Here is a 416837-nt window from a genome sequence, read left to right on the forward strand (position 1 = left end):
CAAAATATCGCCTTTTAGAAAATCGATTTCATCGCTACGAGTGCATTAAGTGCATATGACTATGCCTAACAACTAGATATAATAGAGGTAAAACTACTTCTACCTATAATACGAGTATTATATTTAGAGCATTCCTCCGGAATTGCAGGCGTACGTAGACTACGGTGACTGCTTACCATCAGGCGGACCGTATGCTTGTTTGCCACCGACGTACCGTAAAACGACCCAGCTGTAGTCCAACTCCAAAAGCTCCCGACTATGGATTAAAATTAACTCGAATAACTTCGTACAGGCACACACTACTATTTGAATGTCGTATGTTGTATGGCAAAATAACCTGTACCCCTAGTGTACATTTATTCTATGGCGTAACGTGACGTACGCGTTTGCGTTAAGTCTGTTTTTGTATGGGATTTTGAGTTTCCAAAACGTTCCGCTTGGCCCGCTGTTCTTAATTCCCATACTAAATGAGACAACGCAAACGCGTACGTCACTTTACGAAATCAAATAAATGTACACAAGGGGCTCTGATCACTACACCTTATACTCGTAAACGCAATTTATTTCGTTTATAAGAATTAATTTTTTCACCATATCAGCTCGTTAAAGCTCTATACTCCAAAAGGACGGATATGATTTTAACAGTAGATACATAGAGGGTAAAACATACTCGTAGAGGTTTACGTTTTCAGGGTGAGTAATTATCTAGCTCATAACGTTTTAACGCTATTACATGACCGGTCCATTTCATTTTCATAAACTAAAAAACTCATTATTATTTACTACTTATGTAAATTGTTTTTTTAAAGTGACAAGTTTATGAAGCTCACGAATAATGTGTTGACTCTATTAAATAAATATCAATAAACCTTATACATATAGGTTATCGATCATCAATTAAACTGTACTCGAGCACTAAGAAATTAGAATTTTATTATTAATCACCTTACAACTGGCCATTATTCTGTAATCTCGCGACTGGTGGGGTTATTTCCATATAATCGCGAGCACGGGCGCGCTCGCCGTATCGCGATTGACTGCTGAAGTGCTGACCCTTAGGCTGACCCCATTTCTCACCGGGTATTGGGCCACCTTGGGCCCTTGCTCCGAGTTTTTGCTGACCGAATTATTTGACCACCCGATTAGAGGAAAGGTTGGAGGGAAATCGACGAATGCTGCCCAGACCAAATACGAGCACAGTATAGGGATAGGTCAGCAGAAATTATATCTTATATAAATAAATTATCCCTCTGGTGTTGCAGGTGTACATGGGCGATAGTAATCGCTTACCATCAGGCGATCGTCTACTTGTTTGCCTCCTATATAATATATTAACAGTAACGAATAGGTAAAATAACTAATCACTTCAACATATAAACTTATAAAGAGAGTAAATGAATTACAAGGTTTGTTATTGTTAGTACTAACTAAGGTACTATTATTATTATATAAGGTTTAGCATAGTTGTGAAAGTGATTTTAAAAATGGCTACTTTATATCTACTAAACTAGAAACATTTCATAGGTACCGTCAAGTGGGGTAAGGGGGGACAGATAGGGTAACAGTTTGACTGCTGACCCTTAGGCTGACCGTTAATTACACGGTTGGTGAAATTATTTATGATTTCCAGGAGCGAAGGAAGGTTAGACCTAGACCATTAAACGAGATGCTCTGAAGGCCCGAATACTTACAGCCTTAACATATCACTACGTAGTCTTCACACTTCGGTGTGGGCGAGCACTGCAGACCAACATTGACTACTGCAGTCATACAACTGTGGTCGCACGAGCGGGAGGGCGAGCCCAGTTCCCGCACCCAAGAAATATGATGCAGTCGCTGGGCAATCAATGTCTTTGATTCGCAATACTCGAGTCACATATATTGCTGGTAGAACCTATTGCTGCTTAGTTTTTGTGGGTCTCTGAGTTACTCGTGTAATAGTGACGTCGTACAAAACAACAGGGGAAGGCCCTCACGCCCTCAGCAAGGTGGTCTAACGATTTGGTCAAGATTAATATAGCCGTTGGATAAGGGGTTGGATATGTTGATCCTTGGGTGGATCATTCTCCAGATTTGTGCCTGCGTCTAAACTCCGTCAAACATATTAAATGAAATTCAATTCTATTCTATTCTATTCTATTCTATGAAAAGTCTGACGGAGTTGTGTCTGACCGCAGTCATATAGTCAGTCTACCCTCGGATGCGCGAGCGAACGGGTGCAGAAATGTCTATAGTAAAGTGCGCGCAGTGCAATATAGTTATAAACGAACTATTATGTTTCGTTCAAAACAAATTGGACGTAATGGATGAAGAAGGACTAGCTCGAGTGTGTGTGAGTGCATTCTCTGCCACAGAAATTGATATCGCAAAGGAGTTGTTGTTTAAATCAATTTCAACAACAAAACGAAATATTTCGCGGCGTAAAAATAAGGATCAAATGAACATCGCAGACATCATTTGTACATTTAAGGACCTAGATCCTGATAACACGCCTATTTTCGTTGCAAAAGAATTGCAAAAATTACCTGCTTTGACTTTTGATCACGTTGACGTTACCTCTCTTCTGAAAGACATCGTTACACTAAAATCATCCGTTACAAATCTCAGGGAAACGTGTGCTACCATCGACCAGATTAATGAGATTAAAACGGAGGTTCATAATTTAAAATATGCATCGGTTATAAACTTCGACCGGAATGTAAACACAAGACCACGGGGCGGTACGTGCTTGCTGAACAGCGGACCGATAGGACTTATGAATATTTCTGCGACTACCGATGCAAATATCTCGCACATAAATAAAGCGCGTTCGCGGACGCTATCGCTGTCGCAGTCGCCCACAGGTGACTCGCCCAATAATGCAGGCGCCCTTGCACCTGAGGTTATAGAAGCACTGCCACTAAATACGGGAGGAGATAAGGCCGGCAACGGTGATTCATCGTTCCTGCCAAGCCGCTTAGACCCGATACAAATATTGAACAGCTGTTCGGAACAACAACAAATGAGTTCTACTCATATAAGCGTGGACATAAATAAGGAGGATAAGTCTTTTGCAGAGATAGTTAGACAAGAAGGTGAATGGAAAAATGCCGATACGGCTTCAGATTGGATTTTAAACCAGAAGAAGAAAAGTAAGAATAAATTAGAAGGAGTTCAGGGAAAGGCATCTTTTTTGCCGAGTGATAAATTCAAAGCCGCACAATTAAATGTATCTTTATTCGTGTCGAATGTTCACAAGGACACCTTGGAAAGTGACATTGTTGACTACATTTTTTCCAAAACGCAAGAGAGGATAGTTTTGCATAGAATAAAAAGTAAAATTGAAAAGAAGCATCATGCTTTTAAGGTGACAGTTCCTAGGCATAAACTTGATATGTTCCTGGATGATGAGCTATGGCCTGACGGGATAACATGCCGACGATTCATGCCATACAGAAAGGTAGCAAATTAAATTCGTTATTAAAATATGATTAATACAACATTAATATCATATAACTGTAAAAACGTTAAGAGATCTATAGATGGTATTAGACAACTATGCAAGATTGGGGATATCATTGCGCTTCAGGAGACTTGGTTGCTAAAATCGGATCTAGGTTTCTTAGCGACTGTGCACGACGACTTCGGGAGCACCGGGACGTCCGCCGTCGACGCTGCAGCCGGAATACTGCGAGGGAGGCCGCACGGAGGTGTGGCGCTGCTATGGCGGAAGTCTGTATTTCAGTGCGTGTCTGTGATACCGTGTGCTAGTCCCAGAATTACGGCGATACGTGCTACGACCAATGATAAGCCTATTTTAGTTATTAGTGTATATATGCCTACCGATACGTTAGAGAATATGATAGAATTTACTGACTGTTTGAGTTCTATTAGTGCTATTATAGATGACAGTGACGCTGAATCGGTATTTATTCTCGGAGACTTCAATGCACACCCTGGAGAGCGGTTTTACAATGAGCTCGTGAACTTTGCCGTGGAGCAGGAGTGGGTATGTGCCGACTTAGATATATTGAAGTCTTCGGGAGCATTTACTTTTGTAAGTGATGCACACGGCTGCAGACGTTGGCTTGATCATTGTATAGTGACGAAAGCCGCAGCGCCGTGTGTCACTGATGTCTATGTTATGTATGATGTCCTCTGGTCTGACCATTTTCCGCTCATAGTTAAGTGTAACTTGGATTTAATAACTAAGAAAAAAACTGTAAGTAATTTAGAGCTTAATAAAATAAAATGGGGCGAGAGAAACGATTACCAAGTAAGTGAGTACCTTAAAATTTGTACCTCTAAACTTAAAGAAATCGATTTCCCAGGCGAATGTCAAGTTTGTTGTGGGAGTTACTGTGGCAATGTGTCCCATAGGCAGTTAATCGACAAACTATATAAGGAAACCATCGGGGCCCTATGTCACGCTGCCGCAGTGACGCACATAGCGAACAAGAGTGCGGGGAGGCGCCGGTTGGCTGGCTGGAACAAGCACGTGAGCGAGGCTCACAGGTACGCGAAGCTTAAATTTGCAATCTGGGAGTGGCACGGGAAACCACAAACAGGCTCGGTTTTCTCCGAAATGATAGACGCTCGTAAAGTTTTTAAAGGAAGGCTAAAGTGGTGTCAGAACCACCAGGACCAAATTAAAATGGACCGGTTGGCGTCTCATCACGCTAGCGGTGACTTTGCGAGCTTCTGGAAAGCTACAAACAAACTAAACCCTAACAGCAGCGTACCTGTGAGTGTCGATGGTATTTCCAATCCCAGGGAAATAGCAGACTTGTTCAAGCGCAAATTTACAGTTAGTTCTCCCTTGGGGCCTGCGTGTAGGGCTGACGGTGCTGGGTCGCAGAAAGGTGAGTTGTCTGTTTTTATCTATGCTAAAGATATTTGTAAAGTGATTAAAAACATGACAAAAGGGAAGTCACCTGGACGCGACGGTTTATGCATCGAACACCTGAGGCACGCGGGCCCTCATCTACCGCGTGTGCTGTCTCTGCTGTTCAACCTGTGCCTGAGCCACTCTTATCTGCCGCCTGAGTTGTTGGAGACTCTGGTGGTGCCCATTATTAAAAACCGGACAGGTGATGCATCGGATGGGTCAAATTACAGGCCTATCTCCCTGGCTACAGTTGTGGCCAAGGTGTTTGACAGTGTGATTAACTCATATTTGAGAACCTATGTCAAACTTCACGACAATCAGTTCGGATTTCGACCTGGGCTGTCTACAGAAACTGCAATCCTTAGCTTAAAGCACACTGTCAAATACTACACAGATAGAAAGACGCCTATATACGCCTGTTTTTTGGACCTGTCTAAGGCATTCGATCTCGTCTCTTACGACATCTTATGGAAGAAATTACAGAAGTCGAGGCTACCATCAGAGTTCATTCACCTTCTTAGGTACTGGTATCTTAATCAAGAAAACCGTGTGAGATGGGCGGGTGAGGTTACGGAAACATATAGGCTCGAATGTGGCGTACGACAAGGTGGGTTAAGCTCACCAATATTATTCAACCTGTATGTGGACGCGCTGAAGCTGCTCAGCTTAGCAGCACTCATGTCGGCTGCCATGTTGATGGCGTATGTCTAAACAACATCAGTTACGCAGACGACATGGTGCTGCTGGCGCCCTCGGTCGGCGCTCTCCGCAAGCTTGTAGCCATATGCGAGTCCTATGCCTCGTCACACGGTTTGATTTACAATGGTAAAAAGAGCGAGGTAATGGTCTTTAAAGCCGGGAACAAATGCCCCTCGCATGTGCCCCCAGTTCGACTCAACGGGACCGGTCTCGTAAGAGTCAATAGGTTTAAATACTTAGGGCATATTGTTACCGACGACTTAAAGGACGATGAGGATATAGAGAGAGAACGGAGAGCGTTGTGTGTAAGGGCGAACATGCTGGCCCGAAGGTTTGCTAGATGTTCAAAAGGGGTAAAAGTAACTTTGTTTAAGGCGTTTTGTTCATCTTTTTACACAGGTAGCCTTTGGGTCAGCTATACCCAAAAATCGTATAATGCTCTGCGAGTGGTGTACAACAATGCCTTCAGGGTGCTGGTTGGGCTGCCTAGGTTCTGCAGCGCCTCCGCCATGTTTGCGGAGGCTCGAACCGACGGCTTCGCAGCAATTATACGCAAGAAAGCGGCCTCCTTACTACGTAGAACCAGGGATAGCACAAACAGCATTCTGAAGATGATTGCTGATCACGTTTGTTGTCCCATAATGATAAGTTTAATTAAAATAATTAAGTCTAATATAACTTTTAAGTATTAACATTAGTTTTTAAGTCATATCTTATGTAATACTAACAAAAAAATGGGATCACTGTTATCTTGAAATAAAGAATTGATTGATTGATTGATTGATAGTAATTTGAGAATGATCCGGGGAAGTCTTTACTTACTGTCGAGCAGTGGATAATTATATTTTGGATAACTAGTAAACTACTTAAAGGGCTATTTTATTATTTTCGATCCCAACGCAACAACGCAATGTTTTAAATTAGTATCAAACTGGTTCCCTTTGTTATTTTTAAGCTTGACCGCAAATGACTTCTCATTTAAATCCACATGAGGATAAGTACGTTGGAAATAAAAAGGACTTGATTAGGTCATTAAGTCAATCAATCTTGGCGGTTTAAATTTGTAAGACTACAAAGACTGATCTTGTGTCAAGAGATCTCATACACCGTGTTTTTTTTAAATTCCGTTTATTTCAAGGGTCCAGCATCCTTGAGCTTAAATTAAGTAACTTACTCAAAGACACCGGTATTCTAATTTATAATATTGATTACCTCCATTTCGGAGATAATCAATAGTAAATTGTTATTTTTAAGGCCCCTACGAGCGTGTACACTTGCCTTAGGGTCTGTTTAAGCATTGATTAGTGTTTAGTATGAGTTCATACATTTGCTACTAAACGTAAGTACGAGTAATATCTCGGAGTACTATCACAGTTTTCAATTGTTTGGTTGAGTTAAATGTAATGCAAGTGTTACAACAACGCTATATGCAACATTTAATTACTTTTTATAAATATAAAAATAGTTAAAAAAATATCAGAAAAGATTTTTTTTCTGAAAATTGGCTACGCCATTTTAGTTTCTTTAAACGTAGTTATCGATATCCCGAAGTTAACGGAATTCAATAAAAACACGGTGTATAATAATGTTTAAAATAATCTTAATTTTAAATGTTTTTTAACTATTAAGAAAATTCCTACGTAAAGCATAGGTATCTACAGTATATATGGCCACATCCGAGGGCCGGCCTTAAACTTGCTACTTAGCTGCACCGGCTCTACTAAGTAAGTAGGTAAGTAAACACTTTTTGTACAAGAAAAAATAATATTGATTACATGGTATAAATCACTGTTACATTATACTACTGGTGCAACTTGAATATTATTTAAAAATACCATTTTTAGGGATCTTTCAGGTATATGATATGAGGTGGTATAAATTCATTTTTAAGAAAACGCTTCAATAGTTTATTTTTGTTTTTAGGGTTCCGTACCAAAAAGGTACAAAAGGAAACCTTTTGGTGCGACTCTGTCCGTCCGTCCGTTTGTCTGTCTGTCACATCGCTAAATATGACGAAAACCACTTAAGCTATCGATTTGAAATTTAGAGTAGTTATGAACAACGCGTACCCAAAAACATTGAAAGTATTTTATTTTTATTAACTATGGAAAATGCCCAATATGAAGAGGGGGCAAAATTGCAAAGTCTAGTGACTAGATCAAGTGGGGTATCATTTGAACGAGCTCAAACTGTACATTCCAAAGCATTTTTTCTTTTTTTTATAGTGAAAAAAAAAATGATTTATGAGGGAAAATGTGAATAAAATACCATTCCGTCCGATAAAAATATCAAAGGGAAGGGAATATTTTTGATTACTTATTAGCGAATTATTTGAAAGTGAAATTAATGCTTCGAAAATAAAGTGTTTAAATGGTTGTTTTTCTAAAAATGATCTTCTTATGAAAGGAAGTGCCGGGAAGATACGCGCTTTAGCTCGCATGACTCTTTATATCATGTGAGTGTACGGACATCGCCATTATTTGTGGCACGACAAGAACTTGGCCGATTTTTTCTAAGTAATTTCGAACTCCATACAAAACGGCTTTCAGTAAAAAATATTCAATAAAAAAAACTATTCGCAGTAGTTTAAATATTTTCATGATAATATTTTGCATTGAAATATCTCCCACAATGGCTCTCAATAATAGTATTTTATACAATCGTGATATAATTGAGCTTTTCAGTCAAGTACCGTATTTAGGCAACGAAGCTTGCTGAGTTGCCTAAGTAAGGTACGAGATTGAAAAGCTTGATTATATCACTATTATATACAGTACTTATTTTAAGAGTCATCTAAAATAATACTTTTTATACTTTAAAACCTAAATAATTAATTAATTTTGGTAAGTATCTCAGTAGACATAAACTCGTGACTCCCGCTCAGCGCCCCGCGCCCCTTTAGTCTTTTCTATTCTATGTGAGAATGGCGGCACATGATTGATCAATTTTTTATAGTTCACTACAGCGTATCGAAATGAATCTTATAGTTGAGTGGAAGCTCATACATGAAAAGTACGCAATTATAGTTTGGTATACGCATCAACCATTATCGTCGACGAGTAGAAAAATAATACATATAACAATCGCATGTGTACAGCCGGAGCAAGCATCAATAACCTCTTCTTTAGCAATGAACATAAGATTAGGAATTGCGATTACTACGCATAACTATGCGTTTTATTAAGATGCTCATACAAATATATAAATAGATAGGTACACAAAAAAGAACAAGGAACAGGTTCACCGGCTTGGGAAAACCCTGCACGCAACCTAGCCGGCTTGAGTGTGCTTGAGAATGCTTCATTCATAAATTAATGTTAAATGAATTATCCAAGTTGTACACAGTCAAGTACTTTATAAATAATTGCTGCTTATGCTTAGCCATTTAGTGTATATTTATTTATTTAATATAACATTGACAAGTTCGATAGAGCGACGATGCAAATGAAAATGCTTTTTGGGAAGTGTCGTGGAGAACGTCCAATAGTCTGACCATCACATACTAAGTTTTCATTGTGTTAAATGTGTCGAGTTCGACTTCCCATACAAAGTTAAATAACTGGACGTACCTGTATCTATCTGTCTGTATCTCAATGACCAAAGCTCAGAAACCGGTTAAATTTCCAAACCGTTATCATGTACTTGGCGCAAATCTTTTAATTTCCGATTCGTTCGAAAAACCGTTATTATTAAACCGGTTTTTATGATAACAGTTCTTGTCTGAATAAAGCAATAAAAACCGGTTTCTTCCTACGTCTGTGTCTATGTCCACGTGACACACCATCAGGCCGGCCGGCCGTTTCGTAGCTCGTCGAATAAACCGGTTTTTTTAGGTTACAATACAGTTCTTTAAACGTTCGTGTTCTTATAAAAATTCCGGAGGAAAAAATAAACCGGTTTTTACCGGTATTTTATAAACCGGTTCCGAACCTCGTCAATGACCGGCTGGAGATTGACCAAAACCGAGACAGATAGACTATGCCCAGCAATGAGACACTATATTTATGACATAAATAAAATCCCGCATGAGTTTTCAATGCACTACCTACTTATAAGACATAAAGTCTCATAAAGGTGCCAGGCGACGGACTGTCATGCCATGCACAACGTTAAAGAGAATTAAAGGCTAGCGTGTTAGATGTGGGCTAGATGCACTAAGCTAAGCGGGTTTACTTCACTTAGTATCATTACTCAAAATCCTGACAGTGTGCGCACGACAAGAGTAAATATCTCGAAACTAGGTCGACACACGGCCCATACGGCCTAGTTTCGCATAATTTCATTGTCTACGTTGCACTTTTCTTGTTCAAACAATTCGATTTTAAGCGTAAGCTGTAAGTATGTCCGCGGGCCAAGTGCTTGCTATGGGAGTCTCAAAACTTGCCAACTTCAATCATAGGAAGAGTTAAAGTCGGACCAAGCTATCTCTGCATGGCATTTACGAAGACAACATTATATTGGATAACTTGGATTGTACTTTGAGCTGGAGACCGCAGGTTGCCGAAATCAGTCGGAAGGTTACGGGCACCCTTCATGCTCTTAACAAACTCAGACACTTTTTGCCAGTCAAAACTAAAACTTTATTAGTTAACACCTTAATCCTACCCATTATCGACTATGGTGATGTATGCTATCCTGACTTAAACGAAGAGCTACTTGACAAGTTGGACCGTCTTCTTAATAATTGTATCCGCTTTATCTTCTGTCTCCGGAAATATGATCATGTGTCCTCGTTTCGTTCCCAGTTGGGCTGACTCCCTATTCGTCAACGGCGTAATATTCGTATGCTCTGCACTCTCTATTCCATTCTCAATGATCCACACTCCCCTGAATACCTTAAGTACTTCTTTCACTTTTATGGTGCTTCTCGTGACCGTCAATTTCGCTCTACTGGCAATCTCTCTCTTTCTATCCCCACTCATAGAACAAGCTTCATGTCTAACTCTTACGCCATTCAGGCAGCACGTCTCTGGAACGGTCTTCCCCCTAACATTAGAAAAGCTCCCAACAAGTTTGCTTTCAAAAAATCTTTGCGTGATTTATTTGCTGGCAGTTTAAAGATCAATTAAGTATCAGTCTCACGAATCGGTTATGTATATTATGTATATATATATGTATATATATATATTTATTTATTTATGTAATGTATGTATGTGTCTTTATGTATTTAAGTAGTTTATAATTAATTTATGTGTATTAGGACTCTAATTCTTTCAATAACAATTTCTTTTAGTTTTAAACGCGCCGCCTACAATCTTTTCTGCTTTGCCCTAAGGTTGACTGGTAGAGAATGCCTCATGGCATTAAGTTCGCCTTTTGTACATTAAGTTTGTCTTTTGTGCAATAAAGTTTTTAAATAAATAAATTATATATGACATTTATAATGAGACTCCTTCACTCATTTGCTTTACAAGTTTTTTCAAGTCGCTGCAAAGTTAGCGTAGACGGACTCTATACAGTTAATTGAATTGAATTGAATGATTATTTTTCTACTCGTCGACTGTAATGGTTGAAATAAGATTTCGTATACCAACTATAATTGCGTACTTTTCATGTATGGGCTCCCAGTTGGGAGTTCAACTATAATATTAATTTCGATACGCTGTAGTCAACTGCAAAAAAAATGTGACCAATCACGTGCCATCACGCTCCCACAGAAAAGACTAAACTGGAAACAATGACAATAGTTGCCCGTTTATGTTTTTTGTATTGCATTTTTGTCTACTGAGATACCTACCAACTTTCATTAATTATTTAAGTTTTAGAGTAAAAAAGTATTATGTTAGATGACTCGTAGAAAAATTATTGTATATAACAGTGATATAATCAGGCTTTTCAATCTCGTACCTTCAGAAAGCTATGTTGCCTAAGCACAGTACCTACTCGACTGAAAAAGCTCTTTATTATATCATGATTGTAAAAAATAAAATTTAATGTGGGGGCAAAGTTGTTGTTCAACCACTCGTACTAATATTGATACCCGAGCAAGCGAAAGATTTCATAATTGAAAGTGAAATCTTGTGTTCAAAAGTGGAATCTTGAGCGTTGTGAGGGTTTCAAATTTTGCCGCCGAGAGAAACAACATTTTTCACCACACCAACGCAAAGAAAATACTAGCTGTAAAATATCAAATAAAATCAAACCAAATCAAATGAACGTTATTACATATTTATCATTCAAAATCATCATTTAAAAGTCAGTCCTACCAGCCTAAGTAAACAACTCAAAATTTGCTTTAGATTACTTTGCGACACATGCGCATAAGATGCAAATTTCTCATCAGTTTTTTAACAATCAAGGAACCGTCACCAACTGATGTGGTGAAAAATGGTATACATATGGCGGCGAGTGTGTTAATTGAATCCTGTACAAAGCGTAGGTGTCTCCTTACTGCCTATTAATAGAACGTCCCGAGCGTAGCGAGGTTACTTTGTCCGGGTAATTTTAACTAATGTCGTCATAGATCTTCCAACTATAGATTAGTCACAAGTAACACGTTATTAGCCCATTACCTACTACGATCTAAACTTATAGATGGGATTCCCATACCGGAAAATAAGGAATAAATAATTAATAAAGAATAGATAAATCGGAAAATTCAACGACGAAGGCGAAACTGGCTTAGCAAGTTTTGGAGCTTGTGGTAGTTGTGGTTTGAATTACCTACTGCCAAAAAAATGTTGTTTGGCGTACAGTGGCGAAGTTATTAGCCGTGAGAGCCTATATGTATAGAAATAGATGTCATTTCAAACTGCGACTTTTATTTAGGTGTCACTACACGACTGTTATTACTAAACCGATAAAATAAATACTTCACACTATTTTCTTATTAGTAAAGCACATTTAAATACGAGGCATAGTAAATTAACATAACACATTACCATATAGAAATAAAAATGTCCAAAGTTAGTATTACTGTTTGCAGTATGTGAGACGTGTCACACTTGCAGTTTTCTCCAAAACAAGCAGCATAACTCCTTATCCGTATAACTTACATTAAAGTTCTATGCATCATTGGACAGATAATTAAATTTCGCGTATATACAATCATGCATGATTTAGTGCAAATAATGTGTTATTTAACGCTGGTTGGCCATTATAAATATATAAAAATAAATAAATATTATAGGACATTATTACACAAATACATATTATTATGTCTTTGTGATCCATATAATCTGAATACGTCTTCTCTCAAATACTTGTTAATATTTAATTAGGCAAAGTTACTAACGCCAGTTTTACAGACATAAGTACATTAGTAGTGTTAATTCAGAAAAATAAATGGAAGTAGATATATCAGTTTTAAGCTGTTTACGAGATGTGCCATTCGCGCTATATATTTTCGTCCTCGTAAAATGTCATTTCCTGGATTGAGTTTTAAGTAACTAGAACGATTTTATATCAGAGTATTTTACTATTTAATGGCTCGTATTCATAGATATAAGAAGTAAGGAGATTTATAACGAAGCATAATTTCAACGAGTCTCGCTGTCTCCAACTGTCCCCCACCACATCATTAAAGGCGTGGCCAGACAACCAACTCACGCGCTGTGATTGGCCAAACCGCGCGGTGTAGGAGCCTAGAGCGGCGGCACTAGAGTGAAGACAATTCGATAGAGCTATCGATATTTTACATGTTCTGAAAATGACCTTAGAGTTTTGACATATTTGTTTTAAGTAATAATTGCCATAGACTTAATTTATATTCCTTTAAATTTTTGACCTTATTTACGAGCTAAGAATTTTAAGGTACGTGTAAGGTATATTAGTTGAGCCATAAGTTCTCTCACAAAGGTTTTTACTGATAAAATGTAATACAAAGCTTTTAATTAAAAAAAAAAACATGTACCATGATGCGAAAGCTTGTTTATGCTTAACTAATCAAATTGGTTTAAATTTCAGTAATTATTTGATGTAATGTTTGTTTAAATTGTTTACTTTGGGATTGTCGTTAGACGCGAGCGCTTCATTAAAAAAAAAGTTTCAGTTTATTATATTTACATATTTCGTCACCAATTGAAAGCAATTCCAGCATGTTATATAGTAAGTATAATGCACCATTAAATAAGCTTTTATATCATATGTACGAATAATAAGGAAACAGTAATCATAATTATCAGTAAAAATCTTTCTGATAGAACTTTTGGATCGACTAAGTATACAATATACTATTATTTTAAACATATTTATATTCTATCTGTAACTGTAACTGGAAACATTTTTCTTGAAAATGATCCGAACAAATAACACTTTTCTCGCTCATAAACCAGTTAGGGCCCTCTTCTTGTAGCATCTATCCATTTTTCGTTAATACTGGGATTTTTAGGGAAACTGAAAAAAAATGCAATCATGAACATATTTCTTTTTTGACTCACTGTAAACTGTACCTCTGTAAATTCCATTCACCACCGTTTCTTTTTCAATTGTTTACTCTAAATAATTGTATATTATTATTTTCAATTGAAGTATTGTTTTTTTTTTAACTTGTAAACCTTATTATCCACCACAGGACAGGCTATGCCTAGTGTGGGGGCCAGCATAAATGTAATACTGTTATTATTTTATTTCTGAAATAAAACATTTGTACAATTGTACTTAATTAAATCAGTTTATTTTTTGGCTTACCTTTTCGATTTTTAATCCAAATTAAAAAGTATTAAATTAAACATTAGGTGCATATAAAATAATTGTAAAATTTTACTTGAAAAATTCGTATGAAAGTAATTATTTTTAATGTGTGTATACACCATATCCAAACATTTTTATCGATAACGCTCAAAGATCAATTATATGCACGAGCACCACTCTACTTCGCGGCGTCAATGAAGGGAGCGGTTGGCGGTCGTACCAAGAAACAATAATGTCCCTGTGAATATCGTTAGCGGTTTAATGCATTGCGCCGTTGCTAAGGACACTACAAATAGTTTTCCATGCCAAAGCGTCAATGTAGAATGCATAGACAAATTGCCACGCGTTTGTATGACAACATGGTCTGACTCAGAAAAATCATATGTCACTGGATTTATTTTTAAAATGTGTGGTTTTATTGACTAATACGTGAAAAAAAATGTACTATGTAACTCCATGATCCTTATAGTTTTTGGATGCACTCCTATTTCGACACAAAATAGCGCTATAATTCGGCATTTCAATAAAATTGACGCGCACATTGTTCAATGACAGCTAAGTTGCTACTGTCTTACGGCGGGCCGGTATGGCCACGATGTGGCCATGTCGCGGCGACACGCGCCACGCCTCCGTCAGCCATCTAGTACTTTCTATGATCTGAGCTCGTATTATTCTTATTTTTGAGTATATATGTGTAACATACATATGGTTGAACCGTAGTCGTAAACAAGTTCTCCGTCATTGTCGTTACCACTCTGGCGTCATTATCCTGGTTTTAATATAAAAAATATCCAGGAAAATGATAAACAGCCAAAAACAATTCTTTTTATGGTACTAACAAGTATAAACTGAAGGTTTAAGCGCATCTTTCATGCATTTATTAACAAGTATTATATTAGATTAAACATGTAATCTATTTTATATACGCGTTATTTTCCTACCATAAGTGTCATATTCCTGGCCCAAATTATTTTAAACTCTTAATGATAAAAAAATATTAACTTAAGCTGATGCCTTATATTCCATTCAAATTCTATTTCAAATTGCTTATAAACTAATGGAAAAGACGGTATAATTTTCCTGCTAAGATGGTAATTTTCCTGCTACGGGCGTCATATTCCTGATCTAATTTATTTTAATTAATTATTTCTTATAAACTATTTACTTAAAACAGGTGCCTTATGTATCATTCAAGTTATATCTTATGTCATAATTATTTGTCCCAAAATCTAAAGAAAAAAACTGGCCAGAAAAGTGACGCAAAAATTTCATTTCAAAAATACAGCCATATATAATGCCGAGCAAGCGAATGATTTCGAAAAGAGTGTCTTGATTGAAATGGAGAAAAAAAATTACGCCTTTTAGTTAAAAGTACTTAAAACACATGCGTAAGTTAAAACAGCAGGCTAGTTACCTACCTATTTTTTTAAAGATCAAATACCTTGGTTAAACACTATTACAAAAACTTATACTTAATGTTAATTAAGGCACGAACAGCCCTTCGGCTATCGGGGGCAGTGGGTCGCACATCTGGCTGTAACGAAAATATACAAAGTTGTTTTGGATTTTTAAGGCGTTTGCGTGTGAATTGGTATACCTTTTTGTTACGTACTGCCAAACGATCTTGATAGAGTCCCGTTACTTGTGGTGCGCGTTTTAACGAATCAAATAAACAAAGGTGGCTATAAAATTTACTCTCTTAAAGGACCGAACACAGGTTTATTTAATGTACACTATGACTTGGTGTATATTTTACTGAACAATAATATACACGTCAAAGTCTTTTGTGCAGTCGGTGTGGCTGGCTGGTGCTCGATTTCTATCTAGGTGCGTAGACAACTTGCCAATGTTCCGTAGCGAACGAAACGCAACTGTCTCTGTTGCACTAAAATGGAAGAGTGATAGAGAGAGATAACTACGCTACGGAGCGAGATGAGAATTTAGGCTTATAAATTTACAAGTTCCGTTTGTCTCTTCTCGCTTATTAAAAGTATTTCATTTTTATTTTTCCACAATTATCATATAAAATTAACCTTACGTAACTTAAGTAACATACTACATTACTTTCCATTTTATATGCGCTTGCAAGTTGGAATTCGGTGCCAAGCCGAATCTTTCAAGCGTCAACATTGTCAACCCGAATGTCAAATCCTGGGGCGGTTCGAAAAGAAAGAAATAAAGCTGTTTCATGGAGGTATTATTGGCCAGTATTGTAACTGTTTGGCTTGGTAACGACTTCCATCATATCAGTTGCTTATAAAGGGGATAATATTTTATTTTATTATTTTTGAAGTCCATTATTTAAAGGTTAATTTAATTTTCTGTCTAGTCAAACAGTCTGACTAAACGAATTCCAGTTATGCCCTTCTGGTACATTTTAAGTTTCAAAAAAAAAAGGTGCGAACCTCATCTTATTTTTGAAGTCGGTTAAAACGGAGTAAAACTCCACCCCGACTTTGTTCCGATACTTCTGATTAAGTGCGTGTCTGCGTGTATCGACTTAATAGCTATGTACATGAATTGTATGGCTAATGTTGTCAGAGCGATTACTGCGTTTGCTTGTCAGTTTGTCCTGTCCAGTAACAATTTTGCAACGCAACAGCAACACTTTGCTTCGATAGCAAAGACGATGCGATAGAAACTCAAACGGATACATAAATGGATATATTTTGATAATTAGCTTATACGTTATGTAGCTTAAGCTTAAGCTTAGATTTAAAAAAAATAGTGGTAGTTATTTGTTTTACAAGGGGGCAAAGAACCAGGAACCTAGCGAGTGGTTCCAAGTTGAATCTTGAGCGTTGCGAGGGCTAAGGCACGAGGATTACACAAACTTTGCTACCGAGTGAAACACACAGTTTTTTACCACATCAACGTGAGGAAAATACTTCATAACTTAAGTCCATCAGCCAACATGCTTACGACGCGGACCCGATTTGATTTGATTTGATTGGACCCGGGTACGTCTTTACACTATGTCCAAAAGAGAGGTATGGGCATTGTCAATGTCATCTCGTTTTGTGTGGTAGGGCACAGCACAGCGGATGTTATTCCAGATCTAGAGCAGAGCCCAACTGGGGAAGTACCTTCACCTTACAGAAAACCGCAGCTAAATAACACTAGACCCTAGCCCTACTCATAGTGTTGTGTTCCTGCCGGTGAGTAAGGTTGCCAGAGCTCAACGAGGGGGAGGGGGGTTTAGGGTCGGCAACGCGCATGTAACTCCTCTGGCGTACATAGGCTACGGAAACTGCTTACCATCAGGCGGGCCGTATGCTTGTTTGCTACCGACGTAGTATATTAAAAAAAAAACATAAGAATTAAGGAATTAATTCAAAATCTGCATCATTTTACTTTGCCAGTTTTGTGGATAAAATCCAGCTTTCATGAAATTGATGAAAGAAAAATACATCTTCTCCTTTTCAATGTTTAAGTGGAGATACACCTACTCTCTAGTGTCCATCGGGCATTCACAGGTTTAATTGCCATGACTTAAAAATATACGAAAAAGGTCATGGTAATTAGCAATGATTTATAACTCAAGATAGGTTAAAATCGTTCCAAAATAGAAGTGCTTACCTTGTGACAAATTGTACAAGTTGCCTTTAGTCGTACCTGGGCTACCGAGAAATGTGCACATGCTAACGAGCTCCTGCTCACTGAAAGAGACAAGCTTATGTTTAACAACGAATATGACACAGATGAATATAATGCGAAAGTAATAATCAAAAATAACAGATTTCCTCGTAGTTATAGAATTAAGTATGGAAGTATTTTTGTGCTCCCTATGTATAACCTATCTATAGATATATAACCTCGGTGATATTTCAGTTTGCCTAATGGACAAGCGAGAATGGAATGGAGCCTAAATTTATTGTACTCTTCGAAATGTATTACAGCCAGCTTCAGAGAAATTGGCACATCCGACTTTATGTATTTAATTTATACCAGTGAAATAGGTATCGAATAACTCTACTTACCTATTTGTGGCTCCCATATTGTGATACTTATAATATTTGAAACAGGAAAGAAAATTTACTTGAGTAGGTTATCTAATTTTAAATGAAAGAGATCGATTCAGGAATTCATGAAAATGAATTCTCTTTCAAGTTTAGCAAAATGTTTAGCTAAATACCTAATAAATGATTATGAGGTGACTACGTTACGGGATGGAGGTTGAACAAAATATAGGTACCTACAAATATGAGTATTATACATATTATATAAGTATGATGATATTGATGATTATATGGTGGCTATTTAGGTAAAGGCTGAAATACTTTTTTTTTTTGAATTTAACCTAGCAAGAAGTTTGATGTACAATTTTACAAGTAAGTAGTTTAGTATTTACTGCCAGTTTTACTATTAATATGCCCAAGTCCGTTAGGCCCCACAACATGACAAAAGCCGCCGGTTACATAGGGGCATAAACTTGGACTAGGGCATAAAATAATTCTTTATTGAAAATATGATAAATATAGAAGCTGATGAAGATTGAATAAAACAAAATTATGGCTATTTATAAAAAATATAAATAGGTACCTAAAACCAACCCTGGCCTCTTGGCAAGGTGCCCATCTCGCAAAGCCGGTTAAGTACTTGATTTCTGAATAATAACTACATTTTATTTATTAAGAACAGTGTCCCTTCTAAAATCTACGAAAAAAAAAATTAAAACTTAAAAAATATATTTTAATTTATTTATATCTTAAAACGTTATCTTCCGCAAAATAATCTCTACCGCGATGTAAATTATGTTACAGCGATACCATCGACACGATGGCGTGCTGCGTCGCGGGACTCGCGAGGCAGTTCACAAAATCACAACGCCTTAGACTTCAGACCTAACTTTCCGAACTACACTATAAACATACAACTATATCCCAATAAACTTGACCTCGAAACTCCCCAAGTTTTAAGTGGAGAAACAATAAGGTGAGGTATTTGGCATTTCATGATGGACCCGCGTTACGGCCATGTCGAGTGACTAATGACTGTACACGCAACGTCTGCGATAAATAATAATATACATACTTGTTGGTACTTCGGAATTACGAGTCATCGTGAACAAAACTTGCGTGAAATACCTATTCAAATATGTAAATAACCAGGGGTTTTAGTTAAAATATTGCTGCGCATTTTGACGAATTCAGACACTTAATAATGCTATATTTCATTAAGGAATAAAGTGTATTTCGGTTAAACATTTAACTGTAGATTCTTAGGGTTCTGGATTACTCAGGAAGTAATCTGTTTTCGATTAGCATCCACCACTTAAGTATTGTAACGAAATATAGCAGTGACCTGCTTTTGTGCAAAGAGTTAAATACTTATATTAGGCGACGGCGGCGGTGGGGTTGCGTGGCGCGCCGCCCGCCCAGGTAGCGTCCGAGCGGGCAGTCTGAACCTCGCGGGCCAGTCGGAGCCGCGCGCCCTCCGCGCTCGCTCGCGGCCCGCCACCTCCACACATGGCCCGCACGCCGGTCTAACCTCTCCTCTGTTATGGACAAGCGCGGCGCCAGCGCCCGGGACATCCCGAGCATTCTCAAGAAGCCCAAGGGCCGTCGCAAGGGGGACCTGCTCGACAAAAGCTCTAAGATCAAGCGGGAGAAGGTGGAGGGCCCAAAGGGCGAGGATGTGAGCGCTCCCCTGCCGCAGGGCTGCACGCCTCTCATGTACGCCTGCCAGCAGGCCGACTACAAGGCAGTCGTCGACGCTATCAACAAAGACGTGAGTCCGGCACGATAGAAACAATAACATCATCAGTATCATCACAACATAAAGCTTTTAGCATAATTTCGTGATTAGCACGATAAAAGTTGCCTGAAAGCCTCACTTAAATCATTAACAGTAGTGTTATGGAAGGTGTGGGAATATGAAATGAGAAAAGCTTGAGTTTGTGCGGCGCGGCAGACACGCGATGCTCGCGAGTCGTCTCCGCCTGCCGACACATGCACCGCTGCTACTACCATATTCTCAAACACATTTAGCCCCGACTGTGTTCTTGTTTCTAACATAATTTGACCTAGAAATCCATTAGAAGTATGTCTAATCGGAGACCACACATATACTGGTGCGCCTTACGCGAGGTGCTCTGTAAACAATTAAATTACAGGACTTGCAATGTGATGTTCAGTAAATATTTACACACTTGTTTCGCTAACTACCGAATAACGCTAAGCTCACGTGGTGCTTGCAGCTAATACCTACGAAAAATAAGGGGTGGGTTGTATTGTAACTGCCATAATTGTTCGCATTCACTGTTTCTCGTTAGTAGATCGTGACTCATAGGTTCGTGATTTGTGAAAGTATGGACTAAGGAAACTCTCCGAGCAAGGCGACACAATTCTTATCAAGTAGGTACATTTAGAACTATACGTTGACAAAATATTTCATAGTTATAAATCCCGCCAAAAATACACAACACAAGCGAAAGCTTCGGCCCTGAAAAGTTACGACAACTCTATCACATATCAGATAATAGGCATGGGAAGGTTAGGCAAGGAAATGCACCGACGTCGGTAGCACGGTAACGTGGCCGCAGTTCAATCAATAGGAGGCATCGGCTACACAATAGCTGGGGAACTATTGTCTATGAGGGCGATTCACGAATAATTTATTACGTATATTACTTATACGATTTCGCCACGTCAACTTGTTTACATTTTGAGTTTAGTAGCTTTAAAGCGCGGGCATTTCATTAGAAAGGTAGAGCACTTGTTAGGAACATCAACTAGAGACACTTTAGAGTCTGGCTTCCTTTTAGAGGAAACAAATAATGTACATCATGTAATTAGGTACATTATATAGGTAGGTAGGTAGTACTTAGAATCCATTTTAAACACTAAATAGTCTACATACTTATGCTACGCCTATGATCGACCGCGGGCACTGTGTCATGCATGATCACGTACAAATCCTACATAGAGCCCTCCATGTCCATTCGCCCCTCTAATATAGTAAGTACTTATAGGCAACTATAAGGTAGAAGTACTAGTGCTCGATGCTGCACTAGTCACCGACATGGGCACTTTATTTCATGGAAATATAGGTTAAATTTGAACAACGAAGATTTTTCTGTATTCGAACTTAATCCTTGTCACTTTGACATAAAGTGCCCAAGTCGAGTACTAGTGCAGCGTCGAGCACTAGAACTTCTACCTTACCTATTACTTAAGGTCAGTCAGGAAAAAGCGTCGATTTTGATTTTACATTTACCTACTGGACGTCGTTGACTCTATCAAACAAGTACATAGCTACCGTTCTAGTAGTAGTCTAGGTTCCTGTACTACTACCACCAGTTTGACATTGACATATTCGCTAGCGTGTGCGTAACTTACTGTCTATGCATCTCGCTCGTACTCGCATATTACTGCGAATGAGATGTATAGAAAGTAAGTTTCGCATACTTTTGCGAATACGCCTGGAATTGTATGTTGGTGGTTAATATATATATATATATATATATATTCTACATGAGCATAGAACATTATGCAGCAAAAGATAGCAGACGCATGAGATTTGTCTGTCACAAATTACGAAGTTTCAAGCCCCTAGCTGAAAAAAATTGTTCGGAATATAATTACTCTCAACTCCGTTACTAGATTTTCAAGTCCACTAATTACACAATTTTCGCTCCCCAAGCAAACTACCTTTTTTCACCAACTTCGGTGATTAATACTAACTTTCAACCCATTTTAACTCCCTGGAGGAATAAATTTGGAAAAAACGCTGAAATAATTATTTTCTTGTTTTCTATTATTATGTTTTTTACGACATTTCTAGTTCACATTTCCATTCACTATAAATTTACAAAAAATTTCGTTCCCGATTGAAACTTTCAACCCTTTTTCACCAACTTAGGGTATGAATTAAAAGAATACTTGTACCACTAAATGAATTGTGAGTTTACAAGAACGTTGAAATAACTTTTTTTGTAATCTTATATTATGCCTTTCTAGGGGGTTTCAAAACATCTTTAATGGATTCAATCTTTCTACCCTTTTTTAACCGTTTTATGGGATGAATTTATGAAAACGCTGAAATTACTTTTCTTTTATTTTATTATTATGCCTTTATACAAAGACTCAAGTTCCGCACTCGAAATAAATTTTGACCTCCATACAAACTTTCAACCCCTTTTTCACCACCTTAGGGGATGAATTTACAAAAACACTGAAAATAGTTTTCTTTTATTTTAATAAAAAACTTTGTAACAAAGTGTCAAGTTTCTAGCTTAAAGTAAAACTCGAACCCCATACAAACTTTCATCCCCTTTTTAACTAAATTTTTCAAAAACGCTACCTACTTATTTCTTGTACACATTATAAATGTAACCTAGTGTGCAAATAGAGAGATTATTACTTATAAAAAATATATTTTACATTATGGAATTTGATGGAATATTATTGATATGTCCAGGCCGCATCAGTCCGCGTCCGTGACCGCGGGCTCCGCTGCGCGCTGCATTACTGCGCATCGAGCGGCGCTGGCGCGAGCCAGGCGGCGCGCGCCGCGTGCGCCGACCGCGTGCTCATGGCCGCCCCAGCCCTGGCTGACGCAAGAGACGCCGACGGCCTGACGCCGCTGCATCTGGCGGTGGTGCATGGGAATGTACCGCTCGTGCAGACGTTGCTGGCGGCCGGCGCTGATGTAAATGCGAGGGATGATGAGCATCACACTGTTGTTCATTGGGCTACTGGTAAGGAAACTTTGATCTTATGATGGCGGTTCTGTGCTGGTTTTCTTCTAATTTTACTGTTACGTTACTTAGCTTCGAATCTTCACTCTCATTTGGAAGTCGTTGACTCTCGTCTCAATTGAATCGTTGAATCTGACCCTAGCAAATTTGGAAGTCGTTGACTCTCTAATTATTGTATTACTCCCTCTACTCTCGGTCATTTGGCTGTTCCGAGTGGTAAGGTACACCTTCATGGTGCCTACCGATGATACGCTCAACATGATCAAACTTACATCGCTACACCTTATTGTGGTTAATGATTGGGCACCAAAACGCCGATGACTCGAGCATATACTACAAGGGCTAATGAGCGTCATTTGCTGGACACGTAGAACCCAAGACATAGAGTTCAAGACTACCGTGAAGGTGATCATTTTAAGAAATCACAACTCAGTTCCCATTTTTCTCCGACAACATTTAGTCTAGGAGTTAACTAAGCATAAGCAACCTGTAAACAAAACTCTAAAAGAAACCTCAAGAAATAGTATAAGTTCACTCCTTTCCTCCATTGTTAGTAGGTACCTATGTGTTCAACTCTTGTCCTGAAATACTTATGTGGCTCCTACAAGTCCTACATTACCTCGAGCCATATAGAACTATAATCTGCCTCACCAAGCATAACAACTGCAACAGCCATTGAAAAACCAGTTTGAATTTGGAATGTATTGCACTAAAACACGGTTAACAATGGAATGAGTTTTCCAATGGCTGTTACGGCCGTTATGCATGGTTACAGAGGCTTAGAGCGATAATGTCTGAGTGAGTCGTTATCTGGCCGGTGTCACTCGGTGGGCGCGGCTCACTATCTTCGCTCGTACTGCGAGCTTGCACGCGACCAATTAGTTACGATCGTAACCCGCTTGGTTGTATATGCGTCAATCACAGTTGTTGATTGTATTGTGCTATCAATTGAATTGAGTTCAGTACCGTTTTCTTCACGTTTAATTCACACCTTAGATTACTAGCATATAATTATTACTTACTTAAAAAACACTTGGTATGCAATGTTTTTCACTACTTGCTCTTGCCTTCATTTTCTGCATAAACAAGCTATAGATTACAAGTATCTGTATCTCTAGGATAGCGAGAAACTTAAAGTTAGTATGGTTTGTTAATGTTATTACAACGCACCTAACAATAATTTTAATCTCAAATCAAATCTTACCTAAAGCCAAGTCACGTGACCGCTTCTCCAAACAAACGTAGGCCCCGTTTTTCTCTCTGGATATTAACTTTATTGACAATATTTTCATTTCATTTCATTTATTTATTTCTACATAGACATACAGTGCAACACCGAAACGTTTACATGAGAGTTTTACATATACGTTATTTACAGGGGTCGGACAAAAAGTGCGAATGACGTCAAACCACTTATAGGATGATTTCAAATAGTATTTTTGATTTTCATAAACAATTATCACGTATCATTTATCAATCTCTTTATTGACCTCTTTATTAAACGATATCACCACTTGAAATGAGTAAGTACGTTTTTGACTGACACATTGTCAATCAGATGAACAGTCAGCGTCAAATACTTCGTAGCAGTCAAAGTGGCCAAATAGTTCGGTACACCATACTAAATATATGGTGTACCGAACTATTTGGCCACTTTGACTGCTACGAAGTATTTGACGCTGACTGAACAATAAATTGACTACGTTATTGTTTAGCTATTGTATCCTCACAATTATATTCAGCTAAAATTTATATTTACTAATATATAAGAAAACGCTCTAAAATGTCATCTTTACTCGAATATTGTGGCAATTTTCCGTTTTTGGAGGTACGTGACAAACACGTATACTGCTAATCTTACCTACTGTTCCCACTTTTGACTATTAAACCTATTTATCTGAGGATCCCACAGACTTGTTCTAACTAATTTCAAATAATTATACCTTATGGTAACAAGTTTCGTGAAATTCATTTTATTCACTACATCACCCTACCACCTGTATTATTAATTCCATGGATTTATTTACGATTATTTTGTTACTTCATTAATACTACTTTGTTACTACATGTCACACGGAAGTTTAAATACAAACTCAAACATCATCCTGTGTGCAAGATTAAGTACGTAATTTTTACGTCATCCACACTTTTTGTCCGACCCCTGGTTATTTATATTATATCTAAGACATTAATATATTAAGAAACAAACACGAAGAAATAATAGATGTTAGCAATGGATAAATAAATGAATACATATTATACATTAAAATAAAACACTTACACACAGTAAAAAATGTCAGTTCATTACAATTACATAATCATAATCAAAATTTGGAAATTAGAGCAATCAAATTACAATTAAACAGTTAAATAATAACAATTTTTAGAGTCTGTGCGGCAAGAGAAGACGACTCTTCTCTTTCCGCACAGACTCTACGTAATTTGATTTTTGTTAACCGCCGCCGCCTATGCCGCTTCCTTTGTTTGTTTTTTTTTTTTTATTATTATAATAAGAGTTAGGAGCTTTTAAAAAATCATAGGCATACAATACAACTAAAAAATAGTACGGAATGTGTTTTTTGCTATTAAGTAATCGAAAAAGGCCAAACCGAGGGACACAACCCACAACTAGGTATAATGGTTCACACACAATATAGAAACTATCAAAAATGACATGTAATTTTTTTTAAATTTTATCAATAAATGTTCTATCTATCTATCTAATAAACTGTGTAGGTATAAATATTTTTCATAAAGTTAATATACAGGGTGTAACAAAAATAGTGGCGATCCGTTTAATGGCATACTCGGTATTGTGTTCTGATAAGAAAAAGTAGAAGGTAAAATTTTTTGACGCGAATTTTTTTTGGCCTTTTTATGAAGGGTCAGCCGACTTGGACAACCTGCCCCATAGAATAAAAATTATTTTTTTCGCGTATTTTTTTTTTCTTATGCTGTTTCTTAATCAGAACACGATACCGAATATGCCCTTAAACGGATCCCCAGTATTTTTTTTACACCCTGAATGTCCAGAGAGGAAAATGAGGACAACGTTTGTATGGAAAAGCGGTCGTTCCCTATGGTCTTAAGCAGATGAAGTTCTAGAAGTTTACTTACTTAAAGTGAATTAAGTATATACTTACTTAATAAGTGTTTTATTCAAGTGCCACCTCCCTGGCATACAACGAGGGACACTATCCATAGTTTCTTTGTATCGATATCAACATTGTCGGTAGTTTTCGTGTGGTGTTCGTTCGAGTCATTAGTTCACGCGGAACAATCGATAGTTTAGAAACGGTTACCCGGTGCGGTGACCGTTTTCTGGCGTGACGTGAACTATTGATTACAGAAGAAACTGAAAAGTTGTAGGCTGATACTTTTTCACGGATTCAGAAAATTTGATATTTTGAGTTGAGTTATGACATGACCACATGACACAACATTTTTAGGTTCTAATAATTGATAAATAACTTAGTGGATTTAATAATACTGTGGTCACCCGGGGAAATGGCCGAACTAGGAATTAATAATGTGGTCATTTGAAGAAATGCCAGAACAAACACATAACTCATTGGTCATTCGGAGAAATGGATAAACTAGAATTTTCATCAGCGGTCATTAGCGGAACTAGGAAATGAACGAACAAGGAATTTGGACGGTGGTCGTTTGAGGAAATGGCCGTAGGTGACCTGATCCGACTTGGTTATTAGAATAATATACTATTTTTTTAGTAAACACCGTAAACCCCTGAAATGAAATTTAATTTAAATCTTTACAGCCAAATACGACACTTGCGATTACAAATAAATCGGAATGTACAATATTCCCTTGCAACTTTAGTAAAAGCAAGTGTAAAAGAAACCGAGGACCATGTATCACATGTGCAGGCGCGGATCCAGCCCTCAAAAAAGGTTGTGGTCACAGCCACCCAAAAATCGGCCAAGTGCGAGTCGGAGTATGAACTCGCTCATGAACAATCATGACTCATGAACGATCATCATCCTATCTTCTTCTTCCTCGTGTTGTCCCGGCATTTTGCCACGGCTCATAGCCTGGGGTCCGCTTGACAACTAATCCCAAGATTTGGCGTAGACACTAGTTTTTACGAAAGCGGCTGCCATCTGACCTTCCAACCCAGAGGGTAAACTAGGCCTTGTTGGGATTAGTCCGGTTTCCTCACGATGTTTTCCTTCACCGAAAAGCGACTGGTAAATATCGAATGATATTTCGTACATAAGTTCCGAAAAACTCATTGGTACGAGCCGGGGTTTGAACCCGCGACCTCCGGATTGCAAGTCGCACGCTCTTACCGCTAGGCTTATCGATCTCAATATACCGTGAAAGTGTTACATCACAAGTCTTTAAGGGATTATCGATTCGCAGACAACGTTTCGCCGAAAATCGTTTGGCAGAGGGATTTATTCGTACCTAGATGTAACTTTTAGTCGACAAACGTTTGGTAGAGCCTGGGTTCACATACCGTTCAATTCGATTTTGTGTAAATTAACAGAACAAAATTGGAAGAATTGCGGGATATTTGCTATTTTACCAAAAATAATTTAACCAAATTTCATTTCCCAACAAATCATTTCATCAATAAAAAAAATCCTATATACTTATTTGCCAGATTTGGATTTAATAAATTACTATTTCCCTAACAATAATTCAACAACATTCATTAAACCAAAAATTTTCACTTGGTTTAAAAATGTTTAACAATTTTTAGTTTGTCATGTTACTTTATAAACGATGTTTTATCCATAGTAATGTTTAGTCTATTTTTATTTATTTTTTACTACAACATAAAAATGAATTGTTGCCAAAAAAGCGAGCTAGGTTAGGTTCGAACTGCGACCCTGGTAATAACGAACTCTTGCTAGAAAAGCAGGTTAGGTTAGAACTGCAACCCCCAGAAAGACAAACCGTTGTCAGAAAAGTGGGTTAAGTTAGAACTGCGACCAGGCAAACTGTTGCCAGAAAAGCAGGTTTGGTTAGATCTGCAACCCCCACAAAGACCAACTGAGACCCCCCCTCCAACCTTCTTTTTGACAGCGTAAGCCTTATGGTTTCGTCTTGGCCAATAAAATAGGAAAGTAGGAAATTGAATTTGTTCTTAGAGTGATACTCGCAAAATTATATTTAGGAATCGAATTTTCATTTAGGAATTTTCCCAGGTTTTAGTTAGGTACTATTTTTCTTTTCTTATTCTCTTTTTCTATGTATCTTAAAGATCTACAATTTAATTTATATTTATAATTCTTGTACAGTACAAGTCACAAGTCTACCCCCAGATGATACTTTATTTTGTGTAAGTTCCAGGGAACTCCGTGTTATTGGCTATGCTTATAAGTACTCAGGTTTTTTGTCTATTATTTATTGTAAACGCTGTAGAACTTCTCAATAAATATAAATAAATACATAATAAACCTTACATGAAAATATTTTTGTAACTTACTTATGACAATCTTCCATACCCTAACTTAAAGGGTTGGGAGTGATTTACTATTAAAAATTTAGATGATCTGGGGGCATCTTGTATACACTCTGCTTTTTACCGATTCCTCATACAGACTTCAACCCCTTTTTCCCCCCTTACGCAAATTATTTTATATTCTTTCCAATAACAAAAACAATCTACACCATTCAAAATTGCACTCCCCTTTTCAGCCCCTTAGGCGCTAAAAATTCAAATTTTTTTATGTACCAAATTTCAGCTTCCTAAGACTTCAGGAAGGACCCTAAGGGTTTTGATGATCATCAGTGAGTGAGTGAGTGAGTCAGTGACGAAATTGTTTTTTAGATACGAATAAAATCTTAAGTATAAGAGCTATGCCAATCGATTTTTTTTATGCTTAATAAGTCCACTACTGACATTACATACATACATACATACATACATACATACATTATATCCCAAGAATGTTTTCTATCTGGTTCTTCAAAAAAGGAGCGTACAGGTTTTTAAAGGGTCGGCAAAGCGCATGTAATATCTCTGGTGTTGTAGGCGTCCATCCGGCTACGGTGACTGCTTACCATCAGGCAGGCCGTACGCTTGTTTGCCACCGACGTGGTATAGAAAAAAAATCCAAACCCAATTTATGAGGGTTCAAAGAAATGACGAAGCACTTCGAGAAAAGGTAGGTAGTGCCCTTGCGCTTCGTTTTGCGCATCTTGGCGTAGTGCCCCCAGAACATTTTTTTGCAAAAAGTTCTAATGCAGAACATTTTTATGCTATTTGTTGAGTTGAGAAATGATTTTTTGGCATAATGTTTTTGCGAATTTTGCGATAAATTGTTTGGCAAATGAGAATCAATCCAAAAACTTTTGGTAAGTCTTTTGGTTGGTGTTTTTTTCTTTCTTAGCACAAAACTTGGTAATCCATTAATTTCATTTGGCAGTGTAATCTATCCGTTTAAACAACTTTTACCCAACTAACGTTTTTTTTACATTTAATTTTGAATAAAGTGACAGTTAAATTATACCGGTTTAGTTAATAATTTAGCAATTGCGGTACATAGGTACATATACTACATACATAATTATATTATCGGCGTATAAGGTAAAATATGGGAAATGGCAAGCGATTTATTGCAGTTCACGGAGCCCTGTTTAGATAGATAACTACGCTAAAAAACTCCTACGCCTAAAAATTAAAAGCTGGCATTATTTTTGGAAATTGTACTAATATTTGTTAATGTTTAAGATTTCTAAGACTCCTTAAGCTAAAAATAAATGCCTCTGTATTGTTAGTAAATGATTATTATTTTTGTTAATAAGTAGGGGTCAGCTGATATTAACATGCTCGAATTTCTAATTAATACAAAAAATCACTCTACCTATCGTGTTTCGTTCGACCAAGGGTTTCTCCGGTAATTGTGACGGTTACCAAACGATTACTCTAAAGTAAATCTGCTTATCAATGTTATGCCAAGTTGCCAACTGACTACTCTGCGTACTAAAATTCTGCCAAACAGTCCTCTGCCAAAGCGTCTGCGAAACAAAACAGCGTAATTTTACTCGGCGAATCAATAGGGCACCCTATTAGGGTTGTGGGCATGCCCATCGTGCCCACAACGGTGGATCCGCCCTTGCACATGTGTAGGTAAGTAATCACATGTGGGTGACATGAAAGATGCCACCCGTTTACCTGGCACACGATTGTGGGTTACATTTGTCGTATTCAGATTTTAGACACGATACGGGTCTAAATAAATAATTGCAGCAGTTGCCAGGCTATGTACACTCACGCTGGCATAATACCTTCCGGCTTCTTGCCCTAGACTAATGCCGGCGCAGTTGAAGGTCAGTTCCGATGCAGGCTTCTCAACGGATGTCCGACGGCACGGCTGACCTTTCTCTTCCTTTCACTTGCAACTGACTTTGGCCTTAGTCTAATTTTAATCTTTTTTTTCTTTTTTAATAGGACATTATTACATAAATTGACTAAGTCTCATATTAAGCTAAATAAGGCTTGAGTTGTGGGTATGTCTTTACCAGGATTTGAACCCGGGACCATCGCCTTCATAGGCAGGGTCACTACCAACTAGGCCAGACAGGTCGTCAAAGCCTTGTTTACTAAAGTCTGCCTTTGACTGTAGGGTTGCCATCCGTCCGGGCTTCCCCGGATTTGTCCTAGTTTAGAATGCGTCCAGGGAGCGTCCGGGGAGGACTTCATTTGTAGTCCGGGTTTAAAAATTTAAAGCCTTAGGCCGCCCGCGACACACGCACAACCTGTTAAAAAATCCTGTTGACATGTCCGGCTTCTGGACTCTAAAATCCGGGGTTTTCACGTGTCTTGTCCTGGTTTCCAAATTTAATATAATTACTCTCAACTCCGTTACTAGATTTTCAAGTCCACTAATTACACAATTTTCGCTCCCCAAGCAAACTACCTTTTTTCACCAACTTCGGTGATTAATACTAACTTTCAACCCATTTTAACTCCCTGGAGGAATAAATTTGGAAAAAACGCTGAAATAATTATTTTCTTGTTTTCTATTATTATGTTTTTTACGACATTTCTAGTTCACATTTCCATTCACTATAAATTTACAAAAAATTTCGTTCCCGATTGAAACTTTCAACCCTTTTTCACCAACTTAGGGTATGAATTAAAAGAATACTTGTACCACTAAATGAATTGTGAGTTTACAAGAACGTTGAAATAACTTTTTTTGTAATCTTATATTATGCCTTTCTAGGGGGTTTCAAAACATCTTTAATGGATTCAATCTTTCTACCCTTTTTTAACCGTTTTATGGGATGAATTTATGAAAACGCTGAAATTACTTTTCTTTTATTTTATTATTATGCCTTTATACAAAGACTCAAGTTCCGCACTCGAAATAAATTTTGACCTCCATACAAACTTTCAACCCCTTTTTCACCACCTTAGGGGATGAATTTACAAAAACACTGAAAATAGTTTTCTTTTATTTTAATAAAAAACTTTGTAACAAAGTGTCAAGTTTCTAGCTTAAAGTAAAACTCGAACCCCATACAAACTTTCATCCCCTTTTTAACTAAATTTTTCAAAAACGCTACCTACTTATTTCTTGTACACATTATAAATGTAACCTAGTGTGCAAATAGAGAGATTATTACTTATAAAAAATATATTTTACATTATGGAATTTGATGGAATATTATTGATATGTCCAGGCCGCATCAGTCCGCGTCCGTGACCGCGGGCTCCGCTGCGCGCTGCATTACTGCGCATCGAGCGGCGCTGGCGCGAGCCAGGCGGCGCGCGCCGCGTGCGCCGACCGCGTGCTCATGGCCGCCCCAGCCCTGGCTGACGCAAGAGACGCCGACGGCCTGACGCCGCTGCATCTGGCGGTGGTGCATGGGAATGTACCGCTCGTGCAGACGTTGCTGGCGGCCGGCGCTGATGTAAATGCGAGGGATGATGAGCATCACACTGTTGTTCATTGGGCTACTGGTAAGGAAACTTTGATCTTATGATGGCGGTTCTGTGCTGGTTTTCTTCTAATTTTACTGTTACGTTACTTAGCTTCGAATCTTCACTCTCATTTGGAAGTCGTTGACTCTCGTCTCAATTGAATCGTTGAATCTGACCCTAGCAAATTTGGAAGTCGTTGACTCTCTAATTATTGTATTACTCCCTCTACTCTCGGTCATTTGGCTGTTCCGAGTGGTAAGGTACACCTTCATGGTGCCTACCGATGATACGCTCAACATGATCAAACTTACATCGCTACACCTTATTGTGGTTAATGATTGGGCACCAAAACGCCGATGACTCGAGCATATACTACAAGGGCTAATGAGCGTCATTTGCTGGACACGTAGAACCCAAGACATAGAGTTCAAGACTACCGTGAAGGTGATCATTTTAAGAAATCACAACTCAGTTCCCATTTTTCTCCGACAACATTTAGTCTAGGAGTTAACTAAGCATAAGCAACCTGTAAACAAAACTCTAAAAGAAACCTCAAGAAATAGTATAAGTTCACTCCTTTCCTCCATTGTTAGTAGGTACCTATGTGTTCAACTCTTGTCCTGAAATACTTATGTGGCTCCTACAAGTCCTACATTACCTCGAGCCATATAGAACTATAATCTGCCTCACCAAGCATAACAACTGCAACAGCCATTGAAAAACCAGTTTGAATTTGGAATGTATTGCACTAAAACACGGTTAACAATGGAATGAGTTTTCCAATGGCTGTTACGGCCGTTATGCATGGTTACAGAGGCTTAGAGCGATAATGTCTGAGTGAGTCGTTATCTGGCCGGTGTCACTCGGTGGGCGCGGCTCACTATCTTCGCTCGTACTGCGAGCTTGCACGCGACCAATTAGTTACGATCGTAACCCGCTTGGTTGTATATGCGTCAATCACAGTTGTTGATTGTATTGTGCTATCAATTGAATTGAGTTCAGTACCGTTTTCTTCACGTTTAATTCACACCTTAGATTACTAGCATATAATTATTACTTACTTAAAAAACACTTGGTATGCAATGTTTTTCACTACTTGCTCTTGCCTTCATTTTCTGCATAAACAAGCTATAGATTACAAGTATCTGTATCTCTAGGATAGCGAGAAACTTAAAGTTAGTATGGTTTGTTAATGTTATTACAACGCACCTAACAATAATTTTAATCTCAAATCAAATCTTACCTAAAGCCAAGTCACGTGACCGCTTCTCCAAACAAACGTAGGCCCCGTTTTTCTCTCTGGATATTAACTTTATTGACAATATTTTCATTTCATTTCATTTATTTATTTCTACATAGACATACAGTGCAACACCGAAACGTTTACATGAGAGTTTTACATATACGTTATTTACAGGGGTCGGACAAAAAGTGCGAATGACGTCAAACCACTTATAGGATGATTTCAAATAGTATTTTTGATTTTCATAAACAATTATCACGTATCATTTATCAATCTCTTTATTGACCTCTTTATTAAACGATATCACCACTTGAAATGAGTAAGTACGTTTTTGACTGACACATTGTCAATCAGATGAACAGTCAGCGTCAAATACTTCGTAGCAGTCAAAGTGGCCAAATAGTTCGGTACACCATACTAAATATATGGTGTACCGAACTATTTGGCCACTTTGACTGCTACGAAGTATTTGACGCTGACTGAACAATAAATTGACTACGTTATTGTTTAGCTATTGTATCCTCACAATTATATTCAGCTAAAATTTATATTTACTAATATATAAGAAAACGCTCTAAAATGTCATCTTTACTCGAATATTGTGGCAATTTTCCGTTTTTGGAGGTACGTGACAAACACGTATACTGCTAATCTTACCTACTGTTCCCACTTTTGACTATTAAACCTATTTATCTGAGGATCCCACAGACTTGTTCTAACTAATTTCAAATAATTATACCTTATGGTAACAAGTTTCGTGAAATTCATTTTATTCACTACATCACCCTACCACCTGTATTATTAATTCCATGGATTTATTTACGATTATTTTGTTACTTCATTAATACTACTTTGTTACTACATGTCACACGGAAGTTTAAATACAAACTCAAACATCATCCTGTGTGCAAGATTAAGTACGTAATTTTTACGTCATCCACACTTTTTGTCCGACCCCTGGTTATTTATATTATATCTAAGACATTAATATATTAAGAAACAAACACGAAGAAATAATAGATGTTAGCAATGGATAAATAAATGAATACATATTATACATTAAAATAAAACACTTACACACAGTAAAAAATGTCAGTTCATTACAATTACATAATCATAATCAAAATTTGGAAATTAGAGCAATCAAATTACAATTAAACAGTTAAATAATAACAATTTTTAGAGTCTGTGCGGCAAGAGAAGACGACTCTTCTCTTTCCGCACAGACTCTACGTAATTTGATTTTTGTTAACCGCCGCCGCCTATGCCGCTTCCTTTGTTTGTTTTTTTTTTTTTATTATTATAATAAGAGTTAGGAGCTTTTAAAAAATCATAGGCATACAATACAACTAAAAAATAGTACGGAATGTGTTTTTTGCTATTAAGTAATCGAAAAAGGCCAAACCGAGGGACACAACCCACAACTAGGTATAATGGTTCACACACAATATAGAAACTATCAAAAATGACATGTAATTTTTTTTAAATTTTATCAATAAATGTTCTATCTATCTATCTAATAAACTGTGTAGGTATAAATATTTTTCATAAAGTTAATATACAGGGTGTAACAAAAATAGTGGCGATCCGTTTAATGGCATACTCGGTATTGTGTTCTGATAAGAAAAAGTAGAAGGTAAAATTTTTTGACGCGAATTTTTTTTGGCCTTTTTATGAAGGGTCAGCCGACTTGGACAACCTGCCCCATAGAATAAAAATTATTTTTTTCGCGTATTTTTTTTTTCTTATGCTGTTTCTTAATCAGAACACGATACCGAATATGCCCTTAAACGGATCCCCAGTATTTTTTTTACACCCTGAATGTCCAGAGAGGAAAATGAGGACAACGTTTGTATGGAAAAGCGGTCGTTCCCTATGGTCTTAAGCAGATGAAGTTCTAGAAGTTTACTTACTTAAAGTGAATTAAGTATATACTTACTTAATAAGTGTTTTATTCAAGTGCCACCTCCCTGGCATACAACGAGGGACACTATCCATAGTTTCTTTGTATCGATATCAACATTGTCGGTAGTTTTCGTGTGGTGTTCGTTCGAGTCATTAGTTCACGCGGAACAATCGATAGTTTAGAAACGGTTACCCGGTGCGGTGACCGTTTTCTGGCGTGACGTGAACTATTGATTACAGAAGAAACTGAAAAGTTGTAGGCTGATACTTTTTCACGGATTCAGAAAATTTGATATTTTGAGTTGAGTTATGACATGACCACATGACACAACATTTTTAGGTTCTAATAATTGATAAATAACTTAGTGGATTTAATAATACTGTGGTCACCCGGGGAAATGGCCGAACTAGGAATTAATAATGTGGTCATTTGAAGAAATGCCAGAACAAACACATAACTCATTGGTCATTCGGAGAAATGGATAAACTAGAATTTTCATCAGCGGTCATTAGCGGAACTAGGAAATGAACGAACAAGGAATTTGGACGGTGGTCGTTTGAGGAAATGGCCGTAGGTGACCTGATCCGACTTGGTTATTAGAATAATATACTATTTTTTTAGTAAACACCGTAAACCCCTGAAATGAAATTTAATTTAAATCTTTACAGCCAAATACGACACTTGCGATTACAAATAAATCGGAATGTACAATATTCCCTTGCAACTTTAGTAAAAGCAAGTGTAAAAGAAACCGAGGACCATGTATCACATGTGCAGGCGCGGATCCAGCCCTCAAAAAAGGTTGTGGTCACAGCCACCCAAAAATCGGCCAAGTGCGAGTCGGAGTATGAACTCGCTCATGAACAATCATGACTCATGAACGATCATCATCCTATCTTCTTCTTCCTCGTGTTGTCCCGGCATTTTGCCACGGCTCATAGCCTGGGGTCCGCTTGACAACTAATCCCAAGATTTGGCGTAGACACTAGTTTTTACGAAAGCGGCTGCCATCTGACCTTCCAACCCAGAGGGTAAACTAGGCCTTGTTGGGATTAGTCCGGTTTCCTCACGATGTTTTCCTTCACCGAAAAGCGACTGGTAAATATCGAATGATATTTCGTACATAAGTTCCGAAAAACTCATTGGTACGAGCCGGGGTTTGAACCCGCGACCTCCGGATTGCAAGTCGCACGCTCTTACCGCTAGGCTTATCGATCTCAATATACCGTGAAAGTGTTACATCACAAGTCTTTAAGGGATTATCGATTCGCAGACAACGTTTCGCCGAAAATCGTTTGGCAGAGGGATTTATTCGTACCTAGATGTAACTTTTAGTCGACAAACGTTTGGTAGAGCCTGGGTTCACATACCGTTCAATTCGATTTTGTGTAAATTAACAGAACAAAATTGGAAGAATTGCGGGATATTTGCTATTTTACCAAAAATAATTTAACCAAATTTCATTTCCCAACAAATCATTTCATCAATAAAAAAAATCCTATATACTTATTTGCCAGATTTGGATTTAATAAATTACTATTTCCCTAACAATAATTCAACAACATTCATTAAACCAAAAATTTTCACTTGGTTTAAAAATGTTTAACAATTTTTAGTTTGTCATGTTACTTTATAAACGATGTTTTATCCATAGTAATGTTTAGTCTATTTTTATTTATTTTTTACTACAACATAAAAATGAATTGTTGCCAAAAAAGCGAGCTAGGTTAGGTTCGAACTGCGACCCTGGTAATAACGAACTCTTGCTAGAAAAGCAGGTTAGGTTAGAACTGCAACCCCCAGAAAGACAAACCGTTGTCAGAAAAGTGGGTTAAGTTAGAACTGCGACCAGGCAAACTGTTGCCAGAAAAGCAGGTTTGGTTAGATCTGCAACCCCCACAAAGACCAACTGAGACCCCCCCTCCAACCTTCTTTTTGACAGCGTAAGCCTTATGGTTTCGTCTTGGCCAATAAAATAGGAAAGTAGGAAATTGAATTTGTTCTTAGAGTGATACTCGCAAAATTATATTTAGGAATCGAATTTTCATTTAGGAATTTTCCCAGGTTTTAGTTAGGTACTATTTTTCTTTTCTTATTCTCTTTTTCTATGTATCTTAAAGATCTACAATTTAATTTATATTTATAATTCTTGTACAGTACAAGTCACAAGTCTACCCCCAGATGATACTTTATTTTGTGTAAGTTCCAGGGAACTCCGTGTTATTGGCTATGCTTATAAGTACTCAGGTTTTTTGTCTATTATTTATTGTAAACGCTGTAGAACTTCTCAATAAATATAAATAAATACATAATAAACCTTACATGAAAATATTTTTGTAACTTACTTATGACAATCTTCCATACCCTAACTTAAAGGGTTGGGAGTGATTTACTATTAAAAATTTAGATGATCTGGGGGCATCTTGTATACACTCTGCTTTTTACCGATTCCTCATACAGACTTCAACCCCTTTTTCCCCCCTTACGCAAATTATTTTATATTCTTTCCAATAACAAAAACAATCTACACCATTCAAAATTGCACTCCCCTTTTCAGCCCCTTAGGCGCTAAAAATTCAAATTTTTTTATGTACCAAATTTCAGCTTCCTAAGACTTCAGGAAGGACCCTAAGGGTTTTGATGATCATCAGTGAGTGAGTGAGTGAGTCAGTGACGAAATTGTTTTTTAGATACGAATAAAATCTTAAGTATAAGAGCTATGCCAATCGATTTTTTTTATGCTTAATAAGTCCACTACTGACATTACATACATACATACATACATACATACATACATTATATCCCAAGAATGTTTTCTATCTGGTTCTTCAAAAAAGGAGCGTACAGGTTTTTAAAGGGTCGGCAAAGCGCATGTAATATCTCTGGTGTTGTAGGCGTCCATCCGGCTACGGTGACTGCTTACCATCAGGCAGGCCGTACGCTTGTTTGCCACCGACGTGGTATAGAAAAAAAATCCAAACCCAATTTATGAGGGTTCAAAGAAATGACGAAGCACTTCGAGAAAAGGTAGGTAGTGCCCTTGCGCTTCGTTTTGCGCATCTTGGCGTAGTGCCCCCAGAACATTTTTTTGCAAAAAGTTCTAATGCAGAACATTTTTATGCTATTTGTTGAGTTGAGAAATGATTTTTTGGCATAATGTTTTTGCGAATTTTGCGATAAATTGTTTGGCAAATGAGAATCAATCCAAAAACTTTTGGTAAGTCTTTTGGTTGGTGTTTTTTTCTTTCTTAGCACAAAACTTGGTAATCCATTAATTTCATTTGGCAGTGTAATCTATCCGTTTAAACAACTTTTACCCAACTAACGTTTTTTTTACATTTAATTTTGAATAAAGTGACAGTTAAATTATACCGGTTTAGTTAATAATTTAGCAATTGCGGTACATAGGTACATATACTACATACATAATTATATTATCGGCGTATAAGGTAAAATATGGGAAATGGCAAGCGATTTATTGCAGTTCACGGAGCCCTGTTTAGATAGATAACTACGCTAAAAAACTCCTACGCCTAAAAATTAAAAGCTGGCATTATTTTTGGAAATTGTACTAATATTTGTTAATGTTTAAGATTTCTAAGACTCCTTAAGCTAAAAATAAATGCCTCTGTATTGTTAGTAAATGATTATTATTTTTGTTAATAAGTAGGGGTCAGCTGATATTAACATGCTCGAATTTCTAATTAATACAAAAAATCACTCTACCTATCGTGTTTCGTTCGACCAAGGGTTTCTCCGGTAATTGTGACGGTTACCAAACGATTACTCTAAAGTAAATCTGCTTATCAATGTTATGCCAAGTTGCCAACTGACTACTCTGCGTACTAAAATTCTGCCAAACAGTCCTCTGCCAAAGCGTCTGCGAAACAAAACAGCGTAATTTTACTCGGCGAATCAATAGGGCACCCTATTAGGGTTGTGGGCATGCCCATCGTGCCCACAACGGTGGATCCGCCCTTGCACATGTGTAGGTAAGTAATCACATGTGGGTGACATGAAAGATGCCACCCGTTTACCTGGCACACGATTGTGGGTTACATTTGTCGTATTCAGATTTTAGACACGATACGGGTCTAAATAAATAATTGCAGCAGTTGCCAGGCTATGTACACTCACGCTGGCATAATACCTTCCGGCTTCTTGCCCTAGACTAATGCCGGCGCAGTTGAAGGTCAGTTCCGATGCAGGCTTCTCAACGGATGTCCGACGGCACGGCTGACCTTTCTCTTCCTTTCACTTGCAACTGACTTTGGCCTTAGTCTAATTTTAATCTTTTTTTTCTTTTTTAATAGGACATTATTACATAAATTGACTAAGTCTCATATTAAGCTAAATAAGGCTTGAGTTGTGGGTATGTCTTTACCAGGATTTGAACCCGGGACCATCGCCTTCATAGGCAGGGTCACTACCAACTAGGCCAGACAGGTCGTCAAAGCCTTGTTTACTAAAGTCTGCCTTTGACTGTAGGGTTGCCATCCGTCCGGGCTTCCCCGGATTTGTCCTAGTTTAGAATGCGTCCAGGGAGCGTCCGGGGAGGACTTCATTTGTAGTCCGGGTTTAAAAATTTAAAGCCTTAGGCCGCCCGCGACACACGCACAACCTGTTAAAAAATCCTGTTGACATGTCCGGCTTCTGGACTCTAAAATCCGGGGTTTTCACGTGTCTTGTCCTGGTTTCCAAATTTTAGAGATGGATTTTTCAAATCTTTGAGTGAATGGGTATTTATGAAGGTAAGGTTCGGCAGATTACGGTGATGTGGCGTCTGGGTGAATACGACAACTAAATTGAATTAGATGTAGCGCTCATAGTTAAGCGCTGGTGGCCTAGCGGTACGAGTAAGAGCGTGCGACTTGCAATCCGGTTCAAACTCCGGCTCGTACCAATGAGTTTTTAGGAACTTATGTACGAAATATCATTTGATATTTACCAGTCGCTTTTCGTTGAAGGAAAACATCGTGAGGAAACCGGACTAATATCCCAATAAGGCCTAGTTTACCCTCTGGGTTGGAAGGACAGATGGCAGGCGCTTTCGTAAAAACTAGTGCCTACGCCAAATCTTGGGATTAGTTGTCAAGCGGACCCCAGGCTCCCATGAGCCGTGGCAAAATATCAGGACAACGCGAGGAAAAGAAGTAGCGCTCATAGTTGATATTAAATTTAAATTAGGATGAGTACTTACCTAATAATAGCGTAAAATAGCGCCAGCAGGCCAATCAAAACTCACTAATTATTATCAGAAGTTAAGAGCCAAAGTAAACCGTGTTAGTACCAAAATAAGGTTATTTCTTGTTTAAATATTTTTTAGCAATTAGTGAGTTTTGGTTGTCACCTGGTGATAATATTGATTTACACACGAATTACAGTCACGACTTCACGAGTTAACAAGGTATCATTTTATCCGGATTATGCACTGTGTTAAGCTCCAAAATGTTAACTATGACATGCTGGAAAAGGTTTCTGAGGTTTTCTCTACCTTTGTTATCTGTAAGTACCTAACTATACCTACCTATACATATGATAAAGTTATTTATTGACAATAACAATATACATAATGGATATATACAGATGATTACTATAACTAGCTTATATCTAAAATAGGCCCTTGAGGCAATGTACCAAGGATGCTCGCGGCATTTCCTCGTTGTATCGCAATACTGATACGTTGTGCGAGGAAGCCGCCAGCTCTTCGGTCACCAGTTACGTCAACCAGACGTTTCGCGATTTCTCCAAAAAACTTGTGCGCGCTGGGACCCCATGGACCTAGAGTTTCAACGCCAAAAGGTACAAAATGGTACTCTCTACCGAGGCTCTTATATTTATTACGTTTCAAAATGTAAAGTAACATTCATAATTATTATTTTTACTGTATGTAACAGTCGGACATCAGCGCTGGTGGCCTAGCGGTAAGAGCGTGCGACTTGCAATCCGTAGGTCGCCGGTTCAAACCCCGGCTCGTACCAATGAGTTTTTCGGAACTTATGTACGAAATATTATTTGATATTTACCAGCCGGTTTTCGGTGAAGGAAAACATCGCGAGGAAACCGGACTAATCCCAACAAGGCCTAGTTTACCCTCTGGGTTGGAAGGTCAGATGGCAGTCGCTTTCGTAAAGACTAGTGCCTACGCCAAATCTTAGGATTAGTTGTCAAGTGGACCCCAGGCCAGGCTCCCATGAGCCGTGGCAAAATGCCGGGACAACGCGAGGAAGAAGAACTGTACGTAGCAGTCGGAAAGTTACCTATTTGTATAAGTCGATGGATAACGATCAAGTTTATGAGGCACTGTTGACCAAGCAGCTTTTCATAACTGTGACCTATTACAGCGGGCACTAAAAATGAATTAGTACTCAATAGGTAGGTAGGCCGACTTGATTTGCACGACTGCGCTGACCTATAACCATAAAACTGTAGGTATAACAAAGTAATGAGTAATGTTCTTATCGTGGCCATCTTGGTCCATTATTTAGGGGGAGAAACACCTCCCTAGTCCGGCGGATCGACCGAGGCAAGGCCGTGCCCTTGACTGCCCCCATAGGCTACCTTAGGACTGGTATTCGGGGAACTGTTGATTGAAAAGGTCGTGTCAGCTTGATGAGTCAATGGTTTATGCAATCGGGGTTTACCAGGTTAACGCGTAGTGATAAGGCGGTGAATATTTTACGAAGAACTTAAGTCAATATTTAAATGCTTACTGGTTTATGGATTGGTCTGACAGAATATTATCATGTAATACAGGTAGTTAACGGACCAGGCGCGTAGCCAACGTGACTATCGTTCACGCTCCGTGTAACTTCCCCTACCTACACCCCCAATCTACCCCATCTATTAAACCCCGGACCTAATAAAATACTGAACCTAATCGTTAACAATCCCACCTTTAAAATTACCCCTAAAATTTACCTCAACAATAATTTTACCTTAACAATTATTTGGCCAAGTGATCGTCTAGTTACAGGTTAGGACCCCTCGAAGTGAACCGCGGTACCCTAGATTCTTTAATGAGTAACAACTAAATCTTGGACTCTGATTCTACCTGATTAAGTATTACCTAGACGTTAAGACTCGGAAATTTACTATACTAAATAATTTATTATGATGATAAGAAGTAATCGATAGGATTTTATGTTAAGATTCAACCTTCAGCAAAATACCGTAAGACTGTGTTATCCCAAACCCTTTTCTATATTAAATATGACACCTTATAAGTAGAATGAAAATATATAACAATCGACAAGGTATGAGCAGTGTCGTGGTAAAGGATATAGGCTCCGCCCACATGCACAAGGTCGTAGACGACGGGTGTAGCCTTAAGTTACAGAAACTCAATGATTTTTGATGTAATGTAAGATATATTTTTATTAATTTATTAGAAAGATATTTAGTTTTTGCAGCATATATGATTATATAAGTATAAAAATATTTTTGGTAAAATCCTGCTACTCCTATTAAGTCTTCGGGGTAACATTGAAGCAGCACTCCTGGGTTAAGCCCATTTACACACTTATATTAAGATTAAATATTATTACCTATCAATTCTATCGTCTTCTAAACGAGGTGTGAATGGATCACACGTGCTGCCCCTAATGCTAGATGCAGGTCTGAAGACTCTTACTCCGATTAGCAATATCAATCGGGCCACCTACTCCTATCTTATTAGCCAGACGGGCTATGACCAACGCTTCGCAACCCTATGCAAACCTAGGGGCTGACGAAGAGAAGCGATAAGTATTCGTCAGACACCATTTACTTATCTTTTTATATCCAAAAGCTAAGGCTACTAAGCCATTATCCCAGTCCCCATAGCTAAAAGTAGGCTGAATTCCTAGGCCTTTTAAATGTATAAAGGAAGTACAAGTTTAACTCATTACTGTACTTTATGAGATCGTACTATCAAGGTGAGTATTATTCCACTCAAAGATTCCAATGGACTGCGCTCGCCTGCCAAAGGGTCTCTAAAACAAACCATTCTTTAATCCCAGAATAGTCTGTGTTCCTAAACCCAACTTGATATTTAAGGATTGAATATATAAATACCTTAGGACCTGATCGTAATACTCAGTACTTCGTCTCTACACCAAAAACCCAGAAATGAAAATAAATAGATATAAGATGTTACAGATAACCCTCAACTTTCCACTCAGAGTAACAGTCTGGAAGATTTAGGTAATTAAAACCCATTATCAGTATTTCACTAATATTATCATTAGTACACGTTATAAAACCATAGCTTCACGTCATTAGAACCTTTTGAAAGATATATATATATATACACCAACCAATCAAATTTCTAGATCAAACCTAAGAGAGACCCTATAACAGTGTGTGTGACTCTACCCTATTCCTACCCTTAGACCCTAATCTAGTATGTCCAGAACACAGATCGTACTTACCATTGGTCTAGTGATTTGGAACATACACAAGTGTATCCCTAAGTCTAAGCTGTAAGCATTCGGCCGACAAAACCGAGGTATAGCAAACCCTAGTGTCTGTGTGATTGGCCCCCTCCTCATCGCCACGTGGGCACGGTGGATGAGAATAGACCGCCCTAGCATGTCTATAGGTAATCAGCGCACTAGCACACACACCCGTACCAGTCACATGGGATACCCCGCCATGACTAAAACTTTATCTGTGTTTGTTACCAATCATGACAGAAGCTCTCCCGTGACCAGCACTAGCATGAGCCAGAGCACCGAAATATATAAATATATTTAATACGAGACCTAGCCTCAATTACTGCAGACTTCAGTGAGCTGAGATTACTCTCAACGGCACGCACGTGATGCCCTCACATTCATCTAACAGCTGGACCTTGAGACTAAGGAGAGTATGCTCGCCTCTTATGTTGGTAAAGAAGAGACGCCAAGTCCTCTCAACTTGGAGCAAAAGACTTCTAAACAGCTGCAATTTGTCACCGTTAGGGAGAAGCTGCTTAGATGGACAAACTGTTAGTCCAAACAGTGATCTGGCTTTATAAAATAACAAACTAACCTCATAGAAAGGTAGTAAAATAACAAAATTAGATTTTACTAACAAAAAACTCACAATATAGTAACACAGATAAGGAAGTAAAGAATCTCCACCATAGCCTAAGCTTAGCATTACGACAACATTGTCCCCGCAATGCCAAACATAGACACAATTTACAAGTTTAAATTTACCAGGATAATTCCCAGCAAACACAAACAAATAGAAGGAATAGTAGAGAAACTTTACTTACCCAAAGCCAGAGATACCGCCAGTCCGATGGTCAAAGAATGAATAATCTCCTCCGTACTTTACGGCCCTTTTATATACTTTAGTAGCGACATAACAGCGACATAACGGCGACATAATGGCGACTAGCGACATAATAGCGACATAACAGCGACATATTGGCGACTAGCGACATAATAGCGACATATTGGCGACATAATAGCGACATAACGGCGACATAATAGCGACATAACGGCGACATAATAGCGACTCAACGGCGACATAATAGCGACATAACGGCGACATAATAGCGACACAACGGTGACATAATAGCGACACAACGGCGACATATCGGCGACATAACAGCGACATAACGGCGCCATAATGGCGACACAATGGCGACACAATGGCGACACAACGGCGACATAATAGCGACATAACGGCGACTAGCGACATAATAGCGACATATTGGCGACTAGTGACATAATAGCGACATATTGGCGACATAACAGCGACACAACGGCGACATAATAGCGACACAACGGCGACATAATAGCGACATAATAGCGACACAACGGCGACATAATAGCGACACAACGGCGACATAATAGCGACATAACGGCGACACAATAGCGACATAATAGCGACACAACGGTGACATAATAGCGACACAACGGCGACATATCGGCGATATAATAGCGACCTAATGGCGACATACTGGCGACATAACGGCGACACAATAGCGACATATTGGCGACATAACAGTGACATAACGGCGACATAATAGCGACATATTAGCGACACAACGTCTTTTACGCACACAACGACAGGATTCGCTTGGTAGTCAGTTTAAGTAGACCAAAAAAATGATAAAATGAAACGTTTCAAAACCTATCAAGCATGAATATGCTAACATTATTATTTAACTTCAGGTATTATAGTTTTGTTTTCTGAAAATAACGTCTGTATTGTAATATTTTACGTTTATTATTAAGTTAGTAACTCAATGTTCTTTATTACACCAATAATTATGCATTTATTCTAGGTTAACTTCAATTGATTATTATCATTCTTCGCAGCATTTTAAAATAAATAAAAAAATGAAAATTCACTGAGTGTTATGTATTTAATCGAAATCACAAGTGGTAAAATACGGAAACATGTTCTTCAAGTTGTAATTGTTAGAATACGGAGTGAAATCATGACTGAAAGATGCAAACGAAGAGTACTGTAGTTTTTCATTATTTTCTATGTGTTTTAATATAAAACCAAGGCCAATATTACGAAATAGGCATATGGCTAGTCACATCCGTAGCGAACGAAACGCAACTGTCACTGTCGCACTAATAGAGAGAGATGACTACGATACGTTTCCTACGCGGCCAGTTCGATGAGTACTTATATAGGATTTAGGTATTAAGTAGGTATACTTTTTGATGTTACCAATATATATTGCCTCACCACGTATAGCATAACAACCCTTTGTAACAGAAAAAACTAGGTAAGTATACAATTAGATGCGTCTCTTAATGCGAGGTAAATGGGAGGAATATAAGGGTCAATTTAACCCTACCACGGCTATAGAGTGGCGAGCTGGCGAGTGACTTTGCTGGCTGTCACATAAAAAAACATTAATCATTTGATCACACGAAACAGTATGAATCCTCCAACTGCCTCGTCACGCATTCGAGATTGGAATCTTAATCAATGTTTTTCATATGTAGGTAGGTATGTATTAAGGTCTGTTTTTTTATTCCGTGGACTAAAATGACGTTTCATATATAAGAAATGACATTTCTTAGTACCACATGAAATGTCATTTTAGTCTACGGAATAAAAAACAGAATATAGGTACATACAAAAACCACCTGCATAATGCATATTAGGAGACCTCTTTACAATTGTTTGCTGTTTGTGCAGTGTGCGGGGAAGTAGGCGCACTGCGCGCTGTCCTCGCCGGCGGTGCGGACGCTGCCACTCCTGACCAACACGGGGGCTATCCACTGCATTACGCGGCACAGATGTGCGGTGCTCCTGCAGCTACCGATCATCAGGTATAATTTTAAAATCCCAATAACTATATTTCAATAATTTGGGAAGTTGTGAAGTTAATTGATTAGAGACTGTCACCAAGTAAGCCTTGAGAACTGAGAAATATCCGTACTTTGTGTCTGTACATTCTGTACAAGTAGCGCTGTTTTTAAATGTTTTCAGTCCAACATCAGATTATTATGGGCATTGAACTTCGGGTGCTCATCTCATAGATATTTTAAAAAGGTATTAGGTATACCTACTGTAAAGTCTGTAAACACTTCTTTCTGAGTTAGAAAAAAGTAGAAGAATATTTTTTTCACGTGAAAAATTTTTGGCCGTTATCTGGAGAGTTGGCCGATTTGGACGATCCCAAAGAAAAAAAACATTTCGCGTCACAAACATTTTTGTACTACTTTCATCCTAATCAGAAAACGATACCAAATATGCCCTAAAACGGATCCCCACTATTGTTGTTACTCCTTGTGTAAGTATAAATGTTAGACAATAAGTAAAATTGGTAAAATATAGTGTAAGAAATATTTAGGTCGGGCCTGGCACTAAAGTAACGGAATTACGGAATTGTCAAGGCCAAAAGTCATGGTCAGTGATGGAACCCTGATTATTATAATAGTAATGTGCGTGTTTTCTGTATAACTTTTGCGACTTATTTATTGTGTTCTTCTTTGACTGCAGTGGTGTATTGTATTGTATTACTTTATTTGCTAGAATCATGGTTAACACTGATGTTACATGAAAATATTAGTCCAGAGTCCAGCACAATTCTGCCGACTTACGGCGTGCAAATTTTACTACAAATACTTATGACTAACATGCATTTACTCTATATTTACATTTCATGGATTAATTATTACTTAATAATGTCAATATTTATAATTAGTTAGTAACAAAAAAATCAAAACCAAAACGAGTATGATAATATTACCAAATTTCCTACAGAATACATTACATTGCATTAATTAAATTATAATTTAGGTACAACCATTTTCAATACAATTAAATTTACAGCCCTTTATTGCGCATAATTATTAAATCTACAGATAGTTTCTTTTAAGAATTCCTTCACTGAGTAAAAGCACTGCTCTTTCAACCATAAACTAAGTTTTTTTCAAAAACTGTTATAATCCATATCCGTAATTTGTTTTGGTATAGAGTTATAGATCAAACAAGCCATGAAGTAGCAATTTTTGCGGTACAGTTTTAGTCTTGGGGCGGGCATAATTAAATTAACCTGAGATTCAGCTCTCCGGTTGAAATTGACGTTCGGCTTAAATAGTGACATATTTGACTTCACTAATTTAGCTGTTTCAAAGATATACATACTCGGTAGCGTCATAATTATATTTTTTATGAAAATTGGACAGCAATATACAGTTGCATAAGGTCGATCTAGAGTAGGTAGGCTTACTGGCCTCTAGCCGGAAGAAGGAAGTGAGTTTTCATGCTGCAACAAAGGAATACGACCGACTAAGTATTTGAACTAGTTGTATTCGTGCTGAAAATTTTAGCATCTATCTTATCTACACAATGAACTATATTGGCATTTAAATGTACCTAAACGTGTTAATAAACATTAATGTTTGAGTAAATATCCGTTATCAGATAAGCAGATAGACCCAGTAATGCTCTTGGCTTTGTCACTGGCCAAAAATAACATGAGTTCAGCAATTTCTTCGGGCTCTCCTATCCTATTGAGGGCCGTGCTTTTCTTGTAATTTTCCCATATAGCGTCTGCATTCTGCCATCCGCAGTTTTCCAGTATATCAGTCTTCACCGGGCCAGGATTGACGCTGTTAACTCTTACACCGTGCGGTGCCAGCTCTAACGCAGCGCAGCGGGTAAAATGATCTAAAGCTGCTTTGGACACGCAGTATGATGTCAGGGTTAGTAACTTAGGAACATGAAGAGCCGCAGTGCTACCCGTGTTAATGATGTTGCCTTTTGTTTTTATCAAATGGGGCACGGCTATTGTTGTGAGATGGATTACAGCTCGGACATTCGTCTGCATTACAACGTCATATGCTTCGAGAATGTTGCCTTCGAGTAACGAGCCTTGCCTGGAAATGCCAGCGTTATTGATGAGAACGTCTAATTTTCCGAATTTTTCGATGGTTTGTTGAACTATGGTGCTGGCCTGACGTTCGTCAGCAACGTCGGCTTTGATGACGAGGGGTTGTGGTCCGTGCTGCCCGCACTGTTGAGCGACGTTGGCGAGTTTGGCTTCGTTCCGGCCTACGAGCGCGACGCACGCCCCTTGTTTAGCGAATAGCACCGCGGCAGCCGCGCCGATGCCGGAGCTCGCGCCAGTCACCAGGACAACTTTACCGGAGAAACTCATGATGTCTACTGTTTAATTCAGATAGCACTAGACGACGAGAATTTATAGAGATAAGATAACCTACGAAATTAAGTGGCGCGATTGCGATTAATTTTTGATAGAGTTAATCTTATTATGATGCACTTATTATGCTTATGTACATATATTTCGTATTATAGATAACTACAATGTAATAACGTTCCAAGCCTATTAAAACCAGAGACTAGTACCTAAATATTCAAATCGGACAACCTCCATCAAAGAGAATTAAGAAGACCAAGATTGCTCACTTCATACAACGGTTTTGTTACCAAAATTACTAACATTTTCGTAGTCTACATCTAACGTCAAGTAGCGGAACTCTCAGTATTGCTACTAAATAGATGTCACTGCAAACCAAAAGTCTAATGCTCAACGATTTTCAGCTAAGTAAGAGTAGGAGTTGAAAATTACGTTTTTTTATTTATTTTTATGTCGGTGGTTATATATTCTATACATGAGCGTTATGCAGCATTATGCAGCAAAAGGTAGCAGTAGGGACGGTTAGTCAATTGTTAATTACTATTATACGAAGCCTAAGACTTGTTTGTCCCAACCAACGAAGTTTCAAGCTCCTAACTGAAAAATATGTTCTCGATTTAATCCCTCTCAGCCCCCTTAGAAGACTTTCTAGTCCACTATTTAAAATAATGTTTGCTCCCGATGCAAACTTTCAATCCATTTGAACTCTCATCAAAAACGGTAAAATTAGTTTTCGTATATTTTAATATAATGCCCTTTTACCAAGTTTCAAGATCCTTACTTTAAAAAGATAGCTTACTTTAAAAGGAAAGTTCCTAGCTTATTTTCGTAATGTTATATTAAGTATAGGCATACTCTAAAAAGGTTTAAAGCATTATTTGTACTGGATCAAATAAAACTTTCGACCCCTTTTTAACCCTTTTAGAGGGTGAATTTAATAAAAATTTTTCGGGAAGTAAATGAAAACAAAAATAATATGTGAAAAGTTTTCTTAATTTCTATTTAAACTTAATTGTCTTAATTGTTTGTAAAGTACTGTCTCTTAGAATATCGGCAGCTAATTTATTAGCACCACATATATTATATATGCATATAAGTACCCACAACCAGGGATCGTTACCAGTGTTCTGACTACGGGTTTTAAATTAGGTATAACCGGTTTTAGTTGTATTTCGCTATTTATATCACAAAAGCTTTGATTACCGGTATAATGAATAACTGTATTTGACATGTTACCCTCAAAAACCATTACCGGTAATACATGTCAATGTCAATACACTCCTTTATTTGTTTCTTCGAATATGTTGTGCTTTGCCGTATGTATCACATACGTCGCAAATTAATTTTCTTATCCAGTACCTGATAATAGTAGACACTTCAGCCAGCTATGCAGTATGTTATCGCGTGACGTTACAATATTACACCTATTTGTTGTGATTTAGTAGTAGTGTGTGATTGACATTTTACCTTTCAATTGCAATGAATAGTGGTATGGAATAAAGGTATTTAATATTGTAAATAGTCTATATATAGCGGTAAAAACAAAAACGAAAGTGACGAATGACAATTCAGTGACAGCAGTACAGCGCCGTCTGTTTCAGCTACAAAACTAGGGTGCATCTTTTATTTCTAAGACTACCTCTCTGTTACAATAAACTTTCATCCTATGATAAAATCTTCAACGTTAACTTAAAAACTCCGTTTAATTGTCACAGAGCCGAGGCGCTGCACTGGAGGTGCTCCGAGCGCTAGTAAAGGAAGGTGGCGCAAAAGTGGACGTTCGCGATGCAGATGGACGCACGCCGTTGCTATGGGCTGCATCCGCTGGTTCCGCAGCCGCCGTGCTCGCGCTGCACCAGGCTGGTGCTAAAGTTGACGATGCCGACAGGTGACTAACTTACCAAAACCAGTTAAAATACCCCCATAGCCGCCAACCACTGTAAGATCTCACTATGAGATTGGGAATGAGTGGAATGATGCTTTTAAACTGAGAATACTTTATATTTGTGAACAGGGATGGACTAACGGCACTACATTGTGCTGCAGCGCGCGGACATACCGAAGCGCTAGAAACGCTAGTTGGCCTTTGCGGCGCGCGCGTCGACGTAGCGGACTCCCACGGCTGCACCCCACTCCATTACGCAGCCGCGCTGGGCCATGCCGATGCTACGGCTGCTTTACTTCAGCATGGTTCAGATGCCCATCGCCAGGACCGGCGGGGACGCAGTCCCGCACATACTGCGGCCGCTAAAGGACAGATTGAGACTGTTCGCATACTTGGTAATCCAACTGCTTACTTTGGTACTGCTTACTGCTAGCCTTTCTCCGCAGACATTTCGCTTGGTTGCCCTTGGCATAGGCCTCTACCATATTCCTCCATGCGTCTCTGCGCAGAGCCTGATTACACACAATACACACAATGGTTCACATGCCTGAATTTTTATTTTTATACCTACTATGAATGTAGACAAAAAGTATGGCATTCCAAAATACCTCCAAAATACTGCTACCACCCTACCAACACCCTCGAATACTTATTTCTAAAATTTGGAGTCTGAATGTTTTTATTTATTGCAGGAGCGAGAGGAACGAATTTATGGTTGCGAAATTCTAAAGGCGATTTACCATTGCATGAGGCTGTGGCTTCCGGCCGAAGAGAATTAGTGAAGTGGCTCTTAGATGGGCGGCCCTCCCAAGTAAATGCTACGAATCATGAAGGTCGTACTCCGCTGCACATTGCAGCGGCCACTGACAACGCTGATCTGTGTCGCCTCTTGTTGGATCGTGGGGCTGAAGTTAATCCCGTAGCGAGGTCTTCTAAGAACGAACCAATGACTCCTTTAGATTGTGCGACAACGCGCGGTCATAGATCCACTGCTAAATATTTGCAAATGCACGGTGGTCTCCCAGCATCAAAACTAGGAAATACAGAAATTGTCATTGATGGCGCCCCAATAACAGCTTTACCGACACGTAGGGTAACTAGCACAAAGATTGATGTAAGAGATAGGATTAGGATAGAAAAAAGAGAAGTCGTTGAGCTTTCCAGTCCTATCCATGATAGAAGACAGGCAAGAAACAGGATGGATAGTGATAGTACTAATGGTTCATCAACAGATGACAAGAGATCAAGAAGAAGGTCTGATAACAAATATACTAGTAGACATCAAGATAGACGAAAAAGACTAATTGAACCTCAAAAAAGTTTCAGCGATGGGTATGACACAGAATTAGAAAGACAGGCAAAGGATGAATCATATGGTCGAAAACATAGAAAGGGCAGTAAAAAGAATAGGTCTAAAAGTGAGCCCTCAAGACGAAGTAGAAGTAACTCAAGATATCGAGGACGTAATCGATCTGCATCTCAGAGTTCATCTGGTTCAGAAACATATCCAGAGAAAAAGAAAAGTAAACGGCATCGCAAGCGTGGAAGAAGGAGGTCAACTTCATCTTCAGAAAGTAGTAGTTCTGAATCGAGCGAAAGACGGAGTACAAAACGCAAAGGAAAGAAAACCTCAATACATATTGAGAATGACGAGGAAAAACAGAGCGTTAACATTGTAAAATACAAAAGCGCCGATATTATACAACGTTCTGAAATAAAAGAAGATATACATCGCTCTGAAACAAAAGATATCCCTGAGTTGGCTCCAACAGCTAATGAAATTACTGAAAAAAAGGAATCGGATAAAGAAGAAAAGCAACTAGTAAAAAGTAAGACTCTCAGTGAAACTGAGACTGACACTTTATCAGTAAGGACAAATATGATTGTTACAGAAGCACAAATACACATGGAACGCGAGTCAAGCCAACATGGAAGTTCCGAAATTACTGTGACTGTTGATTCATCAAATAATGTATCCATAGAAACAGCCAACCTCTCAGTAACGCATAAAGATTTAAATGAGGAGGCTAAATTAGAAGCAGATGTTGCGGTAACAAGTAGTGTAACTGAAGAAGCTCAGATCAATGATACGTCTACTGGGCCCCAGCCTTCAGGAGAAAATGCCGCAGAAAAGTTACTAGAAACCACTGAGAGCCAATCAAAAGATGAAAGTGCACCTTCAAAGTCTGATCAGGAAAATGAAAATACACAAGCCATAAAAAAGTCGGGTTTAGAATCTCAGACAAGTGAGAAACAATCAAAATCACTAGAGAGTGATAAAGATCCCTCTCAAGATTCAGCTAAAAATGACAAAGAAAAGTCAAAAGAAACGTCATCAAGTTCCAGTTTAGAACGGACTAGGAAAAAATCTTTTCAAGTATTGGCTGGCCCGGAAGAACTATTACTGCAAAGTAAAGATGTAGGAGAACTTACCACTACGTTAGACATTAGTACTGAAAGAAAAGATTCGCGGGACAAAAGTAGCTCTCCAACAGTGTCTTTTGCTAAAAAAGACGAGGTTTTTGAAAGTAAGGACTCAGAAAAACAGCCTGATCATCTAATGGGCGAGAAAGTGATTCATGGTGAAGTAGGTTCAGGGAGTGGTAGTGTAGATAAGAAATTAAGCAGTGAAAGTACTTTAGCGAGTGCTGACGAAAAACGGAAAGAATATTCTTCCACAACAGCGACAGGCAGCAGCAACGAAATTGCACCAACTGCAGATAAGGGTTTGATTACAGTAATTGACGATAAAACTGCGGCAGAAGATCGCGCTGTTCAACAAATTCTATTGGAGAATACTTCAGATGACATCAATTTACCTTTACCGGTTTCACCTAAACGAAAATCATCTAAGGACAGCCAAGGAAGTAGTAGAAAGAGCAGTATTTATGAAACCGAAAGTTATAAAGTACTATCCGACATTGCAAGTGTTACCGATGTTAGCACCGGTATTCTTAAAAAGTCTAGTAAAGTTGACGAAGGTTCCTTAGACGACGATAAAGAAATGGGTATCAAAGATTCATGTGGACGTGTCGCCAGTATTAGTGACAACGAAATATACAGTCACTCCGAGGTTAATGGGCGTAGAAAACGTTTTCGTAAAAAAGGTAGAACTAAAAGTCGCACAACTATCAGATCTAAAAGTGAGAATTCAGAAAGGGGGTACGAGTCCAGTGGATTAATGGATTCAGGGTTTGAGCCAAGTCCTAGAGCAGTTCAGCGCCGAATAATGAGTCCCCGTCTTGCAGCTTATTATAGGCAGAGAAACGCAAGTGGAAGATATTCTGGTAAATCCGACAGTAGAATTCCTGTGCGAAAACCAGGAGATAAAAACGCAGTGGATATGAAATCTGTTACTCAACGTATTCAAACGAACATGAGACGGTAAGTAGTAAAGTAAGGCCAGGCAGCAGTGTCATAATACTCATAATTCTAATATTCTTTTAACTAAAATAGATCACTAATTTAGTTCAGTGGCTCAGGCTTAGCACAGGAGCACCGGACAGTTCCTCGCCCGCGAGATAGACTCTCTCTAATTAATAGGTACAGTTAGAAAAAGCCGAGAAGTCTATCTCGTGGGCGAGATACTGTCGCGGCGACGGGAGCTAAACCCAAAGAAACCAGATCAATTAGATTATTTTTTTGTAGATATTATTGCGAGCGAAAGATCTTTCAACATTTACTGGAGCTAAAGCGTCTACAGATCCGAACAAGCAAAACCAACGAAGCAGTTCTCGTCAAGCGAGCCATCGATGAGTACAACAAGTCCAGCTTAGCGAGCGTAGGCCTCGGTACCTACAGCAGCGTCGACTACTCATTCAGCAGCTTTGAAAAATTCCTCTACGAAAGTCTTCGAAAATTGCAGAAAAGTGGGAAAAAGCACTTGGACAACCTTCCCGAGAGACCAATAGATTTTGACTACGGAGAGAGTGAACTGTACAAAATGAGTTCGATTCCTGATAATCCTTGCCTCTGCACGAGCAAGACTCATCGATGTTTTCACGCGGTTCACGCCTACACCGGCATACCATGCTCAGCTTATAGTAAGTCCCATAACATTCACCGCAAATACTCGTACCTAAATTTACATTAATTAATCACACACTCCAGGCGCGGCGTATTCGTGTCAAATATAATTAACTGTTTAATACCTGACTCATTTCTTATTTTCGTTATACTAAAATAAAATTTATACCTATGCCCTTTTGTACATGAAATCATTATTTATGGGAATATGTAATCGTAATTATTACTCAAGTCTATTTTATTTTGAAGTTGACATCCTAATTTATAAATTATTTTTGTATTCATTATTTTAACTAATTTTTATTTTACTATGAATCATGATTTCATTGTTATTATGTCAATATTATTAATTATTTATTATTCTTATTATATTTGGATTTGATTTGATTTTAATGTACTTACTAACCCCTAGCTATAACGATGGTACTAACAATGTTTTATGGAATTTTTATGGTTCTGAAATAAAAATATTTTATTTTATTTTTATTTATTTTAAAAGCAACGTATGTTTTCAGTACCCTATAAATGGAATCATCACACAATGCCCAAGCCCGCTACGGCTGATCCAAGTACCAAATCAAAAGGATTCCTGCCAAAAATAGCCTCAAAGTCGCATTCGAGCACATCAGGAAAGGCTCACGTCACTCTTGAGGTGTCTCACGGCTCCGAGCGGCAGCTCATCGCATTGCCGGCAGAGAAACTCGACAAAAACAAGAGATACTATGTCACATTCACTGTGAAAGGCTCCGAACCTCCATCGGATAACGACAACGGGTCACCTTCTTCCAACAAAGCTAAAGCAAGCGTACGAAGTGGCTAATTAAAATTTCCGGCGATTCATGATGATTCTCAATCCTTACACACTGCCATATGAAGATGTAGGAATATAAAAAAATATTGGCAAGTAATTTTGCACTGTGTAGGTACCAAAGGTACACGTGGATTATTATCTATTTTGTTGAAAATTGCAATTGTGATTTTGATTGACTGATTGATTCCGTCCAGTAGCATAATGTGAAAACATGAAAAAGAAAATTAACATCTATTTTTCTAATAGTATTAAACAGAAATATTCAATATTATATAAATCATTTATAACGATTCGAGTATACATAAATCCCCGTTCATAGTAGTTCTAAATACATATTATGCAATCTCTCATTATTTTTACAAAGTAGATGTCTTTATCTATTGAATAATACACAAATCATGCGATTGTGTTGTCTTCCGTTACCCGAAGTTATTTAATTATTAGCACAATATTCGAAAAAATGTTCGACATTTTGCAAGCACAAGTGATTGTCAATACTCAATTATTTAGATATCTTATTATAAGTAAAACAACTATAAATACATTTTGTTTTTATTTCCTGTTAACGTTACCCAACCTGACTCCCAGTTTATATTAATAAACAAGGAAAACCAGAGAAGTAAGTGGTGTGGATGACTAAAGAGATTATTATTTACGAATTGAATACAAAAATGTTACAAATACGTCTTTATTTAGGTCATTTAAATAAGAATCACATTAAACAACAAATATGTACATAACAATTACACCTAAAAAAGGTCCAGCGCCGTGGCGTCACATAGTTAATCCTTAATCCTGAATGCCGAAATGATGTGGAACTTAGTAACTGATGGAATACTAATAATTGTAAAGTGCCTTTGCTACTGTAACACTACGCTACTAGACCACACAATAAAAATCCAATATAAAACAATAAATAACTAAAAACCACATATTTAGGCGAAGATTCTACTACCTACAGTATCTACTTATCTAGACGCCGAGCAGTAGGGCAACACCGGCTAGAGTCCAACGTGTTGGTTTGTCTTTCGTCTTCAAGTTGAAAGTCCACACGAATGTCGGCCCTCGCATTCTGAAATAATTGTATCATGAGATTCATGAGACAGAAACTATGACGCCATGCCTTATGGCTGACAGAGATGAAGACCCATACGGCAAAACTTTTTTATGCAAAAACTTGCATATTACTTAAAGCTGATAGTAATAATAATAAGAAAAACGATGAATATTACACCAATAGAGATGTTCACAAATTTACAAAACTCTTTTTCATTTTACATTCTTATTATTAGCAATAATTTATTACAAAATATATATTAAAGAATTGCAATCATTAATTATAAATGATAAGTCAAGTTTAGTTTAGTGGTAAAATTTCGCGCCTGAACGCTTCAAGATGTCACGTGATATAGAAGACGACACGATGTGACAAATAAACAAATGCTGTCAAATTGTCAGTCACAGGCATTGTGATCAAAGGCTGTAAAGTAGTCAGATGCAGAAAGAGGTGACCCCCCTGCAATAAGCAGTATGCATGTAAAATAATGAATAACAAAATTGAATTGAACTATTTATTTCAGGTATTATACCTAGGGAATGCAAAAACCGGAGGTTTTTCAAAACCGGTTTTTTCTTCGGTTTTACCAACAAAAAAACCGAAACCGGTTAAAACCGGTTTCGGTTCTAAGGACCAATAATTCTTAAATTCATCGCCATGGAATAAAGAAAAGATTGCTTCACGTGTAAAAACGAATGCAAGTATAGTATATACACGATTTTATCACGAAATTAAAGACAGAATATCTGACTATTTTATTGTATTGTATGGGAATTGTCAAATGACTTAATGTTATTTGTAACTAGGAGTAGGAACACACCAATTTAATTTAATTATTTTTTTGGTTAGACACCGATGGGATAGGTCATTTTTTTCTTAAATATATGACAATAACTTATCTAAAGCATTTGACGTAATAAGTCACACAATGCTCCTGGATATGTTAAAATGTTATGGCGTAACGGGTGAGGCGCATCGCTTAATTGCTTCATTTTTGTCGGGCCGAAGACAACAGGTTAAACTGTCCTCAAATGGCAAACGATTCCAGTCTGACATTGGCCATATCAAGTTAGGCATTCCCCAAGGATCAGCCCTTGGAAACACTCTGTTTCTAGCCTACGTCAATGATCTCCCATCTGCCATCACAACCGGGCTGTCAGTACTATTTGCAGATGACACTACGGTCATAATCAGCGCGCAAACATACAAACAGCTTGGCGAGAATATCAATGAGGCATGTAGGCAGTTAAAACGGTGGTTTACTGCAAATGGGTTACTTTACTTCTTAACGTCAGCAAGTCTAACGTCATGTTATTCTCAGGACGGACGACTACTGCGCCCCCATGTGTAGTGGACTGCCCTATGCCAATGTGCAGTGAAACGAAGTTCCTTGGCTTTATGTTGGATTCGAATCTGAACTGGAAGTGCCATGTTGACCAGCTATGCAATAGATTGAGTAGTGCAGTCTTTGCGTTACGGAAGTTGAAACCCCTTGTTTCGTATGTTACATTAAAATCGATTTACTACGCTCACTTCCACTCACTAATGACGTATGGTGTACTCATTTGGGGAAACTCTACGCATGCTAACCGAGTGTTTATCATGCAAAAACAGGCAATAAGAACACTAGCAGGTGCGAAGCCTAGACATTCATGCAGGGGCCTTTTTGTAACGCACAAAATAATGACGCACTACTCGTTATATTTGTTCGAAATCCTTATGTATGTTAGAAATAACCTATCTTTGTTTAAACGCGTTGAGGTAGCTGGTATAAACATTAGAACTACAGGTCGATTACGAACAGTTCCACGTCGCATGGCACTTGCAGCTAAGAACCCGCGTGTCATCGGTCCGACTTATTATGAGCGATTACCTGCAAAAATAAGGACGGACACATCCGATACAACATTCAAGCGTCTATTGAGAAACTTTTTACTGGACAACCCATTATATTCAATAAGTGAATTTTTTGACATAACTGAATAATTTATAATTGAATAATGATTTGACATTGTGTTTGCTTATTCTTGATATTATTTGACTATCCTTTTAAAATTAATTTATTTGGATTATCTTGTTATTATTTAAGTTTATTTCTGACGATCACAATATAGATTCTTATAAATTGACATTGATGTAATTTGTACTGTAATCATATGTTGTGAAATAAATAAATCTAAATCTAAATCTATATCAATTTATAATTTAATGTTATTTGTCTTAAATCAAATGGCCCAATCCGAAATCTTGCTCTAAGTTTTTCGCTGTCTTCTAGTATATATTCAAGTAGTTAATTCGTTTACTGTTACTACCTTCCTTTATAAAATATTTGCTAAGTTATTATGGATTTGTAAAGTAGGAAATAAATGAAACAAGCTTTGTTTTTACTCCATAATCAACTTTAATTAGTATTTGTACTATTAATCTCAAAAAAAGGTTCTCGGTAAGTCGTTATCACCGAACCAACAAAAGACTCTAAAGCTGCCATTGATATAATTGATTCCGTGAAATTTTTCTACAGTGCATCGCATAATAAAATTATAAATTATAAGTAAGACCTTTTATTAAAAAGTACTACTATACAATTCGTACACCAGCACGGATGTCCTGCCACTGCCAGTACTTTATATTATTTAAATCTTTCGTATTTGTGTATTTTGTACCGTAAAAATTCATTTAGCGTTACAAATGATCAAACTAACACAACACCACATTATTTGATTTGATGTCGATTCAACCGGTTTAGGACCGATTTATACCCTTATAATGAATAAAACATGCAACTTAGGTAAATAAAAAAAACCGAATAAAACCGAAACCGGTTTTTTCAAATTCTAAAAACCCGGTTTTGGGTTTCCGTCAAAAAACCGGTTTTAACCGGTTTTTTCGGTTTCGGTTAAAACCGGTTTGCATTCCCTAATTATACCCATATATGTAAGATTAGTTACATATTTTCTTTAAGACTATGTTAGTAACTTAGTATCCACAGTATAATTATTAATAAATCAACAGTATGAAATAATATAATAATAATTCAGCCTATATACGTCCCACTGCTGGGCACAGGCCTCCTCTCATGTGCAAGAGGGCTCGGGCTATAGTCCCCACGCTAGCCCAATGCGGATTGGGGACTTCACATACACCTTTGTTGAATTTCTTCGCAGATGTGTGCAGGTTTCCTCACGATGTTTTCCTTCACCGAAAAGCTAGTGGTAAATATCAAATGACATTTCGTACATAAGTTCCGAAAAACTCATTGGTACGAGCCAGGATTTGAACCCACGACCTCCGGATTGAAAGTCGGACGTCATATCCACTCGGCCACTACCGCTTCTTCATGAAATAATAGGTATGATATATTTTAAAAGCTTTACATGGCATGGCATAATTTTAAAAATATTACTTGCAAAGATGTTTTCACGTACCTAAATTCTGCTGCACGAAAATCCTTGTTCTTACTAAAGAAACTTGTCACCATCAAATAATTTACTTTTGGTAAATTGAATAGCCCCAGATAAGCCCAAAAAAGATTGGCAATTAACATCAGTCAGTTTGACAACTTTTTTGTGACTGCAGTTTGCATGGTTGTGCATACAGGGTGTTTAATTAGATAATTAGTCACCTGCAATAATTTACGGGCTGAATATATAGGTCATATTGAGCAACTTTTAATATGGTACCAATTACTCCCTCATAGAACATGTCAAGGTCAGACAGGCAAAATGTATGTAATAAAAAGTACAAATATATATTTATACCGAGTTTTATTTGAATAAAACGTCAGTAGTATAACTTTTTGACTTCTGAGCCATATTTCTATGAGCCATTTTAGGCTATTTTAACATTTATTGTGTGGAATTTAATAAGATTTCTCTTCGCCTTACACAATATCCCAGAAATTGTAGTTGTCATATTTGATTACTGTCACTATTGTTTGAACCCCATTTAAGACCTAAAATCTGTTTTTGCAATCACATTATTTAGTCCTAAAAAGTTTTCCTCCGTTAATTTTAGTAACTTTGTATTGCATAGTACTCTTGTACTAATTATTGGTCTACTGATGTATATTTTATTGAAATCCGCTTAATAGTTTAGGCGCTAGAAGAAAAAATAATAATGGTTTAATTTTTCTGTAATAAAACAAGTGTAACAAGTTATGAAGGGCAAGAGGAATCTGCCGATACGTAATTTTAAAAAAACCCGTCCAGTATCCTAAGCTACAGGATGTACTGAAAAATATGATTTTCAGCATTCAAATATTCCCTGCTATGGTAAAAACAACATTTTATACATTCGCGATTCTTGTCAACATCTCTATCAATAAAGACCCTTATGTGTTGTTTTGGTTATCCTACTTTATTATAGGTAGGGGCACTCGTAAACGTTGCACGTGTATTAGCAGGCAGTGACACAGGTTAAGTCCTGTGTTGATGTAGATGACGGGAACTATAGGGAACAGAGGGCCTACCGTGATAGCGCGAACCACGTTCAACGTGTAGGAAACACGTCACACTTACGTATGAATTCACAAGTGCGACAGGGAGGCAACACGTCGAACGTGGTTCGCGGTAGGCCCTCAGGTCCATCATGCGTGACTCCAGGATGCCGCCGCTCGCCGCGTCCCAGCTCGTGCCTTCCATATACTTACCGTGGATGTTGGAGCCTTCACGAGGCGGGGCACTGTTAAAGACTAAACCAGACTCACCGGATCTTATAGACGGGGCACTCGTACACATTACGCGTATCTTGCTTATCCTGTGTCACCGCCTTGATGTAGATGACGGGGACTATTGGGAACAGTTCCATCATGCGCGACTCCACGATGCCGCCGCTGGCCGTGTCCCAGCGCGCGCCTTCCATGTATAGACCGTGGATGTTGGCGCCTTCACGGGGTGGGGCACTGTTCGAGAAATAAACAGTTAGTATGAGGTTTGGTACGGAGAATTTATACTTCGGTGGAGATCGGATGGAATGGTCTTACAAAACGAGCTGTCAAGAAATACCTTAGACCACTTACTTGAAATCGGCCCGACTCTTTTTAGTAACATCACAGTTGAGACACATTTTGTCGAGCGGCCACTCGTTCTTTCTGGCGGTCTGTTGCATGATGGCCGTCAAGAACGACTGCGGGTTGAAGAAACCAGCCAGCCACACTGCTGGAGGCAACTGTAAAGGGAAAGTTAAACTTATATATATCTTAGAATTTCTGTAGAAAAACCACTTTCGAGATCCAGTCCCTTCGTACCAAGCCAGGCAAATAAGTTGCTAATATTTGCATCTCGATATACCGGATATGAATGAAGTCTCCCCCGTTCGGCGTTACCTTGAGTAATCCCGGACAAGATGTAAGCGAGCTTGGTTCACTACCAGGTACATATGACTTTTCTACTGACATGTCAATTTGGCAAATAATGTTTTCTACGCCGATGCATGCCGGCAGAATATGTTGACTCAACACCTTCTACAAACCAACATAGTACCAATCTCTTGGAAATAAACTATAGAAATTAGTGTGGGCAGACTATATAAAAAGCGCCACCTTCAAAGTACATCGCTGTTTAGGAACATATTATTTGGCTCTCTAATGAACGGTATGTTATAAATATACAAATATTATAGGACATTGTTACACAAATTGACTAAGTCCCACAGTAAGCTCAATAAGGCTTGTGTTGAGGGTACTTAGACAACGATATATATAATATATAAAATAATTATAAATACTTAAATACATAGAAAACACGCATGACTCAGGAACAAATTACCATGCTCATCACACGAATAAATGCCCTTACCAGGATTTGAACCCGGGACCATCGGCTTCGTAGGCGGGGTACTACCCACTAGGCCAAACTGGTCGTCATTATGTTATGCCATTAATATTCATTAAAATATTTTTGTATGACTTTGATGTGGATTGTATTATGTGTTTGTGTTTGTGTCATTTGGTTGTAGTAACAATACAGACGCACATTGAAATCCCCAGACCAATTCTCGAGCTCACTAAGTCGCAGGCAAAGGTCGGCGAACCAAGAGGCCAGGCCGAGTAAACTGGGATACGCGAGTTTGGTCCACGCGTCGGGCACGCGGTCTATGAAGAGTGCCTCCATCAATTTTTCCATGTCGCTGCTGATCGTTAGCTCGCCCTGAATTTTACAATAAAGTTATTTGACGATTAGTACTGAAAACTTTTTTACATAGTCTTAAATGTATAACCCTCATCATTACTCTTTGTCCTATTTGCGAAAACAAACTTCCTTATGTAGATGAACGGGAACAGTTCTAATGTTGGCTTAAAGTTTAGAATTTTCCAAAGATATTTGAAGATGTTGGCAGAAAAGCTACTGGTAAGTACCCATTTATAAGATGACGCTACGTGCACAAGGCTTCGAGGACCTTATTGGTTTCCCAAGATTTGAAATAAGTAGGTATTCGTAATTGGTATCTGCTTATAAAAAAGATCAACTAGATAACCATATTCCGTTTTTACCTTAAGTCCGAGCTCGCACTCTTTAAGAGACCTTCGTATTTCACCCATGAGCCGGTTCATACGCTCACACTCTTGAAATGCGACGATAATGTAAGGAGTCAACTCTTCCACTTTACCCATCAGCTCTTGAAGATTGAAGGGCTCAGGCACTCTGTCTAGGATGTCTTCTATTATGGCTTTTACCTGTCAAAAAGAAACTTAGTTATATTTCGTGACACAGGAAATCCTGTGAAATTCAAAGACTCCTAGTTTTACAACTACTCAAACAACTCAAAGGTTTGAGATCTTTTGATTGTTTTGGTTCTAGCTAACTCTCACCAACGCCGTTTTTTTATCTGCACCTGGTGGAATAAGTAGTCATTAAGAAATCATAGGGGACTTGAGATGAAGTATACAAACCGTTTCTTCTTTGGTAGCACCTCCACCAGCCTGTGCGCCAGTGTCTCGCGGTTGCAGTTCAAACACGACCTAAAACCAGATCATTGAGTAAAATAATTACATTAGCGTACCTAAGGAAAAGCAGCAACGAACCTTTATTGATTAGAACATAAAGGAAAAACTCTTACAACTCTCACACCACTTTTTAAACCCACTGAGTTTACCAATTATGATTTTTCTTCGAAACCATTATGAAAAAAGGAACATAAAAATACCCTGAAAAGTCGTTCTGACACCGTCGTCAAATATCCAATCTCAGCATTAGGATGCAATCCGTATAGGTAAGGAGTCTCGTCGGGTAAAAAGTCGTCAATGTACTGGTGATAGCCGACATAGTCCGAATTAGGCGGCGAAGTGAACCCTACGGCTAAAACGCATTCACCGTCCACCTGAAAAGGTTTAGAATCACATTTTACCACTAGTGAGTTAAACGTGAAGTAGTGAGAGAAAAGAGAAAGTAAGTTTGGATGACAAAGCTAAGTAGATTTCAGGAACTCTAGCTCCATTTGACTAAATCTTTGTTTCACTCGACTGTACACACACCGTCAACTCTGACGGCCTAAACTCTAAAAGAAATTTCGGTTGATCTAGCTATCCCTATCCTGATATTCCTTTCGATAAGATATCAGAATTCCTCAGCCTAAATACAAGAACTCAATCAGTTCTTTTATATGTGCTTCGTGACTGCAAAGCGAGCGGTTGCGTGTAGATTCAGTGAAGATCTTACCAACTCTGGTTGCATGTACTCCAGCAAGAACGTGCGACACAATCGCCTGTCCCAGTCATCGGTGATGTGACCACCGTACATGATCTCTCCGAACAGATACCGCAAATCCTCCCACGGAACGCGAGGATTTGCCTCCAGGTAGTTGTACAACACGTATACACAGATAGTAAGATCGCCGAAATTAAATGGATACGATCTGAAAAACGGGTGAAAATTATTAGAAGCACAATAATTGAAAGCTCTACTGAATGTATCATAATAAGTAGCTTCGAGTTTCCGAACACTGTGTATCTCTAAGATAAGTATAAAAAAGGTCAAGTAATTTTGGAGGTGAAGGTAAGGTACATCCTCCTAATTGTGTCCCTACATTTTGCCATGGCTCACTTGGGGGCCTTAGGTTCGCTCGGTCAGGCCAAAAATCTAGTATAAGTAATAAAGAAACACCTGTTCCAGCCTTGCGGCCCGAATTTGCGCCGCTCTGCGACCACAGCATGAAAATAGCATAAAGCAAATAACACTGATTTAAACTCCGCCTCTTTACTGCACATTTCCAGAGTTTCTTGACTGAAGTTATCCAAGGACTGCAGAAAAGTTAATGATTATTTAAACATAAGTTACACAACTTCTAAACCACTAGATATATAGTACTTCCCACTTTACTACAAAATAACAGTAACATGTTTAAGCAATAGTAGAACCGTATTCATATTACCTTATGCAAATTGGCCCACATACCACTGGGCGGTTCATTGGTAATCTTGATTGCTGATTCCAAGATACCTTGCGGAATGATGTGATACGCAGGATCGGCAGCAGGCTCAGCACTCAAGAATAATCTGGGTCATAAATCATAAGTATCATAACAAATAATTGGATGGCCCAACTACTTGTCAATACAGGCAGCTGCAGAGATCCATAGAGTTTGCGTGATCTTTGAGACCCATGGTTCCTTCTTCAAAAAGCGAAAATTACGAGTAATAAGACTAATATGTACTATTCACCTATATTCATCTAACGGACTTTCGAAGCATTCTTCCATCTTCTTCTCCAACGTCGCCAGCCATTTGGCCACCAAGTGGATGTTCTGCAGAATAACCCAGTGCCCACCCGCGGACGCGACGCCTAAAGCCTCTTCTGCGACCACCTCCTGGCCCTGACCCAGGGACACGATGTGGAAATTCTTTTTGTCAGTAGCAAAGCCCAGTTTACGACCCAGTTTTTCCAAGTCCTGTGTCATAACGAAATTTATCTGCAGATTATTGTTGACGAGTTATATATACATTTGGACATTCTTTTTTGGAAGATCGATGACAGTCCATGTAGCGTATTGATAATTTTAGATACCCGGCCACCCACTTTTGCTGCTGACCATAAATAATAAATTGAGATAATGGTGAGCTTGTAGCTAGTATTATGTACTGTATACCTTCAGCGGGTCCACTCCTGGCGACAAAATGAAGAACATAGCAGTTGTCGAGTTACTTTCTTCGAAGGATTTTTCTAGTGGTGGAGTTCTCGCTTCAACAAACTTTGTCCCTAAATTCTCTTCACAAAAAGCGCTAAAATAAATTTCCATAATAAATATATGTTTGGCCACCTAATACAGTAACTCAAAAAATATCAGAACAAAGTTACTGGATTAACTACACCCTAGCATATTTTGACCGACGGCGTCTAGTCAACGCTACCGAAAATGGCGTCACTGCGAAGATACATCTAGCAGCAGCAATATAATTGACTAGACGCCGACGCTCGGGATACGCTAGTGTGGGGTGGGGTGACTTTAAGAGTTATCAAGTTATTATCAAATATTAACATTGAACCATATTGTTATAATTTGAACGTTTCAGGATTCCATTTTGTCAACTTTTGTAGAGACATTCAACTGAAATGTTATTTGTCATGACCTCACGAATTAATTTTTGCTTTCCAATACTGTCAATTAATGACAATATTGGAACACTATTCCCTTCAAGGAAGCCTTGGACTATTAACCCTTTTCCAGGCATAGTGCAATTTATCGACCACATACGCGCCAATAAAATTGCATTCCGTAGTCCATTCATTAGTATTCCGATTTAAGGTTCAAATTTAATTGCACTTTCGGAAAATGTGACTTCAATTATCAAAGCTGGATTAGTTGGAATATATTTAGTTTTTTGAGAAAATCTCGTAGATTGGTACACGGGCTGTGAAAAGGGTTAATAAAACCAAAAGTAGCCCCCAGTCCTGTCTCCAAATAAAACAAAAGCTATAAACTATTAGGTATAATAATTTCAGTCTCGCCGAGGGAGTTTGAGCCTTTTATTAAGCCAGTTTTGCTGCACAGTTCCTATTTACCGAGTAAGATCTCGTCTCCACGAGAATTTTTATTCGGAGACTAGACTGGGGGCTAGCCAAGATCTCAATCGTCTGGAGAAAACGAAACTAAACGTTATCGATATAAAAGAGACAGATAGCGTTTCGTATCGTTTTCTACAAACGATTGTCATCTTGGCTAAGCCCCCAGATCTTCCAAAACTCAGGGCTGTCAACAGTATAAGTTATTTACTTTGACGCATAGGACATCCGATCGGGCCGTAGAGCTCGCATAATACAAAGGCGCTGTAATGACGATTTGTTTTTCCACTCTCCGGGCAATTTATCTCTTTCAGGAGCTTCGCCGTCGGTATATTTTTGCCATCTGTTTACGAGTAGCAAAAATTTTTATTACATACAAATGCTCATTTTTTTTTGTAATTCATTGTTTTCATTACCTTGTCATTTATAATGTAATTAACTAATTAATGTCATACCTCTTTGCCGCACCCTCTATATCCTTGTCCAAGTTCTCGAAGGCATCCATCTTAGCTAAGGCCACAATACCACCAAAACTGTTGTTAGAGAGCCACGTGTACGGAGAATTTTCTGGCGCTACAGCATATTTCAACAAGAAATCTAATTCTCGTGGATCTACTTTTCCATCATTTTGTAAAATCTATTAAATCAAGTAGGTAATAAGTTTAGTTAAATAAAATATTGTCTAAGGCATTAAAAAGCAAATCAAATCTTCGCCCCCCTCAAACTGCATTGACTTAACTAGATATTTGTATTCGGAATAATTTAATCGTCTGCACTGTAGACGATTTTATTATTCTGGATACAATAATTTATCCCTTAAATTCTTAAGAGTGACAGAACAAGTAGGTCAAGATTTTTAAAGTTTGGTCAACTAAGTCCTCTTAGTAGACTGTCTGTCTGGCTAGACTAATCGTTCATATTAGTATAAAATATATAAGTAAGTATTTAAATATCTACCTGTAAAGTGATGATAAACAAAAAGACCAGTTTGTCCCTCTCGAACAGGCCTCTGCTAGTGTAAAGGAACACAAAGTAGGTGATGCTATCGAGGAGGTTCCTAACTCTGTGCTCAAGTTCTTCCGCAGCTTCTGCCTTAGCCAAAGCGTCCTTGAATACGACGCTGTATGCTTTAAGCGAGAACTGATAGATAGGATTGATCTTGCACAAGTCGTTCAAAATGAAATACAATATAGAAGCACGTGTGGCTGCTCGTCTGGAAAGATAACATTTACCTAAATAAGAGTTATACATCGCGCGTCCAATCATTCATTTCATTTTACATGAACTGAAAATATTTTAATGTAACATTTAAGTACTAAAAATACGCAAAAAAAAAAATCTTCAAAATCTTTAATTAGGTATGTCGGAACCGTCATATGGAGCGTGCATAAACTGGACGGGGCAGCACAGGAGACGTCAGAGTTTTAGCGTGACGTGTAAATGTGAAGTTTATGCTTCCAATGTAGCCCACCAGATTGTAGAACTTACTATGCACAAAATAATTACGATACAGTTACGATTGGCGTGAAATGTCAATGTACATGTTTCCGATTCAGACAGCAAGATGACAGACCCTCCAACGCGCACGATCCCCATAGGGATCATCATGCGACGCGTGAAGTATAAGAATTGACAATGCGACTGAATGTCTTATTGACGAAAAGCAAATGCTTCAGAAGATATCAACGCCTTCCATTCTTTACTCCCCATACAGCTCAATCATGAATAGGGTAAAATCTAGAGTTCACTCAATGAATGTGGCAGGTTCTAAATGATAAATGAGACAAACCTGTATTTTTCTCGAGCATCGTCAATCTTTACCGTAGTAATTTTACCCTCCTCTACTTTTATTTCGATATCTGCGGCGGTTTTCTTCGTGGTCTCCAAATTGATCACCAAGGCAGAGTCGCTGAGAATATCCGCGCCAGCGTTCGCCAGGCGCTTTAGCAAGTCATCTTCGAGTGTTTTGAGGGTGATCTTGAACTCGTTCTGCTGCTTGGTAAGACCAGCGCGCAACATTTCCAAGTCTGGTCTTTCAGCTTTCACTACTTCGCCTAAAAGTTGTTCTTCAAGCCTATATGTAATTATAAATCGTTAAAAACATGAACGTTTAATATTTTTTTCAGTTTTTAGACTAGCGTTATACGTACCCATCTTTAGTGACGGTGAAATTGATTAAAGTGCACTGAGCCTGCATTTCAGGTTGGTAATGTGGATTGGCCAGTTTCGTTTGAATTATGAGTCGGAAACTTGGCATATAATCTATTTCCCTGTCGCCTATCTGTAAAATCATAACAAAATCACAAATCGTAAACCGACGAGGCAAAATCTAACCTAATCAGTGGCTTATATTTTCATCACTAATAACAAAGAGAATTGAGTATGGAGGCGTATTATCAAAGTAAATTTTGTAGTCAACTAAATTAACTGCCATCTTTCGCTATTTGACCCATGTTTTTTCACGGATATGTGTTAAATATCAAACGGTGTCACCATCTACTCGTGTATAGGCCAAAGGTATGTCGCCATCTATAATCGGGCATACATTTATTTATCGTATATAGAGTAATTTTTGCTAATAGTAAATAGATACTACAACGTTCTCCAATCAACCTATCTTGCCTCCTTTCCTTACCTTCAAGACTTTGCCTTTCCTGATGAGAACGCGCCCCAGCAACGGTTCTAACACAGCATCGACCGTTTCTCCAATATTCTCCAAAATGACGACTTCTCCGTTACTGACAGCTCTTTCTATGCGATCGAGGTAGTTACGCATCGTGAGGCGAACCACTGTTAAACTTTCACCGTACTTTGATTTAATCCATTTTATTCCTTGCCTTGAATCAGAAACATATTCTGGTTTAGTACCAAATTATTTTATATGTTAGTATGTCAAGCTAACTATAAGCTAGTCATATTTCGTATTCGTATCACAACTAAACATGGAACCATTTTGCATAGTAATAGAAGCTGGAAACTTAAAATTCGCTATAGACATGGGTAATCTTAGCTTCTAGCACAGTGTAGCAGCTAAAATCTTCTTTTAAGATGTGTCAGTAACTCATTACAACAAACTTCAAAATAATTTGAGTTTAAGCAGTTACAGCTGGGGGTCAATCATGAGCGGCCAGCGTGCAGAATTGGTGAGGATGGTGGCGTTCTCCGTGCTCATGGTGTCGGTGGGCAGCCCCTCGTTGTTCCACGTGGCCACCTGCGCGTCGTCCGTCAGCATCGACAACGGGTCCAGGCCCGGCGTTGTCTCGATTTTAGGCTGGATGACACCATATAAAATTTTTAGACCAGGAAAGTATGATCTGGAGGATGCACAAAAATAAAAATAGAAAAGCATGATGGAGACGATTCCTCGAAGAGTCGATAACACGGGCGCATCGAACGCGTAATTTCTTTGGACCAATATTAGACTTAATTTTTTTTTATTGCTTGATAGCAAAGTATCGAAATTCAAATCAAAATGTCGACACACTTCAAAGTCAAAAATAGGTCCAAAGTAATTAGGAAGTCAAAAACGATATTGACCACCTTTAGAGTTTTGCATCCAATCCGAGAAGATCAAGTTAAAATTACTTGGAGCTAATAGTAAACGACTCACGTTCGTCTTTGCAAGATTCGGAACCCAATCTTCATTCATGAGCTGCTGCCTGTAGCGACGCATGAAACAACCCACGTATGAAATGAAGGCGGTGACTAACAGAACGTCACCGGGCAACATCTTACCAGACTCTTTGAGATTCACCACAGTCGCGGACCATCTGGAGAGGAGGTAAAGCGTTATAAAATACTGAAGGAGATGCTACCTACACAAAATTGTAGAAATTAAAATAGTGGCTCTGGGAGCTGTAGTCCTCGCGATAAGATTCATAACCTTAAAAAAATAAAAAATACTTCGTTGTTGAGTCGTTGTCTGAATCATTCACTTGTCACAATGATGTAAATAAGATTTTTGATTACATTAAAAAATAAAATCATTTCTTCTCATAAGCATTTCTTACGTTTCATTTTAAATTTTTATTCATTTCTGTGTTAAACTAGTTATTTTTACAATAAGAACTATGAAAGAAAGTAAATAAATCACAGGAGTGAAAAATACTAAGTATCCCACCTGACTTTCTCAGAAGCCAAACCATTCACCAGCCTATTAGCCAGATCAATGGTAGCATTGGTAGCGTCAGCTTCAGCCTGGCATTTCATCTTTTCATTCACGGCTTCTTGGAAAGCTTTCATTAGAACTCCTAATTTTTCTTCTAATTCCTAAAAAGCACAAAGCTATTTTGACCACTTGGGAAAAAATATTTTTGTATTTCGTGGCTACTATTAATCGCTAATTCGAATCGCAAAAATAACACAAGTTGAGCAATTTATATTTAAGTAATATGCAGTAAAGTGTGTTGGCGTCTGTTATATGTATTAAATACAATACAATACCTAGTACATTTTCGTAATACAATATTGCAGGTCTAATCTGATTTACGTAATTTATTTTATAATTCACCCAATTACTAAAGTGGGATAATATTGACTATTTATCCACGAAGAAATTTGATAATGCAGTCAAAGTTTGATTTTTTTTTCTGATTGAAGTCTATAGTTCAATCAGAAAAAAATTCTGTAAGTAAAAAAAACCATGCCGTAGGGCTACTTTTAGACCTAAGCAAAGCTTATGATAACTATCCCATGAAATATTGTTAAATAAGCTCTATGGGTCGGAAATAAGAGGTGTAGTAAACGATTGGTTTCGGTCGTATCTAAGCAACAGAGCTTAGTATGTCCAAGTTGAATACAAGAATCCAACCACAAAAATAATAGAACGGGTACGGTCGTCGAAGATCGAATTGAAGGGGTCAATACCACAAGGGAGTGTTTTAGGGTGCATTTTATTCTTGGTGTACATAAACGATTTGCCTAAGGTATAATGCCTTTATACTTACTGAGTACAACCAGTCTTCTATTGGCTGACGACATATCATTATTATTCGATTTTAATACAAACGATAATTATAATAATATAATGGAAAGTACAATAATTGACATCAATAGCTGGATGCTCATCACAATCTTCAGATCAATTTAAAAAAAACGAATATAATTTAATTTTATCCCTACCCAAAGAAACCCTTACACGTAGATATGATAATTATTATACAAAAATCGAAGAAACTAAAATTTTTACACTATTATGAATAGAATTCGATTCGCACTTGAACTGGAAGAAACATATTCAAAATGTAAAAACCAAAATGTCGCGATTTCTATATGCATTTCACAACATACGTAAAGCAACTAATTTCAAAACTGCACTTTCAGCCTATTTTGCTTATGCACACGCCTGGCTTCGATATGGAATAATCATGTGGGGAGATAGTACAGACGCTCATGCAGCCGTCGTGATGCAAAAAAATGTCTGCGTCTTCTAGTAGGAACCAAATGGCCTGAACCTTGCAAACCTTATTTCATTAAGTATACAATTCTTACTGTACCTTGCCAATACATACTTGACATAGCCTTGTTAACTTTGATAAAATCTACACTGCTACATAGTATCCCATAATAAAAGACACAAAACAAAATATTTCTACCAATACAGGCAAAAATTAAATTATGCCGAAGTGACCCTCACTATGTCGCTGTAATTTTTTTTAACAAAATTCCAGTTAGCCTCAGGTTGGAGCCAAACGACAAAACCTTTGAAATTAAAATCACTATCTCAACGTGACTTTTAATATTGATCAATTTAAATTATTCTTATTTTTAATGTTACTTTATGTAATTTGTAATCCCACCAAAAACATTCTGTAAAAAACTAGCCAAGTCTCGATGGAGCTCCTTGTTTATCTCTAAAAAGTAATTAAATCTAGACAAAGTCGTGCCAAGTCTAACGTTCCTTACTGCGATTTCTTTATTATTATAGTTAATGTTGTGTGACTTGGCCGTTGAAGGGTACACAAGGGTACAAAACCAGCTGCTCCATGTCACCATTGCACCAATCTGTCGCTTTTTATCCTAGTTTTTATAGTTTTTCCTTTATGTGGCCATTAAACCCTAACTCTGTACCAAATTTCAGCTCTCTGAGTTTATGGGAAGTACTAGTTCTATTTTGATGATCATGAGTGAGTGAGTGAGTGAGTGTCATAAATGCGAAACTTTGCTTTCGCTTAACTTCGGAACTAAATGACTTACATACTTGAAATTTTGGATTTTAAGTATGTCATTATAGCTTACTGGATGACGAAAATTTCTGCGTTCTGATCTTATACAGAGGTTCTCAAATAGGGGCCTGAAAATGCGGCGAAATGGTTCCAGTAAAGGATGGTACGGCAGTGTTTGCTTCGCGCTCGACTTGGCGGGGGCACTGCCGTGCCCCCGATTAGTACCTAAGCCATATATTGTAACACCTCTACAGAGAGGTAGCATGCACGACACAAACCTAAGCTATTCCATCTGCAATTATACCTATGTACATGTACACAATAAATAAATAAATATGACAAATAGTTCATGTCATCCATGATGACACGCAGATTTGTCAAATCTACCTACCTTTAACAACATGACAATACGAGTCAAGGCACGTGTCGTCATGAATGACACGATGTATAAATGTTTTAAAAACAGTACGTACCTTAATTTGATCAGTAAGGAATGATAATTTGTCCCTAGCTGCTTGTAACTCTGCATTTGCAGCATTTAAAGCCTTTCTCTTGGGCTCTACAACGACGAACACATCGTAGAACTTGCAGATGTTGATGACCCAAGAGCAGAGACCGGCTGCAGCTGCAGACTTTGATGCGATAACCTCTGGCTTGAAATCTGGGTTCTTGAGGTACGGTAGAACTGCCTGGTAAAAATAATAAACCTTAAATCTAAGAAAGCAAACTTTCTAAGTTTTTTTCCGAATGTATTTTTCGACATACGTCAATGGATATATAGTTCAGAACATACCTTAATGACATCTGGATGTATGTTTTCCTTGTCGTAGTAGACAAGATCATACAAAAACTGATCAACTTTTGCCATCATAATCTAAAACAAATAATAATTTTAGAACATTTAAAAAGAAATGTAAGTCATAGAAAATAGTATTATCTTTTTTGTAATTGTTGTGTTACATGGACATGGAGTTAAACTGTAAAGTATTTACCTTACTAGCTTTCCATGACCGATCCTTAGGAATTTTTCCCTTCTTGGCAAACAACACCAACACGGCCGCTGTGACAGTAACCACGGCCTCGGGGGGAGACCCAAAGGCCTTCAACTCAGTCAAGTTGTTCTTATTTAAGGTGTTCAAGGCTTCTTGGGCCGCTAACAGGGCCGGCTCAGCCTTGGCCAAATCGTCCGCGCATATCTTAGCCTTTATTGTGACGTCTTCTTCAATAACTTTTACTTTCTTTTCCTCTTCGGCAGCTGATATTAGATTAACACGTCATGAGGATACCGAACTAATCTCAATACAGGATGGTTAGATCAGATGAATATCGATTTCGCACAATCTAGTCAAGCAGATGCATCTGATCATCTGAATTTTTTAAGCAGTGAGCAGAATGGGCGGCCTGAACTCGTTAAGTCAATGTATTTTATCAAAGCACACCGGCCGACTTCTGGCCGAAGGGTGTCGTGTTTCGGAGGTTCCGGGGCAAACTGCCGAATCCGACACAATAGCAGCCGATTCAACGGAGCCACGCCGTTTTGTCGCCTAAATAGTGTTTTGTAGTAATTTTATAAAATGTATATTATGTATCTTAGTCTGTAAGGTATTTGTAATATGAGCCTTGTTGCCTGAATCAAATTTTAAATAATAAATAATAATAATAATAATAAAGCGAAGGGACGTCGTTTATATATATAATATTTTGTTTATTTTATAAAAAAAAACGAATTGTATATACCAAATGCCTTTTCCTTCGACACTTTCTCGCTCTCCGCTCCTACCACTTCGATAAGCTCTTCAGCGGCCTTATTTTTTACTTTTAATATAATTTCTTGTTCCGCTAACGTCACCTGTAAAAACAATATTTTGTTAAAAGATTTAGGTACGTAACGTAACGTGTGTGTCGTATTAGCTGGGGAGTTTTAATCTCTTAAATTTTTAAACAAAATAAAATTCTGCGTTGCTTTAGGATAGTGCTACTCTCATTCCCCTGTAAACTGAAAAAGATATCTTACACTAAAGAAAAAAGTGACCAAATCCGCCGGTAGCCGAGGCGGGAATCGAACCCGCGTATTCAGCTTTCGCGGCTAACGTCCTGATCACCAGACCACCTGGCTACAGCGGTACCCGTCTCAAATTATTTTATTTTTTTATTTTTTTCAAATATTTACACGACATTACAGCATATGCCAATACACCAAATCATTAGACTATACAAATACAAAACATATATATTATAAAATAAAAAAACAGATATTCATTAATAATCAAATGCAAGTGCTGGAAAGCCTATCATCCATCATCTCACAGAACCTCAGACACTCCTGGCACACATTCGCCCATCTCCCCGCAAACAAGTCACACTCTGGTGCTGATGTCAAGAGTGCATTGAGCAGCGATAAAGCGCGAAGGAGTGGCGAGTTCCTGCGCGATACTGTGCGCGCCGCCGGTACGGCCAACAGTGGACGCGTTCGCGGCCTCAAGAACACTCGAGGAATATCCGGGACGTACAACCTCAAGACTCGATCTACCAGTTCCGGGCAGTCCGAGTCACCGCGCAATATGCAACAAGCTGTAGTCAGCAAGATGTTGTTGCGCCTCACCTCTAGAGAATTATATCCAAGGCAGCCTAATAAAAATTTAGTTGGGTACAAGAATGGGAAGTACCCATACCTTTTTTTGTACAGAAATCTCAAAAAGTCCTTTTGGATTCTCTCCAGAAGTAAGGCGTATGAAGACTCGTACGGATTCCATATAATAGATGAGGCCTCAAGCTTGCTCCTCACTAAGGCGTTGAAAACCATCGCAATGGCACCTTGTATACGAATTCTATACTGGAATTACGGTATCACACTACTATACACGGTGTAACATGAGGAAAACAAAAGATTTTAACAGTGTAATCCTGATCACATTTAGAGACTAAAATGTCATCACTAGGAGTGTAAATTCCAAAAGTAGACTGAATCAGGCTCCTGTGTATATTCGAAAAATGTTTTTTCCGAAAAAGCGGTTTTTCTTAAATAACTCGGCCATTTTTGATTTTACAGTAAAACCGTGTGGACAAAAATTGTAGGAAGTTTGGTCCTCACAATTTTTCTTCTAGGATCGATAGTTTGGAAATTAAACCTGAAAAACGCGACAAATCTCCCCCCCCCCCCCCGCGAGACCTACGAAAAAAAAATCCAAGAACTGATTATTCACGAGTTGGGTCGGTTTTGTGGATATAATGACTGTACTATAAATATCCTTATTGATAGATATCAAAAAGTGACAAATAACCTTTGCAAAAACCTTTTCAGTGCTAGTTTTACCATTCTAACATTAATTTACGGACTTTGATAACTCTGGGCTTGTAAGCTATTTTTTTTAATACTCATGCACAACTTAAGACACACTTCTCACACACGGATTCTTAGATTGGGTTAATAAATCTTCTAACATCCCATGCTACCCTAGTACTAGTTGCTTATACTAGTTGTGAAGTCAGGATGTGGCTCGGTGACAAAAACCAAGCATTCCGAATAGCTGATACTTATTATTCTCACACTATTAATATCAACGGCTGACACGCAAGACGCGTAAAGAGGGACACATATATCGTTTGACGTTATGTTACTCTTCTCGTGAATTGTCAAAATTTAAAATATGAAATTCACTTTATAGTTTGTTCAGGCTGCCTTATCTTATTTAACCTTAATGCAAAAGCCAGAGGTATTTTTAGCTTTATTGTGCAGATCTTTGTGAAAGCCCTAATTGCTTAGATACGTTTGACATTTTGTGTGATCAGATATTTTCGACTGGACGTGTGCAAAAAATGATTGAAAAAAAAAACGTGCTCAGAATTTATTGAAATTTAGTCTTGCTCAGAAAAATTTGGACACCTTGGCTGCTTCGAAATATCTGATGGCGACTGTACACCAAGCAACTTTTTTCCATGCGTTTTAAAGCACCTAAACAAATCGTCCCGTTGTAAAAAAAGTATCTAAGACTTTTTTATTAGCTCATCAAGCAACTAATTAAATTGAGATTATTCAGATATATCAAAACTGCACATAATTATTCACATTTCACCTTTAACACGGCGACATCGGCTGCACAGGACGCCAGCTTCTCCAATCCATTCTCTAACCTAGTAATCATCATATGCAGGTTCTTCGTCTTCTCATTCAGCAGCTTACTGTACAGAGCGATTTGTTCAAGGAAAGTCTTCGGCGTTGTGTAGTTGTATCTCCGTTCGTTTTGAAAATAAATGGCAGACATTTGGTTCACACTTTGATGGACGTGAGACATGAAATCCGACACGGGTTGTACGAAGTTAGGCTGTAGAAGATTAAATGAATAAGTTTATTCTTATATTTATTTTGAACTGTGTAAATAGCGATGTTCATAAAGCAATATTCTCTGCTTTGACAGCGTCACTGTTATTGTACTCGTAGTATGTGTTAAGTATGCAGAAAGTGATACGTTTCTGCTCTAAGGAGGAGGAGGAGGAGGAGGAGGAAAGTATCCAACTACGTTTTTTTTTAAAAAAATTCCGATAAGCAATGAAGTTTTAAATAGATTTTTTGTACAATTTCCATTATGATATCTAACTGCGCATTACATAAGCAACGATACGTTTACCCAAATTGTTAAATGAAAGTAACCTCAAGAGATATAATAAACATTTAGACTTAGTTATGTTTAATTATTATTTTATTTTACTTGGGATGCTTACTACCTAAAATAAATAGGTAGGTTAATAGACTTATCTACTAGATGCACATTACAAGCTTCCACATATATAATGCTATGAAGGTTTCGAAATAGCAAAATATTACACTACAGTAGGTAGTATTCAGGTCAGTCAGAAACTATGAACGCAGAGTTATGACAATAATATTTTTAACAATATTAATCTTACTATGGAATAAATCTACATCGGGCATATCGTTCAGTTCATTTAATAACCTAGTTGTTCGAGGGAAGACACATTTTTTACGAATGTTATTGCGAGAAAGAGGGATAGGAAGCAAGGGTCTTCCATGCAATTGCGAGGCAGGTATACAAATATACATGTATTTTAATTTCTCTCGACGAAAATGAGTGCCTTTCATTCCTTGGTTAACAATCTACTATAATAATATTTATAACCAGAGCCCGTACATTTCATGCCGTTGACAGAAAAATGACGTCACGCTACATAGAGTATGATTCCAATTAGTATTTTCGTAATAATTAATAATTTGTTAACCTCTTTGGTTAGCTGATACATATACTTGACAATCAGTACAGAAACGTCTAACTGACTTTCATTAATAGATTTTTGATGTATTAAATAATGCATATTTTTGTATTTTAACAGCGTATTTCACGTAAAAAGTATTTATTTTTCTACGCGTCAAAGTAATTTATCTAAATTTGTAGTGTTGTAAAAAAAACTGTATGTTAAATTACGTAATTTTTGCGTCAACGGCATGAAAAGTACGGGCCCTGTTTATAACAAATGGCTCTTTTGAGGCACTAATAGCTACACAATTGACTATTGGAAGAGATTTTAAGGTCTTCATAACATTCATATTTTTGAATAATTAGTTGATTGTACAGAACCATGCTACAGGAGTGAGCCAGTATCAAGCATTGTATCATAATCATAATAGCTTTATGTAAATAAGAGCAATTCAAACTAGGCCAAATATTAGGGTACCGGTAAAGACTCCACTTCAGCTAGGAAACGCCTGGAGACAGATTTCAGGGCTTCAGCGGGCCATTCGTGGAACCAGTTGATCGCGGTGCAGTTGACGATGGAGGGGAACTTACGCGCGCGGACTCGGAGCGTGGCGCCCACCGGCGAGAAACATAACACCACCTGATATTAAGGAGACTATATTTCGTTTTATTTGCAGTAGAAAGAAGGTAAGCGGTCTTGACGTGTCTTTTTATTACAAAAAAAAAAACACTTTTGAGAAGTAAGTCATAGCAAATATGTAACAATTATAAATCATATACGATTATTTACATTCTTTTGCTTTCATGAGTAATATGACTTCATTTTAAAAAAGGTTTTTCCAATAATTTTCAATAAAAGGTCACATCAAAATTGTTCTAATGCTAAAAAAACGTACTATAGTTTCATCCATTTTTTACAAGTAAACACTCTACAAACTAAAAGTTTAAGTTCACTCTATGATTATAAAGCAATATTACATTAAAATTTTAAAAAACAAAAATTTGTTAGGAGTAAAGGTATTAAGCGTTTTTATTGTGACAAATCATGCAGCAAATCATATTTCATAGAAGATAGCGTTTTCTATTACACTAAAAGCAATTGTAACGTGGGCATGGTCAGGCAATGCTTCAAGCTAAGTTAAGAAACTAAACTGCACCTTTAACATAGTCCGAACTCTGTTGATAAAGAATCGCCAACAGTTCTCTTTCGTGTCCATCACGCCGCTAGCTTTTGTCTGGAATAGACATGTCGGATAAATTCTTTTAATACAAATATTGTGTGAATTGGTTATAACTAAAAAGGATTTAAATTGTGTATCAGCAACAAGCTCAAGTTTCAATCTCAGAATAGTACAGTGTGGCGGCTGTTGCACCACACTGAGACGATTTTCAGCTTTACTAGAACTTTTGCGGAAAGCAATAGCTTATTTAACTATTTATCAGGCCGCACCAACCAAGGTTTAGCTAAAAAATCAAAATATATTCCGAATAGTTTAGTTTTGGTAATGCATTAAATAACTAGTCACATTTTGCGAAACTTTAATCAAATTCGAACCTTAAATGGGAATGCTAAGGTTGAAATTCTATTGACACGTATGCCTATATGTCTCGAAATTTACCTCGGCTCGTACGCCGTTAATAAGATTCTCCGTTTCATCTTCCGCAAACAACTCCGGTATTTCTCCAGAAGCTAACAGATCGTTTATTAGCACCAGGAACCGTTCTTCTGCGACCTGGGCATCCGTCATCAGAAACACGTTGCCGATATTTTTCAAACCAGCTTTTACGTATAAAACCGCTGAAGTCATAGAAATTAAACATCGAATGAAAATATATAAAATTCAAAGTTACTAATTTCTAGAAAGGCTAAACAACTTCTTTATATCATGCGTATCATGCGTGAAAATATTGTCATTAGTGTGTAAGTAAAGCGCGCCGGCAAAGGAATTATGTACATTACCGGCCTGCGCGCGCCGTTTTTGAACAATTTAAAAATTTTTTTCGTCGGTTTAATATTTATAGATTGTATTTCCGCCCTTTTTTGAGAAAAGCTTTATACTTACATACATCGGCTGGGATAATAATTATGTCCCGGCCTTGTGCGAAATATGGCACCGCTTCGCTCGGAACTTCATATCACACTCGGCCGGCAATTCCTTATTCCCCGGCTATAAAATATTATTTAAGTGTCTATAGTAGTCTATACGCTTACCTAAATCTGCTTTTAGATCAGCCGAGGAGTAGCCTTTTCGTAACTGAATCTGGAACACTTCCAGCGAGGAAATAAATGACGACAGTCTTGACAAAGATTGCTTTCCAGAGCCTCCGACGCCGACCAGAAGCGCATTTCCTCTAGGAGCTTCAAGAATACGATTGATCCTACACAAATAAATAGTACATTAATGCCGGCAACAGAAAATAACAGATTGCCTGAAAAGGCCGAAAGCTGCCATAGCTTGGCAAGAGCGAAGCTCTGACAATCCCTGGTTCCATCTGAGACAGTGTTAATTATTATATTATTATAAAGGATAGCAAGTAACAAATTCCATAGAAGAATTTGAGCTGAGTTGAGGTGAATGTATACCTACAAAGACAGCTTTTTTTAACGATGTGGTAATAATGTACGCATAGGAAGGCGTGACCCCCTGTGACCTAGGAAGGGGTCGGGGGTTATGTTGGACTCCGCTCTCCCATTCCTTTTCTCTTAGCGAGAAAAGGGGGAGAAGTCCTACCCACTAAACCCATATCGGCTTTATCCGCGTTGCCGTATGGGGGACGTCATGGGATCTGCCATGACGTCCCCCAACATCCCAGCTAGCCTAGGCTGGGTCACCCGCAAAAAAACCAAGTTCAGGGACGCTTTAACCGATGAGTTGAGGACCCATACCGAGGTGTAAGGTTCCCCTTACGCCCTAAAGTGCGCCCCAGGACCCATCGGCCCTACTGAGGGATCTGGCGCACATGAGCTGCATTCTCCCCCTTCATCTACGCTGAAGCGGATACGCGTCGACGTCATCCTCGGGCAACCTCTCTTCGTTGCCTCCTTTTGTCACATTATCGTTTCATAAATGGAAGCTACAGCGTCCCAGGATCTCTCGATACGCATACTCGTTTTTGGCTGGTGTTCGTCTCACACCACTCGTGTTTGGGTGGTGTTTTACGCGGGTTTGGTTCAATAATTGAAAATAAACTCTTTTTCACTATACCTGCAAATATGATACATCGCATCCTCGAAAAGCACCAAGTTCATAGTAGCGACCAAATCATTGTAACTAGCCAAAGATTCGTCAAGTAGCTTCTTGATTTGTGGCCAGTCTCTTATAGGGAAGTATTTTGGATCACCCACTCCCTCCGCGAAATGGCAGAAAATTAATGGCTTATCAAATACCACGTTTTCTTCAACGTCCTAAGTAAAAAAAAGTCACATTTACCTGTATGAATAAGCACTCATATATAAATATTATAGCACTACACAAATTGACTAAGTCCAAGTAAGGTCAATAAGGCTTGTGTAGGGTACTTAGACAATGATATATCGTCGGGGATAGTGCAATACCGCGTAACTAACAAAGTTGTCAGAGTTCGAAATTCAAACAATGTACAAGGTAATTGAACCTTACTGCATTTGTTAGTTACGCGGTATTGCACTATCCCCGACGATATATAATATATAAATACTTAAATACATAGAAAACACCCATGACTCAGGAACAGATATCCATGCTCATCACACGAAAAAATGCTCATACCAGGATTTGAACCCGGGACCATCGGCTTCGTAGGCAGACTCACTACCCACTAGGCCAGACAGGCTAGGCTAGGTCATAAAAATATTATATCAAAAATTACACATACTTCACAATTTTTTTTGATCACGTCCTGTATTAGTTTGGTGAATGCATCAATATCCACGGATTCTACAAATTTATCGGAATACACGCGGGTTGCTTCGTGAGACCACAGCCTCACTAGTTCTGAATGTGTTTTTATGGCATCTCCTGTCGTGAATAGAATTCCCTGTAACATATTGTCTAACTATAACATCAGGTATAGTCATTATAATGAATAGAATTCCCTAAAACATATTATCTATTAATCTATTAATCACATTAGGTATAATCATTGTAATAATTCAGATGATTTCTTTAATATTAGTTATTATTCAGACAAAATCTACTGGAAAAAAGGAAGATGAAGCTGTCTAGGTTGAAGTATAGAGAAAAAAAGCGGCACCATTTATGGTACGGTACCATTTATGACGTATTAAAAAAAACTACTTACTAGATCTCGTTCAAACCAATTTTTGGTGTAAGTTTGCATGGTAATGTATATCATATATTTTTTTTAGATTTTTCATTCTGTTATTTGAGAAGTTACAGGGGGGGGGGGGGGGACACACATTTTTTTCACTTTGGAAGTGTCTCTCGCGCAAACTATTCAGTTTAGAAAAAAATGATATTAGAAACCTAAATATCATTTTTGAAGACCTATCCATAGATACCGCACACGTATGGGTTTGATGAAAAAAAAAATTTTTTTAATTTTATGACGTATTAAAAAAAACTACTTACTAGATTTCGTTCAAACCAATTTTCGGTGGAAGTTTGCATGGCAATGTATATCATATATATTTTTTTAGATTTTTCATTCTGTTATTTTAGAAGTTACGGGGGGGGGGGGGGGGAATACACATTTTACCACTTTGGAAGTGTCTCTCGCGCAAACTATTCAGTTTAGAAAAAAATTATGTTAGAAACCTCAATATCATTTTTAAAGACCTATCCAGGTAGTTGTACAACACGTATACACAGATAGTAAGATCGCCGAAATTAAATGGATACGATCTGAAAAACGGGTGAAAATTATTAGAAGCACAATAATTGAAAGCTCTACTGAATGTATCATAAAAAGTAGCTTCGAGTTTCCGAACACTGTGTATCTCTAAGATAAGTATAAAAAAGCGGCCAAGTGCGAGTCGGACTCGCGCATGAAGGGTTCCGTACCATTTATGACGTATTAAAAAAAATCTACTTACTAGATCTTGTTCAACATTTTACCACTTTGGACACACATTTTACCACTTTGGAAGTGTCTCTCGCGCAAACTATTCAGTTTAGAAAAAAATGATATTAAAAACCTCAATATCATTTTTAAAGACCTATCCATAGATACCCCACACGTATGGGTTTGATGAAAAAAGATTTTTTGAGTTTCAGTTCTAAGTATGGGGAACCCCCAACATTTGATGTTTTTTTTCTATTTTTGTGTAAAAATCTTAATGCGGTTTATAGAATACATCTAGTTACCAAGTTTGAACAGTATAGCTCTTATAGTTTCGGAAAAAAGTGGCTGTGAACATAATCGGACAGACAGACGGACATGACGAATCTATAAGGGTTCCGTTTTTTGCCATTTGGCTACGGAACCCTAAAAAGAGTGATAAAAGAAGCAATTCTGAATACCAATGTACTTTGACCACACATTACCTGCTGAAATACCATGTTTTGAAAGATTTTGCGGGGTGAAGTTCAAAGGGAGCTAGGTTCCACACGCAAGAAAAATATGATTGAATTTTGAACTACCCTATTATATCAATAAAATATTAGTATTTTTGAATAATGTGCTGATTAGATAAAAGTAATACCTGGAATATATTGGAGAGATCTCTCAAGTTAAATATGTAGTGAAATTTAACCGCTGTTGGCAAGAACATAGAAGCCAATTTGCTGTGTAACGCGAGAGCTGTGTTGACCAATGTCTCAGCGTAGCGCGAGACTTGTGGCCCGAATTTGTTCAGAGGATTAACTAAGTGCTGTGACAGAATTTGCTTGTAGATGTGGAAGCAGGCGTCTAGAGCTGGGAAACTAAAGTACACTGTGATTATTAAAATGTTCAATGAGTGTATGTAGTAATTAATTAATTGAGGACTTACCTCACAGCAAAGGTACAGAAATGCCTTTGCAAGCGTGGATCGATAGAGAATGACCCAGCGGTTGGATTCATGCATGAGACAAACATGCAATTTGAAATTTCCTTTAGCGATAGCTTCTGTCGATCATACCTATAAAAGTATAAATAAAAAACAATTATTGCCATTGCAATCAGCAGCAGAATTCAATATTTACGTTCGAATGGTTTTCTTTTTATTTATTTTTTATTTTTAGTACAATGGCACCTTTTATAAAAATATCCCCTCGAATACACGGTTTGATCCATCACCCCCCATCATCCGGGTCGATACTGTGGGTGATCATTTAGGTGTCGGGGTGTAAGGACGATGCGATGCGCAGTAGAAAGCGGTCGTTAAAATAATGCCAAACAATTTTTAAATTTCTTTTGGCCGATTTGAGATGTGCATCGTGATCAATACTCTACCAGTGTTTGTAATCCATGTACTCTCTGATAAGGGTGTGCGGCTGCACCGTCCCGTACGTGTCCACCTCGGGCATATTCATATCATCGACGAAGTATATCATGAATTTGCTTCCCGGTGGGCCGTAATTGCGTCCGGATTTTTTTTCTAGCGGCTTTTCTAGCACTTTTTGTAACATTTCTATGAAACAAAAGTAAAGTTGTACTAAGTACTAGGGTATTAGAAATCTGTTTAACCCTTGATAGATCGTGTGATTTGTCAAATCTAAGAATTTCGAGTCAAGGCACGCGAGCTATAAAGGTCAAAATTCTTAGATTCCTAACAATTCTGCATAAGAAATACCTAAATACCAAAAGTTAGGGTGGTCTTTTTTCCATATAATACCTATGTGGAAAAAAAAAGTGTGCCCTATAAAGGGTTAAAATTCATAACAACAAGTACACCAATACCGCCATCTTTAACCCCAATGTGACTTATTTGGAGCTAAGTACTTGTATAATCTTACCGGATGTTGTATAAAAATTAAGCGGAGCATTTGTAATGGCGTAGGAATCCGGTAGAGAGTTAAGCTTTGCGCCGACGCTCACAGTTTTGCCGCTGCCGGCGCTGCCCACAAGCATCACCGGTCTTTCGTTCGCTATCAGCAAATCCATGAAGAATTTGATGCGAGTAGTCTCCGATGTTGACACCAAACATGACTAGAAACCAGAAGTAAAATCATGTTTATCCGTTTTTTCACACGCTTTTACCCAGCTCCACTAGCAGATAGTGCTTATTGTAAAAATGTAGAGATCAAATAGTAGGTATCTTACCTGTAACGGCATATCGGGGTCCAACTCGAAAGTCTCCACTTTCTCCGACCAGGGCAAGAACTTTTTCGTTTCAGGGTCAATAAAGAAGCTAAAAACGTTTCCTGTAGATGGGAACTTGATTTGTTTGAACTCATTACAGAACCATTTGCTGAACTCATTCCGCCAGTCCACCAGTTGATCTTGGAAAAGACCAGAGCCGAAACCCCATACCACACAAAACACGAAGTAAATTTCGTACCTGATGATAAATTTACATTTTATTTTTCATATATCCTAGGATATATAAAATATGAGTCAAAGCCATGTCATGTTCATGTTATTAATGTTACAATTAAGTAAGAAAAACATCCATGGATCATGATTTAGTCTAACAATGAAATATTACTTACCATTCCTTGGGACAGTCAGATGGTAACAGGGATTTTTTAAGGAAACATTCTAGCAAATAGCATGTCAGCTGAATTTGTTGCAGCTCAGTTAAAGGAGTTATACGTTTATACTTCTTGGCAGTCTCCAGCAGTGAGGGAATGTATTTATCAAACATTACTGTAAGCATGGCTTTTTCGGACTCGTCATCTCCTCTCATATCAATCCATGAGGCCACAAAACTGAAAAACGAAATCACAATATTTTGACCCACAACGTTTAAAATGAGTACATATAAGTACAACAAATGTTTCTTCGACATTGTATTAACATCACGAAGAGTATGAATTAAAGAGAAAAATTTGGACGAAGGATATATGTTTCTGAATGGTGAGAAAAGAAGATAAGGATTTGATTTTAGCGATAGGATTGTACATATGTTTACCAAGTATGTATTTATATGTAAATTGCTATAAGGGTTTCGTAATCACATAACTTACGGATTCCAACCGAGATCCTGCGGGTTGATGTACAGAATTCCAGCTCTGGACACAGTGGCAGGCGTAGCTGTCCTCAACGTAGCGATCTCAAACAGTAACCGCATAGTCTTATTTAAAGCGATACGCTCGTTACTCGCCAAAGTCAACACCTGGCAAGACAAAATTAAAATGAACATTATGAAATGTAAATGTAAGAAATATAATAGTCTAGTGGATCGATTTGATTTCTATCTGCCTTTTTGTATCCTCCACGAGATAGTACTTGAACCTTATTATTAGAAACAGTTTATTATCGGTTCTTAAATGGCGCAAGTATCCTTTCAATAAATATTAATTCTCTTTTATTATAGGTTTGCGGATCATATCGTAAATTTGGACATTGGAAGAGGAAATCTCGTCCTCGCCTCGCTCGCCATAATTCTCGCCTCTCCCTTGCACATATTTAATAAAAACATTTTTGATATTCGTTAAAAACAAATCTAACCTTGTTATCATCCATTAACGTGTTCAAACTCTCAATCCACATAGGATCAATATCCCCATCCAGGACAATCCACTTAGGCCCGTCGCCAGGCATGTTAGCCATATCCCTCATTATGGTTGAGAAAAGTCCATCCTTCCACTCTCTCGTAGCCGGGTTGATAATGCCGAACAACTCATCATTAGTCACAGCTTTAGGGTCTAAGTCGTTGTAGTATGGCTTCAGTTTCAACATAGCGTAAGTTCTGTTTAGACATTGCCACACCATGGATTTGCCAGTACCGGCAAAACCGTCGATGAATACGGAATGTCGCACGGCGAAGAGTTCTACAAGTTGCACCATCTAGAATAAAATCCGAGATACAGATAAAAATATATTGTTCCGATTTAAGGCCTGCCCCGTAACGAATTATTGTTTATTAGTAAATTCATCATTCTCCATTTCTCTCCGCTCCTGTCGTAAATTTTGTTCCAGACTGCTCTATCAAGAACTATCTTTTTTAAATATTTTTGTTGCATATCATTCTTGTAGTTTAACGAAAAAAATCCTTGGACACTCAACCTAATTCCGTTCAATAGGTCAATACTGTAGGACTTTGTTAAATCTATTTAGAGGGTAAGCTGATGGCCTCATATCATAACCATCGTGGATCGTCTCCAACCATGGTCAAAACAAAATAATATTGGGAGTTCGTTATGCAACATTCGTGAACAGGTATCAAGTTTTTGGCAGCAATTATTTTCGACGTTCATTTTTTATCGGAGAATAATATTTTCGTGATTCTGGCAATTTTAATGGTGGAGTGTATATATAAAGTAGGCTACAAAATATTCAAGCAAAAGCACATGAATTTGGAAATTCTGTTACGACGCAGGCTTCAGGCCTTATTATGCAATGTGGCAAGATAAATGTTTGTCAAAGGTTTATATTTGGCCCACGGAAATATGGCCAAGTTTCGGAATTTCGTACCCAGCTCAGTGCCTGGCTGCCTCCCAACTCTTCATCGTCGCAACTCTCACATACTCGCCCTGCTTAATATTATTTTATTATATTTTACACGCGCTATATACATGTACCTTCAAGATGAATCCCGGTTCAGGCTGTAGTTTCATATCTATTGCGGCCTCCACCAAGTGCTTTTCGAACTCCAAGTCCCGTTTCCTGGGCACGTCAAGAGCCGGAAACAGGTCTCCGATCAGGCCCATGAAGACAGGGGTATCGTCGGTCACAATCTTGGGTACGTTGAAATCTCGCAAGGCTCTCATGAGCACTTGATCTTCTGGCCTTAGACGGTCACCTCGCTAGGAAATGAAAAATGCTCAAGAAATCAAAATGACAACTATCACGTTTTATATTGTAGTTGTGGTAGCGGGATCTGACTCCAAAAAAAACAACCGAATCACTTTCACAGCTGTATTGCATGAAGTAAAGCCACGGACGGACAGACACACAGACAGACAGACGGCCATTCCTAGTTGACTACGGAACCCTAAAAACTGTAGTTGTAAAAGGTAAGGTCCTCTCTCTGTAAGGCTACTTCGAATTTGTGCAAGATGATCTTTCGTTTAACCATAGCTATATTGAACATATTATTAATTTAAAATGATAGAGTACCTTCAGCGAACCAGCTACGACCAACACAGACTTGATGGCCCGCAAGCCCCAATCGTAGTGGTCCTGTTTTGACAGCAGTTCTCGGCACAGTGTGTAAAGCGTGATGAATTTACGCGCTAACAATCGGGCCTCTTGGAAACCTTCGGCGACCAACATGATTTCGCAGATCAGTTCGAAGTCAGGTACCACCATAGCACAAGGTCTGCGCACAGAGAACGAAATTTATTGAAACCAGTTAAGGATAATTTTAAGATCTATCAAAGATGAATCAATCTGTTAAAATTTCATAAAGATCTGTGGGTTGCGGGGTTATGCGCCCAATAAACCAAATGCTGTTATTGTTATTTCCGTACATCGTTATCGCGGGAGCAAAAATAAGCCTGTCAAAGAATTCATGTAACAGAATGTCTGTTTTATATAAACAGAATATTCTGCCTACACATTCTAAACGTCTAAGATGTGCTTCATCTGGCATGAAGTTTTCGTTGGAAAAGGTCAATCAAACTTTTTCGTAATAGATGACTAAATTTTATTCTAAATTTTCTACTGTTACTTTTTGAACTTATAGGTTTCTCGGTAGGAGTGTCATTTCTGTTATTGTTTATTTGTCATACTCTTTCAGAACTGTAAAATCGTTGTTGCTCCCACGATAACTTTGTCTTAGTCTTCGAATAGGGTTAAGCGACTGCGCCAGAATAATCAGCGCTCATCTATATCAATATCTGATCTTCCCATATCATGAATAGATGGATACTTGTGCTGGAGTACCAGACATTATAAATTCCTATATTCACTTCCCGCTAGCACTTATTCTAACTCTGGTTTACACAAACAACAAACCTGAACAATGCTTTCAAATTTTCCGGCAACTCAGTTCTGCCAGCGTATCCGGGGTTCATAGTAATGAACATTCCCACGGTTGGAATTATACTAATAATTTCGCCCATGAAGTCGAACTTCTTCTTTTTGAACTTGATCGCGTCGAGGACAGACTTGACCTGGACCGACACTACGGATAACACTTCGACAGAGATTCTGTTGAACTCGTCGAAACATCCCCATGCACCGGTTTGGCAAAGCCCTAGAAATAAGACGCGTTAGCAAGCAGATGTAGTGCTAAATCAAAAAATTGCTATACAGAATAGAGATAATGCTCACCTTTGTAAATGTTTCCGCAGGACTTGTAGTCCATTTGCTCGGAGCAATTGAACACGTATACCATTATTCCGAGGGCTCTTCCTAAATCCTTCGTGGTCTCAGTTTTTCCCGTTCCGGCCGGTCCTGCGGGCGCTCCTCCCATTATCAAATGCAAACTCTGCAATGTAGACCAGACAATGACAGGAGAGTTGTCGCAGTTTAAAAAAAAGCCTGCCGTTCCATTGAGGTGAACACGTGCAATTATTCAATCACAATGAGCAAAGTTAAGTATAATATAACTCTAAGTTAAGTTAACTCTTAAGTTGTCGGACGTCAATCCTTCTTGAGTCATGTCATGTCAGCCTCCTCGTCTCTAAACTAATCTCCACCTCAGTGGACCAACAATTTAAATCGAATTGTGCCAATATACCTGCGTTAATGTTATGTAGCATCTGTCAGTCAGCGGCGTGATCACGAGCCTAGGCGTATTGCCTAAGTATTCGTAATCATACAAAAACTGGGCGTCACAAATGTTGGCGAAACAGTTATTTATATTGTGATCCCAACGATGCCTGCAAATATTGCATTAGATATTATATTAAAAGTACGTAAAGGGCGGTCACTGATTATGATATCACAAACATAAAATAAAATCCCACCACGGATGTAAAAAAATAATTGTCAAAAATTTTGTGTTTCACTCGGTTTAAATCGCAAAACGGTTTAAATCTCATGCCTTGAAACCCTCGCAAAGTTTAAGATTCCACTTTTCGAACCACTCGCTATGATCATGGTTCAATTTTAGAATCTTCCGCTTGCTCGAGTATCAATATTAGCACGAGCGGTTAAACAACAACTTTGCCCCCTCGTAAAACAAATAAGTAAAGTCACCTCAGTTGACTTTGCCACTGGAAAGCACTAGACGTATCCACTTTAGCAATAATAAGCTTCGCAACCACGTCTCGTGAATGCACGTCGATAGTACAGATGGTCATGATCTTCTGTCGGTCGCCAACAGTCAAATCTCCGAGCAACAAGACGATCAGATTGTTTAACTGAGCAATTTGTTTCTTTTGATAATCCTTGAGAGCATTTTCATAACCTTAACAAAGATTATTAAAAATGATTAGGTAGATACACAGTTATACATACCAGTAATAGGAACTATTTTTACTACTTAATCAGTCGATGCCACAATGTTTTGGAAACGTGGCCGCAATTTTACTATCAAAGGCCAGGATATTAGGTTCTTCGAGTCACATATACCTACATTATCACGGTTATCACGGTCCATTTGATGCGGATGGGATGGCGTACGTTACTCAAAAGAGTACTTTATATATCGGAGTGACCAAGGAGCTCACAAATATCTGAACAAAGCCTCTATAATCAAGCCGTTAAAGTGCATGTTCAATTGTTCAGATATTTTGAGCACCTTGGCCGCTCCGATATATCGATCTAATGGCGACTGTTCAAAAAATAAAGAGTAACCTTCTTCCAATTTCTCAAACGCCTGGTTGGTTTCAGTGGTCCACCAGATTTGAGTGCCTACAAGTGCCGGCTGTGCTGGCCAGTCAAACACCCATTCGTCTCGAGGTTTGTCTTCGTACGATTTTACTGCATGCTCAAAAATATCACGCAAAGTGTAGCGCATACATTCTGTTACTCTGTTTAACCACAACTCCACCTACGATAACCAGATTCTTGTTAAGCCAATGAATGATTTCTCGGATGCTGCTGACTGATGATAAACAACACATTATAAAAAAACTATGCTACTTGGTTACACTGGCGCCCAACTTTTTATTAGCAGTAATTTTCCTATACAGCACAGAACTCCGTATGTGTGTTGGCTTGTGCCATCATTCTGTATTTTTATGCGCATACACGCATAACTGTCACGATAAAGGACGAAAAATATATATCATACAAATATAACCCTGCTGTTCTTCACTTACCTTTCCAGAACAATCTAAGCATGGGGCCTTAAAAGGTACGTGTTCTTCATTCTCCTTGGAAATCATCTCAAATGCATGCTTACTGGTTTTATTCGGAAATACTAGTTTGGCTAGATTGTCGTATAATTTGGTAAGATGTCGACAAACAGCTGGTGGGTTATTGCCATTCGACAAAATATCTATAAAAAATAAATATACCTAAGTGTAGAGTGAACTATTCCCAAAAGTAACAAGCTCAACTATCAAATCAACAACACCGATACTTCTTCTATCCACGCTCACATTTTTAAAGCTAACCATTTTTATACTAAATGTGAACGCCCCGTTGATATGCGACGATATCACTTGTCCATTGTCGGGGTTATAGCACTACAAATCTATTTATCTACCTGCCTTCAACGCATACATTAATTTACGTAACATTTGGATCATACAATACCGAGCAAATCTGCTGAAGATACGAAGTAAAATCTAGGGTATGCCAAGCGTTTTGTTTCTAAGTAATCATTAAGCGCCTTCTCGCAGAGATTAAGCGCTTTCATCAAGTCCTCCAATTTATCCAAAAGGCCTGGTTTATTAGTAGCTTGTATTACATTTGGAGTTTGGCCAATATCTCTTAACAGCTCCTGTAAATAGCACGGTACAGGTCAAGGTTTATCAAGCAAAAGTTTATACGTGTCATGGGACAAAATGTCGCCTAAAAGACTAACTGTTCTATTAGTTATTCATTTCCTTTAAAAAATATTAACAACAACGACACTGTGCCGATACTAATACAGAAATGTGTGCGAACGAACAAAGAAAAATTAAAACGAAAAAGACTGAAAGAAAACCTTAAATGTTTTGTCAACGTTATCAAACCGCTTGGAGTCCTCTGGTAGCTGTGAGCGGATATCGTCGGATCCAACAAAGATGCTTTCTAGATATTGCCACTTGCGCTGCACCTCAAACCAAAGAGCAATCACGGCATCCGCCATCCCGAGTTTTTTCTGCCAAGCAGTGACCTGGACCTCAAAGTAGCCGACAAATTTTGATGACATCATGTTTTGAACTTGGTTCTGTAAAATTACCATCAATTTCATGTCAATAGATGGGTAGTAAGAACTTATCGATTTTTTACAGCATTTTAGATTTCATGACATAATGGTAAGTAGCAAGGTAGAATATATTTATTTATTTTATTTAATCTTTATTGCACAAAACAAAAATAATGTACAAATGGCGGACTTAATGCCTAATGGCTCTGGCTCTATACCTGTCAACTATCGGGCCAAAGAGATATATCAGATACATCGTGGCTATATCACTGTTAAAGGTACGCGTTTTCTTAAGAGGATGCCACTGTTTACATAACAATATTACTTTACCTGGTTGTCTTCCAGAACTTCTACGACCTCTTCACTAGCCCTAGGCAGCTTGATTCCCGTTCTTTCGTGAGGTACATAGTCGAACTCCAGTTGGGCCCACGTGATTTCCAGCTCCCTAATCAATTTAATAAGATTAAAAATCAGCTTGGTTAAAATGTATACCTTACACACAAATTATTATTCTCACTTTAGAGTTTTTTCCATGGCTGCTTCTTTAACTGATTTATCCACGATTGTTTTTACCTCCTCTTCAAATTTGTGTAAATTAAGCGCCAGAAGATCAGCTAAAGTAGTTTCATCGCCGAGGGAGAATTTCACCTGACAGCAAATAATTCATTCAGTAATCATAATAGGTATATTATATACATGATTCAAATTTATGAACTCACATACATGTAAAATTAATACTTACCTTAAAATAGATGTATTTTTACTTATCAAAATAAAACTACTAATTGACTGTACAGTATGATTGTTTACAAATGTGTTATACTTAATTATCTACAGTATGAATTCCGATAATATGACTACATGATCCGACACCTTCTGCGGAAAGGATCCTCTTCTTATAGACTTCAGTTCGATTCCATGCCTTCTCATTTCTTCCATTGAGTGAACTTTGTTCAATTTTCTGAATTTAATACCAATTTCACTATTTTCTTGCAACTTTCGCCTTCTAAAGTCGTTTATTTGAAGATTGTTATCTACGATTTCCTCTTCTGATATGTAGTTTGGGTTGTCTTGTAGAACATCACTAGCCATGTCTTCAAGTGATTTAAATTCAGCAATGATTTTGTCAAAGGAAACGCTACTGGACGCATGTTTTAATGGGGGTGGTGATGGCGCAGATGATAGAGCGTGTTCGGTGTTGATGGTCATGATGTGTGAATGTATCGATTTCTACGCAAATGTAAAATATTAAGAAATTGAAAATGAATCTTGATATGTACAAATATTTAACCGTGACACAAAAAATTGTATTTAATACCTTAGTGGCCATCATTAACTCAACCCAATGTCTATCTTTAATGGCTGGATTTTGCAGATCTGTCACTGCACGCAAAGAAGTCATCAAGTTCTTTATAGTACCTTCAACCGCTAAGAATGGCTCCCTAAAAATAAACACGTGTTTCCAATATATGTAAATAATAAAGTGCCACTCATCAGATATGGGATGAAACTTATAAGCCAATTATGACTTCGGAAATAGTGTCCCACGCTCGAGTTTGTCGAGCGAGTCGCATTACAAGCTTGTAATGTAATGATAATTATTTTAGCCCAAATAACTTACCAAGTTCTCATCTCCTTATCCAACTGCCTCAAATCTTTAGTAAAACGTTTGCATTCCTGGTCCATCCCATCAGCATCGATCTCTTTCCACGGAGACTTCTTCCAAGATTCGATAGTTCCCATCACCAAATTGTAATAATCCCACAATTGCTAAAAGCGCAGTCAATAATGCATTTATTTCACACCATACACAAAATAAAGAACCAGAAAATAAATAGAAAAACAGAAACAGCGGTTATTTTTAGACCACTTCTATTTAATGAATCGGATAGAACTATAAATAGTAGGTAACTTGACCGTGACGTCACTAGTTCTCAGTTGAGTCATCGTTATAACATTTAGAAAAAAAAAGTAATTTGACTAGTCAGGCAAATACCCTATTATAACAGTCACATTTGAAAGTTCGGTGAAATCTTTCCAATTTTATAAAATTTAACCGTAACCTTTAAATACCTTGCACATTTTGACTTCTCGTCGGCATTGTTTCAGAATCTTATCATCTGGCGGTTGGATGTCAAAGAGGGAAGAAGACTTCTTCAATTGATCCACGGTGTTTTCGAAGACCATAACCTCTGCATTAACTTTATCGATCTGCTTGTAGGGTTCCTTGCAGCTCTCCAAAAACATCTATATTTTGTATAAGAAATAAATCTTATTTTTATGATACAGGAAACCAGCAGACGAGTTATCTAGAGAAGAATGGATAATATACATTTAATTCATGGCACGTTATTATCATGAGCCTGTTGTGTTCCACTGCTGGGCAAAGGCCTCCCCCCGCTGTTTCGAGGGAAGCCAGTGCTGTGCTGTCAAACTGGTTTAACTTGACAGACGTTCAGCCGTACTCTCAGAGTAACAACAGTTGAAATCGTACAATGTTAGATTCCATTCCTCCCGGTTTTGTGCTATGTAACATAAGCAAAACTACTTATGGAAGTCTGAAAGAAAGAAATTTTTCATAATTTTGAACGGGGATCGAAATTCGCGAGCGAATATCAATACCTAACTTATTTTATATCTTGTGTATTCTGTAAGCAATACTTACTTACGCTAACGTACATGTAATCATATTCGCTCCGAAAAATAGTCTTCTTCATCATCTATATCAGGTGGTTTGTCTCGGGAAGCGTCTCCAGTTGTGTACCCTGTCTCACAGACTTTACCTCCTTGGTTCTGAACGAGTCCCTGTATACGTTATGTGCAGATGAGCGCTGCCTGCGCAGCTTGCAATGGTAGCTAGCTACATCAGGTCACACTGGAAAGCGTCTCCAACTATGTACCCTATCTAACGGATCAGACCTCCTTTTTCGGAAGTAGTCCCGGTACATGCTGATACGCAGGTTAGCGAGCGCGACGCGCTGGACGATGAGCGCCGCATGCACGGCCTGCAGCGGTGGTCAGCTAGATCAATCACACTGGGAAGTGTATCCAGCTGTGTATCCTATCTCACAGTCAGTTCCTCCTTGTTCCAGAACTAGTCCCGATACATGCTGATGCAAACGAACGAATGAACGAGGGTGCGGAGGGTTAGGGTCGGCAACGCGCACGTAACACCTCCGAAGTTGCAGGTGTACATAGGCTACGAAGACTGCTTACCATCAGGCGGGCCGTTCTTGTTTGCCTCCGACGTAGTATTAAAAAAAACCGCAGGTTAGCGAGCGCGACGCACTTGGCGATGAGCGCTGCCTACGCAGCCTGCAGCAGCACCACGTTTTGTTTCCACACAATAGTCAGCTACATGAGCTATATCAGTCATACTGGTAAGTGTCTCCAGCTGTATATCGTATCTCATGGACAGTACCTCCTTGTTCCTGAACGACTCGCGGTACATGCTGATGCGCAGGTTGGCGAGCGCGACGCGCTTGGCGATAAGCGCTGCTTGCGCAGCCTGCAGCGGCGCTACGTTTTGCTTCATCACAGTGGTCAGCTTGAGCAGATTGCGCCACTTCTCCGGGAGCATATCAAGCTGTACAAAATAGAATACTGATGTAATGTGATTAGTCCAGGGGTCGGTCAAAAAGTGCGGATGACGTCAAACCACTCATAGGATGATTTCAAATAGTATTTTTGATTTTCATAAACAATTATCACTTATCATTTATCAACCTCTTTATTAAACGATATCGCCACTTGAAATGAGTAAGTACGTTTTTGACTGACACATTGTCAATCAGATGAACAATAAATTGACTTCGTTATTGTTTAGCTATTGTATCTTCACGATTATATTTAGCTAAAATTTATATTTACTATATGTATAAGAAAACGCTCTAAAATGTCATCTTTACTCGAATATTGTGGCAATTTTCCGTTTTTGGAGGTACGTGATAAACACGTATACTGCTCTTGCTGTAATCAAGATATACCAACGAAGGTAAGCAATATTAAAAGACATTTGGAGACAACCAAACATGTCGGAAACGTAGAAAAAAAGGGCAAAGTGAATTTTATGATAGCAGCAAACATACCCTGGGTGCAACTACAAAATGAAAACTTCCGTAATTTCATAAAAAAATGCATAAATGTATTATTAATTCCATGGATTTATTTACGATTATTTTGTTACTTCATTAATACTACTTTGTTACTACATGTCACACGGAAGTTTAAATACAAACTCAAACATCATCCTGTGTGCAAGATTACGTCATTTTTACGTCATCCGCACTTTTTGTCCGACCCCTGGGATTACGTCTATTAATAGTCATGCATGTCTTTGTTGTAACTTTTGTTGCGTATGAAATATAGGCATGTACGATTCCCACCGACCGGCTGGAGTCGGCCCGCGTCCGCAATCCGCTCAGATTCCGCCCATTCGGCGGGAATCGTACTTAAAGCAGCCGGTAGAAAAAATAAAGATTGTATTCAAATATAACTATAAATGTACCTACTATTAAATAAGAAATGCCTGAAAAAACCAATGCATGCAAAAGCTATTCGATTAGCAAATTTACTGAGTAATTTGTAGGCATGCACTAATTGCACCATGTTTCTCACCAAAACATCCGCGCGGACCCTGCCGCTAAAGTAAGGATTAGCAGGTAAAGGATTTTGCAATTCCTGTTGTAAGCATGAAGAGAAAACACAATCATCAATTCATAATTTAAAATATTTAGCTAAGGTGCTTAAAGGTACTTACATAAAAAGAGTGGAACCCTGATACCACTGATACCAAAATACTGACCCTTAATATTCATAAAACTTTACAAGCCTCAACTAGTTAATTTATTTTCCCTTTCTTACACTCAAAATGAAAGATTAAGGGTCAGTTGCACCAACCACAGTTAATAGACTGATCAACGTCAGAAACATCACGCAACAATGATCTATTAAAATTCCCATAGGTACAATAAAATTTTGCAAACGCTTTACGGTGACTAGGGTTTGCACGTCGGATCCGGATCCAGATCCGGATAATTTCATAAATTTCGGATCCGGATTGCAAACCCTAAGAGGAGAATCAGACAGCTAACAAACGTAAAGACGGCCAGGCTGGTATACTTTAGTTACTTCCATAGTGTTATGTCGTATGGAATTCTGTTGTGGGGAAAAGCGGCAGACATTCAGACAATATTTGTACTGCAAAAGCGAGCTGTACGTTCCATCTATGGACTGGGCGCTCGAGTATCCCTAAGAGAGAAATTTAAAGATGCAAGCATTCTTACCGTTGCATCTCAATACATACTTGAGAATATTATGTATGTTCGGAAAAACATCAACGAATTCAAGCTTAACAGTGATATCCATAACTATAAGACTAGAAACAAGCATAAACTTGCTGTGCCCGCCCACCGCCTCCGTAAGGTTAGTACGTCTTTCGTCGGGAACTGTACACGTTTTTATAACAAAGTTCCCACTGATATAGTGAATTTGCCTCTTAACAAATTTAAGTCACACGTTAAGAGCTCTTTGTTAAGTAAGGCGTATTATGCTGTGAATGATTTCATAGATGATAAGGATGCCTTTAAGCCAGTAGCTTGATCTTGATAGTATGATAAAAATGTAAGTAATAGTAAGTGTTTTCGTTTTCTTTCTGTGAAATAACCATACTAGCGTCCAGTAGAACTGACACAAGAGAACATCATGTTCTCGTTTGATTGTATTATTTTAGTTTTGGACACTTAGAGACCTTATACACCTCTAAGATTTTATTTTATTTTAAATTTTATTTTATTTTAAATTCAATTTTATTTTAATACCTATTTTAATGATTTGGACACTTAGAGACCTGTACATCTCTAAGTCAATTTAAATTTATAATTTAGTTTTATAGGTAGGCACTCCTTATGAATAATATGTAGTCGCGTTTATGTGGCGCTATGCCGTCTTTAATGTAACTTACAAGCACAAATGTAGTATCTCACAATTTTTTATTATATTTTTATTAATACAACCCGGCAGCTTGAACATGTCATGCTCGCTAAAAAGTCTTTACTTACGGTGGCGTCGTTGATCGGGTCGCCACTTTCCCGAATGAAGGTTGAGGGAGGCGATGGCTGAGATACACGTCATACTCGTGAACGGGTGCTGTTTGTGGAGACCGGTCTGTTTAAGCTTACACGGGGTACAGGTTATGTTAAAGTATGTAACTTTACTTTTGAGTGACATTAACGTGAGACACTCATAGATATAAGAAGTAAGGAGATTTATAACGAAGCATAATTTCAACGAGTCTCGCTGTCTCCAACTGTCCCCCACCACCATCATTAAAGGCGTGGCCAGACAGCCAACTCACGCGCTGTGATTGGCCAAACCGCGCGGTGTAGGAGCCTAGAGCGGCGGCACTAGAGTGAGGACAATTCGATAGAGCTATCGATATTTTACATGTTCTGAACATGACCTTAGAGCTTTGACATTTTTATTTTAAGTAATAATTGCCATAGACTTAATTTTTATTCCTTTAAATTTTTGACCTTATTTACGAGCTAAGAATTTTAAGGTACGTGTAAGGTATATTAGTTGATCCATAAGTTCTCTCACAAAGATTTTTACTGATAAAATGTAATACAAAGCTTTTAATTTAAAAAAAAAAAAACATGTACCATGATGCGAAAGCTTGTTTATGCTTAACTTATCAAATTGGTTTAAATTTTAGGCATTATTTGATGTAATGTTTGTTTAAATTGTTTACTTTGGGATTGTCGTTAGACGCAAGCGCTTCATTAAAAAAATAGTTTCAGTTTATTATAGCATATTTCGTCACCAATTGAAAGCAATTCCAGCATGTTACATAGAGTTATGAAGAACTGCGAAAGCAAGTTATAGTAAATTATATTGTAAGTATAATGCACCATTAAATAAGCTTTTAAATCATATGTACGAATAATAAGGAAAGAGTAATCATAATTATCAGTAAAAATCTTTCTGCTAGAACTTTTGGATCGACTAAGTATAAACACATTTATATTCTATCGTTATATAAATGAGGCGAAGTGTAACTGGAAACATCTTGAAAATGATCCGAACAAATAACACTTTTCTCGCTCGTAAACCAGTTAGGGCCTTCTACCTGTAGCATCTATCCATTTTTCTTTAATACTGGGATTTTTCGGCAAACTGAAAAAAATTGCAATCATGAACATATTTGATTATACCTAGTGCAGTTATTCGAATCGTTGCTAAGAACCTGAATAAAATATACTTATAGGTATAAACTATAATGTTATAAATAAATTGTACTTAATTAAAACAGATTATTTTTTGGCTTACCTATTCGATTTTTAATCCAAATTAATAAGTATTAAATTAACCATTAGGTGCATATAAAATAATTGTAAAATTTTACTTGAAAAATAATTACTTTCATACACACTATATCCAAACATTTTTATCGATAACGCTCAAAGATCAATTATATGCACGAGCACCACTCTACTTCGCGGCGTCAATGAAGGGAGCGGTTGGCGGTCGTACCAAGAAACAATAATGCCCCTGTGAATATCGTTAGCGGTTTAATGCATTGCGCCGTTGCTAAGGACACTACAAATAGTTTTCCATGCCAAAGCGTCAATGTAGGATGCATAGACAAATTGCCACTCGTTTGTATGACAACATGGTCTGACTCAGAAAAATCATATGTCACTGGATTTATTTGTTAAAATGTGTGGTTTTATTGACTAATACGTGAAAAAAAATGTACTCACAAGTGGTATGTAACTCCATGATCCTTATAGTTTTTGGATGCACTCCTATTTCGACACAAAATAACGCTATATTTCGGCATTTCAATAAAATTGACGCGCACATTGTTCAATGACAGCTAATTTGCTACTGTCTTACGGCGGGCCGGTATGGCCACGATGTGGCCATGTCGCGGCGACACGCGCCACGCCTCCGTCAGCCATCTAGTACTTTCTATGATCTGAGGAGACACTTCATTCGGTTCTTGTCTGTTTTATTTTTTTTGTCTTTTAATTATTTATATAAGAATTCAAGCCTTGGCGACCCTCTACATCTCTAAGGATAATTTAATATATTTTATCTCTGACACTTAGAGACTTATACATCTCTAAAGAATTTTAGTATTTTATGGTTTTATTTTTTTATCATAGTTTTTTTTTGTGTAATTTGACATTTAGAGACAGATTTATTGTTTGTAAAAATGGACATGTAAAAGTGCCCCTGTGGCCTATTTGCTGAATAAATGTTTGATATTTGATATTTGATATTTGAATGGTGATAGACGGTTTGGTGCAACCGACCCTAAGACAAACGATTAGATAATTAGGGCATGAAGCGCGTTTATGAATCTTGGATCAGAAGGCTACCCTGAGATTAGTTCAGCTGCAGACGTCACCAGTTGCTCTATTTACTGCATCGTAACAAGGGGCAACAATAATATGTACCTAGCTTATTTTTTAGTAAACAAGTAACCTTATTAAATTATAGAAGCGGGACTAAATCGCGTACTGATGAGTTTTAAATATACCCCCGACGTTTCGAGGATGGCGTTGTCTCCGTGGTCTCGGAGAAGACTGACTAAGTTGATATCAACATCTTCTAGCCACGCGAATTTTTCGAACTACCCGCACTTGGCCTTGTTTATCAGCTTGAACGTTTTGCGCACTAGGGTTTAAGTCCCGTTTCTATAATTTAATAATGTGTAAAAGTCGTAAAAGTTTAAATCAGTGTTTAACAAGTAACCTGTTCATAAATTTCTTCAGGGAAGTCCACCCCGTATTCCTTCAGCGCGTAGATAATGTCACGGAGCGGCTCAAACATGGTGTCGGTGCCAGCATCCACCCTCGCCTTGACTTCATTGAACACTCTCATGACTTGCAGTAATCCTTCGTAATCATCCTCTCCTAACTCTACTGATAACTCCTTCGTAGCGTATGCGATGAATTCTTGTAGCTCGTTTAAACTGTCAACAATATCATGATGAACTTTTCAAATATTTCATGCGAGAGTAAATATTACTAGATAGTCATAGAGGTAGAATTAAGTAAAACTTAGCACTTGTTCTAAGAAACCGAGTCTAGAAATTTGCTTTGATTACAAAAAGATCTTTGTAATGTACTATTGACTGTTCAACACTTCTGAATGCTTAATACAAACATTGCACATACTATTTCATTGAAAATCTTATCCTGTTACAATAAAAACACATTTCACAATGACACATACCTATAGTTTAAGAAATATCACCTGGTTTGAACGTGGTCTTTCAAGTTCTGTTTGTACATGTTGCTCCACTTGCAGATGATGTTCATTAAAGCTTGGTTGAGCAGTTTGAGGTCGAGCTCCAGCCAACCATTGCACAGGTAACTGCGCGGCAGTGCCGCCACCTCGTCATACATTGCGTTGAATTTGTCAATCTGTAAATAGGTAGGAAACGGGACTTAATCGCAAACACTTAGTTACTTTTATCATTTGGCCAGACGCTTCGAACGTGACATTTTATGTTTGTGGTCACTGGCAGACTGACGAGGATTGTATCAAAGTCTTCTATCTGCGCGTGTTTTGCGAACTACCCACGCTTGATATTGGTTATTCACTTGTACGCTAGGGCTGCGATTAAGTTCCGTTTCAGTTTTGCTCCTCGTCATGTCCACCGCTCCCTCTTTTTTCGGTTTTTTGGTGCGAGTCATAGGGCCGGCAATATGAGCGCGAGCACGCGCGGGTGGCCGGCCATACAATCGCGCACGTGGACGTAATTCGCTATACTAAAAATACACTCTCCCACAGTTTCTACGTTCATTGCGTTCCACATATGTAAGTGCGGGGCGTCGCAATTAAATAAGCGAGTAGTGTGTGGCCAGAGAGGGCAACATCGCGGCAACGCGAGGAGCAGACCAAGGAGCAGAGCGAGGAGCAGCTATATATATATATATATATATCCCCAGCACAGTATACTGTGCTGATACCCCCAGCACACATATAGGTATAAGTACGTGACTAGTGACTAAAAGTACGTGAGTTCAAACCTTAGAAATAACTATAGTTCACACTTTAGTGACAGTTTAAGTTCAACAAATTGAGCTGAAGACTCTCACCTCGTGTTGGTAATTTTTCAGTTTAGGTTTAGTTTCTGGCGGAGGCGTGCCGTTCTCGTACACGTACTTATCGAACTCCTCCGGTGGAATCACACGGCCATACTGCAAGAAGCCTGCCAGCACTTCTTGTCTATCCTCTAGCCATAGAGGTGTGTATTTTTCGTATTTCTAGACCAAAAATAGATACTTAATTTATAATTAACATATCTAAGATAATCTCTTATCACGTAGACTGGGGAAAAAATATATTTAAATAAATTTAAGTGATATTTATATTAGAAAGGAAGTGAAGCTAATGCTTAAACATTTGTGTCGTTTCCAAGCAAAAAGTCTCGCTTTGTCGGTTGCCAAAAGGACGCTTTAACAGGTTATTTGTATAAAGATACAAGCAAATTTCGTTCTTATTGTAAGTGACTAAGTGGGACTTTTGACGAGACTTCGACATATTTTATAATGCAATGGTATAAACATCAAATTTACGCCTCGTGCCAATAATCTGACGGCTCCTGTGCTGCCTCCTACAGTTCATGCACGCTCCCTATAGGTATCAAATTGACAAAAACACGAAATATTTTGCTCACCGATGCGTATGTCACGATATCATTAATGGCATTTTCAATCCGCTTAAGAATATCATGGTACTGGTCAATCAGAGCATCTTCTCCCGCTATGTCATCTACAATAGCAAAAGCAAATATTTTTTGAACAATAATTTGGCAACTAAAACTATTAGTAGCTCTGTGAGCTGTTGATCTCGCGATAGGATTGATAAGCTTAAAACATGTACAATCAAAAAATACTTAAGTACTTCGTTGAGATGATTATCACAGCCTACTCACAAGTGTCATAGACCCCTATATGTGGCACTTAAGTCGTTTATGCCAATTTCTACCATTTTGAACATTTTCCAGAAAACAAAACGACAGAAAAATTATATGTAACTACTGAACCTGCTCACAACATTTCACGAAAACCGGTTGAGAATTGCGACCTGTAAATGAGAATATCCGGAGTCCGGACATACGAAAACAGTTAACCCGAGTCAAACGCAAACGCTTCGGTCAATAACACAGATATTTATTTGAATGAGACATCACCTTCATAGGAAGCGATTGGTACGATTGGGTCGATTCTAGGGAACAGAGTGGCCTGAAGGAACATGTCTTTCATCATTTCTCTTAGTGTATCGTAGAGACCATCTTCGTCTTCCAATTCTAACGATGGCGAGAAATATATATCTAGAACAAAACACATTCCGTAAGTACAACATTCTATTCTTAAATTGAAACGAATTATTTAAAAAAATATGATGACGACTGGATACTTTTGATGATATTTCACCTGGATCTCTCAATTCTGCTGTGACTCTCATAAATGCGACTTGCGGCCCCTTTTCCAAATCCGTGTTGATTTCAAAAAGATCAATGCTACTTTTGATTGCTTTCATAATTTGTTTTGACACCTAAAAAAATAATGTTTAAAGTTTATAAATAAATAGGTACTGATTATCAATACCCCTGAAAATTCTGTATAAGAAAACAATAGAAAACTGGCCAAGAGCATGTCGGGCCACGCTCAGTGCAGGGTTCCGTAGTTACCCTTCTGTCACAATAGGCTGCCTTGAACGGGGGCTATTAGTAAATATCATGTACATTACAAGCAAAAGGGAGTACCTTCGCAGCGCTTTGCACGTCTCTTTACTAAGAAGTAAGTCTTTTTACTAAGAAATGTTCGACTTAGTTTTCATAGAATGTATTTATTTTGCTTTATCTTAACGATTTTTTTCATATTTTTGGACCCATGGTTCAAAAGTTAGCAGGGGGCATTTTTTTCGGTGCGATTATTTCCGAATGGTTGTTCAAGACCATTATTCGTTTTTTTTTTCATCCCCAAAACTTTTATCTCCACTTTGCGTGTAGGGAAGGTACCCTAAATTTTTTTGTTATTAGCAGTTTTTAATTTAACACTGTCGCCATGATTGATTTATGCATCCATGCCAAATAGGGAGTATTACTGCAATGTTCTGCCACCAGAGTGCAGCTCTATCGTACATCCTAAGCCATAGAGTAACTTGTACATACTGCGCCTTAAACTGTTTTTTGACAAGTTTTCACAAATAATTTGTTGCGAATAATATATGAAATTGATAAGACAAAAAATAAAAGTACGTTATCTGCTTCTCTGTCGTTCGAATATGCAAGAGTGATAGAGAGGCAGATAAAGAAATTTCGATTTTCGTATTTCGCAGTAGACCCTCTGAATGTCCCCCTGCGTCTGAGTTTTGCGTAATATTCCTTAATGCCGCTTTCTAGCACTAACACAGACGGACATGGCGAAACTATAAGGGTTCCTATTCCTAGTTAACGTAGTTAACATGATTTTGCAGGGTATCTTATTTTGTTAAAAGCGCATCGATATTTACCAAAGTATCAACGTATTCCACATATGCGGGCCAACGTGCAGCCCTAAAGTTCTCCTCTTCGATCTCTTTCTTTTCAAGTTCAATATCTGCTAATTCCTCTGGGTCCGTTATTTCTTCTTCCTCCTCGGCCGGGGAATCCACTCCCTCTTCACCTGTTTTTTTTTTGTTATTCAATATTATATTTCACAAATTGACGTCTAAATTGAAATACTAAAGTGTCGTTCCGAAAATTTCGTAATTTTCTAACATGTTTGTAGAACATCCTTTACTTATTGTTTAATTTTCCACAACTGTTCAAGAATTCCCTAATTTTTCTAAGCTTACCGAAAATAGCGCATCTGTTTAACTTTAGCTGTTATATAATCATTGGTAAGAAACTAATCAGTAGTACTGATTCAGTACTAAGGCCCACGAATACCCGTTCTGCTGTGTTGTGACTGAAATATAGTTCTTAAGTTTTTAATGTCTACGGAGATATAGTTTATACCAGCATCGCGTCGCGCTTGCCGCTCAGCTCTTTCCGCTTCCTTAGCCTCCCTCTTTGCCCTCCTGATCGCCCTCCTTTCCTGCTTAATCGCTTCCGCTTCCGCTTTCTCCGCTTCTCTCTCTTCTCTCGCGATCCGCTTCGCTTCCCGCCTGTCTGCGATCTCTCTAAGCTTCGCTGCACGAGCTGCCCTCTCCTCGTCATCCATGGTAGCTTCGTCTACTTCTTCCAATTCTTCTTCTTCGTCAAGTGACTGTTATGTTTAGGAAAATTTAAAAATAAATAAATATTATAGGACATTATGACACAAATTGACTAAGTCCCATGGTAAGCTCAATAGGGCTTGTGTTGTGGGTACCAGGATTCGAACCCGAGACCATCGGCTGCATAGGCAGGGTCACTACCCACTAGGCTAGACCAGTCGTCAAAGCAGTTGTACCTAAACTAGGAACCGGAAAACTCTCATTTGTTTTTTTTTTTCGATAGCTACTGTTTCACGGTATCGTTTCCGAACTGATGAGGCTTGTATAAACTATTCAGTCAAATAAAATACCCTATCCAATACCCCTTTATTCGGAACCGGTTCCGGTCCCTGACCTAAGCTTTTGTTTTCGGAACCGAATACAATTTTATTTTACAAATTACCTCTGTATCTTCCTTAATATTGAAGAACAACTTGTAATTGGTGGCCAAGATATTTCGGAATTCCTCGTAGCTCTGAAGTATTCTGTTTCGTCTGAAATTTATTCAAAATAATGCAATGTGTATAATTAACCGTTTAAAAATAATTAACAGTCACACTTTCAGCGAGAACAATTTCTGCAAAAGTCAATTGCATCCCACTTGTTTGATAGGATAACAATAACTTCTGTAGGTGTTCACATTATATTAAGGGTAGATTGATAATACCTGGCCACAAATCTCGGATGCTTCTCAGACACAGCCAACAGTTCCCCTTTGACTTTGATCCTGGACCTGTTTTCCTTGCGGCTGCACGCTTGCGGGGCACATCGCCCCAGGCTGCGATGTTCCTGATCCCAACTTACATCCTGTTCTCTAGGTGATATATCTATATTGTATAAGGATAGAATGAGAATACCTGGCAACAAATCTGGGATGCCTCTCCGACACAGTTCCCCTTTGAAGTTGACCCTGTACCTGTTTTCCTTGCGGTTATAATGAGGCACGTCGCCCCAGCGATGTTCTTGAACCCATCCTACATTCTCTTTCTCCTGTAGATATTTCACATCGTATGATCATAGATTAAAATTACCTGGCCACAAATCTCGGATGCCTCTCAGACACAGCCAACAGTTCCCCTTTGACGTTAATCCTGGACCTGTTTTCCTTGCGACTATAAAGAGGCACGTCGCCCCAGGCTGCAATGTTCTTGAGCCCGTTCTTCATATTGTTCTGAGCCCTGAGCACTCGCTCTTGGAGCGTGTTGATGGCTGAGTACACTTCTGCCATCCACTCAGTAACTGTTACAATAAGACTTTCGTTTTTAAGTATTTTAAGAGCAATAATAAAAAATATATACCTAGCTTGTTTTATGTACTTGCGTTTCGTTTTAAAGGTAAGTTTAGTAAAGTCTCGTATCCATTAGAGCAGCTCCAGGCCGAGCAGCATCGGCTCGAAGCAAACAGCCTTGTTTGTTTGAGACTGCTCGCTCTGAGGCATAGGCTAGAGGCACGTTACGAATCAAGCTGAGGCGTGTCATCATGCACGGCGCGAAATTGAGCTCCTTTGAGCACGGAAAAAACCGACAAAATATGTCACGCGGCGACGTTTTTGCCTGCCGCAGCGTGCCTTAGGTTGAGGCAGCGTCTCGGCGCTCGGAGCGCGGCAGTCGCTCGACCCAAAGCGGCTTATGATGTTTATAAAGAGCTATTTCAAAATAAAAAAATATGGACAGCAGCTCTCCGTGACGATTACTCGGCGTTTTCTGTATTATTGTATAATGATAGGTTGCAGTTTTATTTTGAAGACTTACAGTCATCATTCCAAGTGTACTCTTCAACGCCACGGCCTAGAAGAGCGTCGATGGCCGATATCTCCTTCTCTATTAGAGCCACTTCTGTCTCGTGACTGCCTTCTCGAATTGCGTTATACCACGATATCGCCCGGTTAAGACGATTCAGATCATACTAAAGCAATAACGAAATAATTTATTTATTTAAACTTTAGTAAGTAGAAATGGCGGACTAAAACCCAAATTAATGGATTTTATTTTAAATTATCTGCACCAGGTGCGAGCTACCTAATAGTGGTACATAAACTGAACATACCTGTAACTTTTCATTTCGTGCATATAGGTCCAAACCATCTTGAGGTATCCCCTGCTTATTCAAGTACATCATATGACGGATTTCACGCAATAACATTTCCAGCTGAAAAAGTCAATTAAAAAAGAACAGAATTACATGCCCTGGTACAAAATGTAACTTTATTTCTGATGGATTCATCATTCACGGCTTACCACAAAAGAGATTTTTTTTAAATGATTGTTAAGGCTAGGTATTTCAGAATCATCGATGAATCAATACATCACCATCTATTTAATTAAAACATTCACTGCCAGCGACCCGCTTCTAGGAGGGTTCATTGTTAGTAGAGCGTAGGTAGCTTGCGCTGGCAGTGAATGCGTTAAACACACTGCGATCACGTTTTCAAAGTAACAATACAACACGAAAATTTAAGTTTTGTTCCTTACCTCAGGACTGAAGTTATTTCTGACAAACGGCGGATCTCGATAAATAAGGTTCTTGGCCAAATGCATCTTGCATACCCCCGGCACAGTGGCGCACCAAGCTTTGAACGACTTGTCGTCCACAGAGTTGAGGTAACCAAGCATTTCGTTGGCCTTCTGTCGCATGTATAGGGCAGATTCTGATTGTACTATGCTGCAAGTTACGGTATATTATTATGTTAGCGGTTGGTATTGAAATAATGTACGGGGCCATATAGCGGCACCTGTTTCAAAATTTTGGCTCCAATACTTTGGAGTAGGTACTTTCCGTATCTTAGTAATTCCTTTCTCTGTATTTACAGCAAAGCAGAATTAAATAGAATTACCATTTTTACGAGATGCCTATCATTATCTAATTCATATATAGGTATTTAAGGTAGATAATCGAGGAGAGCTTATCGAAGGGCCAACCACCCAACGATCTGAAGATCATCATATAGAAAATATAGACAATGGAGAAGACCCAAACCCTCAACATTTGGTATGCTTTAGCATTAATTAGTGCTTCCCTATAAGTATTTAACTTAAACATATTCGCTTCGATGGCAAATTTTTAATAACGTGCACCCGCTTGACGTTGCGGGCGCCCTTAGGAGGCAGTGGGCTGTTACCTTTTCAAACTCATGATAAATACTTACGGGTCTTCTAAGACCACGAACTCCTGTATGGGCTCTTCTATCCTCCTGCGCAGTTTGTTGATCCACCACATCATGCCGGCGACGGGTGGGAGGTACGCGTCCACCATCGGCCTTTCTGCGCTTTTACCCATTTTCTGCATAATAATCATGCAAGTATAGTTAAGGTTTTTTTTATGACATAGAAGGCAGCAGACGAATCTCCTGTAGGCCTAAGATGGTCGGCTCTTTATCATTTGTCACCATGCCTGTCACGTTCTAACAAGTATGTAAGTGCGAAAGTGACGGGCATATTGACAAGTGATAAAAAAAGAACCATGCTGCCACTGCAGGGCTAAAGGCGATTTGTCACCTATTTATGTCACCCTATGCTGAGGACATGTCATTGTGGACGGTTTATAAAGGTGGCGAACTAGGATTATGGACGAAGCGGTCCTGAGCCAATAAATTCTATTTAAGGTACATATAAGTTATTAAGAAAAGTAAACATCTTACCGCCATTTCTTCGTCAAAGATTTCTTTCACGCTGTCCAAATTGTCATGCATCATATCCATCAATTTCTTCAGTTTCGGCTGAACCTCGGCTTTGATGATGGGACGGTGATACAGATCTCCGACGATTTGGAAGAACTGGAAGGAAGCATAAGCATAAGGAAGAATAAGCATATTGACTAGACCTTATGTCGTTGCAATTAAGTTTCTAAAATTATCACTTAACTGTGTCGACTATGGTGCTTGAAGTAAGTAAATGTAGTGTAAAACTACAATATACCAAACTTCGACAATAATCGATGGTGTGGTTGCTGTATTGCCACTTTTAGTCGCAATGTTGCCAAACCTTTTTACCCTAGTAACTTTCTGCGAAAAGGAACTAATAATTACAACATTCACAAAAAAGAAGCATAGTCTGCTCTTACTTTAAATATTTGCTGCATGTTATGACACTCGTCGAGCCCCTGCGAGAACAGCGAAGCGAGTCTCCGATCCATTTGGTTGAGCACACCCATATGTTTCTCATAGTCCGGAAGAAAACTGTTGTCTTCCGGATCCGCTGGGTCGTAGGTAATGTTGCCGAGATTCTGGTAGATGAGCGTGTAGTCTTCTAGCACCTGTAGATTAGAATGGTCGTTACAATAGCACTTGGTAAACTGATAATTTAGAACATCAGTGTCCAAATATTCATGTGACTGAAGATAAACTGCTCAATGAATTGCACTAAAAAGTAGCACTTTAGCCTTGAAGGAGCCAATCATACAATACGGTCAATATGATACGGCAAAACGTTGACTCGTGTAGTTTGCCCTGTGGCAACCATATCCGTCACTAAAAAAAGCCGTGAAATTCAAAAATTACGTGACGCTAAGTTCCTCCGTCAAGTTTTACACTGTAAAGTATGGCTCACCCATACATTGACAAGAGTGCCAAGCCGGGGCCAAACTTAGCGTATAAGGATTCTAGTTTCTACTCTAAAGCTGGCCGCTTGAGTAGGCGTTAAAACGCATGAACATGCGGTCGAAGTTAAACGACCAGCGGATTGGAATCCACCTGAGCATAGTTGGGGTGAGGTAAACAATAAAAAATCTCACCTTCATACACTCGACACTGATAATCTTCCCCCGAATCCCGCAAAACTCCACCTTCTCCAACTTCAATATCTCCACAGTAGCTTCAAGTATAGATTCTATCATCTTCAGCCGCTTCAAGTAGGTGTTGAACCGCATAAACACGCGGTCGAAGTTGAACGACCAGCGGACTGGAGTGATGCCGGGAGGGAAGAAGGATTCAATTTTGTCGCGGTTCATTTCGTATGTGGCGCTGGAATGGGGAGGGTATTATGTACATGGAACCGCATCGTATAGCTTAATAGCAAAATAAGGTTGATTTGTCAGTTGTCGTCTGACGTTGTTTATAACGAGGAAAAAACAGTGAATTGAGTGGAAAGTCTTTTAAGGCTAGCTAACTGAGTACGCACTCATGATTCATAATGTTATCGGCCTCGATACTAGAGATCACTTTTATTCCCTATTTTTATGAGCCGCTTCGCAATATAATATCCCAAAGCCATTTTAGTTTACCGCTGTCGTAGTACCTAGGGCCGGACAATAATTGTGCACCCTACGTAAGTTCTGTTCGCAACACAATCTTCCATCTCTTCAAGATGTCCGAACTGGCGGATACGTAGGTGTATGGCTTTAAAGGCTAACCCTTATACTGATGTAAGATTATGTACTTCCTTGCGTTAATTTCAGGACTGCACCTTGTACAACAATTTTACTTTTACCGCTTCGAATAAAACGTGCAAACTAGGCTTCCCCATCATATGATCGCTTTTCCTCACAAACTGTACTTACACAAAGTGGTTCAGATTAGTAAGTCCCTTCCTCAACTTCATCAGCTGTTCATCAGCTTCTCCTTGGAAGAGGGACGGTGGGTCGATAGAGTTGGAACACTGCATTATCACCAGATTGCACACCTCACGAAGTAGAGCTGTGAACGAAAAAGTAGATTAAAAATGGGAAAATTTGTTTAATATGACCACATTTACACATTTCTGGCATTCAGGATCACGGCCTTAAAATCACCCATTATATCCATCGCTATTTCAGCACTACGGGATAAAGTTTTGATATGCGATATTATTATCTGTCCTCGTTTCACGCGACTAAAGCGGGGTTATAAGGGAAAGGAAGGGAACATCATTGAATTTATGGAATTTATATACTTCTCTCTTTATATCGACACATAGACCGAGAACGCATGGAAGAGCTATTGGTCCACGAGACACCTCATGAAGGGAGACCTGCCTATATCACTCAAACGTAGGCTCATGGACATGTGCATAGGTACTTCTAGTCCTCACTTACGGTGCTCAGACTTTGTCTTTGACAGAAGCTGTAGTAATGTAGCTCGAAAAGCGGCCAAGTTTAAGTGGGACTGGGCTGGTCACGTAGTGGTCGTATTGTGGGTCAAGGGCCAAGATAACCACGGAGTAGGTGCCCTACGAGTCAAACCGGGGATCTAGCAGACCTCGTCGGCGATGACGGAATAACTTAGACTCCTTTTTGAGAGACTGGCCAGTTGTAGCTCAAAACTGGGACGAGTGGAAGAAGAGTTAAATTTGTTTCTGTAATAACTTAATTAAAACGCCTTTTTGGCTGTGACGCAGAAACAATGTGACTTGTTTTAGACATACCTACTATCAGATATTAAAGTTTTACAGGAATCTCGCTAAATTTTTATCTGTAAATAATAAAAACTTTACTTATTCGTTGTAATGTTTAAACGAAAATATTTATTTTTTACCACGAGTCATAACATTTTTTGCTCCTTATGATCTCAGGAATACGTGGTTAAAATCTAGCGGGTTTGATAGGCCCACGGTGTACATTCTTCTAAGTAGTAGAAGTTATTTATCTAACGCCCTCCATACATGACGACCCTGCCAGAATCGAACCTGATTTTTTTAACTCTCCCAACATATTTAGTGCTGGAAAATGAAATGTAATCAAAACATACGTATAAGTTTCTCAACGTTGCAAAAGTATCTGGAGCTGCCCCACAGCAGACCGATGCAGTGGAACATGGGCCGGATGTTCGGCTTGGCGTCCTGAAAGTCCGTGCCCTCGAAGTTCTCGAAATGGGCCTGCAGTGGCCTTTGGTACACGTAGATGTCCCGACATTCTACCACGCCTGGAATTACAAAAATGTTGTGTTGGGAGGATATAATGTGTACCTCCATACTATAAAACTTACGGTCTTTATAATACCTTACAATTAATTTGGCATGTTATAGAGCCTCTTATGTTTCAATAATTGAATTTATCTCTTATGTTTCAGTGTGTACTACTACTTTTAAACCGAATAAGTACCTAATAAGTAGATGGTTATTAACTTTACCAGCAATAAAGGTAAGCAGATTTTTAATGCACTCCTGATACACCCTATTCGTTGCCTCGAGATAATATGAAGCCACGCGCTTCATGTGCGGATCACGTAGTTGTCCCCCACGCCACGTCGCCACGTAGTAGATCCCCTCTAGGTTCTTTAGACTGTTCTATTTACTTCGATTATTATAGATAATGATAAACTTTACCAGCCACAACGTTAGTGAGCAGATTCTTGAAGCACTCCAGATACACGCTATTCGTTGCCTCAAGATATGAAGCCATGCGCTTAACGCGTGGATCACGCAGCTGAGAGTAGATCCCCTCTAGGTTCTTTAGTCTGTGTGTGTAAAAATCCAAGTCCGCCATTGGCAAGGGAAACTTGGTACGCTTGAATGCTGCAAACATGATCATAAATTACGATGTCTTCGGGCAAAAAGAAAGATAGGTATTATTGTCTGTTGATACATCGCTTGATTCTAATTATCTATATTCTATAAGGTAGATTGCGACCGACAACATTTTGGTTGAAAATGGGTAAAATAATAAAATGTGTCGTTCCTCATAACAAGGGAACCAGGGAGGGAGGAGGAGTCCATACTCTTAGATATGTATTGTCTCTATATTTATGTAGGTATCTATCATAAAAAGAAATTACCTATGTAAGAGTCTTCTGATAACAAGTCATGGATTTGCTGAGTCCACTTTATAATAGCGCCTTCGATATTGGTCTTCAGATGCAGGTCTAGATCTTCGCCGTCACTGCACGAGATACATACAAATTTTGTAATAAATAATACCTATAAACGTTCGTTTTTTATATGCCAAATCCGAAGAAACAGAAACCATACACTAAGTACTCCTAACCAAACAAGTTTGTAATAGCATCAATTACAAAAAACATTGAATATCTAATGAGTACCAATAGAAGCTAAGCCTTCGAAAGGTGCTTATAGTGACACCTACCGCAAGAAACAACCGACTTGTTAAACGACACTGAAGCACTGCGTCGCAAATATTATTGAGAAATCGTCAGAACAATGCGTTATAGTCAGACCAACATAATTTGGCAGCGATTTTGATAGCCCAGCACAGGTTAAGTAAACGTCATAATTTCATAGAAGTTTGACGTTTAAAATAACACTTGCACTGTCTGCGCTGCCAAAATCGCTGGCAACTTATCTTGGACAGATGGAATACCACCCTTAGCTATCCGTTATAGGAAATGAAGATACTCAAAACACACCCCACTTCTCAGTAGGAAAAGGCACGAAATTCAAATTTTCTTTGGGAGATCACCCTTGGCGGTTACATTTTTAATTTATTCTACTGAAATAGATTTGTTGGGTAGTTAAAAAAAAAACAAGCTTACAAATTTGTTATACGACAAATACGTTAGTCGTCATTCTAAGATAATTCACCTTTCTTTAAACTTGGCTTCCGCTTGGAAGATGTTCTCCACCCCCGCCGGCATGGGGAGCATCACTTGACTGGTCATTTCACCTTTTAGCTGCACAAAGTAATTCTGTATTAGTTACAAATGTTTGCTGCCGTATCTTGAATTTAATCTTTCTGATGAAAATCTCGTGCATATTTGCTCTAGAATAACGCTTTTTTTATTTACTTACTATAAATCGTGTCTTTCATGAAGACGCGTGCCTTGACTCATAATGTCATGTTATTAAAGGTTAGATTTGACAAATCTGCGCGTCACCGTGGATGACACGAACTGTAACATCAACACCCTCAACTGACCTGCTTTAAGCAATAAGGAACGAACCCTCCAGCAAAAACCCGCTCCCATGACCCATATACTCGTAATCAAAATTTCGCTCATATTTTAAAATTATATGTATGTTGAACGCTTTTATACGCATAGTACGATTTTTCGACCACATTACGTGTTAATAGAATTTCAACCTAAAAATTCGAATTTAAAGTTCAAATTAAATTGGACTTTCGCTCATCTTCAAATAAATGATTAAAACTTAACTAATCGGAACATACATACGTAGATTGTATGGGAAATGCCGCCTGGAAAAGTGTCAAATTACATGTTACGAAGTTTTGTACGTAATATTTCTGTGCGGTCTAATTTATTTGTATTAAAATTCCCAGCAATAAAAGCGAATACCAGATATATATTTCTATATTACATCGGTGGCAAACAAACATACGACCCGTATGATGGCAAGCAGTCTCCGTAGCCTATGTACGCCTGCAACTCCAGAGGAGTTACATGCATGTTGACGACCCTAACACTCCGCACCCTCGTTGAGCTCTGGCAACCTTACTCACCGGCAGGAACACAACACTATGAGTAGGGTCAGGCTGGGATATGTTAGGTACTTATTGAAATATTCATGTCAAAATCTTGTTTCAAAATGAGAATGTAACTTCGATTATGTGGCGACGGTTAAACTTGAACCTCATCTCAAACTCTTAGCGCCACTTGCACCATCCCACTAATCCGGAGTTAACCGGTTAAACCCGGGTTAGTGGGATGGTGCAAGTAGCGCTTAGTTAGTTATGCTTGGCATTTTCCGCAAATCGACAACCACTGTCCCTATTTTGCGTGTCTCATACTCTTTATAACAGACCAAGACCGTACATCGGATCCTTCTTACCGGATTAAAAGCCAGTTGCCCCAACCACAGTTAATAGACTGATCAACGTCAGAACGTCACGCGGCGTATTCCCATACACAAAAATTTTGAGAACGCTTTAACGATTTTGGTGCAATCGATCCTTACCCTTTTCCAGGCCCCAGCAATCTACAAGGTTTTCACAAAAAAAAAAACAATTTGTTTAATGTAATAGGACTAATAGGCAGCAAACGAGCAGACAAGATAAAGATAGTTTATTATTCAAGTAGGCATAATACAATGCGCTTATGAACGTCAAATAAAGCTACACCGGCTCTAACCCTACATTTCTGACCCGAGAAGATTTAAATCCCCCCTCAATTAAATTTGAGCCGCCTGATGGGAATCGGTCAAATATCTTCCATTTGAAGACAAGTAACATTTCCCGAAAGTACAATCTAATTTGAACCTTAAATCGGAATGCTAAAGTTGAAAGTATATGGTGCCTATATGGTTGATAAATCATACTATGCCTAGAAAAGGAATAAACAAAGGAAAAGACACGACACTTTCTTTAAAACTATTTTAGACGGCAACATCGAAGCAATAAGAGGAAGAGGAAAACCACCAGCAAACTACACGCAGCAACTGAAAGGAAAAACAAATGTCGTGTCTCACAGTGGGACCTACAGAACTTGCTCTTAAATGTTGATGATGATGAAAGAAAAAGAAGTATGACGCCATCTAGGTATAAAATAGGTATATAATCTACTGTAACTATTATAGTTATGATTAACCTGGTGCATCAAATTCCTGAGTTCATCAATGTGCCTCTTCATATCATTGCAAACGATTTTAGGCCATCCCTTTTGGTTTTCCGGGTTGCAGAGTAGCGGCCCGATCACCTCTTCGGCCATGATACTCAGATCCAAAAGCACGTTACCAGACATCTCCCCTACTGTGACGCACTGCAATATTTTATGGCGTAAATAAAACAGACAAAGATAAAGATCACAGCGCACGATGTGTAAAGTACAAACCTTACACATCGTGCGCCATAACTATCATCAAAGACGTCAACGGACGTGCGCGATTTAACCCAAAATCAACCTTCCTACAAGCTACAAGGTTTAAAATGACGCGCCGCGCACGATCGACGTGGCGTTCATAGGATTAATAGCACAGGCGGGATAAATGGGCCGTGCAGACGGAGACGCCAATTCGGTTCGCCAATTTCACGAATCACGATTTCGAAGATTATGACCGATAAGAAGGAAGAGCATGCGCGTTTGGGGGTAGGTATTATTTTTAATTACAGCGCTTTAAAATCGCCATAAATCTAAAATTGCTGAATAAATTGTTTACGTGTGGATGCTAGACAACATTGACGCCAATTTCTTTTCTGATCAATATTTTGATTTGTGTTTTTTAAGTAGGTACACAAAAGAATTAGGTATAAATATTCTATCGACTAAAATCTACTAGTTCCAGATAAGTAATAACCTGCAGCTCCAACTCCATCAGGGAATTGGGGCTGAATGAACGCAGCTCGCGATCGACAGCCCGCCTGTTTCCGGCCGGGCGTCCCTACATACATCTACCCAAGAGATCCGCGTGTAAAAGGCCTTGCGCCATGCCTTCCTATCTTCAGCAACCTTTCTGGCCTCGCTCCATCTCAACCAGACCGCTCGTAACCCACTTATGACGGACTGCTGCCAAGAGCGTACAGTGTGCTATTTTACCTTCCGAAAATTGGCTGAAATGAGGGCCTCTTCAGCAACCCTCAAAAAGTAAACCATCTTGCCTCTGCTGATTGGCGGAAAGGTCAAAGAACATGTTAAAAGTCCAGCTGTGTTCATACGGAATACGAGGATTGGAGACTTTTTATTTTCAAACCATCTGTATAAGACATGCTGAAAAAGAAATTTTACTTAATTTACTTGTAGTAATTGTAACCGCGGTCGGCAAAACGTCCCACTTTGTCGCTTGACATAAGGTCGAGATTTCTTCGTTTCTTTAACGAATATATGATGTACATTACCATGCAAACTTCCACCGAAAATTGGTTTGAACGAGATCTAGTAAGTAGTTTTTTTTTAATACGTCATAATTGGTACGGAACCCTACGTGGGCGAGTCCGACTCGCACTTGGCCGGTTTTTTATTATTGTAGGAATGAGTTAATTATTGCTAGGTACTTACTCGTCGTATTGAAAAATATCAAAAAGAAGTAGGGCCGCAAGAGTATGCCATTATTACCTTAATTTATTACCCAGTTATTACCCTGCTGACTTTTTAGCTTTTTACTGTGTTTTACCAATTATGATCTTAATAGTTATGAAGCTAATAATGATATTGGTTAAATATTGGTATGTACATTGAACTATTATTACTACGTATAGAACCGGTACAGAGAACCAGTATTTTGCGGCATGAGTTGTTGTCGCTGTCGGCCGACAACCTAAACGCGTAAGCGCCGTGAAATTCATGGCGCTTACAACATTTTGGTCGCGTGGTACAGGTTGCGAAAGCGACAATTTCATTGTTTGGTATAGCTTCTTTATAACAAGTAATAATAACTCAATGGGTATGTTAAAATTTTTACCCTGTCATCTGAGGATATGAACTTTGCCCATTTGTCAATTTTCTGTTTCAGCGCCTTCAATAAATAATCTTGCATAAATTCAAGCCGTTTGTCAACTTCTTCCTATGTAAACAAATAATGCTTTGGTAAACAAGTACGTGATTAATTTAAGTACAAGCTTTATAAGCTAGCATAAATATTTTTGCATTACTTACATCAGTCATGTTGGTCGATTCCACTAGTCAATCACATAAAACGAGTAAATATTGTGTTTACGAGCACATTCTAAATAAATATATTAATATTTAATTATTATCTTTTAGAAATTATGTGCACAAATCAATATTGACCAATTTTGTTTATTGTGCTGTCTAGGCAACGTACATAAAGTTTGAAATTTTAAATTTCGAGCCATGATTTTGACGCCACAGACTAGAAACGACATATCGAGGCACATGTTTCATAAAAACATTAAAAGTTAGATACGTTTTATAACGTAGCTCAAATAATTTGAAGTTTACTTTAGTGTTGCCATACTATTCTGAAGGTTATATTGTATGTCAGAAGGTAAATTGCCTCAATTTATTGGTGATCCAATTTACTAAACTATAGTTTAGTTATAACTAGACATATTTGAGCTAATTCATAATAAATTTCAAATTGTAGTTCAATATTTACATCCAATCGACCTATGAGTAAAACTGGACTGCTTCGAAAACATACTTATAATATTTGGGGGTTTTGATTTTTATAAGCCGACGCAGCGCCTCACGCTGCAGTCACTGTCATGCTATTACTGTCAATGTCATAGTTACGCGCCAAAACTGTTGTTTGCGGCGTTGTTGTGTTGTGCTTTGTAATTTAGGCTCAAGATAATTATAAAATTAAGTAACAATTCGGTTATTATAAACAATTATTCAATAAAATGGAAGGATTTGATGATCCCGGTGTTTTCTTCTCGGACAACTTTGGAATCGAGGAAAATGAATCTCAAGATCAAGTTAACCTACAAGCTGTAAAGAAGAAGTTCAAAGAATTCATTCGTCAATTTCATGTTGGAAATTTCAACTATAAATACAGGTAACAACCTATTGACGCAACACAATTAAATACAATGTCATACCATCACTGTTATTCTTGGCTTTCTTCTGTAAATACTAGAGCCTGGAGTTGCAAGCGCACGTAGACTACGGAGACTGCTTACCATCAGGCGGGCCGTATGCTTGTTTGACACCGTCGTAGTAAAAAAGAATTTGCTACTGATAAAGAGTACAGTTTTATAGATATCACGTCGTTTTTTCGACACCTAAAATTGTTTTTATTACTTACGAAATATGAGATCCTGGGACATAAAGCAGACCTGGGAAATCCTGGATAGAAACATTAGACCGCCTTAAGCCGATTTGAGTACTCTGTTTATATCCAGTACTGTTGCATCAATGCTCTTTAGTTATATTTTCTGCAGAATTCAGTGATAGTTATTGTGTAGTCGTCTTCTTCAGGCGGTCCTTCAATGCTTAGGATTGTGCCATCATGTCCTGTTGAAGACCAGGTTCCTCCATAGACTTCTGTTCTTCGCCAAGCACATGGCCTCTAGTAGGGGGAGGGCCCCTCAAGTCTGTTGCAACTTTGCCCATCATAATAACTCTTTCTAGGCTATCTGGGGAGTGATGTGACAGATGCCTGAAGTATATGACAATTTTTTCATTACAGAGATGCTCTTAAACGTAATTACAACCTGGGCAAATACTGGGTTGAAATAAATATAGAAGATCTATCAAGTTTTGATGAAGTTCTTGCTGAAAAACTGTACAAGAAGCCGAGTGAACATCTTCCAATTTTAGAAGAGGCTGCGAAAGAGGTATGTCTGGTAAACCAGGGGTTCCTAAACTGCGCCATGGTATCCTGGTGTGCAGTAGACAGCAAAGAGGAGTGCCTTGAGGCAATCCTCACCATGTTATTATCTCTTTTCGAATAGCCTAAGTTAGGGTGCCGAGATTAAATATTAAACTTGTAAGTGCGCTGCGGACTGAAAAAGATAAGGAACCCCTGTCATAAACTATTATTTCAAGTATTGTTGCAAAGTAGAGGTAAGATTATTAATTTTTAGTTTAACACCTTCACTACTATAATTAAAAAGAAATAAATAAAAAGTCTTTTTACTTTATGTATTGGTGCAATAAAGAATATTTATTTACATTAAGGCAAATATTGTTAGAGAACCTTATTTAAGTGTCTATTTACCATACATGTTATTGTTTTATAATTTGTTTGATTAACTATTTTTCACCTACAATAATTGTAAATCACAGTGGGATTCATTTCTTAAATTAAACTGAAATATTATATTCAGTTGGCAGATGAGCTGACAGCTCCACGGCCTGTCGGTGAGGAGACAGTTGAAGACATACAGGTGCTTCTGTCTTCTGATGCACACACATCCAATCTAAGGGAGCTGAAAGTAAGTTTATTAGTAAGATTAGCCCTAATTAGACTGATACACTTTGACTGTTCGTATTGATTTATTTATTTTTTTTGTACCACGACGGTGGCAAGCAAGCATACGGCCCGCCTGATGGTAAGCAGTCACCGTAGCCTATGAACGCCTGCAACTCCAAAGGTGTTACATGCGCGTTGCCGACCCTTTAAAAATCTGTACACTCCTTTTTTGAAGAACCTCATACTGTAGACCCTCGGGAAAACCTCGGCAGGTATATTTTGCGAAACTAATTGGACATGCTGCAGTGCACTTCCTCCACTTGTAGAAAAAGTTTTGGTCTCTCACTCTAACCTTGCTTATCATATTATATTAGATTTATGTGATTTAAGTGAAAATGTCTCTTGGCAAATTAAATTTGTCTCTAAGAAAACTACGATGTCCCTAAAAACTTTACGTACAATTCGCATTTTCCTGAAGGAGAGGAATTAATACATTTTAAATGAAGTTTTATAAGATAAATCGCGGGTAACCCAGGGGACACGTTTTGAGTCATCGCAACATAATAGACAGCAAGAGTTGTCATTTCACATACAAAACTTTAATAATTAAAAAAAAAAAAACTTTAATTATAGTTCTAAGTCAAATATATAAAAACAAATAAGAATTCAAAAGTTTTTTGTTCAAAAAATCATTCTCAATGGCTTATAAAGTTGGTCAAACCTAGTACACTGAAGCGGGGACATTTTCTATAGAAATTCACATACAAATTATCTGTTTCCCATCAATTTCAATGTTTTCAATGAGTGTATTTGACATCTTCAACTGCCAAATAACGAATGTGTCCTATAGCCACCAAGCGAACACCACGGTCACACACATTGCCATATATTCAGTATAAACCTAGAATCTTCCTTCACCTTCAAAAAAAGCGTGTTTTGCCATCTTAAACGCCGGCCACGCCCATGGGCAAGGGTAATTGCTTATCATCAGGTGCGTCTGCTCTTTTACCTCCTATAAAAAAAACATCATTATATGATAAGTAATACAAGCTGAAATGTAAGTACCTATATTTTAACTGAAAATTCTATACATAACATAAATAAACTAAACTATGTCATTAATAATAATCCTTATGAATATTAATCTCTATTTCAGTCAGAAACCGTTTCTCGTCTGGTAAAGATTCCCGGCATCGTGATATCGGCATCCGGTATCAAAGCCAAGGCTACAAAGATCTCTATCCAGTGCCGCTCGTGCCGTACCGTCATCCCCAACCTGCCGGTCAAGCCTGGCTTGGAGGGCTATGTCATGCCAAGGAAATGTAACACGTCAGTTATTGATTAATTACTAGTTCGAATTAGATTGGAAGACCTAATAATTTACATTTAAAGTTATGATATAGTCAAAGAGAATTTGAAATAGTGGTGGATTGTCAAAGAAAATTTTGTAGCCACAGTAAATTTACTGCCATAGTGAAAGAATAAGGATCAAAGGCAAATCGCGTTCTAAAAGTTTCAATCATGTGTCGAAAGATGGTGGTAAATATACTGTGGCTACAAAGTTTTCTTTGACAATCCACCTCTGTTTCAAATTCTCTTTGACTGTACAGGGCCGAACCTTGGAACACACTCATGCTCCTACTGATTTTATTAATCATTAGGGTCGAGTTTTTTGTTTCAACGGTTGAAAACGGTCTAGTTGGAATATATGGATAGCACTTCAAATGAAAAACGGCAATTTTTTAAATTTTGCAAAGAATATAGTCCCATTAAACCGTCTTTATTTATTTTCAGGGAGCAGGCTGGTCGACCAAAGTGTCCATTGGACCCTTATTTCATCATTCCAGATAAATGCAAATGCATTGATTATCAGGTGAATTGTTAATTACTATTATACTTTTATGATATGATAGAGGTAGTTAATTGCATGAAAATTCAAAAATATCTGACACATTCTTATTTCCGGTCTATGGAAGGAAGAGGTAAGGTAAGGAATACCATCTCCATAGGCAGAACTGTTGTAAAAGTGTCCAGCTGTCAGCTGTAAATAATAGTCCCAAATTTCTCCAGAGTACCGCTAGAGTAGCTAGGCGTTATTGACGGAGTGAAGTGCCTTATTATTTGAATTTTTTTTTTCAAGTATTCTAAGTATTGTAGCGCCACCTATTTAAAGTTTTTTGGCGGAAGCTTTTTGGTAGGGATTCTATTCCTTACCTCTACCTTCCATATTCCGATCTAATAGGGCCTGCCTTATATTTTAACACACTTTTTTTTTCTTTGTATGAACTTGAACTTTCTGTTGTTCATAGCCAACTTCAAGTTTAAACACACTTTATTGTGAAGCTATTATTGCTGGTGTACTTACTTGATTTAGCAATGTCGTCAAGGTCAGCTAAATATAGTTGGCGCACAAAGCCCTACCTAGAATTTTAAACTAGAGAAATATATGCACTGCACTGTTCATAGACGACACTTGCCTTCTCCCACTATTCTTCGAACATCGAGCGCGAACTGCAGATAGCATGTTTATATATGTATAGTACAGTGTCTAGAATAGGCTAGATGTCAATTTTTTATTAATGGTATCAATCGTTCAGGTTCGTTTTTAGAATCAAATGTCTATATGGGACCCATTGCATTAAAGCAATACAAAAGTCAGAAATAATAGTCAAAGTCCGACAGTCGTACTTCACTCGCGAAACGCTCCCAACAAAACGATAAGCAAACGTGACGTCACGGTCACCGAAAGTCCATCTTGAAGTATGAAAATCCAAAGAGCATATAATCACTACGTTCTATGTAGTACAATTATTACAAACATAAGACGAAGATAGTATTTTAAATTGATTAGAACCCAAATGGGTTCAATAAGTACTTCAGATAGGTGGCTAAAAATTACAGTGAATTACATCAAAGCTTTTGTAGTAGGTAAGTAATAAAAGATAGTGTACTAACAGAAATAGAGTTTAAAGAGATAATGATATTGGAACCTATTATTTCCTAAAACTATACATATTCATTATAACAACTGGAAGAGATTTACTGGTAGCAAACATACCAAAAAACAATTAGTTACGACTGAAAAGTCTTTAACCAACTCTAAGGGCGAGCAGTCCGTGCTTGCTGCTCCCAAGTATATGAATCCCTTACGGCATTACGGAGTGGCGGATTCGAACCGCCTTCAACTTACGCGACTAACAAATCAAAATGTTTAATAAAGTAATTTGATTTATTCCCTAGTTGTAATTAGGAACTGGTTGACTTACCGCAGTTTATCCTTGGGAAATTTGGCAAAGAAGCCTTCTCTGAAAATTTCTCTCACGCCGCATATCTCACAATATCGGCTTTTGCCAACCATTTTTACTATATTAAAACAGTCCGGACACGCACAATAATATAAAGGAAAAGAAAATCTCAACGTTATAAATTTGTTATTATTTGACACACGAATCAATGCAGTTGGATTTATATTTCAAAATGGTTGCCGCTCGTATGTGCGTATTAATGTTAAGTTGATATTTCTGGCTCCGGTCCGGTATGTTGTCAACTTGGGAACTCTATCGTCAAACATTTCTTGTCAACAAAGGAGTTGCCAAAGACTGAAAATCATTAAAAATTTTGTCGGTGAAATATTGCGATAAATGTTTTTTTGGATAAAATGTAAGGAATCGAATGGTACCCTTACTTTATTCCTTTTTGGAAATAAAAAAAAACCTTTAATGTTGAAAGTTTCAGGTCCTATATTTCTTTACAACTACATTATTGCGATAAATTGCTCATTTGCTATCTAATCTCTGTAATTTTTGTTTGTGTAGGTGTTAAAGCTACAAGAAGCCCCCGAGAGCATCCCGCAGGGCGAGATGCCGCGCCACCTGGCCGTGTACTGCGAGCGCGTGCTGTGCGAGCGCGCCGCGCCCGGCGCCAGGGTGCAGGTGCTCGGCATCTATTCCATCAAGAAGATCGCCAAGCAGGGGGTACGTAGGCAAACCGAACACAGAGCAGTGCTCGTTCCTCCATGATCATAATCACTACCAAAGAGGTGGGGCCATAATTGCACTTGTTTTCTTTAAGGGGTTCCCGCGGTTTTCATCGATTTTTGATAAGTTTTTGAGACGTTACTCTTATATTTGCACTACAGATAAAATTATAAGACAAACGGCTTTCGGTCCTTCAATCTTCTATCTCCATTTTTGTCTGCCGGATTTTGAAAGAAACGAACAATGTCTAAAAAATCACTTTTTTCATAATTCAATCGCTGTGAAGGATCTCTCATAAGAAATCTACATATTTGGGTTCGTCTCTGACGTCTCGCAAATCTGGTCAGAGATTTTAATTTTAAACTAATTAACACAAAATTTGTGGCCAGAAAACCAGTTTTTTGGCTTAAAATCGTTCAAATTTGATGCAAAATATCTCGAAGACAATGGACTTTCAAGTAAATTTGGGATATTATAATGTTGAAAGCCGTCGCTGTTAATATGATAATCTACAAAGACCATTAGAAAACTAAGGGATTCAGCTCGAAGGTCATTGGCGCCATACATAGCCCCTTAATCTCGTAATACCAATCAGTCGGAGCACTAGCACCCATAGAAGCAAAGGGGCTGGTTCTACTCTAAACACGACCGCAAAAAAAATTACAGGCCCTTCCAAGAGGAGAATGGAATTGTTTCTAGGGTCATAGTTAATAGATGCAGGTCCCTCGACTGACGTCAGTTTGACCGACTCAACAGAGGGAAGGGCGCGGCGAGAAGAGCGTGGGGGTGCGCTCGTCGTACCTGCGCGCCGTGGGGCTGGCGGCCGCCGAGGGCGCGGCCGGCGGCCTGCAGCCCTTCACCGCCGACGAGGAGGAGCAGTTCCGGCGCCTGGCTGCCTCACCTGACATCTATGAAAGGATCTCCATGTCCATAGCGCCTAGTGTGTTCGGCGCTGTTGATATGAAGAAGGCGATCGCGTGTCTTCTGTTCGGTGGTATGTATTTAAAGCTTAATTTCGTTTGTTTCGCAAGTACCCTTTCAAATATCTCACTTAGGACAAATTAACTACAGATACAAGTAACGAGTGTTAAGGCGTTTGGGATAGAGTAGAGAATGGAGGTTATTTCTGATAAAAAAATTGGCAATCTGCCTAATTGCGTGGGCTACTGTTGTACATGTATGTACATTAAAATAAAAAGATACGTGCTAGGCCTTGTACGTAGCGCTGAGGTGTGGGGGCTCTTCTACAATTCCCTGGAGCTCATGTCAGGTTCTCATTATTATTGTAATTGATAAACTATTGAAAACTCTCCACCTCACACGACATGTAAAGATTGTTATTAATAAAATATTTCATTTCATTTCTCCTAACGCGTATCCATGACTATTTCCGACGATTTATTGATGATCCAATAATTTGTTGATTTAAAGTGACTGGCATTCACTATTATTTATGCTTACATTTCTAACGTGACATTCGGCTCTCGGTCACAGGCAGAGACAGGGTAAATTTACCTTTACGCTAGGGTGTATAAGGGCCTATGTACATTGTACATCGCGTTTTTTTAACGCACCGCCAACGCGCGTTTGTATCGATACAGTAGCGATGGTAACGCGTTTTTAAGCAGACTTGGAAAACCCGGCAGTCAAAACAACACGCGCGTGTGAATCGATGCAAACGCAAACAAACTGCTTCAAGGAACGAAAAAAGCGCCGTCGACGAAGACGTTAAAAAGACACGGTGTACAAGGGCTCTTGCACGCCACACTGACGACAACCTGTTATTACCAACAGGTGCGCGCAAGCGGCTCCCAGACGGGCTGACCCGGCGCGGCGACATCAACATCCTCCTGCTCGGCGACCCCGGCACGGCCAAGTCGCAGCTGCTCAAGTTCGTAGAGAAGGTGTCGCCCATCGGCGTCTACACGTCGGGCAAGGGCTCCAGCGCGGCCGGGCTTACGGCTTCTGTCATCAGGGACCCAGGCAGTGTGAGTATCTTGTTCAGTCTAGCAGGCATTTAATGGTGACCAGAGCACTGCCAAATCCCAAACCCTCAAGTTCGTGAAGGTGGAGCCTATTGGCGTGTATACTTCTGGAAAAGGGTCCATTGCAGCCGAGCATTATTTAAGGCACACTTCTGATGCTTCTTCGGTCTCACTCTCGCGCGGGTTCACTTTCAAATGGGAATCCAATATGAAAAAGCAGTCCTATTAAGCACTAAGCAGTCTTGAAATCGCCTCACTTTAACAACCCAAAAAAAAGGGGACTTATTCATAAGGCACACTTCTGATGCTTCTTCATTCTCACTCTCGCGCGGGTTCGCTTTAAAACGTGAATTCAATATGAGTACGCAGTCCTAACTAGTCCTAAGCCTTGAAATCGCCTCACTTTGACAACCCAAACAGAAGGGAAACATTTTGTGGATTTAAGAGTATGTTCACTTGGTGAATACTCAGCATTTTAAACGGCAACTCCACACCAAATATTGTTATTAAAAATACGAGATTAAGTAAACAATAGTTCATCTACGATTCTAATCGAAACTAACCTTATACTACCTCGTCGAGGATTGAATATCGAATTCAATCTAAGTCATCAAAATAACAATGTTACTGTCAAAGGTTGTAGCAATATAGCCTTTCAAAAATTGGCCCCAAAGCTTTGAGTTCTAAACTATTACCAGATAATACTTCATACAAACAGCAACTCTCTTTACTGTCCATCAGTGGACCTTATTGCTTTTATAATAAGGGCCACCGATGGACTGTTAACAGTGTGGGCGATGGTACAAACACCCTTTGCTTGAAAAATTAAAGTTAATTGTTTTATTTAGCGCAACTTCGTGATGGAAGGCGGTGCCATGGTGCTCGCCGACGGCGGCGTGGTCTGCATCGACGAGTTCGACAAGATGCGCGAGGATGACCGCGTCGCCATACACGAGGCTATGGAGCAGCAGACCATCTCTATCGCCAAGGTAGGTTAAATACTGAGTGATTTTGGAGTCTTGAACCAAAATGTCAGAAGAGATAGTCATACAGAACAAGGTTTCCCATGGGACCGATATGAAAATCGTGATTTTTTTTACCCATGGTCATGGTCATGGTTTCGTCTACTTCAGGTGCTCAAGGTTTCCTACTTTTCTGCTTCCATTTCGCTCTATCCTGGACGTCGTTTTCCGCTAACCCACAGGCGTTTAAATCTTTGGCGATGACATTGCGCCAACGCTGCCTTGGTTTTCCCCTCCTGTTTGGGCCTGGTAAGGCAAAGCTAAGGGCTGTTGCCAACGTATTCTGGCGGCTTTCTCTTGGCATGCCCAAACCACCTCAGCCGACTTTCTTGGAGCTTATCGGCGACGTCTCTCACTCCGAGGCTACCACGGATGTGTTCGTTTCGAACCTTATCAATCCTGGAGACGTCTGACGCTTTGTGGCTAGTCCTATGGGAAACTATTCGGTATGATAATCTCAATACATTTATGACATTCGGTATCACGACCCCAAAATCATCCAGTTAATTAGAGAAATAACTACTACGGTGGTCCTTCTTTCTTCCTGGAGCACTTCCTGTAGTGTAATTTGATGTCAAATTTCTTGTACATTCTAACACAACCGATTTATAACCACCTACGATTGGAAAAATTCGAACGGGTGGCGGAATTTTGCCTTATCCTGTGCCCATCACAACCATAGAACTTGGACATTCCGTCATAATTAGTTGAGTAGTTTAGCCGTGAGTTAGTTTTGTATTTTTACATTTCATATTAGGTATTGTAGCTATTTATTCATTAGTATAAGCTAAATTTTTTTTCTACTTTTTGTTAAACACGTTGCCGAATATGGTCTTAAACGAATTCCCACTATTTTTGTTACAATCTGTATTTTAGACAATGGTGTTGATAAAAATTTCGGACGCAACTTAATAGAGCAGATCAGATCTATCGTGATAACATTAAAATTATGTCTAGATTTCTGATGGATTAGCATTACCATTGTCCTTTCCCAGGCTGGCATAACGACCACCCTAAACTCCCGCTGCTCGGTGCTGGCGGCCGCCAACTCCGTGTTCGGCCGCTGGGACGACACCAAGGCCGACGACAACATCGACTTCATGCCCACCATCCTGTCGCGCTTCGACATGATCTTCATCGTGAAGGACGAGCACGACCAAAACCGCGATATCGTGAGTATTGCAAGCAGTAGTGACCCTTGTTACAACAGCAGAAAATCAAATAACAAAGTATAAACTACCGCTGCGGCGTACTTGGCGCTGGGACGACACGAGGGCGGATAACAGACTTTTCACTTTTCATGCTCGTAAAATTAAGTTTTAATTTCATCCTACAGGTTAAATGTCTTATGATAAGACATTTAACCTTTAGGATGGAAATTTCTTAGATAAGACAAAGTGTATGCGCATAATAAAGGATATGTGAATTTAGGCTATAAGGGTTATGCCATAGATATAAGAAGTAAGGAGATTTATGACGAAGCATAATTTCAACGAGTCTCGCTGTCTCCAACTGTCCCCCACCACATCATTAAAGGCGTGGCCAGACAACCAACTCACGCGCTGTGATTGGCCAAACCGCGCGGTGTAGGGGCCTAGAGCGGCGGCACTAGAGTGAGGACAATTCGATAGAGCTATCGATATTTTACATGTTCTGAACATGACCTTAGTGTTTTGACATTTTTGTTTTAAGTAATAATTGCCATAGACTTAATTTATATTCCTTTAAATTTTTGACCTTATTTACGAGCTAAGAATTGTAAGGTACGTGTAAGGTATATTAGTTGATCCATAAGTTCTTTCACAAAGGTTTTTACTGATAAAATGTAATACAAAGCTTTTAATTTAAAAAAAAAACATGTACCATGATGCGAAAGCTTGTTTATGCTTAACTAATCAAATTGGTTTAAATTTTAGTCATTATTTGATTTAATGTTTGTTTAAATTGTTTACTTTGGGATTGTCGTTAGACGCGAGCGCTTCATTAAAAAAATAGTTTCAGTTTATTATAGCATATTTCGTCACCAATTGAAAGCAATTTCAGCATGTTACATAGAGTTATGAAGAACTGCGAAAGCAAGTTATAGTAAATTATATTGTAAGTATAATGCACCATTAAATAAGCTTTTAAATCATATGTACGAATAATAAGGAAAAAGTAATCATAATCATCAGTAAAAATCTTTCTGATAGAACTTTTGGATCGACTAAGTATACAATATACTATTATTTTAAACATATTTATATTCTATCGTTATATAAATGAGGCGAAGTGTAACTGAAAACATTTTTCTTAAAAATGATCCGAACAAATAACATTTTTCTCGCTCGTAAACCAGTTAGGGCCCTCTACCTGTAGCATCTATCCATTTTTCTTTAATACTGGGATTTTTCGGGAAACTGAAAAAAATTGCAATCATGAACATATTTGATTATACCTAGTGCAGTTATTCGAATCGTTGCTAAGAACCTGAATAAAATATACTTATAGGTATAAACTATAATGTTATAAATAAATTGTACTTAATTAAATCAGTTTATTTTTTGGCTTACCTATTCGATTTTTAATCCAAATTAATAAGTATTAAATTAAACATTAGGTGCATATAAAATAATTGTAAAATTTTACTTGAAAAATAATTACTTTCATACACACTATATACAAACATTTTTATCGATAACGCTCAAAGATCAATTATATGCACGAGCACCACTCTACTTCGCGGCGTCAATGAAGGGAGCGGTTGGCGGTCGTACCAAGAAACAATAATGCCCCTGTGAATATCGTTAGCGGTTTAATGCATTGCGCCGTTGCTAAGGACACTACAAATAGTTTTCCATGCCAAAGCGTCAATGTAGGATGCATAGACAAATTGCCACGCGTTTGTATGACAACATGGTCTGACTCAGAAAAATCATATGTCACTGGATTTATTTGTTAAAATGTGTGGTTTTATTGACTAATACGTGAAAAAAAATGTACTCACATGTGGTATGTAACTCCATGATCCTTATAGTTTTTGGATGCACTCCTATTTCGACACAAAATAACGCTTTAATTCGGCATTTCAATAAAATTGACGCGCACATTGTTCAATGACAGCTAATTTGCTACTGTCTTACGGCGACACGCGCCACGCCTCCGTCAGCCATCTAGTACTTTCTATGATCTGAGGGTTATGCGTATAGAAGGGTTCGTCATAAGTATCTTATTACATTTAACCTGTAGGATGAAAATCCAAGGCAAGACAAGTTTATGCGCATAAAAAATAGGATATTCAAATTATTCGGATCAATAGTTATGCCAAGTGTTGTTATGTAAAGTGAAAATAGGCAAGAAAAATGTATGCGTTCCAATATAGACTCTTTCTTCATCCTCTCGTCGTATATATGGCCATTATTGCGTTTTGACATGATCTTCATAGTGATGATGATTAGAACGGCGAAATCGTGAGTATAGTTCGTGTCATCCACGATGACGCGCAGATTTGTCAAATCTAACCTTTAATAACAAGACAATACGAGTCAAGGTACGCGTCGTGAATGACACGACGAAAATTGCACGCAATAAGTGACCTTGTTACAACTGCAGCAAGGACCTAACTCCTGCTGCGCCGAGCTTGGTCAGGACAATATTCGACATGATCTTCATAATGACGGACGAGTACGAACAGTTCTGTACTCATTTCTATACTTCATTACAACATCAGGAAGTACCAAATCGTCGTCAGGCTCTTGGACGACACGAATACCTACAATATCGACCTAGAACAGCAGAAGGCAGAAAGTATAAAAATCACTATGAACGAAACGAATCAAAATCACATCGACACTGGCAGTGACACTGCAGACGATGGAAGTGGGGACAATTCTTTACATAGTCTGCAGCAATTACCATGTGCATACATTAAGCATCCTTTTACCGGTCTTATCGTACGTACGCAATATCTACTAGGACGCGGTATTATTTTTACTTCCAGACGCTCGCGAAGCACATCATCTCTGTGCACATGGGCGGCGACAGCGCCGAGCGCGAAACAGCAGCGGGCGAACTGCCGCTAGCGCTACTGCGGCGCTACGCCGCCTACTGCCGCGCCCGCTGCGGGCCCCGCCTCGCGGCCGCCGCCGCCGAGCGGCTGCAGGCGCGCTACGTGCTGATGAGGACAGGCGCGCTGCAGCACGAGCGGCAGGCGGACAAGCGCCTGTCCATACCCATCACTGTCCGGTGAGTTGTACACCAGCTGGAACTGCCGCCGCCGCCGAGCGGCTGCAGGCGCGCTACGTGCTGATGAGGACAGGCGCGCTGCAGCACGAGCGGCAGGCGGACAAGCGCCTGTCCATACCCATCACTGTCCGGTGAGTTGTACACCAGCTGGAACTGCCGCCGCCGCCGAGCGGCTGCAGGCTCGCTACGTGCTGATGAGGACAGGCGCGCTGCAGCACGAGCGGCAGGCGGACAAGCGCCTGTCCATACCCATCACTGTCCGGTGAGTTGTACACCAGCTGGAACTGCCGCCGCCGCCGAGCGGCTGCAGGCTCGCTACGTGCTGATGAGGACAGGCGCGCTGCAGCACGAGCGGCAGGCGGACAAGCGCCTGTCCATACCCATCACTGTCCGGTGAGTTGTACACCAGCTGGAACTGCCGCCGCCGCCGAGCGGCTGCAGGCTCGCTACGTGCTGATGAGGACAGGCGCGCTGCAGCACGAGCGGCAGGCGGACAAGCGCCTGTCCATACCCATCACTGTCCGGTGAGTTGTACACCAGCTGGAACTGCCGCCGCCGCCGAGCGGCTGCAGGCTCGCTACGTGCTGATGAGGACAGGCGCGCTGCAGCACGAGCGGCAGGCGGACAAGCGCCTGTCCATACCCATCACTGTCCGGTGAGTTGTACACCAGCTGGAACTGCCGCCGCCGCCGAGCGGCTGCAGGCTCGCTACGTGCTGATGAGGACAGGCGCGCTGCAGCACGAGCGGCAGGCGGACAAGCGCCTGTCCATACCCATCACTGTCCGGTGAGTTGTACACCAGCTGGAACTGCCGCCGCCGCCGAGCGGCTGCAGGCGCGCTACGTGCTGATGAGGACAGGCGGACAAGCGCCTGTCCATACCCATCACTGTCCGGTGAGTTGTACACCAGCTGGAACTGCCGCCGCCGCCGAGCGGCTGCAGGCTCGCTACGTGCTGATGAGGACAGGCGCGCTGCAGCACGAGCGGCAGGCGGACAAGCGCCTGTCCATACCCATCACTGTCCGGTGAGTTGTACACCAGCTGGAACTGCCGCCGCCGCCGAGCGGCTGCAGGCGCGCTACGTGCTGATGAGGACAGGCGGACAAGCGCCTGTCCATACCCATCACTGTCCGGTGAGTTGTACACCAGCTGGAACTGCCGCCGCCGCCGAGCGGCTGCAGGCTCGCTACGTGCTGATGAGGACAGGCGCGCTGCAGCACGAGCGGCAGGCGGACAAGCGCCTGTCCATACACATCACTGTCCGGTGAGTTGTACACCAGCTGGAACTGCCGCCGAGCGGCTGCAGGCGCGCTACGTGCTGATGAGGACAGGCGCGCTGCAGCACTTGCGATACGCAATGACGGGGCTAAACGCAAAGAAGTTCTTTAGATATGTCCTTACTTTAGATACACAACTAATAGCACATCCAATAAATTAAAAAAAAATGCACAGAAATGGACGAAAAAGAGGCTGTCTTATGCCCATCTCTACAACTCTGTCTAACGTCAATTGCCCCCATGAAGCTTGAACCCCCTTAACCCTGGAAGATTCCGTTCTTCTGAGAGTTGAGGTCAGGATCGTCGTAAATTATCTAATGTTTTTGCACGCCCACAATAGCACATCGTTTTCGGCTATTCGAAAGTTCCTTAGACTATTTTTAGCGTTATACATATCTGATACACATCACTAGCATTACATTTTTTTTCTATTCAGACAACTCGAAGCCATCGTCCGCATCTCCGAATCCCTCGCCAAGATGCAGTTGCAACCATTCGCGACTGAAGCGCACGTGACCGAGGCCCTGCGCCTGTTCCAGGTGTCCACGCTGGACGCGGCCATGACTGGCAGCTTAGCAGGTTAATATGGACCTTATATCATGGACCTAGTTTACAATTCCAAAAAAGAAGGTTTGAAAGACTGGCTGTTTCAAATGTCTGGCACTTGATTATACTTGTGTGAGCTTAGCTGATAATAATCAATTGGTCGACAATGTCAAATTATGTCAAAGAATTAGAATTTAGAATCGTACTTCGCTCGCAGTACCGACTTAGGGTAGAAGGGAGTGGGTTGCAATATTCTCAAATATTATACAGTGTGTCCCCCTAGCCATTGAACAAAGCCAAAATGTACATAATATATGCATTAGGGTATTTAGAAACAGTGTACAAAGTATCATAACAACCGGTGTAGCGGTTTAGAAGAAATTAACAAATTACCATTGTGTACTTTGGAGCAGCCTGTATGTGTTAGTAGCTCCTAAGGTAATATCCTCAAAGAATAGTATGGAACCTTCGACCTTTTTGATTATCTTTTTTATTTATGACACTAAAATAAGCTTCTGACTTTTGAAAAATGTCATCATTATCAAATATTTCGAACAAATTGTCAAAAACACTGCCAAAGATTAACACAGTGTGTTTCTTTTTGTTGTCGATTATTGCAAATAACTTTTGTTCGAAAAAATATTATTTTTATCTATTGTTCTAATTAAAAAAATATTAACGTCAGAGCATTGCTGAGAAGTAACCCTACGTGGGATTTCAGGGTTTGTCCAATAGCTAAGGTCACCATGTATACCAGAGTTTAATATAAACAAAATGTACTTACTCCTTTTTTACAGGTGCTGAAGGCTTCACGACCGAAGAAGACCACGAGATGCTGTCCCGCGTCGAGAAGCAACTCAAGCGGCGCTTCGCAGTCGGCTCCCAAGTGTCGGAGCAGACCATCATACAAGACTTCCTGCGCCAGAAGTACCCGGAGCGCGCCATTCAGAAGGTCATACACACCATGATCAGGCGAGGCGAGCTGCAGCATCGCTTGCAGAGGAAAATGCTGTACAGACTTTCTTGATTGTATGTTTGTTGTGTTTGTCTTGTGGAGAAAGTGCCCTTATTGAAAGTGCCTCTAATAAAAATACAGGGAGAATAACGGAATTTCGCCGGTTAAATAGAGACGTCCCCATCGCGGCCAAATCATCTCATGTAAAATGGATCAGTATAAGGAAAAAGGGAGGATTTTTCGAAGGCGCTTGCGTGAGGTCACGCACGTATCCTTCGATAAGGCTGCGTTTCCACCAGAGATGTGCGAGATGCTAGGTAAGCGGTGCGAGGCTGTGTAGCGCGCTCTTTTCAAATAAGCGCGGTACGTCTCGCGACGTCACCCTCGCACACATCCTTCCCTTGTTGTGTATGCACAAAACCACGCCCCGCTGAGCTGTTTTCACTAGAGCCGCGGTGACTGACACTGAGCTAGGATATTTATATATAGTTTCTATTGGTTCATGACAAACATCCCTCGCTACATATGCTCGTACATCTCTGGTGGAAACGCAGCCTCATACGTCCCTTCTCCTTGATAAAATAAACGAATTTTTAGAAACGTGCGTAGTATGACCGTTCCCCGCGATATCATCTGTATTTTTATGACGCACTCGCCGACCTATTTTTTAAGTTTGTGTTAATTGTAATCGAAATAAAACCACCTCATTTTGTAAATTTGGTTTTATTCAATAGCATCTAATGCAGGCAAACAAAGACATGCTCACAGCATAAATAGATTTACATCAGTTACACTGATCGGGATCACATGGGATAAAATACTAGCTAGCAGCCTCCTAGAACGATAATACTGGTCTCCTTTGAGAAGAGGTAGAAATGACTAGATTGTTGAGCCATCGGACCCTTACATTTTCAAAAATCATCATATGAATTATTCTTTGATTACTTGAGATGGGAGTTTGAAAGGGTATTCAGGATGTTTTTCGACTCCCTTCCAGAATAGGAAGTTGAATATACGGCCTTCTTCGCCTTTGTCAAGTTTCTTGAGTCGGTTCATGTCTTCCTCGGATAGTTCGAAATCGTATATTTCCATATTTTCCTGCAAAGTAAACGCAATAAATATTTCAACAACAAGTAAACCTTTTCAACAGCTAAAACCTGACCTGTAGGACCACAGCGCGACCAGATGCGCGCATTACGAACTCTAGCATTGTCTCTTGACGGACAATTATTCTAGTTTGGCTAAGCCAAAGAGAATTTGAAATGGGGGTAGATTGTTAAAGAAAACTTTGTAGCCACAGTAAATTTACTGCCATCTTTCGTGATTGACACATAATTAAAACTTTGAATTTGATCCTTATTCTTTCACTGATATGTGTTACTGTTACTAAAAAGTGGCGCCATCTAATAGAACAAAGGCTAAAGGTATGGCGGCATCGTTTCGAGCGAAGACGCCACAACCTTTAGCCGATGCCTGGTAAGGTGGCGCCACTTTTAATATTTAACAAATTTAACACATATCAGTGAAAGAATAAGGATCAAAGGCAAATGTCTTTCTAAAAGTTTTAATCATGTTCCGAAAGATGGCAGTAAATTTACTGTGGCTACAAAATTTTCTTTGACAATACACCTCTATTTTAAATTCTCTTTGGCGAACAAAAAGCGACAAAGTGTGATAGTGTGTCATGTTTTATGGCAATGCTAACACTATTGCTTGCCGAGTCGGTACAGAATTAGTGCAGCTTTGCTAGATTTTTTTTATTTTTCATTATGTCGTGGAAAGCTTAATACTATACCTTCAATCTGTGCTCGCTGGTGCTCTTCGGTATGACGACGATATCCTGCTTGACAAGGAAGTGCAGCAGCACTTGCGCCGGAGTCTTTCCGTGCTTATCGGCAATCTCCTTGACGATCGGGAGCCCAAGAATGTCGGGGAAAGCATCAGGGCTGAAATAAAAAATATATCATTTTGAAAAAGTACTCTCTAATTCATACATTTTTACCTGCTGTTTTCTATTGCATCTGACAGAATTCCTAAAAGATATTTTACTTTGTTGACATACAAAAACAAAAGCTTTCTTTTCTGTTCCTGAAAGCTAGTGAGCCTATCTTCTTATAGACTTTTATAGGCAAAAAACCGATACTACGTTACGGTCCGTCTATACCAAATACTATATCTTGGCGATGTACTTTTGAATTAAAAAAAAAAATTAAGTTTGTGTACGGCCATACCTATACTTATACTTATTCACGAAGTGATCCTTCGCCCCCGGACTACCCAGTGGAGCGTAGGCCGTCACCACAATATTATTGTCAGCACAGAACTTCCTCAACTGCTGCTGCTGGAACGATGCATGGAGCTCCACTTGGAGAACCTGAGGCAGGACCGAGGCCTTGTCCATGATCTTCTTGATTTGGTCTTCGTTGAAGTTGGAGAGGCCTAGATTTCGGATTAGGCCTTCTCGCTGGCATTCTTCCATTACCTAAAATAGCAATACAGTAACTCCCCATACAGTAATTCATGTCCCAGGTACTTGTGTATAGTCAAGTATAAAAATATGGTTGCATACAACTTACTCAAAAATATGAGCTATGGGACATAGTTTTGAGTAAGAAGTGTGCACCCTCATTTTTACACTTGAATTCGCGTAGGCACTAGTTTTTACGAAAGGGACTGCCATCTGACCTTTCAACCCAGAGGGTAAACTAGGCCTTATTGGGATTAGTCCGATTTCCTCACGATGTTTTCCATCACCGAAAAGCGACTGGTAAATATCAAATGATATTTCGTACATATGTTCTGAAAAACTCAATGGTACAAGCTGGAGTTTGAACCCGTGACCTCTGGATTGCAAGTCGCACACTCGTACTGCTACGCCACCAGCGCTTTTTTAACTGAGGCATAACATAAAAGTAACTAAATATAATGCTGTACCTTCCATATTTCACAATGATTAGTTTTAACATCCAGCTCATAGTCTCCATCGCTGTTGACAACTGGTGTGAGAGTCTCCGGGTCACACATGAAGGCGAACGGCACATGGATAAGGTACAGATCTATGTAGTCCATGTTCAACTTGTTAAGTTGCAGTTCTACAAATTTTCTAACGTCCGATGCCCGGTTGCCGACGTGTGGAAGCTGTAAAATATAATAACTTAATTAATAAAGGTCTAGAAGAGATCGCTTTTTAGTCATAAGACTACCTGTTGTTTGTCTCTGCTTGTATTGCTGGTTTCTTTAATTGAAGTGTGCAATAAAGTGTATGTGACTTGTGCTGTAACTTTTTAATTTATTTGAATACAATAATATCTACAATTAATAACCAGCTACATGCCATACTACAACCAGCTTATGTTACCATAAGATATAAAGGTATCAATATTTTTTTAAATTTATAGTTCTAAGTACAACAACTTTAGTACCAACCAGAAATATATTACCTTGGTTGTGATGAACAAGTCCTTCCTAGAACCTTTTCCACTATTTATCCATTCGTTCACGGCAGCACCAATAGCTTCTTCATTGTTATAGTTAAAAGCAGTGTCTATGTGTCTGTATCCCAAGTCTAAAGCCTTCAGCACTGTCGGCTCAATTACATTAGAAGGTGCCTGCAACTTCATACAAATAAATATCGAAAACATTAATAAATATAATCAATGTTTGTGTATTCAATCACTAAAGTCTCAATACTTGAGTGTTCTAACCTGCCAAGTCCCTAACCCTATGGTTGGCATGGAATCGTTTGTTTGTGATAGGGTCACCGACTGCATTATTCTGATATTGTTGTAATAGAAGCGTACAGGTGTCCTGAAAGAAGTAGAAAAGATAGCAAGCAGTGTTTTCGTTCCAATATTCATATAATATTAGCAATATGAGTCTGACGGGTTAAAACTTGGCACAAAGCCAAAAAAGTGCGTATTTAGAGTGTGCGTACAACAACTGATCAAGGCAACTCGTGTAAGCTATTTATAACGTAATAAATAAAACGAACTTATCAAGCCGAAACTTTAGGAAAAAATATTGATTTTTCCAAGTGACGTAAGAATAAAATTTAAATCTCGCGGTATAGGAAACCAAAGGTCTGTTTGGGCCAACGATTAAAGCATTGGTTTTAGGTAGTATTTGTGTAGGATAATCGTGTAAAGAAACTTTTTAGTGTCTATGGCTAAACATTTTTTATCTATGCTTAAAAAAAATGACATTGACAGACCGAATTTATTTCCCGCCGTGTTTACATTGATTGTTTATACAGTTTTTGGAAGAATTATAATATAAAAACAACGCATAATAATTCTTAACTTATTTTTCCATTCATATAGTCCATTACCAAAAAGCTAACATGGGTGTAAGTAGTACATTTTCATGAAAACATGATGTGCCTCATTTGTACAATATTTATATATTTTATTCTAAAAGCTTCAAGAAAACATAATTTTAATTTAGTAAAGACAGTGCAGTGGAGATAACAATGATTTTACGAACTCCAGCCCTATTATACCACCTTTTTCTGTTTACTTATTGAGGTTATGTTTGGAAAGAAGCTTTGTCCCTATAACTGCCTGTAATTATTGTAGAAGAAATCTACATCATCAGTAAACAAGAGCAAAGAGAAGAGGCTCGCTAGGAAGCAGGAGCAGTACCGCATTGCCGATGGGATGTCCCATGTGACATCAGCAAACAAGCTGACAGACCTGGCTTCACTATGTAAAGAGCTGCTAGTGTACCGGAGTAACGACCTGGACGTTGAAATGTATATACAGCGGGTCACGGATCTCGACAAAAATGTTTTAGACTGGACAATAGACCTTACTGAAAGGAATATGAAAAAATTGTAAGATATTAAGCTTATTTTATTTAAATTATCTCTTTTGTTGCTAAAACAACAACATGTATTAGGATTTCACTAAAACTAGTCACTATTATCATCATGGTTTGTGATTATATGCTTAAGTGGGTCTGTTGAAGGGCCGCAAATGCAGGTCCAAAGAGCCACATACTTCCTGCAAGCTTTTTTACACCTTAGATAAGTAATTACATGCTTATGCAAATCATGTAAATTAGCAAAACATTTACCCTCATTCAAGATAAAGTACAGGATACCACTCCTCCCACAAGGTTTTTTTTTTAATGTGTTTCAGGTATGAAACCTGTGCCTGGGGCTGGAACAAGGAGAAAAAGGTGGAGGAAATGATGGATGAGTCGGCCTGGTACCTCATAGCTAAGGAGAACTCCGGCACCCTCTTGGCATTCTCACACTTCAGGTTCGACATGGACTTTGGGATTCCTGTAGTGTATTGGTGAGTAAATTTTGCCAATCCAAGGTACACATATACATCACTACCTATATGTTTAAATGATGTACATCACTACCCATATGTTTTATTCAACAAGTAGGCATATTACTAGGCATCTGAGTTTTTATGACATGAGCTATGGAGTCAACATTATCAATAAAATTCAACTCATATTCATTCATCAAAATTAGAGGATTGTTTACAAACTCATCAACATTATTGTACTTGATTATAAAATTATAATCACTTATTAAATAAATGAATTAGTATGAGTATGAATATGAGTGAATGAATTTTATTGCTAATCTCGACTCCATATTCTTACTGCGATAAAAACTCATACACAATGCACCACAAAAAACCGTCAAAATAATCCATCATGAGGCATTGGGTCAAAACTTTCCACTACAAGTAATGTGAATTTTATAGTAGCTGTATGATAAAGTATAAAAACAATGACATCACTGTGTGTGATGAGGGTGAGTAAACAACTTATTTAATAAACTAGATTAAGTAGGCTCGTAAATAATGGCTCAATTACTAGAATTTGATAGAGTAAAATAATCTCTTACTGCCTTCAACCTGCTACTTTGTTGACTAGTTTATTGTTATCACAAGGTAGTAACCCTGATATTCTAGAGTAAATAGTTGATCAGTAGGGTGTGTGAGTTTCAATTCGAGGTTATGGGCTCAAACACTGACTTGTTCCAATGGGTTTATCGAAATATTTTTTTCAAATTTACTAGATGTGATGGAGGAAAACAAACTATTACCAAAGTGGCCTAGTTTCTAGCCTAGAGTTTATTCCATTACAAGGGTCAATGTAGTCCGTCTTCTGATTCTTACTCCAACTGGACCTCTTTATTGCGTAAGGCACTTCTATGTACCTACCCATATTTATCTACCACATAGGGAGTTGGTGAGGTGAATTAATTTAAATTTAAATCTGTATCTTTTTTGTTTTACTACTTTACAACCGTCAAGTTCAACTAGACTATCTATACTATAAAGCTATAGTGAAAGTGTTTAGTGAGATATTATAAAAGGGAAAAGAAAACAAGATTCAAATAGTATTTTCTATTATCAACATAAATATCTTACTCATTATTATTTACACTTACACCTAAATTACGATAAATTCAATTTGAATTAACTAATTAGCTTTCACTTTGTATTTCCAAAGCAAACAGAGCAAAAAACTGTTTCTTCTAAACAGCCTTTTTTCGAACACTAGCTTTTCTTTAGGCCACCATTTGATACACCTAGTGCAAAGATATCGAAATAGAATATAAAGAATGAAAGTTAATAGTATAGTTAAAGCTACGCTAAGGGCGATTACATCTAGTAGCATGTGCTGAGCTGGATGCAAGTCTAACGCGGGAGACCTCAAGTGTCCCGCACCTTTATGTCTTAGAACATACTCTATCCAATATACTCCAGTGTCGAGCGGCGATAGCGGCCTATCTAAAAAGATATCCCTCAGCTTTAAGGCGTTTTCTTTGTACCTGCAACAAATATTATTTATTAAAGTTCAGTTACATAGCTTGTGCCTTAGGTTATCTAAAAGTTCGTTGTAAACAGATAGCAGGGCGTTTTTATTGGCAATAAATGTTAGTTAGGCGATACGGGTGCTTTGCCGCGTGTGGCGGTGTGCGCGTGCCCGAGATAGTCCTTGTTTGCGAGGACGGGGTGCCGTCATCGATAAATCGAGCGTCTGACTGTCTAGTCTTACAGAGAAAGTTTTTTGCTTCGAAGAAAGTTCCAGCAGTTTAAGTACGCAGTTTCGTCGTAAGAGCAAAAGGACAGTCATAGGACAATGGGCTTTGTATGAGACTGGTCTACGATATGGGTCGAATGTTATTAAATAGGTCTTTAGTAATTATGTAACCAATGAGCTTTTTTTTACGATCTCTCCTTAGCGACAATGTTATGATTTCCGAGTTGACTTATCTTTGTTAGCGACGTTACTTTTTTGTTTTTTTTTTCATCGACGAATCGATCGTCATATTTCTCTGAAGTTATACTCAGTTTTACCGTTAGAAGGTCTAGGTTAATTAGGTATTTTAAAGGTCGCTTAACTCTTATATTCATATTTCTGTGGGTTAACTAAACAGCGCATAAAGACTTATATACTTCTGATTACTAAGCAAATCCTTCAATGCTACCCGCCACTGGTTCAAAGTCCCTGCTAGGTGTGGCCACTCGCACTACGCCGTTGTCTGCCATAATTTATCCGTTGAGTGCTTGGTTTCGAGGTATACAGTAGCACCATGAGCATGGTCACGATTTTACAGGTAGATATCAAGACAAAAAGTCACTTACTTCTGATTACTAAGCAAATCCTTCAGTGCTTCCCGCCACTGGTCCTTATCAAAGTCCCTGTTGAGAGTGACCACTCGCGCGACGCCTCTGTCAGCCATCGCTCGTCCGTTGAGCGCTTGGTCCGCGTACAGTGGTACCGTCAGCATGGGCGAGGCGCACGCCACCGCCTCTTGCGTACCAAGGAGTCCGCCGTGCGATATGAACAACTTCACGTTGGGATGACCTGAAAATTGTATTATCTTATACCTTTAAACGAGCAATTCTTGTATATATATATATATTTCTGTGATCTCGGAAACGGCTCTAACGATTTCGCTGAAATTTGGTATAGGGGGGTTTTTGGGGGTATACAATCTATCTAGATTAGTCTTATGTTTGGGAAAACGCGTGTTTTCGAGTTTTCATGCGTTTTTCTTTCGACGCAGAATATGGTCGCTAATTTCGTGTTGCCAGCCACTGTCCGTCTGGTCCAGCGGGTTAAGACACGGACTGCTAAACGAGTGTTACGGGTTCGAATCTCGCCCGGTGACTAACTTTTGTTTTTTTTTTTAATATGTTCAAGTTTATATATAATTTTTTAATTTTTATTGTTTTAGACAAGTTAATTTTAGTAAAAAAATTACCTATGTAATAAGAGAAATTGACAATAGATGGCGTTACTCTGTGACAAGTGCTGTAAGGTTAAAATCGATTGTAAATAATGATAATTGTCAGTTCACATTTTACTTTTTAAGTTTGTGTAGATTATCACCTATACACCACCATATTACAATAAATAGTTATAACCGAGCAAAGCTCGGTCGCCGAGGTACTGATTAATTTATGTTAGTAAGAAAGCGTTATTCAATTTGGTCCATGTAATTAAATGATTAAGTCAACGTATTAATGGCACGTTTCAAAAAACCTTTCAGATAATTCGGTCAGTTAGCTGTTTTATAAAAGTTGAAACGACTATTGTAAATCTATCCCGCTCTAACGCCTCTAACTGCTTAGTATGTTATCTATACAACAAAACCTCAAAGCCCTAATAGTAGACCTAACTGTGTTCAGATTACTAAATCAAAATATGACTACCTACATAGAGTTTTATACTGTGGTATCCAGTCCATAGTGTACACGTTGTCGGGCACGGTCAGATTCCGGGCCAGCATCCGTCGATCCATCTTAACCAATACAGTCTGCGGCAGTTCGCCGATGATGCGGAATATCTCAGCCAGTTTGTGGTTGGGGATCGTCTCAATGCGCGACATGGAGCCGAAGCTCCAGTAGATGACGCCTTCGTGCGACGCGTCAAGTAGCACTTTCAGTTCCTGAGAAATAAATGTAAATATAAATTATCATCTGCATTATAACTACTGGGCATATGGCTCTAGTAGCGCGTCGTTATAGACATATCGTTTAATCGGACTTAGTATTTATATCAATCGGAATCCCGAAATATTGGTCCATTTGATATGACAAACTGAAGCTCCAATAAGAAAGTATAAGTTGCGCAAAATTTAGACAGTAGGAAGGCATTACATTTTGGGTTAAATGGTGTCTATCATTTCATTTGCTACGTCCGTAGCTCTGTTGGATAAGCTATGATTTTCTATGGTCACGAATTTGTTGCCAATATTTGGACAGATAAGAATCGCATTCATTATCTCTATTAGAATTAGGCAATATCATCGAAATATTATCGATCTGAATAACAGATACAAGTTATAACTAGACCGTGTTCGCAGACCGTATGTCTATCAGTGGAAAGTAGGCCGCTGCTTGTTTGGGAACAGATTATGGGTAATTTGGAGAATAGTGCCGCTATCTATTAGGTCTAAGGTCCCAGGTCGATATAGTTCACTATTGCTATATAATTTGGGTTAAGTGTTATAGCATCGAACCACTAAGTACAAAGTTTGATTGGCGAATGTTTAATTTGCATAGCTCCGAATGTTGTGGCTCTGGGGCAAGTATCAGGTTAGACGAGATTTTTATTTACCTCGGCTCCTGGTTTATTTCTTGGTTTAGTTTATTTCATACCCATATAAATATAACTCAAAAGGAACGACTCAATTGAACCTATTTAAGTTCCAGAAAGTGCCCAATGTTCAGTAGTATTAATCGATACCCTCTTTAAAAATATCTATGATAATATGTATTGTTAATTCGCTGAAGATTTCATCAAAAACTATTTTTCGATTCGTCTTAACATGGTGCATAAATATACGTTTCTAAAGTGAGATGGTGAATGTCCACCGTCCTGATTTATTTTAGGTACTTCAAATTGATTTGACTGGAATTTTCCGTGAAGGTTTTCCGATTTAAGTCCATTCGTACTTGAGAGAAGTGCATCATAACAATACAATAGGTTAATCCGATAAATATCAAGAGGTACTTATTAACTATTATAGTTCTAACATTGTTTCCTGCTCTTTAATGATAATGTCATACTTCGGTCACTTTTGTTATATAATACGAATAGATAATTCTGACATTAATCCAATTATACCATTCTTATTGGTAATAATTAGTAATTTAAATGGTTGTGCTATTGTATAATGTGTAAGTTGTTATTGCTTATCCTTTATTAGTCCGAAGGCAAAATGTATAGGTATAAACAGTAATGTAATAACACACGTGCATGGAGTCCAACCACGCTAAGTTTGCACCGACTTGCCAGTGACAATGTCTGCCACAGGAACGATACACGTGACGTGACGTAGTGGTGCCAACTGGCATGAATGTAATACAGTTATTTAGGTTTATCATTTAAAAACTTGAACTTTTTAAATGCATTGTATCTGCATTTGACTATATCGTAAAATTTGTATATAATATTTAAATTCAATTTTCAAATGACATGAATACAATTCTTCAGTTGATTATAATCATACCGTTAATGCTGAAAGTGTCATTCGGCTTCGGCCTTAGCGTTCAGCAACAACACTCCTAACTGCCCATCCCATTGGTAGATCGTGTCGGCTTCGGCATAAAGATCATGTTTCAGCCAAAGGTCCGGTTTCGGCCAAGACTACTATATTGTACAATCACGGAATTTGACGTTTTGCCACTTTTCGATTCTACGTACAAAACGTACGTGGCATTAAGGTTCAAAAGTGACAAACCTTCATATTCCCTAACTGTACTTTCGAATCGCGTTCGGCTTCTTTTCTATTCCACTTGGCCGGTTTTTATACTACTTGCACAAATTATAAGTGTTTCATTGATCATAGGACTAAAAAGAGAGGCCACCGACCATTTTCTTTTCAACCATTTAACAACGTGTCTATATATAAAAGTTTCTCTTTCGGTTTCGGCGGAAACTAGCTTAAAACCGACCCTCCGGTTTCGGGTAAAAATCCGGTTTCAGTCGGACATCTACCTGGTTTAAATTTAACGTATGACCAGACCTATTCATAAACCAAATTATCAACGATATGCTTCATTGTGTCATTCAGGTCTACATTACTCTACAACCCTACAATGTCACAACAACAATCCAATAGATTGCACGCTGATTTATTGGTTGCGTTCGCGAGAAGCCGAGGTGACCCAGTGACTCGTACGATATGATCACGATGAATTCCGCCTGCAATTATACGTGATAACGTAATCATGCTCTTAGTATTCTACTCCTTTTAACAATATTTTCCGTAAACCTTGCATTAATTAACATTGGAACATCTTAAACGACTTATACTAATTTATTTGCTTGCCCGTTGATTCGAATGGAATAAAATCGATTACACAACCTACTCACTTATTTACGTCTGTAAAGAGGTCTTAAGATGCACGACGCTCCGAATATTTGGGTCGTTGTGATTAGATATATTACGACATTTATAAAATCACTGAAATTTCATATTCGTTTGGTTCTTTAGTACTTAAAAGTCATTCGGTATTTAGATAAGTATTCACCTGGTTTGTTTATTAAAAAATCTCCTTGTTTTAGCTCTTAACTGCATTCAGGCAAGTAGCATTAGATATAAAGCGACCTACTGAAATGCTTAACTTGAATACAAGCGTGACTTGATAAACGCTTTCGTAAGGGGGACTTGATTAACAATGAAAGTGTTACCTTTGGCAATTGCTGCGTGTCGTCCAGATGCAGCCCTCCTACTTCCACTAAGCCCGGCACCAGTGGCCGCACTTCGTTTATGCTGAAATGGCTGTTCGACAGCACCAAACTGTAGTTTTGAGCTAAGGCTTCTAGTTTTGGTCCAGGGCCGAAGAGCCGATCTGCTATTACCTGAAACATAAGCACGCTTTTAAAATCTATCCTTACAATCATTCAATAAAAAATTTGGTCATCAACTGTGATATTTTGTGATCAAATTCAATGACAATAATATTTTAATAAATTTATTAAAAGACTTACCTGAGAAGGAATTTGTGACTGGTATTTGTACAATATCTTAGCCCAATACACAGATAGCGTGTTCATAAATCTTTCCCAGAACGTCATGTGTTGTCCGTAGCCCATCATATAGGCTGGGATGTAGGAAGTCGCCTCCGGGTTCCCGAGTTGGTCATTCACCCATGGTAGGGGGACACTGGATAAAAATCCCACTACAGGAGCTTGGAATTTCCTACCAAACGGCAGGAAACATTCGCTTCCGAATATCTCAACTATTACCATATCAAATGTGACAGTAGAATTAAGCAGAGCTTTTACAGCTGGTAACTTGGAGACAATTTCACATGTCCTTACGCACTCTTGTATTATCTGCTCCAAGTTGCCTATGAACTCTGGTTTTAATGTGTTATGCTCTTTGGTAAGGTTGTTGGCGATTTCAGGTATAGTTCCGGCTAGGCTGATCGTTTCAACGTTTGGAGGTGGATTTTTCTGTAACAATAAAATAGATTAGGTGTAATAAAATCGTTTTTAGAAACGTGTTTTCGAAAGATGGAGTCTTCAGCGGTAAATGTTCTCGAGTCTTCCTTCTTTAGGTGTTTTCGATAGATCATTGTTTAGGTGGAGTTTCACTCTTGAAAGAAACGTCCAAAAACGCTTAACATTAAAAGGATACAGATATATAAATGACGAAATGGGGCACATAAGTTGAATGAGCGAGTGTTTAGTTTAGACGGACACCGCGCGTGCGCGATAAGCGCCGCTCTACCGCAGACACGAGAGGTGAGAGGGCAGCATGTACTCGCTTCAGCCGGCATCCAGATATCACTGGGGCTTGTTTTTGTAAAGAAATCTACTACCTAATTAGCTGCCAGTGAATTTTAAAAACTTGTTTTTTCAATGTTCAATAGAGGTGTTTAATGTTATAATAGTACATTACGATACAAGTGCGAAAAATAGGAAATTCGAAACGAGTGGCGATAAATTAAAACACGACCGAAGGGAGTATTTTAAATTGACACGAATTGCGAATTACCTATTCGCACATGTATCGTACAACGTTTTACAGTACATATGGCTTTTTAAATGTTCGACACAGTAACGTAATATGCTAATTTTCGCACTAGTGCGGTATAGTAGCACCATATGTACTGTAAAATGTATTGAACTTGAATAAATTTGGTCGGACGGCAAGAAAAGATATTTGCGCTGACCTCGCGATATTTACTCTTTCAGGATTTTAACTCAGTACCGCTCTTTTCGTTCGATTGTCTGCTACACGTAGTAGCAATAAAGAAAGACTTTAAAATTACCTTTGTGATAATGTGACTGTTCGTCGACTTTGTCGTGTGATTAAGGTACTTACAGTAATTTCATGTTCTTCTTTCACTCTCACTGAGAGTAAGCGTGAACGAGACGGAAGTACGTGTCCGGAAAGGCGGACATCATGTTTTTTTTTACATAATATACATTAACAGTTTTCGTCTATAAATCTTAATAGCCATACATTTTAGACCTAGTTCGTAATATTTTTTCTATCGAACGGAAGTCAAAAACTCAGATTCTATACAGGCCATCGAAAAAAGGCCTCAAGATTGTTCATTAAATGTATGGCAGCCATATTGTGCTCCAAAAAAGCGCTACTTTTTTTTCCGTTTTATGTACCTACTGCACTTTAACTATTTCTCTTCCTATGTGCATAGATATATGTCACCAAGGTTAGCAAAGTCGGCATATCGGTCAAAACCCAATCTGTAACACTGGCATCTCTGAGTCTTGGTCTTCTGATTTCCAAGCTCGTTACGTTAAAAGTTAGGTATCTTCGCGACTTGTTTTTTTCGTCAAACGGAACCATTTGGCCGATATCATCACAATTAACATTTATCTGAATGGATGTTTATATTATACGTATTTCTAATGAGACGAGTTTTAAAATAAAGCTATAAATATACGTGTGCGAAGCGACCAACGACCGCGCGTCCTTGGCATTGACCAACCCGTGTTTTAGTTCGTTCACCCATATAGGTTTGGCGTTGATATTTTGATATACCCGCTTTATAGATCGTGTCATTCATGAAGAAGCTTGCCTTGACTCGTATTATGTATACTCGTATGTTATTAAAGGTTAGATTTGACAAATCTGCGCGTCATCGTGGATGGCACGAACTATACACTTAGTACGTGAGAAACGCAGTAAGCGTATGTGGACCCGGTACACATATTCATTGAGGCTTGGTGTCAATATTAAACTACTGCTGTGACCAAACGAGTATGCGTCGCATCGGGCGACACTATTACGATATGCAAAAGTAGAAATCCCGATTTTTAATTTCTTTAATTTATTAGTTTAGTTCGCAAATTTGGGTCTCTATCATGAACTCTAATGCTGATCTCATCACTCATGATTTTTAACATCACAAGGTCGAATAGATCTCAACGAGCGACAGTGACTTGAGCGGGTATAATAATTCACACGCTATGAGCCCATGATTTTCGAAGACAGGGCAACGCCCTCGTGGTAAGATGAAGATAATATCTTAACTCGTTGCCGAGTCCATAATCGAAATGACCTCTAGTCAGTATCATATCAATACTACTTGAAACTTAATGACCGATAATATGACTGCTTACGCGGTTCTTCATTCTAGGTACAGAAAAGTTCATATTTATCGGTGTTAAGTTTTTTTTTCTTGTTATTAAATGCATGCCAGATAAATCAAAATTTAAAACGATGTGTGCCGCACATAGGTATAGTTACTAAGTAATGTCGCTTTTAATAACTACCTAAATGTATGTAGTTTTAAGGCCGGCGACTATCGGCCCGATATCCATATCGATCCACATCGTATCTAGACCTAATATTTGACGTACCTTAAAGTTCGGATCGGGTCGTATATCCAAGCTATACAAAATTATCTTATTTTTGATTTGGACCTTGTCGTATAGTAAATTATTTATTTTCTTTGCGAACGTATCAAAATAAATGCTACTTTATTTGGTTTATGAAAGGCTCAAATTAAATTGAAACAGAGTGCACATTGTAATGGATTATGAGGATATAAGTAGTAGAAACTTTAAAATGCTGTATTCCAGTGAGAGCTTATCTATCTATGAATGGCATTGTTGTGTTTTGTTAAACCCGAGCACTTACCTGCGTTAAAAGAAATGCATAAATAACAAAAGATATTGTACGAACAATGACTTTACCGTCATTAAAAAAAGGTTCAAATCAAAATTTCTAAGAACAAATTTAAAAAAAATACCATAAGATTAATAAAATAACAGGCCCGGTGACCATTATTTTATTTCATTTCCGAATAATCTATGCCGAGTGCATGCTATTACAATTTGAACCTTGATCTTAAGAGGGTAAAGTTGTTATCCATATGAAATTTTATGTGATTTATGCATTTTATTTTATACAGGTAGGTAATTAGCGGATGGGTATAACAAAAGACAATAATGCCATTCATCGGCAGATGAATTCCAGCATTTAAAAAATCATATACCCAAGTACGTTTTCTCCGTATCGCCTTTTATTAGTTTTGTCAAACGTTTTGTCACCTTTTTATACATTTATCAATACCTAAAGACCACATAGTCACTAAAAAAAACCTAAACGCGATAAAATAACTATAGTACACGTGGTACAGTCAGCAAAATCATTAGTTTAGCACCCCTGAATATGAATATGTACCTATGCAAGGTTGCTAAGCCAATAGTTTTGCTGACTAGACATTACGTTGGTGGAGATGCTGGGATGACCCTTACCATGAGTTTAAATACGCGGTCGTTTGCGCTAGCGTAGATAATTAAATAAAAATAAATAAAATATTATAGGACATTATTACACAAATTGACTAAGTCCCACAGTAAGCTCAATAAGGCTTGTGTTGAGGGTACTTAGACAACGACGTGACGTAGCAAAATATTTTATCGACAATTAAATATATCGATTTTAATGTCAACATCTAAATGATCTACAAAATAAATTTGTTTATACAAAGTAGCTTTGTATACTGCTTCTTAAATTCTAAAAAGGTGTTTTTTTGGACGTATTTATTTTATTTTTAAACCAGGTTAGTACTTCCACATTGGCACTAAATGTTTTATTATAATCATTTTATATAGTTATTTATTATTTCTTAAACATTACTCCGTCTTCATTTATTGCTAAAAGCACATTAAAAGTTAAATTTATCTTAAGTCATAAAAATACCATTAGGTATATAAACCATTTCGAGACAAACCTTATTTATTTCGTAATATATGCCTGAAAGGAGTTCTTTAGCAAAACTATTTTGAGAACAATGAGCACATGTATTATTATATAAAGACATCTTTTTTATCGATATCAAATCCCTAGAATGTGCCCCGAGTTATCACAGGTTTGTATATCAGTGATGCGAGTGAGATGCACTGCGAGTGAGCTTACGCAATCGATAACCAATATGGCCTAGGTAGACAGCTCTACTGCTTATTATTTTTTTGAGAAACAAAATTATAACTGAGATCATTCTAACAATATATTTCTAGCCGTTTCTTCAAAAAACCCACTACTATACTATATGTGTGCACAAGATAACTTCTGTGCGTTTATTTCCATGCGCGCAAAAAAAATGTTATTACAATTTTTGGTCCTTATCAAGTTATCAATGTCCTCAAAACAACCTGTGGTTAAGCTGAAAGCACATGGGTTCATTGCGCGATACTCTGCCTTAGCGCATTGTTATCGAGAATATTAGCAATGTATGGTAATATTTGTAACTGACCGCATACAGATTATTGATCCCACTAATTACACATTACTCTAAAGGCGTATTTTGTGTCGACGTCATCGTGCTTAAACATCGTGGTTATATTGGACGCCGCTCTGACAATCGTTTGCGCTACAACAAACGAAACGCTTTCTGTCTCATAATAGTGCGATAGAGATAGAATAGCGTTTTGTTTCGTTTTCTGCGAACCATGGTAATCCTGGCTAGGCCCCGTGGTGTGCGACCGGAAGTACTGGGATAATCGCCCTTAACACAACTAGCCAAAATAACATGGTACGTCGAGAAAGCCCAAAAAAAAGAAAGAATGTATAGGGAGCGTGCATGAACTGTAGGAGGCAGCACAGGAGCCGTCAGATTTTTGGCGCGAGGCGTAAATGTGATGTTTTTTGTTCCGATGTAGCCCACAAGATGGCAAAACCTACTATGCACAAGAAAACACGTTACACGTGACGTGTTCGTGTGCATGTTTATGGTTCCGATTCAGGCCACAAGATGGCAGACCCTCCAACGCGCACGGTCCCTATCGGGATGACCATGCTATAAATGTCACGTGACTATCTCCATACATTATATAAGTTGCGATTGGCGTTTTCTAGCGATGATTAGAATTTTTACTAGGCCCGCGTTAGGCTTAAGGTACAGTTCGACCTCCCAAGTTTTTTTTTATACTACGTCGGTGGCAAACAAGCATACGGCCTGCCTGATGTTAAGCAGTCTCCGTAGCCTATGTACACCTGCAACTCCAGAGGAGTTACATGCGCGTTGCCGACCTTAGCCCACCCCCCTCGTTGAGTTCTGGCAACCTTACTCACCGGCAGGAACACAACACTATGAGTAGGGTCAAGTGTTATTTGGCTGCGGTTTTCTGTAAGGTGGAGGTACTTTCCCAGTTGGGCTCTGCTCTAGATCTGGAATGACATCTGCTGTGCTGTGCCCTACCACACAAGGCGAGATGACATTCACATTGCCCATACCTCTCTTTTGGACGTAGTTTAAGGACATACCCGGATCCAGGTGACCCAGGTGATCTTAAAGTCATTTTCATACAATGTAATCACAGTGGGTGCCGCGGGCTACAATGACACCATAGTGTGATAGAGACAGCGTTTCGTTTCTCTGCGAACGTTTCTCATCGTGACTAGGCCCCCAGTAAGCCAAATTAGGGTCTGCTTCACTCACGTAACATGTATTGGAGCCCCACCACTGACCTCTACAGTTTGTTACTCTAACTTCGTTCCGGCCGCCCAATCACTATCAGACTTAGATACTCCTACTACGATGTATTTCTACGACCATACATGTTAAGGTTTTACCAGACCCGTTATTATTGTTTATGAAATAATATCCGGTCTTAACGCTAATAAAATCAATGATAATGTAATGTATAACATCCACGACTGATAATAACTGAACACTGAAACTTACGATTAAATAAATGAGTCACTTAACGTCTGTAGCAAAACTTGTCATCATCTACGTAGTACAGTCGTTGACATTTATTATATTCTAATAAAGAGAAATAAGTTTTTGGCAACAGTTTCATTTTTGGTACAAGCTTAAATCGCTGACTGTACTTTTCTTTCCACAGCCAACTAATACTCATCGAGGCAATTTTAACAACCCCAAACACAATTAGTTTGCGTTGTTTTATCACAGAGTTCCCATGGCAACCTCCTGTCTCCGTCATCAGATCAGCTCCATATCATGATAATATTGCATTGTCACCCGACTTACATATGTATGCAAAATTTCAGCTCGATCCGAAACCGACAAGTGGGCCAAATTTAGCTTCCAAGATTTGACACAAACATACATACATACTAACAGTAGGGCTAAGCTTGTAAAAATGGACGTTTAAAAAGCCGTAGAAAGTATTTAATAATAATAATAAGGTTTAATAAATAATGCTCCTTTAATCGAGTTTTAAATATAGAAACGGATTTAGAACTTCTAAAATCGATTTATTTGTTAATTGTTCAATTGATTAATTGAAACTCTCGCACTGAGGGCTAGTCTTTATACGGATTGGAAAAGGGGCTATTTTATCTAAACTTATTACTTGTTATAACCTTATAACACTAAAATTTACCGAATCCTTGGTAACACTGACATCACTAAATTCACCAAATATCACATTATTTTTATTTTACGCAAAGAAAATTCTATATTATTGGTGATTTTTATCAGCAAACGATGAAATCTGTAGTGAAAGATCGCACTGATAAAGAAACTCATTATGATTATGATTGTGGTGAACATAATACGAGTATGTAGGTAAAGCCTGTTTTAGACGTCCTGTGGTTTTATATTTTTTTATTTAATATATCTGTGTAGGTTTTTTTCTGGACGTAAATATGTAAACTGTATTGTAGAATATGAAAAGATTAAAGATTATTTTAACTAGTTTAATTATAATTTGAAATTATTAAAAATGTTTTAAATAAAATAACATTTATTGAAATGAATTTAATCCGTAGATGTTACTAGATTTTCTATGAATTTAAAAAACTTCTACCAAGCTGAACTTCTTCCCCTCAAAACTCTTACAACTAAGTATTAATCGTACGTACCATTGGAAAATGTGTGATGACGGTGAGGTGATGTTGCCTTTCAGCCAGCGCCTCGATAAGCTTCCCGTACATCGCGTAGTGACTTCTCGTGTTGGTGGGCAGCACCGCCAGAAGGCGCGCCGCATGGCCCGCCGTCGCGCACCACAGAACCAACCACACCACCCACACCCGCATCTCGCCGCCGCTAGCCTTAGTTTGCAAGTGTCCCGGCCACCGTCGCCGATCGCTACCCGCCCCCGATAAGCTGTGACGTCACTCTGCCGTCTGATTGTAGTCCGTAACACCACCGCGCGAGCCCACCCACGGAGAAAGCAGCCTTCATTCACTACTAGACCCCCTATCGCCCTCCGATTCGCGACTACTTAGATAAATTTCTTCGTGACGACTTGACGCGCTTTCGTCTGCTAGGGCAATGAGGCGGCGGCAGTCCTTACTCGTTGTGTAGCGGTTATACATCTCGATCGTGTCAACATTCATTGTGTGTTCGGATGAACTGTAGGTGACCGATCTGTTCTGCGCAGCCCGCGGTCCACGTGGGTTGCGCGTGTGAGTGCGGATTTACGAAACGGTGTAGAAAGCCAATTTTTGGCAAATCATGAAAATAAAGGTAGGGCTGTGGTATTTGACTTGTCAATATTTTTGAAATTTTTAAAATGGATCTATTTCTTAAATATTAGGACCAACTTTTAGTTAACTAAAGTGGTCCTATATAGAGACTGTTCGGAAGCTTACAACAAAACTTCCATAAAAAAATAACATACAGTAAAAGTTCAGTGAACATATTACAATTACAGACGGTTTGAGGTATATCTACAGCGTATACTCTACTTACTTATTTACTTTAAATGAAAGTTCAAAATCTTACAATTGTCTTCGTTTCGATATAGGTTAAGTTTTCCCATAATGGCCATAAATACAGGCAAATGATACTCTTCAAGTTATTTTACATAAATTTCAACAATATTTTTTCTCTCTAATTGAAAACTCCGCAAATTTTGCTTAGTATTTAAATAAAATAATGACTAAGTATAAATTATTTAAAGGGTTAAAGTCAAATCACAAATTGTCCTTCCTGTCCAATGTTTTAAAAAGGTGAAATTCTAAAAATAAAAACATTTTTTTTGTAACATTAATTTTACAAACTTTGTAAATTCATTGTTCATACGGTCATCAAATCCGAAATTAAATGTCCCTAATCAAGAAAATGAGGTACCTATTTAGACATTCCAAGAAACTATGCAAAGCATAAAGCTGCCATCCTTAAAAAAAATTGCATTCAGCTTCCAAATACCGGCAATGCATATTCTACTCAAGTAGGTATTTCTGCAGTTTTATGTGTTTTGATGAGGAAAAGTTTTATTTTTGATAATTGGCTCATCGCCATTACGGAAAATTTGCTGTTCAACCCACGATGATATGAATGACCCATAAACAGACTGACATTGCAAGCGGGTGAATGCATTTCCTATTTTAAGTCGGAATTTTACCTAAGCAACATTTTTGTAAACAATTAAAATCTATGTCAAATGTAGGCAAGATGACAATGGTTTATCGACAAACATCAATCGAAAAATGTATTGGGATGAAAGATGTCACGCGATTATTTCAAAACATTATATGGATTTAATGTCATACCTTTAAAATCGAATTAGATTGCGTTACATCGGTTGCTTTTCCGAACCACACGCAGACTTTATTGCTGGTTATGATTATGGTTCACTCTAACTTCTGCAATTTCACTAATCAAAATCTTTTGCCATTTTCGGGTGCGTCCCGTTGCCTCTCCACTTGGTGATGACTGACTTCATGTCTTGGTATTGCATATGCACGTCGGTATATAAAATGGCGATATAAAACCATTGTTAATAGGGTTGTTTCAAATTTTTTGAAACGCTTGTATTACGTTCTATATTAACTAAAAGTTGCCCTAAAATTCAACTTTCATACTAAAAACGGCTTTAAATATGTTAAATTAACATAATATATTTTGACAGATGCTTTCGCGCCCAAAACGCTCTTTGAAAATTGTGTGACGTCACAGTTTACGGTTTGACACATAACTACATACACACGTAGAAGATACGAACTGTCAACTGACTTTTGTCATTTGTTGTTTATCGCCTAACTGTCAACAGTGTCAATCCGAGAGTTGTGACGTCATCAGAATCTTCAATGACGTTTCGAGTTTGGTTACGTGACGTATGCCAAAAGATATTTTAAATTCAATATTTACAAAAATATGGTCATTACAGGTCCCCTAAAAGTAGTTTAACATGTTCTTATAATCCAAAAGTATTTATTGGGATACAATTCTGCCCTAAGATTTGTAGATGGAAACAACCCTATTGGCGATACGTACGCACTTATAACTGACTACAAGATAGCAACAGCTATTACACATGCACACTGCCAATTATTTTTTATTGATTACCGTCTTCATTAACGCCCAGATGTGACAATACTGATTGCTGACCCCGGCGAGGGTCGGAGGAGCTGATAGTTACTTTATTCCTCACCACGCATTATAGGTTATCTGATAGTTTGTTTCTAGTAAACGAATAGGATGTTTACGCGTAAAATTCGAGAAATTTTATAAGTAAAGCTAGTTTTTCTTAATTACCTTTCACTGTGGCAAATGCTTGACTGTTATCTAGAAAAGCAATACTACGACGAAGAAAAAGAAAGGGTTATGATTTTTGTAGTGTGGGTAAATCTGGGTAAGCTTGTGTCGTGTATTTCAGCGTATCTTGAAGCTACTCAGCCGATATTAATGAAGGCGGTGTCAACCGGTTTTAAGTTTGGACCTGGCGACACATTCAAAACGAAAGACCTATGTAAACTCGGTTTATAGCTTTTCAACTTTTTGTTATCTATGTTTGCTGGATTGATGGCTCTGTGGCATACATTTAAATCGTCGACAATATTTTAACTTCTTTATTTCCTACATATTCTCTTTATTACTTTTCATTTTTATTAAACCTCATTATGTTGATTTTTTTATAATTCCTAAAAATGTGTGCATGTGACAGAATATATACAACATCTTATTTAATACGTATCCCGAAATAAGATATCGCCATCACAAAATGTTCTAAGCATTGATAAGCGGTTATTAACTTTTACACGTTTTATTATAGAATTTTGCCATTCTTAAATGACGCAATATACCTGCTGATGATGATACCTGCTCGTAATACACGAACAGAGAACGTGTAATGAACGACCTTCGTAATTCGAATGTTTCATTTCATTGATATTTTAAAGCAAAAGCTTACATATGTGAACGAATGTGTGTTTGTTACTTATTTTACGTAGAAAAAGGATAACAATAACACATTGTGTACAGATTTTTTAAGGGTCGGCAACGCGCATGCAACACCTCTGGAGTTGCAGGTGTCCATAGGCTACGGTGACTGCTTACCATCAGGCGGGCCGTATACTTGTCGTTTTTTTTATTCCACCGTCGCGTCGTGGTATAAAAAAAACATAGGCATATATGTTTCACACTGTCGAAGGAGGAGTAAATTTGAAGGAATATTAATCTGAAATCATTCAAAATTTCCCTCAGTTTGCGTTTACGTTTAGTGACTACACTAGCCAGCAGTTACTGCTGCAAGGATGCAGAGGCGTTGATCACAAAGGGGAGGGAGGGACGGAGAGGCTCATCGAGCTTGCTCAATTGCAGGCCCTGGTACCATACAGGCCGTCGGTCAGAGGCGTATGCTACGGTACGCTAACAACCTCCGTCCAGACAAACCCGTTCTGAGCTAGGATGTTTATCCGGGCCGACACGTGTAGTCCTTCCATCATCTGCCGCCCCGGCATTCTCAACTGCCTGAGACACCGGTGAGCCAATAATACAGGTAGCGAGTGTGGGGCTCGTGCAGTCAAGGATAGGAGTTGACGGGAGTAGAAGAACCAGACCGAATACTAGCATCGTGCCCAGTGTAAGGAAGATAGATAAATACTAGTGTAAATAAATACGAAGGGATGTTGACTGCGAGTTGAGTTGCGTTAATTTCTCCGAGATTTATATAATAGTTGGTTGTAATTCTCACGTGGATTGTTCAATCACTAGTCCTTCGTTCTCGTCCGACTCGAAGTTAGCGTCAATCGGTGCCCTTTCATAGTTTTCGTAAGTTCCTGTTCGGATTAGACCAGTCCGGTTATTTATATGTATATTTTTTCCGCTTGTTGTTGTATATCTTCAGCAATAGTGCCAAATTTCGGTTGTGTGAATTCTTCTCATATATATGATGCCTTTTCCTCTTAACTCTGTCCCAAACAGTCCCGAGGCGCGTTGTATATGTCGGTAGAATACCGCTGCACGTTATTACACTCACCCATAAGACTACACAACACTTAAGAACACTAATTTAACAGCCACCACTGAAAACCAGTATATAACTAATTTAACACACTAACAGCTAAACAGTACCTATTGGTTGGGCAAGAACGCCTGTAATATATCTCAGTTTTCTTTTATGGTATTATTTTCTTCAGGTGCATTCCAGGGGTTGCGGCAATCCTTGACTTCTAAGTAGCGTACCATACCGTAATTATTGTCCATCACCGCTCGATTCAGTATACAAGAAAATTTCCGTTTAATCGGGTAACTCAAGTGTCTTGCGTTGCGCTACAGTCCTCTCGTATGTTATCCCGAAATAATTAGACGATTTCAGCATAACATGTCGATAGACAGTTCAAACACGCTGGGATTAGTTGCTCAGCGGACGCACAAAGCTAGGTTTTAACAGTGCACAACACAAACACTTCTGGCATAAGAAAACCACAAAACACATATATTTTACACACCGACACAGGTGCTTCGAGCATAAGAACACTGTCACTTAAAAAACATATAAACATCAATAAAAATTTATACAATTTGCCGGCCACCTATTAAGTGCTTTCTTAATTCGCGCAATGTCAATGTACCTGGCTGTCGCTATAGTTAGGTGTTTCTTATTCTTTTGTCCGTTTGTTAGGTCCGGGTAGAGCACGTGTACTGTACAACTAGTCGCTACTCGCTTATTGTACCCACGTTTCAGTGAAGCCGGCTTTTGTAGATAGGAACAATAGTCTGTAATTTTGACAAAATGGTACCATATAAAGGTAAGTTGTTGGTCTTTGTCTTCGTGCTGGTGTTTTTTTAGAAATAAATTCGTTATTGGTCTATGGGAGAAATCCACAATGCTTTTTTTATGCTACCCGCAGTTGTGATGTTTTTTTGTACGTTCTATTTTATAAGTAAGGGTAATTAAATAAACTATACTTGTTCTGTATTCAGCTACTTAGTCGATATGATGTCCTATTCTAAAAAATCTAGTTTTCATACGAAAATAATAATTGCTAGATACGTTTAGTGGGGCGAGTTAGGAAGTTAGCACCTACTTAAATAATAGTAAGCAGAAGAGATGACGTTCGTAAAGGTCGTGTTTTACGTATTTAGATACTTAGGATGCCTATTTAGGGTATATAGGCACTCAGGATTTGGGTCCTACTCGTCTAGTTTTTATGCACCTGGTGCTTAAGTGTAACGGCTCGCACTCACCCAGTACAACGCACTGGTACACGTAAACACAATATGACCGGGTTGCACTGATATATGTAATATAACCATTGTCACGAAAGGCTGAAACTAAGCAAGAACGCGTCGTTAGAGCCCCGGCTAGCGCGCGTCGGTACCCAGATGTTGTTGCAGCGATTGCACCAGCATCTGGCGGGGCGATGGGATCATTGTTCCGCCGGGCCTTTACGCGTTTTATGGGACTCGAACAAATGCTCCGGGCACGTCCGCTCACCACCGTATCCCACCGTATCGTATGGTTCTCCCTGAAATCATTCAAAATTTCACTTACAAATATGCTAATGTTACATGGAACGAGTTCCAGGAAGACTATTAATCAAAAACTTAGAAAAACAACCCTGTATAATGGTCATAAATCCAAAGTGGCATGCCTTCTCGGTACGTAGTAAACGCATTGTAGGGTAGCGTCCGTATAACCTTGAACCATCACTAATCTACAATCTAATAGAGTCGTACGGCTGTAATATATAAAATTCAAGCATTCACCGCTACTCCCCGATAAAGCTTCGAATCTATTCGCTATACGAGTATGCTTCGTTAACAGATCTTAATATCTTCATTTGTTCCAGCTATGAGGTTCAAGTGGAAGCCGAGGGGCGGCGGCGCGGCCTCGGACAGCGCGTGCTCAGCGTACTGGAGAAGCTTGCGCTCGCCACGCGCATGCGCTGCGTGCGCCTAACCGCGCTCACGCACAATCCCGCCGCCAGCGCCTTCTTCCGGGCCTGCGGGTCAGTACAGTACTAACTTCTTGTAGCTCGCACTCGCCACGCGCATGCGCTGCGTGCGCCTGATCGAGCTCATGCGCAATCCCGCCGCCAGCGCCTCCTTCCGGGCCTGCGGGTAAGTACAGTACTAACACCTTGTAGCTCACGCGCGCCACGCGCATATGCTGCGTGCACCTGACCTTGCTCGCGCACAATCCTGCCACCAGTGCTTTAGTCCTGGCCTGCGAGTCGGTACAGTACTAGCACTTTGTAGCTCACGCTCGCCACGCGCATATGCTGCGTGCACCTGACCGTGCTCGCGCACAATCCCGCCGCCAGTGCCTTAGTCCGGGCCTACGAGTCGGTACGGTACTAACTCCTTCTTGCGAATATTCTTACTGCACTCGAAAGAGCTCGTGATGTGATTCGTACTAGAATAACCATAAAAGTTGCGGGTTAAAAAATCACTTCTTTTAAGAAAAAGTCACTTAAGTTCGCGATTGCAATAAAGTAGGCGTTAACCTTATCGTGACAAATGGCAATTTCCAATTATATATGGTACCACATTTCAGTAGGTGAACGCATAACCCCGATTACTTACAGTTTATGAAAAACTTGCTGAGTAATGTAATGCCATAGCGCCTAATTAGCGTTATCATATCATTGCAACGATTTATTATGCAGTGACACACACATGCATTATACCTACAAATAAGTTCCGCGAGTCTGTAGTCCAGATTTCAAAACATTATGTATGCGAAGCACAGAGTTATCAGTCATGACCGTTATAAAACTTAAAATAAGGATTTCGAGCGTTTCTTCGTGGACACATCTTGGATCTTCGTGCCTTTCAACATTTTACACAGAGATGTGACATCTTGGCGAGTTCACTACTATTCATGTAAATACCACGTATCAATACGTACCATCGTCGACACTGTTAACTGACAATTCGTAAACCTTATTATTGCAAAATAAGTAGCCTTACCACGAGATTGCTCGCTTGTACTGGCATATTAGTGCTATGTACCTATAGAAAGTTAGTTACGCATACGATAGCGAATATGTCAGTGTCAAAGTTGGTAAGGCTAAAGGTTCACGGATGGTCAGTTCTTAGTGTTGCTGTTAGTCTTATCGGGAAATCCGATTCGTGTCGCTGCCCATGATACTGAGGCCAAATCAAACTTAGGTACTTACATTGTAACATCAAAATGGTGTCAGTCGCCCGTGCGTTGCGCTTGCGCCAATACATTTATTTACGCGCGACTGACATCATTTAGATATCATTTTAATGTCACAATGTAACTACGTTACTACGTTCTGCAATTTGCATAAGGAAGACGTGGACAAGTTGACACTCGTGCTCAACAACTATTTAATCCGGGGTTAAGGTCACATTCAGATTACGCCCTAATCTAAATGTGTCATAATTTCGCTCATTATTTGTCATCAGTTGGCGGCCGGTACAATTAAGAGTGGAGCATTCGCGATACGACAGATAATTTGTACTTTCGCCGCTAACCGCGAGTCTAAGGTGGCAGTTCTCCGCTGACATATTTCAGAAATTTAACGGACTTTAAGCCAAATCCAAAACCAACCAACCAACCAACCTGGTTGGCGATTAAATGAGTTATCTGACAGTTATTTCACATCATAGATGCAATCACGCTTCTTTCCCAAGTCTACATACCATCAGACATAGTTTGAACAATGTATGCCAAACATTATATTAAATAGATGGCACGGATACTCAGATCTTTTAATGATATAATATAAGGGAGTGATTATGATAATCACTGATTCTATTTACATGTCAGAAAAAATATTGGTAGAAAGCCGCTGCTCCACCCACTGACACGCCTATAGTTAGCTTGCGCGCCCAATCTTATTGACGAGAGTACGAGCGCACTTTGGACATGATAACACTCCGCCGCCGACGTAGTAGTTGTTTGTGATAGCTGCAGTACAGGTGGCCGAGCCTTATGTTGTAACGTCCAAACTGTTAACTGACCATTTTGAACCTTATTGCTAAGATACAAGGTCTGTCGATTATCGTTTAAGAATGTCGATGTTATAAACTGAAAAAGATGCCATATACTAACGCGTAGCTAACCTTTAGGCTACCCGGCCACTAACCGGCTGTCGTCGGGTAGCCTAGGCCCTAGAGATCCAGAGGACCTACCGCGGAAGTCAAAGTTCGCAAATTGCAGGTATCATTGTCTTTTACTTCAACTAAGAAGTATTTAGTGTGATAGTGACAGATGCCCGCAATTTGCGAAGTTCGGTGTTCGCGGTAGCGTAAGCTGAAAACGCCGGTTCAAAATCCTGCCTCCGCCGCAAACAAAAATCAAATTATTAAATAAATTTTTGATGCTAATTCGTCTCGCTTTGCGTCAAGCTCATTTTGACGCTCAATTTCAAAAGCGTTAACTTGCTCTTCCATGGATGATTTGGGTGGTCGTGCTTCTTTCGTTTTTAACTTTCTTTCACCCTCTCACGAGTAACGGAGTTGAGACAAATGCTTACAGTATTTATTGTTACAGATACGTTTTGGACGAGACGAGTCCAGCGCTTGAAGAAGCCGCACATTACGAGATATTGAGCAAGCCCACAGAAGCCCAGGAGGAGACTTAACATCCCCACCACTGCCACCACCACCTAGTCAGCTGGCCAGCAACCCGCTATCATCGACCTTTCCCAAGTGGGTCCATTCCATACTCCATATGTTCGCATTATCAAGTGACTTAGTGTAATGTTTAGTTTAGTTTATCTTGCACATCATAATTCATCAAATTGTCCGAAGTTTAATATTAACAGCAGTCAAACTCAATGAAACAATTTAACTTCGACCTAATGGCTAATCGCAGGATTATAACCTTACATATTCCGCTGCATCCTGCTAATTTAATCATAGAGACACCTGACGCGCTCGGCTGCAGCCCAACATCAACCTTCGTGCGTTCCGACAAGGTACACAACGCCGCGCCGCACACGATGGGCGTGGCGTTCAAAGGGCGATTTTGCGACCAATAGGGAGTATTACTGCAATGTTCTACCGCCAGAGTGCAGCACTAGCGTTTTTCGTAAACCATAGAGTAACTTATACATACTGGGCGTTAAACTGTTTTTTGACAAGTTTTCACAGATGATCAAATATGACATTGATGCATCAAGGCGGTTTGATTACAAGGGGCCTACCGGGAAACGCGAAAATCGATATTTATTTATCGGCCTCTTCATCGCTCGAATATGCAAGAGTGATAGAGAGATTAGATAACTAAATTTCGATTTTCTTGTTTCGCGGTAGACCCTCAGATTGTGATGGATTGTGGTCGTGACGCCCCCACGCAGAGTTTCGCGTAATATTCCCTATTGTCAGAATATAATAAAATCGAATTGTTACATGTTATATTGATGTGGGCTTTGATTTATAGGAACAGAAATAACAAACCAAAGGTTCAAAAGAAAGCAAAATTAGACATATCACTAGGTAACAGCTTTACCGCTGTAATTGTTTTTTCACCACACCAACTGGTAAAGGCCCTCTTGATTGTTCGAAAACTAATGTGAAAGTTGCATTTTATCCACATGTGGGGCAAAGAAATCAGATGCAAATTTTGAGTTGTTTCCTTATGTTAGCTGGTGGAATTGACTTTTAAATGATGATTTTGAATGATACATGTTTTATTACGTTCATTTGGATTTGATTTTTTTTTGTTTGTATTTCATAGTATTTTCTTCGCGTTGGTGTGGTGAAGTTGTTTGTTTTTTTGGACTTCATTAAGTATTTTGGACTTATTAATTATGTAAGTCTTCTTTGTTTGTTAATTTCAAATATTCATAATTTGAAACATAAGGGCCCATGTTAAGGCATATACGAATATGATGGATGTCATAATTAATTTTGAATCTTTTCCATAAGCTTATATGCAGTTCCTAGTCTACCGTATGGTAAAGTGTATAGTTTACACTATTCTTTTTACTCTCTGCAATGAAAAATAGAAATATTTTTGTATTTTTACACATGACATTGATAATGAACTTTTATATTTTAAAACTCATGCATACTGTTTTTTGTAGCGATTCACCTAACTTAACCTTTGAATGATATCTAATTCTGAGTGCCACCAAAAAAATATTTTTAACAAAAGCTTTCCGTTGGATATAATAATCTTATTTCTACGTATTGCGGCCTTGTTTGGTCCTAATCAACTATGTGTCACTTCATTTAATAAATCAAACAAGTACTATCTGAGAATACAAACCATAACTATACTATACGTTAATTAAATTACTACTTGTATCGTAATTATTGTTCGTATGAATTGTTCGTAACTCTAGAGATTGTCTACGCTACGTTTGCAGTGACAATTATGTGGCGAGAGAACTTAGCGTGGTCCACTGAGTTATGTATTCCGCAGTTAGTACTACGGCACAAAAGTGTGACCGAAATCTTTATAAATCAAATCGCTATACAAAGTCGTCTGCGGTATAATTCTTAGTTATGTCCATCACGACATTCCGTGTTTTGTAACTAGTTTAACAGGTTGTTAACAAATAACTCATCAGTACCTTAAACTGATAATTCTCATCTCATAACGATTAAGTTTATTTTAGCAAAATAAATACAAACGTTTTGCAAATTAATACTGTTTTATTTTTTTCATTAGAAACCAACCTTCAAAAACAGAAAAAAGTTATAATTAAATATTTATATATAAAAAACAATAATTATTAGACTGTATCCCACAACCCCATAAAATATGTTGATACAAAAACGTGTTAGATGTAAAATATTTGCTAACAACTTATAAAGTATCACTTACAAGTTAATCTGCCATCATAATGGTTTTGAAAGCTCATTTTGTGGCGTTTTTTTTGTATTTTATATGGTATTATTGTATGGAAAAAAGTATCTATTCTGATCCATTCAAGCGTAAGCCCCATATTTATCTATTCGTTCCTCTATACAAAATGGACATATAAATTTCGATCGTTATACGCTTTTCACAGAATCCTATATTCGTTGGACTGCATGAAAATTGATTTACATTTCAAATATTTTTAATACATTTAATAATACAGTCAATATTTTCATAAACATACGGCGCCAGAACTTGATATAATTCGCATACGTAGTAAGTATACTTGCAAATGCATTTTGGAGATTAGATAAAGAAGAGGTAACTACTACTATATGGTATTAAAATATGAATAGCGTCGTATAAAATATAATAGACCCAGAGTTAAAACTCTAATTTAATGTGTATCGTAACAAGTAGGTACGCCGGGACTTACGAGAATAAGGTAGGATTCATATTCGCACATTGTATTCACATTTTTACATTTCATAGTCAGTAAACTTCGTCACTCTAACAGATAAGAACGTCTTTCCATTGACCGGTAATCTGTAATAATGCTTATCTACAGGACCTGTGAATGATTGGTTTGACCCCTTCTCGTAAATACTTGCATAAGAGGTATGAGCTTAATGAAATGAAGATAAAAAATGTTTAATTAGGATGAGCCACTCCCCCGAATTGTGGTGTTGTTAAGCTATTCTTTGTCGGCAACATGATGTGATATCCGGATCAAAATGCACTTTATAACGTCAAGTAACTGGTTAATTATTTTATCATTTGCCTTATATGTAATGTGGGCACAGAACATATTTATTAATAAGGGTAACATTATTGTATTCCGTGTTTGTTGGTATTTGTTATTGTAAAAACCTGTTTCAAGTGAAAAGGCGTTGTCCCTGGTTATAACTAGTTTTCCGTATCGGCTTGATGAAAACTAGTTTTCACTAATTATTTAAAGTTAAAACTAGTTTTGACAAGGGTAAACGTTTTTACTAGTTAAAAATAGTTTTCACGGTGTTCTGCAAAAAAAAGCGCTGGTGGCCTACCGGCAACCTACCGGTAAGAGCGTGCGCCTTGCAATCCGGAGTTTTTCGGAACTTATGTACGAAATATCATTTGATACTCGTATTCACCAGTTGCTTTTCGGTGAATGAAAACATCGTGAGGAAACCAGATTAATCCCAACAAGGCCTAGTTTACCTTGGGATTCGTTGTCAAGCGGACCCCAGGCTCCCAATATGCCGGAACAATCCGAGGAAGAAGGAAGGAAAGTGTTCTTCCAAAGTAAAGGAATAGGTGCGACGACGAGCGAAGCGAGGAGGTGCCTGTTAGGTTAACCGTGAGCCGCAAATGATTATTGCGCGTGAAGCCGAGCCAGCGAAGCGAGCGTGCCTCGGCAACGGCCGGCGAACGCCAAAACCGACCTTATATATTTTATTATGTTAATTGTTTTATATTATGCATCGACTAAACTAGCATTGACTGAAAAATGCCAGTGACACCTAATTCTCATTTAGCCATTACAGAAAACTAGTTTTAAATAAGGAAACCGCATTTTTACTAAACACGGGTTTTTACAGTTTCATATACCTACAGATATAATAATTCAATTAAGATGTTACTATTGGGACAGTTTTGCACCTAACTGTTTATGAAACCGTAATAAAATACCTTTGATCAACTTCTCCATATTCTACTAGAATTTTGTTAGTTATGTTTAATTCATATGCGAGTTCTATCTGATATCACTACAATATTTGAGATTGTTTTTGGTGAATAGTCTAAGCTTATTGTTTTATCGTTAACTTCATTCTTAATTGGCGAGTATTCGTTTGACATTTTCTCATAAAAATCTCTTTGATATGATTACAGTAGGCATATGTGATTGTAGAAACGGAAACACTGGTTAAGAATTACATAAGATTTATTCATATTTTATTTAATAATTTACGCACAATTGGTATCACAGTTACCTACTTAATAAAGTTTTTTGTAATATAATAACCTTAAATTTATACATTGTTATGTACTATAAAGGTAATACGTTATTTTAATAAACGTATTGTACGAGTATAGTTCGTGTCATCCACGATGACGCGCAGATTTGTCAAATCTAACATTTAATAACATGATAATACGAGCCAAGGCACGCGTCTCCGTGAATGACACGATCTATAAATCTATTATTAGCTATTCGATAGGTAATGCACACAAACCTACACGCAATAGTTTTTAATTTATTTCAAATATCTCGACATTTGAAGCAAAAATAAAATAATACATTTACCTACGTATAAGTTTGACTATAACCTGAATTTCCCTATAGGTATTGTGAGAAGTTAGATTAGGCATTTTGTGGTTTGAGCGCTGTTCTAAATCTGAGATGGAGTTTCAAACACTGCTTGTCAGAATGTTTACAGTATTTATGATCGAAATATCATTAATGATATTTATTTTACACTAGCTTAGGAAACACGAGGAAAGCCAACTAATCCCAATAAGGCCCGTTTATCACCCATCAATACCTAATTAATCATGAATGGAATTACCTTCGTTATAAATCAATCCGAAGACCTGCGGCGAACATCTAAATTCGAAATTTCGTTATGTGCTATCTATCGCTATTAATAAACTGAGGTCCCTGTTTTAATCATCCGCACTCGCTATACTAATCAACCGTCTCAACATCTAAAGGAGAATCCTCGTCCGCAGAATCTCGACTTTCCTCACTTTGTTCAAACGTAGTTTCAACATCTAAAGAACCAATTTGTTTTGTATAATCCTGAGTAGGTACATGACGCATTTCATTAGTCCATGTGTGGGTCACTGGTAGCCTCGAAGGTGGTAGCGCCACGGCGCGGGGAGGGGCGATATTTGTGCATTTCTCTCTGCGCTCTCGCGCTCGGCGATTTTGGAACCAGATCTTTATCTGTAACAAAAGTTTCCCACATTATAGCTGTGTGTGTAATGGCGTATTGTTAACTCACTTACGGTATTTATTAAATTAGAATGTTTGCTTAAATGCCTTGGACTTAATTCCCGTTCTTTTTGCTTCAAACATAGAAATATAAGTATACGAATTTAAAACGTCTTAAAACTTTTGAAAGTGCACGTTTTGTTTTGAGACTGAGTCGTTAGGTATTACCGTCAGTAAATCGGTGACTTCGATTTCATGCAATTAAGTACCAATGAACTTTTATTTTACGTCAGCGTATACCAATTGGCTAAAATAAAAATCTGACAATGATTTTCTATTTCAAAGTTTAAATATAAAATGAGAAAATATCATAGAAGGCCCACTGTTGGGCAAAGGTCTCCTCACATTGTACAAAAGTATGGGGTTCTGGAGTTCCACGCTAGCCCAATGCAGATTGGGAAAACACACATATTTTGGACTTTTTATCTGCTTAGGTATGTAACTTTCCTCACGATGTTGTTTTACCGATTGAAACTGATGATTTAGTACATGGTAAGTCCAATGACACGTTTTTATATTGCTCGCCTACTTATCCAGCAAAGAAGAATAAGGGTTCCCAAGCTACTAGTGCTTGTTAAAACAAAAAAATATTTCTTTGCTAATCCGCGAAAATCTAACGCGCTAGTCAATCCGTGCTAACCCGTTATGCACCCAACCCAACTGAATGATTCAGTTGTCGGACGTCAGACAGTCAACATCTCCAGCATCTCCTGAGGATGCCTCGTAGAGAGGCGAAATACGTGTCGAGTTTTGAACTTTTGGTGGTGGGTTTTTGCAGCGGGAGGGTGGGTACATTAATTGCATGTAAAAATACGCAAGTAAGTATAACGGGTTAGCACTGATTGATTAGCACGTTATATTTTCGCGGATTAGCAAAGCAACATTTTTTTATTATAATTAGTATGGATTTCCGCAAAGTAACACCTGATTCTATTTACTACTAGTACGTGGTCAAATTGGAAATACCTATTATCAATATAATAATAAAATTCATTCTTAAATATCTGCCTCGGCCTTCCAATCTAGAGGAAAAACCGGAACTAGAGGGGATCAACAAGGTAACCGCTTGAAAGCATCTAACTCAAAATCTATGCAGAGATAACTTGGTCCGACATTATACACTGGTGTATGTAACTTACTCTATCGTCTCGCAGCTGTAGAGCTGCAGCTAGGGCCCGCAGCGCCGGCGGGGCCAGGTACGGCGCACGCGCGTAGGCCGCTTCCAGCGCCGCCGCTTGGGCCGCAGTAAAAGGGACGCGTGCGTGCCTCCCTGAACGCCGCTGCCGACACACGTTGTTGACTGCTCCTGTACAATTTAAATATTAATTTTACTATTTTAAATTTTAGTAAAAAAATCATATTAGACCAATCAAATTAGATCCATAAAAAGCGTTTTAAGGAATTAACTCCCAGTAAGCCGGACATTCGTTTTAATACCTAATTTGGTCCTAAATGCGTGTTATCAGAGTTTGCGCAATCCCGGGAAGTGTGCATAAATTTTGTGAACATTATGAGATATCATTTTCCTTGGATTGTCAAACCACTCTATGTACAAGGAACCTACTACCAATTACAACGGCACCACCAGCTAGGTTAAAGGTGGATCAAACACTGGTGAAAAGGCGTTTTCGGATTTTATACATGATCATACCAAAAATAAACGAGTGCTGGGCGACCAACAAGAAACATGAACAAAAGATGCACACCAATGAGATGAAAATGTTGAGGTGGGCAGCGGGAGTGACGAGACTGGACAGAGTTCGAAATGAATATGTACGAGGCTCTTTCAAGGTCGCTCCCATTGCAGAAAAGATGGCTGAAAGTCGTTTGAGATGGTTCGGGCATATAATGAGACGCGACGAAGAGTATGCGGTCAAAAAGGCCTTGGCCATTCCGGAGAAAAAGAACGGCAAAGGGAGGCCGCTTACCACGTGGTGGACAACCGTTACCAGGGACATGGAGCGGGCGCAGATCAACACCCAGACAACCCAGGAAAGAAAAACCTGGCGCCTTCGAACGAGGAGGGCCGACCCCAGATAACGGGACAAGGCAAAGAAGAAGAAGAAGATCATACCAAAAATAAAGAAATTAAAAATGGCGACTTCACGACTTTGACTACGAATCCTTAGATACAACCTTCCCCGCACACATGCAGAAATATATTTATGTATATTGTATAGTATATTATATAATTAATTTATGTATGTATTTATTATGTTTATTTTGTAGTTTATAAATGTGTTATATATATTACCTATTAGTTTGTATATTGGCCTATTAGTTTTAGACTTAATATTTAATTTTGGAACATTTTCTCTTCACACTGCACTCACCTTAGCAAATTTCTGTTTGGGCCAATGGTTGAGTGGTAAAGAATGCCTCAAGGCATTAAGTCCGCCTATTGTACGTTTTACTTGTATTTGTGCAAGAAAGTTTAAAATAAATAAAAATATATAAAACAATTACCAGCTTGCTAGGAATTAATTCTTCGAAAAAATCTACTTTGATTGGCTTATATCTAGTGAGTACGGTACGGCGGTGAGTCGGTGTCGGTACATAATCCTCTTAGATACCGACATAAGCAACGAGATATAATTAGGTACAGATCTCTCAATGAACTATATAAAATGTATAGTTAAATACATATAATTTCTATCATTAATTAGCACAGCAAACGGCCGCGTGACCCCGAAACTGCTTTCCAGAAACTTCAGTTTAAACAACGGAGCACGTGATAACCTCAAGTTGTGATTACGTCATCTATTAAAACAAAATCGTAAGAAATTCACTAATTATCTTTTACTCATAAAAAAACTAAACCGACCGTAATTATGACAAGCCAAAGAAACATTGTAGTATTCGTATTAAAAAAATACTCGAGCGCATTTTCTTTGAGATTTCCTTTTTCCTAAGTAGATACCTAGTGTAGTAGTACTTTTAAAATGGGCGATGTGCATTTTTAGCCGTCTAACTTCATTAGACAATATTTACTGATCATTTTCGGAAATAGAAGAAATATTTAGGTGATATAATCTCATCCACGTTTCTCGCAAAATCGCAAACAAATATCACAAGCCCAGTGAACTACAAACTGCTGACTGTCAAAAACAGATATCTGGATCGTAGGCATGCACTTATTTGGTCATGAGATATAAATGAGTATACTCTAAAACTAACGTGGAAGTCGCGGGGGACGGTACCGCGTGCAGCACAGCCAACTCGGAGTCTCCGGCGTCTCGCGACTCGAATCAGCACTCAAAATCCGCTCGATACTGAAATCCGTTCCTCTAGAACTTCGCACAGGAGACACGTCCATCTTTTCACTGACTAAATGGGCCGGCTTTTCGACCCTTCAAATATATACTGTGGATAAGGGAGGTCTCACCCATGCTCCGCCTTTTAGGGTATGATTTGATACCCTATATAGATGTTATCAGTGACCGCAGAAAAGGGATCACGCCTCGCTGATTCCAGGAGTGTTGTGACGTAAACTCATTCATACAATAAATTGAATGGTAAACGATACTGTTTGCACACAAAAGAATGTTATTACTTTACTAGCATGTGGGAATTAATTGTAATTTAAATTTTGTTCGCGATTGGTAATATGATACTTGCGTATTAAAATTGCATTAGGGTTTCTGCCGCTTCCAATTATTATTGCAGTATAGAATGCATATCTATTATAAGAGGTAATGTAGGTATATTAGTTTTTTTTAAGTATATCTCTAGACGGATCAGTAAATCCTCCACTGACAATAATTCTTCAGTTTCACTCAATGTTCCCGAAAACTTCATAGGGACCGATATATGCATGTAATAGCCAGAAATTAAGCTCCATGCAGTACGTAGCTACCAGTGGCTGCGCGACATAAATATTCGTAGGGAACCCGGAGCTAATTTTCCTTTCCTTTTCTCTATGAACCGATCGTGAAAGTACTCAACGGGCTGAAATTAGACAAGCCAGTGGGAATCGAGTTCTTTGAGCGATCCGCCACTGGTAGCTACCCTAATCTTTCGGCATTATCCGCATTCTACTGACAGTGTCACACTAAAGAGGTTGGTGCTGTGGTGTTCCTCAATATTACCTTAGCTACGAAATTAAGTAACTTCTAAAACTCTCAACTATCTTCTATTAGAAACTAACAGCTCTAAAGAAAATAAGTTACATTGCCCGATAGGGTCCAAGAAAACTGATAAAGTCTAACAGATTACAAACCAACACAAACATTGTTTTATAATACGAAATCATGCGCAAAACTTGTGGCCTAACATCTAATAAAGCGGGGTCTTTAACCGATTATTCACAAGTGATGTAATCACGTTATCTGCGTTTGCTCGCTTGTTCAAGTGCCACATTATTTTATTGTGTAAATCGTTACAAAAGTACGGGCTATTGACATGGCGGTTGTCCAACGAAACCCTATTGTACTTTAAAGTAGCAAGATGGGTCGAGAGATTGTACTGATAACGTTGAGTTTCAAAATAAAGGCAGATGTTTGCTGAATATTCGTTTCATCTCAATTACTTATTGGATTGGTGACGGCAGACGTATCGGTTTCCTGTATAGGAAAAATAGTAATTTAAATTAAGACAAATTGGGTGCCTACCTAAAGGATCGATTTATAGGTACAACTTATGTTCGTCTTTATGATATGTATTGGGTACCTACTTTTACCAAATGCTAAATTTAAGTGCTCCTATAACAATGCAATAGCAGGGAGCAGTAATATGAAATAGTAAACTATGCCTCTCCCTTATGAAAGTTTCCTTCTTCTTAAGAAAGAGCCGTTTTATAGCTCTTCAGTGTAATTATAAAGTAGTAGGTATAAACAGAGCCGGATTTCCGACTAAGCCCACAAGCCCCGGGTCTAGGGCCCGGACAACCTGGCAATATTTTGAGATGGAGAAGGGGGCCCCGATAAATTTATGGGGACCCCTGGATTCCAAGAGCCATACCAAGTGCCTAGGGGCCCGCTCTAAATCCGAGCCTAGGTTTATATTCCTTTATCATTATTATTTTATCGTCATTATAAGATTAGAATTAGCTCAATTAGCTAACTAGCTCGTAATTAAAATGAAAGCATCAATTACTTAACTAATCTGTACACAAAGCAGAATAATGATCGCCTGTTTGGAAGTTGGTAGAATATAAGACATATCCGTATTGCAAGCTTATTTCCTCAAGCCAATCAAAGGGAGACAAAGAGCGAAATTCATAGGTAAAATAAATGACAATCCATATCGCCGATCGTATCAAAATCACCGCTCGGCGGCTTGACTTAACAGTAAGAAGCACCTTAATTGTGTGGCATGACCCGTAGCGGACCGGTAACAAGGCCCTCACCAAGGCCGCTGCACCTCTTACCTCCCACCATTGCGGCGCGGTTCACCGGTCGCAGTACACCTATAACTACGGTTGAAACCAGTACTGTGGTAAACTTGTGGATCGTAAACATGGCCCTCCCGGAGCACTTTGAGTTGAGCAATGGTGATCGCATGCCGAGGATCGGCTTTGGAACATGGCAGGTTAGTGTTGTTTTTATTTACTTACCTAATTATTTATACATACTAAGTACGAGTATGTTATCAGATCACAAGAAAAGCTGAAAGTAAGTACAGCAACATTAGCAACGAGTTATTTCAAGTTAATGTTTTTTTTTGGAGTTTACGGAAGTGCTTACCTACTTACTGCAAATTGAATAAAAAGGTAAGAACATTACATACGCGTGCATTTTATTTATATATAAAGTCTGACCATGCTAAATTGGCAGCGATTTTAATAGGCGGCACAAGTGTTACTTTAAACGTCAATCTTCTATGAAATTATGACGTTTACTTAACACTTACATCGTCTTGGTCTGACTCTGCAATTTTTGGTAGATACAGTAGCCATAAGATAAATTGGAATGGCCAAGGTGTTAACAAATATCTGAACAAAGCGCTTGATTATCAAAGATGTTAAAGTGCATGTTCAGATATTTTTGGGCACCTTGGCAGCTCCGATATATCTGATGGCGACTGTATGTTGTCAACTTGTCAACTGGATACGCATACAGTAGGCATTTATTATGTAGGTGTGATAATAGTGCATCGTTTCTTGGCCGATTATCGATTGTTGGCGGCGTTTGCATTGATCTAGGTACTAACTCCGTCACAACATGACCTGTGTGTGCGGGACCGGGAGATAGGTAACGGACATTAATAATTTATTAGCTTTTAATTTTTATTCCCTTTTGACTTGAGATAAGTTCAAACCGTCGCAATTTAATGTAACCAAAGCATTTAATAAAAATATTTTTTTATAAGTTTTTACGAGTATATACTTACTTAATTAAGAAATTTGTGTTATCGCAATAGGTAATGGACTAGTTTTTGTTTCACGATCAAGACTGGATTAACGCAAAACATTGTAGTATTCAATTTCTATAAATGATATTCCTCGAGCTAAGCGAGTTCTTTCCCTACAGTAGGTATTATGTTGGGGTCAAACACATTACACACACATTAGCTTTAGATTCCCTTAAATTTGCGATGTCTACAGGAAAGACGCGAACGAGTTTGTTATAAAATGTGTATGACTCGTTTTCTGTAAGTATATAAACAAAGTAGTCTGTAAACGATACCACAAAGGGAGCAGAGTGGAGGGAAGAGTCGTGAGTTTGAGTATCACCAAAGACGGACAATTCTTCCACATTTCATTTACTTATTTCTATACTCTGTCAACATTTTGAAGGTTTAAGTTTATTTTATCGTATGTCTTACAGTTCTCTACTTTGATACCTATTCAAAGTATATCGAACTTTAGAGTTGTTTTAGAGCATTTCGTCAAAAGGGTCATATGATCTGCCAATTTCCTGCTAAAGTTGGTGATCATTGAATAATAAGCTTGAAATATTAAATTGTTGAAAACTGTTGAAACTTGTAATGACAAAGTCTCTGGTTATACGACATGTCAGGTTGTATTTTCTTCTTAATTACAGTAGATAGACGAGCTCAATGACGCACGTGCGAATAAAGAAATAGATAAATAATATGTTTACCAATTAACCGCTATCAAGGCACTTGTTTGTGAAAGAGGCGGACCACCTAATACGCCACTAATTACTAGAGCCTTTAGAGAAGTTGTAAAGATATCGTGATGGTATCAGAAATGAGGTCAACGGTATTGTAAATGTACCTAAAAGATATTTGACTCTCTGCTACTACATAGTTTGCTTGGATCTCCTTGGAATTCACGGGCCTATAAATACCGTTATACTCGCCACAAGCTGCCCTGTATTTATTATTATTATATTTATTATGTCTGTCTTTTACAAATTCTCGGGACCATGGGGTCCCGGACATTTAGAAGGCGTGCGTGGGGCCGAAGCCAACACGTAGAGTCCCCTTGTAATAAGACAATTTACTCTAAATGTAACGTGACACCAACCGACGCTTATCCCTGTTCACACTATAGCAGTGCACCCAAGGACAAGCCTCGGTTAGTGTAGGACTATTGTAAAAAAAAAAGGGTACAAAAATAAACCGGGCTATTGGGTTGAGTTGCAAGTGGATTGGTAACCGGACTATGGAGGATACTATGGCACCTGCCTTGATCATACATATGTTTTTAAAAACACGACAAAATGGGCAGGTGGTGACTCGCCAACTCACAATATGGGTCCCCGAAAACGGCCGCTCGCACGGAGCGACAAGGGGACAACATTGCGTGAGCGGCTCAGGGTGTGGAGAGGTGTGCGCCGCTTTCTACCCAGTGGCTGTCAGCAGCCACTGTGCCAACTCGCGTCTTATGCATATTTCACTTTATATTTATTATTATTATATTTCACTACTTTTTGGGCTTATACGCGGATTAGAAATGTCCAGATTTTTATATCATTCTCTTTGTGCCTAATCCATTATCCCGTAATTTAGTAACAATAATCCACCCAAACTTCAAACCATCGACCGTTTTACTGTTCACTTTTTCTACAATAGTCCCAATGCCTGCTGCGACCGGTTCATGGGTATCTATTGTTGCACCTGTGAACGGGTTCCAGCAGGCGTTCTACTGACATTAAATCTCTCCAAGGGGCCTCTACGTGTTGGATCTATATCCCCACGCAAGCCTATCAAAAGACCGGGATTTATAGGCCGGTGAAATCCAAGGAGATACAAATAAATATAATAATATATATGACAAGTATCACCATCACTGTCTGTACAAGTAAATGGTGTGTAAATAACAAGATCCTAGGTAAGTACCGTCAACTTCCTCAACATTGCCTAATTACCTGTTTTTAAGGATCTGTGATTCTTTACAAAACAGTTCTCATTGTCTAATTCCTAATAGTGGTCACGATTTTCCCATTATTACTCATAGTAATTGTCCCATTATTAGTCAGTAGATAATAGGCAGCTATGTTTAACGAATCACCGTTTTTTAAGCCATGCAATGTTGGACATGGTAAGCAATTGAGGAAGTTGACGGTAAGACCAAAGAGTAAAATAAGTATATAGGTTGGTACCTAAGACTTTACAAATAAAAGTCAGTATTTAACAAAAAAAATATCTATTTCAATGGAACAACTTGGCTAAGAGCCTTCGAGTCTCGAATAAGGACTTCAGGATTATATTTTGTCTGGTTTCGCTTTCTGTATGGAACTTTGATGCGCTTTTTGAAGAAAGTTATGAGAGACCGCCACTTGGACTGGCGTATTTTGGTGGATGAGTCCTTGATGGCGCAGGGTCTGTTGAGGGTCGACGTGCAGCGGTATGCGCCGTGTGAGTGCTCGCACTTCAGGCGCCGCTTGAACGACGCCTCGCTGTCGGAGCAATCGCCGCTGGAGTGGGACAACCCTCGCGACGTGGACGCGCAGCATTCCTCGAGCGAATACCGATCTTCTGTCTGCTCCAGTTCCTGCATTCCATTACATATTCACAATAATTATTCTCTTTCTTGACTGATGGAATATAGTCGAAAATTATCATTTATCTCCAAATAATGCTTTTCGAGGTGGGAGGACATCACTGCACAATATGATTTCTGTTATTTTTCAAACAAAAGATTTTCCGAAACGGTTTAATCTGTTTGACATTGATAGAATGGAAGATGACAATTCTTAAAGTGTCTAAAAGTTGAAAAAAAAAGTTAGGTGTAGATAAGAAGTAGGTATTATGCATGCAATATTCGATATATAAAGGCCTGTGCACACCGGATGCGTGTGCGTAGACTTGCACGTGCGCGTTGTAATATGCAGATACTTATGAGAGACAGCACACCGCTTGCGTGACGTGTGCGTGCACATCCGTTCCAACATTTTAGCGCACGTGCACGTCTATGCACACGCAACCGGTTTTCTGGCCTTTAAAGACTTCTATGTTTTATTGTTTGCTACTCAGATGTGAAAGTTGTGGAAAATTTCACAGGAAACAAGGGAAACTTTCGTTATTGGAAATTGAAAAATTTGAGAAGTCCCCGTAACTTCTTCATGTGGAAATTTACCATTTAGAACCGACGGCACATGAGTATATACCTAGTTTCAAGTTACGACACTCAATGTTTAAATGATTCTTACAGGCCTCCGATGAAGTATTAGAAAAAGCCGTAGATGCTGCTCTAGAAGCAGGGTACCGTCACTTCGACTCTGCGCGAGCTTATGAAAATGAAGCGGCCCTTGGGCGCTCGCTGCGCCGGTGGATCGGTGACAACCCTGCCAGAAGAAAAGAGCTTTTCGTTGTCACCAAGTTGCCACCTGGAGGTCAGTTTCAAGCAATGTTTAGCGTTTAACGCGCTATACATATTAGTGAGGAGCATTTATGTAACAATGATTAGAATTTAGAATAGTAATAATATTGTATTATATATACAAATGCATGCACACTCATTAGAAAGCAGAAAAAAATTAAATTACGTGTTACAACTTGCCCCATATGCTCATTATGTCTACTTAATGGAATATATCAAAAACTACAAACTTTAGAAGAATTAAAAAAAGCAAATGAAAGCCAGATAAATTTACATTGTAAGAATGAAAAAGCAATTAGAATAACAAATAATTTCATTTTAATAATCAATTTTTTTTTAAGTGTGTTTTTTAAGATACTTGCCCGAAAAAGAGCACCTGTGTATACTGTATATCTTCTTGTTTCGATGTCTGGCAGAGCACTAGCGGTGTTTAGGTTATGCATCGAGTTATGAGAAGGACATTCAGCACAAAATTTTAATCAAAATACATATCTGAAATTCGAGGTCACAATTGAGTGTTACAACTTGCCCTTGTTACAACTAGCCCCACGCTCTTCTACTGACACCTCCTCCTACCTCTAATGACATTATATACGTACTATATAATAAATACAATAGCTTATTACTTATTATACGTCAAAAGCGAGAAGAAAGAACAAAATTAAATGCGGTTATGAATATGGAGCACGGTACGACATTATGAATAGATAATAGATATAGAGCGAAGTGAGGTCACAGGGTCAATTACTTTTGTGAGACAATATTTTTAATAGTTATTCTTTAACGAATGTTCATAAAATTTAATAGAGATTTAGTTCATATAATACCTAACTGTTAAAAAATTACCTAATGGTTGAACTGAATTTAACCTTTTCTGATCCGCTTTACTTGCCAGGTAATCGGCCTGATCTAGTACCAGAATACTTCAACGCATCATTAAGAGACCTGGGGCTGGAATACCTGGACCTGTACCTGATGCACACGCCGTTCGCGTTCGAGCACGTGCCTGGAGACCTGCACCCGAAGAACCCTGACGGCTCCATGAGGGTCGATCTCACAACTGATCTCATCGCTGTTTGGAAGGTACGTCTAAGTTGGTATAATCTAGGCAAGCAAACTAAAAACAACCACATTTACCGGAACATGTTAATATTTTATCTTAGTTTTAGACCAGTATACGCGATGTACCCTATTATTCCACTATCTATACGGTGCTGCTCTACTTGCCTCTATAAATGCAGCTGTACATACATATACGCTAAGAAATATACCTATGCCAAGGAGTTCTTATTCTGAAGGAACATCGTCAAAAGGAAGATCAAGCCAGTGTGAAGGTCTTTGGTAATCTTTAAAGTGTAATTGCATACTAAACTGAACTGTCACCCTAAACATGAGAATAACAGCACCCTCTTGACAATGATCATATATTTCTGGTCGGGCTTTAATTATAAAGTCCCTACGTTCCAGTGGAACGCGGGAAAAGAGTCTTTATAATATAAACCAAACTCTTAATTCAAAATGTCATTGTCAACATTACATTTGCAAAAACAAAAAGAATATCTGTCAATTTTTTAATGTCACATACATTAGACTTCACTTCCACCTCCCATCAAACAAATAAATTTTAATAGTGTAACAATAAACTTACAAAATGGGTGTAAAATTTACTGAAAAAATCAATGACTCGTACAACTACAATGGGATTTTCCACAATTCTGAAGTATACAAAGAATGCAGCCATCTCAAAACCAAACCAAAAAAGATCTTAAATGCGATTAAGTCTCGCATCCTGACCCAAACACCGCAGAAAGTTAACAATAAACAAAACATTAAAAACCACGATGAAGAACCGTGGTCGAACGGTCTCGGGTCCCCTCCTTCCAACAATAACATTGAAAGAAAGAAAAAAATATCAGAAAGTGATACGTTCAGTCCGCCCGAATATGCAGTTGTTGGGCATGTCCCAGCAGGTGAAACTGAAGAGCAGACTCTTCGTGAAATAGAATTAACAGACGCAGTACAAGAATCACTTGATAACAGTACACTTACAGAAGGGGTTAGCGTTAAGCTGCATGGTCCCCGAAAGATATGGAATACAGTTAATATACCAAGGTTTCTTTGCCCTTGCTGCACAGGTGAAGATGCCATAGAAACAATGCATATTCCCAAGGATTCCTACGAAAGTATTGATCTATCTAAAAAATCGAATGTTACGTTGCCACCTCTTGATATAGATACATCCCTATTGAGTATTGTGACTTACACACCAAAGCGCATGCGGCTTATAAACAAATCAAAAATGTATATTAATACCGTTAAAAATATCATTCGTAACACGTGGCAATACATATAATAATGTTCTACGGAATTTATTATCATACAACAAACTCTATAAAAAAATATTGTACGTCACGACTAGATTGAGATCTATTTGGATACACCAGCAGCAACGTTGCAGTACATGGAAGTTGTGGAATCAGGTAATTAAAATAGTAGAATTTTGTAATCATTATTTATTTATTTATTATTATTATTTATGTTCCTATGTATACCTGTTGAACCAGGTCACAGCTGGAATGGGGCATAGGTTAGATACATTAAAATATAAAATAAATATTTGACAAATAAATTAAAAATTAACTTAGTCAACAAAAGGAGACCAAAAACTGGTGAGAAAGTATATAAAATTAAGCTGGACTAAACAAAACTAGAGTTATACCAAGCTAACATGGCAGCGATTTTGATAGCACAGACCGTGCAAGTGTTACTTTAAACGCCAAACTTCTATGAAATTATGTCGTTAACACTTGCACAGTCAGTCCTATCAAAATCGCTGCCATGTTAGCTTGGACAAACTCTCGTTTTGTTTAGTCTAATTTTATTTTTTATACTTTCTCAGCAGTTTTTTTTTTAATTTACAGATAAAAATTGCGAGTTTCCTTTAAAACTTTAACGTATGTCATTAGGTATGTCTAAACCAAGTCACATAGTAGCAGCGTCGCAGCCAAAAAGGCGTTTTTCACTAAGTCATTACAGAAACAATTTTTTACAAAATTATTTCTAAAACAAGACCGATTTGAATAAACTTTGTATGACATTTTAGTCTCTAAATGCGGTCAAGAATACACCTTTAAAATCTGTCGGGTTTTAACAGCCCACGGACCCCACGGGTGTGTATAGGTAATTAATTAAATATTATCCAGTGTAAATTACCCGTGAGGACTTCAGTCCCTGGCGACCCTAGAGATTCATTACCATTTCATCAGTGGGCCCTTCGTGTGGCTGGCCAGGCCTAATTTAGTCAAGAGTCACGTCACGAGGGTCTCATAGTGGAGTGGTATGAGTACTTACATTTTTTACGCGGAGGTAAGAAAAAACACGAAAAAAAGAAATTTCCCAGTTTTATATATACAAATTCTAATCGCTCTATTTTCTTTATACTAAACTAGTACCAACCATATAATATGTTACGTAAAAGTTTCATTAATTTGAGCATGTCGTTTTACTCGTACTGTGAGAGCGGAACTTTGATTGTATGGGAAAAAGCCGCGGCGAGTTCGTGCGCCTTTTGACAATCAAAAGGTTAAGTAATCATTCGTTAACTGCGTTGCTGTTAGGAAACTAGAATAATTTTTACTAAAACCAAGCTGTATTTCCTCGTATTAACCGTGGTCCCATTTCTTTGATTCGCAGGGGTATTTTGTTTACCCGTTGTCCTACCGTTCTTAACAGTGTTCACCAGTGGTTTTACGGGTAATTTATTTTTACCATTGTCCCACCATTGCTAAACATTCATTATAAACAATAGCTAATAGATTTTATTCCAATCGTTTCTTTTCCAAAAACATTTCCTCTACAACGTAACTAGACGGAACCCCGAAAAAAAGGGGCATCGGCTAAAGGTTGTGGCGCCATCGCTCGAAACGATGCCTCCATACCTTTGGCCTTTGATCTATTAGATGGCGCCACTTTTTGATATTTAACAAATTCAACACATATCAATGAAAGAATAAGGATCAAAGTCAAATGTCGTTCTAAAAGTTTTAATCATGTGTCGAAAGCAGAGATGGGCATTTCGTACTTGATTCCTGATTCCATGATTACTCGAAATTGCTTTTGGAATCTGATTACCGATTCCCAGATTACTTTGTAATCTGACTAGCTGATTACTAAGTACAATTACGTTTGAGGAATCAGGAATCATCTGTTGGAATATTACAATTACTAGTAATTGGGAATCAGTGTCGATTCCTTATTACAGTTATGGATTACTTGATTCCTTTCAGATTACTTCAAAATATACTTTGTTATAAATAAAGCTATATGTCTGAGTACCGACGTAAAAGTACATTTCGATTTACTATAAAGATGCATCTTATTTGTATCCGGTGTGCAGATTTCAAAAATGATGACCCAACATGGCGGCCATGCACTATGTCTAGTACTAGTACTAGTAGGTTTTAGGGAGTGGAGATTTCGAAAATTATGCCCATTTGAAAATTTTCGAAATCTGAATTCCCTAAAACCTATAAAACGACATCCATGACGACTTTTATGGCATACTGCACGGCCGCCATCTTGGATTCTTAAATAATCATTATTTTACAGTAATTATACAGTTTCACACATAAAATGTATTTGTCTTCTGGGATAAGAACGAAGGAAATTATTTTGACATTAAGTAATTGTAATTTAGTCTGGATAATATTACGTAATCAGATTACTCGAGTAATTGATTACCGAGGAATCACGATTACACTTGTAGTTAGATATATTCAATTCCGAAGGAATCAATTACGCAAGTAATCGGCGGGATTGATTACAGTAATTTAGATTACCAGAGGAATCGATTACTAAGGAATCATAATTACTGTAATGTAATGTGTAATTTAAATCCAAAAGTAATTGATTACGCCCAACTCTGGTCGAAAGATGGCAGTAAATTTACTGTGGCTACGGAGTTTTCTTTAACAATCCACCTCTATTTCTAATCTCTTGCCAAGAACGCTTCAACCTACTTTTAAAATCCAGATTAAGGCCAAGTCATCTGTCATCTGTCACGAAAGAAAAAATATACTGTCACCCGCCACCTTCTGACAACATCAAATCAAATCCCATGTTTAGGTAACATAACTATTAAAAATAGTAGTGTCAATTCAACAATGAATCCAACTTACATCAAAGTTAAAATTGGAAATGAGTAGGCAGTGTTCAGAAGTGAAAATTAATGTGTCTCGGGTTTGGGAATGCCCTCATCCTATCACCAACAATGTCAACCGCGAGTTATAAAATGTCCAAGAGGAGGAAGATGCGGACAGCCGGCGGCACCCCGGCGGCTAAAAGCTTGCTCAGATCAATGTCCCAACCCACGTCAATGTCGGTACGAAAAAAAGTCCCGTGACTGGGAGTTTTTCTGTAAGTACATGTGTTGCTGCGGATGGTGCTGCACCAAGAAATGTGTCACATGTTGTAGCCAATGCAAAAAATGTTGCCAATGCAAAACATGCATAAGGAAACCGAAAGGACCAAAAGTGCTTAAAGATAAAAAAGGAAAGATACAGTTGAGGCCGCCAGCCCCCGCAGGCCTAGCTCCGCCTGGTCCCGCTGGCCTAGCTCCGCCCAGTGCTGCAGGCCTAGCCCCGCCTGGCCCTGCTGGCCTCACTCCGCCCGGCCCCGCTGGCCTAGCTCCTCCCGGTCCCGCTGGCCTAGGCTCGCCTGCCCCCGCAGGCCTAGTCCCAGCCACTCCGGGTGCTACCAACCTACCGTCTCCTGCAGGGGCTACTAATATTAAACAACCCTCCCCTGAAGAAGCTATGAACGCTGCCAAAGTACAGGCAAGCGCACAGGTAGGACCTCAGAATGTTAGAAAAGAGTCTAAGGGAATTCCTGGCTCTAGCAAAACTTCCATCACAAATCTTGCAACAGCCAAAGGAAGACGAGAATCGAGCCTTGATGCAAAAATAGAAAACGCACAGGTTGAGGACAATAATGTGCAGAAAGCGGTGGAATTTAAAAATAGAAAAAATGTTTATTATTTATATTATTGTAAAGTTGGAAGTATGAAGTCAATGAAAGAATCGAAATCTACCATTCCTAAACCTCCCGAGATTTTACCACACTTTCGGGCCTACGGCAAGTCATTGCAGTGTATCTATGTGGAAAATAATGCGTTAGAAATGAAACATTCGGAATGCATACAAAAAGGTACAAACGCGATTAAGAGCGATAACTCGCTTCATAAAGATCGTTTCATAATGCCTGAAAGCGCAATCCCCGGTCCTTCCCAATCTACAAAATCTCCACACACGCAGCGAAGACCATTTTCAGATGGACTATTCTGGCTTTGGGGAAGGAAAAAAAGAAACAAAAACGTTGAAGCCCCACAAGACAAAACAGCAAATTCGTCCAGTTCCTCATTAAAAAGTCGCACCAGAACTAAGGAAGAAAATTCGCTCAATGTAAACTGTCCAACCTCGACTATCACGCATTACGACAAACTTTACGCTTATCATTTAAAAGCAAATTCGTCCAGTTCCACATTAAAAAGACGCACCAAAGCTCAAGAAGAGAATTCGCTCAGTGTAAACTGTCCGATCTCGACTATCACACATTACGACAAACTTTACGCTTATCATTTAAAAGCAAATTCGTCCAGTTCCACATTAAAAAGACGCACCAAAGCTCAAGAAGAGAATTCGCTCAGTGTAAACTGTCCGATCTCGACTATCACACATTACGACAAACTTTACGCTTATCATTTAAAAGCAAATTCGTCCAGTTCCACATTAAAAAGACGCACCAAAGCTCAAGAAGAGAATTCGCTCAGTGTAAACTGTCCGATCTCGACTATCACACATTACGACAAACTTTACGCTTATCATTTAAATCAGAAAGTGTATAAAGATTCTCAATCTGTAAACAAGGAAATACCGTCGATCCAAGATAACACTCGTATTACGATTCGTCAATCGAGGCGTCGCAATAGACGTGGTTTCGATCTTACAACAGCGTTACGGAAGCTAAGCAAGAAATCCAGTATATCTCCAGTAATTCGCAAACCATCGACTACCACCGTCGTAATACACCTATCAGACTTTCAATTTAGTGATAGTTCAACAATGCTGAGGATTCCTACTGTGTCCAACCTGTTCCAAAATAAAGAATTTCAAAAGCCATTAATAATCAAAGATTGTGATAAATCATAAAAAATAAATAAAAGTTATGTACCATTACAAATAAAGCGTATGATTTTCTCCGTTCACCTTCCCATTGCTTAAATACTAAAACCAGTTTTTAACCTTTAAGTCCACAGCGGCAAGATACTTGCCATCAAACTTAAACAAAAACGCATGTCTACCTATATAATAAGAATTACAGTTCGATATTTAATGACTAGTAAAGAATGTCCAATGGCGTAATGGTTAACCCAATATGTGGAGTTAGTACAGTCAGAGCTTAGGAGCTTGTTTTTTTTCTGAGATCTGTTAACTTTTTTTAGAGTCCGTTTTACATGAAATAGTTTTGGTGGGATATAATTTACCACTTCAGCTTGGGAAAATAATATTTCGTAAATCTACCCGGATATTTTGATTCTCCTGAAACTTTGTTTTGTTTGTTTGTTTGTTTGTTTGAAACTTTTTTCCTGGATTGATAATAATTACATGAATGTTTTTTGTCGATTTAGTTAGTTCTTGGATTGTTTTTCAATTGCGGATTCTGGGGATTCGCGGGGTCTACAGCTCACAGAGGCACTAATACAATGTATTCAATTGTTTCTCCAGAGCTTGTTGAAACTGAAGGAGTCCGGCGCAGTACGACACGTCGGAGTCTCCAACCTGAACGCGGAGCAACTCGCTAGGGTTTGTGCTGTGGAAAAACCGGCTTGCCTGCAGGTTTGTGCCTGATTAATAATGTTACCATGTTTTTGTATAGCCTAACTGATCCTCTGTCAATCATGTGTCCGTCAATTTGTTGTATATCATTATATTCCCTGTATGTTAGGTAATGTATACCTTCCATTAACAACGCCTAAGGTCTACTCCAACTTCTGTTGTAAATTATTGCGCGAATCCAACTAAATTAGTCTCAAGATCTCAAAAAATCATTACTGTCTTATAGAAAAGCTTAATGTCTAATTACCCATACAGAAGTTTGTAAGTACAGTCGAATTCATAATAATAATATACATTTCGTCACCTTAATTCATTGAAATAAGGTGAAAAATGTACACCTATTTATGAGCTGAACTGTAATAAATACCGTTGAATCACTATGAAGAGGATAACGCATTTGTAGGTGGAAGTACATCTGCTGTGCCAGCAGCCGGCGCTGCTGGCCGAAGCCAAACGGCTCGGCGTGCCTGTGGTCGCGTACTCGTCGCTCGGCTCCAAGGCCCTCGCCGACATGCTAGCTGAAAAGACTGGGTAAGTGCGGTGGGACCTCTCTCTGGTCGTCTGGTCGACTGAGAAACGTGATCATCCCTGGATATTACCTTTGAAGTGTAGAGACACCTATCCGTCACTCCTCTAGGCTGAGTTTTCACCGGAGATGAGCGAGGAACCAATAGTGACCGACTAGATCTGCGCTGATCGAGGGTACGTAAATAAAGTGATTCTATTGATTCTTAACTAACACATCCCTCGCTACGCAACCTCGCACATCTCTGGTGGAAACGCAGCCTTACAACAGAGCAAAAGTTAGAGGAAGTGGAGTCCTTTAATTACGATTAATTGTGATGTCCACCTGGTTGGCGATAACCACAACCGAGTTATCCGCGACCACGACCAATGAGACCCGCGTCGAAACGTCGGAAATAAAGGTAACAAAATAAATTCGCAATCCCTGTTTTAAATATGGTATAAAATCTATATTACTCGTAAATGGAAAAGGGACTTCATTGTTTTACAAATAATAAAACTACGTTAGAAGTGTCTGCTTTGGTATCTTGTTTATTATTTTATTGTTTCTTGCATCAATAAAAAAAAATTAAACATTCACTTTTAGTTAAGACAAGCGGAAAAGCCGTTGGCATTGAAACTTAAGATAGAAACGTTTAATTTATTTACTACCTACACTACTTCCGAATGGCATTCGATTTCGTATTATTAACTTCCTTCTACCAATAAATAAGTAGGTATTTATCTAACTTGTGTTACGTTTACAACAATGTCTACTTGTGATGCTTTTAAATCGATATTTCGAATATAATACGTTTATTTAATTACTTTTTACAGCAGTTCATAGGTATAACCTATCTTATTGGAAACAATTTCCCAATATTTCAATTTCGTTGGCAAAGTAATACTCGGTTGAAGTGTCAATGATGACCCCCCTCTTAGTTTTATTTTGACAACTAGATAGCAGTCTTGGTCTTGAGCCATCCTATAAGACTTGCGGATGAACGTTTTGACAATTCTCACAAGTTACCCACTGCGTTTGCCTAACGGCACCTACTTGATCTTTTACTTGTTTTGCGTTGAAATTACAATCTGTTATTTAACTTGCGATGTTTGTATGTTCGGGTTATATTTTGCAAGTTAAATTAGACCGACTTCCCATTATTCGGTTGAGATCACGTGATGTAAGTTGGGTAACAATGAAATAATAGGTATGGTACCATCGAACTGATCTGATTGGGCCCAGGAGGTGGCCATAGGAACGCTTAGATAAAAGACAACGATACCGAATTATGTTTTGGTTTGTTACAATTGACTCGATGAGCAAAAACTTGCATGATGTATAAAAAATAAAAACTTATAAGTTGTTTAATCAACAGGCGCTCATACCCCGACCTGCTGACGTTGGAGCCGGTGACCCGGGCAGCGGCGGCGCTCGGGCGCACGCCCGCGCAGGTACTGCTCCGGCACGCGCTGCAGCGCGGCATCGCCGCCATCCCGAAGAGCACCAACCCGCAGCGGATCCAACAGGTAGTTGACCGATGTGTGTTTACTAATATAGACACGCTCATATCCAGACCTGACGCTGGGGCCAATAGCTCGGGTGGCGAGGCATGGTCGGTATTTAACAATTTTTCAGTAACATCTTTAACCCTTCGAACGCCACGCCTATCGTTCTGCGGCCAGTCACCGAGAACCTTGTCGGAATGCACAAAGGTTGATATTGAGCTGTAACCGCGCGCGTCAGTGAACGTATTTAGTGGTAAAAGGGTTAACTGACCATTGGTTAACCTTATAATGTTGCAATAAAGCTTACGAATGGGCAGGCACTCCTGGCCGGATATTGGTTTGTGTATAGATATGAATGCTCACATCGCTGGAGGTGTTAACTGGGTCTAATATTATTCAATCAGATGGTTGATGACAAGTTTTTTCCTAATTTCTGTGTGGCAGAAACGTTGGCTGAGTGTGACCAAAGAAAACTTATTATAGAGGCGTATTGTCAAAGTAAACTTTGTAGTCAACTAAATTTATTTTTCAATGAATATTTTTTTTCTCGTACAATAAAGTGTTTACTTACTTAATTTACAGCCAGCTTTCGGTATATGACTAAAACTCTTAGAATGACATACGGCTATTTGACCCATTACTACAGTTGTAATGTAATTTCTAGACTTAAAGCTGATTATTTTTGTTCGGTATTGTTACTATTTGGCTTGGCACCGACTTCAAACATATCAGTTACACATACTTAAAAAAGGATAATTCGTACCACCATACTACTATTATTAGCAAATACCACTACCACTATTATTGTTATGTGACTTGACCTATAACTATTTGTTGACAGAATATATCGGTGTGGGATTTCGAGCTGAGCGCCGCAGAGATGGCGGAACTGAACGCGTTGGACCGCGGCGAGGCGGGACGCATTTGCGACTTCAGCTTCTTCCTGGGCGTTGAGAAACACCCCGAGTTCCCCTTCAAGAAGTAGCCTTAACGTTGTGAATCGTAAATACTAGGCAATAAGGTTACTTTTACTGCGAGCTGAGCACCTCAGAGATGGCGGAATTAAACGCATTATACGCCGGCGGTCAGGCAGGATGTATCTGCGGGTCCAACATCTTCAGAGCATCGAGAAACACCATAAAATATCATGAAGTAGCCATGCCATTATGATCCTTAAATACAATTGGACAAGGTTACATTTACTACGAGCTGAGCACTGCAGATATTACCAAGCTGAACGTGCTGGACTGCAGCGTTAACAAACTCGCCAAGTTCTGCGTCAAGAAGTACCCTTGCCGTAATAATCCATAAACTACTGGTCAATAAGGTCGGGAATAGCAATTCCGGATTGCGCTAATATGCTGTAATATATTCAGATGCCATGACAAGATGAAATTCGAGCAGCGTCAAGAGATACTTCGAGTTCTTCAAAAGCCTCATGTCTCCTAGCCTCAAGCCTTATCTGCTGCCCGATAGAGACGCATCTATGAGAATTATTGCTTTCTCATTCTAATCCCCTGCTGTATCGGTTGTAGACGCTAGACGATTTTCAAGGAGTAAAGAGCGCAGCTTGATTTTGACGCGTGATAAAAAATTGTTTGTCATATTTTGTAGTAGGTATCTGGATGTTGACTCTTATTCGCATGTGATAGAAAAATTACTCATTGTTTATAAGAAATAGGAAATTATTGCATGTTGAATAATATAATTTATTTGGTTTATAAGTACAAGAATACAATGTACATACAAACAAATTATAATAATAATACCTAAGGTAGCAAGAACAGTAAGAATATTTTTGAAAATACGTGTTTATAGTTTATGTACAATATTTTTGGCTCTAAGAAATATTAAACAAAATTACCAAATATTTTGTTTTATGTAATCCAAGATCAGTAGTCATTTTGATGACGTCATCCCGCTGAAGTAGATGGCCGGCGCCGCTGTATCTCGGCAATTTTGGAGACCCAATACTATGCGAAACAAAACATACTAAAAGTTGGTAGCGGTTTCCGTCTCTGAACTATCTCTTCGACCATTTCCCATAAAACTAGACGGCCAACTTCGAGCTTAAATATTGTGCACTTAACACGTTCACAGTCCAGTGCCCCATATATGGGTCACGCTGCACTATCTCCACAGTCTCCACACGTTCGTGCCCCACATATGGATCACGAAGATACGTCCAGTTACGCACTTAGATTAGTATAACTTCATACTGCATGATAATACGTACAGAGATAATTCTTATATAGGTAATAATATTTTTGGCTTAGTTAAACAACAGCATACAGTTATTGGTCTAAAGGATGACTCATGCTAGACCGGGCCGAGGTGTCCGACACGTCATATTCTATGATGGCTGATCGGTGATCACGTGGTAAGTACTTTCCATAGAAAACGATGCGTCGGAAGCTCCGGCCCGGCCCTGGTCCGGTCTATCGTGAGTCATGCTTAATTCGAGTGTGTCCTTGTTTTTTCTTAGTGAAATGCATACATGTATAGATCGTGTCATTCACGACGACGCGTGCCTTCCACTCGTATTGTTATGTTGTTAAAGGTTAGACTTGACAAATCTGCGCGTCATTAGGCGGGTCCACACAAAGTGAGCATTCGCGTGAGGCAATTTCCTCACGTACAAAACGACCAGTGTAGACGTGCCTCTGCCGAGGCGGCGCGCGCATTTTCCTCGCCTGAGCACAATGTATACTCGCGCGTATGCTCGCTCTGTGTGGACCCGTCTATTGTGGATAACACAAACTATAGTATGGAAACCTTGGAAGATTTAACTGGAGACGCCTGTCTGTAATTTTTGCGGGGAAGGGTCACGTCAAATGTATGGCTATTTGTACGTAACAGGTACAGGTTTGTGCGTACTTATATGGCGATTGCGATAAATTTACAAACAAACTGACTGTACTTACAGGTAGGTTTAGTTAAAAAATTACCTCACTGGTAGAGTAGGTTATACCTATAGTACTAACATAACACTACCAACTAACAGCCAAACATAACCGGTTATCGATGGACCTTATATATTTGCAATAAGGTGTAGGAATTATCACATAACAGCGTGGACAATGCATAAAATTTAAATGTATAATACTGAATTTCATTTCACTTTGAAATGAACCTTCCTTGCCAACAGTCACTCTAGGAGTGCAGTTTTAATCATCGATGTCTGTAAAGTACAATTGATTATTAAAATGGCGCTTATTTTGAAAGCTGCAGTGAGATTATATTATTATTTAAATGAAGATATTGCAGGTAAGGTCAAACAACTATTTTCAAGTCCGTACTCAAATCGTTCACGTTACAAACTTTCATCGCCTATTTAACGAATTATTATTGTTTTATGAATTATCAAAAACGCTGAAATTACTTTAATTTTTTTTTATATACTACCTTTCACGAAGTTTCAAGTTCCTAGCCTAAAATAAAACTGGATACAAAAATGTAACCCCTTTTTAACCACCTTACGGGTTGAATTTTTCAAAATCGTTTCTTATCTCTTGTAAACTTTACAAATGCAACCTATTGTGCAAACTTCAACTTTCTAGCTTTTGTAGATTCGGCTCTGCGTTGATGAATCAATTCGTCAGTTATGCATTACTGTTTCAGTACTTTATGCAAAACATTGAAAACTGTCCCAAGTCTAATGTAGACGCTTATCCCTAATTCCGAAATCCAATTTCTACTTAACAATTTTGAGCTTCTCGCCTTTTTGTGTCCTTGAACAGTAGAAAGTTTTAAATATATGAGTTATTTAAGGAAATAAAAGCGCTACGTGCTTCATCAAAGGCCAATGTTGAATCATATTGTACGAGTCTATACAATGATTCTGCTAAGCTCTATCGCATTTTTCTCCCACCATAGATCCGCGAACCCAAAACTGGTTCCTAATGAGGACGCCATGGCCCGGGGTAGCCATCATCGTGCTATACTTGGCGTCTGTGTTGTATTGGCTGCCGGCGTTCATGCGCTCGCGGCGCGCTTACGACCTGCGCGGCGTCATCGCGTTATACAACGCCGCGCAGATCATTATGTGCGGCTACGTGGTTTATAAAGTGAGTAGGTATATATGACGCCATTGCCCGGGCAGCCATCATGGCGTAATGTTCCATAGTTCTACTGGTTGCCGGCGTCCACGTGCTCGCGGCGCGCTTACGACCTTCGCGGTTGTCAAAGCGGTTGGTAGGTATCTAAAGTGAGTTGACTATAGGCATCATTTGACGCTATGCCCGTGGGTAACGCCCTAGTATATCACATTCATATGATTCTACAGATACAGGTAGTTACGGCTCTGGGGATTTTCCTATCTTTCCACATCAGTTTTACAAAAAAAGAGATTTTAAGTTTTCCTAAATCGGGCAAGGGATCGTCCTCTCCGTTTTTTTTTCGATTGTTTCTTCAAGTTTATTAACCCCTGTTCTAATGTAATCTTATTCCACAGAGCCTCGTGTTGGGTTGGTTCAGCCACTACCGCTTGTTCTGCCAGCCGGTGGACGAGGGCCCCAACAGCGTAGAGTACGCGTGGCACGTCTGCTACGGGTATTTCTACATCAAGATCATTGATCTGCTTGACACGGTACGGTTCCACAGTTGGGTTGGGCTGTTTCTGAAACTCCTGTCCACCTGTGGAGTAAGTAGGCGTACGTGTATCTGCTACGGGTATTTCTACATTACATTTATCTTCTAGACACGGCACGGTTCCACAGTTGTGCTGGGCTGGATCAGGTACTCCTGATCACCTGTGGAGTAAGTACGAGTGTGTCTGCTACGAGTGCTACGGGTACATCTACATCACGATCATTAACCTGCTTGACACGGTACGGTTCCACAGTTGGGTTGGGCTGTTTCTGGAACTCCTGTTCACCTGTGGAGTAAGTAGGCGTACGTGTATCTGCTACGGGTATTTCTACATTACATTTATCTTCTAGACACGGCACGGTTCCACAGTTGTGCTGGGCTGGATCAGGTACTCCTGATCACCTGTGGAGTAAGTACGAGTGTGTCTGCTACGAGTGCTACGGGTACATCTACATCACGATCATTAACCTGCTTGACACGGTACGGTTCCACAGTTGGGTTGGGCTGTTTCAGGAACTCCTGTTCACCTGTGGAGTAAGTACGCGTGCGTGTATCCGCTACGGGTATTTCTACATTACATTTATCTTCTAGACACGGTACGGTTCCACAGTTGTGCTGGGCTGGATCAGGTACTCCTGGTCACCTGTGGAGTAGATACGCGTGTGCCCGCGACGGGTTGTAGGCTGCTTCTGTTTTGTCAGCCGGTGCACGAGAGCCATAACAGCATGGAGTACTCATGGCATCTCTGCTACGGATACTATTTTGAAACCTTGACGCGGTACGAAATGGCACTGAAATCAAATGCCTTTACTGTACCTAGAGACCTAGACATAAAGCGAGCTTAGTATAACAACCTACACAGTAGAGCAAAAATGCTAGGTATCTATAGCCCACCCCATATATATATATATATATATATATATACCCCACTTCGAAAATACTTCTCGCTCCTTTTTTATGATAGAGGAGGCAAACGAGCAGACGGATCACCTGATGGTAAGAGATTACCGCCGCGCATGGACACCTGCAGCACCAGAGGGGCATTACGCTCTTTTCTTTAAGGTTTGAAGGTCGTATCGGTCTGGAAATACCGCAGACGACAGTTCATTCCACAGTTTAGCTGTGCGAGGCAGAAAGTTCCTGGAGAAACGCACAGTTGAGGACTGCTAACCATCCTTAGTACCTGATTAATGATAATTACCTATAAAATTCGTTATCTTTAAACATTTGATTCTCTATACCTCTTGACGACCCTGCCTATGAAGCCGATGGTCCCAGGTTCAAATCCTGGTAAGGGCATTTATTCATGTGATGTGCATGGATATTTGTTCCTGAGTCATGGGTGTTTTCTATGTATTTAATTATTTATAAATATTTATATATTATATATATCGTTGTCCAGGTACCCTCAACACAAGCCTTATTGAGCTTAGTAAGACTTAGTCAATTTGTGTAATAATGTCCTATAATATTTCTTAATATTATTATTTATACCTACATATGAGTATGTACCATGTTATCCATCGCGTGGATAATTTACATGGTCAGCGGATGTTATATGCACTATCATGCAAATCTTACTATTGAATTCAAATTAAAACATGACGTGAACGTTAGTTAATATGAACCTAAACCTCAACCTGTATCGAGGTTTTGTACTGTTAGGCGTATTCTAATAATTTATTTTATCCTAAGGCACTTTAAGCATGAAAAAGTAATGAGCAAGTAAGCGGATTGTCTAACTGGCGGCGAGAAAACGAGTAGCGATGCGAGCGAGTGCAGATGTAATAGAGCAAATAATCGTCCAAATTTCACACTGCCAATGCCAATGCGTACCTTTATTTTCTAAGAGAAACCATATGCCTGTGAAGAAAGAATTTGCACTCGCTTCTCGCTGATCGCTGCCCATTGGACACTTGCCATATTGAGAGTCAATAGGTAGCAAAAGTACATTCTGAATTTGACCTTGACTGTTATTTACTCACATTATTTTAACTCCACCACCCCTCACTTCCACTAAATTCCTTATGAACTTGACTATTTAGAACATGGTTAAATATAGACACGGTGTGTTCCAGGTATTCTTCATATTGAGGAAGAAGCAAGAACAAGTGACGTTTCTACACGTGTACCATCACTTCGGCGTGATAATGGTGGCGTGGGGCATCACCAAGTGGGTGCCAGGTGAGATTCACTTCATCAAATTTAATTCTTACACTTTCAAAACGTAATACAATATTATACCTAGTTTCCTTAAAACAAGGCATACAATCGATTGTATTTCTTGCAGACATAACGAACGCGATATCTTTTTTTTTTGGTACTATGTAACGTATGCGGAATGAAATCTGGCCAAAATTCAATGGCGTAAATAAAAACAACATCGTTATATTTTATTTTCCATATTTTTAATTTTTGTATTTAATAACGTTAAATACAAGATAAAGTATACTGCAATGCGAGATTACACTAATGTTGGCATTTTTTTAGTTACGTTTTTATCTTCCTTGGGAAAAGTTGCTTAGGAAACTTCATATGCTCAACATATTTCACATTATCGTACGTTAGACTATTGATGTTCTCAAAATAATGGTTACCTTGCCTTGAATTTCCATTTTAAGTGACATATGATTAGTCCCCCATAAATCCGAAAATGCAAATTTAGCTGTTATTTTACATGTTTTACAAAATGACATACCCACATTTTCACAGTTATTTTTGACATTTTCAAAGACGGTGGCCTTAACTTTTATTGAACGTTTGCCGATAGGCCGATTATCTTCAAGATATTTTTAAATTGTTCCATATTTGAATGCTCTTATGTATGTAAGATTTTGTGATCCAGAAGACTATAGCGTTCCAGTGTTTCACTGAACCATCAGATTTTCTAGCGGTAGTGTTTGTAAAGAAAAAGGACGAAAAAAAATTATAAACAGACCTCCAGCTCTAATCCGTTTCCACAAATGTTCCACTATCTTGGCTTTCGGTTATAGGGAACCTACTGGAGAAATTACATACTGTTTCGTGACGGCTAGATTGACCATAATTTCAAGAGAAAGAAATAAGAAACCCACCCATGAAACTTACCGGATTAATTGACAGATATATAGAATTTAAATGGGAAGTTAGATATAATTTCATTTTTTTTACTTTTTACATGTTCAAAACAAAACGTTGTCCAGATTTCACTCCGCATACGTTAAAAGTGGTCAGATTATATATATGTACCTATGTATACGTTTCCTCGCGCCTTACAAACCGGGTTTCGAACCTCCGAACCTACTTCAGCTGTTAAATTTACTGCTCCAATATTTTGAACTAATTTACACGTCTTGGCAAAGAGAATTGAGTATAGAGGCGTATTGTTAAATTTTGTAGTCAACTAAATTTACTGCCATCTTTCGACGCAGGACTAAAACTCTTAGAATGACAATGGTTATTTGACCCATGTTCTGTCACGTATATATTTTCATACGTGTTAGATATCAAACGCCATCTACATACATATTTTTTTGATTTTACGAGTCACGTTTTTTCTCAGACTTTATCTTATACAGAGTTTTATATATTTTTGGTCTTAGAAAGTATTCCTTTGTCTACCTATTCACGTGTTCATTCTGATCTATGTTTTACCAGGCGGGCACATGACAATGCTGGTGACGCTCAACTCTTTCGTGCACATGGTGATGTACACGTACTACCTGCTGACGTCCTGGGACGACTCCTACAAGCACTCGCTGTGGTGGAAGAAACACGTCACGCAGCTGCAAATAGTAAGTATATAGCTGGTATAATATGTACTTACCTACAGACAATATGGTGGTCGTTAACGGAACTTGATATCACCGGCTCAGCACTACGAAATAAAATGCACCGCTCTGTTCAAACCGTAATAGTTATTTGTTTTACAAGTGGTTCGTGAAGTGGATTCTTGAGCTTTGCGAGTGTTGTAAGGCACTAGGGTCAAACACACTTTGCCTCCGAGTGAAACAACACATTTTTCACCCTCACGCACGCAAGGAAAACACTAATAATGAAATACCAAAAAAAATCGAACCAAATCCATATTAACGTAATAAAAACTTATCATTTAAAAGTCAATTCTACCAGCCGAGAAGGGAACAACTCAAAATTTGCATCTGATTACCCCACATGTGGATAACATGCAACTTTCTCATTCGTTTTTGAATTATCAAGAGTAGGAGTACCAATCGGTGTGGTGAAATAGTTATTTGTACAACAAGAGAGCAAAGTTTGATATTTCTTCGAGTGCTTGTTTTGAGTCCCGTGCAAGCGAAAGATTCTATAATTTAGAATCTTGAGCGTAGTAAGGGACTCAAAAGCGCACGAGATGTAAATAACTTTGATCTCGTGTAGTACACAAAATTTTTCACGTCAGTCAGCCATCAAAAATACAACCTGAAAAAATGTAATCCAGACGGACGGATCACTATTTCACTCATGTTTTCTGAAGGTATTCTAACAATTAACTATAATTACCGCAATAAAACAAAACGAAAGAAATTTCAATAAAATAATACGAAAATAATGAATTAACGAACATCAATTGACAGTTCAATCGACAACTTTTTTATGTAAAAAAAAAAACTTTGTAAGATCCGGTCCGAATTGCGGATACTACTATTTGTCAACTATAGTAGAGATAGAGATCGTTAAAAGTAGTTAAATAGAATTATTTACTGCGTAACAATTGCGTAAATTTGTATAAGTTCATTGTTTTGATTGTATAATAAAATACGTAAAATATGGTGTTTTTATTAAATTTTAAACTTTTATTTCATTAATTAATTATTACGAATGAAGACTCGTAGGGTGTTTTGGAACGATGCGGTCTGACTTATTTCGGGGGTCTATTATAAACCATCAATATACCGTTGAATTACGTATGCACTTTTTTTGTCTCTTTCTTTTTGCTAATGACGTGAAAGGGAGAAAGACAATAGAATTCAAATATTTCGAACTTGTATTAGGCCCCGCACGTTGAAATGACATTCGAATCTAAAGGTCACTTGAATGTTATTTTGTCTCACTCGGTGAGCAAAATGCGATTTTTCTCACTGTTTTTAAGCAGCAAATTACCCTTGTTCGAGCTGCTGACGTGAAAAGTTTATTACTATCTTATATTGTAATGTTTAGATAGTTATTTGTACTCTGATATTTTTCACTGTAGTTATGATATGGTGATAAATTAATTTGTAACATTTGCAATATGCAAAAGCATGCTGTGTACACTTGTATGTTACTCATGATAGTTTACGATATCTGTTTAGTGTACCTAATAAAGTAAAATAAAAATTAAACCCTTTGTAAATACATGATTTGATGTTGATTCCATGCTCAGTCAACTATTCGACAATCATTCTTTACCTTGGTTCGGATCGTATAAAGCGGGCGTGCGCCTACAAAAAAAGTACTGCGCGTCGAATTTTAGTAATATCGAAAATGGGATAATCCTGAAAATCATATTCCGTTGTATATAAGAGTCCCTTTTACACCACCTTTTTAGTGTTTATTCCTTTCGGAATTACCCAAATACATCTTATCTATATTTTTAAAATAAAAATTAATAGGGTGAGATTTTTCCAGTTGCAGTTCACATACCTGATGATCCACTTCGGTATGTTGGCGGTGAAGCGCGAGTGCGACTACCCGCGGCCCTGCGCCTACATCATGTTCCCGCAGAACCTCTTCATGGCGCTCATGTTCGGGGACTTTTATTATAGGACTTATATTAAGAAGAAGCCCGAGCAGCAGCGGGGAAAGTCGTCTAAACCACACGATGACTAATTAAGAAATTGCCTTCATGATTTCATATTAATAATATAAAAAAGTAAATGTCTCCCTGACGTCTTCCTTTTTACTTGTAAACTACATACCTACAGAACTTATTGTGATGAAATAAAACCCAGTTTTCCCGCGTATTAGACCACTTTAAACTTAGTCCCTGCTACTTGTTCTCGTCTTTTAAAGCTTAAGCATTAAGCTTTCCCGCTTTAGGCACGCTTTTGGTTTGCAATCTTTTTAAGCGGGTTTTATTATACCCCTTTTCTAGTCATAATTTATCGACCACATACGCGCCAATAGAATTTCATCTTTAGCATTCGGATTTAAGGTTCAAATTAGATTGTACTTTCGGGAAAATTGGCATGTCTTCAAATGAATCATCCAAGCTGGATTAATTGGAATATATTTGGATTTTTTGAAAAAACCTTGTAGATTGGTGCGGCCTAGAAAAGGGTTAATAATCTGGCAGTTACATTGATTATTCGTTTCAGTTCATCGTCGCAATAGAGGTGGATTGTCAATGAAAACTTTGTAGCCACGGTAAATTTACTGCCATCTTTCGACACATGATCAAAACTTTTAGAATGCCATTTGACTTTGATCCTTATTCTTTCAGTGATATGTGTTAAGTTTGTTAAATATCAAAAAGTGGCGCCAAGAGTCGATAGATGATTTACTGTGACTACAAAATTTCTTTGATAATCCATCACTATTTCAAATTCTCTTTGATCTAGCTTAATAAATGACAGAGTTATTTTGATACCTGGGATATAAAAACTAAGATCATTGTATGATGTCATTGACAATATACTCTATATTTAAAAAAACGCTGATGATTCACTTAGGCACGTTGGCTGTGAAGCGCGAGTGTGACTACCCGCGACCCTGTGTCTACATCGTGTTCTCGCAAAACCTCTTCATGCTGCTCATGTTCGAGGACTTTATTCAGGAACAGTAGGAAAAGTGATCTAAGCCACAACTTGACTAGTTCATAATTTTCAGAAATTGCCTGCATGTTTTGTTATGAGTTGTAATATAAAAAATTTACTGCTGTCTACTATTTCCTGGTAAGCTAGTGTGCACAGATTGTGTTAAAGTAGGTACCAAAAAAAAAAGAATCTCTCTCATGAATGTCAGTCATTTACTTATCTGGGATTTAAAAAAAGTCAGTGTTACCTTAAAAAGGATTAAAATCCAATCGAGAAAATCCATCGCGCAATAAAGGTTTACAAAAAAGATCCAAATACATTTCACATAAATAAGATTTCGTGAGAGACAAGTTAATTTATGCGTGAAATTCTCAATCTAATTTGAATTATACATGGAAATGCTAAGATTGAAATTATATTGTCACGCATGTGGTCAATAAATCATACTATAATTAGAAAAGGGTAAGGTGTAACTTTACATGGTCCATAATGTAAATGTACCTACTGATTTGACTGTCAGTTATGATAATTAGAAAAATATATTGAAATAAAACAAAAAACTATTGAAATACTTAATATAATCTTTGAAAAGTCTTTTAAGTACAATAAAATTGTATGCTTAATTTTTAAGAATCTTATTCTTATCCTGTAAGCGCTTATAGCACCATTTTTAATAAAACATTATCCATTGCAACATAACATTATGCTAAGCACCAATAAACTCGTTCTCACATTAAAAGATTCTAAAATAAAATAATGTGGAATAATCACATTGTCCTATTATTTAAACTTAGTGAGACCATTTTAATGTTCGCTTAATACTTAAATTTAAATCAAATAATATTTTTATACTAAATATACTTTTACTTCAATCAAAATTTTTCCCTCTCTAGGAGCAGTATAATGTAATACAGGATTTTTAGTCCATTGCATTAATAGGCCATTATGCCTAATCCAAGTTTAATCACAAACTTTTTAATTAAATCAAAAAAGTCTATTAATCTATTACCCTTCTTCAGGAGCATCTCACGGTTCTGGGCTATATATAACCGCGAAAATCGAAGTTCGTCAATTGCGGAAATTTTTCTCTGTCACTCTAATTACGTCTCACTGAGAGTAAAAGAGAAAGATCCCCGCAATTTGCGAATTTCGGTTTTCGCGGTAGGCCTCCTGCTCCGTACAATTTTTCTTTCTGCAGTGTAAGCCGATGGCTATTTATTTGAGCAATTCAATGGATCCCTTTGTCACTAAAATATATTCTTAGCTAAAATCGCGTGTGGCATACACGGTAGACAATTCCGTGGAAAGTGTCTATAAGTAGTTAAATCTATTTTTATTAGTGAAAAAAATAGATAGTCTCTCAAACATCGAAATAATTTTGTGTCATCACTTCAATCTAGAAATAGATTCTGTTTCACTAACTCAATCACTTGATTATTGCTGAACGCATCTATAACTCTTTATTTGAACAATTCAATGGATCCCTTTGTCACTAAAATAAATTCTTAGCTAAAATCGCGTGTGTCATACACGGTAGACAATTCCGTGGAAAGTGTCTATAAGTTATAGTTAAATCTATTTTTATTAGTGAGTAAAATAGATACGTCTCTCAAACATCGAAAAAAATCTGTGTCATCACTTCAATCTAGAAAAGAGATTCTGTTTCACTAACTCAATAACTTGATTATCGCTGAACGCATCTATAACCGCTTTCGTCAAACAAAGACTCCTCGTGCCATCTATCTCATCCTCATCAAAAGAAACTCCCGTATTCGCAAACTCTCTTACATTCTGTTTTAATAATTCTATAAGTTCCTCAGCGGTTATAGTGGGTGGTACCTCTAAGTTTTTGTGGTCTTTGAGTACAGCTTGTAGGTCGAAGGTTTCGATGTCTCGAGGGTTGGCTTCGTCGTCGCAGGTGCGCTGGCGCTTGACTCGTCGGAGCTTGCGACGGCTGTCCAGGTACGACTTGGTGACTGATTCTAGTTGGAGAAACAGCACTGCTAGGGGGGTATCTGATAAGTCATCCTGGAAATTAAAAAAAATCTTTTAGTGGTAAATTAAGCTAATCAGAAGAATTTAAATACCTAAAGTATATTATTATAGTACTTACTATCAGTTTATCTTTTGTAAGGTATCCATATATTATATGAGTAGTAGTACATTTAACCACATTTTTGTAGGTTCATTTTATTATGTTTGCATATAATATTTGACTTTAAGGTTTAATGTCTCCTGCATTTACATTTATGTCTCTGTTTGGCCCAATGGTAGACTGGTAGAGAATGCCTTTTGGCACTAAGCCCGCTATTAGATTACATTTTTTTTTGTTTGTGCAATAAAGTTTAAATGTAATAAATAACGACAAAAATGCCGTCCTGGCTGAACTAGACTTTTGAATAGAGTAAAGTTTAACACCATTATAAGAACAGGGCAGAGTACCAAATGATTGGCCCATTTCAGTTCAGTCATTGGTCCCTATTTTACAGGAAAATCACGACTGCTGCATTACAAAAAGTTTCAAGGTACCCATGATTAGTTTAAACTCAAACAATAATTTTTAATTGTTTTATAATTGTTTTGTGGGTGTGTCATAATTGTTGTGTAAACCCTACAACAATTATAACACCCCCCGCCCCCCCCCCCCCCCCCCCCACACACACACACACAACAGATTCAATTATGTTCAATCACGCGATAGTTTCAATCTTAAATAATAATTAAATTGTAATTATTAAAGAGTTTCAACACTAGTCTGACCATGAGATTAAATTAATTGAAATTCGAATAGAAGCCTACAAGTACGTTCGAACTGAGAGTGCCAGACAGTAACAAAATTAGATAGAGTGAGAAAAGTTACAGCATGTCAAACCCGATTTGACATTGTTATAAGAATTAAACTCAAACACTAGAACAGCGACAAGTGTCGCAACACAGTTACAAAGTAAGCCCTTTTTGAATTGCGTGGCTGGTAAAATGCATTTTGCAATCGCAGCGAATTGGCGCTGTACCAATGCTATTTTAATACTTGTCTTTTCAGATAAAAAATTACTGGTAATTAGCATTACGTAAAAACAGCGAATATTTTAACAGCTAAAAACACGTTCCTTTACGAAGATACAACTTAAAATAATAGACATGATATTTTAGCCATGGTCTAAATATTATTACGGATAAAGGACCAATATTTATACCCTACCTTAATGACTTTAAGGCCGAAGGCTTAAGCTCGAAATAATAAGCTAGTACGCTATAAACGGCAGGTTTCAGCCCCTGGAAGGCCGGCGGTACTGAGACGAGTCTCCTATGCGTTGTCAAAAGCAATGAAATAAGGGTCACTGTACATTTCAATAAAAACCAACACGTTTAGATTGCTATCGAGTGCAATACACACCTCGTTAGGGTTGACAAGCAGCTTGGCCGTGCCTTGGGGGAGGTCTTTACACACTTGGGCGACCATTATCTTGGTCAGGGCTTCCGAAACTCGGGTTGAATTGTCTTTCTCCTGAAAACGAAAACAAAATACGTTTTATGGCCAAACAGACAATTCGAGACCATAGATGCATGTATTAATGTTAGAATATTCGAGATAGTTGTTATTTCTGTTAATTAATTACCAACTGTGACTTAAAAGGAAATAACAAAATGAAGTTTGTTGCAATCATTAGAAAAATAAATATCATCAGCCAACATTACCAGCTTTTCTCGAAAAAAAACATGTATGTATTGATAACATTTTAGTTAGGTTAACACGACGGCGTAAATTTTTCCCGTATACCGTAAAAGGGGTTTTGTCGAATACCGTAGTGACAGCAAAATTTGTACGATAAATTATAAAATCGTTCACACGGCTATAGATGAATTTCCCGCATAGACACCGCGCCTTTTTCTTACTTACTATATCCATTGTGATCATATGCATGATTTTATTTGCGGAAATAATATAAAAACCATCACATCTTTTAACCCACTGTTTTGGCAATTTTGATGGCGGGTAAAATCATCAAGTGCCAACATTTCCCACGTCGCTTCTGTAGGTAAATACAGCACGTACGGCATTGAAACAAGGATCTCTTCAAAATAGAGGGCAATCAAAACGATCCCTTCAAATAAATTTGGGTTAACTATTTAAACTTCTCCGCAATGTTACCTACCCGTTTTTGGTCGTATCTATTTATTTAAGTCGCAAAAATTTTACAATAGTAGGTACCGTACCGCTACTGTCAGGTAGCAAAATTCTTCCACATTTGGCTACATAAACTATTTTGTTTAAAAATGTCTTTTTGGCCTAAGATACCCCTGGAGGCAAAGTTGGTGGTAACATCATTTTATCAATGACCCATCTCATAAGATTGATTTAATTTACTTTATAAAAAACAAACCGATTGATATCAGGAAATTATAAGGAATAAAGTCTTGTATTTTAGCAATAGATCGTTTTGTTCTATACTTTTAGTATCCTGCTAACACATTATAAAAAAACATATTAGGCTATTTGTTTGTTTATTACTATTTTAATGCTAAAATTTAGAACAAATTTGGATACAATTCGAATTGTATATTGCTTTATACATTAGGAATAGATATAGGTAACTTAATTTTTTTTAATTCGTTATTTGAAATAACACAGATCCGTAAATCAAATAATATTGTGATGTAAATTACTTACACGAAACGATCGTGAGCGTGATGTTCACATTGTCGACGTGCACGTAGCCACCTTAGCCACCAGCGAGCATAGCTCCACCGTCCTCTACTCAAGGGTAATGTGACTCACGTGCGGCAGCGTCATGTTGAGCGTGGTGCTCACACAGTCGACGTGCACGTAGCCACCAGCGAGTACAGCTCCACCGTCCTCTACTCAAGTGTAATGTGACTCACGTGCGGCAGCCTCATGTTGAGCGTGGTGCTCACACAGGCGACGTGCACGTAGCCACCAGCGAGCACAGCTCCACCGTCCTCTACTCAAGTGTAATGTGACTCACGTGCGGCAGCCTCATGTTGAGCGTGGTGCTCACACAGTCGACGTGCACGTAGCCACCAGCGAGCATAGCTCCACCGTCCTCTACTCGAGGGTAATGTGACTCACGTGCGGCAGCGTCATGTTGAGCGTGGTGCTCACAGTCGACGTGCACGTAGCCAGCAGCGAGCACAGCTCCACCGTCCTCTACTCAAGTGTAATGTGACTCACGTGCGGCAGCCTCATGTTGAGCGTGGTGCTCACACAGTCGACGTGCACGTAGCCACCTGCGAGCACAGCTCCAGCGGCCTCTGCTGAACACTGTACCAAGTGTAATGTGACTCACGTGCGGCAACCACAAGTTGAGCGTGATGTTCACACTGTCGACGTTTTACACGTAGTGCCACCAGCTGCGCGGCACCACTAATGCGTCGCCCGCGCACAGCTCCGCCGCTCGGGCTCTATCATTACTCAACTCTGTAATAAGTGTAATGTGCCTCACGTGCGGCAGCCATGTGTTGAGCGTTGTTCATACTGTCGACGTTCTGGACGTAGTGCCACCAGCTGCGCGGCACCACTAATGCGTCGCCCGCGCACAGTTCCGCCGCTCGGGCTCTATCACTACTCAACCCTGTAACAAGTGTAATGTGACTCACGTGCGGTAGCCACATGTTGAGCGTGATGTTCACACTGTCGACGTTTTGCACGTAGTGCCACCAGCCGCGCGGCACCACTAATGCGTCGCCCGCGCACAGCTCCACCGTTCGGCCTCTACTCAACCCTATAACAAGACGAAAGTAATGCTAAAGACTAATCAAATGTGTAGAAAAAGAATACGCATATTATTTTTCTCATAGTCAGCGGATGAGAAAAATAATTTGCTCATTTACAATTGACAAACTTTAGATAGCGAAAGAAAATCGTTATTAAAAGCATAATATGGGTGCCAACGTCAACGTTATCGTAGTAATTGCTCATTGTCGAAATACTCGAAGTGATGATGATCCGCATTTTTTTCTTTCTCGTTCTGCGATTGTGTAGACTCCGTCTAAGCTAACTTTTCATCGAATTGACATTAATTATGACTTAACCACACTTAGTCTAACTGCATACAAGCAAATTAAGAATGAAACCTAATAGTCTGTCCAGCTATTTTTGTCACTGAAAAATTGTTGGCGTGGTTAATTACCTAATTTAAGTACCTGATGATTGATCAGATTATAGTACCAATAATTTCTCATTTTTCTAAACCCCCTTATTGTAAATTGTATCTAAATCAACAAACGCGTTTTCAAAAAACTATTTAGAATACTAATATGTTGCTAAATAATTGTATATACTGATTGCGTAATGAATACTTTAACATATGGTTAGTAGAAATTTTTAAATATCTATAGTACCTATTGATTGTAAATAAATGCCTATTTAAATTAACCTTAACATTATGCAAATTCACACAAATTCATGAAAGAATTGAAATGTTACCTCAGAGTGATCTCATATGCCAGGAACTTACGTCATTAAAGGTGAGACATACAAAAGCTTGTGACATAATGAGGTAAGCATTAACCTTGGGAATACTTTACCCCATATGGCTGTATGACAGGAAATGATGTCATCCATAATTTAACACATTCACTGCCAGACATAAAACGGCGCACTACCCCAGAAACAGGTGGTCTATAGCTGCGTACAAAACAACCCGCCCAGCGGGTTGTCCGGCATCTGAACAAAGTTCACGAGCGCCAACCAGGTGGGTTCCCGGCAGTGAATGTGTTAATGTTCCTTTTACAGCAGTTTCACTATGACCGTTTAACAACATTAATTAGATGATACAAGTGTAACAAAGATGAATATCTTTAGCTCTGCTGTTTTTATATTGTATACCATTGTCAACACTGTTAACTGACTAATTATAAATCTTATTGCAAAGACATAAGGTCCACCTAAGCATAAGAAGTATGTGGAGGGTCTTGATCGTAAACAGTCCTTAATAGGGTGGTCCTTATTTCGTCGAAGTTATGTTTTTCTACGGGGCACCCGCTTAATGTAAATTCTACCACTATAAAAACAATTTTTTTTTTTTCAGAATTTTTATTTATATTATTGAGGTCGCTCCCGTACTTGGAAAATTTGGACCTTCCATACAAGATCCATCTTAATGTCCAATTTTACTTTTAACATTGCAATTTTTTTAAATATTTTTGATTTGTGTTTATAGTAACGGAAACCATGGTCACACCTCAAAAATATTAATAAAATAATTTAAACAAATTAGCGGCGTTATGTTAAATTGCACATTAATACACCTTAACGATCCCACACTCAACGAAAAATCGAATAAGAAAAACATTTTGTATGGAGGGTCCAAATTATCAAAATGCGGTAGCAACCCCTAAAAATTTGTTTAAAAATTCTGAAAAAAAACATTGTTTTTTTAGTGGTGGGTTTTACATTAAGCGGGGGTGCCCCATAGATAAATATAACTTCGACGAAATAAGCACCCTAGTCCTTATATTTTTGTAGTCGATGTCAAGTATGTATGTACAATTAAAAGAAGTATTGAGTACAATGGAATCAAATTTTTTATTTTTTTAAGTAGTGACATAACGCAATAATTTAAATTAATTCACAAAAAGGCTGAAATGTTATTTAGTAAAGCTTATTCCTCCTTGCAGGAATATTTCCAGATACTGTATGAACAATAAAAATATTTTATTTGAATTTGTATAATAATAATTTATTACCTTCAGAATTATCGAATTATTAGCTATAGAAATTTAATGTTATCGTAAACTTAGGCTAAATGTATTACCTAGTGTAAGTTTTGCATGCCAAGTGTGGCAGAACATGCATTCATGTGACCTACTGACATGACAAATTGTACCATCTGTGTAATGTTCTAGCAAAATAAATGATTCTGATTCTGAATCAAACTGATTTGTGACCCACCATAAAATGCTTTCACAATAAGTGTCGTAATAATTTTAATTTTTAATGTAAAATGCTATTGATGTAGCACAGTGAAATGGTTTCACAGTGGATCAGAAATCAACACAGCATTTCCCAAACTATGAGTCGCGCGACCCATTGGTGGGACCATAAGACGACATGCAGACCAATCGGGTTAACAGCCAGTACTAATATTATTTCATGCTCCCTATTTAAGATGGCTAAGAGGTGGGTCCCGAATTTGGCAGTTCTTGATAGTTAGGTCGGAGCCCAGTCTATTTTCGTAACCACTGATTTAATAGTATGTATGATGATGTATGTATGCCTTTTTTCCTTAGATATATTTGTTTGGACACTTTATCTAGAAGTTAGTTTAACAACTAGGAAATAGTCACCTCCAAAATCCTTAGTGTAAGCTAAAGCTTATTTAGTATAGTTTTAGACTTAAAATATTCATCAGTGGAAATCCACTCTATAGACTGCATACATACCATTAAAGGCTTCCATATTGCTTGGGCAGTAAAAATTCAGTTCACTGTAGACACTAGACTCCTCATAGGGGACTCTTGTGGGTTTCATGCCTCCGGACTCCGGGGGGAAGAGAATCCAGCGTTTTCTGCAATTTATAAATAGTAAAATAACACTGCAACTAGAACTTGTACAAATGATCATCAATTTATATAATTAGTCAGGTCACAAGTTCTGTCAAAAAGGTTTTAACTAATAAAATGTAATACAAATATTATTATATAAAATGTAATATACATATAATATATTAATAAATAAAAACTAATCATTTTTTTTTCTTATGCATTAATGTCATAATTTACTCTCTGTAAAAACTTGTCAATAAACAGTTTAAGGCACAGTATGTATAAGTTACTCTAATTATTATAGATATAAAGTTATACAAACACAAAAATCTTAACTAAATCCTAAATCTAACTGACACACAAAAACTATCCTCACAACTCGCCCCGCGCCCCTCCAGATGCAAAGGAGCCCATCACGCTCGCTGCGTTGCCACGTTGAACAGCGATGGACAACCTCTGCATCAAAAACGACCCAGAGCGAGGGTCATGACCACACTCCCACATGCATCTGCCCACTTCCCCAATAAATGTCTTGGCCTCATCACACCAACAGCCCGTTATTTAATAAAATACAGGTACTAATAAAATAGGTACAATTGTTTATTTGTATGAACCTAGTTTATTAGAACATTATTTTATCACCAGCATTTAGTTCTGTACTTCAGCTTCAAACTTAGGGTACTTTTCAGTAGTGCGGGTGCTCATTTTTGACTGCCATCTAACAAGTAGGTATGGTAAAACATGTACAGTTGCAATTTTGACAGTCCTATACACATGAACTATATATATATATCTAGAGAATTCCAGCTTTTGTTCCATGTAAGATTAAATTGTGTAAAAGAGAAAAATAAATAAATAGGGATTAAAATCATCTTGAAGAGGCTGCATATTTTTGGATGTTTTTTCGTAACTTTTTTTTTATATTATACAGAATTATGCAAAACTAAGACAGCAAATTACTCTAAATTATATTGTAAGTAATTCAGCATTAAATAAGCTTTCAACCCATATATATATGAATCTACTTATAACTTTTTTATCAGTAAAAATCTCTGTTACAGAACTTATGACTTGACTATTAGAAAAATAGTAATTATTTTTTTGCAAATAGTGTGGTTGATAATGAATAAATTGTTGTCATTAAAAACATTTAAACTGTTGTGAGTCATAATTACATTAACCCTTATTTAGTTATAGTATGATTTATCAACCACATATAATAATTCATACTTTATTTTTTAATTTTATTTGTAATTTGTTGTGTATATTATGGACTGTGTGTCATGTTTCAATAGAATTATGTTTTTTAAATAGTACTCATGTTTTAAAATTAAACAGTATATAATTTAAAAAACACTTATAAGACAATTAGATAATAGTTATACCTATCAAAATTAATATTAATAGAACTGACAATATTGGTTGTGTGCAGCCACATATCTTACTTTCCAAAAAGTTGGGCTACAATATTGTACCCATAAGTGTCCTGGTGTGCCGGGGTGTGTGCCCCACTACTGCCAACCCAAAGAGTTGAATCTGCAGCTCCCTTATCAGGGTAGCCAAACTTCTGCCAGGACACTTCCTAAAGAAAAAAACAGGGTTGAAAAAAATACAAATATATTCTCAAGAGCATAATATAATACAAATTACAAAGTTTGTGTTATAATAATCAACTATGTTTTTACAAAACACATGTTACATAGAAAAGCAAGAGGAAAATAAGAAAGAAGCTTTGTTTTTAATTAAATCATAAGACTTAAAGGGCATCTACAAGTGCTACGCAAGGATGTTGTCTAAGACAATACTAGGCTTGGGCAACATAGGTGGGCAACATTTCCCACAACAAATTTAGATCTTAGCCTGCCATCAATGCCATGTCCTTTTAAAATGCCAAAGAGGTTAAAAAGAATACTTATTCAACCCACCTTAAGAAACTCAGCGTGTTCGTCAAACCACTGGGGTAAATGTTTATAATCGAAATACATCCAATGTTCACTAGTAGGAGCCTGGGTGATGAATTCCTTAAAGGTCATAGATTTTATTTCACATTTCCTCTCCCAGCAGGGCTCGTCGGATACCAGATGCTTCCTTAAACATCTAAACGGTACTTCTTTATTCCCAAAAGCTGAACACCATTTTTCCATGTCCCACCGGTATAATGGCCAGTCTGATATATAATTTCGAAACACAAGCGGCATAGTCATATTTTGAGTAACTTTGCGAACTAAATCGCTAGACAACGTTTCAGTCATTTTATTAATTAATGTTATTTATAGTACGGACAGCCGATAACTCGAGACTGTCGAACAAAAGTCCGAGGTCGAGAGAGACAATCGGGAGAACTGAAGATTCTAATTAAAACGTAGTGATTATATGCTCTTTGATTCTAATGCAATGAGTGCAATGCAAGTATTTCATTTCAACTATTTTTTTTTTTTTTTTTTTTTTTTATGGCATCGCGCTCCTGGCGCATTCAGCCAAACGAGTAAAACGGGGAAACGGAATTAAAGGATTACATTATAACGGATATGTCGGAATTTGGACAAGGATCAGGGAATGGTAATATATTATAATAAATTATAATTTTATATTATGACGTGAAAGGAATGAATACAATGATTTAAATATATATGGAGAAGAATTATTAATATACAGGAGTGTTCTAATAGATGTGGGAAACGGAACTTTTAAATCTGACAGCTGTCTTAATAATATAGAACGGTCATATAGGTTACAATTACCTGAAAAGAATATATGATTAAGATCAGCGGGATCAGCTCCACAAATACATGCGGAACTGGCCACGCGATTTTGTAGTTTCAGGTGTTCCGGTGTACATACGTGACCCAATCTCATTCGAATTAACATACTGGTTGCAGGCTTTGGCAAAGAGATTTTAGCAAACCAAGGTTTGGCAGGAATTGATCTTTGTATGCTCCGATAATGTAACGCAGCGGCACCCGCACCAGATGCCCATAATTTTGTCCATTCCTTTCTTAGGTATATTTTAGGCAGTGCCAACAGGTCTTCCGCAACATTCTTAAATGGAAACATGTCTCCAGAACTAATGGCATCTCGAGCTAAGTCATCCACCCTTTCATTACCTTTAATCCCTCTGTGTCCAGGGATCCAGGCAATGGAAACCGAGTAACCTTTAAGATGACATTTTTGCAGTAGACTACGGATTTGATAAATAATTGGGTTATTAGATTTAGATTTGAAAGGAAATTTAGATATTGATTGAAGAGAACTTAAAGAGTCTGAAAAAATGACTGTTTTTTTAAGATGCATTATGATGATAAACTCTAATGCTTTAAGGATTCCAAAGCACTCACCACTATACACAGAGGATTCTGGAGGCAATTTTATCTTTTGGTAAATATTAGATTGAATGTGAAGCACACCAATACCGACACAACCATTGGTGGACATCTTAGAAGCATCTGTATACATATGGTTAGCACCCTGACAATCAGTATCAATAAAACTCAGAAATTGTTGATTTTGATCTATATCATTCTTTGATATACCTATATCCAGGAGAACTGGTGGAACTAGTATAAGAGACTCATATTCATGCTGAAAAATGGGAAGTGATGAAGAGCTAACAGTGGGAGCTGAAATAGATTTAAGTTTTTGAAAACTTTTGATTAAGCAAGGAGGGCTCTTGTGTTTCCAATAGTTGGATGTACTTATTTGAAGTAGAAGGTTAGACAAGATAATCCAGAGTTGGTGATTAGAGAATTGGGAGCAACGGAAAATAAATCTATCACAAAGATATTGGCGTCGTAAATGGAGCGGAGGCTCACAACACTCAACTTGCATAGCATTGATAGGGCTTGATTTCATGGCACCACAAATTATTCTCAAGGCTTTAGATTGAATATGATCTAGTTTTTGGAAGCCAACGACATATCCAGGCTCTAACAAAAATGTCCCATAATCTAAAATGCTTCTTATTAAGGCATTGTACATTAGTTTCATACAAAAAGGATGGGAACCCCACCAAACTCCAGAAACACACCTAAGGATATTAATATTTTTTTCACATTTAGAAACTATGTACTCACAATGTGGGAGACCTGTTAATTTACTATCTAAAATTACACCAAGGAATTTAGTTTTATCTTTTACTGAAATGGAGTAGTTATCAAATTGCACTTTGATTGGAGGAGGAAATAGTTTTCTAGTAAATAAAACTACAACACTTTTAGGAACAGAAAGTTCTAAACCATTAGAATCTAACCATGACCTCAAGAAACATAAGGAACAAGTGACTGATCTACTAGCCTGTTCAGGAGAAAGATTTGATGAATAAAGTAATAAATCATCGGCATACTGTAAGACCCTAACAGTACCATTTAGAGATGACTCTAAATCAGATGTATAGATATTGTATAATAATGGACTTAATACAGACCCTTGTGGTAGTCCTCTCCACACTAAACGAGAAATTCTATTGTTGTCATTTATAAGACTGATGGACCGTTCAGATAAAAGGTTTATTACAAAATGACTTAACATTTGTGGAATGCCTAACTTGAAAAGCTTTTCCTGTAACACTGAAACTAATACATTATCATAAGCAGCACTTATATCCAGAAAAGCAGCTACTACTGACTCATTTTTAGAAAATGCCAGTCTTATATCTGCAATTAATATTGACAAACTATCATAAGTAGATCTACCTTTTCGGAATCCAAACTGACTATGAGATAATAAATGGTTCTTTTCAACAAAAAATTCTAGCCTGTTTTTAATTAAGTGTTCAGCTACTTTTGCAAATACTGAGGAAAGGGCAATAGGGCGATAGGAAGAAACATCTGATGCTGGTTTATTGGGTTTTAAAATAGGAATAACTATCTGGGATCTCCATGAATCTGGGACTATACCGGACTGGATAACCGAATTTATTATGCTCAGATAATAAGTAAGTATGCCATCACTGGCATTTACTAAAAATGAGTAAGGCACACCATCTTCACCAGGAGCACTATCTTTTAAATTGCTTAAAACACCTTTTAGTTCCTCCATTTTAAAAGGGCAATTAAAAGTGGAGTCTAAGGAAGGATCATATAAGAAGGTTGCAGGTTGGAACACAAACTCTTCAGGAACAGATGAAGGTGCTAGTCTGTCTATAAATTGTTGTGCAAGATTAGGAGGCAGTGTACGCCTTGAGGGTTCATTGAATGCATGTCTGAACCTTTTGATGTTGTTCCAAACTATGGAAGGTTTTACATTAGGATTGAGAGACGCACAGAATCGTCTCCAACCTTCATATTTCTTCCTACGTAACAATTTTTTAGTATCACGTGCGACCTGCATGTAAGACTCAAAGTTTTCAGTAGTCATAAAATGACGATAAAGTTTTTCAGCCTCCTTTCGTTGTTTAATGGCTTGGGAACAATCCTGATCCCACCAAGGAGGAGAGGGGATTTTATTAATTACAGTATTTTTTACAGGAAATACATCATCAGCTGCTTCTGTGATCACCCGGGCCAAAGCAACCGAGCAACCAACTACGTCAGTATCATCTAAACTAGGCAAAAACAATAATTTCTTCTCTACACAGCATTTAAAGTTTTTCCAGTCAGCATTACATAGATTGTATTTAAGCCTAGGGCTAGGTTTCGGAGATGGTCGTGTAGATGAAGGAAATGAGACTATAATTGGAAAATGATCACTACCAAATGTAGAATCTAGAGTTTGCCAGGTGAAAGAAGATGCCAGTTCAGCAGAGCAAATGGATAGATCAACAGCGCTGGGTGATTCTGTAGGCGCTGTACGGCGAGTTGGAGAGCCAGTATTCAGGACACAAAGATTGTGATCATCTAAGATTTTTAAAACACGATGTCCATTATAGTTGGATACTGAACTGCCCCAAAACTGATGGTGTGAATTGAAATCTCCTAGAATCAACAAGGGCCTAGGTAGAGAGGAAATTATTTGTTCTAATTCATTAAAAATAGAAGATGATTGATGAGGAATATATACAGAGAGGATGCAGATGTTATTTACAATGGCAGCAATAATTGAAAAATCATCACTATGAGATGGGAGATGAAGAGATGAAAATGATTCAGAATTCCTGACGAGTAAAGCTACTCCACCCCACCCGTCAGGACGGTCCTCTCTGAGGCATGAATAGCCAGTAGCTCTTAGAAGAGCTCCAGGCTTGAGCCATGTCTCAGATAGGGCAAAAACACAAGGTTTAAATTTATTTAGTAAATGAATGAAATCATGTTTTTTATTGATTATGCTTCTGCAATTCCATTGTATTATATTGTCCATTGTTTTTAATTGCAAATGTAAGAGAGTCAATCATAGGGGCAACGTGGGACGGTAAAGTAAGGTTTGGCTTGGACAAAAGAGTTCTTAAGGCCTCAATAGACTCAGCGATTACTAGTCGTTCTTCCTTTTCTGTTTCCTGACGTAGAGCACAACCGTTTGCAGGAGAAGGGATGGAGTATTCACTTATTATGGCCCGATGTGCAGCCACATCATAGCCATGGGTAGTCTTTTTAACAGAAGGACGAGGTTTCAACAAAATAGTTTTTCTGCTGCTATGGCTAGGAGGGCGCATATTCGAACTAGGGTTTGTAACTGAATTTTGAGCACTATTATGTGGTAAATTTGATTGTATATGTGGTTGTGACTTAACCATATCAGCAAACGATTTCGATATAGCTGGGTGCAGTTTAACGGCTTCTCCATAGGAGATGCAGTTATTTGCCATACTGACTTTAATTTCTTTTTGCCTTACATGTTCTGGGCATGACCTGTTTGTGGCAAAGTGAAAGCCATTGCATAAACAGCAAATGGCATCCTCCTCCTCCACTGCACAGGTATTTCCAGGATGCATTTCCCCGCACTTGAAACATTTAGGCTTCGAACGACAGTTATTTTTGGTATGTCCAAATTTACAGCATAAAAAGCATTGAATGGTAGGAAAAATGTACAATTCAACGGCAAGAGAGTTGTAGCATGAAAAGACTCGTTTCGGTAATACTTGACCGTCAAATGTCAATACAACTGTCTCTGAGGGTTGCCAGGTAACAGAACCGTTAACCACAACTCTGTGGTTCAAACGTCGTACTTTTAATACTTTTCCACACCCCATGGGCACGGAAATGTTGGAAACTATTTCCTCCTCCGACCACTGTGCTGGAATACCTCGAACCAAGCCCATACGGGTCACAGAAAACGACGGAATGTATGCGGTAAGATTTTCTGATTCAAGACACGTATCAGTAACAAATAAGTTTGCGTCAACGTAATTTGAAAACGACATCGCTATACGTGTCCTACCAATGCGCTTAACACTTCCATTTATAATGTTTCTGAAGCCTTTTTTTAGTAAAAATTTCCCAAAGGACACCGGGTGCAGAGATGATTTTGCATCTGTTTGTTTCATTTGTACGTGCACCGTGAAGGGAGCAACATCGGAAGATGAAAATAAATTCCTGCCAACCTTGGTATTAGAAGAGTCATTTTTTGTATTTAAGTTATCCGAAGAGTTTTTGGTAACCTGAATGTTAGAGTTTGAAGGAGCTTGGGTTTCTTGTATGATGTTCTGACAATCGCACGAATAGTCCCCGCCATTATTTTTCCTTCTTTTTTTATTACATGTTTTGCATCTTTTGTGACTCTTATTTCTTTTCAATTCACTTCTGCTCCCCACAGAAGAGTCCGTGTCCATTGCTGAATCGATAATAACATTACTTCCGACCTGGAGGTTATCACCTCCAGGGTCGGGAGGATCGTCATCCCCCATTACATATATACGAAAAAACTTACCAACTACGACGAAATTACACTAATTATATATACAAATACAACAATATATACAAACTATGTGAAAAATTATATACAAATTACTGATTCCCTGATCTATAATATTAAAATGGAAATTAAATTTACAAGAAACCTAAAACTGGACCGCCGCGTTTCACGTTTCCCGCGCTTTTTTTCTTTCAACTATTGTCACTATTGTATTGACAGTATTGATTAGTGACAGTGACAGCTTAGACTGAATGTTCGAAAATTTCATCAAACATTTAAAAACATTTGATTGATTAAATGCATACGTAAAAAACAGAAAAGTTTAAAGAATATCAAAATATCTCAATACATTTCAACATTTTTTTTAAATATAAGTATACAAATACATTAGGTTAGCGAAGTAAAATACATATTTATGTGTTTTGGAACGTTGCACCATTAAATAACATGCGTTCACAATACTAATTTACGGAAGGTGGAGATAATTCCACACTCCATATACTAATTTTAATAAAAAAAAATACTTCAGAAAAGCAAAAAGATAGCAAAAAAAAGTCCTATGGATGTGGATGTGTAAATTTGGTTATTTTTATCATTGGCTTTTGACAATACTACTGCAATACAATGTGAAAATCAAGTGCTCAAATAATCACGTTTTAGGTTTTAGCCTTTCAGGTTACTGAACGCTTCTTCTAAAAAGTCAAAACAAGCGGGAGCTTGGCATTTGTGTTGTTAGCGAGCAAATGTTTGTTATTTTGTAATAGCAAAATGAAATAAGTTACACTTTAATCTAAGTTATAAAGGTAAACAATGGAAGCTGAAGTAGTGTCTTCTTTTTTTTCTAATCACAACGAAATTCAAAAGGCATCCAAGGATATAGGCGATGAGTTCCTAGAACTCATAGATGATTTAAATTTCTCCTTGAAACAAATTAAATTGCCTCGATCTGTAGAATGCATCTACAATCCTACGTTATACGCGCGGGAAACTTTTGAAATGTATATCAAAAAGTTCTGTAACACGAAAAAGGATGTAATGTACTTTGGCATGAACCCTGGTCCATGGGGCATGTCACAGACAGGAGTAAGTATAATAATCATAATACAATATTAAAGAAAGTTAAGCATGTTAAATACATTAAAATTATTGTTAAGTCATTCACATATCAAAGATTGCTCTACATGTTTCGCTCCATAATGAGAAGTTTCAACAGGAGCACGCGTTGGTGGACCGAAGCAGACTGCCAATGCATGCTCCCATTGAAGCTCCTCCTTATTGAGCGAATTCATGTTGGCTAATTTTCAACTTAAATATGTGGATGACCCATTTTTTTAAAATATATTTAATACTGATTTAATGTCTGTGTCTCACAGAAGTTTTATTACTAAAATGTATACATGATGACAAACTAATTATTCATATACTAGGCCAGGTACAGGTACATAATTTTATATTAATTAGCTAATACTTCTCATTTCAGGTGCCATTCGGGGAAATCAGTTCAGTCAGAGACTGGCTAGGCATTCTAGGGCCAGTTAATAAACCTGACAATGAAATCAAAGACCGCCCAGTACAAGGTTTTGAGTGTACCAGGACCGAGGTAAGAATTTAAAAAAGATTGAAATTTCTGGTTTATTTCTTGATTGAATCATTTATTAGCAATTGTATGTAATTTAAGGTAAGTGGGAAAAGATTTTGGGGATTATTCAAGGAAGTCTGTGGTACTCCGGAGAACTTTTTTAGAACTAGTTTTGTCTACAATTACCTGCCCCAGCAATGGATGAAGAATAATGGTTGCAATCTTACTCCTGGAGATTTCAGGGTAAGTATTTCTGTTGAAACAATAAATTTATTAGGTAGAGTTAGACCAAGCTAAGTTGGCAGCGATTTTGATAGCCGAGACTGTGCAAGGGTTACTTTACATCAAACTTGTATCAAATTATGATGTTTGCATAACACATTCACAGTCTGGGCTGTCAAAATCACTGCCAAATTAGGTTGGTCTAACTCTAAAACAATTATTAAAAATAAAGATTTATCATTATATATTTATTTTAAGGAGTACAATCAGCTACAAAAACATTATGCAGATTTAGATAACATTACAAAGCCAATTACAGGTATAAATGGAATAAACAATATAACAAACTTTGCACGCAAGTTCACAATGCTATCACGCACAACTTATTCATTTTAAAAAATACAATTTTATACAACTTAAAGCTTATCTAAGTTTTAGAACTGCTACCAATACTAACAGTAAAAATAAAGGTTACGTAAATACTTAAGCACTTGGACAGATTGCATCACTGTTACTTGTAAAAATAAAATTAAACAAGGATAAAAGTGGATTAAAAAATAAATTTGCTAATTTATGCTTCACTAAAAGAATGGAACCATTAAATACATCAATGTCCAAATCTGGATAGAATATTCAAATTACGACTAGCATGACACAAAAAAAATATTTTGTCTGTAATTGGAGTTTGAGCGAAATTATAACTAACATTTAATATTTTCTTAGGTTTCAGAAATGCAAGCCTTATTTGATATCTGTGATCCTATCTTCATTAAAGTCCTGGAACTGTATGATGTAAAAACTATCGTAGCCGTTGGAAAGTTTTGTGAAACAAGAGCCCTAAAAGCTTTGAAGATGCACAGTCCACATAAAACCTATCAGGTAATGTATCTGCTACCCCCTTCGAGCTTCAAATTAAATTTAAATTACTAACTCAAAGTTGTCATTGCAACAACTCAGTAATGATGTTTGCTGCCTGAGGAGTTAACTAGGTCTGGCCACACCACATGCAGATGAAGTATGGCTTCAGCTCTGTACACAAGAACATATATTTTGTAATTCTTGTAATGCCAAATTCTTGAAATAAATATATTCTTTATTTGAATATGCATCTGGTGTATGTCAGCCCTAAAAGCATTGGCTGACTGGAATAAGCTGGTCACAAAGCTACTGCTGTAATGAAGGCAAGACCCTGTTAAGATAATATTGCTTATTGTGTAGTTCTTCTAAAGATGGTGATACATTCATAAAGCTATTTAGGATCTAAGCTAATTTACTGGGGTTAGCAACTGTATGTCTATAATGGTGCCAGCATAGGCTTTACCTGTCTCTAGTTTTGATCTATAACATTTGTCTCAAAGGACTACCAAATTCTAAAACAAAAATTTGACACTTCTTAGTATTGACATCTAAAACCTATGTTGGCTCCATCTAAATACTTTGACCAGCCAACCCCATTGTTCAATAATTAAGCTATGAAACATCCAATGTAAATTAAACCTTGGTGGCTCATCAATTAAAGTCCGTAGCCATATAAAATTCTACTACCTATATTAATTACTTATTGTTTAATTTCAGATACTATACATTCCACATCCAAGCCCCAGGGCCGTGAACAACAATGACTGGGATAAAAAAGCTGTAGAATACTTGAAAAATCTAAATCTAATGCAATATTACAAATGAAAAACTAATTTAAAATTTAATAACAAAAATAAATACGTGATTTTAATTTTATAAGAAACTTTATACTTTTAAGAATTATTAATAATGTAGGTTGTATGAGAACTTGAGAAGTCTGTGTTGTATGAGAGTATTATTTGAAATATGTTTCTATGTAAGTCAACTATAAGATATGATTAAGTATACAGTAAAGTTTAAGTAGGTACCTATATTTGCGATTTTGTGATCTCATTTACTATTTTGTATGATTAAAATCTCTAAAAAATAATATTTGTCCATGTTTTTATTTACCTTCCTCAATTTCTGTAATCTAATTTTAGTACAATATAAAATTTTACTGTTGCTGATAGCCTACCGCAAATATAGAAATTTTATTATTATAGTTGGTCAAGCAAATCTTGTCAGTAGAAAAACGCGGCAAATTTGAAAAATCGCGGGCTAGCAACACTGTGTTCGAATAATTCCAAAATCGCGTGTAATCTGTGTTTTATCTGTAGAATGTGGATCGTCCATCTTGTTTGTTTACATTCCGAATCGGTGCTAATTCAAGAGAAATTTCTGCTCCCAGCATTAAAATAAATATCAATATATTAAATAATATTGTGCATGACCATAAGCAAAGTCAAGATGCCTACAATGTAAGTAAAATCATGCTCGTTGATCTTAACCATTAGAAAATTTTGAGGTTATGATAATTACTGCAAGATCCCGGAGAATTTTTAAGATAATGTGCAGTTTTTTCTGTTTCAGGGTTAAAAGGCTTAAATAAAGATAAAACGTATGCCTCAATATATCCAATAAGACCACGAATTGTGCCCTCGAAACCGCAACTGATTCGATTGTTCCCAATATCAACAGATGAAGTCCTCAAATATTTTCAAAGGTAACTTTTTTAAACAATCTTAAGACGTTTAAGAACCTTGATTATACCTACTTTCTTTCGCAACATCTACCTAATACTTCCATATGTTTGTTGCAGGATTAAAACTCTCCCAATATAAGGCGTTCGTAAAAGTTTCTCTTCATACAAAACTTACCTACGGCGGTTTACGTACATACGTGTACAACGCAAACAAGACGAAAAATAAACTTGTTAATTAAAAAAAACTAAAAAAATTGGTACAATAGTTTAGTATTATTATTGTAAAAGTTGTCCGTTTGTTAATCATCACGAAAATATATTATTTAGGCTGATTTGTTTCATGCACTCAGCTATTGCACATGTATACCTATGGAAAATCCTAGTTTATACTTTCTGAAGTCGGTATGTACCTATTTAAGAGAAGTTTTAAGTCGCTTTACCTGTTTGTTCAATAAATTAAAATAATTTATTCAGTGTGCATAATTTTAGAAAAATATTTTAACATTTAAATCATACCTTCTATTATCCAGAAACAATATAACTCCATATTACTCACATGAGTGGAAGTTGTTAAGTTTCCATTGTCAAGGTATCTTTTATTAATATTTTGAGTACCTGAAATTGTGTCAGTTCCTGACAAGTCTTGAATAGACTAATGTGAAAGTTAATAAAATTTCTTAACAGCATTCTCCTGATATCTAAATGACTTTTTTAATTATCTACATATAAAATATGATCTAGCCGATACATGTAAATATCTAACATTTTTAGCCTGTATAAAAACAGTAGTGTGAGCAAAACCTTACCAAGCTAGCATGTAAGAGTGGTCTCAGAGATATTGGAATATCTCTGTACTATAAATTAGGCAAATTGCTTAAGACTAAGTTTTATGTGTAACTACTACTGAATAAATTTTGAAACTTGGAATGGAAACTTTAAACTTGAAATTACAAATTTTCAAACAGATCTGTTTTATGCTTAAGATGCAATAAGTGACTAGGTACAAAGTATTCTGATGCTTGGTTGGAGTGGACCAGTAACATTGGTAACTTAATGATATTTTTTCAATGAATGGCCTGAATTAAGTGTAAGTAAGCTAAAGTGATCCGTATCTTAATTGCCTTGAAATTAAATGAACACCAAAATATCTGCAGTTGTGTTTTATTTATTTTTAATCTGTATATTTATATAAGTATATTGTAAAACCATTTCAAAATTACACTGGTATGTGAATGTGACATTGTTCAAGAGAAATACACTAATTTACAATTTAACAAGTGGCATAATTATTTTCTTTGGGCTTCTTCAGTTTCTGAACTGATGTTAAAAACAGCTTTCTACCGTGGTGCTCATGTTCTCTTTGCTCCCTATTTGTCTTCTAAGTTTGCTAAAACAGAATAAAACCATATCAAAATGATGTAAATAGTCCAGATATTTGATATTTAATAAGCCCTGCAATTGTGACAAGAATAGTTACAGTGATACCCTACCAGGGCTACCGCTGCCAGTGATGGCTCAGGGGTTACTTACCTAGGTTTTAATATTTACCTAATTAAAATAATGGATTGTTTTATTCTAGTTAAATTCAGTAGTATAGGTACCTACTAACAGCTCGTTTTGGTAAAAAGTACTCAAGTGCAAATGCCTTAACCTTTACATTTATTTAGCTATGACATCTTCATGTTTAAGTTGAATATATATGTAGCAGATCTGCTCCTAAGCATACCAAAGGTTAAGAATGCGAGCGCTCGCCTTTTGCGTCCACCTTTTACTAAGCATACAAACCTTTATTTTAATTCAATATATTGATATATTTTTCGATTGTACCTACCTAAATATGTCTAATTAGCTTTTGAAGGTTGCATAAAGGAGCATTTGTATTGCATTTTATCGTGATATATCTTTAATATTGAATTCCAACCGAGAAATCTGATAATATATTAAAATCCAGCTACCTGCGGAAGCAATGATTTGATTCAAACATTATTTTCTCCAGCATAGTCCGTTTGCAAATAGGTATTTTTTGATCTCGTTTATCATATTGATTGACATCGTTTTTACTCCAGTTTAAATTGTCCCTCTCATAATAATAACAATTTCCAAATGCTTCAATAAACCGCGAGCGGCAATTTTAGTTGACGTACTAGCTAGCTACATATTATTAATCTGTGTGACGTACGAAGAGCGCGCTCAGCGGAAAAAAATATGTTTCGGTTCGATGTACATTGCTGCTTTTCTTAGCGCAATACTGCTATGTGAGTGTTGCCATACTTCAGTTTGCTTTACATTGCTACTGACAGACTTTGCTTGACAGACTATATATCTGCCTCTCTATATTTCTGTATCTCTACCGGAAATATAGAAATTTTATTATCTGCTGTCTCTATTGATCTCAAATATGCTCTGTGAATCTGGGGGCCTACCACGAAAATCGAAATTCGCAAATTGCGGGGATCTTTCTCTTTTACTCTCACAAAGACGTAATTAGAGAGAGAAAATAGCCCACAATGGACGAACTTCGATTTTCGCGGTTATAGCCCTGTTTGAGTGTTAACAGACAAATGTACCGGACCGTGCCCTTGGTTTATATTATTATCTCTTTCTCACTTTCACGCATAGCTGCGTCCTTACTACACTTTGATCTTACCCAAAAGGCCGCGAAGCGATAGCTGCGTCCTTACGGCGATTCATCTTCCAGTCGATCGAACAGGTCTCGGACCGGACCTTAGTTACGTCCGGTACGCCCGTCTGTTAGAACTAAGCGCTAGCACGTTCTGATTCAGATAATTCTGAAAAATAGCTTAGCACCGTAATAAGATTCATATACTAGCCGTGTCTTATCCAACCTCGACATTGGCAGAATCATCAACACCTTGATGGAGCCATAACACGAAAAATTTATTGATTGAGCTTACAAGCGTACCCTCTATGAGATTATAAAATACCTTTAACAAAAAAGGATCTTGTACATGGAGAGAATCATTCTTATTTAGTATAATTATAAAGCATATAAGAGGTACAAATTGAGTGTAAGTAGGTGTCAGTAAAACAAAGTTTAAAAATTATTGATTTACTACTCCACCATATATTTATTTACAATAACAATATACATAATGGATATATACAGATGATTACTATAACTAGCTTATATCTAAAATAGGCCCTTGAGGCATTGTACCAAGGATACCGATACCTTCTTTCTACTCCACCTATCTGCATGTATTTTGGATTCTAAACGACCTAAACTTATGGTTGCCTGTCATATCATATCCCTTGTCAATGTCATGAATGTCAAGTTGTCAACAAAACAGAAAGAATCATGCTGAATGAGATCTGATCAAAATAATTTTTTTAAGATATTAATCTTTGTGAATGAATGTAATAGTTGCATAGCTACTTCGATATTTATATAAAAAACCTACGGTCACTACCATACATACTGGGTCGAAAAAACATTTGCAATGGTCGACCTAATGAAGAGGGCGCTTGAGCTAGCGAAGGAAGCTCTGGTCGCGCAGGAGGTACCCGTTGGTTGCGTGTTCACAGATGGCGAAAGAATAATCGCAGAATCAAGAAACTGCGTGAACTTAACTCGGAACCCTACAAGACACGCTGAAATCAACTGTATAGACACTGTAATTGACTACTGTAAAACAAATAACGTAAATTATAAGGAATTGTTTCGCAAAATAACTGTGTATGTAACAGTTGAGCCGTGTATAATGTGTGCAGCAGCTCTCAATGACCTACATGTTAAGGAAGTAGTGTATGGTTGCGCTAATGATAGGTTCGGAGGAAAGACTGTAGTAGACGTTAGTCATTACTATGAACACAACTACACACTCACTGGGAACCTGATGGCAGATGAGGCCATGGCGTTGCTAAAACAGTTCTACAAGGGTGTCAATCCTAATGCACCAGAACCTAAAGTGAAAAAGAAAAAGGATAATGAATGATGTTGTAATTAGTGTTATGAATATAAAAAGTTACATCCATTAGATGCAAGAATTTATACCAATTACAATATATGTTTACCCCCTTATTCATAAAATTTACTGACCTGACTTAGTTTTTTTTAGCAAGCAAGGTAAACAATGTAACAAGCCTGTTAAAAACGCTTTTTTAAAATCAGTAACTGTTACTTATAATAGCAAAAGAATGTAAATGATTGTATATGATTTATAATTGTACATGTTACACATTTACCGTGAATTAGTTTACAAAGGTGTTTTTCAATAAAAAGACAAGTCAAAATCACTTACCTTCTTTCTAATGCTAAAAGATCGATCGAATTATTGTTTCACTTATAATGTAAAACAACACAATAATTCCATTACATACTGTAATATTTTGTAAATGTATACCAAGATTTAGTTGAGAGAATGTAAGTATTGTAATAAAAATCATCTAATTTACATGTATAGTACTTTTATTTTAGTAACTTAATATCACTAAAAAGTTTGTTTTGCCCAAGAGACAGGAAGGTATCCTAGACAAACTATTAGCCAGTTCTGGAATCCAAGATTTACATTCACTGCAAGAGATCAGAGTAATAACTAGTAACTACTCCATAGTATCTTCATTCAGTCCTCCAACATCCATTATTTATTATATCAGTACATACCACAAATATATCATTATTCCATTCACTGAGCGATTATAGCCTTCCTCTCCCTTAAGACTTAATGTGATAGCATAAAAAAAAACCATTTAAGCACATAAAATACAACAGTTGCGTAATAGCTTACTGCAATCTACTTGACACATGCAATTTGGTTGAAAGAAATAAAAAAAGGTTCCTACCACTAAGAAGTCCAACAATAATCATAAAATATCCCTTACACGAAATGGCTAATAAATTATAACTCTTCACATACATTTTAAACCTTAAATCTAACATACAATCCACTGTACCAACATAAAAGTGAGACCTATTGGAAATATCACTTTCATCTCACCTTTTTTCATTGACAAAATATCCACATCATAAGGATATCACAGATTTAGTTTATGCCTAATAACTTGAGATCTCACCATTACATTCTTACAGTGTAACAATCTTAGTTTCTTTTGTAAAACACCTGCAATTACTAAATGCATACATATATAATAAAATTATACATAATGTGCAAAACACTGTTCTCAATAAGAACAATTATAAAACCAGGTATAAACAAAAATCTATGAAACTGAAATACTTTTAAAATAATGTACAGACTTTTAAAGTATAAAAACTAATTTATTATAGAGAAAAAAGTTTATGGATCGTCATCAAGCTCCAGGTCATTAGAGTCATGAAAACCATTCACAAGGGGCTGGGGCTCGGCAGCTTCTGCTGTGCCATTCACTCCGTTGACCATCACTGGCTCCTCTGTGGATGCATATCCATTAACCTCCACTTCTGTGGCCAGTTCTTCAATTGGACTGGTACTCCGGCTGGAGCTGCTGTCACTTGCTGAGGTAGAGCTATCACTCTCAGAGTCCTCACTGGATGAACTTTGTGTCCTCTGTCTTAAATGCTCATTGTCCAGGCGAAGCTTTTCATTGGCAGCTTGAAGTTCACGAATCTGGTCCTCCTGCTCCTTCAAGCGTTGTAACAAATCACTAGAAGATTCTTCAGTAAGATTAGATTCAATGGAAGTCCCTGAAGTGTCTTTTTCAATCATCATACCATCTTTATCAAGTGAATTATCTAGATCCACTGTGATATCTTTGTCTTCATCCATTCCTTTGGGTCGGCGATCACTCCTCTTGACAAGATTATCATATTTGGCTTCAAGTAGAAGATATTCCTGAATCAATTCACTCTTAGACATATTTGACAAACGTTCACTTTGAGCATCCTCATAAACACTGGAAAATTCTTTTGTTAAATATTCTTCCTCATCCTCTGGTAGAGAAAAAAAGTAATTATCCTCCGAATCTACACTGAAACTCGAGTCCCGAGTGCGCGCTGATGGTGTTTGGAGATCATGGAAACTACTTTCGGGTTCTGGTTTATGAATTTCCATTAAAAACTGGTTGTTGTTGAATGGAGCATGAGTGTTCGCCAGAACCATTTTCCTGAATCGATAATTCCTTTTGGATTTATCGTACTTTCTTCCATCTTGCCAAGGAGTCTTCACAAAAGGTTTCATAATTTTCCTTTTAGATTTCCCGCGTCGCCTTTTCTTCTTGGTTCCTTCAAGTTTCTGGTTTGGCACATCCAGTATAGATGGCGCTTCTGGCGCAATGGGGCGCGTCGAATCGCCATCTTTATTTTCCGAAATTATATTTACATCCATTTCGAATTAGTGGTCCACTTTTCGTTGAAATTTCACCGATCCGATGACAAAATCGAAGTCACAATAGGACACACAAACAATATTTTAAGTTCTAATGTAGTTTAATCACCATACAAAGATTTTTTTGTCGGAGACCTACACACCGATACGCCATCTTTATATATTTGTTTTGTACTTGTACACGGTTGTACAGCCTACCACATTGCAGTGTTGCAAGATACACCTAGTAGTTATTTTGTGACAGAGACTGTATTACTATAGCAATAGCGGTTATATTACAGCTAAATATCAAAATTTATTTCAATAACAAGTCGCCTTGTATACATAAATGAGGCCTCTTTATCACCATTTTTGTGCATAAAGTAGTTTTTGATATATTTACACAATTTGATGTAAATGTACATGATATCAATGGAAAAGAACTGATATAACGTGCAAATGAATAATTATAACATTATTTTCATGACGATTAGTTTGTTTACAAATGCGCAACAGCAAAACATGAGAATAAAATCAAGCTTTCTTTTTACAATGTTAATATTGTTAATGATAACTATTTGATTATCATAATATTATAAACTTATCAAGTTAAATTTATTACAGCCAGTAATATCTTATAATTCTTATGTATATTACGAAAACTAAATTTATTTAATATAGTTTTTCTTTTGGAAAGATACTTTTATTTACAATATAATAATATTTTTCCAATTAGAATTAAAGCGAACCAATAACATTCCTATTGTGATCGACTGATAAAAAAATTAAAAATATTTTTTTAGGCCCGAGGTTATAATAGCACTGGCAACACTAAAAAACGTCAATGTCATATTGTCATACGTCAGAAATCGTCTATCAGCTTTGGTTGATAAAATAGAATAAAAATAAATAAGACATTTTTCTAATAATCGAAAGCCTGGTTTGTTTCGTCAGTATCTAGTAAATGTAAAATTACATTCAATAAGATATCATACAGATCTACTTCCAAATTACTATTAGAATAACTAGAATCGATCATTAGAAATCTTCAACGATGGCTGACGACATTGTTTTCGAATTACTTCATTCAGAAATAATAAATTATGCTGTGGAGCAATCGAAAGACAACTCTGAAAAGAAGGTACCTAAACTTTACTTGTACAAACGTATCACACCTCACACTGCCCACATTGGGTACCTGTGCTATATTAACAAAAAAATTAATTTCAGGAGGCAGACTTATCTATTGTGGAATACATTGGATTTGCGGCTGGATATAAAGTAATGGAGCGATTAACACGAGAGTGGTCGAGATTCAAAGATGAGCTGGACACCATGAAGTTTGTATGCACAGATTTCTGGACATGCATTTACAAGAAGCAAATTGATAATTTGCGCACAAACCACCAAGGGGTGTATGTGCTTCAAGACAATGCCTTCAGATTTCTGACTAACTTTTCTAATGGGCAACAATACTTGGAATATGCTCCTAGAGTAAGTAATCCATTTTTCCAGTTTAATTACATTTTATATGACCAGATATATTGGAACACATCCTTATTTCAGTTGTAACAAAGATGTTTTACAATACATTATATTATAGCCATTTGGGCTGTCACTATTTGATGCTGAGTGTACAGTCACCATCAGATCAGCCGAGGTGCTCAAAAATATCTGAACACACTAATGTCTTGTGAGATTGATAGAGGAACGTTGAGATATTTGGGAGCACCTTGGCTGCTTTGATTTATGTTATGGAGACTGCACACACTTCCCTATACCCCTTGTGTGGCAGACACCATTTTGCACATGTATTGTTACTAATTTGAATCTATCTAAAAATATGTATTTATTTACAGTATGTGGCGTACACATGTGGTCTGATAAGAGGCGGGCTGGCAAACCTGTCCATAAACAGCATTGTCACCGCTGAAGTGCAGTCAATGCCCTCTTGCAAGTTCCACATCCATGTCCAGAGAGTATGAGTTAAAAAATAAAATATTTATTGTTAAAAAGTTTTATTTTACTAATAATTTAACAAAAACAAGTTTGAACAGTAATTTTTATATTAATGTTGATTTTTTATATCAGGTTATTTAAAGTAGAATTTTCATTCTGTATATAAAGATACAATTAAAATTACATGTTCCACAAAAAAAGTGTGCAAAATTATACAGAAATCCATACATTCTGTAACTTAGTTAAATTGTAGGACATACTGGGAAATTGCAATTGTACCACATAAGAACATGGAGCTATCTGCCCTCCAAACTTTATCAAATAAAGTAACATAAATAATCAACATTATAATTAAAATTCTGACTTCAAAACTGAAGTAAAAAAAACGATTGAATTGTAAGATAATAAAATTGGTCACTTGACTTTCCAGCTTTCAGGCTTAGCATGATCGTATATGGTCAGGATGACTAGAAAGAGGCCAAGGCCACAGCCCACAATGGTGGAGGTGTACAGGAGTCTATCGGTAAAGCCTCGTTTCAGCCAGATTGGTATGCCATCTTCACACTGTAAACAGTAATTAAATATTACGCTCACACTTCAGCAGGAATGGACTAAGAAATGTGTAAATTTTCACTTAAGTTATTGTGGATGAAATATTGGCATAAACAATTATGTTTTGGTCTAAGTCTAAATGTTCTTACAGAAATGGAGCCTTACTAATGCACATTGGGAACCAGATCAAGAACAAATATTGGGGCTTTAGCATAGAAGCATATACTTCCTAGTAAGGTCCGACCGAGAGCGCTTTTTTTGTCTCGGCCGAGACCGAGATTCAATGGGATTCTCGGCAGAGATCGAGACCGAGACCGAGACCGAGAATTTATAAAATAGAAAAAAAATACGAATTTTGCACTAAAAATGTTTTTATAGTCGAAATTCGACGATTTATCAGAAAAAAGTTATCATAATCAATTCGTAGCGCTATCAAATAGTATTTTTAGGGTTCCGTTGCCATAACGGCAAAAATGGAACCCTTGTAGTTACGTCATGTCATTATGTCTGTTGGTCTGTGCGTATGTCACAGCCATTTTACTCAAAAACTATACGGTATATTTTATAACCAAAGTTGGAACGTAGGTGTAGAATGTAAAGTCGCTTCTTAGTTTCGAAAAAAAAATTGTAAAATATATTTTCAAAAATATACTCTGTATAAATGTAACAAAAAGTAAAAAAAAATATAATGTGGCTCATCATTAGATAGGTCTTTAAAAATACAGAAAGGTTGCTAAAAACGTTTTTTTGATTAAATAAATACTTTTGACAATAACCGCTTCAAAAAAGATTGCGTGATCCGCTCTAACTTTTGAACCTGGAGAGCAAAACCATTAAAAAAAATCTAAATAATAAAGCTTAATAAGCAAATAATTTTTCAGGAAAATTATTTTGAATATGGTCGGTTAAGCCATTTAAGAGTTATAAAAAAACTGATCTTCTTATTAAAACGACGAAAGTGCCACTAACATACGCTCTTTTGCTTGTATGGCTTTTTTGTATTGTATGAAGGTACGGAACCTTCCATTATGCGTGGTCCGACACGCACTTGGCCGGTTTTTTTCAGTACGGATGTGCACAAAAAGAGGTAAAATAACAATAATCAAAATAAAGAGTTCTATATTGTAACCCAAAATATACGCCACAGGTGTCGTTTTGTACTTATCTACTGCTTTGCTTTTTCCCATTGACACAAATATATTTAGTATCAAAATATCCAGTGTCATCTTCCACTCACAACAAGTTTATCTAAGTTACATCCCGATGACAATATACACTCATTTATTCATCAATAACAACAACCACAAAACGAAAAAAAAACAAATGAACAAGTCATTACTTGCAACCGCGCCTATCCGATCCCAATACTTAGTACCTATTTGATAAGTAATTGGCTTAAAATGTGGCTACGAAAAACGTCACACCAACCGGGCGATGCAACCAACGAGTGGCTTAGACCCCGGCTCTCGTGCCCTGAAAATTCAAATTCACCAACTTCAATAACTCATTGCTCACCGAGATCTCGGCTCGATTTTTGGCCGAGAATGCCGAGACCGAGACCGAGATCTCGGTCGGACCTTACTTCCTAGACCAGACAGGCTCTGGCTTCAGGTCGAAATTCTGCTAGAACTGATGAAGTTGCACGTCTAACACACGCTATAATTCGCGCGAAGTAGTTGGACATAAGGAAATGTTAACTATAAATCTATGAAGTATGGTATGGATTCCCTTTTGGGATTTTGGTTGAGGATTCTGTTCAATTCATATTAATTACCTAAATATAAAGGTTGATTTCATTGTCACAAATGATACTTGAGTCGAATCAACCAACGACTACTAAATATGCTACCGCTGTTTCTCGGGCCGAAGGTTCAATACATGCAAATGACAGTTCTCAGACTCCTGTCAACTGTCCAATTCGGCTTCCTGCTATAAAATTACCTTCCTTTGAAGGCAGTTACACGAAATGGATGGAGTTTCGCGATACCTTCGATTCATTAATAAATAAAAACGAGTCCATCCCTGCAATAAACAAATTTCATTATTTACGTGCGTCTTTAGAGGGTGGAGCAGCTTTAGTCATAAAATCTATTGAGTTTACAAGTGCTAATTATACATTCGCATGGGATTTACTGTGCGAACGATACAGTAACGAGAAAATTTTGATCAATAACCACATTAAGTCACTGTTCAACTTTGAACCAATTACTACGGAATCCCATAAGGCTATAAGGTATATGATTGACTCTTTCTCCAAAAACCTACGTGCCTTAAACACACTTAAAGAGCCCACAGACAGTTGGGATACATTAGTTATATATATGATGGTGTCGAAACTAGATAGCGCCACTAGTAGGAAGTGGGAAGAACACAAAAATTCACTTAAAGTCTCACCTAAGCTCGATGATTTTTTGATGTTCCTTCGCAATCGAGCTGATATTTTAGAAACTATACAGTGCGGTACTTCCACACAAAAACTTGATAAACCTACTAACCAAATAAAAGAAAACAAACATATTACAACAATGCTAGGTATAAGTGACTATAAATACACAACCAGTGCTAATAACAACAATACAATTATAAGCTGTTCGTTTTGCAAACAAAATCATTTTAATCATCAGTGTGACAAGTTCAAGGAAATGTCAGTGGATTGCAGGCAAAAGGAAGTTTCCAAATACAATTTATGCAAGAATTGCCTGCGCCCTGGCCATCAACATTTTCGTTGCCGCTTAGGCCCATGTAGGAACTGTCATGAAAAACACAATACACTATTACATATTGAAATCAAAGATGACATTGATAAAAATTTATCTAATAATACAAACGCTACTATTGCAATGTTTACGCGATGCAACTTATCTCAAAAGAGGCTTCCACTTCGTGAGGCCCCGGAGGACGCCTTAGGCGAATCTTATTATATTTCTAAAAGTAGTGTGATTAACCAACATAAATTAAGCGAATATGACATGAAAAATTATAATGCTAACTTTCAAAGTTTACGAGAGCTTAGGGCACATGACCGAAGCGGACCGTCCCGCTCTCGGGTATTTTATAATACTCGTACATCATTACGTAATTCACGAACTGTTAATGTTTCGGTAGTCCATCCTAAAGCATGGCGTCACGTCTCAACAGAATGGAACTCAGCAGATCTGGCTTCAAGGGGGGTCAAACCTCAACAATATACTCGCCAGTGCTCTGTGGTGGGAAACACTCTGCTTCCTTGAGAAACTAGAGTCTAAGTGGCCTTTAGCAAAACACGTTGACGCCCAATTACTAGAAGTTAAATCGTTTCTATTCTAAACTTCATACATGCGCGCAACGATCTTTATGCATTTACTTAGTTTTATTATTAGCATGTAGTTATATCTTCTTTGTGACAATTAATCAAACTTTATATTTAGGTAATTAATATGAATTGAACAGAATGTTACAAACGTGTATATACGGCAAATCGGAGAGTTTGCTTGCAGTGAGCAACTTATCTTTCATTATTTCCCTGAGTACGTCCTAGACTTCGGCGGAGTCTGGAAGGCAGCAGTAATATCTGCTTAGCTAATATTTAAATATTGCTGCTAACATTAATTCAACCTTTAAGAAATTAGCCTAGGTACTTAGCATAGATTGAGGCTATCATGAATTCACGTCCTCTGACACCTTTGTCTGAGGATCCTTCCAAACTAGCTCCACTCACGCCTGGGCACTTCCTTGTCGGACGACTATTGATGTCCCTGCCATCACTGAAGTAAAGATGATGACAGTCAATAGATACCAGCTCGTACAACTACTAAGGCAACATTTTTGGACGCCGTGGACTAAGAAATATCTTACTACTCTTCAGCAACGTTTCAAGTGGAAAACCAGTAAGGGATCCATCAAGATCGACGATGTAGTTCCAATCATGGACGAGCAGCTCCCACCAATGAAATTTCTACTAAGAGTCATCGACGTAAAGCAAAGAACGGCATTATCAAGCGAACCGTCTCAAGGCTATCATCCTTTAAGTTCCCATTCTCATGAGCCTCTTGAAAGCTAGCTTTCAAGGAGGGGCAGAATGTTACGATGCAACCTTTTTGCATTAGCGCCGCTAGAAGAAGCTACGACCCGGCGCGGATTCTACTTTTAAAATTAATTCGAATATGTCAATGATCATAAGAAACAATACGATACATGTCAAGCTAAAGCAAATAAAACTACAATAAATATTGTCAATTTATTATATTAATTGTTTCTATTAAATACAAATGTTCAAGAAACAAGTTCACGTATATAGTCGCGTGAACAAACCCTAAAAATGCAATAGCGTTGTGCAAAGAGCGTGATGGGGAAAAAGTTAAATTTCGTGAGGCCAAATTTTGCTATTAGGTGATACTAGTTGTCCCATAGGATAGCCCATAGTCGCCAAGGTGTGCCAAAGTCACAGACATAGCCACAATTACACGATTGTCCAAACTACACATGAAAGAGTTTTTAGAATCGTATAAGTAATACAAGATATCCAATTTCCAAACTAACTTCAGCACCACTGAAATGTTTCGCTGGTTTGTAGATTATAGCACGCAACGGATATGGGATAACTCAACGCCATCTATTGAAACTATTTATACAGTATGCGCTTAAAATACTTTTATATGGCGCTACATTACCGCACTAGTGTGATAATTAGCACATTACGTAACTGTGTAGAAAATATAAAGGGCCATATGTACTGTAAAACGTTGTTCGATACATGTGCGGATAGGGAATTCACAACTCGCGTCTTTCCGATTGTGTTTTAATTTATCGCCACTTGTTTCGGATTTCCTATTTTTCGCACTTGTATCGTAATGTAATATTATCAATCCACATAGGTCGATAATATAATACACTTTTCAGCACGTGTGTCAGAAGATAGATCCCGCCTGCACGTCGTGCCCATTTAATCCATAATGCATTGTAAAACGTTGTGTGACACAAGTGTGCAAAGGCAAGTCATAACTCGTATTATAAAACACTCACATTTGCTCGTGTTTTACAATAACAACACTCGTTTGAATTGAAATCCCCACATTTTAATTTCAATCAGCTATGCAGTGCCGAAAGTTGAATGCGAATAGTGGAATCGTGATAACGGTCCAATTTTCTATGATCAAGTACGCCATAGTAAGGCTATGGCGTACTCGATCTTAGAAAAACGGACAGGCTATACCAAGAATCACGTGAGTGGATGAGATAATTAGTACCTACACTTAATGATGATGGTGTATAGGGACCCCCTACACGATTAGTACACTTACTTGAAAGTCTGCTTGTAACTTTCTCAATTTTGTAAGGGACGCTGATTCTCGCAAGTAGGGGGTCGTGGATATCGCACGAGCCATGGGCTTGGTAGTCATGACATACTGAAACAATAACCTATATTAGAATATTGCTATGGATAGGTAAAGTTAAACGCGTTTTAGACTGTAATCTACCTCTTCTCTAAGCCCGATTGTAGGTACTCTTCCCTGTACTCCCTAACAGCCATAACTCTTTATCTTGACACCTCCCTATCCGAAAAAAGAGCCCGAGAAGTAGTATAGTCTAAAAGTCATTTTAAAGCTGAAGATATCTTCAGACTTGCTTGCATGAACTGTAAGTTGTACTTTTATGATAAATACAAATTAATTGATGGTCACAAATCAAGTGCAACTTAATGTTCCGACGAATCTAAATTGTAGGTATATGACTTTGTTGGCGTAGTGATCCCTCATAGCGTCAAAACTACTGAACCAATTTTGATGAATATGGACAGTTAGGTGTAATTCCGCGGTTTTCGCGCGCGCGCGATTTTGGCGTTCAGTGGATCGTGAGCGGAGAACGGACTAGCATGCGGCTAGTATATTGCATCGCTATGTCGATGACAGAACCATTGTTTATTTGATAAATTATTTGTATTACTTACACGCGGAATAATCCGCATTCGAGCGAGGAGATTCATATTTCGTACAATAAAAATATGGAATTATAAACTTAATTTTCTGTGACACTCAATGTAACTTCAATATTTGAAAAAAAGTCTTATAGAAAATTTGTTTCATTTTGAATAGGTATATTTATTTTAAGCCAGCCAGCTAATGAATCGATTAATAAAAATCGAATCGTGTTCGATTATTGCACGATAATATCCTAAAATAACTGTAAAACTTTAAAATTACTAGTCTGATTTCGGTTAAACATACATCACATAATTTAACCAGTTCGAAGTAATCCTTCACCATTGTTTTTCATTTTATTTTAATATGTAATTCAAGTTATTTTTTTATTCGATTATACACACGATTAATAATAACGATTTTGAGCGACTAGCTTGATATCTATCAGTTTGTCTATAGTTAGCTTGGTTTGACTTGTCTATGATTCAAACTTTCTGACGCAAACTTTTTGATTGGCGGTCTTCTCCTTGCTTCCTTCACTTCATTGACTTCATTCACTCTCTCAAATTTACAGAAAATGGCTACCGAGGAGTTGCTGACTGAGCAATTTCAGTTTTTAGGTATTAGCGTACAGAAAGAAGTTTTAGCAAAATGTGAGTACTAATTACTTTAAAACGGTCCACTTATCGGCAACTCAAGTTAATAACCCGCATTTCGTGATTGTTTGTGTGACTTGTACCGCTATGAAAATGACTGTTCAAGGTTGTTTTATTATTCACTTGTATTCCAAAGGTGTAACTTTATGCGAAGAATACGACGTCGACGCCGAAACTTTCGTCGAACAATGGATGGCGTTCAGTTTAACGAACTTAAACGGCGCTGCTCCGAATTTGGATAGCTTGGATTCACTTGAGAGAAAGGAATTTTCCAAGCGGGCGGATCGCCTCAGCGCGCCCGTTAAAGATGCTAGAACAAGTACCGGCACAAGTGTCGCGGTGTACGGAGCGTCCGTTGCTACTCAGTATCCTTTTTGCTTGCATGTTCCACGTGCTCTAACGATGTTTTAGTGTTATTAAGATTTGTAACGTATTTCCTCTAAATCTGCAACTGTTACTAACTGTTTTTTTTATGTGCATTTTGTGTTCATGTTTCAACGAAGTCATAATATTCCCTCACATTCAGGTCAGATAATGAAGTCCTCTCGAAATACATAGCAGTAACTCCAAAGGTACGTTATTTAACTTGATTATTCTTTGGAACAACTTAACCTTGTAGAAGTAATTGAAGTGACATGCTGTCCTTATCTTCTTGTTGTGGGAACTGAATGTTAGAGTGAGATATACTATAGCAAGCATACATAAAAAAAATTGTTAAATAGAAATACATGTTTTAGATGTATGGACATCAATTTTGATTTTGTACTTGTCACCATTATTATGAATATGTTGTAATCATGTTTCATTGTAGTTTTATGCTTAGCAGAAGTTTTGATTATATATCTTATTTGATAAAGCATGTATTTTCAGTGAGCAATGATATACTTCTTGTGTTACATGACTTTTTCTCTAGGTTATCTTGTATATGGCTGATATAGGAAGTGTCAAACCAGAAATAACATCTACCTGTGCTGAATGGGTATGAATCTAGTGGCGCAGTGCACCTTCTGTGACTAGATCTACACTCATTGAGTGCTTGTAGACCAAACACCAGCGAAGACAAGAAGACTTGACATAGTATTTACTTTTTATTGACTTGATGATATTTGTGGGCGAGTATGCTTCTAGTTCGTGTCACTGATACCATGACTAGATCCATACTCGTCTGCAGCCATCAACTCACTCAACACAACTACTCTGTTTATTTACTAATTTATGTGTATGATATGGAGGAGTTAAATTAGTTGAGAAATTATTGTCGGGTACAACCAAAACTCACAAATTGCTACCACTAGATTATTGCCATAGTGAGCCGGATGGCAATAAAACTAGGTAGAATTTATATTACCTATGCTTGAACTCTTCCCATGTAGGTATATCTAGGTGTGGTCAAATATGGTATGATTTAGAAATAGCTATTAACTTCCTTAAGTTGGTTTTGCCTATTATTATTATTTATTTTAGAAATTTATTATTTACAATATGGTTACTTAAGATTGCCTAGAGGGTGTTTATCAGCATTATTTATCAGTATCTCATAATTGTGAATGGAAGGCTGACACAAAGACAAAGGGTACCTTTTGCTCCTTCGAATGTATTTTATTTGTCCAATTTTCATTTGATCAAACTTTTTTTTCCAAAACGTTTAAGTTTTCAGAAGGATTACAAGTCTGAATTAACTGAACCTAATGGCTTGTACAGGATGCATTTTACAAAAGTTTAGTAAACTTAATGGATTTGAGGCTAATGAAACAGCAGTGATGTGGGACCATTTGCCAAGGTGTCTATTCTGTCAGGATAACCTAAAGTTTGGAAGTACAAAATACCTATATAACAATAGTCGGGGCCATAGAGTAGTAATAAATAGTATGCAGTAGTAAATGAATATACAGTGCAGGGGTCACCAATTGGTGGTCCTGTACATTACATTTGCTTATTTAATAAACAGTCACTTTATTTTAAAAACTGGACCCCTGAAGAAACTAATTGGTGATCCCTGCCGCAGAGCCTCGCTAATTTAGTTATTTCTGTAATCACCAGGACAGTCACGGCCCGGGTGCACTGTCTTAATAAAATGACTGGTGGTTTGGGGGGGTTTCTTGTTTCTTCCCCGACTTATGCCTCTTGAAATGAAAGAGACACTTAACGGGTTATTTTTACTGCTAATTATTTGTAAGTACATGTATGTACATGTACTCCTGTACATGTAGATGTACATGATCGCTACATGTAGGACATGTAGATATAGTGTAGGGATGCCCGGCTGGAAACAGGCGGGCTGCCGATCGCATGTTGCGTTCATTCAGCCCAATTCCCTGGAATTGGAGCTGCAGGTTACTGTCCCGGCGGCAGTGCCGGATTAACCATTAAGCAAAATAAGCACTTGCTTAGGGCACCACGTCTAGGGGGGCACCAAAATCGTAGGAAAAAAAACGCACAGGCTGCATCAGCATCGCAGTCGTAGTGTAGTACTTATGTACACGAAACTTTTTGGTATGTGTGTACCCATCTAATAACGAAGGGTCGTAAGAGAGTGAGGACACGTTAGCATATCTCCAACCTTACGCGGAGGCCCTCAAAGCTCATGGTCAAAAAATCTTACCGTCGGGCTTGTGGCCAACTGATTTTCTCGACGATTATTTTTTTGATTACCGATTTTGTAGCGAATTTTGCTCTCTTGCACACCAGATGTGTCGGCCAGGCCGAATTTCTGCAGAGCCGCGATCCTGCGACCTAATTGTCAAAGTGTTATAAAGGGCCCCGCGAAGGCCGAAAACCAAAAGTATCTTATCAAGTTGCGCTTTCGAGGTAAGCCAAAGGCTGAGCAGTAGGAGAACCGTGATTACATAGGTTAGATTTCAAGCCACTCTTTTGCAGTTCGGCGTTAAGTCTTATGCGACGCTAGGCCTTGTACTTTATGCAAACTGCCTCACTTTCACTTGGCTATGAATCCAAATCCAAGTCCTCTCTCGCAGCTGGGCCTTCTGTTTTGCTCACACCTCGCCGTTGGTTGTATTGTATGATAACGCGCCGCGATCGGACGCTCCAGACGTCCAGCCATTCTTACCTCGTCATTGGTCAAATTCAAGCCTGGCTTTCTTCCAGCTCGACCTTTGGCCTATCCGTAAGCGCCGATCGAACGCGCCGCGCGTTTAGCCTTATGGAAAGCTCAGCCTTTGCTTTTAAAAACACTGATTTAAAGTTTCATGATTCAGGCCAATCAAATTAGATCGAAAAATAATAATAAATAATAATTAATTCCCAGCAAGCTGGAAATTGTTTTAATACTTTCATTTGGTCTTAAATGCGTGTAATCCGAGTTTGCTCCATCCCAAGAGGTGTGCATACCTTTTGGGATACTTAGGAGATATTTTTTTCCTTTGGATTGCCAAACCATAGCACTTGGTGGATCAGACACTGGTAAGGCGTATTCGGATTATTACATGATTTTACCAAAAGTAAAAAATGTCGATCTTTTTTTTACAATTTACTACGAATACATATTAAGGTATCTTCAATCAATCAATAAGTTTTATTGCAAGAACATAGTTAAATTACATTTCGGATCCTCAGATATCAATTTTAGTCATTTTTCCAATGGTACGTCCAGTCTCACATGAATGAGCTTCGCAGGAAAGCTCTAGAGGTTGCAAAACCCTGTGCGGAGTACGGCCTGTCTTACACATCGATATTGGTTGGCTTGGCTTCCGGCCTCATGCGAAACACGGTCTTCGAATTTGCTTACACTTGACCTTACCTACTGTTACATTACTGCTGCAGTACTGTCAATTTCCGTGATAAAATGATGTGACGGATTGAAAGTCTATTCTCAGCAGTAATGCGGCAATAAACGTCACTCAATTTACTAAGAAAATTCAATGTAATCTTGATGAGGGGGCACCATGGTCTAGAAATGCTTAGGGCATCAAAATATCTTAATCCGGCACTGCCCGGCGGCATTCCCATACTAATCTCGAATCCTCGTTTTCCTGCAGAACAGAAGGAAGGTTAAGACATCATACATAAGTCGGTAATCCGGAAACGCCAGGACTGTAGTTTGGTTTTGTAACATGTATAAACATTAAATAAGCATAAACTATAAGCCACATATTTATGTAGTCAGACCAAGTAGCAGTATTGACATCTATTTTATTTTTACTGTATTGTGTTGCGGATACAGAAAGACATTTTCAAAAGCACAATAAGTTGAGTAAGAAATGTAAGAATAGTTATTTGTTAGCAAAGTTGTTTAACCGCTCGTGGCAATATTGATACACGTGGGTTCGTGGGTGGGAGGGTTAAACAAATTTTGACACAGAGTGAAACAAAATTTTTCACCACACCAATGCAAGGAAAATTCTAACTGTAAAAATCAAACAAAATCAAATCCAAATTAATGTTATTAAATATTTATTATTCAAAAGTCAATTCTATCAGCTAACATAAGAAAACAACTAAAAATTTGCATCAGATTATTTTGCCGCACATGTGGATAAAATGCAACTTTCTCATACGTTTTTGAACAATCGAGAGAGCCTTTAGCAGCTGGTGTGGTGAAAAATACCCATAAGGTCATCTGTTCAACCTACTCAATATAATTTTATCCTTTATGAATAAAGCTTCTTCTATTCTATTCTATTTTATAAAACCAGGTTGAGAATAACTGAATATTTGGTTGGTGGTTTTTCTGAAGTTTCCTTATTTTGTTATGTTATAGTGAATAGCTAATAAGTGCCTAGTTAATTGTTCTTTCTATTGGCAAACTGTATTTTTACAGTTGTGAACTGACACCAATTCTGGCTGAAATGCCTAATCTAGACAGACACCATACATACCTATACATACACAGTACAGTACACATACATGAGTTCATTGCCTTCTAATCGCGATTTGATTGCTGTGACAATTACACTAATGTATGTAGATGTAGAATCCGAGTATTATAACATAACCATTGTGCTCTTCTATTGCATCTAGGCTGGGATTTAGTTCCCCATATTGGATAGTAATGAGATGTTTCATGCTTTAGTTATTGAACTTTGTTTATCATCTGGCCCAGTAACTAAGAAACAAAAAGTTTTAACCATTCATATCATCAAAAATTTCTACTTTGCAATTTACATACTTCATGTATAATAATTAATAATTTTATTATACCCGAACTTAAACACCACTATAACATTAATTTTAGTAGTGAATTTTAATTTCTGAATAAAAAGTTATCGATTTCGAAGAAGTTATTCATGATTCATGAAATGTGCAAATCAAAAAGTGAATCTCACAAGGCCACAACAAAACGGCTTAATTCCTGAAGTTCGCATCAAAAGTGCTTAATTCTGAAATTGTATAGCAAGTTAATAGTACATTACGATACAAGTGCGAAAAATAGGAAATTCAAAACGAGTGGTAAATTAAAACACGACCGAAGGGAGTGTTTTAAATCGACACGAGTTGCGAATTACCTATTCGCACATGTATCGTACAACGTTTTACAGTACATATGGCCCTTTAAATGTTCGACACAGTAACGTAATATGCTAATTTTCGCACTAGTGCGGTAAAGTAGCACCATATGTACTGTAAATAATTATTTAGATAGATAATAGTACATTTCGATGCTAGTGCGGAAAGTATGTCATTACTTCACGAGTACGGCGAGTGGCAAGATTCGGGACGAGTGAAGAATGACATTTCCGCACGTGTATCGAACGACGTTTTTTAATACAGTTGCGAAAAAATAAGAAAAACAAGAAGTACTTTTTTATGCATGTTCTATAAGACAGAAACAATTGTAAATATAAAATATTATACTATTATTATTATTACCTAAGTATCGTTATTTACGATTATTTGTATATCGTATATTTAAATTGTATGAAAACAATATCGAATGTTGCCTTTGGAAACTTAAAACATTCTTGCAGTAAGAAAAAACGCCTCTGCTTTGACAGGCGTTTCCTTTCCATTCAGACAACTTATTAAGAACGGTTTTTCAATATTAAAAAATAAACGTGTTATAATGATGAAGAGGTAAGTAATAAAATATGCTTATATTTATTATTTTTACATTAACAGTAGGTTTTTATGTTGATTACGTCTTTTAAAGGAAACTAACATTAACACTCATCAATAAGTAGTCATGAATTGGAACAAGTGGAAAAGTAAAAAGCACTAGTTCGCGAAATCCAACTTTCCGCACGCTAAACGTAACTAAATATAAATAAATAAATAAATATTATAGGACATTATTACACAAATTGACTAAGTCCCACAGTAAGCTCAATAAGGCTTGTGTTGAGGGTACTTAGACAACGATATATGTATATAATATATAAATATTTATAAATACTTAAATACATAGAAAACACCCATGACTCAGGAACAAATATCCATGCTCATCACACAAATAAATGCCCTTACCAGGATTTGAACCCGGGACCATCAGCTTCGTAGGCAGGGTCACTACCCACTAGGCCAAACCGGTCGTCAAACTACGTAAAGTACTTAGCACTTTTTGAGCAACTGTATTAAAAAATAACATATGCAGTGCCATAGTATTTATGTCAACTTACGTTAGTACATATCGAAAAAAAAAAATTACGAAATGAAAACCTTGGATTTATGTTTTCTCGATTTTCTGGAAAGTATATTGTGCAAATAAGCCCTTTTGAAAAGACAGTCCTCGTTTATTCACGTTTCATGCCTTACAACAGTTACAACTATGTTTTTGAAATTGGAACTATATGTGATATACGAGTAGGTAGAGTTCTAATTTGAATAAAAAAATATTTTCTTTTATCGGGTTTGACCGTCCAGTAGGGTTAAGATGGTCGGCTCTTTATCATTTTTCAACATACCTGTCACGTTCTAACAAGTATGTAAGCGTGAAAGTGACGGACATAGTGCCAAGTGATAAAAATGGAACCATGCTGCCACTGCAGCGGTGGCAGCATGGTTCCATTTTTATCACCTGTCACTATGCCCATCACTTTCGCGCTTAAATACTTGTTAGAACGTGACAGGCATGGTGACAAATGACTAAGAGCCAACCATCTTAGCCCTACAGCTCTCGATATAGTGTAGACGTGTATATTGTTACTGAGAAATATACTGTCATTTATAAACGATCTGTTATTCCGAGTTGTCGATATTGAACTAAATCGACGACCTATTTGAGTTGCAGCTGTTTCGAGTCGCAATACACCAACTGCTGAATAACGGTACATTTTTCATACAAGTTGTATGGGACTTGTACCGTTTTTGGCTAGCAGCAAAGATCCTGCAGGGTCAAAGTGCAGGCTAAACTGGGACACATCTGTTTGTGCCGCTGTCATATATCGAATGTTCTGTTTTTCTGTTTACATGTATTAGTATTTAGGGTGTACCGAAAGTAATGCACAGAGATTTATCAAAGCGAATTTATTTAAATACGTCTTTGTAAGTACGGTTAGCAGTCGAAGTATTTATATCTATACTCTGTATCTTTAGGTATTTAAATAAAAGTAAACAAACAATTTGTACATTTTCAGGTAAAGCCTGACCAGTATTATGATCACGCGCCATATTGCGGAATTTCATTGGAACTAAATTTTTCATACTAAACTGAACTGTCATCCTATACATGAGAATAGCGCCCTCCTGACAATGATCATATGTATATTCCTGGTTGGGCTTTAGTTATAACATTTATTAGCTAACCAACCAAATACAAAACCGCCTGGATCTGTCACTGTACGACCTGATTTTAATTTGCTCATGTAATGTTTTCATCTACCCTCAACTGGCCTATGGAACCGCTTGAGGGTAGATTTTGTTTACTTTTATTTAAATACCTAAAGATACAGAGTATAATCAGACAAGCTGTCGATAGTTACTAGATAGTGTAGTACCTAAGTTAGTTTGGCTACGAGGTCTGACTTTGGGTCCCGAGTCCCTACTTTTGGGGCGTCGAAAGCGACCTAAGAGTCATAGTACGGTCGCCAAATCTCAAAAGCCCTCTAGAAACACGATTTAATTGACTCTGCTCGGCCTTACCCACAACCGGTATCAATGTGTTCGGACAGTTCTCCTGATCACCGTACATGCGGTAGTAAAGCGGAAAAATGGTGGAGGGGATAGTAATGACGTCACAAAGATGGCGGCCGGACCTATTCTTTTTGGCGGTGTATCTCGAAAACCACTTAACCGATTTTAATCATCGAGGTGTCAAATAATAGCTTATATTATGGAGATTATTTCCTTTCTTACAAACATTTACGTGAAACCTATAGGAAAAAAAATAATCACAAAAAACAGTTTTTTTATAAAATTATTATTTTTTATTTTGTAAAAATCTCCGTAAATATTAGCATTTCGCAAATTTTGTTTAGTATAAAACATATTGCTTCATTATCAAGGAATATAATGAGCCTTAAAACATACAGATCGAGTAATAAACAATGAAGCTACACTCATTTATTTGCGCATGGGTAACGATAACTGGCTTTTACCGGTCGAAACTGTGGTGACTGTTACGATACGTATTGAATGGAATTTATAGAGTATGTTTTAATTACTGAAATTATAATTAAAATTATAAAAACCAGACACAATAATGTTACCTTACTTCGACGTTTAGTCTCCTTTTTCGTCTTAATCATAGGTAGGTACATATTTCTTTTTACTTAAAAATACAGGGTGAACTTTTAACCACCAGTCATACTCTGCGCAGCGACTTTATAGGTCATACTGAACAACTTTTACTATTAGTAGTCCCCAAGCCGCTCCGAGGCCAGATTTAATTGACTCAGCTCGGCCTTACCCACAACCGGTATCAATACTATCAATGTGTTCGGGCGTTTCTCCTGATCACCGTACATGCGGTAGTAAAGCGGAAAAATGGTGGGAGGGGATAGTAATGACGTCACAAAGATGGCGTCCGGACCTATTCTTTTTGGCGGTGTATCTCGAAAACCACTTAACCGATTGTATTCATCGAGGTGTCAACTAATAGCTTATATTATGGAGATTATTTCCTTTTTACAAACATTTACGTGAAACCTATAGGAAAATAATAATCACAAAAAACATTTTTTTTATACATTTGGTTGGTAGGTTTGTCTTATGTTTTAAAGCAGTAAAATCTTTCAAGTCGAAACACAGTATAAATATACATTTTGTTGTCTAATCTAAAAGTATGATGTTCATTGTTTAAGACTGATTAGTGATTACTGAATTAAATAACATGCTATTTGTTATTTTTGTTTTATTTTTTAAATCAGGTATTAATTTATTCACTATGTATCACTATACAGGCAAAATGTGTATCATAGTTGGTCTGTAAGTACTTACTACTTGTGTCGAATATAGGTATAAGATGAAATTTTAACCACCAGCCATACTCTGCGCAGTGACTTTACAGGTCATACTGAACAACTTTTATTATGGGACCAATGCCGAATCACGCAAGGAAATTTGGATCTGGAATGACACCCACTGGCTGTGCCCTACCACACAAAGCGAGATGACATTCACAATGCCCATACCTCTCTTTTGGACGTAGTTTAAGGACGTACCCGGGTCCATGACGCATGCTCGCCACACCGCTGCTTAAAATAAGCTGACGCACCGTAAATTGAACTGCGTAAAAATCGCAAAAAATATTACACGGAGATCTTATGGCAGACACCGTACCGGTGACGTAAAAGACGCAACTGTTTTGCGAACAAAAAAGATTCGCGTGAAGCACGTCACTGCGATTCCGTACCGTCACCGTTTTTTAAACAGCGGTGTGGGGAGCATGCGTCAAAAACGGTACGCATACGACGCGTCACTGCGATTCCGTATCGTGACCGTTTTTTAAGCTGCGGTCTGGTCGCACCTTGTATTGTATTGTATTGTATTGTATTCGGGCGATTTTTCCGCAACTCGACGACTTGCGCCTATTTTGCGTGATATGTTGGGGGTGGGCTAGTCCTGCCAGCCCAGCTCCTCGAGGAATCCTATCAAACCTTTGATGTTGAGTAGGACCTCGGGGAGGTCTCTCGGAGATCCGAGATGTTTAGCCCTGTATGGAGTCACTCCGCTGCATTCCAGCACCACGTGAGAGGCTGTTTCTTCTGTCTCCATGCAACCTCGGCACAGGGGACTGTCTGTGACACCTGTTGTGAAAAGATGTTTGTTAAATAGTCCATGACCTGTTATGACACTGGTTACCATACTCAGTCGGACCTTCCCTAGTTGCAGGAGCGCCCTTGTGAGTTTTCCGTTGATGCCAGGCATGGCTTCTTTTGCCTGTCTGCATCCAGTCTGGTTCAGCCAGTGTTCTGTGTGTAGTTTCCCTGTACGTGCCAGCAGCATTGAGCGTACCTTGCTAAATGGTATCGGAAGAATCGGTTCCGGACCAATCGCCCCCGCATTCGATCCTTGCCTGGCAAGCTCGTCCGCAGCATCGTTACCTCGGGATCCACTGTGTCCCTTGATCCATTGTAGGGTGATCTTGTTATTATGACATACCTCCATTAGTCGTTCGTGGCATTCTTGTATAAGTTTGGATGTAACTATATGGCTATTTAGAGCCATTAAGACTGCTCTACTGTCGGAGAGTATGCGGATGGAGGATCCTACTACCTTCCTTGCAGTGATGGCAGCCGCCGCGTTTATGATGCCCATGCACTCAGCTTGGAATACCGAGTTATGGGCTCCTAGCGGAGTGGTGATCGACATGTTCAGGTCTTCTGAGAAGGTTCCAGAGCCCGATCCGCTGTCTGTTTTGGACCCATCAGTGAAGATTCTCAGCTCCCGGGGATTGAGTCCTTCATGATTGTCGTCCAGGGGCGGATTAAGAAGGCGCGGGGCCCTTAGCACAATAACTCGCGAGGCCCCCTGGTTTGAAAAAAAAAAGATTAAGTGCGAGTCGGACTCGTACCCCGAGGATTCAGTACCATCACAACATTTTTATGTCTTAATTTTTTTTGACTAGTTCTCGATTAGTTTATAACATGTAATAAATACATCACCGATTTTTCCCTAGTATGCGAATTTTTAGATTTCGGCTCGACTGCTGCTCGACCTTAGTTCTTGCTCGAAAGTACGACTTGCTGGGATACTTTGGGTATCGGGCCCTATGCAGGGCTTTACATCCGGCCTACGCGAATGCAAAGCCCTGCATAGGGGCCCCGCTGTTTTCTTTTTATAACGGCTTTGCAGCAACTTGGCATATTTCGGGCGCCCGGCCAGCCGTAGAGGAGCGCGTCCTTTGGCCTACTACGGGTTCAAAGCTGATTATCATTAGGCATTAGCTGTAAGGTGCAATTTGTTATTTGTAATAATAAATAAATAAATCATCCTTCCTTGCTTTTCACTAATATGTTTTTTTTTAACAGAGTATCTTCTTTTGTTCGTTTCCGAGCTCTGCTGTTTCCTGCAGCTTAGACATGCACAAAAGTTTTGAGACACTCTGCACTTCTGTTTTATGCTAAACTCTGCTCTTGGTCTTTGCGTAAGCCTAAAAATTATTTAAATTTGGTATCGTCATAAAGAAAAAAAACTACAGGATAATAACAAATAATAATAATTGATCAATATTGTTACTGACTTACGAAACAAATACATTGTAAATAAAATGTGATAGTACAGGATCCGCGGAGTCCGAGGTCTACTTGAACTTGGCCGGTTCCACGTGCCGAAATCGCATGGTCAGGGTCGGAGCGCGGGGCCCCCCTTAGGCGCGGGGCCCTTAGCATATGCTTTTTCTGCTGTTCGGTTAATCCGCCACTGTTGTCGTCCTCATATAACTGTATTTTGTACCTTTTATCGAAGATAGCTTGTTTGTGAATCCGGTCCGTGCCTGACCTAAGCACTGGAAATTCGTCATACACCTTTTCCAGGCATTTTGTGTGAAGAGCTCCTGTGATGTTAGACCATATCTTGAGGGTTCGCAACCTTACCGCTGAGAGGCTGGCCTCTTGCTGTATGTGTAGGTGCAGCGGTGGAAGGTTTAGCATGACCTCCATGGCTGCAGTCGGGGTAGACCTCGTGCAGCCAGTGGTGGCCGCGCATGCGAGCCTTTGAAGTCTTTGTAGTTTGTCTCGTACGTTGCCTAGGTTTGTTCTTGGCCACCAAACCAGAGCACCGTAACAGAGTAAGGGGCGGATTATCGTCTTATAGAGCCAGATGGTAATTTTCGGGTTGAGTCCCCACCTCTTACCAATCATCCTTCTGCACTGCCAGAAGACAACTCCCGCCTTGTCTATCCGTTTGTTGATGTGGTTGTTCCAATTGAGTTTATTGTCGAGAGTTAGTTCTAAGTGCTTAACTTCATCGGACAGCTGTAGCTCAGTTTGGAAAAGTGTTGGTCTGGTAAAGTTGGTCGCACCTTTATATGGGACAGTCAAAATTTTTTTCGCGATTTCGGAATTGGTCCCATAGTAAAAGTTGTTCAGTATGACCTATAAAGTCGCTGCGCAGAGTATGACTGGTGGTTAAAAGTTCACCCTGTATAAAATTTTTAAGTAAAAAGAAATATGTACCTACCTATGATTAAGACGAAAAAAGAGACTAAACGTCGAAGTAAGGTAACATTATTGTGTCTGGTTTTTATAATTTTAATTATAATTTCAGTAATTAAAACATACACCACAGTCACCACAGTTTCGACCGGTAAAAGCCAGTTATCGTTACCCATGCGCAAATAAATGAGTGTAGCTTCATTGTTTATTACTCGATCTGTATGTTTTAAGGCTCAATATATTCCTTGATAATGAAGCAATATGTTTTATATTAAACAAAATTTGCGAAATGCTAATATTTACGGAGATTTTTACAAAATAAAAAATAATAATTTTATAAAAAAACGGTTTTTTGTGATTATTTTTTTTCCTATAGGTTTCACGTAAATGTTTGTAGAAAAGAAAATAATCTCCATAATATAAGCTATTATTTGACACCTCGATGATTAAAATCGGTTAAGTGGTTTTCGAGATACACCGCCAAAAAGAATAGATCCGGCCGCCATCTTTGTGACGTCATTACTATCCCCTCCACCATTTTTCCGCTTTACTACCGCATGTACGGTGATCAGGAGAACTGTCCGAACACATTGATACCGGTTGTGGGTAAGGCCGAGCTGAGTCAATTAAATCTGGCCTCGGAGCGGCTTGGCGACCGTACTATCAGATCAAGCGAAGTTGGCAGCGATTTTGATAGCCCAGACGGTGCAAATGTTATTTTTCACAGCGGCTCGAACAAACGGCAAGCCTACTTTCGTCACTCCAGGGAGTGAGACAAAGTAGCTTTTTAATTTAGTGAAGGCCATGAATACAGGAATATTTCTAGAAGCTTTCGTCATAATGATAATGCCTTTCATTCATGGATGTAAATAAATGTGGTTAACTTTACTTGATGTTGAATTTTTTTAACTTTAAACTACTGAGTTGAAAAGTTGTATGTGTCACACGAGAGGAAAGTTATTTTACATCTCATGTTTTTGAGTCCTTCGCAAGAAAAACCAACTTTTCTCTCTTGTTGCACAAATAACTTTAAACGTCAAACTTCTATGAAATGTTGACGTTGACTTAAAAACTTGCACCGTCTGGACAATCAAAATCGCTGTTAACTTACCTTGGTCTGACTCTAATTAATGCGATTACACGAATAGCTATTGCGCATCGCTAGTCCCGAGCAAGCTAGTTCGTCACGCTCTAATATAGAATCTTGAGCGTAGCGAGAGACTCGTACTGCAAAGCAAAAGGGACGTGGTGCAAATAACTTTGTTCTCTGCATAAAGAGAGTGAGAGAGATAGTGTGGACGTGCCACCATACATTAAGCGCCTAATTCCTATTAAAGTATGATGTTTATACAGTTTATAGTCAAGTCAGCTGACGACCAGTTTGGCCTAGTGGGTAGTGACCCTCCGATGGTCCCGGGTTCAAATCCTGGTAAGGGCATTTATTCGTGTGATGAGCATGGATATTTGTTCCTGAGTCATGGGTGTTTTCTATGTATTTAACTATTTATAAATATTTATATATTATATAATATATATCATTGTCTAAGTACCCTCAACACAAGCCTTATTGAGCTTACTGTGGGACTTAGGCAATTTGTGTAATAATGTCCCATAATATTTATTTATAGTCGCACTTCGACACTTTGTCAGTTCTTGGTCTGTAGAAAATTAGTTGAGTGTGCGTCTAAGGGGACTACTTAATGTAGACTACTTTGAATACTTCGTTTTCTTAGCAACGCATGCTACGGATTGGATTATTATATAATTCCATATAATCTACATGGAATTCTATCTATCTACATATACACCGTGTTTTTTTTTATTTCCGTTAATTTCAAGGGTGCATTCCTGAGCTTAAATTAACTTTCTCAAGGACACCGGTATTCTAATAAACTTCATTTCGGATATTTATCTTATAAGGCCCTTACGAGCGTATACACTTGCCTTAGGACCTGTTTACATATTGATTAGTGTTTAGTACGAGTTTATACATTTGCTACTAAACGTAAGTACTATCTCGGACGATTGATGTTCGAAATAACATTGATATGTCACAGTTTTCAATTGTTTGCTTAAGTTAAATATCATGTTGGGCACATTTAAATAACTTTTTACAAAAAAAAATAACTATGTTAGTTTCCCCCGTAGTTAACGGAATTCGATAAAAACACGGTGTATAACATCATTATGTTACCACGAAAGGCACAAAGCATGTGACATGATTTAAATATTTTAAGTTTTCGGTTTATGCCCACTTCTGTATGCACACATGCGTACCTAGGTATTTACCAATTATCAGTGTTGTGTTGTATATTAGAGCTATTTTTAAAGTCGCCGGAAGAGGATAGATAAAACGATGTACTTAACCTAAATCGAAGCAGCCAAGGTTTTCAAAAATAACTGAACAAAGCCTCTATTGTCCAGGCGTACAGTCAGCTGAAGAACATTATTTGCTCATGGTTAACTCAACAGGGCTATAACGGCGAGAACCGAAGTTCGTCAATTGCGGACAATTTTCTCTGTCACTCTAATTACGTCTTAGTGAGGGTAAAAAAGAAAGATCTCCGCAATTTGCGAATTTCGGTTTTCGCGGTAGGCCCCCAGGTACCACCCTTGCCTAAAGATTTGTATGCAGGGGCTGCACAAGTTCATGTTCAAATATTTTTAGAGTCTCCGATTTGTCTGATGAAGGGTGGCGACTGTGCGGTCCGCTTTATATTGAGTGATTATTGCAGTCATACTGTATATCAGGGGTCGCCAAATGGCGGACCGCGGTCCGCATCCGGACCGCCGACCCATTTTGTGCGGACCGCGAGAACACAGCAACTTTTGCACTACAGAGTACGTAATTTAAAATAAAAATGTATCCCCCGCATTATCTTTGTTGACGTCAATTTGAAAACGGCCGGGCGAAGTCACTAGCTAAGATAGTCCAGATAGTCCGCAACAAAAAATGACATTTTTCTCATTGATATGTAAAAAAATACCTTTGTTATTTCTGTAATTACATTTGTTTAATAAATATTTTTTCTATAAAATGTTGTGCGGACCGCGATGGTCATTTCATTTCTTAATACAGACCCCGAGCGAAACTAATTGGTGACCCCTGCTGTATATCATGTCTGCCCTCCTGTCAGCTTGTCCCATAAGTAATAGAAAAATGTTCAAAATGTATTTAATATTATATACGAAACTACCAGCCATGTCTGATCCCAGTGCTATAACCGCGAAAATCGAAGTTCGTCAATTGCGGGCATTTTCCTCTGTCACTCTAATTACATCTTAGTGAGAGCAAAAGAGAAAAATCCCCGCAATTCGCGAATTTCGGTTTTTGCGGTAGGCCCCCTGATTCCCCCACTTCGTAAGAATTTAGCGTCAGTTTGGAATTAAAATTAATATAAATATGGTATGGTGGTGGTTGTGGTATGGTATGGTTATTTGGAGTTGCCGGCGTCCCGTATGCTTGTTTGCCACCGAAAAGAATATAAAAAAAAGCCTTAGCCTCAATATTGCCTTAGATTTGTGTGGCACACAATTGTTAGCACGGCTTCCTTTCCTTGGCTAAAGTTTTATACTGCTACTCTTGGCCCGTTTCATAGATAAACTAATAAATAAATAAATAGATAAACTTGACTGTTCAATCTTATGATACTATTAACAGGTTGAGTAGGTACTATATCTATACAATACAAACATCCTGTTTTTCGTTCACTATGTTATGCCAGTTATGCCTCAGGAAATTTGACTCCACAAGTCCACACCTGTATGAGACATGTATACAGTCATCTGCGATATTGTCTAAGAGGAAATATCGAAATGTCAGAGTGCCTAGCAACTTTATTTATACAAATTTTACTTTATTTTATTTACACAAATTTATACTTGAACTAAACTTATGTTTATGAACATGTTGTTGTAGTCATGGATTACGTGGCTACGAGTAAATAAAATGCCTTTTTCAGAGAATAAAAGTGGAGGATACAAGTCACCAACACGAGTTGACTGCAGCTACATACTCCCCGAAGACGTAAGTAACACTTACCTATCGCCGACGAGAAAGATTTTATTTCCCAAGCACCTATTATCTCGCTCAGAAAACGTGGGTATCATACAATCAAATCCTTGGTGAATACGTAGGTCACCCGATAAATTTTGAGATAAAAAAAAAAATTGAAGATATGTATTATTTTACATTTTTTCAAAATACTCTCCATTACTCTCTATACAAAGTTCCATTCGTCTGAACCAACTTTGGAAGCACATTTGCCAGTCTTCATCAGATAGGTCCGAAATTGCTTCTTCGTATGCAGCCACGGCTTTTTCAGCACTCGAAACAAACTTCCTTTCATTTTTTCTTTCACCACCGGGAACAAAAAGAAATCGCAGGGAGCTAAGTCAGGACTCAGGACTGTAGGGTGGATGTGGTAAGGTTTCTATACCAGCTTTCTCAATAAACGCCTTTGTTCTGAGAGATGTATGTGAAGAGGCATCATCGTGATGCAACAAGATTCCCCGAAGTCCAGTCTTTGGTCTCCTCTCTCGCACTGCTTTGAAAACTTGCAGCAATGCTACTGTAGTATGTATACCAATCAGAGTTGACAGACCTATAATTTTCCAGCATTGATGTTGATAAATGTCCGCCCCGTGAAAAGAAACTAGCTACCATTTTTTGCCGACGTTTCGAGGTCTTTGTAGTTTTTGGGTAACTTTCCCTCTGAGAAGACCCATACTGACGATTGCCGCTTGTTTTCCGGGTCATATTGATAAATCCATGTTTCGTCACCTGTAATTATTTCCGATACACGCCGCGATGTCCCGTTGTCGATTCGTAGACGCATCTCACGACACCAATCTATACGAGCCTGTTTACAGTATCGGAGACCAAACGTGGTATCCAACGACAACAGAGCTTCCTTACTCCAAGATGTTGATGTAGAATGATGCTAACACTCCCGGAACTGACGCCTAGGATATTCTCTATGTCCTTGTATGTTATTCGTGGATCTCCTCGCACCAACATTTCAGTAGGTAGTCCACACGTTTTCTGCAGTTACTGCTGTTTGCGGGCGACCACTTCGGTGGTCAACTTCGAGGCTGGTTTTACTCCTTTTAAATTCATTGAACCATCTAAAAACTGTTGCCCGTGAAGGAGCAGAATCTCCTGACGCTGACTGCAATCGTTGCAAACACAATTGTTCAGATAAACCAAATTTAAAATCATAAAATATAATAGCACGCAAATGTTTGCGGTTAAGCTCCATCGTTTCAAAGAAAAAACGCGGGAACCGTTTTAGAAAAATGACTGTAACATATTCATTTTTTAAACTGGAGCGAATCGGCAACTTGTGTTCTATTTTTAAATAAATTTGCTTTTTAAAAACATATAATTCAGGTGCATTCCATTTTCGAATTTCGAGCATCTCAAAACTTATCGAGTGACCTACGTAAACAAGCTTATATTTGAATCGATGATAGCCGACACTCCCTTTTTCGCAGTGATAAGAGCTATCATCTCATGCTCGCTTCAAAGAACTTCTAAGAACACGCTTGATACCTAAAGGTACAGGTTTACCATTATCAACGTGTCTATGTAATAGTGTATGTGTAGGTAAGCTCTCATGCGTTTCGTATTTTAATTCGTATAAAAAATACCCTACTTTATTAGATTATCGGTTGTATTACAAGAATTCAAATTTTATAGTAGGTAATCATGTTTTCAGCGGAGCCTCATCAAAATACAGTACGCGGGGCAATGCCGGCACAGTCCTTCACAGCTACGGCGCCGATGAATTATTACAAGCCATCACCACGCCCAGCGGACCCAATGACGCGCTCAACGTCACGCAGGTGCCCAACTACGACGGAGAGCTGTACACTAAAGCCATGTAAGTAAGATGCAACCCACAGCTATGATATGAACCGTGTCCTAAGACTCCTCAATGAGTAATGTGATAGACGTATACAGTTTAGTGTAACTATTAGTACTTGTTTCAATCATAATCGTGCCTATGGCTCGGCTGAGTGAACTCTAGACTAGAGCTATGAAAGTATGTAAGCGTGTCCTTATAAGTAGTGATTAGCAGTATTAGCATAGTATATAGATACAATCCTTATTTAAGCTTAATCTACATTTGCATATACATATATAGGCAAGGTATCTTAAGATCTTAACTATGGGCTATTTTTCATAGTTAAGTAAGGAAGTCTTACAAGTAGCAATTAGCAAGTTAACTACATTTTACGGTGTCTATATGTATTTATTCTTATATCTCTATTTGAGCAACGCAGAAGACAAAAAAGCGTTACAGACCGCTACCATACCTATTGAATAATAGATCCTCAACTCCATTTTTAGGGCTTGTAAATAAATTCCCCCCTTTGTTAAGCAATGTGCTGCTGAGCTATCAGTCAGTGAAGTGGACTGGAACTTCTACGAACTTAAAATATATTCAGACTTATTTTTAATTCATGATCAAAATCAATGTTACTTATTCGTTTATCACGCGTATTTATCAGCAGTTAAAACGCGTAAAAGCGTTGATGCATTAAAGCCAATTAGTTCAAGGTAAGGCATGTGACATGACAGGGTTCGATCCTCCTCTGCTCTTACCAATGACTTTATGCCCGAAATATCATTCAACATTTACCAGCCTTTTTTCGGTGTAGGAAAACATCGAAACCGGATTAATTCCAATGATGGGGAAACTTCCTCTCAGTCTCTGAAGTTCAGGCCAGGCCGCTTTCGTAAAAACAAGTGCATTCGCTAATTTTTCGCAAAACGCCGCGCCAGCTGACAACAAACCTACCTAAGGGTAAACGATGCGTTAGCACTGTTGTCAGCAAAAATAGCAATACTTACCACTTTCTGGTCGCAATGATTTAGTCAACTTTATTCCCAATTCTCAACAAAACAAAATGAGGCCTTGCACATTGAACAGATAATAACTATTTATTTTGCATAGGTAGTAGCTACTAATGCTTGTGACTGTAATTTAGAATTTTGTTTGTGGCAAACAATTGCTATACAATTACCTTTTCATTGAATCATAATGGGACTGAAAATAACTATGTAGATGTAGCGTTACGATGAATTTTTTTGTACCTAAGCTACCTTTCCATAATCCCCTCGCGTACTGTATACTTTTTGCACATACGGACATATAATACAGAATGTACGTGAACTGTTAGCGGTTCTAATATAAATGGTTTCGCCAATGGTGCCCTAGCAGCACGTTGGCGTGATATGGATGCACCTGAATATGGTTCGTGGTTATCACACAGATGCGTATTCGCCCCCGCTCCGGTGTGTGATCCCGACCGCGCTGCGAACGCATGTATACTATCGCATACTGCGGCGTACAGATCCTCATCCAATCTTCGAACTGATTGACAGCCTTACCACACGATGTTTAACGCTGACTTTCCTCTCTCTCGCGGAGATGACAGGAGATGTGCTGAATCAACCAATAGCATTGGTTGTAATATTTGTAATCGAGCGGAGAAGAACCGATGCTATTGGTTGATTCCAGCACGTCTCCTCTTTATTCTTTATTCAGGCAAACACTAAGTATAAGTTTACAGCTACAGCCAAGACACTTATACTGTTAATACATATGTAGTCAGTATCATAAAATTTGTAAACTTGTATTACACACATTATACACTTTTAGAACTATCTCTGGAATTAAACATACATATAATGTATTACTAAGTTACATAGAGATTTAAAAAAAACTGATTTTAAGTAACATAGGTAGAGTTTTAAAAAATCCTGATACTACGTTGTAGGGACGGCCACTTGTCTGAGAATATGTCTGCGTTTTGGACTGTAGCTATGAAGTTATTTAGTAATTCTATTGCTCGGTACGTGGGTGCGTTTGAACCGTGATAGGTGCGAACATTTGGATATGTGAAAAGGTTTCTGGCTCTACGTGCGCTACGCCCTACTGCAGCTATGTAGTTATCTGGGGTAAAAATACGCATACGCTCCAGAACGGACGGGTTGTTAATATGATTTCTTAGAAGCAGACGGTAGGGTAAGGCAAGCATTTGCTTACGCCTTAACTCGAGAGACTATCCCTACCATTCCCAATACAAAGGATGATGGAAATAAGTACGGGTAGTATCCGTAATACCTTTTGTAAAGATGTCTAGCAAATTTACGTTGGACGCGCTCGACCATAATGGTATATTTTGCTTCCCGAGGGCCCCATGCGATAGAACTGTACTCAAGCTTGCTGCGAACATAGGCATTATAAAGAATTATTGCGATTTTAGGGTCACGAACTTCAGAAGTCGTTCTAATAATTAACCCTAACATTTTGTAGGCACTTTTTATAATTTGTGAGTGCATGTTTAGCTTAGTGTCGAGTGTTAACCCTAGATCCTTTATTTCTGTTACTCGGTCAAGGGGAATGTTAGTAAGAGTATGTCTGGAGGATAGGATCTATAGACCCGCTAGAACTTATTACTTTGCACTTAGATTCATTCAGGTACAAGCGGTTTGTTTTACTCCAGCTGTCAACCATGTTGATTCTTTGTTGCAGTACCGTACAGTCGGATGCATTTACAACAGGTTGAATTATTTTAAGATCATCTGCATAGACTAGTGATTCCACGACTGATATATTACTTGGCAGATCATTGACCATGATTTAGAAAAGAGTAGGCCCCAGAGTGCTATCTTGACTAACCCCAGAACGAGTGTAATACCTTTCAGATTGGTAAAAGAGTTTAATTGGACATACATATTGTCTTGCCTCAGTAAAAAGCCAGCACTAAGTGCGACCTAACTGAACTGCTTTGTCACAGGTTTGGCTTTGAACTCCTACCCGAGAAAGCCAGCATATACGACGGACATATCAGCTACGTCTCCCAACACATAATGAAGAAGTCAGGCATCACGGAGAGCAGCTCCGTTCGGCACAAAACACAGGTTTGTTTACTAGCCTTCCTGTCTACTTCAAGATCGAAGCATGCTAAACCTGAGGGAAGATTCTGTAAAAAACTAAGATGTATGTGTACTGGTACATGTTTAATAGCGCGTTTCAAATTCGAGGTCTGAGCATTTGAGCCGCCTAATTGGTTTGTGAATTTTTATTTCTGAAGTCTGTAATAATTATGGTTATTTGGTTATGAACCTCTTAAAAAACCGGATATAACATCAACATCTGGAAATACTTTTAAAAAAAGCTACCGGAACTGACATCAAAATGTGGAAATACTTCCACAAAAATATGTTCAATGATATTGGAGTTCAAGAACCTATTTTTGGTTGCTTCATTCATAGTCGTGCATCATTACAGACGGAGGTGACAGTGGCGGGGCGGATCGAGTGCGACGCGGACGCGAGGCTGAACCCCAAATGCGTGGTTCTGCAGGGCACGTGGGAGCACTCGCTCAGCCAAGCCGTGCCTGTCGACTTGGACGGGTGAGCTACTTAACCTACTAGCAAAAGTTACCTATAGGACTCGAGGCTAATCCCCATATGCGTGGTACTGCAGGGCACATCCTATCGTGTTTTAATTTATCGCCACTCGTTGCGAATTTCCTGCTTTCCGCACTTGTATCCTAATGTACTATTTTTTGCAGTTTGAAACAGTATTCCCTATTCCCCGGCCAAGTAGTGGTGATGCGGGGCACCAACCCGCGCGGAGACAAGTTCCTGGCGCAAGAAGTATTCTGCGATGGCTCGCTGCCTTTACCTGACCATAGAGCAGACATGATTAATGCTTTACAAGGTATGCACATCCATTTTGAACTTTTCAGAATAACCACGTCCACTAAACAAACAACTTGCCAATCTACCCACTTATCCAAAATAACCTGCAAACGACAACATATTATCGCCAAATTGATATAGTCCCGTTCCGTTAAGCAAATAAAGTGTTTGGAATGTGTTGGGTGAAGGTAAGCAATCTTGCCTAGGACTGATACAAGAGGAAAAATATGATTTGAGCTCTACACCCAGACACACACACTACAGAAAAGCGCCGGTGGCCTTGCGGTAAGAGCGTGCGACTTGCAATCCGGAGCACGCAGGTTTAAACCCCGGCTTGTTAAAGCCGAGTATTTCGGAACTTATTTACGAAATACCATTTGATATTTACCAGTCTCTTTTTGGTGAAGGAAAACATCGTGAGGAAACCAAACTAATAATCCCAATAAGGCCTAGTTTACCCTCTGGATTGGAAGGTCAGATGGCAGTCGCTTTCGTAAAAACTAGTGCCTACGCCAATTCTAGGAATTTGTTGCCAAGTGGACCCCAGGCTCCCATGAGCCGTGGCATGACGCCGGGACAACGCGAGGAAGAAGAAGAGCTCTACACCCAGATAGAGGTCTCTATTTATATATGATTATGATTACATTATCCTCTACGTATTGCGATATCAATACAGGTTGATAATAAAATCGACGAGAAATATGTGTAATTTTCATTTGGTTGTTTTCTTCTACCATAACTTATCTAACTACTCTACACTCATGTAAAAAATACTATCAAACCATAATTTCATTGTAGGAAACTTGTCAATGGTGGTCGCCGCAGGCCCGTACACGACCTCAGACAACCTGTCCTACGAGCCCCTCAAAGACCTGGTCGCGTACATCAGCACACACAAACCCCACATCGTCATCATGACGGGACCCTTCATGGATGCCGACCATGCGAAATTGAAGGATAATACCTTGGCAGAGACTTACAAGTCGCTGTTTGAGAAGCTGATCGATAGCTTAGCGGAACTCAGTACTAGCTGGTGAGTTGTGACACTGATGTTAATAGGGTTATAAATGCCTTCTAAATAATCGATGTCTATTATTCGTGTCGCTGAGAGACATATGTGATAGCATACGTTAGCCCACACAAACCACACATCATCATGACGGGACACTTCATGGATTACCGACCACGCCAAGCTGAAGGATAACATGTTGGCAAAGTTAAAAGTCGATGTTTGAGAAGTTGATCGATGGTTTAGCAAAGCTCGGTACTAGCTGGTGAGTTGTAACACAGATTTTTGAGTTATTAAGGTTATAAATAGGTTGAAAATTATTTATACCTATTCTAAGTGCCGCTGAGAGATTTTATAGCATACGTTAGCACACACAAACCACACATCATTGTGGACCCTGCCTGGATGCAAACCACGCGAAATCACAACCTTAGCGATACCCCGAAGTTAACGGAATCTAATAAAAACACGGTGTATTTATTAACATAGAATGTTCACAACTATAAAAGGCTACTTACTCTACTTGTTTAATTTGCACAAGGTTGCTAAACAAAACTGGGGATTTTACCGGTAATTCCAGAAGGTAGGTAGATGTCACGTTTTTCCCCAAGGAAACCCGTTTATTTCACATTCAGTCTTGCGGTTTGTATGAGTACCCATTCAATTTCAATAGCATATTATCTAAGGTGTTATGAGACAAATATAACTAAAGGTTTCATCGGTATGAGGTCATATAGTTGTATCTAGTCGTATTAAGCTTCCATACCATGTATGACATACATTGGTAAAAGGTACCTGTAATTTGTATTTGGCATGTTATCAAATAAGTACCTAAACAGTTAAATCAGTACTATAATTAACAATAATGTCGCATCAATGAGCAGCAGCTACTTGGGCGAGGTGTTCAAAATGATAACACGCTCTCGTTTTCTTGTTTGTTTTTTTTTTGTATCCGTTAATTTCAAACTTAAATTAAGTAACTTTCTCAAAGACACCGGTATTCTAATTAACTCCATTTCGGAGATAATCAATAATTAATTTTTATCTTATAAGGCCCTTACAAGCGTGTACACTTGCCTTAGGACCTATTTACGTATTGATTAGTGTTTAGTACGAGTTCATACATTTGCTACTAAACGTAAGTACTATCTCGGACGATCGATGTTCGAAGTGACATTGATATTGATATATCACAGTTTTCAATTGTTTAGTTGAGTTAAATGTAATGACCGTGTTATAATAACGCTATATGTAACATTTAATTACTTTTATAAAAATAAAAATAGTAAAAAAAAAACTTGACAAAATGAACTATGTCATTTTGTTTCCTTAAACGTATTTACCGATACCCCGAAGTTAACGTAATTCAATAAAAACACGGTGTATATTTATTACCTACTATTTCCGTTATAGTTTCCTAGGCTACAAATAAGGAACTAATACAAGAACGACATACCACATAACATGTTGACATATTTATTACATATGAAAATTGCGATTACATAATACAAACAAACGTAACGACATGATTATTTCTTTCCAGTCCATCCACCAAAATCTACATAGTATCCAGCCACAAGGACGCATTCCACCTGAATATATTCCCCACACCACCGTACTCGACGCGACGCAAGCACCCACACGTGCACTTCGTGCCGGACCCGTGCACGCTCAACATCGGGGGCATTATTGTTGGGGCCACTAGCGCTGATGTGCTCATGCAGATAAGCCAGGAGGAGATATCGCTGTGAGTTTACTATACTATGTATGTATTGCTTGTATCCCTCAACTCCCACCATTACAACGCAAGCACCCACACGTCAACTTCGTACCGGACCCGTGCACGCTCAACATCGGGGATATTGTCGTCGGCGCCACGAGTGTCGATGTGCTTATGCAGATAACCCAGGAGAAGATATCGCTGTGAGTTTGCTATTGGTTGTAACAATCCCTCAACTCCCACAAGGTCCCACATGTGCACTTCGTTCCGGACTTGTCTACGCTTAACATCAGGGGCATTATCGTCGGCGCCACAAGCGCTGATGTGCTCATGCAGATAAGTCGGGAGGAGATAACGCTGTGAGTGTACCTATTACACGTATTAATCCCTCAACCACCGATATCGCGTCAGCAACACAGATGCCTCTGCTTCCCAAGGGCCAAGGTCGCTATATAACGCGTAATTCCATACAAAATGTATAGAATACCGAAAACTCCTGGGAGTTTGAGGTTTTTGACATTCAAAGTCAAGGAGTTAAAAACGTCTTTTAAAAACTAAACCAGAGATTTAATTTGAACATGGAGTAATCCGAACTTTGCGAGTTGCCGAGTCGGGGATATCCAACTCTTTATTGCTTCCATCTTAACGGTCAAGTTTATTTTGTTTATCTTATTTATGATATCATATATATTTTTTGTTTACTTTAGTTATTCTTATAGGGTTGTAACTTGTGACATTATGATTTGGGGAAAACTGACAAACAAAATACGACAAATGTTATTGTTAGTCATAAATATAGTCATCAATATAGTAAATATTGTTAGTTGTTAGTTAGTTTTTAAGACATGTATGGGATATTTTTTATGCCTGCAATAAAACATTTTATTTATTTATTTATTAGCTCTATGAATGGAAATCTAGATTCGCTGAGACGTCTTGAATGGCATTAATTGCAGAGGAATGGGCGGCGACAAGCTGGCCCGCATGGCGTCGCACGTGGTGTGGCAGCAGTGCTACAGCCCGCTGTTCCCCGCGCCGCCCGCGCAGCCCACGGACGCCGCGCTGTGGGCGCAGCACGCGCAGGTGCCCGCCACGCCGCACGTCCTGCTACTGCCCTCTAACTTCAGATATTTTGTTAAGGTGACCTGATTTTTCAATAAATAAAGTTAATGATTATAGTTTTGGCTACACCAGTGGGGCGACACTCCTCCTTTCGGATTTTCCCGGCTCCGTTCGGCTCAGCATTGCTCTGAGCAATAATTAGGGTTGGCACAGCTTGACGTCCCTATACGTGCATGATCACAGATAATGATTTGAATTTTGACAACTCTAAATGGTCGAAAGGGATAGCGCAATACATTAGAAAGGGACAGCATAATTCGTCCTTGAATCGGTGTCAAACTTCGGTTTTGTAGGAAGTGTCATTTCTGTCATCATCATCATCATCATCATATTAGCCTTTTATCGCCCACTGCTGAGCATAGGCCTCTCTTCCAGTACGCCACTTGTCCCGATCCTGAGCTAATCGCATCCAGAAGTGTCCCGCAATTTTCCGAATGTCGTCCACCCAACGAGCGAACGGACGCCAGGGGCTTCTTTCATCCGAAAGCGGCCACCATTCCGTTAACATTTTAGTCCACCTGCCATCACTCTGCCTAGCAACATGTCCCGCCCAACTCCATTTTAGGTTGGTAATGACGCAACCCACGTCTAGCACCTTGGTGCGACGACGGATCTCAACATTCCTTACTCGATCTTGAAGCTTGATACCGAGCATGGCGCGCTCCATGGCTCTCTGTGCTACACAGATTTTATGCACAGCCTCCTTGGTGAGTGTCCATGTCTCGGCACCGTTATTTCTGAACGGTAGTATTATTATTTATTATGTGGCTGCACTTGCGACTTCCAAATGTGCCTTAGTACTTTTTCGGAGCCATATTGGCAAGATTCTAGGTCTGCTTTTCATTATTCTGGGATATACATATGTAATCGTATTGTACCTGTACTGTTCTCTAAACTGTACCTCTATTACTGCTTGGAGTACCTACCTGCCTTTACTTCAAAGTCAAAGTCAACCTTGTAAGTCTACCTTTTATTTTTTACCTACAGAAACATTTCACATTTTTGTATAGAGATTGATTGAATTTCCGAAACATAAAATGGACATTTCTTATATTCCTGTGAAATTGTCAAGAAATTTCCAAGTACTTCTCTAACTTTTTGGAAAGTTTCCGCAACTTGCATATCTGTATTCAAACCCACTTGCATTCATAGGAGGTGAACGGCACCGTGGTGGTGAACCCCGAGCGGCTCAGCAAGGGCGCGGGCGGCGGCACCTTCGCGCGCCTCGCAGTCCGCGTGGACGGGGACTCCCGGGCCATCGCGGCGCAAGTGCTGCGCATTTGATATCCTTACGTAATAAAACATTCTGTGAGTACAATACATTGTTTCTTTTCAATTTCAATTGTCATTTATTCACAAAAAATCCTCCATTCCTGACCGTAGCTAGAAGTCAGGCTTGTCTTCAGACATGGTCATACTTTTTGAATAAAGTAGGTACATAGTATAAAATAAGTAGCACAAGTCACAACCCGTAATTTAGCTGCTTTGTGGTAAGGTTGACTGGTAGAAAATGTATATTAGTATTAAGTACGCTATTTGTGCGGTGAGGTATATTGTTTAATAAAGAATAAATAAATAATAGCATCCCCCAAAGAAATAAACTTTTATGCAATATTCGTAAGATACTTGTTCAGGATAAAAAACTCATTCCATTAAATCAAACTTCAGACTTAGCTTGTATAATCATTATGAATATTGAATATTCATAAAAAATACAAAATATACACTGGAATGATTACATTAGATACAACAAAAAAAGTTTTAATTAAGATATAAAAATGTAGAACGAATGTATAATACAATATCGAGTTTCGTGCACACAAAATGGTAGAAATAGGTATGAAACCAGCTGAGCTGGTACAAGAGATTATAGCGGAGAAAAAGAGGATATGCGTTTAATTAGAAATGGGACAGTAAGGATAAATAAAACTTGTTTTTTTTTTCAAAAAGTTACCATTCCACCGTATCAAAAAAAAAATCATTTCTTTCAAACCTCTCAAATGACATTATAAGAAAGAATCGTGCGCGTTGGAGCAGCCTCCTCATGGCCTACACCGTTAGCTGCAATAAACAGGCGTTCCAACGTACAGTACGGGCACGCTCCCTTAGGAAAATCTATTCAAATTGCGGGCATCTTTCTCTTTTACTCCAATTAAGGAGTAATTAGAGTGACAGAAAGATGGGCGCATTTTGCGAACGTTGGTGTTCGCGGTAGGCCCCCTGCACGACCACATTCACGCGACGTAGATGGGGTCGTCGAGCGTGACCCACTGGCCGGGCGCCGAGCGCAGCGTCAACTGCAGCCCCATGCGCGGGGAGTTGCCGGCCGAGCGGCGCACTTCGGGGTCCTCGATTTGACGGTAGCTGGGAAGTAAGTAACATAAGTACAAGTAGGAAAAATTTAGTTTAAGCAGATGTAACAAAACACGTGCTCATTATTTTTTCCTGCTCTCAAACAAGCCATTAACTTGCAAGTTGTTTGATCATCACTTTCTATAGGAGTTAAAAGATTTAGTATTTTTTTAATACTTTGAAGGACAATTTCTCTCAATAGGTAGAGTTTGGGCAGCTAAAAAAATAAGTGTCCGTTATTTTAGACTACTCTGTAACATATATAAATATAAATCATATCGGAACCGGACAATTGGGTACCTTTCCTTGTAAGTCACATAGTGGCAGCTTCAAAGGCGTAAGTCAGACGTTAGGGAAATGTTGGCGTGTGTAAAAGATTTTTACCTTTTCAAAGTTTCTAACGGCTCTGTGTTCGGATTACGGACGCCTGTCTCTGGATCGATAGTTGTCAGTACACATCTGAAAAATACAATAACATTTTTTCATTAAAGTCCGTCAGACTCAGGCTGATCGCGATGCGAATGAGAATCGCCAATTTGCATTTACCTGGTGCACGGCTTCAAGATCTCAAACACGACGTTCCCTATCTTAAGGAACTTCCAGTTGTCTTCAGCGTACGGCAGCGCCCCTTGCAGTATGAAGTTAGGTCGGAACGAGCGGTGCGACACGCGGTCTGTAAGTTGCAGGCGTGTGTTCAGATCGTCTACTGACGCCTCGTTTATCAAGTTGAACGGAGTTTCGTCTGGGAGTGCGCCCTGGAAATAAATAAGGCGAGTTTTAGTTCTGTCCTTGATGACGCACATCATTATTTTTTGTCTTTATGGTTACATACAAATATTGTGTAATATAGTGTTTCGTTTTTAGTTTTGTCTGATCGAAATGGCGCTGTAAGCCCCTATTCATTTTAAGCAGTAATTACATTATGAAGGTTTGAAATTTTTTAATCTAGTAACAGCCAAACTTACTGCAGTGTGCAGCGCCATCTAGGTATATCAGCAGATAAAACCACGCTTACGATCAACATTATGTCTTGTTACTCAATCTGTCCAAGCAGTCTTAACGATTACGTAGCTTTGTGCTCACCGTATCATTCTTAGTAAACTTGTAGATTCTGTTGGTGCTGCTCCTCAGCAGCCGAGGTTGCTGGGTGGCATAGTACACTAGGCGGAAAGTACTCGACGGGCGGCCCAGGAGGCTGCAAACATTCGTTCTTATGGTCCATATGTAATATTTACTTACAGTAATTTGAAGAGTCGGTTGGGGACGTAGTATAATTTAATAAAAAAGTGAGGTTTTTCTTGAACTTGTATGAGCATATTAATAAAACGCATATGAGTGGTATTCGTGATTCCTAATCTTGTGTCCATTGGTGAAGACGAGGTTATTGACGCTTGTTAACTGATACTCCAGATGTACATATGTGATTGTTACTTATATTATTTATGCCATTTGTGAGGGATAGATATTTCAGTGCTAATTATGGCCATGAGAATATTTAAACAGTGTAGTAGCTTTAGGTGTCTACATAACAGACATATACATATACTTCTTAAAAAACCTTAAAGTAATACAACAGTAGGTACCTATGTAACAATGTTCGTCCTAAACGTACAATACAATACAAATACTCTTTATTGCACACCTAAATACAGAAACAATACAAATATTACAGCACATTAAGAAGAGGTACCTAAACAACAGACGGTCTTATCGCTAAAAAGCGATCTCTTCCAGACAACCTTTAGGTTGCGGAATTAAACGGACGTATTTTGGTAGTAATTTATTTTTCATAACAATTGAAAAAAATAAATATAAAAACCAACGCAATGACAGGGATGAACCGATTAACGTCTGTAGAGCGCTCTATTACACGATACTTTCTATTTTACCATTGGCATAGCTCGTCCACCAATCTAGTATACTTAATATTAATTTGTAACAAGATAAATATCCAAGGTCCATGATAACTTGAGATGACTACTGATCTACTTTTTTAAGAACCAATAGGTTATCGCTTGCCTAAAATATCTCTGTCTCAACAAATTAAAATTATGAACAATGCCTTAAAATTTAAAATAAGTTTATGGCAAATTATGGCGCAATCACACTGGGTCGTTTTTGCCCTATGCAAACAATGTTAATTGCCCGTATGAGGTTTCCATACTTTTCATCCGGCAACCTACCTGGTAAATGACCTCAGTATGACCGATCAGGTAACATTAGAATAAAAAATAATTAAAGGAATTATCACAGAGCTCCTATGGCTACCTTCGGTCTCCATCATCAGATCAGCTCGAAATCATGTCAATTAATAATATTGCATTGCCACATTCAAGACTTTTCTTAAGTACGTACATAACTGTTTTCTATGATCGTCAAATCAAATTTATAACTGAACTGTACTATAGCAGGACCTAAGTACGTACTTGTTAAACCATTCCGAGACTTCCTTGCCGCAATCAAAGACGGGCACTGGCACTGCCCACACCTTGGCTTCGATAGGCTTCTGTAGCGCGATCACCTACAAATAAATTAATTGTATATGTACTGAGTACTGACAAGTTTTATGGTTAGGATACAACACTGAAGCTTAGATTATATCCCATTGATCCATTTTACAGCTTGCTTATGAGAAGCAATTGTAAGGTTTACCGCAAAACACGTTAAAAGGCCCCCCTGGAGTTGAACCCTTCACCTGAGAATGGTCATTAAAGTAAAGGCCCTTTATCTATTATTGGACTTGTAATAGAAAACATGGAGATAAAGTCGATAATACTTTGGACCTTCGAGATGGTTCTAACGACTTGTTACTATGTGGTTCATTACTGTGTTTTGCGGTACATAGATGTGGTATGTGATGACGCTCACCTCTGCCAAGTTGACGTGCACGGGTGGGATCTGTTTGTCATGTTTGTGTGTGAGGGTGAGCACGGAGCTGCGCACACACGGTGACACTGGCAGCATTTCTGGATACACTAGGGCTGTGGTGATGCTCACCTCTGCCAAGTTGACATGCACGGGTGGGATCTGTTTGTCATGTTTGTGTGTAAGGGTGAGCACAGAGCTGCGCACACACGGTGACACTAGCAGCATTTCTGGATACACTAGGGCTGTGGTGACGCTCACCTCTGCCAAGTTGACATGCACGGGTGAGATCTGTTTGTCATGTTTGTGTGTGAGGGTGAGCACGGAGCTGCGCACACACGGTGACACTAGCAGCATTTCTGGATACACTAGGGCTGTGGTGACGCTCACCTCTGCCAAGTTGACATGCACGGGTGAGATCTGTTTGTCATGTTTGTGTGTGAGGGTGAGCACGGAGCTGCGCACACACGGTGACACTAGCAGCATTTCTGAATACACTCGGGCTGTGGTGACGCTCACCTCTGCCAAGTTTACATGCACGGGTGGGATCTGTTTGTCATGTTTGTGTGTGAGGGTGAGCACACACGTTGACACTAGCAGCATTTCTGGATACACTCGGGCTGTGGTGACGCTCACCTCTGCCAAGTTGACGTGCACGGGTGGGATCTGCTTGTCATGTTTGTGTGTGAGGGTGAGCACGGAGCTGCGCACACACGGTGACACTAGGAGCATTTCTGGATACGCTCGGGCTGTGATGAAGTTGTCCTTCTCGTCTATCACCATCAGGACTCTGTAAGGATAAAGTATGGTGGTATTTCAAGAATAGCCTATAGCGACCGCAAAATGGAAAATAGTCCCAAGAAACTTTATTATTGCCTCGGTGATTAATTAGCTTGACCTGCTATATATTCACGCCATACTAAGTTGGGTCGCACCAATCCCTAACGACCACTTCACCAAACGCTCCCGAACTCACTCGATGCTCAGCGTCATGCAAAATATTAAATGTGATAACAAATGTATGGCGATCGACGTTTGTTTGCGATCACTCCTGGGGTATCCTGGGCTTGCTGCTCTAAGCACTCATCGGAACAACTGACCTATCTCTCAACCACCCGTCCTTCAGCCCCAACGTCGAGCACTCCCCAGTCTCCAACACAACAGGGCCGCATGACTTGATCGGATACGTGTAGATCTTCTGTAGCGTGCCGACTTGCGTCCATTCGGTGGGTATCCTGGGCTTGCTACGCTGGTAGATGTGGTAGGCGCAGTACGCGCTGCCGAGCACGCCGGCCGTCACGGCTGCCGCAGTGGTGTATGGAGCTGGAACGGGGCATAGGTATTTATTTAAAGGCAAGTTTTCAGTCAGTTGAAAACCGTTATTAGTTACTAATATTCTAGCATTGTCTTTTTAACCCGTTAAATATCGCAAAGGGAAAATGTACTCCCGATGAATAGACGGACTTTGGAATGACAGGCCAATCCTTCTTGTATAAACCTAAGCTAAGCTTTTGTAATTTGTGTAGCTCTACTAGCTCTAGAAACGACGAGAGATAGTTGGATAATATTGTTTCCACCTACAGATCTGACTCTTGGGACCTTCATGCAACTGAAAAAATGGGTAGATGCGAGTAGGTACTTACTATAATAACATTAATTACCTATACCAATTAATTAATTAATTGTGTATTAATTAATTTCCATTTACAGTTTACCTACTAGTGTCCTAGTAATACACACAGGTATATTATCTAGTATTTGGCTACATTTCTTTTGTATGAAGCTGAGTACATTAAATTTAAAGTTAAATAAAATAATTACACAGTGTCATCAACAGCATGAAGGCAAGTAAATAATTAAAGATATCAAAGTGTAAACAAAGTTATTTAAGTTTGTTGAATAAAGCTATTATCTCTCGCATTACATCTCCCGTCACACAACATTCATTGCTAAAGCCGGTAATACTTCGAGTAGGTACCTTCTTGAGTATGAGTAAATTTGTATATTTACCTTAAACGTTTGCTTTATTTATTATAAAGTTTAAATAAATATTATATACGATACACTCAATTTTGGAACGCCTATAACCTACATATCTTTAGTTATAATATGATTGCTTCCACGTAGAAGGAGCATCCTACCCTCGCTGCGCTGCGGTGGTCAAGAAAAACGGCACGTCTTGGCCACCCCAGCCCTGTGGGAGGAGGATGGCTCTGTTCAAAACACTCGCTTCTATCACACGTGTACAGTATAGGGTTAAATACTGTTGAGTGTTGAAGACTGCGAACGGACTGTTTAAATCACATGTGTTATCCTGTTAGGCACGTCTACGCGTCTTAGTTTCGAACTGGTAACAAAACTACAGGAAAAGATCATCATATTTTTTCCTCAATTGTACGCTATTGAATAATTTAGTAATATCAGAGAATTATTATATTAAAGAACTGTTTTTTTATATTTGCTTATCTAAACTTAACCTTTTACAGTAAAGTTTCGGAATGCTTAGCAAGAGTCTGTAAATTCCGTATGTTATTCGTTGTAATTGTCAAGAGATCAGTATGATATTTTATATTTCCTGATACAGGTTGTCTTCCTTTGGAGGTCCCGTTGTAATGAACTTGTTTACTTGCCCTTATCACGGTTGTTTTGGGTCAATGAAACGTAGATACCTTACTTTGCCGCCTACGGTACTACCTACAATATTTTATACCTACATGTCTAATACAATGAAAACTTAACCCGATGATTAGAAGAATATTCAGTTTACCAGAGTTACCATAGGGGTCTATTTGACTCGTGATAATGACAGTAAGACAGTAGTTGATGTACCGAATATTACCTGTAGATAGTTTACTAGTTTTGTGACTGATAGCTGGAAGTAACACGATATTTTACAATTCTGCATGTTTAACTTGCCAATTGGGGTAACTGGATACAATCTATCGCCACTAGGTACAGATGTGGTGAATAATCCAAATCATTTAATTTTCTCGAAAACATATTTTTCGTAGCATGACGGTGTAGTAAAAGAGTAGACGTGATACTCGTGACAGTGTTTATTTAGCGTAACGTAAGCTGTGTAGGTATAAAGAGTCGAGCTATCGCTGTGCCTGCAGTGTGACTCGGGTCTTACAGCAAGGTGCTGCAGACTTTTTACTAACAATGAGATAACAAGTTTAATGCTAATTAAGTAAACAATGTAAAAATAAACCGTTACATAATTATGAAACTTTTCGGTAATAGGTAGATCTATTTTATTTCACATTACAATAATTGTGGAAAAATTCGTACTTAACAGCAGTAACAGCCATTGGAAAATTCGTACCGTTCTTGTGCGTCCAATTCCTAATTCAAATTAGTTTTTTGATGGCTGTTTCGGTTGTTTTGCGTGGTGGTGCAGAGATTCACTCTCCACGAGTTCCCGAGTTACACGGACGCCTTTTTATTTTCTGTGGCGACTTTTTTTCGGCGTTTAAAGCATTCGATTATTTTTCTGTGCATATTTTTGACCATTAATCACAGAAACCACCAAATCTTCAGAAAATTCGCGTTTAGACGGGACGACGGTAGACAATTTCATGGAACGCTCCTATAAAGCATTATGAACTTCATTTGTTTATAACGCTTCACACCTTAACTATTAGCCCGATTGCCCGATGATTTTTAATGAGTGTCATAGGGAGCGTGCATGAACTGTAGGAGGCAGCACAGAAGCCGTCAGATTTTTGGCGCGAGGCGTAAATGTGATATTTATTGTTCCGATGTAGCCCATAAGATGGCAGAACCTACTATGCACAAGAAAATACGTGACGTGTAACTGTACATGTTTATGGTTCCGATTCAGGCCACAAGATGGCAGACCCTCCAACGCGCACGGTCCCTATAAACACTAGGTACTCGTGACAAGGCAGTACGTATCTAGAAACTCCGATTTTCCCACATTTTGATATTTATATGTACGAGTATGTAAGTAAGTCTGACATGTGATCTGAGGTTTTTTTATTTACTGGCCGAAGGGTGTTAATATACTATACTTTTTCTGTTAGACGGAGCCGGAAAGCGGAAACTTCGTGTAGCGCAGCGTCCCTGAAGGTGACACTTTCCGCACTAGGCATTTTCTGCTTTCTCTTTTTATTTTCAAGTACGTTTTTTTTTTCATTTTTTACGATAAGCAATTAATATTTGATTTTAAATGGATTTGTTGTAAAATTTCCATTCTGATATGTACTCCTCATTCTTATTTATGGAATATAAATAAGAATGAGGAAAGTAAGAAAGGAAAGAAGAAATTATATACTTTTACCTAAATTACCTCGTCTGAAATTAGTGCCTTTCATCCCTTGGTTAACAATCTATTTAATATTTATTAGGTACCTACATCGTTTCTACCCACAACTTCATCTGCGTCGAATGTTGATGATGATTGATAAACATTATCGTATTTCCATCCCCGGGCCTCAAATTATCTCCATTCCAAATTTCATCTAAATCGAATAGAATAAGTTGTGTCTTATACTAATTCTAAAAGTAGTAGCACAAACAGTGTTTAACTTTATTCAACATTGAATACAACATTATTTCCATTTGAATTAGCGATTCTTGCATTCGGAGATCTAAGACCAGAATCATACTACTAATTATTAGTTAAGTATAAAAAAAAAAAACAAAAGTCAGAACGGGTCTCTTTCTACGGCAATTAATCCTACATAAACCAGATTTAACAGCTCTTAAAAATTATAACTAACGACTAGCTCCAGAATTTTATGTTCTCCAAATAGTATTATTAAAAAGTAACAATTCTTACCGTAGCTAGACATTCCGCCGCTAAGACTGTTACACAAATAACACAAACAAATTTATAATTCAAGACACGAGACGGGAGTATCGCGCTGCTCCGCGCTCACGACTAATGATACATCAAACTTGTTCATGCTTGGACATTCGCTAACAAAAACTGTCTTGAGATTTTTTATAAACAAACACAGATGTAAACATTTTTACCAAGACTCGACGCTCGCATAGATGTCTTGCGATGTCAACAACGCGTTGGTTTGGATTTAGGTTATGGGCGTTTTTAATAGAATTTATAGAATGCCGGGTCCCGATAACAGACCTTATGTCATTTGTTATAAGGTCCTCGAATGGTCCGTTGAGCGTCTTCGAGGGTTGTTATCCCTTTTCCAGGCATAGTACGATTTATCGACCACATACGCGCCAATAGAATTTCAACTTTAGTATTCCGATTTAAGGTTCAAATTTGATTGCACGTTCGGAAAATGTGACTAGCCTTCAAATTAATTTTTTGAAAATCCTTGTAGATTAGTGCGGCATGTAAAAGGGTTATTGCTACCCACCTATTTGGATGTGTAGCTACCACGTGCTAAGTGCCAACCGGCGCCACACCTGCGCATTAACGCCGGGTGTGAGGAAACGTCAATGAAATATTGAATGGCTGGTAAATGTCTGCCAAAGAACGTAAAAAAAAAGAAGAGGAACAAAAAATATTGAATTTCTTAAGACTATAGTGGACGATCGCTTCTTCATACAAACGTAGTCCATATTTTCCTTGCTGGAAAAGGCCATTATGGAAAATATTATTTCACAAGTGATTGTATATTAATCATGTTCATGCCCCTTTGATTTGATTTATTAGAATTTTGATTATTATAGAAGTTATAGGAGCGAAAATCAAATTCCATACAAAGTTTCAAAAACTCGTATCTCTTATAATAACTTAAAAATCGAAAATAATCATACCTACAACGGGGCATATAACATTAGTAGCTGTGGTTAATATACACCAAATTGCGTTAAAATATTTTGTAAAATGTTAATATCCAGAGTGGAAATGGGGACTAAGTTTGTATGAAGAAGCGTCCTCACCTTTCCTCAACGTAGTAAACGTTCAGTTAATCTTACCTGAGTACATATAAGTATACCTACCTACTGCTTGACATGGCAGTGATATAAAAGTATCGCACCACAAGTTGAGTTCACGTACATAATGAATGATAACATGAATTTTCACGACATTATCAGCGCTGTTTAATTGTTATGTGTTAAATTATTATCATCTTGCTCTATTATAAACTGCGTGTGTTATTTTATTGCATTTACATCATTCGTGTCCACTTATTTTGTGATAGGTATCTATTTTGGTATATATTTCTATTTATTTGTTATTTACATATTTTTCTATATTTAACATGTACTTATCCCTAATTTGAACCACTTGTGTTGTTGACTGTACATGTTTATTTATCCATTTATTACATGAATGTTTGTCACGGAAACCATGTATTCATATATTTTTGTCCGTGAGATCTAATTTATAGTGGTTTTAAATTGCACCTACTTGTGGATAGTGTTATTATATGCGCTAATTAAATTTTTCTCTACTAAAATGTCATTAATTATACCTACAATATAATACATTCTATGCAACTTCGACAAACACGTTGTGCGCGTCGTGATAACGGGTCAGCAAACAGAATCAAAATCAATTTTAAATCAAGGTCGTTTATTCGCTTGCATCAGTCTAGTATTTTATGCAACAGTTGTATAAGAAGGGTCAAAAAAGGCGAGTGGCGTGAGTTACAATGTGAGCCGGAGCCGAAGGCGTAGGCGAACATTGTAAAGGAATACGCCACGAGAATTTTTTGACCTACTTATACAACGTTGCATACAATATTTTTCCTACGAGTCAACAAAAATAAATCTTAATTTAGGTAAACAAATTACAGCAAAAGTATATAGCCAAGACGCGCGAGCATACCTAGTTACGCGCCCGGCCCGCCCCGGGCCGCGGCCGGCTGGTCGGCGACACCTCCTCGTAACTCATGAGGCCCTGGTACTTGCTATTTGCTAAATTAATTTTTTTGACAGTTTTTTCTCAATTTTGGCCACCGTAGCCTACGGAGACTAACAAGCAACGCTAAGCGGTCTTCGTAGTCTATGGGTGTTGCTATATTACGGGTGTCACATGCGTGTTTCTGATTTATGAAGTAATTATTTTTACTATGCAACCAAATGAATATTTTGTAAGTTGGCAGCAATGCACTTAGTTTAAAACTGTATTCGTTTTGGTTTTGTTAGGTTGGTAGCCATTAATCGCAGTAACATTATAGCTTATAAAAGCACAAGAGCTTTTATGAGGAATAGACAATATAGACTTTTCTTGAAACCTTTTATGTATGTTCTTATATTCGTGTTAATGAATGCATAAATGACAGATAACAGTAGAGGAGTAGGAAAAAATCTTAATAGACTTATAAGGAACTTAAATAATAGTACAGATCAATTAAGTAGAGAATTGAGTAATCATTAATTTTCATTACTTATTTGCTTAAGTGGCTAACATTTGAAGTTCGTGAAATAATGAAAAAATAAAGCTACAGTCACTGAAAGAATAGGTACCTATGTTATGTTATTTAGGTTCGTACTACCTATGTTGTCCTAATCTTAAAATTTGTCTATTAATTATTAAGACACACAGGGACACTAAATTCTCTTAATTTTAGCATACCTTGACTAAAACATTTTCGAAAGTGTTATTATGATCGTTTTAATGCCAGAATATCCTGTCGTAGTTTTCCTAAAATTAAAAAAATTCAAAGGGACCTCTTATGTTTTTCACGAACTTATTTAAAAACAGAATATCATTCGATACATACGGGCATTTGCAACCCCACGCGAGAGTCGAGGTACCAGGCAGGAGAGACTTAGGAGATTCGCACCCGCCACGTACCCGCAGCCGAGCGAATTCTGCATCAGCCCCATGTGAGAGTTAATGTTGAAGATACAAGTATTGTGCCACATTGCAGGCGACAGTTCACGCGGTGAACACGGGGTCCATAAGTCTGGAGCGCCATCTCGTTGATAGATGACATAGCAATGTCAGGCTACTTGAGACGAAGACACTATGAACGAAGGCCTCGCGGCGAACACGCTTTCTGTTAACTCTCACATGCGCTTCACAGCTGCATGTGAGAGTTAACAGAAGACCATTGTGGTAGTCTGATCGAGAAGGTCACGCGGCGAACACGTGGTCGTGGAGGGACACGAGTCCGTGGCCGGCGCGCAGCGCCAGCTGCAGCCCCATGCGGGGCGCGGCGCCCGACGCGCGGCGCTCCTCGGGGTCAGGGATCTGGCGGTAGCTGGATATAAAGGAAAAAGTTCTGTACTCATTTGATCTTTAATTATATGAAATACGATAGCAAATACGTATTTAGTACTAGGATTTTGTGCAGGAATGAACTAATCAACATACGTCTAGTCCATAGTAATCACAACTGGCATAATTTAAGAAACTCACGATTTCAAAGTCTCTAGTGGCTCGCGCTCCTCTCTGCGCACGCCCGTTTCCGGGTCGATCGTTGTTAGTACACATCTGTAAAAAAACATAGTTCATTTTCTTATTTTTTTCCCAGGTCTCATATTTTCCAAGGCGATATAATTCAGACTTGTGTTAAAGTGCTTGCACACAGCGCATTTAGCTTATTTTCCCAAGTTTGATATATACAAATTCAATGCAAGTAAAAGCGCACGCACGCGTATATAGAGCAATGAATTTTTCAACTTTGGCTGGTAGAGTGAAAAAAGCTGACCTGATATTGCCTCGAATATACAAACTCGCATCTTTACTTGCTTCCTGTGCTTCCCTGCAAGAGTCTTAACACGCGGAAGCACGTAGCTCCGTGTGCAAACTCAGTACTAAGCTCCGAGTGCAAACTAAGTACTACGCACGTACATTATTTAAATTTACCTCAAGCACGGCTTGATGACCTCAAACACATTATCTCCAATCTTAAGGAACTGCCAACGATCCTCATCAAAAGGCTGCGGGCCTTGTACCACGAAGTTTGGCCGGAATGTGTGGTGAGTGACCTGACACGACCGCAGTCGCGCGTTGAGGTCGGTGACGGATGCCGCGTTGATTATGTGGTATGAGGTCTCATCGGTGAGCGCTCCCTGTAAATAGAAGAAAAACTTATTGATATAGCCAAAGTAGCTAGAATTCGGAAACACAGAATCTTAACACATAGTCACAAAGCCTCGTTAGCTCGAATTTCTTAAGGTATTTAGGATAGGATTATTTTTCGGTGTCTCGATTGTATCTAAGTCATTGTTTTATTTATCCTCATAATTCTTTTGTCTTGGTCCATCAGCTAGCTATTGCTTTAGTTTGTGTGTATTCAGAATATTTAGATCCTCTCAAGAGAACCTCTTACCTATCAAGACCTTTGTGCGTAACCTTATTGTAACTTCCTATATGACTATTTTATGCTTGTCAGCAGAAAACAAGTGTAGGTACATGTACATACCGTATCATTCTTGGTGAATTTGTAAAACGTGTTCCCCATCAGGTTCAACTTCCGCGGCTTTTGCGTCGCATAGTACATTAAGCGGAAGTTGATCGCAGACAGGTCCAATAGTCTGGAAATTGGAGAAAATTATTGCATCATCATAATCTAAAGTATAACTTCATTATCATCATGATCGATTTTTTAACTCAGACATAGAGAAAGCAGTAAAAAAATAATCTTACTGTCATATAAAATTAAGTGTGAAAGTTTGTATGTTTAGTTAGCTGCTCAATCTCGCAAACACTGATTGGATTTGGATGAAGAGTAGGAGAGATGGGGTTGAAAATTACGTGTAGAGACTAGTAATCTATAAAGAGCTTATTACACCTTTCTGAATTTGACTGACGACAACAGGGACGCCAGGATAGGTACCTACAAGAGACATTATGGAGATATCTCTATCCAACTTCTACGTATTGCTGCACCACTGTCGTCAGTTACTAATTCAGAAAGGTGTAAAAATCTCCTGAAACCTACCTAGAAAACCATTCAGAGACCTCCCACCCGCAGTCGAGCACAGGTACCGTCACTCCCCACAACACAGCTGTCTTGGGGCTCTGTAACGCAACCACCTAAAATTAACGCAGAAAACAACGGTTGAATTTGGGATCTTTTAAACATATACATACAGGTAATTTACGTAGGTACTTTTACACACCTAATTATGCAAATAAAAAATATTAGTGATGCCCCCGCTTTATTTTTCATCGTTTTAGACCGAATAACTAGATGTGAATTTACCTATGTGGGTAACACGTCAGGTTACAACCTGTGATCGAGAATGTCTTTCAACACATATCAAACGCACATGACACGTGATGTCCTATCTACAACGGTTTTAATCAAATTATTGAGCACAAAAATAATATATACCATCATTTGATGCAAATAAATAACATTTTTGCCCTTCATTCTAGCCTACCTCAGCCAGGTAGACATAGACGGGCTGCACGTCGCGGTGCAGGATGGAGTTCCTCACGCTGTGTTAAACCAACAGTAGCTCAAGGTTATAGGTAGTTTCTATCACAAAGTTGACTTTCTGATCTGAAATATTTCAGTTCTTTACTAGTATAAGTTTACGTCAGCCAGGTTGACATAGACGGGCTCCACGTCACGGTGCTTCAGCGTGAGGATGGAGTTCCTCACGCTGTGTTAACCGCGACCAACCAACAGTAGGTAGCTATAGGTGGTTTCTAGCAGTCACGAAGTTGCCTTTGTCGTCTGAAATATTTTAATTATTTGTTTACCTCAGCCAGGTTGACATAGACAGGCTCCATATCGCGGTGTTTCAGCGTGAGGATGGAGTTCCGCACGCTGGGTTGGACCAGGAGTAGCTCCGGGTAGTTTCTGGCCGTCACGAAGTTGCCATTCTGGTCTACAACCATCAGCACCCTGAAAACGTTATATGAAAATTTTATACGCAGGTAAAATGTCATAAACAAAGTAAGAAATTATGAGACTACCAAAAAGTGACCATGATATGTTCTGAAAGGGAAATCGACTGGACCGTTGGTCTCGGTTTCAATTTCTGAGCTGTGACTTGTATAAGGGTAAGGGTTTGTGTACACACTTCACCGATAATTGCATGCAATGTGCGTTACATTGCGGCATGTTCTGCGCGTATACGGTCGTTTCGGCGGTACGATACGAGCTTTTTTACAAGCTTCCACGTCAGTTACTTTTCCCTATATTTAGTCTATAGCTATACGAGCTACATATAAAACGCTAGTCTTAAACCGCCTTTAGGCCTGATTCGCACGAGAGTTTAAAAAGCGTGGCCTTAAAACCTGACGTTAAGGCACGCTAAATTCGACTTAACGGCCAATGCTCAAAGTCGAAAATTCAACAACGCTCGATAAAAAAAGCGCCAGCGCTATCGTGTGAATAACACGGGTATCCATTTGTGTCATACAAACGCTTTTTTAACACACGACACTTATCTAAAATCGCATACGATTTGTTCCAAGATCTGTAGATGCCTTAAAACAGTTTAGAAATGAATTTAGAATAGGTATAAAGTTACTAACTTATTTCTAAAATGCGCATTTGCACTTGAAAGTAAATTGTAAGCGTTTAAAGATAAGCTTTTTATGCATTTGTATATTGAAAGTATAAAGAGCGTACTCCCATCTTAAAGGCCGACAACGCACTTACAACTACTATGGTGTTGCAGGACTTGCAGGTGTCCATGGGCGGCGGTAATCGCTTACCATCAGGTGATCCATCTGCTCGTTTGCCTCCTCTATCTTAGAAAAATTGTAAGTTTAAAGTAGTAGTTTATGTAAGGTAGGTACTATCCCGCCCTAAAAACAATTGCTGACATTTTGACTCCACGATCTAGTTTATCTGTTCCACATTGCAGTTAAATTAGCCCTAATTAGGTCCTTATCACATTGGTGATTTGCGAGCAGCTTTCTAACATTGGACATAGTTCAGAACTATGGTCATTGCGCATTTGCAAAATGCCAGTAGGTACCTATATGAGTTCTAGAACGCACCTAAGAATTTCAGAACTTTCGGGCAGTGGTGCACGTTTCATCTTTTTGGGGACGGGGGACTATTCGTGTCTTGGAAATGAAAGAGACAGCTGGCAGGAGTAGGCAGTAAGCAACTAATAATGTAAAAAACGTGTTCAAAATGTTCTGCAGAATCCTCGACGATTATTTATTATGTGCCTAAGATAAGATAAATTGAACTAAGTTTTTAATTTATATACTACTTAAACTTTGTCACACGTGTTGTCACTGAGATTTCGTTTGGATGACAGATATGACTGTGCGTTTCAGCATCACCAACATCATCAATCATCATCATAACTCACCTGTCTCTTAGCCAGCCATCCCTCAGCCCCAAAGTCGTGCACATAGCTGTCTCCATGGCAATACCCCCGCACGATTTGATCGGGTACGTGTAGATGTTCTCCAGGGTACCAACATGCGTCCACTCAGTTGGTAACTTCTTTCTGTTCTGGTAGATGTGGTAGGCGTAGTAGGCGCTGCCGAGAACGCCCGCTGTCACGGCGGCCGTTGCGTAGGGGCCTGGAATGAAAACAATAATGCTGCAAGGCTACCTTCTTAGCGATATAAACATATTATGTGTTATCTGCTCTATGACTTAATCATAGAAAAATAAGTAAGCATAGAGTGCATTAGTTATAAATTATTGAGCAATACACTTTTCACTAGACGCGATACTCGAGACATCTAGTAGCAAGTAGCTGTACTGATAAATCAGCTACTTTTTTTATATACTATGTCGGTGGATGGCAAGTAGTCTCCGTAGCCTATGTACGCCTGCAACTCCAGAGAAGTTATATGCGCGTTGCCGACCCTAACATCACACAACACTATGAGTAGGGCCTAGTGTTTTATTTGGCTGCGGTTTCCTGTAAGGACGTACCCGGGTCCAAGACTTAGACAGTACTTGACGATAGATCTCGACTATGAAAATAATACGAGTTTTGATTAGAAAACTGATGCATGGAGTGAGCACTCTATGCTTACTTATTTCTCTATGGTTAGGTTTAGGTATAGCACAGGGCCCATTTTTCACATAAGTACCAAAATTTACCAAATATACGCGGTTATCGCTCACACCACACACCACTCGATGCCCCGATCGCGCGCATGCCGTAGCGGCTTACGGATCCTTAGCTATTATGAAATATAATTTATTCCTACATCTCTATCTTAATTTAATCATGAAACGCTGAGTTTTATCAAGATATTAATAAGTTTTGAACAAGGTCGTTTAGTATGTGTGTGTGTAAATCTTTGTACTAGTTTGTTATTTAGTTATAAGATTGCTGCGCCCTTGCAGGGTACATATTATGTAATTTTGTGTACTTACCAAATATGATTGCAATAAATGCTTTGTCTTGTCTTGAAGTCTCAAACAAAAAGATACTTATCTCATTATAACATAACGTCTCTTCGTACAATACCCACCACTAAATAGTTGATCGAATTAAAAATATTAAGATCGCACAGTACTACAGCTAAAAAGAACTTCGAATGTCCTTCAGTATTAAATGACCTCACTCATGACCGTCTTATGAGTGAGAGAACATACCGACTTAGTTTTGACGGAGTTCTTCGAAAGTTTTAAATCATGTTTCATACTTTATACTAGTAATTAGTTATTGCTATTTTAAGTACTGACCTTGCTGTAACATGACGAACAATACAATAGTTAGAAACGAAATAGAATAACAACGAAATGCAAACACACTCAGCCACTAACCACTGACATGTATCGAGCGAGGCGTGAGACTTGAGTCTGCAACTCTGCAGTCAAATTAATTACTTAAGAGTGCACACCTATTTATGTAGGTATGTAAAGGCGAATGTATGAAAATATAAGTAGGTAGTGTTTAATTTGAATGTTTATTTAATTTTGTAAGCAGAGGCTTCTACAAATTTCCTTTAATTAAAAAAAAATGTTTATTTGATATAAAAAATATATAGGTAATTAGTATTAATATAAATTATTGTTATAATTATTACATTTTTGGTATTTAGGTAATTTAATTATTGATTGTGGCCTCCTACTGATTAAATCATCGATTGAACGAAGAAGAAATACTTCAAATACTTAGATACATTAGACGTATTTTAAAACATAATACTTCAACACTTGTAGATTAATTATTTAGGTAATTGAAGATTAACGTAAAATAATTGAATATACGAGTGAGAGCCAAAACACGACATGTAGAGATTTTTTCGTAATTACTTAAAAAATATTTATAGTAATTACTTAATATATATATACACCGATCTCTCGAACAACTTGATGTATGGCGAATAGGTTGAAAATAAATAGTATTCACCAGCTAGGTATACTATAATCGAGAACTTCTGCTGCAAGTGGCACCTTAACAAACGGGAAATAACCGCGTATAAATATGTACTGCTTACCTGCGTCTTATATTCAATGCGGTAAAGTCCCATCGAAGTCAAAACATCTATAATGTTAAAATTGATTAAATTAATTAAAAATACATCTTCCTTGTATAATTTTTCTTGATCATTTCCAGTAATTCTATGAAATTATAGAAAATTATAGGTATTTCAGTCAGGATAGGGATGTACGAATAAATATACCTTAGTCAAAACTTAAATTAAAAAATGAATTGAGCTATTCAGACGGGTAACGTTTTGTTTCACGCATAGTATTTTATTGCCATGAACACTATTGAGTAAACCACAGTCTTGAACAATACATAATTAAAAATCTAATGTCTTAAATTAACCAAATCATATATAATAAATTGTTACGCAAAATAATCGTTTCTTAAATAGAGATAATATTTTTATTCTTTAAACACAGACAAGTTCGGATCTAAAGTGCTACGTGAGAATAGCTAGAAACAACGTCAACGTGTAACATGTCATTTGCTTGCTATAGAAGTACGGTCCAGTCTGACTTTCATTAAATTTTCGTTCAAAATGTGTAATTTGTGTCTGGTCTGAGCATAAATTCCTGCATAAAACGATTGTTAGTCATTATTATAAAGGACTGTAACCATTAATTAAATATGGTGTTGCTTAGTAATGATGAGGTGACTATGACTATCTTGTTTAATTTGTTGAAACTATTCTACATTGAATTTGCTTTAATCAACATATTCTTACTTTTTAGTTCCTCGTCGAGCTTACTAAGCTGTTCCAAAAGGCACGTGCTTCAGGATCCATAACCATGACGATGAAAAGATGTAAGTATCTACTGGTCGACTATTTTAAATGTAATGTTACATTCAAAATTTGATCTTAATTTTTTTGTTTTTCCAGATGATGGACGAACTAAACCTGAGCCGCGAGATGGATCGCCAGTAGTTAAAAACCCGGAGTACAAATGTTTAATTAGGGCACAATCTAGCAGCAAGAAAATATCTACAGTCATTGAACAAAGAGAAGTTGAAAAATTCAGTACAGCATATACAAACCTACTGAGGACGAGCGTTAACGGACTGAAACGCTTGAAAAAACCCAAGAAGAAGGTAGTGGTAACTCAGTAATGGCATCTAAGGCCATGGCAATGTGTCAAGAGACTGAAAATATAGTGCACAATGTGTTCTATGAAGTAAACTGTTGTGAGTGTTCCACCGTGGTGTCCTAAGTGTGTTGGGGGTCCATTGAACTGTGCTCTTCTCTCGGCAGAGATGGAAGAGTTGGGTCCATGCGCTAGCGACGCAGGCTCTGATCCTCCTTGACCATCGTCCAATGTCAACTTATTTATACATCTAAGTCTACATTTTCAAATAAAAATTAAAAAAATCTTTTATATTATTTGAAGTTTTTTTTACAAGGAGTTTCTTTTATATTAACACATGCCATATAAGTGTAGCCGAAAACATGGAAAAATGTGTAAGTAGCGAAAAAGCGACTGGACTGAGTGCCTGCCTGGTGGGTTGCTGGCAGTCAATGCATTAACTTCACAACTGTACTATGTTGTAAGTTACTCTGCACATGATTCCTGTGAATGGAATAATTTTAAATATCAAAACAATTATTCAAAGGTCAATAGAAAAACACCTCTTGTAGGGTAAGCTTGCATGTTTCTTGCTTTCAATAAAGTATACATACACTGATAATTATTTTGAACAAGAGTAATTAGTTAATTCCTTATTGATATTGTGTAGATTCAGGGGTGTATTTATCCTAGGGCCAATGTGGTCATGGTGTGGGGTGGCAAAATAGGGTATTTTTGGGTGGCAAATTTAACTTACCCAGTGTTCCAATCTTTAAAGTACACCTCTGTGTAGATTACCATGAACTGGTATAATTCTAAGTTATTATGAGTTAAAGCTTCTTTAATTTTAACCTCATCATCATCATCATAAAAAGAGCTGCACTCTTGTTGGTGCAAGAACAGAGGCGGCGCGCACGTTTGGCTTACCTGAGCGTGCCACCTCGGCCGAGGCACGTCTACACTGGCCGTTTTGTGCGTGAGGAAATTGGCTCGCGCGTATGCTCGCTCTGCCCACCCGCTTAGTAAAGATCCCTCAGAACCAAGGTAAAAAATATTTTATCTATTGTTATATATATTTTTAATAAATAACAAAGTTGTCATTAGTACTTTTACTGACACACACAGTAACATGGACAGTAACATGTCTGCATACTCCAGGCTATAAATTCTAAAAATAAAAAAGTCAAGGGTCAAATATTGAGGCCTATTCTGTGCTTATCATGTTTTAGTAGCTAGTGTAAGCTGAAACGCATTACGAATTTTAAAATTCTTTGAAATCGCAAAAACCTGCAGTAAACAGTAGAATGACCCAAATAATAATTTCACAAAAATAAATTTTAGAAATAAAACCATGCATTTAATTTTACGTATAATGTTATATTTTGTTAGATTTTATATTCAAATAACAATATTAACTAAAGAATTTAGAATATCACAATAAGAATGAGACCAATACAAATTATAATATACCTAAATCTAAGATTATATACTTTCATTTTGTTTAATAATATCAAGCACCAGGTGTATAGAATTTTAAATATGTTCTTTGAGCCTTGCCAATTATAACAGTTTATTTATCAAATTCATATAAAAATATGTATTATAGTAGGCTATATACAACTATTTAGGTAATTTTTAACATAACCATCTGTATCTTATTAAGCGGGTCCACACAGAGCGAGCATACGCGCGAGGCAATTTCCTCGCGCACAAAACGGCCAGTGCTGCAGTGTAGACGTGCCTCGGCCGAGAGGAAATTGCCTCGCGCGTATTCTCGCTCAATGTGGACCTGCCTATTGAAATTATCTATTTCAGACCCATGCAAAATATTAATTCATATTGACACATACACTGTTTTTCACAATTATGAAACTTTGCATTCATACATAGAGCAATAGCAACACACTATATTTATGAAACAAAAAGAGAAATTATTAATACAATTGAAGCAAGCAATACAGGGTGTAAATTTCACAAATGTCACCTGCAATAATTTACGGGGTTTTTGTTTTGATTGGTCCAATAGTAAAAGTTGCTCAGTATGACCTATGTATTAACCCCGTAAATTGTTGTAGGTTACAAAATTTACACCTGTACCTACATATATTTAACAAATGCTAAGACACTTTCACTAATACTTAATTCATTTGATTTGGTTAACAAAGAAAAATACTATAATATCATAATTCCTAATAAATATCATAATTCCTTTAATACTTACAGATAAAAAAAACTAATTGCATTTAGAAGTCAGTGCACGAGCAGGTACAGGTTGATTCATGAAAGCTGGCAAGAATTGAATTAACAAAACTTTCATATGAGTAATTGGAATCCTACCGCGAACACCGAAGTTCGCAAATTGTGGGCATCTTTCTCTTTTACTCCCATTAAGGCGTAATTAGAGTAACAGAGAAAGATGGTGTGGCAGTTGGTGAACTTGGGTTTTCGCGGTTATAGCCCTGTATCGGTACACAGTCAGAGCCACCATTTTATTTTATTGGTTAAAGTGTAACACACATAGTTATTTCATTCGCTCGTTCATTCAATTCGTGCCAGCTCTTGTGAATCGACAGGTACTACTAACTGGCTTCAAGTATTACACTTCATTTGGTTTGGATAATAGTCCTAAATAGACCTTGTTAAAATGTATCAAATCTATATTTAATTTTTAATAAAATTTGGACATTGTCATTTTATGAAATTTCCTGTCACTTCTCGAATTTATAAACAAGTACAAATACACTATCGTCTCGAGTCAAAAACCTTTTCAAAATAATATATACAGTGAATATGTTTAATTATAGCCATTGCCAAAGGTAAGCAGGTAACATTATTCTAAAACTGACTAGCTACCATCTCTAGTTATAATGACAAGTAATATAAGCATACAGTGTGATTTGAAAAGTTCGAATATTATTGTGTTGGATGGTTGGTAAACGTCAGACTATGAACATTCAAACTTGTGTTATTGTCACGTTTTTCTATAAAAGGTCTATTAAAACAGCGAGCATATACTAACAGCAACACTTAAGTGACCAATTGTGGCCCTTAATCATTTGCAATAAGGTTAAATAATTGTCAGTTACAGTATATACTTATAACTCTTTCTAATTAGCAAGTTTATGAGTGTAGCAGAACAAAACTAATCAAGTCATTCAAGCTAAGTCAAGACATTGTTACAAGTATTGCACCTTAGAGTGGCCTTGCATAAATAATGCGTCTTGTAAAAAAAAAATACAGTGTCAGCGCCTTTTATGCTTTTGTGCCTTATATTTTCGTACAATTTTATTTATTAGGCGAGTTCACACAAAAACAACTGCCTCGCGAAGTAATAGCCGCCCCTCGCCCGAGGCAAGACTTAACTGCTTCGCGCGGCATTTACTCGCGAGACAACTCGCTTTGTGTGGACCCTATTCATCATACATGCCATTCGTCTAAACATCGAGTCCTGCATTGAAGATATAGCTGCACGTTCAGTTGATGGTGGACTTGGCGGTGAGCCGCTTGAGGCAGGCGGAGCGCACCTGGTCGTGCCCGAGGCGCTCGGCCTCGTGCAGCACGCGGCGCAGCTCGTTGGTGCGCTCATGGCGCGCCGCTAGTATGTACGCGTTGCTTACGTTCCGGCAGAGTAGGTAGCATGATATCTGTGCAAAATAGAACTACATACATTTTCTTGAAAATTATTTTGCTCTAATCTGCTCAGCAGGTGCTTCGAGCCTTAGCTCGTCTTTTTGCTTTAATTGCAGATGGAGATAGAACATAGCCATTATTTGACAAAAGAAGGATCAGGACAGCTGAAAATATGTTGGTTACGAAAATTACTTGGTCTTGTCTTACGGTAGCTGTCGTACTTAAGTGCCCCTGCTTTTTAGCAGGAGTTTGTATAGTTGGGCTCATATCAGGTAAACTTTTTTATTTCACCAGCTCTACTATACCTAATGCAAGTGTTAAAAATATAAGGGTTCGAAACTAATACTTTTGACGACCGGTTTGGCCTAGTGGGTAGTGACCCTGCCTACGAAACTGATGGTCCCGGGTTCAAATCCTGGTAAGGGCATTTATTCGTGTGATGAGCATGGATATTTGTTCCTGAGTCATGGATGTTTTCTATGTATTTAAGTATTTATAAATATTTATATATATCGTTGTCTAAGTACCCTCAACACAAGCCTTATTGAACACAAGACATCTCATCTAACATACGGAATATTACATGTTCTATACCTCAAGGAAGTGTTGCCGGGTGTATATTATTTCTGGCCTATGTAAACGACCTGCCTAAAATATTGGACACAACTTGTATAATGTTCGCGGATGACGTATCTTTATTATTTAGTTGCACAAACAGCGCAGAGTGCAATGAACGACTGCAGGAAATATCGCTCACGACCCGAAACTGGCTCGACGATCATAATTTGGAAATGAATCTTAAAAAAACTAAAATAATTCAATTTAAACCGGCGCAGAAAAAATCATTACAAATGACGTTACAAATTAATAATACAACTATCGAGGAAGTTACTGAATTTAATTTATTAGGAATAAAAATTGACTCCGGCTTAAACTGGAAGTCTCATATCCAAAATGTCAAAGCAAAATTATCCAGATTTGTTTACGCCCTCAGAATCCTCAAAGTAAATACCAACTTTGAAACTGCTTTGTCAGCATATTATGCGTACGCAAATTCCTGGCTAAGATATGCAATAATACTCTGGGGGGCTAGCACGGACGCATATCAGCTCTTTGTGATGCAAAAAAAATGTATACGGATCATTACTAACACGCGGATACCAAGTAGCTGCCGTGAACTTTTTGCGCAACATAAGGTACTTACATTACCATGCATGTACATCATGGAAGCGGCAATGTTCGTTAGGAACAATGCAAATTTATTCCCATTGCAAAAAGTCACCTCGAACCGGCGAAACAAAAATCCGCTTCTCCTGCCAATTTCAAGACTTGCTATGTATAGAAATGGTCCGTACTATCGATGTGTCACCATAGTAAACAAACTACCCGAACAGTTAAAACAAGAACGCAACGATAAATCGTTTAAAAATAAACTAAAGAATCTACTAACCGAAAAGTCGTACTACACAATTGACGAGTTTTTAAATGATAATAAGTTGTTAGAATGGAACCTGTAAGGCAATATGTTACCTATCAATGATATGACCTCTTTCATCTTTTGTTATTTTATAATGTAAATAATTGTAGAAAATTGTGACACTAAATTGTTGATTGAGTTTCGGATTGGCATAAAGCATAACCATTAGTATTAACTTTGACATTGATGAATTAACCTACGTAGATATGCGTTTGTATAATAGTATAAATAACGTTGATAAGCGAATATGCACGAATTTATAAGTACTATAGTATATAAGTAGGTAATTAGGTACCTCATAAGTACTAACATTATGCGCCCTATCCGGGTGTCATGTACTGACTACATCCAACTAACATCTTCTGTAATGCACATGACTTTTAATGTTGAATAAATGAAATGAAACTTACTGTGGGACTTAGTCAATTTGTGTAATAATGTCCTATAAGTAATATTTATTTATTATTATTATTTTATTTATTTAATACTAAAAGCGCGTTTTACTACATACAATCTATGTACTAACGAAAGTGAAATGTGAGTGTTAAAATGAACCGGAGCACTGGGCACGAACATGGCGTGTTATCTTCCCAAAGAAGAAATGAGTGTACCTTAATGCTGAGGCTGGACACGTGCTGTATGAGCAGCTCGGCCTGCTCGTCGTGCAGCTGGCCGCGCGCCTCGCAGCGCGCCACCACCGCGCCCACTCCCCACTCCAGCACTTGGTCGCTCATCAGGCTGTAACACGGCAAACATTCTTACGCATCCATTACAAAAACGTTTTGTAATAGTTGGATTATCGAAGAAATGTAACCTGATTCTTACACTAGTTACACTCCAATAATAAAAAAATATAATCAATAGATATTAGGTCGGTCAACACATGCCTTGTGAACGATTTCCCCTTGAGGGAATTGTAGTTCGCTCTATGACATGCCTCGCCCGAGCCATTGCAGTCTCACGTGTGTTTGCCTCGGGCAGGGCACGTCTACACAAAATGAAGTAATGAACTGCCTCGCGAGGTAATAGCCGCGACTTGCCGGAAGCATGATTCAACTGGTTAACGCGGCAATTTCCTACTCGGTTTATGATTTTAGAACATTTTCATAATGGGGGACTCATGTTTCATAATGGCGGAGTCATGAGGATTTAGACTCAGTACAGTTAACAGAACCATTAACATTTTATTATATTTCTTCATCCTTCCCGGCTTACCTGGACGCAGTTTCCTTGGATTCCCTGATGCACTTGGCCAAAGTCTTCACTTCCATGAAGCGGTCGGTGTTCACCAGATACTTGGCTACATGTGTGTAGATGTTCATAGAGTCCAGCTTGTGCTCTGTTATTACCCTGTAAACAAATTAAAATAAACAGATAAATCAAATAGGATCGCCTGATCAAAACTGCAAATTTCCGTATCTTGTCCGTATTCGATCCGAATAACGTAAGTGGTCTAAACTCTTTCGCATCCGGGTCCCTCCTGCTCTGCACTGCTAAGTATTTGGCAAAATCTTGCTGAGTCTCTAGCGTCCTACTCCATACTATTTATACTCGATCTTAAATATAAAGTACTTACTTGAAAGATAAGTCGAATCCATCCTTAACAGACTGTCCGGTAGCCAGTATTAAAGCGACTATCCGTATCTTGTCCGTATTCGATCCGAATAACGTAAGTGGTCTAAACTCCTTCGCGTCCGGGTCCCTACTGCTCTGCACTGCTAAGTATTTGGCAAAATCTTGCTGAGACTCTAGCGTCCTACTCCATACTATTTATACTTGATCTTAAATATAAACTACTTACTTGAAAGATAAGTCGAATCCATCCTTAACAGACTGTCCGGTAGCCAGTATTAAAGCGACTATCCGTATCTTGTCCGTATTCGATCCGAATAACGTAAGTGGTCTAAACTCCTTTGCGTCCGGGTCCCTCCTGCTCTGCACTGGTATAACCTCATCTATGACGTTAAGTGGTAAACGGCCGGCCGCTTCGTTCGCTGCTAAGTATTTTGCGACTTCCATTTGACGCGATATTGTGGTCATGAGGTTGTCTATCGTCACTTTGTCTAGGTGGAAGTGGATGGATTTCGGGTCGTTTGTTCCTGGTAAAGAAGAAAAAAATAATTATAATTATTACTATGAAATAGAATACGAGCAATGGTTAAGGCTTATTGCAAGTAGAACCAAGGTAAATATTCTTGGAGGTAAAAAAGAACCGGTAAATATTGTGGATAACGCTGAAAGTTGTTTATATCGTTGTTTATTGTTGTTATACATACATACCAGCACTTACAGATACACCTTACGTGCTAATAGTGTTGTTATTAATATGTAATTGTATTTTCGTGTGATTATACACTCTAATATTATATTCTGTCAACAAATATTACAGTACAAATAATCCAAACGAAATATCGACCAATCATAATTATTTCACACTAAAAATTAAATTCACACTAACAAAAGAGGTTGGAAGGAAGGTAAGCTTAGGCTTTTGGTCTCCGGTTGGTTAGAATATACTATTAAGTAAGCCTAAGTCTCCGTTTCAAGTAGTATGCATCATAGCATCACATTACATGGATATTCAGCAAAATTTCCCATTAAGGCCCAAAGAATATAAAATTTCCTAGCTCCAACGGGCAAAATACTCGTACAATAGTACATTGTGCAACGAGGGGGGTAGGTGAAATTTTGGATACGAGGGTGGTAATTCCCGACAGCCGGAGGCTGGTGGGAATTAAAGACCCGAGTTTGCAATATTCATACCCCCGGAGTTACACACAATGTTTTTCATCACACTTGCGAAGAAAAAACTAAATTTTAAGCGAAATAATTCTTAAATACGGTGACATATCAAACATTCGTCCCCCATTTTGTAATTTCTTGGCAGGTGAGGCATCGAAGGCACAGACCTATTCGGCTTTCAGCTACGTTTGATAATTATGTAAAAATATTTTAAATGGCTGTTAAATTAATCAAATTAAATAATTTGAAACAAAAACAAAAATATTAAATTATAAACGTCAGTATTTTAAAAGTAAAACTCATTTATGCTACTTGGTTTGTATGAATAAGTGACATAATTAAATAAAAAAGCTATAACTCCCTAGGGAGTTATAACTTTTTTTTTACAATCTATAACTCTCGCGGGAGCAAAATAGGCCTTTGTCTTTCAGCATACCTACATGAAATAAAATCTTTTTCGAGCAAGTGTGATGAAATATAATATGTCCCATCTTGCGGTCACTACCATCATAAATATCATAATACTTACCGGCGCAGGCACGAATTGCGAGAGATGATGGTGCACGGAAAGTCCCACTCCGGCTATGTAATATCGTGAAGAGCGTGCTTCGTACAGGGCGCGCGTACAGCAACGCGCAGGTGGCTCACGCGCGCGCGTACAGGCCCAAGCCATATTTCATAATTCTGAGAGGATTACAATGAAGAAAGCTTTCTGTCTGACGTGACAAGCGCCGAAGATAATACTTCTAAAAGAGACATGGGCACTGTGAATCTCATCTCGCTTAGTGTGGCAGGGCACAGCACAGCGGATGTCATTCCAGATCTAGAGCAGAACCCAACTGGGGAAGTGCTTCCTTATAGAAAACCGCAGCCAAATAACACTAGACCCTAATTATTGTGTTGTGTTCCTTCCGGTGAGTAAGGTTGCCTAGGGTCGGCAACGCGCATGTGACATCTCTGGAGTTGCAGGTGTCCATAGGCTACGGTAACCGCTTGCCATCAGACGGGCAACTTGTTTGCTACCGACGTAGTATTAAAAAACTTACTGGTAGCAGGGACATTTCACGTGAAGCGGACAGGGAAAAAAAAGTGAGGTTCTGAAAATCGACCACATTCGGCCCATTTGTACTTCTAGTAGGTATGAATGTGTACGCAATATATTTTTTTTGTATAGTGTATATTTACCAAGATATAGGTTTCAAAAGAATTGTCGTTGATTGGTACTACAATTTTTCGAAAGTAATTTTTCGAATATAATAAATCTACTATAAAATATTTTACATAGCGATACATATTAAAAATATACTGTTCTTTTAGACAGTAAAAAAAAATAAAAAAAAAAAAAAAAAATGAATGGCCAAAACCGGAAGTAAACTTTTCAAACCAGAATTACAGTCACTTCGACCAATTTTTTTTTATTTTTTTTTCTTTCAAAATATAGCTTAAATGATAATGAAAGTACACTAGAAAATTTAAAATGGGATCTCTATTAGTTTAGGAGATACGTTGAATAATATACACCCGCGTCGCAAGGGGCGTCATATGTAGCGCTTGCAAGGTTGAGCAGTTTGCGCGATATTGCAACTTTATTAATATTTTATATCGTTTTAGCGTATATTTAACCTCATTTAATGATATGAAATAAGTTTTATTAATATAATATAATATAAATATAACTACATAATACAAATATAAGTTAATAATATATTATAAAGAAAAAACGTTTTTGGAGCAGTAGAAAAGTTTTATTATTTGCGAAACGTGACTAATAGCGCCATCTGTTAGTAACGTGTAGTACTTTTTTGTCTCAGATAGAGTCAAACGGTCAAACCTATCTACAAGAAAGAGATAGAAATATGACGCCTAGCGGTTTCGTAACTTAAACTTTAGTGTTGCTTTAACCGCTCAGCGACTTGTGCACGTTTTAATCTGTGACAGTTGTTATTATTAATGGCGCCGTACGGTGATCGATGTTTTAACCCATTTCACTTGGTACTTCATCGAAAATTTAAAAATTTAAGGAAAATATCTAAATGTTTAGCTCAAAAGTGGAGTTTTTCACAAGATCTTTACGTATGTGCCTCCTGCAGGAAACGACTTTTGACGAATCTCCTCCAGTAGCTAATGAAGACATTGTGCAATGCAGTCAAACATCTAGTGAACCTTCGCAAAACATTAAAGATGAACCGTTTATTCCCGAAGATAAGTTTAAACATATTTCCACCCAAACCGACACATCCATAGAAAACGATGAAATTTTAAAGCAACTAAAAGAGAAATTCAATCATCCTTCTACTTCTACTTCTATGAAGACTATGATATTAACAATAGCACCCACGTCATGGAGTGAAAATAAACTTGCAGAAGAATTTGGAACGTCCAGGCGACAAGCAAGAAAAGCAAAACAACTTGTCAATCAGTTCGGTATCTTATCCTCTCCGAACCCACGCGGTGGTCGTAAACTACCAGCCGAGACGGAGAACTTGGTTAAAGATTTTTATCTACGAGAAGACATTAGCCGCATAATGCCTGGTAAAAAAGATTTTATATCTGTTAAATTAGACGATGGAAAAAGAACGCACATACAGAAACAGCTCCTTCTCTGTAACATTGACGAACTTTATCAGAGGTTTAAAGATGAATACCCTAACATCAAGGTAGGCTTAACAAAGTTTTTTACACTAAGACCCAAACAATGTATCCTCGCAGGCGACTCCGGAACACATATGGTATGTGTTTGTACTTACCATCAAAACGTGAAATTGATGTTGAATGGAGGAGACATTGCTAATCTTACAGCTGGGTCTGCTATGCAACTTTCATCTTATAAGGATTGCCTTCGCCAGATGATGTGTCCCAATCCAACACTGACGTGTCATTTAATGACTACTAAGACACCGCCAAATAAACGCTGTAATTCTTGTCCAGGCTTAAGTGCATTTCTAGAGCATTTAAAAATACAATTTGATAAAAATCAAGTCACAGAAGTGCAGTTTGAAAAATGGGATGGCACAGACCGCTACACGATATCTACTCGACTTTTATCTTCCGATAGTTTTGTAGATGAGTTATGTGACGCTTTGGACCTTTTGAAACCTCATGCTTACATTGCAGAGCAACAGGCGGTTTATTTTAAAACTCTTAAGGAGACTATCGATGAAGGTCAAATTCTCGTACAATGTGATTTTGCAGAAAACTATAGTTTTATTGTCCAAGATGCTGCTCAATCCTTTCATTGGAATAATGCACAGGCAACGCTTCTAACGTCAGTTTTTTACTACAGAGACGGTAATGAAGTAAAACACGGAAGCATTGTTATGATTTCTGACGACCTGAAGCATGACACAGCCACCTTTTATGCTTTCCAAAAGCTACTACACAAGCATCTTTTAGAAAAATCGATAGTTGGATCAAAAATTATATACATAACTGACGGGGCTTCCCAACATTTTAAAAATAGATTTAACTTTGTGAATCTGTTTTATTACAAAGAAGATTTTAATGCAGATGCAGAGTTGCATTTTCATGCAACATCTCACGGAAAGGGGCCATGCGATGGTCTAGGGGGGAATCTGAAACGTTTAGCTGCGCGTGCAAGTTTACAGTTACCTCCAAGTAAAGCAATTATAACACCAATGCGATTATATGAATGGGCAAAATCATCTTTAAAACAAACCGCCATTTATTTCTGTTCTAAAGATGATATAGAGCGTCAGAGAATTTTTTTGGAACCCCGGTTTGCGTCTACGGTCACCATTTCAGGAACCAAAAAGTTTCACAGCTTCATTCCAACAACCACAGGCCTTCTTGTAAAGAGGACCAGTTCTGCCATAGATTCCCATTGTAAAATTGTTAAAATTACAAAATAAACAGTTCTTGTGTTGTACCAATGTTGTTTTATTATGTTTGAACTATTTTATCACAGTAATTTATACAAGCCATTTTATTTGACGCACACCAACCGATCTAAGCAAGTGCTACATATGACGCCCCTTGCGACGCGGGTGTATATTATTCAACGTATCTCCTAAACTAATAGAGATCCCATTTTAAATTTTCTAGTGTACTTTCATTATCATTTAAGCTATATTTTGAAAGAAAAAAAAATAAAAAAAAATTGGTCGAAGTGACTGTAATTCTGGTTTGAAAAGTTTACTTCCGGTTTTGGCCATTAATTTTTTTTTAATTTTTTAATTTTTTTTTACTGTCAAAAAGAACAGTATATTTTTAATATGTATCGCTATGTAATATATTTTATAGTAGATTTGTTATATTCGAAAAATTACTTTCGAAAAATTGTAGTACCAATCAACGACAATTCTTTTGAAACCTATAACTTGGTAAATATACACTATACAAAAAAAATATTTTGCGTACACATTCATACCTACTAGAAGTACAAATGGGCCGAATGTGGTAGATTTTCAGAACCTCACTTTTTTTTCCCTGTCCGCTTCACGTGAAATGTCCCAGCAGGAACACACTGCGAGAGATGATGGAGCGCGGCGGCCGCGGTCCCGCTGCGGCCGTGTAGTACGGCGAAGGGCGCGCCTCGCGCGGGGCGCGCGTACAGCAGCGCGCAGGTGGCCGAGGCGCGCGCGTGCTGCCCGGAGCCGCACTGCAGCGCGTACAGTGCCTCGAGGCGCTTAGTGGCTTCGAGCGTGCGGCAGATGTGCATTATGTATTCCTGTAAATGTGTTTAGATTGCAATCTTATTATGGCATTTGTTTTCTAATATTAAAACAAGCCTTAATTATCTACTTTAAGTCTAAAATGAAAATGGTAAATGTCTTAATAGTTACTATTATGTTTGGGAGAGGACACTGACTTCTGTAACACAGGTTTTTACCTAGCTCAGAAGTCAGGGACTTCCACACTAAAATGTACTTCCCTTAATGCCAATAAAAAATATTATTTTAGTTATTTATTTATTTGTAGGGCATTTGAACGCTTCGAATAATACCTTTAAATTCGTAGCAAAATTCTCTAAGTTCAGATACTAGTCGCTAGTTAATCTGACGTCGACAAGCGCTTATTTCATCAAAGCGTACAAAATAAACACGGATTATAATTGTGTTTTAACAAAAAGAAAATAGATACTTATACGGGATTTATACAGGGATTTTTTTGGTGTTTGTCAAATCTCTAATGGTGTCAAATATTACGGTCGGTCGATCGGTGGGTTTTGAAACCGCAATAATGTAAACGTTTATGTAATATGTATTGTCATATTCCCCACAATATCACCAAAGGGTGCGTAAGATTTTTGACATATATGTATTTAAACCGACCTAAACGGCCTAAACCTAATCTTTCATTTACACCAAATGAATCTGAATAAAAACATCCAACCTAATGCCTTCATTACACGTACCGAGTACAGTACTCGCCACTGTACTCAATACGTTTGAACAAGGCATAACTAAAATAAAATAAGCAGAACACAATGTAAACCAAGTCGCGTTATAAAACTTTTAATTATATTAATGCTGACGAGGAGCGAATGTTAACGTTTGTGTATCAATATTAAGGAGAATATTTCCGAAGATAATGTTTTGTTTTAGTTAAATAAATTATAATTTTAAATATGACGACCGGTCTGGCCTAGTGGAGTGACCCTGCATATGAAGCCGATGGTCCCGGGTTTGAATCTTGGTTAGGACATTCATTTGTTACATGAATACAGATATTTATTCCTGAGTCATGGGTGTTTTCTATGTATATAAGTATGTATTTATCTATATAAGTAACTATATCGTGCCTAGTTCCCATAGTACAAGCTTTGCTTAGTTTGGGGCTAGGCCGATCTGTGTAAGATTGTCCCCAAATGTTTTTATTTAAGTATTTATGACGTTTAAGTCAGTAAAATGTTTATAAAAAATATTTGTCAACGTATTTTTGGGCTAATCTGTAAGAGACCTTAAAAAAACATTAACTCACCGACCACAAATCCAGCGTGCTATCCACATCACTCATAGCTTTCAGCAGCTCGTTGACCTTATCCTTCTTCAAACACTCCATATACACCGACTCCGTAAACGTCTCCTTATCCACCAAGTTATCGTAGCAATACGTCAACACCTCTGACATGTTCTTATACTTCATATAGAACGCTATGTTGGCTACGTGAGAACCGTAGTTAGTTAAGTAATAAACACATTCTTTATAAAAGAATGGGTCCAGTTTTTTGACTAGATGGTCGACTTTAGGCTCGTGATTGTTGTTTCTTCTTAGTAATCCTTGTGCGAGGCTTTTCTTAGGCTGCACGGTGGCCGTTTGGAAGTCGCTATAGTCTCCCTGTTTGATTTTTTTCACGCTCGCTAGTATGTGCATTATGTTGAGGGCTGGCTCGGTGACTTGGATACGCTTTTTGCTTGCGTTTTGGGATGTAAGTTTTTCGTTTGTTGACTGAAAGATTAAAAGAAAGTTAATAAGATATCCATTTAAGATTTAAGCTAATGTTAGTTTCGAGATATCGCTTTTTGACTAAAATTTGTAACGGTATAGATATTATTTAAATAAAAATAGGACTTTATGGCCTCTAACTTTTGTTGTATGGCGCAAGGAGGCTTTATATTAACACACACATTCTACAGTTCGTACTAGAGATGCCACGAATATTCGGCAACTATTCGGTATGCGGCGTTATCGGCCACTTTGCCGAATATGTTAGAATAACATCTACTATTCGGCCGTATACCGAATTTTTATTATACCTACCTAAAAAGTTACACAATATAAATAACCGCAGACCACTACATTTAATATTCAAATACGAAGACCCTTTTTTTAGAATTTGTCGATTACAAATAATTTTATTTTTATCCTGAGTTCGAACTAAATTCCACTAGTTCTGAGCAACACAAATTAAATCTCAGCAAACGTTGTGCTTCGTTGGCGATCAGTTTTCATAATTAATGTGATTCAAAATGTTCGCATGTTATGTCGAATATTCGGCGCTTCGACTGAGAGAGGGGCCGAATATTCGGAATTCGGTCAAAACCACTATTCGGGGCATCTCTAGTTCAGGGACTAGTAGTCAAGGTTTTATCTCCTGTACCTTCATAGTCTCCGCCTTGTTGAGGATGTGCTGGTTGACGGGGTAGTTCATGTCCTCGAGCATGCTGATGATCTCGTTGAGCAGGGGCGGGTTGGCTCGAGGGCGGCCTTCGGATTGGGTGCTTGACACTGAGCTGGTTCGTTCTGACTGTCTTAAACCTGGACAGCAACAATAAAAATGTTTAAATAAATTGTTTGTCAATAGTTTAATTTTAGATATAAGCATTCATCTCTGATTGTACTTTTCTTTCCAGTCATATAATACTCATCGAGATGATTCTAACAAACCTAACGCAACGCGCGGTGTGCCATGCCAGCTGACAAGTTAGACCTAACTAGCTAGGTAGCTCATGTGCTACCTAGCTAGTTAGCACCGTAGTTAGTGTACCGGCACGATGTAAAATACCGAGTGACATACTCCTGATATAACTCCAAGTTTGCTCTAGATAAGGAAAAAGTAACCTTATGTTAATATAAAGTTGTGTGCAATATAATAGCCATACATAAGAAAATGTAAATCAGGGTAAAACTATAACTTTAGATCAATTATATTGGATCTTTTAATATAATTCTCATTCGGACTTTGTTGTTAATTTTTGACCGACTACTTGGTTGTGTCATGGCCGGCACTATCATTTAGAGCCTCAAGCAAACAAACAATACTAAGTATTTGGTCAAAAATCAACAACAAAGTCCGAATGATGGACCACTTGTACACTCTGCGACAACGATCGTCTTATAGAAAAGTTTTTTTTTTCTGGATGACATGGGTTTAGATGTAAAGCTTTGATTGGAAATAATAGGCAAGATACTAAATTACTACTAAATTATTTTTTCGTAGGATTTAATGTTTTCATAAGAATTTCCGCAAGTTAGTAAAAAAATCGATTTTTGTATATTTTATATTTTATTTCCAATATTATTTAAATAAAGGTTACAGTTAATTTTGAAACAATGTCAAGTAATGCAGAAGGATTATATAAAAAGAGCTAATATAATTGACCTAAAGTTATAATTTAACCCTAATTTTCATTTTCTTATTGACTGCTATTGTATTGCACACATCGGTACATATAGAGCGTTCTCGTCTCTAAACTTCCTTTACCTTGCAGCCTCCTATTCAAGAACTGCTCAGAAGCCTCCCTCCCGTACTCGCAGTCCTCGGCCACCTCCATGCACACGTTCACAGTGTTCTTGAAGCAGTGCGCGAACTTCTCCCTGGCTTGCTTGAAACAGCCCGCCTTGAGACACGCCTTGCCCCAGGCGGCTAACACGCTGTTGCGAGGGATCCCGGATTTGGTGGCTATTTCTAGAGCCAGCTCCCATTTTTCGGCTTCTAGAAGGGAGCGGACTATTTGACCTGAAAAACAATACTACTGTTAGTTGCTTGAATAAATGATGAAGTTTATTTTAATTTCATTTTTAATATTAAGGGTGGTGGTACCTAATGAAACACAAGTTATATTGAATAATAACGATAAATTAGAAAATAAATGGAAACAATTGCGGCTATTTTAAGGCCTCTTCCTATAAAGCAACAAAAAATCTAATTCAGGATAATCATTTATAAAGTAGATTCGATTATATTTGTATAACATTTTTGTAATTTTTAGGGTTCCGTACCCAGAGGGTCAAACGGGACCCTATTACTGAGACTCTTCTGTCCGTCCGTCCGTCTGTCACCAGGCTGTATCTCATGAACCGTGATAGTTAGCCAGTTGAAATTTCTACAGATTATGTATTTCTGTTGCCGCTATAACAACAAATACTAAAAACAGAATAAAATAAATATTTCTTTCCAATCTCGAAGTTCTCATCCAATCACCGAAGTTAAGTAACGTCGGGCGGGGTCAGTACTTGGATGGGTGACCGTTTTTATAGATAATGGTACGGAACCCTTCCTGTGCGAGTCCGACTCGCACTTAGCCGGTTTTTATATTACAATAACTTGAAATTAGAATAAAGATTTAATATGTAAATGACTTGGTGACTTCACTTTATTATGTGTCTAAATGAATCAATAGACAATCCGTTTAAGTGTGCACGATTGGTGGAAGCGTTGCCGATCGTAACGTCTTTTATGTTTCTCGACTGTGCAGGGAGACCAGCGGGGCGTCCGGCGCGACGTCACACAGATCGACCTAGTCCCACTAGGAAGCCCACCCACCAACCTGCCTACCGACTAGGCCAGTACGTCACAATATAGTTGCCTTAGTGCAGCATGCTCTCATCCCTCGGATTATCGGCACAACGCCGCACGCCCCGCCGACCGCGCCGCTGGTCGCTCCCGCTCGCCACGGAGCCACACTTACTCGGGTGCTGTATGCGCGGCACGAGGTGGTGCGCCTGTTGCTGCACGAGTGTGGCCATAGCGTCCGCGTGCGCCAGGCAGCGCGCCGCGTGCGCCGCGCCCGTCTCCGCTATGCGTCCGCGCCCGCTGCCGCTGTCGACGAATGCCAGGCGACGTCAACGATATGGCACTAATCGTGCTAATAACTTTATTGTGTGCGCTACTAACACAGAAGACCTTAAGCCTTTATAAGGCAGAGGGAATATATTTCCCACCTGATTTTGAACTTTATTTCGCAAAGTGATAGGGTTCAATTTTGCATAATTTCTGACACCCTTATGCTTTATATTTTTAAACCATTTGGTTATAGACGTTAGATTTGTAGCTGGCCCCGAGCGGCTTATCCTTTGTCTATTGTTAACTAAAACCGCGAGTAATAACCTATCACATTAGGACATGAAACAATCATCATCATCAACCCTTCGTTTCCCGTCCTCTATAGCAATGTACTATTATTTAACGATGATATACATACAGTGTGGACAAAATAAATGCGCCCTGGAGAGAAAGTGCCTTAAAACCTTAATTTAGCTCATTTTAAAGGAAACAATTTTGAATTTTGAAAAAGGATAAAATTTGTATTTAAAAAAAAAGAAACGCTTATCTCGCCCGGGAATCTAACTGACTAAAAATTCCAAAAAATAAAAATCCCCTATTTTATACCACTAATCGATACAGTTAATGTCAAAATTTCTCCAAGAAATATTAGGTCTTACCTCGTTTGTCTTACAAAATATCCATAAAATCGAACATTTTGTACACAGGAATATTTTTAGATAAGCGAATTGTAATAATCATTGAATGCAGTTTTGTTTTTATAAAAGAATGTTTTCTTTAAGTAAAATAAGCTAAACTTACGGTTTAAAGGTACTTTCCCTCCAGGGCCTATTAAGGGGCTCCTTGGCGATAATGACCTTCGATCTGAATCCCTTACTTTTCTAATGGTTTTTGTATTAACAGCAACAGCTTTAAACATTGTAGTATCCCATATTTACTTCAAAGTTCAGTGTCTTCGAGATATCATAATCATAAAAATTTAACAATTTTAGGCCAAAAAACTGGTTTTCTGGCCATAACTTTTGTGTTAATAAGTTTAAAATTAAAATCTCTGACCAGTTTTTAGAGACGTCAAAGATGAACCCAAATATGTCGTTTTATCTATGTCATATCCTTCACAGCGACCGCGTTATGAAAAAAAAAACTTTTAGAGAATGTTCAAAAAAATAAATAAAAAAATGAGTATTCATTTCTTTCAGAATCCGATAGCCGTTTGTCTTATAATTTTATCTGTCGTGCAAATGTAAGAGTAACGGTTCAAAACTTGTCAAAAATCGATGAAAACCGCGGGGAGCCCCTTAATTACTTCTACCTTGTAGACATGTATACTAACGCGATCTCGTGCGGCGCTCGCGAATACAGCTCGGCGGCGGCCAGCAGCAGCGAGCGGCGCGCGCGCACCAGCAGCCGCGCGTCGCCGCCGCCCGACACCGCGCGGGCGATCTCGTCGCTCCGGTCGAGGAGAAACCTGCAGGCAAAACAGTCCTCAATAGTTATTTGTGCAACCAGAGAAAAGTTGATTTTTTTTGCGAGTGTTGATTTTGATTGCTGAGTAAGCGAAAGATTCTAAGTTAGAATCTTGAGCGTAGCGAGGGACTCAGAAACACGAGATGTAAAATAACTTTGCTCTCGTGTGACATATACAAATTTTCACGTCAGTAGTGAGAACATATTAAATGTAAAAAAAAATCAACATCAAGTAAAGTTAACCACGTTTATTTACATTCATGAATGAAAGGCATCATCATTATGACGAAAGCTTGTCTCACTCCTCGGAGTGACGAAAGTAGGCTTGTTCGAGCTGCTGAGGTGAAAAAAGAATAACCAAATACCTTAAAGAGGGTTCAATGGAACCCAAAACACCTCTTATAAAATCGCTGATCAATCGAACCTGCTAAAACTCAAAGTATAATTTTCTTTCATAAAGTTTAAAATAAACCAGGGCTATAATGAAATAATATGTACAGTAAGCTGCAGAGATAACTGACCTCCCCTGCGACCAATTTCTATGCAGAGGGGGTCAGTTATTATCTCCACTCTTACTGTGCTTACATGAACACTATGTGACGTCTTCAACAGTTGATTAAGAGAAGACAACAGTTTTCCTACGTCGTGTACCTAATTCTGGTCCTAGTTGTTTTTTTTTAATTGCCTAACTGTCCTGCTTATAATCAAAAACAATAAGCCTACTTATTTCGGAAAAACCAAGCTCATCCATCTCAAAATTGGATATTCAGAGTCCTAATTTTCGCCCAACGTGATGTTTTCTGAGTGTTTTTTTTGTACTTACTTCGGATATTCCAAGCTGATCGAGTGCATCTTCATAATACTCAAACACAGAGTAACATTCGGGGTAAATTCGAATCCGAACTCTGCCCTCACAGCTTCATTTTTCCCAGAATTGTTCGATAAACACCAGTCCATACAAGTGATGCCGCTGCCGGCAGAATCGGAGTTACTGCTCAGCATCATGTTGTCTTGGTCTGAGGAGTGCTTCTTGTTGGTAGTTTGAGTGTAGCAATCGTTGCATACGCGGAATTTTACGCTGCTTGGGTATGTTGGCACCTTGAATAGAAACGTAATAATGCGTTTGTGGTTTAAGCATAACGGTTGAATTGTTCTATCCTCGGTTGGATGAACTCAAGGATTACATTTCTGGCAATAAAAGTTTATGAATTCCCAAATTCAAGCGAATGTTAGAAGTTAATATGCAGAACCATCCCCTCTAATTCTGTCATGATTTTTAAGTCTTGGTAAGTATGATATAGTTTGCTTTCCATCTTGTTAAATGATAGTCCGCAATCTCTAGACCGTTACGATATTTCGATAGACCTATATGTAATAATAATCCACAATCTCTCTGCTTTGCCTTAAGGTTGCCTGGTAGAGAATGCCTTTTTGCATTAAGTCCGCCTTTTGTACGATAAGTTTTCTTTTGCGCAATAAAGTTTAAATACATAAAAAATAAATATATTGCTATTAAATAGCGAACAATCCTGCGGCTGTAGCACGGTCGCATTTTTATCACTTGTCACTATGCCTGTCACGTTCAAACAAGTATGTAACTGCGAAAGTGATAGGCATAGTGACAAATCACAAAAATGCGACCGTGATACAGCCGCTGGAATTCTTAGAAGACCTCATTAAAGAGGCCGTCGTACTAGAAAGACGTTTAAAACGTTTTAATTAGATATGGAGAAATATTCGAGATAGACACAAGTTGAAGTTGAGACAATAACAAAATTTATGTAGAAAAAGTATAAGTCGTAAGGCCACTAACCTGCATTCTGTTCCTCGAGCAAACATGGCACACAAGCCTGCCACACCGTCTACAATGATGCCTCCGAATTATCATAGAGAATATAGACGTCTGACACACCATACACCGATCCGTCGAGTAGTCCTCCGCCCATTGCTCCTTCGAGGGCACCTGCTCCGGCATTACAAATGGCCTCGACGCTGCTTCAATGTTGATAGAATCTATAGACTGCATGAGGGAATCTTCCGAAGGCTTTGGCGGAGCAACACAAGTGTTCTTAGGGTTCATGTCCAAAGCCTTCTCGGCGTAGAAACGGAGCAAGGCATCCACAGAGTTCCTTGAAATCACTATGCTATCTATCAATTTTATATTATAGTACAAGTTGTCTCCGCTGGGATCTTTCTTCAAATTACTCGAGATCTTGTTAATAATTACTGAAAGTACATCTAGTTTGGCGTTCATGAGAAATTGCTCAAGCATCAGCAGAGGTTTTTCGATTAACTCCCAGAACATCTGGCGTAGATTAACATCTATTTCTAGCATGATCTGCAAGCCGATCTTGATGTTTTCAAACGACTTCCAATCTGAAGAATTTTCAGAGACGAAGTCTACACAAACTTGGAGTATGTCAACGTTTCTGACTTTAGACATTTCCTCTTGGATGAGATCCATCGCCTGACTAGTTGGCAAGCTTGACAAAAGTTCACCAACTAGAGAAGGAGTGGCTTGATTCGTGTATTCAAACAACTGTCGTAAGAGATTCATGATGATCAAGTGTTTCATGTGCTCCGAGACCTCGTGGACCTCGGCCCAGTCCAGGCAAAGTTGGAATTGCTGACTGTCCATCAGAACTTCTATTACATTCTCGGGGTTATTCATGGAATGTTCGTAAACGTCGTACCAATGGCTGGAGCCCATTATTGACGCGATCTGAAACCAAAAGATCAACGTCACGAACAAAAAATTATCTTTTAAAGTTCGCATTCAAAGTTAATATCATATGCAAAAAGAATGGCTACTAAATTTGGATTCAAAATGAATTTTATACCCTTAACCTATTTATACCTTAGTTAAAAGCCGAATAAATTTTAGATAATGTTTACCTGATTATATAGTGGTATTTTAACCATCCAATTAGAGCATTTCTCGTGTAAATCTTCGTCTAATACTTCCCGGTCCAGTAGGAATCTCAAATAATCTAAAACCTCCAAAGCTCCCTCGGCAGGCCAACTGTTCAGATTGTTCAGAATGAGATTAACTTTCAGCTCCGAACACTTCAGGTACTGACAGTATTTCCAATTGTGCTCTATCTTCGGGTGAATCGCCAGTTTGAATAGAATTAGATCTCGCAGGTTCATCAAATTAGCACTGCACAGTACTTGTCTCTCAGAGAGTGCATCAATTATATTCAGGCATTTTAGTAACTTTCCAGCTTCAATCAGCTGAGGCAAGAACAGGAACAACTTGTCGAGATCAATTGTGGTATGCAGAGACGCTAAATACTTATTACCCCCAAAGAGAACCTTGGTGAAGTTAAATCTTTCCAGTTCCATATAATTGTTCAGGTATCTCGTTCGTGCGTCCATGCTCTGCTGAAAGCTGTTCTCGTTCGGCGATGTGTGAATCTTTTTGATCAAATGCGCCAACACCCAATTGTGTAATACGATGTACGTGAGGCATTGAGGCGTCGGCGCGCGCGGTAAAGGAGCCATATTTGTGTCTGGTTCCAAAAACAAATTTTCCTCCGTATTTTTAAACTCATATACAGCTTGAAGCAAATTGTTAAAGTTTATCTCGCTGGCTTCCATGTGAGGTGTTAGAATAATCGACGGGCAAAAATTCAATATTAATTTTGGTATCAGATTCACGTTCAGCTTCTTGCAAATAGGCTCCAAGTACGTGACTGGAATTTCTTTAGTATTGATCATGCTGCCGAATATGTCGTGCAGTTGCTTCTCTAATACTGTGAAGTAGGAGGATTCTGTTGAGGTTGAGGCGTTCTCTTCCAGTTCTAGCTGAGATACTGTTTTACAATACATGTAGCACATCCTTAGGTAGTGCGTTCTCGTCTTCTTATTTCCGTGTCGAGATACTTCTCCTATATTGCACAAGTCTTTGTCAGACGCGGCTACGATGTTCATGTAAATCTGATGGTATTTTTGCAGCAAATTCGGATCGATATTCTTGTTAGGGTTGACGATGTCTGCTAAATCCTCGCAGCATTGACGTAGTTCTTTAGACAGCTGGTTCATTTTGCAGAATTCTTTATGTTTGATTGGTATTCGGCAGTCTGCGATGAGGCCGCATACGTTGTCGATGAAGTCGAAGGACTTTTCCGTATTGCCAAAGATCTCGAAGGTAACGCTGGCTATATCTTCGATGAATCTGATGTAGTTGATCTTTTTAACGGCAGTCACGTCCGTAGACGAGCGTACTTCAGCCAGTTTTCGTTCGACAACATTGATTAATCCATAGGTTATTTCTCTATTCAGCCCGCTGCTTAAAAGAATGTCTACAGCGTTGATGAAAGATGCGTTCTGATGGCTATACAGCTGTAGGTGAGGATGGCAAGCGGCTAGTTGAATCACGTCAAATGAAAAGTTAGGAGGCCTGTTTGAAGCTAGGAACCCTTCGACCAGCCCCATAACTTCCGTGGATACTACGGAAAGGGCGGACAGTTCTTTGGTAGCGTAGGGAGTGTCGCCTTTGTAGTAAATAATGTTTTTGATCTTCGCTACAAGGTGGCGTAGCTGCTCGGTGAACGAGACCTCTGTTGCGATTTCGGCATCGGCTAGATCGAACATCTGAAAATAAAAATTTAACAATTTAAATAATATTTAAACTATAAAACTTAAAATATTAGTATTATTTATTTTTAGATCTAGGTAAAAATAAATAATACTAATTTTTTAAAAAATACTAAAAACAATCCCCCTGCGGCATGGTGCCGTAGATGCTGGCAGCATTTCCTCGCTGTATCGCAAAACTAATTCCTTGAACGAGGAAGCTGGGAAGCTGCCAGCTAAAAGTTTGTTTCCTTGGATGCGGGGATAGTGGGGATTACATTTTTTAAAGAATTGTCAAAACAAAATCCAAAGAGAATTGACAATAATTTAATTTATTGGCATAGTAGTTACTGTGGAACTTAGTCAATTTGTGTAATAATGTCCTATAATATTTATCAATTTTATTAGTTATTTATTCAAGTGGGCCATTTTATGATGTATATCTATTATCTAAGGACAAATTAAATTTGAAGAGGCTCATATTTCTTATATCTTTTGAAATCCAATTTTTCATTCAAAATCGCGAACGAATAAGCGTGACCAGAAGTCATACTTTACTCTATGCCAGAAATCTTTTGCGAATGATTCAAAAAGTTTCTACCACATTTAAAAAAAAACATTTGACTTTATTGACATATTTGTCATGTTACTGTTATTGATACGATAGTGGCAAAAATGATCAAAATAAATATCGTAATCTTGTTACTAAATGCTCATTTACATATTACTAATAATAATAGTGATAACGCAAACATACAGCTCGAGTACAGACCACAGTCAAAATAAGATCGTTAGGCGGAAGACCGACTATAAAGTAAATATTTCGATGGTAGACGATGATATCGAAATGGACAGAAAATTCATTCATTTAAGCAATAGAACGAGCAAATTAAGCAAGTAGGTAAATATAGTTATAGAGAACGTCGCAGGTCAGTCGGCTCAATGAACTTTTGTCCAAGATGGAACTGAGGGACAACTCAAATCGTACGACGTGTGGTGAGGAGGACAAAAGCTTGACATTTCAAGCTAATTGCTTTGACTGTTACCGGGAGTCAAAGGAATAATATTCATAGCACAATCATTATATTGAAATGGTGGCTTGGCTTAGGTTGAGACGCACGCGACGCGCGGCGCGGCGAGCGTCCAAAACAGGTTCATTCAAGTCTATGCTTTTTGATCGGAACCGGGCGCCGCCCACCGCCTCGCTCACCACGCCGCGCGCCGCATTCGTCCAGTCAAAAGAGAAGATGTTATCGAAGCCTACTGAGGCCAGAGTAGATGTTGAATTGGTATCTTAAATTTATGTTTGCTATTAATTTGCAGAAATTATAAGAAGTCCCATAGCACACTACAGTACAGAAGCCTTGACAGCAAAAATAAAATAGTTATGAATCCGAAGGTAATAAACACTATGCCTATTTTAATACTTTTGTGTACTTTCTATCGCAGCATAGCATTTGGATGTTCAATAACATTATAAATGGTTCTAAAATGACCAAAAAGCTATGTCATGCTTAAAGTTGTTTCTTATTTCCCAGGCAACCAAACCCTCGCATAACACTAGCCGTGATATGTATCAAAATAATTCGTCAATAAGAAGCAACTATGGCGACGCAAAAAGTGAAGAGAAATCTGAGAAAACTCCTCGCATATGGGAAATAGGTTAATTATTTTTAGAAGCTTTTTGATATTCCATTAATATTTAAATACTTATCGGATAAGGCAGCTGTTCTACCGGCGAAGGTTGGCAAAGAGCGATGAGCAGGATTTTTTTTGCATGTGATTGTTTTCTTAGAAATAGGTAACTTTCGATGGCAAAGTATAAAGTCAGCGATCAACGATTACTTAAATGTGCACTTGTAAATTACCTAGTCGTTTCTTCACCTCCGGTCAAAATGGTTGAGTGAAAATTGTAATTGACCTGTTTTATCTTAAAGATGTCAACAAAACTGTATCAGGAGGAGATCGAACAAATCTTACTAGGGCAGCGCGGGAGATTTCCCCCGACCGGGTGTGGAGCATAATACAGATATGGCTGCTAATTTACATTGTTCTGGCCATTCCTCTATGGTGTACGATAGGTGAGTGTATTCATTATTTTTATAAAGGTTATATCAAGTTAGGTATATCTCATATAACATTGCTTGCTCAAAATGTGTATAACACAGGTCGGTTTAATAATAGAGCGCGAGAATTATTACCATTGACATATAAATCTAAATAAATCGGGCCCTATGGCCAATAAGAATGGGGCCAGTACAGCGGTGTAACGCACACGAATTCGAGCCAATCGTGCAGTCTTAACGCCGCAACGCGATTGGTTGATGAGTTCGCATCACGCGCGCGATTGGTCGCAACTAGTTGCGTTAGTGTAAGGCTTGAGTGGACGCTCGAGTTGGGCGTGCAGCGGGGCGGGGCGTGCGGCGTGCATGTTAAGCAAATGAAACTCATACTGCTGTCCTGAGTTGACGCTGCTCAAAGCGAATGCCGAGCGTGCAAGTTTGCGGGCAATACGGCGTCGAGCGGGGCGTCGCGGAGAGGTTCAAACAAACCTGTTTGTGATCAAGTCAAGCAAGCAAACAAATAATTATTGACATATAAAATAAACCAGCATTTTGGATATCATCTCCCACTTAATACAAAAATAGACTGTATAAATAAATGGAAGGTAAATTAACCCTTTATCGTATATGCAACTATATATGGCAGTTATAATATTCAACTCTATTAACAGCTATTAAAGTTCAAATTTATACAAAATATTTTTTATGACATGCGTTATGGGTAAGTATTTATTTACATTTTTAATCCATTGCATCTTAAGGTTGCCATGGTGAATGCGACCAATTCACACGAGCGGTGAGCGTGCACTGAGGCCACTCGCTGGACGGTCTATCTCACGCTCGCCCGCCCCGCTGCACGCCCCGCCGAACGCTTCGCTCCGAGCGTCCACTCAGGCGTTACATTTAGACTGCACTCAGACTAGCGCCATTCTTAGTGCCCGTAAGGCCCGTCCTTAGATTATACATCTAATGTCAATGATTATTACGTGATTGGAAAAATAATTGAAATCTTGTACTACTCGTATTGTCATTGATCTGAGCCGCGAATATACATACACATACTTACATATAATAACGCTTATTTTCCAGAGGGCTAGGCAGAGACCACGGATTTTCACTTGCTACTTGCTACGATCCTAAGCCTAACATATCTCTTTCGCGACGACGCATTCCTTTCGCATTAGCGACGAATATTATATTCGGTATATTCCCTTGTTTAAAAGTGAAATTTTCTGTTCAACTCGACTTTTACTCTTTTAAGAGCCCATTAGGTTCTATAGCTGTAGTGTTCGTAAAAGCAAATTTTTCTGAAAGCGCACGTTACTTTACTACTTCCAGGGTGTGACGATGAAACCTTTTCGTAATGAATGAGAAACTAAATAATGAGCTTTCTAATTCAGGTCGCTGTTGTTGCTGTCTCGTGTGCAAGTGCTTCAAGGCCCAAGAAACAATAAGGGAAGCTAAACTATATGCAATGTGGAACCCTCCCGGAGTGCTCAGGAAAAGTGCCGGTGACGTCTTATACACTCCTTCGGAGAGGGAGAAGGAGGCTTATGAGGAACTTGAGCATTTAATAAGGACTTTGTGAGAAGGATTATTCCATCGCAGTGCTGTTACTGATTTCCTGACGCCTCGGTAAACATTTTTTTAAAGACGGAAACCTACAAAGGTTGCGGTAGACGCAAGTAGTTTAAGACATTAAGAACGCAAATTAGACACTTGCAGTAGATGGCCGTTTTTAACTATAGGATTTTCAAATGCTAATGTATGCTAACCGTTACCGCAATATCTACAATTATAAATAAGGAAGTTTACATTTTACAATTATAAATAAGGAATTTTGATAATGTGAAAGTTCATAACACAATAATGGTCTTAGTATTAAACTACGCTTTATCAATAATAAGTAGATATTTATTCAATAAAAAGTTTTACATACCTCTATGATTTGATTGGCTTTAGAGAAATCATTGTGATAGAGGGCCAATGCCACCAGACTGTTAGGCTTGGCCAGCATTACGGAGATGAAGTCAATGTTTCCTTTTGTAGAACTGGTTACTGTAAGTAATACCAAATGAATTAAAATTATTTTTGGGTCGTAAATAAATTATTAATCACGTAGGCATAATTCAGGCAAAAACTAAGTTTAGCAGTAGGCAGCCATATAAACCTCTGCAGTAATTTTGATAGTCTGTCTACTGCATATCAACGCTAAGCCAAGTCGGCAGTCTTTAGAGTACATACAAAAGCGATTTACAAAATATCTCACCATCTTCACTAGCAGAGATTGTAGATGCTAACATCACCTGATCAACATCAGGCTTAGGGTTCGTGTGTCGTCTCCGCACCCTCAATTTTCTCCTAGAGCTCCTCAAGTCAAGCTCGCGATCCTCTTCCTCGCTGCTCTCGTCAACTTCCACGTAATCTAAGCATAGTTTTAGCTGCAGCGGCCCCGTGTCGGGCGGGAGAGTGGACACTAACTGCAGCTTCCAAAGAGAGTGGTTCACAACCTTCACAAGGCGTTTCAACCTCGACATGACCATGCTGTCTGTTGTTTCTGCGTTCACATTATCTTCCAAAGACTCTAAGCACAATTTCAATGTATTTAAAATAATCTGCATCGTCATGGCGTTACACATGAAGCCAGCGCTGGCGGTCTTGTTCCCTTTCGGATTTTTCACTTGTTTTTTTGAATAAAAGTATGAACAGTCTGAATGAGTGCCGCACGGAAACTCTTGATAATGCTCGTGGCACGAAAAGAACTCGTATCTTAAGAAAAGGCATGCGAAAATGTTCTCGATAACTTCGATGCATGCTTGCATGGGTTGTATGGATAAGACCACGCGTTTTACTTCGTCTAGGGAAGAGGTAATTTCTACAGCATCCTCAGAGCCTTCAGCTGCATTTAGTATTGTGTCTATAATTTTAGTGATAGAACAATAGCTGTTATAAGTCACTATGTCCCAGTTTAAATTCTGATCACCTTTTGGTCTCCTGGTACTCCCTTGTAATGTCATTAATTCAGTTATTATATCATTGTTTGTATTCAAAAGTCTTGATACTTTATATCTGTCTACTTTTGGAAGCCTGCACACTTGGGAAATTAATGCTAGAGCACTTTGTGTCAAAGCCTGGCTAAATATTGACGTGGTCATGATTTTACAATTGTTTTCTAAGCAAAACTTAATTATGGTCAACTCTCTCTTAACTTCTGTGATATAGAATTGTAGTTGTTCATCAGGAGTGGAATAAGTGTCCAATATTGAAAATATATTAGTCAGTTGGTGAACTAGAGATGGTAAGTCATAAGTTTCTGGGCTGTTTGTCAAATCTATAAGAACCATTATGAGTATTTGCTTAGTGAAGTTGTTGATTTTGAAAGTGACATTCTTCATATCATGAAGCTGGTGCTTGTACACTTGAGCGGCTTTCAAAAGCCAATGTGTCTTGTCTTGGTAACAGAGTTCCAGCATGTACTCTGGAGTCAATTTGAATTCTTTCTGTGGCTCATTCTGCTGTATGAACTCTGAAGTAACCTTTAAGAGTTCTGGTCTTTCTTGGGGTACTAAACCAATTAGAATCTGTTTTTTATACTGCCTGTATGTGTCATCAGAGACCAGTTTGAGGACTTGTTGCGTGAATTGGGGTATAAATTGATCTTCCCATTTCACCAAGGACATCAATGTGATTGTCTTGTCAATGCTATCAGTTGTTGATAAATCATTTACTAGCACTTCCAGATAAAGTATTTGAATTTTGTTAGTGTTCAAGTTATTTTGCGTGAGGTGGAACTGCAGGTACCTCAGGATGATGGAGGTGGTGACTGGGTTGCTGATGAGGTTTTGCTTCAAAAATGCTAAAGTTTCATTTGAGATGTCTCTACATGGTTTGGATTCCTCTATGTCATAGAAGAACTGTAGTATTTCCTGAGGAACACAAGAAAATTTTTGTGATTATTTTTTATAACAATTGGTTATTTGTCATCATAATCACTTGCTTGTCCAAGTTGTCCATGTAATTTAATTTATAACTATACAATTATGAAATAACTCAAAATTCAAAAAAAATATTTTGTAAGTAGGCCTCAAGGGCTCTTACATACAACATTCAATCAAGTCAATACAACATTTACATAGCAAAATTGATTAATAAAACAGCTATCTGGGTAAACATTACATCATAATAATCTTAAAATAAATACCTACCTACTACAATATAACAGAGATGTATAGTCTTTATGGTTAACAAATCATTGGATACATAAGGAAAGGATACATGCAATAATTATTAGTAGTAAGGTGAGGGGGGGCAGAGTGTGCTATCCCTTCTGCCTACCTTTATTATATCAAAAACTGCCTATACTAGTAATACTACTACTACTTATAAAACTGCAAGCTATAAGTAATATTACTAGAATTCTGTAAGCAGTTTTCATCAATATATTGAAGGCAGGCACACCTAGATGGCATGGTGCACTTCGCCCTGCTCACCTTAGATCAAGTCAGTCAGTGTGTCAAAAGAAAATCAGGCAATGCAAGTACCATAATATTAAATCACTGCGGCACAATTGATTAATCTAAGTATACGTCCATCATATTTTTATAAAAGTATGAAACATACTAAGAATGATGTCCCACTTTCACCCCTTTTATTTTGTATAAGAATTGGAGAGCTAAAGTTGGGCCAAGGTAAGTTTTCATGCCAAGTGTGATATTAAGTATGGAGCTGATAGGGATATTTATGTAATAAAAAGTGTTATGAAAATCAGCAATTTGAATATATGTTTCCATATCACTAATTTAGTAGTTGTATAACACAAATTAGACTCACCTCAAAGACCTCCTGCGAGAGGTTGTCGAGGAGGCGTAACAGATATTTCAGTTCGCCCTCCTTCATTTTTTCAGATCCATCCATTTTACCAGTGCATTTAAAACTGTTTCTAACAGTCCAATGCAACTCCTACTTCCAACTGGAAGTTTCCTTCATTCTGATACTGCAAATAATATTGTAAATGTATCGCCTTACAGTAAACAGATAAATTAATTATGTCATTTGTTGTTTATCAAATTATCATTTCACCCTCCTACAGGTCAAAAGTAATTCATTCGCCGGCGGAATCGTCTGTTCCTATGTAGATAGTAATAGTCGACGAGCCTACTACTATCTACTAAGAGGAATAAATATTACAATCGAACAAATCTATGTAAAGCTCAAAACAATGTAACATACGAACCAAAATAATGCTTTTACTGGTCGAGAAGCATACTCCGGCTATGAAGGGAAATTTGTCAGAAACAAGAAAATTGAGACTTCTACTGATTATGATTCGGCATTTGTATAATATAATAAATTTACAGTTTATTTTATTAATAAATTGTCAATTCAGCATAGCTCGATCGTAAACCTAAACCTTCTGTCACTGTCACTTCACTCACAGCAGACAGTGACACTTCTATCAGTATTATGGAGTGTGGAACAAAGAGTAAAGTAAGTATATAGGAATGTGGTGCGGAAATAGAGCAAATGCTACTAGCATGTGTTTAGAACGTTCCACTTTTAAGCATGCTTTTTAGTGGCAAATGTACACAGTTCATAGTATTGCTCAAAATACTCGCTTATTATCATCAAAGAATACAATACTCACAAATTATCATGCTATTGCAGAGCATTTGTAAAGGGCCCTCCACACTCGTGCGCGAATCGAGGCGCGAAGCCGCGAACGCGAGTGTGGAGGGCCCTGGCGTCGATTTCGCAGATTGTTCACGCCTTCGCACCTTATTCCCCGTTTTTTGTCGGTATTTGGCCCGCGTAAAAGGAGACGCAAAGCGCGAAATTGCAAGACTCCACACTCGCGATCGTTTCGCGCCGCGATTCGCTCACGAGTCGATTAATCTGAACTGTCATAACCTTCTATGGGGGCTACATGGTTATATTGGGTGCGAACTTGATCAACCATAAATCAATTTGACAGTTCCCAGTTTGAATCAGTGCCTTGCCGCAAACTAAATCCGATCAGCTGACGCTTCGGCGCCATCTTGTGAAATCGCCGTGATGTTGTGCGAGTGTGGAGTCTACGTCAACGTCGCGGTATGTTCGCTCCGCGAAGTCGCGCCGCGATTCACGCGCATAGTCGAGGGGGCTTAACAGGAGGCCTATCGTGAACCACGTTCGACGTGTTGCCTCTCTGTCGCACTTGTAAATTCGTACGTAAGTGTGATAGGGAGGTGACACGTCGAACGTAGTTCGCGGTAGGCCCAGAAGACCTACCGCGAAAACCGAAATTCGCCAATTGCGGGGATTTTTCTCTTTTACTCTCTCTAAGACGTCATTAGAGTGACAGAGAAAAATGCCCGCAATTGACGAACTTCGATTTTTACGGTAGGCTCCCTGTACCTTTATTGTCTTCGGATAGAATTCAAACCACAGACAACAATTTCAATCGAGCTTGTCCTCCTATCTTCATAGCTTGTTTATTGTCCATTCAAAATTCAAAATTCTGGACAGTTGAATTTTACTGCACTCTACAGCCTGTCATTAGTTAATTTATATTTATTATAGTTATTCTTGTTTAGTGTTTTGTCTACATGTTGAATATATTGTACAATAAAATTCTGTTTTCATCGTTTTACGTGTAGTATCCATGAGTAACATGGAAGTGGATGGTGTGGAGAACTGTAAGAGTAATAGTTGTAGCAATATATCAGACGGAGGAAAGTATGCAAATTCAAAGGCATTCGTGGATGCTGCACGCCAATATGAGACCACACATAGCGAGGCGTCTGTTAGTTTAATGCACAGATATTTAAATGTAAGTTTAAAATGCAATTACCACAAACCTTTTTGTTATTATCTGATTTTACTTGTAATTATTTTTTAACTTATAATTATAAAATGGTATATCTTGTTTTATCTCACTGTAGCTGTTAGCATCGACGTGTGATTTATCAATATTCGCTCCTGGGAGGTCGGAGGTGTGCGCCCTGTTCAGTTCGCTGTGGCGCGTGATGCGGGATCCGGGCGGGCCGCACTGGGCCGGCGTCGCGGTGCTGTCCCGGGCTTGTATGGAGCCGAGCGCCCGGCATGCGCTCACGCACACTTACAAGTAAGTGCTGCATCGAACATAGGTCACCTGTAGAGTGAAATTTATGTCACACATGTGTTACTAAAATATAGTAATTACTAATACATTTATACACTCTCATTTTAAAATAACATATTGAAGTAATATGAAACTTGAGCCAGCATGGTCCCAATTATTTTTCTGTAGAAATATCTAGTATCTTTGTCAGGGCTGCCATTATTATTAACATAGCTAACTAGCAAAAAGTTGTATATGCTGGATTTTATGTTATGTTATGTGAGGTGGCTTTTTTTTCCGATAGCATAATAAATACTTACTTTAATTCAATATAAAATTGAGTATACAGATAATCCCAATACAAAAACATAAAAAACTCTGGGCTCCAGATAGACCAATCCAAGAGTTTTGGGCAAAGGGCATCTCCAACCCAGGGGGAAACTAGGCCTTTTTGAGATTAGTCCTGTTTCCTCACGATGTTTTCCTTCACCTAAACGAGAGTTCGTTTTGAAAAACTCATTGTTACGAGCCAAGCTATGCACCGGCAACCTCCGGATTCAAATTTGCACACTTACCGCTAGGCAACCAGCGGGACTGCAGAAGAATTATATAAAATTATTAAGGTCTGGATGGGTCCATGGGTATGTGTAAAAGTTAGCCTAGTTAGTTAGTAGGTGGAAAAGTGCTTCTATTGAACAAATAATATTTACAAAACAGGAATAAACTAAATCAGCAGTAAATACAACTATCTACTTAAAAATTTAAGTAATATGAAATAAAACTACAGTAGGGCCTCGTTATACGAACTGCTAAGTGAGCCCTTTCTCCCCCGCCCTGTAACTGCCGTAACTATACTGGCGGTCAGTGTCGGTACTTTTGGACAAGGAAGAGAAATTGACTGTATAACTGCATTTTTTGAGGGACAAAGCGTTTGCTTGGTTGATAAATAGAACTCGGCAAACTAAATTAGAAGAGTTATATCAAATCGCGATTATGTACTTTGTGAAAATGTTGACTGGTCTGGCCCAGTGGGCAGTGACCCTTGAAGCAGATGGTCCCAGGTTCAAATCCTGGTTAGGGCATTTATTCGTGTGATGGGCACAGATATTTATTGCTTAGTCATTGGAGTTTTTTATGTGTTTAAGTACTTATACCACATGTTTTTTTTCCCGTTAATTTCAAGGGTGTATCCCTGAGCTTAAATTAAGTAACTTTCTCAAAGACACCGGTATTCTAATTAACTCCATTCCGGAGATAATCAATAATTAATTTTTATCTTTTAGGGCCTATTTACATATTGATTAGTGTTTAGTACAAGTTCGTACATTTGCTACTAATAACTAAACGTACGACTATCTTGGACGATCGATGTTCGAAATGACATTGAGATGTCACAGTTTTCAATTGTTTGTTTGAGTTAAATGTAATTCCCGTGTTACAACAACGCTGTATGCAACATTTAATAACTTTTTTTAAAATTAACTATGCCATTTAGTTTCCTTAAACATACTTACCGATACGCCGAAGTTAACGGAATTCAATAAAAACACGGTGTATATTATATATATTCTTGTCTAAGTACCCACAACAAGCCTTACTGAGCTTACTGTGGGACTTCAGTCAATATGTATAATGATGTCCTATAATATTTAATTAATTATATAGTCAAGTCAAAGTCAAAGTCAAAATATTCTTTATTCAAATAGGCCTAGCAACAAGCACTTTTAAATCGTCAAATTTTACAAATATCATCTTAATCTAAATATCAGAGCAATTTATTGATGCAGTTATTATTGTTCTAAAAAAAACATTGAACTATTATAGATATGGTAAACTTAATAATAAGAATTTCACAACAAGATCGTCAAACATCAAAATTGTATAAAAATACTAGTCTAGAACCTTTCTAGAATAAAATCTAAATGTCAAAAAATACGGTATATATATACATTGAATTATCAATTTCATCATTAATAACATAACAATAAATAATTCATTCTTTACAATCACACTTAATCCCATATATATTTGTTAATAAGTTTATTTTCTTTTGTAATTTCGGTGTCTCATTAAATATATTTTTTTCAGAATAAAATCATTCTTCTTCCTCGTTTCCTCATGACTTGAGGGTCGAGACCACATGAGATAGTTATTTTCTACACCAAGGCTCTCCATTCTGCACGATTTTCCGCGTTCCTAATAAAATTATGATTATTTATTTCTATCATACTATAATCCGAACGCTCCGTGAGTCATAACAATCCGCGTAGCCAACGTGCCGATCTTTCACGCTCCGTGGCGAACGAAACGCAACTGTCACACTCGTACTAATATGGAAGAGTGATAGAGAGAGATGACTACGATACGCTACGGAGCGTTAACGATTGTAACGTTGGCTACGCGGCCTGGGGTTGTTATTTTTAGGGTTCCGTAGCCAATACTGTTCAAACTTGGTAAGTAGATGTATTCTATGAACCGCATTAAGATTTTCACATAAAAATAGAAAAAAAAAACGATAAATTTTGGGGGTTCCCCATACTTAGAACTGATACTCAAAAAATCTTTTTTCATCAAACCCATACGTGTGGGGTATCTATGGATAGATCTTTAAAAATGATATTGAGGTTTCTAATATCATTTTTTTCTAAACTGAATAGTTTGCGCGAGAGACACTTCCAAAGTGGTAAAATGTGTCCCCCCCCTCCGTAACTTCTAAAATAACAGAATGAAAAATCAAAAAAAATGTATGATATACATTCCCATGCAAACTTCCAACGAAAATTGGTTTAAACGAGATCTAGTACGTAGTTTTTTTTAAATACGTCATAAAATTAAGATATATATATATATATATAATATGTATTTTAATATATGTATGTATATGTATTTATATATCTTTTTTATTTATATTTGTATATGATAATTATATTGCTTAGTTTTGTGTTTATTCTGTGCTAGACTTCTTTTATTGCATCTGGAACACCTACTGTCATAACATTTTTTTTTTTTTTTTAATTCCGCTACCTAAAGGTTGTCTGGAAGAGATCGCTTTTTAGCGATAAGACCGCCTGTTGTTTACCTCTTCTTTATGTGTTGTATTATTTGTACTGTTTCTGTATTGAGGTGTGCAATAAAGTATATTTGTATTGTATTGTATTGTAAAATTAAAAAAAAAATTTTTTTCATTAAACCCATACGTGTGGGGTATGGATAGGATAGGTAGGATAGATAGGATACTATGGATAGGTCTTCAAAATTGATATTTAGGTTTCTAATATCATTTTTTTCTAAACTGAATAGTTTGCGCGAGAGACACTTCCAAAGTAAAAAAATGTGTCCCCCCCCCCCCCTGTAACTTCTAAAATAACAGAATGAAAAATCTGAAAAAAATATATATATACATTACCATGCAAACTTCCACCGAAAATTGGTTTGAACGAGATCTAGTAAGTAGTTTTTTTTAATACGTCATAAATGGTACGGAACCCTTCATGGGCGAGTCCGACTCGCACTTGGCCGCTTTTTTAAAGTTCGTATTATCAAGGCTCTACTTAAATAAATAAAAATATCAAATCAAAAATAAATTCTTCTTCTACTTCTCGTGTCAATGGTTTCGTGATTCATATTAAGCGGGACCAGAAGCAGAAGGTAGCGACGCTTAACGCCCTGTCTGCCGCATCCCATAGATCTTGCTCGGAACAGGTGTGCGGGGTCGCTGGGCAGGACAGCATGCTCATCTTGGTTTGGGGAGCCGTGCCATATGGACATAGATTATCGGAGCCGCTTAGACTGCCCCACCTTATCAAATTTTCCTTGCTGCGGCCAACCAACCAGTCTATTTAAAGCTTTCCAAATCGGCCACGGCTGTTTATGCCCTGCCGGGAGCTTTTCAGCGGGGCGTATGTAGTTATCGGGAGGGGCGCGCGTACTTTGCCTGTGGTTTCAACAAGTTCTAATGCTAGAAAACTAAATTAAAGCTAGCAGATAAGTAAAAATGTAAAAAGGTGAACTATAGATATACTTTAAAAAAAAAACATATTTCTACTAACTAACTAACTATTGTGGCGCAGTGATCCAAAGAGGGTCTTGGCCTCCAAAACGAGAGAATACATATAGTATATATAGATATTTCTACTGACGTTATAAAAAGAACACAACACCCTATAAGCTCCGCCTGCGGCATTGATTGCATAACGCTGGTTGCGTTCTCGCATTATCTGCGATATACCTATAGTCTTCCAAACTATTGACCAGCCATATCAAACGGGCTTTGTTATAGGTAATTTTTTTATTATAATTTTCAGATTCATGCCAATATTGACTCAGTTATTATCTAATTCTATTTCAAATGACAAGAAAATCAAGTTGCTGTTGGTAATGCAGGTATGTCAATACAACTCTTAAGTTTTTTTGTATTAAGATTTTTGGGTTGGCAAGCTCGCGCCGCCTCCCCTACAGGCGCCCTCCGTCAAGGTGGGAGCTGCGGCTACAACCGTAGAACAGAATGTGCCGCACAAATATGCTGTCCCCGGACTTAAGACGTGCCTCGGTCGAGGCGGGGCGCTCAGGCGACCAAAACGCGCGCGCCGCCTTGGCCGAGGCACGTCTACACTGGCCGGTTTATGCGCGAGGAGATTGCCTCGCGCGTACGCTCGCTCTGTGTGGACCCGCCTATTAGGCATTTTTTATTCGTTATTACTTTATTACTCCCTTTATAAAATATATAAATCTACGTTAAATAACTTTGAAATCATAATATTCTCTAGGGACAATTAACCTTGTGTCAGAATTTATGACTAGACTAGGTATATAAAATAATAGTAATAATTGTAACAAGTATCTGTGTGGTACGAGGGTTGCTACTTATATATCCGGAAACAAAAAAACAAACAAACGTACACGGCTAAAAATGGTTTTATTGTGTTTCAAAGTATTCCCCTTGATGATCTATGCACTTTTGCATTCGTGTGAACCAATTTTTGAAGCACTTCTGCCACTCCGCCTGAGGTACCTCCATAACGTGTTATTTGAATGCGTCGACAGCATCTTCAGCGGTAGAAAATCGTTGACCGCGTAATTTATTTTTTATATTGGGAAATAAATAAAAATATTGGGTGCCAAGTCAGGGCTGTACGGCGGATGACCCGTTAATTCCACATTTTGACCTTCCAAAAATAGAGTTGTTTCGCGTAACTTATGACAGCTGGCATTGTCATGATGAAGAATGATTCTTCGTCGCTGGTTAGTTTTACGAATTTGTTCAAATACTTCCGGTAAGCAAATGGTCGTGTACCAATCTGAATTAACCGTTTTACGGTTTTCTAGTGGCACTGTAGCTACATGGCCATTAATACCGAAGAAGCAGGCCACCATTTGTTTCAATGTACTTTTTGCACGAGTAACTTTCGTAGGGTTCCGCTCATTTTGAAACACCCATACCGTTGATTGTTGCTTCGTTTCGGGATCGTATGCATAGATCCAGGATTCGTCACCTGTATAGATGTTATAAACGGCCTTTGAGTCACCACGGTTATATTTTTTTAACATTTTATTGCACCATTCGACGCGAGCATCTTTTTGCTCCTTAGTTAAGTTGTGCGGTATCCAACGCGAACAAATTTTTTTTACAGCTAAATGATCATGTAATATGCTATTAATGCTAGTCATAGAAATACCCAGAGTCGCCTCTATCTCGCGGTACGTAACATGTCGGTGGTCCATTATAAGTTTTCGCACAGCCTCAATATTTTGTGGTACAACGACCGATTTCGGGCGACCTGCCTTAACTTCGTCCGTAAGCATACTACGTCCACGATTGAACTCACTAAACCAGTGATACACAGTAGTTTTAGATGTAGCTTCATCACCAAAAGTTAAAGTTAGTTGATCTATGAACTGTTGCGTTAAACCACGCCGAAAATCATAATAAATCATAGCACGAATATTTTCACGAGTGAGTTCCATTCTTGCAGCGAGATGACATTTAAAACCCGTCAAAAACAAAACACTAGCGTTAATAAGAAATAAAAAATATACCGGCCAGCAGTGGCAGTATGGTTCCATTATTATCGCTTGTCACTATGCCCGTCACTTTCACGCTTACATACTTGTTAGAACGTGAGAGGCATGGTGACAAATGATAAGGAGCCGACCATCTTAGCCCTACTGTACTTAAAAAAGTTAAAATTTTACCATGGAGGTCAAAATATACTATTACAGTACATATGGGGCTACTTTATAGCACTAGTGCGAGAAGTAGCATATTACGTTACTGTGTCGAACATTTAAAGGGCCATATGTACTGTAAAACGTTGTACGATACATGTGCGAATAGGTAATTCGCAACTCGTGTCGATTTAAAACACTCCCTTCGGTCGTGTTTTAATTTATCGCCACTCGTTTCGAATTTCCTATTTTTCGCACTTGTATCGTAATGTACTAATTTAAGAAGATTGTAATCCCGGTTTCCGGATATATAAATAGCAGCCCTCGTATCAGGACTGTACCAAAAAAAATACCTTTATAAACTTCACATAGATTTCCAAATGTATTTTGCATTATCTTCCTTTTGCTTGGAACTAGTATATATTTTTTTCTAAATCATTAACGCTAAGAACCTATTTTTTAATATTTTTTAATATTTTTTTTTAATATGCTTTCAGGACATATCCTATGGTATTACAATAAGTTGGCAGGAGTCATACCTCCCTGTGCTCATGAAGCAGTTAACAGACTGGATCACATCCCCATGCAATGACACCCAGGAGCAACTGATCAGGCACAGGTCCCTGACAGTGTTGGCCAACATCTGCTCTGGAAACTTGCCCGCTGTATATGCCTTGATGAGGACCATAGATACTAAGAAATTTCTTGTGCATCTTATGAGTTTAAAGGTTAGTTATTTTAATTTATTAGAAGTGCGTGCGTAGACTTGGTTGTGTCATTTCTTCCCCTCAGAGGTTGGTAATAAAAAACAAAGTTAATTTATCCCTATAAAAAATATACATGGAAACAGTTACTTTTTATTTGAATTAAAAATTGGTGTCTGCTATAGAGTTGATGGAGGTGGTATATCGTCATCATAATTAATCAATGCAACGTCTCTTGATTCTTGGAATGAGGATGTAAGCTAAGTATATGTACGATGGTGGATTGAAAAATTCGCGGCCTGAATATTAAAAACAAAACAGAGGTTTTTTAATTTATTTATTTTTTTCTACATAGTCCCCGTCGAGTTGAATGCACTTGTTCCATCTGGATTCCAGAGCCATTACACCACTTTTGAAGAAGCTTTCCTCGAGACCTTCAAAATAGGCATCCTCCTCAGCTTGGACCTCGGCGTTGCTTGAAAATTTCATACCACCCATATGTTTTTTTTTTAAATTGGGGAACAGATGAAAGTCCGATGGTGCTAAATCGGGTGAATAGGGTGGGTGGGGCAATAATTCAAACCCACATTTGGCAATCTCTGCCATCGATTTTAGTGACGTGTGAACACGTGCATTGTCCTGGTGGAAGATAACTTTCTTTGTCAACATTCCAGGTCTTTTTATCTTCAGAGCCTCGCGTAATCTGCGTAATAACTCGCAATAATAGTCGGAATTTATAGTTTTACCTCTCTGGAGATAGTCACCATTATTATTCCCTTTGCATCCCAGAAAACAGATGCCATGACTTTATTAGCCGAGAAAATTGCTTTGGCTGCTTCAATTGTTGTTTGGTCTCTGGTGTATAGTGGTGGACCCACGTTTCGTCCATAGTTACAAATCTGTCCAAAACGTCTTGAGTATCGGCTTCATACAGGTGAATTAGACATTCACGTGAATTAGTACGGCGAGCGATTTTTTGTTCCATTGAAAGAAGCCTCGGGACCCATCTCGCCGACACCTTGGAAAAACCTAATTCGTTGACTATAATATTTTGAGTTCTTTCATAAGAGATGCCTACGATGTCAGCTATTTCCCGCACCTTTAATCGCCGGTCTTTCATTATCATTTCGCATATAATTGCCACATTTTCCGTGTTAGTCACCGTTGTTGGCCTCCCGGGACGAGTGTCATCTTCGTCCACGCTTGAATTCAGCTGTCCATTTTTTCACCATCGTATATGATGGACAGGATTCGGTGTCAATCCTTTTTTATGCAGGTATTTAATCACAGCACGCTGCTCTAATTTCTCCATTTTCACGATATCTACCGACACGTAACTTTAAATATGCCGTAAAATTGCTTTTAAATATAGACGCCAATTGAAATTTCGCGGGAAGACAGTTGAATAATGACAGTTCAAAATGGGGGCAGAAAAAAGAAAAGTTTTTTTTTAATTGGTCAGGCCGCGAATGTTTCAATCAACCCTAGTATTTGGTTTATTTGTCTTCCCCCAATGCTGGTTTTATAACAAGGGATTTTTCGAAGTAAGCTGACTGTTCTTGCGGCCAATCTGCTTTGCTTTTTTTTTCGTACTACGTATAACCGGCCTATTCACAGGACGGCTGGTACGGAGGGGCTGACGTGTGCCGACTGCTGCTGTGCCTGTCGGCGGCGACGCGCGGCGTGGGCGCCGTGCGCCAGACCGACGTCAACAGCTACCTGTCGTGCTGCGTGCTCACCTTCACCAAAGCGGTCACGTGAGTACAGGGTGCTGCTGATTGTAAAGGATTTGCAAACCTTAGCCATACTTGTATATGTAAGACCAAACAAGGGTAGTGATTTACAGTATGTGTAACACTGAAATTGACTTTTCCTTAGAAAACATTGATATTTGATCAGACTAAATAAAGTTCAATATGAACTAGGTAGAAATTTGCCTCACTTTAAGCTAAGGGTTATAATATAAACATCTTGTACAGACTGTTATCGAGCATTTAATATACACATATTTGCACATGAAGAAGAAAGAATGGTATATACAATACATGTGTGCGTTCGCTCTAATTAACAAGTAAATGAACGCGTCATTCCAGAGATAAGGACTCGACTCAACTGCTGCAGGCGTATACCCTGATGAACGAACTGTGCCAAGACATCAACCTGAGGAACCTCGTCGCCAGCGCGCCGGACTTCTGCCTCGAGGACACCTTGAAGGTAATATGATGAAATGATTAATTTTTTTTCATCTCTCCATGTGTGATTTTCATGAGCAGATAGCCGGTTGGGAAATAGCTTTTCCCACCCTAGGGTGGAAAGTATTTTTTGTTTAACTTATGATGAGCAAGTTTATGCTATATAAAATAGACCCAGTGTCTGTACCTTCATTCATTTAAGGCGGTACAGACACCTATTGCTATCTCTTTCTGTCTCTTGAAAAAAGCTATTCAAATCATTCTACTATTCTCCTCATTCATGGTGGTCAGGCATCGCTATCTCTTAAAAAAATGGGTATTAAAATGAAACCATAGACAATCTAGCAATTGACAACATTTCAATTTTCTGACCAAAGAGTAAAGTAAGTATATAGGAAAAGAGAGCCCTCTTGAAGCATTTTATGGACACTGGTTTATTGTATTGCTCTGATAATTATATGAAATACTGTCGTACTATTCATAAGTGCTAGTTGCTATATTTGAACTTGAACATAATATATACTTACAACATATTGATAAAAGAGATGATGCCCAGAGTCAACTTTCGAAAGGTAAATATGGTAGGCTAGTTTGATCAAGTTTGTTCCAACTTGTGTTCTCCTGCATAATTGATAATAGTGTATATGACTGTTATATTTCTGTGCATATAACTTATATTTCTTCCAGAACTTGGTGGAGTTTTGCAACGCACCTAGCGAAGCATTAGAGCCTGAGCAAGTCACTGACGTTGTCCGAAATGCTTTAAAGTTTCTAGCAGTCTTAGTTAATTTAGGTAAAGTACCGTGCATACCACACATCTCTATTGAGTCATATACAAGTGGGTCCACACAGAACCAGCTAATTAAGTCTATAAAAACGCATCCCATCCCAGCCGCGTGTGCTTAATTGAGCAAGGCACATCTCCACAAACAATGCCTCTTCCCGCGGCAGTATAAGCGACCTTAAGTATAAACAAGACGACTCGTTGTGTTTGAACCCACCTATTTAACTTAATAATCTACACTTTTAGTGATCTAATTGAGTCTATAGTTGAAATACTAATACTTGTCATTTAAATTCTTAAAATGTGTCATTATTTTCAGATATGTATCCGTTTCGCAAAAACCACTGTCAAATGCTTTGTCTGTGCTTGGTAGCGCATCAGTTGTGTCTGCCAGAGAGCTTGGAATTATTTTCGTCCATCATATATCTATACAAAGGTACAGTAACATTATGGTTTAAATTATACAATTTGCTAGCTATCGATTTTTACTGGATGCCTCTGATCACATCACAGTGCTTAACATTAACATTGTTGAGTAGTTTAGTTTATGATAATAATGTTCGCTAATGTTTTCTTACAGACGAAGGTCAACTACCTGAAGAGTTAACATTTATGATTAGCGAGGGTTTACCAGGGCTTTTAGTGCCACCATCGCTAGAACCAGGGAAAGCTGGATTGCAATGGGTAAATTGTAATTGTTATCTTTCCTTTAAAATGATCATTCTCATAATATATCTCAATGAGAGCGGGTGAATAGGCAGTCGCGAGGAACCGCGCGGAGCAGCTTGGTCTGTGTAGATGTATCTCACCTGAGGTATTACAGCGACGTGTGCATTTGCCTCGGCCGAGGCACGGCTACGCAGACCAAGATGCTTTGCGAGGAAATTACCTCGCGTTTTTAAAGGTTCCAATGGGTGTCACACTTTTATATATCATGGTATTTTTAAAACTCCGAGCAAATTGGCTCAAAGCTGTCGCATACAACAGCTTCAGCTCCATACGTTACGAGCCAGTCAAGAGTTGCGCGTGTTCGTTTGGAAAGTCTTTTAGTTACCCCTTAGCCATTAGATCAGTGTTTCTCTAGTTTAATAGATATTTAATTATTTTAGCTGCATGTGGTAGGTGCCCTGTGTGAGACGGGTTCGACGCAAGAACGAGTTCTGAGGGCTGTGTCGCCGGAGGCGTATGAAAAGATTCTATACAGCGTTCTGCAGTATTCTTCACAAGTGAGTCAACTCTTAACAACATCATTGTATACAAGATCCTATCCTAGATACATCTTAAATAGTACAACCATGGAAACAACACTTTTATACTATTAGACAAGATAGATGGATACGAAATAAATTTGGTGAAGAAATTAATCATCTATCGGCGAGCGCCCCTATTTATTCGTCGAATAAACCGGTTTATTTAAGTTACCATAAAGTTATTAAAAAGTTCGCGTTCTTATGAAAGTTAGGAGTAAAACCAAAATAAAACTATACACCGCTATTTTTAACTACCCTGGGCAGTTTTTGCAATAACTATCCAGCCTGAATTAAACATAGCAGATAAGAATAGCTCTATAGTAAAAAGTCATCTCCCATAGAAAATACGAGGGTGGATTGAAAAATTCGCGGCCTGAATATTAAAAACAAAACAGAGGTTTTTTAATTTATTTTTATTTTTCTACTTAGTCCCCGTCGAGTTGAATGCACGTGTTCACACGTCACTAAAATCTATGGCGGAGATTGCCAAATGTGGGTTTGAATTATTGCCCCACCCACCCTAATCACCCGATTTAGCACCATCGGACTTTCATCTGTTCCCCAATTTAAAAAAACATATGGGTGGTATGAAATTTTCAAGCAACGTCGAGGTCCAAGCTGAGGTGGATGCCTAGTTTGAAGGTCTCGAGGAAAGCTTCTTCAAAAGTGGTGTAATGGCTCTGGAATCCAGATGGAACAAGTGCATTCAACTCGACGGGGACTATGTAGAAAAATAAAAATAAATTTAAAAACCTCTGTTTTGTTTTTAATATGCAGGCCGCGAATTTTTCAATCCACCCTCGTATAACTTACGCACAATTTGGCTTTCGAGCAAATAAAACTACGGATTTAGCTGTATACGAGCTTACAAAAACGGTCAGTGAATGTAGAGATGACAGGATTCCTGTATCTGCTATCTTTATGGATATGTCCAAAGCTTTGATCGAGTGTGTCATTAAAGGCTTCTGAACAAATTATATGCCTATGGAATACTAGGGAATTGCTACTCGTGGCTAAAGTCATATCTCGAAAACAGACACCATTGTACTATTTGTACTGAAATTCAAGCACACCGCCAAAAACGTAATACATTCAATTGCCACAGGTCTGAATATAAAAAAGTAATTTATGGAGTACCACAAGGTAGTATTCTTGGTCCATTACTGTTTCTAATTTATATTAACGATTTACCAATTATAACAAAACATAAGATACTGCTTTTCGCTGATGATTGCTCCATAATTATTCGTGGTGATGAGACTAAAAGGCTGAAATAAATAATGTGTTTCATGACGTTAATGTTTGGATGGAAGCCAATAACCTTCAAGTCAACTTACAAAAAACTAAATTAATGGACTCACCACAGGGAAAAAACATCCAACTAAAAATAAGTTATAAGGGTTGTGAGCTAGAAAATGTTAAACAATCAAAATTCCTAGGCATAATTATTGATACACATAGTAACTGGCATCAAAAAATATTCATATACCCTCTACGAAGACTAAAAAATGTATCATCAGATCAAACTGCCCTACTCGCTTTCCACTCATATATAATGTCAAATCTGCGTCACGGACTAATAATGTGGGGAAATAGCAGCAATAAAGACAGAATTTTCAGATTACTAAAAAAAAATGCATTCGTCCCATTTACGGTATTAATCAAATGAAATCATGTAGACCTTACTTTATCGATAACAGGATACTTACTTTCCCATCACTCTACATATATGAAGTCTGCATATTTGTAAAAAATAATCCGGATTTGTTTCCCGTAAAAAAATCTACTACTCAAGCAATCAGGTCTTGTTTGGACTCGTGTAACTTGTGAAATGTTTTAACTAGGGCTATCATTTTGATGTCATCTTTTAGCTGATATCCTGTACTGTCTTTTAAGAACAAAAAAGTACAGGATATGAAAGATAAAATGTGAAAAAAAAAAGTAAATTTTTGAAGACAATTTTTATCTTCGTTATTAATTCTCGAGTATTTGTGCAAAATTCTCTGTAACATTTATGCTTGAAATTTATGCCCTAATTCATAAGCTATCGAATGATTATTATTTTTTAAATGTGCGATAGGTAAATGAACAGATAATGGTACATTATCCTTTTCCAGGCATAGTACGATTTGACGACCGGTTTGGTATAGTGACCCTGCCTATGAAGCTGATGGTCCCGGGTTCAAATCCTGGTAAGGGCATTTATTCGTGTGATGAGCATGGATATTTGTTCCTGAGTCATGGGTGTTTTCTATGTATTTAAGTATTTATAAATATTTATATATTATATATATCGTTGTCTAAGTACCCTCAACACAAGCCTTATTGAGCTTACTGTGGGACTTAGTCCATTTGTGTAATAATGTCCTATAATATTTATTTATTATTATCGACCACATACGCGCCATTAGAATTTCAACTTCCGATTTAAGGTTCAAATTAGATTACACTTTCAGGAAATGTTACTTATCTTCAAATGAATCATCAAAGCTGGATTAATTGTAATATATTTGGATTTTTTGAGAAAACCTTGTAGATTGGTGCGGCCTGGAAAAGAGTTAACCAAGTGCAGTCGTGTTTGGCGCCATAAAACTTTGAAGGGCTGCATTTTTAAAATGGTTGAGATAAAACATCGTTATTTGATTTGTCGATAACACCCCTCGTACTATACGTGGTTCACGGCTCCACTATACGTGCATAAACACATTGTATAAAGGTCGGTGCCCTTGCAACATGTATTTATTATGTACTTTAATTTTATGTAGAACGGGTCGGTGGGTCAGGACCAGGGCCAGCAGGCGGCCATACTAGGCTGCAAGACGGCGTTGATACTGGCGCCGCTGCTGCAGGCATGGGGCGCCGCGCTCAAGAGGTTCCTCCTGAACAACCAGGTAAACGATCTACCAAAGTTATATGCAGGCCATTGCTACAAGCAGAGGCGAGACGACGTTGAGACGTGCACTTGAATGGCGCAGGTAGTACCCTTTGAGCATTGTCGCCAGTGTACTAGTGCCATTACAGACCAAATCCATATATAATAAAAAGAAGATTATTTTTATGCAAAAAATTGTTGTCTAATGTCCTACTTCATGACAGGTGCGGAAAATGCTATCGACGGGTCTGCGCAACGGAACGCGGCTGCTTGAAATACTGAAGCTGATTAGGCACCACCTTTTCCCTTGTGATCTAATGGATGAGGTAATTTACTTAATAGCTATGCTATAGAGACTTGTGATATTTATTTACCTACGTATTCAAATACTTAATAAGCTTATTATTTCCGAACAGGTTTTCACTAGAGTAATCTATTTTTGAACGTTCTTTCCTCTTGTTTATTTGTTGTCGTACTAAGGCTCATGTTTTAGGTTTTCGAGGAGTGTCCGAAGCAGTCCGAGGGCTACGTGTCGCCGCGCGCCGCGGGGGCGCACGAGGCGTGGCAGTCGGCGCCGCGCCTCGCGGAGGCGGACGAGGCATGGCAGGCGGCGCCGCGCCTCTCGGAGGCGGACGAGGCGTGGCAGGCGGCGCCGCGCCTCGCGCCGGGGCAGGAGCACGCGGTCGACGCTCTGGTGCGCCAGCTCACAGAAGCTCTTCAGAAGAACAAGGTATGAATAAGTATGACTCACAAGAAATAGACATTTGTGTAACTATCGCAGGATGTGCATATGTTCTCGTCTATAGTCCGTTTTTTTAGCGTTAGAAAAAATGTAAGCGTATTTGACGTGTATTTTTATTTAAAAAAACTTTTGAAAAATAAGCCACGGCAAATATGTAACTATTATAAATCATAATTATACGATAATTTACATTATTTTACTGTCATAAGCAATAGCAAAGAGAATTTGAAATAGAGGTGGATTGTCAAAGAAAACTGTAGCCACAGTAAATTAAATTTACTGCCATGTTTCGACACATGATTAAAACTTTTAGAACGCTATTTGACTTTGATCATATCAAAAAGTGGCGCCTTCTAATAGATCAAAGGCCAAAGGTATGGCGTAGTGATGTGCCGGCGAGAAATTACGCACTTAACGTAATTCTCATTGTGCGTAATTTCTCATTAGTGAAAATTACCATAAATTACAGCAATTTAATGAAGAAAATTAAATGACGATTGAATTTTGCTTACAATTTTTCTTGGCCGAGGCCGGCTTGGCCGATTTTTATAGTTTTCCCTTTATGTATCCATTAAACCCTAACTCTGTACCAAATTTCAGCTCTCTGAGTTTATGGGAAGTACTAGTTCTATTTTGATGATCATGAGTGAGCGAGTGTCATAAATGCGAAACTTTGCTTTCGCTTAACTTCGGAACTAAATGACCTACAGGCTTGAAATTTTGGATTTTAAGTATGTGATTATAGCTTACTGGATGACGAAAATTTCTGCGTTCTGGTCTTATCCAGAGGTTCTCAAATAGGGGCCTGAAAATGCGGCAAAATGGTTCCAGAAAGGATGGCACGGCAGTGTTTTCTTCGCGCTCGACTTGGCGGGGGCACTGCCGTGCCCCCAGATTATTCCAGTAACAGAATTTAGTACCAACTAGGTATTACATAAATAAAAATCAATTATATAAAAAAAGTTAAAAAATATGAAAACTTAGACAACTTTCTCCAAAATTACCCGTTCGGAGAACGTTGCCGCGTAAATTACCCGAAAATTCTCTCTGTTCTCGTAATTTACGGTAACGGCACATCACTAGTATGGCGGCATTGTTTCGAGCCATGGCGCCACAAACTTTAGCCGATGCCCAGTAAGATGGCGCCACTTTTAGATATTTAACCAATTTAACACATATCAGTGGAAGAATAATGTAGTATAGTTCTACATGAGAATAGATTCTTAATTTCCGTCAGCATTTTAAAACCTTGTTTCATAACATGCCAGGCGGGAGTGACTTTGTATGACGGTGAACGTGTATAGGCGTTGCTGGCAGTGAATGTGTTAATGCCGCTTGTCCCCTATAACACGCAAACGCGTCTACCTTGCGCGCTAAAATGGTGCTGTATCCAAATCGTTTTTTTCCGCCTTTGTGATAGGCGGGTGAAGCTATTGAGGTTTTCGCCAACATTGCCCACGTCGATTTCATATGGAAATACAGCTCATAAGACGTTGAAACAAGGATCACTTAAAGATAAAGGGTATACCTAGCGTTTCCTTAAAATTTTAGGGTTAAATACGTTAACTTCTGTAAAAATGGACAATGTTACCTTGCGCGCTAAGATAGTCCTGTGTCCAATTATTTTTTCCGCCTTGTGATGTGCTGGAAAATAAACACTTTATTCGAATGAGTTTAACCATGTATATATTCTCACTTGTAAGAAGTGACCTATGTTGACGTTAATGTTGTTTTTAACAGGTATCTGATATTGCCACATCAAGTGTAATGGAATTGTACGGATACAAAATGGCATGTTTGGAACAAAGGCTGCATTCACAAACCGTAGCACTTCAGGTAAACCACGCAAACTTTACCAAACAAATCAATTTACCTCATTAGAGAGCATACTTGCATACATCTACTACTACAATACCACTTCATAATAAAGGAGTACATTATTTCGGCTGGTGTAAAACACATTACCATAGCAAATTAATTTAATTGAACACTTATTTAGTAGATGTATGAAGCTGCCGCCATAATGTGCTGTTAAGAATTGGCTATGACGGCATGATCTCCCGGTAAATGGAGAATTAATGGGAAACCTTCATCATTTCAGGGAGCGAGTGAACACATGGCTTCCCTGCAACATTCTCTAGCGATGCTCCAAGCAACCAATTCGTCTCAGCAAGATGTGTTGTACACTACACAGATGCAAAATGAAAAGTCAGTAGCCACACAATATACAAAAATTATTATAAACTAACATATTTCAGCATAGGTATCTGTGAAAATGTTATTATAGCGTAATTAACACCATATTCCATTTTATTATTATTATTATTTATTTATTATAGACAACATAATGGTCCACATAATTGTTAGTTATGAACTTAATCTACATGTTAGTTTACTAACGCTAATAATAAATTAATAAAAGTGATTTAGTCCTCTGGCTCATTTTGCACATAAGAGGACAATCAAACTTATTGGCTATCATGCTTAAAATGCTGTTGCCACTCCCGCGCACCCTGTCAAGCAGTGAGGCAGTTTTCTTGCGCCAGACGGCATCGAAGCCATCTGTGCGCGCCTCCGCAAACATGGAAGACGCGCTGCAGAACCGCGGGAGTCTCAACAGCATCCTAAACGCATTATTGTATTGGATTTCAAAATTTGAATGTCATTCAAATTTTGAACGTCTCTAATAAGCTAAGGAATTTGACGTCAATTCTAACATCTGTCGAGAACCCAAACTCGTATTTAATGCCTTACATTATGTCGCAGTCACAAACTACAATTAAAAACACGATGTTAAATATTTTTTTGGTGTATATTTTTCTAGATTAAAAAAGACGATCAACAATCTGCACAAACAATTAGAGGATGCCGAGGGTGCCGTTCGCGGGTACCGAGCTAAGGTCGTCTCGGAAAAAACACTCAAAGAAAAGCAGAAAGAGATATTGCAGAATGAATTCAAAATCCAGCTCACCGTAAGTTTTTCCTATAAGGCTTAACAAACTGTTTAATGCAAAGGGCGGGATGTGGTCTAAAAAACGCTGTCAAGTGTTTGAATAACGAATAGTCAAGCATTCGCAAACAAAAGAAAATGCAAGTTCCTATGCATGCCCTGTTATACATAACGAGAAGGTAAAGCGATAGGGCAGTTCTCTGTTAGAGATAAATAATGTAAATAGCGATGTGGAAAAAAAAGCTGAATAAAAAGAAAACAAAAGCAAACAAAAAACCGAAGAGAGCAACAAAATTTATTCATCTCAGCATGGTGCTGGTATCATATAAATTTACACTTTTATCCTCAACAAGTACAATTTAGTGTAGGTACATCAGTATGGTCTCTTACATTCTTTTTTTTTGTATCGCAGAATTTAGAAAATGAAATGAAAGCCATCGAAAAAGAAAACCAGGAAAAATTAAAGGCTGCTGAACAGGAAACCAAGGCAGTGCAGAAGTCACTGGACCAAGAGGTATGTTTGAAAGTATATTTTAATAATACAATGCGATAAAATATTACTAAAAACAAAACTCACTGTCTCACGTATGTATTAAAACGTGTCGCTCAGTGTTACGTATTTACAACATCGAAGAGCTCTTAAGCCGTTGGCTAACGCCGTAACCAATTAAAAAATAATTGTTCGAATCGAATTGTTTTTATTCAAAATATATTTTATTATAAGAGGTTTTTGTTATAAGCCTCATGGCAAATGAGCACTACCTTTATATATACATATATATATCTATAAAATATATTTGTGGTTAATTACTTTAAGGGTCATTCTTTGTGTAACAGACGAGCAAGTGCAATGAACTGGCGGCTGTGCTGATACGGTTCGAAGAGCAAGTTAAGGCACAAGCCAAAGATATAGAAGAAGCTAATGCACTTGAGCGAAGTCTTAGAAAAGAGATAGAACTTAAAGAATTGGTGAGTACTTAAGAAATATGCAGGTTAAAATCGAATATCATTTTTTAAATATCTCCATCATCATCGTCAAGCGGTAGACTCAGGACGCAACCATTGTTTCATTGTGGTTTTCGAGGACTCAAAATGAAAACGGCGACGTTGTGATCTAGAGCATTTTACATTCTTAGTACGTTTTTAGAATATTTTTTTGGGATAAGCAATAAATTTTTTGATTTAAATGGATTTTTTTGACAGGTACCATTTTGATGGTTACTTCTTATTCCATAAATAACGATACTTATACCTAAATTGTTAATTGAAAGTACCCGTAAGAAGTTCTATGTAAGTTTGTACTTAGTCATGTTTTTTAATACATGTGTATTTTGCTTTCCTCGTATTAGAAATGAAAAGTAGAGTGTTTAACTCTACTATTTGCATTTCAATATTTCTGCGGCATTCACATTCAATCTTGGATTTATTGTTTTATTGCAGACAATAAAGCATCAAGAAAAGACGATACTCGAGCGCGAGAACCGGCTGTACCAGCTGAACACGCAGCTCGAGGAGATGAAGCGCGTGCAGGAGATGATCGCCAAGCTCACCTGCAAGGGCGCCGCCAGCAGCAGCGCGTAGCTCACAACACGCGACTTGATGCGCTCCTACTAGTATAAAATAATCAAAATCATGTAATGAATCAATGACTTCAACACATTACAAAATTCCTTAGATACATTATTATTACCATCTATGACATTATAATGGCATTTGGTATGGTGGAATCAGTACCACACGACTGCATCTCCTGTATTTTGTGGAAAGAGATACAGTACGAATATTTTCGCAAACACGGCGAAGGGAAGTGTCATCTTTAATAGGATGCCAATCGGACTAGGAGTGAGGTGACATTCCATTTTGATCATTTCAGAATAGTGGATTGGATTGATTAGTCAAATTAGTTATAGTTCGTGTCATCCACGATGACGCACAGATTTGTCAAATCTAACCTTTAATAACAGAACGATACGAGTCAGGGCCCGAATCGTGAATGACACGATCCCCTTTGAAATGTCTTAACATTTACCAGTGTAATGAAATTTATAAACTGAAATAAATGTCATATACTAAGAAAAAGTGACCAAGGCTGGAATCGAACCAGCGTTCTATCGCGGCAGGTGCCTGAGCCACTCGGCCACCGGGGTCATGGCAGCATTGGTCGAATTTTTCCAAGTATATGCATTTCTTTCTTAGCCATCTCTAAGGTAGAACAGTATGGTTCATACCTTCTAACTGGATCAACTCAGGTGATACCGAGCTAGCGAGAGATATGGCGCTGACAATCAATACTATTAGAAGTATTAGAACAAATTAAAAAACTTGAAATAAAAACAAATTAAAAATATTTTCTGAAAGTAATTTAATTTGTTCTCATACTTCTTATAGTATAATGAAATTTGTTTAAAATACCAACTTACGACAATAAGTTATTAATAGTCCAATGAATTTCTACAGTATCCTTTGAATATACAAAGTCTTTTTACTAACTACAAATAATCAAAAGCCGAAAAATACAACGAAAATTGTGCAAGTCTGTATGTTTGATACTTGTGAAATATTTGATTTTAATTGCAATCCGATTCCCTATTATATAATTATTCACTAAATCATTGTTTAGTTATCTACTAACCCCCTTATATATGTGTTGGACGAAATGCGAATTGAAATATCATTTGGGCGAACTGCGAATTGGACGCACAACTAACAAATCATTCATAAACATGTACTAAAGTTACGAAGCCGCTAATAATCGTTTGTCCCTTTCCGACCTATTGGTATGATGGAAAGGGACAAACGATTATTAGCGGCTTCGTAATTTTAGTACATGTTTATGAATAAGGGGGTTAGTGCCTTGGGTAGTTTCGGCAAAAAGTATTTTTTAATTGGAGTTAATTATCTCTAAGAAGGTTAAAATGATAATACTTATTAATGAAATTCATTCAGAGTTAATGAATTAATTGAGTTTATCATTATCCTTTTCTGGCTGATTTTTAGGAATAAAGAAGACTAGAACTGGAATTTTATGGAGACTCTTATTTTGTGATAGGTTTTAGAAATATATTTTATTTGTGAAATTAACAATAATGTAAATTGATCAATAATGTGCATGATATGTAATAGAATAAGTTATAAAATTCTTTTTTAACCTTGATATATACATTTTATTAATTCTAGTCAATGAATTATATAATGGCTTGAGCAGGTTTTTTTTTTTCACTTTGTTCCTAAAGCTAAATTGTGTACTGATGTACCTATAGTAAATATATGCAGTGCTATATCATCTTCTACAAATACAAATAGATAAAGCCTGCAAAGCCTGTTTTGATCAAGAGCAATCAAAATAATATGATCCTAGCTAAACTATTCGTGAGTAGTCCCATATTTTTTCCAGTGTTTGTTGGAACTACTAGCACATCATTTATCCGCACAACAAGCGCCATATTTCTTTTATTAAAGATATAATTTGAATACTTCTTACTATGACTGACAACGGGCCGCCATTTGCGAACTAAATAGCTCCGCGGCACAAAGTTGACGCCCCGCCTGCTTCGGCACAATGTGTGTGGGGTCATTTTGTAGAGCTAGTTCGTCATCTATGTTTATTATCAGTCGCTGGTCCAACCTATATCGAATCGATTACGTTTATATAAATACTTAGTAAAACCGTTTCAGTATTAAAATATAATGTATAAACGTAAGTCTGGAAATTTTTAAGGACTTTGGATTTCAATTTTGGCAATTATTCTGTAATAGCTATCACTATCGGGTAGATAATGACGTTCTTCTTTTAAAACTAGGGGCCATGGGCTTTACACTCAGACTTTTGAATCTGTTTGCGAATTATCTATCCGATCGGAAACAGTACGTAAAGTATGGTCCTTACGTTTCTGAAAGCTACCCCACGCACTCTGGTATCAGTCAAGGATCGAACTTGGGACCGTTTCTTTTCGTACTGCTGATCAACGATCTACCTGTGAAGGTGCATCACTGCACATTGCTGATGTTTGCTGATGATGTGAAGTTGATTAAACCGATCCAAAGCCTAAGGGATTGTGAGGACCTGCAGCGGGACATAGGAGCGGTCCATCGTTGGAGTGTTGAAAATAAACTCTATTTCAATGCCAGTAAATGTGAAATGATGTCATTCACCCGAGCCCGCGCACCAGAAATATTCCACTGCAATATTGGCGGCGCCGACATATCGCGCTCGGAGCAGGTACGCGATTTAGGAGTACTGTTTGACTCAGATATCACGTTTCGCGAACATGTACAGACCGTGGCTAAAACTGCGTATAAAAGACTGGGTTTCGTTCTGCGTAATTCGGCGCCTCTGACTGTGGAAGCCACACGTGTGTTGTATGCGGCACTCGTACGCAGCATACTAGAAACGAATGCAGTGGTGTGGAGTCCGCATGAAAGTAAATATATACTTATGTTGGATCAAGTGCAGAAGTCATATCTCAGGGCGTTATACAAAAAGATACACACCTATTATCCGTACATGTACCCTACTCTATTTCTGCAGGGACATCTAGGGTACGACTCGCTCCAGTTACGTAGGTTGCTCTCTTTAGCAAAATTCTCAATCGGTGTTATTAGAAACACAATTGATAGCGTAGCCCTTCCTTGTCGAGGCCTTCATGCGATTATTTGTTCCTAACCAGTACACTCGCGCGCGGCGTCACCCGCTGTTAGCGGAACGCGGCGCACGCACAGGCGCCGGTCGCGCGCGCGCACGCTCTACTCAACTCCGTGCTCGAGGCACACCCGGAGTGTGACTTGTTTGTGAGTGCAATCGGACGACTGATGACTGAGTGTAAGAGAGTGATAGAGCGAGAGATGCCTGTAAGTAGTATTATATAATGTGATTATGTAGATACTTTTGTACTCAATGTATAAATATTACTGTCTCCCAATTTGTGCCGCTGTGGCTTTAGCTGTTAAGGTACAATTGTAAACTGATTAAATAAATAAATAATCACTCCACCAATTTAATCATGTTGAAATATAGACACACCTAATTAGATAAACTTACTTAAGTACTTAATAAGAGTTGTGTAAAACTGATAATTGTCAAATGTTAACCTACAATTATCGTCTTGTATTTTTATCGTAAATCGAATGATTGTGGTCACCTGTGAAAATATTCTGTCACACAACATGTGTGAGTAAGACACCGTGCCCCACTTTTGCTATCTCAAGTGGACAGTTTTCTCTAGTCTGGTAAGAACACCTTTCTGTCTCAGTGATAAAGTTCAATTTACTATAACAAAAAAAGTTAAGAGTGTGTTCCACTTTATATCTCCATGGTTGATATATGTTTTTTTGTTTGTTAAAATACATTAGTAAGTTAGAAATAGCTAGAAATTCTATGGCTTTATCCATAATTCTAAGAAAACTTTACATCATTGATACATGTAAATATTAAAAACTAGAGCGGATCATCATCAAAGATGATCATGGAATCAAATGGGGATTAACGTTTATAGCTATATCTGAAACTACCTGCAACATGACAGCTGTCAAAGACCTCAGCTCAGTCAAAGTCATGTCAAAATTGACAAATGTTAATGCATGCCTGCCTTTTTGGCGAAAAGTCGGAAAATTAAAAATTACAATGTGATGAATTGAAAACATTCATCTTTGGCTAAATTATATTTTCTAACGTTATTTGAAAATAAAGCTGGCGTATACTTTGTTACGTCTTTATTTTAGTTTCTGTTTCGTTCCGTTATAATGCGGTTAATAGCGCGATCTACTTTTTTGAGACAAATATCAACTCTGTACTGCAAAACAAGTAGCAATAGACGGCGAGAATGCGATGTATTTGTAAGAGAGCAGAGGCCTATTCTCGCAAGAAGTCCCTTAAAGCTTCTGCCGCTGGGTTGTGCATATTACTCTGACGAAAAGAAGAACTTGTTTCAATTGGAAAAGAAAGCTGAGGCGTTGAAGGACGTATTCGAACAGAAGAAAGAACAGTTAAAGGACACAGAACATAGGATAAGACAGCGGGGGGAAGAGCTGGTGCGAGATATCAAACACCAGAAGGAGCTAACTGGACAGAAGCTGCGGGAAAAGAAGGAGCATTTAGTGAAGGATATTCTTGAAACCAAAGCCAAAGTCAGGGAAAGGTTTGAGGAAGCTGTTGAGGTGAAATCTTAGCTTACAACCTAAACCTACCTAAATCTTAGTTGAAGTAAATGAAATGAAATTAAAAATATTTATTGCAATTATAAATGTTATTGTCTGTTGTTACAGAAAGATAGAATGTTCACAATACCCAATTTCCTGTGTGTGACCAGGATGGCAATTTCCCCATATTTGGGGTATGTTATTCTACAAGATGATTATCACTTGGCGCTTGGTTTATTGACCTTTGCTGGAGTTACAGACCTGGTATGATTAAAGACATCTTAAGTGGATCAACACAGAATAAGCTGCTTTACACCATTCACACGACAATTTCCTCATGAGGCAGCTTGTTCTGTGTGGACCTGTGTACTTCTGTTCTATGAAGCTGAGCTAAGCTAAGCTGAAATGGTCTTAAATATAGTTTGAAATTAAGACTGAAGGCCCTATCTAAATATCTATAAATAAACTGAAGTGCTGCCATATACACGCATCAGTTCCAAGAGCTGCTATTGTATCAAATAAAATAATAATAGTAATAAATTTTGTGTTCTACATAAGAAAAATATTTTGCCTGTTTTTGAGCTTTATCTATTTTCTGTCTGTGTTTTTGATAAGTTATAATATTCATAAGAATAAACACAATTATATTGTTAATTTTTTATTACCATGTTTCAGCTAGACGGTTGGATAGCAAGAACATGGGAGAGCCAGTCCTCCCGCATGGGCTCCTTCCTCGACCCGCTGGCTGACAAGATACTTGTGGCGACACTGTTCGTCACACTCACTTGGCAAAACCTGATCCCACTGTCATTGACGGTGCTGATTGTTGCAAGAGATGTGGCCCTGGTTGTGGCCGCGTTTGTTATAAGATATGTCAGCTTGCCACCCCCAGTAAGTTTTTATATTGTTGTTTCGAAATTAGTCTATAACTTGTTTATAGTCTTATTATTAGTCATACAAAATTGATACAAAAGCATGAGGATGTAAATTGACCAATCAAACTGTCATTTTAGTATCTGAGATATATAAAATAGTGACTCATTGAAAATTCAGTTTCACCCAGTTTCGGCTAAAAAGTCATGTTTTGGCCGTAGTTTCGGTTTCCGACAAAGAATGGTCGAACCTTTCGGCCGGATCGAAACATACGAAATGGTATTTAATACAGTGAAACTAAACTATGTGACAAAAACTAAAAGTTGGGGAACAAGTAGGACAAGTAGTGGGGTAGGAGGAGGAAACACAATTCCGATAATGAGGGCGCCACTGGAAGGTCTACACAGTCTTAATTTGTGTATAAAAGTGGTTATATGACATTTTTTCAAAGATTTTAACAAGTCTACAAAAGTTTTGGTTTTTGCCGAAATTAGAACCAAAGCTGAACCATTTAAAAAAATCATGTTTCAGTTGAACACTAATCAAAATAGATCTTACAATGGAAACTATAATTAGTGGGCTTGAACCCGCTTATGAGGTACCCAGTAGTGGGATATTATGAGATTGCGATGATGAAGACTTAACAATAGGGACTTTACACCGGGGTACAAAATAAAATAATTATAAGAAAAACATAGGTAGCAGTTATCTTTTGCCACAACTCCTATTTAACTTTAATAAATCGGATAAAACTATAAAAAGTAGGTGGTTTGACCATGACATCACTTTTAATATTAACTCCATATTGGCAAATTGTTTTGACAGTTCTTTAAAAGTAACTGATTTGACTAGTAGGAAAGTACCCTATCAATTATTATTTTATGCTATGTATAGTCAAATTATATATAAAAAGATAAAAAGGTTATGATAAAAAGGCAATTGGAATATTATTCAAAAATATTTTCAATATTGTGTCATAATTAACCTTGGTCATATATAATCTGCGCCTTTGCCTAATTAGTTATACCACCATTGGTGTGCCCCTACCCCTAACCCTAACCCTTGAAGGCTTCTAAGGTGTGTATGTGCCAAACAGGAGCCTTAAAATATAGGCAATAAGGTCGTGTATAGACACGACAATTTATGCACTTTGTCCGTATCGATATTTTTAGACGTGACTGACCAACTAAGCATCGATGTTAATATTACAACAAACACTGTCAAAGTGCCATTACGTAAGGTTCATATTTGCTAGCTTTTTAAGGTTCCGTAGCCAAATGGCAAAGAACGGAACCCTTATGGATTCGTCATGTCTGTCTGTCTGTCCGTCCGTGTCACAGCAACTTTTTTCCGAAACTAAGAACTATACTGTTGAAACTTGGTAAGTAGATTTATTCTGTGAACCGCATTATGATTTTCACACAAAAATAGAAAAAAAAAATATTTTTGGGGTTCCCCATACTTAGAACTGAAACTCAATTTTTTGTCATCAAACCCATACGTGTGGGGTATCTATGGATAGGTCTTCAAAAATGATATTGAGGTTTCTAATGTAATTTTTTTCTAAACTGAATATTTTGCGCGAGAGACACTTCCAAAGTAGTAGGTAAAAAGTGTGCCCCCCCCCCCCCCCCTGTAACTTCTAAAATAAGAGAATGTTAAAACTAAAAAAAAATATATGATGTACATTACCATGCACCGAAAATTGGTTTGAATGAGATCTAGAAAGTAGTTTTTTTTCAATACGTCATAAATGGTACGGAGCCCTTCATGGGCGAGTCCGACTCGCACATGGCCGCTTTTAAAAAAATGGGAGTGTATGCCATTTTTATGTGTAACAAAAGGTGCTCATATTAATAAGATTTATTTTTTTACAGAGAACGCTGAGCAGGTATTTCGACGTGACACATCCCACCGCTCAACTCGCTCCCACATTCATCAGCAAAGTCAACACTGCCATTCAGTTACTTTTGGTACATATTTCTAACTAAAATCGCTTACCTACATTTTGCACATATCGCTGGCCCAATATTACAGGGTTCTATGTTTCACTTTTATCGAACTGAAATTTGAACATTGTTATAGTGACATTGAGTTGAATTTCAACTATCTTGAAAATTTAACATAGATAACCTGCAATATTGGGCCAGCGATGCCAGTTGACCTTCAGTGCCAAGCGCCCCAGTTCAATACAAAATGAACACACCTATACCTTGTTCTTGGCAGTGAATGTGTTAAGGATACGTAGTAGAAGCTCTACTGTTGTGAATCCCCAAAAAATGATGTCACAGCAATGTTGTACCTACTTAACCATGCCATTGAATGCGTCAAACCAATTGACTAATACTGGTTGCACGTTTCTTCACTAAGAATAAGAACTTTCTAAAATATGTTATCTGTTGTACTCCCACAAACTTTAACTATGAGTTTCTTTGTGACTGACACCTGGGCTATAACCCCGAAAATCGAAGTTCGTCAATTGCGGGTATTTTTCTCTGTCACTGTAATTGCGTCTTAGTGAGAGTAAAAGAGAAAGATTCCCGCAATTTGTGAATTTCAGTTTTCTCGGTAGGCCCCCTGCTCGCACGGAGCGAATCGGATGCAGTGTGCCATGTGCCTATATTACGTATTATGTGTAAGTACATACATGAGAGTCGTGAAACAAATAGGGTTGTTTCCATCTCCAAATCTTAGGGCAGAATGGTATCCCAATAAATTCGCTCAAACATCGGAGCGACGTGCGAATCGGATGCAGTGTGTCATGCGCCATAAACGTAAGGGCAATTTTAGACTAGCGTACTGCTTGTCCCTCTGAGTGATGATAACTCTTGTTTGAAAATCTGTGTATGCCCCAATTACTCTGAAGTACCGAAAAATATATAATGAACCAAATGTTTATTCCAGGTGGGCACAACCCTAGCATCTCCCGTGTTCGGGTACGTGGGCCACCCCGCGCTGCACGCGCTGTGCGGCGTCACGGCCGCCTCCACCGTGCTGTCGGCCGTCAGTTATCTAATCAGTAAGGACACATACAAAATCTTGAAGAAAAACAAGTGAATGTTGATCGGTAATATTCCTATGTTTGAAACGGGAAAGTGTAATAAAATGTATATATTATTTTTGTCTGTTTATTTCAATGCCAGCTTATGGCCTCTACAAACGTCACCGATAATCGCACGCGATTTGCAACAAGTACATTGCGCCATTTGATCGATTGAATTCGTTGCTTCTCCTTATCTGGCAGCTATATAAAATCGAATGGCATGTGTTGCACCGTCTGTGGAGATCTTCATCGATTCGTACCATAGACAAAGCAACCAGCACACGTGAAAAGTATTGCAAAATATTGTAGCGGTTTAATAGGCAGTTACAGTAGATGATGCTGTACGATGACATACTTTTTTTTTGTATTTAACTGATTGTCAATTGTCAGCCCTTGAAAACATGCAGACTATGGAAGGTAGAGGCAAGGAACAGAATCTCCTTAGGCAGAACTGTTGCAAGTGTCCAGCTGTCAGCTATAAATAATAGTTCCAAATCTCTCCAGAGTAGCTAAGAACCTAGGCGTTATTGAAGGAGTGAAGTGCGCTGTCTATGATTAGATTTTTTTCTCAAGTATTCTAGGTATTGTAGTGCCACCTATTTATGGTTTTTTGTCGGACATTTTGGTATATGCAGATTCTATTCCTTGCCTCTACCTTCCATAATGCGGACAGCGCCTTCTACTTAGACTGCTAGTTTGCGACTGTTGCATGACTTAACGCATTCACTGCCAGGGGGCGTGGCCTAGGAACAAACTTGTATGACGTTGAACGCATATATGCGTCGGTGGCAGTGATTGCGTTAATAGGTACGACACGTATTGGTGCGAGCGAGATGTATAGAAAGTAAGTTACGCAGACGTTAGCGAATATGTCAGTGTGAAAGTAGTGTAGCCGGACAATCACCCCAAAATAAAATTTTATTTGTGGAACACAGGTGATAGTTTAGGTCTTATATAATAATAATAATGATAGAGCTGTGTTTTGCTTATTCGCCTGCAAATGATAAAATTTAATAGAAAAATTGTAACTTAGTTTGTTATTAATAAATAAGAGTAGTGGGTAAGTATATGAAATAATACAATGATTACAAATATGGAATTGATTTATTTCGTTCTATTCATATGAATAAATTGCAAGTAAATTATCATGATAAATTACGCATAGGTATTATAAAAATATATAAATATAATGATTACAAAATTATACTTAACTAGGCAAAATGACGTTATCCACAAGTTGCCATTTTGGAACAATGGCTAAAGCAGCAAAAGAGTTACAATTTATAAGTGAGTATAACACTGCGGTACAGCAGGGCTATAACCGCGAAAATCGGAGTTCGTCAATTGCGGGCATTTTTCTCTGTCACTCTAATTACGGCTTAGTGAGAGTATCTAAAATAGAAAGATCCCGCAAATATGCGAATTTGGTTTTTCGCGGTAGGCCCCCTGATCGATGGCCTAAGGCCCTATATAAGGAAATGTTCTCTACTTTTATTCAACTACAGAAATGGTTGCTTTTTGCTGTCTATATGTCGGCGGCCGATCAGGCAGATCGTGATGGCTGTGTAATGTTTGACGGTAATAGTCAGTTAAAGTATAATAGGTAGGGAGGAGGATAGGTTCGTTAGGTTGCTTGTCGCTTCAGATACCCGAAAGGCAAACTGTCCAGAAAAACTCAGGGTACGAGACAAAGATTTTCACGTTGCACGATATGCCTAAGAATTTCAGGATCTGCATGCTTTTACGATCGGCCGCCGACATATATAATGTTGGTAACATGTGTTCCACCCTAGCGTCAAAATTACTGAGCCGATTTCGGTGGATAAGGTGTCAATCAATTCGTAGATTCCGTCTAAGCTAACTGCACCGTGTTTGATAACACAGGGTGTGGAAGTGTTATCATAAACGTCAAATTTCTATGAAATGATGACGTTTAAAATAACACTTCCGAGTCTTCCACGCTCTGTGCTATCAAACACGGCGGAGTTATTTATTCGGATGGCGCTGACGGTGACGTGGCTACGTTTTTAACCGATTACAAAAAGTAAGAGGTTCTAATTTAAACGAGATAAACCGTAGTTTGGTAGTAGTTTTTCAAATGTGTACTTGTGTCTATTGAAATTAGCTAAGTTAGGTATATATGCTGTATGTATACCGCTTTATATTATTATTCTATTAGGAAAAGTAATTACTTTAGAAACCATAGCCATGCTATTATTTATTAGAGTGAAGTTTGCGTGAAAGAATTTATTGAACATAATTCAAGTTTTATTTTATGTGCAGTAAATTAATACTAATAATATTAATATTAGTATAATCTTATTGCACAAGTTGCATAAGAACTATCGTTTAGAATTCACATAGCAGTCGTTATGCACGACGAAATATTGAACTGAATCTCCTGTAATGGAATTAGGTGCCGTCAAGTGAGGTAACTGGGGACTATGGACAATATTTTTGACTATGAACTAATCCAGCTAGTTGAAAAATGTGCCCTTGGGGAATCCTGATTTAAAGATTGTACACTGCTATCAGCCACGTACATATAATTGGGGAATATTTCTATTGTCTAATGTTACCCCTCCTGTCCCCAGTTATCCCACGTGACGGCACCTAATTTCAGGTATTTAAAGGATGTGCTGATCCTTCTTTTCCAAAGAATTAGTTGACAATGCGTAATACAAAATGGAAACATTGAGGATGAATATGAGTATGATTAATATGAGTTTTAATTATAAAGTTATCCCAATCTTAAAACACTGTGGAATGTCGAACATGTTTTAAGTTAGTAGTGGGTTAAATTTTAATACTATCACATTTCTTGTTGAAAACAGTTTTTTTTTTTTAAGTATTGTGTGTAACTCACATTATGTGTGATATAGTGCTCGTGGCTTACATAGAAGCCCAAACTTTAAATACTTGACACAAATAGGTTTCAAAAACCCTTAACTATTCTTACAAATAGTGTTGTTCTTGAGAAAAGGGACATTCACCATAAATAAAATTGCATAATACACGTGTTCCGAAATATCTGAACTTTAACTCAACAAAACCTTGATAATAGCATTGTGCTTAGATATTTGTGACCACCGAGCACGACTGTACCTGCACTTGTGTAATTTATGTAGATGTTCATAAAAGACGTCACCGCTCGCGTGGTTCGTGCGTGCGATGCAGTGTGACGTCTCTTAAATATGAATTGATACACTACAACACACGCTATCTACGCTTCACGCTCAGTACGCTACGTAACTATTGTTCAGCGATCTTAAGTTAGGAAATATGGTTTTATCTCATATTATAATTTGCCATTGTACACAACGCAGTGTGAACTTTGTGAGCTAATGCCCCTATTCTCAGTGAACATCTCAATAAGATAAAACAACGCAACCGCTCAACAATGAATGAGCTTCTAAATACATTAAAATATACAAGTTACAAACTACTTATCATGTTATGAATCTCAATCATATTTCTCATAATGGACCGGATGTGGAGAAGATTTCAAAGGCACAATGTACATTTAATCAGCTTCCTGTAAATAAATAAATAACTTATGGCATAAACTATACAAGAAATATTCATGAATAGCTGAAATTGATGTACATAGTGTATCAAGTATTAAACCTAGATAGGAAGTGGGTTATAAACCCTACTACTAGGCCTAATTCAGCTAACATTAAGTTATAGTTTTTTTTTTTACAATCCGAATGAGTTCTGTATTGTCTCATTTGATATCCTTGCAGGAGTATTGCACATTCTACTTACTTTACCGAAAAAAGTACATACACTGTAAATTCTTAATTAATTATTTCCCTAAAACTACCAAACTACAGACCAGTGCTATAACTATGGTCCACGTGTTCAAAACGTAATTAAGTTTAAATACCGGTGTTCTTTTTAGTTTAGTCCGAATTTTTTCTTTCATTTATCAACATATTTTGCCATACAATTACGACATTCATGTATAGTATAGATTTTCTGAAATGATTTTTACGCCTAAGACCCAGAAGATTAGCCATGTGGCAAACTAACAATGTCCTTTAGAAAGCAACCGTATCATGATAGTATTAAAGATTCAAATCTATGTAATAATATAAGCGCTCGCCTACATTGAGGTGGTCGATCGTCGTACATTACCAGAGCTGTACATAGATTTGAATCTTAATACTATCACGATAAAGTTGCTTTTTAAACGGCATTGTTGCTTTTACAAGTCCCTTACACGAAAACCGACCGCTAGCACAAAATAAACAATGGCTTTTGTTTAACCGGTTAGGGTCTGCCTAAAAATCATTTGAGAAAATTCATAGTATAATAATCACACCTAAATGAAGATATTTGAATAAATTTTGGACCATAGTTGGAAGCTGTTGGACTATATGTTGGGTGGTTTTATAGTTCACAATTAAGACATAAGTGGAGGACCCGCGCGAAATCACCTTTTCATACAAACATGGTCCTCATTTTCCTATCTGCATATTAACATTATTGAAAATTATTTTGACACAGTTTGTTGTATAGCAACTACAGCTATGCCCTATGTTTGACTTTTTTTCATTATTATAAGGGTTAGGAGCATTTAAACTGAAATGTTTTCGCTCCTAATTTTTACAATACTCAAAAAATCGAAAAAAGTCTAACATAGAGGCATACCTATGGTAAATATACATTAAATTATATAAATATATTTTCCATAATATCAATATCCAGAGAGGAAAATGGGGACTACAAACGTATGGAGATGCGGTTGTCCCCTTTTCCCTCTTAAGCACAAATTAGAAAAGAGGCTTCAATCAAGTTCTCTTATTACTGATGCAAAATGAGGCATAAAAAACATGTAGGCTGTATCTATAGCTTGAATCTATTACATGTTCTATTAGTAGACTAGACAAGCAACTATCTGCCTCTCAGAGCTCCCGATTGCTGGCTTGATATAGCCAATTGAGTTAGTTTTTCGATGTTTAATTTAACTCTACATTATTATGGATACATTATACTTCATTATAAAATAATACTAATACAAACAACATTCAAATAAAATATGGCAGGTATTAATGTTATGTTACTACAAAATAATCAATCTTGTTTTTTACCAAACCTTTACCACTTTTACTTTATCTTTGGATAAACTATTTTACAATCAGAACATAAAATAATAAGTCTCATCAGTTTACCAGTTTCATTACTTATGTTAATAAAATTACAGAAAAATATAAACACAATACTGAATTACAAAATTATAAAGAAGCCTTCGAAAATTAAATGAATTTATGAAATTTATATTCAATGTCAAAACAAATTAAAACTTAAGTATAAAATTATAAAAAATGTACAAAAATATAAAGGGACAAAACCTCAATTAATTGCACAGAATTATTTACAATTTACACACAATGAAGAAATGGTAACAGCACTGGCGCACATTAAAGTTATAGCTAAGCATTTACTTAATTATTACAATTAACTTCATGAAGCATTTGTTGAAAATGCACATATATTAAATGCAGGTTAGTGAAATGAAAATGTGGCTTACAAGATTAGTAAGTATTTATCCGACCTTGTTGATGAGTTCATCACAGATGGCCGTCAACTCCTCATTGTCTTTGATCTTCTGAGCGAGGGACTCCTGCAGGGAGGAAGCATGTACTTCACTCTTCTTCAACATGGCATTCAGCTTCAATATATCAGCCTGGTGAGTCTTTTTGACTGAATCAAGCTCAGCATTGGCCTTGTTTAGCTGCTGCATGGCATGTTGACGCAAAGTCTCATACCTTGCTTCTAATTTCTGTATCGCATCATTGTTTTCTTCTACAGACCTTTTCAAAGCCTCCTCATTGCCTTTGTAGCCTTGTATGATGACTTTACATCTCTCATATTTTGTGTGAACATCATTAAAGGCATGTTCCATGGATGCCAGATGTGATGCAGCTTCGTCTCGTTCCCGAACTAGTGTGACTCGTTCCTCCGCCCATCTCTTGGCTTCAGCTTCTCGTTCCCCTATAAGGGATGAGATGGTTCTTTCATACTCCTCCATGACTACACTCATCTGTTTGTTATTTTTAACTTTTTCCGCAACACGCTGCGAGAGAGCCTTTTCTTTTTCAGCATATTCTTCATTTTGTTCTGAGAGCTTTTTGACTTTGGTCTCACACTCCTCGAGACGATCTCTTAATTCCCGATTGAGATCTCTGAGGTTTTGTGCTTCTTCCTCTTGAGCAGTGAGCAGTTCCTTAACAGCCCGCAGCTGTTCGACAGTGTGGGGGTCCATGTCTGACGTGCGGGTTAGAACTGGCGGGGGTGGAGGGGTGTTTCCTCCCAAGCTCAGAAGTCTGTCGATTGTAGCAATAGCTGGTGACACTGTGTTCACCTTAACGGGTGTAACCTTCGGAGTTGAAGACAGCTGACTTCTGTTCACTGCGGGGGTGACCACCTGCGTGGGTTTCTCGGTATGACCACTATGACTTGGCTGAACAGACAATTGTTGCATTGAGTTCACTATATTTTGCTCCGTACCTGACATGGTACTGCTAAAAGTTTCTCACTATATCTCAAACACAGTGTTCATTGACGAATCTTATACCTGGAAATACATAATGATACTTAATATAAATATCAAGGTGAGTCAACTGGAGTACATATTTTACTCGGTGTCCTAATTAAGTGAAGGCCAGCATGATACTTTTGGAGACAACAAATTGTACCGAAGCATCTCAATAAAAAGGTCAACATCCTACGCTCGGAAATATAATTCCTAATACGATATGATCATAAAGAAAACCTTCGAAAGCAAACTTACCGCATGTCCTTGAACACTGCGCACTTGGATAGAAATCACTAATTAGGAATACAGATAGATTGGAATCTTATGCCAATGCCTGCACTTTATAATTAAATAAACATTCACCACAGTACAAACTTTATTAGGAAATAACGATGATGACATCAGTCAAGTCCGTCCACTACCAATTACTGCCAGACCAGAGACAACGTGAAATTGACAGCTCTGTTTAGTGTTCCAGGTGTGAAAAATAACGGACATAACAGACGATAGAACATAGTGAATCACTACCTATGTACGGTCTGTGCGACGGAGCAAGAAGCGGAATGGCTGCTGTAAAATATATTGTTATCGCATAATAATCTTGATCCATAATAAAATAATGTCTCAATGGAAAATGCTGCCCCCTGTAAGTAGTAATGGCGAACTTGAAATGCAGAAACATATTTAATAACATAAGTGCCAATTACATCCACACTTTACCAAGACGATTTCGGGCCCGAAAAATAATATTTTTCCGATTCACAAATATCGGCACATCGTCTACAATATTGAAAATGTGTAAAAATATAAAACTTGACCAGTAATATATGATCACGCGCCATATTGCGGAATTTAATTGCAACTTAATTTTTGATACTAACCGGAACTGTCACCCTATACATGTGAATAACAGCGCCCTTTTGACAATTATCATATATTTCTTTCTGGTCGGGCTTTAACGATGTGCTGATATTCCGTAAAACGAAAACGCTTATCAGACCCGAAATCGGGAAGTGTGGATACTGTGGATGTAATTGGCACTGTATCATTTATTATAAATAAATGATACAGTGCCAATTAAAAATTGTATATTATGATGTCAATAACAATGAAAAAAATAACGATGATGAACTCTAGCCCACGTAGGATTCGAACCCACATCTTTGGGTTGACTATTAGACCGGCAATCTAAAGTTGAGGGTTCGTATGATTGTAATGTGGTGCATCCCACGATAAAAAAAGGGAAAAAATATTAACATTTATATTTGTTTATTTATATTAACATGTAGGTAAGTAACTTAAACACCGACGATATATCTTTCCGTTTTGTACATCTCATATGCAAATTCTTCATCATGTGTTGGATCAAATTCTAGACCTGAAACCGAAAAAAACCATATTTAATTAGCTAATACTGGTGGCTCTGTCAGCTAAGGCTTCGATAAATTACAAGAATGCCACAATTTTTTTTTCAAAAAATGAATCTCGGAAAAAATCCATATCATTATTCACAAAATTTCACGAGAACCGAGTAACTAAACATACAAAACCATTTTTGCCCCAGCTGAAACGGAAACACTCAGTCAATAATGGTAAATTAATATGAAGAAATAATAGGTAAATATAACGGGAATTGAAAATGTTTCGAACCTATGTTCTAGCAAAAGGCATATTTTTAATGCGTATTTCGAAACACATCACACATGTTCCGGCATAGTTTTCTATACATATAAGTATGTATGCCATATCTGTAACTTACTTACCTACATATTCTATTTCTAAATTGAATTCGCCATTAATTTTATCACAACAGGTGATGCCGAAATGCGTCACTCTGTCAAGCCGCATCCGGACTTGCTTGTCCTGGAGCCGGCCTTTCGAACCTAAGACAAACTTCGAAAACGGAATCTGAAAGCGAAATAATTTTAACATTAATTTGACAAGATGATGAGATTTTGATTCTAACGGTAGATGTCGCTATGCGCCTCCCTAACATAAATTATGAATTTTAAGATTAATTTGACAAGATTCTAACGGTAGATGTCGCTATGCGCTTCCCTAAGGCTAAGGCGTGTAAACAAAAAAAAAGGAATGGAAAGATTCGCACACTTGGGTAGCTTAGTTGGTTAAGAGCGATCGGCCTAGTGTTCCGAACTTCTGAAAGGTCGTAAGTTCGAGTCTTTGGACAAGACTTTGGCAGTACATTATTCCATTTCTAGTATTTCTACTTTACTATATCTGCCTGATATAAAGGTAGGTAGGATAGGTTTAACATTAATTTGTCTACATTTTATAGAAATACTTGAAAAGGAGATAATTTCTGTTACCAGCATCATTTGGATGATTAACGACCGGTTCTGTAACTTTTGACATAAAAAAATAAAAACAAATAAAATAAAAGGTATCGTTTCGAGCGATGGCGCCATAAGCTTTGGGTTATACTGTATGTCCGATAAGATGGCGCCACTTTTTGATATTTAACAAATTTAACACATATCAGTGAAAGAATAAGGATCATAGTCAAATGGCGTTCCAAAAGTTTTAATCATGTGTCAAAAGATGACAGTAAATTTATTGTGGATACAAAATTTTCTTTAACAATCCACCTCTATTTCAAATTCTCTTTGTTATTACATATTTTATACCTTTAAACGAGCAATTCTTGTATATATATATTTCTGTGATCTCGGAAACGGCTCTAACGATTTCGCTGAAATTTGGTAAATGGGGGTTTTTGGGGGTATACAATCGATCTAGATTAGTCTTATGTTTGGGAAAACGCGTGTTTTCAAGTTTTTATGTGTTTTTCTTTCGACGCAGAATATGGTCGCTAATTTCGTGTTGCCGGCCACTGTCCGTCTGGTCCAGCGGGTTAAGACGCGGACGGCCAGTAACGAGTGTTATGTGTTCGAATCTCGTCCGGTGAATATTTTTTTTATTTTTTTATTTGTTCAATATATAAACATATATATATATTTTAATTTTTATCGTTTTAGACAAGTTTAGTTTCGTAAAAAAATGTATTTAAGATTATCACACCACCATATTACAATAAATAGTTATAACCGAGCAAAGCTCGGTCGCCCAGGTACTTGTATATTGTACAATAAAGTAACTACAGGGCTATCTATTTTCGATTCGCGGCTTCAACAATAGCTCTACTTTACGCGCGTCATAGTTTAATTTATTCAATTCTTTAGGTAGTTAATTTTTAATAAAGGCAGAGTCGCCGAATAGTGAATTTTTAAACGCAATAATATATATCAGCTGTGGCTATCTGACCAGATTTAATTTATTTGTGACTATAAATATATAATTATTGTATATAATATAGGTTATATAGGTATTCTATATATTTGTTATACTATTACTTCTATTTTTTTTTTTCGCCCTCTTTTATAATTTTATTGACTTTCCTCTAGTCTATTGTACTCAGTGCTATATTTGTCTATCATTCTTCATCAACTCTCATATACTCAAAGGTTAACTGGAAGAAATCCCTTAAAGGGATAAGTTCGCCTTTGTACTGCTTATCCTGTGCCATATTTATATTTTGTCTTTTGTACAATAAAGAGTTTATAGATACATACACATATTATATATTATATATAATACCTTAGCAATTTGCCAGTAAGGCCCTCCCCTGGTGTACAGGACGTAGTGGTAGATATCGTTCCACGTGATATCGTAGTAGCCTTCACACGACAGATTGAGAAGGTAGGAGCGCCCGTCGCCGCGTATCTTTAGCACCAGCGTGTTGTATAGATGCCAGTCGAAAGTGGCTTCGCGTTTGAATGATTTCTGCAATGAAAAAAATGAATTTAATTTTAAAAGTTAGGTATTTTCAATCAATTGTGGCTATTGCAGATGGAAATTGGTTTTCTGAGGTAGCTTGATGACACTGTATGGCCTGGTACATTACGGAATAGCTTAATAATCAGGTAACGAGCCACCGCGCGAGGAAAGTCCTCTGAAAATTAGGCGCATGGCACACTGCCTCAGATTCGCACGTCGTCGCTCCGAAGTTTGAGCGTGACAACTAGAGGTGCAACGAATATTCGGCCACTATTCGGTATCCGGCCTATTCGGCCATATTTTTATTATCCGGCCGAATACCGAATAGTGGCATAGTATTCGGCCGGATACCGAATAGTACGTAACACGTAGATAACGGTAAACGAGGGGTAAAAAAGTAACAAACTGCAAGTATTCAATTATTAAGACCAGTATAATCTTTCAGACTACCTTTGTATTCATAGATAGTACAAAAACATGAGAAAAAAACCATATAAAAAAAATACACACACGACTAAATCTAACGCGCCGCAATGTCCGCAATTCAATACGCACTGCGTGCGTGCAGAATTGGGACCGTGCGAAGTGCGTGGTGGGGGTAAGTAAAGCGATCCCAGCGCATAAGGTGGTAAAAATTCGAACTAACTGCGGATAGCGTCTTTAACATTTCGTACGATTATATGGCTCGAAATGAAACTTTGATTTACGATTACTCCAAAATATTCATTTAAATTGTATGGTGTAAAGGACCATTGTAATCTGTATGAAATGCTTAATATAACTAACGTATTTATTTTGATAATTGTTAATAATGTATCCATGTAAATAGCTTTGCAAATACCACATATTACGTGATCTTTTTCTAGAAGTTAAGAATGGATATAGTATAAGTTATCCTTAAAAGATAGACATTTCACATCGCGGACTTTTTTGTAGACCTGTGAATGAGAAACAACCCCACAATACATTGTGTTGTTATAGCTCAAACGGATTAGGCAGCGTTTTCGATTAAAGCTCCTAGCCAGCGTGATTTTTTCCGACAACATCGTTATATTTCAAACAATTTACACAAAACCTTAACAAGTTATATACTTAAGCCTTCCTCAAGAATCACTCTATTGAGAGATGACAGTCGTATGAAAATCCGTTCAGTAGTTTTTAGTTTTGGAGTAGTTTTATAAGATGATGTGAATTGACGTTTTCCCCTAGAATTGCGGACACTAGGTTGCGTGACAGTCGTGCACGCTCCCAATAAGCGCAATTTCTATCAAAGACTGCCTACAGCGAGAAACAAGTTGCAACTTGCACAGCGCACGCACGCGCGCGTTCGAATTTACTTAATTTTAGGTAAAACTTCTAGCCGAATATTCGGCCGATGGCTCTGCCGGATAATCGGTATTCGGCCAAGCCACTATTCGTTGCATCTCTAGTGACAACGCTATGCGCATATTATAGCGAGATCCCGCTAGCACGTTAAAGCGATGTGCGAATCGGATAAGTGTGCCATACGCTTTAGCACACTCTGTGTACACGTGCTTCATTCGAGGCAAACGCTAACGCACACGCGGCCCTAATAAGTATCTCTGACAAGGCACGTCCTCGACCTCCAAATTCCGAGCTGCTTCGCACAATTACTCGCGAAGCGCTAGCGTTTAACAATCCACTTATAATAAAACGCATTGCACTTTACAGTCACATCTAAAATATCGATACGGACAAAGTGCCAAAAATATGTATGTGTACACTACCGGCAATAAGGTCATAGCTTTTTTTTTTATGGTAGAGGAGGCAAACTAGCAGACGGATGGTAAGCGATTACCGCCGCCCATGGACACCTGCAACACCAGAGGGGTTGTAAGTGCGTTGCCGGCATTTAAGATGGGAGTACGCTCTTTTCTTGAAGGTTTGAAGGTCGTATCGGTCCGGAAATACCGCAGGCGACAGTTCATTCCACAGTTTAGCTGTGCGAGGCAGAAAGTTTGGAGAAACGCACAGTTGAGGACTGCCAACCATTGAAGTGGTGAGGATGGAAATGTTGTCGCGTAGGGCGATGGCGAAAAGAGGCGGCAGGGATTAATACGAACAATTCCTCGGAGCACTCCCCATTGTACATGCGATAGAAAATGCAGAGCGAGGCTACATCTCTACGCAGCACCAAGGAGTCAAGCCGATCCAAAATACGCTGGCAGTCGACAATTCGAGTCGCTCTTCGTTGGATGCGGTCCAGAGGGAGAAGCTGGTACTGGGGTGCCCCTGCCCATAGATAAGAACAGTATTCCATGTGCGGGCGCACCTGCGCCTTATAAAGCTGTAGGCGTTGGGCCGGTGTCAAATACTGTCTCGATCTGTTGAGTACACCGAGCTTTTTTGAGGTTAATTTAGCCTTGCCCTCTAGATGGCCGCGGAACTGGACTTCACTCGAGATGTCGACGCCAAGGATTCCGATACCGGCTGTGGCAATCAGTACAAAGAGTTGGGAAGTAGGTTATCTTCATACAAACGCACCGCGCGCGGCTTGGCGTCGCCGCACGCATACTCAAACAAAAGGCCCTACTGGCTGGCGCACTGACAAACGGAACGAGATTTTGATGAGTGTGCGTGCGGCGACGTAAAGATACTATGGCGCACACATACAAGCCGCGCGCGGTGCATTGTATGAAGATAACCTACTTCCCCACTCTTTGTACTATGATAAGGTCGTGTATACATATTTTTGGTTTTTTGCCCGTGTATCAATGCTTTTTTGACGTGACTGTGAGCTATAATATTTTGAAGTGCCTAATAGTTACCTTTATTATTGTTTTACCTACGATCAATACACCAGAACATTTAATAAACGACGTAAACGCCAATATCAATATCTTTCAAAATGACTTACACACGCTCTTACTCTCCCAAAAATAAAGGTGTAACGTGTTGACCATTTTGAAAACCGGGAACCGGGCCCGCTTAGCTGCTGGTTGTGCAATTTCTTTACGTGTCCGTAATACCAACTATAGTCCTACGAGATAAAGATGTTAGAAAACAGGGCTCCAGTCCAATCAGCGCCTACTTAGATGGTTAATAGAGCCACACTAACAACTTACCCTGGCTCGCTGCGATCTTAAAGCACAATTGCATTCTTAATCCTCCCATCCTTGGATACCCTACTGTACAGATATTCGTGGAACAACGCCAGACTTGCGGAACTCAAGTCCGATCAGCACGTAATTGGAGGGAGAGCAGACCAACACTGAAACAACTTACCCTGACTCGCTGCGATCTTAAAGCACAATACCCTGCCTTTTTAATCCTTCCATCCTTGGGTACCCTAGTGTCCAGATATCCGTGGAACAGGGCCCGGCCCGCGGGACTCATGTCCAGTTTGCACGTGCTGAAGCCCTCGTTGTGGTCACTGTCGCTTGTCGTCACAAACTTGTCCAGGACCGAGCGCTCGTTGAAGCACCAGATTAGGTCGGTTTCACCTGGAAAGATGTGATTATAATATTGCACAAAGGTGCTCAAGATCTCGCGATGGCAGTAATCGCTAACTGCTGGAGTGGATTGTGTAATTAGTACGAAATACAGAGACGGCCAAAATCTAATTATTCCTTTGAATGCCACGCCTATCGTGCGAGGCGCGTAATCGTGAACCTTGTCGCATTGCACGAATGTCGATATTAGGCTGTACCGCGCGCATCAGTTAACGTCTTCGGCGGACAGAATTAAAAGATCTTTTGTCCATCTACAAATTCTACAATGTTGGTGGTATGGTATGTTGGTTCAAAAATATATTACTTATATGTTACATGCATATTCCATTCCAACCATCTGTTATAAAATGCTAACTATAATTATAATACTTAATGCATGTATTATGGTCGAAAAACTATGCAATAATTCTTGAATACTTGTTTTTTATTATAATCCTATGAAAATCTGCAAATAAAAAAACATACTTAATTACAGCTTTTTATTTCAGAAAAATGTAATCTAAGTACAAGCATCAAGCACGTAAACAAGGGCTCTTATATTGTAGAATAAGGTGAAATGAAGAAGCACTACACCTCAGTCCTATGAATTAGATGCAGTAAAGTCTGGGTAGGCAGGTAGGTATGGCAATAAAGACAAGAAAAACTGTTTAATATTTTGCACAATATTTTAAATCTCTCAATTTATAGTTGAATCTTTAATATACCTAAACTTATGGTGGTGTAGGTACATTAGCTGTTATATAAAGTTATATCACATCATGATGCCACATGTGGCAGAGAGAAAATGTATTGTGTTTTATTGTTTTCCCTGTCACACTATGTTATATAAACAGCCAGTGTATGAGCACCAGTAACCGCCTATACTAAAAATAGGCGGGATTTGGACGCAATAATTAATTGACAGTCAGAAAAAAAAACACAGAAATAAATATTTTAAGTCAGTCAAGCGTCTAAACAAGGCAATTAACAACATAAGGGCATTAAGGACAATACTTGATTAGTTTACAGTGTTTACACATAATTTGTTAATTGAGTTTGTTATTATAGATAGGTCACTAGATAAGTTTTGCAATGGACAAATATGAAAGAGAGGTGGCCTATCACATATACTTTTTGAAACTATATTTCCATAGACAATGTTTGGTGGAAAAACATTTGCTATCAAAAAATAGATTAAAACTTTTAAAATCTTGGAGTGGGCTATAGAGGATTTACAAATATTTTATATGACATTCTCATTTCATACAAAGTATAAATCTATTTGTTTCATATTTGTCTATTGCAAAACTTATCTAGTGACATATATGTAAAGTGTTAAACATGTTTTATGTTTACAAGTTTGAAGTCTAATCTAGCTAGTAGAAGCTGTCTTATATTTTTTAAGGGAATTTATAAAAAATGAATTCACAATGTACATTTTTAAAACAGTTCCTACAAATTAGTCAACAAGCACCAAGACCTGTAAATGGAATATCAAATAAGCCACAACATAAGATAGCATTATTTGATATATAAGTTCCTAATCAAAAAGTTATAATATATCTAACTACAACTAAAGTCATAATAATGTCATAATTGTAGAGATTCATCACAGAGATTTTAGATAATAGACAGTTAAATATCTCTAAAATGGTGCCAAAAGATGCACTCTAGTGCACCTCATTAATGAGCTGGTCACAAATTCTTGTTAACTCCTCATTATCTCTGGTTTTTTGAGTCAGTGACTCTTCTAAAGACGAAATTTTGATCTCATGCTTTTTGATGGTAGCATTTAACTTTGTCAGCTCCACACTGTGGTTTTTCTTTACAGTTTCCAATGTTTCATTAGCTTTAGCCAAGCTCTCTGCAGTGATTTGTTTCAAGTTTGTATAAAGTTCTTCATATTTTTTCAAACCAGCTTCATACTCTGTAATTTTTTGCTCAAATATTTTTTCTGTTTCTTTATGCTCCATAATAATACTTTTGCATTTTTCATACTTGGACAGCAAGTCGTTGAACGAACTTTCCATGCTTGCTAAGTGACTTAAAGCTTGGTCTCGTTCAGCGCTTAGTTTTTGTTGCATTTCCTGCGTCAGTAGTTGCTCCCGCTGATGCTCACCAATCAGAGAAGATATAGTTTTCTCATATTCTTCCATCACTACACCCATTTGTTTGTTATTCAGGTTCTTATCATGAAGCTGTTGAAGTAGCTGGTTTTCTCTTTCTATCAAATTATGTTTTTCATCCGTAAGCTTCTTAACTTTTAACTCTAACTCCTCAACAGTACTTGCATATCTACTCTCAATGTTGTGTAACGCAGATTTGAGATCTCCATTTTCCTGTCGGAGTAATAAAGATTCATGTTCTTGCCGCTGGAGTGTTATTTGAAGAGAACGTAGCTTGTCAACCTGGTGGGTGTTGGAACGGTGGTGAGGACTGCGCGGAGCAGCCACAGGCGGAGTGCTCCCTATGAAATTTATGAGCCTGTCTGTAGCTACGTGACTAGAAGATAGGATTGCAGAGGCACTTCGAACCAACTGTGGTATTGGTTTACCTTCAGTCTTAGGTGAATGGTTTTTGACAGGTGGAACTACTTGAGTTGGTTTTTCCCATGCACTAGAGATAGATCCTACAGACATTGAATGCTTAGGCGTAGCAACGCTGTTGTCAGCGAAAATGGATGCAGCACTTCCCGTTTCGTAGCCTATATCAGCCTCTGTGGAGTCCGGGAGGGATTCAGGAGTGGCTGGAGATTTCTGTCGAGCGTAAAGCGGATCGAATTTTATAAACAAGCTTTCCTTGCCGCGGTCTACGTGACTGTTGCTGCGAGTGGATTCGGCACACTTCACTAGATAGTCCATACTTGTCGGATCGATGTACAAAGGTTCATCGTAATGTTGAACTTCCTGCATGGTTATATCACAAACACTGTCGAAGTCAGCACCCGTGAGCAGGTCACTCGTCACATCAGCAGACTCCTGGGCCTCCTTGCGTCGCGGTGACATCGCCATCAGATCTCCGACCGAAGACACCGGCGTAATGAAACTGTCCTCTGATGCGACCGTACTGCTCCTCGCAGATAACATGTCCTCTTTAACACAGCTGCCGATGTCAATATCCGCACCACGGCCGAGAAGACTTTGAAACTTTTGATATATGTTGCTCAAACTCCTGTTTTTATTGTAGGTCGGAGACGGATCGACAGTTACTATATTAGAGAACATCCGGCCTTCAGCCCCTCGAACTTTCGTGCCACTAAAGGAAAAACTTCGTCAATCGACTTAAGTCTCGCTATTTTCGTCACTCGCACTCAAAAGGATTAAAAACAAAACAGAAGTTACAACCGATTTTATTTTGTGTAGGTAACGGATATTTTTAAAATACCATATGACATTGGTATTGTTTTTTTCCCTCTTGCCAGATCAAAAAATGGTTTGGGTTGCCAACCTACTTTCACACTGTTTCAGCTACCTTTTAAAACATCGAATGTTATAGACCAAATCAAGAATGATTTATATTATTTACATGCCAAATAATAAAAAAACAATTCGATAGGCCAATTTATTGCCTGATCAGAAGGCCTACCACGAAAATCGTAATTTCGCTGCCTATCGCTCGAATTTGCAAGAGTTATGCAAGAGTGATAGAGAAGCAGATCACAAAATTTAGATTTTCTTTTTTCGCGGCAGGCCCTCAGCATTTTTGTTTTTGACAGATCCCTCAGACAAATTGAGGCAAATTGTATCTTCGTCGAGTACCTTGAATATAGAAAAGACCGCCTAAACTAATAGTCTACTACTACCTTATGTTTTTAGATTCCGATGTAAAAATTAAACAGATATAAATAAATACCTGGTCTGGCAATAAGTAATGGATCGGTCAGGGCTAAGTCTTTCATTTCTTGCAACCATAGTTTTACTTCTGATTTTAATTCCTTGGCACCATTTTTGATGTGTGTGAGCGTCGAGACATCTTCTTTTGTATTATATCCACCTTTACGTTCACTCTCATGGAACAACCATCGTTGTGTATTAGTAAGAATTGACGCAGAATTGTATAGCTTTAGCCTTTTATCTATAACCCTGTTTAATACAGAGTACCCTCGGCAGCACTGATGTATTTTCACTATATTATTCTTAAACAAAGCCATTTCACACTTCGAATAGTTTATTGATAGCAAGATTATTTACTAATAAATTAAAACATTTGAAATATTTCGCCTTTTTTACATAACCTATACAACCAATACCAAATGTCAATCCGGGAAATCAGCTGGTTCATCCGTTCAAGACAGTGATAAAACATGAAATCACGATGGTCAACAATTTAAACACGTTTTTAACATAATCTCAGACAGCTTTTGCCGTTAAATTGACGTTAAATTACCAACCGACCAAAACCATTTGGTTGGAGGTTACAATCGAGCCAAGTATTAAAATTATACAATACACATAACTTTCACTTTTTGCTGCGCTGTGAACTTGTGAAGCCGAAGCTAGAGTTCTCTGAGGATTTCGCGTCTACGTTTTATCATATGGTCACCGCGCGAACCGATGACGTGGTGACTTTTACCATAAATAAACTCGGCTAACAAATAATGGTGTGTAATTTAAAGTTCTAACTGTTCTACACAAAAGCTCTACGATGGGAATGGAAAGAAATGTCTCGGTAACTATATTAAAAATATATTTTATTTCTGACTGTAAATTCATTGATCAAGATTTTTTTCAGTAACTTAAATCAGTTGTTAAAAATATTTTTCAATTGTTAATATTGCGTTTAAAGGTATTAATCATATAAACCCTAAGCAAACCTTGTTTTTGAAGTATATGATTCAAACCTTAAAAAAATCCGCAATGTTTTACCTTTATCATCTATTTAAATTGTTATCTTGATAGTATACACATCTAGAATTGATACAACTTTACCCTTAATCATTATCTATGTCTTGCTTCAATGATATCCGTTTTGATTTCCAGTATGATCAAGATTAGATTAATTTAAAATGATGTATTTGATTTCAAGTTATATCAAAGCTATTGTTTACCTTATCATTTAAGTATGTTATTTTTGAAAAATGGTAAAGAAATGGTTCTTACAATTGCATATTTAAATAAATACTATTAGTTTACTTTGAAACTATAAATTAACTTACAATTTGAAACTTTTACAAGTATTACCAACTTAGATGTTTAAAAAGCGTAGCACATTTTTGTGTAAGGTACTGGCAGAATACCAGCGATGTGGCTTGCTGCATCATCATGCTGAGGCAGCGCCTTTTCTGTGCCACAACACATGGCATATTAATTAACTAAAAAAAAATGTTTTTTATTAAATTAAGTTTGCATGTTTCACTTCTTTTTTGTTTGTTCTGATGTCGATGCCATGTATGTTGTGAGTATGAATAAAGAATGTATCTATCTATATATCTATTAAAGATATTCTTTTGTATTCACATGCCTTCATTATACAAAGAACAAAACGTGTGTTTGTTTTTCAGGGGACAAAATCAGAGTATCTATACTCCCCTGAGCTTCTGCAGAGGTTGGACTTCAGTAAAAGTCCCGCCACATTCAACCCAAAAATAAGTGCAGTACAGCCGGGTGAGGACTGGATGGTTGTGAGGCCCCTGCAGCGGTCAGATTACGACAAAGGATTCCTGCAGCTGCTCAGCCAACTTACAAGCGTTGGGAATGTCACACAACAACAGTTTGATGGTGAGTTTTACACCTTATAAGGGTTAATTTATTTAAAGCTGTACACCAAACATTTTTTTTAATTGGATATTTTTATGTTAATTCCACTTTTTTTCTCCCATTGGCATTGATAGATTCTGCGTAGAAATAACATAAAAAATCCGAAAAGCAATGTGCAAAAAAGCAGTGTCCATCTTTAAAAAAAACAAGAGAGAGCCAAGAGAATTTTTCTTTGTAATGGTCCAGAAAAATGAGAAATTGGTTGGTTTAAAAAAAAAAAAAAAAAATAAAAATAATTTATTTCAGGTATATCAGGCAGGGTAAGTATCTTAGTTCTGAATGGTGATTTAATATGAAATTGATTCCTTTTTTTTTAAACACTTACTCCTTTACTTCCTGTGACGCTACAACCTTTTGTGTACAAGGTCTTGGTCTCCTCTGCAGTGTTTTTCTAACAGTTCCTGCTAATTTAATGTACTGTTGTAAATTTCTCTTAGTGAAAGGTTAGATTTGAACATTACTCATTCATTTAACACTACTTAGCAAGCATGTGTTAGAATAATATATATAGACAGAGCGCCTATAGATACAGTAATACCTGCTATGGTTTGAACAAAATTTATAATGGAACCATGTTGCTTTAGTGCCTAATATTAATGCCAGTGTTTATAAGAAGAAAATGTACAATGTTTATTGTATTTTCATTAACTTTTAACTGAATCCGGATTTTTGCCAAAACAAATGATCAGTTTTGGTCTAGTTTCGGCCGGAACATGATTTTTAATGCCGAAATCAAACCCAATGCTTTCACCGTGGCCAAAAGGTTCAGCAGTTTGCTGATAACAAACCGCCGAGACATTTTATGCCAAAACCGAAACTTACGGTTGGACACATTTTCATTCATGTTTTAATTTCAATAAGGTAGATACTAATCAAAAATTTTATGTACGAATACGACCCAGAATCCAAAATAACTTGGAATAGTCATAGACATTATTTCTACCACACTATCAGCTTCAGCTGCTGATAAAAACATGTCCAATAGCCCCAATAGGCGTACAGAATTCCGCATATAGTATGTAGGTATAAATGTCAGAACTGGGTGACCTTCAGAACCGGCACGACAGATAGCAGCTTAACCTTTCATAAACCTTGATTTTCTGCCTGTTCGCGATTTTCGCAATAACTCCATAAATATCAATCACATTAAGAATGATAATTAGAAACTGGTCGATCTGGTTGCTTTGTTAGATTGCCTAAAAAAACGCGGCTATTTTAATTAATGATAATGATAACACAGGCATAACAAGGCATTTCTTCTTAAAGTTCTTAATGATAAGATCTTTTTTAGGTTTACCAGACATTATACATAGTATATGTTGTATTGCAAGCAAAGTTAACTACAGTAGAACCTCGAAAATCCGAACGCGGACTAAGCTTTTGTACAGAAAATTACAGACAAGGCGTCTCCGGTTGGTTAAATGCTATAAGTTGCAGCCATTCTTGACGATGATGATTTTATGGAATAAAACATATTTATTTTTAAAATACTTCTACGGATTACACTCACGTATTTTTAGTCACTCGTGCGACATGTTTCGGAGTCATTTTAATGTTAGTATGTCTCACGACAGTTTAAATTCGGATATTTATTTTTCTATTTGACTTTTTTCACGTGTTTTATATTTCAATGTACGTCAAATTTTAATAAACTGTACTGTTTTTAATTTTTATGTAGAATGGTGTTTTATTTGTTTGATCTAATCCCAAAAAACCCACATTTCGTTTATCTGAACTTTTGATTATCGGTTCCCATTAGTTATTATAGCAAAAAATTATTCTTATTCCCAAGATAGTTTTCGAACAGTTTATTGTCCTTGATTTGATCAGTAAATGAGTATCAGTTTATTTATAATTAGCATGTTGATATGTACAGTCGCCATCAAATATATCGGAGCGGCCAAGGTGCTCACAAATATCTGAACACGCCTCTATTGTCAAGGCATTAGAGTGCGTGAATTATTAACAGAAAAAAAATAAGAGAGATACTGAGGCGACGCGCTCAGGCGAGGAAAACGCGCGCGCCGCCTCGGCCGAGGCACGCCTACACTGGCCGATTTGTGCATGAGGAAATTGCCTCGCGCGTATGCTCGCTCTGTGTGGACCCGCCTATAGATGATGTGTAAACCTTAACCTTTTGACCGCCAAAGACGTCATATGACGCGCGTGGCTACAGCCCAATATCAACCTTTATGCGTACCGACAAGGTTTACGATTACGCGCCGCGTACGATAGGCGTGGCGTTCAAAAGGTTAAATCCTTGACATAAATTATAACTGTTACATTTCCAGACCGCTTCACGCAAATGAAGCAATCGGGCGGTTACTACGTGACCGTCATAGAGGACACACGCATCAAGAAGTTGATCGGCGCCGCCACGCTCACCGTGGAGCAGAAGTTCATTCACAACTGCTCTTTGGTACGTTAAAAACCTGCTTTACCTGATACATATTACACACTCTCTCTCCTAAGCATCATTATTCCCATTTGATTGTGGGGTCTGCTTTCCTTGTCTTTTCTTTCCACTTAGCGCGATAAAGTGTCGTCCACTGTAACGTCGCAGGTCTCATGTCTTTTGCTACGATATCTGCGCATCACAACTTGGGTTATCTTCTTCGGGACCCAGCGATGTTCAGACCCATAGATACGTATATCTTACATCTAGAATGACGCTAAGGTTGCATTTCCACCAAAGATATGCGAGGATGTGTAGCTAGGAATTTGTTTGTTAGGAAAAAATAGAATATTGTCCACTAGAGCTGCTTTGAGTGAGAATAGATAAATGAAGTGATTTTATTGGTTCTTAACAAACACATCCCTCGCTACGCATCCTCGCACATATCTGATGGAAACGCAGCCTTACGCTTAAAGATATAAGAAAGATTAGCCGGGTCCACACACGTAATAATAATCATTCGATAACTTATGAATTAGGGCATAAATTCAAAGCATACATGTCACAGAATTGTCCATAATTATTAGTGAATTAATAACAAAGATAAAAATTGTCTTCTAAAATTTCCTTTTTTTTTCGAAAATGAGGTCGTTAACCTGTACTTTTTTTTATTGTTAAATGATAGTACAGGATATCAGCTAAAAGATCAAAATGATAGCTCTTATTAAAACATTTCATAAGTTACACGAGTCCAAACAAGACCTTCTCTAATGAGCTTCAACTTACTTCTAAAAAATAATTGCCCGCCGCCCGAATTATCATTTTGAACTAAAGCAACTTAGTTCGACGCACATTACAGAAGGTCTTGTTTGGACTCGTGTAACTTGAAATGTTTTTTACTAGGGCTATTATTTTGATGTCGACTTTTAGCTGATATCCTGTACTATCATTTAACAATAAAAAAGTACAGGTCAACGACCTCGTTTAAAAAAAAAAAGATAAAATGATAAAAAAGAGTACATTTTTGAAGATAATTTTTATCTTTGTTATTAATTCTCGAGTAATTGTGGAAAATTCTCTGTATCATTTATGCTTGAAATTTATGCCCTAATTCATAACTTTCATAAGTCATCGAATGATTATTATTTTTTAAATGCGCGATAGGTAAATGGACAGATAATGGTACATTAACCAAGAGCAGTCGTGTTCGGTGCCATAAAACTTTGAAGGGGTGCATTTTTAAAATGTTTGAGAAAAAACATAGGTATGGGGGGTGATTTGTCGATAAAATTCATTGTACTATACGTGGTTAACGGCTCCAATATACGTGCACAAACACATTGTATATCACAAAAGCGGATATTTTTCAAACATTGCTATTGCATTTTTCAGCGTGGGCGACTAGAGGATGTAGTGGTCAATGATACGTACAGAGGAAAGCAGTTGGGAAAATTGTAAGTATAAATTCCGTTAAACTATATAATTCTATTAATAAACATTTAAATATATATCCATTATCATAAAAGTAAAGTAACAGCATAATAACAAAATGGCTAAAATGTTAAAGTTACCATGATATTGAGAACTTAATCCAAAATGTTTTTGATATATGAACACATACAAACATTAATTGTTCTCTCTTTAAGTTTAAATTTAATATTATTTCTTTTAATTTTATTCAAATTTTTTAATAATTTAAGATAAGATAAGATGTCATTTATTGCATAATTATAGGTGTACAGGTTATAATACTCGTAGATATTTTATTAGTATCGCTAAAATTTGCCTGTCAGGCATACAATATAATAATTTATTTATTGTTGTTCATTTAGCAAGTAAGAAAGAGCAGTGCCTCTTAAGGGGGCTCCCTGCGGTTTTCATCGATTTTTGACAAGTTTCGATTTTAGAATAAATTTAAAAAATTACTGCCTTGGGTGAGACTTGAACTCACGGCCTCTGGATAGATACTCCAGCGCTCTGCCACCTGAGTCACCAAGACCTCATCCATAGGCAGCAAAGGTAGTTCAAGTCTCACCCAAGGCAGTAATTTTTCCACTGTTAAATTTATTCTAAGCTTAATAGCATCGTTCACAGACGTTTCTGCTTGTTAAAAATTAGGTTTTGATTTTTTTGTGGTTTTTTTAAATATTGTCTATAACACTTTCTTCGTTACTCTACTTAAATATCGTTTCAGATTAAGAAAATCAAAACTTTATTCAAACCTCCCTTGACGGCCTCCTAGCTAAGACGGTAGTGCCTGCCTACGAACCAGGTTGTCCCGGGTTCGAATCCTGGGAAGGGCATTTTTAGTTATAGATGTTTTCTATGTATATAAGTATTTATATATACATTCTATGTACAGCACATTTTATGAAGTGGACGTATTTTTAGCAGGGGACATTACCAAAAGTGGTCATTTTCATTTGTGGTCCCAAGTCGCCGAAACGATTTATATAAAAAAAAATATATATATCATAGGACATTATTGCACAAATTAACTTTATACACAAATTGACTAAGTCCCACAGTACGCTCAATAAGGCTTGTGTTGAGGGTACTTAGACAACGATATGTATAATATATAAATATTTATAAATACTTAAATACATGGAAAACACCCATGACTCAGGAACAAATATCCATGCTCATCACACGAATAAATGCCCTTACCAGGATTTGAACCCGGGACCATCAGCTTCGTAGGCAGGGTCACTACCCACTAGGCCAAACCGGTCGTCATATATATCGTCGTCTAGTAGTTCTAGTACCCACAACACAAGCCTTATTGAGCTTACTGTGGGACTTATCGATATGTGTAAAATTATCCTATAATATTTATTATTTATTTATGGCCCCCCTTTTTGCAGGATCGTAGTGACAGTGTCCCTCCTAGCGCAAGAGGTCGGCTGCTACAAGATGTCCCTGGACTGCAAGGACAAGCTCATCAAGTTCTACGAGACCCTCGGCTACAAGATGGAGCCAGGCAACTCTAACGCTATGAACATGAGGTCAGTTGAGCCTGTAAACTTTTTCTGTAGGAGCTTTGTTAATTTTATATCGGATTTGGGATTTTTAATGTGATATTTGTAAACAATGGCAATAAAAAAGAACTGTATAAATAATATGTGCCATGTAAACATATAGAAGAAAAACTCAACAATCATTTAGGAATTCGATGTTTTAATTATAGAATAGTATCAAAATTTCTAATCAATAATATGTAAATTTGTGTATGTCTTATAAGGTGGTAGTTTGTAACGAATTTATATTAATATTATATATCGTGAATCTTAAAACTAATAATACATACTGATGATTTGTTTAAGGGCATATTTGGTATCGATTATTTGGGGCATGTCGTCCAAGTAGATAAAAAAAATTCTCCTGTTTTTTAGTGCTCCATACAAAAGATTGTTCACGGAGCACCTATTTCTTAATCAGAATAAAGAATAAGATACTGAAAATACCCTACCCTTAAACGGATCAGACTAATATTTTTGGTATTTAATAATAATATAAAGTAGAAATTATGTATTGTACCTGAATAAATGGGCATTCAAGCAAAGTGTCGGATACCTGACACCGTTTTTTCTACACTTCTGATAAAGATAAAAAGCCGTTATTTGGCATGATAACGTGTGATAGCTTTAAATTCATCAGTATATAATATAGATTTTTGTCACGTTCCCGACAAAGTAGGTCTTTTCGTAGAATGCACCCAAATCAGACCTTATGTCAAACTCACATAGTGTAATTTTGCTATTTTTATCCACAATAAAAAACATAATGTTCCAGGTTCGAGGATCCCTCCTGACAATTAGCCGCCGGGACGTCTGACCTGCGCTCTAAACTGTAAGTCCCGCGCGCCGAGCAGTCTTCGCAACCCCACGTCATTACCCCACAGCACTACGCCATAGCACTCCGCGTTCTCTACATACGCATAATACGCACGCGACTTAATAAGTTACCAGTATATCTACTGTCGAATAAAGGGCAAACTATTTCTGACAAATGAATGAAGAATGTTTAAATAAAATTCAGAAAAGTGTATACTGATCGATGAATTGACAACATTTCAAAATTTTCAATATCCCTTAATCGAAAACCATTTCGAGAGGGGCTCCTGTAGATTACAAAAAAATTTTTTTTATATATTTTTTACGAATTTTTGTATTCAAAATCTCTAAAAATAGTTAAAACGGAAATTGACGTCACCCAGCTCCTTCAGTTCTGCCACTACAAGCAAAAAAATGACTTCCGATTGGGTTGACATTTTCATTGTCATTGAAAACGGGATGAAAACCATCGTTTGACTTGAGTTTTGACGTTTGTGACACTTGTTAATTAGTGATTTTATTTTTAACGTTTGAGGTTATGTCACTCGCACTGTTGTCTATGCTCAAACGTAAATTAATTCAACGTTTTTTCCAGTGTATGAAACAGATCCGTGACGTCACGATTCTCACAAATGACGTTTGTTACATACGCCCTTTTGTTTCAAGTAACAATATAAATAGATTTTATGACCAAAATATAGGACTTACGCCAGGGGTTCCCAATCTTTTTCAACATGCGGCGCAGTTACAAGTGTAGTATTTTGCAACGGCGCCCTTGTAAATTTAAAATCACGGTCGAAAAAGAGTGACACGACGCTATATTATTTAACGCTGCGAGCGCTCAAATAGGTACCCGCGAATATTTGTGGTTTCGGATAATGATAGAACTCACGGCGCCCCTCTTTACTTTCTACGGCGCACCAGGGCGCCGCGGCGCACACTTTGGGAACCCCTGACTTACGCAAAATAAAAAAAATACGGGTACCTTAAATTAGTGCGTTCTTTCGATGTAGACAATAAAAAGTAGCACTTAAAAATATGAAATGTTGTCAATTATGATGATAAGCAGCTAGGTTTGCTAAAGGTTGTTTGAGTGTTTGTTTGGGTATAATTGTTTCTCACTAAAATTCATAATTTCGTCCACATAATCTTTAGGTTTTTATTTTTTGTAAGAATACTGTTTTTGTCATTAACATTTTTTTTTGACCTTTTAAGGTTTCATTAGATAACTTATTAAAGCTGCACCCTTTTCACTCCGTCATATTAAGCCGCCTGTGTATCAAATTATCCGCATTTTTTAAATACAGTAATGTCGTATTGTCACACAGTATTGGCCGAACGTTAATTAGAATTGACCATATTGAAAATTTACCATTACAAATTGAACCGTAAACTGTAACCGTCCGTTACGGTTTGCGGTTCAATTTGTAATGGTATATTTCAATATGGCCAATTCTAATTAACGTTCGGCCAACACTGCTGTCAAAAAAGCCTGTTATCCTGGCGTTTTCTCTAGCGATTATTCCACGATTTCTACATCGTTTTCACCATAGTATCCGCAAACCAAAAAGACGACCACGGTCTTTCACCCTTGCTAAGACCATGCAAGTGTGAATGAGAAGTTTTACGGCCTCGGTAATCAGTTTGGTTTGTATATAGTATAGTGGTAAAATCATTGACATATATCTAAGGACGGGCCTTCCGGGCACTAAAAATGGTGCTAGTTCAGTGGTGTCACTCGCGAATTCTAGCCAATCGTGCAGTCTAACGCAACTAGTTGCTACCAATCGCGCGCGTGATGAAAACTCATCAACCAATCGCGTTGTGGCGTTAGACTGAATGGCTCGAATTCGTGCGCGTGACACCGTTATCCGTTATGCTTGCCCGTAAGGCCCGTCCTTAGATATATGTCACTGGGTAAAATTTATAGAAGAATCGCTGATCAAAACACCGGTTAAAAAAGTTTTAAGTGTTAAAATTTAGACTGTATTCCATCCATATTTTCTGCTTGAGCTGTTGTGATTTCTGCTTGGTTGCCGTGTTTACAGTGCAGGGTCAGTTGTTCTATCCATCAAAAGTGTATTTTCACTTTTATTGTTCCTCGAATTTGAGCTTTACAAAGTACAAAATAAGGTGCAAGACTGCCACCAAACGAAAGGTATTTATGGTTACTTGTGAAAATTCGCGTTTGATGGGGTGTGCGATTGATTTTGGATGTCCTAGCATATAATTTTGTTTTATTAGTGTAAGCTTTGTAGATCCGCTAGCGAGTTGCTTGCCATTTAACCATAGTTTCATTTAATTTTGGCTTCAAAAGTTGCTGGTTACTTTCGAAAAGTTACTTTAGCAAAAATTTTAGTTCTCTATTATTAACTATTTTTATAAGAATAGGTGAAGTAACCAGCAAGCAATACTCGCACGGTCATATTGTGTTCATTTCATAGATTCGATTATATATATTGAGATTATCTTGTTACGTAGAAATATCTATGTGCAACTTCGTACTTAATTAATTATAACATAGTTTAATATTGTTGCTAACATTTCATTATGATTTTTGCTAATAAAAACATCATGCTTCACTTATATTTGGTTTCATTTATTTGATTTTTGAACGCGATAGACACTTAGCTATGTTGTTACATGCCAAATATTAAATGATAGTTCGATTGGTTAATTTACTACTGTACCAATTTTATACTGAAATGACATCGGTTGGAAAAATTGTTGCAATCAAACTGCTTGCTTGCTTTAGTTTGGAACGGAAAAACAAGGTTTAACTTTTTGATCCTCCTTTTGCCGCCTAAGACAACTGACGCGGGCGTGTACAGAACAATTATCAACCCTAATGCATCCCGACAAGGCTCACGATGACGCGCCGCGCACGATAGGCGTGACGTTAAAACAGTTGATAATGGGCCAAGAGGACGGAACAGTCGTGCACAAAACATTGTTTGCAGACTAGAATACTTACTCCGTTGGCTCAGCGACCCAAAATGAGACTGGGCCTCACACACATGATTTCGGTCCTGTGCTACTTCTCGTCAATTCTTTAGTCGAAGTTCGCGCTGATCCACCTCCGCCATGTCGCTCCAGCGATACCTGGGGCGTCCGATAGGACATCCTCCTGCTAGGCGACCCAGGTACGCTCTTTTCACACTCCGATTTTCATCCATTCTCTCAAGGTGGCCCAACCAACGGAGACTGTGAGCTTTACTTACTCCCATGATGTTAGGTTCAATCTCAGGGAATAAAAGACTAAAATTGTAAATTTTAAACTTTTATTTACAGAAGTGTAAATTTCAGTTGCAGACAGAATACCACACGGCTTCGATATCCGTTCAATAATATCGGAAAACTTATCAACATACGCACAATAACAGTTTCCTCAGTATATTTAGTTCAAATCCCTTTTTAGTTTGAATATACAATCTGTTATATTTCTCATACATTAAAATTGTTAATATACTCTGAATCGTTAAAATCCTGTCATGGTTTTATATACTCCACACTGAATTTACTTGAAGGACATTTATTTCTCGCAATGGATATTAACAAATAAATATTTAAAGTTAGCTGCGTAATGTATTGACGAAGGCACACAATTATACAATTTGGAACGTTATTAAATTGCGATAAAGTAGATAATTGTATATCTGTTTGCGCCGTCGTCAATTTAAGTGTAAAAACATGGGTGCATTCTACCCTCTAGAATGTCGATTTTATTTCCACAATATAAAAAAAAAACTATTTAATATACATTTGAGAAGTTGAATACTTCCATATTTTAGTCGCATGACTTTTGAGCGCAAGCCTTTCTGATTGACATGGTTACTACATGAAGGTTTTCAATCAATTCATGAGATATAAACATGAAGAAATTTGAACCTTATGTAATTCAATTTTAAGTTCAAATATCTTCAATTTTATATCATATAAACTTCTTCCCGCCGTGTACCAAATTTATCGTTTGAGCATCGCCCGGAAAATTTTATCAATTAAGGCCTTTCACTGAAGCGGAGATTAGAGGAGGCGTGCGGGAATCAACCAACCAACCAATTTGTTTTTAATACAGCAGAGCCGAGAACAGTATTGGTTAAATTCCGCACCTCTCATCACCGCCTACTTGGAAAAGCAGCCTTATGTCAAGAAGAAAGGCCGTGTCCCAAAATTCATGTTAAGAAACTAAACGTATGAATTCTGCCTCCCCTAAGGCTTTCTTACAATAATCTATACAATCTTCTCGGAGTCTAAAGCGTATCGGATAGGATAAAATATTACTAGAGCTTTCAATGAGCAAATACCAAAAAATGTGATTAATTACAGAAAGTATGTTCCACTAAATTTCCTAGTAACATGATTGTAAAATGCTTGTAATTATAAAGTAAAATTCATAGACCGACTCAGTCTGCTCTGTCCAACATTACTTACGACATTGTGACTCAAATAATGGAATTCAAGATGGCGACTCAAACTTTTTTCAACTTGCTAGAAACGGACGATCATTCATCACACATCTAAATTTAATAATATTCTATGTAGTTTCAATAGTCATGTTGAATCCCATTATTCCAATCATCAATTTAAATAGACATTCCTGCCCGACTTGAAAACAATCTAACGGTACTCATCTTTTTAAGTGTTGAGATTACTTTTTATCTAAATGAAAATTGGTAATACAAATGAAAATGATACACTAGCTGTTAATTGCTCAGTAAATTTAAAAAGCTTCATTTGTTTAAAAGGCCAATTCAGCCATCATCATGAATCAGATCAGCTATATTAAGTACCGGCCCGGAATGTCGACAGTAACACACACACACAAGCACTTACACCGAATTGACACCCTCATTTCCGTGGCTTCCCCTATTCGTTCCATGGAACTTATGTGTTAGGAATACAGTTCAAATTAACACTAATAGCAGTTCCATAGAACAAATGGGGTTTACCCATTCTGTACCCGAGATACAGAGTAAAGTGTGTTAAATGACAAGAACTTTTAGGACAAGACCGTGACCGTAGCACAGAATAAGTATAGTACTACCGTACAGAAAGAAATCTTCCTACAAAACCGAAGTTTGACAGCGATTCAGGGTCAAATCATGTTGTCCCTTTCTAATGTATGGCACTTTTCCTTTAGGCTATTTACGGTTATCAAAATTCGAATAATTTTCTTATCTGTGCCCTGTGGCTATGCACGCAAAGGGAGGTCAAGTTTTGCTAACCCTAATGATTGCTCGTAGTAATGCTGAGCCGAACGGAGCCGAGCACGCCCGAATGCTGGAGTTTCCCCGCTGACAGTAGGAGGGTGGGTTGTGGGTTAAATCGAAATTTCAAACTTCATATTTCAACTTGATTGATCAGGTGCTTCCCCCTACAATTCACGCGCGTTTCATTGTACATTGGAAAAACTGACAACTAATAATAATAATAGTAATAGAAGCGTAACGCAGTTACACATTGATGCGAATTCGCACGTCGCTTCGGTGGATAAGCGTGACAGCGCTATGCGTGTCCCATATCCCGCTCGCAAACCGGAGAGGCGTGCTAATGTGCATACAATATGAAGACCACCTTAAACCAGGGGCTCCTGTGCTATTATATCCTTACAGTCTATGCACGTTCTCTATATCGTTGAATATTATTACAAACCAACTGACAATTGAACTGACTATAGTTCGTTTTTTTAGCATTAGTAAGAGTAAGCGATTTTGACATCTTTTTATTGAAAAACACTTGAAAAATAAGTCACAGCAAATATGTAACAATTATAAATCATATACGATCATTTACATTATTTTGGTTTCATACGTATTAAATCCTTATTTATTAAAAGCGTTTTTCAATAAAAAGGCCTTTCAAAATTGTTTACTTTTTGTCTAATGCTAAAAAAAATCGAACTATAAGACCAGACATTTAGCAGAGAATTATTCAAGTTACTAGACTAGAACCCTCTGTCCTATACTCAATCAAAGCGCTATTTTGCTATGTCTTTAAATATTGTTATAGTCTAGGTACGTCAGATAGCATTACGACCACGGCTGTCTCTTTGATTGAACGATACTGTATGTCGTTTTAAATTCACTCTGGTTCTAAGGTACAAAATTCCGATTGCACGCGCCCGCCTCGAGCTAACCGACTGTACAAAGCGAAGTTATATGCTAGAGTAAAACATGGCGACGGCTTTCTACCGTTCAGGGCCTGTGAAGTACTTTCAAAACTCCCAAACGGTACAGTTACTTAAAAATATTAAATCCATTTTCAGAATAAGTATACACTTTTCCCAAAAAAATAAATGAGAAGAGCAATGCATTACAGTTAGACCATGATAACTCTGCAACGCTTTTGACAGTACAGACTGTGCAAGTGTTATTTATACGTCATGAGAATTTCATAGAAGCTTGACGTTTCAAAAACCATTTGCACAGTCTGGGCTATCAAAATCGCTACGGACTTATTTTGGTCTATCTCTGCCTAGGTAACTAATCATCGATTAAAGACAATCGATTTGGAAATTTGCAAAAGATTATAGTCGCAGCAAAAATACACCAACAAAGTAAGTTAAGTGAAATCCAAAGAAAAATAAATAAATTGAGAAACAAGCACATTTTGGTAAGAAATGTTCAGCTTTTCCAAAATTTTTTGGAAAAGTTATTTGCATAACATTCAGTAAATATTCCTAATTTGGAAAAGTGCATACGTCGAAAAAGATCATTTTTGGGCTTAGAATATGGATTTTTGGCAAGTAACTCCACGGCCCTAAGAATCTCAAACTGTCAATAGAGACGTGACCGAAAAAAAACGCGGCTTAAATTCTCTCACCTATCTAATAACAGTTCCAATTCTTTATATATATCAATTACAATTTAATAAATTACCACATCGGGTCCAAAACCTGTATGTCGCAGGTTGCAAAGATCACCTTAACATACGAATTGAAAATGGTACCATTTTCAGGCAAAAAATACAGTCGCCATCAGATATATCGGAGCGGCCGAGGTGCTCAAAAATATCTAAACACGCACTCTAACGCCTTAACAAGAGGCGCATTTGCCGACAGCCGACGACTCGACCCCGAGGCACGCTCGGCCGAGCCAACGTGCGTCCGAACGGCCCCGAGGCACGTCCACACACACCGAGCATTTGGCTCGCGAGGCTGCTTCGTGAGCGTGTGCGCTTGATGGAGACGCGGCTTACAGCTATTTGTGAACAAAAATGTACCACTTTGTCGGCTATCAATAAGGCACTGAGACAGTTGCAAGTAGAAATCGCTTATTGACCGACAAAGTGGTACATTTTTGTCTGGATAGAACACGTTATATTTAATTAAAACGCCTTATTGGCTACTAATCTCACTGGAACGCTCTATTGGTGCATCAGTTATAACACTTGTTCCCAAACTTTCAGAGCTACTGATCAACATTTTGACATTTTCGCTTCGTTCGCTGCAGTGATAGTTTTGTCATAAATACATACACTTTAGTACTTATACAATAATTAAAACTTGAGTAAACTAAAAATATTAATAATTTGAATAACAGTAAATAATCATAATACAATATCTACAATAATGATAATCGTAACATTTTAGAACAGTGTTTCCCAACCTTTTACCATTTACCCTTTGGGGTCAACGAAGACTTATTTGTCATGAATTATATGAACGAGTGAGCGCAAAACAAACCATTAAGGTAAGTAAGGTTGAAAACCCCTGCTTTCGAATGTCTGGTAAGATCAGGATAGAAGCTCTACTTAACCAACAATCGACTTTATCTCTATATGATAAAACACATTTTTGTTTGGCGAAAGTGCCACATAGATGCCACGTAACAAAAGGCTGTCATGCAAAGATTCGTCGTATATCTTGCATTTTGAAGTGTTGCCCTGAACACCTGAGAGAAGTAGGCATGAGGTCCTGTATGATCTCATATAGGGACCGTGCGCGTTGGAGGGTCTGCCATCTTGTGGCCTGAATCGGAAATATAAACATTTACAGTGAGCTGCGAAATTGCATGGAGAAATTGTGAATGGATTCATTGATAAAGTCGCCATGCACTTTTATCTACCGTTCTCGTATGTTTTCTTGTGCATAGTAGGTTCTGCTATCTTGTGCATTGGAAGCATAAACTTCACATTTACACCTCGCGCCAAAAATCTGACATCTCCTGTGCTGCCCCCTACAGTTTACGCACAATACTTTTCGCGTCGAATGTTAGTCCCTATGACAGTTTCTTCCCTCAATTCTTATTTGGTTGAGCTTAATTTTAAAAAGTTGGGATTATTTCATTAATATTCAGCGTAAAATGTCGTCATTTTTTTTTATGCGAAGTGTTTTCTAATGATAATTAAACAAAATATAGTAAGTAGACGGTGGCTCAGTTTGGACTACTCCAATCTATTGTAAATATTAAGTCCAACCCTTCAACCGCACCGCAGTCAACTAGAAGTTCTCACCGACCGAGTTAAGTGGTAGAGTCAGACCAAGATAAGTTGGCATTGATTATGATAGCCCAGCTAAGTGTTATTTTAAACGTCAAAGTTCTATGAAATTATGACGTTTACTTAAGAGGAACTCCTAGTTGCGATTTTTTCATACAACACTCGACTGTTTCCTCCCTGGATTTTTAACCTAGAGCAATGATTTTTTCCATATTATCAATATCTGTACCGCTATGTTTTGCTTTTATGGATTATTTTATTTTGAAGAAACTTACAGAGCCTCGAAAATCGCAAAAACGGCTCGATTGAATTGGCTGCAAAAAAGGCGCAGTATACAAATATCCAAAAAATCAATAGATAGCGGCATAGGTTATTTCTTCCTCTTGCAGTTTCCAAAATTTAATAATGATTAGTTGCGTTTTGGAGGAGGAAACAGTCGAGAGCGAAACCTCGATTTTTGAGTTTTTTGCATGGGAATTTTTGTCTGAGCTGCAGTTGTCCTTATCGCACGCACGCACTCTTGCCCACCGCAGCGCGTCAGAAACATAGCTTCAAAAATTCGAGATTTGAAAAGTTGCTCAGCTAGGAATTGCTCTTAACACTTGCACAGGCTGGGGTCTCAAAATAGTTGCCAACTAAGCTCGTCTACCAAACTTTCTGATTGTTATGTAACAAGGTAACCAAAGATTAGCGGCGCCGTGAGCTTGGTAGCGAATTTCATACGCCCTGACCCCGCGCTTGCATCTCTCTTTGTCGCTATAGTTGGCGCTCTTCACGCTTTAGACAGGGTTACCATTAAGGTGTACTCCTGGATTTCTATACAAATACAGTTCCGGAACCGGGAATTCCCGGGACTCGGCAATATCAGTCCCGTAAGTTAGTAGTTACCATAGTATACTTGTGTTTAGAAGGGCGGCGGCGGCGCCGTGAGCTTGGTGGCGAGTTTCATGGGCCCCTGTCCTCTCGCGCTGCGCCGAGCTTCCATCTCTCTCTGACGCTGTAGTTTGCGCTCTTCACGCTTTCGTCGTATCTCGTCCATTTTTGAGGCGTTGTTTTCTGAAATAAACGGGGGATATTATTAAAAATATAGACCGCGAGCCAGATTTCCATGACCATCGCCTCCCGGGCGATAACTCGTGTATTGGTTAACGGCTATGTATGATGAACCGTCTTGAACGTCAGCTGCCGTTCCGTTGGTGGATTGAAGAATGGCATCTAAACAATCATCTGACAAAGTATCAGCTGGGAGGCGATGACTGACGATATATGCTCCTGGCCCGCGGTCTAATATGTAGAAGACGCACAGTTAGTTTGACCATTGTAAACCTTATTGCAACTAAATATGGTTTACCAAAGGGCAGTTAAGTAGTTGTTGTTAGGACATGATTTAATACCTTGTAATAATTAAAAAGTCAATCACAACTATAATGAAGCGTATGTATGCTTAAGTGCCTTAAATTCATGGTTTAGGCCTCAAGATGGAAGACCTTCTAATTGGCACGAAACATCAACATCAAAGGACCATGGCCAACTTTGTATGGAGCCTGGTCCAAAAACCAACAGAAATGAGAATTAGGTCATTAGATAGATATTTCTATGTACTTCATTTCGTTATATGGACACCCAGCGGAATTCCACTACAGAACTGGAATATGTGTATTTTAATCAAAATATCATCACCCTTATTACCAAGGCAATAGAGTCTTACTAAGTAACAACTACTTTACTGGCTTTTGGTAAATTAATTGCTGCAGGGTAGATGTTCGCGCACCGCTGCGAGCACAAACCATTTGCCGCGCTCGTGCAGCGTTCGACTCTATTGCCTAGGTAATAAGAGTAATGAAATTTTGACTAAAATACAAATATCTCAGTTCTGCAATGGAATTCCTCGTGGTGCCAATAGAACGAAATGAAGTATATAGAAATTAGGTGGGTAATATCTAATGACGTAATTATCAACTCTATTGGTTTTTGGACCATTTTGACGCATAGTTCATTACATTATCGATTTATGTCATAAGATGAAGGGCATTCTAACAGGGTCGACCAACGGTAGGGACCGTCTACCGTTGGTCGACCCTGTTATACATGGTCAGTGTGGCGACACTCCTCCTTTCGGTCATTTGCGGCTCCGTTCGTCTCAGCATTGCTCCGAGCAATTATTAGGGTTGGCACAACTTGACGTTCCTTTCGTTGGTTGACAACCCTAAATAGCAGAAAGGGATATTGACTAATTTTGATAACCGTAAATAGACTAAAGGAAAAGTGCCATACATTAGAATGGGACAGCATGATTCGTCCCTGGATCGCTGTCTAACTTCGGTTTTGTAGGAAGTGTCATTTCTGTACAGTAGTACTATTATTTTCTCAAACATGCAATGAAATATTGATGTTATGTTCCTTATAGGCTGCGAAGTATGACGTTTCAGGTGAAGCCAGGGCAAGAGGTCGTCAATGGAAATTCATATCAATCTTGCAGGCCTAGGCCGGCAAAGTGCCCTTTTTCTTCTTTTTTCTTTTTTGTGTTTTATTATTATTATTTCAGGGTTAAGGTCTATAGAGGAACGATTATTTTATTATTTTTTCGCCACGACGCACGGGTTAAGAGATACAGCCCTATAAAGATTTCTGCATGACTGAAAAAAAAAATTATACGCACTGGATAACCTATCACATTAGGACATGAAACTATCATCATCATCCTATTTTTATTATTATTTCATTGCATGTTTGAGGTGTGTATAGTACCTCGGCGGGAAATGTGAGGTTGCCCGCCTCAGACCCATCCAGCCTCGCTTCGCTATGTCTTCGGCCGGCAACCCCTTCCGTCCCGGCCTCTGTAGTAATGTACTATTATTCTGTGACATGGTGCTCACCGTCGGCGTTCTCCTCGATGGGCTCGAACTCGCCGTCCTCCCAGCCGCCGAGCGAGTCGTTACTGTTCTGCTGCGCCGCCAGCCGGTGCTCCTGCACATTGTTTCTTTATGAGATGTGGTGGAATATGTCCGCAAGAAGATTCGTTACGAGCTGAAAGTATTCCAGCTGCGATCGCGGCATTACGTGCACTTCAGCTCGTTTGTGGTGCGCGTCCCGCGGCCGCTGCTGGAAACCATCGCGAGCGCAGACTTCTGGCCGAAAGGTGTGATATTTCGGCGGTTTTGTGGGAATCTGCCGAATCCCGCACCAGAACAGGCGGCGTAACCGAAAACTGCGTCGTCAAAATGATATTTATATTTTAAGATTTTTATTATTGTATGTATGTTAACCTGTATATATGGGCCATAGTTGCCTGAAAATAAATGATATTTAATTTAATTTTTAGTTTAATAATTTTATACACCGTGTTTTTATTGGATAAATACGTTTAAGGAACTAAATGGCATAGTAAATTTTAATTTTTTTTTTTAAATTTATTTAATAAAAAGTAATTAAATGTTGCATATAGCGTTGTTGTAACACGGGCATAACATTTAATTCTACCAAACAATTGAAAACTGTGACATATCAATGTCATTTCGAACATCAATCGTCCGAAATAGTATTTACGTTTAGTAGCAAACGTTCACACTAGTACTACAATACAATACAATACAACAATTAGAATACCGGTGTCTTTGTGAAAGTTACTTAATTTAAGCTCAAGAATGCATCCTTGAAATTAACGGAAAAAAAATCACGGTGTATAACATGGGAAGGAGACAACCGCGTAAAGTAGACGCTTTCCAGATTTTCGTACTTTGACCAGCCTGTTGCTATCTCTATTGCACGCGCATAATTATATTGCTGTCTCGCCCATCATGACGCTTGTCAATGTCACTGCGAGGTTGTCAGCAATCTATATGGAAAGCGTCTCTGCTTTAGTAAGTACGTCGAAGTTAGTTTCAAGTTCGGCTCAGACCTTAAATACCGTTATTTCCGTGTAACGTTATCTCCTATAACGTAATCTTCACACATAACATTATAATATAACGTTATCGTAATTGTAATGATATGTAACCGGTATTTCATAACGTTATACCCAATACATTTTTCGCAAAGTTTTTTTACAACCTCGCGTGACCAAAATAGCCAGAATATATAGTGGCATAATGATATGATGTATGAGTTATTTATCATTAGTTTTAAATATATACCTAGTTTCCTTTGTTATAGTCGGAACAGATCAAAAAATGTACCTACCTTCGAAGGCACAATTGATGTTGTATTTTATCCCAGTGTCTTATATGGTATTGATTATTTATTGAAACTTATACATGATTAGTACCTTATGTTGCAGCGCTGGGCGCACGTATGTAGCGTTGGCATTGTTGACAGCAGGTTCTGTCCACGCTGAGCTGTTCCACGTTTCCGAAGGACTCACCAGTTCGGCCTCCGCCGACTAAAATAAAACAATACAATAATAGGGGAAATATTGCTGAAATTACTAACAATAATAAAATTCCTAGTGGGAATTGTCTCAGGATGTAGGTTGCACTTATAATGTAAAAACCAATATCCTCTTTTCTGTATCATCTGCCTATGTCTGTTTTTTTCCCCAATAAAGAAAATAAAATAAAAACCCCGAAAGACAATTTCTCAGCAGTAACGCCAAGCATCGCGCACTCTGCGACTTTTTGCATTGCAACTCGCGACTGTATCGCCACAGTAGCTAGGCTATATAGATTAGTGTATCGCTGCAAAAACACGCTGTGTACTATCTCCTTAAAACGCAAGCTGTTGCGACACGATGCTCAGTAGGTAAACGGCCAGGAGCGTGATGCGGACAAGCGGGGCGTGTCTATGCTTTGCGGAACCACACACGAGTCTCGTTCCGCTAGTTATCCCAGCCGGTGTGGACAAGCCTGTATGACTAGGTGAACGGGCCGCCTGTATTGAAATAAGTGCACTCACGGGTTGCTCCTGCAGCGTGCCCCACTCGCCGTTGTCCCAGTCGTCCTCGCACAGCGTGTTGAGCGGCGCCGCGGCCGCCGCGCTGCCGCTGCTCGCCGGGGACTTGGCGCTGGCTCCTGTGCCTATAACCAACACAATTCTTTTTCTACTCGTCGACTGTAATGGTTGAATTAAGATTTCGTATACTGAACTATAATTACGTACTTTTCATGTATGGACACCCAATTCTACTATAATATTAATTTCGATATATAAGCTGTGGTCAACTATAAAAAAATTGGGCCAATCATGTGCCGCCGCGCTCCCATAGAAGAGTCGCGCGTTTAGGTCTTTTGTACAACATATTTGTCTACTGACTTTACATTAATTATTTAGGTTTTAAAGTAACAAATGATTATTTTAGATGACTCGTAGAAAAAGTATTGTATATAATAGTGATATAATCAAGATTTTCAATCTCGTACCTTACTTAGGCAACTTAGCAAGCTTGGTTGCCTAAACACAGTACTCGACTGAAAAGCTCTGTACTTATAACACGATTGTATAAACTACTAATATGATACTAGAGTTCGTGCCGCAAACTAGTGTAGTTTACGAGTGACGCTAGTTGGATATTGGCTTGCCGCAAATACCGCAATTAACGTTTTATAATGCATAGGAAATTAAAAATACACGAAAATAAAAACATGTGAAAAAACTTTTCCGCACGTTTGGGGTGTTAATGAAGGTTATAGTTTAAAAGTTAACAATTTTAATTTTATGTTTCAGGTTATTGGCGAATATGTGTGATACACAGGAGACACTATCTAGTGATAACAAGGAATAATAAGGCAAATTGTATATACGTAATTGAATATTAAGGTATTAATAAATAATTGAACTATTATTTTCTTTTATTTTTATAGCCACGAAACATTATAAAGCTTAGTTCATATAGAATTGGCACATAATTAGCAATGTTTAAAAAATAATAATTCTATGGCGGGAAATAAAATTACAGTTACAGTTCAATCACCAACCTTCAAATTATTAATGGTGAAAATAATATTTTTCTAGCATTATGCATTTTAAAGTTTTCGACCATGAAAATTGGGAAAAGGAGATTGATTGTGCACAAATACTTTAAATATTCTTATCGATCCTGGACGAAGACAGCTAAGTCGCTTAAGATGCTAAAAGCTAGTATTTGTAGGGTCATAAAACGTTACAAGGAGACTCTATCAGCCGACAGGAAAATACTCGTACAAACTAATCGGAGATCTGGGACAAATAACAAGATTTTGGGAATAAAGTCCTAAGGTCGCTCAAACAAAATTCAGGACGGTCTAATTACGATTTATCCCAAAAATTCAAAGAAACTTCTAGAAACATAAAGATGATTCACCTCAGAGCTGGTTATAAGAGCTATCGAGCAATAAAACAGCTTAATCGGACTGTTAAACAGATCCGTCAAGCTAAAACACTAGCTCGACTATTGTACGACCCAGTATTGACAAAATTCAAAGGTTGCTTGTTGTTGGACGACAAGACGTATGTACAACTCGATTTAAATCAACTACTCGGTTCGAAGTTTTATATGTACCCGACGTAATGTAATGTACCCGAAAAATATATTATCGTGAAACTTGAAAAGTTCGCAAAACACATATGATATGGCAAGGAATTTTTGCGGCTGTAAGACGAAAAGTTTTATGACATATTCAACAATGAAGTCGGACCTTTATATTAAAGAGTGCTTAGAGAAATGAGTATTGCCATTTATTAGAACCCATAACGGTCCTGTGAAATGGTGGCCAGATTTAGCCAGCTGCCACTACTCAAAAAAAGTTTTGGCATGGTATGCTAATAATCAGGCCAATTACATGCCCCGCGAGATGAATCCTCCGAATTGTCCCCAATTTCAATCTATCGAAAACTACTGGGCAATCATAAAAAAAAAATTAAACAAGACTAGTCAAATTGTCCAGGGTATCAATTCATTGCGATCTACAAGAAATCAACACGCCAAAAATATCGACAAGTTTTGTGCAGAAGATGAGGGGGGTCCATTATGAAAACAGTTCGTAATTATTTATATAACAGAGATTTTTTTTAATTTATAAATATTTGAAAGCTAAATACATTACTATTTAAAATTCACCATTCATAACTTTCTTAGTTTATTTACTTAAAAAAATAACAATCTTCTAGTGCGTGCGTACCAATTCTATATGAACTATGCTTTTCAAAAACTGCAGAGCGTAAGTCATTTATTTGAGGGTTCGTTTCCTTCATTTGTATTCTAAACCTAAGTAAGATATTCACAAAATTTCAGCTCTCTAGGTTTATTTGCAGTACTCATTCTATTTTGATGATCAGTCAGTGAGTCAATTACAAAATTTCAGGCCTTAAGTGAGAGGTTTTGAAACCTTTTTATTGGGTAGTTTGAGACACTGTAAAACATTGTTTTGTGTATGTATGTTCGTTACGTACCCGCGCTGGAGTCGATCTCGCCCCACGCCGACATGTCCCAGTGGTCGGGGTCGTAGTCGGACGCGGACTCGCTGTGCTCTAATGACGTCATCGATGTTACTGACGAAGTCGTCGTCGACATGCTTGAGGATGAAGGTTGCTCTGAAAAAAAAAAACATTTATAACGGACTGTGATTAGGTGTATCGGAGCGCGCCGTGTCGGAGTGCGAGCGGTAGAGCTTGGCCGTGACGGCGGTCACTGCCCAGCCCACGTTGCTACTAATGTAGTAATAGTTACCTAGCGAGCCCGGCTTGGACAGCACGGACTTGGGGTGCTGCGCGCGCGCCGTGTCGGAGTGCGAGCGGTAGAACTTGGCCGTGACGGCGGTCACTGCCCAGCCCACGTTGCTACTAATGTAGTAATAGTTACCTAGCGAGCCCGGCTTGGACAGCACGGACTTGGGGTGCTGCGCGCGCGCCGTGTCGGAGTGCGAGCGGTAGAACTTGGCCGTGACGGCGGTCACTGCCCAGCCCACGTTGCTACTAATGTAGTAATAGTTACCTAGCGAGCCCGGCTTGGACAGCACGGACTTGGGGTGCTGCGCGCGCGCCGTGTCGGAGTGCGAGCGGTAGAACTTGGCCGTGACGGCGGTCACTGCCCAGCCCACGTTGCTACTAATGTAGTAATAGTTACCTAGCGAGCCCGGCTTGGACAGCACGGACTTGGGGTGCTGCGCGCGCGCCGTGTCGGAGTGCGAGCGGTAGAACTTGGCCGTGACGGCGGTCACTGCCCAGCCCGCCCACGTTGCTGCCGCGTTGCTGAGGGATGGAGTGGCCGTGTGGACGTCCGCCTCTGCAAATCATAAATAATCATATTCAAATCGTCTTCCGTAATTAAAAAGTTTATGGCAAAAGATTCATTTTTGGTATAAGCTTTTATGGCTGACTATATTTTTCTTTCCATAGGCAAGTAATTTTCATCAAGACAATTCTTACAACCCCAAACACAAATAATTTAAAAAATAAATAAGTAGGTCAAATTTAAGTAGCAAGATTTGACCCGTACAACCATAATAAAAAAGTCATAATAATAATTAGTTATATACATACAAAAAGCCTTTAATAACATACAAACTGGCTGATCCGATTTATTACGTATTTTTAATGCCAACTGCCATCTATATTCCCCACAACGCTAATCAAAGACTCTTCAAAGCAAGTCTTTCGTCAAGTCGGTTGTACCAAACCAATAGGACTACTAGTCAAATCAGTTTCTTTTTTCGAACTGTCAAAACGATTTTGCTACCATGGAATTTATATGGAACACTGGCATGTGACGTCACAATCAAATCATCTACTCTTATTATTAGTTGTATACGGGTTTTAAAATAGAAATTGTGTCTAAAAAACGTACGTTGTACGTTGAGTTATATTAAATTACTTTTTTTACTCTTAATAAAAACATATTTTCACAAGCAGACCCTTGAGTGATCACTAGTATATAGAACTAGCATCGATAGTTGAGTTTATCGATACAGGAACTCCCTACTTGTCAAACAAATTTGTGAGCAATGCAAAAACCATTGTGAGGCAATGGATGACCGTCCGCCCTCAGTTAGTTATTAAGGTTCTCCTGTGTTTTGTAATTCTATTTTTCATGTATAACACAATTTAATGATCAATGCCCTTCTATTTGTGTACGGATATATAACTTAAAATAATATTGACCTACTTAGTCCCAGATTGTATTCTGTACCTGATGTGTATGCATTTATATACTTTCTGTCCTAAATTACGCAGTGCATTAGTATATACTGTAATGCTGTGTAATTTTGTTGTTAAAAAAAAAAAAAAAAAACAATTTTGCCGGATTCCTATGTCTGCTTATGTTAATCAGTACGTCCATTGTGGTTAGCGCACCTAGTCCTAAGGCTGGTCCGTTTGTTATAAAAGATGAACAGCCAGGAAACTACGTTTGTAGTGATGCTTAATACATACCCATTCCTTCTTTTAGACTTGGATCTTCTGAAACCTTCTCTAACTTGCCGAGGAAGCCCTTGATAGTCCTGAACGCTGCGTCACGAACCTACGAGTATACATATAGTAGAATAGAATAGAAGAAGCTTTATTCAAAAATTGTTAAATTAAACTTCACAATAACACTGATATGGTATCATTATAAAGCGTTACTGAAATGGTTTCCACTCAGCTTCATGTCAAGGAACCTTTGAGGACCCTGACGCTGGTCTTCCGTGGAAACCCTTTCGAGAGAGCGCAACTACAAGCTATACAAATATATAAATAGAAGTAATATTAATCACTTTATTGTACACACCACAGGTTTACATAAAATTTACAGAAAATAGGGTACAAAGACTAATTTATCTCCATAAGGGATACTTATCTTATACCTTTAAACGAGCAATTCTTGTATATACATTTATATATATATATATATATATTTCTGTGATCTCGGAAACGGGTCTAACGATTTCGCTGAAATTTGGTGTATGGGGGTTTTTGGGGGTATACAATCGATCTAGATTAGTCTTATGTTTGGTAAAACGCGTGTTTTCGAGTTTTCATGCGTTTTTCTTTCGACGCAGAATATGGTCGCTAATTTCGTGTTGCCGGCCACTGTCCGTCTGGTCCAACGGGTTAAGACGCGGACTGCTAAACGAGTGTTACGAGTTCGAATCTCGCCCGGTGACTAACTTTTGTTTTTTTTTAGTTTTTATATAATTTTTAAATTTTTATTGTTTTAGACAAGTTTCATTTAGTTCAGATTATCACCTATACACCACCATACGAGTATTACAATAAATAGTTATAAACGAGCTAAGCTCGGTCGCCCAGGTACTAATGTAATTATATAATATAATAATGCAATTAAAAATGGTGGTAACTTTTTGGGTCAACATACACAAAATGAATAAGAAACTTCTTCTGTTTCTAAAATTAATTGATGTCGTTTTTATTAGAAGTATATTCCGATATGGTATCCAGGAATAGGTTTGGGTGTACCAACATTGTGTGTCAAGAGAGACTCAAGAGCAATGAAAGCATAATGTGAAGAACATGAAGAAAAAATGTGGAATCCTTCGTTTATTTCGCAAAGTATCTCCAAATAATATAAAATGCCAAAACAAAAAGTGAATCAAGCATTATTAGATTATTCGTTCTTGTTAATATAATAATTTCATGTTTGGAATAATAAATGACAAATGACATTGAAATTCAAAATTTTGACAAGGAGGGTTTGTATTTTTGACATAAATTAAATTTTATATTTGCTAATAGGGAGCGTGCATGAACTATAGGAGGCAGCACAGGAGCCGTCAGATTTTTGGCGCGAGGCGAAAATTTGATGTTTTTTGTTCCGATGTAGCCCACAAGATGGCAGAACCTACTATGCACAAGAAAACACTTGACGTGTAAATGTGCCCGTTTATGGTTCCGATTCAGAGCACAAGATGGCAGACCCTCCAACGCGCACGGTCCCTATAATTATTGTTTATAAGATAGTTAGAATCGTAAATTCTCCTTGAAATTGCAAAGAATAATATTGCAGTGCCCAACAGGGTTCACAAAGACCTCGCTTATAAGTTTACCACCTGTACAACTACTTTGTGAATTTGCAATAAATATTGCGTATTGAGTAACATAGGCTAACGAACTTTTGTCTCAATACTCCAGTAGGGCTAAGATGGTCGGCTCTTTATCATTTGTCACCATGCCTTTCACGTTCTAACAAGTATGTAAGTGCGAAAGTGACGGGCATAGTGACAAGCGATAACAATGGAACCATGCTGCCACTGCAGTTACGAACCGAAACGATAATTTTAAAGGTCAAATAAATTGAACACATTTTAATGAACGATGACAACATATGCTTCGAAATTAGAACAATGTCATCAGAGATCGTGAACCTTATATTTTTAGGGTTCTGTGCCCAAAGGGTCAAACGGGACCCTATTACTGAGACTCCGCTGTTCGTCCGTCCGTCCGTCTGTGAACAGGCTGTATCTCATGAACCGTGATAGTTAGCAAGATGAAATTTCTACAGATTATGTATTTCTGTTGCCGCTATACCAACAAATACCTACTAAAAACAGAACAAAATAAATATTTCTTTCCAATCTCGAGGTTCTCATCCAATCACCGAAGTTAAGCAACGTCGGGCGGGGTCAGTACTTGGATGGGTGACCGTTTTTATAGATAATGGTACGGAACCCTTCCTACTCGCACTTGGCCGGTTTTTTTTATCTATGTTTGTAGAGGAACTATAGAAAGTCAGATAATGCACTCCGAATGAACTTTTTTTTGTTTGACCGAAATTTAAATATATAATACGTAGAAAACTGGGTCAAAGTAATCAGGCGTTTCCAATTGGGCCATTATACTGACTGTTGTAAAACAAAGCAGGCTCAGTCAGACAGTCACAATCTATAAAGGAGGCGTTCACTAATTACGTTAGGGCTTCAGGGGTAGTAAAGACTAGGTAGTATTTGAGATAATTTACATATTTTAGTCAATAAACATATTCTACTTTAAATTAATCTGATTTTTACACAATTTTTTGCTCGAAAAAAATTATATGGTATTTGCCAAAACTCTCCCTGTCCCCCATGTGAGATTTAGTGAGATTCTGCTTAATACCCTCCAACGGTGGTGTAAAAATCAGATTAATTCAAAGTAAAACATGTTTCTAGACTAAAATATGTAAATTATCTCAAATACTAGTCTTTACTACTATTAATAAACTTAATAAAGAAAATTGTTATATTAGGGGTGGAGGGAGTCGAGATCAAAACAAATCTTTCCACATCTCACCAGGGAGGGAAACGGGGGTCAAACAATACTGAAAAACCCCTCACGTAAAATTAATGGACTTCTCGTCTCAACTTAGATCATTACTTACCTGTTTCTCCGGATCGTTAGTCAAAGGACACAACGCCGGCAGCACTCTGTTAGCCACCTCAGCCAACAGGAAGTACTGCTGTGTGGCTGCCAGCGCCAGCACCCCGGCTTGCCGCGCGGGCGGGAAGGCGTCCCGGGTGGCTCGCACGAACGCCGACACGAGGACCTTCTGTCGGATCTGGGGGTGCAAGTGCGCTGCCACCTTGCCTAGGCACACTGTGGTGTTTGTCCTAAAAAACATTTAATATTACTTATAGCGGAATTGTAGAACCGGGTTGCCGTTGTAATAAACTTAATTCAATATTACAGTCGTCATCAGATACATCGGACCGGCCAAGGTGATCAAAAATATCTGAGCATGCACTTTAACGTCTTGATAATTGTTGCGAATGCACTAACTAACTAACGCAGCCGTCGGGCTCGGCTAGTATTCGGAGGCGTTTCAAAAGCACCAATAGGAGCGCTCCACATATTTTGTATCTCGGCCAATTAGAAGCACCTAAATTTAGACCACCTTTTGTACTAATCAAATATTGGAAATCACTTTTTTATCATCCCCCATACTATCAACAGATCAACACCCACTTTCTACATTTAACCGTTTTGGCAAGAACCCTTGCAAACCAGTACCTTTTGGAAGAAATCAAAGTTTTATTTGCGTCGTCGAGATCCTGACCTGCACGGCGGCTACAATAATCGAGGCATTGATCAGATATTTGTGAACACCTTGGCCGCTCCAATATATCTGATCTGATGGCGACTGAACCTAACCCTAACAACAAATCATGAAGCAAAGAATGATTATTATGCCCCATCCACATCTATTCCAGTAGCATTCCGGTCCAGTGATCGAATCCAGCACTGAACTGGATTGAATCATTTACATTAATATCAGTCATTTTCATAATTCAGTGAATTTATGGAGACTGATATAAAAAAAAACACAATACGTTTTCACTAATAAACGTTTAATCCGCGCGTTCAAGCAAACATCTGTAAGGTTTTCTATTAAATACATTTCTGGCACTATTTTTCCTCTAATTTCTGCTACCTTATGCCGCCCTGGTGATCTTTAGACTGCAGCCGGCCGAAATGCCTCAGCACCTCAAAGGTTGAGATTATTGTTGTTTAGCTTCGACGCTAGGTGCAATATGGGATAGACTTGAGTTGACTTGAACGTCTGTTCGCGTATGACGGGGTTGGTGTTTAAATTCCTAACTATTCATACCTTATGCCACCCTGGTCATCTTTAGACTGCAGCCTGGCGAAGTGCCTCAATACTTCCACGTTGAGATTATTGTAATTGAGCTTCGACGCCAGATGTACTATCGACTTGACCGTCTGTTCCCGTATAACGGGGTTGGTGTCTAGGAATCCGTGGACAACTTGTGGGAAAATTTGGTCGTTTACCTGTGGAAAAGTAAGATTTTGTCCATTGTTCGGGGCAAGATCGGCGAGGGAACGACAAAACGGGATAGTCTTATATATCTTTCAGTGGGAGTAGCAGAGAAAGCGCTATTATTATTTGTCCATGTCACAGTCTCATTTTTTTAATTCTCCACCGTACTTTTTAGCATGGTTTATGGTGGGCAACGAATAAGCCGACCAAATTACGTAGGTTGTTTTTGGCATGTTGTCAAGAAAGTTAAAACGTGTTTTTAATTTTGTCAGATCGCGTATGTTCTGTCCCTCACGCACGCGTATAGCACTTCTAAAGGATCCTACCAATCGGGATATATTCCAGATTTTAGTCCAAAAATCATTTTTGGATTGTAATGAAACTAGGTATGTACCTATTGGGTTGCGTTCTCAGTTACCTCAAAGTTTCAATTCGTAAACACGATAGAACCCGCTTAATGCGATCACTTTTTGTAAGATTTTAAGTGTAAAACGTCATTTTATACTGGTCTCTGCAACTTGTTAACAAACATAATTTCACAGTAGTATTTTACTGTAGGTATATGAGTGTGGAGAAGATATTGGGATATATAAATACTTAGAATTTGGATTCTCCTAAGGAGAATTTGTCATTTTGGTCCCAAAACTTATAAGCAATTAAAAAGGTAGGCCAGAACTTATTATTATTCCATCAAAGTATTTTTCTCACATCTTTATAAAAGTAATCCAAGAACACGAAGTCTATACTATAACATATAATTTATTGCACTTATCAAGAAGACAACAACCTTAATTAAAAGTGCACTTACCGTGGAGTTCTGCAGATGCATGATAAATTGATCTAATTGTTGAAGCAGTCGCGACCGCGTGGTGCGATCATTCGACGCAAATAACTTTACTACGCATGGCACGATCTGCTTTTGGTAGGATTCCTCGTCTAGCAGTTTACCTAACTGAAATATAAAATTAAAATGAATTTATAAATTGAGGGATAGAAATGGCAAAGGGTTGTTTTATGCCACTTGATCACCGGTTAAACATTAGTAATTTTTTATTGTATGGGAAATTTTAAAGTTCATAGTGACATTATTCAGTCTTTTAATGTTGGTCGGTGCAACTAGCTCTAAGTCATGTACGATTTGGGGCAGGTACTCCACCATTGAACCCTATTACTTTGAAATAAAGTTCAAAATCAGGTGGGAATTACATATATTCCCTCTGCCTTATAAAGGCTTAAACTAAGTTTGAGCCTCTAAAGATTTTTTTCTGAGATTGGACAATTATTCAAAATATTTTAATGTTTTAATTCTTTAGGACTAACTTTCTAATATAAAATAATATAATAATAGTATTGACACAGGTGTCTTCATACCTACTAGGAGGGCTCAACACTTGTAAAAATTGTATACGTGTTTTTTTCACGAAATAAATTTTATTTTATTTTTATTATATTAAAATGGTTATCAGTACTTACTATACAATTCAAATCCTCTTTATTGCACAACCAGAATAAATGTTCATGAAAAACCATTTCTAAACTTACTATATTTATCTAGAAAGACAAATTGTTTCACACTTTTATTCTTAATGGCTAAATGGCAATAGTTACCTGCTAAAAACTATTCTACATATCAGTACTTCTACTTATAGTAGAATCTAGCTAGACTATACTCGAAATTAATGCAAAATTGATTGAACAACCAATTTAAATATCTAACTGGTCTATCAGACAACAATCACAAATCAATGAACTCCAATTACTGAACAGCGTGTCTCAGGCACCAATTGGGGTCGGTTGGACCAAACCATTTGCCACCGTTAAAGCGTTCGCAAAACTTTTTTGTATGGGAAATTTTTAAAGTTAACCGCTGTTGATAAGTCTGTCCATAGGCTAGATGACAAGTTTTTTTGGTATCAGTCGGTTTGTTTTGAGGATGAAATGTCTGTATGGAACCCATTGCATTAAAGCAATACAAGATTTAGAAAAAAACAGTAAAAGTCTGACAATCGTACACAATGCACAAAACTACCCTTCCCTTACTATTAATCAGTGTGATTGTGAGACGTCACGATCACGAAGACCTCTTGAAGTATGGAAAACAAAAAAGCTGATATTTTAACAGTGAAATATTGAGTTTATGAAATAGTTGCTATGCTATACAATTTATTTTTCAATAAAATGTAAGGAATCTAATTTATAGAATGAATGTACCATTTTTTTAGTCCGATTTCTTGTGATAGATTGCTTTTTTTCTATCATTTTACTAGATAATGTTACAAAATTTCAAAACTGACATGTGTCATCAATCATCATCCCTATAGGAACCGTGCGCGTTGGAGGGTCTGCCATCTTGTGGGCTACATCGGAACAATAAGCATCACATTTACGCCTCGCGCCAAAAATCGGACGGCTTCTGTGCTGCCTCCTACAGTTCATGCACGCTCCCTATTGTGGTTGGTTGGTGCAACTGGGTTTTACTGAACATACCTTGAACATAGGCGCCAGCACCGCCGACCCCGCGTCCCCATAATGGAACGCTGTCAACAGCTGGGGCAGTATCTTGTGCACACACACAGCCTCCGGAAAGTTGTCCAAGTACGAGCTCAAGGTGGAGAAGAAACGACCCTTCTCGATCTTGTCCTTGATTTGGATCTCTTCTAGAAACAGCATAGTGTCTATAAGGTCGTTTTTGAAGTAGCCACCCATTTTTCGACACCTGAGAATGAATTAAAAGTATTAGTTTCAAATATAATACATTAACAATACAAAAGCAAACGAATCTGTTAAGATTCAGATGTGGTAAATTGTGATTAGAAAAGAGTTACATTTTAAATAATATAAATGAAGTGGGTGAAATTTAAAGACTTTTTCAGTAATGCTCATCTACAACATAAGTAACAAGTAAGTAAATATTCTTTAGTGCAGCAATAATTATACATTTTACATACATATAAAACTACAAACAACAAACAAGTTTATAACATAATATACTTGCTTCTAGTCCTTGCATTCTTTGACCAGAAACAATGATATGATTATGCCATGTTATTTATTTTATATTACATCGTTTGTATTACAGTTTTCTAGTCCTTAAGGTTCACTGTTGGCTAGCGAACCCTAAAAATACTATACCTCGTAATAATATCAGCAGGGTTGGGCCGAGATGTAGGGTTGGCGCTGACTAGCTCACAATAGAGAGTGCACAGCTGCTTCGGAATGTAGTCCAGTGTCTTGAGGGCTGGCTGGGTTTTGAGGGGGCCATTAAATGCCTCCCAGATAAGACAGCCAAGGCCCCACATGTCTGATGAACTGTAGATGAAGCATAATTTACACAAAATGAATACACATTTACATTTGAAATGAATTTACATTGAAATGTATTAATGGACTTAAATTAGATAGTTAACTTTAATTACAATTATTGTTTGTTATTAGTGTTATTGCAATGTATTTCATCTTTGCTTTTATTTTTGTTAGGATGTACGAGCATTATTTGTAACTTCAATTTGGCAACTTAGAATTTCAGGTTTAGTTTAGTAATTATATATATTTAGGTTATATGGTTTTCATACTATATTTAAGGAAACTGTAGGTCTATAAGTCTATTACCCTATATTGTAACAATTTATCAATATAAGAGACTGTTTGTTTCTAAATAAAGAAAATAAATAAATAAATAATTTGTTAAGATTTTTTTTACAGAATAATTGTTGGTAATGTGAATTGTAAGGCTTCTAAATAAATTGCTAATATAATTTTTTAAATGTATGTTAACCTATATAAGACCAGAATTCGTTTTTAGGAGCATTCGTTTTCTTTTTTCTCCTGATTTTTTATTTAATGAGTAGGAGTGAGTTTGTGCCAGCTAGTCAAAAACAATGCAATGGACATATATCAGGGCTGGGAACTGGTTTTATTTATTTACTTAAGATTTTCATTTTGTAACTTATACTATGTTAATAATTGTGTTTATTTATTTTAAAACCCCAAAATAACCCAATATTTTTAATTATCTTATGCTCTTTACATAAGAATAAATCATGTATTTAGGAAACAACTTCGTATTATTAGATTGTCCCATTAAAAATGAAATACTAACCAAAGAATGAAAATGTAATAATGCCGTATTTTTTGGACAAAGAAAAATCTGGCAGCCTTGGCATATATATGGATTATTGGGTTAATGTAAATAAATAAACAAAATTTTATTATGGAACATAAAATAGCATATGAAGCAACAAAATAATATTTAGTCTGGTGATAACTGTAAAATTTCCTACATTGCATGACTTAAGGTAAGGTGGAGTTAAGCGAACATAGTTTATTTTGCTCGGGGCAAAACAAACAGTATGAAGATTCCATACAAGTATCTTGCCCAGTGATAGTCTTATTGATTTATTTATTTGAACAAATGATAACTGCTACTGAATGAAATTGAACATGTACAGGTGATATTTAAAAACACCAATTTGTATATAATTTAGACTGTAAGTGGGTTTATCAACCTTAACTTATAGCAACATTACCATTTTGTAACTGCCTTCAGTTTAGCTGGATCCTTTTTCTCCGGAGGATCATATATTTCAAGTGCCGGTAGTATTTTAATAGGAATAGGGTTTGAAGTGTCCTGTCCATGTGAAGTGAGGAACTCAAAGCCTCCAAGCTTCCACTCCCCAGCTTGCGTGACAAAGACAGAATATAAGCAGACATTGTTGTGTCTCATATTACCATCATTATTGAAAAATGATAGTGCTCTCTGTAAAAAAAAAATTATAACATGGACAAACAAGATAAACATTTTTTAATATTTTTAATATTGTGCCAGCACCTTTGTTTATAGTAATTTACAAGTGAAATCAATTACTGGAACTTGTCAGATTACACACTGTCCAAGTAGTCTTTATTCAAAACTAAGCACTTTATCTACCAGTTAAGCTTATTTGAAGATTGTGAAATGCCAAGAATCGGTCTTTATTCGTCAGATAAGTGGCAAGTAGCTTATTCAGGACTTTACTTGGACATTGTGATACAGGTCCTAAGTCCCATAGTAGTAGGCAGAAGGCAGTAGGGCCTGGCAAGGGACTTAGAAATTTTTTAAGCAAAAATAATTTTTTGTCATTGTATAGAATATGGTATACTTTGTCAGCATTAGAAAAATGGTAAACTGTCTTGACCCATCTTTTTATTGAAAAACAAATTTGAAATATTAGTCACAGCAACTATGTAAAAATTATATAGCATAAATGTTGTTTCATAATGAATCATTACTATTTTTAAAAGTGTTTTACAATTAAGACATGTCAAAATTGTTTACCCTATTTCTAGTGCTAAAAATAACGAGGTATTATATACAATTGTAGTGAAAATATTATTTTTTGGTACAGAACAGCACATTCTGCCAACACTGGCATAAGAATAGGATAGCTCAATTTTGTTGATATGTGTGATACATGCAACCAACTACTTCCTACAACTGAAACCGAGCTTTAACTACGAATATATATGTGGCAGTACTTACAGTAATTTGGAAAATTCCCCAAGCTAAGAACAAGTCTTTTTGTTGGCCTTCAAGTTTCATATCATCTATGTGTGTAGCTAAAGGCTCTACATATTCTGTAGCTACATATAAAAATTTCTCAGTTTCACAGCTATCTAAATAATGTAAAAGGCTAGGGTGTCTCATAGTCTTAAGTTTCTTGAGTGAGGCCTTTGCTACGTCGAACATCGTTTCCGAATTCTTTTGAACGTCGAACAGGAATATCGATACTTCATCTTGTGTACCCCTCTTCTTTCCCTTGTGCAAAGACCACACAGTCTTATCTTCTAAACCACGCACTGGATCACCCACTTCATAAGGAAAATCCTTTGTAGGATCTCGCGAGAAAAACGACCACATATTGCGTTTTTATCAACACTTCTTTTCAACTAGAACGCATGATTGCTAATGGGTACAGTTACTTAAATCACAAGAAATATGAAGGACTATTTAATTAGAAATATAATTATTTTCAATTATAACACCTTTTAAACATTTAAATCCCTTATAAACATTTACGAGAAAAAAAAGAATGAATGGGGAATGAAGTGATGACAAAACTGAAGTGACAGTTCAAACTTTTTTAAATGTGTAAACGTTGAAACCAAGGTTTGAGGAAAACAGTCCAAAAATTGACGATCTTTGGCGTTTATTGCAGTATCTCAAACAGCTCACCTAAATTTTTTGACATATTCGCTGGTCGTTCTTAGGTTATGTTATGAAATTAATGAACTTTATTTATTTTATCTTTATTAAAATAATTGATACTCCAGGTTATAATTTGTGTTAAGTAGAGTTGTGTTTCTCATCTAACCATGTCTAAATCAGTAGCAAGACTTAAATCTATGAAGAAAGTTGCCGATAAGATTGATCATTCTTCTAAACTAAGAACAAATATTCCTGCTGGAATGGCTGCTGCTGGTCCACCTTTAGGGCCTATGCTTGGACAGGTATGTATAATTAAGTGTCTTTGTTCTAAATTGAGATTAAATCTTGTATTTAAAAGTTAACCTATATTTCAGCGAAACATCAACATAGCTGTGTTTTGCAAAGACTTCAATGAGAAGACTGCAAATATTAAGCAAGGAATACCGTTGCCGACTAGAGTGAAAGTGAATTCGGACCGATCATACCAGCTGACGATTCATCAACCACCTGCAAGTTATTTCCTTAAACAGGCAGCTGGGATCAACAGGGGCGCCATGGAATCTGGTGAGTTTTTGAAAGTTTGCTAGTATTCATTGTGATTATGCCTGTCATTACGTATGTCGCCCATGCATAGCAAGAAGAGAATTCTATTTAGAGTAGACTAAAAATATTTGGTTCTTAACCTTTTCCACATCATGCTTATTTTGTGTGACGCATCATTGTGAATTCAGTCGGAATTCATGAAGGTTGATTGTTGGGCTGTATGTTGACTTCTTTGGCAGTCAAAGCGTTATAAGAATGTAAACAAAAATCAACATAAGTATTCAAAATAAAATTTTACCTTATTTTGAATACCTTACAGTTGTACCTTATTAGTTATTGAGCATAGATATTTCTTTCTGGGTTATGAATGCTTTCATGTAGATGTAGTGTAGGGACGCCCGGCTGGAAGCAGGCGGGCTGTCGATCGCGTGTTGCGTTCATTTGTTAAATGTTTTCATGTAGGTATAAGCACTCTTGTGGAATAGGCAGGTCCACACAGAGCAAGCATATGCGTGAGGCGATTTCCCAGCCTAATGCCCTCATACCAGTTTCTGCACACTTTTGCTATTTTTTTATATTCATATTCCTTTATTGATAAAATTACAAATTTTACATGTCAAAAGGTAATACTATGTATAATTAGGTCAATGTCAATTGAAGTACAACTATCCAAATTATACCGACCATCCAAAGTATCTTGACTATCCAAAGCTCTGGATGAGAGCAGTCTTTAACGGATATGACCACCTGCTTTTTAACTTTAAAACTACATTTTACAAGTTATTTGTCTGTATCAATTACTATGGTCTTTGAGATGTGTATTTAATGAATATTTATTGCATTTTTGTATAATTGTCCTAAAATTTTTTATCATACAATTTCAGGCAAGGAGATAAGTGGAAAGATCACATTCAAGCATTTGTATGAAATAGCTAAAATAAAGCAGCAAGATCCTCCCCTGGAGTGGAGACCGCTGAAGGAGATCTGCACCATGCTGATTGCCACCGCCAGGACTTGTGGAATTCAAGTAGTTAGAGATTTAGATGCCAAGGTTAATTCTGTTTTAAAAAGTTTAATGGAAACAAAATCTAGGTGCTAATTAAAGTTGACTCTTCCATTGTCACTGATGAGAAAGCATTAACACATTCGGTGCCAGCGACCCACTTTTCACTACATACGGGGTCTCCCATGTATGTTATTACCCGGGTCCACACACAGCGAGCATAACTGCGAGGCAATTTCCTCACGCACAAAACGTGTAGACATGCCTCGGCCGAGGCAGCGCGCTCGGGCGAGGAAAACGCACGTGGACCCGGCTATTGGCTATGCACGTGTAGCTCGCACTGGCACTGAGTGTGTTAAAATCATTAGTATAATTCAATATTTTTAGGAATTCGGCAATCTGTGGGATGCAGTTATTTGTGAGTTATTCCCACTAGCTACCACCAAGTTGTTACCAGTGGTAACTACTGGGATTTTTAGTCACCACTGGCAGCTTGGTGGTAACTAGTAGGAAAAACCCTTATTTGTTTGAGGGAGCAAAAATTCTTGGAATCTTGTTCCACCACATAGCTGCATCCAATAGAATAGCCAAGCTAGGCCTCCGTGTACATTGCGTTTTTTATATTATTATACTCATAATATTTAATTTTACTACAGAAATTATGAGAACTTTATTTCTTATGAAAAGAGTGGCGGGAGTGTGTATTGGATAGGCCCAAATGGCGGGAAAGACGGGAGGCATTTGCCCAGTGTTGTATTGTGATATGGCGATTTTTCGCAACTCAACGACTGGCGCCTATTTTGCGTGACAGGGGGGAAGGGTTGGCTGCTCTTGCCAGCCCATCCCCTCGAGGAATTCTATAGTAGGCATATTATACATATGCTAAAAAAAATTTAATGAAAAAATCAAGCAACAAATAATATTCAATACCTTCTAAACATGTAATGATACAAAATAGATGACGCTGGGCACCAAACTTTTTTTAATAACTGCATTGTCAAAATAATTAATATCTGCTTAACAATTCATTTACAGCACTATGTAATTTCAGTTTGCTATGATGATTTGCACTAATTTAAGCGTATCAGTATGCCATTGTTTATGCTAATACCTAATTAACATTTTACATATTTTCAAATTTCAGGAATATGGAGAATTCCTGGCAGAAAGAAAGCTAGCAGTAGAGGAACAGAAGAAACAGCTCCAAGAAAAGAGAGAAGCTAAAATGTTACGTACTGCGTAGGCCTTCCAGTCTTGACTGTTATACTTAGTTTAAATATAGTTATATTATACAGTAGTTCAAAGTGTAGCTCATTTTTTGATCAACCTATTTGCTGTTGTGTTAAATTAAATTCTATATTTACTTTAGAATTGCTGTCCATATCATTCAAGAAACATTATAGGGCACTAGTTGATGTCACCAAGTGTTACCTATCTCGTGTCAATGCAGTTTCAAAGAGTTAACTACCTATATACCAAACAGAATTTGAAATAGAAGTTCATTGTTAAAGAAAACTTTGTAGCCACGTAAATTTACTGCCTTCTTTCGACACATGATTAAAACTTTCAGAACGCCATTATACTTTAATCTTTATTATTCTTTCACTGATGTGTTCAATTTGTTAAATATCAAAAAGTGGCGAAGTCACTGAAATTGAACTTTATGCATAAGTACGTAGGTCTTTAGGTCTATGTTGTTCTGTGACGGATTAATCCGTCTTCGGCGTTGGACCTACGATGCGGATATATCCGTCATTGGCGTCAAAAAGTTTAATGGTACTTTATTTCACATACGTAGTACTATTACTAGACATACTTTTGCAGAAGGGAACTAAGGCGGCATCAGATACTTTTGGAGTGTTGTTATATCCACTTCTATTGCTGTAGACTGTATACCAGGACTGGTATGATTTGTTCTATGACGTTTAGAGTCAGACCAAGACAGTGCAAGTGCTATTTTAAACGTCAAACATCTATGAAATTATGACATTTACTTAACACTTGCACAGGCTGGGCTGTCAAAATAGCTGCCAACTTAGCTTGGTCTGTCTTTTTTTTTAAATTAAAAACTGATCGGCGATTGGCTCTAGTCACACCTGATGGAAAGTGAAGACAGGGCCTAAGATGGAGCTCACCGGTTCAGTAGTAGCCTATTCACTCTTGCTTTAAAGAGACCCAGGTCATATTTATCAGGGAATACAGATGGCGGGAGCGCATTCCAGTCTTTAGCCGTCCGTAACAAAAAAGAGGAGGCAAACCGTTTAGTGCGAACAAATGGAAAATGGGTCTAAGCTTGAGTTAAGTGTATTGCACCTTCAACTTCTGCAAACTTCAAATATTTACAAATGAAACAACCACTGTAGTAAAATATCATATTTATTATGTAGTAAACATTCACTTGTGCCATCATAAGAGTACTTTGGCCGATCAATTTTAAATAATTATGATATGGTTTCTTCCCACAGCTGCAAATGCTGCAATAGTCAGAGCATTTTAAGTTTCGAAACCACTTCAAGTCCAGAATCACCACATATAACGTAAATGTCCATTAGATAACAAAATTACAAAGTCAACTTCGATAAATTCAATCTTCAAATGCATGATGAAGGCATTAATGTACTTTTTCGTACATAGGGTAACAATAAAAAAGTCTCCAAGTTACATCCTGATTCATGATACTATGTCAAGTTATGTGGGAGCATGTTTCTTACATAAATATACACATGTCCCGCATATATCTTACCAGTCTACAAGATTACCTACATATGAACTACAGACAAAAATAAACAACACATTTAACAACCCTTGTACTTGAATACTTTTTGAAACGATACTAGTTTGTGACCAGAGTCACATAAATTGTCTAGAAAATAGCTTATTGAAAACAAGAAAACTACTTACCTCCTACTAGGTATCACATGAATAGTGGCCAGCTCCTGCTTACATCAGACTCAAAATACTTTAAAAATAATACAACTAAATCATGCTAAGATAAGAATGACTATACATTATAACAAAAATATATCCCATAGCCCTACCAACTCTCTATATACAAGTCTTCAAAAAATAAACTATAATGTCACTCTCTGTACACAACTCAGATCTCATAAAAGTCCAGTTACATTTGCAACATATCGTTGGTAACTCGACAAGCTCTAGACATTGAAAAATATTTTTTAGTATAGAAAATATACTTACACTCTAAAGCTACTTTTGTACTTAAATCAATCGTGAATGCCGTGATCGTTTGATCACAATTTTGACCAGAAAGCGGCCGATTGAGATCGTTTCTTGACTACTCTACTAGTAATGGGCGATTCCGTGCATAATTTTCTTATTAGATAGGATATAAAATAATTAGTTATAATAGTCACATGTCAGTAAGTAGCCTCACCAGAGTTAATTTAGGAATGGGTGTCGTGTATTTAAATTGGCAGATTCCACTGAAGTTTAGTGGTAGTCAGTTTTAGCGGTCATATTGACCGCTTAGCAAGTTTAGTCATATATAGTCAAGGTCGTCAACAGATTGCGTCAGGGGCGGCGGCGCGCCTAAGTTTGGGGGAGTTGGGGAGGACCTCGGGGAGCTCCGTCACCTTGTCAATGGTGAAGTCGGGTAGGTCTGAAGACTCTTCGTTTTTTTGGAGGGGGATCCACACGGTGCCACCAAGCTCTGCCTCCTTTCCACCCTGAAAAAAATTTTTTTTTTCAAATAACTTCTGTCGAGTTCTGAGAAAGGTGACTAATGTTTGGAATGTGTAGGTACCATACTAATTCAACGATCATACAACAATTGTTGGTACCGTAGCGTATTTTTTTATTGAAGTTGAATTGTTAGAGGCTTAGCTTGCTTTGAAAATAAATGGGTAAATTCAACGGTAAGTCAGTATTTAAATGTAAAAATCGTAGTAGTAAGTTAGTTTTATATTACTGGGCGAACTGGCATGTGTCCATTTCTATGTTGACAACATGGGTAATGAAATTAGAGACTCATAAAATGCATGCCAGATATATTTAGAATAGTTTAATCCGGTGTTTTTCTTGTTACTAAGAATTTGTGTGAATTAAAATTCACACAAATTCTTAGCTTGCCGGGTACTAGTGACTGAAAAGTAATAACTTACCTTGATGTCGGTCTCAAGTTTGTCTCCAACCATGATGCAATGTCTCGGCTCGACGTTGAGCAGCTTGCACGCCTCCAGGAAGATGTGCTGGTCGGGCTTCTCCCACGGCAGGTCCCCGGACACCAGCACGCAGTCGAAGTACTTGCGCAGACCCAGCCGCTGGATCTTCTGCCACTGGGCGCGCGAAGGCCCGTTCGTGATCAGACCGAGTAGGTAATCCTCCCTGTTCATTCATTGTCGCCTACTGTTATTGCGATGCTGTAACTCAGCAAACTATACATGCAAATGTCCTTGCACTTGTAAAAGCTCAGTGCAAGAGCATTTTATGAGCTGAAATGATACATGAATTAATGTTCCACGCACAATTTATAGATGCTATAAATTACACATGAAAATGGCTCGGAACTGCTTTTAATGTCATGTTAAGCATTTTGCCGATAATTTATTGCAAGAATTAGGACATTACTTATTTATTCATGTTGTTAGTAACAAACTAGTTAATAATTGGCTTAATGCCTTAACATGACACTAATTATCAATACAGGTAGCAACTGTGAAGATATTTGTAGCTATAACTTCGTGCGAAGTGAAGTACCTACTTTCACTTTGCATGTTGAAACTTTGAACCGGGGCTATTAATCAAAATCCTTACCGACCAATTCACGTCGAGCAGACCAGTTTTAAGTCCGATCTATAAAGCGTGTTCAAATAAGCTAGCGCCAAACTTATACAGGTTTGAAAATATATCCACAGTTGTTATGAATCTGTTGCGGCAATGGTTTTACCTTCATGATGTCTCCCCATATATTTTACAAATACAATTCAATACCTAAGTGTTGCGCTCGCTGCGCCCGAGTTTAGTCACTCGATGAGCAACAATAGAACTGTTGAAAAACAAGTAATTAATTAGCGATGTGATCAAAGTCGGCCCAACACGCTTGGGAAGACACCCACACTTTCAAAAACAGACTTTATTGAGTAGGCAATAAAGACGATGTTTTCCCAAAACTTTGGTGCTGACTTTATCATGAAAGTTTCCAAAATAAATACTCAGTGCTATGATATCCATAGTATTATGTGGCATGCTGCACTGGAGTCAAACCTGGCATGCTAAACAGTCTCTGAAAATGATGGTTAAATGAATGTTGAATTGTCGATGTAGGCATCTTAGATGCTTACATTGTTACACCACATAACACCATGCAAAATTCTGTCAGAGAACCCACGTATTCCTGATGAAAGTATTACTGTAAAACTTAAATTTTGACCTCTCCCTTTCAATGCAAGTAAATATGACCAAATGCGTAATTACCGTGGTATAATCGTACATGAAAAAACGCAGATGTATCGCGCGTATATAAGAACTTTCAGCTGCATTGTGATTAAAGCCATTTGCAGTAAGTACTCAAGTGTTGTGCATGAATTCTATTTCAGAACACCAACATCAAGATATCGTAGGTTGAATACAGTATGTAGGTACATTAGGCAATTTCCATGTTTAATGTTGAACAAATTGTTGTGCGTACAGTTTAAGTGCCAAAACAGGGTCATTATCGTTATCGTATATTTGACAACAAAACAAAGAATTGCCTCATAATATCACAAGTTACGTAATGAATTGGATGAAGACCTATTATATCATGGAGAAATAATTTATCAATGAACTCGATAAGGGTTCAATATACCTTATGCCACATTGAGTATTTCTGCATAATATAAAAAAATAAACGGATCGTGGAAGAAAACGTACCTCAATGTCTCTAATAGATGAATTACGTCAGGTGTTAGAGACAAATATTGAAATCTTAATTTTAGCCATTCCTCAGATATATTTTCTGAAACAAAAGGAAAGGTTGAATGAAATTATTAAACATCGGATAAGCATAGTGAGTTGGGTGAAACGCGCAATACGGTCACCTTGGGTTAAAAATAGTGGCGTGGAAAATCACTAGGTGGCTGGAAAATGCCACTGGAACTTGTGTAACAGTTCGTAATTGGGGAAACAAAGATATATGTTAGCAAGTAGGTATGAAAACGGCACCCATAAAAAATCGGCCTTTCTTTTACGTTAACATGAATACCTACTGCTTAGTTTTGCTGTCCGTTTTTCATTGGTATTGAAATAAAAACAAAATGTATATCAAAGTAGCATAATTTGCTTTGACCGGTTTTATTAGCGTTGACCGTGTTTTTGTTTTAAAAAAGACGACACCTTGCTGAGTACCATAGCTCATTAAGAAGTGCTTAATGTCATTATTGTATCTTTAGAAGAAAACGACGATTTTACTTATTTCGCAAGGTATTTCAATGTTCATGTTAGTAAAGCAATTACCTTTGCCAACTACACAAGTACCATGCCAAAAAAGTACATTTTCAATCTGTTGTAAGAAATGTAAGATAAAATCTTAAATAGAGTAATTTTTAAATGTACCAGTAAAGTAGGTAAAGCAAATTTACGCGATGTGTGTCTTTAGAAAATAACGATGTCGCATTTGAACAAATTTTAACTTGCCCTGTTATTTTGTTAGTCTACACTATCTTGGAAGATAAATTTCACCCACTTCCCAGTTTCCGATTGATCTGAAATTTTGCATACATATGTAAATCGGATGACAATGCATTATTATGAGGACATGGACCTGATCTGACGACGGAGACGGGAGGTGGCCATGGGAACTCTGTGATAAAATAACACAATCTCTGGGTCTAGGGTTGTTAGAATTGTCTCAATGAATATAAGTTGTCTGTGGAAAGAAAAGTACAGTCAGCGACAAAAGCTTGTAGAAGTAGTTTAACGATTATTCTTACTATAAATAAATAATAAATAAATATTATAGGACATTATTACACAAATTGACTAAGTCCCACAGTAAGCTCAATAAGGCTTGTGTTGAGGGTACTTCGACAACGATATATATAATATTTATAAATACTTAAATACATAGAAAACACCCATGACTCAGAAACAAATATCCATGCTCATCACATGAATAAATGCCCTTACCAGGATTTGAACCCGGGACCATCAGCTTCGTAGGCAGGGTCACTACCCACTAGGCCAAACCGGTCGTCAAAACTATGCATTTCTACATTAAATTAAAACCCTCCTTTTGATCGAGTGGTCGAGATATTAGATGATTAGATATGGGAAATTGCGCTATCCAAACCAAACAGGAAGTTTTTTATTTATTTTCACCATGAAAATAACAGGATGTGATTTCGCCGAATCATATACCCACTTCTTTATGTCATATCTCATCAAACCATCAACGGCTTCGTGATAAACAAACCCATTACACGTAGGTAGCTACATGTGGCTAAACGAATATTGATTTAAATTGCTTGCTAACACAACACGGTCAAGTGCGAGGCCTTTACCTGCGTATCAATGTCATACCTATAATGAATGGGGAATGACGATGTATTTGTTGTAAACTAAACTGAATATTTAGGTAAACGTAAAGAGGCCGCGATGTCTACTTTGTAAGTTTGTACCTTGTAAGGTAAGTACCGGATGTAGGTAACCTGGTGAACCATACGGAGATTGGATACCTACTAATCTGTTATTTTTGTTTCTGTTTTGCTGATAGTCACGTAGCTTTCTTCTAATCAGGATCTACGGAGTCGTGTCTATGGGAGCATTAATACGTACTTACCCAAAATGTTGATATAGGTACCCAGTTCCAAGGTCACAAAGGGATGGACAATGGAAGTAGTTTATGCTTTTGATTATATATGTATTTGACATCAATGTAATGCCTAAGAGTAAAAATAGAGTATGTTAAGCTTATGGGACAAAGAGAGACATTTTGTTGACATCTATCTATTTATTTTTATATCAATTGTATTTAAAATAAAACCGGCCAAGACCATGTCGGGCCACGCTCAGTGTAGGGTTCCGTAGTTACTCTTCCGTCACAATAAGCTAAACTGGAGCTTAAAGTATAGGTAGTAAATTGTTAACCAAGGGATGAAACGGTACCTTTCACCCGAATTAAACAAATAGGCAAATTTGCATAATCACATAATTAGTACCTAATTAAAGTAAGTCTTTTTACTATGAAGGGAAAACTTTTTGCGATAACTCAAAAACAGCTAAACTTATCATGTCCGCTATAGTTTTCATTTAATGTCTTTCTTAAGCTCTACTTCCACGATTTTTTTCATATTTTTTGGACCTATGGTTCAAAAGTTAGAAGGGGGGGACACATTTTTTTTTCTTTAGGAGCGATTATCTCCGAATATATTCACTTTATCAAAAAATGTTTCCGTAAAACCCCTATTAGTTTTGAAAGACCTTTCCACCGATACCCCACACTCTAGGGTTGAAACGAAAAAAAAAAATTCACCCCCACTTTACGTGTAGGGGAGGTACCCTAAAAAAATATTTTTTTAGATTTTATTGTACGACTTTGTTGGCTTTATTGATTTATATATCCATGCCGAATTTCAGCTTTCTAACACTAACGACCACGGAGCAAAGCCTCGGACAGACAGACAGACAGACGGACATGGCGAAACTATAAGGGTTCCTAGTTGACTACGGAACCCTAAAGAAACTAGTCGATTTCATTTTTACATCGTGCATTATACAGACTATAGAAATACCTATTAAGAATTACACAATCAGAAAAGATTTATTTAATATCCCAGACATGATTTCCGTAGGCTTCGCAGTTAAAAATAAAACTCATATTGTGAAATACACTAAATGATTTAAAAGATGCTTCCACTCTATTTCCATCTTCGCATCTATCTCCTTCATTCGCACTTGCGCGTGAGCATCATTTTGTTTACAATATCTATAATAATATCGCGTAGGGCGCATGCGTCTAACGAACGTACGTTGACGTACATGATGACACACAGATAAATAAGACTACGCTGTGGATATGTATGATCTTATACCTACTCTAATAATTTGTCCTTGGTAGCAAGCCCAAACATTGTCATGAGTCCATGATATCCTCATAAGGCCCAGCGATAGAAATGAAAATTCCAAAATTTGCCACTGGAATTTGAACCAATCATGCACGGAATACAGTAGATTTTATTTTGTTTGAAAATTGCACGAAACAAAACAAATGCAACTCTGTCCTACTTGAATAATATGATTTAAATTTCATCGAACTGAATAAGTCCTATAGGTAGGACCTTGGGCCTTACGAGGATATAATAAATATAAAATTGTACCATGTTGTTATTGCTTTGTGGCTTGGCTTACGCCTACTTATTTGGGGAACACTAAATTGTTCTGACGACACAAAGACCTGGCTAGGTGCCATATTGTACAGTCACCTGTAATATCTTACGCGAATATGCGAGTATAACTATTTTAAAACGACTTTATTTGCAGTGACAGAAAAACTTGTCATACTTTTGCGTGCTTTATCGTGTGACAAATTATTGTACATTACTGTACCGTTGGTAAATGTTTACTATAGTTTATGTTATGAGGACATTTTAGATACTTAATGAGTTGAAAGGTAAATAGTGGCTTATCCGTGATTGTTATTACGCCGCGGTGCTAAGGTAGTTGAAAGGTTACGTTCAAATCGAGTTTATGGAATGATAAGATAGTTTTTTTTAATTCAAGTGCTCGTCACTGTTTCAGAGCATGACATCTTTAAATTTAAGAGCAATTCCTAGCTGAGCAACTTTTCAAATCTCGAATTTTTGAAGCAATGTTTCTGTCGCGCTGCGGTGGGCGGGAGTGCGTGTGTGCGATAAGGACAACTGCAGCTCGGACTAAAACTCAAAAATCGAGATTTCTCTTTCGACTGTTTCCTTCTCATTCAATTCAAATTTTGGAAACTGCAAGAGGAAGAAATAATCTATGCCGGTTTGATTTTTTGGATATTTGGGATTATTCCCACTAGTTACCACCAAGTTGTTACCAGTGGTGACTACTGGGATTTTTTTTTCCCAGTAGTTACCACCAAAATTTGGTTAGCGTTCTATACTAATAAAAATAGTCTAAATATAGAGTGCCTTAATCAATAGGTAATTAATTATTTCGAATTAATTATAAATTAAGTATTACTTTAATTATATAAGTCGATTACTGTTTCAGTAACTGCCTTAAAAGTGATCAAAAATAGTCGATCTTTGACTGATTTTACAATTAATAAGATAAATTTCAACCAAACGTTAATTTCTCTTTATCTTTTAATTTTATGCACTTGCACCAGTTTTAAAATTTTTCATCACTTTTAAAGCAGTTAACTGAAACACTAATCGACTTATAACTATTTATTAAAGCACTCTTTATTTAAAATACTTTACTATTTCTACTGTTTTTATTAGTATTGAACTCTAACAAAATTTTGGTGGTAACTACTGGGATTTTTTTTTCCCAGTGGTAAAAGGTGGGAAAAAAATCCCAGTACTTACCACTGGTAACAACTTGGTGGTAACTAGTGGGAATAACCCAACTCGGTTGTCATATTTGTATATATAGCCAATCCAATTGAGCCGTTTTTGCGATTTTAAGGCGCTGTAAGTTTCTTCAAAATAAAATAAACCAAAAAAGCAAAACATAGCGGCAAAGATATTGATGATATTGATCTTATTTGGAAAAATCATTGCTCTAGCTTAAAAATCCAGGGAGGAAACAGTCGAGAGCGTTTGTATGGAAACATCGCAACTAGGAATTCCTCTACACTATGTAATTTTAAACTTAACTAGGCATATAAGCATGTCGAACAATATGATGTTTTACCTTACTAGAATAATTTCGGTACCGTATAAATGAATGCCCAACTGTAACGTGTAGAACAGATGTATCTAAATGCAATGTAGTAGCTAACAAGCTCTGGGAGGTAATCGATATGTTGTGTATTTGTGTCTGCAGCGCATTGGCCGTAAATTTACTTTTCGCTGGACACACCCACTTCCATATCTCGCAATGTAAGGCATTTAACACAAGGATATTGATATTTGTGCCGCGATAAGAAGTCAGCGGCATTTACACTTGGGTTTACATCAACAAGGTTGAATGCTCGGTAAATTCAAAGCGAACGGATAAGCTGTTTGTCTTGTTTTAGAATCTAGACTAGAGAAACGGCCTGCCTGGATATTGGTCAACACCAGAAAGGCGTATTGAATGATATCAAGGTTCTGATCGATGACGATTGATGAGCTGGGGCGTTCCGATCGGACTTAGAATAGTGGGACTGATCTAGAGGTGGGCGAAGTCACATCGGGAAAGATACATTTTGTTAATCTTTTGGTGTTACGTTAAAGAATGGTGAAGGAATCATTAAAACCTCTAAGTATATTCCGGGTGATGTGATTGTAGTTCTTTGGTAATCAGTTCCTCCATAAGTGCGCGGGCCACTCTTGCGAATGTCGTCAAATATCGTCAGAGCGTGCGCTAAAGACCTTCAAGTCTCGCTTTCGGAATAGAAATAGACCATATTGGAGTTGAAGGATCACCTAGCTAGAGTTGGGTCTCTATTGTTTCCCATAAAGTTTTAAGTCATAATGTATTGTTTGTCCGCATTTTCGTTAGTCATAATTTGGTTTTTCTCAGAAACGCGTAACTTTTCAGGATTGCCATAAAACAAACCTAACCTAACCTAACCAATCTATAGGATAATCTAAGGAAATTCCTGAAAAGTTAACGGTTTCAGAGTTATGACTAATGATAATATGACTATCATTACATTATGACTTTCAATAATTATGTCAAACAAAGGGATCCGCTAGAGTTTCATACTCACTGATATGTGTCTGTAGCACGCCAAAGACCTCACCTTCAAGTGTCGCTATTGAAGCAAGATTGGAGCAGACCGTACTGGAGTTGAACAATCATTTAGAGACTCCAAGTATATCTACTTACAGTTTCTACACAGTGTCGCTGGCCACTCGTATATCGCGAATGAGTCGGCGTAATAAGGGCGCACGCAGAATGCCCTCAAGAATCAGGAATCTGGTCGCGCTCTCAGAAAAGCAGACCTTACAGGAAATACTGAAATGAAACATTTATCTATAGCTTTCAAGTATACTCACTGGCGATGTGTCTATAGTTCTTCGGCAAGCAGTTTCTCCATAGATGGGCTGGCCACTCGTCTATCGCGAATGAGTCGTCGTCGGGGCGCGCGCGGAAGGCCCTCAGAAACTTGGTGGCGCTCTCGGAGGCAGCTTCGCGTGGAAGCCCGTACTGTTGTTCCAGGACCTCGACAAGCTGAGGAGATGAAGGTTAGTATGATCATCCTAACATCACAAAGCTAGAACATCTAAGAGAATCATGTAGATAGGTTTGCAATTAAAAGAGATCAAAGATGTTCTTTTATCCTAATAAGAGGATAACGTGTTATTGGAAAAATCGTTTTATTATTAGGGGCGAATTTCTGGCAAAGCTTTTGCTCACAAACTCCGAAGCCTAATGACACTTCCGGAAAGGTGAAGTATAAAAAAATATTCTGACAACGTCTGTCGACTGCCATGTCAGTGTTTTTGAAATATTTTTGTTGTTGTGTAGTGTTTAGTGAGTGCTTTTGGATATGTATTCCTTGGACTTCATAATTATCCGAGTTTCTAAGCCTCTAAGGGTAGGTACCTATATATAGACGTAACCTTTACTCCCTCTGTCATGTTTCCAATTATATTGACGAGTTCTGATTTGCGTTGGACTAGGTTTTTTTTTTTTTTTTTTTTTTTTTTTATACTACGTCGGTGGCAAACAAGCATACGGTCTGCCTGATGGTAAGCAGTCTCCGTAGCCTATGTACACCTGCAACTCCAGAGGAGTTACATGCGCGTTGCCGACCCTAACCCCACCCCCCTCGTTGAGCTCTGGCAACCTTCATTTACCTATATCAGGCCTATGGAACTCTCCGCGCGAGCTCAGATTTATGCCTACGAAAATCGTCCCGTCTACGGTACAAAAGTCAGCCAGTTGGTTGCCACGCGCGCTTACGGACGCACTTCACCACGCGCTCTTATTGTGCGAAGGAAATGTCTTCATCACGAACAAATAACACGGCTTGTGTGGATGGATGCAGAAACATTAATGTAAATAAAAAATATCGATTTTGATCTTCCGCAAGATGAGGGAAAATTAGTAAGTAGACATTCATTGAGAAATACTTACACCTGCTATTATTTATTGAATTTCTATAAAGATGTTATGTTTTTACGACACAATCATGTATATTTAGATTTGAAATAGGTGTATAACTAACTTTTAAGGCCTTTTGGTACATGTATGTTTATTTTAATGAAAGTACTCAAGTACTGGAATTTAAATATATTCCTTACGCCCTGGTTATCTTATAATTACCTGTATTCATGCTTTCTCTATTATTTTTCTTTATTGTGTAATGTTAATCTCTATCTGGTTTAATCTACACGAAATCTCATAACGAGTTCTTGCTGAGTTTATTGCACGGCTTATAAAACGGCATAAACACTGCGGTTACTGCAGGGACAAATGACCTATTAAAATGTTTCGTCGAGATGAAATGCATAAACGAAATATTATTATGACTTATTTTACGCTATACTGTTACGTGTGTACGTATACCTAACGGCAAGTTCTGATGTTAATTTAAGTAGTATTTGTAAAATCATTTCTAAGCGTAGGCAACCCTAGCGTTGTGCCCTACGCGCGGTGCGGGGAGCGGCGCATTGAAGGTCATTCCATTGTATTTTTGTGTAGGTATCTAAACGGTATAGGCATTTACGTTTTCTTTGAGAGATAAGTATCTGTTCGTAAGAACTATTATATAATCTGTGCCTATATAAGGGCCGGCATCTGTTTGCCAATATTTTTGAGCTAACTCTATAGAAAATCTTATAGCCCAGGGTTCAATATGAACAGAACAGGGCGATAATTGCGCAGTTTCGATTCTGCTCTGATCATGTCGTTATATACATAGCGTCGTCTCGCTCAGACACCGGAGCGGCGCGTGTTTATCCGCATCATTGTAATAAGTTGATAACCGCCCGTGATAAATGACATAATTCATCGCAGCAAATCGTTTTCACGTTTGATAAAGTGTAGCCGACTTGATTCGTTAGGACAATTACTATAGTAATACCTTAGGCTTTCTACTTTCTACTGCGGAGATGAGAGGAGCAGCGCGGGAATTTTAACCAATATAGTTCGTGTCATTTATTTATTTAATCTTTATTTCACAAAAGAAAAACAATCTTATAGTACAAAAGGCGGACTTAATGCCACGAGGCATTCTCTTCCAGTTAACCTTAGTCATTCGCGATGACGCGCAGATTTGTCAAATTTAACTTTTAATAACATAACAATACGAGTCAAGGCACGCGTCTTCGTGAATGACACGATCTATAATAGCGTTAGTTGTAATCATGCGGAGAAGAGATGCGGATTACAACCAATGCTATTCAATAAACTCATTACGACAATAAATACCCTAGGTTGCTTTTCATATCATTACTTCGGTGGATACTCGGCAGACGAATAGCTCGTTCAAACAGTTGTGCAACTTCAACATCACGTGATTCACGTTTCACGTGCAACTTGGAGCTTATTCATTGCGTGCACATTGCAATAACACGTATGGATATATAATACTATCAGTCAATTTATCTTTACTGCCCATTGCTGACTCAGCCTTCCCCAACCACTATTTCATAACCGTTATCTTGCATTTTCATTTCCTTATTACCTGTTTTGTACAACTGATAAAACAATGCGTCAGCGACCAACGTAGTGTATGCCCTCAATGTTTGTGTGACAAAAATATTAGGCGTAGAAACGAGTCACTTTTATTCTGGCGATATTTATCATCATGTCTCATCTTGAGTCTTGAGACACAAAGTAGTTTGTAATGATTCTATTTTAATGTAGGTAACGCGTAACTCAAATCCTCAACATTTTAAAAACTGGCAATGGTCTGTAGGCAAATATGTGTTGCATACCTGTTATATACAGATACCCACAGTTGTATTTATCAAACTGAGCTAGGGTACTTTGTCTGTAGGACAAATTAAAGTATAAAGAGAACATTCATCTAGGTTAATTAATTAACAAATAAATCTAAATTACCACGTTCGTTCTACAGATAACAATACTCCCCATTTGTCAGGTCTATACCTACACCTGACAAATAGGGAGTAAATCGTTATCTGTACCTATGTACACTACAGATAACGAGTAGGTACCTATGTACTATGACAATTCTACAAGGCATAATAATCAAGGGTTCATTCTCAAGACACGGCGGTATATAAAGATCACACGGAAGCAAGGCTGAATATAGCATCTTTATTATTCCGACATAGAAAGCGTTGGTTTCAAATAATCCAGTATGTCTGGTCTTTAGCCACGCACAGTCGTTATAGGATTTCGGAGACCCCACCTTAACTGGTTCATCTGAAGATTAAGGGACAGGAATAGCTCAGGTCAACGCTCGTGCGAGACGTTCACTCACCTGCTTGGCACAGCACCCAAGCCGAAATTGATACTACTATTCCTCTAATTACTGTCATTGTCACGTGTTGCGTTACGTTCGTATGGTTATTCCCAGTATTCCGGTCTGCGTCACAATGTGGTTAAGATTGTGAAAAACCCTTTAGAAGTGTAACTAAAACCTATTCAGCGTCACCTGTAGCCTGTAGCCGTATCACGAGTTGGCACTTGACGGTTAGCGACTGAGTAAAGTCGATCGTAGTCCATCTTGCTCGCAGTGATGTTTTGGGGCATAGAGGGAATGGGACCGAGTTCACGCAGTCGGTAACGTAAATGTCAAATGCCAACTCGTGGTAGCCGTGTTGGTTGACATAGTTCGAAACCCATCAGGCCAATTACACTTCATCTCTAATGCAGATCAGTTCAAGATCATTATTATTTTTTTGCTTAAGCAGAACTTTTAATTCATAACAATTGACTTATTTTCTTGCTATGTTGAGTCATTTTCTTGGAAATTAAATTGTAACAAAAAAGACAGTTTTTTTACATTCAGAATTTATTGTATAATTGCTTGTTTATTACGTTTTAACAGTTTTTGTCAAAGGGCCTAGTGCAGCACAGCTGCAGATTTAACATTACATTAACTAGCGAAAATATAAAACCCTTTTTATATAGTTTTATGAATTAAGGAAGATGGAAAGATACAGAAGACTGGCGTTAAATTCACAAGTTTCACAACTCAAAATTAAGTACCATTAGTATAAAAATGACAAATTATTATATTCTATCTACTTAGTCTCCAAACAATTTCTTGCCTAAGTCCATTAATCGGTGGTTTCTGCACATTTTCAGTGCTCCTCCTTTCTTAAGGACTGGGATAGCACCTTCATTTGAGTCTACTAGTCTGCAAAGGAAGTCCTCAAATGCAGATTTGACATTGGGGGGAAGTGTTCCAACTTTTACCTTAGCAAGCATTTCAGCAATGCCCTCAGCCCAGCCACTTTCAATGGCAAACTCTGAGATCCATGGTACAATAGTTAGTACCCCACTCATGGTTTGCATGCCAAGGAACCATAGATCAGCAATTTCACTCCAGTTTTCTTTGTAACTCATGGACACAACAAGAGCAGTGGGATCATTAGACTCATCAACATTGTATGCGTCCCAGAGAAACCGAATTGTGGACTGAATGTATCTGCAAATGGAGAAGTCATTCTTCTTTACTTTACTAGCTTGCTGTTTCAGTAAAAGGAGGCCTAGAACAGCTAAATGACCATGCAAAACCAGGTTTTCAGGAATTTGTTTTAACTCTGGTAAGTTGTTAAAGATAAACTTGAGTAAAGTGTTGAACAGTATACTGTTATCTACAATTTTAGGTGCTAGCACTGTAAGGTTCATAAATATGTTGCACAGGCTGACCATGGCAGCTCTGGAGTCCTTCATGTCTTCTAACACTTTAGGGTCTATTTCAGCCTCGGGTTGAGTTTTGACTTTCAAGCGTTCTGACTTTGGTACTGGAGGTTTCTTATAGTGAACTATTGACCAATGGAAGCTTACAGCTTCATAGAGGATATCTTCCTGTTTCAAGTTGAACAAGATATCTCTTGCTTTGTCTTCTACTGCCAAATGACAGAGCGCCGGTAACATTAAACGGAGTAAATCAACCTGACCCATTAGTGTTGTGTCCATGTCCATTGCTTCTCCCTCTGATTGGTTCTTCTCAGCTAGTTTCCTTGATCGGTAAGCATGAAAAGAGTCATTGGCAAGTTGGAACATGAATGGGAGTAGTGCATATATTTGCTCTCGCATAGCTGTAGTTTCCTGTGCAATCCAGGCAAATAGTACTCTGACCATGGCACAAACATACACCTTTTCAGCATCAGGTAACTTGTCCCTGTTCTTATCATTGGATACTTTACCCAATTGTGAGACGACAGCATTAAAGGCTCCCTTAAGACTTGTGTAGACGGATTGTTTCTCTTTCTGTTCCAAGTCCAGCTGATCCGTAGCCATGTAGTTGATGGATAGTTCCAGTACAATGAAGCAAGCAGTGACTAAATCAGCATTCGCGAAGGCTTGCTTAAAACTTCTATCATCTAGTTGCATTCTGACTTCAATAGCACACAACTGAAGCAACAACAGGAAGAACTTCTTAGGATTCTCTTCATCATTGAAAGTCCACTCAATTCCAAGTAAATCTACAATGTTAGCTGCTAGTTTCAAAGCGGGATCTCTCTGGTTTTTACCAATCTTGCTAGTTAAGATGTCATGCAGAGCTTTGTAAATGCTCATTGGCCAAGTTTCCTCTGAAGACCCAGGTATAACGGTGCTTTTGTTGCAACTGTATAACAATGCACTTAATATAGTAGCCAACTCAAACTTCCTTTCCGATTGATCTGTGGCAAAATCTAATGCTATTTTGTTGACTAATGCATGGAACGGTTTAGGGTCATTGCCCCAAGCAGCGGGCCCATATCTGCTTACCAATTTCACAAGAATGTTAAGGGCTTCATCTGTTTGGAAACTTTGATGTGAATAGATTTCAGACATCTTAGTTATGGCACCCACTTCGATCAGAGCCTTCTGACCCGCTTCTTGCTCAGCGATGCACTGTAAACATGTATATGCTTCACTGATGATTATGAGGTTGTCATCATAGTCTGAATCATCAGATGTCTGCACTATGTCCAGGAACACCGGTATGTTAGCCAGCATTTCGGGATGTGTTGCAAGTTCCGGCTCATTGCAGAAGCATGTAAGAACCGAGAGTGCCACTGACTTATACACTGAGGGCGGGCAGTCATCTTCTAAGGTGCAGGTCAGCAGTTTCTTCAGGAAACCGAACCCAATAGCTTCAAACAGCGCCTTCTTCGCGTTCGCCTTGCAGTCTTTTGCCTTCACTAGTTTAGTCACCATGAAAAGCGCGGCGAACTTTTCTGTGTCTGTTTTCGCGGACTTTAGAATGAGAACGCATTTCTGAATTGACTCCGATATATCACCCATTGTCACAAAACACTTTTTGGCGAGCACGTCGTGATTCGCGCTCCACTGAAATCCACTGAGAGCCAACAAGCGGCACACGTTGAATCGACCAAACGATCTACATCACGGTTATATTTAGCTCGAGTTCTCTTCCAAACTATCTAAATCTGGCTGCAGAGCTCGCGTTCTCCAACCAAGAATATCCTATTTATAAACATACATACTGGAACGCGAGAACACGCGGTGCAATAGACAAGCAAGCTACGTAACACAAAAAATATACGCGATGACAGCGCGCGCACTGGCAGTGGGTCACAGATGACCGTGACAATGTCAAATCATAAAATCGAAATTTTACAAACCTTATTGCAGGCTCTGCTATCACACTTCCTCGTCTGAATTAAAGTGTTATCTAGGTCGAAAAATATCGCGGAAACATCACTATTTTCATTGTACGATTCACCAGCCATGATATATCTTAAGAAAAAGAAAATAGTAATATAGAGATCCTGTGTAATTTAGTTCGCTCTCACTCGCGCACGGCACAGCAAGTAATGTAATGGAATAGAAGGAAAAATTACATATTTGTTGAACAATTTGCAGGAGACTACGCCATCTAGTAGAGTTTTGCGTGATAAGCACCTTAGCTGCCCGAATAAAAGAACCAAACTTGACTGTGTTGTGTATAACATACGGTCTTAGTATGAAAAATTACCGCTAGATGGGGGTTTTATAAAAGATGGTTATCATCACGGTCGATGACGCCAAAACCTTAATTTTCTCCAATAATTATGCTCGTATCGGAAAATTCGGAAATTTTCACCTTATTGTATCATACGCGAAGTTCTTCATAATGGACAAAGTTAAATTACAAAAAATGAAATCATTATTGCATTGTTTTAGTGGACATGAAGTTCATTATATGGGTTCATTTGTTAATATTAACGTTACTCACTGAACCCCTAGTGTAAATTTATTCGATAGCGTGACGACGCACGACGCACGTATGTGCTTGCGTTAAGATTCATTTTGTATGGGATTTAGAAACAGCGCGCCAAGCGGGACGTTTTGGAAACTGAGAATCCCATACAAAATGAGACTACAAAATGAGAGAGCAAACGCGTACGTCACGTCACGATATCGAATAATTTTACACTAGGGGTACAGTATTGTTTTTTACTTTTTTTAAACATGTTGGATACAATTTTTAAAAGGTTAAGGCCAGTCCAGGATGAACGAATCGACCGATTTGATCAGGAAAAAAATTGGCGTCAGTCTCGTCTAGCGTCCGCACGTACACAACTTAAGCACCAATTTTAGAATTCTGATGAGAATGGTGAGATTCGAGCGCTCAAATTAAATAAAATACCCCTAAACGCGCATTCTAGCATCGAAAATGTCACTGTTGCGGGCCCATCACATAGATTGCTAATAGAATTTGCGAAAACGAAGCATATCTGTCATAGGTAATTATCATAAAAACTGGGGTAGATATGCGGCTAAAGTGCAATGAAACTACGATGAAAGTCAGTTCAGTTCTTCGTACGAAGTTTAGGATAGCTAAAGTTACAGGAAATGTGTGGTAAATTCTAGGCCAAGTCGAAAATCATACAATTTCCTTCGTACAAAAATCGCATTTGGCATTTGAGTAGAATAGAGTAAGAGCTTCAAACGTCCTGCAGAGTGCCGTTCTCTCA

The 416837-nt window shown here is 38.1% G+C and overlaps 33 protein-coding genes and 1 long non-coding RNA gene across 47 annotated transcripts; 16 read left to right on the forward strand and 18 right to left on the reverse strand.

Moving 5' to 3' along the window:
- Positions 1 to 18544: 18544 nt before the first annotated feature.
- On the forward strand, positions 18545 to 23994 carry LOC133528206 (serine/threonine-protein phosphatase 6 regulatory ankyrin repeat subunit A-like). The gene is made up of 2 exons (XM_061865474.1): positions 18545 to 19927; positions 22619 to 23994. Exons 1-2 carry the CDS (start codon positions 19700 to 19702, stop codon positions 22919 to 22921), a joined length of 531 nt encoding a protein of 176 aa, XP_061721458.1. The 5' UTR covers positions 18545 to 19699; the 3' UTR covers positions 22922 to 23994.
- A 7546-nt stretch (positions 23995 to 31540) lies between these two features.
- LOC133528196 (protein phosphatase 1 regulatory subunit 12A) lies at positions 31541 to 55304 on the forward strand. Its single transcript, XM_061865461.1, has 7 exons — positions 31541 to 31839; positions 46086 to 46219; positions 50271 to 50443; positions 50570 to 50835; positions 51133 to 53824; positions 54089 to 54483; positions 54982 to 55304. The coding sequence occupies exons 1-7, from the start codon at positions 31674 to 31676 to the stop codon at positions 55284 to 55286; spliced, it is 4131 nt and encodes a 1376-aa protein (XP_061721445.1). The 5' UTR covers positions 31541 to 31673; the 3' UTR covers positions 55287 to 55304.
- LOC133528201 (3-oxoacyl-[acyl-carrier-protein] reductase FabG-like) lies at positions 47686 to 49075 on the reverse strand. Its single transcript, XM_061865470.1, has one exon. The coding sequence runs from the start codon at positions 48553 to 48555 to the stop codon at positions 47791 to 47793; it is 765 nt and encodes a 254-aa protein (XP_061721454.1). The 5' UTR covers positions 48556 to 49075; the 3' UTR covers positions 47686 to 47790.
- A 647-nt stretch (positions 55305 to 55951) lies between the features above and the next one.
- On the reverse strand, positions 55952 to 117953 carry LOC133528195 (dynein beta chain, ciliary-like). Of its 2 annotated transcripts, XM_061865459.1 has the most exons (82): positions 117654 to 117953; positions 117460 to 117561; positions 116598 to 116768; positions 115653 to 115823; positions 113692 to 113780; positions 112929 to 113032; positions 112480 to 112668; positions 111903 to 112076; positions 110738 to 110873; positions 109973 to 110201; positions 109304 to 109495; positions 108882 to 109016; positions 108390 to 108523; positions 107716 to 107905; positions 107291 to 107392; positions 106996 to 107149; positions 106276 to 106483; positions 105648 to 105738; positions 105006 to 105255; positions 104519 to 104670; positions 103438 to 103558; positions 103194 to 103334; positions 102678 to 102772; positions 102097 to 102264; positions 101249 to 101418; positions 100745 to 100964; positions 95403 to 95567; positions 94055 to 94228; positions 93603 to 93751; positions 93300 to 93423; positions 92499 to 92629; positions 92312 to 92426; positions 91778 to 92002; positions 91384 to 91570; positions 90945 to 91123; positions 90478 to 90673; positions 89878 to 90088; positions 89417 to 89558; positions 89008 to 89164; positions 88690 to 88930; positions 87850 to 88051; positions 87312 to 87536; positions 86239 to 86577; positions 85755 to 85903; positions 85278 to 85496; positions 84889 to 85126; positions 84582 to 84774; positions 84079 to 84256; positions 83636 to 83764; positions 83348 to 83567; positions 81559 to 81720; positions 80910 to 81109; positions 79916 to 80082; positions 79323 to 79501; positions 78861 to 78938; positions 78182 to 78343; positions 76567 to 76815; positions 74231 to 74342; positions 73486 to 73748; positions 73287 to 73367; positions 72967 to 73182; positions 70450 to 70598; positions 69940 to 70099; positions 69434 to 69600; positions 68965 to 69166; positions 68480 to 68610; positions 68119 to 68403; positions 67287 to 67542; positions 66785 to 66966; positions 66541 to 66672; positions 65416 to 65548; positions 64991 to 65217; positions 64702 to 64825; positions 64434 to 64570; positions 63990 to 64185; positions 63478 to 63651; positions 63224 to 63292; positions 62825 to 63007; positions 62307 to 62480; positions 61352 to 61500; positions 61040 to 61234; positions 55952 to 56349 (listed from the first exon to the last, which is right to left on the reverse strand). In XM_061865459.1, the coding sequence occupies exons 1-82, from the start codon at positions 117660 to 117662 to the stop codon at positions 56250 to 56252; spliced, it is 13779 nt and encodes a 4592-aa protein (XP_061721443.1). In that variant the 5' UTR covers positions 117663 to 117953; the 3' UTR covers positions 55952 to 56249. The 2 variants fall into 2 exon arrangements, with proteins under 2 accessions (XP_061721443.1, XP_061721444.1); XM_061865460.1 differs by lacking the exons at positions 106276 to 106483; positions 106996 to 107149; positions 107291 to 107392; ... (12 more) ...; positions 117460 to 117561; positions 117654 to 117953 and adding an exon at positions 105912 to 106257.
- Positions 117954 to 118195: 242 nt separating this feature from the next.
- Positions 118196 to 134579, forward strand: LOC133528197 (DNA replication licensing factor Mcm5). Its single transcript, XM_061865462.1, has 13 exons — positions 118196 to 118518; positions 119152 to 119299; positions 119792 to 119899; positions 121034 to 121206; positions 121672 to 121750; positions 123693 to 123851; positions 124611 to 124848; positions 125649 to 125842; positions 126688 to 126828; positions 127857 to 128033; positions 130841 to 131085; positions 132799 to 132941; positions 133706 to 134579. The coding sequence occupies exons 1-13, from the start codon at positions 118364 to 118366 to the stop codon at positions 133933 to 133935; spliced, it is 2190 nt and encodes a 729-aa protein (XP_061721446.1). The 5' UTR covers positions 118196 to 118363; the 3' UTR covers positions 133936 to 134579.
- Positions 134571 to 137919, reverse strand: LOC133528200 (1,5-anhydro-D-fructose reductase-like). Of its 6 annotated transcripts, none has more exons than XM_061865468.1 (7): positions 137855 to 137919; positions 137568 to 137670; positions 137304 to 137471; positions 136798 to 137001; positions 136095 to 136345; positions 135659 to 135809; positions 134571 to 134961 (listed from the first exon to the last, which is right to left on the reverse strand). In XM_061865468.1, the coding sequence occupies exons 2-7, from the start codon at positions 137631 to 137633 to the stop codon at positions 134794 to 134796; spliced, it is 1008 nt and encodes a 335-aa protein (XP_061721452.1). In that variant the 5' UTR covers positions 137634 to 137670; positions 137855 to 137919; the 3' UTR covers positions 134571 to 134793. The 6 variants fall into 6 exon arrangements, with proteins under 6 accessions (XP_061721452.1, XP_061721450.1, XP_061721451.1 ...); XM_061865466.1 differs by having other exon boundaries at positions 137304 to 137477; XM_061865467.1 differs by lacking the exon at positions 137855 to 137919 and adding an exon at positions 137798 to 137850 and having other exon boundaries at positions 137304 to 137477.
- Positions 137920 to 138051: 132 nt separating this feature from the next.
- Positions 138052 to 164100, forward strand: LOC133528203 (N-alpha-acetyltransferase 40). The gene is made up of 5 exons (XM_061865471.1): positions 138052 to 138208; positions 138438 to 138694; positions 139002 to 139160; positions 159323 to 159481; positions 162001 to 164100. Exons 1-5 carry the CDS (start codon positions 138203 to 138205, stop codon positions 162089 to 162091), a joined length of 672 nt encoding a protein of 223 aa, XP_061721455.1. The 5' UTR covers positions 138052 to 138202; the 3' UTR covers positions 162092 to 164100.
- On the reverse strand, positions 140220 to 153666 carry LOC133528199 (UDP-glucosyltransferase 2-like). The gene is made up of 6 exons (XM_061865463.1): positions 153164 to 153666; positions 145840 to 146307; positions 145540 to 145710; positions 142558 to 142789; positions 141480 to 141702; positions 140220 to 140662 (listed from the first exon to the last, which is right to left on the reverse strand). Exons 1-6 carry the CDS (start codon positions 153335 to 153337, stop codon positions 140311 to 140313), a joined length of 1620 nt encoding a protein of 539 aa, XP_061721447.1. The 5' UTR covers positions 153338 to 153666; the 3' UTR covers positions 140220 to 140310.
- Positions 164101 to 165451: 1351 nt separating the features above from the next.
- LOC133528205 (homeobox protein GHOX-7-like) lies at positions 165452 to 171028 on the reverse strand. The gene is made up of 3 exons (XM_061865473.1): positions 170474 to 171028; positions 168436 to 168602; positions 165452 to 167248 (listed from the first exon to the last, which is right to left on the reverse strand). The coding sequence occupies exons 1-3, from the start codon at positions 170610 to 170612 to the stop codon at positions 166988 to 166990; spliced, it is 567 nt and encodes a 188-aa protein (XP_061721457.1). The 5' UTR covers positions 170613 to 171028; the 3' UTR covers positions 165452 to 166987.
- A 1637-nt stretch (positions 171029 to 172665) lies between these two features.
- LOC133528710 (aldo-keto reductase family 1 member A1) lies at positions 172666 to 188799 on the forward strand. Its single transcript, XM_061866183.1, has 7 exons — positions 172666 to 172825; positions 176859 to 177039; positions 177922 to 178109; positions 184808 to 184918; positions 185322 to 185449; positions 186802 to 186952; positions 187773 to 188799. The coding sequence occupies exons 1-7, from the start codon at positions 172754 to 172756 to the stop codon at positions 187914 to 187916; spliced, it is 975 nt and encodes a 324-aa protein (XP_061722167.1). The 5' UTR covers positions 172666 to 172753; the 3' UTR covers positions 187917 to 188799.
- Positions 188800 to 189724: 925 nt separating this feature from the next.
- On the forward strand, positions 189725 to 197463 carry LOC133528615 (elongation of very long chain fatty acids protein AAEL008004-like). Its single transcript, XM_061866061.1, has 6 exons — positions 189725 to 190198; positions 190808 to 190998; positions 191385 to 191519; positions 193600 to 193705; positions 195158 to 195294; positions 197129 to 197463. The coding sequence occupies exons 1-6, from the start codon at positions 190138 to 190140 to the stop codon at positions 197327 to 197329; spliced, it is 831 nt and encodes a 276-aa protein (XP_061722045.1). The 5' UTR covers positions 189725 to 190137; the 3' UTR covers positions 197330 to 197463.
- Positions 197464 to 198816: 1353 nt separating this feature from the next.
- Positions 198817 to 209131, reverse strand: LOC133528614 (HSPB1-associated protein 1 homolog). The gene is made up of 6 exons (XM_061866060.1): positions 208686 to 209131; positions 208206 to 208342; positions 206659 to 206783; positions 203872 to 203996; positions 201650 to 201760; positions 198817 to 200283 (listed from the first exon to the last, which is right to left on the reverse strand). The coding sequence occupies exons 1-6, from the start codon at positions 209010 to 209012 to the stop codon at positions 199891 to 199893; spliced, it is 1218 nt and encodes a 405-aa protein (XP_061722044.1). The 5' UTR covers positions 209013 to 209131; the 3' UTR covers positions 198817 to 199890.
- A 6126-nt stretch (positions 209132 to 215257) lies between these two features.
- Positions 215258 to 218291, forward strand: LOC133528372 (single-strand selective monofunctional uracil DNA glycosylase). Its single transcript, XM_061865739.1, has 5 exons — positions 215258 to 215625; positions 216023 to 216142; positions 216221 to 216364; positions 217067 to 217222; positions 217919 to 218291. The coding sequence occupies exons 1-5, from the start codon at positions 215353 to 215355 to the stop codon at positions 218024 to 218026; spliced, it is 801 nt and encodes a 266-aa protein (XP_061721723.1). The 5' UTR covers positions 215258 to 215352; the 3' UTR covers positions 218027 to 218291.
- A 1739-nt stretch (positions 218292 to 220030) lies between these two features.
- On the reverse strand, positions 220031 to 221020 carry LOC133528373 (uncharacterized). The gene is made up of 2 exons (XR_009800989.1): positions 220841 to 221020; positions 220031 to 220272 (listed from the first exon to the last, which is right to left on the reverse strand). It is a non-coding gene; the product is annotated as an uncharacterized LOC133528373 (long non-coding RNA).
- A 1160-nt stretch (positions 221021 to 222180) lies between these two features.
- LOC133528150 (tRNA-specific adenosine deaminase 2) lies at positions 222181 to 223300 on the forward strand. Its single transcript, XM_061865398.1, has one exon. It carries the CDS (start codon positions 222347 to 222349, stop codon positions 222839 to 222841), a length of 495 nt encoding a protein of 164 aa, XP_061721382.1. The 5' UTR covers positions 222181 to 222346; the 3' UTR covers positions 222842 to 223300.
- LOC133528149 (protein HEXIM1) lies at positions 223297 to 225349 on the reverse strand. Its single transcript, XM_061865397.1, has one exon. The coding sequence runs from the start codon at positions 225167 to 225169 to the stop codon at positions 224144 to 224146; it is 1026 nt and encodes a 341-aa protein (XP_061721381.1). The 5' UTR covers positions 225170 to 225349; the 3' UTR covers positions 223297 to 224143.
- Positions 225350 to 225998: 649 nt separating this feature from the next.
- LOC133528529 (trafficking protein particle complex subunit 6b) lies at positions 225999 to 227163 on the forward strand. Its single transcript, XM_061865923.1, has 3 exons — positions 225999 to 226289; positions 226379 to 226642; positions 227008 to 227163. The coding sequence occupies exons 1-3, from the start codon at positions 226203 to 226205 to the stop codon at positions 227131 to 227133; spliced, it is 477 nt and encodes a 158-aa protein (XP_061721907.1). The 5' UTR covers positions 225999 to 226202; the 3' UTR covers positions 227134 to 227163.
- Positions 227150 to 233925, reverse strand: LOC133528530 (cytochrome c oxidase subunit 7A-related protein, mitochondrial-like). The gene is made up of 3 exons (XM_061865925.1): positions 233586 to 233925; positions 232939 to 233043; positions 227150 to 227671 (listed from the first exon to the last, which is right to left on the reverse strand). The coding sequence occupies exons 1-3, from the start codon at positions 233619 to 233621 to the stop codon at positions 227522 to 227524; spliced, it is 291 nt and encodes a 96-aa protein (XP_061721909.1). The 5' UTR covers positions 233622 to 233925; the 3' UTR covers positions 227150 to 227521.
- A 128-nt stretch (positions 233926 to 234053) lies between these two features.
- LOC133528527 (DNA polymerase alpha subunit B) lies at positions 234054 to 261592 on the forward strand. Its single transcript, XM_061865919.1, has 12 exons — positions 234054 to 234209; positions 234349 to 234577; positions 234739 to 234784; positions 250663 to 250727; positions 252421 to 252585; positions 255512 to 255635; positions 256006 to 256130; positions 256292 to 256440; positions 257220 to 257454; positions 258974 to 259177; positions 260107 to 260290; positions 261425 to 261592. Exons 1-12 carry the CDS (start codon positions 234134 to 234136, stop codon positions 261554 to 261556), a joined length of 1734 nt encoding a protein of 577 aa, XP_061721903.1. The 5' UTR covers positions 234054 to 234133; the 3' UTR covers positions 261557 to 261592.
- A 269-nt stretch (positions 261593 to 261861) lies between these two features.
- LOC133528528 (mitochondrial amidoxime-reducing component 1-like) lies at positions 261862 to 273435 on the reverse strand. 3 transcript variants are annotated; one of them, XM_061865921.1, is made up of 8 exons: positions 273163 to 273435; positions 266590 to 266812; positions 266126 to 266279; positions 265051 to 265145; positions 263708 to 263819; positions 263171 to 263379; positions 263009 to 263083; positions 261862 to 262636 (listed from the first exon to the last, which is right to left on the reverse strand). In XM_061865921.1, the coding sequence occupies exons 1-8, from the start codon at positions 273305 to 273307 to the stop codon at positions 262507 to 262509; spliced, it is 1143 nt and encodes a 380-aa protein (XP_061721905.1). In that variant the 5' UTR covers positions 273308 to 273435; the 3' UTR covers positions 261862 to 262506. The 3 variants fall into 3 exon arrangements, with proteins under 3 accessions (XP_061721905.1, XP_061721906.1, XP_061721904.1); XM_061865922.1 differs by lacking the exon at positions 273163 to 273435 and adding an exon at positions 270294 to 270751; XM_061865920.1 differs by lacking the exons at positions 266126 to 266279; positions 266590 to 266812; positions 273163 to 273435 and adding an exon at positions 265493 to 266119.
- Positions 273436 to 273471: 36 nt separating this feature from the next.
- LOC133528531 (mitochondrial amidoxime reducing component 2-like) lies at positions 273472 to 280085 on the reverse strand. 4 transcript variants are annotated; one of them, XM_061865929.1, is made up of 8 exons: positions 279774 to 280085; positions 277676 to 277892; positions 276102 to 276246; positions 275332 to 275426; positions 274813 to 274924; positions 274254 to 274459; positions 273804 to 273878; positions 273472 to 273645 (listed from the first exon to the last, which is right to left on the reverse strand). In XM_061865929.1, exons 2-8 carry the CDS (start codon positions 277729 to 277731, stop codon positions 273519 to 273521), a joined length of 816 nt encoding a protein of 271 aa, XP_061721913.1. In that variant the 5' UTR covers positions 277732 to 277892; positions 279774 to 280085; the 3' UTR covers positions 273472 to 273518. The 4 variants fall into 4 exon arrangements, with proteins under 4 accessions (XP_061721913.1, XP_061721911.1, XP_061721910.1 ...); XM_061865927.1 differs by lacking the exon at positions 279774 to 280085 and adding an exon at positions 279016 to 279204 and having other exon boundaries at positions 275332 to 275411; XM_061865926.1 differs by lacking the exon at positions 279774 to 280085 and adding an exon at positions 279016 to 279196.
- Positions 280086 to 280243: 158 nt separating this feature from the next.
- LOC133528532 (signal recognition particle 14 kDa protein) lies at positions 280244 to 281144 on the forward strand. Its single transcript, XM_061865930.1, has 3 exons — positions 280244 to 280417; positions 280498 to 280570; positions 280647 to 281144. Exons 1-3 carry the CDS (start codon positions 280394 to 280396, stop codon positions 280871 to 280873), a joined length of 324 nt encoding a protein of 107 aa, XP_061721914.1. The 5' UTR covers positions 280244 to 280393; the 3' UTR covers positions 280874 to 281144.
- Positions 281145 to 282183: 1039 nt separating this feature from the next.
- LOC133528656 (zinc finger FYVE domain-containing protein 26 homolog) lies at positions 282184 to 311756 on the reverse strand. The gene is made up of 18 exons (XM_061866111.1): positions 311484 to 311756; positions 311081 to 311243; positions 308520 to 310176; positions 308190 to 308308; positions 302505 to 304205; positions 301423 to 302331; positions 300433 to 300707; positions 299476 to 299610; positions 298048 to 298178; positions 296841 to 297095; positions 295737 to 295894; positions 294617 to 295084; positions 293151 to 293363; positions 290545 to 290554; positions 287736 to 288033; positions 287150 to 287284; positions 286546 to 286672; positions 282184 to 284471 (listed from the first exon to the last, which is right to left on the reverse strand). The coding sequence occupies exons 2-18, from the start codon at positions 311162 to 311164 to the stop codon at positions 284301 to 284303; spliced, it is 6846 nt and encodes a 2281-aa protein (XP_061722095.1). The 5' UTR covers positions 311165 to 311243; positions 311484 to 311756; the 3' UTR covers positions 282184 to 284300.
- LOC133528655 (uncharacterized) lies at positions 304744 to 308188 on the forward strand. The gene is made up of 5 exons (XM_061866110.1): positions 304744 to 305084; positions 305511 to 305586; positions 305726 to 305849; positions 306125 to 306268; positions 307651 to 308188. The coding sequence occupies exons 1-5, from the start codon at positions 304897 to 304899 to the stop codon at positions 307836 to 307838; spliced, it is 720 nt and encodes a 239-aa protein (XP_061722094.1). The 5' UTR covers positions 304744 to 304896; the 3' UTR covers positions 307839 to 308188.
- A 902-nt stretch (positions 311757 to 312658) lies between the features above and the next one.
- Positions 312659 to 334193, forward strand: LOC133528227 (uncharacterized). Its single transcript, XM_061865506.1, has 19 exons — positions 312659 to 313058; positions 313171 to 313352; positions 317633 to 317711; positions 319991 to 320221; positions 321815 to 321954; positions 322291 to 322411; positions 323077 to 323182; positions 323493 to 323609; positions 323754 to 323857; positions 324283 to 324399; positions 327189 to 327314; positions 327520 to 327621; positions 327789 to 328025; positions 329778 to 329873; positions 330139 to 330245; positions 330862 to 331009; positions 331400 to 331501; positions 331825 to 331956; positions 332428 to 334193. Exons 1-19 carry the CDS (start codon positions 312891 to 312893, stop codon positions 332566 to 332568), a joined length of 2556 nt encoding a protein of 851 aa, XP_061721490.1. The 5' UTR covers positions 312659 to 312890; the 3' UTR covers positions 332569 to 334193.
- Positions 334194 to 336554: 2361 nt separating this feature from the next.
- LOC133528673 (probable cardiolipin synthase (CMP-forming)) lies at positions 336555 to 341112 on the forward strand. The gene is made up of 5 exons (XM_061866138.1): positions 336555 to 337140; positions 337249 to 337386; positions 337798 to 338013; positions 339873 to 339968; positions 340900 to 341112. Exons 1-5 carry the CDS (start codon positions 336727 to 336729, stop codon positions 341050 to 341052), a joined length of 1017 nt encoding a protein of 338 aa, XP_061722122.1. The 5' UTR covers positions 336555 to 336726; the 3' UTR covers positions 341053 to 341112.
- Positions 341113 to 342123: 1011 nt separating this feature from the next.
- LOC133528674 (transforming acidic coiled-coil-containing protein 3-like) lies at positions 342124 to 348035 on the reverse strand. The gene is made up of 2 exons (XM_061866139.1): positions 347838 to 348035; positions 342124 to 347621 (listed from the first exon to the last, which is right to left on the reverse strand). The coding sequence occupies exon 2, from the start codon at positions 347559 to 347561 to the stop codon at positions 346590 to 346592; it is 972 nt and encodes a 323-aa protein (XP_061722123.1). The 5' UTR covers positions 347562 to 347621; positions 347838 to 348035; the 3' UTR covers positions 342124 to 346589.
- A 793-nt stretch (positions 348036 to 348828) lies between these two features.
- LOC133528376 (complex I intermediate-associated protein 30, mitochondrial) lies at positions 348829 to 359098 on the reverse strand. The gene is made up of 5 exons (XM_061865744.1): positions 358682 to 359098; positions 354624 to 354841; positions 351198 to 351383; positions 349346 to 349490; positions 348829 to 348960 (listed from the first exon to the last, which is right to left on the reverse strand). Exons 1-5 carry the CDS (start codon positions 358977 to 358979, stop codon positions 348881 to 348883), a joined length of 927 nt encoding a protein of 308 aa, XP_061721728.1. The 5' UTR covers positions 358980 to 359098; the 3' UTR covers positions 348829 to 348880.
- LOC133528375 (transforming acidic coiled-coil-containing protein 3-like) lies at positions 355315 to 358665 on the reverse strand. Its single transcript, XM_061865743.1, has one exon. The coding sequence runs from the start codon at positions 358051 to 358053 to the stop codon at positions 356500 to 356502; it is 1554 nt and encodes a 517-aa protein (XP_061721727.1). The 5' UTR covers positions 358054 to 358665; the 3' UTR covers positions 355315 to 356499.
- A 170-nt stretch (positions 359099 to 359268) lies between the features above and the next one.
- Positions 359269 to 367526, forward strand: LOC133528377 (probable glucosamine 6-phosphate N-acetyltransferase). Of its 2 annotated transcripts, none has more exons than XM_061865746.1 (6): positions 359269 to 359429; positions 360330 to 360546; positions 362877 to 363004; positions 364373 to 364434; positions 365848 to 365988; positions 366776 to 367526. In XM_061865746.1, the coding sequence occupies exons 1-6, from the start codon at positions 359427 to 359429 to the stop codon at positions 366792 to 366794; spliced, it is 570 nt and encodes a 189-aa protein (XP_061721730.1). In that variant the 5' UTR covers positions 359269 to 359426; the 3' UTR covers positions 366795 to 367526. The 2 variants fall into 2 exon arrangements, with proteins under 2 accessions (XP_061721730.1, XP_061721729.1); XM_061865745.1 differs by having other exon boundaries at positions 359270 to 359497.
- A 2554-nt stretch (positions 367527 to 370080) lies between these two features.
- LOC133528374 (N-terminal kinase-like protein) lies at positions 370081 to 394983 on the reverse strand. 2 transcript variants are annotated; one of them, XM_061865742.1, is made up of 15 exons: positions 394434 to 394983; positions 393442 to 393671; positions 392048 to 392224; positions 391403 to 391631; positions 389724 to 389867; positions 388745 to 388926; positions 387518 to 387746; positions 384595 to 384682; positions 382895 to 383449; positions 382618 to 382758; positions 380146 to 380267; positions 379520 to 379633; positions 378132 to 378222; positions 376144 to 376311; positions 370081 to 374785 (listed from the first exon to the last, which is right to left on the reverse strand). In XM_061865742.1, exons 1-14 carry the CDS (start codon positions 394809 to 394811, stop codon positions 376160 to 376162), a joined length of 2832 nt encoding a protein of 943 aa, XP_061721726.1. In that variant the 5' UTR covers positions 394812 to 394983; the 3' UTR covers positions 370081 to 374785; positions 376144 to 376159. The 2 variants fall into 2 exon arrangements, with proteins under 2 accessions (XP_061721726.1, XP_061721725.1); XM_061865741.1 differs by having other exon boundaries at positions 370081 to 376311.
- A 153-nt stretch (positions 394984 to 395136) lies between these two features.
- Positions 395137 to 397942, forward strand: LOC133528378 (large ribosomal subunit protein uL11m). Its single transcript, XM_061865747.1, has 4 exons — positions 395137 to 395401; positions 395474 to 395663; positions 396527 to 396693; positions 397790 to 397942. Exons 1-4 carry the CDS (start codon positions 395267 to 395269, stop codon positions 397886 to 397888), a joined length of 591 nt encoding a protein of 196 aa, XP_061721731.1. The 5' UTR covers positions 395137 to 395266; the 3' UTR covers positions 397889 to 397942.
- Positions 397943 to 399003: 1061 nt separating this feature from the next.
- Positions 399004 to 415705, reverse strand: LOC133528229 (N-acylneuraminate-9-phosphatase). Its single transcript, XM_061865509.1, has 5 exons — positions 415503 to 415705; positions 408780 to 408954; positions 402517 to 402601; positions 400767 to 400989; positions 399004 to 400331 (listed from the first exon to the last, which is right to left on the reverse strand). The coding sequence occupies exons 1-5, from the start codon at positions 415608 to 415610 to the stop codon at positions 400164 to 400166; spliced, it is 759 nt and encodes a 252-aa protein (XP_061721493.1). The 5' UTR covers positions 415611 to 415705; the 3' UTR covers positions 399004 to 400163.
- Positions 412678 to 415398, reverse strand: LOC133528228 (neurochondrin homolog). Its single transcript, XM_061865508.1, has one exon. The coding sequence runs from the start codon at positions 415159 to 415161 to the stop codon at positions 412951 to 412953; it is 2211 nt and encodes a 736-aa protein (XP_061721492.1). The 5' UTR covers positions 415162 to 415398; the 3' UTR covers positions 412678 to 412950.
- Positions 415706 to 416837: the final 1132 nt, after the last annotated feature.

This window comes from Cydia pomonella, chromosome 19, assembly GCF_033807575.1.
Source record: "Cydia pomonella isolate Wapato2018A chromosome 19, ilCydPomo1, whole genome shotgun sequence".
NCBI lineage: Eukaryota > Metazoa > Arthropoda > Insecta > Lepidoptera > Tortricidae > Cydia > Cydia pomonella.

Coding starts and splice junctions, on each gene's coding strand:
- LOC133528227 (XM_061865506.1), top strand. CDS start 312,891: ATGAGTAACATGGAAGTGGATGGTGTGGAGAACTGTAAGAGTAATAGT. Junction 313,059..313,170: donor TAATGCACAGATATTTAAAT/GTAAGTTTAAAA, acceptor ATCTCACTGTAG/CTGTTAGCATCGACGTGTGA. Junction 327,315..327,519: donor GGTTCCTCCTGAACAACCAG/GTAAACGATCTA, acceptor ACTTCATGACAG/GTGCGGAAAATGCTATCGAC.
- LOC133528656 (XM_061866111.1), bottom strand. CDS start 311,164: ATGGATGGATCTGAAAAAATGAAGGAGGGCGAACTGAAATATCTGTTA. Junction 297,096..298,047: donor GCCGCGCATACAGCACCCGA/GTAAGTGTGGCT, acceptor ATTGTTTTTCAG/GTCAAATAGTCCGCTCCCTT. Junction 286,673..287,149: donor TCCAAGGAAACTGCGTCCAG/GTAAGCCGGGAA, acceptor GCCGTGTTACAG/CCTGATGAGCGACCAAGTGC.
- LOC133528532 (XM_061865930.1), top strand. CDS start 280,394: ATGGTGTTGCTTAGTAATGATGAG. Junction 280,418..280,497: donor TGTTGCTTAGTAATGATGAG/GTGACTATGACT, acceptor CTTACTTTTTAG/TTCCTCGTCGAGCTTACTAA. Junction 280,571..280,646: donor AACCATGACGATGAAAAGAT/GTAAGTATCTAC, acceptor TTGTTTTTCCAG/ATGATGGACGAACTAAACCT.
- LOC133528376 (XM_061865744.1), bottom strand. CDS start 358,979: ATGGCTTTGTTTAAGAATAATATAGTGAAAATACATCAGTGCTGCCGA. Junction 351,384..354,623: donor TAAGATCGCAGCGAGTCAGG/GTAAGTTGTTTC, acceptor TTTTCATTGCAG/AAATCATTCAAACGCGAAGC. Junction 349,491..351,197: donor CTTACTGGCAAATTGCTAAG/GTATTATATATA, acceptor TTTCGCTTTCAG/ATTCCGTTTTCGAAGTTTGT.
- LOC133528195 (XM_061865459.1), bottom strand. Junction 88,931..89,007: donor CTGCGGAAACATTTACAAAG/GTGAGCATTATC, acceptor TCTTATTTCTAG/GGCTTTGCCAAACCGGTGCA. Junction 81,721..83,347: donor ATCTCTCCAATATATTCCAG/GTATTACTTTTA, acceptor AATATGTTACAG/GGAATTCTATTCACGACAGG.
- LOC133528201 (XM_061865470.1), bottom strand. CDS start 48,555: ATGAGTTTCTCCGGTAAAGTTGTCCTGGTGACTGGCGCGAGCTCCGGC.
- LOC133528531 (XM_061865926.1), bottom strand. Junction 275,427..276,101: donor TCTATGTCAACCTGGCTGAG/GTAAACAAATAA, acceptor CGTTAATTTTAG/GTGGTTGCGTTACAGAGCCC. Junction 273,879..274,253: donor GTCATCAAGCCGTGCTTGAG/GTAAATTTAAAT, acceptor GTTTTTTTACAG/ATGTGTACTAACAACGATCG.
- LOC133528614 (XM_061866060.1), bottom strand. CDS start 209,012: ATGACTGAAACGTTGTCTAGCGATTTAGTTCGCAAAGTTACTCAAAAT. Junction 208,343..208,685: donor AACACGCTGAGTTTCTTAAG/GTGGGTTGAATA, acceptor TTTTTTCTTTAG/GAAGTGTCCTGGCAGAAGTT. Junction 200,284..201,649: donor TGCTTGTCAACCCTAACGAG/GTGTGTATTGCA, acceptor TTTAATTTCCAG/GATGACTTATCAGATACCCC.
- LOC133528527 (XM_061865919.1), top strand. CDS start 234,134: ATGGCTACCGAGGAGTTGCTGACTGAGCAATTTCAGTTTTTAGGTATT. Junction 234,785..250,662: donor ACATAGCAGTAACTCCAAAG/GTACGTTATTTA, acceptor TGCCTTTTTCAG/AGAATAAAAGTGGAGGATAC. Junction 250,728..252,420: donor GCTACATACTCCCCGAAGAC/GTAAGTAACACT, acceptor TCATGTTTTCAG/CGGAGCCTCATCAAAATACA.
- LOC133528149 (XM_061865397.1), bottom strand. CDS start 225,169: ATGGATGTAAATATAATTTCGGAAAATAAAGATGGCGATTCGACGCGC.
- LOC133528710 (XM_061866183.1), top strand. CDS start 172,754: ATGGCCCTCCCGGAGCACTTTGAGTTGAGCAATGGTGATCGCATGCCG. Junction 172,826..176,858: donor TCGGCTTTGGAACATGGCAG/GTTAGTGTTGTT, acceptor TGATTCTTACAG/GCCTCCGATGAAGTATTAGA. Junction 177,040..177,921: donor CACCAAGTTGCCACCTGGAG/GTCAGTTTCAAG, acceptor TTTACTTGCCAG/GTAATCGGCCTGATCTAGTA.
- LOC133528378 (XM_061865747.1), top strand. CDS start 395,267: ATGTCTAAATCAGTAGCAAGACTTAAATCTATGAAGAAAGTTGCCGAT. Junction 395,402..395,473: donor TAGGGCCTATGCTTGGACAG/GTATGTATAATT, acceptor CCTATATTTCAG/CGAAACATCAACATAGCTGT. Junction 396,694..397,789: donor TTAGAGATTTAGATGCCAAG/GTTAATTCTGTT, acceptor TTCAAATTTCAG/GAATATGGAGAATTCCTGGC.
- LOC133528615 (XM_061866061.1), top strand. CDS start 190,138: ATGGCGCTTATTTTGAAAGCTGCAGTGAGATTATATTATTATTTAAAT. Junction 190,199..190,807: donor TTTAAATGAAGATATTGCAG/GTAAGGTCAAAC, acceptor CTCCCACCATAG/ATCCGCGAACCCAAAACTGG. Junction 195,295..197,128: donor ACGTCACGCAGCTGCAAATA/GTAAGTATATAG, acceptor AGATTTTTCCAG/TTGCAGTTCACATACCTGAT.
- LOC133528200 (XM_061865464.1), bottom strand. CDS start 137,720: ATGAATATTGGAACGAAAACACTGCTTGCTATCTTTTCTACTTCTTTC. Junction 136,346..136,797: donor ATCATTGTGAAATATGGAAG/GTACAGCATTAT, acceptor TTGCTATTTTAG/GTAATGGAAGAATGCCAGCG. Junction 134,962..135,658: donor CCAGCGAGCACAGATTGAAG/GTATAGTATTAA, acceptor TTTACTTTGCAG/GAAAATATGGAAATATACGA.
- LOC133528196 (XM_061865461.1), top strand. CDS start 31,674: ATGGCCGCCCCAGCCCTGGCTGACGCAAGAGACGCCGACGGCCTGACG. Junction 31,840..46,085: donor TGTTGTTCATTGGGCTACTG/GTAAGGAAACTT, acceptor CTGTTTGTGCAG/TGTGCGGGGAAGTAGGCGCA. Junction 53,825..54,088: donor ATTCAAACGAACATGAGACG/GTAAGTAGTAAA, acceptor ATTTTTTTGTAG/ATATTATTGCGAGCGAAAGA.
- LOC133528228 (XM_061865508.1), bottom strand. CDS start 415,161: ATGGGTGATATATCGGAGTCAATTCAGAAATGCGTTCTCATTCTAAAG.
- LOC133528374 (XM_061865742.1), bottom strand. CDS start 394,811: ATGTGGTCGTTTTTCTCGCGAGATCCTACAAAGGATTTTCCTTATGAA. Junction 387,747..388,744: donor GATGACCAGGGTGGCATAAG/GTATGAATAGTT, acceptor AATGTTTTTTAG/GACAAACACCACAGTGTGCC. Junction 378,223..379,519: donor GCCCAGCGCTGCAACATAAG/GTACTAATCATG, acceptor AACAATGTGCAG/GAGCACCGGCTGGCGGCGCA.
- LOC133528372 (XM_061865739.1), top strand. CDS start 215,353: ATGGAAGCTGAAGTAGTGTCTTCTTTTTTTTCTAATCACAACGAAATT. Junction 215,626..216,022: donor GGGGCATGTCACAGACAGGA/GTAAGTATAATA, acceptor TTCTCATTTCAG/GTGCCATTCGGGGAAATCAG. Junction 217,223..217,918: donor GTCCACATAAAACCTATCAG/GTAATGTATCTG, acceptor GTTTAATTTCAG/ATACTATACATTCCACATCC.
- LOC133528229 (XM_061865509.1), bottom strand. CDS start 415,610: ATGGCTGGTGAATCGTACAATGAAAATAGTGATGTTTCCGCGATATTT. Junction 400,990..402,516: donor CATCTATTAGAGACATTGAG/GTACGTTTTCTT, acceptor ATGAATGAACAG/GGAGGATTACCTACTCGGTC. Junction 400,332..400,766: donor AACTTGAGACCGACATCAAG/GTAAGTTATTAC, acceptor AATTTTTTTCAG/GGTGGAAAGGAGGCAGAGCT.
- LOC133528529 (XM_061865923.1), top strand. CDS start 226,203: ATGGCTGACGACATTGTTTTCGAATTACTTCATTCAGAAATAATAAAT. Junction 226,290..226,378: donor AAGACAACTCTGAAAAGAAG/GTACCTAAACTT, acceptor AATTAATTTCAG/GAGGCAGACTTATCTATTGT. Junction 226,643..227,007: donor ACTTGGAATATGCTCCTAGA/GTAAGTAATCCA, acceptor ATTTATTTACAG/TATGTGGCGTACACATGTGG.
- LOC133528655 (XM_061866110.1), top strand. CDS start 304,897: ATGCTCATTTACATATTACTAATAATAATAGTGATAACGCAAACATAC. Junction 305,085..305,510: donor AGAACGAGCAAATTAAGCAA/GTAGGTAAATAT, acceptor ATTAATTTGCAG/AAATTATAAGAAGTCCCATA. Junction 305,587..305,725: donor AAATAGTTATGAATCCGAAG/GTAATAAACACT, acceptor CTTATTTCCCAG/GCAACCAAACCCTCGCATAA.
- LOC133528199 (XM_061865463.1), bottom strand. CDS start 153,337: ATGCGGGTGTGGGTGGTGTGGTTGGTTCTGTGGTGCGCGACGGCGGGC. Junction 146,308..153,163: donor TCATCACACATTTTCCAATG/GTACGTACGATT, acceptor TTATTGTTACAG/AAAAATCCACCTCCAAACGT. Junction 145,711..145,839: donor AGTCACAAATTCCTTCTCAG/GTAAGTCTTTTA, acceptor CTTATGTTTCAG/GTAATAGCAGATCGGCTCTT.
- LOC133528674 (XM_061866139.1), bottom strand. CDS start 347,561: ATGTCAGGTACGGAGCAAAATATAGTGAACTCAATGCAACAATTGTCT.
- LOC133528205 (XM_061865473.1), bottom strand. CDS start 170,612: ATGGACGTGTCTCCTGTGCGAAGTTCTAGAGGAACGGATTTCAGTATC. Junction 168,603..170,473: donor CCGTCCCCCGCGACTTCCAC/GTTAGTTTTAGA, acceptor TAAATTGTACAG/GAGCAGTCAACAACGTGTGT. Junction 167,249..168,435: donor TACAGCTGCGAGACGATAGA/GTAAGTTACATA, acceptor CTTTTGTTACAG/ATAAAGATCTGGTTCCAAAA.
- LOC133528528 (XM_061865920.1), bottom strand. CDS start 266,092: ATGCTGCTAGTGTCAACGTGTGTGCTCACCCTCACACACAAACATGAC. Junction 263,380..263,707: donor AGTTTACTAAGAATGATACG/GTGAGCACAAAG, acceptor ATTTATTTCCAG/GGCGCACTCCCAGACGAAAC. Junction 263,084..263,170: donor ATCTTGAAGCCGTGCACCAG/GTAAATGCAAAT, acceptor TGTATTTTTCAG/ATGTGTACTGACAACTATCG.
- LOC133528377 (XM_061865745.1), top strand. CDS start 359,474: ATGGGAATGGAAAGAAATGTCTCG. Junction 359,498..360,329: donor GAATGGAAAGAAATGTCTCG/GTAACTATATTA, acceptor TTTGTTTTTCAG/GGGACAAAATCAGAGTATCT. Junction 363,005..364,372: donor TCATTCACAACTGCTCTTTG/GTACGTTAAAAA, acceptor TGCATTTTTCAG/CGTGGGCGACTAGAGGATGT.
- LOC133528530 (XM_061865925.1), bottom strand. CDS start 233,621: ATGAATCTCCTCGCTCGAATGCGGATTATTCCGCGT. Junction 233,044..233,585: donor GAATGCGGATTATTCCGCGT/GTAAGTAATACA, acceptor TTATTGTTTCAG/TATGTCATGACTACCAAGCC. Junction 227,672..232,938: donor AGTTACAAGCAGACTTTCAA/GTAAGTGTACTA, acceptor TACTGTTTACAG/TGTGAAGATGGCATACCAAT.
- LOC133528197 (XM_061865462.1), top strand. CDS start 118,364: ATGGAAGGATTTGATGATCCCGGTGTTTTCTTCTCGGACAACTTTGGA. Junction 119,900..121,033: donor CCAATCTAAGGGAGCTGAAA/GTAAGTTTATTA, acceptor TCTCTATTTCAG/TCAGAAACCGTTTCTCGTCT. Junction 128,034..130,840: donor ACGACCAAAACCGCGATATC/GTGAGTATTGCA, acceptor TTTTACTTCCAG/ACGCTCGCGAAGCACATCAT.
- LOC133528206 (XM_061865474.1), top strand. CDS start 19,700: ATGGACAAGCGCGGCGCCAGCGCCCGGGACATCCCGAGCATTCTCAAG. Junction 19,928..22,618: donor TCGACGCTATCAACAAAGAC/GTGAGTCCGGCA, acceptor TGATATGTCCAG/GCCGCATCAGTCCGCGTCCG.
- LOC133528150 (XM_061865398.1), top strand. CDS start 222,347: ATGGTCGACCTAATGAAGAGGGCGCTTGAGCTAGCGAAGGAAGCTCTG.
- LOC133528203 (XM_061865471.1), top strand. Junction 139,161..159,322: donor GGGATTCCTGTAGTGTATTG/GTGAGTAAATTT, acceptor CATTTGTTCCAG/CTATGAGGTTCAAGTGGAAG. Junction 159,482..162,000: donor GCCTTCTTCCGGGCCTGCGG/GTCAGTACAGTA, acceptor TTATTGTTACAG/ATACGTTTTGGACGAGACGA.
- LOC133528375 (XM_061865743.1), bottom strand. CDS start 358,053: ATGTTCTCTAATATAGTAACTGTCGATCCGTCTCCGACCTACAATAAA.
- LOC133528673 (XM_061866138.1), top strand. CDS start 336,727: ATGCGGTTAATAGCGCGATCTACTTTTTTGAGACAAATATCAACTCTG. Junction 337,141..337,248: donor GGTTTGAGGAAGCTGTTGAG/GTGAAATCTTAG, acceptor CTGTTGTTACAG/AAAGATAGAATGTTCACAAT. Junction 337,387..337,797: donor TTGCTGGAGTTACAGACCTG/GTATGATTAAAG, acceptor ACCATGTTTCAG/CTAGACGGTTGGATAGCAAG.